The following is a 498,866-nucleotide window of genomic DNA, read 5'->3' as shown; positions in this document are numbered from 1 at the left end:
CTTTAGTACTTATGGATTACCTTTAGGGTGAAGCTATATCCTCAAAATGACCTATGGAACCCTCCGTGGTCTGGCGTCTCCCTGCTTTTTTGCCATGATTACTCCCCTAGCTTCCCCTTGGCTTTCTGCTCCATTCACTTGTAGTTCCTTAAAGACTGCCATGTGCCCTCTACTCAGAGTATATGATGATATCTTATTTCTACTTTGATTGCTGTCTTTGCACCGTCAGATCTTTCCTTTAGCTATCATTTCCTCGTGGAAGCCTCTGACTCTCAGCACTCTGTGACTCCCACTTACTTGTAGCACTTAACACTATCGTAATTTACCGTTTACCTATATGATTATTCTCTGCTAATTCCACTGAATGGTGAGCTTAATCAATGCAAGATCACTGTCAGGTTTTGCTCACTGTTATATCCCCAGCATCTAGGATATTTAGCAAATAGTAGACACTCAATAAGTTTCATTTAGGTACTCTCATTCCCATAATTGTTCCTTTAACATTTTCCCTCAATATCTTAATTTTCTTTCTAAGAAAGCAATTATGCTAAAAAATAGTTTATTATTTTCAGTTTTGAACATTTTTTTAATCAGGAAAAAACTTTGAATATTCTCACCTGTTAAAGAAATTAGAATACCTTGTGGTTTATAAGTGGTAATTTTTTTTTTTTACAGATTTTGTTTATTTATTCATAGAGACACACAGAGAGAATGAGAGGCAGAGACACAGGCAGAGGGAGAAGCAGGCTCCATGCAGAGAGCCTCACGCGGGACTCGATCCAGGGTCTCCAGGATCACGCCCCAGGCCGCAGGCGGCGCCAAACCGCTGTGCTACCGGGGCTGCCCATAAGTGGTAATTTTTAAAAAGAGCATATTTTATATCCCTTTTTCAGAGAATGTACTTATGCAAGCACTGTACCACATCCATCCTCACGGTGAGCTCTGTAAGAACGCACATCTTCCCTTCTTCTCCTTTGTGTTTGAGACTCTCAGACCAGTGTGTGGCATATTAGTATACCCTCAATAAATGTGAGTGGAACTGATGTACTGGTTAAAAAATCAGTTTCTTAGAGACAGTTACTATTGCATATCATGTCATTTATACCTGAAGATTTCAGGAGAATATGGAAGCAACATAATAAGGGCACTCAAGGTCTGGGCAGGATAACACGACAAACATAAAGGAAATGGGATAACCGAGATGGAGAGTCCGGCTGGTTGGAGGTCAGAGCGATGGTGGAGATACTGAAGAGGTGAACCTCCAGTCTCACTGGGTATTACTGTAACATGATGTATAGTGGAGGAGTAGGGTGGAAGTATATATATTTGAATGTGTAGGCGCTGGGATACCAGTAATGGTCTCACTAAAGAGCAAAACAGAGAAGAACTGAGGAAGATATCAGGTGGAGTTTCTCCCTGTTACCTGCTAGCACAGAGCGATAGTAAGTACCAGTGGCCTCCTGAACATCGAAGGACAATTTGCTGCTCTAAATGTTGGCCTTTAGTTGTGGGACCTAGTGAATGAAGCACTACAATAACTCAAAGGAAAATGCAGTAAAATTGATCAGCTCAGTTACATGACCCCAGTTGGCCTAACTTCCTGGGTTTATAAATTGAATAGCAAACATTTTTAGGATAGCCAAAATCAAGACATGAAAATACAGAGTATTTTTGATGCTTTATCAAATGAAAATGTCTCCATTTACTTTGGAAGTCTAAGAAAAGTACTTTTTACTTAAGATGAAAGGATGCTAGATTAAAATGGCCACTTGTTCTTCCATTAAATTGCTTTTCTGCGGAAAACTCAAAACATTTTATAAGTAAAACTTAATTTTGTTTGCATGATTTACAGTCATCAAACCAATACCTGATACAGTCTTTAAAGTATATTTTGCAGTCACTTTCTAATGAAAAATAGGTTAGTACTGTCACCTCTCTGTCATTCAAACCTTAACAGTACTTTAAGCTGAACATTTTGACCCTCAAATCTAAAAAGAAAAGGAGGGCAGCCCCGGTGGCGCTGTGGTTTAGCGCCGCCTGCAGGCGGGGGTGTGATCCTGGAGACCCGGGACTGAGTCCCACATTGGGCTCCCTGCATGGAGCCTGCTTCTCCCTCTGCCTGTGTCTCTGCCAATCTCTCTCTCTCTCTCTCTTTCTTTCTCTCTCTCTCTCTGTGTCTCAATGAATGAATGAATGAATAAAAATAAATAATAATAAAGAAAATCTTTTTAAAAAATAAAGAAAAAGAAAAAGAAAAGGAAATTAAAAATTTTAAAAAGCCCTCTAGGGAAATGCACCAGAGGGCGCTGCATTTTGGCTCTTTCTAAAAGCAGTCCCATTAGTCTGAAGTTTGTATTTCCATTCAACAGATATGAAAGTGCTTATGGGGTCCTAAGCAGAAGGCAACGTTCTTGCTCTACTTTGGGGAAGTTCTCTGTTCCAGGTAACAAGTCTGGTTTTTAAAACAATCACTTAAGAAGGTTGATTATTGTTCAGACATTTTAGAGCTCCTTTCAAAATTGTCTTCACAGAACATGAAAGACTCCTAACTCTGGGAAATGAACTAGGGGTGGTGGAAGGGGAGGTGGGCGGGGGGTGGGGGTGACGGGCACTGAGGTGGGCACTTGACGGAATGAGCACTGGGTGTTATTCTATATGTTGACAAATTGAACACCAATAAAAAATAAATTTATAAAAGAAATAGAAAATATCAAGTGTTGACAAAGATGTAAAAAAAAAATTGTCTTCAAAGTCTCTGTACTGTTTCCTATTTTGTGCTCTCAATGGGAGCACAGCCTTTGTCCTTTGAAAGCAAATTGAATTTCTGGAAACAACAGAAAACTATTTGGCAATAAGGTAGATGATCAAACCAGACAGTATTGGTTATAGTTTAAAAAAAAAAACCCACTAAAAATTAAGTTTTAATTTGCTAGCCTTACATGAGATGTTATGATACAGTAGAGAATAATATATAATTGGTTATGAGAATATACCAGTCGTGTTGTAAAGACCCTGAACTGAGGTTATCATTAACTCTTTCTTCTTCCTGACCACCCACCTGCAAGTCTTGTTACGACTATAACATATATCATATATATCATAAATACTCATGAAATCACCTCCCAGCTGTGAAGTGATAACATTGACTTGAAAATAAATTTTTCTGTGTGGCTTCCCTTATTTATTATTTGCTTGATTTCCTTTTCCTATACATTTATCACATATCTGTGTGTTCATAAAAATTACATTTTGGTTTTAATTGTTTTGACTTTATAAAAAGAATCATACTATATATAATCTTTAGGCCTTTTTTGTTTTACTCAAAATTATATTGCTATGACTTATCCATTTTATTATGTTTAGCTGAGGCTCATATATTATAACCACTGTATACTATTCCATTCTGTGACTAAATCACATTTTATTTGTTCATATCAACTCTTGAGCATTTGAGTTGTTCCAGGGATTGCCATGACAAAGAGCAATATCATGAACATTCTTATACATCTGTCCTAGCATACAAATGCAGCTACTTCTCTAATAATAAAGTTCAGTTAATTATATTTTCCTCTAGCATATCTGTACTAAGAATAGAATCTTTCTGTTAGAGTTTTCTACATTCCAAAAGGATTTAAGCAGAAACTCACGGTAAGTTTCCAGAATGATACATTCAACTTACTCATTTCTCACTAACTAAAATCTAGGGAGCCAGTTATTTCTGGTCCTTTGAACATTTGTATGATCTTACTTCCCCGTACTACCTGTTGTCAATGTAACTAGGAAAGAATAATCTAGATTTAAAATTATATGTAGACATAAGTGGCTGTGGTGTGCATTTGGCTAGATGAGGCTGAGTTTCCATGAGATACTTGGTTTCATGAGATACTTCAGTTTAAGACAGATCCTCTTTCTCATCCTAGTACTTCCTGTAATGCAGTCTTACTGAAATGGAGACTACTGATGTATCTTCTTGAACTGTCATCATTTATAATTTAGAAAATGTTCTGCTCATATAGTGTGGGGAAGTATGGATGTGAAGACCAGCAAATTCTCTTATCCATGCAAACAGCTCACCCTTTGACCGGTTTGACAAACCTGAGGATGTTGCTGAAACTCTTCCTTGCCTGTACTCAACGTTTAACTCATTTTTTCACTTAATATTTATAAAGTATATGTGTCTAGCATGGTACAACATTCTATTCTTGTACCAGGAAAACAGCTTCAGGCTTTTTCTTATTTTCAGGTAGAAAGGTAGCTAGTTTTAGAAGTGTCAAAAATGCAGTCCAGAGAGGCTGGAATTCATATTTTTTTATCCTATGTATTGAGGACTGAGAAACTTTAAAAAGCAAAGAAGTAAAACCTGTCAGATCCCATAAGTGACAGAAAAATCAGAGAACCCTCAGATATTAGTTGACAAACATCCAAGTGACAATGAGTTGAAATAAAAATTCTATTTTCTTTCTTGCATTCATCATGTTTTTATTTGGACATAAATTTATTGAAGAGTAGGATATGCATCCAGATTTTTAAGAAGATGATTTTTAACTTGAAAGATCTGGTCGTTTGTCTTCTACTTAGAGGTACATAGTAGGATCGCTCAAGTCACAGTTCTCAATGTGTATGTGGGACTGTATGCCGGGATAGACTTTCTGCAAGGGCAGTAGAGTTCCCAGTTTTTCTCCCTTCTTGATAGAACCTTTATATTTAACAGGCTTAATGTAGAACATTTTAATACAGAAACCTAAAAGAAAGGAAATTAAATTAGTTATTTTCTGGGTTTCAAGTAGCCTTGAATCAGAAATTCAAAAAAATAACAGAAATGGAAGAGAAAACAAAAAGAACTGAGACTTGATTGAACTCAGTAAGGGAATAGAGGAAGATGACAAAATCATATCAGAAATGAAGACTAAAACTGCAAGGTGCCCAAGGGAGAATAGATTCAAATGAACATTTAACGAAGGCATTGAGGAACAGCAGAAAAACACCAGGTTGCTGAGAAAATTGAGACTATTAACATATTTTGTTCTCAGAATAATTTCAATGCCAAGACCTATTCTAATAAAATAATTAGACTTTAAAGACAAATGGTCATAATTGGCACAAGAATGCAAATCTTACTAACACTAAAAGGGGAAAAAAAAGTAAAAACAAAAACACACCAAATAGAGAAGTAGAGTTAATTTAGTACTATAATTATGACAATGTTGGGACCACATACATGAGGTATATCTATAAATCTTAAATCATCTGTTAAAAAAAATTCCTACTGGCTTGAAAAGCAAAAAGCAATTCTATGCCATATTCAGTAAAACAATGCAAGGGACACCCAGGTGGCCCAGTCAGTTAAGCATCTGATTTTAGCTCAGGTCATGATCTCAGGGTCCTGGGACCAAGCCCTGCGTTGGGCTCCCTGCTCAGCAAAGAATCTGCTTCTCCCTCTCCCTCTGCTCCTACCCTGTTTGTGCGCTCCATCACTATCTCAAATTAATAAAATCTTTTTTTAAAAAAGGGTGGAAAATTAAGGGCTGGACCAAGATTTGTCAAGCAAATGGAAATAAGGGAAGCAAGGATTATGAATCTGTTATCAGAGAGTAGAACTGAGGCCAAAAATCACTGAAACAAGACAAAGGAGGGCAATGTATCCTGCTAAATACAAGGAAGATACAGCAGTTGTAACCATCCATGCACCAAATAACACAGAAACCACATATATAAAGACTACCTGAGATACAGGGAGAAATAGAAACTCACTAGTAATAGAAGATTTTAACAGACGTCAGTGAAAACAGGTCAAGTGGACAGAAAACATATGAAACGCCTTAGAATTGCACTGTCCACCATGGTAGCCACCAGTCGCATGTCAGCACTTGAAATGTAGGTAATCTTTTTTCTTTTAAATGATTTTATTTATTTATTCATGAGAGAGAGGCAGAGGGAGAAGCAGGCTCCCTGCAGGGAGGCCTATGTGGGACTCGATCCCAGGAATCCAGGATCATGCCTTGAGCCAAAGGCAACTGCTGAGCCACCCAGGCATCCCCAAAATGTAGCTAATCTGAATTAGACTTACTTTAAGTATATGATGCATGCTGGATTTTGAAGATAGTACCAAAAAAGTAAAACATTAGTAATTTTATGTTGCATTTTGAAATGATAATAGATAAAATACATTTTTTTAAAGATTTTATTTATTCATAGAGACATGGGGGGCGGCGGGGAGAGATACAGGCAGAGGGAGAAGCAGGCTCCACGCAGAGAGCCTGACGTGGGACTCGATCCTGGGTCTCCAGGATCACGCCCTGGGCTGCAGGTGGCGCTAAACCGCTGAGCCACCCGGGCTGCCCGATAAAATACATTATTAAAATTAATTTTCCCTGTTTTTTAAAATGTTCTTAGTATAACTACTAGAAAATTCTAAATTACATATGTGGCTTTTATTCCTATTGGGCAGTCCTATATTGAAAATCTAAACCAAAAAAAAAATTTTTTTTTTCTAAACAAAATCAGTACAATATGTCTGGGATCCCTGGGTGGCTCAGCGGTTTCGCGCCTGCCTTTGGCCCAGGGCGCGATCCTGGAGCCCCTGAATTGAGTCCCGCGTCGGGTTCCTGGTGCATGGAGCCTGCTTCTCCCTCTGCCTGTGTCTCTGCCCCTCTCTCTCTCTCTCTCTCTCTCTCAAATAAAAATAAATTGAAAAAAAATAAAGCCACTAACTTAAAAAAATACAGTATGTCTAATGTATATGTTAAACAGAACATGTGCATAGCCTCAACACTGAAACCAGTATAACACCTACTAATATAACAGTGCAGGAAGACCAAAATAAATGCAGGATATAACATGTTTATTCATTGGAAGACTCATTACTTTTAAGATATCAGTCCCTTTTTTTTTAAGATTTTATTTATTTATTCATGAGAGACAGAGAGAGGCAGAGACATAGGCAGAGGGAGAAGCAGGCTCCATGCAGGAAGCCCGATGTGGGACTCTATCCTAGGACCCCGGGATCACGCCCTGGGCTGAAGGCAGACGCTCAACCGCTGAGCCACCCAAGTGTCCCTGATATCAGTTCTTCTTGATTTGATCTATATAACCAATACAAAACCAACCAAAGTCCCAGCAGAATTTTTGGTGGAAATCGATAAACTGATTCTATTATGTATCTGGAAATGCATATGAACAAGAATTCTCAAGGCAGTCTGAAAGAAGGACAAAAGTTGAAAGATTTATACTAGCAGATATGAAGATGTATTTTAAAGCTACAGCATATTTTTGCAAGACTGACACACTGACCCATGAAACAGAAAGACCAGAAACAGATGTATGTATATTCTGACCATGATTTATGGCAAAAGATACTATGCTGCAATATCTGCAAAAAGATACTAGGGGAGGTAATGGTACTGAATCAGTTAGTTACCAATATGAGAAAAAAGATCTTGATCCCTATCTCATTCCTTACCAATCCCAAAGGGATCATAAACCTAAATATAAAAGATGAAATAATAAAGTTTACAGATGAGAACAGTATTTTTATGACATTAGGGTAAACAATGGATCTTAAGGAAAAAATGTGTTAACAGTAAAGGAAAATACTAAATTGGACTGCACTAAAAAGAATTTTTTTTATTAAAAGAAAGCATACAGAAAGTAAAAGGTAGCCCATGAAGTGGGAGAAGATATTTACAACACACAGATCTAACAGAGGACTCATATGTACAATATATAAAAAATATACTAATAAGAAAAAGGCAGAAAATACAAGGCAAAATACTTGAATGGCACCTCACAGAAGATAATATCCATGTTATCAATAAATATGAAAAGGTACTCAGTTGTATTAGCCATCAGGGAAATGCAAATGTAAGATAATGAGATATGACTATGTACTTATCAAAATGGTTGACATGATAAAGGTAGATAGATAGCACCAAGTACTGTGACTGGAGCAACTGGAACTTTCATCCACTCCTGGTAGGCATGTAATTGGAAGTACTACTCTGGGAAACTGGCGGTGGCTGCTAAAGTTGAAGGGGAACATACACCAAGTGACCCAGCGCTCCCACTCCTACAGCATTCCCGAACTGGGAAAATTGCTGCAGAGTGGATTTGTGGACACACTGGGATCACTGTCAGATGGACCCTGATGAAAAACTACGGCATGTGTGTGTGCCGAAAAACTCCAGTATGTGTCCCCGATGAAAAACTACGTTGATCACTGGACCCTAGAACCTGTAGTCCAACTGGTTGACCACAGCAGACTTTTGGGTGTCTAGAATTAGTGTCATTTTTGACTGGGTGTCCAGTAACCTCTGAGAAGCCCAATTATTTTGTCTTCCCCAATGTACAGCCATCTAGCTAAATGGCTGCAGGTCCCTTTGAGGATAGCTGGAAGTAAGGTTTATGGTAGAAATTTTTGGCCATGTGACAGAGCCCTTCCTCAAAGGGACTCAGTCCCATTTTCTTTCAAGGAGCTCTGGGATTGTGAACTGGCTCAAGTCTGGGAGGCCGGGGGAGGTTTTGTGACCCACTCTTGTGATGATTGAAGTCACAATTTTGTTCATCAGTGTTCCTGTTTATACAAATCAGGCTTTAGTGGGCTGCCCGTTTGTTCAGCTCTCAGGTCACTGTGATTAACCAGACAATGCCCCAGATCTCTGTGCTTCAGATGGTTCTGATTACCACTTCAGCTCTGCTGCCTGTTGGGTAACCATGCCAACCTTGGCCTTGCCTACTAAGTGGACGCTGTCCGGTGGCAGCAGTTTCCCTTGTCATTTTGGGCCTCCAGAGAACAGCCACCAACCATAGAGCTCTTTGAGGATGTGAGGTCCTTCACAAAATGTTTCTCACAGCTGGGGTGAGGGGAGTGTCCTCCCGGACCACTCCCACAGGAATGCACATTTATGTTCCTTACAAACATGTGCAGGGAAAGTTCATAGTATTTTCATCATTGCCTAGGCCCGGATGCGACTGAGATGTCCATCTAGGGAAAGATGATTACAGAAATGAAGATGTATGTGTACAAAGGAACAGCCTACATCATTGAGACTAAAACTGCATGCAAAGCAAATCTTCTAAACATTATGCAGAGTGAGAGAAGCCCCACAAAAAGACTGCATACTGTTTAATTCTGTTTATGTCATTTCCCAAGACAAGTGAAACTAGTGTATGGTGGGATGGTGATTATTGTTGCTGGGAAGAATGAGTATAGGTAGTACAGGAGGGCCTCTGGGATGCTGTTGAATGTTTTTTTTCTTGATTCGGGGGCTCGTTACACAGGTGTATTCACTTTGTGAAAGTTTAAGAGCTGTATTCTTATGCTTTGTACACTTGCCTGTGTGAATATTTTACCTCAATGGATTAAGAAAAAATAAAAATAAAAAACGATAAACAACAAGCCCAACACCTGGAGTACTAGATGACCCAGCTTTACCTAGAACATACAGGCCTTTGAAAATATTTTTCCAGTCACCTTTTGCAGAAATGCTAACATCTCTGAACTGTGGGATTTTGGTAAATTAAAGTATCTATTTATTATGGTAAATACTGTTGAAAGTGATTTTGTTTTTAGACTGTTAGGCAAAACCGCATGGGCCACAAGAATAAAAGTCCTTCAGTCAGTTGTGGGGTTAGGTAGAGAGTGTGCATCAAGAAGATGATTTCAGAGGAAGAGGTGGAACATCTTTGAAAACCCATTAGCTGTTTTAGTTTGGTATCCTATGTCCTTTCTAGCCTAGATGCTATCATTGTAGAGGAAGTATGAAACTTTGGTGTACGGCAAATGCATTAAATAAATAAGCATCAAACATTTTCCAGTATGTGTCCCCGGTATGTACAACGCCTCTTACCTCTTCCAGATATCCGAACACCATTATTAATGGCATTTTTGTTTTTATAAGGCTTCTCCTGGCCCACAATCATTCCGGTGAAAGGTGCATACACAGTAGATCCATCAGAACACAAGACATCCACACCCTGGTGAAGCCTGTGATTTCTAGAATGTAAATAGGAATGAACAGACTGAGGAACTGTCCTGGGAACTTTATTGCCCAGAAACGTGGTGTTGGACCACTGTTCCCAGACTAGGATGTCAAACCGCGAAACAACTAGAACTTGTTGGGATGTCCTGAGTTTCCTTACTCTTCTTTATCTCAATTTTAACTTCCCTCCGTGCAGGTAGTAATAACCATATTGTAAAGATTAAAACATTTAAGATAGTATTTGGTATATAGAGAGGCTTTAAGAACTTACTATCATATGGCATTTTGGGGAAATGAGACAATCTATGTAAGCATATTTTATAGATATATGAATCTTGATCCCTTCAAGACCACTTATCTTGGGATAAGCAGGGAATCTTATCATAAAGGATCACATTACTTTCATTTTTGTCTCAGTAATTCAGAAGTCATTATAAACGATTAAGAACCTGTCAGGAGTAAACGATTGGGGAACCTGGGTGGCTCAGTCGATTAAGTATCCAACTCTTGGTTTTGGTTCAGGTCATGATCTCAAAGTTGTGGGATTGAGCCCTGCGTCGGGCTCTGCTCTCAGCATGGAGTTTGCTTGGGATTCTCTCTCCCTCTGTCCTTCCCCTTTCTCTCTCTCTCCCTGTCTTTCTCTCTCTCTCCCAAATAAATAAATCTTTTAAAAATAATTTACTATATGTTTATTTTAATACAATGAGTGATAACTCCTGAGTTATTAAAGTGAATGGAACACAAACATTAAATGATCCCAGCTTATGAGATTTGTCTCTGACAACCCTCCCTGTTGTCTTTATGCTTGCTCTTACCAGCCTCTTCTCCCTTCTAATAGACTAGTGCCTGAAAAATCAGATTGATGATAATTGTTAGAATTATGTGTAAAGCAACACTGAGCAGGTTCCAAGTGAAGAGCCAATAACTTATTGTATAAGTCAAGGGCATAAACTTTAAGGTATGAACTAATTGAGCCTGAATCCTGGGAATTCAGAGGCCACGTTTCCATATTTCCTATCACAACCTTGTTCCAGGTGTTTGAGATTGCTTTGTAAGTAGTATCGGTTTAAGTGAGAATTCTAGTATAATTAGGATGCAGGCCAATTATGCAATTGGACACATGGCTATTTCATCAGAGTGGCACCCCCAAGGTGGTGCTGTACATTACTGAAAATTCACGAATGTATCCCTTATTGTCTGAAAGAAATTGCCTGTTGAGGCCGCCTCTGATGTTGAACTCCTACATCCTGGGTCGGTAACACTACAGTGTGATGGGAGGAGGAGCCAAAAACCTAAATCTTAGTGCAGCCATCACCACCTCCAGCTGTGTTTGGCAGGTTCCTTAACCTTTTGATACCTCAGTTCAAGTTCGTCTATAAAATGGGATAGTAATGTTGATTTTTACCTTGGAAAAACCAACAGGATACCATTGAGACGGAAAACACCACATTTCCTCCCCCCGCCCCTTTATTACGTGCTATTTTCCCAATTCAGAGCCCATACTTGAAGCAGAGGCCTTGGAAGCTGCTCTAGAAAGACACTAGTACAGCTGCATTAATCTCTGAATCCTGCTGTCAGAGGGAAATGATTATGAGTGCTTGAAACAAGGACAGAAAGCAAAGAGGTTAAGAACCATAATAATTTATGGGTTTTTTTGTGAAACTCCATACCTTTGGGCAGTGTACTGGCCACAACCATGGCTGTCACATGTCCTGATCTCATTGGAAGACCTGCCAGCACAGATATTAGCCCATGGTCCAGCCAGTGCTAAAAAAGAGAAACACAAGAAGCAAATTTTCTCACTTCATTTATTTCCAGTCTCTGTTTACCTTTTATGTCTCTCAGTAGATTCAAAAGTTCTGTTTTCACTATAGTTTTTCTCTAACTTTCTGTGGGTTATGGGTAGGTTTTCCTTTAACTCATGATTCAGATATAAAATTATGGCCAGCTTTTCCCCTGGCCATAAAAATGTGTTTTATTACACACAGAGTATTTGCAAAAATGTTTATTTATAAGCATTAATCTCCATCACTACAGTTTGTTTCAGATTATTGACTAATAAATGGCATACATTGTGCTTTTCAGATTTTCTTTGCCTATTACTTGGGACCATTATGTTTAAGTTAAGCCAACATGAACAGCATAGCTCAAAGAAATAATTCTAGAAATTCCAAAGTAACTTTGAAATGTTCCTTTATTATTAGTCCTGATAATCAAATCCAAGAAAATGTTTGAAGAAGAAACAGATTCTGAACTAGCAAAATGTATTTAGCACTAAAATAAATCTTTGTCATATTTGCAAAAAATAGAAGCGAGAGATTCCTAGAAATAAGAACATGTCTATCCAATTTAACCTAGAGTAGAGAGAGAAGATAAAGGAAGGAAGGGAGTAGAAATAATTATATGAAAAATTATATAGCAGTAAAGTGGAGGAGGGGCTGGCTCAGTGCATTTTGTGTATACTTGTTTTAGGTACATCTTCTCTGTAGGTAGCAGTAGATAAATACTTAATTGAATTAAATTTCCCGGATTTCCAATGTTAACATTCACAGAGAGATGCAGTTAACAAACTCAACCTTTTACTTTGAAATACACTAACAAAACAGAAGCAAAAACAAGACCAGTTAATTTGATTATTGATTTTATTTAAAGATATTTTACTATTCATTAATAAGTGCTATGAGAGGAGCTACAGAATATGGCCACTTAAGTATATTCTTTTTTTATTTTTTTATTTTTTTGTATATTTTTTATTGGAGTTCGATTTGCCAATATATAGTATAACACCCAATACTCATCCAAATATACTTTTTTAGAAGATGAGTTTCACATTATATGGTCTCGTTCATTCGGGGAATATAAAAAATAGTGACAGGGAATAAAGGGGAAAGGAGAGAAAATGAGTGGGAAATATCAGAGAGGGAGACAGAACATGAAGGATTTGTAACTCTGGGAAACGAGCAAGGGGTGGTGGAAGGGGAGGTGGGCCGGGGGTTGGGGTGACTGGGTGAGGGGCACTGAGGGGGGCAGTTGATGGGATGAGCACTGGGTGTTATGCTATGTGTTGGCAAATTGAACTCCAATAAAAAAATATACAAAATAAAAAAAAAGAAAAGAAAGTGAAAAGACAAAAACAGAAGATGGGTTTCAAATGTCTTATACTTTCAAGACAATATATTGATTGAAATATAATACCATCACTTTAGTACTAATATTTATCACTGGGGATTGAGGCAAATGTTAGACTATTTATTTATTTATTTATTTATTTATTTATTTATTTATTTATTTATTTTTGTTAGAAAATTTATTAACGTACGCATCTTCCTCTCCTGCTACGACTCTTAAGGGAGTGCTCCCCTTGTCCTAATCCACACCAGTTGCTGTTATCAGGAATTCTCGAAATCAAATTCTGACAAAAACTTTATTTTCCAATTATGTTCCAGTTAAATCCTAGACCAATTAAATCCTAGACCAATCCTGTCCAATTAAATTGACAGACTTCCCTTAAAGTCCTCCATTCTACTTTTATGTTTCCCTCACTAAAGAATCATAACATTCAGGTGGAAATCATGGAGAACCCCGATCATGTAGTCTTCCTAGCCCACTTTCAATAATCAACTACATAAGTATCTGTTGTGATTGTGATATTAATAGCTTTTAAATCTTTTATTAAAATTTGCTTTTTAAAATTAGGCAAGATTTTAAAATTGTTTTTGACTTACCAGTCGAAATCAAGACAGCACAAAGAAAGACTCCTGTGGAAAACATTTGGCTTTTGCTTTCCTTAGGATGTTTCTTCCTCTGATAATTTGAATTGCCCCCTCACTCTTTGAAAAAGAGCCAGGTTTGAATTATTTAGCCTTAGGATCTTGCATCTCTCATTTCTTTAATTTAGTGATACACAAAAAATACGAGAATGAAGCAAGTCAAAGTTGAATATTGGGTTCACATGTAGGACTTTTGTAAAAGTGATCTGAAGGAGAAAGTAATTTTATTGGAAATGCTGACTAAATATTAACAGAAAATGATAAGACTGGGTGACTGTCTTCTGGGCTGTGGCTTCATGAATGGCTGTGTACATAGGAAAAGTATAAAAATATGCACAAATTAACTTTAGGATAGTAGGTACCTTTGAAGAGAGAGGGAAATAGAATTATAGAGAGGCATACAGAGTGCTAAACTCTAAAATATTCATATTTTGAAATTCAATATTTAATATTTAAAATATTTAAATATTAAATTATTTCAATATTTAAAATTCAATATTCAATTTAAGATTCAATATTCATATTCATAAAAATATGAGAAGCAAATGTGTAAAAGTATTAATTTGTTAATTATCAGAGGTAGATACATAGCTATTATATTAATATATGTGTTTTTCTGTATATTTGAACATGTGTTAACACCTCCTTCTTGTTATGTTTAATGATATATGAAGCCCTGGGATTTTCTGTGGAAACATCCCCATTTAAATAATTTGTTGGAAGCCGTGGGAGACTGAGATTGATTGTGCTTCCAGTTCTTTTCTCCCTGCATCCACACCCTTCCCGGGTCTCTGTGGAGGCAGAGGTGCTTTCCCAATCTTTGGTGTGTGCTTCAGCTATACGACCTGCCCTGACCAATCAGATGAGACACAAGTGATAGTTCATGAGTAGAGCTCTCAGAATTACTAAGCACAAGAAACTCCATTGTGTTTATGGAAATATTACGGGAGTGAAAGCAAATATAAGCCAGCTAACCGAACAAACGTGCTGCAAGAGGCTGCCTGATGTCCATTTTGAAGTGGTAGCCTGGGGCCCGAAGGCACCTTCACTGTTTCTTGTGTATTCTCAGTGACTGTAAGGTGATGGCCACATGTGAGAGGTCTCTCGATTAGAAACTCTGACCTGTTAATAGACAACTCTGAGTGAGACCTTTATCTTCTTTGAGCTGTATGTCCTCACAAGGAAATGTATGTGGAATATGGTTACTCGTTGGGCTACAGTTACTGAAGGGTGTTTAACATTTGCAAGATGGTCAACTATGAGCATTAAGTTGACCTCTTGTGTCTCCCCCATGCCTCATGCCCAGGCCATTTTACTTTTTGATTTTTATCTTAAAGATTTTATTTATTTGTTCATGAGAGACAGAGAGAGGTAAAGAGGCAAGGAGAGGGAGAAGCAGGCTCCATGCAGGGAGTCCGATGTGGGACTCCGTCCCAGGACCCCGGAATCATGCTCTGAGCTGAAGACACTCAATCACTGAGCCACCCAGGCATTCCCCATTTTATTTTTATTAGCACTTTCACCAAAGGTAGAGGGGCCAGTGAGTAAGGGGAGAAATTCAAACTGTCTGTAATTCAAGTTTGAGGGCAAGCATACTAAAAACTACTTCCTATATCAAGATAACTACAAGTTACTTGCCTTTTTTTTTTTTAAGATTTTATTTATTCATGAGAGACACACAGAGAGAGGCAGAGACACAGGCAGAGGCAGAAGCAGTCTCCCTGCAGGGAGCACAATGCAGGACTCGATCCCAGGACCCCGAGGTCATGGCCTGAGCGGAAGGCAGACACTCAACCACTGAGCCCCCAGGTGCCCCTACTTTTTTCCTCTTTCAACACATTGTTCTCCTCTCCTGTTAGAAAAGTTTGACATAAAATAATGTGAAAGCTCACGCACTTGCAAGGCTTGATATTTCTTCTTGTCTCCACCCTGTATCTCTGTAACTCTGTTTCCTGCTTCCTTTGAGGTCGGTGGTGAGCTCACCCTGAAATGCCACAGTGAGACGACTGGCTGGATTCCAGGGGTTGGTAAACAAATGGGTTCTGATAAAAACCTCTGAGTCCTATACTTTGCTCCAATTAGCCAAAGAAAGCACTTGATTTTCTTCTTTAGGGCTAATTCTATCCTTTTGTTAATAATTTCTATGATTCTTAAGAAGTAGCTATATTTATTCTTCTGATTATGCAAGGAATACTTTCTTTTTTAAAATTTATATATTTATTTATTTATTTATTTATTATTTATTTATTTAATTTATGAGACAGAGGGGGCTGAGGCAAGAGCAGAGGGGGAGGGACACCATGCTGAGCCCCGAGTCCCACAAGCGCCTTGATCCCACAAACCCAAGATCATGACCTGAGCTGAAATCAAGAGTCGTATGCTTAACTGACTGAGCCACCCAGTCTCCCCAGTAATACATTTTTATGGCATAAATTACATTCCAAAGGAGTATGAAAATTTCCCACTAGCATTTTTTAGTATATGTGTTTCTCTTTCAAATTTTATCTTGTCTCTCTTGTTCAGGAAAATATCCCTGTCTTATTAAATGCTCTCTTCAGCTGAGTATAGCACTAAAAAGTTAAATGCAAGAGAAGACTACAGATTTTAGTAGAACACTAAATTATGGAAAAGTTGATATTTGGGGTATGTCTGAATACTTCTATTTGGGTAAGATTTACACGAAACCTTTTTGGTTTTCCTTAGCTATGGGAATAGTGGGTGAGAGGGTGAGGATACAGTTTCTCAGGAGATTTGATCTTTGATTCCATCTGCAGTTTGGAGGCCTTTGTGAAAGGGAGGAGGCCAGTGTGCTTTGCATGTGCTTTGCAGAGGGTTATTGGCCTGGGTGACCTGACCAAACGCACTGTGTTTCACTGGAACAAACCTACCTAGAAACAGCATGCTGTGTTAAGATGCTGATTGATTAAACAAATGCATTCAGAAACCTGAAATAAGTCCAAAAACTGCTCTGCTAAAGTCAGTCCTAGTCATGATTAGAATGAAGAGGCATTAAATACATGTTTTGGCTAGTAGAAGCCTTAGCTTCAGGGTGAGGCCCCATTTGGCGTCTTCCACCTGATTCAAGAGTGCTGAACGAACATTTAAATCTGTTCTACCTTCTTCAACTCTGTTCTCCCCTCTCCTGCCATCCCCCACAAATCCTCCATGTAGACAGAGAACGGTGACAATTGTAATTATGTGAAGTCAGTCACCACAGCACGGGGAGGTGAAATTAGCAAGGGGATGGGACTTGATTACAAAAATAACTATTTATTTATAAAGATTTTATTTAATTAATTAATTAATTAATTAATTAATTAATTAATTAATTAATTAATTAATTAATTAATTAATTAATTAATTAATTAATTAATTAATTAATTAATTAATTAATTAATTAATTAATTAATTAATTAATTAATTAATTAATTAATTAATTAATTAATTAATTAATTAATTAATTAATTAATTAATTAATTAATTAATTAATTAATTAATTAATTAATTAATTAATTAATTAATTAATTAATTAATTAATTAATTAATTAATTAATTAATTAATTAATTAATTAATTAATTAATTAATTAATTAATTAATTAATTAATTAATTAATTAATTAATTAATTAATTAATTAATTAATTAATTAATTAATTAATTAATTAATTAATTAATTAATTAATTAATTAATTAATTAATTAATTAATTAATTAATTAATTAATTAATTAATTAATTAATTAATTAATTAATTAATTAATTAATTAATTAATTAATTAATTAATTAATTAATTAATTAATTAATTAATTAATTAATTAATTAATTAATTAATTAATTAATTAATTAATTAATTAATTAATTAATTAATTAATTAATTAATTAATTAATTAATTAATTAATTAATTAATTAATTAATTAATTAATTAATTAATTAATTAATTAATTAATTAATTAATTAATTAATTAATTAATTAATTAATTAATTAATTAATTAATTAATTAATTAATTAATTAATTAATTAATTAATTAATTAATTAATTAATTAATTAATTAATTAATTAATTAATTAATTAATTAATTAATTAATTAATTAATTAATTAATTAATTAATTAATTAATTAATTAATTAATTAATTAATTAATTAATTAATTAATTAATTAATTAATTAATTAATTAATTAATTAATTAATTAATTAATTAATTAATTAATTAATTAATTAATTAATTAATTAATTAATTAATTAATTAATTAATTAATTAATTAATTAATTAATTAATTAATTAATTAATTAAGTCACCACAGCACGGGGAGGTGAAATTAGCAAGGGGATGGGACTTGATTACAAAAATAACTATTTATTTATAAAGATTTTATTTATTTATTCATGAGAGACACAGAGGCAGAGACACAGGCAGAGGGAGAAGCAGGCTCCATGCAGGGAGCCCGATGTGGGACTTGATCCCGGGTCTCCAGGATCATGCCCTGGGCCGAAGGCAGCACTAAACTGCTGAGCCACCCAGGCTGCTCCAAAAATAATTTTAACGTGGAGAATGTTTCCTAAGTTTTCTAATGTATAGGGTGGTTGACTTATCCTGGGAAACAGAACTTAGAGAAACAGTTTCTAATAAGCCATTTACTTTTTCACTGATGGAATAATGGAGGGGACAGGCTGTGGTCCTTACAATGTAGCATTAGATTTTATATATTTTAAATTGAGCTTTCCACTTTCAGTAGTATAGAACTTTATGAAATGTAGACACAGTACTTCAAGGTTAGAGGGATGCAGCCAGGAGGTTTTCTGGCTCAAGTCCCCTGAGGGAACATCTATGTCAGAGTGGCAACTATGCAGTATAGTTAACATTAGTTTCCTGCCTGTATCCAAGGTGGACAAACACCACCTATCAGGCACGATTGTCAAACTCTACTCAGACATGTCCTCATGATCTTGCTCATCACATAATCTTTCCCACCTGTCAAAATATTAAAATAAGCATCTGGATTAAAACCACTTGTCATTCTTGATTTAGGTGAATTTACCTTAATACATTGTTTGGCTCTTATTTCTTCGTTAGTATCCCAGACTCTGGTGCGGGACGAGTGATTCAAGTTCATCAAGTTACTAGAAGTTAAATAAATGAACCCAAAGGTAGGTAGGTAGGTAGGTAGATAGATAAGTAGGTATGATTTTCACTGGAGGCGATTTCTCCCTACCAATAGGATGTGCTCCCTTCTTGACATTAGAACCTTTAAGAAAGTGGTTTAATGAATGTAGAATGAAAGCAATAAGAGATAAAGAATTTTAAAGGCTTTTCTGACCATGTGAAATCTTTTTTTTTCCTCTAGATTACATGGATTAGAAAATGTTTCCCTTTTGGGTGACACCAAATGGGGCCATGAACCTCTGTCTCATTGATTCCCTTCCTGGCATCCTGGGCCCATGTTTTTCAACTGGGAGTACCTGGAGGTAGGCCAGGTAACACAAAAGTGGTGACACTTGGTATCAGGTGTTTTTTTAGGATTTGGGCATGAGCCAAGAGGAATAAATACTGTATGTAGTAAATGTGTATGTTTTTTATATCTGCTAACATATGAAATATTTTTAAAATTAATATTTAATTTACATATTATAAAATTTATCCTTTTAAAGTAGTTCAGTAGTTTCAATATATTTACAAAATTGTGTAGTCATTACCACTATCTTATTCCAGAATACTTTTATCACCCCAAAATGAAAGACTGTACACATTAGTAATCACTCCTCATTCCTACTATCTTCAGCTTCTGGCACCTATTCATCTTCTTCTCCTCTTTATGGATCAGCCTATTCTGGACATTTCATATAAATGAAACCATACAATATGTGACCTTTTCTGTCCAGTTTCTTTCACTTAGCATAATATTTTCAAGGTATATCCATGTTGTAACATGTATCAGTACTTTATTCCTTTTTATGATTGGATGATAGTCCATTTCATGAATATAATATATTCTGTAGTTGGTGGACACTTGGCTGGTCTCACTTTTGGCTGTTATGAATATTGCTATTATGTACATTCAGCTAAAAGTTTTTGTGTGGACATGTGTCTTCTGTTCCCTTGGGTCTGTCTCTAGGACTGGAATTGTATGTTTAACTTTTTTGAGGAACTGTTAAACTGTTTTCCAAAGCAGCTACATCAGTTTACAGTTGCACCAGCAGTGCATAAAAGTTCCATTTTCTCCAAATCCTGACCAACACTTGGTACTATTTTTCTTTTAAATTATAACTATCTGAAAGGACATGAAATGGTACCTCACTGTGGTTTTGATTTGAATTTCTCTTGTAATCAGTGAGGTTGAACATTTTTGCATGTGCATTTTGCCCATTTGTATATCTTCACTGCAGAAATGTCTAGCCCAATTTTTAATTATTTATCCTTTTATTGTTGAGTTGCAAGAGTTTATGTTCTAGGTACTAATCTTTGTCAGATACTCGATTTGCAGATATTTTGTGTTGTCTTTTCACTTTTTTAAAAAAAAGATTTTATTTATTTATTCATGAGAGACACAGAAAGAGGTAGAGACACAGGTAGAGGGAGAAGCCCGTCATGGGACTCGATCCTGGGTCTACAGGATCATGCCCCAGGCTGAAGGTGATGCTAAACCGCTGAGCCACCCAGGCTGCTCATCTTTGCAGTTTCTTGATGGTGTTCTTTGAAGCATAGAAATTTTTTATTTTAATGAAGTTTACTGTATTTCTGCCTTTGGCTGCTTCTGTTTCAGGGGTCATATCTAAAAAAATCTTTGGATCCAAAGTCATGAAGAATTATGCCTTTGTTTTATTTTAAGAGTGTTAGAATTTTGCATTTAGAACTTTGATCCATTTTGAGTTAATTGATGGATATGGTGTGAAGCAGGGGGTCCAGATTTATCTTTTTGTACATAGATATTGTTTTCCCAGCACCATTTGTTAAAAACACTGATTTCCATCATTTAATTTTTTTTGGCACTCTGTTGGAATTCTGTACTATCAATTCTGTTTCATTAATTTATATGTCTATCCCATATCAGTACTACACAGACTTTATTACGATAGCTAGTACATTTTGAAATCAGGATGTGCGAGTCTTCCAACTTTTTGTCCTTTTTCAGAATTGTTTTGGTTATTTTGGATCCCTTGCATTTTCATATGAATTTTAGAATTAGCTTATCAGGTTCCAGAAAAGCGGAAAGGCAGTTGAAATTCTGATAGAGATTGAATTGAATTGAATCTCTAGATCTATCTATTGCCATCTTAATGATGTTAGTTCCCCAAGGATTTGAACATGAGATGTCATTCCATTTATTTAAGTCCTCTTAATTAATTAATTAATTAATTAAATTTATTTCAGTAACTTTGATAGTTTTCAAAGGACGCATTTGCACTTCAGTAGTTAAATGTGTTACTAAGTATTTTATTGTTTTTGAGGCTGTTATAATGAGGAATTGCTTTCTTTTTTTTTTTTTTTTTTTTTTTTTAATTTTTATTTATTTATGATAGTCACAGAGAGAGAGAGAGAGAGGCAGAGACACAGGCGGAGGGAGAAGCAGGCTCCATGCACCGGGAGCCTGATGTGGGATTCGATCCCGGGTCTCCAAGATCGCGCCCTGGGCCAAAGGCAGGCGCCAAACCACTGCGCCACCCAGGGATCCCGGAATTGCTTTCTTAATTGTGCTTTCACATTGTTCCTTCCTGGTATATAGAAATACAACTGCTTTTGGTATTGTATATATATATTGTATATATATGGATATGGATATATATACACAAAATATAAATTATATATTTAATATATTAAAAATAATATGCATATATTTATATACACATAGAAATATATATACAAATACGTATCATATATACATATATGAGATATATATATTTTATAGCCTACTTTCTTGCCAAATATGTTTATTTGCTCTAAGAGATTCATTTTTTGATGGATTCCTTAGAATTTCAATATACACACTCATATTGTCTGTAAATAGGGTTTTTCTATTCCTCTGTTCCTCTAGTACTGCCTTCTTTTGGGTTTAATAGGTATTTTTTAGTATAGAAAATTTTTATTTCCTAGTCATTTCCTTTACTATTTATTTTTCAGTTATTTTCTTACTGAGTATCCTGGTGATTATAATGTAACTTCTAACAATATAGTTCAGCTTAATACCAACTGAATTACAACAATATATAAAAAGTTTCCCCCTGTATAGCTCCATTCTGTCACTCCTATGCTTTCTCATACAAATTATACCTGTATATATTGTCTGCTCATCAACACCCAGATATATAATTATTGCTTTATTTACCTATGTAGTTACCTTTACTGGTGCTTTTTATTTTTTTGTACGGGTTCAAGTTATTATGCAGTGTCCTTGCATTTCAGCCTGAAGGACTTTCTTAGCATTTCCTGTAGAGCAGATGTGTTAGCAACAAATTCTCTTAGTTTTTGTTAGCTGGGAAATAGCTTAACTTCTTCATATTTGAAGGATAATTTTGCCAGATGTAGAATTCTTATCAGGCAGGTGTTTTTCTTTCAGTACTTTCAGTTTTGTTTTGTTTTATTTTTCTGTACTGTGTCATCTCATTCATTGCCTTTGGCCTTCACAATTTCTGATGAAAATTCAGCTGTTAAGCTCATTGAGAATTCCTTGTATGTGATGAATATTTTCTCATTCATTGCTTTTTAAGGTTCTGTTTTTGCCTTTGTCTTTTGGTAGTTTGGTTATGATGTGTCAGATCTTTTAAGTTTTTTAGTTTACCTGGATTTTGTTGAGTTTTTCAGTTGTGTAGATTAATGTTTTCATCAAATTTTGAGAAGTTTTCAGACATTTTTTTAAATACTCTTTTTTTTTTTTAAGACAGAGAGAGAACATGTACATGAGTGGGGGTGGGAAGGGGCAGAGTGACAGGAAGAGAGAAAAATCTTAAGCAGGCTCCATACCCAGTGTAGCACTCAATGTAGGGCTCAATCTCATGACCCTGAGAGCAGACCTGAGATGAAATCAAGTTTGATGTTTAACTAACTGGGCCACCCAGGTGCCTCTCTTTAAATATTCCTTCTGCCTTTTTTCTCTCTCCTGTCCTACTGGGACTCTGTTATGCATATATTCATAGTCTTGAGGATGCCCCACAGGTCTCTGAGCCTCTGTTCATTTTTCTTCATTGTCCACCGCCCCTCCCCCATTCCTGAGACTAGATAATCTTAATCAACATATCTTTAAATTTGCTGATTCTTTCTTCTCTCTGCTCAAATCTGATGTTGAGCCTTTCTAGAGAATTTTTTTGTTTCAGTTATTATGTTTTCCAACTCTCAAATTCTTACTTGGTTTATATATGTACATAAAATTACTGTCTTCTTTATTGAAATTCTCTACTTGATGAGACAGTTTTCATTCTTTCAGTTATTTACGTGATTTCTGTTCTTTGAACATATTTAAATTAGTTGATTTATAATCTGTCTATTATATGCAACATGTGGTTTTCCTAATGACAGCTATTGGCTGCTCTCTGTGCTAAGTCCTTACATGCAGTTGTGTGGCTTTATCTGGCCATCAGAGTTGTGATCCCATGGGAGTGTTTATACCTATATAAAATGCAAATGTCCTCTCTCTTTCTACTGCATGCTAAGGACAGAGGATCAAAAATATGGAGGTTATGCCTTACAATTCATCAAATTACATAGTCTATTTCACGACTTATGACCACTAATATTTTACCTGAGGTTGCTCTCATGAAGTCTCAAGAACTGATTAACTCTCCATCTCTGACAAACCTTTGTAGCTAAAAGACATTGGGGGCCATCTACATAAATATGATAAGATCACTCTAGCCTGTGAGATTTAAATCATACATGAACTTTTCCCAATAAAAGTTTCTTTATCTCACTGGGTGCAAATATACAATCCAGAAAGACTCTACACCTACTTTTTATTTCAATCCACCTTTTTTTTTTTTTTTCAGGAATCCTGGGTGCCTCTGCAGTTTAGCGTCTGCCTTCAGCCCAGGGCATGATCCAGGAGTCCTGGGATCGAGTCCCACATCGGATTTTCTGCATGGAGCCTGCTTCTCCCTCTGCCTATGTCTCTGCCTCTCTCTCTCTCTCTGTGTGTCTCTCATGAATAAATAAATTAAAACTTTTAAAAAAGAGCTGCCTGCTTTAAAATAAATAAATATAAATAAATCTGCCCTTTTTTTTTTCAAATGAGAGTCTTTTGGTTTTAAAATCCTCCCTGAGAATCTTGTCTCACAACTGACCGTTTGATTATAAGATTCCAGAATGCACTAAGCCCTATTCAGTAGACAACTCTCACTCTATGAAAAACTTGCAGACCCACAGTAGGCATATTTCCTCACCCACTTTCACCATCTGCTAGTACTTTGACCAACAGAAAGCAAACAGCCCAGGGCCACCTAGGGAAACACAGACTGAGATTACCTCAAATCATGGTAAACAGATGTAATTGGCCCAGTGAGCTTTGAACCCTAAAATTGCACCACACACAGACATGGTCTAAGCATTGCCAGAGGTTACAACACACACACATTCTTGGCACCATTGTTCTAATTGACTCAGACCAGCTGAACGTCTTAAACTGAATGATAAATTAATTATAACAATGCAAGGAATACTGCTCTTCAGTTCAGGGATTAAAACGTTTCTCTAGCTAGTAATACCTCCTAAAAAAGAAACTGTCTGTATAAATGATTTTCGAAGCTACAATCCTACTTTCCTGTCCCACAACACAAGCCATCCCACGTCTGGTGAGCAGTGTGTACTGGCCACCAAATGCAGGATTGTGAGGATGGAAGATGAGTCAGTAGGCTAGCAAGTCGGGAAGGACTGAGAACCTGGGAGGGGTTGACCCTGGACATGGAAATGAGGATGAAAATGGGCCAGGATGAGAGAAACAGGTAAAGGGAATAGTGATTGCCCTGTAGCTGCCTGAGCCCATGAAGAGTTGCAGAGGGCCTTCTAAATCAAGCCTAATCCCACTGTTCACTTGTTTCCAACACTGGAAATGGAATTTTTGAATTTCACTTGACTCCAGGGAGATCTGGAACTGCTCCAGGAATATTTGTGTTGGATGCTATGAAAGAGAATAGGGAAGTCATTTTGGGATGCGTCAATACAGTTGTACAAGGACAAGGTACGTTTGTGTTTCTGTCTTCAAAGTTTACTTTTAAGTTTTATGAGAAGTTATGTCAGAGATATAAAACAATTTTTTTGTGTGGTGGCTAAATAGAAACTATCAAGAAAAGAAATGCAGTTGGACCTTGTGGACATAAAAGATAGAATGTGACTTTTAGAGTAGCTCGCCCTACCTAAACTGAGCCTTAGTCAGCCAGCAGGGTAAACAGAAGTTTTCAGGGAAAATAGTTCTAGGCTGGAAGTATCTTTCCTAATTCCAAATTCAGATACAGTTGACCCTTGAACAATAGGGAGGTCCATTGCAGGTCTACCTATATGCAGATTTGGTTTTTTCTTTTTTATCAATACGATACAGTACTATAAATGTTTTTTCTCTTCCTTGACTTTCTTAATAACATTTTCTTTTCTCTAGCTTACTTTATTAAAGAATACAACATATGAAAAGAATGTAAAGTATGTGTCATTTGACTGTTAATGTTAATAGTAAGGCTTCTAATCAACAGACTATTCATAGTTAAGTTTTGGGGGAATCAAAAATTAGACATGACTGCCCAGGGCATCAGCACCCTTAACCCCCCTGTTGTTCCAGGGTCAACTGTAATTTCTTTCTGCTGGAGATGTTTTCTTTTTGTGGTTAACAAAAGAGTACCCATTTGTATTCATTAGAGTTCTCCCCAAGAAACAGAACCAATAGATGTGTGTGTGTACACAAAATCACACTATTATTTTTGTATATATATTTTGTATATATATCATATATATACAAAAATAACCCTCTGTATACTAAAGAAAGTACATATGCAAGAAGAGTTATTTTAAGAAGTTGGCTCATGTAATTTTAGAGTCTGACAAGCCCCTACAGGGCAGGTAGGCAGGATGAAGACCCAGGGAAGAGTTGATGTTGGAGCTTATAGTCCGAGGGCAGTCTAGAGCCAGAATTCCCCCTTCCTTGGGGGACCTTCCATCTTTTCTCTCTTAAGATTAAACTTGTGGAGAGTAATTTGCTTTATTCAAAGTCTACTGATTTAAATATTAATCTAAAAAATACCTTCACAGAGACATTTAAACTGGTGTTTGACGAAATATCTGGACACCATGGCCTAACCAAGTTGATCCGTAAAATTAACCATCCTACTTAGTACCTTTGCTTTGGAAATAAGAATTTAACTGTGTACTTTGACTTCAAGAGTTGAACTAGAACAGGAACAGAACTTGGCATGCTGTGGGAGCCAACGGCTGTGGGAAGCCTTCATGGGACTTCAGGAAATTTCATTTTATTGCTTTAATTTATGGAAGCTTTGTGTCTCTTAATTACATTGTCATTGAAAACTTTCCTTCTGGTCTGTCCAATTTAAAACTTTTGATGAGGAGTTAGAAGAGAAATAAGACATAATGAAAATGATGGAGCCAGGGAAACCTCCCTAATTCCCACATTTCATTAGCATGTTTTGCATTTTGAGAGCACTCCGCACATCTCTTCTTATTTCACCAGTGCCAAACCATACAGAAACAGAAGGGCTGTCAAGGAAGAGCAGAGAGTGGGTGGTGTGCTGGAGCAAGCAGAGAATCCCACAAGGGAGTATGTATTCAGGTTAGCTGGAGGCCCCCATATTTTCGAGAGCCAATAGCACAGGCTGTCCCAACTCATCACTTCAGAACAATGTTAGCTGGAAGAGGAATTTCTGGCCATGGTTTTCGAAATAAAAATCACCTACTGCATGACTTAGTGCATTTGTTGATCATTATTAAATATTTTGAAACATCTTTTAATCATCGGAAGTTACAGTTTGTCCATTTCTTCCCTAAACCTTGTTGTAAGAAAAGAAAAGGAAAAAAAGGTGTTATTTTGCCAAAATTAGAAGGGTTAGGCAAGAATCCTCCATTTAACAATTTTTTAAAAGATTCTGTTTATTTATTCATGAAAGACAGAGGCTGAGGGGGAAACAGGCTCCCCACAGGGAGCCTGATGCAGGACTTGGTCCTAGGACCCCAGGATCACACCTTGAGCCGAAAGCAGACGCTCAACCACTGAACCATCCAGGTGCCCCATTTAACAATTTAGAGGACTTCATTTCTTGGTGCGTTTCTTCTAAAAAGAACAAAGCACTTTTTTTGTTTTTGCATTTATTACCTCTTTTGTTCCCACTCCTGGTTTCTGCCGAAACAGAGGCTCGGCTGAGTTAAGTAATAACTGTCTGGCCTTGACTCCTGAGAAGGTCTCCTCTGCATCCAGTGTCCTCTAAGGATGGCCTCCGGGATGGTTGCTTATTCCTAGTCTCTTGGAACCATGGGAGCTCTCCAGGCTCTCCAGGGTGCTCTGCAGGGTACTACAGGGGACATGTGCGGTCACAAACAGGCAGGGCCAGGGGAGGATCTCAGGGGGAGGAGGGGCAGGGTAGCAGAGGGGCTTGCTCACCTGAGCAGCTGGTCCAACAGACCGGAGAGGAGAGAGGAGCCCATGCTGAGCTCCTGCAGACAAGTGGAGCAGCCCATCTGGGCCAGGAAGTAACGGAAGTTGTCCTCACCATCCACAGAGGGCTGCCTGGAGTCCCCGTGCACGTAGTGCAGCCGCAGGCTGGCCAGGTGCTGGAGGCGGGCCACATGTGGGATGATAACAGACAGGCCACGTAGACCCAAGTTGTTAAAGCGCAGGTCCACGCGGCGCAAGCAGCCCGCGTCCAGCAGCTGCAGCAAAGCCACAGTGTTGCGCATGGGGAGGTCCTCGGCCAGCAGATTAAAAAAAAAAAAAAATGTGTATGTAGGACAGAGATTTTCCCTTGTATGTCTCACATTCACCTAAAGCACAGAATACCCCAAAAGCAAAGATGGTGCTGTCTCCTGCAGGACACTGAAAATGTGAGACTCAGGGGACCTAATTATAGCATGTTATCTGAGCTGGCCTTGGAGGAAGGTGAAAGCTTGGTCTGGAACACAGATGGAGAATAAGTGACAATAAAGAAACTTCTTAAAGTGGTGATGGGGTATGTTGGGAAGTTCATGTAGAATAGCTTCACAGTCTTCTGAGAGGGGGGTAAGTAGACAATACAAAGATGGTGAAAAAATGACCATGAGCTTGAGATGAAGCATGGTTAGAACTGGCCACTGTAGCTGAGAAATGAGAAATGAAGAAAGGGATTGCCAAGCAGCTGGGCCCAGGAAGCAGGCACTGTGATTCTGCAGTAGTGTGTGACTACCCAGGAGTAGGAGCAAGAGGACATGATAAACAGAGGAGGTGGAAAGGTAGCTAAGCCCAGAGTTGACAAGCTTGAGTGCAACTGCTGACCATGAGTTCTAGGCAAGATGGAGAGACAAGGAGACCAGTTGCGAATATGGAAGAGGATTGAGGAGTTAAAGTCATGGGAGGAGCCCTGTCAGAAATAGGCTGAATACTCTTTGTCCATGGAATTCCTTTGTGCATCGGTCATCACCATTAATCCTTATGAATTTGCCTTCCCTGAATGCTTTTTTTGTTTCCCTTCTACTGAAATGTTCTTCTCCTCCTTGGGGTTCAGGTCAAGTCTTGCCTGCTCCAAGACATTCTCTTTGCTATGCCTAGTTTTGTCAGCATCCTTTCTCAAAACTCCCTCAGAACTTTTTCTGGGGCAGCCCCGGTGGCACAGCAGTTTAGTGCCGCCTGCAGCCCGGGGTGTGATCCTGGAGACCCGGGATCGAGTCTGTATTGGGCTCCCTGCATGGAACCTGCTTCTCTCTCTGCCTGTGTCTCTGCCTCTCTTTCGCTCTCTCTGAATAAATAAATAAATAATTCTTAAAAAAAAAAAAAAAAAAAAGAACTTTTTCTGGGACATTTAAATTACTTCAGAATTCTAGTCATCAATTTTACCCATTGTATACATCTTATCTCCTTGTGAAGACTGGCAACTTGTCCTGGTGTAAGAATTGAGTCATATGCTACTTTTATTTTTCTAACATGAGAAAATGCTATTTAAACACAACCATGCTTAATATAAAAAAAAAAAGTTTTGGTTGATTATCCAGTGAATGGCGTTACCACCATATACTTATTTTGTCAGATTTTTTTCTGTTTGAGAATTTGCAACATACTGACCTGATCACTCATGAGAAGTTCAGAATATCTGTCAAATAATTCTTATTTCCAATGTTAATTGTCTCTATGAACCACTTGATTCCAACAAAATGCTCACAGAAGAGAGGATCCCAAGCACTTATTTTAAATTATTAAATTATGATAGAATCAAAAGAACTAAAACTCTCTCTAGATTTTTATATTTCCTTGAATTAAGAGTAGAGCAGCTTTGTGCTTTGTTTTTAATATGTAACAAAGTGACTTGTATCTAGCAACAGATAAATACAAGGTGACTTGTATCTAGCAACAAATAAATATTGAATGATAGAGTATGATAGAGTATGATGAACATTTAGTGTAATGAATAGACGATGACTTTTCTGCATGGACCAAAATTGCTACCAACAGGTCAGCCCTACCTCTAACTAGCTGATGACCTTGGACAAGGCACTTCCTCTTTCTCCTTCAATTTCCTCCCACCCATGAGATGCTTGAGTGGACTTTAGGCTCAAGCAGTGTAGGGCTGACGGTAGGAATCCCTGCCACCAGCTCTTCTGCGTGGCCACATTGTGGCCTTCCACTAGTGGGCGCCATTGAGCAGACTTCAGAGCCTCTGCCCTCCAGAGCGGCCCACAGCATTTCCCATCCTCACTGACGCATTTGGATCTGAAATGATGTATGATTATGAAAGTCATTGGCATAATTCGATTCCATCAGCTATTCTTAAGGTCTTCCCTGGCCCTCTGGTTTTGAGTCATGCCACACTGGACGCTTGCAGTTTTGCCTTCGGAGCCTGTTGCCATCGAAACAGTTCATCCTCTATGGAAAATGCTGAACTTCATAGTGCTTTGCTCTTTCTCTTCATAGGCAATTAATCTCTTTCTGCATATTGAAGACAGGCATCAACCTCCCTGAGCTCATGGCCTAAATTTCATGGGCAAAACCTTAGAGATGACTTAAGATGTAGAGGTTCAGAGCAGAGGGAAAGTTTAGGAATCATTCTAGTCAAATCCTCTTGTTTTACGGAAGAAAAGTCAGGTCCAGAGAGGCGAAGTGATTGGTGGAAAGCCACCCTGCCCTTCAGGGTATAAGGCAGGGCTGGAACCCGGGGACAATTCTGAACCAGAAGTAGAACCATGACTGCGTGGTTCCTCTTACCTTTCATTACCTGCCCTTTCAGACACCCTCAGTGATGTGGAAGTTATGTGAGCTGCAGCTTGCATTAGTCTGGTTTTGTATAAACGTCCTTCATTTTGCCTTTATTGGCAGCTCATTATATGCCAAGTGCTGGGCTGAGCTCCCAAAACACGTTATGTCTCATTTAATCCCAGGCCATGCAATCTAGGCTCGCAAGGATGGTCTCTGAAGCCTGCCACCTCTGAAGTCCCAGCTCTGCTTCTCAAGAGCCATGTGGGTTAGGGCAAGTGATATACGCTCCCTGTGCCTCATTTTCCTCTGCTGAATCTGGGAATATAATAGAACCTCCTTCTATTTAGTGAGATAAAGCACACAAGCTACTTAGCAGAGGACCTGGCCTGTGGGAAGCACTCCAGAAATGTTAACTATTGCTTTTATCATTTTTAATCATTAGTGTCCTTCACACTGATATTCAACACAAGAACTATCTATGTACTTTCACATTTATCATGTAAATGGAGTTTTAAAAGTGTGTACATAGCTGTCAATGTGTTAATAATTGTATATGTTTCTCCATCATGTAAATAATGTCACTGTGAAATGAATAAATAAATAAAACCAAAGTGGTATAATTATCCTAAAAGAAAATAAAGCCATGATAGGGGCACCTGTGTGGCTCAATTAGTAAAGCGCCCGACTCTTGGTTTTGGCTCAGGTCATAATCTCAGGGTCCTGAGACCAAGCCCCACGTTGGTCTCCATGCTCAGCTCAGACTCTGCTCTTCCCTTGCCTTCTGCTCCTCCTCCAGCTTGCACGCTCTCTCCAAATAAATATACATACATAAAACTTTTAAAACTCTGCGTTAGTCTTCAAGCCCATTTTGTTTTCTTGTGATGTCTCTCTTTACCCTCATATTTAAAGAGATCAAAACAAAAACAAGAAAACACTCTCCTTCAAAGGCATTATCACACTTCTTCCTAACGGTCTCCCTCTCTCTATTTTTTCTTTTAAGGATTGGCACTCTGACCCAAAGTCCCTTTTGGCTTTGGATTTTTATACTTTTTGATCAGTAGGAGATAATTATGGTTCACTTTTTTCTTCACAGAAGGGCAGTGGAGACTTTGATTCCCCACACTGGTTCATGTGGCGGTGGTAGTGTCTGAACCGTGCATTAGATCCCCATAACAATAGCCCCTCGTGTTTACAAGTTACATAAGTACATAAGTTCCTCCCTTCCAGACAGCCATCAGAGTTAATGCATCACAGTCCGAGGATTCTGCTTGAATTCTTGACAGGCTCATCATTCAAAGCAATAGTTGTGTTTAGTTTGTTGCATTATAAACCTGAAAGCCAGGGTTCTAGATATAAATAGTGTGCACAGTTGGACAACAGCATTGCCATCAGGGTGAGATCACTTCCAGGAAAACGCTGAAATGTAGCAATGGGAATAACATCTGGCCTTTCCACAGTTGCATTTGATTTAGCCTTGGACATCCTACATAAAATAGAGGCTGTATTTATTAATGACTTCAGTTTCCATAAAGGTCACTCATTTTAACTTGAAAAGTAAGACCTCCATAGCTATTTGTCAAACGTACTATGTTTAGGATATAGATACAAAGCTCATTGGGTTTTATAATTGTTTGCTTGCCTGTTCCTCTCTAGTGTAATCATCCATTCCCACCTTACACCATACCAAAGGAATACAGGCAAAGAGGACCCTAGGGAGCAAAGTTTACCGATTTTTGGGGGTTGTGGTGGTGGTGATAGACTGGGGAAAAAAGTGTCCATTCAATAAAATAAGCTCAAAATGGAAATCTTTTGTTTCTCGCTTTCCATTTCAGTATCTGGATATCATTTTGGTTTTCCCTGTGTAACAGTGAATCTCTCTCTCTCTCTCTCTCTCTTTCTTTTTCCTGGTTATATGGCCAACCAAAATAAAGCCTCCCTTCCCAGCCTTCTGTGAAGCTAGATGTGAAAGTAACCAGTTCTGTCCAATGAGATATAAGCAGGAATAGTCCTTGCAAATTCTGGAAAGTGTTTCTTAAAATGAGCTTGTGAAATCCCTTTTCCTCTTCATCCTGTGTTTGGAATGTGATTCCAACAGCTGGAATTTCATCAACCATTTTGAACCAGGAGTGGCCTTGAAAATGGGAGGTCCGTGTAGTGAAAGCACAGAGTAGAAAGCCTCAGTCTCTGACACCATGGAGGATCTTAATAATCCTGGACAGAGAACTTCCAGATTACTGTAGAAAAATAGTATAAAAACAATAATGTTGAAAAAATAAAAATATACAGTTCAATGATCCATCAAAAGAGAAAGGTCCATTAACTACCAGTTGATCAATTTTTGTAAATATTCCAGTTAGACTTGAGAAAATAATGTATCCTTTGTGGTTTGGAGGGAAGAAAATGGTCAGTTTGCTAATCATGTTGTTTACATTTACTATATTTCTACTGGCTACTTGCCTGCTCTCTCAGTTATCCAAACACATGTGTAATAATCTCCCATTATGATTGCATTTGACACTTTATTCAAGAGTTTATATTTTGAGGCTATTTTATTAGATGCATACAATGTTAGAATATCATCCTCTGAATTGAGCTATTTGTTAAAAAGTGTTTATCTCTGGTAATGCACTTTACCTTCAAGTGTCCTTTTGTCTTTGGATATTAATCTAGCAAAACCAAATATATTTAGTGACTTCCATGTAAATCATCTTTCAATCTTTTGCTTTTAACCTTTCTGGATCCCTATGTTTTTTGAGACACGTCTCTTATAAATGTATGTGGTTGAGGCTTGTATTTTTTTTATCTTTACTTTTTTTTAAAGATTATTTATTTATTAATGAGAGACACAGAGAGAGAGAGAGAGGGAGAGAGAGGCAGAGACACAGGCAGAGGAAGAAGCATGCAGGGAGCCCGACGTGGGACTCGATCCCGGGTCTCCAGGATCAGGCCCTGGGCAGAAGGCAGTGGGAAACTGCTGAGCCACCCTGAAGAGCCCCGTGTTCTTTTAATTAGAACATGTAAAGTGCCTGAGCCATGCTGAAGAACCATGATAGACCCTACCCAATATGCATGGGATGTTGAGGCTGATGATACCATGCATACACTCCAGAGGATAGGAAAAGATTTATTACTTATGTCATTGAAGCTGTCTGGGAAAACAGGTCAGGCTCCCCGAGTGGGCCTGAAATCGCTTAGGGAGAGCAAAGAAGGGAGACCGTGGTTAGGCGACTATGGTTAGGGGATTGGGTTGGGGACTTGTGTGGTTTGAATCTCCTCTTGGTTCCAAAGGAGGGAGCCACCAGCTTCTCACTTTTCCTGGACGTGATGTGGAGAGTGAAGATGGAAGAGGCTTTTAAGAACCGTGAGGGGTAAAATACCCCAAAATGGAGGTAGACTCTCTTTATTACCTAGACCAACACGTTGAATGTAAAAACTGATACTTTCATTTAAATTCATTGTCTTAATTGCTTTCTACTTTTCTTACCTGTTCTCTCCGCTCTTGCCTTCCTTTCGACTACTTTTATATTTACATTAATCCCTTCGTTAACTGGTTTATCTGATTTTTAGTCATTCTTTTTTTTCTTTTTTATTGAAGTGTCAGTGGCATACAATGTTATATTAGCTTCAGCTGCACAACATAGCGATTTGACAATTCCGCACGCTTCGCAGAGCTCCCACAGTAAGCGCAGTTGCCCTCTGCCGCCGTACAACCTTATTATCATATTACTGACTGTATTCCTATGTGATACTTTTCATCTCCATGATTTACTTATTTTATAATTGGAAGCTCGTATCTCTTAATTCCCTTCCTGTCTCCCCTCTGGCAACCACCAGTTTGTTCTCTGTATTCATGTTGGCTTTTGTTTGTTAATTTGTTTTGTGTTTCAGATTCCACATGTAAGTGAAATCACGTGATACTTGTCTTTTCTTTGCCTGACTTATTTCACTTAGCATAGTAGCTTCCATGTCCATCTGTGTTGTCACTAATTGCAAGATGCCATCATTTTTTTAAATGGCTGAGTAGTATTCCATTGCATATGTGCACCACATCTTCTTTATTCATTCATCCATTGATGGATCCTTAGGCTGCTTCCATAACTTGGCTACTGTAAATAATGCTGCAATAAACTTGGGCACATATATCTTTTCAAATTGGTGGTTTTGGTTTCTTTGGATAAATACTCAGTAGTGGAATTACTGGATCGTATTGTATTTCTACTACTAATTTTGTAAGGAACCTCCACACTGTTTTCCCAGTGGCTACACCAGTTTGCATTCCCACCAACAATACACAAGGGTTCCTCTTTCTCCACATCCTCGCCAACAATTGTTTCTTGTGTTTTTGATTTCAGCCATTTTGACAGGAGTGGGGTGATAGCTCATTGTGGTTTTGATTTGCATTTCCCTAATGGCTAGTGTTATTGCCCATCTTTTCATGTGTCTGTTGACCAATCTATAGGTCTTCTTTGGAAAAATGCCTACTTGGATCCTCTGCCCATTTTTTAAAAAGATTTATTTATTTACTTGAGAAGAGGGAGGGGCACAGGGAAAGGGAGAGAGAATCTTAAGTGTGGAGCCTGATGTGGGGTTCAATCTCATGACTCTGAAATCACAACCTGAATCAAAACCAAGAGTTGGACACTTAACTGACTGTGCTACTCAGGCACCCTCCTCTGCACATTTTTTGTTACATTACTTGAGGTTTTTTGCTGTTGAATTGTGTGAGTTCTTTGTATGTTTTAGATATTAACTCCTTATTGGATATGTCCTTTGCAAATATCTTCTGCCATTCAGTATGTTGCCTTTTCATTTTGTTGATGGTTTTCTTTGCTGTGCAGAAGCTTTTTATTTTGACAAAGTCCCAGTAGTTTATTTTTGCTTTTGTTTCCCTTGCCTCAGGAGGCATATCCAGAAAAATGTTGCTAGGGCCTATGTTCAGTGGGTTACTGCCTGTGTTTTCTTTAAGGAGTTTTATGGTGTCAGGTCTTACATTTAGCTCTTTAATCCATTTCAAATTTATTTTTGTGATGGTGTAAGAAATTTGTCTACTTTCATTCTTCTGTCTGTAACTGTCCAGGTTTCCCCACACCATTTTTTTTTAAGTTTTTATTTATTTATTCATGAGAGACATACAGAGAGAGAGAGAAATGGGGGGGAGGGGGCAGAGACACAGGCAGAGGGAGAAGCAGGCTCCACGCAGGGATCCTGAGTCTCCAGGATCACGCCTCGGGCCGAAGGCAGGCGCTAAACCGCTGAGCCACCCAGGGATCCCCTTCCCCACACCATTTGTTGAAGAGACTGTCTTTTGGCCATTGCATATTCTTGCCTTTGTTGAAGATTAGTTGACCATATAATCGTGGGTTTATTTCTGGACTCTCTTTTCTGTCCTTTTGATTTATGCGTCTGTTTTGTGCCAGTATCATTCCGTTTCGGTGACTACAGCTTTGTGGTGTATCTTGAAATCTGGGATTGTCATACCTCCAGATTTGTTCTTCTTTCTCAAAATTGCTTTGGTTGGTTGGGGTCTTTTATGGTTCCATACAAATTTGGGAATCACTTGTTCTAGTTCTGTGAAAAATACTATTGATATTTTGATAGAGACTGCAATGAATCTGTAGATTATTAGTCATTCTTTTAATGTTTATTCTGGAGATTATAGCATGCATTATGACTTATCAAAATCCAATATTAATTGATGTTTCTATTTCTTTCTGGATAAAGCAGTGATTTTATTTAATGCTTTAACTCTCTGCTATTGGTTGTATTTTAATTTTTGTATCTTTTAAGCCCATAATATGTTATTATTATTATTTTCTGCCATTAAATCATTTAGATTTACCCACATATTTTCTACTTCCATTGTTATTTATTTGGTTCTGCATCTCCAAACTTCTATCTGGGATCATTTTTTTCTTCCACCTGAAAAATACTTTTTAGTATTTACTACAGTGCAGGCCTACTGGAGAAAAATTCTCTCATTTTTTATTAGTCTTCATTTTAACATGTAACTATCTATGAATAATATTTTTGTGGAATTCTAGTTAGCAGTTACATTTCTTTTTTTTTTAAGATTTTATTTATTTACTCATAAGAGACATACAGAGAGAGAGGCAGAGACATAGGCAGAGGGAGAAGCAGGCTCCCTCCAGGGAGCCTGATGCAGGACTCAATCCTAGGACCCCAGGATCATGATCTGAGCCAAAGGCAGATGCTCTTCAGAGCCACCCATGTGCACTGCAGTTACATTTCTTCAGCACTTTAGAACTATCCTTCCAACACCTCTTGGCCCCAGTTATTTCTGTTTAGAAGTCTGCTCTATGTCCAATAGTTACTCCTTTCCAGGTAACCTGTTTTTGTGTGTTTATTTGGGCTGCTTTTACAATTGTTTTTGTTTGCTTATTTTTGTCTGTGGTTTTCAACAGATTCGCTGTGATGGTTCTAGTATGGATCTTCTTTAATTCCTGTTTAGTGTTCCTAGAACTTCTAGAATCTGTGGCTTGATATCTCGTATCAATTTTGGAAAGGTCTCAGCCACTGTCTGTTAACATATTGCTTCAGATCCAGTCTCTCTGTAATCTTGTTTGGAGATTGCTCATATGCTTATGAAAGACTAGGATCTCATTGCCTTCGTTCTGCCCCTTACATTCCCTTCTGTGTTTTTCATTATTTTCCCCCAATGCTTCATTCTGAAAAAATTTCCTTTTTCTGACCAACATTTCTCAAATTTTAATGTCTTTAAAATCACCTAGGGATCCCATTAAAATATAGATTCTGGTTCACTAGGCCTGTGGTGGGGCCCAAGATGCTACATTTCTAAAACCCTCTGGGACATAAAGAGAACATTACATAAAAACTCAGGAGGTATGAATAAAGTATGTGGTTTAGTTAATGACAACATAGGAGTAAAGGTTTATTAATTGTGACAAATATACCATATTACTGTAAGATTTTACTGACTGCAGGAATTGGGTATGAGTTATATGAGAACTTCCTGTTCTATATTTGCAAATTTTCTGAAATATAAACCTATTTTAAAATATTAAAATCTACTTTAAAAAACATTCCCAGGTTATGTCAATGCTACTGGTTCACAAATCATAGTTTAAGTATAATATTCTAGTCTATCTTACCAATTTTCTCTTTCATTGTATCTAATCAGTTAAACATATCTATTGAGTTATTAATTTTTTCTTAAAATTTATTTATGATAATCACACAGAGAGAGAGAGAGGCAGAGAGAGAAGCAGACTCCATGCACCAGGAGCCCGATGTGGGATTCGATCCCGGGTCTCCAGGATTGCACCCTGGGCCAAAGGCAGGCGCTAAACCACTGCGCCACCAGGGATCCCTCTATTGAGTTATTAATTTCAGCTATTGTATTTTTAATTTCCAAAACTTACATTTGTTTTTTTTATAACTTATAGTTCTGTGACAAAAATTCTCAAGCTTATCTCATCTTTTCAAATGTAAATAGCATAGTTGCTTTAAAGTCTGTGTTGTAACTCTAACATCTGAAACCCCTGTGGGCTTGTTTTCTTCTCTCTATTGTTTTCTTATTTTTTCTCTCATGCTGTCATGTCTTGGAGTGGCTCTGGTCATTTTTAATATTGTGCTGAACATCCTATTTACAAAATATTTTTGTAGAAATAGAAGACTGAAATGATGTTATAATTCTGGAGAGGAATTGTGCTTGCTTTTGCCAGATCCCAAAGCATCCCAAGAAGCCAGGACAAGCTCAAAAGAACTCCAAGATTGGGAGGAGCTATTGTCCTTGCCAAGGCCTACCTCCTTCTTTCCCTCCTACTCCCTGGGGAGCAGCTCCTCACTGTCTTGGTCCAAAGCAAGGCAGGTGACTTCTATCTTCCTCTAGTTGACAGGACCTGGATTCCACTGCTTGATCCCCTAGGCTGCATAAATCTGTTTAGACTCCAAGTCTAAGCAGTAGGTTGCATCATTTCAACCAGGAGCCACTGAGTCGAATGCCCTTCTCTCATTCAAAATAATTCCTGTAATGCTAGCAATACACTCCTTCTCTCTCAAGTCCCTCACTTAGCCCAAGAACTAGTCTTCAAATGGGAGAGTCAAGAAAACCGTGGGCTTTATTTTACATCCTCCTTTCTCCCTATACTAAAAAGGTACAAATTCAGGTTGAAGAATAAAATTGGAAAAGATGTGACCTTTCAAGGCAAAAAGTTAAGTCCAGCTATGTGGTTCTCAAAGGTCAGTGCACATGAGAATCCTTGGTAAGGTTGTTGAACATGCTTATGTCTGGGTCCTGTCCCCAGGTTTTTGAGTCAGGGTGTTTCCCCCAAACTCTGGATGATTTTGATGCAGATTTTATCACAAGGTGTTCTCAAACTGCCTCCATGAACAGATTTGTGCCACCCTCCTCCACCCAGCTCAAAGCATCTAGTGGCTTCACAATGCATTTACACTGATCTGTGTGATGTGACCCCAGCCTACCTGTTTTCTTAATCCCACCCCACCCACTCATCTCTTCCACGCTACTACACTCTTCAGCCATCTGGACTTCTTCCTATTTAACATGCCCAGCTTAGTTCTGCCTCAGGGCCTTTGCACTTGCTGGCTCCTCCATCTGGAATGCCCTTTCCACTGCCTCACTTCTTTTTGTCCTCAGATCTCACTTTAAAGCACATAGGTCTTCCCTGACCCCTAGTTCTCTGTCATCCTATTTTCGTTCCTTTAACAACTGCTGCCATATATGATTTGTTTTGTTGGTTGTTTATTTTCTGCCTCCTCATTATATTTAAACCCCTTGTGGGCAGGAATCTTATTTGTCTTGTTCACTGCTGTATCCTCAGTATCTGAAAGAATGCCTGGCACAAAGTAGACGCTCATTAAATATTCATCAGTTAGCTGAACTGAAGGCACACAGGCTGTTTGGATGGACAGACACAGCCTGTTTTCTGAGGAATGCTGTCCTCTCAGCTCCTTAGCAAAGTCTATGGACTCGGCTTAGCCAATCACTGCTGAGCCTGCACTCAGCACAGGCTCCATCTGAGGTGAGAAGTGGACATGGTTCTCAACCTGCAGGAGAGACTGATGGAGAGACAGACACGTGGACAAATACAAGACAGTATGAAAAAAATGCTGTGATCCAGCTGGGGAAACAAAGAGAAGGTGCAAGACCGTTGCACCTTGCACCGTTGGGTACGAGACCCACAGGCAGCGAAGTCAGGGGAAGCCACAGAGAAGGATCCCTTGAGATATGTGCATTTCCCTCTCTTGCAACATCTCATAATATGAATTAAAAGACGATCCTCCCCACTCTTCCCTCTCCCTCAAGTGTGGGTCTATGAGAAGCACCAGTATGAGCAGTTTGTCTTGAGAGAAGGGGAAGCTGCAATACCAAGTGCGAGGGAGAGCTTTGGATTATCTATTCTGTTTGCATGTCAACAGCCAATTAGATTACTCACACCCCACAAGTGGATTTTGCATTAACCTGAATATCTGGTTTTGGTAGTGTCTTATAATCTGCTCAGTTAGCTAAGTGCCCCTCCTCTGCTGGCTAGGGGTAAGGAACTCTCACAGGAGGCACAGTGGAGAGAAACAGGGCCCCCTACTCCAGGGGACAGCCAGCCAGCTGTGTCTCCATGGGGAGGACTTCAACCCACGGCCCCAAGGTAGGGGGAGGCAAGTCACACCCAAGACCAGCTTCCTTAGACAGCAGGGTGCCACCCTGCTCTTTACCATGGGTGCTGACTCCCATCTGTCTATCAGACATTCAGAGAGAATATGGAATTCTGAACACAGGGAGAAAATCCCCCTGGAGTAGAGGAAGCTCCAGGACAGGTCCCGAGGTCTCTGCATACCCTGACGTCGCAGGAGTTACTCACTTGAGCCTTAGACTCCCTGTTTAAACTTGGCCTGACAAAAGGGTCAGGGCACATTGTCAGAAAGAAGCAACACCCAACTTTTTATGGCTAAATTATGAATCAGTTATAAAAGGAAGAATGCGCTTCTCCATTTTATAAAGGGGCTGACAATCATTTTCTGCTATATTGAATACACATGCACACACTCAGGATGATTCAAACAGACAAGACCTTTGGAAACCACACGCTCAGATCATTTGCAGGCCATTTTGTGTAAAGGAATCTAGCAGGCAAAGAGATAAGCAAGAGAGGCTGGAGCTGAGCACTCCTGGTTGGATGCGGGGACTCTCGCATCCAGCACTGAGGCTGGACTCCAGAAGGTATCTGTCATTTCTGCTTCTTTGCCCCTTGGGGTGATCCATCAGCCCAAGGATGGCCCATCCCTCTTTTCTACAGAATTCCCATTGAATCACAGCAGCTGAGAATGATGATGAAAATTGGAGCTGGAAGCATATTGGAAACTCTCTAGACCAATCCCCTTATCTGTAAACAAGGCAAGAGAATTCCAGAAGGGAGCCTGGCCTCATCTGATGTCACATAGCAAGTCCATGCTGGAGGCAGGAATGGGTAGCCAGAGCTTGAATCTTGGCCCCTTCCCATCAAAAAACATCGTTTGGGACTGTGGGTTATTTTCCACTTGTATCTGTCCTCACTCCTTTTTTTTTTTTTTTTTTATGATAGTCACAGAGAGAGAGAGAGAGAGAGAGAGGCAGAGACACAGGCAGAGGGAGAAGCAGGCTCCATGCACTGGGAGCCCGACGTGGGATTCGATCCTGGGTCTCCAGGATTGCACCCTGGGCCAAAGGCAGGCACCAAACCATTGCACCACCCAGGGATCCCTGTCCTCACTCCTTAATGAGACTCTAATCTCCATTGGCTGCTTACAGTGCTCTATTCTTTGTGAGCCCCAATAGCCTTTTAATTAGAAGATTCCTTAAAACTTGAATTTTTAAATGGTACTTGAAATGACAGGACACCTGCACCCCAATGTTCACAGTAGCCATGTCCACAATAGCCAAACTGTGGAAGGATCTGTGGCGTCCTTTGCCAGATGAATGGATAAAGAAGATGTGATGTATATATACATACAATGGAATACTACTCAGCCATCAGAAAAGACGAATTCCTACCATTTACATTGACCTGGATGGAACTGAAGGGTGTCATGCCGAGTGAAATAAGTCAACTGGAGAAAGACAATTACCATATGGTTTCATTCATATGTGGAATATAAGAAATAGTGAAAGGGACCATAGGAGAAGGAGAGGAAACTGAGAGGGGAAAAATTAGAGAGGAAGACAAACCATGAGAGACTCTTGACTCTGGGAAACAAAAGGTTGCAGAAGGAGAGGTGGGGGGGATGGGGTGACTGAGAGGCATTAGGAGGGCACGTGATGGGATGAGCACTGGGTGTTATACTATTTGTTGGCAAACTGAATTCAAATTAAAAAAAAAAAAATGATACTTGGGCAGACCAGGTGGCTCAGCAGTTTAGCGCCGCCTTCAGTCCAGGGTGTGATCCTGGAGACCCAGGATCAAATCCCACGTCGGACTCCCTGCATGGAGCCTGCTTCTCCCTCTGCCTGTGTCTCTGCCTCTCTCTCTCTCTCCTCTTTGTGTGTCTCTCATGAATAAATAAATAAAATATTTTTAAAGAGTAAAAATTAAAATTAAAAATATGATATTTGGTTAATAGCTCCCTACTGGGTCCTTCCCAACTTCTTGCAAAAATATCTAAAATGACAATGGAAATAGTAAAAACATCTTTCTGTGAATTTAGATCAATATTCAACCAAATGCCAGGTGAGAAACTAGATTAAAAATGTTATTTCAGGACCTTCCCTTCTGTGAGCCAGGGAGCCAGACCCCAAGACCAGAACCACGGGGCTAACCTATCCAAAACATCAGGACGCCATCCAGAATGCTCTCTGCATCCCTGGGCAACCTTCTCCTCCGGTCCTGGAAAATGTGGATGGAGAAGAACGAGGCTCCACAGAAGCCAGGAGGGGAATCTTCACAGACGTGACAAGAGAGCCACAGCCTAGAGACAGAATACCCAGGAGCCAGGCACGCCAGGGCACCGCTCTTTCTCTGTTCCGCATTTCTCCATGGTGTCAGAGAGCTCCCCGGCAGAGATGGTGAAGGATTTCGGTGAACAGCTGTTCAGTAAATACAAACCTGCTGGTCACTTGGAACCATGATCTCTGACTTGACAGGGTTTTTGACAAGACAGGGCTTTTGACAGATACTCTGCAATGACAGAGGCAGCAACAGGCATAAGCCTTCACAGCCTTCTCTCGTGGAAATTAGTGGATCTAGATAAACCTTTCACTGTGGAGGATGAGCAGAGTGGGAGAAACAACAAGATAATAGGATCTGTAACAAATCAAGTCAGGTTTGCAATTTAAACATTTTTAATGCAATACCAGAAAAAAACCCAACCAATCAACCCTGCATTTGGTGCACAAGAAGCAAGGCTGATGCCACAACAAGTGAATGAGTAACATGGAGGACAAGCAGGAGACTCAAAGAAGGCAGAAGATAAGGGCAAATTGATGGAAATGACAAGGAAGGAGAGGAGAGTTTGCATCCCTTTCACTATCCCACCAAATTCAAGAATTATAGAATATCAGATGGGGCGCCTGGGTGGCTCAGTGGCTTGAACGTCTGACTCTTGATTTTGGGTGGGGTCATGATCTCAGGGTCCTGGATCAAGCCCTGTGTTGGACTCCTGGCTCAGCAGGGAGCCTGCTTGGGATTCTCTCTCCCTTTGCCCTTCCCCCGATCACATGCGCTCTCTCTCTCCCTAAGATAAATAAATAAATCTTAAAAAAAAAAAAAAAGAATTATAGAACATCCTAAGGAAGAAACTCACATAATGGGAACAAAAACAATAATGAGTGATATAATTAAAGAAAACTTTAATTAGGATGCAATCTAAAGGAGCTCATCCCATTTGAAGGAAAAATAAAGAGGGCTGTGCAGAAAAGAGTTCATAAAGCAGACCTGGAATCCCTACCCTCAGGAAGCCTTGCTGGCTGGTGTGTCTGGGAACTCGGCTGGTCCGTCGTTCCCTACACTGATAGAAAACTTCGCCTAACTGGTAAGAGTGGCTAACGGTGCCTAAACTGTTTTTACAAATACTATGGTTTATGCTGAACATCTGCTTTCCTTCCCGGAGTCTGGATTTTGGTCTATGCAATGTAGAGTGCCTATATGATCAGATGCCAATAAAAACCTTGAGAATGGAGTCTCTAGCGGGATTCCCTGGGCAGACACATCGCACATATGTTACTCCATTTTCCTTGCCAGGGGAAGAGTGAGCTCTGTGTGACCCCTAACAGGAGGGAGAGAGTAAAAAAGAAGCCTGCGCCGGGATGCTGCCAGACTTGCTTGTATTTTTCCCTTTATAAGCTACTGGCATACTCCTTCGACTTTGTTGAAGTAAATCTCAGCCATGAGAGCACTTTATGCAGAGTTTTGTGAGTCATTTTGGTGAATTTCCAATCCTAGTGACAGATGGTCTTCAGGACCCCTCACAGAGGGGAATGAATGCAGTCACTTAAAATGCATTCTAGCAAAGTATTTGAATTTTAAGAATAATTTACTTTTACATAATAAGCATCAAGGAAGAAAAAAAACTTCTTACAAAGAATATAAAAATTGATTGGCTTCAGACTTCCTTCACCACTCTATGTAGAGCAGCCTTCAGAAGGTTTTTGAAGAGAAAGAGTTGTGACCCAATAATTTTGCAGCCTTCAGAGTCAGGGAAATAGACAGACATCCTTAGATATGTAAGCATTCAAAATAGACTTACATTAATGACTGAGATCATAAACTCTAAGAATGTGAGACGAGGATATTCTGGATATGCACTTCTTCTCTTATGGAGATCCCAACCTCAGAATCCAGTTGGGGTGCTCTACCGAAAAGTTCTGCAACTTTAACCTCACTTCTTCATATTTTCCTCCAGTGTTTTTCTGCTTCTGCAGTTCTGCTGAGACCAAGGAATGGAATTTTTGGTGCCATATCTCTCACTCCAAATTTAAGAGGATGCTTCTCCTGTGGTGGATGGCCACAGAAACTATCAGGCTGTATATTTCTATTTTCAATGATTGCTAAATGTTTTTTTAAAAGATTATATTTATTTATTCATGAGAGACACAGAGACATAGACAGAGGGAGAAGCAGGCTCCCTGCAGGGAGCCTGATGAGGGACTCTATCCCAGGATCCCAGAATCATGACTTGAGCCAAAGGCAGACGCTCAACCACTGAGTCACCCAGGTGTCCCAATGATTACTAAACTTAATGGACAGCAGTAAGCCGTTTATGAGACTTGCTGTACTAAGGATTGTTGTTTTGAGTAACATACTGAGCCACATGGGTGCTCCCAGGAAAAGAAAGAGGGCATCAATGATGGATGCCTGTCTTGGGGAAACAAAATGGAACATGACGGTAAATGTGTCACTTGTTTGTCATCCCTGATAACAGACTCAAGATACTGTGATTACAAAGCTAATAAACAAACAAAAAAATCTTAATTTTGTTCACAAAAGAACAGTTGCACAGTGTAAGAAAAAAGAGCATTTACATTTCAAGAAGCTTGAGTAATAGTTTTCTGCATTTGAAAAATTCACACTAGGAAAAAAATTTTCCCATTGAATGACTTGGGTCATTGTGTATGTGTATGTATGTGTGTGTGTGTGTGTGTACCAGCAGAATTAAAAAACCCCTCAAATGCAATGATTATCTGTCATCAAACCCTCACCTAAATAGTTTTTAATTTGGATCTTTAACTGTTCCCTGGTTAACTATGCTTTAAAAAGCAACTATGTAGTAAATCTCAACCATATAAAAGTCGTGAACATTACAGTCATTGCAAACTTACCAAAGTATTAATCAAGTTTACCTTTGGATGGTGGATTTTTTGAAATAGTTTATTTATTTATTTGAGAGAAAAGAGAGTGTGTGTGTGTGCATGAGAGTGGGGAGGGGCAGAGGGAGAGGGAGAAGCAGAGTCCTCCCTGAGCAGGGACTCCAACGCCAGGCTCTATTCCAGGACCCTCAGATCATGACCAGAGCTGAAGGCAGACATTTAACTGACTGAGCCACTGGGGCACTCCCTGGATGGTGGAATTTTGAAGGATTTTTACTTTTCTTCTATTATTTATCCTGACTATTCTCTGTGCCCCTGCTCACCATGGGATCCGTCCTCCACTTTTCTCTACCTTGCTCTGTGATTCTGGATCTATAACCTCTATAAGCCACATTGCCCAGGATGTCTTGTGCTCTGGCTTCTGGTTGGGTTTGGACAATGTGGGTATCTGGAATAGATCAAAGGAAGGAAACAGAGAGGCCAGGGGAACGTAACATTGGAATAACACAGGCATTCGGTAGTATTTCTCACCAGTATGGTGGATCACTCATGTATATATTTTACTGCTCTTTTCTGCCTTTTGGATATTCTTCCCCATGTATAGAAGTAAATGAGGTCATCTATAAATGTTTCACAATTGGAATCTGCCCCCAGGCTTGTTGACCTAGAAGATTTCTATTCCATTCCACAGGGAAGAAATTGAGAAGGCGTGGATGCATCTGGACTGGGGGGACTTGAGGCTGGGGTCAGGATGGCACTCCCTGCTTCCGAGCTCTGTGATAGAATACAGATGGTATTTCAACTCTGAACATGTGGAGACTGGGTGCAGTTCTATGCTTAAAAATGCTTAAAGTCCTAAAATGTTAGCTTTATGATAATTATGAAGAAAATTAACCAACACTTGCTGATAGTTAAACACTTACGAACTCCATTTACCTAGGTAAGAAATGGTGATGAGTTTGAAACAGCAGACCAAAAAAATACACACATATAAACATTTCTTTGTCTCTTACTGATATTACAAAATAAAACAAGTAACTGGGTCAGTCTACATGGCAGTTTCATGATAGATGGGTTACTTGGTTTTGTTTTCCAGGGCAATCAGCTGATAGGGTTTACTTTCACTCTCTTCCGTCACTGAGCCACCCACCCTGACATCTCAGTTCTTTAGTTCATGTTGCAGCAAGCTCAACTTAAAACATCAAAATAAAATGTATATTCAACATGAATGTTTATGTCATATTGCTAAGGAGACAGAGGAAGTTTAAAGAAAATAATATAGGCAGGATGTACAAAGAAAAAGATGGATATAGATCAGCTGAATAATATTTTAAAGCCTCTGACAAAAATGCAAAAACAGCCTAAGATAAATTGAATTGAATTTTATCTTATGGTGCAACTGAATAAAAGCTAGACAAACTGAGACGTGTATTTGCAATCTGGGCAGCAGAGGATTAAAATCTTTAATGTAATAAGCTTCTGCAAGTCAATCTGAAAATGAATCACACAACAGAAAACTAGGTTAAAGAGCATAAGCAGTAAACTGACAAAAGAATAAATTAAAATTGACAATGAATGAATAAGAAGTTTCATTGCTTGATCACTAAAAAAAAAGACTTAAAGTTTACAAAAGAGATATAAATTTTAAAAAATCCTTGCCAATTTGATAGATGGAAGATTATAATACCCTGTGTTGCCAATATAATTTTTCTTTTTTTTTTCAATATAATTTTTCTTAAAGGCAATTTGCCATTTCTTTCAAAATTCTTCCAGGTATGTGTGTCCTTTCATTCAGAATTTCACTATTACCAAATCATCAGAGAATGAGCTTAAAGATTTCTGGACTTATTGATCATCTCAGGATCATAATGGCAAAATCTGGAACATGGCTACAAAGGTTAAGGTAAGACTATGCAATGGCATAGTGGTGGCTGTAAGAATCTTGGGCAGAGGACAATTAAATGAAGGAGAAATTAGTTTCAATCTATTATTTACTTCTTTACTTTTACTTTTTAAAATTTTATTTTTATTTGAGAGAGAGAGAGTGAGAGAGAGAGGGAGAGGGAGAGAAAATCTGAAGCAGACCCATGCAGAGCGTGGAGCCTAACATGAGGCTCAATCCCACAGCCACAAGATCGTAATCTGAGCCAAAACCAGAGTCAGATGCTTAACCAACTGAGCCATCCAGTTGTGCCCCCTCAATCTGTTGTTTAGTGAAAAATCAGGACACACACCAGTCTGCATGGCACACAGATGTGTATTTTGGGGCAGTCTGGGGCGGTGGGATCTGGAGTGCCCAGCCTGCTACTGAATCCTGGTCCCACCAACCTCCCTGGGGAATCCTGGGCAGATTCCCTGCCTCTTCCAAACTGTAGTGCCTTCATTTGTAAAAATGGTAGTAATGAAAGTGTTTACCTAACAGGGCTGTACTGTATATGGCCTGAGATCATCCAGGCAAAGTACTTAGTACACTGCCTAACTCAGAAATGTATATTAGGTCATCATTGTTTTTAAAAACAAGGTTGAAAAATATGCATGGAAAATAGACCAGCAGAACCTATACTAACCCCTGGTAGTGGGACTGTCACTGGTTTTTGCTTCTTTTTCCTCTTCTGGGTTTTCTGCATCGAATGCAGACTGCAGTTGCAATGTTAAAACACACGTACAATAAATACTGCTTTTGAAGGAGGTTACCAGGAGTCTTCAGGGAACAGCTGAAACCCATCTTTCTAGGAAGAAAAGAAAGAAGAAACGGCCAGATGAGGGGGAACCACCCCCACGCTCTAGGAAACGAGCTCCGAGCCTCTGGGGCTGCGGGGCGGAGGAGGGCCACTCCCCAGCCTGCCCGGCAGCGGGCCCGGGGTCACCGCTGCGGCGTAGCTGGGTGCAGGCTGCACACTGGCCCATTGTCTGGCCACGGCTGCGCCGCGGTCAATGAGAAGCAGATGGCCCAGACTCCGTGTGCACGCTGTGTTTTCCCTCCGCGCACACCTCCGATGCAGGCCCTGCTTGGAGCCCCTGGCGAGGCAATCTGCTTTTCATTTTATAGGCAGGGAAAAGCTGCAGAGGAAGGAGGGCGGCGGGGCCATAGTGTTCAAAGTGTCGGGGGAGTTGATGTAACAATAATTCAATTCTCTCCTATTCTGAAAGACAGGGCCGTCCAACCTCTCTGGGTGCCTGCACTGGCCCAGCTGCAAAGGCAAGGTCATCTTGCACTACCTCAGGCAGAAGCAAGCCAACCCCTGAGCCTGTGGCCTGGATTCCAAGACCCAAAGCTCTTAGGACCAGCAGCCTGGAGAAGAATTCAAACTGGGGCTTCTTCAATCTGCATTGTGTAGAGGATCCGGGAAAGAGAGTTGAGAGGCCGGGGAGCAGCAGGCCTCCCACCCTACTGTCAAGGGAATCATTATCCACACTGGCAACCAGTGGGTAGCCGTCCTACCCATGGGGCTCCTCCTTCCCCTTGCCTTGAGGCACTATGCTTTCCTGGATAGGGGCTGGGCTCTGGACCCCACAGTCGTGTCTGGAATGTCATCCCAGCTCTCTGCATCCTTGCTGTGTTACTTTAGATCAGCTACTTAAAATCTCTGAACCTCTATTTCTTCACCAGACAGATGGGTGTGATACTTCTATTACCTCAGAGGAAATAAGATGATCATAGGAGATAATAATACACAGGAGTATCCACAGAGTGCTTGGCACATATTAAGTGCTTCTGATGGTCAGCTATTACCATTGCTATAATGGCCAGGTTCTCTCTGGGTCTTATTTCCCTTTTCTTTATACCATGGCATCATTTATGACCCAACATGCTTTGGGGACTTATTTCTTCTCATAGCAGTGGCTGTATTCAGTCTTTGCTGGGGGTTGGGGGGGTCCCCTGCTGCTGTAGCTCATGTACATCTCAATCTACAGTCACCAGTGATTTATGTTGTCTTTGGGATGAGTCCAGATCATTGTATGTGATTCCTGTGGGACTGCCCAACATGGTCCAGGGTTTTTCCCAATCAGGCAATTGGGTAGCAAGCACTAGCCTTGAGAGCCAGAGAGTGGCTTGTAGGTAGGCCCAGTAGAGGGGTATCCCCTGAAGCCCTAAAATATGGGAGAGCAGGAGAAGAAAAGACCAGAGCAGACAGTTAAAGAGGCAGGTCTATGAAGAAAAGAGATAAATAGTCCCCAGAAGAAGGGGAGCACCCAGGGGGCATCTGAGAAGACATCAGAGAAGGGTCAGAGTTTCAAAACATTCAGGAAGGAGAGTAGCCTTTTGGAGGTGGTCACAGAAAAGAGAGGCCTAGAGAGACATCATCAACATGAAAGTCTGGAAGACCAAGAATCCTAAAGATACCAACATGATGGACAAACAAATCATAGGCACAAAGAAAAGAGCAAGGGTCTGTGTAGTCTGCATGGTGACTGAGACTTTCAGAAAGAGATGATGAGTAAATTGCATCAGGTATGTCCAAATCAGGTGATGGTGTGTCTGACTGGCAGCTTCCCTGGATGTGCTAACTACACTTATTTGTCCTCAAACAAAAATAGCTGATTTGTCATGAGGGATGAGGTCCCAGGGTGTGAGACAACATCTTCCCTCGGTGAGTAGGTGGGTAGTTCTGTTTGAATGATGGAAAAAACACGCCTCTACAGTGATACAGTTACTTTTCATGCAGATTTTTGGGTGGGTCCTATATCTCAGAAATAAATGGATCAGAGACCTGGCTAAGATGAGAAGTCCCAGAAAAACAACTTAAGTTTCCAGTGACAGATGAATGAATAAGGAGAATGTGGTATATCCATACACGACGAAATATTACTCAGCCATAAAAAGAATGACATCTTGCCATTTGGAACAACATGGATAAACCCTGAGGGCACTACACTAAGTAAAAGGAGTCAGTTAGAGAAAGACAAATACCATATGATTGCTCTTCATTGTGGAATCTTCAGAGAAACAAAAAAAACAAAACCCAGCTCATAGATACACAAAATAGATTGGTGGTTGCCAGAGGTGGTAGGGGTGGAGGTGGCGGACAAAATGGGTCAAGTGCATCAAAAGGTACAAACTCCTAGTTACAAAATCAGTAAGTCATGGGGATGTAATATACAGCATGGCAACTAGAGTTAATAACATTGCATTGCATACTTGAAAGTTGTTGAAACAATAATAGATCTTAAAAGTTCTCACCACTAGAAAAAAAGTTCACATCACAAGAAAAAAATTGGTACCCAGGTATGGCAACAAATGTCAAATAGACTTATTGTGGTCATAATTCTATAATATACTCAAATATTGAATCATCATGTTGTAATGAAACTAATATAATATTGTATGTTCATCAAGCTTCAATTAAAAAAGAGAGAAGGTGGCACCAAGATTGATAGTCATGCTGTCCTTTGTATCAGCCAGGGATAGGCTAGGTTATGCTGCAGTAACAAACAATCCCAACTCTCAGAATCATCAGACAACAAAGATTTATTTTTCATTTATGCCTCAGTCCAGTGTGGGTTGACCAGGGCTTTGTTCTGCATACTCCCACCTGGGAATTTGGGCTGATGGAGCAGCCACTATCTCAAATCTTGTTAGTCACCATGGCAGAGGGAAAAAGAGTGAAACAAAACACACACACTGGCTCTTACAGCTTCTGCTCGGAGTGATATATGTCACACCTGCTCACCTTCCCTTGGCCAAAGTCAGTCACATGGCTGGGGAAGTACAGTCCTACCATGTACTGCTTAGGAGGAGAAGAAAGGGATATGGATGGGTGGCCCTAAGAACTCCCCCAACCACCCACTCCACAACATAGCCACGATCGATCGGCTCTCCTTTCCCTCAGCACGCGCCCTCTCAATGACTGTGGGCCACCTCTGTCCAGTAGGTCGCCACAGTCTTTACATCACATTTTGGAGGTGATGATTGGTAATGGTGCTTCCATCTTAACTCCGTAATCATGAAATAAGGGAAAACACAGAGCAGAACCTCTGAGAGGACCTAGCCCAGAACTCCTCTCTTTAGAGGTGGGGAAACAGTGAGTTAAAGAGAAACCAGGGTATCCCTGGGTGGCTCAGCGGTTTAGTGCTGCCTTAGGCCCAGGGCCTGATCCTGGAGTCCTGGGATCGAGTTCTATGTCGGGCTCCCTGCACGGAGCCTGCTTCTCCCTCTGCCTGTCTCTCTCTCTCTCTCTCTCTCTCTCTCTCTCTGTGTGTGTGTGTGTGTGTGTCTCATGAATAAATAAATAATAAGTTAAAACAAAAAAAGAGAGAGGGCAGACCGTGTGTGGTAGGCAGAATTCTAAGAGGGCTAAGATACCCACTCCCTGGTGTACGTGCTGCTGGATCTTCCCCCTTGAGCCTGAGTGGGACCTCTAAATACGATGAGATGCCACTCCAATGATTATGTTACTTTATATGGCAAAAGGGATTCTGCAGATACAGTTAAGGTTCTTGGTGTCAGCTGAAAGAGAAGTTCTCCTGGTGGGCCTGACTTAATCTGGAGTGCCCTTAAAAGAGATCAAGTGGCAGCAGGCTCTCTCCTGCTGATCTGGAAGAAAGCAAACAGCCATCTTGTGATGACCTATGAAAGAGCCCCATGGCTAGAACGGCGGGGGGGGGGGGGGGGGAGCCACTAGGTCAGCAAGGAAATGAGGACCTCAGCCCTACAAGTGCAGGACTTGAATTGTGCCAACACACTGAATGAGCGTGGAAGAGGATCCTGAGCTCCAAATGAGAACACACCCTCAGCCAACACCTTGATTTCAGCCTGGTGAGACTGAACTGAGAACCCAACTAACCTATGTCCCAAATCCAGACTCAAAGAAACCATGTGTTGTCTTCGCTATTGAATTTGAAGTAATTGCAATGCAGCGATAGGAAATGAATACGGCTTGCCAGGGGTATGATCTGAGACTTTCCCACGTGTCTCTGCTCCACTCTATCACCGGGGATGCTTTTGCAGCTGGGGAGGCCACCCTTGAAGCTGGTAGGAAAACAAGCTCAGATAAACACCTACTGTTTGTTATCTCTTTTCTTGTATTCTTTGCTTTATTCAAGCCAACTTGCACACCAACGATGGGAATCTTTCAAAACACTGCTTTTGCCTATGCCCTTCCCTGCTCAGACACTTGCAACAATTCCATGTTTTAGTTTGTTTGGGACATCGGTGCTGAGCTTCTAATCCCAGTGTTCAAGGCCTTCCAGCCCTTTCTCAGCCTCTCACTGAACACAAGTTCTCTATTCAAGGTCCAATGGCATCTGCAAGGCCCTTCCCACCTGTCAGGACTGCTCCAGGGGCACTTCCCTCTGCCCCTTGGCCCCCTGGTTCCCATTCATCTGACGGGGCTTTAACATGCCACTTAACCAATCAAATAACCCCTCCCAGTGACTCCTGCCCACTGTACTCTGGCATCCACTCGCTGTTCCATCCCACCTGGCACAACCGCTAAGCTTTCCTGCAGTTGATTACAACCAGTAATAAACCTCCACGAGTATCACATCATTTAAACCTCTTCCTGCCAAGATTCCAAGCTCTCTAAGGGCAATAACCATGGTCACTCTGAGTGCTACATCCAGAAGCAGAAAAGGCATTTGTAGTCCTAATACCCCTAAACTGGAAATGCAGATGTCTACCATCAAATGAAGAGATGAATACACTGTGCGATTTCCATACCATGGAATACTGCTCAGCTAAAACAAAGATGTTACTAATACCATGCTACCACATGGATGAACCCCAAAGCCATTCTGCTGAGCGTAAGATAGGAAAGTCTACATACTGCATGATTTATTTGTATAAAAATCCACAAAAAGCAAAACTGATTTATGACAGAAAGTAGACACGCATCCGCCTGGGGCTGGGGGCCAGGGGCACGCCGGGCATGGGGCACGAGGAACCATTGGGGGTGATGGAAATATTCTGTATCTTAATCGTGATGCTGGCTACGTGGAAGTATACATTTGTCAAAACTCATCAAACTCTATATTTAAAAAGGATACATTTTATGATATGTAAATTATGCCTCAAGGCTGACTTAAAAAGAAAAAACCCTTTGTATATTCTGAGTCGACTGAGACTTTGTTGGAAATGCCATAGGCCGCTCCTTCCTGGAAGGGAGATGCGCGCAGGCTCTGTGAGCCCAGGAAAACGCCTGCGGCCCCTAGAACACCCTAGAAGAGCCCCCATCCCTCCCAGGCACATGGGCTCCCAGGCTGAGACCAAAGATGCTGCTTACGGGGTGAACCAGCTTCAAGAGGGATGGTTCAGCAACAGAAGGCCAGGAAAGGGAGTGAGAGGAACGCAAAAAGGGGCTGTGTGCTCTGGAAGAGGGGGTCCAAGCCCCGGGCCACCCACAAGCTCCTGGGCGCTGCCGTGGGGTGGGCTCTGCAGAGGCCTCAGCTGGCCCAGAGGAAGAGCTTGCGGGGCCCCCGCGCCCTGAATCCGCAGGCCCGGCCACCAGCCTGTTATCCTCTGAACAGGGGGCCCGGGGCTTCCACCCACGAGAGGCATTCTCATCTGGAGCGCGTGTGGCCAGTGGTGAGCCCGCCACTCTCCCGTTTCCCACTGTCACTCTCTGAAGGAGACTTGTCATGGAAATAACTTCTGTAAAATATTCAGAATCATGGGACGCCTGGGTGGCTCACTGGTTGAGTGTCTGCCTTCGGCTCAGGGCGTGATCCTGGGGCCCCAGGATCAAGTCCTCCACTGTGCTCCTTGCAGGGAGCCTGCTTCTCCCTCTGCTGTGTCTCTGCCTCTCTGTGTCTCTCATGAATAAATAAATGAAATCTTAAAAAAAAAAAAATTAGAATTAATGGCAAGGAACATATACATCTACAGCCCTCTGATGTTTCACTGACATGAAATAATAAATATGGTTGACAATATGATGTTCTAAGATTTAAAATGAATTTGATGACATAATTAAGTACCTATCTTTCCACTCTTACTCATATTTAGAACAAGATCCCTCTCAGACTCTATCTATACTTATACATGGAGTTGGCCACATAGTCATATAAATCATGTGAAGATGTGGAGCAGATGTTATCGGGTAGCTGGAATTCTTTAGAAATGCATTTTAATGGAAAAATGACACAGAGCAGATATCCTACATGCTTCACAGAGAGAGTAATATAGCTACTTGAAAGGAATATTTATATTGTAGATAGACTGATTTGTAATCACCGAATATGACTGCTTACTGTCTGCTCTTGGATGAGTCAGACAGCTGCATGTGTAGGCACTTCCGGGCAGGAGGGTGGTGGGCCACGGGGGAGAAGGCTTCCAGCATCTTCTCTGTCGGTGTGGTCTTGTGCCCTCTCTCCTTGTATTGGCTGATGGGCCACCCTCCTGGGACATTTTCACAGCAAATGTGAAAGCTCCATAGGCTCGCAGCTTGAGAGGGAAGCGGTAAGTGTGACCTAAAGCTGAAACCCCACCACCAACAATAGAAAAGACCTCTTTGGCTGTGTGCATTCAAAACATTTTTGAAATCATCTGTTTTGTGGGTGTTGACTCTTTAGAGCCTGTTTCATCTGAAGTCTTTGTTTGGAACGGTTCTCTAGGAATGCTTCTCTGGGGACGCAGAATGTCCTTCTAAAGACCCCTGTGCTCCTAAGACAAAGTGATGTCCTGCTTCACGTGGACTCTGGCTTTCTGGGTTTTTATTCCTTTCAAGTTACCGAGTGGAGCATCACAGAACCATAATCCATAGCATCATCTTCATCTTCTTCATCTTCTTCTTCATCATCTTCTCTTCATCTCTCTTTTTCCTCTCATAATGTGGAAGATGAAGAAGTCAATCTATAACATTCAACATGGGAGTTCTGGTGGATAAATGGACTGGAAAATGACTTAACCCAAACAATGAGTCAGATTTTCTGGGACAGAATGAAGTTGCTTAACTCTGCTGATCTCACCTTAGGTTAGGTGTTCCTAATAACTTTAACCTACCACCGTCAGCTGGGCGGTTACCTGTGGCTTTAGGCTCCTGAGAGCAGGGTGGGGGGCGGTAGGCAGAAGCAGCAGCCCCATGCCAAGGGCTCCCTGAGTGCATGCTGGGGTTTCAGGGTGGGGGGATGCTGACTTCCTCCCCGCCCTGAGCACCTGGGTGCAGAGGCCCCATGGTTAGTGTTCTTCCATAGGAAGATTCTGGAGTTGGAAAGGCAGCCCCAGACTCAGCACCTGGCTTGTGTCATGTCAGACTAGCCTGGGTTCAGTCTGGTGGAGACCAAAAAGAATGACAAGAATGCCATAAATTCAAAAATCACTCTTCCGGCTGAGATAGTACAAGGACCACTGAAAACAGAGTAGATGTTATCAACCTGTTTTAGGGAGAGCCTTGTGCATTCCTACTACAATTTGGTGCCAAAGCTAGACTACACTGCCCTGGTCATTTTATTGTTTCAAAAATGTACTGAATGCTTACTATGTATTAAGCCCTATACAAAGCTCAGCGATCATGTGACATCCCAACTAAATAGATTTCCAGGTTGTTTTCATCAGCATAGGGTATTATTCATAATATACTGAGTTTTAAAAAAAGGTAGCTTGAGATGTCTGGGTTGAGCATCTGCCTTTGGCTTGGGGCGTAACCCCAGGATCCAGGATCAAGTCTCACATCAGGCTCCCTGCGAGGAGCCTGCCTCTCCCTCTGCCTATATTTCTGCCTCTCTCTATGTGTGTTTCTCATGAATAAATAAATAAAATTTAAAAATTTAAAAAATTTTAAAAATAAAAAAGATAGCTTGAATCATAAAAAGACACACAGGCTATAAGAATATATGACAAAATGCTAGCTATGGCTCTTAGGGTAATTGGATAATGGCCAATTTTTTTGTACATCATTAAAATATATATAAATATAAAATATATATATTACTTAGGATAGGTCTTACTCAGGCTACCAGGAAAAAGTCCTCTCAACAGTGAATCATCCACAATTAGCAAGGGCAGCATGTTATTTGTTGCGGTAACTACATGAGTTGTTACTGACTGGTCACATACTGCATTTGCCAGTGGAAGCTGGTTGATCTAAATTTCTACTTCTTAAAAAGCCCCCAAACTTAGATCCTCTTATATTCTTGCAGAGCTTTGCAGTATTAGCTCCTCAGTGGACGAGTTTGATTCAAGTCCCAGAGAACCCCTATGCCAATGCCTAATTTGTTTTGACATATTTTATGTGCAAGAAAACAGAATTTATGTCAATTTCAAAGCCAATACAAAAGCCAGACCTTCCATTTTCCTCCAGAAAACTGCATCACACTACTGCTTTTAATCTTTCTTCTTGGCCTAAGATTAGATAAGATATAAACTCTAGGCAATTTGGAATGCACCGAGATATGCAGAGACACCTGCTGCCGGAACACAGAAGACTTCAATGAGTAGCAGTGGGGATACCCTCACTGTGAGTGATGGCCAAGGACTTAACTCCTTATAAATACTGACTTCACTGAGTAAGTATTTTGGGATTTCATGTAAATGTCTCTATTTCAACATACTTTCAGAATCAGTAAGAAAAAATAAAAATGAAATATCTGGTGAAACAGGGATGACCAAAGATTATCTTCCTGCAGGGAAAATGTGTGGACATGTTCTAAGTGATATTTGATGTTGTTTGAGTCCTGGATACAGCCCAAAGTCACATGACATTTTGATAATTATCCATGGTCAGAAAAGGCCCGCCTCAGTATTGCTATAAAGTTCAAGGCACAAACTGGAATACAATTATTTTTGCTTTGTAGTCAACCAGTGGAAAATACCAGTTTTGAATTTGGACCTGCCAAAGCGTACCTCTAAGTTATGCTTTGATTATCTCAGCATAATTTTTCTTAATATGTTTGCTAAACAGGGTAACATTGCCATGGATACTTTCCATGGCCCTACAACTTCCCTTACACACTCTGGCACCTTCTCTCAAAGCTACCACATATGATACCAATTGAACACATTAGCATGTCATTTGTTCTCTCCATGGATGGGAAATCCAGAGAAAAAGCTGCATAGAAATATGATGAAGAGAGAGGAAACATAAAATGGAAGAGAACGAGCAGGGTGGAGATGGGCAACTTGACTCAGAACATGTATTGGGCTGACTTAACCCTTTCCTGGCTCATGCAGTCTCCATGTTTAGGCTAATGAAACCCACTCCTGTGTGAAGGAGTAGAACAGATGGAGCTAGCTGACAACAGGGGACAGGGAGCAAGAGGAGCTGTAGCACCCAGAGAAGATGGGAGAAAGCTTTTTCTCTTTGCTGGCTGATGTGAGAGCTAAGAACTAGCAACCCCATGTCACCCCTGGGAGCCATGTGCAGAGGACCTGTGCTCACCTTTCAGCTTCACACACCTGAGCAATGTCAGGTGGAAATGTCTCCGCTGCAGTCATTCAGGAAGGCCTGTCTGGGAACTGTCAGGAAGGCCCTTCTAAATGCTGTGCTGGGCTCATCCAGGAGGCTGACAGCACTGCTGATAGTCACTGGGTACTTTCTGCTGGGCAGTGACAGGTGCTGCAGTGAGCACAGCACAGCAGATGAGTGTTCTTGTTATTTTGCTGCCTGTATTCCCTGCCTAAATGTCTCCAAACTCTGTCTGCTTCTCTCCACCTCCACTGCTGGCTAAGGCCCAGCCATGAATATGGCAATGTTCTCCCCAAAGCCCTTTCTCAGTCCCTCTGTCATTCTCTGTCCCTCACTGCAGCGAGAGTCCTCTTCTCAAACACAAATTTGTGGCTCTTACTCTGCTTAAACACCTTCTGGGGTTTCCTGTTTTGTTCTGAGACAGAATCCAAAGTCTCTCATGTGGTCTATGAAGTATATGAAGTGGGCTTCTGTACTCCTGCCCCAAACCCCCATCTGTGGGCTCTTCTGACACCACAGTCCCCCTACGGGACATATGGGTCATCATCATGCAAGGCACTGGCATGTGCTATGCCCTATGTCTGGGTGCCCTCCTCTTCTCTGCCCCTTGGCATTGCCCCAGCACCAGCTTCCTCTCATTCCTGCTCTTCTTATAGATCTTGGCTGAGGAGCTGAGAGGACAGCATTCCTCAGAAGACAGGCTGTGTCTGTCCATCCAAACAGCCTGTGTGCCTTCAGTTCAGCTAACTGATGAATATTTAATGAGCATCTACTTTGTGCCAGGCATTCTTTCAGATACTGAGGATACAGCAGTGAACAAGACAAATAAGATTCCTGCCCACAAGGGGTTTAAATATAATGAGGAGGCAGAAAATAAACAACCAACAAAACAAATCATATATGGCAGCAGTTGTTAAAGGAACGAAAATAGGATGACAGAGAACTAGGGGTCAGGGAAGACCTATGTGCTTTAAAGTGAGATCTGAGGACAAAAAGAAGTGAGGCAGTGGAAAGGGCATTCCAGATGGAGGAGCCAGCAAGTGCAAAGGCCCTGAGGCAGAACTAAACTGGGCATGTTAAAGAAATAGGAAGAAGTCCAGATGACTGAAGAGTGCAGTAGCGTGGAAGAGATGAGTGGGTGGGGTGGGATTAAGAAAACAAGTAGGCTGGGGTCACATCACACAGATCAGTGTAAATGCATTGTGAAGCCACCAGGTGTTTTGAGCTGGGTGGAGGAGGGTGGCACAAATCCGTTCATGGAGGCAGTTTGAGAACACCTTGTGATAAAACCAGGGTCTCATCCTTCGGTGGGGATGACCCTTTATACTCATGCTGCTTTTAAGGGGAGGAGATGACTTTTGCTACAACCTTGCTTGCTTAGCCCCTCTGGTGCATGGTTAGACCTGTAGAGGAGAAGGACTGGCTCCCATGAGGTTAGAAACCACAACTTTGGGCTTGAAAGCACTAACCAACTCCATACTGGCCAGGGATCTTTTCATTATAAGCAACAAGGACTCCATGAAAACTAGCTGAAGTCAGAAAGGGAATTTGTTGCCTGCCAAGACCGATTATCAGTGGCTGAGCTCACCTGAAGGGCTCAGTGTCAGCAGGACTGTCTCTGTCCCTTGGCTTCCCTCACTCTGTTTCTCTCTTTGTATTGACTTTCTTTTCTCGTCTGCTAGCAGGGCTTCCTCCCAAATGCCCTTAGTCCTGCAAAGTGGAGTCTCTGTCCTGGGCCCCATGCCTCAAGGGGCCCCATGCTTTGAAGTAACTTCCTTGAAATTACCGGAGCTGGAGTCATTAGACCCATCTGAATGAGCTCTGGTCCCCTTCTGTTCTGTTCCTTTTTGGGCCTCTGACCCTCTTTCACCTACACGGGGTCCACCAGATGCTCTGAATAACTTGAGAACTCAGATCCTTGGAGTTATCCTGGGGCCCTGTGGACAGGCTCCAGCTCCAGGATGATGGTCTGATGAGTAGCTCACACACCCAGAACAGCATGGCCTTTCTTTCACAGGATCACACAAGATGACCATCAGAATGGTGCAGACATGCTGATCTGGGATGACTGTTACCCTCATGTGATACAGAATGAGTTCAGAGCTCTGGGCAGCCCTGGCTCTTGGGCCCAAGCCACATGGGAAGGCTGGAGTGTCAGCCTCTCCTGCTCATCTCCTGGCTGAGGTGCACCTTTAGTGTGTAGCGCCCAAGCATGGTACATTGGTGGCAGGCATCCTTTACCCTGCCCCCTGTGGCTCACCGTTCCACACCACACCCACATGTCAGGATCTCTGCCACATAGTCATGCCTGTACCCCTCAAGGGTTTTGAGACCACTGCTCCACAACCCCAGTGAGCTATCACCATTGATACTCTCTTTTGCAACTGACTCATGTGCTGACTTTGTGCCCTCCTGGGATGGTCATGACCCATGCCAGACAAGGGACAGGCATACTTTGTGCAGATCAAAACAATAATATAGCTCTGGCTTCTGCCCTCAACCACCTGCATCTTTCTACCCTACCTTTATAAACTCTCTTCCATATATGATTGGATGGGAAACCTTAATAAAGCCAGGGCCAAGTGGTCCAGGCTCAAGAAACACAGACTATCCAAATTAATCTCAAAGTAGCTCAACTTTGTTTTTTAATTTTTACTTTTCGAAAATTCATGGGGAGGAGGGGGGAGACAGGAACCCCGTGGATCTAAGTGCCTACTTCATGATGATTCTGTACATTTATACCTGACAGTTCACAGCTGCTCCAACACAGATTTCTTCAAAATTCTTACCCTTGCCGAAGTGCCTCACCCCCACAGCCCATACAGCATTTCTTCTTTACTTCTGCTCCGTCTCTTTGTACTGTATTACCTGGCTCTGTGCTGTCCAGCATGGTGGCCACATGCCACATGTGGCTGTTACACATTTAGAGAATGGTGATGTGCACTGAGTATAAAATACACACCAGATTTAGAAAATTTGGTATGAAATTTATAAAGGAAATTTAGGGGTATCTGGGTGGCTCAGTTGGTTAAGCATCTGGTTCTTGATCTCAGCTCAGGTCTTGATCTCAAGGTTGTGAGCTCAATTCCTGTGTTGGGTTCCACATTGGGCATGGACCCTACTTAAAAAAAAGAAAGAAGAAAGAAGTAAGAAGAAAGAAAGAAAGAAAGAAAGAAAGAAAGAAAGAAAGAAAGAAAGAAAAAAGAAAGAAAGGAAATTTAAAGTATCTGACTAATTTTTTATATTCATTACATGTTGAAATAATAATGTTTTAAATATACTGGGTTAAATAAAATATGTACTTAAATTTAATCTTGTTTCTTTTGCTTTTTTACTATGGCTATAGAAAACTAAAAAGAGCGTGTGTAGCTCATGTTATATTTCTGTCATATAGTGCTGAGTCAGATCAACAAAGACTTTGTAATTTTCTCCTTTTCCCCCTGCTTCTTCCTGATTCCTTCCTGGTTTTTTCTTCCTCACCCTGATACCCTGATTTGAAAACATAAAATTTCCAATAAGTGGCCTGGCAGGAATGAAGATGTCCTCAGGTTGGGGGGTGGGGGTGGAGGGTGGGTATCAAAGGGCAAGGGCTCTAAGTCAATCATTTTTGTCTCCTCCCACATATGTTACATTGTGTTTGTGTTAAAATAGACATTTAGGAAACCACTGACTTCACTGTCTCTTGAACTCGCCATCATAAAATTTACCACGCAGAAAATAGCATCGAATGGAGGAAAGACACTAATGTTTTCCTTTCCTGAAACACGAGTCCACATTTTACTCTAGAGTTTAAATTATTCCATTCATGAGGGAACTCCTCACTACTGTCTGTTCTTTCCAGGCTCTGCCACAATTCCATATTTCTTAGGGACACACTCATATAAGACAGTTAGCTCTTTTCATTAAAAATTGGCAGGCAATACTTTCCTATTTTGTTTTTCTTCCCTTGGATAAATGTCTAGCTCCCAGTCCATCATCACCAATAACTTAAGAGCCATTTTATTCTTCACTCCAGGAGTCTTTCCCGAACCATGACTCACACCTCACATAAAATAGGTCTGCGTGTTTGGGAAAACAGCCAGAAGTACTGCTTGATCGAACCTTATGATAAGAGATAGAAAGTAATCGTGAACACAATGAGAGGATTTGTTCTAAGCTTTGAATATCTTGCATTTTATAATCTTTTAAATCTTTTTTTTAATTGAAAAGCAGTGCACAATGACAGCTCGCAGGAAACGTATTCCAACGTCTAAGTGTTCACATCTGCAAGAACATTCAGCGTGGGCTGAATACATGCATTTGAAACAAATCGTGGCGGAAGAACAAGAGAGATCTTTTACTGGATGATTATTCTCCCTAGGTTAATAAGGGAACCATTTACTCTGTGTGGTTGCAGCCAAAGATTTAAAAGCTATTAATTGTTATCGGCCTGTGGTTTTGTACACCAGAAATGAACCTGGAAAATGATTTTCTGGAGTCTCCAAGGTCCTGGGAGGACATGGGGAGGAGGAGGGGAGGCAGGAACCCCGCGATAGGCCTGTCTTTGCCCGTGAAGAGCACACACATATAATTCTAGAATTTATTAGTTAGTATTCTCTGTGGTTTTGTCTATTTAATATTTCAGACAATTGCTTGCTCATGTTCACTGAGGAAGAGGAAGTAACCTATTGCATAATTAAACGGAACCTGGAGAATTAACGCTGATATTTGGTAAGCCATTTCCTCTTCTTACTACAAGTGTCCAATTCATGCTTTTCCCAGTAAGTAGCAAAATTGCAGTTTTCATCAGAAAATGTGAAGCCGAAATAGAAACCTCTGAGGGCCTGGTTGACTCTGAAGTGGCATTTTTCTCAAAGAGTTTTTGGGAAGCCAGAGGCCGATCCGAATCTAGAACAATCTAGATGGTTGCGCAGTTAAATGTACAGGCACGGGTGAACAAAAGTGTCTCGGTGTTTGATGCAGAAAGCTCAGTTGCTTCCCACTCTGGGCTGCAGTTTCCGTGTGGGAGGGAGGCCCCGCAGTGGTGCCGAAGCAGCCCAGGGCGCTGGAAACGTTGGTGGAGATTCAGACACTCAGGCAAAAGCCAGAAAGGGATGGGCAGCTTCTAGGGACTCTAGGGCCTCAGGATGGAGCAGGCTGCACTCCTCACAAAGTCCCAGGGTGGGAGCCCCTTTCAAAGGCTCCCTTCCCCACCCCTTCCCTCGCTGCAGTGCTTGTCCTCAGCCTAATGGGACCCAGGGCCGTGTGTTCCTAAAGATCTCACAGCGGTGGACACCTCCCAGCAGCTTCCACATCGCCTTCCAAGCCTAACACTCCAGCAAATCCTTTCAACGTGTAATGTAAATTTGCCCGGCTCTCCCTACACGTTCTCCCTCCTAAGCTGTAAGTACTGAGGAAGGAACGCTTTGTCTGGAGACCTAGGCTTTGGTGCTAAGAAGGCAAGGAGGCAGACATTTCTGGCTCTTGAGTAAATCCTGCCCTACACCTGCAACCTTGTCAGAACAAATTCTGATCTCAGAGGAAAAATGAACTTCGAATGTGACCCACACTGATGATTCTCAGAACCCTGTCTGGAAATTAGGCTGGCAGAGCCATAGAGAAAGTAGGTACCGGGACGCCTGGGTGGCTTGGTGTTTGAGCGTCTGCCTTCAGGTCAGGGCATGACCCTGGGGTCCTGGGATCGAGTCCCACATGGGACTCCCCCACATGGAGCCTGCTTCTCTGCCTCTCTCTCTCTGTGCATCTCTCATGAATAAATAAATAAAATTTTTAAAAGAAGAAAAAGAAAAAGTAGGTACCAAAACATGAACTGGAAAAGATATATACACCTCTATGTTCATCACAGCATTATTTATAATAGCCAAGATACGGAAGCAGCCCAAGTGCCATTGATAGATGAGTGGATAAAGGAAAGGGGAGGTGTATACATACACACACACACACACACACACACACACACACAATGCAATATTATTCAGAAAAAAAGAAAGAAATCCTGCCATTTGCCAGAACATGGATGGATCGTGAAGGCATTATGCAAAGTGATAGAAGTCAAACAGAGGAATACAAATACTATCTGATTTCATTTATATGTGGAATCTAAAAAAGATCAGATTGGTGGCTGCCAGCCTGCAGGGGGTTCGGGGGTGAGGATAGGGGTAGGGGACAAAATGGATGAAGGGGGTAGAAAGGCACAAACCTCCCCTTATAAAATCCTGAGCATGCAATGTGCAACACTGTGACTATAGTTAATAATACTGAATTGCAAGTTTGAAAGTTGCTAGGAGAGTAGATCTTAAAAGTTCTTATCAGGAGAAAAAAATAATTGTTAGCAATGTATGGTGATGGATGTTGACTAGGCTTACTAGGGTAATCATTTTGTGAGATGTATCAAATCACTATGTTATACAAATAAAACCAACGCAAGGTTATATGTCAGGTATACCTCAATTAAAAAAAAAAAAAAGGTGAGTGGGTACCTAACAAGGGCAGGAGGTGAAAGTGAAGAAAGCCTCCCAACACTAAAGGAGCAGCAGCTGGGGCCCCAGGTCCCTGGGGAGGAAGACACAGGTCACTCCTGCTTAAAGGCGCATGGAGGCAGTGATGGTGGGTGGAGCCCTCCTCCCTGAATCCTGTTTCTAGACATTAAATATCTGGTTCACTGCCGGAGCAAATCACTAAATGATTTTTATAACATGAAGGGAAAACAGAGGAGGAGTCCAAGCCTCAATGCTAATGCAAGTCTCTGCATTAAAAAAACATTTATTATGGGTTTGAACTGAGGCCAGGCTCAGGCTGCCAGAGGGAGCTGGAAGGAGAGATTCGAGAATGCTTCCTTTGAAGTTGGTGGTCAGGTTTCTGCTGGCTGTGGTGGTGAACCTAACGTATCCCACCAAAAGAGTAAGGCTATTATTTAGAAGGGAGGGGGCCCACATTTGAAGTTCTATATTAACATTACTACAAATGATAGAAGACTTTTTATTTCCAGACTGCTTTTATGTTGCAGAGACCAAAGCAACTTGCCTAATGTGGGTTTTGCCCACTCCCCTTAGAGGAGTCATTTTAAAAGAGCTTGCTTTAATTTAATGAAACAAATTGCTGCGCTGAATAGTGTTCAGTGGGGGGTGGAGATGGTCTGCAGTACTGAGGGGCTCTCGGGCCCTGCCTGGATTTTCCAGGCTATGGGGCTCTCCTGGGCCTGCCCTCCGCCTGGGGGTGCTGCTGTGTCAGGTAGCTCTGTGTGCTGAGCCAAGGGCCAGGATGAACAAGGACAGGTGGACCCCACTCTACCCTCACGGCAGCTCTCAGCCTAAGGGGCTGAGGTGGAGCAGGGAACAAGGACATCTGATGTGAATCCAAAGCAGAAAATGTGAAAGTCAGAACATGATGGGGAGATCACCACCAGGCCGAGGGAATCAGGTGGAGAAGGCGTATTTACGATGCCCCTCCAAGGATGGGCAGGACTTGGACAAGAAATAAGTGGAAGATGGATGAAAAGGCAGCACATGGGAAACTTGGAAGCATGTTTGGGGAAAGAGGAGTGTTTAGAGAAAAGGCTGAGAAGCGTTATCAGGACCAAGTTGCAGAGGGTCTGGCCTGGGAGGGCAGGGCTGGGGGAGTGGAGGCTCAGGTGAGAGGAGCTGCACCTGGCAGTACCATGTGGATGTGTCTGTGACAGTGGCTCTCAGGATGGCTGTACAGGGGAATGGCCCCATGAGCTTAAAAACTGGGGCCACAGAGGGATCCCTGGGTGGCGCAGCGGTTTGGCGCCTGCCTTTGGCCCAGGGCGCGATCCTGGAGACCCGGGATCGAATCCCACGTTGGGCTCCTGGTGCATGGAGCCTGCTTCTCTTCCTCTGCCTATGTCTCTGCCTCTCTCTCTCTCTCTCTCTGTGACTGTAATAAAATAAATAAATAAAAAAAATTAAAAAAAAAAACTGGGGCCACAGAACGAGAGTTCTGGCTTAACTGGTCTGACCTGTGGTGGGGAGCATTAGGGTCTGAGAAAAGTGCTCCGTGATCAGTGATTCTAAGATGCTGCCGAGGTTAAGAACCACTACTCTGTAGTGGAGTCTGATTCAGTATGGGTGGGGCTCATCTTAGAAGCTGGAGGTGATGCCAGTAATCCCAGCCCACGGACCTCTCTTGGAGTAGCAAGAGGATCTACAAGACTAGCCATGCAGAGCACCTGCCTGCAGTTTAACCTGGAAAGGAGAACCAGGAAACATTTGACCTCTTCTGTCTGGTACCTCTGGGATGCTGGCCCTTGCTGAGAGAGGGCAGCCTCATTCACCTGCGATCGCTGCCCTTCAGGGACAAGTGGGGGCTTTAAAATGAAGCATCGAGGGGTACCTGAGTGACTCAGTCGGTTAGGTGTCTGACCCTTGATTCCAACTCAGGTCATGTTCTCAGGGTGGTGAGATGGAGCCCCAAGTCCAGCTCTGCACTGAGCATGGAGCCCACTTGGGATTCTCTCCTTCTCCCTTGCCCGTCCCTACTCCTGCTCTCCTCTCTCTCAATAAAAATAAATAAATAAAATGAAGCATACATACCTCAAGGGCTAGAGGAAGATTGCCCGTGGGTTGTGGGGGCATGCACAGCTTTTACTAGATTCTGTTTGTTCGGCTTCCACAAGCATGCTCTCCCATAACAGATCTGCCTGAGATCACCCTCCTCCGTGCTGACCTCCCTACTCTTCCTCCCTTCCCCTTCCAGTCTCTTCTCTCATACTCTGCAAGGGCGAGATTTCCCTCTCGTCGGGCTTGACATGGATGGGGCATTGTGGCAGGATGCAAAAGTTCCCAGGTTACCTACCAAAGGGCAACTAGAAATGTAGCCTCTCAACATCAAAGCAAGGGATCCCCGGGTGGCTCAGCGGTTTGGTGCCTGCCTTTGGCCCCGGGGCGTGATCCTGGAGTCCTAGGATCGGGTCCCATGTCGGGCTCCCTGCATGGAGCCTGCTTGTCTCTCTGCCTGTGTCTCTGCCTCTCTCTTTCTGTGTCTCTCATGAATAAATAAATAAATAAAATCTTTAAAAAAAAAAAAAAGATCAAAGCAAGAAGTGGTGAAGGTGTTGTGCATGGCTTCATGGGCACAGAGCCTTCTCTGTCTCTGCTAGAATCAGAACTCGTAAGGGAGATGGATCTCAGGACGGCCCGTAGCAATAGGTTTATTTGAATTAAAAAAAAAAAAAAAAGGAATCGGGGCACCTGGGAGGCTCAGTCTGTTTATCATCTGACTTAAGCTCAGGTCATGGTCTCAGGGTCCTGGGATTGAGCCCTAAATCGGGCTCCCTGCTCAGGAGAGCCTCCTCTCCCTCTGCCACTCCCCACTCATGCTTCCCACCCCCTCTCAAATAAATAAAATCTTTATTTAAAAAATGAAATGAAAAAATAAAAAATAAAAAATGAAATGACACTTTTCTGACCAAACATATTAACTAAAAGCTTTTGTTAATATTGACAATGAGGACTGACTTTGCAATTAGATCATACTTTAAAAATTATATAATAATAATAATGATAGCAAACACTAATTTAGCAGTATGGACCTCATTCTAAACATCTTACATGGATTAGCTTATTTGAATTCTCCCAACAGCCCTATAATTTTTTTTAAGATTTTATTTATTTATTCATGAGAGACACAGAAAGAGAGACAGAGACACAGGCAGAGGGAGAAGCAGGCTCCATGCAGGGAGCATTATGTGAGACTCAATCCCAAGACCCCAGGATCACGCCACCAAGCCGAAGGCAGACGCTCAACCGCTGAGGCCCCAGGTGCCCCCTAACACCCCTATAATCGAGGCCTACTATTATTCTCAATTTATAGAGTCCTGACATAGAAGAAGTTAAGTAACTAGCTCAAGGTCACATGGCTGGCAAGGGGTAGAGTTGAAAGATAGTAGACATTTTCTATAAATTGCAGGAACTAAATCTAAGGTTCCAATATTTTGACAAAACTATGATATGCTGTCCATATTCAAAATACATTACTCTAGCATCTTTAGCAGTTATTTAAATATATGATTAAAATCTTTAGGTATCACCTTTAAAATTTGGCTCAGTGTCGGCCCAACCCCACCTCTCTGAGGTTCAGTCTCTTGTCTGCAAAAACAGAACAGCCATCTCTGCTCAGTGGGGTTGTTGCAAGAGCAAATGAGAGAGCCCAAGAAGTGGCCTGGCCTGCAGCCAGTTCGTGATGAATGGCAGATATTATTAACATGGTTGGCATCTGGAAAACCATCTTAGCATGTGGTAGGAGCTCCCTGAATGTAAGCGCCCTTCTGCCTTATTAATGATTCCCAGATTTTATTCCCATGGAATAAACCACCCCCGCTGTGGGGGGCGGTGGCCTGACGCAGTGAGGTTCCTTGCTTCCTATTGTCTTCCCTGCCCGAACTTTCTCAATGAAGACATCCCGCTGCACCTCCTTCAGTGTGCCTCCTCTGAATAATAAAGCCTCACAACGATGTCTCATTTCTTCGATCTTATAACAGGCTCTCACCAGTCCTCCAGGAAGAGGTCAGTGAATCGGAAGGAATGCTAGGAATAGGGTAGTGAATGAGGCAGGCACTTCCTTGCCTTCACCACACTTGCAGTCTAGGTATCACCAGGTAATTGCAACACCGACAGATGTCATAAAAGTAGAAGACATAGGGGCCAGTACAAGCCCAGAGAAGGGGAATCAAGGAAGGAAAGGAAGGCTTCCTGGAGGAAACGTCGTCTAAACTAAGATCATATGGACAAGTAGAAGCCAAAGAGCAGGAACAGTGTGTCGTCGTCCTGGAGGCAAGAAAGAATGTGCTGAGTTTTGAGAACAGGAAAGATTTAGTAAACTTGACCACAGAGATGAAAATTTCCTAGTCCTGAGCTTGATTTCTTGCCTTTGGTTGGCACTCCCAGAGCATGGAATGCTTCCGGAAAACACAAAGAATTTTCTACGTCTTTTGTATGTACCCCCATGTTTGCTCATTTCTTGCTTCCTGGAGCTCATCTCATTCCTCCCTGGGTCTGGGCAGCATTGCATGGACCCCAGTCTAGCCAGGGCCCAGAAAGGGGCTAACAGAGCCCCATCTGCTGGCCCCTGAGACATGAATCCCCGGGAAGCCACACTCTGAAATATCTTTTCATACGTTGTTCCAAAATTGAAATTATGTAGGAGCCTTTCACCTGCAAGGGGCGAACCTACCCATTGGCCCTGGCGCTAGGGCTTTGGGCCCATGGGATGGATGAAATATGTGGCTTGTCTCAGCCTGCCTTTCTATTCCAAGAGCAGAGAAGGGCATAGAGTCAGCAGCAAGGTTGAGAGAGTAGGATTGTCCGTTTACACTCTCGCTCTGTGACTGAAGGTCAGATCCCGCCACCAGCAGACAGACTCAGCCTCTGTTGCTTTCCCAGTGTGACCCTGGCCGCCCCCTTACCCTCACACTTTCTGGGGCTTTCTGTTCCAGTCTGTAAAATTAACTCCTGCAAATGAAACAAGAAGCAAGCTCTGGTCCCTGCAAAGCAAAAACCAACTGAGATCAGATAACTTTTGAGGCATGAAAGCAAAGATGTTCTGTGACTTTTTGGAGCGTTCTCAGTTGCGAGATTTTCTTGGAAATCCACAAGTAAGTGCTACTTGTGTTCTAGAAACAATGAAACTCATTCTTACAGTTGGCTCCGGAGTGGTCCGTGATACCACCACACAGGCACACATACTCCCTATCTGTCTGCTGGAGAAGGCCATGTTTATGTCAAACTAATTTATATGTTTCCAGTCTGAAAAATTCAGAGTTTATTTTCCCTGTGATTCTGATGAGCAGGTTGGCTAGCAAATAAAAGTCAGTAAAAGGAGACTTTCCCAAAAGTCAGAAGAGGACTGGAGCAGAATGTGAGAGCCCTTGGTGATGCTGGCCTGGCCTCCAGGCCTTGGGCCACTGGCAGCCTGACTGCTACACTGGCAAAGGTCTGAGGTTGAGGGTGAAATTCCCCTCAGACGGAGCTTGGCCGCTTGAACCATGCTGGAGCCTGCCACCTTCTACGAGCACTTCGTTTTGCTCCTGAAAGTAGCCCTGACTATCCTTAACGAGACCTCTAACTAATATGTGTTCGCCAGGATGTCTCTCTGGACAAATCTCTTCTGGCCTGGGTTACTCCTTTGGTTTTGTTTTGTCGGTGGGCGTGTGCCTCATCCCAGGTGGTAAGCCCCCTGCAACCTAGAGCGCACCATCTCGTGACTGTCCTCCCAGTGGCCCGGGAGGAAGCATTTCATCAGTGCTACAGATGGGGTCCCTCACTACCGACTGCACGTGTACCATGTCTTTCTTGCTGCGATGTTGACCTCGGATCCAGCCCGGTCTCCCTCCGTGGCTCAGGACTGCTCTTCTATGTAGGCAGGTTTCCACAGGCAGCTTTTTTAGGAGACCCTTTGCACTGTGGTGCTTGTGTTTGGCTGCAGGCAACCCCGTGGCCTGTGCCCAGCTACACACTCAAGGTCATGCTTCAGGCAAGGGAGGCCTCTGAAACGCAAACAGGCCATCCTGCTGGGACCGGTAGCCGCCTGCCGTCAGCTGGGGAGGAAGGACTTTCATTCGTTCTTGTCACTGAGCTGGCAGGGCGCCGATCCCCACATCTGGAAACAGTTATGAAGAAAGAAGAGGCATGAAAGCCCGGGCCTCATGACCCTGCAGTCTTCCTTTCTGCTGCTTTATTTATTAATTTACTGGTTTGGAGTGATCAACCCAGGTCCCCAGTGTAAGTTATAGGAACCAAAGTTAAAAAGAGGCCATGACAGTCACAGTATGCTCTGAAAACAGGCCAGGGTCTTATTTATGGGGTCTTGGATGAACTTGACATCTAAATAAACATATTCTGAAGTTGTGTAGCACATTGGACTTTAATCAGCAAGCCAAGCCTTTTTAAGCTCTGCCTCAATCTTCGTGCTCCTCCCCAACTTGGCAGGACCCTGCCACGTCTGTCTCCAGGGCTCACTGGATTTGCGCTCATCAGATTTGGACACACAGATAGAGTTTCCTCTTTGCACATCACACAGACACACAAACAGGGACACACTTGTTGCTTCCTCCATGTGCCTCCTTTAAACCATAAGAAGGCAACTGAACTGTGTTTGCATCACACCAACATATGTTGCCATCAGTGGTTGATGGTGCCCTGAAGATAGGGGCCCAGTACAGGGGGCTGGTTGGTTGTGAAGTTTGGAAAGTGCCCATACAGAAGATGGTGGCTTTTTTTTTTTTTTAGGACCAATTATCAAGCCTTAAGAGTATTTAATAGATTTCTATACAATGGAGGCAGGTTGGGGACAGTGGGGAGGAGATGGTTTTAAATAGAGCAATCAAGATGGCATTTTCCTTGGCCATTAAGAATGGATGCATGGAAAAGCAACTCTTCCAGGCTCTTGTGTGTCTCGGGAACTGTAAAGCACTAACGAGAACCAGAAACCCAGACTAGCGATGTCTAGTATGTCTCTGGTACTAACCCTGTCTCTGGTTTTTGGTTTGATGAGTTGCAGTCTACCTTGCTGACTTGGCTTCCCTCCCAACCAAATGATGAATCACCTCTTCTGGGAAGGATACCAACCTCCCCCCGCCCCCACCACCCCATCCTCTCACCCTTAACTAGCAGGCCCCTCTCCCCACCCTGTGTGGTTGGGTACTTTCCTTTGGAGCTCCTTTCCATGGAGCCATGGATGAAGCACTGATTTCATTGTATATGCGCCTGGCTCCCCCACCAGTCTGAGTGCCTCATGGACGGAGAATGACTGAGTCATTTCTAGAATTGCTGCACACAGCCTGTCACTGAACCTGTAGCATGAGTTCTCTGAGAGTTTGCAGACTCAGTCTCAAACCATTTACTGAAGCAAGAGGGTTGTCCATACATTGACAGTAGCATTTTTTCAGATGATACAAAACAATAGGACTTACTCAAACTGTAGTTCAGCTGTGACTTCAGAAATGTGCTAATTAATCCAGACAAATCTTTTCTACAGACTCCAGAGTCATTTGAATTCTTTTCTTGCCCTGGGATTTTGTTGTATTAAATGTTTATTCAACTGACTGTGCCATTAGCTTGAAGAATTCTCAGGCACAGGTAATTGATGTTTGAGCACTAATTTAGAAAGGTATGAAAGGAAAGTTTGGGCTTTATTTTAAGTGAGCCTTGCCAAAGTGTTGTCACAAGTGATGTTGTGTCAAGAACCCCCCAAAAATTACCTTTCACGTCTTATTTTACACACTTCTCCAGTGCTTTAAGAGAAACAATGACTGCTCAGTCTATGCAGTCCATCCCCAGTGTGAAATATATTAGGAAAGAAAATGACCCGTCTTGCCAACCAAAGAGTCAGGCAGAGGTCATTGCCAAAGTACAGAAGGCTACAAAGCGGGGTCTGGATAATTAAAGAGGAATGGTGAGGCCTTGCCAGCGCTTGCTCCAGTATGTTTAAGAATCCACACGAGCTGAGACTCTAAGCACTGGGAGCCTAGAGGGTACCCAAGGGTAAAATGGAGTGCAACTGGGGAATGTTCCCTCTGGGAGCTTCCAGGTCATGGGAACCCCAATGTCAGTGCTACAGACTCCCTCAGGTATCTACCTAGACCCTGGCGAAAAGACGGGGATGTGCCTCCCACAAATTCAAGAAAGCAATTCCCCTCTTGCCCATGCCAGCTGAGCAGCATTTTTGTTTGACTCAAATTCTGGAGACTTCATCAGAGGAGAACCCTACAACTGGGTGATTTGGAGGAGCCAAAATCACTGCCGCAGGAGCAGACTGATGATCCCTGCCCACGGATCTGGGAAGCACTGGCTCATTTAGATTCACCCAGCAGTAAAAATAGATGGTTCTTCTTGTAGGCTGGGAGTGGCCTAATGGTAAGGTTATCGAGGACTGGTAAATAATTCGAGTCAATCCGCTCAAAGGAACCTTGATGTCATGGTGAAATTAAATGATGGTGGGAGCAGCTCAGACTCCTGTGGTTCTAGGGCAGGGAAGATGTCCAGGTGTCACCCAAACAGCCTCATTCACCAGAAAGTCTGCTGGGAACATGCAGGGGTTTGCTCAATGAACATCTGTGCAAGGGAGAGAAAGGTCGAGGGCTTTCAAAAAGGGTGCGATTACACTGCCTGCTGAGGGGCATCAAACAGCGGTGTAGGCAGGGCCTCCTGCTAGGAACTGGGCCGCCTCTGTTCAAATGCTGACTCTTCAGCTTACTAACTTCATCACTTCTCTGATGAGTCCCTTCACCTCTCCCAGCCTTGCCTTCCTCATCAGTAAAACAGGCAAAATACCCAACCCATAGGATTATTTTAAGGATGAAGTGACTTAATGCACGGAAAGTAATTACAACAGTACCTGCCCTTGGTAAGCGGTAACTGTTCCTCAGCGGGCTAGTGCTCTGTGCGCGCACACATGTGCACGTGTCTGCTTTGCTCCCGGACTGCCTCCCTGGCACTCTGAAGCTCAGGGCCTTTTGAAGACACAGCTTCTTCCGGAGGAACCCCAGGCTAATCCCTACTTTTGCTGTCTTTTATAGAAGTAGTGATTCTGGGGCAGCCCTGATGGCTCAGCGGTTTAGTGCCACCTTGGGCCCAGGGCCTGATCCTAGAGACTTGGGATCGAGTCCCATGTTGGGCTCCTGCATGGAGCCTGCTTCTCCCTCTGCCTGTATCTCTGCCTCTGTGTCTCTCATGAATAAATAAATAAAATCTTTAAAAAAAAAAAAAAAAGGAAGTAGCGATCCAAGCCCCAAGCCCCATTCTGTGGCTCTCCTTATCACAGCATTTAGGCCCTCCCATCCTGGCGGAGGGTCAGGAGCCCCCAGGGTGGAAGATTGAGGAGGAAACGCGGGGCAGACAGGCACCCTCTGGGCTACATCCTTTTGGATGAGCCCAGAGCCTGACTGCTGTGGGGGGGGGGGGGGGCGGGGGGCGGTGGGATGGAGGGTCCAGGGAAGTCTGGGTGTGTACCACGGAACACTCAAGTGGGGAGAGTTTTGCCCTTTCACGCCAGGGTAAAGGTGCTGATCTAGACAATAGGCATGTTCTCACGTGTGCAAACCAGGAGGCAAAATGTCATCTCTCTTCCCTCTCAAGCTCTCTGGCCTGCGCAAGTCACCCTCTGCGCCATGGCTTCATCTGTTCGGAGCCATTTCCGTGAGGCAGGGTGGCGTCGGATCGCAGCACTTCTTAGGCACTTTTAACTTGCTCTCCGAATGGCTGCTGCAGAGCCAAGTCTCTCCACGGCCGCAGCCTCTTCCCCTTTCTGTCTCTGACGCTCGCACAGCGCTCGGCTGAGGAGGTAGAGGCTTTCTTTGCACTTAGCACGCACGGTAGAGGGGACGCCAGAGAATCAGGATGTGATGTGGGGAGCACCGGGCCCCACATCACATGTGGGTGGCTCCTTCCTGTGGGGACTGAACGCCCCCGCTAGGGAAGACGGGGAAGGGAGCCAGGACCAAGGCTCTTTAAGCCCCTTGGGTCTCTGCCCGACCCAGAGGGCCACGGAAGGCAGGTGAGTCCTGGGTGTGTGGGGAGCAGCCACCGAAAGCGGGGGGCTCGCCTCCCCAGCCCAAGCCGCTACAGGCGGGAGGGCCCGCAGCAGAAGGGATTGGGGCTGCCCTTTCCGAAACACGGCAGCGGCAGCGCAGCGGTCACTTAATGCATCTGTGAATGTTCACTGGGCTGAGTTCTACGAGAAGCGCAAACGGAAACCCTTGGGCTGACTGTGGCGGCAGATCCGAGCACTCATGGCCAGTCAACGTGGAAAAGGAGAGCCTCCCGAAAGTGGGCCGGCCAGGGAAGGAAGACCGGACGCTAACGCGACAGCTCAGAGCGGTTAAGGAACTTGCCTGCGGACACACAGCTTCCCAGTAGCAATGCTGTTCTTACAGGGAGAGGAGTATACACACACACACAAAAGGAAAGGCCAAGAGCAACCCAGTGCCCTGCCCGGCCCCGGGGGAAGCACAAGCACAAGCAGGGCTGTGTGGGGCTGTGTGCCATGCCCCACAGGAGCCAGGGCTCTCGCCAGGATGCCAGGATGTGTGGGGAAAGCTGACGAGATCCATCAAAGGACAAATTCGATAGAGGCCTTCAGAGGCCAAGCACAGGAAGAAAGGCAATGCGTCCAAAATATCTTTCGCTGTAGGGATTATGGATGGGTCAGTTTTATTCTATGATCTAGCCTTTCCGGGGTTCTCCAAGCTCTGTAAAATCTGCATGCATCCTTTTTTCATCTGAAGAAAAAAAATGTCCATTAGAACGAAAGAAAAAAATGCCCATTAAAATGAAAGAAAACAGGCAGAGAAGTCTGGATTTTGTCTTATAAACAATAGAAGCCATTGGAAGTGTCCTCACAGAGCAGCATTTGGGTCCAGGTGGTGTTTGGGGAAGATAAGATAGGCAGTGTTGGGAAAGACAGATGGCTGGGGCGACAGGGGCTGGAGGCCGCCAGGGGTGGGAGGTGAGCCAGTGGGGTATCTGAGTGCTCAGGGGGGAGCAGGAACATCTGGGGGAGGTGAGGAAGGAACGCTCACTTGGAGGGTCTCGGTGACCAGTTGCACGTGGGGGGCAGGGAGGGGGGAGAAGCAGAACTGGCTGCAGGGTCTCCAGCCAGGGCAGTGTGGCTAGCAGGAATACGGTAGGGAAGGGGAGCCCAGACTAGGGAGCCATGGGGTTGGGGCTCCCGAGGAGTTTGGAATGCGCTGCCACTGGTGGTGTCTATTTCTTTGAGGCCTCTGCCCTCCAAGCAGGAAAACTCAGAGCGAAGCAGAGGAAAGGTGTGGGTAAGCCTGGTCTCAACCTCCCGACTGTGGGCATCACTCCTCGAAAGTATTTGAGGTCAGGTGATTGAAGCAACCTCAAGAGTGCCTGTGGATTCTTCTAGGAAGGACATTTTATCTGAGCCAAATCAATGCAACTCTCTTGTGAAAAATCCATTGCCCTGGAACGTGAAGTTGGGTTCTAACCAACAAGTAGCGTTTGGCAAGCCCTGGTTAAGAAAGCCAGTGTTTGGAGAAGTTGTGAAAAGAGCAAGTCATTTAGGAAAGTAAACACTGGGGGCCTCATGCCATTTTAGGGCTGTGATAGCTGTTCTGTCCCCATCAAATAAATGCAGAACCTGAAGGGGCAGGTTAGCTTTAAGTGCTGGTTGTTGCAAACCTGTGGACCACCCAGGCCCCCTTTGCAGGCTTTGAAAGGCGAGAAGAATTGGAAGTGCCCCCGTTTGAACACAATTTCCTTTCCCTGTTCGGTGTGTGGAAGACACTGAATATCCAACCACTGGACCTAGTGGGGGGAAAAATTCCACCTGCCAGTCACCAAAGCATGTTGACTCTCCTTCACAAAGTCAGCAGCAGCTGACCACATTTTCAAGATGGTCATGTCATTGGTAAAAATCTTCAGGTGTCTTTCTTTTTGTCATTGTCACTGTATTTCTTGAAAAGCTTCCCAAAAAATGAATTGTAGTTTAAATTCATCTGAGCTTCATCTATTTTACATAAAACCCTGTAGGCTTGTGCTTCTCAGATCTTGACGTGCACACAGGGATCTGGTGATCTTGTTAAAACGCAGCCTGATGGGTGGCAGGGGCTGTCTAAGATCCTGCTGTCCACTAACAAGCTCCACACACTTTCGGTAGCAAGATCATGGAAAATCCTTGACAACCCCAATCCGAATTCACTAAATGGCACCACAGTAACCCCTTAATTTTCGTAAACAAGGCTGTTTTGTGCATTTGTTTTTAGGGGGACAGATAATTGCTGTGTGTGAAGTACTGTTCTAAACTCTGTGTGTTGTACAAAGAATGGAAACTTTCCTCCACAGGTGAGCCATGTACTCTTTTAAATTAGATATCTCATGCCAAAACCCATCCTTCTTTCCCCCCAGCAAGTCTTAGGGTACTGAATTTTTTTTTAAGATTTTATTTATTTATTCATGAGAAACACAGAAGAGAGAGAGGCGAGTCACAGGCAGAGGGGGAAGCAGGCTTCCTGTAGGGAGCCCGACATGGGACTCATCCCGGGTCTTCAGGATCAGGCCCTGGGCTGAAGACAGCACTAAACCGCTGCGCCCCCTGGGCTGCCCTAGGGTGCTGAATTTTAAGAGCTAATTCGTTACATGGTGGCAGGTTAGAAAGGCTGAGTGCCCTCTAGAAAGCACGTTGACCGTCTCCCCCATCCCCCCTGATGCGCAGACATCACCGGGAACTCCAGGGAGGAAGGCCAGAGCGAGGCACGAAGTTGGCCAGGCTGCAGTGCCAGCTCTCTGCACCCCGCCTCCACCCCCCACCCTAGACCCCCAAACCAGTTTTGATTGGTTTCCCTTGTGGGGAACTTGCTGGAACCACGAATTCATCCTGATGTTTAAGGCCTGTTGTCAAGCACAACAGGGTTATTTTCAAAAACTAAACGGTTTCTGGTGATCTTACACGAGCCACAGAATGTGAAAGTAGTCATTTTTATAAAGTGCCTGAAAAAATCTAGTAATTATTGTTCCAAACAAGCCGCTCTTTCTCTTCAGTCTGTCTGACATGGAAAGAAAAAGAAAATCCTTTCCAAGTGAGCAGTCTTTTAGGGAGCGCTGCTAGCCCTGGCTGGCCTCGGGTCAGCAAGGACAGAGGACCCCTGCGTTTTCCTACAGATGCATCTTGTCCTGGGGGCCAAAAGCAGCCGTCTCTGGTGGGAAAATAGGTTTACATTTGAGGGGCTCTGTGTCTTACGGTTTTAGGGGACAGTGGTGGGCATGAAGGTGCATTTTTTTTCTTACATCTAAACAGTACATGAAATATGACTGTAATCTCTTACTGAGCTCATGGAAAAACTCAAGTCATCGAATGTTAGTTTTACAGATGAGGGAAGTTTTACAGAGAGATTACCTGAGTCGCTCCAAAGACCATAAATCTTGCTGCAGGGAGAGCTGGGCTGGGAAGGCAGGTCTCCGGGGCACTCACATACCAGAGGCTTCTTCCCTGAAACTGAGATGTAGCCAGTGCTCGGGCCCCAGGGGAGATTTCAAGCCTGAGCCTGGAACTCCTTGAGGACTTCCTCGTGTCCTGTGCCAAGCAGTCATGTTGAAACAGAGAAAGGTTCGGCTTGAAATTAATTAAATGATCATTTTCACATGATTGCTTCTATAGCTGCTATTCAGTGACTTCTATTATATAAAACAATTAACCGGGGAGAAGTAAGCAACTCATATTTATTGGCCGCTCTACTTGAGCTCTATTATGTAATCTAACCTAAAGTCCTGTGAGGTAGGTTTTATTATCATCTCTATGAGAGAAGTAGCTACTGAAGCTCACAGGAGTTTAACAACTTGCCCAAGGCCACGCAGTTTATAAGTAGGAGGACTGGGATTTGCACTCGGGGCACCTGCCCCCAGAGCCTGGCCTCCACATCTCTGCTCTACCAATGCCATTACTCGGGCAAGGCTGGCTCTCTACCCGGGGGACTCTGGTGTGGGGACCCCACCTTTGCTTGAAAGGTGAGCCACCAGACAAAATTGCCAAGGGCTACTTCCTTCCTTTCCTTCCCAGAAATTTCCTATTGTTTCTTACCCTGCCCTTTTTGTCAAAACCACCCCAAATTTCTAAAGGAGTCCAGCTCAGACGACAATCCATGGAGGCTGCGGCGTTGCTCAGACCTCAGCCCCGAGAACCCAGCCTTCCCAGCCGGTGATCCAAGCGGCCATCCAGACTGACTCACTGAGTGGGGTCTTTGCCAACGACACCTCTCTCTTTGCGTGACCCCTGGCTGAGCAGAAAGTCAGCTGGTAGGATTTTTTGATGTGGAAATCATCAAAACAGTTCTTCCTATCCTGTTCTCTGGCTTTTCTCCCCAGAGGCTCCAGGAAAAAGGGAGATGATAATCAACTCCATGCTGAGGCAAAGAACTCACAGATCAAGTGGAGCTAAATCCCAGGGACCCGAACCCAGAACTTAAAAGGACCAGGAGAGACATTCTCCTCTCTCAGAAAGTTGTTTTTGGGGAAGTTCATCTATTCCAGACTGAGGTACGTGCTTGACAGTGCTCACCGGCGAGCCAACCAGAGGCTAGATAGAACCCACTCAGTGATGGGATCCAGCTGGAAATCTCTGCCCCAGCTGGCGATGACGGTGGCTCTCTGGAATCCCCCACTCCACGGGCCTCCCTTCAGGGCTCCTTCTCTGCCTGCCCCTCAGCCTGTCAGAGGATCCTCCCCAGGCTTGGAACCTGCTTCCTCCTCTCCCCTCCCCCCCACTTTTTCTCCATCTCTTGCCCCACTACCTGCTACTGTGGTGACTCAAGTCTGCGTCTCCAGTCCTCACGCCTGCCCTGGACCTCTCCACCCGGAAAGGCAGGGGGCTCAGCAGGCGTGATGTGAACACACGCAGAGTCATGCCATACTCCCCACTGGCACCCCGACATGCACCATCCTGCATCCAGTCATCCCAGCTACAAGCCTCCGTTGCTTCTCACTGGCCCCCTCACTCCCTTACCCCCTATTGCCCATGGGGTGTCCAAGTCTAGTCAATGCTACCCTGAAATCTCCCTGACACCTGTCCTCTCCTCTCTACTCCCTCCCTCCCCTCAAGTCAGGCCCCAGTAGCTTTTACTCCCTTAGTACTTGGGCCCCATCCCCTCAGCTGCTCTGCTCCACGCCTCTCCCTTCTCCCCCCACTCTGATTATCCCACTTTCTCTTTCTTCTTCCTTTCCATCAGCCTTCTAACACGTCCAAGCCTCTCATGATTTTGTCTTCCCCAGGCCCCCATCCCGACTCTCCCCTTTGCTTCCCAGACAAGATTCTTGAAAGAATCGTTTATACTCTGTACTTGGGTCTCCACACGCACACACACCACCACCACCACCCCACCCCACCCCCGCCCCCAGGCTCTCCGTCAAACCACCACAGGCTGCCTTCGGCCATCCTGCTGCCCACAGCCAAATCCCCAGGGGCTCTCTGCAACACAGCAGGCCCCGTGGATCTGTCATGTGTGCAGCATTGCTGCTAGCAGCCTCTCCTTGAGGGCACCTTCCCCACTGCCAGCAATGCTCCCCATCTCCTTCTGCTCCCCCATCAGCTGTGTCACTTGCTTTGCGGCTGCTCTGTGTCTGTCAGGGCCCATCCCTCACCTCCTGCTCTGTCTGTCCTCCCCAAGAGTTCGTGCACTCCCACAGTGTCAGCTTCATGTATGCCCAGGTGACTCCCACATGTGAATGTCCACCCCATCCCTCCTGGAGAGCCACATCCTATATCTGGCTGCCTGTGGGACACTCCACCTGGATGAATCACAAGCACACCAAACTCTACTTACCCTCTCTGGCAAACCTGCAACCCCGTCTGTGTCCCTTATTGTAAAAATGGTGTCACCACCCACCAAGATGCCCATGCCAAGAGCCCCTAAGTCATTGTGCCTCCTCCTTCTCCCCTCCTTGGGTACAGCATCCAAGTTCTGCTGCTACTTCCTACACACTCCTCAAATTTGCTCACTTTTCTCAATGCCCACTTCCACCCCTTATGGCCCTCCTCCTAGTCACCTGACCTCCAGGGCTCCTGCCTTGCTGGGCTGTATCTGAGCATCTGTTAGCCTGTTCCTGACACTGATGCCGTCACTTGTCTGCTTCTCCATCACCAACAGGACTCTGCGACACCTCTTCCAGCCTCCTCTATCCTTGACTCCACCTCCCCATTCTTCATCTAGATGTCATTCACTAGGCCCTCGCTGTCTCCCCATGGCTAGCAGATGGTGATTAATAGGAGCTTGGGTGACTACCAAGGGCCCTCCCACGGGACTATTTGCTGAGGTGCTCCGAGCTCCTCCAGGGCAGGAATCTTGCCCTTTCGGTCTCTGTCTCTTTGCAGCACCAGGCACAGAGTGCTGCAGAGAGGTTTAGGCAGAGAATGAGTGTGCACCGGGTGAGGGACCGCACCCTCCTGCCGGGTTCCCAGGGGAGCTTAGCGTCCAACAAAACCCGTCGCACTTATTTCTGGCTTCTGTCCATGATCAATCGATGGATCCACCCTAAGGTTTCCCCCCCGAGTTAGCCGGCCGGGTGAGGTTCCCACACGCAGAGGCCAGCGCGGAGGGAGGGCGGCGGGCGTCCCCGGAGTTTTGCAGCGAGGATGAGGAGGGTCTCTGGGCTGCGGGAGCGGCAGGCCCGGGGGAGCGAGGCGTGCGGCCCCGCGGGAGGGCCGGGGGCGGGCAGGGAGCGGCGCGCGGGGAGGGGCGGGGCGGGGGGGGCGCGGGCCGGGCCGGGCGGGGCGGGGCGGGGCGGGGCCGGGGGGGGGGGGCGCGGGCCGGGAGGGGCGGGGCGGGGGGGCGCGGGCCGGGCAGGGCGGGGCGGGGCGGGGCGGGGCCGGGGGGGGGGGGTGCGCGGGCCGCCCGGCCTCCCCGCCCCTGGCGGCCGCCTCCTACTTATCCCGGCCGGCGGCGGCGGCGCTCTCACTTGCCCAGGTCCCGGCCCGCCGCTCCATGGCGCTCCTCGTGCGGCTGCTGCCCGTCGCCCTGGCGCTGGCCCTGGGCCCCGCCGCCGCCCTGGGGGGCCCCGCCAGGTCGCCGTACCAGCTGGTGCTGCAGCACAGCCGGCTCCGGGGCCGCCAGCACGGGTAAGGCGGCCGCCGCGCGGGGGTGGCGCGGGGCGGGAGGGCAAGCTCGGCGGGGCTTCGCGGAGGACCCGCGCGGCAGCCAGCGGCCACCCTGCCCGTCCGGCCAAGAGCGCTGGCGGCCGAGGCTTTGGGCGCCAAGTCCCAGGAGGAGGGTGGGGGCTTGCGCTCTGCCCCAGTCACGGTGCGGAGGTGGCGGGGAGAGGAAGCCCACCCGCGGGGCACGGACTCCGGCGGGGCCGGGGCCGGGGCCGGGTCCTCCTCGGACAGCGCCTCCAGACGTGGCCCTGGCGCCACACAGCCTGGCAGCCTCGAGGGGCCGGGCCCCGTCACCTGGCGGGCCCCACGCCCGCTACCTGGCCCCGGGCGGTGCTCCCAGGCACAGTTGGCCGTGTGGCCGCTCCTCCCCGGCCAGGTGAAGAGCAGAAGTCCCTGGGCCCCGCACACATCGTGCAGACTGGGAAACTGAGTCCGGAGAGGACACATCGCTTTCCTACAGTCCTGCAGGATGCGCCGGAGCCGGATTGGAATCTGCCCCAACGGTAGCTGGGGTTATAAATGTGGGATATTATCGTTGCAGACGCTGACAGTGTGTTGGCTTCAGGAGGCAAACCCAGGCAGACGTGGGCCCAGACCCGGGCGGGCAGGGATGGGTGATTTCTCTGCATCCCTAACTGAGCCATCCTGCTCCACACTTAACCAGGCTTGGCCATAGCTTCCAGCCTACCTGGTTGCACCAACTCTTTTTCACAACTAGGTAAAACTCTTATGTGGATAAAGTCACGTGGTGGCCCACATGCCACTGGGCCGTAGCAGGAGTTCAGATGCTATTGGATCTGGCATTCGAACCCAGTGGGACCCAGACTGCCACATGACTGGCAGAGGTATACTCAGGTTAAAACCCACTTTGGGGGATCCCTGGGTGGCGCAGCGGTTTAGTGACTGCCTTTGGCCCAGGGCGCAATCCTGGGGACCCAGGATCGAGTCCCACGTCAGGCTCCCGGTGCATGGAGCCTGCTTCTCCTTCTGCCTATGTCTCTGCCCCATTCTCTCTCTCTCTGTGACATCATTAATAAATAAAAATTTAAAAAAAAAAGAAGAAGCGGGATCCCTGGGTGGCGCAGCGGTTTGGCGCCTGCCTTTGGCCCAGGGCGCCATCCTGGAGACCCGGGATCGAATCCCATATCAGGCTCCCGGTGCATGGAGCCTGCTTCTCCCTCTGCCTGTGTCTCTGCCTCTCTCTCTCTCTGTGACTATCATAAATAAATAAAAATTTAAAAAAATAAATAAATAAATAAAAAATTTAAAAAAAAAGAAGAAGCAATTCCTATTAAAAAAAAACCCACTTTGGGGGTGACTAGAGTTGACTTCAGAGGCCTTGCAAAGCCTTGGCTCTGTGCCCTGAGGAGGACTCCAGGGGTAGGTGCAGGCTGGCCCTCATAGGGAGCTGTCATCCTTGTTCCCTCTGCCTGTGGCCTTATATATGGGTTCACTTGGCCTGTCTGGTGCCCAGGGCTGCAGGGAGGGGGATTTCTGCAGAGAGGAATCAAGTCAGGGTGAGCCACAGCCTTGGTGTCCTCCTGGAAGGACTAGAGCACCAGGGCATGCCCAGGGGTCTTTAGGGAAGGGGAGAATCATCTTGGATTTAGGCTGTGTGTGCAGAAGGCTGAGAGGCCAGCTCAGAAAGTTGAGGGGCAGATGAGGCCTAAAAGTCAAAATGTGTGCCATTGGCATTCTCACTGTCTGTGCCCAGCTCAGCACTGTCCTCTTGCCTTTCTTGCCAAAGAAGCATATTCAGCTTGGGTGCAGCAATCTGCTTGGGAGGTTTCTGTTCCCTCCATATCTTAGCCACTAAGTCAGGAGACGATCCGGATAGCACGCCCTGCAGCACTGTCACGCAGAATGGTGTCTCTGTGCACACTAGAGTGAAGTTTCCCCGAAGGTGTTGACAGGGTTCCACCAAGAATCGTCTCTACAGAAAACCTCCTTCCCTTTTGAGCTCAGAAGAGACACCGACCACCTGGAAAGTACTACTTTTTTTTTTTTTTTGCAAAGCAAGTGTTCTTCATTATGCATTTCAGATATTAGATTAACTTCCTCTGCACCCCTCCTCCCCCGGCCTCTGCAGGCTGATCCTGTTGTTTCACTTCTTGGGGTGCAGTTGGAAAGGCCTGTAGAGATCTGCGATGGGCAGGATGGTCTGAGAGGCCACCCATGCACCCTCCGCATGCCTGGTAAAGTGTGGGTGTGCAGGCAGATGACCTGTGACAAAATGGTTGCAGGTACGGTTGCCTTTACTGTGATCTAACTGTCCCTGAAAGTGCCACAAGAGTGCCTGGCCTTGCACATGGGTGTGGCACCCTGGGGAAAATGCATGACATTGTTCAAGACCCAGTCTTTCCATCAGAGAGAGGAGTGGTGAAAAAGGAAGGGAAAAAAAATCTCTGCTTTTTTAAGGCCACGCAGTAGGCTCCAAGACCTGAAGGAGAACTAGCAAGCCTGCCTCACTCCTACACAGCACTCTCTGGCCCCAGCCCCGGTTTGCTTAAATCTTCACCACGACACAGGAGATCTGTTGTTCAAGCTCCCATTTCACAGACCGAGAAACTACAGCTTGGTGGGGTGGAGTGACTGAGTTCCAGCACAGGGAGCTCTTGGGAGGGTAGAGACTGTGATGTGGTCTCCTGACTCCCCGCTGCATCCATGTTGCTCTAGAGAGGGGTTAAAAAATACTGACAGAGAAATAAAAGTGCATTTGCGCTTCAGATTGTCGGCATTTAGAACTGGACTGAGTTTCCTGAAGCACTTGATTTTCAAATCCAAGTTGGACAGCAGAGCTGTTGTGCCGGAGGCAGGAGGCCCAGAAATGGCTAGGTCATTTCGATTAAACTTCAGCCTGGATTTCCTGTGGATGCAGCCCACCCCTCCCACCCTGCGGGGAGAGCGAGCCCCGCCCCCCCCACGCCCTGCCTGCGCCCCTGTCTCAAAGGGCTGCGGCAGTGGAAACTCACTCCACAGAGGAATGTTGGAGCCACATCCACAAGAGACTTACTGAAGATTCGCCAACCGCCTACGGAAAGTTGCAGGGAATTCATCGACAGTAATTGTTTCCTGCTCGACCACATAGAAGGAAGGAGATTGTACAGCAATAAACAGTACCTAGGGCTGCAGTGTGGCCAGTGGGGACTCTCTGAGGGTTATTTGGGGACAGCTGTAACCTGTGAATCCCAGGCAGCAGACAGAGGAGCAAAGTGGCTTTGGTTAGAATCCTCTGGAGGCTGTGGGCACCTGGTCAGACCCAGCTGGGACTAAGGGGACATGGGCTTACCTCCCTGCTGGCCTGGGGTTTGCACCTTTAACCTCCCTTGCCTTCTGCTTTTTCCATTGATTCACTGACATATAGTGCGCCTCCCTGAACCACTCACCTTTGCCTCCTGAGCCACAAACTGGACAAGAGGTGCCATCCACGTGGTAGAGGAGAGAGGGCAGGGAAGCAAAGGGTCCGCACACCCTCCTCCCCAATAACCCAACTCTGAGTATTTGAGAACTGCCTACGTTCCTGCAGCCAGCACAACGGGGGTGGTTGGTGCAGCTCTTGCCAAAGAACCTGCGTCCTCCCGGCAGCAAGTGATGATTACAGAGTACATTTTTAAAGTAACAGAGGGAGTGGTTTGTAAAAGTGACACCTGAATTTCTTAGGACAAGGAGGTTCTGTGGAAGCCTCAGGCTCTTTGCCTTGCTGTCCTCTGGCTTGTGCTTGGGCGGATGAACTTCCCGCCTCAGGTCAGGAGGACCCCCTCCCAAATGTCACAACACAGCCACAGCTAGCTCCTCTCCCCACGGGCTCCTGATGAAGATCCTCCCACCACATGGCCTGAGCATGGTCTGGATCATGACTTGGGACGTTGATTAAAAAAAAACAAAACTGCATGGCTCCAGGATGGACGCTTCTCAGCAGAACCGTGGGCACTGCAGTCAGCTTCTCCAGACTTCCTGAGGAACTCCTCTGAGTGGGTGGTCCTGGGAGCAGCATTTTCAGCAAGGTCATTCCAAACTCTTTCTTCACCCTGACCCCGTGCTAGGACTCATCTGGAATGTACAAAAGAACAAGGCAGGGAACCTCGTCCTTTGGAGGATAATTGGAAAAAATAGAGATGTGTATTCTGAACAGTGTTGGATTCTGTTTGGTACCAAGCATCAAATAAGGGCCATATTGCAAGTGAGAGGCGCACAGAAGTGTGTCACCTGGGCACTGGAGGAGGCCTTCCTGGGGACAGCGGAATCAGGCTGGAGCCTAAGTAGTAAAAGAATGAGAGTCCAGTGGGAGAGTGCTTCCTAATGAGGTCCTGACTATGGTCACCATGGTTGTGTTCAGAGCCAAGCCCCTGGCCTAGGAACGCAGAGCATGTCTATGTGGAGCTGCTGGGGGTGCCGGGTCCAGGCCTTGGCCTCCCCTCAGGACAGTGGGGCTGGCTATGTGCTCCAGGGTCCTGGGTCAGAGCCTTTGGACATTTTGGTTCCGTGGGGCTTGGAGGTACTGAGAAAGGCTGGGAGCTTCTCTCAAAGCTGCCTTGCTTCGCAACCATATGACTTAAACTAGTTTCACAACCTGTTATATGTGATCTTAAAATTTTAAGATGCTTTTATCTGTGCGTATCAAGTATCTGTGTCAAAGAAGGATACTTCGGTGAATTATGTCAGTGTGTGAGATAACACTTGGCCAGAATTAAATTTGGTAGGAGACTTGCAGAGGCACTGGAAATTGATTGAGACAGTGTCTACCCCTGAGCTACCCACCAAAACCAACACTGAGATGACTGTCCCTTCTCCATATCTAGAACATTCTAACAACCTGGGAGGGCCCACGTGGTGGGAAGAACATGGTAGTGGGGCAGACATGCTGCTCATTTTGCCAACACCACCGCTTTCATTTCAGCCCCAACGTGTGTGCCGTGCAGAAGCTCATTGGTACCAACAAGAAGTACTTCACCAACTGCAAGCAGTGGTACCAGAGGAAAATCTGTGGCAAATCCACGTGAGTATCCATAACCACTCAAGACTACCAGCCACCAAAGTGGCCGCCCTGCATGTCTGGCGGCAGCGGGGCCCCTGGGCCTGGGCCGGCCTTCTGAAAGGTTAGCCTGCGTCAGGAGTCATGAAGATGCGTGTGCAAACGTGTTGGGGAACTGTTGCTGGGGAGTGGCCTTTATAGCAAGCTGGCCGATTTGGGTTCGTATGTTTAAGGCTCCTGAAAGGACCTGGATGTATTTTTCATTGCTGATGGGGGATTATAAGAAGCATGAAATACGGAGTGTGCCTTGGGGGTGGGGGTGGGGGTGGGGTGTGGATGCTTCTCCATGCTCACGGAGTGGTAGAAAGCCGGTGGAGATGCTCCCGGCCTGGATCTCTGGGCAAGAAAGCCCATGGGTGAACTTACACACCACTCCTGCTCTGCTGCCATGAGATAAACATCCCCCAAAAGACTGGGTACCTAGGAATATGTGTGTTATGAGGCAGAAAAGCATAGGCTCAAGACTCCCCCATTCCAAGGCTGGCTCTGCTACTTACCTGGGCAGGTTGCTGCACAGCCGTAGCCCTCAATTGCCTCATCTGCTGGATGGGAATAACTAAGGACTCCCTTATGGGTCATCACAAGGATGTACAGTGATGGAGATGCAAAGCTGAATAGGGTGCCTTGCACTAATAAGTGCTGTTATTGTGGATCTAAGTCCTGCAGACAGAAGTGAGAGTGCCAGTGGCGTAGGGACCATTGTGCTTACGAAAGGGCTTGTGGGTGGCAGCACCTGGGGAAGTGGCATTTGCCCCAGCTGCCTTGCTGCCTGTGGAAACAGGGTGGCATGTGTGTTCTAACAGAATTCCCCAGCAACCCAATCTGTTTTAGCACTACGAGTCAACAGCAGCTCTCAAGGCTGGCTCTGTGCTGCAGATGGGAAGAAGTGCTAATGAGAAGCCTCCTGAGCCACTTGTGAGGGCCTGACCTTCCTCTTGTCTGCAGAATAGGAAGATTAAGAGCCTCTAAGCCACTGTGTTGAACTCCTTCCCATGCTAGGGATTTTTAAATGTATTGCTAGGGACATTGCTTTTGAGTAGACCTGTCTTCCCACTTCAGAGCCTGTTGGAGGAAGAAAAAGTGCTCGTTCCTTAAAATGGACCTAGAAAATAAATATCCCCGCTTGCAATTCTGATTGTCTTAGGCAATTATGGATCCTGGTATGAATCAAGAGAAATTGGGGGGATGCCTGGGTGACTCAGTGGTTGAGTGTCTGCCTTTGGCTCTGTCCTGGGACCAAGTCCTGCATCAGGCTCCTTGCGGAGAGCCTGCTTCTCTCTCTGCCTGTGTCTCTGCCTCTCTGTGTGTGTCTCTCATGAATAAACAAATAAAATCTTTAAAAAGAGAGAGGGAGAGAAATTGGGGTCATGGCAGAGCTGGGGAGAGACCAGCAGCTCCCTGGGAGCTTGCATAGGGCAGACCCATGACTGCTGGCTCCTGCTTGACCATACCCAGCCTCAAAGGTGAGGGGTGAGTGAGCTAATAGGACACAACTTCTGCATTCAGTGAATCAACACCCAGCAGTAGTTCTTGCTGCCGTGGACAAAAGGAGATTATGCGAATTCCATACCATACATTCTTCCTTGGTGTCCCCAGTTAAGCAAATCAAAAAAAGTCTATAGTACTGTTTGATTTTTCCCCCCGTGTATGTGTATTATCTGCTCAGTTAAACAGTTAATTAATTCCTTAATTAAACATAGAACAAGGCTGCATATAACTGCTTCTCAGAAGATGACTGAAGAAGACCGGTACCAAGCAAACAGCTCTTCTCCATTCCAGAGCCTTTGGGTCTCAGGAGTTCCACATTTTTGTTAGTCCCAATTTCCCTAAAAAGTAAGACCTGCTTGTGATGTCAAGCTGGCAGTGGGGCGGCATTTGGGTGGCCTTATGTGGGGGCATTGGCCTGACCGGTTGACAGTAGCTTGGTAACGTTGCCCTGCTGTGCCCCAGCTGACACTGCTGTCAATGGTGAGTCATCTTGGCTCGCTGGTTCTTGGTACCTACACCCTTCTCCATCTGTGTGCCAGGACAGGGCACAGCCACGCAGCTGTGTGTTGGCAAGTGTTCTCAATGACCCATTCTTCCCTCTGGGCAGGCATGGCTCTGAGACAGTGGTGATGTTGTGGTACAGCAGCCGCAGTGGGCTGTGAGTGGGAAAGGGGTATAGCGTGGGGTCACACAGCTCTCAGAGCCTAGTTGCAGATGCTGACAAGGGCTTATAAAGCCAGAAGGGGATCGTGTGCACATTCAACTCCTCCATGTGGCCATTGCTTTGGGCCACATCAAAAAGAGGAAATGAGGATAGGAAAATACAGGCTGATATAAAACTGCACAATCCAGGACAAGAGGGTCCCTTCCTGGAACATCATGTGCAACGTCAGGAAGGTGGAGCTGACTTGGAAGAGGTCCAGAGGACGCAGGGAGGGAAAGGGGAACTCATCCTCATTGTCAGGGAACTGAAATGGATTGGCCTTTAACCTCACTTATGGACGGGGACAGAAACCCATGAGAGAGCTGCCATCAGTCCCCCAAGAGTTCGGTGCCATAGGTGGTCAGGAAGGGAGGTGGGGAAGGTGGCTGGAGATGACATCAGCCTTGTGAAAATGGATCCCCAGGTACATTTATTTGGGTCTAGACCATACTGGGAAATGGGGAGCATAGCTGTGGTTGGAGCAAACAGGACTGTCTCCACGGGGGGCCAGCTTGGGCAGTGAGAATTTTCTCAGCAAGACTCTAGGGAAGAGGCTGGAGCAGAGGTGTGTGTTAGGGTGCAGGGAGGCAAAGTATCACAGGGCAAGAGGCAGCACAGGTCACCTAGGGGAAGAAGCATTGAAATTTGAAAGGAGACAAATGGCACCAAGCCCAGGGCTACAGGGTGAAGACTCTGCAGTGTCCAGTCACACAGAGATCCAGAGCCTGGAGCCATTTGTCTGCTTCTGTGAGGCCCTGGACTCCTGCTCCATGGAAGGAGGGAGGGGACCAGCCACACTCTGTACTCCAGCCGGAGGACACTACATTGTCTTCAGACAGTGGATTTTCTGCAGTTCCAAGGAGAAAAGAACCTGAGTCTTTGGTGCCACTTGTCAAGTCTCCCATCTGGATTTTATTACAGGACGTGGTTACCAGTGGGCCCCTATTTAGCGATGTGAGTGGATTTTATTACTTGCAAATTCACATTAGCTTTTATTCCAGATCCTGAAGAGCACCAGAGTGCTACACTGGTTAATCAAACAAAGAGGGCTGGGGGTGAGAAGGAGACAGCATCCCACTCTGACTCCAGGCCCCAGTCTGATCAGTCACCATAAAAACTTTATGTGCAGCAGCTTGAGCGACGGTGCAGGAAATTGTGGTCAGGAAGCCCTGCTGCCTCCCAACAGGCCTCCTTTGTGTGAGCCCCACGAGGTGGAGGCCTACTTAGCAGCCAAGTCAGATCGGGGTTGAGATCATGGGGATGTAATAGTCCTAGCCGGAGCTCAGACGTCCTGCATGTGTGGCACAGGCGCCACCAGCGGGGGAGCCGGCAGGTAGGGCCGGTAGCTGTGCATTCCCCAAGCCTTGAAGTTGTTTCGTGAGCAACAGTACATTCCTGAGCTCAGCAGCCGTTCTGGAAAGCCGAGATGAGGTGGCAGGGCACACCCGTTTTCCTAGGAGCAAGCCTTGCTCTGTTCAAGGGCTGAGATATTAATTCTGCTTCCGCACTGCGTTCAGGCTTGAAGATCCAGCCTTTACCAAAGGCAGCTGGGGTAGGGCTGGGCCTTCCCATCAGCTGGCACAGCTCTTTCCAGCAGGTCTCGTGCTGGCAGGGCCGCCAGGGACGTCCGCTATGAAGCCAAAGAAGAGCCCTCCTTTTCCTCCTTTCCTGTGTCCCACAACCTTGGTCCCTGAGGACAGAGAGAAACCAGCCGGGGATGCCAGGCTGTCCCCAGGCCCATAGCAGCACTTCCTTCCCTGTTTTACATTCCTTGTGCAGCCACGTGGGACCCCATGGATAAAGTCCTTCCAAACAACCGAGATTTGACATGTACCTTGCACCAGGGGTTCACCCAACACCTTTGTTGTACAGGATTTCCTGAAGGTTCTGTTCCACTCTGTAAATTCCAGGGAGGTGGCTTAGCTGACAGGGGATCGTGTTCTGGTGAGTATTTCCGTGACTCCTTGTGCCGTCTGGGGTAATGCCCCGTGGTGGGCAGAATAACGACCCCCTACAGGTGTCCACATCCTAATCCCTGAACCTGTAACTGAAGGAAAAAGAGCCTCTGCTTATACAATTAGGTTAAGGATCTTGGGAGGCGAAGATTATCCTGGTTAACTGGTGAGCTCCGTGTGGTAATAAGGGTCCTTATGAGAGGGAGGCAGGAAGGCCAGAGCCAGAGAAGGAGAGGAGGTTGGAGTGATGTGACCACAGCCTCCAGAAGCTGGAAAAGACAAGGAATACCTTCTCCCCCACAGCCTCTAAAAGGAATACAGTCTTCGATTTTAGTCTCTTAAGGCCGCGCTCTGGGTCTGACATCCAGAATTGTAAGATGATAAATTTGTGTTGTTCTAACCACTGGATGTGGGATTATTTGTTACTGTAGCAATGGGGAACCCATGCAGGCCCCATCTGTTGCTTTCTGTAGGTGGTTTATGGGGGAATCGTATTGTCACACTGTGATTTGATTGGTGAGCTCATGCAGGACGTTGCTTTCAGTAAAGTTACTAACCAAACTTCAATTCTCATTATACCTGGAGTTTTTCCAAAAAAGGCTCAACAACTGAGCACTTAGTATATATCAACCTGGGAGGCTCAGCGGGTTGAGTGTCCACCTTTGGCTCGGGTGTGATCCTGGAGTCCTGAGATCGAGTCCCACATCGGGCTCCCTGCATGGAGCCTGCTTCTCCCTCTGCCTGTGTCTCTGCCTCTCTCCCTGTGTCTCTCATGAATAAATAAGTAAAATCTTAAAAAACAAACAAAAAACCAACCCAGCAGCTGTTAGTCACATGGAGAGATGCGTAAGTGACCAGCCCTATAAGGCCTGAGTGAATCGCCCCATGTAGCTGTCTACAGCCCTAAATTCCCTGCCTGAGGGTCCCAGAGACAAGGCCTCCAGAGGGGCAGCAGAGGCCCTTTTGGCCCAGAGTCCCCAGCCTCCTCCCGGCTGCTCACCCCCATCTGGTGATCATTCTGTTCCCCGGCTGCAAGGGGACCCCCTGCTCAAATAAAGGGCATGGGAGCTGAGGAGACGTGGCCAGTGTCCAGGAGCCCCCAGAATGCCCTCGCACACTACATACAAACAGATTGTCATCAACAGCATAAGGACAGTTCTTAAAGGCTCTGTCCTCCTCATGGCCAAGCCTGGCCCTGCTCAGCGGTGGGCCCTTTGGTGGAGGACATGGGGTTAACACGAGACCTTTTTCATCAAAAAGCTCAAGATTTTGATTTTCTAGTGGAGACTGAGGAAAGCTCGGCTGAGCTTCCGAGGTCGGGAGAACAGAAAAGGGGCCCCTGGGGGCCGGCAGTCCATGGGGATGGCTTCGTGGCTAGACGACAGCAGGCTGCGCTTGCTCCATGGTTCTGCTTGGAAATCATGACACGCTGAGTGGTTTACCTTCTGTCGCAGGAACCTGGCGCTCGGACTGCATCCCTTGCTCCACCTACTTCCAGCATCTGGTTAGTCCTTAGACATTTACGGCCCTGACAGCCGGCCAGGACCGCAGCGCACGCTTGGAGGCAGCGATGGTTTTAACCCATTATATCAACTTCTTGGAAAATTGTTTTGGAGAAAGAAATACCAGTGCTTCTGTCTGCATCTGATCATGAGTAACACTCTGGAGGGGACTGGCACAGAGCCTCCCAGCCACCTCTAGCCTTAAGGCCTTAGATTGACACTCTTTGCCTTCTTTAAATGTCCTTGTAAGGGGCACCTGGGTGGCTCAGGGGTTGAGCATCTGCCTTCGGCTCAAGTCATGACCCCGGGGTCCTGGAATTGAGTCCCACATCGGGTTCCCCACAGGGCACCTGCTTCTCCCTCTGCCTGTATCTCTACCTCTCTCTCTGTGTCTCTCATGGATGAATAAAATGAATAAATAATTGTGAATAAATACATAATCTAAATGCCTTTCTAAATTGGGCATTTAGATTTTTTTCTTCACCTTCTTCTTCACCTTCACCTTCTTCCTCAAATGGTTCTTCTGACCAGGGAAACTGGATCAAGAATATTAGTGTCTCACTGTCCTAGAGATACTCTTTTTCTGACTGAGGTTTTTACTTATTGGACTGTGTTAGGTCAAGGAGAAGCCAGGAGCCTCTCATCAGAGAGGTTTTCCATGATGAGATTAGCTTCAGAAACCAGTAGATTGGTCCTCTCTACACAGGGAGGCCAAGGCACTGGGGAGATACAGATGGAGGCTCCTGTGGTTTCCATCTTTCCTACGTTCATCCTAGAGAGAAGGTACCAGATACTCGACCCTGTAATGGCATCCAGCTCAACCCCCCACAGCATCTATTCTTTTCAGGGCGAAAGCCCAAGGAGAATGGCATGCTGGGCTGAGAACAGGCGCTGCTAGTCTGGAAAGGTTTGGTCAAGACTGTCTCAATGGGCTATCTTCTCAATCTGTAATTTCCAGCTGCTCTCTGCTTCTCTAGGGCCACATAGAGCAGCTGTGAGAATAGCTGGTATTGTAGGGACAGTTGGGAGTAGGGAAACTGCTAGCAGAGGAAGCATCTCAGCCCAGAAAGCTGCCAGGCTGGAGATGAGAGGCATGACTCACACCTGCACGCTTAGAGACGGCCAAGGATGTCAGACTGTTGCAGCAGGAAGGCAGAAGAGGGAAAGGCCAGCAGGGCAGGAGGATGAGAAGAAAGCTTCCTGGCAGAGCCTTGCTCATGTAACCAGGAAAAAGCCTTCGGCTGGTGGATCGACCTCTGGCGATGGCAGTGGGCCACCCATTTCCAGCCACCATGGGCCTCAGGTGCAGAGCCCACCTGGAAAGGCACAGTGGGTGCTGATAATGGGGGGTCTGGATCACAGAGAGCACCTGTGTCCTCTCAGTGTCAGATCACTCTGCTTTCCCCCAATCTGTGCATCACCAAGAACAGTGGAGAAGGGATTAGACTTGACCAAATCCCAGGAAGTTCCCAGGTCTGTCCCTCCCCAGCTGTGATCTGGCCCTGAGAGCCCTTGCAGCTTTCTGGTTCTCTCCGAAGTATTATTCTCCACACTGAGACTTTTCTACTTATATCTGTCCCCCTCCCAGCCCCTCAGCCCCATTTCTCCCCATATGACCCTCCCACCCCATCCCCCAATGAACATATAGGGACTAGGGAATTCACACTTGGGGAGTTAGCTTTCTCTGTCCTCAGTGGAATCCTGTTGAGGCCTCCTGAGCTGTGGAGCTCTCTCTTGTTTTTTTGAGATTGAACCTAAAAGCCAGCAGCCTGGAAGAAGAATTGTTGGCCAGCTCAGCTGAGGGGAGAGGGGGTCCAAGGCAGGGAGTGTGTAGCACCCATACGCACGGGGGCCTCTGGGACAAGGAGAACTTTGAGAAGACCCATCCTCCAAGTGTGCTTCTCTAGTACCAGAGAGTGTCACCCAAGCACTTTTGGAAAGAAGCTAAACTTTGGTGGACTTGACCTTAATCCTGCCTCTCCAACCTCAGCCACAGAGCCCTGGTGTTTATCATATAGGCCCTGGGTGTGCCCTGGGTCTATGGCTATGGGCCTAAGGCTTGGAGCTTTCCCTAGGTTTAGCTGGGAGAAGCTGTCAGACACTCTCCTTTGAAAGACAGCTTCTCTGCCCACCAAGGAATAATCCTAGTGACTAGAACCATGAGTGTGAGATTAGAATGAATCTTGGAGATCGTCTCATTTAGCCTCACCTCATTTCACAGATGAGGCAACTGAGGCCCTGAGAGAAAAGTGGACCTTCAAGGTCCCTTTCGAACCCTGTTCGTTAATGATGGGTCACAAGCCAGGTCCCCTAATTCTAGAACTCTTCCTATGATACCATGTTGCCTTTGAAAAATTGTATATTGGTCAGATCTTACTTTTGTTGCAAAAGAAGACTTTAGTTTCCAAAACGAAAATTGTGGGTCAGTCAAAAGGCAAGTTCTGAATCCATTTAGCCCTTAAAAGTAGAGACCTTATGGGAATGGGGATGAAAGGTTAGAAGAGAGTAGGATGGGGGAAGGCTGGAGAGTAGGAGGACGAAGTGGATAGGGGGATAGAGGGAGCAGGGCAAAGAGGGATGTGTATGACTTGTCAAACTCCTTAACCATTTCTGGGGGGACCCACTTCTGGCAAAGTGATTCTTGTAGCTGGAGAATCCTAGCCAGTCTGTCTCTGAAACACCCCCTGGACAAAAGACGAACTAGGCTTTGTCTTCTCATAACTCAGCAGGGCTTCCCTGAAATGACTCCAATTGAATTAAAGGAGCAAAATGCCTGAGCACATTGGGAGCACCCTGCCCGACTCCAGAGCCCTGTTCCTTCCCCAGTCTGCCTGCCTGTCTTCCGAGGTCATCCTGGGAGAGCCCCACAGTGGGCAGGTCTGTGGTAAAATTTGCTGCAGTTTAAGTCTGAGTTATCTCCTATCCCGAAGGGTGAGTCCCTGGACAAGGAGAAAAGGGACAGGACACTGCATCTGGTCCCGAGGCTGTCAAAGGACGCAGGCTGGCCTTGCACAGGACTTGGGGAATAGATGAGAAGCAAGTCTCTCTTAGGTATAAGCTTTGAGACACAGACTTCCTTGTAACAGGATTTGAAATTCTGTCTTTTGGGCTTCCCCCGAATATTAGGTTAGCCGAGGCTGTGTATTTCAGACCTCCAGAGGACAGTAATTATTCCATCATAGGCTGGCCTGAGTTGAGAGCAGAGAAAGTTTTAAGTTTTTCTGCCAAATGATTTCAGAGTTTAAAACTGTATAAGTGCCAGTCTCCTTTTCATCCAGATGCCAAGGAATCTCACAGACTGGTGGTATCAGTTGCCTCCTGGAAGGACGATGGGATGGTTGAGGGATGGGGTTGGAGGGGGAAGACTGTGCGATATAATCCTTTGCACATTTTCATTTTTAAACCATATAAATGTTGTTATTGATTAAGATTTTGTTTTCAATTTAAAGAAATGGGGAAAGAGGGGAGCTTTGTTTTTATTTTAATTTTAGAAGTTGTAAAGTTTGATTGTCAAGACCAGAAACCTTAATGGTCATCTATGTGCTGTCCCTCTTGGTTAGTGAGTCAGGGAGCTGGATGAGCGTGAGCGATGGAATCTGGTGACCACTGAAGGATACACACGTACGTTTTACAGACGGGGCAACGGAGACCCAGGGAGGACGCAGGAGACCCTGGAGGCCCAGGGAGCAGAGGTCCCGGTTGGTTAGTGGCAGACTCAACCGGAACGGATCCAGGGCACCCCCTCCTGCTCCCTGCCGCCTCTCAAAAATGCTACTCAAAAATGCTAACCATGGTGTTTGCCACATGTGGTGCTGGCGATACATTCCTGGTGGGTGTGTTTTCTAATCCCCCTATGGAACGTGCTGGCACAGTCCCAAGTGGGATTGCCATAGGGATGACAACCATTGGGAATGTTCTAGAAAGCTGAGGAGTGACAAGTTCCTTGCTCGAGAATGGTCCCCTCCGAGAGCAGGATGTCCTATGTCCTACTGTCATTTCCCTTCCTCTGTCTGTGGAGGCCCCTCTTCCTGATAACAGTGAGGAGGACGGATGCCCTGTCTGGATCTCACGTGTGTGCCCCTCTCCCTGCAGAGTCATCAGCTATGAGTGCTGCCCCGGGTATGAGAAGGTGCCAGGAGAGAAGGGCTGTCCCGCAGGTGAGTAAGCTGGTCCAGCCCACTGGTGCAGACTGCAGGGGGAGGGAGGTGGGGAAGGAGGAGCCCAGTGGGAGAGGCCTTGGGGTCCATCCATGTGGGAGTCCGAGCACCAGGGCTGCGTGGACATCCTCCGCTTGCTCTCTGGCTCCAGGCTCCAGGCGAGGGCCCGAGGGTGGAATCTGAGGACAGGGAGCTTCCTGCACTGCTCCTTCCTGTGCAAGCTGACCTCCTGACGAGGCTGGTGGAGCAGACTCCGAGTCCAACTTGCCCAGGCTCGCCTCCCAGGCTGGGCTGCTGGCCTTGCTCGTGGGCCTGGGCATGATTCCCATGGCACCCACATTTCTGCTCAGCTCTGTTGGAGAGCTGGCTGCCTGTGCCAGGCTTCCCCTCCTCCCTCCACTGGAACTCTGTCCTTTGGATCCCACAGGGGGGCGGGGGTAGGGGGTGGAGGGGGTGGCCCAAGCCTGGCAGGCTCAGCCACCATCAGCCCAGGGAACCACGAATGGCCACAGGGCCAAGGTCTAGGTGGCACCTGTGAGTTCTTTCAGAGGCTTCCCTTCAGGCACATCCTCTGGGACTATGCAGAGGGGGTGTTTTAACTTTGAAATATTTGTTGTTTATTGCTTGAGAATGTGGGACGAACTTAACTTAAAAGGAAGGGGCAGTTCGGTTGTTGCCAAGGTCACAAAGGGGTGTGGTTGGCAGGGCGGGGTGGGGGGGGGGGCTTAGGTGGAAGGACAAGTGGGAATTAAGTGGTGGGGTTTGTGGAGAATGACCTTGGGGGAGAGCCCCCCCCCTCCGCGCACTCCCCTTGCCCTGTCACGTGGGCCTTGAGCTCCCCATGGGAGGGGAAGGTCTCCTAAGCCTCAGGCCATTCTAGGGCTTTTAGGAAATCACATTTTATTGCTTATAAATATACAAAGAACCTGGAAGATTTGTAATGTTCTTTCATCCCAGTAGAGGCCATTAGGAAACCAGTTTCAACAACTAGATAAATCTGAAAGCCTCCTTTGTAACTAGGGTATCTATTTTGGGTGCACATTCCTGCTAGTATTATGTAAATGTCTCTGGACGGGGGCGCAGGGGGTGGGGCACAGTGGGTTAAGCGACTGCCTCTTGATTTTGGCTCAGGTCATGATCTCGGGCCATGAGACTGAGCCCCCTGTCAGGCTCCTCACTTAGTGGGGCGTCTGCTTGAGATTCTCTCTCCCTCTGCCCCTCTACCTGCCCACACACTCTCTTCTCTCTAATAAATAAATAAATCTTTAAATGTCTATGAACAGAAGCTTCATTTGGCTGCAGCTAAATTGATGAAAAATGACCAATTAGTAGAATCAGAGCAGGGAAGCATTTGACCTAGAGAGCTGTTGTAAGAAGGTTGAGATAAGGGGGCACCTGGGTGACTCAGTTAAGTGTCTGCCTTCAGCTCAGGTCATGATCTCAGGGTCCTGGGATGGACCCCTGCATCGGGATCCCTGCTCTCCCTCTGCTGCTCTCCCAGTTTGTGCTTTGTCTCTGTGTGTGTGTCAAATAAATAAATAGCACTTTAAAAAAAAAGAAGGAGAAGAAGAAGTATGTGACAAGCTTTAGGCTCACCAGCGATGGGCGTCCCTGGGCTTTCCCACACACACGTTCTACAGGGGCACCACGCATTCCGCGGACCAGGGAAGGTATGGTCAGGTGGGGGTGGGCTCCACAGATCCATCCCTCCTCTGTCCTCTGCCCCTGCAGCCCTGCCTCTCTCGAACCTTTACGAGACCCTGGGAGTCGTCGGATCAACCACCACTCAGCTGTACACAGACCGCACGGAGAAGCTGAGGCCCGAGATGGAAGGTCCCGGCAGCTTCACCATCTTTGCCCCCAGCAACGAGGCCTGGGCTTCCTTGCCAGCTGTGAGATGACTGCCTTACTTCTCAGAGGGGTGGCTGGTGGGCAGGAAGCATGACACTCTGTAGTGATTTCCTGCCATTGCAGGCAACTTTTTCCTTGCACCCTCAGACAAAGCCCAAGAAGTTGGAAGTTGAGTTAATATATACCTTCACCAGGTTGTTTCCGATGCCCCATCTGTCCAACTGAGCAGACAGGCATTGGGGTTCACTGAGGAGGGGTCCTTGGTGAGATGGAGGCCTGGGGTCACCGGGGGCTCAGAAGCACCTTTCCCAGGGTAACAAGAAGCCACCACCTCTGGAATATGTGGTCCCCAGCACCCTAACTGCCGCCCTGGCCTTCCCTCTTAGGAAGTGCTGGACTCCCTGGTGAGCAATGTCAACATCGAGCTGCTCAATGCCCTTCGCTATCACATGGTGAACAGACGAGTCCTGACAGACGAGCTGAAACATGGCATGGCCCTCACCTCCATGTACCAGAATTCGGACATCCAGATCCACCACTATCCCAACGGGGTATGTAGTCCCCTGGTTACACAGCACTGCCCTGTGTCCACACTGCGCCTGCTCCTGGTCTGCATATGGGGCTGGTTTCTGGGGTTTTGTTCTGCACGTGGGGTACACTGGAAGTATTCCCTGCCTCCTGCACCTGCTTCTCCTCAGACCCTCTAGTTCAGCTTCTGCACTGTGTCATTCCCCCCCTCACTCCCCCACTGAGGCTGTGAGCCTGTGCCTCTGACATGCGAACTGCTCATCTCATCCTCCTTTCTTCTCTGGGCAGATTGTGACCGTGAACTGTGCCCGGCTGCTGAAAGCCGACCACCACGCAACCAACGGTGTGGTACACCTCATTGATAAGGTCATCTCCACCATCACCAACAACATCCAGCAGATCATTGAGATCGAAGACACCTTCGAAACCCTTCGGGTGAGGAACTGCCCTGGGAGGGGGCCTGGCCTGGGGACACACCACCTCTCAAAAGGGCCTCCTCCTGCGGGAGAAGCAGAGGATGGCTCTGTGTTCATGGGCATTTAGGGGATGTACAGCGAGTTTCTCCAAGTGCCCGTGAGCATGGAGGGTCCACTAGTCAAGACACTCAGCTAGACCACAGTGAACATTAGAATCCTCTGCTGGGAAATTCCCTCTGCCCGCCCTCTCCTTTTAAAGCTCTCCTTCCGTGGCTCCCCTGGAAAATTCAGTGGTCCTCGGCTTGGGCTTAGAGCCCAAGGGCTGCCTGGGCCCATTCCACAGGTTCCAGAGTGTCTAGGAAGTGTCCAGGAAGGGATACTTCCTCCCAGGTGGCAGTTCCCATATGCAGGACTAGAATGATGTCAGGCTTCATCATCTTCTGGACCGCATGTCCCCACCAGGGGACCCCTGCTGCAGCCATACCCACATTTCCTTGGAGCCCAGACCAGCAGAGAGGCCACCAGCATGGCCACGGGAGTCTAGGTCTAACTTCTGGCCTGGCTTCTGACTCCTCTGGGGCTGCGGAATCCCGCTCCCTCTGCCCTGCCCAGCAGGCATTTGTCTCAGAGCTGGACTGGCAGGCGGGCAGTGCTCTTGGCAGTGGCTGCTTGGAGGAAGTGAACACAGGCTGCGCCGTCAGGGGTTTTGCCCTGATTCAGGGAGAACTCCCTGACCACAAAGGCAGCCAGAGGGCCTGGGATGGTTCCTCCCCTGGAGATCTCCAACACAGAGACATAAACACCCCCGGGCTGGGCTGGCACTGAGGTGACCTCAGCAAGTGGCTCTGTGGGGGACCCTGCTCCCTGAGCTCATCCCCCACTGCTTTCCTTCTGGGTCACTCCGAGGTCAGGAGTCTGCAGGTAAATCGTGTCCCCGCAAAGATGGTGGCACATCTTTTGATTCATTGTGGTTGCTCCCCACTGAGTTACCTCCTTTTAGTGTTTAGGTTTGACAGACATTCCCCCTGTACCTCCCTAATGCCCATCTTGCCTTCCGATAGCACCTCCTCATTAACACCTGCTACGTCCCGGGTATTATTCTGTGTGCCGGGGGCCTATGGGTGAATGAGACAGACAACTTTCTGTCCTCAGCGGCACTTTTGTTCTTCCTGGGGAGACAGACAAGATGCACACGAGGTGGCCATGGCCTGTGAGGGGTGGGGTGAAGTCAGTGAGTGGTGGGCAGAGGCCATGTGGCCCTGGGTGGCCAGGGAAAGTCTCTCTAGAACCAGTGACTTCTGACCTGAGCACTGAAGGATAAGAATGGCCAGTTAAATGAATTGCAGAGCGGTAAGAGCACTGCAGGCAGAGGGGAGAGCAAGAACCACAAGGAGGAGGTGGGCAAGGCCAGGGGGCAGGCAGCAACACCATGAGAAGGGGAAGGGGATGCTGCAGGCAGGCAGGGGCAGACAGTGCAGGGCTGCAGACTGGCCGGAGGGGCCTAGCTCCATCCAACAGCAAGGAGGAGGCGGGCAGACAGTGCAGGGCTGCAGACTGGCCGGAGGGGCCTAGCTCCATCCAACAGCAGTAGGAAGCCCTTTCTACTTTTAGAAGGTTCTCGGGCTGCTCCGTAGACATGGGTGATAGAATCCTTCCACTCCTAGAACTCACACAAGCAGTATGGCCAGGAGCTAGTTCAGTATAATGTGGAGGACAGCAAGTTGTGAAAACATGCACAACAGACTCCTTTCTGCCTGGGTGCGGTGCAGGGAGGGAGGGGTGGTGAGGGCGGCGGTGTCAAGTTGCTACCTAGAGAAAGAAGATGGTAGGCAAGTCCTAATGAAGGCATAGGAGTTGGAGAAGCAAAGAAAAGAGGAAGGGTAGAGGGAATGGTGGGGCCCCAGCCTGGGGGTGGGAAGGTCAAAGGCACAGCAAGTACTTGAAGAGTAGCCTGAGTGGTAGGAGTGCAGGCCGGGCAAGGTTCCCGGAAGCCATGGTAAGAGGTGAGCTTTGGTTTGGCTCGCCATTTCATCTTGGGTTGGACAAAAGCCTGGAGCGCTTTGAGGGAGGGCTGGCAAGGCCGTGTGTGCCTCTTGTCTGCAGAGCATCCCAGAGCCTTCAGGGAACACACCATCCCCTCCCCGCCCCGCAGGCTGCCGTGGCTGCATCTGGGCTCAACACCCTGCTTGAAGGTGATGGCCAGTTCACACTGCTGGCCCCTACCAATGAGGCCTTTGAGAAGATCCCTGCTGAAACCTTGAACAGGATCCTGGGTGACCCGGAAGCCCTGAGAGGTGAGCACCCCTCCACTCCTACTGCTGCCTCACTGGGGCGGCCAGCCTGAGCCCGAGGCCTGCTCTTGCATATGGTGAACATACTGCCTGCCATCCTGTCCCATTGCTCCCAGCTGGAGCTTGTTCTGCGGAGGCCAGAGCAGAGCCCTGGTCAGAGGGGCAAGTCAGGAACCCAACAGCCTTGTTCTAGTGAGGTGTGCTGAGAAGCAAGGTGGAGCTGGAGGCCCAAAGCAGACCCTGGCCAGACTCAGAAAGCACTAACGGCTCGAATGATCAAAGCCTGAGCAAGGCTGCCATGTGGGCAGCAGCTTGGTGAAAGAAGGTGATGGCAGGTCCTGGCATCCTAGGAATGGAGCCATTGTGCTGACCCTGGAACTGTTCCTGTCCAGCCAAGGACCTCATGGATGATCCAAAATTATGATTAGAAATCAATTATAGTCCAGTCTTGACTCTCTATAGCTGGGTCCTTCCATGCCTTGTCAGTGAGCCACTGAGTTAGAGGTGCATGGGTTATGGCTGGAGGAAAGGGAAGGACCAAGCATGTGGAAGAGGGGAGGGAAAGGAAGGCCCAGCTTGGCCACTGAGTTGCTGCCCTGCTGACCCCTGCAGAGAGGACTAGGCCCCAGCTCCCCTGTGTACCCCAACCACACTATTCCTCCCAAATATAACCCAGGGATGACTTCGTTGCTTTTCAGTCTATTAAACTCTCCTTAAGAATGTACAATCTAAAATACCTGCTGCATTTTGGATGCCCTATAAATGTAAAATGTTCTCCTTGCAGCCATGTGGGGCTGGCAGAGGCACATTTCTGAAAGCATAGATGGGGATCCGTTGTGTCCAAATGTCATGGCACCTCCGAGCCTGGCCTGTGGCAGGGGCCAAGGCTACAAATGGTGCATGGTACAGACTTGTCCTCAAAGAAGTTGAAGCCTAGCTGGGATTAAAAACAGGTCGTGGGAACTGAAGTGGTGAGGGCTATGGCATAAGTGCCCCCAGCAGGGAGCCTTGGGTGCATCTCAGTGTATTGAACTTTTAGTTTAGAGCTGTGGTCTCCCTGCAACCTGTTTTGTGCAGAGCACATTTTCATCTTTGTAGATATCAGAACTCTTACTGTAAGAAAAAACAGCTCTAATCTACCCCCTTGGCACAGCCCCCCGCCATCCCCCCACCCTCAGTAACCCGTTGGCTCTAAGCAAGGGCCCTCAGTACGGGGCTCTCCCTGGCAGGCTCAAAGGCAGAGGGACAGGAGTCCAGCCGGACAGACTCAGCTGTTTCTACTGGGCTGGCAGACAGGCAAGAAGCAGCCCTGGGCTGGCGTGCTTTGTTTGAAGAGTGGCTTCCAGCCCTGGCCCGGGTCTCCCTCCCAGGGGCCCACACAGGTCACCCTGACCCCACCCAGCGTTCACTGTCCTTCCCTGAGAAGCTAAATCCCTGAGACCTCGTTCCCGTGGTGGCCTGGCTGTCCTTTCCCTTCCTGCCAGCTGATTGGCCTTCGAGGCCCCTACAGGAGCCTCCCTGCCTCTGCAGGCCTCCGGAGCTTCCTCTTGTCTGTGACAGTGCGGTTTTGGTTCTCACACTCAGCACAGATTGAAACTCGCCTCTGTGGTGAGAATGTACGACAAAGGGCCCCAGTGACGGTGGTAAGAGGCAGTCCGGGAACCTGCCCTTGCCTGCCTGGGCTCATGTCGCCCTGCTGCTCCTTACAGCTTCCTCAGGACCGCCAACCTCCGTCCTGTCCCCAAAGACCACTTGGACGAGTAAATAAATGATTGTGTTTGTGATTTATGGGTGGGGCAAGTGGGGTGGCAAAGACCGTGTCTTATTGGTTGCCGTCCCCAGGCCCGAAGAAAGATCCTGGCAACCAGTAGACCCTTGGGTGAAACTAACAAAAACAGATAAAATGTGCAAATAATTGCGAACTCTCATTTGCACAGTTTCCATCTTTGCCTTTTTCTAAAGGCACCTTTTACACCTTTTACATTTTTCTAAAAATCACATACAAAGTCCCAGGGTAAACTTATTCTGAGGTTCAAGTACTATGAAGAGAATTCAACCTTAGGTTCAGGTACTAATAAGCTAGTCACCAACATTTGTTGGGTGTTTACTCCATGGTCGGACACCAGACTGGGTGCTTTACACTCAGAGCTTCCTGTCCTCCTGACACTGTCCCCAGAAGGTGAGGGCCAGGCTTAGCTCCACCTGGGCAGGGGCTCCACAGCTAGTAAGTGGCCGAGCTGAGGCTCAGACCCAGGCAGTCTGCTTGCTGAGCGTGGCTAGTTGCAGCGGCAGCAGCAGGAGAGGAAGGGTGGGGCTGCTAGTACCCCAGCATCTGCAGGTCAGCGTCACAGAGAGCAGCATCTTCACCGCCGTGGAGGCTGCGAGCGGCCTCGGGGATCAACCTGGCACCAGCACTGCCTTGACCTGTGTCCTGTTGGGCCCCCAGACCTGCTAAACAACCACATCCTGAAGTCGGCCATGTGTGCGGAAGCCATCGTCGCAGGGATGTCTGTGGAGACCCTGGAGGGCACTACGCTGGAGGTGGGCTGCAGCGGGGACATGCTCACCATCAACGGGAAGGCCATCATCTCCAACAAAGACGTCCTGGCCACCAATGGTGTGATCCACTTCATCGATGAGCTGCTCATCCCGGACTCTGGTGAGTCGGGCCTCTGCGGCCATGACCCTCTCAGGCCCGCCATCCCCTCTGCCACCTGCGGCAGGGGCACCTGGGAATTTTGGAGGTTTGGGGGGCCATGTCCTTGCCTGCACCCAGCTCACAGCCTCTCAGGGGACAAGGCCTGGGGACCAGGTGGGTTGCAGTCAGACTGTGAGGAATCTTGAGCTGCAGGCCTGGGAGTCCGGGCGTCACCTTGGAGGCAGCGGAGAGCTGCTGAGGGGACCCGGGGAGGCAGCAGCTCTGCTGTCTCCACTCTGGTTGGGCGCAGAGGGCCGTTTGCTGACCTCAGAGCATGGCCTTCTCTCTGGTGCCTAAGCACCCTGGGTCGCTGACCCTAGGGAAGTGACTGAGTGGACTTTGGCTTGGGCTTCATCTCAGCAGGCTCGTCCCATCCTGGAACTCCAGGGAGGTTGTTGCCCGGAGTGAAGCCATTTCACAGGAGAAAACCAAGCCAGAAGAGAACTTTCTGTGGGTGTGGTCGCTGGCATTATCTGCTCCTCAGAAGCTGCGACAGAGGGCGCTGCCTCGCTGCAGGCATCAGCCAGGCCCTGACCAAGGACGGGGACAGAGGCCAGCCCTGCCTCCTGAGCCCCACCTTGAGGGCTCCCCTGCCCAGTGGGACCTAGGGGACTGGCGCCCCCATGACACCAGCCCACCATGCCCCAGTCGTGTGGAGAGGGCTTTGGCCTCACGAGATGACATTCCTGCTGGCGTGCGTCATGTTCTGGGGGTGGACAGAGGATAAATGAAAACAGCACTTATAACTTTTGAACCTGCATTCTCTTTCCTTGCAGCCAAGACGCTGTTTGAGTTGGCTGCAGAGTCTGATGTTTCCACAGCCGTTGACCTTTTCAGACAGGCTGGCCTCGGCGTCCATCTCTCCGGAAAGGAGCGGTTGACCCTCCTGGCCCCCCTGAATTCTGTATTCAAAGGTAATGTGGGCCAAGGCAGCCCCAGGGGCTCGTCACCTCCACAGCACCCTCCCTGATGGACGGCACCCCGCGGAACCTTCGCGCTTCCACGGAGCTCAACCAAAACCTCAGGAGGCTCTGCTGTCTCACTTGGCCGAGCAGAGAATGCATTTGGGGATCTGGTAGTCAGAATCCAAGAGTTTGCAGCTGGCAGGAGAGCAGAGCACTCTCTTGCCTTTTTATTTGCAGAATCTACTGCTCATGTGACCGCCAGAAGGTCAGAGTGAGGATACAGCTGAGCCTTGGCCTCAGGGAAAGCAGAGGAGGGGGCCGAGGGGTGTCCGTGCCTTCCCCTCCCTGTACGGGCAAAACCCCAGACACCCTCGATTGTCTAGACCTTCTGTTTGGTTGATTTTGCAGAAGATGCCAGATGTTAAGGAATATTGGCAGCCTCGCTGGATTTCTCAATCTCCCTTTTCCAAATGCAGGGAGTGTTGAACTTCTTCACTGGGTTTATCTCCCCTTCTTTTCCTTTGTGGAGCGTGCCTCCGGACCTAACCACACCTTCTCTTGCAGATGGAACCCCTACCATTGATGCACGCACAAAGAATTTGCTTCTGAATCACATGATTAAAGACCAACTGGCCTCCAAGTATTTGTATCACGGACAGACCCTGGACACTCTGGGTGGCAAAAAACTGAGAGTTTTTGTTTATCGCAATGTAAGTTCTGCCTCCTAAATCATGCTCTTTCTTTGTCTCAGCTTTAAGAAATGGAAGCTGCATTGAGGAGTGGGGGTGGGAGAAATATATATATGTGTGTGTGTGTATATATATCCAGAAAAAAATATATATATATATTTAATAAAGGATTTCAAAGAAGTCCCTTATTTAAAAGGATCAAAATGGGATTCTGAAGAAGAATTAGAATCTCCTTTTCTGGAGACCTTTGGGAATGAAGCACACAGCTACCTGAGCCGGCTAGGTAGGCAGCTATCCACATCGAGTTCAGCGTGGAGGAGGGATGGAGATTTTGAATTTGTAGCTTATGTGAAGAGAAGCCCCCTGAACTGAAGCACAACCTTCCCTGGTCCAAAAGGTCCTCTTCTCTCTTCTCCTGTCTCTTTTCTGTCTTCCGACCACAGTTGCTCTGAAATATCAAACAGAAAGCACAATACAACACAGCCATTCCTTGGGACCAGCCAGTAATGTTAGCTAAAGATAATTGTCACCTGTTAAATAAATAAGTCAATAAAGTCGATCTGTTGATTTGATCGTTGTCAACGGCCCCCACATGTGACAGGAGATTCTCATCATGGGGTCCCTCTGTAACTCTAGTGGGGCTCCCCGGCCCTTTTTCCTGGAACACTATTTTAATTATTTCTTCCTCGGAGAAAACACAGCATTTTATCCTAGTCTTATGACCCTCTCCAGTGTATATTCACTGTTCTTTGTGGATGAAGGCATTAGCACGTGGCCCGAGCACATCAAGAGGGCCCATGCAGGAGGATAACCTGCCCCGTGTCTGCCCCTCTTTGGCACAGAGCCTGTGCATCGAGAACAGCTGCATTGCTGCCCATGACAAGAGGGGGAGATACGGGACACTCTTCACCATGGACCGGATGCTCACTCCCCCAATGGGGACCGTCATGGACGTCCTGAAGGGGGATAATCGCTTCAGGTAACTGGCCTCATCCCAGGGAAGACTTCTGCCAAGTGGTCGGACCGGGTCAGGATGCTGGGTCTCAGCAATCTGTCAAGCTCCCCACTTCCTCAAGGGTTTGGTTGGCACTGGCAGTGCCCTGGTGACCTCCAAGCTGGAGATCTGGGAAGGGGAAGGGTCACGCTGGAAGCTTATGTTGAGAAGAAGGGATATTTCTGGAAGTACAATCCCCACATCCTTGAGAACAGGGAGAGGGCTGCATTTTTGTAGTGAAGTGCAAGGCAGACATCATGCTCTCATTTCAAAGTCCCAAGTAAGCCGAGAGCACCAGGTTTTGAGCGTGGGATGTGTTCCACTCTGTGCAGGATCTACTCGTGGCACGTGGAGACTCCTGGCCGCTCCTTCTCAGGCTCCCTGTGTCACTTCGTTCTCTTGCCCCTCTCTCTCCATTCCTGACTTGCTGTGACCTCAAAGCCTGGGAGACTGCCCGCCCTCTGCACTCCTGAATCACATCCCCTGGGCCCCGGGGGCTTGTCCAGTCTGTGGGTCAGCCATGCCACTGGCTTTTTCCTTCCTCCTTTCCCCTCCGGCATCTGCCTTGTGGCTGTGTGACCAGGCAAGCTTAGCATTTATGGAGAGAAGGTGCATCCTGCTTGTGCCTCAGCAGGGGGTGTGAATTCTGATTCTGGGCTCCACCAGCCCCACAGTGGGGAGGTATTCGGGAAGACAACACCACCTCCCTGCCGCAGCCCAGTGACATTTCTTCTGTGTGTCTCCACAGCATGCTGGTGGCCGCCATCCAATCCGCTGGGCTGACAGAGATGCTCAACAGGGAAGGCGTCTACACAGTCTTTGCTCCTACGAATGAAGCCTTCCAAGCCATGCCACCAGGAGAGCTGAACAAACTCTTGGGTAAAGACCAACCGAAGCATATTTTCCACGTTTTCTAAAGTGACTGTATTGGTCAGGAGACCAGCAGGAAACAGGGGCATGTTACAAAGAGTTTGATTGAAAGGAACTAAATGAGGAGACTGTTTGCAGAAGTGTGGGCAGGAGTAAGGGACCAACAAAGGAGGATGACACCCAGGGAAGAGTGTTTACCTCCCCAGGCCCGGGGGTGGGGAGGCCTGGGGGGAGGAGGGGACAGGGAGACTGGGAGCCTGGGAGTAGGGGCACAGGACAGCAGCCAGAGCCACACACAGCTGCTGGCAGAACTGAGACAAGGTGGCCAGGACCCCTTTAGCCTCGCTCTACTCCCACATGCCCATCACGTGGGCCTCCTGTCAGCTATGAGAGGGGGGCAGGGGAGCCTACATGATGGGCCTGACAGAGGTCAGCCTACCTGGGCACCACACAAGGCAGAGAAGAGCAGAGAGGCATTGACTGGGTAACAATCAGCCCTGTCACCAAGATGTGTCTTCCCTTGAGGACCTGTGAGGACAGTGATAATGAGGCCACTTATCTGCAAGAAATGTTCCTTGGGATAAATGCTTTCCTGAGAAGCTATTCCTGGCCCTGAGAAGTTTAGTTGAGGGTGTTTGAGAAGTAACCCTAGTGGTTAAGGGCTTGGACTCCTAGCATACCTAAAAGCAGCTTCAAATCCTGGCTCTGGCGTTCACCAGCTGAGTGACCTCTAGCAAGCTGTTTCACCTTTCTGAGCCTCAGTTTTCCCATTAGAAAAATGAGAGTAGCATGCCCAGTGTTGTGTGGAGTGAATGGGGCATCGCCCACAGTGCAGGGCACATGTCCTCCCTCACGATGGCTGCGATAAAGGAGAGTGGGTGCAGGGACACGGCCTTGAGTTCTGGTGTATGCCCGTCAGACACTTCCACTCTCGCAAGACAGTGAACGTGAGGAGGACGAGGAGGAAGAGGGGGAGGAAGAGGAGGAGGGAGGCCCTTGGCCACACCCTGGGGCCCGCATCATCTATACCTTCCATCCAGCTCCAGAACAGGAGAATAGAAAGTTCAGGCTGCAGGCAGCTGTGGGCTGGATTTGTGTCCTGTTTAATATTCTTTATGGCCACACAAATGCCTGTGTCTTTGATGCTGACGTATGTTCCTGAGAAGAGGGGAGAAGTTCATTCTGAACATAAACTTTCCATCCTCTCCTGGACCAGCGGGAGTGGAATTTCCCAGATGGCCTTGAGCCTGCCCGGCTTCCCTCTCATTTTCACTTGTGCAGGAGTAAGGAGGGCGCTTGGGCAGAGCTTCCCAAATGCTCCCTCTGCCAGGCCTGCGCACAAGGACAGTCCCTGACACTCCTGGGATCTAGAGGGCGAGCCAGGTGTAAGAGGTCCATCCAGGTGTTAGACGTCTTGGAAGAAGGAGGCCTCTCACACCATGGGGGCTGGCTTGGCTCCACTCCTCCAGGCAGCATTTCTGTCCAGTGGGAATTCCTGTCCACCAAGTTGTGGATGTTTGGAAATCACTTGGTACCTGGTGGCTCCATCCCATGGCACTAATGTGGATTTGTTAGTACCCAAGTGAACTCTCCAGAATGCTTTAAAACTTCCTAAGGACTCCTGTTTGAAATGCTGGAAGGAGTCATCCAGAACCCTGAGGGAAATCTGGCCATTTGGCTGGGAATTGAAGATCGGGGCAGCCGTGATGGAGAGGAGAGGACAGCTGGCAGCTTTAAGAATTGCCTCCCACACTTAATTTGGAAAATGCCTGTGCACCTTTATGAGCAATCGGATGCTGTCCCCAGTTGGTGGAGGAGCTGATGTGGGCTGGAAGGAATGCCGGCGGGAGGTGCAGGGAGGGATGCCGCCAAGGGAATGCCTTCCCGAAGCCCTGACCTCATCAGCTCGGCTCCGTAGCCCCCCTACCAGACGGCAGCTGTTGACTCTTTTAAGTTCTCCCAGCAGGAAACGGCTGCCTCAGAATATGCATTTGAGGGCAGAATGTGTAAATATTTCACTACTGTGTTATAACCATTGGGAGCCACGCTGATGATGAAATGTCCCAGATGCTGGTGCTGGAAAGGTTCCTGGCTTTCCAAGCAAATATTTAGCTCATGGAAAAATGAGTCATACTCACGGAGGAGTATGGATTAACTCCTTCTCAGCATCACGGAGTGCTCTCCGTTAGCCCAGCAGCACCCCGACCCCCAAGTGCAGAGGCAGATTCATGGCCACAGACACGTACCTCATGGCCCTGAGCCTATGCAGGTGGGGGGCAGAGGGCTGAGCGCACCCACTGTGCACTCACCACCTGGTCGCAGAGTTCTCTGCCTCAGGCATCACCAATTGCATCCCCTCTCTGCCCTTCTGGACCGTGCCCATTTCCAGCCCCTTGGAATTAACTCTGCTCTCCTTTCTTTCCCACAAACCTGCAGGCAATGCCAAAGAGCTCGCCAACATCCTGAAATACCACATTGGCGATGAGATCCTGGTCAGCGGAGGCATTGGGGCGCTGGTCCGGCTGAAGTCTCTCCAGGGGGACAAGCTGGAAGTCAGTTCGGTGAGTGTGTCCAAGAGCTCAAAGGCCAGCCGTGCACCTGCGGCTCTCAAGTGCCTCTCGCCCCTGGGCCAGTGTTAGACACACACCTTGAATCTCTGCATGCATTCTGTCCAAAGACAGAAAAGAGAATAGGTTATTGGGAAGTCAGGCGAGATTGTGGTTAGCCACGAATGAGGACTTCCAGATTTGCTGGGGACTCAAGCATCTGACTGGCATCAGGGAGAAGCCATTGGATCTTCCTTCCCTGAAGAAGATGATAGGCAATTCCTCATGCATCTCGAGGGATTGACACCCAGCGTCCCCTTCCCATCCCTTCCCTTCAAATCTGGAGCTCACTGAGCTCCACCAGGATCAGATCCTCCCAACAGGCTTTTGCTTCAGATGCTTGGTCTGCGAGCCTTCCCTTGCTCTGCACGTGGATGACATCCACTGCACTTTGAAGCTTCCTCGGGGAATTCCTTCATGGAAGACAGAGGACTGATAGCCGGCCAAGCTCTGTGAAGCTGCCTGCGGCCTCCCCGGCTGCATGTGGAGCCACCACTCTTCCAGTGTGTGGCTGGCTCAGCCTCTACTCCCGGCTCCTCTCTCCTGACCATAAGCCATCCCTTTGCTTATCACTTTCCCTCCGGAGCATAAGGAAGCATGTGGAAGCATGTGGGGAGGCAGGAATGTGATGACTTGTTGACTTCTGCGGGTCCCCTAAGAACCTCCCAGCTCCTAGTTTTGGGTGTTGGGGTTCCATCACTGGCTTCTGTTCTCCCTTCTCCCTTGGGTCTGATCCATAAGACCAAGGGAAGGGCCCAGATAGACACCTGGGTGCACTCCGTATGAGAAAAGCAGACCATTGAGGACAAGCACAAGGAGTCTCCACTCAGGGCTGGAGGCCTGGCATCTGTTCCCTGCCATCGCACTTACTTAGCTTAGAGGAGGCACCTGGCCTGGCCTGGGTCTCAGTTTCCTCTTCTGTTCAATGAGACAATGCTACCTGCCTCTTGAGCACATACTGCTGTGAGGACTATATGGCTGGCCTGGGAGGCCATTTTGTGAATTATTACACCGCATGGAGCCCCACATGCTGGGGTTAGAGTGTGTCCATCAGACTAATGGTGTGTGGCTGACAGGAGCCGCTCAGTCCCCCAGCGTGTCCCTCACACCCAGCACAGGATTTCGCATCCGGAAGAGCTTGGTAAACGCTTGCTGAGTGAGTAAGATCCCAGTGGTCCATGTTCAATAATTGTCCTCTCTCTCTCTCTCTCTCTCCCAGAAAAACAATGTAGTGAATGTCAATAAGGAGCCCGTTGCTGAAGTTGACATCATGGCCACAAATGGCGTGGTCTATGCCATCTCTAGTGTCCTGCAGCCTCCAGGTAAGGCCCTAAGTATCCCGTCCCCCCTCAGCTGACAGTTGGCCCTTCTCCATGCATAGCAGTTGGTGCTCGATGGGAAAACTATCCCACGCAAAGATGAGAATGGTGTGCCAGTGGAGCCTCCCCTGGACGGCATCACTGTGGCCGACAGCAAAGTGAATTAGAAGCTATTGGTTTCAAATGTGCTACACCAGAGATTCGAGGACACGTTTCCTCTTGCTGAATTCCCTGGCTGCCTAAGGCCCCCCTCAGACGCAGCCCACTGACTTGTCACACGCAGATGCTGTGAACGTTTCAAGCACACGTTTTACAACATCACACCTCACAGGAGTTAGTTCTCTTTACTTCCAGCAAAGTTGAACTAGAGTCCATCCTCAGTCTGCACTGTGGGTTCACCTTTCCTTGAGTTCCTTCTCCACGGGCCAAATTCCACCTTAAGTTAGGAAAAGTTACGAAGGAAAAATTCATTGGAGAATGTGAGCCAGCGAGCACAACAATGCCCTTCAGTCATGGTTTCTGGGAATGCCATGCTAACAGTTTCACCCTCGCCACCGTGGCATTTTCTTTCATCTCCAGCCGTCAGACCTCAGGAACGAGGGGATGAACTTGCAGACTCTGCGCTGGAAATCTTCAGACAGGCGTCGGCATATTCCAGGGTGAGATGCTGCTAGGTTTGTCTATGGCCTGAGCAGCCCTGGGTCCTCTGCTCAGGCCCATGTGGGAGGCTTTCCGGGTCCCCGTCTTCCTTGGCTGCTGCCCTCTGGCTCCCGTGGAACTTCTCCCCACCCCCACATGGGCATCCTAGTGCCCACCTGAGTGGAGTTCTGAGAAGAGAAGCCAGGCAACCCCCACTTCCGTTGTGGGCAAAAGCCCACGCCTTTAAACTGAGGCCTCTGAGCCTCATTCCATGGGAAAGCCACTGCCGGTAAGAACAGATAAAGCTCTGGGATCCATCTGTCCAAGGAGGGAAACCCATCCTGAATTCGCCTTATGGTGGCCTTGCTTGGCCTGAGCCTGGGTCTCTAAGTCACTCCCCATTTCTCATGACATGGCCCATCGCGGGGTTGTGGGGCTCTCCAGGGCAGTGGTGTGGGTCCTGGATGCAGGGCAGGTGCGGTAGGATCTCCCTTCCTTGCCTCAGCTCTAACTCCCTCTTCCCGTGCTTCTCTTCCTGCCCCCCTACCCCCAGCGTGCCCAGGGCCTAGAAGCTCCACTCAGGCTCCTTTGCTGCTTTGAGTGAGGTGGAGCCTCTTGGGAACAGGGCTACCTTATAGAAAGTTTGCATTTCAAGAGAAGAGGCTGCTAGAGGGAATTCTTACCCCAGAGGCCTGGAGCTGGAAAATGTCCTTTCCTTAGTGCCCCTTGAGAGGGGTTCTTGGCCATGGACTCCTACTTCTGAGGGTCACTCCCTATGCTCTCCTGGCTCCCCAAGCTCTAGGCTGTGGTCTCAGTGGAAGCCTGGCTTTGGGGTCTCCCAGGAGGTTCCACCCCAGACTCCACCTGGTCAGGGCTTACACACACTTCACTCGGGACTGCCAAAACCTAGTGAGGACCCTCTAAGACCCAGCGGCTACTCATTCCCCTTCCTCTTCCTCACCCGCAGCACTTTTTCTGAGTAGGGATGGCAGTGTGCAAAGCCCTGCCAGGAGCAGGGGCAGGTGCTGCTTTCACTAGAAACCTAACATTTTGCATTTTCTTTCAGGCTGCGCAGACCTCTGTGAAACTAGGTGAGTCTGGCCTGGGGTGAAAGTCCTTTATGCATACTTGTGCCTTTCCCCCAAGTAGGCTCAAACCTGCCATCTGCTGTATATAGATCAGAACATGATGGTGCAATAGAACAAGCATGGCCCTTGGGGTCAGACACAGAAAAAACCCAATTCCCTTCTCCCTAAGATGGAGATACTCAAAGTACCATCCTTTAGGGCTGCTGTGAGTTTTTGGCTTTGGGAACCTGGGAGTATTGCCGGCACAGGGATTTGGCAGGAGCGCATGGTGGTCTGGATCTAAGCTGGTAGATGGAGAACATCCCAGTTCATGTTACATCACAGAGTTAGACATCACGATCTTTGTTAGGTCATGGAGCAAGACGAGTCTCATAAACCAAACAGCACCTGCAGGGCGCAGGCGGGAGCTGTGGAAGGGGACGGCTGGCCCCATGCTGGTGATTCTGACGGCATCCTAGGCGGACATGGGGTGGTCTGCATCCTTTTTACCTCGAAATTTCTCTCTTCCAGCCCCTGTCTATCAGCGGTTATTAGAGAGGATGAAGCATTAGCGCAGAGGACGCGGGGAGAACGCACTGCGGCAGCTCACCGCCACTTTCTCTGAGTTTACCAAAGAGACTGAATGTTTTTAAAACCAAATTATCACACTTCAGTGTACCTGGGCTGCACCGGAATGAAATCTGAGCCCTGGGGGGGGGGGGGGGGGGGGGGGGGGGGGGAGGGAGGGAGGGAGGAGGGAAAGAGATGTACTTTTATTTGTCCTCCCCCCAAACATGGCTGTTAACCCACTGCTTGCAGAGACCTGGGTGTCGCTGCCTCGTAGTCGCTTCTAAAAAGGACCTGTCCCAAGCGTGGAATTCCCCGCCCACACCAAGTGCTCTGGAAAAGGGGGCTGCAGTTTTGTGGAGCTCATAAAACACAAATCATACAATCCAGCCTCATGGGGGGCGGGGGGGGTCCTAGCACGGTTTTTGTAAAGCCCTTTTACAACTGGAGAAATGGCATCATTATAAGCTATGAGTGGAACTGCTCTGTCAGACGTGTCTTGTGCCTGCACATGGCTTGGACGCCTCTTGGTGGCCCTGTCCAGGTAGAAAAGAGAGGGGAGGGACAGCATGCAGAGCCCAGGAGTTCCCAGGTGCGGCAAAGCCATCATGTGTTTGTAATAATAAAACCAAAGAAACATAAGCCTGCGTGGACGGGAGCCGCGTGGCGGCCTGGGTGTTCGCAGGGGGAGGTTCCACCCGGGAGCAACTCGGCAAGGAGCCCTGAGGGGACGGCCTGTGGGACATGCTCTGTCTTTGGTGAACTTGTTTTCCTTTCGGTCTCCGTGGGCCCTGGGGGCTCCAGTCCTCTGTTCACTTGACTCCTCTCACTGGTCGTCGGAAGTGTCTGTCTCCCAGCCTCGTGAGCCCCACCTTCGTGTTGGGCTTTTGAAGAGGCACCACCCTATGAAGAGGTCGCCTGCACGGGCCCATTACACAGATGACATCGAGGCTCCGGAAAGGGAGAGGTACCAGCAACAGAGCAGATAGCCAGGCTGGGGCCCGCATTCAAGCCTCCGGCCCCCGGGGGACCACCATGTGGCTTGGAAGCCAGTTTAGGTTTCCCAGGCTCGTAGCCCCTATGCCGACCCACACACAAATCCTTTCCCCTGCTCCTTTTGTCCTTTCCACTTTGAAACATACTTGGCACTGACAGGCTAGTGCCTGCACAGCCTCATTACTCCCTGCCTGTGTGGCCTTAAACTCTCAGGGCCCGTTTCCTCATCTGTCCTGGGGGGAGGACCAGAGCATCTAAGTCCTGGGTTGTCGTGCAGAAGAAACGAGATCCTTCTAAGACACTCAGCACAGCCCTAGGCATCCTTGTGCCTACCCCGCTGTCTGGGATTGTGCAGGATCCGTGCAGCTGAGAGCCTCCCATGCTCAGCCTGGGCTGCCGGGCCAGCAGGTGGAGCTCACTCCTATTTGCAGGACCTAGAGACCCATGGAAGGCGCAGTGTGTGCAGGGAGTAGGCCCGGGAGCAGCAGACGGGGCCTCCCTCCCAGTTTGGGGAAGACAGACGCGGCCTGTCGTCCCTTAGGCTCCTCACCCACTGCTCCACCACACTCAGCGGTCGCTCCACAAATACCTGTACAAGGCCCTGTTCTCCTGAAGCCTTCTCGCTCATGGGGACGGGAATTGGGACTCAGCGAGTGGCACTACCACCTGTGCCTCCCTGACCACTGAGGAAGAACCTGAGGAAGTGGGGGCTGAGGAAGGGATGCAGGGAGCTCCTTGGAGGGGGAGAGGATGAGAGCAGGTGCAGGAACTAAGCCAGGGGTGCGGGGCTTGGGGAAGGTGCCGGCAGAGGTGACATTTAGCCCTCTACAGCATACAGTCCTCTTCCCATGGCCCTGCCCTGCTCCCCTGGCCTCTTCTGGGCTGCTGGGGATGCTGCAGCTATACCTCATGTAAGCGCCTAAAATGCACACCCCGGACTTTCCAAGGAAATATCAGAACCCTTAGAGATGGTTAGTGTAACTTTTAAAGATCCCTCGATTTAAAATAAAAACCAACATGAGTTCCTTAAAAATGCCAAAACCCCTCCATCCATCGGTGCTTGGGATCCCTGCACTGCCTCCTGCCCTGCCTGCATCCCCGCCTCCACAACGAGGGGCTCTGTTCTTTCAGCTGGAGTGTCTTCGTGACTGAGCACCACAAGCTGCCTGGCCCTGCCTTCCTTCCAGCCAAAAAGAACTGAGCTCCCTTTTTCCAGGCCTGAATCCCCCTCACTCCCACCTGTGTTTTTCTTGGACGCCTTGGGCTAAGCATTAGATGCCCCTATCTGGGAATGGATGCCCAGGCCGAGGGGTCAGCCCCTGGATGTTTGGGAGGTGCATGCCTGCCTGTGTTCGCCTACGACAGAAGGCCAGAGAACAGCCCAAGCCAGGAGGCTGCCCAGGCCCAGGCTGCCCCTGCCCGCTGAGCCCCAGGAAGGAAGAGCAAGGAGTTCTGCTAGTTCCCTTCTCTCTGCTGTCACGGGGCAGCTCCCAGGCCTTCGGGGTGGAGAGGACTGCAAAAGCTGAGCCTAGGGACCCTGGCATCTTCCGACTGGGCTGTGCCTCTCACACACAGGGGCAGAGGCTTTCTAGACTTGGCCTCGTAGGCCAGCCACGAGGCCAGCCCAGCTCTAGGGCCAGAGGAGGGGCTGTTCCATTGGGCTTTGCATCAAAACGCACCGTCTTCTTTTCCTTACAGTCCCATTTAAGAGGTATGAGTGAGTGGTTTTCATTTTACTGCTGTGGATATGGAAGCTTCAAGACATAGTTTGCCAGGCCACACAGTAGGCAGAGGCTGGCACATGAACCTGTCCCATGTGACTCCAGACCCCACACCCCTAAGCACTCTGTCCCTTTTGTCCCACCCACACTGGGGTGCCTGGGCAAGTCAGACAGGGGTGCCAGGGTGCCCAGAAAGGGCATGAAAGCCCCACTGTTTTTGAGAAGCCCCAGCAAGCCTGACTTCTATTTGCACAGCCTAGACGGTCACTTGTTTACATGCTGCTGGTGGCCAAGAGGGGATCAGCGACAGCCACAGATGCCCTGGCCACATGGACGTCAGGAAAGCAGAGAGAAGGAAGGACTTTCATATGCAGGGGAGAATGCCTCTGTGCTCAGAGCCATAATTCAATGTCACGGTCTGAGAAGAGCTGCCCGGAATACTGTGCTCAGAAATTTTTCCAAAGCCAGGATAGAAGGCCGTGGAATGAGGGATGGGCCCAGAGCCCTCTCCAGAGAAGTCAAATGAGGCCACTTCTGGCCATGCCTGCCTGGTGAAGAGAGAAACACATCCCCTCTGTGGGATCCTGTGGCCAGATCCTGGCCTGAGGTGGTTCTGCACACACAAGTGCTCACACGCTCACATACACACTCTCACAGGGTCACACATGCACACACACACACACAGGTTCACAGATGCACGCATGCACACACACGTACACTCTCACGGGGTCACGTCACACATGCTCACACACGCACACACTCTCACAGGGTCACACATGCTCACACACATGCACACTCACGGGGTCACACGCACACACATGCACACACTCTCGCAGGGTCACACATGCACACACATGCACACACTCTCACGGGGTCACACATGCACACACGCACACACTCTCATTGGGTCACACATGCACACACACAGGTTCACAGATGAATGCGTGCACACACACGCACACACTCTCGCAGGGTCATACATGCTCACATGCACACACTCTCATGGGGTCACAGATGCACACACACGCACACACTCTCGCAGGGTCACACATGCACACACATACTCTCACAGGGTCACACATGCACACACATGCACACATTCTCACATACTCACTCACATGCCCCATGCCCCTCTGCAGGCCTAAAAGGCCCCAGGCAGAGCCCCGGGCACAGGTGTCTTCTGGTGGGGAGAGAACTCCGGGACCTGGGGGAGCAGGCAGGGCCGTGAGCCCTGTACAGGATCGCGCTGGCTGTGGCCTCGGCTTGCTGGAGGCAGGCCATCCAGACCACCCACACCGGGCCGCCATCCCCAAGCTCGCCATCGCCATCAGTGGGAGAGGTGGCGGAGGGCCTGAAGAATGCAGGGGCGGGGTCGGGTGCCTGTGGGCAGGCAGAGCAAACGCCCCCCTTCCCCCAGAGAGTTGCTGCGGGACCGACTGCCTGGAGGCCCCGTGAGACGTTCAGGAGCTCTCCTTGGGACAACGAGAAGCCACTGGAGGGTTTACTTGGGGGAGAAGGCTGAGGAGGGGTGTGCCCTGAGCGGATTTCCACTGTGGAAAAATGCACATAGCATGGAATTTAACTTTTTCATCATTTTTTAAAGATTTATTTATTGGAGAGGGAGAGAGAGAGAGAGAGGAAGTGCAGGTAAGTGAGGAGGAAAGGTAGAGGGAGAGAATCTCAAGCAGACTCCATGCTGAGTGGGGAGCCCGAGGCGGGCTTGATCCCATGGCCTGTGAGATCGAGATGGTGACCTAAGCCTTGAGTGGAGAACCCAGAGCCGGACGTCCCGCTAACTGAGTCACCCAGGCACTGCTCTTTCAACCATTTTTAAGTGTATAGTTCAGCAGCACTAAGTACCTTCACACTGTTGTGCCACCATATCCAGGATGCTTTTCCTGTCGTTGGGCAAAACTGAAACTGTAGTACCCACTAACCAGAGCTCTGCATCCTCACCCCTGCCCCTCCCCGGCTCTCCTGGCCCTTGGTCACCACTCTTCAACTTCCTAGGCCTATGGATTTGGCCACTCTAGGTTCTTCATATCAATGGAATCATACAGTATTTTTCCTTTTGTGACTGACTTGTTTCCTCTAATATGCCTTCTGGGTTCATCCATGTGATAGCATGTGTCAGAATATCCTTCTTTCTCAAGGTTGAGGAATATTCCATTGCACAAGTGCCACATTTTGTTTATTGATTTATCCACCAATGGAGGATGGGTTGCTCCCACATTCACACTACTGTGAGTAATGCTGTTAGGAAGTGGGTGTACAAATATTTGAGTCCATTTTCAATTATTTTGGGTATATACCCCAAAATGGGATTTGCTGGATCATATGGTGATCTTTCATTTTTTGAGGAAATGAGGCACCTGGGTGGCTCAGTCAATTGAGTGTCTGAATCTTGATTTGGACTCAGGTCGTGATCTTAGGGTCCTGGCTTGGAGGCCCCAAGTTGGACTCAGTGCTCAGCAGGGAGTCTGCTTATCCCTTTCCCCCTGGCCCTCCACCTGCTCCCATTTTCTTTCTCTCTCAAATAAATAAATAAAATGTTTAAGTTTTTGAGGAACTGCTATACCACTTCTTCAGCGGCTATGCTATTTTACATTCCCATCAACAATGCACAAGTGTCCGGTGTCTCCACGTCTTCGCCTTGTGGTTTTTCTGTGATTTTTAATGTATGTGGTTCTGATTTCATTTCATTTCCTAGTGATGTGCACCGTTGAGGATCTTTTCATGTGCTTATCAGCCATTTGTATGTCTTTGGAAAAATATCTATTCAAGTCTTTGCCCATTTTTGAATTAGGTTGTTGGGCTTCTTGAATGTTATAGGAGTTCTTTGTATATTCTGGATTTTCATCTCTCATTAAATATATGATTTGCAAACATTTTCTCCCTTTCTGTGGGTTGCCTTTTCTACTTTGTTGATAGTGCCCTTTGATGAATTAAAATGTTTAGTTTTTATTAAGTCCAATTTATCTGTTTTTCTTTTGTTCCCTGTACTTCTGATGTCATATGCAAGAGATCACTGCCAAATCCAATGTCGTAAATCTGTTTTCTTCTAAGAGTTTTATAGTCTTCACTTTTATGTTTAGATCTTTGATTCATTTTGAGTTAGTTATTGTGTATGGTTTAAGGTTCTAACTTCAATCATTTCAAGCAGACACCCAGTTTTCTCAGTAACATTTGTTGGAAAGACTGTCCCTTTCCTGTTGAATGGATCCTGCCACTATTGTTGCAAATTATTTAGCCATACATGCAAGGTTTTATGCCTGCACTCTGTTTCTCTTGGTCTATATGTCTGTTTTTATGTCAAAATCACAGTGTTTTCGTTGGGCTCCCTGCTTGGAGCCTGCTTATCCCTCTGCCTTTGTCTCTGCCTCTCTCTCTCTCTCTCTCTCTCTCTCTGTCTCTCTGTCTCTCTCATTAATAAATAAATAAAATCTTAAAAAAAAAAGAATCATGGTGTTTTGATCACTGTAGCATTGTAATGAGTTTTGAAATCAAGAACATGAGTTTTCTGACTGTTCTTTTTCAGGATTTTTTTTGGCTATGCAGAGTCTCTTGAGATTCCATATGAATTTTAGGATGGATTTTTTATTTCTGCAATAAGACATCACTGGGATTTTAGTAGCAATTTCACTGAATCTGTAGATCACTTTGCATAATATTGACATCTTTGCAATATGAAGTCTTCCAACCCACAAACACAGGATGTCTTAGGTTTGTTTTTGTCTTCTTTAATTTCTTTCAATAGTGTTTTGTCCTTTTCCATGTGTAAGTCTTTCATAGAACCTTGGTTAAATTAATTCCTGAGTGTTCAATTTTTTTATGCCACTGTAAATGGCATTATTTTCTTAATTTCCCAGTTTGTGTTTAGAAGATTGTTTTGGCTACAGGGTAGAAGAAAGGAGTGGAAGCTGGGAAACCAGTCAGGAGGCTGTTACACTTGTGCAGGCAAGAGATGATGGAGGACTAGGGTGGTCTCACTAAAGACGGAAGGACATGGATGGATAAGGTCTATCCTGCAAGTGGGACAGATGGAACTTGGAACTGGGTTGGGGGACTAGTGGGAAAGAAAAGGGGAATTCAAGATGCTGACGCTTCCACCTCAAACAGCTGGCTCAAAGATGGTACCCGTTTTTCTAAAATGCAGCACAGTGAGGGAGAAGTTCAGGAGGAGAAAATTAATGGCTCTACTTTGGATATTTGCAGTTAGGGAAGCCAGTTAAATATCCAAAGTGAGATGTCAAAGAGGCTTTTCTCTATCCAAGCCTAGAGCTCAGAGAAGAGACTATGTTGAGGTGTCTGGGAATCATCGCATACAAGGATTATTCACACACAGGGCCTAGGTGAGAGCACCTAGCAAGAGCACACAGACAAAGAAGAGTGCCTTGGGTTTCTCCAGCATCCACAGGCCTGGCAGAGGAAGAGAGAGCTGCAGAAAGACCGAGAATTTGTATGTGGAGCCCTGGATGCAAAGCAGGAGAGCCTTACGAGAGGGATGGAGCATCAGCCATGTTGTTATTGGTATGGCCCCTGGATCTGGCCACACAAATGTCATCAGTAGCCTCGGCAAGAACATGGTCAATGGAGGCCAGAGGACTGCATCTGGAGTGAGAGGGAACAAAGATAAGTTGGCTGCATTTTGTGGTTTGAGTGTGTGAATAGATGCCATTTTCAGGGAATGAGAACCCTGTAGGTAAAAGAAAAACTGGAAATCGTCTCCTCATTCAGTCACCTCCTTCACACCTGGCTCAGAACCCCGTTACACCATCCCCTGTGGATCCATTATCATAGCCTCAATAACTAAATCGGAGTAATTTTCCACTTCCTTTCTGGCTTCCCCTCCTAAAGTGTGTGCTGCTCCCTGTCCCACCACTCTGTCCCAGGGCCTGGCACAAAGGAAGTGTCCAAAAGGAGTTACCCCAGAGCCTGGTTTCCAGACAGACAATGGCCCATTTGTTCAATAAGTGAGCTCTGACCCTGTCGCTCTGTGAAAAGGAAGAGGAGGCTTCCCAGACACTTAGGGCATCTTTCTGGAAGGCAGTTATGCGCGCAGATTGGAGGAAGCCTGCATGCGGGGTGCTCTCCTCGGGGCTCTCCCGGGAAAGCAGAAGGTGGCCTGCTTGGCTCTGCTTCAGTCCACTCTGGCTAAGAGGCCTCCCTGACTGAGGGGGGCACCCGTGGGCCAGCAGGGCCCCGGAGAAGGAGAACGTCTGGTCCAGGGAACAGACAAATGGTGGGTTAATCACACCACAAAGCAGGTGACCTCATCTGGAGCAGGTGATCTGACCCTCTAACTCCCCTGGGGAGGAAATTTCAAGCTAAGGTAGTCTTCCCCGTTTCTCGGATCCTCTACCCTCAGTTGTACTGAAGGAAGGAGGTCTGAGGTGTGGGAGCAGCAGAGACAGAGGGGAAGGACTTTTGATTAAATATCCTCATTTGGGCGGAAATGAGTTTTTGAGTGAACAGATGGAAAAACCACTCTCTCCCCTGTCAGTGGGGCCAGTGAGTCCCTATGGCTTCCTGGCAACAGCCCATAAATAATTCCAGCTCAAGGAAGCCATCTGCATGTGGGGACATTTCCCTGATGACAGCTCTTGCTCTGGCTCCCAGAAGTGGAGGGCGAGGGAGACAGCCCTGGGGGTGGCCTGGTCACGACAGGGTCAGGGCAGGGAGCACCTTGGAGCTAGGGTACGGGTGCACGTGAGCACACACACACACACACACACACACACCACACACACCCCCGTTTCCTCGGTTCTTCCACCATACAGGAACAGCTCCTCAGAACGTGTCTGAGAGCAAAGCAAGACCAGTCTCTGAACAGCCTAGACGCAGCCTCAAATCCCAGCCCTACCCTGACAGGAAACTCCACATTCAGATCCTACTAACTTCCAGCCTCGAGCAGGGGTTCCCGATCTTCCTGGAGCCCAGAGCTCCGGCTACATGCTGGGCCCCTCTCCTGGGACGTGGGTACCTACAGCAGTTTCGATGACCGCTCCTCCTTGGCCCGCTCTGAACACCCTTCCCACCGGCCTGGATTCCCCAGGCTCAGGAGTGTGGGAGGACCTCCGCTCGGACCTCAAAACGCTTCCCACATGAGAGAATCCACGCTGATGGGAACCCCTGGGCCCTGGAGTAACAGGGAAACACTTTTGTCTGTGGTTTATAGTTCACACACCTGTGGCAGTTCCACCAGGAAGATCAGCCTGTCCAGAAAGTAAATCTTTGAAGGGGTTTCTCAGTGGCATATACCTTTTTTTTGGAAATCACGGAATTTACACCAGTAAGTGTCTAAAAATAAAAGCCCTTTGGTCATCTTTCCAGCCCTATTTTTAGCTGTAGAAAAGTCTCACATGTGAATTTAGTTTTATTTCCTGACACACCCTTCATTTTCTGGTTAATGTTTAAATTCAATTTGAATTTGAGTTACTGTTAGACGAGAATTCAGGGTCTTCAGGTATAAGGTCACCTCTCAATTTTTATCCCACCACCAGGAATTCAACAGTCACTTCCTCCCTGGTTATATCGTTTTGCCTTCTCCAAGATGCATTTGATTCTTACTCTTATCAGCTTGTGTCTCAGGGCTGTATTTTCTCATTTTCTGTCCCTTTGATCTATGTTATCTGTGCTGGTGTCTGTACCACATCCCTTAAAATGGTGTTAATTTAATGTCTTTTATCATCTCAAGGCAGATTCCTCTGCTTTTGAAGATAACTTTTTTTCTTTTTGCAAAATTAACACTTTCTCCTTGTAAAAGTTTTAGAAAACAGAAGCAGAAAAGAAAAGATCACCTATAACTCTACCAACCAGGGACAACCTTTGTTAGATTACTGGAGCACATTCTTTCACATTTTGTTTTTGAAGCAAATGTGAGCATAGGTAACATATCACAACCTTCCTTTGCTGTGCTAAAATAAGTTATTAACAAGTTTCAAATTAAAAGCAAAACAGGTTTTGTGGTAGACAGAATTTTGGAGGCGCCTCCATGACCTTGGCTCTCTAGTATGACTGCCTGGTTGGCAAGAGAGATGATCCAGGTGGGTCCAGGCTAATCACACAGCTCTTTAAAAGCGGAATTTTCTGCAGCTGGTGGTAGAAGGGAAAGTCAGGCACAGTGTTTGAGGAGGGCTGGATGCAGGGTTGTTCTTTGAAGTTTGAGCCCATCAGGTGGGATACAAAGCAGGCAGCCTTTAGGAGAGCACATATCCCCCGTGAGACCAGCAAGGAAACGAGGACCTTGCACCTACAACCCCAAAGAACTAAACCCTACCACCCACCTAAAGGACCTGGGAAATGGATTCTTCTCCGGAGCTTCCAGGTAAGAGCCCACCAACGCCCCAGCATCAGCCTAGGAGACTCTGAGCCGAGAACCCAGTCAAGCCCACCCAGAATTTTCATGTGCCTGGGAAGCACTTGGTGGTGTTGTAAGTCACTAAGTTTGTGACAACCTCTTCCACGGCCAAAGAAATTAATTTAGACCTTTAGTGAACAACTAAAAAGAAAAACACATTTATTTTCTAACTATATTTTCAATACTATGGAAATCACTTTGGAGAATGACCCTGTGAATTTAGTTTTATTTTTCCCACTTAGCATCTGTAGTGGCCTCTCAACTGTCCTGGTTCCAAGGAAAGTCTGTGTCAAGAGGGGTCCCCGGGGCTGGGATTCAAGCCAGGCCTCTGTATGAGGCCCACCTGCTCCCGAAAGCAGAGGATCTTCCCTCCTTAAAATTCTGCCAGACTTATAAAAAATGTGCTCTGAGTGGGAGGGTTGCTAGGCACATCCCTGGGGAGCTAGCTCAGCCCAGGGCATGGGCATCCACTGGGCCTCTGTATTTGACAAATGATGATGCACATCAGCTGAACCAGGGAGCATGCATAGGGTCTTCTGGGAACAGATGCCCACTTCTGTATTTTCACACACTTAAAAGCCTGCGAGTTTCTGTCCAGTAGCAGCTAAGGGTGGCTGTAGGGCCGGCTGGTAAGAGACAAGTTGAATCACAAAGACCCTGGAGCTCCACCCATCCTACCCTCTGGAGCCAGTCATAAAAATCAGAGACCTCTCTTACTGAAGTCCTAACTACAAAGCTTTACGCCATGTATGTTAGACTCACGTTCCCTTTTATCATCTTAGTGTTTTAGTTTACAGAGAAAGAAATGGAGGGTCAGAGAGGTTGTATAATTTACTCAAGGAAGCATCATTGATGATGAAATCAGCGTTCTGACCTGACTCTGACTACACTCTTGTGGCCACTACCTTGGGTACCCAAGGGAAAGGTATGCATACAGCAACAACCCACAGAACAGTGGTTCTTTTTTTTTTTTTTTTAAGATTTTTATTTTATTTATTTATTTATTTATTTATTTATTTATTTGTTTATTTATTTATTTTTGTTCTTGTAAGATTTTATTTATTTAGAGAGTGTACAAGTTAGGGTAGGAGCAATGGGAGAGGGAGAGAAGCTTCAGCAGACTCTGCACTGAGCCAGACACAGGGCTTGATCCCAGGACCCTGAGATGCTGACCTGAGCTGAAACCAGGAGGAGTCCAAGGCTGCACGGACTGAGCCATCCAGGAGCCCCAAAAGCAATGGTCTTTAATCCTGCTGCAGGTTAGATTATTGAGCAACTTTCTAAAATCTCTAGGCCTGGACCTCAATAGCTATTTGGACATTAATTGGTTTTAAGGGAATCTACCTCAACAGTTCAAAACCCCTCCTGGTGATTTTAAAGTGCAGAGCAGAGGTTCTCCACAGCTGTCATGCAAAAGAACTCCCCGGATCTTCCTCCCCAGCCTTGTTACACATGCAGATTCTGGAGCCTGCCCTCTGAGGTTGTTTCACTTGGGAAGGGGTAAAGACCAGGACTTAGCATATTTAACTCACAGCCCAGGATGTTTAACACACAATTCAATAAGCCTGAGAAACCCAGATTCTGCATTTCAAACAAGCTTCTAGCTGACATGAGTGGTACTGGTCCAGAGGCTACATTTTAAATGGCAAATGTCCCAGCTGACTAGTAAGAACTGCCCTAGACCAGTGTTTCTCCAAGTGTAGTGTGGGGACCAGGAGCATCATGTGGGAACTTAGAAGGGGAAATTGGAAAGCCCTACCTCAACTTTACTGGATTAGAAATTATGGGGCTGGAACTAGCATTTTGAATAAGCCTTCCAGGTGATTCTGGTGCAGGGTACAGTTGGAGCACCTCTGTTTGAGAAACTGGCCACATCTGGGTTAGCAGCTCTGGGCTGGCAGAGAAGGGGTGTCAGCTTTCTCTGTTGATTCTGCTTTGGGCTCCAAAGGCAAAGCTTTGTTTCCCCAGGAGGCCGGGTCAGGCACAGCAGGAAGCAGACTAGGCTCCCGGCAGCCAAATGGGAACCCAGCAAGAATTCCCTAGTTCCCGACAAGATCTGGGTCTGCCAGGTAGGTATCATTATGCAAATAGGAAAATTGAACATTCCTGAAGGGAAAGCTATTGATTTTAGTGAGATCTGGCTCAGCCCTCTCTCCAGATGTTTATTGGTTCACCAACAGCTGCCAGGGGATGCAGTATACTGTGTTGCCTTGAGGTTTTTTTTTCCAATGCATCAGTTTCTGGAGCCTAACATCCTTACCTGGAAAACAATGGGATGTCCCTAGCCTGAGGAGATAGGGAAAGTTAGCAGGGCTCTGAAAGGAGGGGGTGGGATTATCCTTCTTAACATTCATGTGTTCTTCTTTCAGTAAATATGTATTGAATGCCTGTTGTGTACCAAGCACTCTGCTTGGGAGTAGGGGAGAAATGGAAGTACCATTTATTGAGTGGAGAGACCCTTCCTACCAGCCCCATGCCTACCCCAGAGATAGGTGCCAGGATCCCCTTCTCTGCAGGACACCAGGTAATCTTTACAAGGACACAATCCTGCGTCCCAGGAACTTCTGATTTCAAAACAGCGGTCTTTGCAGGCATTCTAATTGGTCCCCTTTTTCTAAAAGCAGAGTCCAGAATAGGTATGTTGCCCTGAGCTGGAGATCTGGGCCCGGAAAAGAGGGATCAGTTACAGCTGAAAGCAGGAGTGGGAGAGAACTAGGGCCCTGGGCCACTGAGGGCCCTTCTGTCCAGGAGAACAAGTTCACCCTCCAGCTCCCTACTCCCTGAGCTGGGGTGGTAACATGAGGTTCCCCTTTCAAAGTCCTGCTCCTTCTGCCGACCTTGCATGAAAGTTTTTTAAAAACGAGGACACTGACAAGATGGGCCAAACCAGATGGCAGAGTGCAGCCCTACTTGTAGGTTTCCGGAGAGCTGAGGGATGAGAGCTGCTCGCAGAGAAGAGAAGCCGTGTTCCTGTGATGCAATTTCAGGTCTGAGATAAAGGGAGCATGGAGGGCAGAGCAGAGGAGCACGTTGTCTGCACTTGACCCTCGACCAAAGCCATGGATTTTTTACCCTCCTATGTGCTTCCAGCCCCACCCCAGCTTTTGCATTAAGGATGGGAGGGTGTCTCCAGCTATCCTACCAGATTCCGTTTCAGGGATCCCAATGGGGTCATGTCCCATCTCTCTGCCCCTCTGGAGCAGCTAGCTTCTATAGCCTTCTAAAAGGACCCCAGTAGGAACAGCTGGGTGGGTCAGTGGTTAAGCAGCTGCCTTTGGCTCAGAGCGTGATCCCGGGGTCCTGGGATCGAGTCCTATATCGGGCTTCCCCATGGGGAGCCTGCTTTTCCCCTGCCTGTGTCTCTGCCTCTCTGTGTGTCTCTCATGAATAAATAAATACAATATTTAAAAAAAAAAAAAAGTAAAAGAATCCTGGTGGGGATTTACCCCAAAGATACAGATGCAGTGAAACACCGGGATACCTGCACCCCAACGTTTATAGCAGCAATGTCCACAATAGCAAAACTGTGGAAGGAGCCTCAGTGTCCATTGAAAGATGAATGGATAGAGAAGATGTGGTTTATGTATACAATGGAATATTACTCAGCCATTAGAAACGACAAATACCCACCATTTGCTTCAACGTGGATGGAACTGGAGAGTATTATGCTGAGTGAAGTCAATCGGAGAAGGACAAACATTATATGGTTTCATTCATTTGGGGAATATAAAAAATAGTGAAAGGGAATAAAAGGGGAAAGGAGAGAAAATGAGTGAAAACATCAGTGAGGGAGACAGAACATGAAAGACTCCTACTCTGGGAAACGAACAAGGTATGGTGGACGGGGAGGCGGGCAGGGGGTTGGGGTGACTGGATGATGGGCACTGAGGGGGGCACTTGACGAGATAAGCGCCGGGTGATATGCTATATGTTGGCAAATTGAACTCCAATTAAAAAATTAATTAAAAAAATAATTATCAACGTATTTAATAGTGAAACACAATTGGCTTTCTTAATAAAATCAGAAATACACGAAGGATTCTTGATCATACCATTGTTACTAAACCATGTTCTTGAAAATGCAAGTGGTATAATAAAGATATATCTTATTATTAAAAAAAAAAAGAAGAAGAAGAACCCTGGTAGCTTTGAGCACTTCCTTGATTTTTTTTTTTTTTTCATGATAAATTACCAAGGTGAGTCTGCCCCGTGGAGGATCAAATGGAAGGTGCTGAAACAAAGCAGGGAGCCCAGGTGGCTGTTGTCAAGGAGTTGAGGTGGACCATGGTAGAGTCAGGACCCTTGAAGCAGCAGAGATGAGAAGTTAGAGAGTTGAGGATTTTAGAAGTAAAATCACAAGGACTGTTCACGGATTGAACTGGGGGAGAATGAGGAAAATCAAAATAGCATCAAAATTTCTGATTGAAGCAACCAAGTGGATAGAGCTGCCATTTCCTGGTAGGATGGGGTCAGGGAACCTGTTGAGGTGGGAGCAGAGAGGGGATGGAGAGTGTGGGTTCAAGTTTGAAATGGCAGAGGTACATCAGGGAAGCAATTGGATATTAAAATTGGAAGGTCAAAAAGGACCTAGGCTTGAGGGATCTGTGTTGGGAAATCATCCGCATACCGTCAGCTGAATGGCTGGAGGCCGACTGAGGTGACAGGGAGAGGAGAGGGAAAGGAGAGTCACAGAAAAAGTGGTGGAGTCCTGGGACCTCTAAGCCTCGGGGTCCACAGAGCAGGAGCCAGCAAAGGAGGCCAGGGAAGGCCAGTGGTCTCTGCACCCCGCCTCCCCGGGGTGGGGGCTGGGGTTGCGGTGCCTTCGTCCTGTCCCTTCCGACCACACCCCCGGCAGGGGGACGGAGAGGAGCCCTGTGTCAGGCGGCTTGGAGGAGGAAGTCACCGGAATTGAGGGAGTGGAACAGGTGAGGAAGGAGAATGGAGGTTGAGTTTGGCCCAGACACTCGGATAAAAGCCAGTGCCTGGTGGAGGGAAAGCCCTTGGGGGTGAGTTGGAGAGGACAGAGACGAAGGTGCTTGGCCAAGGAGGGGCAGAAACCGGGAATGTCGTCATCTGACTTGTTTTTGGACAGGGTGGACCGGGCCCAGGCCAGCCGGTAGGGGGATCCCGGGTCCACCCCGCTCCTCCCGCTGCGCCGGGGCTTGCCACCCCGCGTGCCACCGCCTGGGGGTGCTCGTCGTGGGCCGTCGGCCTCGCCCGGGCCCCTTCAGGACCCCGCGCGGGTCCGGGCCAGGTGCGGGGAGCAGAGAGGCTGCGCGGAGGCCTGGTCCCGGGGAGCCCCGCCGGGGTGCGGTCGGAGGGCGCCGTGCCCCCCCACCCCCGGAGGCGGCGTGCGGAGGCCGTAGGGGGAGCCTGCGCGGGCCCGCGGTGGAACAGCACCCGGGAGAGGGCTCGGAAGCAGGCGCCACCCAGCGCGATCCGCGGGCGGTGTGGGCGGCAAGGAGGGACCGCGGGGCTGCGAGCGGGCTCGCCCCCGGAGGACCAGGCCGACGCCGCCTTCCCGGCCCGGGAAGCCGTGTCGTGTGCGTTACCTCGGTGGCACCTAGAACGGGCTAGGGGCCGGGTGCGGCGGGCCCCACCCTGCCCGCGAGCCGTTTACATTCTAGGGCGAGCCTCCGGTTACACGAAGTGCCCGACCGTGTCGAGGACTTGTGCACGCGCCGCCGGGAGCGAGGCCGGGAAGCGGTGGGGGGAGGCAAAAGGAGAGATTGCCTTGTGATTGGGAGGCAGGCTTGGGGCAGTGCAGCCACAGCCTGCGAGGGAAGGCCTCTGGGGTGTCTCAGGCCTTAAGGAAAAATCCGGGGCGAGCGAGGAGGGGGAGGTCTCACTAGCTGTGCTTTATCCAGCAGGTCCTTGCAAAGCGTCGTATATGCAAACAAAATAGTCTGTAAGGGTAAAATAACAATAGATGGCGCTGATCCTTACTAAAGTTTGGGAGGCACTCTCTACTGGAAATCCGTAATCCACACCGCAGCGTTCAGATCTTGACCTCGACAGGGATTCCCTTGCGGGGGGCTTCCCGTTCAAGGGCTACCCCTCCCCCAGGTATCCGACTAAGTAGCCGGCGCTAAGGCTAATCAGCCCGTCGTGCAGGGTAAGTCTGACTCTGGGCTCAGGAGCGATGCCCTTCGTATTCTCCCACAAGCCCTTAAAGATACCACAGTGTAGTAGCAACAGATAAATAATGGGGCAGATGAAGAGTGGCAGAGGACGGAAGTTTAAAAATCTCAAAGAGAGAAGATTCTATGAGATCGGAGGACAAAAGGGTCAGAAAGCGCCCGCGGGTCTCGAACCCCCGCAAGGGGGTTGTTAGTCCGAAGACAAGATGCGAAGTAACCGCTCGAGCTAAAGCTGACCCGGGAGCGGCTGGCGGAATTTCAGCTTCTGAGCAGTCGGGCCGTGACGCGGGGGGCGGGGCCGCGCGCTCTCCCCGCCCCCGGGGCGGCCCCCGCCCGGCCCGCGCGCTCCCCGCGTCGCTGAGCCCGCCCCCGGCCTCCGGGCCCTCCTCCCGCAGAGCCGAGGACCCGAGGAGGGCGCCGGGCAGCGGGGAGGGCGGGGAGCCACCCACGGGCTGGAACTAGCCGCCCGGCTTCCGAGAAGTCCTTGCCTAGAAAGCTTTCAAGGTGTCCCTGAGCAGACCCAGCAGCCCACGTCTCCGTAAAAATCTCCCACTCCAGCCTGCGATGTCACCCAGGGCTGAGAACCGCTCCTTTCATCCCCGTGCCAGGCCCTGAGCGGGCCCCTGGGTGACAAAGTTGGTGATGTGCAAGTGCTTTTGGGATGGGGGGTGGGGCGTGAGTGAATGAATGATGGGTTTTCCCCGTACTGAGCCTCAACATAAAGCCGAGGATTGAACTTGGAAGGCGAAAACTTTAAAGCCTCGGGCCTTATTAAAAAAAAAAAAAAAGAAATCTCTCTGAAGGATAAAGGAGAGTGAATTGTCCTGCCTTTTCCCCCAAAAGCACCCTCTTGTCTATGCGTCTTTCCTCTTGGATCATTCAAGAGCTGGATAGAGATCTGATGTGTACAATTGCTAACAAAGGTACTGGAACCTCAAGGATCATAATGTCCCCATCAACTGAGCACACATCACCTGCCAAGCCCAGGGTTCAGCTTCTGTCTCATTTATAAACTTGTTAGTAGTGTTGCCCCATTTTGTAGATGAATCTACAGAGACTCAGACACGAAGTAACTGAAATGGCAAAAATTGAAAAAGTGGTGCCATGATTCAGTGACTCAACCAAAGTTTGAACCCTCAGGGAAGGGGAAGAGTTACCTGTAGGGTCTGTGTGCCTGTCTTGCTTTAAAATGTCTCAGACAACTAGTAAGTTCCACTGGCCAGAGATCCAGCACAGTGCATGCTCCACAGTAGATAGCCAATGATCATGAGTGAGTGGGTGACTAGGAAAAGTGGGCCTGCTTTGTGCCAGCAACTGCACATGCCCCTCCGACCTACGTTGAATGCCAGCTCCCCAACTTCCCAGCTCTGTAACTTCAAGCTCAAATGTTTGTTTTTTTATTTTGTATGAAACAAAAAACACATGACCACTTAAAGCCGGTACACGTAATGAAAGCCACCCTTGACCTAATTTGTGTGGCTCATCCTAACCCTTCCCCAGAGAAAAGAGCTATTTTTTAAAAAGGTTGTTGTGCCTCCCTCCTAGTCCTCTTTCTATAAATTGACATAGTAAAGTAAATAAAAATAACTTTATTTTCCTTATGTCTATGTTTCGTTTGATAGGCTGGGGCTGCCGTGCGCCAGTTTTGTGGGAAACTCCACTGTGTCTGGGAAATGATCCCACAGCAGTGTCTGGAGATCTCTCATTATTTATAATAGCTCCCCAAGAGTACATGAACCATGATTTATGTTGCCATTCCCCTGGTAGGACTGGACCCTGAAGTCATTTCTGGGCAGTTCTGTTTTGTTTCGTTTTTTAACCAGTTTACAAATAGCGCTCCCGTGAATATCTTTGCATAAGCCTCTTCATGGAACTAGACAAGTATTTCTCGAGGATGAATCCCAGCATTGGGATTGCTCAGCAGTAACACACACATTTGAAATTGTAATTGCCAAATGGCCACCCAAAAATGGAGCTATGGGTAGTATTGTGCCTGATAGAGACCTGGGAGGTTGTGTGGGGGACAACGTACCTCGTTCAGGCCAGGTGTGCAGGACTCCATAAGCGATGAGCCCACTATACTGCCAACAACCTTTTCTCTCCTATCAGTTCCCAGCTCCTGGTCTAAGGAAGCTGGTGCTTTGGGGCCTGGGGCCTAGGTGTAGGAATAAGTAAACGGGCCTAGTGGAAAGGGGTGACTCAGCCCGATCGAACCAGGTGCTCCCCCTGGTGGGCAGCTGTCCCTTGACAGTGAGGAAATCCCCCACCTGGAAACCCTAAAGCAAATCCTATCCCTTCCTACTCAGAACCCTGAGGGAAGGCCTGGTTCTTAGAGTCCAGGTGGAACTCTGATCCCTGGATGATTTGGTGCTTCCCTACCTTTCCGATGGTACTGGATGTCCCTCTCTCCTGCCCTGGTTTGATTGCTACCGCATCGCCATCCCTATCCCTCTAGCATGCCCCTTCTAGCTGCTCCCGCTTCTCAGAAATCTCTCTACCCTCTGATCTCATTGTTTATTGCTCAGCCCCTTTGAGGGCCCCTCCTTGAATACTCTGTCTGAAGGGCCTCGTCTCTACCATCCACCTCATTTCTTTGTCTCAGAAGTCAGTGTTTTTCTTCCCTTAGCAAGCATACGCCTAGATCAACTCAGACATTTCCCAGTGCTTGGGGGTGCAGCGTCAGGAGGGCAGACACTCTGTCTTACGTATGGTCCTGGTCTCTCGGCTGCCACGGCACCTGGCAACAGCAAGCATCTGTTCCATGAGTGGATGGATGAATACATAAATGGCACAATTAGAAACACAAGCAGGGGGCAGGCAGGACATACCTTCCAAAGTTTTGGCTCCTTTTCCCTCCCTGGGTTAAGAAATTTTTCCCCGAGATATCTTTTGATCAGACGTATTGTTCTGAGTGCCCTAGGGAACACAGAGGGGGATAGAAGGCAGGGGACATTTCCACACCTCAGCCTCAGTAATCCTCCCCCTTGTCTGTAAGGTTGACCATATTTTTTGCTGGTTGAGCAAACTCAGGTCAAAGAGGTAGAGTACGAGGCACAACTCGCATCAGGCTCAATACCTTCCTCTTGCACAAAAGAACACACAGCCCCAAACGAGGACCACCTCACACTTGGCATGTGGTGGCCTTTCTCAGGGGAGAAATCTACACTGGCCATGACTGGGGAGTGGACTTATCCAGACAGCACACCCTAAAGATCATCTGTGTGCCAGGCCTGTCAAAGATGATGAGGAGGTGAATTCAGTATTTAAAAGCTTTACAGGGGGATCCCCAGGTGGCTCAGTGGTTTGGCGCCTGCCTTCGGCCCAGGGCATGATCCTGGAGGCCTGGGATCGAGCTCACATCAGGCTTCCTGCATGGGGCCTGCTTCTCCCTCTGCCTCTCTCTCTCTCTCTCTCTCTCTCTCTCTCTCTCTCTGTTTCTCATTAATAAATAAATAAAATCTTTTATAAATAAATAAATAAATACCTACATACATACATACTTTACAACCTAGAGACCATTGCTGTGAAGGGTGTCAAGTGGTATGTTTGGAGTGTGTAGAAGCAGGAAAGTCACAGAATGGCCAAGTTGTACATAACTCAAATCTGGGCTCTGCCCTGCAGAATGAACCCAGTGCAAACAGTGCTGTCTTTAGTCAGCCTGTGCACTATCTGAACAAACGTGTGAAGATGGGGTACGTCACCTGGAATTAGGGCATCAGTCTAAGGAGTAAGAATAGGAGAAAGAAGAGATATCAGGGGAACATCAGTATGTTTGATGTCTGCAAAAGACACAAAGCCAGTGATAGAGGAGAAGGACTCGCTGTTACAGAAGTCAACAGAAGATGAACCAAGGCACAGATACAGCCAGTAGTGCCCGAGGGTGTGAATGGTGAAGCAGAGAAGGGCTCCCAAGTGATTGGCAACAAGGAGTTTGTTGGCGACCTTGGCAAGAGTGGTAAGGATGAGAGTCACATTTCTGTTTGTGGAATGGGATGTGGGGACAGAGTGAGGGTGTTCCGTTCTTCCTGAAAGTTGGGCTGTGAAAGAGAAAGAGCAAGGGTAGTGAGGGTCTTCAGGGCTGGAGAGAGCTTTGGTTTTTTTATTGGTTTTAAGAGAAGAGCCTTGACCCTGTCTAAAAGCTGTTGGGAAGGTAGTAGTAGCCAAAGAAGTTAAAAACTCACTAGAGAGTGTTTTCACCAGGATGATTCACACAGCAGGCTTCTAGAAGGGAAAGAGGTTAGCTTCATACTGAGCAAAGACTGCAGACGATGGCTAGGCCTTCCAGAAGGCCGTCTGGTGGTAGTGTGCCTTAGTTCTGGGCACCAGGGGCCCCACCTTATGTCTGGTGTTTTAAAGAGCATTGCCTGCAGTGCTCTCCACAGTACAGTAAGGAAATAGCAGAGGAACCATATGCAGAACTCTTCTAGATCATATTCCACGTAACACTGAAGTCACCTGCCAGAATGGCCCTGAGGGTCTTCCGGGGTCTCTATAAGCTTTTTCTTCGGGGCATCCTCCCAAGAATAGACCATACGCAGGGGGATGCCAACTCATTTGATGAGGTTAACATTACTCTAATTCCACACCAGAAAAACTCTTTGGAAGAAGACAACAGACTGATACCCCTTGTAAATGTATATGCAAAAATTCTAAACAAAATTTTAGTGAGTAGAAATCCAACAATCCATAAAAAGGCACTATATCATGACCAAGTAGGGTTTATCACAGAAATGGAAGGTCGGTTTAACATTTGAAAATCAACATAGTTCACTATATTAACAAGCACCAAAACATATCCTAGATGCAGAAAAGACACTTAAGAATCCAGTACCCACTCCTGTTAAAACCAAAAAAAAAAAAAAAAAAAACAGCTGTCAGCAACCCAGGAATGTGGAGAACTTCCTCAAGCTGATAGTGGGCATCGATAAGACGTCTACATCTAACATCTTAACTAAGTATAAAAGACTAGTGGACTTTCCCCTATAAGATCAAACAGTGGTGTCTGCTCTTAGCATTTTCATTTAACATTTTGCTGAAGGTTGTCATCAGTGCAATAAATCAAGAAAAAGAAATGAGTTACCCAAACCAGAAAGAGAGAAGTAAAAATGTTGTTACTAGCCAATGACATAATCATTTATGCAGGAAATCTAATGGGATCTAGGAAAAACTACCTGGGCTAATAAACAACTTTAGCAAGGTTGAGGGATACAAGATCAGCATACAAAAACCAATTGTATTTCCATTTATAGCAATAAAATCTGAAGTGAAATTTATTTTTTTAATTTATTCATGAGAGATACAGAGAGAGAAAGGCAGAGACACAGGCAGAGGAAGAAGCAGGCTCCCTGCAGGAAGCCCAATGCAGGACTGGATTCCAGGACCCCGGGATCATGACCTGAGCCTAAAGCAGATTGTGTGGATCACGGCTGAGCATCTGCCATCGGCTCAGGTTGTGATCTAGGGGTCCCGGAATCAAGTCCCCCATCGGTTTTCCCTCGAGGTGCCTCCTCCTCCCTCTGCCTGTGTCTCTGCCTCTCTCTGTATGTGTCTCTTGAATAAATAATAAAATCTTTAAAAATCAATCAATCAATCCCTGGTTTCTCACCCTTTAAGAAAAAAATGCTGTTTACTATAGCACCAGAAATTATCAAATACTTAGGGATGAAAGTGACAAATGATGTGCAAGATCCATAGACTGACAACTATACTTTGCTGAGACACATTTTAAAAACCTAAATAAATAGAGAAAACATAGTGTGTTCACGGGTCAGAAGATTCAGTATTGTTGTCAGTTCTCATCAAATTCTATAATTTATTATACAGCCTATCAAAATCCCATCTGGCTTTCTTTTAAGTTAAATACTGATGAGTCATGCTAAAATTCATATTATTTTTTCTAAAATTCATATTAAAAGTAATAGACCTGTATTAGCCCAAACAACTTTGAAAAAGAAGAATAAAATAGGAAGGCTAATACTACCTGAATGGAAGACTACACTAATCAAGACAGTGATACTGGCCTAGAGATAGACAAATAGATCAATGGAACACAATGGAGATTACAAAAATAGACATTGATTCTTGACAAATTTGCAAAGGCAATTTGGTGAAGAAGCCTATTCTTTTCTACAAATTGGGCTGACACAATTGGTAATCCAAATGCAGAAAGAAGTTTAAGCCATACTTCCCACCATATGAAAAATGGAATCATAAATTTTTTTTTTTAAAGAAACAATAGAAGGGCACCTGGGTGGCTCAGTTGGTTGAGCCTCCAACTCTTGATTTCATTTCAGGTCATAATCTTCAGGGTCATGGGATCAAGCCCCATGTCAGGCTCAGTGCTGCACATGGAGTCTGCTTGTCCTTCTCTCTCTGCTCCTCCCCCTGCTTGTGCTCTGTCTCCCTCAAATGGATAAATAAAATCTTTAAAAATAAGGAAAAAAAGCTAACAGATCATAGACCTAAATGTGAAACCCAAAACCCATAAAGCTTCTCACAGAAAATCTTTCTGACCTTGAGCTAGGCAAAAATTTCTTAGGTACCAGATCAAAAAGCATGATTCATAAAAGAAAAAAAATTATTTGAATTTAATTGGGGTTTAAAACTCTGCTCTTTAAAAGATCCTGCTAAGAGAATAAATAGACAAGCCATGGACTGAGAGAAAAATCTTTGCAAATCATACACCTGATAAAGTGTCCAGAATATACAGACTAGAAAAACTCCCAAAACTCCTTATCAAGAAAACAAAGAGCTCATTTTTCATTAAAGGGCCAAAGGTTTGAACAGACATATCACCAAAGCAGATACATGGATGACAAATAAGCACATGATAAAAAGTTCTCAGCATCATTATTCTTGAGGGAAATGCAAATTAAAATCGCAATAAGATTTCCACTGCACATTTGTCAGAATGGCTAGAATGGAAAAGACCATTCCAAGTGTCAGTCACGCCCAAGGGTGGGAAGGAAGTGGAATGCTTTCATGCACTGCTGGTGGGAGTGGAAAGGGTACAGCCCCACATAAAGAAATGTTAGTTCCTTAAAAAGCACATAACATACCCAGCCACTCCACTACTAGGTGTTCCCTCAGGAGAAAAGAAAGCATATACAGAAGCCAAATCTTGTACATGAATATTCCTACCACCTTATTTGTGATAGCCCCAAACAGTACACAAATAGTCAAAAACTAGTCATTGGATAAATAGTCTGTGATACATCTATGCAATGGAATGCTACCCAGCAATAAAGCAGAGTGAAATATTGGTATCTGCATCAACATGGGTGAGTCTCAAAATAATGATGCTGAGATGCAGAAGCCAAATGAAAGGAATACATACTCTACGGATCCAGTCACATAAAATTCTAAAACATGCAGATTGATTCCTTTTGACAGAAAGCAGAACAGTGGTTGCTGGGTGGTGGTAGAGGTGGGGTGGGAGGTAAGGCAGGGTGGAATTACACCAGGGGGAGGGTCTTTGGGGAGTGTTACACATGTTCAGTATCTGCTTGCAGTGATTGTTTCCTGGGTGTATACCCATGTTGCACCTGTCGTGTACAGTTTACCATGTGTCAGTCACACCTCAGTAAAGTTGTTGAGCATGTAGTCTCCCAGTAGGTCAGCCTCCCGGTTATTCGGTTCCACAGATGTTAGGAACATGCGCAGTGATGGGACATTAGTAAGAGTCAAACATTAAGAAAAAGCAAACAGACCCTTCTGAGTATATGAATGAATGTGTTGTTTGTGAGATGCAAAAAGAAAAGATCTGCTTGTCAAATTCCCAAATATCTGGAGCTTTCAAAAAGTCACCACGTAGTATGATTAACAGCAAGTATTTATTTACCAACCAAGCTGACCCCCTCCATGAGTCAGATTCTTGATTATATATGTATATGCGCTAATCCTTGTGACCCTTCCAACAGATTCATAGTATTGTGACAGTTTCAAAAAGGAGTCTCAGAGGCATCAGACAATCAGCTATCCAGAAGTGCACAGTGGAGAAGTGGGAGGGCCTGGACGTGCATGGCCTCTGGTAGCTTCACTTGGTCCCTGGTTGTGGACACCTCCCTGCACACGGCTCCCAGCTGGGTGTGGGCCTTTGGCTGCACGTGGGCGGGTGTTGAAACAATAGGTCCACCCTGTCCAAGTGTCCAGCCCTCCAAGGTTAGCTGTTGTGCATGGAGCTATATATAGCTGACTTTAGGAAAGAAAGAGAAAATAAGATCGACTCTTTGGAGGCTCAGACGAGCAAAGCAACGTGAAAGGTCCCAAAGGCCTTTGCAGACCAGGACTGAAATGTCATTGGCGAAGCACAGTTGGAGTGTGGTTTCTTGGCAAGGGAGGAGGTGTCCTGGCCCAGGGAGGTGTGACACGTTCCTCTGCTCAAAATAGAGACTGGCCATTTCCTGAGTGGGAGTCAGCTGGGGGTGGGAAGGCCCACCCAGCCCTTGAGTGTCTGACCATTGGAGGGTCTGGCAGCCCTGCTGGAGAGCAGGAAAGGCAGCAAAGGTTCAGGGGGTGGGAAGCAAGGGGACCGTGGGCTGAGGCCGATCCTTGCAAAGTACAGCCTGGGAGGTGTTGAGGCTGCAAGTCTGTGGGCATGGACAGAGGTCACAGTTCCTGTGCAGGAAGTCGCTGAAGAAGAACAGTCCAAAGAGGCAGCTGAGGCCTGACAATGCCTCGTTGGCGTGTGTGAGCTCTGAGGGGTGATTTTCTAACTGGGTGGGAGCCAGCCGTGCCCCTGTGTTCAGATCCTGTGCATGCTCTAGCTCAGCACCTGCTCCAGGCTGACATGACCTGGTGCGGCCACCCCAGGGGTGTGGGGGTCACTGCAGAACCACTTCCACCCTGGCTGGTAAGTAGCCCCTGCCCAGACCCCCAAAATGACTCTTCCCTATCACAGCCATCCCTGCAATCCCTCCTTTCTGGGTCCCATTGTACCCACTCCTCAGCAGAAATCCAACCACCCAAAGGTCAATGACTATCTTCCCTCTAACTGGCTTGTGCCACAGTCAGTAAATATTGGAACATCACCTATGCTGGACCCAAAAAGTAGCACTAGTTCATTGATATTTGCTATGTGCCAGTCAGCCCCATTCTAGATGCTTTGCTTGTATCTATGACAATAGCAATATCAATCAGACAACAGTAGCTAAGAGCAGTAGCTGACAAGGTACCAGGCGTGGTGCTGAGTGCTTTGCATTGATTATACCACCTTCATGCCCACCCGCTCTATAGAACCCTATGTGGGAGGTTCTGATATTATCCTCCATTTTCAGAAGAAAAAACTCCAGAGCCCAGAGAGGTTAAGCAACTTGCTTTGGATTGCACAGCTAGTAAAGTAGCAGGGCACGATTAAAACCTAGGTCTTGCTAACTCCAAAGCCTTTGCCTGGTGTTGCTCTATACTGTGAGGAATAAGACAGAATAATACAAAAGTGCTCATAAAATTTAAAAATATGATGATATTTCCTCCACAGTCAGGCCTCCTTCTGACTGTGTTCCAGGAACTGTCCAGAGTCTGCAAGGCTGGTCGAGAACATGCACTCACACTCGGCAACTATCTAAGGAGGGCCATCCATGGGTCAGGCACTCTGCACTCTTCTAGATACTGAGGAGGAAGTTATGGATAAAATGGACCCTGACCCTGCCTTCGTGGGGCTGGTCGTCTAGGGAAAGAAAGATATTTGACACCCAGCTGGAGAAATGACGCAGCCAACTGTGTAATTAAGCTTTATGATAAATGCCAAGAAAGAACAGCAAAGACTAAAGCGAAAGCTGATATCAGATCTTAGATGTGACTGTCAAAGAAGTAGGAAGAAGGATTAAGGATGAGGACACCCAGGCGGCTCAGTCGGTTAAGTGTCTGCATTCAGCTCAGGTCATGATCTCAGGGTCCTTGGATCAAGCCCTGCATCGGCTTCCCAGCTCAGTAGGAATCTGCTTCTCACTCTGTCTGTCATTCCCCCTGCTTGTGTTTTCTGTCTCTCTGACAAATAAGTAAAATCTTTAAAAAAAAAAAAAAAAGGAATAAGTACTATCCCTGCTGACTCACGAAGAGGCAGCCAAGTGAAGGAAGGAGAGGGTCTCAGCAGAAAGTTGCAGGTGGGAGGGGATGACACGGGGACAGGCCTGGGGTTGGGTGACTGCTTGGCATTTTTGAGGTCATGAAAGAAAGAAAGCACCTTGTCTGGAGTTTAGGGAAAAGAGGGAGGGTGAACGGGGATAAGGCTGGATGGTGGGAGTGGGCCAAATTTTGTAGGAATGAGGGTCTCTATTCAGCAAAGGTAGATAAGGGTCTAGGGCAGAGGGAGGGCTAAGAACCATACTAAAACAATACCCTTTGGAAGAACAGACAGATCACTTGATAATAGCGAGAGAAGGCCCCCAAAGCTCTCTTTATTTGTGAGGCAATGGCTTTCACAGAAAAATTTATCCTGGGTTAAAATCACGTCCTACTGGTGGAGGAAAGCATTCTTGATGAAAGTAAGCCCAGACAGCCTGTGTTCATAAATGTGTCCTGAACACTTGGGGGCCGAGATTTTGCCTTAGGATTCTCATTGTTATCAGGGACAGAAACCAACTCAAATCAGCTTAGGCGAGGACAAGATGTGTATTGATTCAAACAATAAGGTGTCAACTGGCAGGGAGGAGAGGCTCCGACTTGTCATCTCTTGTCTCTCTCTTTTGGTCTTTCCAGCTCTGTTCTCTGTTTCCTTCTCTGTATTGACTTACTCTGATGTGGCTTCATTCTGGGACAGGCAAAGATGACGCCATGCTATTTTAGATGAAAGGGCTAGATTGTTATCTCAAGTCTGAGTCTCACTTTGTATCCTACACCCACCTGTGAGCAGATAGCCAGGAGGGCAAGCCATCGGACAGGAGAGCAGGGAATTCCGGAGGGGTCACTCCCCAGAGGGCTACTGACATACCAGAACAGACCCCTAATACCTCTTGGGTATCAAACTTATCCCACTTCCACACGTAGAATTTTATTGCTCCATTGTTTTTATGAATTAAAAAAAGTTATTCATAAGGCTATCATTGTAGTGTTGGTGTTCACTGCATAACCTGTTAATCATACACACACTTATACACACATAGATATGTATTTTGTAGGCTTTTTTTTTTTTTTTGGTAGTCATTTGGTAGAGGAATTTAACTCCAATAGTATTTTAAATTTTTTCCAAAGAAACAGAAATCTTTATTCCTCTGATCAGTGATGTCCCAAATGAAACATGTGTTAATGCTTCTCTGTTTGAACTTCACTTTGCTCCTTCACCTCTTTCTTAATATGAAACACTGATGTCAGCGTCCCTGGCACATTCTTATCATTGGATTTAGGTCCAGACATAAATGTTAAAACACTCCAAGTGTATCTGGAATGAAGGGACAGGGTTGAGGGGCCCTGATCCATTTCTTGCTTTTTTACTTATAGATGTTGGACTCAAGCTCTATCCTGAAGTCCTACCGTGTATCCCACTGAAATGTCCATTTGGTCAAATGACAGTGCATCCCTACAACATAACACAATGCAGCACTTAGCAGTACTGCTACCCATTTCCATGGACCCACTTGAAAAATGCCCAAAATGTGCTGAAAGTAAAAATCAAATTGCAAAGGAGGGTCATAGTTTCATTTCACAAACCGCTATTTCGGTAACTATTTAGTGAATGTGTACTACCTGCTGGGCTTTCATTGTCCTACTGGGAAATCCAACAGATGACATTTCTACCAATCACGTTTTACTTGAGAAATGACTTCTCTTCCAAAAGTACTCAAAGGAAGTGAGAAAAGTAGGATTCAGAGTGGCTTTTGAAAACTGCTTAGAGATAATAGTTTGAATAACTTACAGATGCACCTTCTCCCATTTATTTTCATGAAGAACTCATTGGAAGAAGAACATTATACATGAACATGCAAGTGTGCTTGCATGCATGTATGTGGTATTCTGACCCTTAAAAAAAACAGGATCACCTCTTCCCTTCTGCACTGTTTGAACTGTTACTCTGAGGGTGAATTACTTTTAGAACATGAAAAAGTGGTGGCAGCCTTGGTGGCACAGTGGTTCAGCACTGCCTGCATCCTGGGGACCTGGGATCAAGTCCCATGTCAGGCTCCATGCATGGACCCTGCTTCTCTCTCTCTCTCTCTCTCTCTCTCTGTCTCTATGAATAAATAAATGAAAACTTTTAAAAAACATGAAAAAGCACTCATTCATTAAAAATTTCAGACACACATACACGTGCGCAACACACATACATGGTTCTTCTCCCTGGCAAGTGTCTCTCATGAGGGACTTACTACTCTTAGGAAGACTTGCCCCTTGTCACTGCCTGGTGCATCTGTGATCTCCTCTGAACTACCTGCCCTTCTGGGGCAGAGGGCCATATTCAATCGGCCTGTTGTACCTGTTTCCTTTTTCCAGCAACTTAACACTCAGGTCTTTTCTAAAGGTATTCACGGAAGATGAGGAAGAATGCTAGGGAGTGTTTTAGAACCACTCAGAGTTCATAGTTTGAATACCTTAATAAAAGTTTTAAGAAGTCTTTTTTCACAGAAGACTTAGGTGAATAAAAGTAATACTGTGTAATATTTTCCCTGAGCCCCACCCTGTGCATGAGTGGCTTAAAGCATTGCTCATTGTAAAGCAATTGGTTATTCTGACTCCTTCGCAAATTAATTGACCTCAGGAAGCCACATCCCTCCATAAAGGGGAGGGGGAAACAATGGGGTCTTTTACATTCTCAGTAATATGGTGCTCATTAGCTAAATGCCGACTTTGTTGGGCTCTGGAACAGAGTAAGACATCCTAAAGCAAGGTCAAAGCTGTAGCAAACTGGAAAGAAAGGGGACCCTCACACCTGCGCCTGAGCCCTGGGTGGGGAAGGGGCATGCTGCCCAGGTGGCCTCCTCCCCCTCTCCTGGGGTCTGGGCCCAGAGGGAAGGATGAAGGAGGGCCGGAGGGTAGCACTTAAACCTCTTGGGCTAGAGGTGCCAGAGGATTTTCCACCCGCCCCTAGTACCACATGTTCTATATCCATTAAAAGACTTCGAATCACAGAACAGAGAAGGCAGGGAGTTTGGGGGTAGGCAAGAGAAAAATAGATGAAATGGAGTGTTTCAAAGTGCTGAGGACCCAAGGTCAATCCTTGGACAATAAGGAAGAGAGAAGAGGTCTTTATAAATTGCACCTGATGAGGGTTTGTGTTTCTCGTTTATTCCATCAATTCAATGCATCAGATCCTGGGAAGGAGGAGAAAATCCATCTGAGGATGAGGGAGACCTTCGACAGAATAGCAGTGTGGGCCTTTATCCTTTGCTTCAGTCAAGCTTTTTATGATTTGAGAGTTTTTATTTTATTTTTTTAAAACATTTTTTTATTATTTATTTATTTATGATAGTCACACAGAGAGAGAGAGAGAGGCAGAGACACAGGCAGAGGGAGAAGCAGGCTCCATGCACCAGGAGCCTGACGTGGGACTCAATCCTGGGTCTCCAGGATCGCGCCCTGGGCCAAAGGCAGGCACCAAACCGCTGCGCCACCCAGGGATCCCGATTTGAGAGTTTTTATATTGGAATTCCAAGTGAGGGGATCCCTGGGTGGCGCAGTGGTTTGGTGCCTGCCTTTGGCTCAGGGCGCGATCCTGGAGACCCGGGCTCGAATCCCACGTCGGGCTCCCGATGCATGGAGCCTGCTTTTCCCTCTGCCTGTGTCTCTGCCTCTCTCTCTCTCTGTGTGACTATCATAAATAAATAAAAATTAAAAAAAAAAAACAAATCTGGAATTCCAAGTGAGAATTTTTACTGAAAAAGGGTTCTGCTGAAAACCATAGTAATTACTCCTATTGGGCGTTGGGAATTGGGTCATGAGCTGTCACAGCCACCTGCTGTACTTCTGAATTAGGAGAAGTGGAGTTAGGCAAAACACCCACACAACTGCCCTGTAGCTAGTTCCCCCTTTGTGCAGAACCAAGTCAAGAAGAAGGAACCTGACAAGGGACAACTCAAACCCTCATGAAGAATACCAGAGTAGAGATAACATCTCACAAACTTACAGGAAGAATGTAATGATGGAAATAACGTACGGCAGCATCCAGAAGAGTTTAAAAAAATTTGGGCCTCTTTGATAAATATAGCTTCCATTAATACAAGTAGAAAATGATGAAGAAAAAAAACAAGATGAAAAAAGATATCAAGAAGGCAAGGAAACTCATGTATTAGTGGCAAGATTAAAATTATCAAGATAGGAGGCTCTTAAGAACTAAATGCACAGAAAATTAAATCACTAACACAAAGTTTGAACTTCAGCAGTCTTTACAAGATGCAGAGGAAATGGGAAAAGCAATAAAGATGATGAGAAAGGAAATGATCTACGTGAAGGATAAATAATAGAGATTAATTCTAACAAGAATCAAAATGAGTAGGTGTAGAACCAATAAAACATAACTGAAACAATGCAGGGAATTTAAAAATATCTTGCGAGTATATAAATCAAAAATAAAACCATCAAAAAGGAAGACAATATAGGTGAGTATCTGATGTTGGGGCGGGGCAAGAACTCTTAACAGACAAAGAACACAACAGCAAATATATTTCTCAAAATACTAATGCACCTGCATATATACTTGAAGTTTGAAGATTATCACACAATTGAGATAAATTACAGATTTGGAAAACTGTCTATGATAAATATTAATATACTTAATATGTAAAGAACCTTTAAAAACAAGTAAGAAGGGGCACCCAGGTGGCTCGGTTCATTAAGTGTCTGCCTTCAGCTCAGTCCTGATCCCAGAGTCCTGGGATCAAGCCCCACATCCGGTTCCCTGCTCAGCGGGAGTTTGCTTTTCCCTCTGCTCCCAACCCCTTCCCCCCACCCGCTCCCGCTCTCTCACTCTTTGCCTGAAATAAATAAATAAAATCTTAAATACAGTTCCCCTTCAATAACAAACTTAGGCAAAGGTCATTAAAAAAAGACTCAAATGACCAATAAATATTTGAAAACATTCAACGTCATTAATAATCAAAGGTAGGCAAATAAAAACACTACTAAAGTATAAATGCTTTTCACGTTTGTAGTCTTTGAAAGTTACCATATACACTGTAGTTGGTTTTGAAAAGCACCATTGGAATAGTCCTGGCTTTATCCCACTTGAAGGATTCCTCCTAGCCTTTAGGTTTCAGTTTCACCTCTTCTCCATCCAAGTTCTTCCTGACTTGTCCCCCCAAGTTAGGTTACGGCCTGTCATTATCATTTCCATTGCACCTTGTGCTTTGGGGCACTCATCTCAACCATGTTGTGACAATTTGTGTAATTTGTTGACTCAGTACTTGGCACCTCGCTGAGACTATAGTGATAACCGAGGTTTCTATGGAGAATTTACTTTGTGCTATGAAATGTTTAAGTGCTTTTACATATTTTATTTCATTTGATCCTCCCAATAACCTTATGAGACAGAGTTTTTAAATTGTGCTTGTTTTCTTTTTTAAAGATTTTATTTGTGTGTGTGTGTTTGTAAGAGAGAGAGAGAGGAGAGAGAGCATGAGTGGGGGTGGGGGTGGGGGGGGAGAAGTAGGCTAAAAAAAGCAAAGTAGGCTTTGGGATCCCAGGACCCGAAAGGCAGATGCTTAATGGATGGACCGAGCCACCCAGGCACCCTAATTGTGCTTATTTTATACAGGAAGCCAATGAAGTTGAGAGGTTTAACATCTGGTGCTGCATGTTGGGGCTGGTACCTGCCCGCACTGGCTATATACTGCCCCTGGTCTATGAGTTGCAGGCTTCTCTTCTATGCAGATGGATTATCCAGAGGCCATGCTCCCTCTTTCCCTTCATCTCTTTCTCCCTCTCTCCCTTCCTCCAGGAAGGGACTAGGACTTTGATCTTCTGAGCCTCAGGCAGCACTACAGCACCTCTTCTGAGAGGACACCAGCAGAGCAAGGCTACATTTCAGATACAAAGCAAGTGTTTTTATTAGAAAATACTAAATATTCACCTTCGTTTTTTTTTCCTCAGTAAGCAAAACTTTTACCCATAACAAACATCTCCATATTTCAAAATGTCACATTTCACCATAAAGATACAAAGCAAAACTGGAGCCCTTGAGGAATTCACAACTCAATTGTCCAAATCCTTTCTTGGATCCAAAGGAAAATATCTTTTCACTTTCATATGCTCCTTTGTAAATGTCAAAGAGATAGCAAGATAAACAACCTTTTTTGAGGATACAGGACACATAGGGATTATTAAATCAAGAACAGAGGGTTATGGCCCTTTGTTTGCAAGGATTAGGCCCATGAGTTCTTGGGCAGGGTGAGCTGGTGCTAAGAGCTTCAGGTCTAGGGCAGAGGAGGGGGGCAGGCTGCTGGTGGAGAGAGGAGGTTTGCTAATTAACATCTGTAACCAGCAGGGAGCAGGAAAGAATTGTTGAAGGCATGCTGATTTGTAGAATGGAGACACTTCTATGAACCTCGAATCTGCCACAGCCCCCTTAGTGCAGGATTCACACCAAAAACCAGGCAGCTCAGGGCACTGGCTTCAGAACCTGAACTTGGGTGTTAGACAGGACTGCCTCTGAGTCTGAGCCCTGTAGCTTGCCCGCGTGTAAGTTTCTTAACTCTCCCATAAATTTGGGATAATAGGAGGGTTGTAACAAGAGCTACATGAGATGAGTAAGCAAGATGCTCCGCATAGAACCTGTCATGTTACTGCTTTCAGTGTCTGTTAAGCCTTATTCCTTCATAGCGGCAACTCGACCTGCCAGTGAAAATGATCCCGTCCTTTGTATCTTAACTATTTTTCTTAAGACTTTCATTATTTTTTATGGAAGCATTCTACATTGAAGTGCATATTCTCCAGCCTTACTAAATAGAATATTCTAAGAACAGTGAATTTCTTTGCTTTTGCTGGGCTTTTGTTATGCTTTATACACCTCGCTAAACAAACATAAACAGTGAAGGGGTCTATAAAAGTCAAAACTGGAAGTCTGCCCAGTGTGCTCCTATTCTCTAGGTAACCACTCTTAGAGTTCATGGCATGCTCTTCCCGACTTGGAATTTCCCCTAAAGTGTCATTAAATGCTGTGATGCCAGGATGCTGTCATCTAGAGCTACTTGTGGTGCATTTTGGTGCATTTTGTCCTTAGGGTAAATGACCCCAGGCCCCAATGCCTTGGAGCTCCCAGCCTGCTCCTCAGTCTTTCTACCTCTCCCTTGATGTCAGATGCTGGCCTTCCCTCCTGCTTCTTCCCATGTCAGTTGGAGTTTCTAGTCTCCTTTGTTGAAGAAACAAAACACCAAGTTAATTATAAGAGTCAGCTCTTGGGATCTCAGATAGGTCAGAAATATATATTTCATATATTTCTGAGCTTATGGTTATACCATAGAAAGAGGGAAAGGTATCTCAGAAAGAGTCCCAGATAAGAAATCCAAAGATCTGATTTCTCGTGCTGGCCCTACCATTTAATACCTGCATGAACCTGGAAAAGTCACTGAGGCTTGCTAAGCTTCAGTTGCCCCATCTGTAAAATGAGACCCATTAATTAATTCATCAGACTCCTACTTACTGAGTGCTTCTTATGGGCCAGGCATATTTCTAGATGCTCTGCACATAACAGTGAACGAGATAGGTATCCTCAAGCGGGAATATCCCATTTCTAGAAGTGGGAAAAGAGATGAGAAAATACACTCACTAGCTAATATCCTCTATAAGATGATAGTGCTCCCAGAAAGTGCCATGATGACAATCAAGCAGGGTGGTAGTACGATTGAACACGATAGGTTGCCAGGCCTTCAATTAAGTTTCATCAAAGGGTTTTGTAAACCATAAAACATGATGATACAAAATACAATTCTAAGAAAACACCCATAGATTTTAATACCAAACACCCAAGATTCTGTGATTCTCAAAGATGTGGTAGGGGCCCCACAGAGAGAGGCATCCAGATAGCCAAAAGTTGAGAAATACTGCTTGACGGTAAGTTGAAGAGTTGTCTGTATTTATTTCCACCTGTTCCCTAAGTTTTAAAAGTCTCTTAAATATGTGGCAGGGATAAGAGAATAGGAAGGAATCTCTTTTTTATATACAAAGGCCATCCTTGTCTATTACTTAGGCTAGACTCTGCCATTAGCACTGGAACGATACATGGGAGGGTGAAGTGGTGCTGGACCAAAGCTCTGCAGCATCCTTTTGCAGTCCCAAACTCTTAAGTGTGTGTTTCCAGATCATTTAATACTCCCCTGGTGGGAGAAAGTCAAAGCAAGGAAGACCTGTGAGACATCACGATTAAGCTGATCTGGTAATGTGATAAAGACATATTTGTATGTCTCGGTTGAGAATTTTCATCTTTGTCTCAAACACCCATTGAGGCTGGTCTCACTTCCTGTACTTTACAAATGAGAAAACTGAGGTTCCCAGTGAAAATATGCTCCCCATTATGTTGCTGTATCGACTTCTTGGATGAGCAGCTGCCTCTGAAGCTCCCCCAGGAGCTTAGGCCATACTGGGTTTCTTCTCAAGTTCATCAGCCCTTCATGCCCCAGGCCATCTGGGGGCCCTTTTATGCCCTCCCTTTGCCCATCCTCCTCTCCCTCCTGGTCTTCGGCCTCCTTTCCCATCTTAAATACACATCCTCCTGTTCATTTTTCTTTACCATAGTACCTCCTTACCTTCTAGGCACATATGAAGAGATATCCTCATATTTTCAAGCATGTTTTTCTTTTTCTAAAGATTTTATTTATTCATGAGAGACACATCGAGAGAGAGGCAGAGACATAGGCAGAGGGAGAAGCAGGGTTCTCGCAGGGAGCCTGATGTAGGACTGGATCCCAGGACTCCGGGATCATGCCCTGAGCTGAAGGCAGATGCTCAACCACTGAGCCACCCAGGCGCCCCTCAAACATGTTAATTTGTGTATTGTCAATCCTCCCCACGATGAAGTCAAAGTCAGTGCCTGCCCAGTTCTCTGCTATATTCTCAACACTGGCGTGGTACTCATTAAATATCTGTGGAATGATGGAGGGAAGGCAAGCAGGCCAACTCATCACGTTTATTTGAAGGGTCACACATAAAATAAAAACTATTTTCCCTGATACTCTATCACAAAAATGTTGAAACATCTAGAAAGGTGAAAGAGCTGTGTAGTATTGATTCAACAATTGCTAATGTCAATTAAGATCTACCGATGGAAATTCATGTGAAGGAAAACTGAATTTAAAGTTGGGTTGGTTGGTTGTGACATACGAGACATTGGACCAGTACTCACTGCCAACTGCTCTGGGAGTTCTCAGTTATCAAGAACCCGTTCTACACTCCATGGCCCAGAAGCAGCACCTTGAACAAAAAGCTACAGGTACCCACATGCAGAGCAGAGGTTTCCTCACGGTGCCTCATGACATAGGGTGTTGGGGGGACAAGGACACATCTGGGCCTGAAGGGTCTCATCAAGGCCTCCTGAGACTTTGTGGTGTGGGTCACATTAGCTCTCCTTTCTCATCTGATTTCTTCTTCTATGAAATGGGGATTAATATCCCAGGCCTGACCCCCTCATGGCTCACCAGGATGGGATGATGGGAATCAGATGTAGGCCACTGTCCCTTGTAAAAATACAAAGTACAAAGTGCTGTCTAAATATAAGGGCTGATTGCAGCCAAGGGCATACACAGAGCATCCGGGTATCTGTTTATTCTCCGTCTCATTAATTTGCTCTGCTAATGAAGAATTCCAGGTTGCCTCCCAGCCTCTGTTATCTGGCAGGACTTTGGATCACAGCCGTGCGGCTCTCCGTGCGGCTCTTCCTGAAAACATGTAGCTGAGCCAAAGGCGAACCTGTAAGGGCTTCTTAGATACTGCTCACTCCCCGGAAGCTGGATTGCTTTGAATCTTTTGCCAAATCTCCTTCCCACTCTTGGAAGAAGATCGGAGCGGCAAGAATACAGGATCAGTTGTTTTTGTGTGCCTCTTCCCCCTCCCCCGGCTACGGGATTTCTGTCTCACGTCTACCCTCCTACTCCTTTTCTTCTCCTCCCACCCAGATCCAAACTTGTAAGGGACCTTTTGCCCTGATTTTCAGCAGGAAACACAACCAGCAACCAGATGTCTGACTTTTTCACCCCCTTGGCAAGGATTAGCCATCTTCCCTGTAAACTTCCGGCCTTTCCTCTCCCTTAGATCTTTCAGCTTCTTCACGCTCCATCTCCTCCAGCTCATACACATGAACACCCTCCAGAGGAGAAACAAAAGGTAGCCTGCAAACTGCTGCAGACGTGCGGGGGATTTCTATCCCCTCTCAGTGAGTGGAGCGGGTGGGTGCTGCGGCGGGTGGGGTGGGGAGGGGAGCTGTTCTTCTCTTGGATCCACCGCTCTGTTGCTAAATTCAGATCCCATAACTTCAGAATAGGTGTCCTTAATCAAAGATAGAGATAAACAAGCTCACAACTTAAAAGGACACACAAAGGGGCCCAAATGCAAAGTCTGTTGCCAGTAAAGTAAACTGGGTCTGAAAAAATAATAGGTAAGGCAGCTTTGTCAGCTTTTGGAGTAGTGAGACCCGGATCCTCTCGGAGGGGCAGCAGAGGACTCCAGAACTAGGGATCGCCTCAGAAGGCATGTTATCCTGTTCCTTAGCTTTCCAGGGGGAGAAACTGAGGCTCTGCATTGGTGGGAAGGACTCATCCGGTTCCCTTGGTTGATAGCACAGTGAGGCTTCCCAGCTCCGGGGCCCACTCTCGGGTGTACTTACAACCTCCCCTGAGATGGTTCTGGAAAAGCAGGGTGGCAGTCCCAGGTGTTCACGTGGCCTGCCTACTTGCTCTGCCTCCCATCTTTCTGCTCTCAGAACGGTAGGCTAGGTCTCCTTCTTACGGGCCACTCTGATCTACAAGTCCTGGATAGCAGGGACTAGTAATCACTGGGTAGGAGAAGCAGAAGCCTTTTTTTAAAAAAACTTAAGAGGAAACACCCCCAAAAGATCCTGGTCTTCCAGTCACCCCTCTTGGTCTATCTGGAGGGCAATAAGGACCAAGAGATTCCCAAAGAATCGAGTGGAAAGTAGGTGGGTCATCACAGGAAACTTTTTAAAAGAGATTTTAAAGACGCATCACTTATTTGCATAGAGTCCTGTACCCCTCCCATCCCCCACACTCACTTTCTCCACACTTGCCCCTGTTTGCTGGTATAAACCCAGCTCTCCCACTCCTAGATGTATGGCTTTGGTCAGGTCACCATCCCTCTCTGGACCCTAGGTTCTTTACCTATAAAAGGAGGTTACCAGTTCTCATTTGGGGATTATGTGAAATGAAGGCAATTATACTTTGCATGTTGTAGGTGTTTAATCACCTTCTGTTCTCTTCAATGTTCTTCTGCAGTGGAAGATGTGAACGCCTCACAGGGTGGAAGAGTGCATTCCTCAAACTCCATAGCCCTTTGACTCCTCACCCACCTCCATCTTCATCCTGAAGCCTCACCCGCCTCCAAGAAGAAAGACTGATCCTGGGCTTGAAAGATATGTCCAATTTGTCTCATCTAAGTGACCAGGGCACCTCAGCCTGGCAGTGCCACTGTGGGAAATGTGTGCCCCTTGTGTCCCAGACCCACAACCAGGGCTTCTACCCCTGATGTTTCTAATTGTTCACTTCACAAAACCTGAATTTTTCTTCTAAAAAAAAAAAAAGAAAGAAACCAGGGCCCCAACATTAATGTAAATGAATCCCAAGGGGGGCCGTTAGCTTGGACTCAGAACAATGAGTTAATTGAAAGTGGTAATGAGAAAAAGCAGCTGACACTCATAAACCCATGGGCCAATGAGCAGTTCAATTCCTGGGCAGCAAGTGAGAGACGGCTCGCGAGCCAACCACGATGTCAATGGCTTCTGAAAATAATTGCCCGAGGAATACCAGGCTACGGGCAGGAACTGAGCTTGTCTGCAGATCCTGTCACCTGGCTGGGAGCCACCTGGGCTGGCTTAGGGCCCAGTGCTTTGAGCCCTGAGAACACCCTGTGCTTTGAAGAAATACCTGGAATCCAAGGACAGACGCTCAACTGAGGTGTCACGTGAGACATTGTAACATCAAGGTACTTGGTTCACATTCCAGCATGGGCGTGGGCTCTGAAACAAAGCACATTTCCAGGCCTCAGTTTTCCCACCTGTCAAATGAGTACATTAATGCTGCCCCCCCAACCCCAGCCTCTCAGCACTGTTTTTTGAATATCAGATGATACTTGCTTTGGCAGCACATATACTGAACATGAGATGAGATAGGTCTGGAATGCTCTATAAAATAAGACACATACATGTGTGGATAGAAAAGATCTGCATCAAGCTGACGGGTCAGACTGCCTACTGAATTCGGGTTAGACTCCGAAAATAATTACTTGCGTCACAAGATTGATGAGAGAAAGATATATATGACATATAATACTAGATACTATTTGGAATGATGGCGGGTATATGGTAAGGCACTGAATAAATGTCAACTATTACTTCTGGTGAGTTGTTTTCAGGGCTGCCTTGTCTTGTAGTGACTAATCCAAGCTTATGGTCAGAGATTCCATTTGGGCTTGTACTTTGCTTCTTTCTCCAACCATTTCTGGTCACAAAGATCCAATGCCCCTTCTTCCCCCAGCAGCCCTGCATCATACAAAGAGGAGCAGACTGAGTAGACAGAGCAATGAGAAATTGGAAAGACAAGATGATTCATAACACAGCTGAGATCCAACCAGTTAAAATGCCATTTCTTCCCAGAGCCTCACAATCCCACTGCACTGTGAGCTCATTGCATGCCTGTCCACCTGCCCAGTCAAGCAGGGATGTAATGAAATCTTCAGTGAGCCTTGTACCATTTATGTAGACAATTGATGGAGTCCAGGATACAGGAAACTGGGAAACATGATTGTGTGTGTCTGTGGGTGGGGGGAGCTGCAGAGCATCCTGTAAGAAAAAATGATGGGCTTCTTGGATAAGAATGGAGACATGGGCATCTCCCTAGCTATCTTTGCACCTCCCTTCTGCCTCTTTCTATCTCAGACCTTCTCAGAAGTTTCCTTACACCTTCTTATTACTCACATGCTGCCTTAAGTGGAATTTTATGGCAGGTTGAGTGGTGCCACCCATACGATACTGAGCGTGAATCCCATGGCAAGTGCAGGAACACAATCCATGTGGCCGTGCCTTAGTATGTTCTTCCTTAAAGAACAGCATTAACACACAACCAAGTGACTCACACATTACCAATAGGAGCAAAAATTGGCACAATCTTTTTAGAGCACAGTTTGACACTCTTTCTCAAAACTACCCTTTCACCCAGCTTTGACTTCGAGAAATCTGTCCCACAAAAACATGCATGCACAGAGGTAGAGGCACAAACCTATTTACTGTGACAGGCCAGTACCCAGGTGCCTGTCTAAATGCACAAAGATGCAAAGATGCTCACTGCACCAAGCCTCTAATCCCAAGGAAAAAAAGAGAGAGACCATAAAAATTCCATTTATATGAAGTGTTTAAAATATTGAGGGGACTACAGTGACATGGAAAGTTTCCAAATATTTAAACAGAAAAGGTAGATTGCAAAATATTAAATGTAGTGAAATCCTTTTCATCAGCGTGTGTGCAGAAAAAAGATCCAGATGAAGAGACAGGACTGTTGACCTAATTGTTACCTTGATTGGGGTCGGGGGTTGGGGTGGGGGTGGGGAGAACACAGGAAATTTGCAATTTCTACATTTTTTATTTCTATAGTGCTGGACTTCTTCACAAGGAAGGTGTATCAAGTTTGTAAAAAAAAAAAAAAAAAAAGGCAAGCAGTAAAGGGGCACTCAGGTGGTTCAGTCGGTTAAGTGTCGGCCTTTGGCTCAGGTCATGATCTCAGGGTCCTGGGATCAAGTCCCACTTTGGACTCCTTGCTCAGTGGGGAGCCTGCTTCTCCTTCCCCCTCTCCCTCTGCCCCGCCCCCCTGCTTAGGTTCACTTGCTCTCTCTTTTTTTCTGTCTCAAATAAATAAATACAATCCTTTTTTTTAAGGCAGTAAAGATGATTAAGAAAATGCACATAAACAAACATGAAGTTAATTTAGCCTAAGGGGCTGAACTACATGCTTGTCCTTCAGGGCATTTCAGTATGTTGGAGAACACTTTCAAGGATCCAGAGAAGTGGTTCGATTTGGGCTCTTTTGTGAGATCTTTGGTAGGCAGCGGTCAAGTTGGACCGGGAGCACAGGCAACTCAAGGATCTGTTTCCCTACTGAGGGCAGCAAATGCCAACTGGCTTCAGAGCAGAGGAGCAGTTGGTCTGGCTGCCCAGATGCTCCTGTGGAGCTGAGACACAGAGAAACTATGGTCAGAGCTGGTTCCCTCTTGGGAGCAGATCCAGGTCTGAGTCAGACCCGGAAGAAGGGTTTCCTTAGGCCCTATCCATCCCACAGGCTGGGAACTCCACAGCAGGTCTTCCCTCTCCCTTTCCTCCCAGAGGCCCAGAAAAACCTTCATGTTTTCCCTCGTGACCCTGTCATTCTTAAAATTTTGGTTCCAGGTGAGCTAGACAAGAAAAATCTGACCACACACAGGAGACTGTCCATCCTGGGCACAAGGTGTCTGGGCAGCCTCTCTGTGTAGCTTCTCAAGATCTGCTCATTCTAATCACTGATCTAATCCTCCCCAGCAAGCCACGGTGGACAGCTCTAGAACCACAGCTTCCTGGGTTGGAGGAACAGAACACATGCCTCTCCTGATTTGGTAAAATCAACCAGACCTATTGAAAAGCAGATGTGGAGTGGGGAATCTTTGGTCCCCTTAATTTTGCCTCATCTGAGAGCTTCTACCCTTTTAATGTTATTCATGCACAAAGGCAGGAACCCCCTTTTGAGCCTTTTTGCCATTGAGAAGGTTTACAGGGGAATCATGTGAACTCCCTTTTATTAGCAAAGTCACCCCATGGAAAAGACATCTGACCCATTCTATGGGTTTCCAGAGCGCTTACTTCCCTATCAATAGTGGGTGGGAGTTATGGAGGAAGAGAAGTGGGGGGAAACCTGCTGTGTATGCTAGTGAGCTTCCAGGGGTAAACATCAACAGACATGTCTAACTTCATAGAGATTACAGCCTAGTGAGAGAGGTGACCTTCAATCAAATAATTACCATCCTAGTATATAATAACAAAGGAACATGGTGCTCAAAAAATCAAGCAAGTTTCCACAAAAACCTAGAATGAAGGAACCACTCTAGACTGGGAGCTTGAGGAAGGCTGTCTGAGAGAACAATGCTGAGATCTGAGAGGTGAGATGTGGACAGGGGTGGAGGGGGTGGAGAGCGATCACCTTCATGGACCCTCCACACAGAGAATGGCTGTGAGCTGGAGGGGCAGCGGAGGACATGGAGAGAGTGGACAGGGATGACAAGGGGCCAGTGAAGGAGACAGGTGCAACGATGGTTTTTATGGAGCTAGAGATAGACATGACCGCAGCCACCACTCCTCCCTCCACACGCACACACACAGCCTTGAACTCTCTTACTGGGAAACAGATGGAGGTTGAACTCACCAAAACCGAAGGATTCCTCACAGGCCTGGATCCCTGTGTTTACTGACCACTCATTCCTTTACTGAGAGTCGCAAAGGACGAAACTGACTCAACTACCTGCTAATCAAGAAATGATGAGGATGGAGAGGATCTGAAATGAGCATGATGAAAGCAAACACTCAACTGTCTAGTTTTATTCCCTGTCTTTCTTTTACTGGACAGGAATCAAAAATGCCAGACCGTCTGGTTCAACACCATGCACTCCTCGTCCGGACTCCTGGGCCTTCTTCCTTCCTCAGGAAACCCAGGCCATCGCCTGCAGGCACGGACTCCCGGTCCACTTCCCTCTCTGGCCCAAAGAGCTCCCAACCCACAGCCTAGACATTTCTTTCTGTGCCAGGGAACCCAGCCCTACTCTCTCCCTGGCAGACTCGGTTCCTTTTCCTCACTCAAGTCCTATCGACCTCCAGCCTCCTCTGTGCTGCACACACTCCTCCTGACACTCTGGTCTTATGAACCCCTACCTCCTCTCCCCTTACCCCTTCCTGGCTCGATGCTTACTCTATTTTATTTTCTCCGTCCCAGATCAAACTTGAAGGTCTGCCTGACCAGACTTCCAAGGCCGGAGGCTGGGAGTAATGGAGGCAAAAGGGAAGGGCCCTCTCAGGACCCCAGGCTCTCCACTACCCACCCACATCTTCCTCCTTTGTCTTCACCTCTTTCTCAGTAGCTAAGCTCCAATCGGAACAAGATCCGAAGGGTCACCTGGGGCAGGCAAGGGTGCTGCTAGGATCTGAAAAACTCTCTGGAACTAGAATCTTGGAGCTGTGTGGCCCAAGGAGAAGCACAAGGCAGAAGGCCTGGTGTGGGGGCTAGAAAGCACCTCACAGTGAGTTCAACTTCAAAGGAACAAACATCCTCTGGGGAGCTTCACTTTCCAGTCCCACAGGAACTACCGCTGTCACCTTTTCTCATGGATGCACTGGGCCACTGTGTGTCACCTGTCCTTGGAGGGCTTCTGAGATTATCAGATGAGAATGAGGCCAGGGTCATCTGGGTTTCTGCAAGAGATACCCAAATCCCACTTCCCCACACCAGAGAGCATGAGGGAAACCTAACCTCATCTGGGGTCCAGTCCCTAGATCCTGACTACAGGGAAAGAGTGAATGAATGACCATCTTTTTTTTTTTTTCTCTCTCTTTCTCTTAGGGATAGCCTCAGCACAGTGGGCCCCTCCTCTCTACTGTCATTTAAAGTAGGACTCCTGAGCAAGATTTTTCCAGGTCTGGAGGTAAGCATAATACTATTCCTAGTGCTTTCATAAGGGAAAGTCTACCGAATTCACCACATGGCCTTGAAATAATCTGCTGACTCCTGGCTGGTCAGCCAGATGCAGGACCTTCCTTCCTAGGTCACTGCAGAAGAGAGGACCCCTAAGTGCGTGCACACACACACACACACATAAACACACATGCACAGGAAGGCCAGGAGACCTGTCTCTAGAGTGAAAATTTGTCTGGGCTCCAACCTTTGCTGGAACACTGACCTGGGCAAAAATAAATGAAGTCTCCACAATTAAACAAAATCAGTGTTTTATAAGATAATGAGAGCAAAGTCTACAGAAGCCCTGGTTTGACTGAAGACTTCTTCACCCATTTAAAACATTTATAACATGCTTATCCACTTCAAAGGACAAGAAATGGGATCGTTTTCCCTATTAATTTGGGGTGTCCTAGATTTTCTCCCTCAAGGTAATAAGGGAAAAAATGAAATTAGCTTTTGTATGTTTTGCACTGGAATTTAGGTAGCAAACATTTACTGTGGATCTGCCATGGACCACTATGTATCATGCATGACAGCCAAGAACTTGACAGACATGTCCCTACCGCTTCCCTACCTCACAGAAATAAGTCTGGGTGTGATGAGTCTTCCCACAGTCACTCCATCCAGGATGTTGTGTCATCTAGGAGTCATGGAAGCATGCCCCCTGCTCTCCCCTAGGAGGAAGGGTCTTTTCCCATCTCCTGGAAGGGTGAAAGTAACATGGGGGCTCAGTCCCCCATGGAGCCTGTTTGCCCCAGACATGCCTTCTCAGCTACTCCAACTTTCCGGTTCACTCCTGCTCTTCCCTCCCCAGCAGCGGAAAGGCAGTTGGGTGACCTGGTCCCTATAGTCATAGAGCCACGGTGCAACAAGCAAGTGGTACAAGACCTGGGGTGTGAGATGGATCTGGAGTGGCAAGGTCCTGGGCTGGCCTTGGATATAAATCACAGGGGAGATGAGTGGTGGGCTCCTGAGATGCTGGCAGAGAGCTTGTCCTTTGAGTAACCCCGTCTTCCTCTGTACCCCTCTCTCTTCCCTGCTACCACCAGCCTTCCTCCTTACCAGGAAAGTGACAGTCTGAGGCCCGGCTCTGACATGTGATGCACAGTTAGGATAATGCCAGACACTAGCGGTGGCCTACAAAGCCCTTGGTTGTCCCGTCCTCCTCTCCAGGCCCCTCTGTGCTTGCTTACTCCTTGGTTTTCCCGCCATGGGGTCTTCCCACTTGCCTTGAAGGCTTTCCTCACCCTCCACCCCACCCAAACTTCACCTCCATTGAAGGACTCCTGTGCATCTTCAGGTTGAAGCTCAAACCCCTCTGTCAGGACAGGTCTCCCTGCCCCCTGGTTTTGACTCATATTCCTTTTTATACTGTGCAGTCGCTTGATTAATACTTGTCTTTCCTATGAGGTTGTATAATTTGTGTGGGCAAAGGGCTAGGCCTGTTGTGTCAGCTCTCTGTTGTGTCTGGCATCTGTCACAGAGCCTGCAAGGGGGTAAGCTATTAGTAAAAGTATGACAAATTCTTGGATGGATAAACAAATCAATTTATGCCTTGCATGGAGGAAACTATCCGTACTGAGCAGATTCCCAGGCTCTCACTTTGTGGGCTGGGTTGGAGTGCTGGAATCCAGAAAGCACAGGGTATCCACCATGTCCACAGCAAACTTCTCGGGAATGCCACCCAACTGGCCTCATTCCTGGAGAAGTGGTTTTGACCTGTGCCTTGTGGTTTGAGAGGACACAACCCTATAGCTCTGGTCACCATCACCCAAAAGAGGAGACTGAAGTCCAGTCGCATTCATTTTTTTTTTCAGTAGCATTCATTTTGGATGGTGGCAAACTCAAAAGTGTTTCTTGCGAAGTCTATTCGCCACAAATTCTGGAAAAGTGAAAAAAGAGGAGGGTCACTCAAGGGCTGACTGAATCCCTAATTGCACTCAGAGTATTGTTCTGGAAGCCTATTGGACAACCCAGTCTTGGTAGCCCTGGGGCCAACACGACTTCCTAGCCAACGAAACCACGTTCTTTTGCCAGATATGCTTGCCTCCTCACTCGATAGCTCCTGTTCATCTCTTTCTTCCAATTTCAAGGAGTAAGAATAACCCAAGTGTGAGGATGAGGGATGGGTTTGTCACTGTGTTTGTTTTCATGATGTGCTGTACAGAAAAAAAAATTGACTTTTAAAAATTTTCTCTTAAGGCTGCTAAGAGTTTCTAAAGGCAGTCGCTAGAAACCATTCAGTACAAAGACTTATGTCTAGTGTCTGTTTTCCTGATAGGGCCATGTCGCTGTGGGGTATTAACCTACTGACGAAATGGTCCCTGGCACCCTAGCAGCTCCGGAATTGTTCGGTCCTTTACATTCAGTCCGGCAGCCCGGTGAAGACCTGGCCTCTCTGTGAATCAGCGGTAGTTTCTGGCATTGCTAACTCCCTTGGGAGGCAAAGCAGGTGTGGCTGCTTGGGTGTCTGTGGGCCTTTGGTTACCTCCAATTTGTTTTTTGGTTCTGTCCATGTTGCAAAAACAACGAAAGCAAGTGAGGCATGAGTATGTCTCTTTCCTCGAGGTTGCTTGTAGACCTCAAATCTAATTTCCAGCCATGTGCAGATGAGATGAATAGAGGAAGGGGGGAAAAGCTGTGGAGTTTAAAAAGTGGAGCTCAGCCAATGCTGATCAAAAGAAAAAAAGCAGGCGTTTGGGGATCACTGTAAGTATGCCGATTCTAGATGGAGAATTTACGTCTGTCTTCCTGACTTGACTGCTCTCCCTGTGAGCAGCATGCCTGCCTGGTTTTGCATTGTTAGGCATTCCCAGCCTGGAGCCCAAGACCTGATACAGAGCAAGCACTCAACAAATGATCGCTGAGTGAATAAATGAATCGGACTTTGGTCAGGAAGCCAGAGACCGGAATTGAGACCCGACTGCAAGAAGAGATGGGGAGAGAGTTTCGAGGAGAGAGGTGGGTGTTCTTTTCCATGGACATCTGTCTCTTTGAGTATCCCTCACCTCCAAGGGTAAATAAGGAATGCAAACTAGAAATGAGTAAATGAAATGTCCTTACCATTGTGGTGCCTGGCTGATAACAGAAACTCAGCCAGCATTCGTAAGCAAGTAAAATAAATACCTTAACCTATGTGAGGTTCTTTCCTGTCGTCCTGAAAACCAGTAGCAGTCCCCGGGTGGTTTTTGCTAAGACCTCAGAGACATCACAGCCAGAACTCATGCTGGAGCTCAGACCTCATCTAAATTCTCATTTCTGACAGCTTGATCTGGCAGGGGGGCTCCTACTACTCCAGCTGGGACACGTTTGGGGCAGGCGACTCTGTTGACCTCTTACTTTGTGTTTGAAATGTTTGAACTCTGGTTTTTGGAGCATCGTGTGATACCGCTCTTATGAAAACAGGCTTCTAGAGGCAATACAGATGAGACCAGCACCCCTGGCTGCCTCTCTCCAATGGAAACAGCACACCGCCTGACCTGGGTAGCCAGAGTTGACTTAGAGGAACTTAACTGATTTGATTCATCAGTTCAAATCACCTTTAATGTGGCACATTAGTAATGCCATCATATTGTAAATGATACATCCACAGAGGCATTAGTCATTACACAAATAGAATGAATAGGTTTCACTACACTTCAAGATAAACATGTTGGAACAGTAACCCCATTCATTCAGGGCCTTTTGAGCTTGCTCAGGGTCCTTACCTGACTGTTAGAATAAATACAAAGTTTTATGGCCTGCTTGCTCTGTGTGACTTCACCATCTCCGAATCACACGCGTCGGCTTTAGAAATGGCACTTGTGTGCCTTGACACGTTCATTCACTTGTTCCTTCCCCTACTCAGTAATCTATTGTTTTTCAAGCTCAGTGTGCTGAATGTTGTGGTTCCCTGACTGTTGTGATGGGATTCATGAGAACCGTTTTGTTGGGATACTGGAGTTGAGAATTGTCTCAGGACAATGTGCAGAGTGGTTAGAGCAGGAGTTTGGGCACTAAACTTACTGGATTTCACTTCTAGTTCCATCACCAATGGTCTGTATATTCTCAGGAACTGATTTCACTTCTCTTGAGCCTTTACTTCCTTATCCCTAAAATGCCTGTGAAACCCATCCCCCTCCCCATCTCTATATTGCATATCTCTTTTTCTCCATCTTCTTTTAAAAAAGATTTTATTTATCTATTTGTCAGAGAGAGAGAGAGCACTAGCAAGGGGAGTGGCAGACAGAGGGAGAGGGAGAAGGGGACGTGTGGCTTGATCCCAGAACTCTGATCCCAGGGCCCCGGGATCATGACCTAAGCTGAAGTGAGACACTTAACCGACCAAGCCATCCAGGCACCCCTCTCTTTTCCTTCTTATGCTCCTTCCACGATGCCATGCATCCAGGAAAGATCCTTGAAGTCTGGGCAGACTGGGGAAAGAAAGATGGGATAGGCTGCAGGAGGGGACATTCCTACAGAGGTTCTGTGAAAGCAGAGGTGTATTGATGGAGTGTGATGGCAGGTTGGGAAGGAACAGCAAAAAGACCAATTCACTGACGGGGTAACAAGAGCCATATAGGGGGTGGTGGGAGAAGACGGAAGAGAGTGGGTTGTAGAGAGCAGAGAATGCAAGATTTTATGGAATGCATGAAGTGAGGGATGGGCTGAGTGTACAGGATATTTTAACCATGCTCTGTGATATCCTTCCATGATCAGCAAAGCAGTTGTGAACACTGCTTCTTAAATAAAGGCAGTTAGAATGTTAGGAACATTTCTGGGCACTGCAAGCCCAAGCAGTCTGTAGAAATACAAGCACCTACATCCTTAGTTTCTCCATTTATAGAAAAGATGATCATAAAGTTAGCAATGGTAACTCCATTGTGAGGTTACTGTAGTGTTAAATAAATTATGTAAAGCATATTGCTCTGTACCTAGCATAATGTACATACTTGATCTATAATAGCTATTATTATACACATGGAAAGCTGTCTGGCAAGATGTTATATCAACTTATTAACCATGGTTATTTTTCTTTGTGTGATTTCAAGTAATTTTTATTCTTTTTTTGGACTTTTCTCTATAATTTGAATTTTTCCAATAAACATGCTTTATTTTTATAAAACTGTAAGCTATTTTTTAATTCATACTTAGAAATGAAACATCTCAGGAAATACAGCCTGAAAGAACATAGCTCTTCCTGTGACAGCCTTTCCAATGAGTATACTGAATAGTTTAAATGTTAGTGCTAAATACTCCTTTTCAGAAAATAATCTTTGTTTGACATTGGCATATTTGGTCTATTACGTGTGGGAGCTTTCTATAAAACGAAGGACTCCTCAAAGGTCTGAAGAGTTCCTCCCCTGAGAATCCTTGGGCTTACACCTTTGAAGTGACAGATTTTGCTTTTCTAGTTTCTGACTCTCCCATCAAGTGTTCAAGGATCTTTAAAGACAGAAAAGAAGCATCGTTTTTCCCAAACATCTCCCATGGAGACTGTGAACTTCAACAAGGCAGTCATCTTTGTAGCCCAGTACTGAACACACTGTCAGGCACAAAGTAGGTACTACATAAATATTAGTTAAGTGCAGAAGCAAATGGACACATGTTAAATCTAAGAGCTGAGTTTCTGAGACGCCTGGGTGGCCCAGTCGTTGGGGATCTGCTTTCAGCTCAGGTCGTGATCCCGGAGTCCTGGGATCGAGTCCCACATCGGGCTCCCTGCTTCTCCTTCTGCCTCTCTCTGTGTGTCTCTCATGAATAAATAAATAAAATCTTTTAAAATATATATATTAGACATGGAGAGAAATGGAGAGTTTTTAGGTACGATTTGAAGGTAGAAATGATAAGACTTTACACTGGATTGGAAGTGGAAGGGCAACCCTATTTAACCCTGACTATGTGACCAACACAGCAGTGATCATCCCTCCTCCTCCTGGAACCTGTTCTGTCCCCCTACTTATGATTTTATTTTTTTACCAGGTAGTTATTACCAGGTGAAATACTCAACTTTCTTTCTTATACTTTAAACAAATACCTGTTTATTCCATTAAAGCTCAGGTTTTCATCTGTTTTGCTTAATGTCTTTTCCCTGATGCCCAAAGTATGCTTGATACATAGTAGGTGCTCCATAAATATTTGTCACACTATTGAGTGAGGAAGAGAATAAATGAAAAAATAACTGAGGATAAGAGATAAGGGTAAGTGAAGAATGTTTTAGTTGGCCATTGCTGCCTAACAAACAGTCCCAGGTCTCAGTGGAATAAGACAGCAAACAGGTACAGGTAGATCAAGGGATTTGGCGTCTCCTCTGTATCTCCAGCTGTGGTCTACTCTCTTGGCTTCATGGCCAAGCAAACTCCTTCTACATGATGGCTAGATGGGCTGTGGCAGCCTCAGACTCATCCTTAGCTTAGTACCAACAGTAAGGATGAGGATTTCGCTCTCTTTCAACATCCATACATCAGTCTAAGAGATAATACATGTTACTTTCTTTGGGTCATATACCCATCTATGAACAAATCATGGTGGCCCAGCTAGTGGGAAACTATAATAACCTTCCTGGGTGTTGTGCGCATCTCTGGGGTGGGGTGTCTGCTAATACCGAGCAGGAACGGTACCACAAAGGAAGTGGGAGAAAGGGGGTTTAGGGAGTATGGCAGGCAGACAAAATCCACAATTACTACAATCCAGTAGAGACAAGAGAGGGGAGTTCAAGGACTTGGAGTTTGTTAGCCAAGTCCAAGATGGAAATGGAAATTTGGGAGTTGTGTGCAATAGATGGCACTGTAGGCTTGAGGGGGAATGAGCTCACTTATTAAAGTAAGAAGAGAAGAGGGTATATTAGGTAAAATGCATGCACATTTTTTTTTTTAGGTTTTATTTATTTATTTGAGAGAGGGAGAGTGAGAGAGAAAGAGAGAGAGAAGCAGACTCCTTGCTGAGCAAGGAGCCCAATGTGGGGCTCGATCCCATGAGATCTTGACCTGAGCCGAAGGCAGACACTTAACTGACTGAGCCACTCAGGTGCCCCAATGCATGTACATTTTACATAACAAAAATGAATTTGCTAAGACTGTTTTAGAGGCTGCTGGTGTATTGGGGAAAACACATGCCTTCTACTGTATTTACTGTGTGCCTATCAAGTTTCTATTTAAGCCTTACAGTAATTCCATTAATTGGATACTACTGTTATCCCCATTTTACAGATGAGGGCACTTGTGCAAGGTCACACAGGGAGCAAGGGAGACAGTTGATATTCACAACAGGAAGGCTGGCTTCAGAGTTCTGGTGACCAAGATTTTCTGCACGTAAAAGGCATTCTAGAGAATGTGAACTTCTGTCTCCTTCCCCTTTCTCCAGTTCCATAGCATTCCCAGATTTTCACCTGCTGCTCTGGATTTGTGGCAGAGTGCACATGTGGTTTGGCTCATCTGAGACTATGTCTCGGAGCATGAAAATTGAGAATATAGAACTGTGGAGTTCAGTTGAGTTAACTTGGAGGGTGTTTGCCATCAGGAGGAACAGATGCTGTTTAAGTCAGGAAGAAATGAGTGTTCACTCCAAGCCCTGCTTTAGAAAGCCTCTTTGTTTTATGACTCTGGGTGCAAGCAACCCTTTTAATTTTGTGTTTTGGATTCCAGCCATAGGAGGCCTTCTTTAATGTAGCAGATGGCTGGAGACAGGCAAGCCAGGTTCCTACACTCTGCATCAAGCAGCCCTCCCTAGAGAGGAATCTCCCAATTACGTTGCTCTGAAAAAGAGAAGAGAACTTAAAATGGACACATTAAATTTACACCACCCGTAAGTCACCACTACTTTAAGCATCTGCAAACATTTGGGGGTCAGGCAAGCCTTTGAGCCACTGATGAAAGCTATGGATTTTTTTTTTTTTTCTGCAGAGAATGTGTACAAAGGTATATATACAAAAAAGTGCATATTCATTCAGGTGGGGGCAGGGGAGGCCATCACAGAGTCTCTCATATCTGTCCCTGAAGCTTCAAGGGGTCCATGGCCTGGAGATTCCTGGGCTTCCAGAAGAGGCAGCTGTCATTCTTTTATTTTCCTTTTCTTTTTTTTTTTTTTTTTCTCAATACATTAAGATTCTCGACATCTAGAGTTAGGAAAATAAAGGATCTGTGGACTATTAAGAGATCATTTCACACCAGAACACTCAAATTTTACTGGAACAAACCCCTTTCAAATGTTGAATAAAATCACGTTAGTGTATTCTCTGGTTCACACAGAAACATGTGGCTTATTCTGTTCAACAGCAACATGAAGTTTCTTTGGAAAATTTTAGCATGATTTTATTTTCTCTCGGATTTTTAAAAAAAGATTTATTTAATTTATTTGAGAGAGAGAGAGTATGAGTAGGGAGAGAGAGATAGGGGACTCCACGTTGAGTGCAGAGCCCCATGCGGGGCTCAATCCACAACCCATGAGATCATGACTTGAGCTGAAATCAAGAGTCACATACTTGACTGACTAAGCCACCCAGGCACCTCTTGCATTTTTGTAGACCATTTCTTTGGGATCTCACTCTTGTCACACTTTTCTTTGTTTAGCTTGGCCTCCTGTACTCCAATATTAAGATTGGAGGTGGGGCTAGTCGGTCAACTGAAGAACATACACAGAACGTTTAGAACTTGAAAAGGCAGCTTTATTGTTTCCAGGACCCTGTCCAGAGGAGTCACTCAAGCTCAGACATTTCTTCCTCTTGTGTCCACTTGCCACGACTGTCTGACAAAGTGGGAGTCTGAGGTGGCTACTAGGTAGGACCATTTGCAGATCTCTGTGATCATTTGCCGATCCTGCTACAGTGGGTAGCTCCTCCAGACATCATCATGTTCTTCCAGTTCTACTGGGTGTACAATGGTTCTCAAGAGAGAATCTTCTGAGCTATAGCAAAGGATGGAATTGACATATTAAGAATACTGATGCCAAAACCAATTTGCCTTGATTACCCTAAGTTTTCAAATTAAAAAGTAAAAATATAGAAAGACTGAGTTAATTATTCTAGTCTTTCAAGTTCCAGATATGGTCCCACCTTTCCTGCAAATTACCTTCTTTTTAGTTCTGGAAAAATTCAAGGTGGGAGTATGTTATGGGCTAAACATTAAGGCTTATTTGTTATTTTTATGTATTTTTTTTAAAAGTTCAAAGAAAAGGCCCATTTTTCCCCCCCTAAGCAGAAACTCAATTAAAGAAAACCTATTTGGGACTTTTTTTTTTTTAAAAGATTGTATTTATTTATTCATGAGAGACCCAGAGAGAGAGAGAGAGAGAGGCAGAGACACAGGCAGAGGGAGAAGCAGGCTCCATGCAGGGAGCCCGATGTGGGAGTCCTGCATCACGCCCCAGGCCAAAGGCAGGTACTAAACCACTGAGCCACCCAGGCATCCCCTATTTAGGACTTAAGACAGGGTTTCTCAGCCTTAGCACAATTGACATTTGGGGCTGGATAAATCTTGGTAGAGAGAGGCTGTCCTGTATATTGTGGAGTATTTAGCAGCTTCTCTGGCCTCTGCCCAGTAGATGCTATTAGCAGCACCCTCCTAGATGTGACAGTCATGATTTTTTTTTTCTTTCAAATATTGCCAAATGTTCCCTGGGTGGGGGTGGGAGTGGGGAGGACACAGTCACACTGGTTGAGAAGCACTGACTTAAATTACCCAGAAATAAAGTAAGATTGAATAAAAGCTGGTTTTATCTGACCTCATGGAGGAATGCTAGACTGAAAAATCAGTTTATCTATTTTCAAGCTCCACCAAGACTATATCTACCTGTTCAGATCATCCCATTCTACATTTGTTTTTAGAATCTATTTGTCAAAATCAGGAACTTCCTTACTCCATTCCTATGGCTCTAGCACACCTGTTCATTCGCTGATATAATCTTTTCAACTATCTGCACGTTTAGTGTTCTGATTTTCTATATTCTTGGAGTCTGGGTAATTTCTCCATCCTTTGGGAGGCATTTCTTGTGCTCTTCAAGTTTCTATTCCTCCTTCTATGTTATCATCTCTTCCAACTTCAGACCTAAGCTGAGCCCACATAGCAACTTGGAGAGGTTGGAGTCTCTGGCTGCTTTGATCAGTATGTGAACACATAGTTCAGGAAACAAATCTGTTGGCTTTAAGATTACAAATGTGAGCATTCATAGGATCCTGCAATCACAAATTGTTCCTTGCATAATATGCAGTGACTGCAAGATAGCAAACATTTGGGGGCGGATTTTACTAGCTGCTTGAAGTGAGGAATGGCTCTAGTGTACAAAATATTTAAACCAAATTGTTATGTCTTATAATGCTCAACAAAACACTCTGCAAACATTAGTTCTGGAAAAAAAAAATAAGGCACCCTCCAAGGCAGGGTTATAGCCACTTCTGGGAGTTGTAAACCCATGCAGGCTCCAGAAATATGTGCCCTCCAAGGACTGGAAACTTCTGAATTACCAACAAATAATCAGTGAGTGTGACAAAGAGTTAAAGTACACAGACTTTACTTTCACAAAATTTATGATGTAGTAAAGAGGTTTAAGATGTAGACCTGAGACTACAAACCAATGGTCAATAGGCTAAATCGGGACCACGGATTTGTTTTGCTTGGCTTGTATAGGATTGGCCTCCTGAATGTCTGAGAAAGGGAGAAGAAGTGAGAAAGAATGAAAGAAGTGGCTAAACATATAAAAGTGAGATTTTTTTTTTTTTTTTGCATTAACATCCAGATTTCCAGCTGTTTTTGAAAAATCAGAAGATCTGCCAGCACTGGCTCTTATTGCATCTCCCCATGGTGGCAGTTGGCTAGAGTGGAGGAGCAGCTGCCCCTTTGATCAGAATAGGCACTGTCTGGTTCCCTACCCTGGCCCACTGCACTTCCTCACCAGGCCCCGGTCCCATTCAATGGCCACCCCTCATGCAGAGACTTCTGCAATATTTGCTTTGTCTTTTCACTGTAGCAACACACTGCTGGAGCCCTGAGCAACATAGCAGCTGCCCATGTGTGTGAGAGGATGCTGCCCCAGGCCACCGAGGTGATAATAGAAGCGGTGAGAAATCAGATTTGGCATATATTTTGAAGGTAGAGTTCATAAGAGTGCATGATGGATTGGATTAAGCTATGAGGGAGTAGATCTGGAAATGACTCCGATTTTTATTTTCACCTAGATTAATCTGCTTAAAAAAGGAAACCTACGGTGGAGTACTGGAAAAAACCAGCATTGAACTTTTAAAATAAGAACATTATTGAAAAGCTTTTCTTCACTCGTACTTTTCAAACTGGTTCCCCAGGTGGTGCCACTATCCTAGTCTGGGAAATTCTGACGCTTTGGGGGAATTTTGAGGGAAAGAGCAAATGAGAAGAGCCCCCCAGTCACTAAGGAAGACGCTTAAAGGGTTCTCGCCCGAGGAGGCAGAGTGGAGGGAAGCCAGAGCGGAGGGATGCCAACCTCTGGGCACCGCAGTGGCCTCACGGGTGCAGAAGGGCGTGCGTATCTTCAACTATTGGGGTTGACGTTGCAATACACGGACAGTCCTAATGTGGGTAACTGCAGACTCCCCAGGGTTTCCACGGAGGGGGGGTTAGGGTTGCATCTAGTAAGCAGCTGCTCACAGGTTTCTTTTGAAGCCAGTTTTCACAGAAAGAGGATTCTCTTCACATAGACTCATAGTTACAAAATGAGTAAGCGGGGATGCCCGGGTGGGGTGGCTCAGCGGTTTAGCGCCTCCTTCGGCCCAGGGCGTGATCCTGGAGACCCGAGATCGAGTCTTGCATCGGGCTCCCTGCGTGGAGCCTGCTTCTCTCTCTCTCTCTCTCTCGTGAATAAATAAAATCTTTAAGAAGAAAATCAGTAAATGTGGCAAACTTGTCTCTAAAGAATTTTCTGCAGTTTTTACATGCCCGAGAAAATGTGCAATAGTCCGAGGGCCCCCCCTCCCCGGGGCCGCCCCGCTGCAGCTCGAGCCGCGCGCGGATCGCAGCGGAGCCCAGCGCCCGGGCTCCCCCCCTCCCGCGCCGCCGCGGTCAGTCGGCGTCTGGCGCGCATGCGCGGACCCCAGCCGCGTCCTCCCGGCTCCTTCCCTCCCTCATCCGGGTCCTGGGCGAGCGGGCGCCGTGCGCGTGTCCCGCGGCCGAGCTGCTAATAAAGTTGCGCGGAGGGGAAGCGCAGCGACGGCGCCGGGGAGCGCGTCCAGCCGGCGGGTGAGCGGGGCCGGGGGCCGCAGCTCCGTCCGGGGCCCGGCTCGCCCATCAGGCCGCGGTGGCTGGAGTCGGGCCGAGGCGGGGGCGTTGGGCCGCGGGCGGAACGGAAACCGCCGGGGCCTGCGGGGCGGGGAGGTAGGCCGAGCCCCGGCCTGCGGAGGGAGGAGGAGGGGGAGGGGGAGGGGGTGGGGGCGGGGAGCCCCGGGCCGCGGCGGCCTGCAGGGGGCGGGGAGCCCCGGGCCGGCGTGGGGCGTCGGCGGGAGCGGTCGGCCGTCCCCGGGCCGCAGGCCGCCGCGCGCGCTGGGGCCGTCCGCCCGCCGCCCGCCGCCCGCGGAGCTGTCTCCCCGGGCTCGGTGACTCGCCGTCGCCTTGCGTTTCAGAGAGGAGGATCGCGCTTATCGGTGGGAATCACGCTCCGCGCCCTGGGGACCTGCCGCCGCGCTCAGCCGCTCGCTAGACCTGGTTTCTGCCGCTTGCCGTGCCGGTGTCCCCCCTGCAAACATTTCTTCTTCTCCCTCGCGTGTGAACTTCTGCATCGGTGCAAAAGGAGCAATGCCAAGCGGCGCCCGCTTGCCTTCATCATAGTCGGTCTCCGCCGGGTCTTTCACTTGAGGATCAGTGCTCAAATTCATATTCCCGTCTCCCCCCCCCCTCCCCTATCTTCCCCCTTTCAGCTGCTGTTATTACGTGGAGTTTGGAGCCTAAGCGTTGAAAACTCCCATGTGGCGCCTGTCTTAAATCGGAGCATGCTCAGTAGCCAGAAAAGCAGATTTTTGGTTGCAAAAAAGAACTGGGGCGAGGATAGTCCGGGTATCTTGGACGCGTGCCCGATTCCTAACAAAATGTTCCAATTCTGGTTTTGATGGAGCATGGAGCTGTAGGCCATCCTGGAGGTGAGGAATGCCCGAACACCCTGGGCCAGATCACTATCTTGATTGCAGAGACATTGTTTCCTGACCAGCTGGAGGTCTAGAAGGGGGGGGCGGGGGTGGGGGTGGGGGGGGCGGAGAAACATTCCTGGCTGCCTGTGCCTTTCAATGGGTGTGGTGCTAAGTATATCTTGTTTACCTTATCTTTCTGTGGAAAAAGTTTTGAAGTCTGGTTGGGTTTGTCACATCGTGCGTGTTGCCTAGCACCTACCAAAAGTGTCCTTATCTAGCAGCCGGGGCTGAATAGGTGGAGGTCGTGGCTTGGCTTCGCCAGCGGACGGGAGAGGGTGCTGGACCTGGCTGTTTTAAGAGTTATTTAAGTTCTTAAAAACTAGAGTAGTTCCGTATCCCTCGAGGACCCGAATTGCCCAGAGTGAATTTTCGATTTCAAATTTGAAACCCGATAAGGCTCCAGGACCTTAGGAGATTTAGTGACATTGCAAAGTAGTTCAGAATTCCTGCTAGATGTCAGCGTGGTGGTTGGTGGCTGTTGAAAGGAAAACCAGTACCTTGACACAGTGTCACAGTTTCATGTGTATTGAGCAGAGTACTGTTAGGAAATTAGTGTGTTCCACATTCAGTCTGTAAGGGATTATTTACATATGTGTACACATTCTTTTTTTCTTTTACTCTTTTTTTTTGGTAGCTGTTTTTTCCCTCTACTTTCTTTGGTGGCTGTTTTTTTCCCTCTGCGGAGAGCCCCAAGATTATAAGAATGCGAAACATGTATAACATAAGAGACAGTTTAACAAAATTTAACCTTCACAAAGGTGGTACATAATACGTTTTAGATTTTTAAAATTTAGCTTTTGTTTTGATTGCATGATTGCAGTCCTCCTTTCCACCTATATTGTGGATCCCTCAGTAAGTGTGCTTTTTTTTCATGTGGCTGTTTTTATTGCGTGTTACTGTGTATCTTTTTTTTTTTTTTTTTTTTTTTAAGAGATTTTATTCATCTATTTATGAGAGACAGAGAAGCAGAGGGAGAAGCAGGCTCCATGCAGGGAGCCCGATGCGGGACTCCATCCCGGGACTCCAGGATCACGCCCTGGGCTGAAGGCAGGCGCTAAATCGCTGAGCCACCCAGGGATTCCCCCGTGTACCTTTGTTAAAAAAATTTCCTCCTCATTTACCCTTCCATTCCTTTTATATCTGAAATAGCTAACATAGGCAGCAGAAGTTAGGTGTACCTCTTCAACTTGCTTTCCTCTTAGATTTAAATGCACCCACATGATACGGTCTGGTAAAAGGGAGGAAAGCTGGCAGTGAACTGAGGAAAAGAGAAGAATAAAATATTTTTCATAGATTCTGTGCAAATTTGGTGGTATTATCCACTTGTCTGGTTGTCCTAGGTAGGCGCCACAGAAATGGGTAGATTGGTAAGTGTTGCATTTCTTTCCCCTCTGGCAAAGTCAGCTATTAATTTCAGTGGGAGACTGTGGCAGAATGTTGTTACTAATGAGGTTTGAATCAGATTGTTGTTTACTGTTGGTTATGTAACATGTTGCTGGAAGTATTATTAAAATTTGCCTTCTGCAGCAAGGTAGAGGCAAGTAAATTCTGCTTACTCTTCACTGGGTTTTAATTCTTGGCTGAACCTGAAGGCACATTACACTATAACCGTAATTATACCTGGGCAGCCTGTCTGTTTCCTGTTTTCATCATGAACCCAAACATTATGATTTGCAGTGATGATCTTTTTTGTCCTTTGCGCTAAACAGAGGCAGTATGTTTTCTCTGTCTACTGAAAACAGATTTGTAACTTGGTCAAATCAAAGATACTGGCTTCTTAGTGTTTTAAAGACGAGGCAGTAAAATACCAGTTTTTCATTTCTTAGTAATTTGAATTGAAATACTAATACTATCTAAAATCCGTCTCACACCTATTGTTTGATAGTGTTTTGTGTAAATTTTAACGTTACCAGTAGTTTGTAGAGTTTTTGAATTAAGAAAGCCCTTTTTGTTTATGACTTATCAGTGTTTATTATTACCAGATGTATATGTTGGTTTAGGCAATGAGCCACACATTTGGGTGAATTTCAGAGCCTGCTTGAGTATACTTTAGGATATAGCCACCTTTATTCCTTTGGTTTATCATTCTTCCCTGTTTGCTCCTGGAGGGTCTGTGTTCCCTGTCTTCTCTCTTTGTATGTGTGTGTGTGTGTGTGTGTGTGTGTGTGTGTGTGTGTGTTTCCTACTAACCTAATCACAAAGAAGAAGACAAAATAGTTTATTTCTTTAGATGTTACCAGCACCTTACATCCAGTGGGTTTGACAGTCTACTCATAAGGTCAAGGACATTGAAGAAAATTGCCTTTTATATAAAAAGGACAGTCATAGCCTGAGGGATGATTCTTACCTCTCCCAGTCGGAATATTTTGAAGAAGAGAGTTAATCTGGAAGAGTAGGACCCAGGAAGGCTGCACAGAGATAGGGTGCTTTCCACCAAAAAAAAAAAAAAAAAAGAGAGAGAGATACACAACCCCAGGAAGCCTATCCATGTCTTCTCACATCTTGTTTTTATACTTCCAAAGCTAGCAGAATTGAAATTTTTAATGCTAGATTATCTAGTGTATTGCCGTTGTCTAGAACTGTGAGTCTGAGAGAGCTGTTTAGTAGTTGCAATTCTTTTTATTATTTATTTATTTATTTATTTATTTATTTATTTTTTAGTTGCGATTCTTTTTAAAGAATTGTTAAGATTTAGATTGTTGTTAGGACATTTCCCATTTTCATATGTCACCTTCATGTTCTAACATTTTAATTGTTTTACAACTTGGAGAAGATGGGATAATGGCAGAGGTTTTTCATAAATAACCATCTAGTTCCTAGCTTTTTAGTTTTGGTGGGTTTTTTGGTTTGTTATGTTTTGTTTTAGTTTGGGCAGCTAGGTGAAGTTTTTGGCCCTGTCATAGCAGAGTGGTGGTTTCAGTGACTTTTCTTCCTGCTTTTCTTGTAATATTCCTAACTTGGTTGTGATAATTATTTTAGGTGAAAGAATTCTGTATTAGAGAATTTTCTATGGACCGTCCTATAATTGTAATTGACTTTTGGAAGCTAGTTGTTAAAGTACATTTTGTAAACAGGTTTTGCTCTTAAATTCTTTGGTATGCTAGTCTTGCCTGTAACATATATACAAATTATAGACTAGTATACTGCATGAAAATTTGAGAGTGGTTAGATGTGCTGTGAGATTCTAACTAGATTTTTCCTTTTGGTTTACTTTGATGTTATTTTGTTATTGCTGAAAATAACAGTAAGAGAAAAACTGGTGTCACCATCCCACCTTTCTCTGAGCATAGCACCTGGAGTCCTGAGAAGTGTCTTACACTTTTCCAATTTAACTATGAGCTCAGAATATGGCTGGTGCTTTAAAGACAAGTTTTGTTTTGTTCAGTTCTGTTTTCATGATGTGTTAGGATCTGCCTTGCATCCTATCTGGAAGGCTGTATAACTTGAGATCTAGTTATTCTGGTTTTATGTTCCCAGGAAAAAGGGGGTATTGCTGAAATATTTCAAAGCTAGTCTTCTGTTTTCTTTCTCTTTATTCACATTTCTGTGCTTTGTTAAGCGAGTGCCTACATAACTCACTGACCAACTCTTTGGGGTTGAAAGTATAAGTTAAATGAATGACGACAGGAGCTCAGAAGGTACCCAGAGTCATATTTGTTCCCTCTTCTATGTGACTTGAACTCTGGGTTGCATATGAGGTATCTGGAGAGCATCTTCCTAAAGCATTGTGGATATAGGTTAGTGCTTTGTGCTTCTGAGACACTTTATAATGTAATGATTTGGTATCTGCCCTTGATGATTTTGTAATTTAAAGGAAAACACTATAATGATTGACCAACTCTGTGTCTATTCCTGTGCCTACATGCCTGGACAAGTATACTTGAACACATCTGGTAGTAATATAGGAAATCTTGTAGGCTCTCTGTGGGGGTGAGTGTACATCTAGATCAGGCTCTGCTTAATTAGAGGACTTAGAGGAGCAGGTGAAGTTTAGAGTGATTAAAAACTGGGAAACAAAACTCTGGATGTGGGAGATAAGGTAGAGACTTGTGTGGGCACAGAGAGAGACTATATAAGATTAATCTGTGAGAAGTGTCAGGGAACATGAGTTCAGCTCATGTGTGGCTTTGAAATCCACTATGAAAACTTTTGATGTCTTTGGAAATTGACAGCTACAATTCAGAAAAGTGGTAATTTAAGTGTTTCTCTAGGAGAGTTATTTTGGTGCTCACGTGATTGTATCTCCTCTTCCTTGTAGATGTTCCCATAAATAATAGGATTTCTGAATCTAGGAAAGCTTGTAGGCAAACTTACTCTTGGTTTGTTTTTCTTCCTTGCTGCTGCCATAGATATATGGCTGTGTGTTTTAGTAATTGTATATCTGGATCTGGGATTGGCTTGACACTCACTAGTGGTGCTGATACTTGGTGACTACTATTGCTATTAGAACCATAGGGTAAGATATTTTTAAAGCCTTACCCGCATGAACCACAAACAAGTTACTCTTGCATATACTTTCTTCCATTGCAGGGGATCCTAAGGGCCTTGCTTCTCAAACCTGCTGCAGATCTGGGATTCTTGTTAAAATGGTGGGAAGTAGAGTGCTAATCTCAAACCTAACGAATCTGAATTTTGTTGATGGTTATGATAAATTTGTTTCCCCATCTGTAATTCTTTTCTACAGGTTTGGCTGAGGTTTTAGTGGGTTGTGACCCATGTGGGCATTTGTTTGCATGGGTTGATGTGCTTAGCAGGTTCTGTTTTGGATTGGTTGCTTGCCTTTTATTTTGGATTGAAACAGAGATGTTGGAACAGAAAGTGAGGGAACTGTTTCTGTGAATTGTTTTGTCAAGTCTGGGCATGAGCTGTGTGCATGTGTGCGTGTGTTTGGGGATGAGAGTGAAGGGTGGCTTGTATATGCCTTTCTAGGAGTTGGCCAAGAGATCCTACTTCAAGTAGCTTGAGGCAAGAACAGGATCTTTGGGGTTTTTTGATATTAATATGAATTTATTTGAAATGGAAGCCTGGTGAAGCTTAGTCACATTTCATTCATACATTTATTGTATGTAAAATATAAGTCCTGATCTTCGTTTAGCTTTGCTATCAGCCTTCCCCCCAAATCAGTTGATGGGAAATCCTGTTCTAGTAGTTGGGACTGACACCTTGGAATCATTGTTGACTCTTTTCTCACAGTCCCCATATCTCTTCCATCAGGAAACTTACTAGTAGTTCCTGATACGTATGTGAAGTTGTCTACTTAACCATCCAACTGCCATCACTCTGGTCCAAGCCATTATCATCTCTTACCTAGCTGACTGCAACTCCGAACTGGGTCTCCCACTTTTACCCTTGCTGTTTATTCTCAACACATCAGCCAGAGTAATTCTTTAATAATGTTGGTCAGAAAATGTCATGTCTCCACTCAGAGCTCTCAAATGTGCCCTCATTGGACTTAGAGTTAAAGCCAGTGTCTTTATTTGCAGGTCTCTTACCTGTTTAACTCCATTTCTTATTTCCCCCTCCTTGTTCACTTTATTCTCAGGTTACACTGGTCTTGCAGTTCCCAGGGTATGCCAGACATGCTCCCACCCTGGGACCTTTACATTGCCTGTTGCCTTTGCCTGCAGTGATTTTCCAGGATATCTACCTGGCTTGCTTCTACCTATTTGCTTAAAGTTTTGACTCAGTTGGTGCCTACTCACTTGAGGCCCAGCTCAGCCACTCTCTTTAAAATCACATCTCTCTTACCTTCCTCTGCTTAATTTTTCTCCATAACACTTTCCACCTGACAAACTATAATGATCACTTAATTACTGTCTTTTGTCTGTCTCCCTCCCCTGGAGTATAATGCTACATGAGGACAAAGGTTTTGGTCCCCTTTATATTCATGTGTATATTCCCACAATACTACCTCAAAAAATACACTTTTGAATGAATTACTAAATAAATTTAACAGTTTTCTTAAAGATTACATTCTAGTGGGAGAGAGAAAAAAATCAAGTCCATTCGTAATTACACATTGGTTCAGAGAGTGAAAGAAATGAACATGGTATTGGATTAGAGATTGGGGGAAACCTACTTTATATAGGATTATGGGGTGATCAGGGAGGGTCTCTGGGATGATAGCTGAAGCCAAAGCCCAAATGCTAAGAGAGCTTGGAAATTAGCGGTTGGGGCTTGAGGAAAGTGATTCAGGCAGAGAATGGCATTTGTAGAATCTCTGAGGTACAAAAGACATTCCAGTATAGGAAGATAAATGCTTTTGAAAGATTAATTCTTAATAATATTTATCGGGAGCAGAAGGTATTTGCCCCTAGTTTCTTACCGATTTTTCTTAAATTTCAAGCCTCCAAATTTGTGTAATACCAGATAGAGTGTAAAGAGTTCTTTTGAAATATGAATGTCTCTTGAAATGTAAATCCTCTCCTTAGTATGGATTTTAATATGGCTGAAGTGCAGTTGCACTTTGGTTTGAAATTTGTTTTTTCCCCTGACCGTATATAAAGTATGTTTGTTTTAAAAGGTACAGAATTGTATGAGGCTGAAAGTGAGACATACCCCAATCCTTTAGCTAAGGTCCTTTCAGTAGCTTTTTATGCACATTACATTTCACTCATTAAAACAAATATTTCTTGAGCATATGTATCATGGAGCCTACAGTGATGAGTGAAAATAGCTATGGTTCCTCTCATTTTTATTCTTGCAGGTTTACAGTTTTGTGGGTGGACAATTAAATGTAAAAATACAGGTATGTTAAGTGCTACAAAGTAGAGGTATGTGATGCTTGCCATGAGAATGTATAATAGGGAAATTTCTCCTACCCAGCAGGGGCTAGGGAGGCTTCCCTGAAGAAGGGATGTTGGAGCTGAACTAGAGTTAATATGTGTGTGTGTGTGTTTTGTAACGTGTTAGATTCTTTTGTAATGCATGATGTTTTTAAAATTTACCATGTTTTCATTTATAGCTGAGATACCACTGCTTTTCTTTGTGTTTCTGAAGTACTCTGCATTATTACCTAAGTGTGCAGTTTTATGGAAGAATTTCAGGGAACTTAACACACAGGAATTTCTTAATCTTATCTTATCCTTGTTTTCTTTCTAGCTCGGAAGTCATTTCTCCGAGAAATGACAAAACAGTTTAATGGAAGGGTTATATAGTCGGATCTTCATAAACCAGAGGTAGACTATAAAAGGCCAAGGTGAGGGATCCCTGGGTGGCGCAGCGGTTTGGCGCCTGCCTTTGGCCCAGGGCGCGATCCTGGAGATCCGGGATCGAATCCCATGTCGGGCTTCCGGTGCATGGAGCCTGCTTCTCCCTCTGCCTGTGTCTCTGCCTCTCTCTCTCTCTCTCTCTCTCTATCATAAATAAATTAAAAAAAAAAAATTAAAAAAAAAAAAGGCCAAGGTGATAGCAGATAATCTGTTTATAGTTACATTCTTAAGTACCTCCAGGTTTTGATATAAGAAGTAACACACATTCCTGCCTGCTCAGATACTGACCTTCTGTGCTTGCTGTACATCTATTTTACTCTTTTATTTTATGTAATTATTTTATTTTTTTATTATGAGAGAGAGAGGGCACACATGTGAGTAGGGTGGGGGCAGGGCACAGTGTGATGCAGAGGGAGAGAGAATCTGAAGCCCAGCGTGGAGCCCAACACAGAGTTTGAATTCACCACCCTGAGCCAGAATCAAGAGTCAGATGCTTAACTGGCTAAGCCACCCAGGTGCCCCCCCTTTTTTGCTTTATTTTAATGCCCTGTCTTTGTTGGTTATCCTATGGAAACAAATCTGGAAGAAAATTTAGTGGTATGCTAACCAGCTTAGGAAGTTCTTCACAGCATCTTCTCTTTTTTCCATTACTCTTTAAGATCTTTGAGATTATGGATAGTGTTTTTTCAGCCTCAGTTCCTGGCTTATTAGACCCAGTAAATTGTGAATAAATGAAACCTCTACTCTCATAGGTACAACTCACTTCTATTCATATGATCTTTCAAATCTACAGAGTCCTTCTCTCTTGAGCTCTAATTTCACATCTGCTTGGAGGTACATCAGTGCTTTCTCCCTTAGAGCCAGCCCTCCACCAATACTTTGTTGCCTCGCCTTGGCTGTAACTAGAATTGCCCTTTTTAGATTTCTTTACTTTATAGCTTTTAAACCATCACCTTTCTTGCTTGCCATTGTTTCTCTTATAGGTGGTCACCAAGTCCTCTTGTTTATTTGTAATGCCTGTCACATCTTCCTTTTCTGTCTCTATCTACTGCCATTGCTGTCCTGGTCTGGGTATCCCTGAGCTGGAGTGTCTTTCTATCATAGTTGAACTTCTACCATATTTTCTCTCTACCTTCTCTGCCCCCTTAATTCTCTTGGTCATTTTTAACTTTTCGAACATTTCTTTCTGCTTAGAACTCAGCCCTGTGCATAAGGCTTTATGCTGTTGTCTTTCCAACAACCTGACGCTAGCCTCATATTCATTCTTCCCTGTTTAGTATCCATTCTATGGTGGTGCCTTTCCCTTTTGCTTCACAAACTGGGCAGTTGTCCTCTTCCTGCCTCATTTGGCTTAATGATACTTGATTTTCCTTATTTTTGTCCTTCATTACCAACTATATTAGAATTATAGATTTTCATATTCCTATTTTGATCTTGTGATAATTATTCCCAAAATTTGTGCAAATATGTGCATTTATCTACATCTCATCCTTAAGGCTTTTCTTCACTTTGGTGCAGTGTGTGTGATTGGGGGTGAGGGAGGGACCTGGAGATAGGCAGAGCTTTTTGTACACTGGCTAAGCCTTCCACTTTCTCACTAGCCATTTGCAGCCCAGTGATTTTTTTCTTCAGTCTTTTTACCTTTCACCACTGCCCGCCATTTCCAGTTATATTGAGATAATTCCTCTTCCTATCATTTTTATTTATGATCCTTCTAAAAAGATCTTAGTTTTAAAGTGTTTGATCACTAGATTTAATTATATTCACTCAAACTGTAATATTGATGAGAATTAACTGGCTCAGCTTTGTATCTATTTGTAAATAGATACTAAAATGTTAAATAAATGTTAAATGTTATAAGTGAAATTGCTTCACTTGTAGGGATGTTTATTGCAAAAGAAAATAATGCCAAAATTTAAGTTCCTTGAAGCATCCTTGTTTTCTTAGGAAGTAAATATATCACCTTTAAAAAATAATAAATATGTATTCTTCCCAGTGGTATACTTTAGGGTAGGTTCACTGGGTTAAATAGCCTAGGATGAGGATGGCAGAGGCATGGATAGAATCTGCTCACAAGCCAGGTTTTCATGTAGAGTACTGTCTCACATATCTGGGCTGTCAAATGCATTTTCCTTTCTACTTAGAGGAGAGCACAGAGGTAAGCAGTAAGGAATCTGGGAAGAGCTATGAGGAATGAAGAAAGAAGAGTCAAAGGAATGAGAACAAAAGAGAAAGGAGAGCAACAGATACTGGTGGGAAGTGATGGGAAACATGAGAAGACATTGGGAGGACAAAAAGAAAAAGCTGCATTGTTTCCTTATTTCTTCTAATGTGTAGTTACATTTTTTTTTCACCCAGTATACATCTCTGAAATTGGGATGTGTCTTAACATTTGATGGTATTTGCATGTTGGGTTTGGCCAGGTGATACTTGTGGTGTAGTTGTCATTGTGTGGGCATAATCTTTGCCTTTCTGTTTATGTTGTCATTTCTTCCATTTAACACCCTTTGGGAAGATGAAGCAAACACCAGTTTCAGAACTTGTGCAGATGAGTGTCAGTGGCTTGTATGACAGTACTGGAGTAATACTGGAGTACTCTTCAGACTTACATTCTTGAGGGCAGAAGGATGATAGTGTGAAGAAAAATTTAATTTAATTTCTTACGAAAGCACTGTGTGAGAGTTTAATTTGCATCTTGTTCTTCCCTCAAGGTTAATACAGTAATGGTACCTTTTAAGTAGATGGCTTTGTATATTTGTTGAAATAAAGTAGCTCAGCTATATTTTTAAAATCCTCAGCCTGTTACCAAAGTGTTCATCATTATTACAACAATAGTAAGTACAGTACTGAGTATGCACCATGCCAGGCACTGAATTTTTATCTCATTTAATTCTCAGAACTGGTATTTCTTAAATAAAATAGAAAAAATAGAGGTTTAGTTGTAAATGTTAGATGCAGAATTTGAACCCAAGTTGATTAGAATTCAAATTTGGTTTTTACAACGCATATATATTTTTAAAAACGATTTTATATATTCATGAGAGAGAGAAAGAGAGAGAGGCGCAGAGGCAGAGACACAGGCAGAGGGAGAAGCAGGCTCCATGCAGGGAGCCTGATGTGGGATTCGATCCCAGGCCTCCAGGATCATGCCCTGGGCTGAAGGCAGGTGCTAAACCGCTGAGCCACCGAGGGATCCCCCAACGCATATATTACAGATTAACTTTATTGTATATTCCTAGTCACTTCTTTAATTCTACCAGCTATGTTTTAGCAAACTGTATTTAGTATTTACTCATCATAGTAGATAAAAAAAATCAGATTTTGTAGATTTTTACCCACAATCGCTTTTATGCCTATGATAAAGCTACTTCATGCTTCTTGTCTTTCCACTTCCCCCATTCCAAAAAGGGCCATTCCCTGAATTTCTTTTTATTAAAAAAAATTTTTTTCCCTCTGAATTTCTTTTAGTGCTCTATACACCCTTAGGGCATCTGCCATTCTCCATTGTGTATTGTAGCTAGGTATGGGCATATTTTATTTATTTATTTTTAAGATTTTATTTATTTATTCATGAGATACAGAGAGGCAGAGACATAGGCAGAGGGTGAAGCAGGCTCCCTACAGGGAGCCGGATGCGGGGACTCGATCCCAGAACCCCGGGATCCCCCCTGAGCCAAAGGCAGACACACTCAACCACTGAGCCACCTAGGTGCCCTGATATGGGCATATTTTAATTACCAATTTGTAATTCTTTTAGTTTGGGCCTGGAACTGATTGATCTTTTAGCCTTTTAGCTTCTGGCTTAGTGGTTTGCCCTTTTTTTAGATGCACTCAGTAAATGTGTGTTGTATAAGTAAGACTCTAAGTCTGACATTTAAGTTTAGCACTGGTTATAATTGTACCTCAGTAGTTTCTGAAAGCATTGTAGAAAGGGAGCATAGAGCACCAGATTAAACTGCCCAGCAATATATAACCTCTCAAGACTAAAGTTACTAAATATAGCCTTTAGGGACTTTTTTCTATTACTGGGATAAGTTTAGAGATACTATGGGAAAGAATTATGAATGGTTACACAGTCAGCTGACTGAACTGAGAATGGGTGTCTTAGTGTTTCTAAATTCGTTTTATATAGTAAAAGGCAAAAGGGTTATGAAAATTGAACCAACTTTTCGATAAGAGATTCAAAATGAAACCCTTTGGTCCCTTAAAAAACCTAATCATACACTGATTTTCCAGAGGTATTGCATGTTTTCTTAGAGTTCACGTAACATGCTAATACATGCAAACTAGAAAAAGTATAGTATTTTAATCTATCTTTTTGTGGACGTATTGAGAAAAATCTTTCATGACCAAGGACTTAAGTGAATATAGTGAAATGAATCTATTGCTGTGTCCCATGCACTATGATACCCTTACTTCAGTGTGGATCAAGGTGTTATTTTGAATCTGATATATTCTCCAGGAAAGTTTACAGGAGAAAATTGATCATATGGGTATAATAAAACAGTTTTAATCCCAGTCTAACAATTTTATTTAGAAATCTAAATATTACATATTAGGAAGTGGATGAGTGAAATAGAGTTGAGCGTGTGTAATTGTGTGTGGTGTATACATATATGTGTATACAGACATATACACACATACTGTGTTCTAGTGTTTAGTGTGGCAGAAATGTCCTAATGAACGTTGAAAGGCTTTGGAGTAAGACTACCATAATAAATGTAAATTTTTTTTACGATAGTAGTAAACAATCTTTCATACCTATTGATTTAGCTCAGTTGAGAGAAGAGAGGATTAAAGTAGATGAAGAAGTTGATAAGATAGGTTGAGTAGTATAAAAAATCAGTTTGAAAATCAGCATATTGACAGGATTATTCTTAGTCTCTGAAACTGTATAATCTTTTGATAACAATGATTTGAATGTTTTGTTGAAACAAAAAATATGGAGAACAATAGAAAAGATCTTTAAGAGAAAGATATTCCTTGGTGAGAAGCTTTCTTTCTAGGAGGTACTGTGTACAATGTTTAGGAGTGTGGGTTCTGGAGCTGGACTGCTAGGATTCAATTCCTGCCTCTATTTCTTATCTATAGAAATAAGTCATATTTAATTTCCCCTTGTCTGTTCTCTCATCTGTAAAATGAGAATAATGGAATTTACCTGATATGACTCTTTTGAGATTTTAATGATTTTTGGTCTCTCAGTGTAAGTCCTTAACGGTGCTTGACATAGTGTTCAATAAATGGTAGTAGTTTATTATTATTACTGTCATTATTATTATCATCGTCATCAAAGGAGCTGATTTTGAAAGGAAGCTGTTGGAATCCTTGAAATAGCTACAGTCTTTTAAGAAAGCCAAATGTCCAAAATTCTATCTCTATAAGTAACTTTTTAAGATCATTCATGTGCTTTTGTCTGTTTAGTCAGTAGCAACGCAGCCCATGTCCTGTGCTTTTTACAGAGAATTTCCAGCACAGTACAGCAGCAGAGAGGTTCATAAGGATAACTAAGTCATCAGTAAAAGCTCATGTTATGAGTAGGTTTTCCTGAAATAATGATAATTGGTTCTAAGAAGCGCATTTAAAATGAAACTATTTAAAATTGGATCAGGGGGATCCCTGTGTGGTGCAGTGGTTTGGCGCCTGCCTTTGGCCCAGGGCGTGATCCTGGAGACCCAGGATCGAATCCCACGTCGGGCTCCAGGTGCATGGAGCCTGCTTCTCCCTCTGCCTGTGTCTCTGCCTCTCTCTCTGTGTGTGACTATCATAAATAAATAAAGAAAAAAATTTAAAAAAATAAAATTTGATCAGTATCTTAAACTGAACTATGAATAAAAGGTCTGGGACTTTATTTTCAAAGATTAAAATTTTAGAAAAATATTAGGTTATAACTGTAAACATGTATTCTTACAGTGAATAAAGCATGAATCAAGTTTGATGGATAGGTTTATTTAAAAAAATTTTGTTGGTGGGGATTCCTGGGTGGCTCAGTGGTTGAGCATCTGTCTGCCTTCAGCTCAGGTCGTAATCTCGGGGTCCTGGGATTGAGTTTCACTGCTCCTTGCAGGGAGTCTGCTTCTCCCTCTGCCTGTGTCTCTGCCTCTCTCTGTGTGTCTCTCATGGATGGATAAATAAAATCTTTTAAAAAAAAATTTTTTTTTTTTTTTTTTTTTTTTTTAAGAGCATGGTGGGGAGGGGAGTGGCAAGACAGAAGGAGAATACTAAAGCAGGCAGGCTCCATGCACAGTGCAGACCGATGCGGGGCTCTATCTCAGGACCTCAAGATTATGACCTGAGCCAAAATCAAGAGCCAGATGCTCAACCGCCTGAGCCACCCAGGCATCCTATTATGTGTAATTTTTCTCACAATAACTTATTAGTGTGATAGGGCATTCTTTATATTTGTCATTTATGCTACATAAAGAGCATTTACATTTTTTTTACAAGAATATCCATTAACAAAATACACATTGATTTTATTTACTAAGGACAACTTTTAATCCTTTGATAGTGAAGCTATTCTCTTTCCACAAAGAGAGGCTTGCTTGATGTAACTGTAAAATCGTCAGTTTCCCAGGCTAAATGTTCCTCATCAGTGCAAACTCACCGCAGGAGTACTGTCCTTCTTGGCCATATTACATCACTCCCATGGGTCTCTTGGAGGCAAAGGCAACAGCACATCTGATGCTTATGCTGCTTGTTGTGCGGTGAGTGATAAAAAAGTCCTTTGTCTCTGGCTCAGGAGTTTCCTGGCCTTTGTCATTTGTCAGCCTTCCTGAAACAGTTAACATTAATTTATTTGGTTGTGGGGCTGGTAGGGTAAAATTAAATCCCATGCCCTACATTGTTAGGCATTATTTTAAAAAACTTTTTGAAATCTCATATTTTGCAAACTTTGCACTTTCACTGGTGGTTTATTAGCCATTATGGTAAGGGAGATGGTAGTGAATGGGAACCAGTTTTCTAAGTGATTAGTTCACTAACAAATTTTTTAAATACTTTTTTTGGTAAATCTTATGTGCATAGCTCAGTGAAATTTTACATATGTTTGCATCTGTATCATCATCATACAAATCAAGTTGTAGAATATTTCTTTATCCCCAGAACTCTCTCTTACCCTCACTTAGTAGCCTTCTTGTCTCTGATGACATAGGTTAGTTTTGCCTGTTTTTGAGAAGAAATGATATAATGTGTGATCTTTCATATCTGACTTCTTCATTATATCTATGTGATATCATGTCTGTGTGATTCATCCATGTTTTTCATATGTTGGTTCTTTGTCATTGCTGTGAAGTATTCTATTTGAATTTGTTGCTATGATTTATTGGCCCACTCCACCGTTGGTGGATATTTGGGGCTAGTAAAAATAAAGTTGCTTTGAACATGTACTTGACTTTTGGCAGCAATAGCATTTGTTTTTGTTGGATATATACCTAGGGATGAAATTGCTGGGTCATAGGGATTTATGTATAATACGGCGTGATATTTCACTGGTTTCTTAAAATTTTTTTTTCTGATAACTAATGTTGAGGCCATTTTACCATCTAATGGCCATTGTGATATTTTCTTATGTGAAATGCTCTATCAATGCTTGTTCATCAGTAAATTTTTGGAATGAATTTCGCTCCCTTTTTTTAACTTTATAAGGTAAGACTTAGATAACGAGTCCTCAGATTACTTGCACATACAACTTACTTAGTTTGCAAAGTTGTAAAATACTTTTGGAGAGAGTATCATGAGAGGTTTCTAAAATTTCTAATCATTCAATATTTAAAGAGTTGAGTATGTGGTTTGTCCCTACTCCTTTCCCAGTACTAGATTTAACTAATACTTAATATTGACTCTTAGGTTTTTGGAATCTGACACCTAATCTTTTTTCTGAAACCAGTCTCTTGGAGTTGGACTAATGACATCCTCATTAACCAGTCATTGGCCTTTTCTTTGTTCACATTATTTTTAAACTTTATCTTGTGTTTGAAATTCTGCAGTACCATTGCATCTACTCCTAAACTCCTCCTTTTAACAATACTTCACTGGTAACTTCTTCCTTTTCCCTACCAGTGTTCCCTAATGCACAGCTGTTAACATACCAGCCTTCTCTTTCTGCTGAAAACCTATTTTTTTATTACTGTTTCAGCTCTTTGTGCGAAATCTTAAATCTTTCTCATTTTTTCCTTGCTAAACCTGTGTCTCCAGTCATGACCCTTTTCCAGTAGAGTTAACCGTCTTCCCTACTGACTAAACTGCTTTCTGAGTGACCTGAATTCTGCTAATGGAGTTATTATCTTAGTCACCTGGGTTAAAATTTGAAGTTATCTTTAATTTCAAGGTACAGTTGATAGAAAAATCAATGGCTGTTCATTAAACATTCTTTTAGTATGTGGTAGAATGCATGGAGTGGTGCCAGGTGCTGAAGGCTTCCTCCTGGAAGGATTTTGTATTCCTTTTGGGAAGTTAAGATCTGTTCTTATCACTGTCTTATTAATTTTTATGATACTCAATGATCATAGCCTCTTTAGAGTTGGGTGGTGAAGGAATTATTCACCAAATGAATTGGCCTTGAGCTTTTCCTTAAGGATGACTGAGATTTCTCTAGGAAGACCCAGATGGGCAGAAGTATAGGAATTTGGGTTGGACCAGAAAGTGTGTATAAGTGGTATAGTGATGGGTATGTTAGGTTGGTACTAGATCCAGCCTTTTTGTTTTGTTTTGTTTTTGTTTTTAAGAGAGCGATTGGTGGGAAGTAGAGGGAGTAGGGGAGAGAATCTTTTTTTTTTTTTCAAAGTTTATTTTTAAAGATTTTTTATTTATTTATTCATGAGAGACACACACAGAGAGGCAGAGAGACCCAGGCAGAGGGAGAAGCAGGCTCCATGCAGGGAGCCTGATGTGGGACTCTATCCCGGGTCTCCAGGATCACGCCCTGGGCTGAGGGTGGCGCTTACCTGCTGAGCCACCTGGGCTGCCCCAGGAGAGAGAGAATCTTTTTTTTTTTTTTTTTTTATGATAGTCACAGAGAGAGAGAGAGAGAGAGGCAGAGACACAGGCGGAGGGAGAAGCAGGCTCCATGCACCGGGAGCCTGATGTGGGATTCGATCCCGGGTCTCCAGGATCGCGCCCTGGGCCAAAGGCAGGCGCCAAACCGCTGCGCCACCCAGGGATCCCGAGAGAGAATCTTAAGTAGGTTCCAAGGCCAGCCTAGAGCCCAGTGTAGGGCTTGATGCCACAACCCTGAGATCAGGATGTGAGCCAAAGTCCAGAATTGGACGTTTAACTGACCCACCTAGGTGCTAAATCCAGCCATATTTTGAGTCTTGATTCTTCTTCCCTTCATTTTTTTTTTTTAATTTTTATTTATTTATGATAGTCACAGAGAGAGAGAGGCAGAGACACAGGCAGAGAGGCAGAGAAGCAGGCTCCATGCACCGGGAGCCCGACGTGGGACTCGATCCGGGGTCTCCAGGATCGCGCCCCGGGCCAAAGGCAGGCGCCAAACCGCTGCGCCACCCAGGGATCCCTTTCCCTTCATTTTTAAAAAAATTTTTTTCTTTTTTTCCTTCTTCCCTTCAATACTAATGATCATAATTAATGTTCAAATAGCACTTTTTAGGGCAGCCCGGGTGGCTCAGCGGTTTAGCACCACCTTCAGTCCAGGGCGTGATCCTGGAGACCCAGGATCCAGTCCGATGTCGGGCTCCCTGCATGGAGCCTGCTTCTCCCTCTGCCTGTGTCTCTGCCTCTCTCTGTTTCTCATTAATAAATAAATAAAAATCTTTAAAAAAAAAAAAAGCACTTTTTAGTGTATAAAGCATATATTATGTGTGTGTACACATGTGCATGCATATTTTATTGTTTTTAAAGGTTTTATTTATTTTAGAGTGCACACACATGCAAGCAAGCAGTGGGAGAGGTGCAGAGGGAGAGGGAGAGAGAATAAGCAGGCTGCATGCTCAGCGCAGACCCCAACACAGAGATCTGTCCCATGATCCTAAGATCATGACCTGAGCCAAAACCAAGAGTTGATTGCTTAACCGATTGAGCCACCCAGGTGTCCCAAAATATTTTATTACTTCAACATTTCAGTCACTTAGGAACCATCATCCCTTTTTTTTGGAAGAGTTGGTAGACTTAGAAACAGTGATACCTGGTTCATGGTCTTTTTTTTTTTTTTTTTTTTTTTTTTAAATTTATTTATGATAGGCACACAGTGAGAGAGAGAGAGGCAGAGACATAGGCAGAGGGAGAAGCAGGCTCAATGCACCGGGAGCCTGACGTGGGATTCGATCCCGAGTCTCCAGGATCGCGCCCTGGGCCAAAGGCAGGCGCCAAACCGCTGCGCCACCCAGGGATCCCCATGGTCTTATGAAGGACAGAATCTGATCATATTCTGTTTTCATCATATACTTTTTAAAAATTAAAAATTTTGAATATTTTGGGTTATGAAATATTTTAACAGTAGAGTATATCTAATATCTATATCTATATATCTATATCTATATCTATATCTATATAGGTATATATATATCTATATAGAGTAATATCTAATGACTTGCTAAATCTTTTTAAAATCTGGTTTTAAAAGCAACACAGCTGAATCTTTTCCATTCTTCATACTTCTTTCCTTTTAGCAGTAGCAACTAGTATTCATTGTCCTGAGATTGGTGTATCATTTTTATTTATGCTTTTATTCTCTTACCAAATCTGTGCATACCCGTAAGTACAAGATTTTGTTTTAACTTTTATACAGTTGCTCTGATAAAAAGGGATGTATATTTTTCCAGCTTGTTTTTCTTTAGCTCACTACTTGCTTGCTCACTTAATAAATAGGCACTGTTTTCAGTCCAGGGGAATTTGATGAGGGATAAGGAACATGAAGCTACCTGCCTACTAATGTTTCACTGAGAAGACATATAATAAGTAAATAACATTGATGGGTTGATCAGGTTAGGATAAATACCATGAAAGAAAAGTAAATAGGATCAGGCAGTAGAGAATGATGATGGGAGTGTGATGGTGATGTATGCTATTTTAGATAAAATGGCCAGGGAAGTCCTTTTTCAAGAAGTGACATTTGAGCAGCTGAATTAATTGAAAGAGTAAGCATGTTAAATAAGATCAGAGAGAATCAGGGGAGGAAAACATCAAGTGCAGAGGCCTTGGGGTAGAAATGACCTGGGAGCACTTGAGAAATGGAAGGAAGTCAAGACTGGTTAAGTGCAAAGTTAGGTAGGAGAATGGTCAAAAATGACTTTGGAGGAAAGACCAAAGACCAGATCATATAGGCCCTATAAAGTGACGTTAAGGAATTTGGATACCGAGTATATTGGGAAGCCACTGAATAACTTTTCAGCAGAGGAATGACATAGTTTGACATACTTTTAAGATTACTTTTATACTAGAATTCTGTACAGTAGAAAAGAATCCATGGAAGCACTTTCTATATTGGAATGGGAAGATCTTGAAGATACACTGTTTATATGTTTGTACCTTTTTCTTTTTAGAATACCTTTTTCTTTTTAGAATACCTTTTTCTTTTAGAATACCACTGTTTGTTTCTTATTTTTAAAGATTTTATTTATTTATTCATGAGAGACACAGAGAGAGGCCAGAGACACAGGCAGAGGGAGAAGCAGGCTCCATGCAGGGAGGCCGATGTGGGACTCGATCCCGGGACTCCAGGATTACACCGTTGGCCGAAGGCAGGGGCTCAACTGCTGAGTCACCCAGGAGCCCCTAGAATACTACTGTTTATGTAAAAAAAAAAAAAAAGCTTTACTATATATTTGTGTTAAATTTCTCTGTAAGGACATGAAAGACAATTGCAAAGATTACCTGTGAGAAGGGGAATTGATTGATAATGGGGAGAAAAATGGGAAAGGAAACTGAGTACTCTATACTTCTTTATATGTCCAGAAAATTTTTAAAAATCGTACAGAAGTGTGTATACATCTTAGGTTTCCCACCAGCTGAATTTTCACAAACTGGGCTCACCCATATAATCACCCATAGGAGAAGCAGAACTTTGCCAGAATGGCAGAAACTCAGGGTTCCTTCTAGTTGATATCCTTCCTTTCAAAGGGAAATCACCATCCTAACCTCTAACATAGCATGCGATAGTTTTGCCTCTGTATCATACCAGCACTTGTAAGTGTTTTACTTACCACAATTTTAGATTTACTATTTTTATTTTGTATTATGCAAGTAATGCATTAGTAGATTCCCTTTGTGAAAAGGTTAAAACAATACAGAAATATATAAAAGAAAGCACAAGGACCCCTTTCTCCTGCCATTTCCCTATTCCATGCCTCTTCCCAAAGGTAACTGCAATGGTTAATTTAGGGTATCCCTTCTAGTCCTTGTTTGTTTACTTGCACAAATAATTTTTCCCTTTTTTTTGATTAATACATAATATGGTTAGTACTTGATGATGATGGTAGTGAGACTAGTAATTAACATTTATTAAACACTGTCTAGTAGTTAACTACAGTCTAGTGTTTGGTCTTCAAGCTTCTCTCCTCATGATGTTTCCTTCCTCAACTTAATCTCCTTGTTATTCATATATTCTCTCTCCCACATATCTGCACTACCCCCCTCTGGCCTCCGTTCAGTTCCAGTGTTACTAAGTAAGGATTAGCCAGACCTGTCTACTTTCTATTTTAGGAAATGGCTGTGTTCATATCTATCCACACATTTTATTGTTTGTTTGTTTGTGTCCCTATGCCTTTGAAATTTCTCCTCTTAGACAGTGGAGGATATTTTGGTTTACTTTGTTACCTTTACTGGCTGGCCCAGATGGCTTTTATCCTATACCCTTGATGTAGCTACAGCTGAGTTCAGCCCTTCTTAAAGTTTGTTTATAACATTTTATAGTTTGTGACCTGTTACTGACAAGCTTTCAGTCTTTCCTTGAATTTCTTTAGTTTAATGTGGCTAATTTTGCCTACCTGGCAGAAATTATCCCATGTAGGATTGAGGAAGTCCGTCCACACAGGAGGAATATTCCTTTACTTCTGTGCACCTTTGCCCCCATGGTTCTAAGTTCTAGCCATGGTTCATAGTAATCTGGATAGACAGCTGGTTGATCAGCATCTAGAACAATGCTTGGCGCTTACTACAGCTCAGTTAAGTATATATTGAATGAATGAATCAATTGGCTCTTAAGATGAGACATAACTTGGTGTGACTTTTTTTTAGCACTGTCATGGCAGTTCACAGTGTATGGCACATAACAAGCAATCAGTTATTTATTTTTTTTGCAATCAGTTATTATTTCTTGAATTTAACTCAGTTTTATTTTATGTTTACCTGGGTTTTAACTGAACACATGCATTCTTCTCTGAGAAGATGGTCTTTGATGCTACAGTTTGCTAGAACTTGTCAAAGGCAGAGCTGCAGCATTATTTGCAATAGGCACAAGAAAGGAAACCTCTTTTGTTACTGGCATCCTTTTCCCAAACATTACTCCTGCTAAATATTTCACTAGCTGCTTATTGTCTATCGTTGGCTGTGTAGTGACCACAGGGAATTGTACCCACTCCTATCAGTGCAGTGCCACTGCATATCATTCCCTCTTATCATCTCCAAGAGTTTCGCAAGGGTGCAGAGGGGTGGTCTGCCTAGAGAAGATCCTTAACTTAACGTGCATAGGCAGTAAGAATTATAAAATTATAAACTCCTTTTCTGGGTTAAACTTTGAATTTATTCTCTTTAAATCTATTCGGCATTCTTAGTTTTAAACATAGATAGTTCCCGTTTTTCTGGCAATTACGTGTGTTACAATTTATTTGAGGATTTGTTACCTCTTATGAAAAAAATAATATAAAATTTGATAAAATTTGCATCTAATAATGGGATTTCAATAGTACTATGGCTCTTGCCCAAACATTACAAGTCTGTGAAACACTTTACAGAGGATAGTGACCTTAGGGAAGAGTTAGATTTTCTGAAGACTTTTGTTGACATTAGAACACACTGTGTTTAAAATTGACATGGCATGTGACATGGGTTTTAGTGAAGAGAAGTACTTCAGAATCAAACCTTAGAAAGGCGTTTGGGGGCTTTATGATCTAAGGAAAGGAAATGAAAGTCTAGAGGTTTATTTGTTTGGATAGTATATAGGATGTAGAGCAATCTGTTTTTGCTTTTGGTTATTGTTTGGCATTGCCTGTGAGATACTTGTTCCTATTATGAAGAAAAGAAGTGAGTGGTCACAGGACTTTAGGGAAAATTTCTCTTTCTAGACTTAGGGTTTTTTTGTTTTATTTTGTAATGTTTTTCTGCTCTTATTTAAAAATAACATACTTTTCATTTAGATTGACTTTGCTCTATGTTAATTACAATCCTTGACGTAAGGGATCTTACCCTTTTCCCTCTTTCTCTTTCAGGACTTGAACCAATGAAAGAATCTTATGGCACTTATGAAGATAAATGTCACTCCTCCCTTTTTAATTGGAACTTCTGCTTAGAACCTGTATGTGACTTTTCATCCGTGAGCTTTTCTTTGAGTGGCCACTGACTTTGAGTTGCAGGAAGGTCTCTGAAGAGTTATATCAAATGACGTCAATGGCCAGCTTGTTTTCCTTTACTAGTCCAGCAGTAAAGCGATTGTTGGGCTGGAAGCAAGGTGATGAAGAGGAGAAATGGGCGGAAAAGGCAGTTGATGCTTTGGTGAAAAAGCTCAAAAAGAAAAAGGGTGCCATGGAAGAACTGGAGAAAGCCTTGAGCAGTCCAGGACAGCCGAGCAAATGTGTCACTATTCCCAGATCTTTAGATGGACGCCTGCAGGTTTCCCACAGAAAAGGCTTACCCCATGTTATATATTGTCGTGTTTGGCGCTGGCCTGATTTGCAGAGTCATCATGAGCTCAAGCCATTGGATATTTGTGAATTTCCTTTTGGATCTAAGCAGAAAGAAGTTTGTATCAACCCATACCACTATAAGAGAGTGGAGAGTCCAGGTAGGTTTTACCTTGAGAAGAATTACAAAAACTTGTCTCCTTCTGATTTACATTTCAGTGGACTTAGTAATTAAAAGGCTGTATTAGCCTTGGGTTTCCTTCAAGATTTTAATCTTGGAAGAAGTAGTGGATTTTGAGTTTAGCTCTTTATATATAAATACAATAGCTCCCAAGTAGTTAGTTCTAATTCATGTTTGATGTAAACAGTCAGTCATGTGTACATGAGTCAGAGTCCATCATACATGTGCTCTGCCTTCCTGTGGATGATGTGTCTGTCTTTTGTCTGAAACCTAAGCTCCATGTGTGTATTACATCCCACTCCTTTTTGTCTACTCAGGAAGTCTGTTCATACAGGTGTCACCCTTCTCCCCAGTATTACATTTTCCCTCTCTATTTGATTATTTCTGTCAGCACATGAGCATGTCATGCTTCTGCCCATCCTAAAACAGAAGTTAAAAAAGAGTTCTAGTTTCGACTCCATTGTTTTTATCTTCACGTTACTTTCCTCCCGTCCTTTTGGACACCTTCCACTTGGTCTCTCTCTCCTAGCATTTGACTTGTCAAGGTCACTGATGACTGCCTCCTTCTAGAGGAGGGGTCATTCTCAGCCCTCATCTTACTTGCCTTCTCAATGTCATTTGAGATACTCGCTCTCCTTCCCTCCTACTCACAACTTTTTCTTTATTGGCTTCTGAAACGCAACACTCTTCTGGTTCTCCTTCTTCACTGGCTGTTTTTGTTTAGCCTCTATTGGCTTATTTTCCTGTTTTCACATTACTCCGTCCCTAGATCTTTTCTACATCCATAGTTTTCCTCTATGGGTGCTCATACTGTCACATGTCCTAAAACTGTAAGCTTGTGCTCACATTTTGAACTCCAGAGTGAACTTCCCCTTTGAGTTTTAGACTTCTGTATTCCCAGATTCAGTTGCCCACATGACATCTCTACTTGAATGTCTCATAAACATGTCAGATTTAATATGTCTAAGTAGGACTTTTGATTCCTCCCCCAGTCCTTTTTTCCTCTAGTTTTCCCTGTTGAAGTAAATGGCACCAGCATTCATGTAATTGCTACCTAGAAGTCATCTTTTATTTCTCTCTTTGAAGTCCTGATTTGAGCTATGAGCAAATGCTGCTTGCTCTGCCTTCAAAATGTATCTTGATGTTCCCTTTTACCATCTCTGACACAACTATTCTAGTATAGACCGTCATCATCTTTCATCTTAAATAGTGCCCTGATTGGTCTCTCTGCCTCTTCTCTTTCCTGCCAACCCATTCTGTTTTCTGCACAGCAGCCAGAGTGGTCTTTAGAGAGTATCAAATCATGGGTGCGCCTGGGTGGCTTAGTTGGTTAAACATCTGATGCTTGGTTTAGGCTCAGGTTATGGTCTTAGGGTTGTGAAATTGAGCCCCCATATCGGGCTCCATGCTTATTAGCAGGGAGTCTGCTTGAGATTCTCTCTGTCCAAAATAAATAAGCCTTTAAAAAAAAAAAAGAACATAGCAAATCACATCTGTGCCTGCTCAAAACATTTGTCACACTTAGATTTCCACAAGACCCTACATAACCTCTCTTCAAACTTCCTCTTTTCCATAGACTTGCCCTACTACTGCATCTAGATTTTTTTTTTCTCTCTCTCAATTCTGCTTACTCTCCTGCCTGATCTTGTCATGGCATATTTTCTCACTCCGTTTAGTCCTTGCTCAAATACCCCCATCTACTTGATGCTAGATATGATGTGTTAGATATTTATTTTATTTATTAATTGGTATAAGCAGAAACTTTGTCTCATTCTGTACTGCATCACCAGTGCCTAGAATAGTAGTATTACCTGGCTCTTAGTATATGGTGCACAGTATATATATTTTTTAATTTTTATTTTATTTTATTTTTTTAAGATTTATTTATTTATTCATGATAGAGAGAGAGGCAGAGACACAGGCAAAGGGAGAAGCACGCTCCCTGCCGGAGCCCGATGTGGGACTCAACCCCGGGACTCCAGGATCGCGCCCTGGGCCAAAGGCAGGCGCCAAACTGCTGAGCCACCCAGGGATCCCCTAAATATATATATACATATATATATTTAAAGATTTTATTTATTCATGAGAGAGAGAGAGAGAGGCAGAGACACAGGCAGAGGGAGAAGCAGGCTCCATGCAGGGAGCCCGACGCGGGACCCGATCCCGGGTCTCCAGGATCAGGCCCCGGGCTGCAGGCGGCGCTAAACTGCTGTGCCACCGGGGCTGCCCCCCTAAATATATTTTTTTAATGAATGAATCGTATAAGTGGAGATACTAATTGGATGCATTAGCTATCTTTTGTTGCATAACAGGTTAACTAAGTGGCTTAATACACATTTATTATCTCACAGTTTCTGTGAGCCAGGAGTCCAGACATGGCTTAACTTGAGTCCTTTGCTAGGCTATATTTAAGATGTTGGTCAGGGCTTAGGTCTCATATAAGGCTCAGCTGAGGAAGGATCTGCTTCCCACCTCATGTGATTATTGATGGGGTTCAGTTCCTTGTGGGCTGTTGGACTCTTCTTGATGGTTGTTGACTAGTGGCTGCTTTTATTTGTGTGACACCTTTTTCATAGGTAGCTCACATTCATGGCGGGCTTACTTCTTTAAAGACGGTAAGAAGAGAGAGGGTCTTGGCAGAAGGGCATTCATTATATTCTTTTACCATGTCATCACATACATCCTATCAACTTTGCCATATTCTGTTGGTTAGTAGCAAATCAGAGATAATAACATAAAGGATGAGGATTATGCAAGGGTAGAATATCAAGAGTTGGGAATCATGGTGGTCACAGAGGATGTCTACCATGCTGGATTTCACATGGAGATAATAAGCCTGGTATGGTAAAAAAAAAAAAAAAAAGCTCTGGAAATAACATTAAGTATGGAAACTAGGTAAGGGAACAGCAGTGATGGTGCTGTTAGGGATAAAAGACCTATGCATGAAATTTTAGTATATCACGGTTAAAAAAAGATTCTGAAAGCTCCCAAAGAGAAAAAAAAACAGGACATATACAAAGGACTGGAAGTGAAGAACATTGGCTTTCTCAAAGCAGTTCTGGATTCTAGAAGACAATGAAGCAGTACCCCTAAAATTCAGAAAAAGTTGTTTATGCTGGAATCTGTCTGCAGACCAAAGACAAGATATTTTCATATATGCAAGGACTAAAAATTTATCTTCCTTTTACCCTTCTTAAGAATTAGCACATTAAAAAAAAAAAGAAAGAAAAATAAATAGCACATTGGGTCAAGGAAATGGGGTCCAACAGGAGAGAAGAGAAAGGAAGTCTAAGGACTTGAGATCCGTAGGAGACTTAAGGAGTACCAGTCTAGATCATAGAAGGATGAAGAGGTCAGAAAATGAGTTAATAGATAATTTGTTTATTTGTGGCATGTGGAAAATAGTATTGATAGAAACTTAACAGATCTTTTAGACTTCTAGAAATATTAGTTGTATGTACTTAAGATTAAGCATATGAAGCAACAAGTCAATAATCAGCCTTATTTAAAGCACTGTTCAAAAAAAATAATCATAGTACATATTTGGCTTAGGAATGAATAATATTTGTACATATAATAAACACCAGCTGTTGATTTAGCCAACATTTTTTATGTAGCTTTATTGAGGGGAATGGGAATGGGAGTGGGGGTAGAATGATATAAGGAAAAAATTACTTCATTTGCCACAATAGCAAATTGGCAAATGATGCCTTGTCAAATTAATAACAACAACATAAGCATATTATTTAGCATTGCGCAAAGTAAATGTTCGAAGAGATGGCTAAGAGTTTAAATTTGTTGTTTCTGGAAGCAGTATGAGAGGAGCCTTAGATTGCTGTATTTGCTCTCTCTTACAGCATGTCTTTTTAAACTGTATTTTGGAGGAAAATATTGTTAAAGTGAATATAAACAATAGAGGAGAGAAGTCAGTGATTTTAGCTCTGCTTCTAAAAAGTAAAGGAATCCTTACTGGATTGAATTCCTCAGTAGTTATTTCACTAAGTCTTTCAGATTGCTAGCCAGCTAAACATAGAAATTCTTGCTGTCTAATGTCCTACTCTCTAATGGCAGCTGTCCCATCATTCTGTAAAGGGAACAGCAGTTAGTAATATACAGTAGAACGAAACAATTGTAATCAAATGTTAACCACATAATTACAACACAGATTCACTACAGAGGAAAGAGGCAAAAACCAGTATGAATACTGACTTTTACAGAGCCTCTCATTACTCAGGTATATCCCTAGTTCTGGGAGGGGAAGTATGACCTAGTTAGCTTAAAAACAGTTTGATTTAGTTGCTGCTGAATGATGTCAAAATGAGATTTTTGGAAGCAAAATTAAATTGACAAATATGGGAAAGTTTTGAAAAAAATGAACTGATACAGTAAGAGTTTAAAGAAATCAGGTTTGTTTGGATTTTATAGGGAAAAGTAGTCCGACATTTCTGTGATGGGTCATTTGGGTCTTCAGAGAACGTGAATAGTTGAATAAGAACCTTTTAAAAAAATATATCTCAAAATATTTAGGCTTTGTTAGATGCATTTCCATTATCATGTTTATAAAACTGATTGTTTTTTAAAGATTTTATTTATTTATTTATTCATGAGAGACACAGGGAGAGAGAGAGGCAGAGACACAGGCAGAGGGAGAAACAGGCTCCATGCAGGGAGCCAGATGTGGGACTCGATCCCTGGTCTCCAGGACCACACCCTGGGCTGAAGGCGGCGCTAAACTGCTAAGCCACCCAGACTGCCCTAAAACTGATTTTGAATGGAAGACTTCTATGTAGGAAATGTTACTACTTTCACTAGGGAAAACTGAACTTGAACAAGAAAACTTGTTCTTCTTTATGAAGAACATAAAATGTGAAATCTCTCAAACTAAAAAGGTGAAATGTTCAAAATTGGAAACACAGAGGCCTTCAGGAATCTTTATAGCTGACCTCAGTATCACACTTTGATCTTAGCTCCTAGGTCAGTGCTCAGTCCAAGCAACTATGCTTTCTTCTCTTCCTCCTAGAGTCTCCCCAGTTTCTTCTCTACTATCCCTACACCTGGTACTCCCTGTTCTTTAATGGTAATCGGATGTTACCTTTTCCACAGCATTTTGTGTGATTCTTGCTAGCTGGAAATGCTCACCTTTGTTGAACTCTCACTACATATGATCGTTTTTAAATATGCCTTCTTTCCTATAGAACAGGAATGGTATCTTTTCTGGATTTTCTCTTTTCCTGAGCTCATTATACAGGCCTAAATCCTTAGCTTTTGGTGTAGTTATTATGTAAATACACATTCAGGGTTCTACAAAGTAGTTCTTCCTAAAAGTAAATTGTTTCAGTGGGTTTGCAGTTTTACTGTATCCTTTCCATCTACCCTTTAATTTGCATGAGATATTTGCTTTTGTCTTTGCTGACGGATGACTTTTGGTTTTTCTCTTTCAGTCTTACCTCCAGTATTAGTGCCTCGTCACAATGAATTCAATCCACAACACAGCCTTTTGGTTCAGTTTAGAAACCTGAGCCACAACGAGCCGCACATGCCACAGAATGCAACGTTTCCAGATTCCTTCCACCAGCCCAACAACACTCCTTTTCCCTTATCTCCAAATAGCCCTTATCCCCCTTCCCCTGCTAGCAGCACATATCCCAATTCCCCAGCAAGTTCTGGACCAGGAAGTCCATTTCAGCTCCCAGGTAAGAATTTATTTTATTGATTAAAAAAAAAAAAAAAAAAGACACCTGAAAATCAGCAGTTGTTCTTATACTGCTGGTCGTTTGGGTGAATTGTTATATGCTAAGAGGTAGCTGTTTTTGACTCTGTGTTCTTTGGTAATTACTTGATTTCTAGAGTTTTGGATTTTATTTTGCCATGTACTGTATGTTTTTTAAAAATGGAAGTAGCTTTATTTTTCCTAGCAATAGAAAAAACAGTCCTAAAATTTTTATACAACCATTAAAAGATCCAAGAATAGCCAAAGCAATCTTGAGAAAGAAGAATCAATCTGGAGGTATCACACTGCCTGATTTCAAACTATATTACAAAGCTATGGTAATTTTTTAAACAAATTTTTAAAAGTTGAAATATAATTAACTTACACTTTTAAAGATAACTATAATTAAAACAGTGTAGTATTAACATTAAAATAGACATATAGATCAATAGAGCAGAAGACAGAGCCCAGAAATAAACCCACACTTAGACGGACAGTTAATTTATGACAAAGGAGGTGAGACTATACAATGGGGAAAGGACAGTCTATCTAATAAATGATGTTGGGAAAATGGACAGCCACATGCAAAAGAATGAAACTGGACCACTGTCTGATACCGTATGCAAAAAAAAAAAAAATTAAAAGTTATTTAAATACTTTAACATGTGACCTAAAACCATAAAGCTCCTAGAAGAAGACCTACGCAGGCAGTTCTTTGACATTGATCTTGGTGCTGAGTTTTTGAATTGATAAGAAAAGCAAAAAATAACAGAAGCAAAAAATAAACAAATGGGACCACATCAAACAAAAAGCTTATGCACAGCAAAGGAAACCATTAATAAATTGAAAGGGCAACCTACTGAATGGAGAAAATATTTGAAAATCCTGTCTGATGAGAGGATAGTATGTGAAATGTATAAGGAAGTCCTTCAACTCAATAGCACAAAAACAAACATTCCAGTTAAGAAATGGGTAGAGGACCTGAATAGCCCTTCTTCCCATGAAGACATACACATGACCAACAGGTACATGAAAATGTGCTCTACATCATTAGTCACCAGGGAAATACAAATCAAAACCACAATGAGTGGTTTACCTGTTAGAGGGGCTATTATCAGAAAGGCAAGAAATAACAAACGTTGGCAAAGATGTGGAGAAAACAGGCACTATTGGTGGGAATGCAGATTGGTACAGCCACTGTGAAAAACAGTATGGAGTTTCCTCAAAAAATTAAAGATAAAAAAAAATTAAAGATAAAAGTGCCACATAATCCAGTAATATCTTGGTACTTAACCTGAAGAAAACAAAAACACCAATTTCAAAACATTTACACCCTTGGGTTTGTTGCAGTATTATTTATAATAGTCATGTGGAAACAACCTAAGGGTTCATCAATGGATAAATGGATAAAGAAATTGTGGTATATTCAGCCATAAAAAAGAATGAGATCTTGTCGTTTGTGACAACATAGCTGGACCTTGAGGGTATTATGCTAAATGAAGTAAGTCAGGGAAAGACAAATACCATATGATTCTTCTATTATATGTGGAATCTTAAAAAGAAAAAAAAAGGGGGGATCCAAGTTCCTAGGTATTGAGAACAGGATGGTAGTTGCCAGAGACAAGGGGTAGGGGAAATGGGTGAGCTGATTTTACGTTTTTTTGATTGAAATAAATTGTATGTTGTTAAAAAAAAAAAAAAAAGAAAATAGAATTTTGGAGAGATGATCCTTTAAGAATAATGAAAAAAGTTTCAGTTTCTCGTTTCATCCTACCTTCTTTCTCTCACTGCTTGGTTTTTCTCCACAGTGTGTGTTACAATCTAACAGACTGTCTATTTATATTCTGCCCTTTTCTCTTCTCCTTGCCTTGACTATAAATTCCATGGAAAGGGGGATTTTAGCCTCTCTTGTTTACTGCTACATCCCCAGTCTCTGTATCAGAGACTGGTGTACAGTAGACCCTCAGTAAATATTTGTTACATGAGTGGATGAACTTCAGAAATACATATATACGTTTATAACTAGCTGTGCAGAGTGACTTGCCACCATGACTGAAGAGGAAAGCCAAATGGTGCTAAAGGTTTCATCGGGAGTCCTATATGCATGAAGGGCAGAGTGTTCTTTTTGTTTTTTTAGAGTGTTCTAGTAGGTTTTCAAAAATCTAAAGACAGAAAGAGGCTCTGTGTTTGATGACTACCATGTGTAGTAGGTAATCTGGAAAACTGGTAGTGTTATTTACATATCATTGGATCATTTATTTGCCCAAACAACTAAATTACATATTATCAGACATTAAAAATAAAAGTTTTACCAAAAAAAAGGTAGTCCTATTTGACTTACATAGTTTCATATAATTTATATAATATGAAATACCATTTGTTGAGTGCCTTTGTCTAACCAGTACTGTGATGAAAGATATTGCATTAAATTTAATCTTCAGAATAACCATGTGAGATAGATAGTGCTCCTATTATACAGGTGGAGAAAGAAATTGATATTCACTTGAAGATTTTAAGTAACTTGCCTAAGGTTTCTGACCTAGGTTTCTCTGACTCTGAAGTCTGCTTTTTTGACTTTACTACTTGTCACATCATTATAGACTTGGGAAAGTTAAAAGGCAACCCAGTTATCTTTGATTAGGTAACTGATGAACTGGTTTGCCTGGAGAAAAAGTTCATAAGCAGATTTTATAAAGTTCCCAAATTTTATTAATGGCATGTCATGTATGGACGCATCATTATGTCACTCTGTCAAGAAGTATTTGAATGTCTGTGGTTGCATGTGGAGTCATGTGTAAGTATACTATTTCTGGTTTCTTTACTGCATCAGTTGATTGCAGTTTTTAGTTTTTATTTTTTCAAGAGGAATTAAGTATCAACTGTTTAACTTGCTGTTAGGTATCTGTACCAAAACTAATTTTCATACTTTGTCCTAGAGTCTGATTAAAGTTGTGTGCCAAAATACATAAACCTTTGGGTGAAAGATTATATTAAGTATTTATAGTACTGAGACAAAGAAATAATACCTGTAGTTTTTGTTTCTTGTTTTTTTGGGTAAGATTTTATTTATTTATTTGAGACAGAAAGCGCGAATGGGACGGGGAGAGGCAGAGGTATAGGGAGAAGCAGGCTCCCCACTGAGCAAGGAGCTTGATCCTGACCTGAGACAAGGGCAGACACTTAACAGAGCCACCCTGGTGCCCCTAGCTATAGCTTTTGCAACTCAAGAGATTTTCTAGTTAACATTCAGATTTCCTAAGAATTAGCTAGTCATTTAGTAGGGCACGACAGCCATTTTAGGATGTTGAAAAGAATTAGATGTCTAGCTGCTGTTCCTGTTGGTACATTTAGTAAGAGTATGGTTTTCAGTATTTTCAGTATTAATTAACAGCATACAGCATGTGATCTTGATAACTTAAAAGTGTCTCTGTAGAGATACCCTCAAATGAGAATAATTTTTGTCCTTTGGATTGGTTTGTAGTTGTTGCAGTTTATCCCACCGTGTAATTCTAATTAACGTAAAGACAACATTCTTGACCTTGAATTCTGTTTCAGTGAATTTTAGCACTGATCTTCCTGGATTGGACTGGAATACGTGTGGACCTTTAGCAAGGTTTTCAGTGGCTAATGGGTGTGCTGTCTTTTCTCTTGACCTAAGATAGCATCCTACATTGTTTTTGTCTCTAATGGTCATTGGCAAACTGTGCTGATAATCTTAGGAAATTTTTTTTTTTTTTTTTTTTTTTTAAATCTTAGGAAATTTTTAATGCTTTTTAAAGCAGGATGAAGATACTAACTATTCTTTTGGGACTTGTTTCGTTTTCTTTTTAGCTGATACTCCTCCTCCTGCCTATATGCCACCAGATGATCAAATGGGTCAAGATAATTCCCAGCCAATGGATACAAGCAATAATATGATTCCTCAGATTATGCCCAGTATATCCAGCAGAGGTAAGAGAAATACTAATCATAATTTGTTGTTACTCTTATCTTGCTTACTTTTAACTCCTTACTACTTTTTAAAAACTTTATTAAAAAAAACTTTATTGTAGTATAATTTACAACCATAACATTTATCCATTACAAGTGTATGATTCAGTAATTTTTAGTAAATGTATAGTTTTGCTCTGTCACCACAATCTAGTTTTAGAACATTGTCATCCTTTTAAAAGCTACCTTGTCTGTATTTGCTCCTGTCCTTGCTCCAGAGACCTTCTAATCTGTTGTCTGTATATAGATTTACCTTTTCTAAACATTGTCATGTAAGTAGAATTGCATAATGTGTAATCTTTTGCATCTCACTTCTTTCACTTAGCATAATGTTTTCAAGGTTCTTTTAGGTTGAAACATGTATCAGTAGTTTTTTCCTTTTTACTGCTGAACAGTTTCCCATTGTGTAGAGAAGTACCACATTTTTATATCCATTCACCAGTCGGTGGACATTTGAATTATTATTATTATTATTATTATTTTTGGCTAGTATGACCAATACTGTTAGGAATATTTGCATATAACTCTTTGTGTGGGCTTTATTTATATTTTTCTTGGATTAATTTCTAAGAATAGAATTTCTGAGTCAATATGAATTTAACTATTTAAGGAAAACCACCAAATTTCTTCAGAGTAGCAGTGCCGTTTTATATTTTTATGAGTAACATATGAGCATTCCAGTTTCTCCATATGCTTTTGATACTTGTTATTGTCTGTCTTTTTGAATGTACCCATTTTAGTGGGTATGAAGGGTCTCATTGTGGTCTTAATTTGCATTTTTGTAATTAGTAATGATGTTGAGCATTTTTATGTACTTATTAGCGCCATTCATGTATCTTTTTTTCATGAAATATTTAAATCTTTTGCCCATTTGTTTAATTGGGCTATTTGTTTTATTGTTGAGCTGTTAAGAGTTCTTTATATATTCTGGATAGAAATCCTTTACTAGATGTATGATTTGCATACAATTTTCGCATTTTGAAGCATAAAGGTTTTTTTTTCTACACCTTTATTTTCTTTTCTGTAAATTAAAATCTTTGAGGAGTACAGTAACATGGCTTCTGTGGCAAATGGCTTTAGCAGGAACTTCACTTTGGAATTTGACACAAACCATGCTACTGTTTCCATTCATGAGCACAAGTTACTTTTTCCCAGATTACTCCGGTTTTGTTCAGTTTGCCTCCAGGAGTCACTGTGTTGTTCTTTGCTTTGTACACAGAAGCACATCTCTTGCCTAGATAGGAGTTCAGTTTCATTTCAAGCATAAATATCTTCAGTTTTAAGAAGAGCTGTGTGCTCCTTCTGGTTCTATAGACCTCACTTAGAGCCAGTAAAAATGGCCTTGGACCACAGCCTCCCAGACGCGTTTGTCGTTTTTGTAGTCCTGTTTCCAGCAGGCCTCCATAGGCTGCAAGATGGCAGAAAGAGCTGAAAGTTTTTAATTTTGGCAGAGTCTAGTTACCAGTTTTTCCTTTCCTTGTTCCTGCTTTTGGTGTTGAATCTGGGAAATCTTTGTCTATCCCAAAATCATGAAAATTTTCTATTTTGTCGTCTTCTAGAAATTCTATAGGCTTAGCTTTTACATTTAGGTCTGTGATTCATTTTGAGTTAAGCGTATTGTATGTTAAAAATGTAAATTCATCTTTGTGCATATAGATACCCATTTGGTCCTGGCACTATTTTGTTGAAAAAAGTATCTACCATTTCTCCATCGAAATGCCTTGGCATGTTTTTCAGAAATCAATTGAACAAATTTAAGAGTTTATTACAGGACTCTTAACTTGTTCATTGATTTGTGGGTGTATACTTCATAGTACTTGAGATACTTACTAAAGCTTCATACTAAGTTTTGAAAACGAGAAGTGTGATTCCTTCAACTTTATTCTTTTTCAGAATTGTTCAGCACTTGAGCATTATTTGTATTTCTGTATCATTTTAGTACCAGTTGTTAATTTCTGCTTCCCCAAATCCCCTCCTTGGATTTTGGTAGAGATCACATTGAATCTCTAAATCACTTGGGGAGGGATCCCTGGGTGGCTTAGCGGTTTAGTGCCTGCCTTTGGCCCAGGGCATGATCCTGGAGCCCCGGGATCAAGTCCCGTGTCGGGCTCCCGGCATGGAGCCTGCTTCTCCCTTTGCCTGTGTTTCTGCCTCTCTCTCTCTCTCTCTATGTCTATCATAAATAAATAAATCTTTAAAAAAAAAAATAAATCACTTGGGGAGGTTTCCCATCATCTTCCAGTCCACAGGTGTGGCATGTCATTCCATTTATTTAGATCTTCCATTTCCTAGTATAAATTTTTTACTTTTGCTTCTCTTTATAGATGTATTCCTAAGTGAATAGAATTTGGTTTCTACTTAACTAAATATATTGAAATACAAGTGATTTTCATATATTAATCTTGTAACCTGCAACCTTACTGAACTTCTTTATTAGTTCTAGTAGGGTTTTTTTTTTGTGTGTGTGTGTATGTATGTGTGTGGGTACCTGAATTCCTTAGGGTTTCCTAAATACAGGAACGTGTCAATAAAAAACAGCATTTAATTGGGACGCCTGGGTAGCTCAGTGGTTAGGCATCTGCCTTCTGCCCAGGACATGATCCTGGGGTTCTGGGATCGGGTCCCGCACCAGGCTCCCTGCATGGAGCCTGCTTCTCCCTCTGCCTGTGTCTCTGCCTCTCTCTCTCTCTGTGCCTCTCATGAATAAATAAATAAAATCTTTTTTTTTTTTTAAACAGCTTTAAAAAAATTTTTTTTTTTTTTTTGCTATCCAATCTGGATGCCTTTAATATTTTTCTCTCTCTCTCATTATTAGAGGGCATATACAAAAAGCCTGTAGCTCTCATCATCCTTGATGGTAAAAGACTGAATTACTTTCCCCCCTACAATGGGGAACAAGAGAGCCTGGTCTCACTACTTCTGTTCACCATTTTTCTAGAGCGCTAGCCATAAACTATTAGTTCTCTTCTATTCCTAGTTTGTTAAGAATTTTTACCATGAATGGATGTTGGCTTTTGTCAGAAGCTTTTTCTGTATCTGTTGAGGTGATCAGGTGAGTTATTTTCCCTTTTTTCTAGTTAATGTGTGCTACATGAACTTACTTTCTGATGTGAAAGCAGGCTTTTTATTCCTGGGATAATTCCCAAATGGTCATGGTATATAAACCTTTTTAATATATTTCTTTCTTTCTTTCTTCTTTTTTTTTTTTTAATGTATAGGGATAGTTCTTTTCTTTATTTATTCATGAGAGACGCAGAGAGAGAAGCAGGCTCCATGCAGGGAGCCTGACTTGGGACTCCATCCCAGGTCTCCAGGATCAGGCCCTGGGCTGAAGGTGGCGCTAAACAGCTGAGCTACCCAGGCTGCCCTTTAATATATTTCTAGATTAGATTTACTGATATTTTGCTGAATATTTTTGCTTGTATATTCATGAGGGAGGGATAGTGGTAGTTTTATTGTGATGTCTTTATTTAGCATTGGTATCGGGGTAATAATGACCTCATGGAGTAAGTTGGGAAGTGTTCTCTCCTATTTTTGGAAGAGCTTATTTGTATTATTTCTTCTTTAAATATTTGATAAAATTTACCAATGAAGTCATTGGGGCTTAGACTTTTCTTTGTGGGGAAATTTTTAATTACTGATTCAGTTTCCTTAATTGGATCAGTCTGTTCAGAGTCTCTTTTCTTCTTGAGTCAGTTTTGGTAGTGTGTGTCTTACTAGGAATTTGTCCATTTTGTTTAAATTGTCTAACTTGTTGGCATAAAGTTTTTCATAGTATATTTTATAATATTTCTGTAGAGGTTAGTAATAATATTTTCATTCCTGGTTTTGGTAATATGTGTCTTATTCTTTTTTGCTTGGTTGGTTTAGCTAAAGGATTGTTAGTTTTGTTGATCTTTTGAAAGAACTAGCTTTTCTATTTTTCATTGATTTCCAAATCCATTCTCTAGTTTTTTCTTTATTCTGCTTATTCTATGTTTAGTTTGCTTTTTTAATAGTTTCTTAAGGTGAAATCTTAGATTATTAGTTTCAGTTGCTTCTTCTTTAAGACCATTCCTTTAATTGCCTCGTAATTTTGGTATGTTTTGTTCTCATACATATTTAGTTGAAAATACTTTTAAATTTACCTTGTAATTTCTTACTATGACCCTTGGATTATTAAGTAACATAGTAATCAATTTCCACATTTTTTGGCATTTCCCCAGTTTTTTCTGTTGATTCCTAGTCTAATTCCACTATGAGATTGCAAAGCATACTTTGTAGGATTCCAATTCTTTTAAAAATTATTTATTGAGAATTGTTTTATGCATATATTTGTACAGCTTGTGATCTAGAAATGGCTTTTAGATTATTAAAGAAGAAGAATCTGTGACAAAAATAACACATGGCTTGCAAAACTTAAAATATTTGCATCCATGGGCAGCCCAGGTGGCTCAGCGGTTTAGTGCCGCCTTCAGCCCAGGATGTGATCCTGGAGACCTGGGATTGAGTCCCGCGTGGGGCTCCCTGCGTGGAGCCTGCCTTTCTCTCTGCCCTTGTGTCTCCCTCTTTTTCTCTCTCTGTGTTTCTCATGAATAAATAAATAAATAATCTTTAAAAATAAAAATAAAATAAAATAATTGCATCCACTGGGTCATGGTATTTAATCCTTTTTATATGTTCCTGGGTTTGGTGGGCAGGAAAAGTTTCTAACCCCTGGCAGAGCATTGGTCTGTTTTAGAGACTAGTCCATGTGCACTTGGAAAAAAAATGTGTATTTTGGTACTGTAAGGTATCATAAGTTCTCTGGATTTTAGTTAGATCAGGTTAGTTGATAGTGTTGTCCAAGTCTATATAGTTGCTTATTTTCTTTCTAATTGTTCTGTCAGTTGTTGAGGGTATGAGATTGCAAGTTGGGGCATCCCCAGCTGTTACTACTAGATCATTTATTTCTACTTTCATTCATGTTGGTTTTCGCTTTGTATACTTTGGGGCTCTGTTGGTAAAGTGAACAACTTAGTATCATTAAGTACATCCACAGTGTCATGCAGTCATCACCACTGTCTATTTCTAGAACTTTTCATTATCTCAGACAGAGCTCTACACATTAAACAGTAACTCTCCCTCCCCTTAGCCCCTTGATAACCATTATTCTACTTTCCGTCTCTAAGAATTTGCCTTATCTAAGTGGAATTATATCATATTTGTTCTTTTGTGACTAGCTTTTTACTTAGCTTAGTATTTTTAAGGTTTATCCATGTTACAGCATGTGTCAGAATTTCATTTCTTTCCAAGACTGTATGTGTTCTCCTGTAGGCATATATCACATTTTGTTAATCCATTTATCAGTTGATGGACATTTGGGTTGTTTCTAACTTTTGGTAGAATAGTGAATAATGCCACCATGAATATTGTTGTACAGGTATTTTTTGGGCTCTCAGCTTTTTAATTCATTTGGTATCCTATGCCTATGAGTAGAACTGTTGGATTTTATGGTCATTCTGTTTAACTTTTTGAGGAACTGCCAAACTCTTTTCCATAGCAGCTATACTGTTTACACATTTCCCCTGAGCAGTGTCTTAGTGTTCTGATTTCTTTACATTCTTGCCAACAGTTAATTTCTGTTTGTTTGTTTGTTTGTTTTATTTTTTTTTTATTTTTATTTTTTTATTTATTTATTTATGATAGTCACAGAGAGAGAGAGAGAGGCAGAGACACAGGCTGAGGAAGAAGCAGGCTCCATGCACCGGGAGCCTGATGTGGGATTCGATCCTGGGTCTCCAGGATCGCGCCCTGGGCCAAAGGCAGGCGCCAAACCGTTGCGCCACCCAGGGATCCCTGTTTGTTTGTTTTAATATAATAGCCATCCTATTTATTATATGTTAAGTGGAATCTCATTATTGTTCTAAAGTCACTTTGTTTTGAGACTTTAAAGCTCCTTAGTTTATAACAAGTTTAGAAGTAATGGTACTGCCATTTTATGGGTTTCTTAAAAGAATGATGTTTTTGCGTGCTTTGTATGAGTTTGTGATGATATTGAAGGAGTGTATGTCATGCTGTGCTTTCCCAAGGGCCCCACATTTCTAAGAACAGTTAAATTTCAGGCCTCCCTGGTAGTCTTGTTAATGTGTGAATACTGTCTTTGCTTTTTCAAGGTCTAGAATTTATCTAGGACTTTTGTCATACTGATTTTCTTGTAGCTCATAGAATCGACCTTCAAATGATTCAGGATATTACTTTCTGGATGTGAATTCCTGTACCTCTCCTTACTTGCTTTTGCAGCCTCAGGTAGTTTCTTAAATGTCTCTGCTCTGTTTCCCTCTTTGTACATTAAGCAGAATATTTACATAGGAATTACTGGTTATTGATTGGATTAGACACTATGTGTAATGGCCATAGGATACTGCATCAGGTGATAACCAGTAAATGGTATTCTCATTCTGAAACTATGAACTGGATTTACCTCCCCTGTCATCTTCCTTTCCTTCTTTGTCCTGGCTGTCCAGAGATTGGAGTGCAGCTTTGTGGAGTTTTATGTTAGATACTCCTTGCACTATCATTTGTTGCAGCGACTTGGCACTCAAGTCTTCTTGCCCTCATTGGTCTTTTTTCACCAATGTTTCCCCTCGTTTCAATCCTATTTTCTGTTTTTTTTTTTTTTTTTCTGTTTTCTTTGACAGAAGTGACCAAAAGGACATCAGAGTTAAACTGTAGCGCCCTAAATTGCCATTTGACAGTATGTCCTTAGCTTTGAGCAGCAGCAGAGTTCTTCTTTCTCTTCTTTTCTCTGAGCCTTTTTAGTTTTGCTTAGCACTTTTTTCCTATAAGCTTCTGCTCATTCTTGGCTCTAGCTTTTCTGACACTATTATTGCCTCAACTCATTTGTATGTGTCTTTGATTGTGGGCCCCTCCCTGTTCCATCTTTTATATAAACTTTTTAGAATTCCAAGCCCTTAGTACTTCTCTTTCTGGGTCCACATTGGTTTATTTTTTTCTGTTCCTCCTTATCTGAATTCTTTGCAATTGAATAATCAGAACTGAGTCTTAAAAGTTAACCGATTCCCTTGTACTGCCCACCTAGGCCACATAGCCACTCTTGAGGGTTTTTTTGGACATTTTTTAATCTCTGCCTTTTTTTTGAAAGGAAATTTGAGAGTTGATGACTTTCCTTCCTGGTTTCAGCCCCAAGATACTCTACCAGCCCTGGGTGAAAAGTTTTTATGTGTCCTTCCATCTATTACATCCATTATGAATTGTTGACTTTCACAGTAATAAAAGTCTGGCTGGTAATTTATTTTGTGTATAATCTTTCCCCATAGGCGCATCTGGCGTTTAACATTAGAATGTATACTAACTTTTACCGAAAGTTCATGCTCACTTAGTTGTGTTTTTTTCCTTTTCCTTTTGTTCCTTTTTTAAACAGACTTCATTTTTTATATGAGTTTTAGATTCACAGCAAACAAGAGAGGAAAGTACAGAGTTCCCACACATTCCCTGCCTCCGCATATACACAGCCTTGCCAGCTACCAAAACCCTTCACTGGAGTGGTACATATATTATATATATTATAGTCATACCTATCTTGACACAGTATTATCACCCCAACTTGATGGTTTACATTAGGGTTCATTTTCGGTCTTGTACATTCTGTGGATTGTGACAAATGAATAATGCATGTATGTACCATTATAGTACTGGTAGCACACAGAGGTAGACCTGCGGTATACCGAATAATCTCACTGCCCTCGAAATCCTCTGTGCACTACCTGTTCACCCCTTGCTTCTTCTAATCTGCAGCCACTGATAATTTTTACTGTCTCCATAGTTTTGCCTTTTCCAGAATGTTATCTAGTTAGAATTATACAGTATTTAGCCTTGTCAGATTGGTTTCTTTCACTTAGTAACCTGCCTTTAAGTTCCCTTATCCCTTTTCCTGCCTTGATAGCTCATTTCTTTGTAGGGCTGAATAATATTCCGTCATCTGGATGCACCACAGTTTATTTATCCACTCACTTACAGAAGGACATCTTGGTTCCTTTCAAGTTTTGGCAGTCATGGATAAAGCTGCTGTAAACATCTGTGTGTAGGTTTTTGTGTGGACATAAGTTTCTCACTCCTTTGGGTAAATACTGAGGTGCATGTTTGTGGATTATATGGTATAAATATATTTAGTTTTTTTTATAAGATTTTATTAATTTATTCATGAGAAACAGAGGCAGAGACATAGGCAGAGGGAGAAGCAGGCTCCCTGTGGGGAGCCCAATGTGGGACTCAATCTCCAGGACCCCAGGATCATGACCTGAGCCAAAGGCAGATGCTCAACCACTGAGCCACCCAGGTACCCCAAGTATGTTTAGTTTTGTAAGAAAGTGCCAAACTGTCTTCCAAAGTGGCTGTACCATTTTACTTTCCCACTAGCAATGAACAAGAATTCCTATTGCTTCACATCCTCACCAGCTTTTGATGATGTCACTCTTACGGATTTTGGGCATTCTTACATGTGTATAGTGGTATTTTATTGCTATTTTAACTTGCATTTACTGATGACACATGATGTGGAGCATGGTTTTATATGCTTGTTATGTGTATATCTTCTTCGATAAGGTGGCTTGTTATGTCTTTGACCCATTTTTTAAGTTGGGTTACTTATTTTTTTTGTTGAATTTTAAGAATTCTTTGTATATTTTGGATACTAGTCCTTTCCCAGATATGTCTTTTGTGTATATAAATATTTTCTCCCAGTCTGTAGCTTATCTTCTCATTCTGTTGATAGTGTCTTCTGCAGAGCGGAGGTCTTTAATATTTAGTAAAGTCTGGCTTCTCAGTTCTTTCATGGTTCATGCCTTGGTATTGTATCTAAAAACTCATTACCATATTCATGGATCACCTAGATTTTGTGCTATTATCTTCTAGAACTCTTACAGTTTCGTGTTTTACATTTAGGTCTGTGATTCACTTTGAGGTAGTTTTTGCGAAGGGTGTCACGTTTGTTGATTAATTTTTTTGCATGTGAATGTCAGTTCTTGTAGAATTGGTTGAGAAGACTATCTTTTCTCCTTTATTGCCTTTGTGCCTTCATCAGAAATCAGTTACCTGTATTTATATGGGTCTTTTCTGGGCTCTCTCTTCTGTACCTTTGATCTGTATATGTATTCTTTTTGCCTGTACCATGCTACCTTGATAACTGTAGCTTTATGGTAAGTTGAATATTGTCATTCTTCTGATTTTATTCTTCTTCAGTATTATGTTGGCTATTCTGAATCTTTTGCTGACCCAAAGAAACTTTAAGGATTCCTTTGTTGATATCCACAAGATGATTTTGCTAGGAATTTGATTAGGATTGCATTGATAACTATATTGATACATGTTGGGAAGAAATGACTTCCTGGCAGAATTGAGGCTTCCTTTCCATGAACATGGACTATCTCTCCATTTATTTAGTTCCTCTTGAATGTCTCTCTTTAGGGCTGTATATCTTTGTATAGACCTTATACCTATTTTGTTTGATTTTTACCTAAGTATTTCTTCTTCAGAATGCTAATATAAGTGGCTAATATAATATAAAATTTTTAATTTTAAATTCCACGTGTTCATTGCTGGTGTATAGCAAAGTGATTGATTTTTGCATGTAACCTTGCATCTTTCAACTTTACTGTAACTAGTTCCAGGAATTTCTTTAATAAATTTTTTCAGGCTTTCTGTATAGACAGTCATGTCATTTATGAACAAAGATGGGTTTATTTCTTCCTTTCCAACATGTGTACCTTTTACTTCCCTTTCTGTTGCTGCATTAGCTAGGACTTCCAGTACAGTATTAAAAAAGAGTGGTGAGAACATCCTTACCTAATTACTGGCCTTGGCAGAAAATCTTCTAGTTCCTCACCATTAAGTATGAAGTTAGGTATTAGTTCCCTGTAAATGTTCTTTATCAAATTCTAGAATTATCCTCTATTCCTAGCTTGCTGAGAGTCTCACTTGCTTTTTAGTTCATATTTTTGTTTAGAATAATTTTACAAATACTGGTATAGTTAAATCTTTCAGGTTGCTTATAGAGGTTTGTCATACACATTTAAACCTTGAATAGATTGTGCTAGGAAAACAACTTAAAATGTAAAACACACCCGTTGAAGATCTTTGGTACATAGCCAAAGCAGTTCTTTCTTTTTTTTTTTTTTTAATATATTTTTAAAGATTTTATTATTTATTTATTTATTCATGAGATACACAGAGAGAGCGAGAGAGAGGCAGAGACACAGGCAAAGGGAGAAGCAGGCTCCATGCAGGGAGCCCGATGTGGGATTCGATCCCGGGACTCCAGGATCAGGCCCTGGGCTGAAGGCGGTGCTAAACTGCTAGAGCCACCCGGGCTGCCCAACCAAAGCAGTTCTAAGAGGGAAGTTTATAGTGGTATCGGCCTACCTCAAGAAACAAGAAAAATCTGAAGTAAACAATCTAATCTTACACCTAAAGGATCTAGTAAAAGAACAAACAAAGCTCAAAGCTAGTAGGAAGAAGGAAATAATAAAGATCAGAGTGAAAATAAATGAAATAGAGACTTAAAAAACAATAGAAAAGATCAATGGAACCAAGAGTTGTTTCTTTGAAAAGATAAGCAAAATTGTCAAACCCTTAGACTCCTCAAGAAAAAAAGAGAAAAGGTCCAAATAAAATCAGAAATGAGAGAGGTAACAGCTGAAACCACAGAAATACAAAGGAATATAAGAGACTACTATGAAAAATACTGTCCAACAAATTGGACAACTTAGAAGAAATGGATAAATTCCTAGAAACTTACCATTTTCCAAAACGGAATCAGGAGGAATTAGAAAATCTGAACAAATTGATTACTAGTAATAAAATTTTTATTTAAAAACTCCCAACAAACAAAAGCTCAGATGGGCTTCAGAGGTAAATTCTATCAAACATTTAAAGTAAGGTAATACCTATGTTTTCTCTAACTATTACAAAAATAGAAGAGGAAAGAGAGTTTCTAGATTAATTCTACAAGGCCAGCCTTTCCCTTATACCAAAACCAGATAAAGACATTAGCAAAAAAAAAAAACAAAAAAAAAAAAAACAAAAAAAAAAACTATGGGCCAGTATTGCTGATGAACTTATAGATGCACAAATCCTCAACAAAATGTCAACAAACCAAATTCAACAGTACATTAAAAGGATCATTTACCACAATCAAGTGGAATTTATTCCCCGAGTGCAGTGGTGGTTCAGGATCTGTAAATCAACCATTGTGACATATTACATTACTAACATGAAGGATAAAAACCATATAATCATCTCAATAGATACAGAAAAGCATTTGATAAAAATCATTATCTGTTTATGATAAAAATGCTCAACAAAGTGGATTTAAAGGAAACAATATAGGAAAGGCCACATATGACAAACCCACAACTAACATCATACTCAGTGGTGAAAAGCTGAAACTATTCCTTTAAGATCAGGAACAAGATAAAGATGTCCACTCTTGCCACTTGTATTCAACATAGTACTGGAGGTCCTAGCTGCAGCAATCAGACAAGAAACAGAAAGAAAAGGCACACAAATTGGAAAGGAAGAAGTAAAACTATCATTATTTGCAGATTACATGGTATATATATAACATAGAAAATCCTGAAGACTCAACAACAACAAAAAACTGTTAGAACTAAGAAATGAAATCAGTAAAATTGCAGGATCAACTTTAGAGTAATTGAACAGGAAAGAGAGCCCAGAAATAAGCTAACACTTACATGATCAGTTAAGCTGTGACAAAAGAGGAAAGAATATACAATGGGGAAAAGACTGTCTCTTCAGTAAATGGTGTTGGGAAAACTGGGCAGCTGCATGTGACAAAATGAAACTGGACCATTTTCTTACACCGTATACCAAAGTAAACTCAAAATAGACAACCTAAACGTGAGGCTTGACACCATAAAACTTCTCAAAAAACATAGGGCAATGATCACTTAGATATTGGCCTTAGCAACATATTTATGGGATATGTCTCCTCAGGCAAAGGAAACAAAGGCAAAAAATAACTGTTAGGACCACACCAAAATAAAAAGCTGTGTACAGTTAAGAAAACCATCAACAAAAGAAAAGGTGTAGTCTGCTGGATGTGAGAAGATATTTGTAAATGTTATATCTGATAAAGGATAATATCCAAAATAAAAAAGAACTCACATAACTCAACACCAAAAAAAAAAAAAAAAAAAAAAAAAAAAAAAAAAAACCAAACCAAACAGTTAAATTAGAAGAATGAGCAGAGAACCTGAATAGACATATTTCCAAAGAAGACATACAGATAGTAAACAGACACATGAAAAAATACTCAACATTACTAATCATCAGGAAAATGCAAATCAAATCACAGTGAGATACCACCTCACATCAGTCTGAATGGCTAGTATTGAAAAGACAACAAGCGTTGACAAGGATATGGAGAAAAGAGAATCCTTGTGTACTGGTTGTGGGAGTGTATATTGGTGCAGCCACTGTAGAAAACAGTGTGCAGATTCCTCAGAAAATTAAAAATAGAAATACCATATTATCCAGTAATTCCATTACTGGGTATTTACCTAAAGAAAGTGAAAACACTATTTTTTTTTAAACACTAATTTGAAAAGATACATGTGTGTTTATTGTAGCATTATTTACAGTAGTTGAGATATGGGAGCAATGTCAGTGTCCATCAATAGATAAATGGATAAAGGAGATATATACGCACTATTCCTCAACCATAAAGATGAGATCTTTCCATTTTGCAACAAGATGAATGGGCCAAGAAGATGTTATGCTAAGTGAAATAAATCAGAGAAATACAAATACCATATGATTTCATACCTATGTGGAATCTAAAAAACATAGCAAATAAACAAATAAAAAAACCGGAAACAGACTCATAAATACAGACAACAAACTGGTGGTTGCCAGAGGAGGGTGGTGTATAAAACAGGAAAAGAGGATTAAAGGGTACAGAATTCCAATTATAAAATAAGTTATGGAGATGAGAAGTATAGTATAGGGAAAAAAAGTATAGTATAGGGAATAATAATAATATTGTTACAGTGTTATATGGTGGCAAATGGTTACTAGACTTACCATTGTGAGCAGTGCATAATGTATAGGAGTATCTGGTCACTACATTGTATACCTGAAACTATTACGGTATTATATGTCAACTAAAATAATAAAAATTTAAAAGTAAAATAAATGTAATATTGCCTGTCTTTATATTTGCACTTAGAAAAGTTTTAAAATCATATTCATGGCCATTTCTTTTTTTAAGTACAGACTCCAAGCCAGGGAGGACAGTGAGACTTAAGTGAAATATCTGAAAATATTTTTCATTGAGTGCTTGGATTGGCTTAAGGGGAAACACATAAAGAAAGAATCAGGGGTTTCTAATTTACTCATTAATCGTTTTTTAATCTGGTTTGTTTACAGACGTTCAGCCTGTTGCCTATGAAGAGCCCAAACATTGGTGTTCAATTGTCTACTATGAATTAAACAATCGTGTTGGGGAGGCTTTTCATGCATCTTCTACTAGTGTGTTAGTAGATGGATTCACAGACCCTTCAAATAATAAAAGTAGATTTTGCTTGGGGTTGTTGTCAAATGTTAATCGTAATTCAACAATTGAGAACACTAGACGACATATTGGAAAAGGTAATTTTGTCATTGCCCTGCGTTCAGTTGAAATCAGGCATTTGCTGTGCTTGCTCTGTACCGTGCGCTGTATAAGGCATAGAGTGTACTGTGAGCCTGAAGCATGGGCTCTGCTTTCAAGGTGCAGATACCACAGAATGTATTAAGTCAAGACCTCATCAGTCCTCTTTTCCTTATCCTGCTTTGTTTTTCTTTGTTTGGGATCTGAAATCATACTATTTCTGTATTTATTTTTTGAGTGCCTTCTTGACTGGAATACAAGCTTTACAGAAATTTGTCTTGTTCATAGCATTATTTTCAGCAGCTAGAATAGTTCCTGGCTCACAGTAAGTACACAACAGATATTTGTGGAATATATGATTGCTGGCGTAGGATTAGAATTTTTTAATTATGGTTTTTTGAGAAGAGGTGCCCTGTAAGAACTTCTATTATGTGGGGAGGAGCTGGGTTATAGGTGGGAAATCCAGTTTGAATGACAAGTCTCTCCACCACTCCTCCTGCCTTTTAAATTCAGGTAACCAGGTTTTATTTATGTTTCATCCAGCAAGACAGTTGCCACAAGTAACTTTTCCCACCTCAGTGAAATATCAGAGTCTCATGCAAGTGGTCAGAAAGGAAACCTTTCCCAGGTAGAGTGTATTGCCTGTCTTGTAAGTTTAGTTTTTGCCACTCACTCTGTTCTACTTCTTTCACTTGAGAAAGTCCACGTTAGAACAAAAGGTCCATAATTATAATTGTCATGTGATTTCTTATAGCAGAGATTCAGCAAAATACTATGGCCAAAAATAAGTTGAAAGGAAGTTTCTGTTCTTTTTTTGACTCTGTTGCCAACTTGGCATTGATTTTTTTTTTTTTTTTTTTTTTTTTGTGAAATGCCTCACTTCTATGTATTGATTTTCCCACTACGTTAGAATGATTTAAGAGAAATCTACCAGGTGAATTCTTAAATTCTAGAATTTGTTTTCCCATTTTTCCCGGTATCTAATTCTAGGATCCCTTCCTCCATGGGTCATTTTATTTGCTTAGAAACAACATACAGTTGTTGGGTTTTTTTTTAAAGATTTTATTTATTTATGAGAGACACAGAGAGAGGCAGAGACCTAGACAGGGAGAAGCAGGCTCCGTGCTGGGAGCCAATAATAGGACTCAATACCGGAACCCCAGGATCATGCCTTGAACCAAAGGCAGAAACTCAACTGCTAAGCCACCCAGGTGTCCCAAAACAGTTTTTTGTATCATAGCCTAATACAAGTCTGTGATTCACACACGTATGAGGTATGTGTATACGAGGATGGCCTTTTTAACACTCTTTGTGGAAGTAAAAAGTTGGAAATAACTTTAGCTATAGAAGTTGAAGTTTTAATATTGAAACTTCACATATTATTTACATATATATTTTTTTAAATACCAAAACCATTCTTTTCAAGGGAAGTAAAATAAATCTGCCGTTTAAAGTCTCTTCTTAAAAAAAATTAAAGTCTCTTCCTGTGACCTGCAATTACATATGTGACTTAGGGCCAAATTTTTAATGCTCCTGTACTCTCCATTAGTTAAAAGAGTGCAGAACACTTTGCCAATTGACTCTGTGATAAATTAACTTAGCACCAAGCGTTCCTTTGAAAGGACTCATCATTTGTGCTTTCTTTGTCTTTTTGCCTTTGCTTTTGCTCCTAGAGATAATAAATGATTGTTGGCAAAGAGAAAAGAACCAAAAGAAAAGAAAAGAACCTAAGAACTGATAAACCTAATAAGCTGCCAACCTTAAGCTTAATTTAAGTCTCAGTTATTTGAGGACCACTGTAGATGGTTAACCTCATTAACCTCTTGATTATCTTCGGCAGTCTAAGGCCCTCTAGTGGTAGCTTCATATCTACAGACTGTTGGGCCTTTGCTATAGGTTAATGGGTATTCTTGGTTGCACCTTCTACAACCTCTTTGGTTTCATTGCATAATGAAACTTATTTTTTTAATTAAAAAATTTATTATTTTTATTATTTCACCTTTATTAAGGTGAGTCTTGTAATGCTTGTTTTTTTAAGGTGTTCATCTGTACTATGTTGGTGGAGAGGTATATGCAGAGTGCCTCAGTGACAGCAGCATATTTGTTCAGAGTAGGAACTGCAACTTTCATCATGGCTTTCATCCTACCACGGTCTGTAAGATTCCCAGCAGTTGCAGCCTCAAAATTTTTAACAACCAAGAGTTTGCTCAGCTTCTGGCTCAGTCTGTCAACCATGGGTTTGAGGCAGTGTATGAGCTCACCAAAATGTGTACCATCCGAATGAGTTTTGTCAAGGTGAGTGGGTTATAACCTGTAGCTTAATTTGAGTCACTGTAAATTTGTATATTTCTATAGGTTATGATTTTAAAATGTCTTCCTGAAATGAAAATCGGTATTTACTTTTGATCTGACTTAATAGGTTTTTAAATGACATTCTTGAATTTATAGCTTCAAAGCCACACAATAGGTTGAAGTTTTAATTTTATAATCCAGATGTTATAAAACACACGATACTGATTTTGATATTGAATAGGGGCTGAGTTTATAAAGAGCTTCAGTTAAAGACTGAATTGCTAGAAAGCATTTAATACTAAAATTGCTTTTGAAGTTCCTTAGCCTCAGCAGTTTCAATTATTATTAGATCCCACTGGAGTGACTTAAAAAATTCTTTAGAAGACTAAAATTATCTTCCTTGCACTTAACCTCTGTTATTAAGGATTTGCAAAGTTGAAAGAACTTTTCAAATTTATCATTTGCTCTTGGGCTTATTTTACTGGCCTTCCAAGGGTGATGGCTTATGAGTAAAATTAGGAAAGAATTTTAGTGATGCATAAAAGCATCCTGTACTCTATCCAATTGGTCCTTAAGGATTTTTAGCCAAAGAAGACCAACTGTGAAATGCGCCAAGCGGGATTTTTTTTTTTTGGTATTCAGACCCACAGTTCAATGTTGCCTTGCTGCTTTGCTGTAAGTCTGTTCTGTGCATCAGTTTATTAGCCCCAAAGGCATTCCTCCTCCATAGAAACATAACTTTTTTTTTTTTTAAAGAGATTTTATTTATTTATTTGATAGAGAGGGTGCATGCATACATGGGTGTGGGAGGGGAGGAGCAGAGGGAGAGGGAGAAGCAGACTCCCTGCTGAGCAGGGAGCCTGACTATGCTGGGATGCAAGGCAGGGACGCAGGGCTCACTCCCAGGACTCTTAACCAACAGTGCCACCCAGGTGCCCCTGAAACAAAACTGTGATGTATTTAATTTCTACTTCCCCATCTCCTCCTTCCCAAGCCTAATTTTCCTAGACCAGCAGTACTCTAAGCTGTAAAGCAGAGACCCTGGTGAATCTAGGAAAATAAAAGTGAAAAAAATTCTGTTTTAATCTTTAGAGTTTAAGGCTAAAGTGTTCCAGCTTAAATCCCAGCTACTTTAGTTACACTTGTATACATTGATCAGATCTACAGTGTCTTATCTGATAGTTAAAAAAAAAAATGCCAAACCTGAAAACCCAAAACTTTTTCATAACAAAATCTGATGTAAACTTACATGAGGCTGTTGATGTGTTTTACTTATTCCATTTAGTGAGGATGTATCTCACTGCAGAAATAATAGTGTTTTAATTATGAGCTGTTTGTACTGTATTAACTTTCTAAACTTCAAAAAGTAAAAGAATTCTGAAACATTTCTTGCTCCAAGGGTTTCTGTTAAGGGAATCCTATCTCTTTGAATACTGCAACTCTATGTTGCTTTTAATTCCATGGTGAATTCTAAGATTGGTTTTGTGGTCTCCACTGTTAAAGTATCTATTTGTTAGTAAGTTAAAATTGGTTTAGGCTTGTTGACAGTTTCAAGAGGGATTTGCTATGATATCTTTTCATTTTCGTAGGGCTGGGGAGCCGAGTATCACCGGCAGGATGTTACCAGCACCCCCTGTTGGATTGAGATTCATCTTCATGGGCCTCTTCAGTGGCTGGATAAAGTCCTTACTCAGATGGGCTCCCCTCTGAACCCCATATCTTCCGTCTCATAGTGCAGAAGTAGTCTTTTCAATTATATTATTAGCGGACTTGTTTTAATTTTAGGGAAACCTTCAGTACAGATACTGTGAGCTTACGTGGAAAACAGATATTACAGGCTTATTTTTTTTCTACATAATTGTGACCAATACATTTGTATTTTGTGATGAATCTACATTTGTTTGTTATTTGTGTTCATGTGATTAACTATCAAAAGTGTTGTGAGAAATGCAAAGTAAGTATTGTACCCCAGTTCACAAGTTTGACATTGATCTTAAACTGGGACATAATTTTGCTGCCTTGTCCCAACCAACTTGTTATTTGTTCAAGTTTTTTGAAAAAGTAATACATCACATGATGAAAAATTATAATAGTTTAAGAAGGTATACAGTAAAAAGTCTTCCCTTCTACTCTTCATCCTGCAGAAGCTGTACTTTTACCAGTTTCTTTGTCCTACCAATGTTAAGAAAGTGTAATTCATTGTTTCATAAAAGCATATGGTAGGGGCTGAAAAGAAACTATAAAAAACAAAACAAAACTTTTATTTGAAGGAACACTATGCACTGCTCTAACAAGTAGTGTTCAGTAAAAGTAAAGTCGTAGTTTTCTAGGCAATGTCATAAAATTTGCATTTAATACAGCTAAATGTTTGTCAGTCAGTCTCCTGTGACTTCACTCGGTATATCTTTTGTAAAACATTTCCTTTTTTTAAAAAAAGAATTATTGTAAACAACAGATCTCCATTATATGTCATTTACTCAGAATCTGTCCTAAGTACTACTTTTATAGCTAGTGACAGTGCACGCCCGGTCTTGTTCAGCTTTGCTGCTTTTGGCCACTGTTGCAAGAACTCTAATTTTGACATGCATTAATCTTTTATTTTGCACTTTGATGGGTGACAGTTTTTAGTGTAACCTTTTGTGAAACACACTCAAGTGACTTAGACTTGGATGCTCATCCTTACTTCCTTGGTACCCCTTTTGTATTAACAGACACTGCGGTTTATAGATGACAGTTGTAGAAGTTACACTTTCTCTAGCTTTTGTTGTATTTTCAACCTAGATGGTAAGACTGTTACTCTGTAGCTCCACCTGAAGGTGCCTTTTTAATTCTCTGCTGCCTTATGGGTGTTACTCCTGTTGGAGAGTCCCGTGCTTAATCCCATTGCTTTTACTGCCATCAGTTGCCCTGAGCAAGGAAGGAACCCAGGGACTGTAGCCCAAAGCCTCTTCAGTCTAGCCCCAAGTTGAGGCTGCTGGTCTGGTACGTCCTTGAAGAAGCAGTGTTTGTTGAGAATAGTTGACTTTAATATAGTCATATATCAAAGAATGCAGACTATTCTCTCAGTTACCATACATGCTGCTGGTTTTCCATTTTGGGGGGAACTCTGTGGACACTAGTCTCTCAGAACACAGTCCTCAGAGAGGAAAGATGTGAAAACTCTAAAATAGCCATTCAGTCAATCATGCTTGAGGGCTTTGGGTCAAGGGCTTTTAACCTCTTTTTCCTGAGAGCAGTCAAATTTGTTATGGCATGAGAACAAAGACATGGTTTCGGAAAAAAAAAAAAAAAAAAAAAAAAGACCTAATTTACCTACCAGGGAAAGCTATTTTCCGGTGCCTTTCGAAAGTATATGGAGCCAGTCTTCTATTTAAAATGTTAGTTTGGGTTGACTTTCTGCTTTTATAATTTTTTTAAATGCCTTTCTTTTTTTTTTTTTTTCTTTTTCTTTTTTTTTTTTTTTTAGGAAAGGAGAATGCACTTCATTTTGTTTTCCGTGACATTATTTATTACTTTTACGAAATGCAGCCACTGGGGGGGTTTAGTTCTTTCAGGTGAAGTGCCATATGTGTTTCAGCTCACGGTCCTTTCTGGGTAAAAAGATACTTTCTGACCATCACCCGAGCTTCAGACAGAAGTTTTACATGACATGCATTCTTAATCTTCCAGAGTTGTGTCAGCCACATGAAAAGAGAATTATTTGCTTGGTGTTAGAACCTCGCTATTTCCATTATTCTTTTATTTATCAGGCTTATGGCATAATCTTTGGAACAAATTTGTAGGAAAAAAAGCATCCATGTTGAATGACAAACATGTATTCAAAATCAGTGGATTTGAACTGGTGGAACTATTGAATTGTTGTTTTCAATTGAGGTAATTAAAAATTGTTTTTAGTTACATTACAACCTTTAGAACTGGCAGGGTTTTATGTGTTTGGCCTTTTCTGTGTTTTCCTTAAGAAATTTTATCTCATGGAGGACAGTACAAAGCTCCTGTCAAGACTTTCATGGAAAAGTAGAAGCCTGTTGTACTTCCTAAAAGTTATTAACTCCACACCCCTGGATTTTAAATGAAAATTGTATTCAATGTGGCTGCTTCCATAATTCCTGAGGGTGCCCCAAATCCATGGATGGGAGATAAAAATCACCAGTGAGATTTAAAAAATTAAATAAAATTATGACCAATGAAAAGAAGACACTTCTGAAGGAAACCTTTTCAGAAAATGACAGTTTTAAATTTTTATTTAATCTCTAGAATCTATTTTATAGTCAAAGTTGATGGAAAATACCAACACCACTGGAACAATCACCTTTTATAACTTGTACAACATACTAATATATGTGAGCTGAAAAGACTAGTGTCTGGGAATAATAAAATGACAACCGATTTGGTAAATGCAAAAAGAGAAATTGAGTCAACTTTAATCTGAGTAAACACAACAGAAAGATGATCAGAAAAAAAAATAAGCATTGCATTTGATCAGCATCTCTGTCTCATAAAGTATTATGGTCTTTTTGGTATTGCTCGGCTTGAGTTACAGAATGTAAACTAGCAGGCATGTTATTGATCTACTGAAGCTAACATTTTTTTTTTAGAGATTAAAGAAAACATCAATCAAAATGTCAAGTTATATACATCAGAATATAAGTCATTTTTCACATTTTATAGTTATATAAGGAAACTGTGGTCATAGAATTGGCTGGGTTTCTGAGTTGAAATCCACAGTAAGATTACTGGGTAGTTCAGTGAGCTACATACCTCATAGCACTGAAAGAGGATGTAGCTACTTTATACTTTCCGTGACACTGGAGAGTAAGATATGCTTTTAAGATGTAAAATAATAAGTGTTCAGATCTGAAATCTCTTGTCAAGATGAGACCTGGGGCTCACATCGCAAAACCCTTGAGGGTAACCGTGGGAAACAGTGAGGCTTATATGAAAAATGAAACCCTACCAGTAGCACAGAACCTCCAGAAAGTCTGATAGTACCTCCTTAAGCACTGTCTTTCTTACAGTTACAGAAGAGCATCTAATACATCAGCTTCGATCTATTTCTTTATACTCTTCATAGCTGTTTGCTCAGTATTACTTTGGATTATTATCACTTTCCCACTTAAAATATATGAATATCCTCTATGCTTACTGAAAAAAAAGATTCTTTTGATAATTTTCAATTCAACTTCCAGTGATGGCTTCAGTTTTGGATCTGTTAACTTTTTAAAGGGATCAGAGTCCGTCTTTGTCTTCTTAGTTAAATCTTCACTCACTCAGATGGGAATACAAAATGTGTCCTCATTATTCCCAGGAGCTAGATAAGCAAGGATCTTTTAACGTAGTTGATATCATGGTGGTTTCAGGCACGTTTGGTGATTTGAATGGCAGGGAGTCTTCCTAAACATTGGTTTATGGAGGGTCTCTTGAGATACTAACTAGGGCAGCTTTAGGGGGCAGATCTCAGGTTTGGAGCCTGTTTCCTCCAGAGCAGCAGCGATTTTCCTCTATGATACAGGTGGGATTTGGGGAGCTTTTCTTCTCACAGAAGATGCATGTATGGAAACTGACAATTCAAGGCATTTCTTCTGCATAAACAGTTGTGCCTGGTGGATAGTTCTTTGGAATTCACTGGACTACGGTTTAGCATTTCCTAATGAAAAGAGGTAACAGCATTTACCAAGCTTTTGTTATATTGGATTATTCATAGTAGAAACTTATCTTCTAAAAGCCAACTGTTTTATAACTGAAGTGTTAACCTGAAATTGGATGGTTTACAAAAAACAGAGATTTTACATAGCAAAAAAAAAAAATTTTTTTTTAAGAGTTTATGATAAAATATTTACTGGTAGCAGTTGCTGTAAAACAAGCGATGGGATGTTTTGGTGAAAAGATAGCATCTTAGAGCAGAATTCTTCTGTTATTCATGGCAGAGTGAAAAAGTTCTGTGTGGTTCTTGTCCAAATAATTCAATTCTTAAAATTCTTGCAGTTACCATAAACCATTGTCCCTTAAGTATTCATTTGACGATACTATTCCTAAAAAGTTCAGAATTTTTTGTACAGATATTTTCTTTTCCCTCACTAATAAGTAGCGCCTTCTTGATACTAGCTGGTATTAATCATAATAAAAGTACAGTGAAGCCAAACAATCCTAAGTTCCTTATAAAAGAAATTTTTTAGAATCAGATTTTCACTTCTAATGTCATTGGAGATGACATTGCTTTGATTTGATTCATGAAGTATTTTATGTATAGGGACTCTTAAAGATAATAGTTGGGCAAGTGATTTTCTTCTTAATTGGGTGGGTTAAAATTGCATTTTGAATATCACTTATTTTAAAATTGGATAGGATTGTAATCATGAAAACTGGATGTTTGTATGTATCTACCCATCTTCTCTTAAAAAGATATTTCACATGCAGATGATAAAGACCAAACCAATGGCTGCGCTATAGATCTGCTTATTTTGTACTTGTTCTGCTTCTGTGTATGTTGTAGAAAGTGAAATTCTAGCAACATGCTTCAATTCTGTTGCCTTTTTGATACTTATAAAAATGTATTAGGTTTTACTATATTGTGCTTTTCAAAGCCATAACTCTTAAGAACTTTGTTTTTGCATATTGTTTGCTAATACTTTATTTTAATAAATCTCAAAACCTTAATGTGTGTGGGTTTTTGTTTTTGTTTTGTTTTGTTTTTTGATATTCTCTTTTGACTTAACATGTTTCACTGAGTGGAGTTCTAAAATGATGAGATGACCAGGTGCTGTGACCGGCTGTTATCTGCGTGTGCACGAGCAGTAGAAAATAGGTATTCCATGCCTTTCCACTCAGCAGGAGATTTGCTCAGAATGATCAGTGTTTTTCCATTTTGTTTGTAAGAGAGTTGATGTGTTTTTCTTTGTTTGTTGAGTTTAGTTGTGTTTTGAAAAAGTATTTAGATCTAGTCTGGGCTGTTTTAAACACTGATGTCCCTTCTCTCTTACCCATCTGTAGATGAGAGGTGTTAACCAGACGATTAGGAGATAGAGTAGTTCCTAGCAGAAATGCGTCTGGATTCGGCCTGCCTGCGCGGGAGTCCTGCGCCTCGTCGCTCTTCTAGCTCTGTGCCCTTGAGCAAGTTGCTTAACCCCGCTGTACCTCAGTTGGAGTGGAAGTCTGCTTCATAGTATTTTGGGAAAGATTAAATAAAAGTCCTACAAAAAAACTACCTAGAACAGTGCCTGGCATATAACTTGTTTTTATTGTCTATTGGCATTTCTTCTGCTTTTTTGATTGAGAAGAATAATTACTGATACTGCTTGACTTCAGGAGATCCACTCTTAACTTTCTTCATTTTCTCCTTCAAAAAAAATTTTTTTTAATCACAGATGGGTTTTATCAGCCCCACAAGTACATACTTTTACCACCGCTGTGTTGTATACAGGAGAAATGCAAACTTATTCTCATTAGGAAGGGATGGTGTAAATCTTTGTGCTCCCCACCTGAAAAGGAAAAAAACCCAAACTAAATATTTTAACCCAAAAGAATAAATATAAAAGCTCTTATTCGTTTTGGAGACAAGGCTTCATCAAAAGAATCCATCCCTGCAAATCAGTTCCTTCTTACACCTTTTTATTTTAAGTGTAAGGTATTTAGTAGTTACTTCGATGGCTGTTTTAAAAGTATATTTTAAAAACATTTGTTCTGGCACTAGATTTCAGTAAACAGAGGTGTTGGCTTCTCTCCGATTTAAGGTGACTAGTTTTCAGATTGCTGTAGTCCAAACAGTTTAGGTGATGAAGGGATCAGCCGTGACATCTGCTTCAGTTTTCCTTCAGACGACAGATTCAGTAGCTAATGCTCTTCCACATTACAGCAGTTTTGATGCAGCTCAGATTTTATACATATTTATAAGAAGGCTGTCAGCAGGCTAGGGCAAGCTTTTAAGAAAGTACTTCTTTGGAGCTCTGTAGTAAATAACGGTTTAAAGAAGGAAGCATTTTTTTTTTAAAGTTCATTTAACATGTTAAATATCACTTTTTTGTTGACCTTGTAAGCCTATTGTTAATAAAGACGATTTTAAAAAAGATTGTTCTCTTGATCTAAATCACTTTGTGGTTGTAGTTTAAAGAAAGGAGGCTGAGACTCTAGGGAAAAGTTGTTGGTCTCCTTAACCTTCCCCCCCCCTTTTTTTTTTAAAGATTTTATTTATTCATGGGATTCACCCAGAAAGAGGCAGAGACATAGGTGGAAGGAGAAGCAGGCTCCCCATGAGCTGGATGTGGGACATGATCTGGAACCCCAGGATCATGACCTGAGCCGGAGGCAGATGCTCATCTGCTGAGCCACCCAGGTGCTCCAGCATTCCCTGTCTTAAAGTATGTGGAATGGATGGGGAAAGAGGCATTTAGACTCTTACTATCCATATCGTATCAAGTGGATATTTGTAAATTTTCTGTGAGAGGCAGTTCCTGGGGGCAGTGTTTTGATGTTCAGGGATGGATTTTGAAAGCATCCTTTTATACTTTGGTTTTAATCTGTTACCCCTTTCCTATCCGATAAAAGCCTCACCTGTTCTTTTATTTTATATACTTTTATCTGAGCTAAATGCTGAAAATTTTAACAGTTCAGAAAAGGATAAACTAAAAACCCCCAACCACTAGCTAACCACTAAACAGTCACGTGTGTAGTGTGTGTACCCTTCTAACCTGTTGAGGCAGTTGCTCTACATTGGTCCTTTCCTTTCTCTGACAAAAATGTAGCTGATTAGTAGGAGTGGAACTATACTATAGCTCCCTTTTTGAAAGTACTCAGAGAAATAAGATTCCAAAGTATTTCTTGGATTTCTATACCCAAGAGAACATTGTCCTCTCTTCAATATCCTTTCTTGTTGAATGTCAGACTTCCTGAAGTGTACAGCATCAAGCCTAGCTTTCCAGATATTTTAATAAGATTGCTGAAGTGGGGGATCCCTGGGTGGCTCAGCGATTTGGCATCTGCCTTCGGCCCGGGGCGTGATCCTGGAGTCCCAGGATCGAGTCCCGCGTTGGGCTCCCTGCATGGAGCCTGCTTCTCCCTCTGCCTGTGTCTCTGCCTCTCTCTCTCTCTCTCTCCCATGAATAGATGAATAAAATCTATAAAAAAAAAAAAAAAAAGAAAAGAAAAGATTGCTGAAGTGACAAAGCCAATTGGGATTAATCTGAGAAGGCTTTCAGGAACAACAAAATAAGACCTTGGGAATTGAGAAAGTATCCCCATTTCACATACTATAGGTCTTTTTTTTTTTTTTTTTTTTTTTTTTACGATTATTTATTCATGAGAGACAGAGGCAGAGGGAGAAGCAGGCTCCATGCTGGGATCCCAATGCGGGACTGGATCCCGGGACTCCAGGATCATGCCCTGGGCGGAAGGCAGGTGTCAAACCGCTGAACCACCCAGGGATCCCCTATAGGTGTTATTTCTTTACTGACTGTCTCACGTCATGGGGATGTAAAGTCTCTGAGGCCAGCGTATTCCCACTGCTGGAGCAGTTCTTGGTAAATTATAAGCACTCCAATACTTGTGGAATGAACGGAAAGACAGAAGTCAGAGGTAATTTTTTTTTTCAAAGACTTTATTCATAGACACAGAGAGGCAGACGTGGGAGGCAGACACAGAGAGGCAGACGCAGGGAGCCCGATGTGGGACTCGATCCCAGGTCTCCAGGATCACACCCCAGGCCACAGGCGGTGCCAAACCGCTGCGCCACCGGGGCTGCCCTAATTTTTTTATACTAGAATTCATCTTTTGAATTATGTAACATGATGGTTCTTAGCTGAATGCTTCATAGTTCAGCACTCTAAATATTAGATCTCTTTATTGCATGCCTCATCAGAGAAGAAGAGATTCAACTAAGAATTAGAAGAGCAGTATCTATTCTTTCTCCTTGAACTTTTAGATCTTTGCCCCCAAAGTTATCAGGCTCCTGGAATTGTTGGCTAGAGAACCTACAAAATTAACAGTCAATTTGGAGCTTTACCCTGTTGATGTTTAATATTTTCCTGGAGAAAGTCAAAGGGCACAGTTTGATTTATTTAACCTGAGAAAATAAACCAAAAAGTACTTTTTATTTTATAGCTTGCAGTATGAAGAACCCTGTAGTTTCGTTTTAGCACCGTGGTTTTAGATATCCTAATATCCCCAGTTGTGCATGAGGGACAAGCCTTTGATTACATTCAGGTAGGGCACCCCAAGTAACACCTTGGAGAGAGAGAGAGCATAGCGACCATGTTTGTCCTTCCCAGTACAAGATTAATTTTGCTGAAGAGTGTGTGGGATTATAGGGGGTAAAGAAAGCACAGAGGAGTTTGAGTTGCTATCCCAACATTTAAGATTCATAGTAGACATCCTCTGATTGCTTTCTCTTCAACTACAATTCTTTAAGTTTTACGGAATTGGCTTCAGCCTCCTTAGCGATAGCAGTGAAGGTGAAGATGATGAATTGACAAACTGCTGGAAGTTGACCAAGACCCATTCTTCCCTTCCATAATTATAGGACACTTATGTCCAGCCGCATACCACGCTTCCCAGACTCCGTTTCAGCTAGATAATGGTCATGTGGCGAAGGAGAGGAGCAGAAATATGTGCCATTTGGTGTAATGCTCCAAAGAGGAATGTCCTCCCGGCTGCTTTCGCCTTCCCAATGCTACAATGCAGATACGGCAGCGACAGGAACCTGGGCAACCACTTTGAAATGGACATGGAAGCCCAGGAATGAGGATGAAAAGCTGTGCTACTCCTGGAAGGTCATGTGAAAAAAGGAACTTGGAAGTGGCAAGTGGTGTTTGTTAAGACAGTTCAGGCTAAATACTGCTTGCTCCTTTACTTCCTCTCACATCGCTCTTCCCTGGGTGCTTATGACTGGTCGAGCTTTGTGCGAGGCGGTGTAGTAAAGCTGTAGTAGGGGCGTCAGCTGCCCTTGTGGACAGCAAAGCTGTGACAGTGTAGTGTTTCTGGACCCTGTCTAGTTAGGGTTATCTGATCGGTTTGGAAGACGGAGGAGAAGCAGAAATGGAGAATGAAGAAGACTTTAAGGAATAGACTCTGCTCCTATATTTTTGAATATTGTTTTTCTGGTATGGAGCAGTGCCCATGTGGTTTACTCATTCATTCAACTAATACTAGATGTCAGGCATAGGATAGACTGAACAAAAAGTTCCTTCCTTCAAGGATCTTCATTCTGGTTGATGGAGACGCTAAACAAGAACAATAAAATATATAGGGTAGTGGGAACTTCTAAGGAGAAAATGTAGGAGAGGGAGCTTCAGAACATCCAGGATTGGGGGAGGAAGATAGTTGAAGTTTTGGACCAAGGATCCAGGGGAGGAGGGCTCATTGAGAAGGAAATCTTGGATCAAAGTTCAGGAAGAAGTGGGGAAGTCAGTGTGTGAAGCAGCGATTTAACAGATTCTCAGTCAAGACAATCCACAAAGCATGGATGATACTACAAAGACCTCTGCTCCCCTGCAGGATAAAGAGTGATTCAAGCAGAAATAGCTAAGTGTGCAAAGTTAAATTGCATGTTCTTCAGTCTCCGCAGGAGACACAATAATAACCGAGGCGCTACATCGATGGAGACAGGAAATGTCGGTTGCTAACAACTTTGTGGATCACCACCTCCAGGAAAGTGGCCACTTGAAAGGCCAATCAATAAGGAGAGTTCAACTCAATATTTTATCTGATACAGTTTACTTTAAGGCAGAGAATCAAAGGGAAAGTGTCCAGATGAAGAACCTACAGGCAAATTCACCTTAAACCTCTAGCTCTGTCATTCTGCTATATTTCATCCAACAAAGACTCACTGTCTATTTTGTGTTGAATACTCTGCTAGGCATTGAGAAAGCGGCAGCGAACAGGGCAGCTGTTGGCCCTGACCTCATACGACTTGCATGGTGGTAGGTAGAGTGGCATTCGCCTCCGAATCGCACAGTTATTTAATGATAAGGGAGCTGACGGGGATCTGATAGAAGGGGACCGATCTCTGAGGATGCAGGCAAGTCCTTTTGGAGAAGAGAGCTGTTGGTTACACCTGAAGGAGGAGAAGGCACTAGCGAGCCGAGGGAGGAGAGGGAGACCTCAGGGCTTGAAAGGCCACAGTGATAGGAGCTGGACATACAAAGGAAGTGTGAGGGGATCCCTGGGTGGCGCAGCGGTTTGGCGCCTGCCTTTGGCCCGGGGCACGATCCTGGAGACTCGGGATCGAATCCCACATCAGGCTTCCGGTGCATGAAGCATGCTTCTCCCTCTGCCTGTGTCTCTGCCTCTCTCTCTCTCTCTCTCTATGTGACTATTATAAATAAAAAATAAAAAAATAAAAATAAAAAATTTTAAAAAAAATATTAAAAAAAAAACAAAGGAAGTGTGAGGAGATGAGGCTGGAGGGGTTAGTGGGCGCCAGATAGTGCTAGGTCTTGAAGGCCAAGATTAGGGCTTGGTTTTAAATTCCAAGGGCAGGGAGAAGCCATTGGAGTATAAGCTGGGGCTGGAGGCAGGCAGGGGGCTCAGATGTTGCCTTGGAGAGAGGCTTTGAATTCGGGTGGCAATGCTGGAGATGAGTGGAGTCGTATCTGAAAGGTGATGGATTGCAGGTAGGAGGATGGAGAGCGTGGGCGCAAGAATGATCTCCGCGGCTTCCACTTTGGGCCACCAGATGCCGGTGCAATTTCCTGAGATGGAGGAGACTGGAGGATGATGTACTGTTTACAGGAGGATGACGAGGCTCAGACGTGTAGAGTCTGGGGTTCCCTATGAGCTGTCCAAATGGAGATGTCAAAAGGGGTGAGGTCTAAAGTGAGTCATTTGAAAAGTGCCCCGGAGCCATGAGAGTGGATAAGCTAGTTCGGCGAGAATGTGCACAGAGAGAAAAGCCCCAGGGCTCTGGGCAGCTTGCTGCAATGGGGGCAGCTTAAGGGCTGGGGTCACCTCGGGAGAGCGTTACACTGACGCTCGGGCGAGCACCTCTGAACCAGATCATCCGGCGAAGAACAGGGATAGCTCACGTTCGGAGCACTCAGTGCGTGTCAAACAGGAGCTCAGCACATGCCATGCAGTGTCTCACGCGGTGCTGAAAACCCTGCGAGCCAGGTGCCGTTATGATCTCCATTCTCCAGGTGAGCAGAGAGAGGCACCCAGAAATCCAGGAGCACGATCAAGGCCTCGCGTGGGTGGCCCAGGTCAGGTGACCACCTAGCGGCAGGTCTAAGGCCCCTAGCCATACACCGCAGCTTCTCCCCGGTTGCTGGCATCTGCAACCACCTTCCCTTATTTCCACCCTATGGCCCCCACAGCCCCCGCCAGGACCATGCGCTCGGCCCTCTTGCCTGCTCCCAGTGGCTGGTTATGGCAGAGCAGCCCCAACGCCTGTGTCATGGGTCCTGTTCTTAGGTTTAGCCTGCCCTGTCCAGCTCTCCAGAGGTGGTTCCAAGGTTTCATGGGATTGTCGGAAGAGCAAAGGGCAGAAGGATGTGTGTGGACCTACCTCCCCGACATCCATCTACGTGTCCATTGCCACATTGTAGTCCACTTACCCAGCCCATCAGTAGATGGTAGACGTGAACTCTGCCCCACCCATCCTTTCCCAGGGAGAATCTGGGGCTAAGTCCCCTCTGAGAAAGGCCCGTTACTCCTCAGCGAGTCCAACACTAGCATAGAGAAGGGAATGCAAGTATTCGGAGTTACAGTGCTGCCAAAAGCAGAGAGCCCCAGTCTAGTTCTGCTCAGGGACCCGGCCTGGTTCCTAGATTCCATCTCTGCATAGGCCTAAGAGTTTATTTCAAAAAGATCTGTGTATTTGAAGTGGCCAGGCCTTTGGCTTAGGTGGCTAAAGCCACCTCAAGCCTGCAGACACACAGGTGCCCTCCACGCTTTCTCCACCTTAGCACTTTTCAGTGTCTACCTCTTGAGGCCTAGGGCCAGTATTGTATCAAAGGATCCCAAGAGCCCCCCCCCAGATCGCTCTGGCTTTAGTCGATTCTGGCTCGGGAACTTCGGGTGACCTCTAAGCCAGTCATATATGCCCCTGCAGGGACCAGCTTTTGGTTTGTGGACACAGTAGACCAGTGAGCCCTAGTGACAGCACATTTCTGTTTTAGGGTCAGCTTCACCTTTCAGCACCGCTTCCCCCAGACTAAGGCTCAGGGAGGGTATGAGCTAACAACTGGGTGCTAGATAGCTGGCCTGTTATATTAATTACCGCATTCCACGTTCAACCCCGTAGAGATGGGTGACAGAGCACCCACTTCCCAGATGAGGAAACAGGCTGAAATAGATAAATAACATGCCTAGACTTCCAAAGCCAGTGAGCAGTGGCTCTGAGATTTAAGGCCGGTCAGACTCCAGAGCTTGTGCTCTACTTTGCGTACTGCCATCAGGTCCACCCACTGAGAGATGTGGACAAGGAAGGAGTACTCTGAGTCCTTAGAGTCTCTTATTCCTCACAGCCCCCAGATCAAGGCCAAAACAGGGTCTCCCTTATCAGCAGCGTGCTGTGTCTTTACACCAGCCGGGGTCCTCATATTTCCTTACACATATTCCATTTAATCTCTTCTGCAGATTAGCTGGGCTACCATTACTATAAGCTGGAAAGATTTGACTGCACTTCCAAAGATCCTATTAAAATGTTGTGTGAGGTCTTCGTAGAATTAGCACCATTAGCACAGAATTAACACTACTGGCATTAGCTTTCCAAGACCTGGTTGATCAAGCCCAGGGTGGGACCTTACCTCTCGTTCATCTGTGTTGCTTCCTGGCATAGGAGCCAAGAGGGGCTGTTGGGCGCTCACTGGCAGAGGCCAAACAGTGGTGGGGAGCCCTGGCCTTGGATACCAGCCAGCCCAGCACATCTTTCCCTCCAGCTCAGCTTGGGTCCTTAGGCATCCCTTACAACAGATTTGCAGGACTGTGTGCCTGTCTGCATTTTGCCTGATGCAACATCCTAGCATTCTTGGGATTCTCAAAACCTGACTGACCCCACCAATGGTTTTGCACTACTGAATGAGATAATCTGGCAAAGCTTTTTTTAGTCAAACATTCTCTAAGCTCTAGTGCCCTACTGAGTCACGGAGCTCCTGAAACTATTTTAAGTCCCCACAAAGTAGACTCCTAGAATGAGGTTAACTTTGAAAATGGTCAAGGTTATCACAAATCTTTCTATTTATTCCCTCTCAGGTTCTCTATCATCACCCCCTTGTAGCTGGCTTTATTCACTCACTGCTTCCCCCAGTGCTCTCCAGAGCTGGCCTCTGCCTACTTTGGGAAGAAGTGCTGAGCAGCTGATCCCGTCGCTGGACCCTCAGGCCCTTCCATCACCGGAGGGCTCTGGTGGAGACTGGGCTCTTGGTTCAGGCCCTAGGAGTCTCTGAGAGCAAAGGACAAAGCCAGCTGGAAGAACTGCCGGGTAGGAAGGTCTCCGTGGAGCCTTTCCAGGTTTTTTTTTTTTTTTTTTTTTTAAGCTGATGAAGGAGCAGATCCTTTTGAGACTGGCTCTGAAAACGCTTCCTAGAACAACTGAGCGAGGCTGGGGAAGAGCTGGAGAGGAGGAAGGGTCATTAAAACTGACCCGGGTCATGGCGAAGTAGGAGGCAGACTGCACTTGAGTGTCACCTGCTCGCCCCGCCCTCAGCCCCCTTTGCAAAGTGCCGCAACCAATGACCAGAGCGTCCTCGGCGCTGGGTCTAACTCAGTGAGGTTTTATTGTGGAAACGCTGTCTCTGGGGATGCGGGACGCGGACCCGGGCCGCCGGGTGCTGCCGGGGCGGCCCTGCGCCCCTCGACCCGCTGCGCCCCCGGCCCTGCCCGCTGAGGACCCCGAGCTCTTGGACCCCCGCGGGACCGACCCTCGGTCGCACTCGGCATCCCCTCGCCCCACCCCCCGGGGCGCAGCCGCCCAGAGGCCTCGTCGGCAAGTCGGGCTGAGTCCTGGCTGGGTCCGGCGGGCGCGGTGCGCGGCTGTCCTCGGCGCGGGAGCGGGCGGCGGCGGCGGCGGCGGGCAGAGCGCGGGGCCGGCGCGTCCTTGCGCGGAGCGGGGCGGGCGGCGGCGGCGGCGGGGAGGGCTCCCGCGTCCGCGGTCGGTGCGCTCCGCCGGGGTCGCGGGCTCCCGGGGCGCCGCGGCGGGGCGGAGGGCGCGGGTCGGGGCGCGCGGCGGGCGTCTCCGCGGGGCGCTGCGCCTGCCCCGGGCTCCGGCGCCGCTACCCCGGCCGCGACCTCCAGGGCGCGCGGGCGTCGCGCAGCGATCGGTCGTGGGGCAGCGCGGCGAAGGCCGAGTGGCGCAGCTGGCAGCCGATGAAGAGCACGACGAGCGCCACGGACAGCAGCAGCAGGAAGAAGAGCAGCAGGTAGGTGGGCAGGTCGGGCTTGGCGGCCGCGCCGTCCCGCACGCCCCGCGCCGTGGCCAGCTCCAGCGGCAGCGCGCCCCCCGCCTTCACCGTGGCCGCCAGCGCCCGCGCGCCGCCCCCCGCCGCCCCGGGGCCGGCCGTGGCGTTGAGCACGTCGCCGTACATGGCCCGCGGGGCCCCGGCCGGGCCGGGCCGGGCCGCCTCACTCGCCGCCGGGCGCCCCCATGGCCCTCCCCGGGCTCTCCCGGGCCTCCGGGGCCGGCGGCTCGCGGGGTCGGAGCCGGGCTGCGGCGAGCCCCGGCGAGCTCCGGGGGCAGCGCGGCCAGACGTGCGGGTCCGGCGCGTGCGGCCGCGGTCCGGGGGGGCGGGGGTCGGGGGTGGGGCCGTCCGGCGCCCCGCGGATCCGGGCGGCGGTCCCGCGGCGGCGAGCCCCGTTCGGACCGGACGGCGCGCGGCGAGCCTGGCGGCGCTCCTCGGGCTGCTGCGCTCCTCGGGCTGCTGCGCTCCCCGGGCTGCTGCGCTCCCGCCTGCAGCGGCGACTGCGCTCCCAGGCTGCGGGCGCGCTCAGGTCCCGGGCGGGGCGCGGGGCGCGGGACGCGCGGGGCGGGGCGCGGGGGGCGGGGCGCGGGCCTGACGGCGCTGCCCCCGGAGGCTGCCGACCAATGGGGCGGCGGGGGACGCGCGGCGACCGCCCCGGCCCGGCCTCACATCACCTAAGGCGGGAGGGACCCGCGGGGAGACGGGGGACGGCGGGAGGTAAGACAGGGTCACAGGAGCACTGACGGACGCAGAGATGCTCACAGTCCATGACCAGAGACGCCGTGCGCAGCAGACTGGCCCCGAGGCACCTGCTTCCATTCTTCCCCCATATACTCCCTCCCGGCGTGACCGGGCCTCCAGGGGCACCTGGCGCAGGGGCAGAGGCCCCCCTGCAAGCCGGGACGGGTTGGCGGGCCCAGGCCCCTGTCTAGCTGGGCCCTGAGGGCGCAGGTGCTGCCCAGCCCCCCTGGCCCGGCCTCCTCCCGAGCAGGGGGAACAAGGGGCGGGGCGCGGGTGGTGATACCTCGTCTGACCTCCGCTGACCTCGCCAGGGCTGGCCACGGCGAGGCGGCCAGAGCAGAGGCGAGCGGGCCGTGAGACTGAGGGGCTCTCCTGGTCCAAACCCCTCCCCTCCTTTGAGAAACTGGGAACTGTTGCCCTAGCTGCACTGCTCCGGAAGGACTGACTGCCCCAGCGGGTCACCGGGTAGGGGGGTGGCCTGCGAGAGGCCCAGGGCTGGAGACTATGGAGGCGCCCACCGGCCTTCGCTGTCCTGCAAGTGCAGAGTCAGGGCTGAGGGCGCCTCCTTCCTCACCTTAGCCTCCGCTGTTACCTGGTCACTTGTCAGATACCTGCAGGGTGAGGCAAGTTCTAGCTGCGTCCCTCCTCCCGTCCCGGGCGCAGTGTGTGGGGAGAGCGTGGTGAGCACCGGCCGAGTGAACGGGAAAGATAAGTTAGTCATCCCCCTTGCCCTCCACATGCCTCACAGCCTGGCCTCCAGCACAGCACGCGCAGCCTCGGGATGTTCAAAGCCAGCCCTGGCCAGAGCTCATTCCCACAGATCCCACCCCAGCCGGGGAGAAACACCTTTGCAACCTCTCTGTCTAACATTGAAGTCGTGGTCCAAGGCCTGACTCTCCAGAGTGTTTTTCTCCTTGTTGAGGGAGGCCTCCACTCTGCAGGCTGTCGGCAGGGCTTTCCTCTCAGGCACACAGGTGGGCTGAGGGGGGCCTCCCCGGGGGAGATGGATGTGTGTGGATGGAGTGGAGGGCAGGGCCTGGCAGGATGCTGAGCACCACCTCATCTCCCCACCTTGGTTCTGGGGAGCTGCCCAGCGTGCTCCTAGGGCCTGTAGGATGCTGAGCCTCAATGCCTGGCCAAACCCTCATTTTCCAGGTGGGAAAGCTGGCTCTGAGAGCAGCAAGGCTTGTCCATATGCACACGGACAGCCACCACCAAAGAGCGATGGAGAAGCCAGGGAAGTGGGCCACTCAAATGAGGGGAGGTAGTCCCTTCCCCGGAAGGCCTGACCTATTTTGGACAGCATTGTTCTCAGCCAGCAGGATCCCAGGGGGAATTATGTGATCTTACCACAGGCTTCCTGGCTTTCAGAGGGGAAGGGGCAGCACACAGGCTGGATGGAAGAGATTTGAGCCAGGTGAAGCCCCTGCCCTAGCAATTCCCAGGGTCTTGGTGAGGCTTGAATGGTAGGGCTTGAGTAGATGGGTTTGGGATTTTGCCTCGACTTTCCTCTTTGCCTCTGTGTGTCGGGGAACATGGCCCTGCTCTCTCTACTCCCTCTCTGCCCTAAGCCACGAGATTAGGTAAGACACTAGGTGGTGGCAGGAAGCAGAAACAGCTCAGTTGGGAGGTCCTAAGTGGGGGAGTCTGGGCTTTGGGCTATAAAATGAGGGATTGTGGTAAGAGATTTCTGGTCTTGCTAGGAAGCATGGAGTAAGCATCCAGGAAGTAGGTATGGAGCAGGGGGGTCTGCAAAGGGACCTGCATCCCTTGCTCATGAATAGGGGAAGGGAGGTCTCAGGACCTGGGGTCCCTGGTGCTCTCATTCTGTCCCTGCGGCTCCTGCTCTTCAGCATCAGGTCGCATTCTGCAGGAGTGATGCATGCGAGGGCTTGCAGCCTGTGAGTGGTGAGTGGCGGAGCTGAGGCTGGAACCCAGGCAGCTGGGCTCCAGAGGCCATGCGCTTTACTGCTACCATGACCTCTTCCAAGGGCAGAGCAGTGTTGGTGGCTGCTGCTCAGGGACCTCTTCTCTCAGGCGGGGCTCCAGCCTGCGCTTAGGTGTGATCTTTCTGCTCATGGGGACCTGGGAGGGAGGCACTGCTGTGTCCTCCCTTCCCCAAGGAGGAAGGCAGCCTCCAGAAGTGGTGCCCTCGCCAAGGCCAAGGCCGCCCAGCTGGGGTCAGGATGCGAGGCAGCTGGGATTCCGTAGCCTCTCCTCTTCCGCTCAGCCTCAAGCTGCTTCTTCTAATGAGAAACTCAACAAAGAGCGTGTGGTCAAACTGCCTGGCATTTTGGTAAAGTTGGAGAAGGTATCTTGCCCTTTTTTGGGGGTCTTTTGGTCTCCAAGCGGGGAGGGCACTGTTTCTTTTCCGAAAGATGTTTGGAGCCTGGGAGGGCGGTCACGTTCCCCATTCCCTAAGCGTCTGGGCAGGAAGGTAAACAAGGCCGGTGCTGAGTGAGTGCAGAGATGAAGTTTACACAGCTTGTTACACAAGCCAGAGCGACCTTCCATTAAGGGAGCTTTGTGTACTCATACATTTAAGTCTTGGAAAAGATTATAAAGGGGCTCTGAGTTGGCTTTGACAGGCAGAGGTCACAGGGCCAGGCGTGACCTCTATCCCCATTATGTGGTTGCTGAGTGACACATGCTGCCCCTCCTTTGGCCTGTCTGTGGAGGGACGGGAAGATGAGGCAAGGGTGCCTTTCCTGCCACGATGGGGCCATTTGGCAGCTGCTTAATGGAAACTGGGGAGACTAGGAGCATTAGAGCCCCAGGATTCCATCAACTGTGCCGCGGGGCCTGTGGGGCCCGGTGAAGCTATTTCTGTTTCTCCTGCATGCGAGGGGAATTATTATTACACAGCTCCGCGTCACCGAGAGGCTGGGGTGCAGGTCAAGGGAGAAATGTTGCTGCCCGGGGTTTGCCGCCACTGGAGTGGCTTTCTGTGCGTGTCGTGTGCTGTGATTGCCGTGGCGTGCTCCTCCGTGAATGCCGATGATGCCCTTGCTTGCAGACCTTTTCATTTTAGCCATGGTGCCCGGCAGTGCTTTAGAGGGTTTTTTGTTTTTTTGTTTTTATTTTTTTTACAGATGGCGTCGACAACCACAGTGGCTGGTGACTTAAGGTCATATTTTAGAATGACCATTTTAGAACTAAATAGAAAGTAGGCCAAGCCCAGCTTAGAAATGTAGGGCCTTTCCAAGGGGGAAATAGGCAGTAGTGGGCTTGGGGAATGGTCAGGCTGGACTGGGCGAGAGGCTGCGATCTGGTGTTTTGCCTGGGTACCTGGGGAAAGGATGGGGTGTGAGCGTGAGACCAAGTGCAAGAAGAGTGCTCACGGACGCTCTTCTCCCAGAAAGGGTATCTCTGCCCTCGTCCTCTGACACCTGGGCCTGCGGCTTCTCTTGCTGGATCAGACGGTGCGATGTGATGGAGAGAGTCAGTGACACGATGCACAGGGCTGGCTGGGGCTGTGGCCTGAGATGGCTGGAAGCAGGTGCAAACTTGGTCTGCTGGTGGTGGGTGATGGGATGATGCTGGGTGTTACCAGTTTTTGGACAAAGTCTCACTGGTTAGTACCTTGATTACCACATGTGACCTTTCCTGCCTCTCTAGGTCCCTTTAGCTGTGTGGTCTCTAGCTAAGTGGCCACAGAGACACAAAGCTTCTAAGGCTGCTGTGACTGATGGTGACCAGTTGCCACCCCTTGAGCTGAATCATCTAGACTTTTCTGGAAAGGATGTGACCTTTCCTGCCTCTCTAGGTCCCTTTAGCTGTGTGGTCTCTAGCTAAGTGGCCACAGAGACACAAAGCTTCTAAGGCTGCTGTGACTGATGGTGACCAGTTGCCACCCCTTGAGCTGAATCATCTAGACTTTTCTGGAAAGGACAGAAGTGGAGCATCTGGGTGGCTCAGTGGTTTAGCGTCTGCCTTTGGCTCAGGGAGTGATCCTGGGGTCCTGGGACCGAGTCCCCTGTTGGATTCCCTGCAACGAGCCTGCTTCTGCCTCTGCCTATGTCTCTGCCTCTCTCTGTGTGTGTCTCTCATGAATAACTAAATAAAATCTTAAAGAAAAAAAGAAAGGACAGGGGTTTGCATGACAGTGACGCTGTACTGCCCCTGCTGCCTAGACCCAACCAGCGTGGGTGGTGTGGAGGGGTGAGTGAGGTCGCTGCATGTTAAGGAGCAGGTCACCATCCTGGCCAAGAACGGGAAGTAGGCCAAAGCTGGGATAGAGCCAGCATGTACCAAAAGGAGCAGGAGGGCTTGGAACAGGGCTAGTATTTGGAATCAGTAGCCAGCCAGCTTCAGGGGCACCTGGGAGTCTGGCTGAGTCCTCTGGTCCTGCCCCTGTTTCTCCGGGGAAGGGGTACCTAGTTCATGAGGTCACACTTGGAGAGAGATTGGGCACCAGAGGCGGTGTCTCAGGCCCAGAAGTAGAGACAGGCACCAAAGTGAGGGAGAACCGTTAAGTTAACTGTTCAGTTAATTAGGAGGCCCACCAACCCATCCCACCTGTGGTGTTGAGGGAGAACTTCTTCATGGAAAGGTCTGGAACTTGGGGGTGACGCCAGGGCAGAAGAACTCGTTCAGGAAGAGGTGGTTCTTTTCTAGGATTGTATTTCCTAAGATTGAGTGTACATCCATCAGGTGAGATGCAGTGTTATTTTAGATAGCCCATTGGTAAAATATTAAACACCACTGAATCACAAGATGCAAGAATCATTGCCTTCTAATCTCCTCTAATTATCCTGGTGATGACAAAAAGAAAAACCTAGTTGGGCCCTGGGTCAATGCAGGTCTGCCGGAAAGCACATGCCGGAAATGAACTGGCAGAAATGCCCGCGGTGGAGAAAAGGTGCAGGAGCTGGAGCAGGCAGGAGGACTTTGTGATCACAGTGCAGCCTGGGGCTCCTGAGAACTGAGGGGGAAGGAAGGACTGGGGGAGGGTGGCGGGGGAGCCTCCAGGTAAAACGGCCTCAGCCAGGCCAGTGGTTGCCTGGTGGGCAGGAGGCATGCAGCTGGGGGCAGCTTGGACTCTGTGGGTGGTCGAGAGTAGAGTCCCTTTCCCCTGCCCCCATCGTCGTCGGCTGGTGGCCCTTTGCAGAGGGCTGTGGCAGGCCTGGAGGCAGGGCAGGTGCGCAGTCCCTGCAAGACTCACTTCTCCTTAGAAGCCTCCCCTCCTAGCCCTGGCCCCTGCTCCCTTTTCCCCTCCCCCGGTGGCTGTGACTGGTCAGTCTCTGGCTGTTTACAGCTGTTTGAGACCATAGACTTCAGATTCAGGGTCGACCAAGGCTAAGAGTCACGTCCTGGGGTTTTGGCCCAGGAGTCTGGGCCACGATCGGAGCCCAGCGTCTGCCTCACCACAGCCAGGGCCTGGGGTTTGTGGCCAGCAATGTGCCATCCATGAGCACCCCGGCTGTGTGCGTGGCTGTTCTCACCCTCTCCTCACCATTGGCATGTCCATCCAGGCCGCTCCTGCCCGGGGGCAGAGCTCCGCTGACTCTGAGGCTGCAGAGCCTCCCGCCCTCCCTGTCTGTACCTCTGCGGCCTGTCCTTGTCCTCGTCCTCGGGGAGGGCGGTGTGGGGAGCGGGGTTTGCTGTGGCTCCTGTGTGCAGTTGGGGCCCTCTCTGAGAATACCGCCACAGAGTTAGGTTTTCAAGTGATATTTAGGTAGAAAGAGAAAGAGAATTAAAAAAAAAAAAAAAAGAAACAGAATCAAAATAAATGACACATTTTAGAAAGCTGACAAAGATCCAAAACATGGGAAAACAATCCAGACTGGCTTCGGGTGCCCTACGCTTCCTCACTTCCCTTCATTCGCCACATCCCCTGCTACCCCGTGTTTAGGAACACCTCAGTGCATGGTCCCCCACCCCTGACCCTGCACCTTCCTGTCCCGGCACCAGGGAGCCCAGAGAGCGGGTGGTGGGCGTGCTCCTAGGAATGACCAGACTCGTAGAGGGGGATGGCAGGGGAAGACACTAGTCTGACCTGGTAAGATGCCTTACCTTTGCAAATTTTACAAAAATGCCTGACCAGGTGGGTGAACGTGAGCTGGGGCTCCCAGGCTCAAGCTTCCTTGACCTCACAGTAAACCCACCTCCGTCTTTCCCAGGTCCGCTCCCCTGCCAGCAGGGGCCTGGATCATCCTCAGGTCACTGCCTGAGTCAGTGACTTACAATGGCTCCCAATGACTTTTTTAAAGGAAAAGTTATTTCCTCTTATTTTTATGCTGCTTATAAAAGCAGTATTTGGCCATTATCTGGAAAATATAGACAAGACTAAAGAAGGAAATAAAAATCATCCTAGGGGCAAGCAGTAGCACTTTAGAACTCTACTCTTCTCCCATCCCCTGCTAAGAATTAGACATGACACTGATGGTGGAGAGGTTGGAATGTCTCAGCACATTGGCTCACATTATGTTCCTCCATTTGGTCCGTTTTTTGTTCTAGAACATTCCTGTTTATCAGCCTCCATTATTTTTTCTTCCTGGAGCCCTTGAGAGCTTGGATGAAGGCCTGGCCAGTAGATGCAGTGCATTTGAGGACTTGTGAGCGAGGTGCTAGCTGCAGCGTGTTTGAGTGGTGAGAAGGGGTGCTGCCCTGCTTGCAGACCTCGACTGGGGAGCTTGAGCATTCCCAAGAACAGACGAACTGAGGACGGGTTCTGCTTTCAACTGTGTCAAGGATGCCTGATGTCTAGGGTGTGGGAAATGGGAGAGGCAGGGGGTCTGGGCCAGAGGAAGGACTGGGAAGGGCCACTGGGTTCAACCTCCTGAGGGTTCAGATATGGCTGGACCTATACCGGGGAGGTACAGGGAGTGGCCCGTGTGGCCTGCACCGCCACCCATGGCTGGGCGCCGCACCAGCTAGATGCACCTGGTTTGAGCCAGCAAGAAGCTCTGGGATTAGGGGCCTACCTGCAGGAAGGGGTGTTCCCAGCTCCTGTCACCACTACATCCTTCTCCTAGCTGCCTCTATGGCGAGCACCCTGGGTAGGCTTTGGGAAGCTGGGCCAGGTCAGCGAGCGGCAGCAGGGACAGGCTTGAGCTCTGCCTCCAGACCCTACAGCTGAGCTGACTTCTGGGTGAACAGTGAGAGGCCTGACTTGCATCTTAGGGCATTAGTCTTGGCCCTGCAAGGACAGATACCCCTTCCCTACTGGCTTCCTTCCCCAAAGACCGGGCCAAGCCTGAAAATCCCGTCTTCCAGACAAGGCTCTTGCTGGAGTCCCTGACAGCTGCTCTGAGCCCCTGGCAGCTGGTCTGGGCCTTCTGCGGACCCTGCCTTCATGGATACAAACCCTCAAGTCACTTTTTAAGTTAATGGGAAAGTGGGATAGGAGAGAGATTTGATTTTCATGCCCCTCCTTCCACCTATACTTAAAATGTAGGGAAGTTTTCCATCCTTGACCAGAAAGAGGGGGGGGGAATTCCAAATTTACAAAATTTAGGATCATATTCCTTCAGGGTTTTAAATTATGCTTTCTTTTTTCCTAAGGTTGGTTGGTTGGCTTTAAACAACTTTGCTTCTTTCCCATAAAAGTTAGGGATCCCGATGATTTTAATTTGGAGTAAGCTCCTCCCGACAGCCAGTCACCCCTGCTCCTAACCTGCCCCTGGCCGGTGTCTGAGGAACAGCCCTTTTTCTTTCCTGGCACCTTTGCACCTGGGGATGCCATCCACTCCCACAGGGGAACAGCTGGCTCCTGATGGGTCACGAGGCCCTGGACAGAAGGGACCACGGATGTGGGATAGGAGCAGGAAAGTCCTCCCAGTCAAAGAAGCAACAACTGGTTATGAACAAATCTGAGAAAATATCTCTTTTGCTCTGTCAGTTCCTGACAGGGAAGGAAGGACAGATATGCCCACGGCCTGATTCATGAGGAAATGTGATTATTTAAAAAAAGTTTTAAGTGAGAGAACTGAAGCTGTCCTTTAAGTGGCATTTTAAAACCTAAATTGGAAACCACATTAGCATTGCCATTTTGTGCTGCGGCCACAGAAATCCGACCTGTCCTTCTGCTGCGTCGGGTTTTTGATCCAGGATTTTGGAGGTCTCCATCCTGGAAGGTGTACCCCAGGGTGGTAGGTACGCGTGGGCTCTGTGGCCCGACACTGCTGGGGAGGGGGCTGCTCCTGCCACTCCCCCCCACCCCCCAGGAGACTGCCCATGGGCTCATTCTGTGGGGCAAGAGAAGTAAGGTGAATGACTTGGATCATCTGACCCTTTTTTATGGAAGCCTAGAAGATGCCGCTCCCCCAGGAATGGCGTTGTGTGGATTTTCTCAGCCTCTCAGCTGGAACCAAATAGGGGAAAAAAGTAGATGCTTGGGGGTATCAAGGGCATTCTGAGACAGGACCATCCACCAGCCAGCCCAGCAGGGCCCTGAATTCGACCATCTAGGCAAGAAAGGCAATGGCCAGCACCATCCCCTCCCCTGCTTCCACCCCCAAGGGGAGCTGAGGGCTATGAGGCAGGGTGTTCCAGGGACTGGGTCTCAGTTTCTCCTCATGGTACTTCTTCTCCCCCACCCTCTCAGGCCTACCTGGGGGAGACTCTTAAATTTAGGTCCTGGCCCCAAACCCAAAGATTCAAATCCAGCCTTGGAGCTGGGAGTATGTGTGTGGGTGTGCATGTGTGTTGGTGTGTGTGATATCGTCGGGCGTCTCCTGGCACCTGTGAGGCTTCCTTGCAGACCGGCAGCAGGCAGACAGCCCACATGAACTGCCTCGGAGAAAGGACACCAGTGCAGGACTCAATTCACAAGAGTCAAATGACTGGCTTTCAAATTTCTAAAGTCTGAGCATGAGATTCGGAACAAGACATTGTGAGTAGGGACAGGGCTGTGCCTGGAACATACAAGCACCTTTGGGTGAATCATAGCAAGGTGCCTTTGTCCTTGTCAGGGCAGATATTAGCCCTGACAAGGGCTAATATCTGTTGGTCCCTCCCCACTCAGCAGGGCACCTTTGTGTGGTGCATACACAATCTTATACGGTTGTTGCCCTGTGCAAGGGCATGTTTTCCCACCTCTGACATTACAGGAGACCTTCCTGCTTTCAGGGCAGGGAGCTGTGGGAGGCTGGTTGGGGGACAAGGAGACCTCCCTGCCTTGAGAGGGACGCCAGAGACATGGAGAGTTCTGCGGGTCAGGGTATAGGAGATAGTTAAGGCCTTTCTGGGGTTGAGCCCTGGGAGGCAGAAGCCTTCAGAGGATGGGTGGCTCCCCCAGCGGCACCAGGTGTGACAAGGCAGAGAAACTCCTACAAGCCCACCCTGTGTGCCTGGGAGCACCCAGGGCGCAGTTGGCTAAGCCGTTGGAAGACACAAGAAGGGGTTCTGAGCCAGTGCTCCACGGAGGGCATGCAAGCGGAGTGGAGTTGTCTGAGGGGGTCTCTGGGATGGGAGTTAGGATCCAGGTGACCTCACCCTCCAGGACTGACCTTTAGAAAGCAGACAGGACGGCAGGTGCCTGGTGGATGCCAGTGCAGAGAGGGCTGTGGGGGGAAGACCGAACACCCACCGGCAGCCCACAGAGTTGAGCACCATGCCTCGGGGGAAGGTGGGTGTGGGCCTCGGAGCTGGGATTTCAACCCCCTTGGGAGAATGGTCGGGGGCTCCTCCCGGTGACTGGCTACGGGAAAAGTCATGTTAGAGCCCTTGTCCGAGTGAGCTTGCCGATGGACAGGGATATAAATATGCAAAGAAAACCACAAATACTGCGCCCCCCCCCGCCCCCCCCCCCCCCCCCCCCGCCACTGCCGGCCCCGTAAACCATCTCTGTGCAGTGAGATTAAAGACAATTTTAATTGCTTCTGAGTGTGGAGGTTTTTGAAAATTTCTCCAGTGACTACCATTTACTTTTGTGATGAGAATAATAATTTTTTAAAAATACAGTATAAAGTGAAACAGCGAAAGTAATTTGCTTTTTTATCTCTCTGCCCTCTGGGGGCTCCCCTCTCTGGGCTCCTCCTCTGGCAGCTTCCCTGAGCCCCTGGGGAGCCCCCTTCTCCCAGACCCTGCAACCACCGGCTGGAGAGAGGGAGTAGGCCCAGCCGGGAGTCCTGGAACCAGAAGCTCTGATTCACGATGGCACGACAATGATGTCATCAGCGACAGTTTTGCATCTTGCCTGCACCCACTTGAGAGCACAGCCAGGGCAACAGAAACACTTGCCGTTTTTGGCTTCAGGGAGAAGGTCTCTCCTCCTCCACAGGCGGGAGGGTCCTGGCTGGGCTCTGCTGAGCCGGAGAGCGAGTAGGCTGCGCCTTTCCACTGGCCAAGCTCCCCAAATAGCATCCTTTCTGGGAATCTGCGTCTCTGGCCATCCAAGCCCTTGATCCCCACTTGGAATCTCGAGGACAAGGCCCACCCTTGGGGTCTGTTGGGGCCATTTGGAAAGAAAGAGAAAAGATGGCAGAGCAGTTGGGCTCCTTTCAGGAGTCCCCCCCACTGGGGAGGCCAGGATGAAAACGGAACCGAGGCGGGAGGGGGCTTGGTGAGCGGAGCTGGACCCACGCTGATCATTAAGGAGCAGATTACGGGCTCCAATTGTGAGCGCGCCGAAGCAGCACGCCTCCTCCTGATACAGACTGGAGGTGACTGCGGTTCCATCACAAAAAGAAGGAAAAGATGCCAGAAATAAACGGTGAGGGGTGCCCAGTGGCTCAGTCGGTTAGGTGTCTGCCTTCGGCTCAGGTGGTGATCTCAGGGTCCTGGGGTCCTGCCCTGCGTCGGGTCCTGCCCTGCGTCAGGCTCCCTGCTCAGCGGGGAGCCTGCTTCTCCCTCTGCACCTCCCCCTGCTCCTGGCGCTCTCTCTTTTTCTCAAATAAATAAATAAAATCTTTAAAAAAAAGAAATAAAAGATGGGTCTCAAGGATGAGGACCTTAATTGTTATGGCAGAGGAAGAGGACACCTCCACGCCCACCCCATGCACAGCCTGCTGGGCACCTTCCCCACGCATCTCTGTCTCCGTCAGCGGAACCTGGGGAAGGAGCAGCCCCCAGAGGAAGTGTGACTCCCAGGCACCCAGGAAGTGTGTTGTCTCAGCCTGGCAGGTTGTCTACTGGAGGGCTCTGCTCCCTGACCTCTGGTGAGTCCTGAGACTCCAGGAGGGAGTGGGGAGGGACTGTGCCCAAGACCCAGTGCAAGGACGACATGACTTCACGTCCTGGAAACAGGAGACATGATGCCCCAGAAGGTTATTACCCTAAACCCTTGTTAGTGTTTCCTGTCCTTTTCCTAAGAGTTTGTTTCATAATGACGGTGTTTAATAATGGGTTGGCAGCATAGGGTAGAAGAGGATTGAACTTCTTACCCTGACCATCTTTTCTCTTGGTGTCTCCCCAGTACTTCCTGCCCAAATCCTAGAGAGCCTTCCAAAACTCGATTGGTGGCCCTGTCTGGGTGAAGACTTCAGAGTCCGCTAGAGCGCTGGACCCTGAGGCTGCAGCCCATTTCCACTCCTGCCAGTCCAGAAACCTGATGACCATGCCCATGTAGCGAAGGGACCTCTGTGTAGAGCATTAGAATAGGGCTGACCCCTGGAGTCACCTGGGAGCATCTCAGATACAGATTCCTAGGCCCTGCTCCCAGTCTGTAGGTCTGCATTACTAATTAGTGTCCCAGGGCAGGAGGACAGCTGTCTTCCTGAGGCAGGAGGTTCTAGGACCATAGGGAGAAATACTCTGCAAGGAGCATGTCTCCTCCTTCAGGCTGCCCTCCAGGAGGGCACACACACTCCCACACTTGGTGTCCCGCCCGAGGGTTGACCGCCCATTCAGCTGTGTTCACAGGGACCCACCCAGCAGCCAGCCAGGGTCATGGTGCTCAGGGGCCCAGGGGTTGAATTTCTAGTTCACTGGGACTCCTACACTACTTAAATTCTTTCTTTGCAAAAGCAATAATGAGTTCTGTTCAGATCACTTTGCTAGGTTGTTATTTTAATTAAAAAAGGTCAGGACGTGAAGGCGCTGTGACACCTGTGAGGTTGGAAACCCATTGTCTGCCGGGCAGTGATTCACAGGCGGCTTTGTGACATCACCTCCGTGTTGGCCACTGCTCTTATTAAAATCTCACTGATCCACTTCACTGTTGCCAGGCTTGCGGCCTTTGTCTCCAGCGAGCCTGCTGTCTCCCAGCACCCCGGAGGCCACGGAGCTTGACACGTCGTGTGTGAGCAGAGAGGATGGCTGCACCCACTGGCAGCATCCTCCCCCAAAGAGGCCAGAGCAGTTTTGGGGCTGGATGGCTCTCTTTTCTTTTCCCTTCTTTCCTTCCTTCCTTCCTTCCTTCCTTCCTTCCTTCCTTCCTTTCTTTCTCTCTCTCTCTCTCTCTCTTTCTTTCTTTCTTTCTTTCTTTCTTTCTTTCTTTCTTTCTTTCTTTCTTTCTTTTATACTTGAGAGAGGGAGAGAGACATAGCATGAGTGAGGGGAAGGGCAGAGGGGGAGGGAAAAGAAGACTCTGCTGAGCAGGGAGCCTGACATGGGTTTCGATCCCAGGACCTCTGGGTCATGACCTGAGCTGACAGCAGATGTTCACTGACTGGGCTACCCAGGCACCTCTGTTGTGGAGGTTTCTGTTGGTGCCCAGACACAGGGTTTCTTTCTGGGTGAAACCAAGCTGGTCCAGGTCATTGGGAACCCTGCCTGTGGCTTGATTAACACTAGCAGAGGTGCATTCCTAAGGCATTGTGCATCGAGGCACTTGGGGTTCAGTCACCCTCCTGGGGTCACCCTCCAGGGGTGACTACATGGGCTCCTCTCCTGGGGTTGGGCTGCACATGGTGTGAAAAGTTCCCGGACCACCTACGGTCCCTTTGTTACTCTACAGCTCGGGTAATATGCACCTGCAAACATGACTTCCCATGATTCTGTGGTTGACAGTCCTCAGCTGGGCAGCTCTTCCTCACCCAGCGAGTGTGTTCTGTGGCTGCACTCAGCTGGGAGCTTGGCTAGGCTGGAACAGTCCAGAAGCTTCTCATGCTCCAGGGTTCCTCTCCATGTGGCCTCTCAGCATTTAGTAGCCTGGCTTCTTCAGGACACAGCCTTGGCTTTCTAGAAGCCCCAGGGGGCAAGTACGTATCAAGCCTCCGGAGCAGAGTGCGTGTGCACATCCCATTGGTTCACATGGGTCGCGTGACCAAGCCAGGGTGGGCATGGGCGGGGAGTGAGCAAGGGGTAGAGGACCCTTGGGCAGGTTACGTTGGGGTCACTGTTTTTATCCACGGAAACCTCATTTTCCTTTGTTTCTTAGGAGGTCACCAAACACCTTGTGGAGCAGGACAGCGGCCTGCCCCCGTCTCTGTGACCCCTTGCCCTCTCTGCTACTGGCACCTGTCCTGCGGCCTGGCCAGATCCTGGGCTGGGAGGCCCGCGGTGTGACTCGGGGAGCTCACCCAGACCCATGCTCCTCCACTCCGTGCTGATGGTGGTTTTGGCCCCTGGGTGCTGGAGGAGACTCTGAGGCCTCTCAGGCCTCAGAACAGGTAAGCAGTTCTCTCTTCGTTTTACTGTGAAGTCACACATCATCACACAGAAGCTGCCTCTTTCACATGGGTTCTGGCCTCTTCTTTCTGAGGGAGGGCCTGCCCAGGGCTCCCAGGGGCTCCATGTCCATGGAGCTGCAGACCTGCTGGCCCTCTTCATTTGCCTGGGCTGCTGCCAGGTGGCCCATGTGGCCACGTGCCTGCCTTTGCCTCCTGTCGCCTCTTGCTGGGGGCGTGGGCCTGGGTCCCTTCTCACCTTCATGGCCCTCTCCTCCTCTCTGTGTGGTGGGTACCAGGGGCGACAGACGGCATCCTCGGGCTTGGGACGCCTTGGGTCTCTTCACGGTTCTACGGGCTCCTGCCCTGTGACCCTGTGGGTGATGCACACCTGGGCTGTGTGTGGACTGACAGGCTTCGTGGGTTCCTCTCACATTTGTGCTCTTGCCTTGGACCACAAGCTGTTTTCCAGAAGAGGTCTCTTATGTTTCAAGTCAGGCTGAATCTTTCATGTCGTGTGTCTGCAGAGAGAGGAGCAGTCTGGGAGGCCTTTAAGAATCAGGAAAATGGTATTTCTGTCCTTTGGGAGAAGAACTGAAGATCTGTCTACAGTGCCCAGAATCGTGCCACCAATCGTCCTGTCTGTGCAGCCTCAGTGGGCTGGTGCGTGGGGACACGGAAGTTCAGGAGTCCCAGGACTCAGCAGGCACGGCTGAGGGGAAATGTTACGGGAAGCAGCCCGGCCCCAGCCCCAGCCCCCACGGCCTTTGCGGACGCGCACAGTACACATTCTGTTCACGCTGTTGGTGACAGACAGTGATGATGCTCGCAGCGTCTTTATGTTAAGATGTGTCTAAAAAAAAAAAAAAAAAACAGCTCGGCTCTGAGAAATGTTCACCTTCAGGAGGGCTCAACAGGCTGTGAGGGGCCCTGATTTAGTTCTGTGGGTCGGGAAAGCACCAGAGGCTCCTTTGGCTGGGTTGTCTGTCCTGTGATTGATTGGAGTCCAGCAGGAAACCCCCGGGCTCCGTTCTGTTCTGTCACTGAAATGACCCAAAGACTTACTTCCCCTCTCCGTCCGGGACTGCCCCAGCTCGGGGCTGCTCCCCCGGCACCGCCGGCCTAAAGCCCCTAGACTCGGGGATAGCTGCTGGGACGTGGCCTCTCAGCATTCAGTAGCCTGGCTTCTTCGGTGCTCCTGGAAGGCGGAAGAAGCCCCCCATCTACTACTGTTTGTGTTTATGTAACTCGAATCCTCTGCTTCGTCGCCTGCACCTACAAGATAAGGCTCTGTTTTTTCTGTTTGTAGCAGGAGCCTTGTCAGCAGAATCTGGTCCTCCTCAAAGTGTCTCCTGATCATTTCTAGAATCTCTGAGGGGTGACCCCCGCTCCCCACAGGAATGGTACGGCTAAAAAAAAAAAAAAAAAAAAAAGAATGGTACGTCTAGTTCCCAACTGGCTGCCGCGTCCCGGCCCTGTGACTCCCCGCCGCTTGCTGCTGGCACAGCTGCTGAGAGGGGCCTTCAGGGCCACAGTCCATCCCGGGGATGCCCAGGGTGCCGGTCCGGGATCCTTCAGAGCCAGGAGCACGCTCTTCTTCCAATGCCGAGGGGCACGTGTCCCCTGAGCCCGTGAGTGGCCCTCGGTCCAGGGTCTTGCAGATTTGCTCTTCGTCAGTTTCGCTGGCCCGAAGCCATCACCTTTAGTCAGAACCTCACTGACTCTCCAGAAAGACAAACCTCCACTTTTTGGCTCTGCTCCTCTAACCACAGAAACAGCAACAGCCCCAGGGGAGAGGGTGGGGCAAGGAAGCCCTGACGTCATTCCTGCATCCCTCAGGGCTCCAGGACTGTGAAGGACTTCAAGAAAGCCCCTGCACACTGGCTTCATCGACAGCGGGGGTTTATGGGCCTGTGGAGCTGAGAAGGCTTCTGGAACAGTACCCCTGCTCCAAGGAAGAGCTGCGAGAAAACGTGCAGGGGGGTGGGTGTGGGGGTGTGCACCTGGGGGCTCAGAGGCTGAGAGACTGCCTTTGGCTCAGGGAGTGACCCTGGGGTCCCAGGATCGAGTCCCACGTCGGGCTCCCTGCATGGAGCCTGCTTCTCCCTCTGCCTGTGTCTCTGCCTCTCTCTCTCTGTGTGTCTCATGAATAAATTCTTAAAAAAGGGGTGGGCACGGGTGAGACTGTGCAGCCTCTTCCCTTCTCCGATCTCTCCTCACTCCTTGCTGTCTCCCTCCTCCTCTCCCCTCCCTCCCTCCTTTGCTTCTCCCCACTCCTGCCCACCTCACCTCTGTCTGGCTTCCTTCCCAGACAGGCTCTATCTAAGAGGTAAGGAGGGGGTCTGCTGGTGTCTCAGATTCCTGTTCCCCTGCTCAGCGGCCTCCGGCAGGAAAGAAGGGCTGCTCTTTCCCACCATCCACATGTATATACGTTTCAGGGCAGGAGCGTTAAGGCCCTGCATAGGGCCGTGTTCCTTTCTGGGACGGGTAAGTGGGGGTCTGGTGCTGGCCTGTGCCTGTAGATGGGGTTCATGAGCAGCACAAAGCCTATGCATCCCAGGACCTGCCCGCAGACCCCCCTCTGCTCCCCCTCTGCCCTCCCTCTGCCCTGCCTTCCCTCAGCTTGATCTGTGCACATGTGCAGCTGGGGTTGGGGTTGAAGGGGCAACGTTGGAAATGTCGTCCACTCTGCGGGGGCCTGTACCTGTGTTCAGACACCAGAAAGTGTCAGGATAGACTTGTTTCTGCCTTGTCCTTATCAGTGCACTGCCGGGGCAGGGGCGGCATTGGCCTGAGTTGTGTGGGGTCAGCTCCACAGGACCCACGAGCCTCTTTGTTCAGTCAGCAGGGCTGCCACTGTGTCCCTCTTAGTCTGAGGACATGGAATCCACACTTTTTAACAGCACCCTAAGGAGAGTGCACTTTGCCGTTGCCAGGGTTGGGGGGCTGGGGGGGTGGCGGTCCTTCTTCCTCCTCCTGCCTCCCTGGATGTGGATGGGGGTGCAGCCCGGGCTGGGCTGGACGAGGAGGAGGCCTCCCAGTTGCGGCCCTCATGTCTCTGGGCGTGGAATGCTTTTCCTCCACCGGCAGGGCCAGACTGCCTTGACTGTCATGTCTCAGGACCCAGCCTCCTTTCCTGTTCTTCCCCCGTTGCAGGGAGGCCTTTCTGGGCAGGAGAGAGCCCTGTGCCCCTCAAACACCACTTCTTCCCAAATCTGCGATTCTTCCCTCAGCCTTCTCCCTTCCTGAAAGACTCCGGCCTCAGGAAACCCAAGCCCCGGACATGTTATTCTTTTCCTGTGTCTGTGTCATTGCTTCCCTGAAAGGAGGGGGCTTCCCAGCTGCTTGACTGCGGTGGGGAAGCAGAGGGGAGAAACCCCCGGCAAGGCGTCGGCGGAGACTCCTCCAGGCAGCGCCGGCTCAGGTGGCCTCTGCTTCCAAGGCCCGGGGTGAGGGGTCAGCCTGGGCCCCTGCCCGTCCTGGACCAGAGGCAGCAGGGATTTTGCTGCCTGAGCTGATTTACAGCCCTGGTCTCCTGCAGGCCCTTCCCTCCGGCATACTCACTCTCCAAGGGATGAGGGGAAGACGCGGATAAACATAGCACGGGGCGTCGCCTCCCTGCCTCAGAGGATCAGACTCCTAATTCCTGTCAGCCTCTGCGAGCCTCACACTCACACACTCACACTTGACATAAGGCGTAATGAGCCCTTTGAGGAGTGGCGCCCCGGGCTGCTTATTTTTAACCAGACTCTGCGCTCTAGCAGGGCAAGGTGTCTCGGCCTCCTGGGGGTAGGCCGCCTGGAGCTGGCTCCCACCGCCTTCCCCACTTCGAGGAGCTTCTGCACAGTTGCCCTCGCGTTCTGGAATGTCCCCTCACCCTTGTTGGTCGGTCAGTGTTTTGTCTTCCCGGTCTGCGGGAGGGAGAGAGACGCTGTGACTGGCGGACAGGAGGGGAGGCGGGCAGGGCTTGCCGTGTCCTTTAGGAATTGTGCTGGGGCCTAACTTGGGGGGAGGGTGTTCGTCCAAGAAGTGTCTCTAGGATTTGTCGAGTCCTCTTAGGAGCCATCAGAAGGTGACAAGTCGCTGGAGAACTGACTGTTTCAGCAGTGGTTCCCCTGGTGGCTGTGTGCTCCAGGCCTGGTGGGAGGCAGCTCCAGAGCATAGAAGGTGCTGGAACTGGGGTCCTTCCATGCTGTGGCCAGGAGGGAAGGGGCCGCAGGGTTCTGCTGGCATGCACAGAGCTGTGGCAGGGGAAGGCTTGTGTTTCCTACAAACTCACTAGATTTTCAGAGCCCAGTGGTGCCATCTGAAGGAATTGTAGAAAACTGGGGCTCGGCCAGGATTTCCTGGGGGGCTACTGTCTGGTTCTGTGCTAGCCAACAGTGGGAACAAAACAGGCTCAGCCGCCCCCACGGTCCTCCTGCTGGCAGGCAGGGCAGGGAGATGCTACACGAATATGTGAAAGTTAGAGTCTTACACAAGGACAGCTGTGCAGCCTGTGCTGGGGGGTGAGGGGGTGCTGTGGGAAGCAGGCAAGCCTGAGGACAGAGGTCCCTGGACTCTTCAGGGAGGGCTTGGGCTCTTTCTCCTCCTCTGTTGTGAGCCCCTCTCCTGCTCCACTCTTCACTCACCTGCTTTGTTTCTCCAAGGGCTGCTTCTGTCACCTGGTTAGTGCAACAGGAGCCAGGGAGATGCGGTGACGGAGGGAGGCCGTCAGTGCCTGGAAAATCACTAGCTCTTGCCTCAGCTCCAGCTGATAGCCCTGCCAGCCCTCGGTTCCATGCCTTTCCAACAGCTTTCCATGAAAGCGAGGCCCCTCTCTGCACCACCTCTCTCTGGCAGCCGTGAGCCCACTCCTGGACCACCTTTACCTCCCAGGCACGGCCTCTGAAGCCTGACGGATGGTGCTAGGTTTCCTCTTCAGTTTTTAATGACTTATTGGGACTTGTTTTCCTTTATCCCCGTAAAGGGAAAATGTGAGGCTTAGGTTTGAGAGGAATAGGGCACCCCAGGATCTGAAAACGGGGTTGCCACCTGCCTCTGGTTGAAGGCAGATCGGGAAATTGAGTAATGCATCTTCGAAGCGTTTATTAGCATTCTGATGGAGGTAAGTGAGGGATCTGAAAGGAAATCTTCCAGAAGTGCTGGTAATTTGTCCCCTGGATAAATCAATTGCTCTTCTTACAAAGCACGTCAGCTTTCTTATTCAGAGTCCAAGCTTAAAAAGGAAGTCCCCTCACCCCCACCTCTGGATGCTTATGTGTCTCATCCCCAGTGTTTCGCAAGGGATTCGGTAAATATCTGCTGAATGAATCCTGTCGTCATCCGCAGTCTTGGGGGGCCATGGATGAGTATTTGGGAAAAGTCAGAACAGTGTCCCGTCACAAAGACAGGTACACAACCTGATGGGCACTTGAGGATTTGCAGGTTTTTTTGAAATTCATCTAAGGATTCCAGGTGAAAAGCTCCTAGACTGTGAGCATACAGTATGCCCCTGGCACCTGTGGGGCATTCCTCTTTTTTCTCTTGTTGGAGCACTGGGTGGTGGTGCCAGACCACCCGGGTATGAAGCCACACTTCAGGGCATCTTCCCTAGCCTTCCCTTCCCTGGCTGCTGGGGGCCCAACAAATGTGGACTTTCCTCTGACCAACTCCCCCCGCCAGAAATTGGGAAGATCTAGCAAAGTTGATCCTGTATTCTTTACGGCAACAGTTGACCGGGCCGAGTGTCTGTGGCACTTCGGGTAGGGCTCAGCTCCCCCTCTGTCATGGCTCTCCCCCTGCCTCAGTGGTGCCAACCGACTTCACTTTGGTTTATTTTCCCATCTGATCTGCTCTTTTCTTAGAACGGGGTTAAGCAAAAAAGTTTGCTTTCCGGAGATACACTGGGTATTGTGAAACACAAGCCCCCTCATGCATGTGTGTGCGTAAGACATACACGCACATCCATGTTTTGCCCTCTCTGGGCGTCTGCAGAGCACCTGGATTTGTGACTCTGAGCTGCTTTCTCTTCACAGGGTTGCAGTGTGAGGCTTCAGTGGGCAGATGCGGGCAGAGCTTTCAGCACTGGACCTGGTGCCCAGCAGGTACTCATTCCACGAGTGTGGCTAGGGTGACTAGTAAGTGCCTTCTTGGGGCCGGGCCTCTCCCTGAATCCCACAGCAGTGCCTCCAACCTGCTCTGGAACCGGTGTTGTTTGGGACCGGGGCTCCCTCTGGCGGCCGCTCTCGGGCTCACACACGCAAGGTCGCTCCTTGAGAAAGAGGAGGGCGTGGGGGGGGTGCTTTGCCTGCACCCCTTCCCCTCCCACATAGGGCGAGAGGGCATGAAGTGGGCCGGAGGAGATTTTTGCTTCCCTCACCCTTTTCTGGGCCTCCTTCATAACTTTGATGGGGTTGGGCTCAGTAGGTCTGAGGATAGGAGGAGGGCAGGAGGGGAGGGGTCTCGGTTGCATGATCTTGGGGGTTGGGACCCCCTCACACTTGTCTCATTCCTCTCCCAGAGAAGTGCTGGCCCATGGGCTTCTGAGGCCACCTCCAGACGGGCCACCAGACGGGCCACCAGACGGCAGGAGGGCGGCACATTGACATACAATCCCCAGGCTATATTATGAGGTAATTTTATTTTCTTTCCATTTTAGGTAAAAATAGTAAATACAAGATAATCTTAATAAAGGTAAAAATACATCATTTGGATTTTGTTATTTTTCTCTAAACAGTGCTACCTACAGTACAATTTTTGATTTAGGATTTTTTAAATTTTTTTTATAAACAAATAAAATTATTTTGCTATTAGGCTATCTGTGTTCTCGTCTGGCACTTAAGAATAGATCACAGGTCACCTCCCGGTTCTGTTTGGATGTGTGTGGGCTGCGGGGGTGTGGGGGGGTGTGGTGGTGGTCGGGGAGTGAGGAGGGGGCGGGGCATGGGGTGAGGTGGTTTGTCTTCCTCGGATGCAGAGATGCGGTCCTTGTGCAGCGGGGGTGGGGGTGGGAGTGGGAGTGGGGGGGCACAACTGTGCACCCAAGAAGGCCTCTTCTTGCACTGGCCACAGGGACGTGCATCACAGCTACTGGACCAAAGGCCTCACACGTGTCCGCGGGGCATTCCTTCCCCCCACCCCTTTGCTGGCCTTTCTTCCTTAACAGCCCAGATTCACAGCAGTTCCGGGTCAAAGCAGTCCACGACGCTGCCCCTGTCAGCATGTCCGCTTCGGACGGACGGAGCCAGAGGGTCCTCTTGGTATCCTCGAGGCGTGGGCCCAGGACCCTCCCCTGCCAGGGCTGGCGGCTAGGAGGTCCTCCTGGCCTGGGAATGCTGGTAGAAGTCACAGGTGCCCACGCGGGCTGCTAGATGTCTTTGCCCTTGTTTACCCTCAGGTGGTCTTTGTTTAAATTCTTGCCAAATTTCTCACTGAGCTGTTGGATCAGGTCTGCGAGCTCACCGGTAGCTTGAGATTTCTCTTCCAGAAGCTCGTAGCGCAGGCTGGAGATGTCTTGCTTAATTTCCTTCAGTTCACCTGCAAGGACAGAGGAGCTTTGGGTGAGTGTGAGCAGGCACAGAGGGCTTGCTCCCCGTACGTTGGGGGCGGGCATCTTTCCAGCACAGTCAGGATGCTGCTCCAGCCCAAGGAGGGGAAAGCATTGTGACCTAGGTCCCCCTGGCTCCTACCACTGAAGGACACGTCCATCCATCTAAAACCCTCCTCCTTCCATCCTGGTGGAGCTCTCTGTGAAGGCTCTCAGGCAGACGGAGGAGTCAGGGTCAGGATTGTGAAGTCCTGGCACCTCTCTCCTACCATGACAGCATGCTGGCTTTGGAGCCACTAAAGGCAGATTTCAGGACTCCCAGGAAAGCCCTCAGTAACTGGAACATAATCGTCGCAATGCTCTGTGCTTTGCTCCGTCACTGCTCTCTGCAGAGGAGAAGCTCCAAGTGTGCAGGGCCTGGCTCAGCACAGTGCATGTGGCCACGAGCCAGGCGGCCTGACAGAGCTAGGGTCCGCCCAGACCCCGTGGGCAGCGCTGCCTCACCGAGGCCACTCTCCTTCCACAGCAAGGGGCCACCAGGTGGGAACTTGCACTTGTTTCCACAGTGAGCTACGGGGTACAAATCCACCTGGGCTTGGGCTGTCGAAATCCCTAAATTAACTATAAAGAGGACTCAGAAATGTTCTTTTCTGATATTATAGATATTGGACATGCCTCAAATGGGAGCCTGGTGCCTGGGAACATGCTATTACTGTATATTTTTTTCTTATGTGCCATGTACAGAAAATGCAGAGATCTTAAAGGTACACTTTAGCCAGTTTTGACACGTGCATCCACCCCGTTTCCTTTTCATCAGTGCTTTAGTGAGCTCCAGTTGCATGGCATAATTCTAGTGGCATGAAGCCTGGCAACCCAGCCATCTGTAATCACGGCGACACACTGCTCGAGGTGGCTGGCAGGCCACTGGAATTGTTAAATTCGAGACCCAACCATAGGGGTGGCTGGATGGCTGCTGCTCGGCCCCTGGAACATGTCAGCCCAGGAGTGAGTCCAGCCACTGCTCATCTTCAGGCTGCATGCTGGATGCTCTGGGAGGAGGCAGAGGGTCACTGAGTGACCAGGCTCTTCCAGGAGGCCCCTGGGGCCTGAGCCAGGGGGACACTTGGTGCCTTCATTCATGGAGGAGGCTGTTTTGAGGTAGCAAATATTTGTCCTGTGTGTCTCATGAAGATTAATGACCTGGTATAAGGCAATTTGCTTTTTACTTAAGAGTAACTGCTCAAAATGGACTGGAAAATCACCCAAGCAGTGAAGGCAATGTAGCCTGCAAACCTTGGTATGCATCTGGATGACCTGGCGCTTTAATCAAAATGCACAGCCCCCAGGTGCCACCCCTAGGTGTGGCCTGGGATGTGCATTTTTAACAAGGGATTCTGAGGTGGGGGAAATGCTTAGAGAGGCACTGCTGGCTGTCAGGTTCTGAGAGCCTGGAAGTGAGACAGGGTAGTGGCAGGATCTGAAGGAGTCCTGTCTGCTTACAGCTCTCTGTGTGTGCACCCAGGGAATGAGGACTTCTGGGCTGTCCTGTACCCATGGGTCATGAGGTGGACTCAAGGCCACCATTGTTGCAGTAGGTAGGATTTTTACCACCCCCACCCCTACCCCCGATAATGACCAGGTCCTAATCCCTGGTATCCAGTCTGAGTACAGTCACTTAAGATGGCAAAGGGAACCAGGGTTACCAGTGGAATTAAGGTTGGAATTAAGGTTGCTCATCAGCCAACTTTAAATAGGGAGATTATTTTTGGATTATACAGTCTAATCATGAGTCTTTACAAGTGAAAGAGGAAGGCATGAGAGGGTCAGAGAGACATGAAGACAGAAGAGGAAGGAATGTGGCAGCTAGAGAAGAGATTGGGGACTGAGTGCTGGCTCTGAGATGAGGGGGCTGTCAGCAGCCGATGTGGGGGTGGTGGCCACAGCCAACAGCCATTGTGGGGACAGAAAACTCCATCCCACAGCAGCCTCGTGGAACCTACTTGAGCCTACACCCAAACCAGCAAGGAACACGAGCACCCCCCAACCCTTGGGGCCTACAGACAGGAGCACAGTCCTGCCAATACCACCTCGATTTTAGCTGAGCAAGACTGCACCTCACACTCTACCTGTAGGAAAAGGACCCATCGCTCACCTTCATTGACTTCATCACTTTCTCTATCCACCTGGGCCTTCAGGACGTATCTTTTTATGAGCCGCTTCATGATTTTCTGAAATGGGAACACAAGGAAGGGATCAGACAAGCCTGGCCAAGGACAGAAGCATCTCACATGGGGATGTCTGGTGCCCAGCTCCTGCGGAGCACCCGGTCAGCAGCTGGGAGTGCTCCCATGCCTGGTGCCTCTCTTCTGAGGGTGCCTCGCCTGGTGGGGGGACCTGGGCTTGTCCCTGTTTAACCTCTGCGCCGGGATGATCCTGCCCTGGGGATGCAAGAACAGGACACTCAGTGGGAAGCCAAGGCAGGGGTTGAGAGAGAGAGAGAGAGAGAGAGAGAGAGAGAGAATCATCTAAGATCCACAGGTGCTGCTTGAGGGTCCTATGCCTGACTCTACCCTGACCTTTTCTGTGACCTTAGCCAGTTCTGTCCTCTCCTTGGGGTTTAGAACAGAGTCTGGACCAGGCTGGGTAAGTCCACTTGACTTGGAAATTTTCTACTAGAGGCAACAAGAGATACAGGCGGGCCTCAGGAGGTTTTGCCAACATACCACTTCCCTGAAAGCCTGACTCTGTGCCACCAGTCATGGTGGAGGGGAAGGACTTCCTGTGGCTCCCATGTATTGTGCAGATAGAGGTTCTTTAAGCAAATGAGCAGGTAGGAGTAAACAAGAGATACCAAGAGCGGAGCCAAGCATGAGAAAGACCGCAGGAGGTGAACTTGGGATTTTGCTGGCAAATTGCTGGAGGGCTGCTGGACAATCACAGGTTGTAGAAATACTCAGAGAGCTGCGATTTCTGAATCTGGCAGTGAGGGAGGGATTCCCTGCTCCGTGCTCATCCCTTCCTGTGACCTGCTCACACCCGGGGAATCGGGGGACAGAGGCAGCACTTTCTAGATGGAAGGGACCTGAATTCTGTCCTTGGTGGTGCTGTGTGTGGTCAAGCAGATTGCTAAGTTCTCTCTGACTACATGGGCTCAAAAAAAGCTTTTGGTAAGCCAAGGGAAGTGGGTGGCTGGGGGCACAGGGAAGGATTTAGCACATTCTTGCACCAGCTGCAGGCTCTGTCAGTGCCTTTAATGGCCAAGAACGACCCCAGCACACCTCTCCCGTGTCTCCAGGCTTTGTGAGTCCAGGGCTCTAACTGAACCTAGCAAAGGCTCTCTGCGGTGAGCCCTACGTCACCTGTAGGCCACTGCTGCCCCCTGCTCCCCTCCTTGGCCCTTGGGCAGCTGGTCTCCTTGGCTCTGTGCTTTGAATCATGATCTTATTTTGGCTGAACAGTTAGTGAGCAAGTTGCCTTCATGCTGCTCTGTCAGAGAGGCCTGGATCTTGCCATATTAGCGGTTCAAGTGCATATCTGCTAGATTTAGTGAAGCCTAACCTGAGCTAAGGTTTTCATATCTACTAGATTTCTCCTTGACATCCTTCTGGCCTCTAAGGCAGGTTACCCGAGTTACAAGAATGTATATAAAGCCTTTCCTGGGACTCAGTAATGCTCCTTTCACCTTGAACTGTAAAACCCAAACAAAATCAACTTTATCCTGAGCCAGTTCTCATGGGGAAAAAGCACAAAACCTAAAAAACCCAGATACCTAGCTATCTAAAATTCTCCCTCTTTAAAAAATAAAAAGATTTTATTTATTTGACAGAGAGAGAGCACAAGCAAAGGAAGCTGCAGACAGAGGCAGAGAAAGAAGTAGGCTCCCCGCTGAACAAGAAACCTGATGCAAGGGCTCGATCCCAGGACACCAGGGTCATGACCTGAGCTGGAGACAGATGCCTACCTGACCAAGCCACCCAGGCCCCCCTAAAATTCTTCTTGAATATAGAATTCAGAAGTATTCTGCAAATTTTTAGGCTGAGACAAGTCAAGGGGATCTAGTTAAAGTTTGTTGCTCTTTAAGGAAAAGTTCAAGAATTAAGGGTTCTTTAGTTTCTTGATTCATCAGTTGAAAAATGTACGTATGGGGTCAAAGTATAAGCTGGTGATTGGAAGTGGAGAGTTTCCTATGATGGTGCTCAGTGGAGACCCTCTACAGGTATGGCAGTGATCACCGTCTTCCTGGCTTAAGGTGCATCTTGTGTTTTAGCACAACACAACTCAACCTGTTATTTTAAAAGATTCCACATTATTAATACACATAATTATTAATGCCCTTCAAACTCCATTTGTCTTGAGTAGATGAGACCCCACTCACAAGCCCCCTTCAGTGTGGAGTGGCCCTCTGAGAGCTGGGAAGAAAGGGTGAAAAAGAAACACAGAAACAAATGTATTGAATATTTCCAGACCAGGAGTCATGTTAACCTCCTTAACAAAATGACCTCGTTAAATTCTCCCAGAAACCTGGTGAGCTTGGGGAGGTCATCTGCATTCATAGTTGAGGAAACCGAGGCTCACGGAGTGAGGTGATTTCTCCAAGGTCACACAGATCTGAAATGTAACCAAAATGGAAACCAAAGCTGGGGCTTCTTCTAACCTTCAGGAAAAGGTTATGTGCACGATGCTTTAGGGGATGAGATGCAGGAAGCTGGTTCCCATTGGTCAGAGGGGGGTTGGGCTGCTTATAGGTATCTACTTGTCCTTTAAAAGACAGTTTTCTTTTTTTTTTTTTAATTAATTTTTATTGGTGTTCAATTTACCAACATACAGAAAAACACCCAGTGCTCATCCCGTCAAGTGTCCACCTCAGTGCCCGTAAAAGACAGTTTTCTATGCAGGAGGAAGTCTCAGCTCGATTTTGGAGGATGGATGGCTTTGTTCAGTTGTTACCCCCTTAGGATATTTCAATTCAAAAATGGTTACCCTTGGGAAAGACAGTCACTGGCATGTCATTGTCATGAGTGCTCACGGCCCATTCTTGAGTGCTGGCAAGCCTAACCTGAGCTAAGGTTTGCTTATCTGAGGCTCCAGAGGGAGAGCAGCAAATGTTTGTTATTAAGCCCCTCACCACACATTAGGATTATAGAGGCTTAATATGGAAGCGGAATCTCATGAGCACTGCAGACAAGCAGTGACCCTTTCCCCTTTCTCCCACCCCTACTTCACTCTCAGGAGTGACAGATGCCTTAAAGGAGAATAGTGTGGCCACCTGGCACCCGCTTAGAGACTTCGTGTCCTGATGGCACCTGGTTACCCTGCTAGTGTGTACAGTTAGGTAGCCTGGGGTATGTAGGAGTAAGATGCCAGTCTTGTCCCCAGAAATACTGAAGTGGTTAGAAACTGCCCCAAGTTCTCTTTAGCTCAGATGCTATAGGAGATATCTCTTTTCAAAAAAGATGGGCACGAAAAGTCTCCCCTCATTCACTGTGGGCAGAGTAAAAGAATGTTCCTTTGTGATGGGTGTGAGATGTCTCCTTGCTATCTTCCATGGAGTTCTTTCACTTCCAGAAGATACTAAACTTTCCCCAAGTTAACATATTCTGGTCAGGTGCCGATTCCACCTACCTTGGCCTCCTGCCCTTAGCAGATACTAGAGATGAGTGCATGTAGTGACATAACTCAGGCCAAAGAACTAATACTTGAGGGGATGAGGATGACATGCACAAGGGATCAGAATGATTGTGACACTGAGATCCAGGGAAGGAACCACACAGTTCCCCCTGCCCACATGCTAAGGGATGCTGCTGGTGCTGGGGGAAGATAGAAAGCCTTTCTGTGGAAGACCTGTGTCTCTCTGTGCAGCCAGGGCAGCTAAAAGTGTAAACAAAGAGGGCATATATGGTGCATTGAAGATGGTCAACAAAACAGAGCCTAGAGGGAAACAGTGTTGCCCCCCAGGAAACAGAAATCAGTGGATACGTGAAAGAGAGGGCATAAATGGATCCCAGGGACACAGCATTTGTTAAATGAGAGTTCACCAGACACCAAAAATAGAAGGAATTAGCATTGGTGAGTTGTCTATCCTATTTGCTGTGATCTCTACAGAAAAGACCACCTAGAGCATGAATAGAAGGACTCCCCACTGGGCTTGGGGAAGAGAGTGCACCACAGACAGGGCCTGCATGAGTTATGGACCGTGCCTGGATTCTGTGGTGCATTTGGGATGCAGTTTGTTTGCTCTGCCAGAGAAGGAAATGTAGCTCTCACAGTGGGAGTAGATGAGTCTGCACACGCCCCAGCACACAGGCATTCTGGATTTTGGATCAGGTCACAGAATAGCTTTGATGGGAGGTGTGCTTTGACCCCCTCCCCAGTATCTTGGTTTTGTTTCATTGTTTAGTTTAATATGAGCCCAGATTGAAAAATAAAAAGTTATAAAAGCAAGGGACCAGTTTTGTGACCCACAGATTCAGACCCCTTGGAAATGCCTAAGTTAAAGCAAAGCACAGAGACCCTCTGGTCTGAGGGAACTGCCTTCTCTTTAGACAGAGAATCCCCAGAAGTCAAAGGATTGACAAGCCTAAAATAAACACCTCAAGCACTAAGTTTGAAAAATCACGTGGATCTACTGAAGAGCCATGAAGGCAGCAAGTTTAAAAACTCCATGTGTATGAACCATGGGGCTTTGGTCCAAGTGGGAATGCTACAGAATTCCTCCCAAGTGTGACAGTGTTGGGGACTATGGTTCTGTACGTGTCCTCAGGGAGGTGACGGCTCTGGGTGCAGCCAGGATGGTAAGAAGGAGGAAGTGCGCGTGTCAGGCTCCTTCTGATCTCTGCACATTTGGAAGTTGCTTTGGAAAGAAATCAGTGCAATCTGGAAGGCCACCAGTGGGCCCAAGAAAATGGAAGAGGCTTTGTCAGACCCTTACCCCACCCTTCATTCTAAAAGCTCCTCCTGTACCTTGTCCACTCCCCTCATGCTCTGCAGGCTCAGAGGGTTTTCTGGCTCGTAGGACAGGTTCCCGGTGAGGCTTGGGTGCCTAGGAAGTGTGATGTCGTAAAAGAGGGGTACCCTTGTGAGTCAGGTCGTTCAACCAGCTGTGGACCTTCACCACTGAGCCTCAGTTTTCTCCTCTGTTTAATGGGGTATATTAAAGCTACTGCTTCTCTCACCTGCATATGGTGAGATTACACCTGGGCTAGTGTCTAGCTGGCAACCCGCTGTCCATGCCATCTCTTGCTTCCCTCCTGTCTGAGCCGATGATGGCTCAGGAAGATGCCCAGACTTCACCTTGCAGGGCTGAGCACAGGGCACAGGTGCAAATGCAAAGTGCTCTCTGTTTTTTGCTCACCTCTCCACCCTTTCCCTCTGATACCTATCTCTTCTTTCCTGTGACAACTGTTTGAATAAATAGCCAGAGGCTTTTCTTGGTGGATTCACAAAATACAGGGTGAGCAAGCTGCCCAAGGTCATCAGTAGCCTGAAGCCGACTACTACCTCAATCTCTGTAATCACAGAGGGAAGCTCTTGGGGATGTTGATGGCGGCAGGGATTCAGCCAGTGATGAGTGAAGGCAGAAATGGGATCACCCCGAGGCTGCTTTTGAAAACTGTCTTGCTCATAAAGGATTCATCCTGGGTACAAGACATTCACCACATAATCAGTCTTCCTTTATCTCAGCAGCTGATTCTCCCTGCAACCCATCAGAGATTTGACCCTACCCCATTAGGGTTTTCTCTTTTGTTGACACAGATAATCTATACATTTCTCTGAAAAGCTGAGAAATAAAAATCTTTCAACTGACCAAAGGCTTTGTGCTATAAAATAACTCAAAGCAGATCAAACTGGTCAGACCCAATTTTGCACACGATTAGATACAAGATTTGTCCATTTCTAGTTTTTAGCCTGTGTCATCTCATAAAACTCTAAGTATTTTGAGGGATGAACCATGTCTTAATTGTGCACTTAAATCCTCCTACCTGCATAGCTGGCTTCTGAAATATGAGTGGAGATACATTTAGAGACCTGTGTCAGGAAGATGCTAAGTCTAATTGCTCCCTCTGAGGTGGTGGCACCAGGGACACAGCACCTCTGCCCCATGCATGCTCAGGACAGCTGCAAATTTACACCTGATAAGAACTGATCAGCATGGCTAGAATTGCTGATCGTCAAGAAGGGGAAGGCAGGAAACGAATGTCCTGTACTTTTATAATCAATAACCTGTAGTTACCATTTATCACTGGCTCATGGGCTGACTCAAAGGGATACAGAGATGTGGCATTAATTTCCAAAAGCAAAGGGCTGTAAGCATAAAGTCTCCCAAGGTTTATGTACAAGGCTGGTGATCTCAGGTCAGGTGTTTAGTGAAGACACTCATGTCCACCTGGTTGCTTAAGACAGACGCCTGGAGGTGATGCCGGGTACCCCATCCCTGCAGACAGGCATCATGTGCCGTTGCCTTTATGTCTAGAATGTATATTGACTCTGTCTGCTTTTCTCCATCACCCTACTCTCCCCCCAGTCCAAGTCTTGCTCTCTTGCTCCTAGATGACCGTCCCTTGCCTGTTGAGTTCCCACTGCTCCAGACCTGCCAACCTTCTCCCCTCTGGCATTTATGGATGCCTTTCCTGTGCCTGGGAGGCCCCACGTGGCCACTCCTTCTTTGACATCTCAGTTAACTGTCCTGTGCTTGAAGATGCCTCCTCTGATGATCACACCTAAGTAGGTGCTCCCTCTCTTCCTCCATTTTTGCAGTCTATTGTTTTCCTCTTTCTACTTTTATCAATTTGAGGTTGTGTATTTGTGTGTTTACTTGCTCCTTGTCTGTCTCTCTCACTGGCCTGGAGGTGCCCTAATAGATAGGAACCGTCTGCATCCCTAGTGAGTGGTGCAATGCCTGGCATATAGTTGTTACTTGTTAAGCATTTATTGAATGCAGGAAGAAATGAAGTGTGTGTTCTGTGTTCATGTGCCATGTCACCAAATCCACATCTGGATGAGTCCACTTCAGCCCATACCTGGGGAAGGTGTGGTTACCTGGTATCGAGTGGGCTTGCTGAAACTGTTATTTGCTGTCAGGTTTTCAGAATTCCTCATGCCAGCCTGGTAGCGAGTCTTCTGGGGAAACAAAAAAAACCCTCAAATACATAATAAACACTACATGCGTACATACACACATGGGTATGTGTTCAAGTAACATATATGACCCCCGTATATGAATGGTGCCCGAATAGGACTGTCTTTAAAAAGAGGACCCTCACAAAGCTGATGTACCCACTGCTGCTAGGGTTCCTAGAACACTGTTCTTGGGACCTTAGATCTATAGGATGACAACGAGTTACAGAATATAATTTGGTTAACTTTGGGAAGCACTGAGTTAAAATTACAGGGGGTGTCTTTCTCCCAGGACTCCTCAGAGATTTTAATATGCTAGTAAACCTTGAGAATCTCTAGGAAGGGGAGATAATGGGCAGGGAACTTTTCTCCCAGTGATCATCCTCCAGATACTTTCTGGGAACACTGATTCCTCTTTGGGACTCAAGGAATGCCTCTGTGGGGGCATGGCTCAGCCTGGTGGCCTGCTCTGGCCCCAACCAGGAACTGTGGGGAGAAGGGCAGCTCCCACAGGCAGCCTCTGCTGGGGGCGCTGCAGCTTTGCTGACGTGCCCCCAGATTCTGAAAAGCAGGGACCCCTCACTGACTTCCCTTGTATCATCTTCGGCAAGCACACTTCCCCCCTCCTTCCCTCCTGCTGCCTTTTCTTGCCCCACAAACCCCATGCTACCTACCCTGAACTTGGAATTCAGCATGCCCATTTCAAGGTCATTTTCACAGCTTTTGGCCTTAGATTTACAGAGTTTTATGAGGCACATCTTGATTCTCATTATGAGATAATAAAATGATTTGGGACTGGGCACTAGATTGAAAGGAGCAGGAAGGGTTCTTCCTTCATCAAAATAGGACAGCCAGAGCTTCGCCCGGGCAAATTTCCACTCCACATCTGCATCCTCCTGTGGAGCAAGGGAAACAACACACCATCAACAGCCACAATGTAACATCGGAGTTCAGCGCAAGGAGGGGGGCCGCGGTCTACACCTCACAGCGGGCTTCCAGATCTGACTCTGATCATCTGTGAACGTTGTCTCTGCACATGGGCACAGGGTGGAGGGTTTGCTCTTGCTAAAGCCGTACGGGATTAGCCATTGCTAAGGTCTCTACACAACTTCTCAGGATTCATCACTGAAAACCTCAGCCTGTCACCCTCCCTGACACTCCGCCGGGTATTTTCACAAACATTCTCCACTTGCCCCTTCATCCTGTTGTTCATGAACGATCGACAGCTCTGCTGATTGAAGAGCCACCGCAGCCTCAAGGCACTCAGGTTTTAGAGCTTCGCTGCCCGGTTGAAATATAAAGTGAGCCACAAAGGCAAACCACAGAACTTACTTCAGATTTTCTAGTGGCCACATTATAAAAAGTAAAATGGGACAGGTGAATTCCTTTTTTCTTCTCAAGTTTTTATTTAAATTCTAGTTTGTTAACTTATCTGGTAAAAACTGGTTTCAGATGTTGAAAATTCATCAAAGTTTAAATTATTTTATTTTTCATCAAAGTTTAAATTATGTATGTATGTATGTATGTAATGTCTCCTCCCAGTATGGGGCTCAGACTCACAACCCTGAGACCAAGAGTCCCAAACCCTCCTGACCGAGCCAGCTGGGTGCCTCCACAGAACAAGTGAAATTAATCTCAGTGATGTCTTTTATTTAATCCAGTAGATTCAAAATAGTTATTCCAGCATGTAATCATCATCAAAATTCTTAATGAGATAACTCACATTTTTTTTTCATGTTGAGTCTTTGAAAACAGTGTGTATTTTATAGTTAAGCACATTTCAATTTGGACCAGTCACATTTCACATATTTAACAGGTACATGTGGTGAGCAGCTGCCACACTCTATTGTATCACTGTGTATTTCTTATTAGAAAGCATGTTCTTATTGGTCGGAGTGCCGCCACAGAGGGTGTCAAGAGATGGTGCATATGTAATTCCAAAGAAGCGAAGCCAGCTGTAGTTAGCATGTGGTCCAGCCACACTCTCCTCCCTGGGGGCGGTGGTCGATTTAAACCCCTCATCTATCTTGTTTGACTTGGTGTCAGTGCCAGAATGCTAAGTGGGCCCCCTAAGAAGTAGCAGGTGTGTGTTTTTTACAGGCAGGCTCTTCAGGCTTCTGTCCCCGTGGGGTGGTTTGAGAGCAGGAAGGAGGCATGGGACTTGGAGTCAGACAGCCCGGGGCTCACCACCCCGCCTAGCTGCGTGACTTCAGCAAGGCCTTCAGGCTTGGTCATCGGGAGATGGAGATAATGCTGCCTCCCTCATGAAGCCTCAGGACTGGCACTATGTGCTCCATGAAAGGGTGGGTTCCAATCCCCACAGACTCTAGCTACACTTCCAGGGACTGTAAACCTAGCAAGGACCCACATGAGGCTACTGGCAGGTGCCACTTGATACAAAGTTATCACCTGCAGGCTTGTCCATTTTGTTTGCTTTTGTTGAGAGCCGATCAGCACCTGGCCTGGTTTATGGGACCTCATATTGGGGTCTTTAGTGGAAGTTTGGTAAGGGCAGGGCTTGCTCCTGGCCTCTGCTGCATAACAGAGAGAGGTGACAGGGACACCTGACCTGAAAGGAAGGGTGGTCTACTGGTGACAGCATGGGCTCTGGAGCCTGCCTAGGTCCAGACTCTCTTCTTCCCTAGCTGTGTAGCCATGGCAGGTGGCTTAGCTGCTCTGGGCCTCAGTTTCCTCATCTGTAAAATGGCAATAAGAATGCTTACCTCATAGGTCATTATGAGAATTAAATGAGTGCACTTAGTGTCAGACATCAGTAGTCCCTCTGTAAGTATTATTTTAATGTCCGTAGCTTAACACAGTGCCTAGCATTCAACCTTTTAGTGATTTCAGCAAACATGCATTGAGTACCTGCTATGTGAATGGCATGGGCTAGGTGGGCAGTGGGGTCGACAGTCCATGCCCTCATGGAGCACACAGTCTGCCCCATGACATGAATACAGTCTGCTATGCATCAGCTGATCTTTCACTTGGAGTTGTGCTGGGGGATGGGGTTCTCTGGGTATAGAGCTCCTGACCTGGCCTGTGGGGCTGAGGGGGCTGCCTCTGATGGCTGGTGTTTAAGCTGAGCTCCATGGGGTGGGTAGTTCTCTGCCAGGTCGAGTGTGGGTGGGGTGAGAGTGGAGAAGAGTGGGAGTTAATGAGTAGAAGAGGCAGTAAGAAGTGTAAACAGCTTTTCGGAGAAAGTTGGCAGGAAAGAGCAAGAGAGAAAGAGCTGGAAAGTGGGATCAAAGGAAGATTTTTTTAGTTATTTTATTTTATTTTTTAAGATCCAGAGTCTCATTTAAATGCTGACAGGAAGGGTGAAGATATGGGTGGAGCAGGGATGACGTGCAATGGCAGCTCCTGAGGAGGCAAGAGAGCAGGGAGCCAGGGCACGTGGGCAGGGCAGCCCAGATGGAGAAGACCTCTCCCACCCCCCGCAGGAGTGAGGGCAGGTGGGGCCAAGGGGGTCTGTGGATTTGGACAGCAGGTGCTCAAGATCTGTTGGCTGAATCATAAGCATTCTCTATATTTCATCAAAGTTCTGTGTGACCCAGGAGACGGGGCACTGTCTAGTTAAAATTACAGGGGGTGTCTTTCTCCCAGGACTCCTCAGAGATTTTAATAGTTAATAGCCCAATTCCACATCTCAGGGTGCTTGCACACACATGGCTAGTGAGACGGGAGGGGACATGTGCTCTCACCTGAGGAGAAGCCCAGAACCCCGAAGGGAGGTGAGGGCTGCAGTGTGCTCCCTCCACCTGGTGGCACAAAACTGTGCTGGGGTAACTTGACATCACAAGCTCACGTGACATCATGACATCCAAACTAGTGGGGATCTCTGCACACTAATCACATGGTTTCCATGCCACATTAATTTGGACCAGAACATGATCTGCAGGTTAGGATGGGGCACTGCACCCAAGGTGAGTGGCACAGAGACCTGCATATTATCCAGGCACCGTCTGGTTTCTCTTACATTTGGGGAAACCCAGATGTAAGAGACCCTGTCGCAGAAGCACAGGGATGGCTGGTTAGCAACAGCTCATCTGCATAGGTGACCAAATATGTACACTGTCAAAAACTACACTTGTCCATGGACAGGGAGCTGCGTTTTGCTGTGGGTGGCAGGGGGAGAGCAGGAAACAGGCTAAGGCTTCATGCTAGCTCACCACCTCCTTTCACCTCTTGCTTCTTTTCCGGGCACAGTCTACCGTCTCGCAGGCCCCAAATACTGCATTCTCACCCCTCCTGCCCTGGCACATGTTGTTCCTACAGTTTAGAATACTCTATTTTTGGGGAGGTGTGTGTTATGAACCAAATATGTCCCCTAAAATGCGTATGTTGAAGTCCTAACCCCTAGTGCCTTGAAACGTGACTGTATTTGAAAATACATCTTTAAAGAGGTAAGTAAGGTTAAACACCAGGGCTAGGGTGGGCCCTAATCTGACCTGGCGAGTACCCTCCTGAGGGGTGGAAGAGATGCCGGGGATGCATGTACAGGGAACAAAGGCCATGCGAGGACGCCTCGAGAAGGCAGCCATCCACCAGCCGAGGAGAGAGATGCCTGAGAAGAAACCAGCTCTGCCAACACCCTGATGTGGGATGTCCAGCCTCCAGAAATGCAGGGAAATCCTTTCTGTGTTGCAGCCACCTCATCTGGGGTGCTTTGTTATGACAGCCCCACAGACTAATACCTGGAGGTCTCTAATTTCCTCTCGGTGAGAAATATATTAATGCTTGTTTCTCATAAAAGATCAGAGTACAAAGGTAACACAGGCACAAGTGACCGTCCCCGTCCAAAGCTCTCTGCTGTACTCCCGTCCCCAGAGGATGCCCTAGGTCAAGGGCGTGGTAACTTTTCTCTACCTTTCTCTGCTTTTTCTTTCTGTAAATGTACATTCATATTGTTACACGTATTGTTATATGAATGTGCATATACATCTACAGCTTATGTAAATAAGACTTTCCTATATGTATTTTCCTACAACCTGCATTTTTCCCCACAGTACCATAGAGATTTTGTGATATGAGCATAAGTTTTTCTCATCACATAGGCAGTGTTCCAAAGGCTCCATCAGAGTTTATTGAAACCCTCTGATGTCCATGGGCTATTTGCATGTTTTTCCTTTAATTAGCACCGATGTAAAACCATACTGCTGCATGGATCTATCCCTACAATTGGAATTGTTGAGTTAATTCAAAATAGGTTAGTGCCTTTTATTAATCCTTGGCTTATTTATTTTATGTTATAGTAAGTAAAACAGTAATAAGATTTATAGCATGAAAAGGTATAGAGAGAAAGGCATTCCGCTCCCAGTGTGCCCAGTTGCCTCTTGACAGGGAGCCCTGTTGTGTGTTCCTTGTGGACCCTTTCAGAGATTTCTTCCTTTTCAACGTCTTATCTAATTAAAAGTGAGCATGTATGCCCCTTCCTTTCTTTGCTGCACAAGGGAGAGCACTCTATAAACACTGTGCTGCAACTTGATTTTTTGCACTTAGCATTACAATTTGCAGGTCTGTAGTCATCAGTACGGAGAATGTCTTTGTTCTTTCTAAAGCCACACAGCATCCTGCTGTTCAGCTACAACATCATCTATTTCACCAGATTCCTATTAATGCTCATTTATTTTCTTTTTAATTTCTTGCTCTTCCAAACAATCAATAGCTGCAATCAATACCTTGTGGTTTGTGCATTTCAGATTTTGATAAACTGTCCCCTGGTACATTCTCTGGACTCCCTTAGCTATTTGGCAAAATTGTATTAGTCTTTGAATGGCCTTCCATTCCAGCATCACCTCTGGAAGCTTCTCTGCTTTGTACCTTGTGTACCTGATAGGACTTTTCTGGGTGTGCTGGGCCTAGGACAATGAAGTTTGTTCCGTGATGTTTCTGTTTTTTTTCAAGGGACTGAGTTCTTAGAGGGCAGGGGCTGGCTTAGTCACCTCTATGTTACCAGTGCCCAGCATGGGCATTGCATACCATTGGTATTTCATAAATAACATGTGAGAGGCAAAGGGAATGTTGGCTGAAAGATACAGTCATTCTGATTTGCCATTGGCCACCTGCAGTCTGTCCTGAAGGGAGACATGAAAGAGGAAAGATTCATGACCCTGGTTCTTTCAGGCCTCGTCACGCCCCTTCATGTGTGGTGCCCACTCTACCATATGGCAGGTTGACTGAAAGTGCTGGTTGTTTGCTATTCTGGTGTCACTTTTTTTTTTTTTTTTGAGAGAAGAGAGAGTCTCAACTCTCTCAACACCTCTCAAGGTGGAAGGGCAGAGGGAGAGGGAGAAGGAGAGAGAGAGAGAGAGAGAGAATCTTAAGCCGACTCCATTCCCGGTGCAGAGCTCAACATGGGGCTCCATCTTACAACCCTGAGATCATGACCTGAGCCAAGAGTCAGATGCTTAAGTATCTGACTGAGCCACCCAGGCATCCCCTGGCTTCACATTTAATAACGCATGAACTTCTAATGTCATTACTCTCATTGCTTCAAACAGCCGTGTAAATTAAAGCAGGGGAGAGGGAACAATTTCAATGAACTCGGTCTTACCTCAATTTCCTGATACGAGTTGTTGATCATGGCTATTAGCATATTGAGCAGCACTACCACCATGGTGACGTTATAAACGCCATAGAGAACGTAGCCGATGTTCTCGATGAATTTGTGATCATATTTCAGCACCACCGAGATCACTTCAGACAAGCCAAAGATGGACCAAAATAAGGTTTTAAAGCTTTCTTCAACCCTATAAGGAAAGACAATCCCTTCAGCCACTTTGTATCTGCTAACACTGTTCACATCAAAGTTCCCATTACCCAGACTTTGGTGGTTACCCTGGAGTGGGGCTGGGCTGACTGGTGGTGCTTGTCTTCTGAAATAATGGCATATTCAGATCTCTAAGGAGATGTCAAAAATATAAAGGGCAGGTTCTTTATTTTCCACTCAGTCCATTTTTGGGGGATTCCAGGGTGTGGTATCATTTTTATCTTGTAATTAATTAAGCATTTAAAGTTAAGACAGATGTTTGTTTCTTGTACATTATCAGGCTCAGAAAGCACTCTTCCTAAAATAGTCTCTTGAATGTCTCAGACCACCCAGCCCCATGTGCAGGGGGAGAGGATGGTGTCCATCGATGAAGGGAGCATGACTGGTGCCTGGCGCTTGTCACAGGGCAGCTCCTTAAGCCTCATGACCATCTCTGTGTTGGGCTTGCTTATTACCTGCATTTACAGATGCAGGCAGGGACACTCAGACCCTTCTCCTTTCTAGGGGCATCTGACTGGAGAGTGAGGTACAGATCCAGGCACATTTGAGGTTTCCAAAAGCATGTACATCTACCTACTATGCTTTTCCAGCCCCTGGCTCTAGGTAGTGAGGCCAGCCTCACACCTCATGTCCTCTCAAATGGAGTTGTGCTATGAAAAGAGTAAGTTTGGTATGTCCGTGTTATTCAAATTCAGCAGACAGCTGTCTACACCTCAGCCTGCAGCTCACTCAAAGTAGAGATTGCATGTGCTTTGAGGGCAGTGCCAGGAAAAATCTGGCTTTTAGAACACTGCTCTTTGACTCTTGAGAGACTGCGAAGTTACCAGAATATCCTAGTTTTAAGACTAGGATCCAGGCATGTTTCACTGTCTACTTTGTGGCTAGGAACGCACATCAGGTTTACAACATAGAATCCAATCAGAAAGCTGGGTTTTAGTTGGGTGGTTTAGAACACCTCCATGCATCTGATAACTTCTGAATGGTTATATGCAGTTCTTTTGGTTTGCAGTCAGATATGGGGTACATTATGAGAAAGTACTTTCTTTTTTCTCTTTAACATTTCAGATTTTCAGCACTCACCCACAAGTGGCCAGGATTAGCTAGATCTCAAAAAAAAATTGGCATTTCTTAAGGATTGGTATTTATTTGACAAGATGTACAAAAATACTAGTACTTGTCACTTTGGCTAAAAATCCAACTCTGACTTACATGAATTTTCGGCTCTCCTGTGTGCGAGTATGTGTGGGTGTATGTGTATGTGTGTGTCTAGCCAGCGGTTTGACTCATTCTCTATGCATCCCAGAGTCTGAAAACTGAAAATTGAAGTGGGTTTTTGTTGTCATTATTTGTTTCTGGTTTCTTTGAAAACTGTGAGTTTAGAATATTTAATTCATTTTATTTTTAATAAGAAGGAATTTAGTTGGGGGTTTGGAGGTGATGACCAGGTATCCAGCATTATTTTAGAGCCCCAGCCCCTAACGCTATTCTGAGAAAGAGGGGAACACACTGCTTCCTTGTGTGAGATCCATTTTGTGTGAAAAAGATGCCATTCAATGCATGGCCAGGATTCTCTGCAGATTATTGCCTGCCATTAAGAAGTTATCCTGTGGTCATCACCTTAGTGGAAGGGAACAGTGGCAGAGAGACTCCAGAACCACTGGATGGGCCCCACTTCCCACACTGGAAGGAGACAGCAGGATGTGATGACAGTTCCCTTTCTAGCCAGGTTAGGAAACCAAAGGGCCCGCTCTTTGAGCCAGGGACTGGGCAGGCTGGCACTGGTCCAGGATTAGGCACTTACCACGAACATCCTAAGAAATGGATAATATATGCAACTGAGAGATGCTTTACAGGAATTCATCTTCGTTTGCTTACCTTGTAAAACTCCACAGACCTTTGGCTGACACAAATGAAGCAAGCAATTACAGAATATTCAAGGAAAGTCTTCTGAATTTTGATTAGGGAAAATGGCCTAGATTCAGAGTGTATTTTTTTTCTCATTTGCTTCTTGTTATGAATTTTGCCACTAAGCTCTGGTTTATCCTTGGTGCATAGGCATTCTATGTAATAGAATAATCGAAAGAAGGCAGAGCTAGCCCATTACACAGCGTGTGTTGTAGTAAGAGAAGAGTTACAGATCCCTAAATTTATGGCTTAGCCCCTCCACCATCAGTCCCCTCCCCCACCCCCACTTGGAACACTGATCATTTAGGTTTGTTATCTGGTTCCCAGACAATCTTTATACCTGTTTCATTTCTTCTATAGTTCAGGAATTAGCTTCTGGACCTGAATTTGGCTGTGACCTACAAGAGCATCTAATTACGAGAGGCCCAGACTCACTGGGATTTCCAGAGTGAAAGTGACCCTCCCTCCAGAGCAATAACACAGGCACCTGACTGGGCAGGAAAGGGTCTTAGCCAAAGTATGCTAACAATCTATTGTATTTTTAACAATCTCTTGTAAGCTCTTTGGGGACTGTCTATAGCCCTGTGTCCTCTTATTATGGGGCAAAATGGGTTGTTGTAGCAAAGACCTCCTTTAAGGTAAAGCTGGGTCCATTAGCTTGAATCATCCACTATAGCTCGATCCACCATTGGTGTCTTTTGGGTCTTTCACGTGCACTTATCCCTCTTGACATGATCTGGACTAACCAAATAGACTAATTTTGTTGTCATTGTTTCTCCCAGAGGAGACATCATGGGCTGAGTTATGCACAATTACCTGGCCTAAATGGTAAGCAGTGCAGTATTTTACCCATAGCTCCACCTATATAACTAATTCTGAATGGAATTGAGGAGTTCAAAGTTTAAAAATTACACAATAAAAAAAACTAGAATAAAATAGCACTATTTTATATAATATTGGTCTGGGAGAGGTTTCAGAAGCTAGAAAGGGAATGATGGAGGGATTTGACCACATAAAACTTTACTTGTATACAACAAAGACATAATAACTAACAATGTAAGGCAAAAGGCTAAGTGAGAAAAGAATTTGTATCTGCAATACAGGTGACAGACTGGGTGTCTTTCTTATATAAAGAGATCTTACAAATCAATATGAAAATGACATCCTAGCAGAAAGAAAAAGGGGAGAAAGAAATTTCTATGAAATCTTGGTGCTTTTTCAGAGGAAGACATGGACATGGCCAACAAGCACATGAGAAAATGCTCTGCATCACTTGCCATCAGGGAAATACAAATCAAAACCACAATGAGATACCACCTCACACCAGTCAGAATGGGGAAAATTAACAAGGCAGGAAACAACAAATGTTGGAGAGGATGCGGAGAAAAGGGAACCCTCTTACACTGTTGGTGGGAATGTGAACTGGTGCAGCCACTCTGGAAAACTGTGTGGAGGTTCCTCAAAGAGTTAAAAATAGACCTGCCCTACGACCCAGCAATTGCACTGTTGGGGATTTACCCCAAAGATTCAGATGCAATGAAACGTCGGGACACCTGCACCCCGATGTTTCTATCAGCAATGGCCACAATAGCCAAACTGTGGAAGGAGCCTCGGTGCCCATCGAAAGATGAATGGATAAAGAAGCTGTGGTTTATGTATACAATGGAATATTACTCAGCAATTAGAAACGACAAATACCCACCATTTGCTTGAACGTGGATGGAACTGGAGGGTATTATGCTGAGTGAAATAAGTCAATCGGAGAAGGACAAACAGTGTATGTTCTCATTCATTTGGGGAATATGAATAATAGTGAAAGGGAATATAAAGGAAGGGAAAAGAAATGTTGGGAAATATCAGGAAGGGAGACAGAACATAAAGACTCCTAACCCTGGGAAACGAACTAGGGGTGGTGGAAGGGGAGGAGGGCGGGTGTTGGAGTGGAATGGGTGACGGGCACTGAGGTGGACACTTGACGGGATGAGCACTGGGTGTTTTTCTGTATGTTGGTAAATTGAACACCAATAAAAGTTAATTAAAAAAAAAAAAAAAGAAATCTTGGTGCTTTTTATGGTGACTAGAGCTCCACAGTTTAACTTGAAGTGCCATGCTAGTGACATTTTCTGGTTTAATATGTGGCAGAAAATAAAGGAAAGCTGTTTTCATTGTTCCAAGTGGGAAAAGGCTGTGTTACTTTGACCTTGGAAACCTACCATAATATATTCTCAGAGAGAAGGCTAGCCTTGGAAAGGGGACATATAGTACATTACTAATGCAAAGAGCTTTGGCACTAGAGCTGGCCTCGATGTTTTGTGAGATTATGATGCTCTCTGAGTCATCACCCACCATGTTTAGGACTATGGGGCAGAAGACCAGTCACTATGGAAGTTGGGGACTGTCTTTTAGGAAGAAAGTATCCAGGAACTGGCTTAGCTGATCATCACAATGAAACCTCTTGTCTCACAGAAAGCCCCTACTGTCAACCAGTTGGTCTCAAGGCTAAATGTGAGGTTCTCTACTCATAGGGATAGTGGTCACCAGCTTCACATCCTCCTCCTAATTGCTCTGCTACCTGAAGAATTTGTCACAGATTCCTTCGACTGTGTCAATCACAGGAAGCTTCATAGACATAGTGGGAGGAGTAAGAAGAGCAAAGGCGTATGCCTGGGTTCAAATCCCAGCGCCACCACCCATTGGCTGTGTGAGTCTGGGTGTGTTACCACACCTTCTGGACTCTCAGTCCACTCATCTATGAACTGGGACAGCAGTGCTTCACTAGGAAGTTGCTATCAAGATTAAATGAGCAACCTAGCTATAGTATATAATGCAAGTCCTGTAAGTGGTAGCTATTATGTTCATTCATTTATTTGCTATTTACCAATAACAAAATAACTCTGTGCCCCAGGCAGAGTACCAGGTACCCATGCGCTGGTGTCCAGACCTTGCTCCTGCCCTTGGGGAGGTCCCAGTCTCAGGCATCCCCAGCAGGGACAGAACGCTGCAGGGCTGTAGTAGGCATGCGTGCTCTGCTGGCCTGGCCTTCCCCAGGGCCACACTCGGCCCCATCGGCACCCTGCCCACCCCAGGCTGCCACACAGGGCCAAACAGAGACCTTGCTGAACAAGCCTATATTCCTTTCTCCCTGCAAAGATCATCATTAACCCTTGATTTCATGCAAATCCTTCTTCTGGCTTCTCCGGCCCAGGCTGCCTTGTGACCTGTGACTCTCAGCTTGTAGTGCAAGGGACTGCAAAGTATAGTCAAAATAGGCCCCCACAGCCTAAGAAGTGCTGCTAATGCGGGGAAAAGAGGAAAGGCTCCCCTGAGTGATGCTGAATAGGCCATGATTCAGGCTGCTCCTGCTGCGCGGGGGTGTATGTGGGGGAAGGTTGGGGCTGATCTGTCAGGCGGAAGGAAGGCAGGGGCATCTCATTAGCTCTCTCCTAGGCCCGTCTCGCCTGGATAATGGGGCTTTAATAACACGTTGCCTGAAGAGGCGGTAGTGTATGGGTCTCAGGGAACAAACTGATCAACAAGGGGAGGGTTTGGGGCAATTGTTAGGAGAATTGCTGCTGCTTTGGAATGCCACAATGCCCTCCCCCTGGTGCTGGAACGCTGCCTTCCTGCTTCCCCCCAAAACCATGCAGTTCAGATGCCTACCCCAGGCTGCACATAGCACATAGCAAGCTAAAATTAAGCAGGAGGCTAGCTCCCGAAAGACTGTTTCTCACGTTCGGAGGACAAAAGTGGGTGCCATGCTACAGACCTGCTGAGGTAGAAATGCTTACCTGCCCTCCGGGCTGGGATGATGGAAGATGGTACTCGAGATACACAGGGACCCGCCAGAGCCCTGGGGGGTTCTAACACCTGGACCTGGAGACCCGGAGCAGCTGGGCCGTGCTTGAAGGACATGCCCCCCAGCTTGTGTCCCCTGAATGACCTCTCAGTTTACCCCGGGTCCTACATGAGGTGCTTGATCTAGAGCGTCCAGAAGTAGAGGAGGCCGGCCCAGAATCAGTGCTGAGGGAGGGGGTGTACAAGGCCTGCATGGCCCAGATTTATTCCTCCTGGGACACGGGGAAGCCTGCTGGCTCCTCCAGGGGCACAGCTGTGTCTTCTTCATCCTCGAAACGCCAGACCCTGGCACAGAACATGGCACCCTGAAAGTGCCCCATAAATTGTCTGTTGAATGAATGAGTGAGTCCCGATCCCACTCCCAGTGGGGAGCTCTCGGCCCCATCGGCCGAGTGAGACCCTCGGAAAGCAGTTTCCAAGTCAGGCAAACCTGGCTTTGCATGTGGGCTTCTGGACACATTCCAGCCTCTCTGGGCCTCTGTCTTTCTAGCTGTACAACGGGGAAACTACAATTTCTCCTCTGCAGGCTTGCTGTGGGGATTAAGGGAATTAATCGAATGCTTGGGAAGTACGCAAAATACTGCCTGGCACATAATATGTATTATTATTTTTGGTATTCATTTTTTTCTTTCTTTCTTAATTGCAGTGGGCTCCAGTGTCAGGCTGAAAGTCTCTTGTAGCCTACAGTCACCTCTCAGCATAACCCTATGAAGATAGCAATCAGATCCTCACCCTCTCTGTTAGTGGCTTTCCCAGGGCTGACAATCCATCCTGTCACCTGGGAGGCCTCAAAGCCCCTCCCTGTTGGACTCCTCCCTAAGCTCACAGAGCCTGTGTGGCTGCCAACATCTCTGCTGTGCCCTATTCCCTCACCCTGGAAGGCCTTCCTCCCTTGTCTGGGAGTGGCCGCCCCTTCTCCTCCTCATGCACCAGCTGTAAACTTGATTGTCACCAGCTCAGGGTGGACCTGTCTGACACCCTGACTGAAGGAGGCCTCCTGACTTACTCTTTCTCTCAGTGTTTTTATTTCTTTCCTAGCTCTCAGCACTTAATCTCTAATGACTTTCTTGGTCTCTTTGTTTAGTTTTGTAATTTATTTTTTGCCTTTTGTCTCTCTTTTCATGTTCACGGAGGAGTGTGACCTCCATGAGGGGAGGGCCTGCTGACTTTCACACTGCTCTGTCATCGGTGCCAGACGATGCCCGGCTCATAGTAGGAATTCAGTAAACATTTTTGGTCAATGGATGACTGAATACTGGGAAACTGAGGCATGAGATGACTTGACCTTAGCTGGTTGGCTTCAGACCTACCCAAGAACTACATTCTGATAGTATCTCCAGAGCTAACCCTGGACAGCCCGGTTTCCTGTCACTGACACTTGGAGGAAGGACAGTTTGACCCTGTTTTCATCCTAGAATTGAATGTTAGTGATAAAAAGGGAGGGCTGTCTTCCCATGAACAAGAATAAGATGGAGGATGTGGGGCAGGGCCTGAAAATGTGTGTGAAGACATCATCGAAGAGAGAACATTTTCTGTGTACCATTATGCCTTTCCCTCATGAATCTGTGGGCTCTCAGCCTGTTCCAGAAGCTTAAAGGTACCAGGCTTTTAAATTTTCATGTCATGAATAAACATGAGGAGAAGGCATAAATAAATATTATATGATAGTAGAATGCCTGCTGTAACAGGCATAATGATTCTTCTGAACTGGTCCCAGAAAAGATCTATATTTTTATCACTCCTGGAGAATTATACAAAGATGAGAACTTCTATTAGACTCAAACTATTTTTTTTTTGACACATAATGATCCTTTTCAGATGCTTGACCTCTTTGAGCCTGACTTGGACCCCCTTCAATAGCCACTGCTGCTTGCTCCCTCAAGTCTGAGGACCTTCCTACTACTGTCTCCATGTGATGGTGGCTGTAATAAGCTCTCTTATTCCCCCCAAATCCTTATGCCTAGCTTGAATTGAAAAGATGAAAGGCAAGATTATAACTTTCAAAATACAGTAAAGTATGCCATGACATTTCTCTATCAGAGATGCCCAGATTTCAACACTGCCCAGAATCCTGGGAGAATCTGTCCCTCTAAATCCCAGTAGGCTGATTCCATGCCCAGTTCCCACCTGCAGACATATTCAGCTTTGTGCTTTGCCCCAAGAACACAGTAGTTGGCCATGGTCCTGCGATGCCACACTGGGACCCTTTCCTTGGTTTCTCTTACCCAGCCCTTGGTAGCAAGACCTCCTCTGCAGCCAGATCCTTCTTGGTGGCATGGCCCTTGGCTGTCAGGAGGCCCCTCTGGCTCACTTACAGATATCTTGGGGCTTGTATGGCTCATCTGTCTCCCTTTTTTCTCTTCTGTGGGCCAGGGAAATTTCAGAGTCTTCTATTTGCAAGGCACATGGCTTTTTTAGCTGAAGAGCCTATTTTGCTCCTTTATCAAGCGAGTGGTTGGCCCCTAGCGCTGAGCATGGGGCCTTCCTTCTCAAGGTCCCCTGGTTCCTCCATCCCTTAGAGCATGGACTTCACCCACAACACTGAGCATTCACCTGTTTCTGAGTGTTTGCCTTCAACTCTGCTGGGTATGGATCCTGAGGAAGGTCGAAGCCCCCATGTCCCCCTGAATCATCCAGGGACTTTGCCTTTCTTCCCATCATATGCTCCTCCAGATTGTCTTCCCCAGATCCTTCTAGGGCCTTCCCAATGTCATAACCCCAAAACATCCTTCCCTCCCAACCCCCACATTCAGTCATTCAGTCATCACATTTCCACTCCAGCCTCCCCAGTTTCCCTTCTCTATCCCCTCTGCTGCTCCTCAGGTCAGAGTCCTGTCCTGCGTGTAGCTCCTTGTCCCAGCCACCTAACAGACCTCGTTCAGCTCTCTTGGGAGCCGCCTTTCTTTCAAGTTCCCTTCTTTCAGAACATCTCAATTTGTAAACATGCCCTCATTCCTGCGGTTTTTTGATTAACATCTGTCTTCCCAACCAGTCTGGAAGTTCCACGAGGGGAGGAGCTGTGACCGTTTTTACTCATGATAAAATCCTGAGCTTGGGCTTACTCTCCTCCCACCCTTTCCAACCCATCCTTCACACAGTTGCCCCAGCACAGTTCCCGAAGGCAGATCTAATCACATCTTCTTTCTGTTAAAAAGGTCCTAGCAGAGACACCCTATTAGGACTCATATTTCCAGAATCTGGATCCTCCTGGGTTATCTTATGTGATCTTCTCTTGTTTTCCCAAACTCTTGTTGACTGGCAGTTCTTCAAAACTCCTTTGCTCCTTTACACCTTGCACAGGCTAGAACGACCCCCTAGTCATCCTCTAAGACCCTCCATGGCCTTCCAGGAAGCCATCCCTGACCCTGGCAGGCAGAGTTCAGCACTTCCTCCTGGCTGTGCTGCCCAAGTACCCTTTGATGATGATCAGGTGGTACAATAATTGATGCCATTTCTTCTAAATGCCCCCTTGTCTATGCATTCCACAGAGAGAGGAGGATTGTTTTATTAATCTCTGTGACCGCAGGACAAACACAGAACTTGGTTTGGAGTAGTTGCTCCATAACGGTTGTCGAACAAATGAGTGTACTTTGGAATGAAAACCTACTTTATCCAGGGGGCAAATATAGGCTGTGTATTTAGAGATGAGGTATGCAGAGCCATCAGGTTCTCAGTGATAACCACATTTGTTTTTTTGTTTTTTTTGTTTTTTTTTGTTTTTTTTTTTGGTAACCACATTTGAATTCAGTATGTTCTTCTTTAGAATTTAGTGCCACAGGGAAAAAAAAAAAAAAGAATTTAGTGCCACAAGAAAGTGACTCAACTGTTAAAGAGATTCCCCCTCCACTTTAGAGCAGAGGCTCTGCTGTAGGAGTGGAGATCTTGCTCTTGGGAATCTCAGGTCAAAAAGAGGAGGGAAGGAGTCATGCAGATCCAGGTTCAAATCCTCTTCTTGGCTCTGGGATCTTGGGCAAGTCTAGAGTCTCTCTGAACCTTAGTTTTCTGGTAGTGTCTGTGTCATCCCACTGTTTGGAGGATTAAGTGAGAGAGCAGATTATGTGTTTATTATGAGTTGTTCAACAATAGGGTGATGTAGCGAGGGGGGCATGTGTGGGCAGGGTCTCCAGAAGCCTCTCTCCTTGCCCCAGGGCGCCTCCAGATTCATAGGAAGGAGGAGCTGGCTTTTCTGTGGCCCTGGAGAGCAGAGTGAGCTGAATCAGCGCCTCCTGCCTCTGGTGGCCATATGAATCTCTCCCTTTATAGAACGTGCAAATTTTCCATAACTGTCATGGAAAACGGAAGCTTCTAATTTTGCTTAGCACTGCTGAAACTTCTTCCATTAAAATGATTCCTGGGGAGACAGAATAACCTTAGGAGAAGTATTATTTTTGATTAGAAAAGTCTCAACCCAGCTGTGCTATGAAGCTGACTCCAGGACAGCCTGGTAGAAACGACTGGCTGGCTCATTTTTGATGGGACAGGTCCCACATTTAATACCCAATCAGAATTAAGTAGAGGAGGCCACGTTTACCTTAAGGGGAGACCAGGAGCCCAACGTGGGTCATGAGACCCATGTGGTGTCATGCATCACTTCCCTGCTCTGGGTCATCTCCTTGCCCCCAGTCCTTCCCACTTTTCTCTGTGTGCCTGTCCTGCCATGGTCACAATCAGAGTATAGAGAAGGCTACCCCTTTTGGATGCATTCTTGCCTGGCTGTATTTCATCCATGAGCCAAGTTCTCTCTCTCTCTCTTTCTCTCTCTCTCTCTCTCTCTCTCTCTCGTAAGCTCCATGCCCAGCACAGAGCCCAACAGTGCAGCCTGACCTCACAAGATCAAGACCTGAGCTGAGATCAAGAGTCAGATATTCAACGGACTGAGCCACCCATGTGCCCCTGTCTCTCTTTTTCTAACACTGTAACTAGAGTTCTGGAACCCCACAGTTTCATACAGTTTCTAAGCTGAAAATCTCAAAACAACCCCCTCAAAAGGCAAATCCTCTTTGTCTACTGACTTCCATGGTAAAGTCAAAGATATGTTCCTAATAAGAACAAAATTCCTAACAGAATCAAAAACTTTTCTTAAAGAGTTCTTCAAGAAAGAACACTCTTGGGCAGGTTGCTTAGTTTTCTCTCTGCTTCCTGACCCTCATCTTGGGATACTTGGATTTTGAACTCTGAGAGCATAAAACTTATCTGAGTGATGTCTCTTCCTCCTGTTTGGTCATTCACAGTTTCTAATAGAAGCAACTTGGAGATAATGAGCTGCTGGCAGGTGCACTGTCTGTCATGCCCAGACAGGCCCAGCTCACCAGCCAATGACCCATACACTCACATCCCTTTCCCCCTTTAGCTAGCCCCCCTGACACAGAAGCGTATGAGAAAAATAACCCAGACCTCTGAGAGCACCCTTAGTTCTGAAGTGGATGGAGCCTGCTGACAAGTTGAGAACTGTTCATAGAATCTAATCCCAGAGCTCACTCCTTGCTGGTCTGCCTTCCTATTCTGCGGAGCCTGAGAGTCTACCAATAAGACACTCGGGTTAACAAGCCCTTTGTTTTTGAAATGCACGTGGCAGAAAGTGGCCTCCGTCTCTCCATGTGAATAATGATGAGGTTTGGGTAGTATTAGCGTGTGTCGGCATGTAGTCCTAAGACCACCTTCACAGAGTCCCCCCAGTGACTTGTTAATGCAGATGTCTGGGCCCTACCATAACTTGCAATTAGACTCTCTCGGGGGTGGGGCCTAGGAAGTGCCCAGAGTAGCTATTTCCCCAGGTGATTCTGGTGTGGTTTGGGAACCACTGATCTCGGTTAAGACTCTTCATACTCTGGGGCATCCCAGGTGGCTCAGCGGTTTAGTGCCGCCCTCAGCCCAGGGCATGATCCTGGAGACCCAGGATGGAGTCCCACGTCAGGCTCCCTGCATGGAGCCTGCTTCTTCCTCTGCCTGTGTCTCTGCCCCCCCTTTTAATGAATAATAATAATAAAAAAGACTCTTCATATTCTGTGGTTATTTATACTGGGGTAGAATTAGTTCAGTCTATTTCCTTCTAACCCCTTCACGGAAGTCTGCTGGATGGAGGGAAAGGGAATTTGGGGTGGGGAGGGAAGAACTGGGACAGATGGGGGGTTAGAATAGGGATTGGCTGAGGGCTGAGGGTCTGCAGTGGTAGAGAGACTTTTTGCCTCTTTTGTCCCAGAATGTCCCCGCCCCCCATCATTTGGGACAGCACTGTAATTAGGTGGGATTCAGGTGGAATGGCTTTTATGACCTGAACTGGACTGCTCCCCTACAGCGAACAGGGCTCTCCTGGGAGCCACAGCCTCTTGGTTCCTCGAAGTTGACTTTCAAAGGGGACTCCTGAACCCAGTTGTCCTTGAACATGGCAGGTATGGGGCTGGGGGGAAGATAACCTGCGGGTGCACCAGCCCAAATTTCCCTTCTGTAGGACTGAGCCTCCTGACTCTGTAGAAGCAGATAAGGGACCCATCTTACCCTATAAGCTCAAAATTCCACAGGAGAGAAGCCCCCCCCCCCCCATGGGAGGGCTGGAGGGAAGATGCTGAGCTAGAGCTAGGCAGGGTGGCCTGGGGATGGGCTGTTCTGAAGCAAACATTCACCTGAGAGGGGTCATCTGACTTTATCACCTGCGTCACTGGCATACAGAATAGTCCTGAGTCCCCTAAAGCACACATCTCATTCATCCTACCGTGGCTTTTTGCTGATCAAAGATCTCTTACGGGGACATGCTCTGGGGAGCAGTCAGAAGGTAAAAGATGACATTTATAAAAATCCATTCTTTCCTCTGCACTTCACTGCTCTATCGACTGTTTCCCTGTTCAATCACACCATCATGCAGCTGCATGTCCCATTTTAGGAACTGCCAAAACCATAAATATCCTGTACTTTCTCCATCATGCTCACTGCCGCCACAGCTTTTCTTCCTTTCCCCATCCTGGGGGCCTGAGTCCTCTTTGGTTGGGTCCCTGGTGCCTAGAAGGTTTTTATTGGGTTCCCAGGACTTGGGACAAGCCAACTGCTTTGCTCCTTTCTTCTGCTTTTGTCTTTTCCAATGGCTTTCCTGATCCCAGAGATTCCCTCTTTCATTTTCTTCTGTGTCCTGGCACTGACCTTCTGAGCACCTGTGCACCGGGTCCCCAGTGAGGAGTAGGATGAGGGATTGCACAGAACACCCAGGATGGAGGAAATGGAGCACAGGTTCACATGGTCAGATTTCCAGTCCAATGTTTACCCTGCTTCCCGGAGTCCAGCTTTGTCTCCCCTGTTCATCCTGTCATTCATGTTCATGAGGAATTTAGTGAGCTGTACAGTGTGCACAAGGCATTGTGGAAATACAGGAGGGACATCAAGGCCTTTGTTGACTGACAGCTTGATTGTCTTTCAGCAACAATGCATCCTATGCTGAATGGCTTCATCTAGCAGATCCAGAGCAAATTTGCTTCTGGGCGATTCATGCTTACCTCATTCCTGCCACAGCTAATCACTGAGTATTGTAGTAATAGAAAGTAGTCTGACTGATTCGGTGAAATACTTGGCCTGATCTGGACAAAGTTCGTAAGTGAGGCCACTGCTCAGAAAGGGTCCCTTAGAGCCAGATCGGTACGTAGGTGTCTGTGCTTGCACCTTATCCTCTCTCCCCTATTCCTCATTCACCATCTCCATGATCATCACTGCTACTCCCTGAAGCTTTATTGTATGCCAAGCACTGTGCTCAGTACTGTTTTTTCTTATGGGATCCTTGGAACAATCCTGAGGTTGGCCATCTTAATATTCTTACCTCAGAGCTGGGGGCATTGAGGCCCAGGGGATTTGAGTGCTTATCCAAGGCCACACAGCCAGTGAGAGGAGAGCTCAGACCTGAACTTAGACTGTCTGAGCCATGGGCTGCTGTGGGCTGAGGGCAGAGCCAGGCCCTTCTCAGGTGCACTTCTCTGCTCTGGGCCAGGCACCTGCTCTCTGTAAAAACAAATCACTTCTCTGCCCCACAGAGTAACAGTGTCTGTGGTGTGGCAGCACCAGGGTCCCACTCTTCTAGATAGCTCCTGTGGGCAGGGCAGCATAGCACATGGTTCTGAGCTGAGGGCATATGGCACTCATTGCCCTTGGTTTGGGTTCTCAGAGGTAAGCACCTTCCCCTGATGGGTGATTTCTCCAGAAGAAGGGTAGAGTAAGGTCATGCTGTAAGCTGGGAGTCGCTCAGGAAAACTGTGTGGCCGGGCTCAGCCATTTTCACCGGCAGGGTAACAGATTCCAGGCCACTCAGGGTTCCTTGGGCCCCCATGTCAGGAGTGCTAGCCCTGTGGGTCCCAGCTGCTGTGCTTGTGCCTGGACACCTGCCTGTCCTTCCTCAAGATTCTGGTGGGAGCTTAAGGAAGGCAGGAAGATGTTCTGAGCCTGGGTGCACTGGGGGAAGGACCTCAACTGGAACTATAACCACCCATTTATTCCTAAGGGTGTTTATGAACAAGGCAGGAAGTCATTTCCATTTTACAGGTGAGGACAAAGAGGCATGGATATGTCAAGTGACTTGGCTTAAGGTCAGGAGCCAGGGGGAACTCGGGTCACCGGTCCTTCTCCCAGGCCTCCAGGAGACGGCCAGCACCCTCTGCAGGGGTGAGCCCTGGGTGCGAGGACACAGGTTCCGTGAGCTCCATCCCCAACCCCATGTGGAGGCCGTGGCAGCGGCGTGCTCTGCGAGCAGCAGCTACTTCTGGCCATTGATGGCAGTGGCCTGCCAGAGCCCCATGCACGCGTCTCCAGCCTCCCTGCCTGGCTTTTCCCTGTTGCCGCCGAGGCACGCGATGCTGCGGACCGGCTCCGTGTTCCTGCACGTACCGGTACCGGCTCGGCCGGCAGGTGTGCGCAGCTGCTGGCCTGCACCTGCTCGCACACCGGCCTCTCGCGCTGGGTGGCTGTGGCTTCCCCTGGTGTCCCCGAGGTGTAGGCCAGTCCACATCCTCTGCGGTGAATTTGATTAATGGGAGACGTCTGGTGGGAAGGCTCCAGCTGGTAAACTGTGTCTCATTCTGATGGGCTATGGGGAGATGCGGCATCTCCGTATAATCTCCTGAGAGAGAGTGTCGCGACTGGGTTGTTCGTTCTGCTAGATGGTGGCCAGGTCAGAAATACCCCCCGCCCCCCGACTTCACTTTCCTTTTTCCTTCAGTCCTCTTGCATTTGGATCACAACTGCCTTTCTCCAGTGAAGCACGGGCATGCAAGATCTGCCCAGGGCTCTGGTTTCTAGGCAGCACAGTGCATGCAATGATAATAGTAATAGTACTCCTTTCACGTATCGAGAATATGCCGTGGGGCTGCTGCATCATCTCACTGAATCTTCATACTATCCCTATCGAGCAGGTATGATTTTTATCCTCATTCTAAAGGTAAGGAGACTAAAGCTCAGAGAAGTTAAGGAACATGCTCATGGCTGCACAGCATGTAAATGGCAAAAATGAAGATTTAATACAGCTTAAACATTGGGTTCTTTCAACTCCAGAACATGAACTCTGAGCCACCCGTAAAGAAAGTTGTCTGCAACTTGTGGATACCAAGGAAACATGAGTCTCTGCAAGGAGCTGCCTGCTAGAGACTCCTAAGGATTCCGGGGGGCGCCTAGAGAGACCCTCCGAGGAGAGCCCTGGGGTACTCACGTTGTAAATGCTGGGTTGTACTTTGCACCTCGGTAGTAGGAGTAGAGATTGAACATCCCAATCATGAAGGCCACAAATACCATGATAAAAATGACCATGAACTTGAAGATATCTTTCACGGTTCTCCCCAGTGAGATCTGCAGAGGCCCAAAACTTTCGTTGGCCGGCAGGATGTACGCAATTCGAGAGAAGCTCAACACAACAGCAATCGCATACAGTCCTTCTGATATGATCTGAGGGTCTGAAGGCCACCACTTGTCCCTGGCTGTAAGAAAACAATCTAGGTTACTTACTGAGGTGAGGAGTGGACAGGGTCTGCTGTGCTGACTGGTCTCTGGTGGAGAAACCAGTTATTCATCTTTAGAGGTGTCAGACCTCATCATTGCCATTCCTGCCCTTAAAGTTCCTCCCAATACACAGAAGGGCCCATCTGCTGGGAACACCCTACCCTCCCTTCAAGGGTGCTTCATTCACACTCATCCCTTCAAACTCTGGTCAGGAAAAAAAACAAACAAACAAACAAACAAACAAACAAACAAAAAAACAAACTCTGGTCAGGTGTCATCTCTCTCAGGAAGCCTTGACTCCTACAAACTGGGACAGGCTCCCCACTCCTCTTTTTGCTACTGTAGTATCCTGTACACTCTCTATCATGGAACTGACTATGCTGCTTACTATTCTGTCCTTAAAAAAATATATTTATTTATTTATTCATGAAAGAGAGAGAGAGGCAGAGACATATGCAGAGGGAAAAGCAGGCTTCCTTCAGGGAACCCAATGTAGGACTTGATCCTAGGACCCCCAAGATCATGCCCTGAGCCAAAGGCAGATGCTCAACCACTGAGCCACCCAGCTGTCCCCTATTCTGTCCTTCTTATCAGTGTTTGAACTCCACAAGCAGGGGCTATCCCATTCACTGGGAAAGCATCACAGGGAGGTGGTGGGGAAGAGTGTGGGCCTTGGAGACAGACAGACCTGAGGTTGACAGTGGCCTTTCTACTCGGAGGCTGTATGATTGTGAGCGAATCAATTAACCTTTTGGAACCCAATTTTCTCCAATTCTAAATTGGGGATACTATCATCAACTTCACAGAGCTTTAGTGAGGATGCAATGCAACCAGATATGCAAAGTGCATAGGGTCTGGCATACAGCAGGTATTGCTAAATGTTTGTTAAATGACTGAAAGAAATACCACAAGTTTGGGCTGGCCACAAATCAGAACAAACTAGCCCACTTGAGGGCTGGGAATCTAAAGGATCTTGCCTGAAAAATTGCTCTTGAGTTTTGTTTCTCAGACAGTATATGTTTGGAAGCTCTGTGTTTGATCTAAGGTCTCCAAAGTGGTGACTGGTCATCCAGGTTTGCCATGACAGCCCTGTTCCAGGTGGCGAGAGTCCTGGGATCTGTTCTGAGCTGTAGAGTTTCTGCTTGTGGTCTCTGGTGAGGGTCTGAACTGCCCTGAGTGTATTCCTGCAGCAAAACAAACCTGTGAAGTGTTCCTATGGCACAAGGGATGGCATTCATTGCTCATAAGGCTCCCTGCTATGTGTCAGGACACACTGTAGTTCTCTGATAAGGGCAACATCTTCATTCTAGGCAACCCATAACTGTATGTGGGTGTCTGCAGTTGTCACGATGCCAGGGCAGGAATATTACTGAAATGCTAATGCCCTGCAATACTCCAGACAGACCCGTACCATGAAAATTGCTCTGCTGAAAAAGCCAAGAGTCTCCCCGTTGAGAAATGCTAAGTGAAACTTAAATTGAGAAACATCAGAAACTGAAATTAGCCCTTACGCATACATTAGCTGTAATTTTAGTGACAGCCCTGTAGAGTAGATATTATTATTGCCATTTTAAAGATTGGATTAGGGGTATGGGGTCCTTTTCATAGGCAGGTAAATGCAGATAGCAAGGAGATTACATAGCAATTCTTGGCACCCCAGGGGACATGGAAGAGGAGGAATTTTAGCCTTTATTTTCAAGGCTGGACTGTGTTAAACAATTACGATAATAAAGAGCAGTAAGAAATCTTTCGTAAGGGAAGCCAGGCTTCTGTTTGCTACAAAGTTTCATGTTGTGTATTCTAAATTGCATTTGGAAATACAATAAAATTATAGACTCTATGTTCTCATCAAGGTCATAACTTAGAAGTCCAGGAAAGAGAAGTAAGGAGAACAAATTATGTTTTTCCAACATACCTGTCAGCCTCCAAGGATAGATAACACATTTGGGTAGCATGAAATAAGATTTGGCTTCTACAAAAAGACACCAAAAAGGAATTTCTTTCCCCCCTCTCCTATAATTTACCATATTAAACCTCAGCTGTAAGAATAAGACACTTCTATTATCTAGTAGGATGGATTGAGTTGTTGTCAGACCCTGGTGATCAGGTCAGGACTTCTAGTGAAAAAGTGTTCTACTTGGACTGGCCTGTAAGAGTTATGATGGGAGTAAGAGCAAAGAGCAGTGTGATGATTGAAAGGGGTTTTCTTCTTTTTGGAGCTCTTTCCATCAGAAAAATTGTCCAATCACAGCCTGAAAAACTGGAATCTGCCTTTTTGGAGCTGTAGAGGTTGGAAGGCACCACCGCCTGGCTCACCCACAAGGGGGCTCTCTTGCCCCGCAACTGTAGCACAAGGGAGCACCCTGAGCCAAAAGATTTCCAAGGGCAAAGGGTGAACCTCAAAGCAAGGGCAACAATGTACAATATTTAGCAGTTGGGTGAGACCTTAACACAATCTTTAATAAGAACAGAAGGCACAGGTGGACAATACTGCACCCTGAATCAGGGCATTAAGAAAATTATCCAATTTCGTTATTGAGATTCTCTCATCTTTCATTGATGAACGCTGAATGGCACAGAGGGGAAAATATACAAGCCCATGTGGCCTTTAACACATCTGAATTTGCTAAACCAACCAGCAAAGAGTGAACGGTTGGTAATACTAGGAGACTCCCCATTTCTCAGGAGGTGTTTCCTTACCATGTTTACATGTAGCATAATTTGTGTAATATAATTTATATCCAGTATGGGTAGCAACTCAACCTCTGTGTTAAATGGCCAGCCCTCTGCAGCTCATTGCGTTACCCGACCATAAACATTCTTTGGTCACAGGAGCCATGTGACTTCATCTAACTTTTGACACTCAAACCCTTCATGATGTAGCAGCTGCCATTAATGAATGCCTATTCAGTGTCCAGCTAATTTACTGGTAACAGTAAAAGAAATCTGTTTCTTCTCCCCACTTATCTTTCTCTTTTAGGAAAGTACAGTGTTAGAGCAGGAAAATAACCCACTAGGCAATGTTGATCACAAGTATTACCATTTAGTGAACATTTACTATTTTCAGAGGACAATGCAAAATTCAGCATATGCACTATCTTACTTAACCTGTAAAACGAACTTCCTGACATGGGTATTATCCTGGTGTTACACATAGGAAAATAAAGGCTCAGAAAAGTTAGGTAAACAAAATCTCAGAGTAAGCTATAGAAGTAGGTTTTGAATTCAGGTGTAACTCCAAAGCCTGGGAATATAATAAGCCCTGGGCCATTTTGCATGGTTTTCAATTCATGGGCCAAGGATCCCTTGCTATCTAAGGCATTGCTGTATTTCTGAGAACACTGTGAGCCCAGCTATGGACACCCATTTCATCATCTGTAAAAAAAAAAAAAAAAAAAAAAAAAATCAAACAAAAACAGAAAAGACTCTTTGTAGGCTTTTTGCAAGGATTGGAGTTTGCCGTATAATATGTCTATACAGACCTAGGACGTCTGTAATACATGGATGCTACTTCCACTGTTCCTAAAATTTCAATCTACTACCTCACATTGGTGGTTTGAAAGAATTAAGGCATCTCCAAAAAACTGCCCATAAGGAAAAAACTTTTGAATTGGGCATTCAAGGGCCTATCTTTGCACAAAACTTAGGGATCCAGTACAAAACATTTCTTCCATCTCTACATTTCCCCTTAGCGCTTCTGGATCCACATTAGAAACGAGATCTTTCTTTAAAAAAAAAAAAAGGAAAAAAAAGCAGCAACCTCCCAGAAATGTTCTAAGAGCTTTACCACGACAAATCTATCCTTCTTAACACATAAAAAAATTTATTTCTTGTCGGCACTAATTCCACGTTCTAATCCGCGGGTGGCGCGGCCGGACAGGACAGTTTCGAAGGGGGAGGGGGAGGGGGAGGAGGAGGGGGAGGGCGAGGGCGAGGGGGACCGCACGTGGGGGCCGTGGCCACGCCCAGGGCGAGGGGCGGGACGCGACGGAGCCCCGCCCCCTGGCTCACCATAGGTGAAGTAGGCCACTTCCGGCGGAAGCGAGACGTTGTGCAGCGTGGCGTCCTGCACGTGCTGGTCCACGTACAGCTGGGCCTCGCTGGCCTTCAGGAAGGCCATGAACCTGGCGGTGAAGGAGGCCACGAAGATGGACAGCATCCCGAAATCCAGCAGGTTCCACAGGTGCAGCACGTACTCCCGCGGCCCCTCCTCCCAGATTTCCTTGCATTCGGACCAGATCATTCCTGCGGGAGAGTGAGAAGTTAAGACTCCTTCTCCAGTTCCCTTGGCATTTGTGACCACCGCAGGCACCGCGGGAACCGGGGTCTGAATGTAAATGTGAGTTCTTGAGAGCTGGGGACCTTCTTAGCCAGTGGCAAACAGAAACTGACGGCAAAGGCAGGTTAGGAAACAGGAAGTCCTCAGACCACGAGAAGACCCGTCAGCTGCCCCTCCACAGATAGACGATCTCCAGATGAGGAGAGCCTTCTCATCCTCCCATGGATTCTTGGAGGCCGGTAGGAGAAATACAGCGTCCAGCGTTTGTGCAATCTACGAACCGAAATGTCATGATGACATGACATTTCATTTAGAACCGGATGATTCCACATCACCTGCCATCAGGGAAATACAAATCAAAACCACAATGAGATACCACCTCACACCAGTGAGAAGGGGGGAAAATTAACCAGGCAAGAAACAACAAATGTTGGAGAGGATGCGGAGAAAAGGGAACCCTCCTGCACTGTTGGTGGGAATGTGAACTGGTGCAGCCACTCTGGAGAACTGTGGAGGTTCCTCAAAGAGTTAAAAATAGACCTGCCCTACGACCCAGCAATTGCACTGTTGGGGATTTACCCCAAAGATTCAGACGCAATGAAACGTCGGGACACCTGCAGCCCGATGTTTCTAGCAGCAATGGCCACAATAGCCAAACTGTGGAAGGAGCCTCGGTGTCCCTCGAAAGATGAATGGATAAAGAAGATGTGGTTTATGTATACAATGGGATATTACTCAGCCATTAGAAACGACAAATACCCACCATTTTTTCCGACGTGGATGGAACTGGAGGGTATTATGTCGAGTGAAGTAAGTCAATCTGAGAAGGACAAACATATGGTCTCATTCATTTGGGGAATATAAAAAATAGTAAAAGGGAATAAAGGGGAAAGGAGAGAAAATGAGTGGGAAATATCAGAGAGGGAGACAGAACGTGAGAGACTCCTAACTCTGGGAAACAAACAAGGGGTAGTGGAAAGGGAGGTGGGCGGGGGGTGGGGGTGACTGGGTGACGGGCACCGAAGGGGGCACTTGATGGGATGAGCACTGGGTGTTATGCTATATGTTGGCAAATGGAACTCCAATTAAAAAAAAACAAAAACAAAAAAACCTAAATGAAATGTCAGGAAATTCAGGTTCAGGATCGGGAAAGGGCTTTCTGCAGGTCCCACAGGTAACTCAGAACCCGATGGTCCTAACTTTCTACATTTCTGTTGGTTATTTCAGGGAGCATTAAATTGGGGTTGTTAATTTCTTCTTAATTTTGTTAATGACTTGTTGGCTTTTAAAAACATTTGTCTTCATTGGTACGTATTAGAGAATGTAGAGAATATGTCAACAAAATGTTGCTAGTTCCCCACCTCGCCTCTCAGCCAGCTTTGTGAAGTGACCTAGAGTAACGGTTTGGTTTGGTGTGTATCCCTCTGTCCCTGTGCTGCCAGTATGGTGGCTATGAATCACATGTGGGTACTGAGCTCTTGAAATGTGGCTGGTTGAACGAGAGGTGCTGTATTAGACTATACCAGATATCAAAGACTCCATAAAAAAGTGAAATATCTCAGTTTTTAAAAAATCAGTCCTGTGTTGAAGTGACAGTATTTTAGATAATTTGGGTTAAATAAAATACTAATTTCGCCATTTTTATTATGAGGCTACATTTAAATATGTGGCTTCTGTATGACTTGGAATATTTTTGAATTGAATACTGCTATTATCTGTCTCAATTGATTATTCAGCTAAATTGATTTAGGTTATTAAAACTTAAAGATTTGGGCAGCCAAATCTGGCACTGCGGTTTAGTGCCACCTGCAGCCCAGGGTGTGATTCTGAGACCCGGGATCGAGTCCCACATTGGGCTCACTGCATGGAGCCTGCTTCTCCCTCTGCCTGTGTCTCTGCCCCCCCCCTCTCTCTCTCTGTATATCTCATGAATAAATAAATCTTAAAAAAAAAAACTTAATGATTCGAAAACATTTTTGAGCATTTACTATGTGCTGGACACTGTTTTGTGTATGTGTATATTAACTCCTTTAAATCTTTGCAACAGCCCCATGAAGTACATCCTGTTAATCATTTTTGGAGTTAATGTTTCATTAGGTACAGAGAATTGTACTGTGCCCAGCTAGGAGGCAGGAGATCTGGAATTTGAAAATAGAATGTCTGCCCATGAAGCCTTTGCTCTTGACCACTATGTTATTCTGCTTCTTCAAGACATAAAGTTGGATTCAGAGCCAGTAATGTGCAGAATAGAATGTTTTGTAAATGACATTAAGTCGTCTCTGTAAGTACTCACACCTGGGTAAGATTTGATGCAGAACCAGCCCATTCTGTGTGCTAACTTAGCCTGCATACTTAGGAGGTTAATGTAGTAAGACAGTTGCTAAGTGGTCAGTGAGTGAAACAATTTCACTCACCAACTACTCCCTCCCAAAATGTTAACACTGCTTGCCTCTTTTGGCACTCTCCTGGCTCCTGTGCATCAGAAGGAGGGCTTGCTTTCCCATAGGCTCCTGCCTCTCTCACTGCCCCTGCTCAGCCTTCTTTGTTTGCTCCTCATCCCCTCCCCCCATCCCTTAAAGGCAGTTGCTTTCCAAGATTTCAGCCATTTTCATTTTTCTCCCTGATCTTGAGTAAGGGGGTCCACCCTTGCAGCTTTGTTTTCAATTCCTTGCAGATATCCCACAGGTAAATAATTTCTGATTTTTCTTAAAAGCTTAAAAACTAAATTTTCACTGTGCAGAGAGACTGCTCTAAGTGAATGCCCTGCCAGGACCAGAAATATCACATATTCTAAGTTGGCCTCCTGGTCCTTCCATGCCTCTTAGTCCCACCATTATCCAGTACCCCCTCTCTTACAGCCCCGACTCCTCAGGTGTCATCATGGATCACTACAGTTCTGCAGATCGCCGCTGGTGGACTCCCAGATCCATCCTGCCCTCTCACTTTTCACTTCCTTCTTACCTCCTCAAAAACAGGTCAGATCATGGTCACTTCCCCCTCTCAACCCCAAAATAAAGTTCAGACTGCAGAGCTGGGCTGTCAGACCTTTCTGTGATCTGTGTCCATACATCCTGGATTTCAGCAAAGCAGGTCTTCCCAAGTCCCTCAACAGTTCCACTCCAGCTGTTTGCTTGTGTTCCCTTTTCTGTCTCCTCTGGACCTCAAACTCAAGCACACTGGCAGATGACCACATTATAATTCGGTGGCCTTTGGGGACTTAGCTGCCTACAAAGCCTGGAGTCAGGGATGATACTAGGAGCAGACAAAGGGTCATGGGCACAGAAGCATGGCTGACTTGGTTACAGGCCCACATCTGCCACACTAGATCATTTCTCCTCTGCCCAGGGACAGTTTTAAGCAGAGTTGTCCCTTTTTTGGTTGAAGTGGTTCATTATATAAGAGGAATTGAAACTAAATATTTCTCTAAGGAGAAAAGTAATTTGAGAGAGTCTGTTTAGAGGAGTCATGGCTTTGATGAAGTAGATTCTAAGATTTACATGTCTGTGTCCAATCAGAGGCCACACAATAGGAAATATCCCAAAACATTGTAGGACTGTTAACAAGATACTCCCACTCCCCACCTTGCCTTATTTTTTCTTTGCAGACCACAGTTCTCAAGCTTACCCTTTCAGAATTTGTATGGTAATTCAGCGAAGTAATAATTTTCTTAACGCTGAAATTACTTTCAGTTGTGCCAGTTTAAATAGATATTTTAGAAATGTTTTTAGAAAAACCATTACAGGCTGAAGGAAGTAATGTTTATTGCTTTTGTCTACCCTCAAATTAAAATTCCTAATGTCTTAGTGGAAGTGCTTTTAGTTTGGCACTAGGACAGTTGCAGGCTATCACTTAGGGCTGTCATTGGCCTTAATCAAATGAAGGATTGGAATCCAAGGAAGCCCTGGGTTCAGGTTCTAGCTTTGGCCGCTTCCTTCGTATTTGACCTTAGAAAAGTTCCTTGATACTTTTGGAGTTTTGGGGGTAATTTCAAACACTAAAAGCTCTCTGAATCTGAAATGCAAATAAATTGTTTATAGAAAACTGGTTTTTTTGACCAATATAGTAGCTCCTCCCATGGGTATTGCAAATCATTTCCCCCATAGTCAAATACACTCGTCAGTTTTACTAGATCAAATATTAACTCACCCAGGCTAATTTAAATATTCCAAGGCCATGAGTAAAAGCAGGGGTTTGAACAGCAGGAATGCTTAATGAAAAAAGAAATGTGTGAAATTGAGTACTTTAGTGAGTGAAATTAGGCCCCTTGCTTCCAGGGGGCTGAGGGTAGTTCAGCATTTTCTATCCAAGTTCTTGCCTCCAGCTTGTCAATCAGAGGAGTGTTTAGAGCCCAGGAGCTCAGGGGTAAGGATGCTGGGCACTGGTGCCTCCTTCAGGCAAAATCCCCTTCACTCGGGGATGCCTGGAGCCCAGAGAACAAGGTCACTGATAATAAGGATGGCTGTTAGTGGAAAGGTCTAGGAAGTGCCGGGAAGCCTTGGGGGGAAAGGAGTAGCTCATTTGGGCAGGTTTTGAATAATGGCCTGCAGGCTGGTGAGATGGCGCTCTGTCAGTTCAAAGGGCCTTCACTCCCACCCATGCTTCCGATGCTATTCAGAAGGGATCCCTCTTTCAGAATCCTGTGAGACTTAAATATGCACATTCTTTAAATGGTCCTGACCTCAGGGCATCCTCTACACTGTCCCAGGGTCCTCAGCAAAGCAGACTTACCCCACCCCCTCTGAGGAGGCCTATGGATCCTTTCAGGTCAGCTTCTCACTGGGCCAAAATGTAGGTGTTCTGTGAACTCTCAGAAGGGCCAATATGCCCTGAGGCCCTGACATCCAAATACTATCTCAGTGGCAGGTCCTTTGCAACAAATCTGGGTCTCAGGCACATTTGGAATTCAGTTGTTTTCCAGCTGGGAAGATGATATTAATAGATTTAAAACTTTCTAACAAAACTCTTCCTCTTTCTTTAATTTTAGTAGCTAACAAATACTGTGAACTGCTAGGTGCCAGGCCCTGTGCTAAACACTTGAGCAACAGTAAACCTTCCTAGTAGCCTTCTAGCTAGTTAAACTGTAATTATCTTCACCTTACAGGTGAAAAAACTTAACATACGAGGATGGTAAGAAAGTTGTACAAAAGTAGACAGGACTCTTGCTCTCCACTAGGCTGCAACTACCATGCCCTGTACTAGGCACAAACTTACTCTTATTGGGTAGGAACTCATCCACCCACTTGATAGACATTGTTGAGTGCTGATTCAGTGCCAGCCACCATTCTGGGGATACCATAACCGGGAAGAAAGCCTTTCCCTAGCAAGCTCAGTCTAGTGCTCAAGACAAATGCATCACAAGCAATAATGAATGTTCTAGGATGACAGATGCTGTAATGAAAATGTCCAGGTATTGTTTGTGGAGATAGAATGATAAGAACAGTCAGTGTTGTAATCATGAGACCCAGCACAGTTCTTGGAACAACTTCTATTTGTTCACTGAATGGAGTGAGTTCATGGAGGAGGTGATATTTGGTGTGAGGAACCAGGAGTAGCCAGTTGAAGGAGGAGGGGCTGGCAAAATGTTCCAGATGGTGGATGTGGAAGTGCCAGAGAACAGGCTCTTTCTGGGGTATTTGAGGCTGAGTATGGCTCAAAAGTGAGGGAGTGGGGCTGGAGACTGGTAGTGGGGGAGGCTAGTGAAGCCCCAGTAGACCATCATAGCCTACCTTTAGGCCATGAGGGAGAGCCTAGGCTTCACCCTGAGTAGCCAGACCATCTCTAAGTGTGATAAGCAGAGCAGACAACTGATCTAACTTGTTGGGAGAAACTTTGGAAAATTGACTGGAGCAGTCTGCTTGGAAATTTTACCTGAATAAATGAGGAAACTATCAAAAGAATGAATTAGGGTACCTGGGTGGCTCAGTACATTAATCATCTGTCTTCAGGCATGATCCCAAGGTCTTGGGATCGAGTCCCACATCAGGGTCCCTGCTCCATGAGGAGCCTGCTTTTCCCTCTCCCTGCCAATACCTGTGCTTGTGTCCTCTCTCTCTCTTTCTCTGTCAAATAAATAAAATCTTTTTTTTTTTTTTTTAAAGAATGAATTAGGTAAGGAACCCAGCCCATATTTATAATTTCATTCTTGGCCAGACCTTACTGTGTGATTTTGGAGCTAAGACTTAGCACTGTCCTGGAAGATTTTGTAACCCTGGGTGGTGGGTGGGATGAGGGAGAGCTTGAGCCTCACATTTTATATATGTGAAAACTAAAATTCAGACAGGCAGGGCCACCAAGGAGAAAGGGACACAAGACTGGGTTTCCTGACACCCAGTCCCAAGCTCTTTTCTACATCCCTATAAGTGTATTTTCCTACCATACTAGGCATTTACATCTCCACTCATTTTTAACACTGGAACACCTGTTTAAGAAAATAGGAGGAGTCCACAGTGCTGCTATAGCTGGGTCCTCTACTTGCATATTGGATCCCATCCCCTTTGGCTACTCAGGAACTTTGCTTCCACATTCAGTGGTGAGGTCTCAGGCTTCATGTTACTTGATCTGTCAGCATTCCACTGGTTCTTTGGCTTCAACACCACTCTCTAGGCTCTCCTCTTAACTGTTCTCCTTTACTGGAGACTTCTCATCTTTCCATCCTTTAAATATCCTTGTGCCTCAGGGCTTGATCCTCGGTTTGTCTGACCATATTTGCAGTTGGGGTGATTGCACACAATTTACTTTAAATACACTGACATGCTCATATTTATGTTTTCAGTCCCACCCTCTCCTTATGTACTTATGGACTTCAGACATGGATATCCAAGTGCTCCTTGACATTTCCACCTGGATGTCTAATACACATCTCAAACTGAACTCCTGATTTCCGTCTCTACTTCCTCTCCAAACTGCTCTTCCCCTGGTCTTTCCTGTCACAGTGATTGACTCTATTATACCATTACTTGAGCTGAAACACATGGAATTTTCCTTGACTGCTCTCTTTTTCTCACACCCCACACAAAGTCCAATAGTAAATATTACTGATTTTACCTTCAGAATGTAATCACCATCTACCACCTCCTCAAAACAAACCATTTTCTGCCTGAATTACTGTAGTGGCCCCCTGACTTATCTCCTTGCTTCTGCCCTTGTTCCAGAATTCTCTGTCCTGTACTTAGCAACCAGTGAACCATAAGAAAATTAAGACATATGATGTCACTTCTGTGCTTAGAACTTTCCAGTGGTTTCTTGTCAGAATAAAATCAAAACCTGTACCATGGCCCACAAGGCCTTGCATGATCCACTTTTGCTTATCCCTCTGAGTTCATTTCTGTTCTCTCCTCCTTATTCACTATGCTTCAGCCAAACTGGTTTCCTTGCTGTTCCCCCAAATCCAAGGCTTTTCACCCAGATGTCTACAAAGCTTACTTCTTCTTTTGCTTTAGATTTCTGTTCAGATTTCACTGTGTCAGAGTAAGGGAATGGGAGGGCATACTTTTACTGCTCAACTACTCTGAGAAGGTAAAATTTGAACAGAGACCTGAAGGAAGAGAGAAAGCAAGCTATGCAGGTCATTATTCAGCTTGTCTCCTCAATCAGAGAAATTTGAGTGCTGACTAGATATTTGAAGATATGAAAAATTATTATTAATTTTCTTTTATGTTTGTGGTTCTATTTTAGAAAAGGAGTTCTGGTTTCTATTACCAGCCATTATGGAGTAATAAACTGAAAAAGAAAAAAGAGATAAAGAAAAAAACTCTCCTCAGACATTCAAAACAAATATTCCTTCATTAAAAGGAAACCAGCATGGTAAGCCACTTCACTTGAACATCATGTCTTTCTTTTTGGAGGAACATTCTAGTTTGCAGTGCATGGAGAGGGGTCCCAGAAGAATGAAAGACAGTCCCAGAGTTTAAGCGACAAAGACTAGAGTGTAGGAAGGCTGAGGTGATTAGTTGTTGTGTGGTATAGTTCCAGAGAGAAGTATACTATGCAAACCAGAAAACAAAACCACAAATGAAGTCCAGAAAACTACTTGTGGGTCCTTTTGAACATTTCCCAAACACTAAGTTGTAAATGCCCAGAGTAAAGCTCCACAAACAACAGCCAGAGAACTGCAAGCTGAATGGTTCCAGAGCTCACTGAGAGTGGAATGATGTTTGAGCTCAGACCATCCAGAGTTGAGGTTCCTTGTTGATTATCCAGGGCATTTGATAGAGATCCCAGATGTCTGTCTTTATAGTATAAGGATAAATAGTGTTTATGGTTAAATTTTTCCAGATTCATTCTAAGAAAGCTTGAAAAACCCTAAACTCATCTGCAGGTAATTTAACAGCCTGTCAGAATAAAGGCAAACATTCTTTCAAGGAAGATAACAAAATCTAGATGCTCAACAACATAACATAAAAAGTGTCCATCATTCAATTTCTGATTAAATGTCATTTTCTGATCCGTGTCAGGAAAGGATTAGGTATTAGAAGGTAACCCAGAACTGACAGCAGTGATGGAATTTGGTGTTAAGGATACCGTAAGTATGGATGATATGTTCAAGGATTTAAAGGAAAATGTGAACATCATGAAGAAGGAAATGAAAGAGTAAAAGGAGAGCCAAATGGAATTTCAAGAATGAAAAATATAATATCTGAAAGGAGAAATTCACTGATAGGGGATTAAAATCACAGACAATGCAGAAAAATTATCAGTGAATTTCGAGCACAGAGAGAAAAATGATTGAAAAAAAGAAAAAAACTTATCTTTTAGTGATACACACAAAAACATTTATAAATGAAATATAAGCTCTGAAATTTGCTTCAGGATACTATACTGTTGGGAAAGAGAACTCGAGAAGGTATAGATGAAACAAAGATTAGCCACAACTTGCTGATTGTTGAACATAAGAGGTTGGTCCATGGGGTTTATTATACCCTTGTCTTGATTTTTGCATATTCTTAAAATTATTCATAATTAAAGGTTTGAAAAAATTATCTAAATAAGAGAAAGTAGTTAGAATCTGTCTTCCACCTGAAATATAACAGGAAATAGGTCAATAGAAATAAGTCCTCCCCTCCCCAGTACTTTTCATGTAACAGTCTTAAAAACTCAGCTTTGCTTTGATGGGCAAGAATTGGGAGTTGGATCCCCTGTAGCTGCAGATAAATGCCTCCTCCTGGGACAGTGCCCTGACATCCAGGAAGAGAAGTATGAGAACTCAGAAGAAAGTCATGCTTCAGTAGGAGCCATGAACATATAGTGGCTCTACCACTTAAGTGCAAGGGTGGTTGCACTCACCACAGTCTTCTCCCTGGGAGCCAGGAGGGGAAATGTGGTGGGTGAGTGAGTGGGACCATAAATCCCCTTAAGTTTTTATCCATGAACTCAACATGTGGGTTATGGTGTTTTTGTTTTTGTTTTGTTTTTAAATCTGTGTCTTGGGATCCCTGGGTGGCGCAGCGGTTTGGCGCCTGCCTTTGGCCCAGGGCGCGATCCTGGAGACCCCGGATCGAATCCCACATTGGGCTCCCGGTGCATGGAGCCTGCTTCTTCCTCCGCCTGTGTCTCTGCCTCTCTCTTTCTCTCTCTCTCTGTGACTATCATAAATAAAAATAAATAAATAAAAATTAAAAAAAAATAAAAAATAAATCTGTGTCTTAGTCAGTTTGGTCTGCTATAACAAAATACCACAGGCTGAGTGGCTGGTAAACAAGAGAAATTTATTTCTCACAGTTCTGGAGGTTGGAAGTCTGAAATCAGATGCCAGTGTATGCAGGTTCTGGCAAGAGCCCTCTTCTGGGTTACAGACTGCTTGTTCTGCCCTCACAGGGCAAGGAGAGAGTGAGAGAGCTCCCTGAGGCTCTTTTATAAGGGCCCTAATCCCATTCATGAGCATTCTGTCCTCATGACCTAATCCCTTCCCAGAGGCCCCACCTCCTAACACACTGGGGTTAGGGTTTTCCCATATGGATTTGGAGTCTTACAAACATTCTGTCCACTGCAGTATTAAAGTGTTTAGTTTATCCACAGAGGGCATACTATGGAGAATTGCGGTAGACCCTGCACTGTGAAAGGTCACAGGATTCACTCTGCCACAGGCTTTAATGTCTCTTTACAACTTTAGTGCCGGTGACTCCAAGTGAGCCCTTGGTCATAGATTGGCTGGTTGATGAAAAGCCTGTGGTGTGCTCTCTTGCCTCTTTCCTTTGGATCAAACCATTCTTCTTATCTCTCTCTTCATATTTAGAGACCCAGCTCAGAGACCTTAGCTCCCATCATTCTCTGCTTGGGCTGAGGACATTATAGGATGTTCTCACACAGTTCAACTGCTGTGGCTCCCTTAGGTTCTCTCACTTAAGCAGGCCATATGCTGGGCTGTTTTCAAGTACTTGTTCATGACTTTGTTGATTGATGGCACAGACACTTTGACCCTGTGTACATTTTGACTCAATGTTTGTTAACATAAACATAGTGAAAATTATACCATTATTGAATTTTTGTGAAGAAAGCAAAATCTGGGGTGCATACTATTAGGGCAGTTTAATTAGTTGGGTACATCTTGATAGTGCAGAGTTAAAATTTTTCAGTTCTGTTTTCAGTTTTGTTTTGCTCAAAACATTCTCATCAAATTCCTGTCTTTTTGATGCATATATTATAATTTATTGATCAGGTTTTAGTTATGTACAGTGTCACTGATGATAACTTTTATAGTTTTTCATTTTTCTCACCATGTCTGATTTTTTTTATCATATAGTTTTACATTTTTCAGTGTAGGAAAAAATCTATATCACATTTTGCCTATACAGTTTTAGCTTTTACCATTTTAGTTTATCTTGTTTGTTCCTCTTAATAATAGTTTTTAAGAAGTGGGCAAAAGAGAGATGGTCTTTCTTGGCTAGTCAGTGGGGCAATTGGGAAAATTTCCTTGGCACTTCTAGTGGTAGACCTTGGCGGAACAAAGTATCACCACAGAAAGGAATGTCGGAACTTCACAATGTTCATTAACACAAAGCATGAGAAAGTGTTACTCCCCTAACTTTTTAGATTTATATTTATCATCTCCATTCTACTATACATTAGTATTCAGTGACAAAAATATCATTTAAGCTATGCAATTTTATACTCTTTTCTAGAAGCAGACCTTGATTTCCTAAAGCTTCTGGTAGACTGTAGTTAAATGATGAAAATATATTTTCCCATGCAAGGCTACTTTACCATCACTTTCTATACATGTATAAGTAAAAGCATGTAGCAAATTTCATCCAAACATCTCCTTCCACAGTTAGGGTTCATATTAAAGGACTGTGTGTCTTACACACCAGCATATATAGAAGTTGACTCTGGCTTCTTTGTTGGTCACCTGCTCACCATTTTGACTGCCAGAGTACACTCAAGAGGAAAGGAGTTTGAGAAGTCAGAGTTTAATAATGTCCTATTATTAATAGGGGAGGAGAGAATAAAGGACCAAGTGACTGCTTACCTAAAACCCACTTCATGATGAGCATTTCTGTCCAGGAGAATTGTGTGGTTTTCACTCTGAAGATCTGCTTCGGGTAGTCTGTGAAGGTTTCGTTAGGCAGGTTTTTAACGCCTTCAAAGCGGTCTGATGCATTCACAACTAACAATCCCAAAAAGATTGTAAAAGAAACTGCATGGGCTACAAATTTCATGAAAGGGCTCCTCAGGGTTCTTCCTAGCTGGAAACAAAATATGTACAAGATACATTAAACTGGCAGCTATAGGTGGGTGCAGGTCTCTCTTTAAAATGCTTTTGCCAAAGTTTTAACCAGAGAATCCTTCATCAGGGACAGATGCTACTGACTGAACCCAGACATTTTCTCTTGAACTTTTCTGTGAGATGCTGCTTAACCAAATAGCATTTTCTATTGAATTCATTCCCCCCCCGTATTTAGAAGATTTAGTGGGAATGGTATAAAACAGGAGTAGAACACACTGATGTATCATTGTGCTGTAATATGCACGACTTCTCCCAACCATGTGGATATGCATCTTATGCCATTCAAATCTGGGGGGAAAAACCCTCTCTATCTTAGTAGAGTTCAGAATTTAAAGAAAATACATGTTGGATATGCCATGTTGCTCTTTGGTCCATTTTCCTGAGTTTTGTTTTTTATGATTTGTTTTCAGTATTTCTTATATGTTGGTAAGTTTTTACTTAAAGCTCTGCATTTTGGAATAGGTACTGCTTTAGCCATATTCCAAGAAATTTGACAGATAGTATTTTCATGATATTCAGTTATCAGTATTTTACAACTTCCCTTTGGATTTCATTTTTAAACCACAGGTTAATTTCTAGACATAGAGGACTCTTCTCATTCTTTAAAAAATTCTATTTTTATTGTACATTGTGTATAGATCATAGCGTCTTTGATACTACTCTAAAACTTACTGAGGTTTCACTTGTAGCTCTAGTGCACAGTTGAGTTGTGGAGCTGTTCCATGTGGGCCTGAAATGATCTAGAAGATGCCCTGTTAAGGAGCTAATGTTGGGCACATCTTCTCTGGCCCTGGTGTGTGCCATCCAGAGGATACTTTGGTTTTTGAGGACTAAACTCTGGGCTGCCCAGTTAGTCTGCTAACCCCTGTTAGTGAACTCACATAGGTCCCTTCTAGGTCACTGCCATCACTTGCACTTAAGCACCAAATCTTACCCCTCCCCCTCATATGCTAATCAGACGAGCAAAGAGGGAAACCTTTTCTGAAGACCAATTCCTTCTCTAGTGTAGATGTCTACCTGTAGCCATTGTCTGGTTATTTGACATTCACATTCTGCCTCATTCAGTAGTTCTAGAGTGAAATATCACCCACGAGATGGACTGTTGGTTCAGTAGAAGACCAGTTACAGGGGTTTTTGCAGGTAAAAATTCCCTAATTATGACTATGTTCAGTGTAACATTTATAAGTCAGATGGCTTGGTAATGTTCTTTTAATATGCTTCAGCATGGTAATCATCCACTCTAATTGTTGTGGTTATTAGTGTAACATGATTTATTATGATTCTAGTGCCATAGAACCTATCTATAGAAATTTTAAAAATGGTTGTTTAATTTTTTTTTTTTAAACCCAGGATCTCAAGCCTAGACATTGGGAATCCCTGCTATGCTGGAAAAAACTTGGTTCATTTGCATTGTCAGATGTCATATGGCACTAATCTATCTAGTGCTTGAAAACCTGAAATTCTAGTTACCTGAAAACCATGGAGCCTACAGACATTTTATAAATGGTGCTTCTTTGTAATGTTTAATTTCATTATTAACAAAATCAGACAATAGATTAATTTTGGCTCTAGGTAGATTCATTAAATTCAGAATGCACAGGTTAAATGTAAGGACAAATAAAACATCTCATGTAAATTCATTAAGAAAAGTGAATTAAACTGTGGCTTGTGTTGATTTATATATCGAATAGCTAGTTTGAATTTTTCAGCATTTTAGTTGACTCTGTTCGAATCTTGAAGCTCTATTTCCCAACCAGGATGCTGGTGTACCCAGGAGACTTAAATAGTCACTGCTTTGTTTCTTGTCACTGTGTCCTAGTTGGGGTACTGGTGAGAGTGGAGGGAAGATGGAAGCTGACCATGGGGTGAGGAGTGGGGAGAGCCGAGCAGAGGGAAAGAGATGTCAGATCTTGTGTGTCATAGCACGGTCCCAGAAGTGTCAGAAAAAGCTGGGGACCATGGAGATAGACCCAAATCTTAAGGGATTGATGGCCAGGTTTCCAATCCTTTATCAGTGGGCTCTATGTAGCATCTTGTGGTGATGACCTGGATGAGGACACAATGAAGGGCACCTGATGCAGGAAGCTGCACATAGCTGAACCTCAGGTGGCCTTGGGATTCCCCAGAAGACATGGTTTGAGGCATTTAATGTTCTCTCTGTTGCCACCTTCAAGTTGTTATTGTCTAACAGAAGATGAGTCTATAAAAATTGCTGTTATCTGCTGCAAACATAAGAAAAAACCCTATTAAGGCCCTGTGGGCCTTTGGAAGATTACCCTGGGTTCATTTCCCACTTGATCTGGGCCATAGAGAGGAAAGTGAGGTTAAGTATTAATGTTCCTTTCCTCTTTTTCTTCTGGGCTTGTAGACTTCTTTTTAATTGGTCAAACTTTGATTAAGGTCAGATGAGATCAAATCATTTCAGTAGCTTTTGTTCTTTTTCTCTTTTGTGTGTGACATTTCCTATTTGTCTCACAAAGATAATTTTTGAAACAAATTACACCTGGGGAAAACTTCCTCCTTTCTTAAGGTCACCTGGTGAACTAAAAGAAAGGAGAAAAGTCAGCCAATGTATGCCAGCACCTCTTTTCTGGGGAATCATGAAAGCTGGATCAAGGAATAGTGTTAGGTATGGAAAAAGACTGTAGAGCTTTGGGAGATATAGGCCTTGGCTTGCTCTGCTGTTTGCTCACCAGGGCAAAATTGGTGAGTCTGAGGAGTGGGCCAAAGCAGTTCTGTCTTTACTTGGACCTTATGAACAGAAAACTGATAGCAGGAAATGCATGCTTATTGTATCTCAATGCCTGGCTCACCCCAGACCTCCTGGGTACTCTTCTTCATCTCTGGGAAATATATGAATATGAGAACAACTGAGTAATGCTCTTAAATTAGCTGCAAACAAATGGTATTGGTGAGCGATCAGAGGTGGACTTTTACTAGTTAGCACAGCTCTGTGTCCCATGCCACTGGGCTCTTAGCCCTAACCACAAGTGTAAGCATCTCAATGGGGACCTGGTAGCCACATGCCTGCAAAGTAGGTCTCCACCTGGAGAATGTTTCTACCATCTCTACCCAGTATTGTGTCACTAAATGCCACCTTCACTCACTGCCAGGTGCCAGTGACCTCAAGGAAGGGCTTAGTGTGTATAAGTTGGAAAGCTGAATGGATGCAAACTTTGGATCAAGTGCTCCAAAAAGAAACACACACATCTTCAAGGCCAGAGTGGTTAGAGATCCTGGTTAACTTAGGGGAAAATTTCTCTGTATGCTACCTGTAAAATTTTTATTCAAAATGTCTAACCTAGGGCTCAGAAAACTTCCTTTTTGGGGGTGGGGTGGGACAGGAGGATGTTCATTGGGTGTTTCTAATCTGGGCATTCTTACATGACCATGTGAATCCACCCTTTGTCCTGTGGGCTGAAGAGGTGCTGAGTGATAGTGGACTCTTGAAGGTAGGGGTTTCTCAGGAAGGAAAAGGAAAGAATATAGTTTGTCATATCATGGTTTTGACTCCTCTCTTCTAGAAATGTCCTGCTACCTCTGACCTTATGAATCTAGTCCATTGCAAAGTGAAGTAGTCAGCAGTTGAGATGTTTACCTTCAGCACTGAAGGTTGTAATGTGGCTGATGTACTGGAAAGGGTAGACGGCAGGTTGTGTGTGTGTGTGTGTGCATGTGTGTATGTGTATGTGTATGTGGGTGTGCAAAGGTTAAGGTCAGGTGTTTTAAGCCAGAGATCTTAGGTTTAAATTACAACTCCGTAGTTTTCGGCATTTACTTAATCCTTTTGTGTCTTAGTTTCTTCCTCTGTAAAGTAGGGATAAAATATATAACTTATCATGTAGGGTTGATAAAAGAAATGAATAATATGTACAAAGCAGAGCAGCTCCTGGCACATAGGAAGCACTTATTGTGTGGCACTGGAGAGCCTCAGGCGATTCTCCTAAGGGCAAACTTAATTCAACTGGCTCTTACAAAGCTTATAAAGCTTCACTTAATGAAGTGGGAGCTATACAGAGTCCTAAAGCATTTATGCCATGAGCCCTTTGGGGGTACCGTCTATGTGCACCCTAATCTTGGGCACTGGATAGAATAAATAAACTGGAAGAGTTGGTCCTTCCTTTCAGATCACTAGCTGATTTGTTAGTGGAGAGAGATGCAGGGCTGTACCCTGTGCTAGGAAATCGAATAGAGATCTGGGGAGAGAATGTTGCCAGGCTCAGACAGGCCTAAGTATGGAAGTCATCAGCCTTCTGGTACTCTGGACTCCTGTCCTAGCAGGGGGACAGGCAATGGACTCTCCTTTTGGATTTGAGGGCGGATACTTTTGTATATGTGCTGCTGAAGCAAGCACAAGAGTAGACACTTCTGTAATGTAAGAACAAAATATGCTCTATTTCTGGGCACAGATTTTTCCCTCCGTGGCAATGCTTCAAAAATTACAGCATGATTTTCTTTAATCTAGTGCTCTTGGGTAGAGGCAGGTAGGGGGACACAGAGGCCTTTGGAGGCATCATCCTCTCCTGGTTGGTTGGCTCTGGACCACGTGGTGTGAAGACCCTTGTTTCAAATTGCTTCACCTTTGACAAGGGAAAGCAGGGATCTTCCAAAGCTGCAGAGTTACTCCACTTCCTCACTAGGTGTTTTTTTTTTTTTTTGGCACCCGGCTGAGGGGTTGGGGCATGACAGCTAACACTTTGGTGTTCTTCAGTGGAGAGTTATGTGGCAGTGTATGAATGGATGGCTTGTACCTTGCAAAGACAATAGGTAGGAGGCTGAAGTCCTTTACAGCTCTTACTGCCTGAGTCCTAGGACTGAGTTATAAGGATAATTGAACCATCAAGGTTAACAGGCATGGAGGAAATCATTTTCATCTCTCATACCTTTACAATTAGAACTTGTATTGTTCCTTAACACTTCCAGATTGCTGACTTACTCTTCAATCCACCTGCCATAGAGACCCTGTGGAGGCCCTTGAGAATGACTCTTAACTCTTTCAGCTTTCAGATTTTAACAGGCAAGCAACCTAAATTATGAATCAGAATGAAATAACAAAGGATGCAAACACAGGCTATTGATCCATAAGGGGCATTTGGCATCAAGAACTCCTTGAGAGGATGAAGTGCTCTGTAGGCAAAGACCTACCTGAGAGCAGCCATGAGGTGAGAACTCACCAGCCTCCCAGTGGGCTGCATGACTTCAGCCATGTTGGTGATTAAGATGAGAAATCACAGAAAATTATCACTGTTCTCTTTATTGACCTTGGCAGTCCTGTCACATGATCCACACCTGCTGTTATCACCTTATGTACACATCTGTGATTTGATTACCCTCTCCAGCCACTATATTAGTAAGCTGAACTTGTGTTGACACCCTTGACCTTATAATCTTATTTAGCTGTCTTTCTTAGGGATCCTCAGAAACTTAAAAGTAGAATTGATAGCCATGAGGATTCAAAGGGATGATGATGATCTCATCAAAAAAATGATGAGATCATTTTGGCAGGCCAATCAAGTAATTTTGGTGTCCCTAGTGGTCCCTAAATTAAGACAGCAACTATTAAGTAAATGGACCATTAAGTTGGAAACAGAAACTTCAACAGTTTGTTAGACATTAGCTGGTTGATGGGATTTAGCAGTGACATTTTTATGAATACATTTATGAAAGAATATCAAGTTCTAATTTTTTGAGGCAGGTGTCCTAATGTGGTTAGAATATGAAGTTGCTGGGATGACACTGGATTTTTCATAGATTTATTAGGTATAAAGGAAGTGACCCTTCAGGAGGAGGGATACTAGCACATTAACATATTTCTCCACTGTGCCACTTTCCTTGGGAGGACATTGTATTTTGGACATCAGGATCCTTTGGAGAGGGCTGGTTTCTTCACATGGAATAAGAAGTACCTCTGTAATCCCCAGTAATATAGTATCTTTGCCAAACTTGAAAAGATTTCTTTTGTCATGGTGAAAGGAAAGACTAAAGATATCTTGACTGTTTTATCTGCCCTTTGGCTGCCTTAGAGCAACTTTGTCAACTAATTTCCCTCTTTAATGAGGGAACCTTAGAATAAGCAGTGCCACAAAGAGTGATGTCATGCCACAGACTAAGACTTGTCACTCCGACATGGACACACCCTCCAGTGTGTTGAACTCAGACTTGCAGCCCAGAAAGTGCCCAGAAGGCACAAGCAGTGTAATGGCCCGCTCATATTTATCTTTGATATTCTTTTTCTTAGTCTTACTGGAAGCTCCACGATTGACAAGATGTCAATCAAGACAGGTATCTGAGCAGAGGAGAGGAAGCCTTACTGTTGGGCTAAATTTTCCTACCATATTTTCTTCCAGAATGTTCTAGAAGACTGCTATTGGCATGAACCCTCTGTTTCATGATGGCATCAGTCTCCTGGATTTACTGGACCCCAGGAAAGTCCAGAAATTTCTCCCATGTGTACTTTTTTTTTGGCATCACATCTGCCTGATTGATACTGGCCAAGATGATCCTTCTCAGACCTACTGAAAATCTAAAAAATTGAGTCAGCAACTGGAGTATCATTTCTTTCTCAGTATTTCTCCAGGCCACCAGGCAGGCAGAGGCAAACCAGTTTGCTAGTATCATCCCAGTTTTCTAGTAGCTGTCACATATGTCACACTTAGCAAAAGTGACGATTATCAGTGCTTTCTCTACCAATCCAAGTGGCTGTTATTTTAATGACTTAATGTCCTCAAATTAGTTTGGGGCTCCAAGAATATGGAGGTGAGCAACCTTGTCCATCTAGGCTCTGGATAAAGGCAAGGATCTAACCTGTAGGACAGACTAGGTAATTCCATGTGAAAATGTGTGCCTGGAACCAATGACCTACTCTAACCCAGCTTTAAATCTGGCTAGGTGTTTTTTGCTCACTGTCCTTTTTTTTAGCTCATAATGAAAGACGAGAAATCTTGCCTTTATTTTTGTATGTAACTTTGGGGAATTCTGATTTAGAAATCTGTGGCATGGTAGACAAAGAAAATTCTCAGTGAATGTAAGGTTGAATGCCACAAATGTTCAATTTGAGGACTTTGTAGTACCATTTTACAGAAGAAGGAGTCTGAATCCTAACCTCACTCTGTTACCCATCATACTCTAAGGCAGTGAGTGCATTGCCTGCCTGATGAGGAGGCCTCGGCAGCAGCCCTGAAGTCTTGAGCCCATCATCCTGGTCTTAGTTCCCTCTAATTAGAATTGACAAAAGGTTCCATTTTTTGTTAATCACATTAGCTGGTCTGATTCCCTGTGGAATCATTTCTCCATGATTTAGTTCTCTGGTTGCTAACTCTTGCCTGAAGCTGGAGTGAGTGCTGTGGCTTTCTGTGACTCTGGATCAGATGGCTGGGCTGTAGGGATGGTGGGGAGGGAAGTGGGGGAAGTTCCAGTCCCTTGCTTCCCTGTGAGAAGAGAACCCAGCTCTGTACCTTTTCAGCTCTCCTGTTTCCTTTGTCTTTTCCTTCTTGTGACCCAATTAGCTGCCTGTGTGAGCCAGAGCCTAATCAAGGAAGCCAGGGAAACTGGGATATCATGAAGATGGATTTGCAGTGCCCAGCAGGAGCTGCATTTTTACTCGCAGCCTATTATCTCTCTTTTCTGAACCTACTTCATAAAGAATATGCATCCCAATGTAATTGAGGGAGTGAAATGAGATCTTCCATGAAAAGGGCTTAGCCAAAAGAAAGTACTCAGTAAATGTTGCCTATTCCTAGGACCATTGCTATAATTATTACTGTGAATGTAGAGGACATGGCATAATTAGAGGCATGACAGTGCCTGTCTCTCCTTTCTCCTGATATTGATCAGATTATGCCTCGTATATTTGACATTTCCCATATTATCACTCCTTTCTCTTTAGAAAAGTGATGGAAAAAAGAAAGCAGGTCTGTGTGGTTTTCTACTTTTGCTAGATATCACAAGGCTCTCTTCTTTCAACATGGGGGGGAAATGCTGAGCTGTTGTTTTGAGTGAATGGCCTTTAGGTCATGCGAAGGAGAAAAGAAATCACTGCAAACGGCATGCGCCTTAAGCAGGTCTGTACCTTGCTGCACGGAGCAATCCAATAGGCTATGGCGAGAAAAGGGAGGCCTAGGGAGACTCCAAACACAGCCAGGAATTTCACAGCGATAGACTGTTGACGTAAGCCTGAGAGATTTTCATACCACATGGTAAGCAATTGCTGCTGACAGTTAGGATGAGCAACGAACTGTAAAAACAAAACAAAAACAAAAACAAAACGCAAACAGGAAAATGGCATTGGTAGCACTTGAAACAGTATACCACCTACGAGTAGCTGGGGGCTGAGAGGGTCTACTTGGGATGTGCCTGGGGTGTTAGGACAGAGCAATGGGCAGCTCCCTGCTAGGCCCTTCCAGCGTGAGGCTGCTGGCTGTTGTGCCACTGCGGCCAGAGACCTCACTGGACTGGCTTCATTGGTGCTCGGCACTTATCTTGGGTGGAATTCATTTGGGAGGCAGCGTGAATAATGAACGGAAAATAAATGGGGTTTTGGAGTCCCACCTGGGTTTGAAGTTTGCTCCTCTGTTTTCTGACCAGGTGACCTAGGGCAGTTTACCTAACCACTGTGAGCTTTAGTATCTCATTTGCAAAACAGCCTATTGTTCTGTAGGATTAAATAAGTTTGTAGAAGTGCTCACACCTCTTTTCCTTTACTGGCTAAGAAAAGTGCTTACAGTGTTTCTAGAGGACATGTTCTAACTGAATGTTTCCCCACTGGGTTTTAGTGGTGTTTGCTTGGATGCATAGAACTTTTTGTGGCCTGCCAGAGCACTGACACATGGTGTCCCTCAGGCAGTAGCTTCTCACTGCCACCTCCCTCTCTTGGAATGGCCCAGGTTACTAGACAGACTTATGCCGTTTGGTATTGTGTGACCTCACCACTCTGGATATAACTTACTAGACTAGGTGTGGAACCCTGACTTACTGGCCTACCAGGTTTTCTCACCTGAGTATTTGAGACTGATGGAGAGAGGCAGTTTTTTATTTACCAGGAGTTAACAAGTAATCTTGGGAGATGTGGGCCACCATCTTCTACAGAGTTAAAATGAACCAGTTCAAAAGAAAGAAGAATGAAGATGTGTAGTAAGAGGCTCAGATAATATATACCCCCTCTTGGGGTCTACATGGTACAGGAGACATCCTTTTATTCACATAGAGAGTCTCCTTGTTCTACTCCATCCAATAAGTTGAATTGAATTGCTACAACCAAACAGCCTTTTTCTGCAAATATTTGTTGCCATTTGGCTATTTGTTTTGATTGTTGATTTTGAGTCCTGGTCAGTGGAAATGGTTAATAGGCAATATTTAAGTAAAATTTATGGGAAGGAAGTTTATAAGTAAGAAAATTTTGCTTATTAGTTTATTTCCCCCCTGTGACAAGAGGAAGCTGCTGAATGCTTTTGGTTGCCCTGCACTTAGGCCCTACTCAGGATAGCTACACATCCATGGACTGGAACAGACACACTGGGCATTCTTCAAAGGGTCTGACTTTTCATCTGATTACTCTCGAGCATAATATGCCAATTTTCATCTTATTTGCCTCATTGGGTATTAAGGAGACATGTGCAGTGATTATGAGGAAATGTAAAAACATTTCCTTTTCATTATAAGAGTAATATAAATACAACTCTTTTTAAACATTCTCAATGCAAATGGCAGCATGTTCTTGTTTCCAATTTCTGGGAACTCAAGGTAGCAGCCAAGTGATGTGTGAAGACACTACCTAAGGTTTATTTGACCATGCAGCAGCCCCCGATAATACTGTGATCCAAATGTTGGTGAAAATGTAACTTGTTTGGTAGCATTATTGGATCCAAACCATTGTGGTCTTTCCCTATAAGGATAAGAGCTGTGGATTCTCCTCATCCTAGGGTAGGAATCCCCAGGCCAGCAGGTGATAGGCTTTCCTATGCCCTATCTGGCTCACAGCAAAGTGGAGCAAGCAATAGAAAATCACATAGGTATTTTAGTTAATTGTCAGCTTTCTGAGAGCGAGATCCCACAGAGGGATAGTAGGTGGGCATGGTGGCAGTCCGTTTTTTTTTGGTATTTTTTTTATTAGAGTTCAATTTGCCAACATATAGCATAACACCCAGTGCTCATCCCATCAAGTTCCCCCCTCAGTGCCTGTCTTGTTTTCAACAGCCAGCCTTCTCTGGGGGCTGAAATGGATCTGCTCTGGAGAAACCCACAGTCAGATTAGAAGGTGGGACATAAGCTTATGAAATAGTAGAAGACCTTAGCTCACCCTGTGGCTCCCTGCACTGCAGCTGCTCTGAAAGGACTCTGGTGCTGACCCCTCCATTGATCTCTCTGTATCCATGCTTTTTCTATTGCTTCCTGCAGCTAAGTCAGCACAAAAGATTGAGCAGCAGAGCTGGAGGGGAAGGAATGCTGAGATCAAACACAGTGGGGACCATTCCCACTCCTCCTTGCCTGCCTCAGAGAAAACAGTGATCACAACTAAAACAAGGGGGCTATCTTGAGACTTCTTCTGATGAGACACGTGCTAAGTTTTATAGCTGCATTTCTTCCCCTATAATAAAGCAAACTTGTTCCAATCATAATATTTATTTGTGGATAGACTTTATAGTATATTCCTCCCAGAAAGCTGACAGCAGCTGATAACTGAAGCCCAGATTGTTTACCTTTCTATGGCTGCTTTTCTGTACTTGTGGTAGGCTTTTGAAATTCAGTGTGTAACAAAGGAATTTTCCCACTGTGCCTTTGAAGCACAGAGGAAGATCATCTGTGATCCCAGGAAGAGAAGAGTAACATGAGGCATGCCATCAGTTCACAACAGTCCAACCAAAAGGACACTCAGCTAGGGAACAAGGACAGGAAGAATTCTTGCAGGGAGGTGGGGGTGGGGAGGTCTATGGGGGAAGGATTTTCAGAAGTAGGGTGAGAAATGAATGGGTACGAGGAAAAGTCTGCAGCTAGAATGGAATGGGAACGCAGAAAATCAGTGTTGTCTTGGGTTTGCTTGCTTTGGCATTTAGCTCACAAAAGGATGGGTGACCCCAAGGGTTTTGCCCAGGCCATTCTCACCCCAGACCATTCTGGACTGAGTGTGTGGTTCACTTTTATGGAAGTTCTTCAGAGGAACTGACAAGAACACCTCAGTTTTTCCATTCCACTTTTTATAGCAGGAAGTTCCTGATGGTCTGGAGCTGAGAATCCATTAAGGTGGGCTTAAATGGAGCTGAGCAGTCTTTTCAGAGAAAAGACATCCAGCTATATCCATGATTTGACATGTGCAGAGAGAAGAAATCCAGCCACATGCTGGACTGTGCAGAGAACCAGGGCAGGAGGGGGAAGCTGAGAGAAGTAAAATTGCAGATATAAGTGGGAGCTCTGAGCCAGCATCCCCTACAGTGGGCAAGGAGACTGGCTGGAAAACAGGACCTGAGAGTCCAGAGGGACCAGGAATCATGTGGCTGCTGGTTTTTGAGACCATCTCACGCCAGTTAATCATCATGGCTCGTTTGACCAGCCTTTCTGGTTAATATAACAACAGCTATACCCAGAGCTACTTTTCTGTTAGTATCGAAGCATCTTGTTTCTCCTAGCCCCTGGTGACATAGTAAGAATACAATGCTGCCATATGGGAACTCTTGGACATATTAGCTCAATCTTGGCTGTTACTCTACTCTTATTTGATATGTGGGCTGCTGTTTTCCTTTTATAGCCCAAAGGAGAACCATCCCCTTCACTGTTTGCCCACTTTATATTCATTCACAAGGAAACAACTGATGTTTTAAGAATACATAGTTGTTGAAGAGATACAAACATTTTTCAACTTACTGTTTTTAAGGCTATCTCACAAGATGCTAAAGCTCTCAGGCTAGACACTCTCATCACAACGAGGCCTGAAACTTTCCTGGTGTGTGGTGAATAAGGGCATGGGCTGGTGTGTGGCTTCTTGGGTTCAAGTCCTGGCCCTGCCACTTACTGGCCATATGCTCTCATGTCACTGACTCTGTGCTGAGCTTTCCTCTTCTATAGATGCAACTAATCATGAGGATTAGTATTTGTAAAGTGCTTAGAATAGTACCTGGCTAATTGGAAGCACTATATTAGTATGTAATAAACAGAAGCCCCTAACGCTGCTTTCCTTCCCCTTTTCTCTGTCTCTCTCCCTCTGTTTCTCTCTTCCTCCCTCTTCTCTCTGCAGCTCTACCTTACCCTCCTGTCTTTATTCTTGTGTCAACCTTGTTGGGGCAGACAGATTCTTAAAGTGTTGGTGTCTCAACCATGTAATCTAACCACATGGGTTAGGTCACTCCCTCTATCCAGTCCCTTCTGCTCCACCCTCCACTGAAGGCACAGCTTGATTTATCCATGCCGTTAGCTCACAGCGGGCTGGCTTCTGTTGGGTGGGAGGAGTCCCTATCAAGGGTCTTCTGCACCCTGATACCCCCTACAGCTGGTGGGGCACTCCACCGTTGAGGAGCAGTGCATGGTCTTGAACCTGCCGAAAGCACTTCTCCTCCTCGGTGTCCCTCCCCTCAGTCCTGCATTTTGCATTTTTCACAGGGAGGAGAAGAGGACTCATTTGAGCTCAGTGGCTTCAAGACTGTGATTTCCAAGCCTTTAAGTACAAGTTTTTCTCTCGCACACCGAGTCTCATTTATAGAATGATGAGATGTGGCAATGCAAGATTTGATCAGCTGAAGAATGACTTAGCTGGAGCAAAATTTGTAAAATCCAGTGTTTATAGATAAAATTACTTTCTTTTATACAGATAAACCACTGAAGGGCCCAGCGGTGTCTGATATGACTGTGGTCAAGGTTTTCCACTTAGCTTATCACCAGGATTTGCTTATAGAAATGTATTTTCCCTGGAAACTGTCTGCATAGGCAAAGGGAGACAGACCCTGTCTCAAACTATGGTCATCAAGTGGCTTTTCTTAGTGTGGACCATCATTCAGAATTAGAATAATTCTGTGGTGCCATTTCATTTTTGGAGCATCTCGTGGAATTGGGTTCAGTGGTGCTGATGTTTTTGCTTCCCATTCTGTCTTGGGAAAGCTCTCAAGTCTTGGAGGTTGAGGAGGAAGGAAAAGAAATGGAAGTATTAGTCACTTACTAGTTTAGTTTGTGGGTGGGTCATTCATTTGTTCGTTCATTCACTTCATAGAATTTTTCTCAGTACTCCTTCTTACCAGGCACTGCGCCCAGCACTGGAAATACAGAAAGAGCTTGCAGTTCTTGTCCACCTGGAGCTCTCGGGCCTGTGACTGTGAAGTGGAATGGGACCTTAGGGTAACACCTCCTGCCAGTTCTGGAGTAGGTCCTCCCAGTGGGTGAACTGGTAACACTGAATGATCGTCCCACCAGTGGGTGCACTTGGTGTGTTTTCCCCCTTGAGAGACCTGATACTGAGAGCTCCACATCCTTGGTGCAGCTGGTTGCTTTGTCTCCATTGATGACCTTCAAATTATTCTTCTCTGTACCAGTAGTTCACAGAGTGGTTGCACTCACAGTCTCTGAGGCTGGCCTATGCAAGTTCAAATCCCAGATCTGCCATTTCCTAGCTCTGTGACCCTGGGCAAGCCACTTCATGGCTGCTAGTTTTGTGATTGAGGAAAATGTGTATTGGGTGCTCCGAACATGGCCCTGTATTTAATATTAATGGTGGGCAATGGTATTACTGCTGCTGCCATTCTCACTATCACTTCTGCTCCCCTCCCACCCCACCCAGTGATGTCTACATAGGTCTCTTGGCCTTTCACCTTGCTGAGTTTATGCCATCAGCAGAGGACTGAGTTGCCATGGTGTTTTTAGAGTTAAAAATTCCTGAAGAATTTAGTATGCTCAATTACACTAAAAAAGCAGAAATTGCCATTGTCGCATGAAGTTTTAAATCAGTGGAACATTCTGGTATGGAACCAACATTGGTGCTATGCTCATTGAACCTATTTGTGCCACTCCCAAGTGGCCACCACAAGAGGATAAGCCATAATAGTTCTGCGTGGACGGTGGTGGGATAGAGGAAAGAAAGGTGTGGGGCTTGGAGCTCTGGATGGGGAATCTATAAATCATACCTCTTTCAAGGAGCCTTAAGCATGGGCACTAGATAAAGTAAAACGTTTTGAAATCATAGCTTGAGTGTTTTTGCTATTCATTATTGAGGACCTACTACATGAAGGAATTTTAGTTCTGTTGGCTGTCGTCTTCACAGTAACCCTCCAAAAAATGGATGTCTGTACATTGTCACATACAGATGAAGATGTGCTATCCTCCCCCTCTTGCAGGTGAGGGAGCTGAGTCTGTGTCACCTGACATTGCCCATAGTCCCACATCCAGAAAGTGGTTCCCCTGTCTCATTCTGTCTGCCAAGCGGAAGGGCATTTCTGAGCCTCCAGATTCCAGATGTGCCACAGAGATGTGCCTGTGGTTTTCCAGCCCGAGTTCTGTAGCAGTGGGCTCTGTCCTCCTGGAGGTGCGGGGACAGTTGCTCTCTGACTCACTTCTCCAGAGCAGTGGCAGTTCTGTGCTAGTCCTGTATCCACTCTATTCATGCTGTTGGGGAGCCATGAGGGCATAGATGGAGGAGATTTTAACTGGGGAGAAAGGAAGCAAGTGAAAGGGAATGAAAAGAAGAAAAAGGAAGCAGAGAAGAGGAGAGCAAAGGAAAGGAGAGTCAGAGAGTTGGGAGTCTGACTTTTAGCTGCTGTTCCAACTTGACTACTATTCTTTTGCCTCCCATCCTTAGGCTCTGGCCAAACTCTGGCTGCACTCTTCTCAGAGCCTGCCCCAAGCTTGACTGTCACTGAGCCTCTGCTCCCAGTGTCTCTGCTCCCCAGCATGCTTTCCCTCTCATCACCACTGTCCAGGTGTTCAGCGCTCTCTCTCTCTCTCTCTCTCTCTCTCTCTCTCTCCTGAAAGCTCATGGTGCCCACTCAGGGGAGAATCTGTCTCTCTTTCCTCTTCTCCAATTCTTAGTCTCTCCTTTTATCAGTTTTATGCCTGGATGATCCTCTACCAGAGAGAAAACTCCTGGATAGTGTCTGTGGACCTTCAGCGTGGTGGTTAGTGAGTGGGTATGCTAGCAGTACCATTTGAATGAGGAAATGACATAACTAGCAGTTGTGTTCAGACTGCAAATCTGGAACCATTTACAGTACCAGAGTGGCCTTCCTTATTTATTATCCCTATGTCTGGCAGATTCCCAGCACTTTTGGCTACACCACCATATCTGGAAGAGGCACGTGGGTGCGAATGGCTGAAAGTTTTCTTGCTCTCCAGGAGGCATAATGAACAGATAAATGCCTGAATTCATGTCTTGGTTGAATTTGTTTTCACTGTGGAAGTGCCAGGGGACAGGAAAACAATGACGATGATAACTTGCTTCATTACCAAAGGCAGTCAAGCTAGGAGTTTAAAGATCTTATCAGGAAAAAATTCCTACCATCATCTGGGGGCGGGGGTACCCAGGAAGTATGAGGGAGACAAGTATGGGAGCTCAGGCCAAGGGAATTTTTGCTTCTTTGTTACATATGCATTGCTTCAGCATGCTGCCTCCCTCTCCTCATCTTTTTGCAGTATCACCTGCAAAAGTCTCCTTTTGCGGACTACTCGAATGTCTTTTGGACATCCCCCTCATTTCTGGGAGAATCTATTTGGAAGCCTGTACAGATGTCTCTCATTCGATTCCAGGCTCCCCTGCCTCATCTTCCACTTGTGTACCCACCAGCTTAGCCAGCCCTGGCATGTGTCTTAGTTATTTGTACAACTGAGTGTCCTGCCAGGCAGGTCCCTACTCACTGAGCCATCCTGAAAGTCTGCTGTGTGCAGTGGGAGGAGGTGTGTACTTCTGACAGCTCTTCACTCCTATGAAGATTTGATATTATCTGTTCAGTTGAATAGCTTGCTCCTTTGCTCTCTGTTCCTGTTTCCTAGGGACAGCAGAACACAAACACTTTCTCACCTCAAACAGTTCTGCAATTTTATAGATCAACTGGAATTACACAAATGCCACAAATTGGTGAGTTACTCTGAGCACTGCACCTGTGACTTAGCAGCTTGTCTCTTACCAGACACAGAATGATTTTCTGATGGAGACAATTATTCATGAACAGCCTGTGCTTTAGTCTCTGGAATGCAGAGACCTAAACAAATGGTGCTGGACTTCTCCCAGAGCTGTGGGTAAGCCTTTTCCTGAGTGCAGGTGCAATGGCAAAGGGCCTTAGCCAGCCGTCCTGGAGGCAAATGCTAAATATATGTCAGTGATCACCAGGATTCCTCTCACGGCACTGAGCCGAGAGGGTGCTGACGAGGTAACTGGGTTTCCAATCTGACTTCACTCACACAGCCAGAGTCCCACTGTGGGCTCACAGTGAACCTCTAGCTGGCTCCAGATGACTGTTTCTGCTCTTTCACAGAGGCCACTCTCCATACCTGGGCAATGACTCTGTCCTCCCCACTTAGGGTTATGCCCTAGCCTGAAACCATAGGCAAAATGGAAGCAGTGTCTAGCACACCTTCTTACATTATCTTCTTGGGCTTTCCAGCCAAGTTGCTCTACATACTGTTCCCAGACATGGTCTGTGTAGCCTACCTGCCTGTGTTCATCTTGCTTCTCTCTGATTCACTTCCTAATCAGCCTTTGGGATCCAACTTTCTCTCCTCTTTCAAGTCCTACCAAGTTGCTTAGTCCCCTGAGATGTCTTAGACTCCTCTGGGTCTTGTTCTGTGGCACTCACTTAGCAGTCATGGCTTAAGGGTCTAGTAGTGTAGAGCTGTACTATTGTGTTTACATCTTTTGTGCTGTTTTTAAGCTCTTTGAAGGAACCAACTGTCTTTGTATCCCCAAGGGTGTGCAGCCTTATGTTTTACACATAATAGGTGCTCATAATAGTAACATCTGTTGAGTGATAGATTGCATGCTCTTCTGGAGCTGCTAAGATTTGTTCTATGATTTTCTCTCTGACTCAACATTTCAGAATAATTTCTAAATATAACAGATTCTATATTACTCAGGGTCTGATGAACATTTAGCTGTCTTTATATCTTTACTAGAAGCAAACAGGGAGAGGTGATAAAAACTAAGGGTTTTGTTTTTTTGTGCAGGAGAGGATTGAAACATGAGACTAAAGTAGGGTTTGAGGCTTATCTTTGGGATCTGCTGAGGATTCTTTAATATCTATGTCTGCCCTTACCACTATAAGCTAACATCAACTGAGAAATATTCACAAAATAATAATTATTATTTTAATAAAGAATTGCTGATGTTTATTGAGCATCTATTCTGTGTCAGGCTTTGTCCTTAACAGTCACTGTATTATTTATCCCCCACATGACTCCCTGCTGTTAATGTTCTTATTATAAATGTGGAAATATGAGGCACAGAAATAAAGTAACTTGGCTATAATCACAAAGGTGATTATGATATGGACTGGACTTGAAGCCAGGCCATTCTGACTTCAAAGACCATGTTTTGAGCTGTTTTCCTGTATTTCCACAAGGTAGATTTTTTTGAACAGGTAAATATGCCAGAGCACAAAGGACCACAGTGATTTCTCCAAGCCCACAGAGGCCAGGGGTTCTCGTGATTTAAAATGCTGTTGGAGCTCTCATCATCCTGTGCTTCTGTCAGTTGGCCTGCCAAGTCCCAGTGGAGATGAAAATCAGGAATACATGAGGGGAAGGACTCGAAGCCAGTTCCCTCGACAACTGTATCTTCCTAAAAGGAATAAGTCATCATCACACTGAAGATAAAATCCTGGGTGCTCTCTCCTGCATACAGGCAGGAACAGCAGCAGCAGATTCAAGCAGTGGCTCAATGCCTGGGTACCACTTTGCCAGGAACCAGATTAATGTGGAGTCCACCTAAGTCCAGATTTACAGCCTTGAGAAGTACGACTCCAGGCAAAAAACTGCTTTGCTGAGGACCTAATTAGTGTCTTGGGTCTTGCCAAATCCCACCTGACACTGACATCTTACTGGAAAAACTGTAGTTTCAGATAATTTTCTGTGCCTGAGTTCTGACTGAATAATGTTCCTATATGGAATCTGTAACTGCAGACCTTTCCTGGTGGCTTTTCTGTCCCTTGGGTGCAAAGATTCATGGAGTCAGAGAGCATGCACATGCTTTCAGGTCAGCCTTCCTGGTGCCAGTCTTGGCTCTACCACTGACTTGTGAAGGGCAGTGTCTTAACTTCTCAGGTCTCAGTTTCTCCATCTATAAAATGACCCATAATCATGCCTAACTCAAAGGAGTTTTCAAGGGTTCAGAAAATGCAGTTCAATTTTTGGTTTATAACTCAATTTTTAAGTCCCCAAATTACTGTTTTTTAAGATTTTTTACTGGTATAATAAAATTCAGAAATATAAATCATTTATATGTTAATCCCTGTACAAAGAATTATATCAAGCATTGATTTTTTAAAAATCAATTAAAGGTATGCTCACTTACAGAATATTTGTCTACAGTTTTCATAGTTTTTAAGAAGAGGAAGTTTTATTTAAGTTTTTCTTGCAAGAATAATTCTTACTCGAGTTCAAAGGCTTTATAAACAAGGAGAACATATATTTTAAAGTACTGATAGAGGAAATCTGCATCTGTATTAAATAAAGGAAGACAGAGACTGGACATACTTTCTTGAAATAGAAAATATAGCTTTTAACCAAAACAGAAATTTTAGTACTAGGTTGATGGACCTAGTGGTTGGTGGTAGGGTGAAGTGGTCATACATTTTTCAAAAAGCTTTTTTATCTAATTATCTACTAAAATATTAGGTCAGTTACAGATGAATAAATCAGAGGGAGCTATTTGGAGTTGACTTATGACTTTATGATACCAAGTTTTTCAAGTCTGTGTTGCAGAGAGCTGTGCATGCATATTACTCAGCAATGATGTATTTCATATGCTTTATTTTTAAAAATCATAATTTATATTTTACCTTTATGTAATTATTATTACTATCGGGCATGTATGCATGACGGGGCGGGGCGGCGGCTACAGAGGGAGAGAATCTTAAGCAGGCTCAATGCTAGTTGTGGAGCCCAATGCAGGGCTCAGTCTCACAACCCTCAGATCATGACCTGAGCTGAAATCATGAGTTGGATGCCTAACTGCTTGAGTCACCAGGTACCACCCCCCTTAATGTAATTATTTAAAAATCACACTTTAAAGTTAATTTCATCTCTTTTGAATTTATATTATAATGCTCATATATGTGTAAGGCATATTTTGCCCGTATTTTATTTTTACTTGATGCATTTATTTGTATATACAGTTTATATTTATTTTAAAAAATTTATTTATTTATTTGAGAGAGAACAGGAGAGGGATAAGTAGACTCCCCCCTGAGCAGGGAGCCCCATGCGAGGTTTGATCCCAGGACTCCAAGATCATCACCTGAGCCACCAAAATGCCCTACGGTTTTACATTTAAAACGTACTCATACTCTTTTAAAATACAAACTTTTAAAAATTTAAACTTCTGAATTTTCAACATTTATGGAATGTGACTGTTATCAGGGTCTTGATATTATGAGACATGAATGTTGAAATAATAGCAGGTAAGTGACCCAAATGTTACAGGCCTTGTCAGCTGATGAGTACAAACCAGCCCTGTGGGTAGACATGCATCCATCCATCTATCCACCAGACAGATAGTCTCTCTATTCTGTTGTTCTGCTTCCATTGAAGCCTTCTGGGCTGGTCCGTGCCTCTGTGGAGTGTGTCTGGCTCTCTGCTCTCTGCTCTGCTTTTAGGGATTTTCTCCTGCAGTTCAGCTGCTGGCCTCGTGGGCTCCCATGTGGTAGTGGGTGCTGAATTCTTCAGGACTTTGAATGCCTCTTTGGTGTGTGGGCTGTTCACTCTCTCGGCACACATGGCCACTTGCTCACCATCATGCCTATCTCCGCATCTCTATCTGTCTACCCCAGAAATGCCTGTATCTTCTCATGCCCATCTTTTTTGGAGGGCACTCCCCCAGTAGAGTTGCTGGGACTGATGGCCAAGGTGAATTAATGCCTCCCATTGTTCCACAGTTTCTCCTTCTCAGGGTTCAGGCCTGCATAATTCTGTTTTGATGGTCCCAAGTGGAAGATTACTCATCTTATTCATTCTACCTACATTTGACTACATGAGTTAGCTTCCCAAAAACTGGATGGACAGAGGTGTGAGATCCTGAGCCAGTACTCCTAGCTCCCTACAAACACCTAGCTCATCTTGGCTTGTGGGGAGGTTGGGGAAGATCTGAGGACTACCTCATTTATCTGAGGACTGAGGAACTCAGAACTCCTGCTCACCCCTACACTCAGGTTTTGGCCACACTTGTCCTCATTTCTGGGAGTTTGTCTCTCCTTCTTTCCATTGCATTAATCTTATTTCCTGCTCCTCTTCTTCTTAGTACCAACCTGACCAACAAAGTTAAACCTAGCATAGACAGTGTTCAGTTCCTTCTCATGTAGTTCTGGGCTCTGTGGGAATGATAGGGTGTATCTATGATGAATAACTCCTCCCCAACAACTACCATAATTTTCTAGAATTATTCTCAATGTAACACTTCCCATTTCAATCATCTGATACTTTAAGGGACACTGTTACTTGACAGAGAGCCTGGCACATGCCTTAGCCACCTACTTAGTAAAGGTTGCTTTTTTTCCCTCTTAGTGGTATCAATGCCTGCTTTATCACCCAAGCTTTCAACCTGGACATCCTCAGGTGCTCCTTTAATTTAATTTCTCTGGTAAATGTGGGAATTTACTACACCCCAAACGCTGGGAAACATGCAGTATTTATTTCTGGTGAATGCATGTTTTTGTCATGCAGGTGACTGCTGGCTGTCATTCTTACATGTCAAATGTAAGCAACCAATGCAAGGGTCCCTTTGACATTTCTGTTTAGTGTTTGAAGCGGCAGTAGTAGTCCTCTTTGTCTTTCAGGGGTCAACTCCTAAGATACCTGTGTTCTTGATGGGTTGAGTTAATCATGATCTTAATTTGAGTGCTGGTTTTTTATTAGCCCAGGGCAGTTCACATTTTTTTTCTCTCAGAAGATTCATTTTCTTCAGAAGTAGAAACTGAGTCATATAAGTTATTGTGACATGTTTAAAGTTACATTTTGTATACACCAGTTTATATCTGTCCATCCATCCTATCCATTCATCATCTGTCCATCCAGAAAATACCTACTGAGCCAGATACCAGGAATGCAAAAGTTAAAAATAATATTCTGGTTTTCATGGCCCATAGAGTTTGGTCAGGGAGACAGGCCAATGGGCAAATTCATTGTAGCTCAGTCAATTCTATAGCAGGGGTTGGATAAGGATGCCATGAAAGAACAGAGAAGAAGCACCCATCTGGAGAGGGGACATGGAGGGACGGTGAGGGAAGGGTTCTTAGAGAAGGAGGGTTTCTTGAGGTGAGCTATGTAGTCTATTAGAAGGACATCAAACAAGAGAGCACGCTGAAGTGATGGAGCTGCAAAAATTCTGGACTCTGTGGTCAGTTAGATCTTGCTTTAAATATTGACTCTGTCTCTCAGCCAGATCAATTTCATTGGAAAGTGGAGATGACAATATTGAAGGTGTACTGAATGAGTGCATTCAAAGTACCTGATATGGCAAAAGGCACAGATGAAGCACTTAATAGATTTTTGTTATTATCAGTGATGCCTCAGAGCCTGGTGTGTCAGGAGTAATGCATGTAGCTCAGAGTGGATGTCCTTTATGGAGCAATGGGAGATGGGAGCCACTAAGTCTGGCATCACCTTACGATGGAAACTAAGCATGTTTCAGAGAAACAGGGTCCTGAAGGACCTAGGAGGAGTTGTGACAGTCTTATTTTTAGATATATGGGCCAGATACCCATAATGTAGATTGTATGTGCACACACACTTGGTCCCCACTTCTTCCCCCTTAGCAAAGAGCAGAACAACATCATTTAAATTACAGCATCAGACAGTCTCAAAAGGCTCCAGAGGCACCTGATTCATGGAACCTGCCCAGTAGACAATGGTAATTTATTGCAATATCCAGGATTCTGTTTGCAACTTCTTTAAATGTTAATGATCAATAATGTTATTATGATGGGGAAAGTTTCTGGGCCAGTTGTGAGTTTAATTTAATTTACAAAGCCATCTGGAGCTTTGCAGAATTCTTTTTATATTTTTTCCAGACCAAGTTTGGATAGCTTCTAGTTTCCATAATGTCAAACATATAGCAGAGACACTACCCCAAGCTCTGAGAATCCAGAAGGGAAGCTTAATGACCTGAGCATGAGTCAGAGGGCAGGAAGATGGTGGTGGATTCTGTATCTCCTTTTTCCTCAACTCCCCAAGAACCCAGAAAGGGCCAGTGAGGATGAGTTTCTACTAAGAAATAAGCCACCTTCATCTGGGCAAGAGGCCAGACCAGTGACTTCCCACCATGGGTAGAGAAAAAGGCATTTCTTACTATGTCTCTGAGATTTTTCTGATAATCTAGTTCTTGCCTACCTCACATCCTGACACTCTCCTTTTTCCTCAGTGTGGTGAAGCTCCACTATCCTCCTCACTCTTACTGAAACATACTAAGGCCTCATTTGACCACTCTGACCAAAATAGAGGTCTTCCCTCTTTCTACCAGTCAGTCCCTTGCTCTGTCTCTTACTTACACTGCTTTATTTAGCTTTTTATTACTTAACAACCACCAGAATTTATGTCACACATTTATTGTCTGTCACAGCCCTAGAATGTGAGCTCCATAAGGCAAATAATTTTTTATATTGCGTTGTATCTATAGTATTCAGAACAGTGTCTAGGACATAGTAGGCTCTCAATAAATATTTGTTGAATGAGTGAATGATGAATCTTCCAGCTCATCTCCTTAACTCTATGTTCCCCCACAAATAGGAACTTTCTTTTTTCCACCTGGGATATATATCACTTCTAAAGAGGGTGGTAGCAGTGTCTACCATCTCACATGCTCTGCAGTGTGACAGAAGTGGGGTCTCTGATGCCACTGAGGTTGGGCTAGTTCTTAGCAATCTGTTTGGATCAATAGAATGTGGCAGAAGTGATGCCATAGGACTTTCCAAGACTGGACCTTAGAGAGCTTTAGCATCTCCCCTCACTCCTGGGGATGCTCCCTCTTTAAAGGCAACTGCCTTGTAATAGACCACCTCCCTGAAGTCACTGTGCTGTTAGGAAGTGCAACATAGCCAGGCAGAGGTGGAGAGAGAGAGAAAGAGAAGGAGAGAGGAAGAGAGAGAGAGAGGAGAGAAGAAGAAGAAGGAGAAGGAGAAGGAGAAGAAGAAGAAGAAAGAAGAAGAAAGAAGAAGAAAGAAAAGAAAGAAGAAGAAAGAGAGAGACCATATGAAAGGCCATTCAATGTGCCAGATATGTAAGCAAAGCCTTCCTGAATCTTCCATTTCAGCATAACCACCAATTGAATACAGCTGAGCAACTGACTCCAGCTAATGCCCTCTGGCCATAAGAATTTCTCCCTTGGGCCATGTCAGATTTCCTAACTCACAGAATTGTAACCAGATACAATGATTTGTTGTGTTTTTGAGCCACTTAGTTTCATGCACCAGAAGATAAATTGAATGCCTGTATTCACTTTACACCCTCAGCACTCTGTCTTGTCTCATTTTCCATAGGGCAGTTGGGCAAGAGCTACCCTCACAGCTTTCACCTCTTCTCTACCGAGATGCTCATCCTCTCTTCCTCTCCCTCCCAGAGGAAGAAGTGTCAATCACAACTGGCTCTCACCTGTGTTCTTGACCTTTCCTAAGCCTTTGGTCTATCTGAAATCTGGCCCCTGAACTCTGCTGCAATTTCTGTCTCGAAATCATGTTAAAATCCTTTGCTCATCAGACCCAAAAGTCCGTTCTGCGTCCTCCTACCCTCAGACAGCTCTGTAGCCCAGTTGCTATCTTCTATCCACTGAGCTTTAGATGCCCCTGCCTTCACCCCCTCTGTATTGCTGGGTATCTGAATATCCTGCCTGGAAGATGAACCCATCATGTTTTCTCAGCTGATGTGTCATTCAGGGAGAATGAGTGGTGTTTTGCCATCTGCCTCCTGAGGAGGTGGCCAGGAGGGTTCTCGGAGGAAGGTAGTCCTGGCTCAGGAGGAATTACATAGTTTCTTGAGGTTTCAGTGATGGTTCCAGAGGCCATATGCTGGTATTTTTAGGGGATCAAGGCCTAGTGAAGGAGAGGGGCTGGAGGAGGGTACCTGTTATTGGAGAGATGCTTCCTGAGACTAGAAAAAGGAAGTGGGCTTTATGAGTTTTCTGTGAGATGTAGACAGTTTACATTTGAACTCTGCCCCAGAGGTAGAAGGATCCCTAGATAGGGGTCATTTTAGAGTACTGGGGTAATTGACCAATGCCAAGGGGCTTCTTTGTGGAAGAGGAGGACCCTAGCATTAGTCTGGCCCACAGATCCTGCTTCATTGGAAGCTCCATGAAGGGAAGGGATCCTTGTCTGTTTTGTTTTATTGTATTCCCAACACCCAATTCCCTATTTGGGACAGAGAAGGTACTCAAACAAAACCAAACCAATATGGTTCAAAAACAAACTGTTGAATGAATTAGATGGAGCTCTAGCTTGGGCAGATGGTGATCAGTGAATGCTAGGGGCAGCAAGTGTCTACAAGGAGAAGTGGACAGGCCAAGAGCCCTCCTTTGGGTACACGGATGAGTTTTCAGGGCTGTGGTGTGACAGCGGAGGATGCCCCAGAGTGATTGAGACAGGATTTCCTGGCTACCTGGATAGGTGATACTGGGTCAGATTTCACATGGTTTAGAGAAAGTAATGTTAGGAGCCAACATTTATTGGACATTTATGATGCACCAGATTCTAAGTTATTTTCATGTATTAATTTAATTCTCATAATAATCCCAAGACATAGACACAGTTATGTTTTTTCTTAAACAGTTGAGGCACAGAGAGGCTAAGTAACTTTTCTAAAGTCACACAACCAAGACATCAGCCACCCAGATACTCTCACTCCATAGATGAGACTTCTTACACTAAGAGGCATAAAGCAAATTCATACTGGTTATACCTGTTTTTTCACTAATTACATGTTTAGTATATTTAGTATTTTATATATACATATATTTAGTATATGTATATAAATTCATTGTACACATTTATACATATATATATATATATATGTAAAGTTTTAATAGTGTAATAAACTTACATTTCCAACAGAATAGATTAAGGTTAGAAGTAAAGAATTATTTTTCTAAAAATAGAGCATATTACCTTGGAGTGAGCTGTGCTTTGCTTGTCACTTGCCACCCAGGTAATACACAGCCAGTCCCCTAACCAGTACCTGCTACGGATCAGAATAATTCCTGAAAGGTAGCATTTGTAATGTGCTAGTAGCCCACATTTATCCAGTACTTACTATGTTCTGGGACTTTCTAAGGCAAGTATTATTGCCCCTACTTTAAAGATGAAGGAAAAGCAAGGTTAAGTGATTTGCCTCAAGCCAGTCCAGGCTGTTTCACTCCAGAGCTCATGACTCTAACCACTACTCCATACAGAAAAAGATTCAGCATGATTCACATCATGTTGAAAGATCTGGTTTTCAAAACTGTGGAAGGAGCCTCAGTGTCCATTGAAAGATGAATGGATAAAGAAGATGTGGTTTATGTATACAATGGAATATTCCTCAGCCATTAGAAATGACAAATACCCACCATTTGCTTCGATGTGGGTGGAACTGGAGGGTATTATGCTGAGTGAAATAAGTCAATCGGAGAAGGACAAACACTATATGGTCTCATTCATTTGGGGAATATAAATAATAGTGAAAGGGAATAGGGAAGGGAGAAGAAATGGGTAGGAAATATCAGAAAGGGAGACAGAACATGAAGACTCCTAACTCTGGGAAACGAACTAGGGGTGGTGGAAGGGGAGGGGGGCTAGGGGTGGGGATGAATGGGTGGCGGGCACTGAGGTGGGCACTTGACGGGATGAGCACTGGGTGTTATTCTGTATGTTGGCAAATTGAACACCAATAAAAAATAAATTTATTATTAAAAAAAAAAGAAAAAAAAGAAAGATCTGGTTTTCAGCCAAAACCTGCATTCTTTGATTTTCTGGGAGGGAGTCCTTTATTTTGGGAAGAAGTTTTTAACAACATGTTATATGGTTGTGCATATACGTGCAATGTTTATAAATAGGATAGCCATTTACAATTATAAGAGAACATATATACTTGTGTGTCCCCCACCCTCATAGTACACCATTTTCTCGGAGAAGTGATCTATTATCAGCTAAGGGTCTATAACTGGTGCTACTAGATTTGGTTATTGGAAGTTTGTCGTTCTAAATCCTTGCTGTGGGCTTGCTTTAATGTCACTAAAGGTCAGCCTGATGTTACTGAAAGCAGCTTCCAAGTTAGTGAACATTTTAACATCTCCATTTTTCTCATTGAATGAAGGTGGTCCTTATTAGAAAATCAAGTACTGTTTTGCATCCACTGAAAATAAACTGGGAAACTGGATGAGAAGGGGGTCATTGAGGATCTGGTGAGAGGTTGAGTATCTTTGAGGATCTTGGCTGCATTAGTTTGTTTGTTTGTTTCTTCTTTTTTAAAAAGATTTTATTTATTTACTTGACAGAAAGCATAAGCAGGGGGAGCAGCAAGCAGTGGCCAAGGGAGAAGCAGGCTCCCTGCTGAGCAGGAAGCCAAATGTGGGAGTTGATCCCAGACTCTGGGATCATGACTGGAGTCAAAGGCAGATACTTAACCAACTGAGCCAAACAAGCACCCTGGCTGCATTAGTTTCTGTAGCCAACTCCCTCCTCCACTTTCTGGCATTGCTCTGTCTTTGTGCACAGGGCTTGTGGATTGAGCAGGACCACTCAGCTCTGTGGTTTCACTTGTCCCCCACACCTGTTCTCTTTGGGAATTCTTCTGGAAACCTGCTAGGCAGGGGGTACTGGTCTTAACCCCTCTGGTCCCAGCACAGAGTGGTAGTTAAGAACAGAGGCTTTGAGACCAGGGATGTAAGTTGGAGTTCCTCTTCTACTTCTTATCAGTTGCCTAACTTTTGGAGACTTGCTCTCCCTCCCTGGGCCTCCGTTCCTTCATCAGTAATATAGAGACTCATGACTGAGGCTTTGAGGTGTGGTATGCAAATGAAGAGGGGGAAAGGGCTGGCACTCATGAGAGAGAATTGTTCTATGTGTATTCTTTCTGAGCATCTCTCTTGAGTCCTGATCCTTTTCTCCTTGTCCCCTGCCTGGTCCTTCCCTCATCCACGTGGGCCTGGGCATGGCCCCATCCTACCACAAAGTCCTCCAGGCTCCACAATGGCCTCCTGTATCCTCTGTCACCAAAATGAACTCTTCCTTAGGGCAATTTAGGGATTCCACGGTTTGTCCTGTGGTTGGTAGGCTAGACTCTCACAGAATCTTCTAGGTTGGATTTGTGTCCTGGACTACAACATCCTATTTTCTACCTTCAAAAAACCAGTTGTACGGATTTCTTCCTCCTTTTTATGAACACAGCTACCACCCTTATTTTTTTTGAATAATAAATTTATTTTTTATTGGTGTTCAATTTGCCAACATACAGAATAACACCCAGTGCTCATCCCGTCAAGTGCCCACCTCAGTGCCTGCCAGCCATTCACCCCCATCCCCCGCCCTCCTCCCCTTCCACCACCCCTCGTTCGTTTCCCAGAGTTAGGAGTCTTCATGTTCTGTCTTCCTTTCTGATATTTCCTACCCATGTGTTCTCCCTTCCCTTCTATTCCCTTTCACTATTATTTATATTCCCCAAATGAATGAGACCATATAGTGTTTGTCCTTCTCCGATTGACTTATTTCACTCAGCATAATACCCTCCAGATCCATCCACTACCCTTCTTTAGACCCTCATCACCTTCCACTGGATTCCTTCAGTAGCATCTTAGCTAGTTCCCATTCTCGTATATACTATCAAACCCTACTATTAGAACTGTCTCAGGAAGCATGCCTGGCTACAGTCATGGCATAGCACTGACTTGGCCCCAAATATGCAAAATGTTCCGTATTGCACAAGAGCCATTTATATCATCATGGAACAGGTCAGGCTCCAATATGTACATACTAAAGGATATTGGTGGTGTTTTATAGTGAATGGCTGTGGGTAGGGAGATTTCACAAAGAAAATGCTTATCTGCCTAGTGACCAGAGGAATGCATTTTAAAATATGCATAAGACAATATTTTGCATCTACTAAATTAGAGGAAAAAAATCCTAATAATATCTAATGCTTGCAAAGTACTGATGAAACCAATTTAGTTGTGTAAACCTGTTGATATTGAAAAGTAGTGTAGCCCTTGGGAAAAATAATTTTATAGTGTGTTTCACAAATATTTGTATCCTTTGACCCAGAAGCCTCATTCTCAGAAACTCAATTTTAGGAAATAACAAAAAATAAGGAAAGAAAGTGATATGAGTGGGGATAATAGTAAAATATCAATTTATGAGAAAAGTATTTGTTCATCAGGAGACAAGATATAAATGATACATGAGTCTTGTCCTGACATAAAAATAATAATTATAGAAAAAATGGAAAAATGTTTACCTTTAATGCTAAGTGAATCACATAACAGAATTATTTACCCTATAGCTGTTAAGTATGTAAATACATGTCTCCATATGAGAATAATTGGACAAATGTAAACAAATGTAAACAACAGACATATGGACATAGGATTATAGACTATTCCTTTTTAAGATTTGTCCTACATCCACATGCAGAAGAATGAAACTGGACCACTCTCTTTCACCATACACAAAGATAAACTCAAAATGGATGAGAGATCTAAATGTGAGACAAGAGTCCATCAAAATCATAGAAGAGAACACAGGCAACACCCTTTTTGAACTTGGCCACAGTAACTTCTTGCAAGATACATCCACAAAGGCAAAAGAAACAAAAGCAAAAATGAACTATTGGGACTTCATCAAGATAAGAGGCTTTTGCACAGCAAAGGATACAGTCAACAAAACTAAAAGACAACCTACAGAATGGGAGAAGATATTTGCAAATGACATATCAGATAAAGGGCTAGTTTCCAAGATCTATAAAGAACTTATTAAACTCAACAGCAAAGAAACAAACAATCCAATCATGAAATGGGCAAAAGACATGAAGAGAAATCTCACAGAGGAAGACATGGACATGGCCAACATGCACATGAGAAAATGCTCTGCATCACTTGCCATCAGGGAAATACAAATCAAAACCACAATGAGATACCACCTCACACCAGTGAGAATGGGGAAAATTAACAAGGCAGGAAACCACAAATGTTGGAGAGGATGCGGAGAAAAGGGAACCCTCTTACACTGTTGGTGGGAATGTGAACTGGTGCAGCCACTCTGGAAAACTGTGTGGAGGTTCCTCAAAGAGTTAAAAATAGACCTGCCCTGCGACCCAGCAATTGCACTGCTGGGGATTTACCCCAAAGATTCAGATGCAATGAAACGCCGGGACACCTGCACCCCGATGTTTCTAGCAGCAATGTCCACAATAGCCAAACTGCGGAAGGAGCCTCGGTGTCCATCGAAAGATGAATGGATAAAGAAGATGTGGTTTATGTATACAATGGAATATTACTCAGCAATTAGAAACGACAAATACCCACCATTTGCTTCAACGTGGATGGAACTGGAGGATATTACGCTGAGTGAAATAAGTCAATTGGAGAAGGACAAACAGTGTATGTTCTCATTCATTTGGGGAATATAAAAAATAGTGAAAGGGAATATAAAGGAAGGGAAAAGAAATGTTGGGAAATATCAGGAAGGGAGACAGAACATAAAGACTCCTAACTCTGGGAAAGGAACTAGGGGTGGTGGATGGGGAGGAGGGCGGGGGGTGGAGGGGAATGGGTGACGGGCACCAAGGGGGACACTTGACGGGATGAGCACTGGATGTTTTTCTGTATGTTGGTAAATTGAACACCAATAAAAATTAATTTAAAAAAAATAAATGTATTAAATTAAAATTTGTTTTTATACACACACACACACAAAAAAGATTTGTCCTATTGTTATGCTGTTTGTGTAATAAATAAGTAAGGTTATAGAGACAAACTATAAATACAATGTCATGGATTCCATTTCCATTATGGAATGAAGGCCATACATTGTAGCGCATCTTCACAACTGAACACATCTGACCCCACATCCCCAGCAAGTCACATTTCCTACAGCCCCAGGCTCCTGGTCCCAATTCCCAACCCCCATTTTGTCCCTTCCTCCTCAGCCTCCTCTCTTCCCATATGTCCCCCCCACCCCCGCTCCAGCCATCTGCAGTTCTCCAAACATTATCACACCTTTGTGCTTTCCCCTCATTTCCTTGTCTGGAACATCTTCATTCCCCTGTTCTTTTGAGCTCTGACCCATCTTTTACTGTCTGACTGAAGCTACCTCCTCTTCTTCCTCAAAGCCTTCTCACATCATTTTTGCCTGAGCTAATCTTTCCTTTCTTAGTTGAATAAAGAGCTGGTTTCAGGTCTCTGTAGCCCTTTAGAATGTAAGCTCCTGATGGCAGGGACTGGTTCTTACTTTCTAATGCCCACAGATTTAGGTGATAATAGATGTCACGTGATTATCTCTTCCTTCAAGTTTCTAGGTCTGCCTGTTCAGAAAGAGCTAATACCCATTAGGAGGGAAACAAGCAAAGCTGTCAAATGATGATACATTAGATGGGTTTATTATGGGATAATAAGTACAAAAATTGATAATTTCTTTAGGATTCAGTTTTGGTGACCAAAATATTACTAACTTTGTTAATCAAACAGTGGCATTTTGTATTTAAATGAGACTTCTTTTTTTTTCTCAATAAAATAAAGCTGTCAGTAATGATCTGAATTTCACAGGCTATGTGTCAGTAGTTAGAGAGGTTCAAGAATGAGACAAATAGAGATGCCTGGGTTGCTTAGTGGTTGAGCGTCTGCCTTTGGCTCAGGCCATGATCCCAGGATCTGGAATTGAGTCTCACACCGGGCTCCCTGCGTGGAGCCTGCTTCTCCCTCTGCCTATGTTTCTGCCTCTCTGTGTCTCTCATGAATAAATAAATAAAATCTTAAAAAAAAGAATGGGACAAATAATAACTAATATCCAGTAGCCCCTCATAGGCTACTTTTCTCTTTATCTCATTTTGATCCTTAAGAGAACCCTGAGAGTTTCCTCAATAGTTTTTAGGAATGCATCTCATCAAGAACATGAGATTTTATTGTATTTCAGAGAAAGTAAAAGCTGGAAGAAAACTCAGGTATATTGCATTCATTTATTTGGTGACTTCAGTAAATAATTTTGAGAATCTCTTTAGTTGAGTCTGCTGTAGGTTAAGGATTCAGGGGTGAGGCTGCTGGCACAGAGTCTAGTGTGTTGGAGGAAATCAACAGTAAACAAACAGATATTAACTATAAAAGAGAGTACTAGGATGGAGAGTGGCCAGTGAGGGAGGGAGCAACATGGTGACCACTCTCAGATAGGATGATCAAGAGAGTCTCTCTGAGGAGGAGATAATTGTTATAATTACATCTGAGTTTTGAACAGTGAGGAAGATCTAGCCAGTGGAGACCTGAGGGAAAGCGATCACTAACTTCTCTGGATTGGGCACTCATGTGGAGTGTTGAAGGAATATTGAACCAGGCAGTGTTGGAGATCAGTGAGCAGGAGTGAGCCTGGTGCAAGGTGAATTTGAAGAGGTCAGGCCACAATGAGTAGTTTGGATTTTAAGCACGTGAAGGGTGAGAAGATGGTAGTGGTGGTTTGCCTAGATCCCTTTACCAGTTAGGCATATGCATCCTTAGCTTCTGGGGGTGTTGGCTGCTCAGGGTTCACTGGTACATCCTTCTCCAGAAATGTACCTCTCCCAGTGGATGCTGCTTTGCCCAGAAATGCCTGGGAGGTTATGCCTTCCCCTCGGGGGCAGCCTGCACTGTAATGACTGATACAGATGCCCCCTGCTTTAATATGGGGCACGAATGCAGCACTCCTCACACTACAGAGCTCCCCCACTAGATAAGGCTGAAGCTAGACTTCACTGAAACCACTTCTTAACTTAGCTGCATCTCCAGCTTCTGCCCCTTCCTTGCAGTATTATCCTGAGACCACTCACTTGCACAAGGACCCTTGTCTCAGGCTCTGCTTTTCCCAGTGATGATTATTAGACTGTGAGCTCCCTGAGGGCAGGGGCTGCACCTGTCTTGTTCACTTTTAGGTGGAAGATGTGAAAGGGCATGACAGTATCTGATTACTTAAAAAAATTCTGTAACTCTTGCGTGTGTGTGTGTGTGTGTGTGTGTGTGTGTGTGTAGGAGGAGAGGTAGAGGACAGAGGTAAGGACAGTTGGAGGCTATTCCAGTCTTTTAGGTACAATAGGACTATGGCTTGGATTATATAAGTGAAAGGATTTCTTTTAAGCAAAGATTTTCATCCACGATTAGACTTACAAAACTCCCCTTCCATCAAGGAATTTGCAAGTGACCTTAGGCAGATGAATGTTAATAAAAGAATAATGCATTATGGCACATAATGGGAGGAATATATAAAAGATCAAATGCTCATTAAGACTCTGAATCCATATATGAGCATTACTACAGAAATAATGAGTATTGGTCTTTAGCTTAATTACTGGAGTTATTCACAGGTCCTTGGGGGTACTATAATTTCTAAGATCTGTTTGACCCTGAGATAAAAGTGACAATTTGAAAATGGCTCTTGCTGTTCTTTCCACTTTGGGCTAGTAAATGTATCTGATTTACATTTATTTCTTGGAGGCATTGAGGATTTATGTTTCTTCCTTGAATGATCCTTAAATTCTTCTCTTCTTGTTAACCTCCAAATCAGGATGTAATAATAATCAGACTCTATTTTAATAAATGCAGCACTTGGTGAGTATCAGGATAGTTACAAAAGCAAGGCCATGTAGCCTAGGAAACATGATAACCAAGAAGAAGAAAAATGCTTTAAAGGATTATTCTTTCATGTAAATATTTATATAGTGAAAGAGCTGAACAAAAGGCAGCAAAATAACCAAAAGTCACAGTAGTTTTCTGCCCTGTTGTGACAGCCCATACTTTGAGGATCTGAAATCTCTTTTGCAAAAGCATAGTGACATCTGCTCTTTAGAGGAAGTTGTGTTAGATGATTCATAGCAGGCTTGAGGAAAGGCAAAGAGGAGGCATCAGGTGTTCTGCTTGCTTTTCGCTCTTAAATCTGAGCCAGGCAGGGTGTGGGGACAGGCCAGCAACTCAAGCTAATGCATGGAGGGAACAATCCTGAGATCCACTGTTGAACAGTCAGTGATCTGAGCTACCTTTTGGTGGACAAAGGCTTCATGGTCTCTCCCTGATTATGCAGAGGCACCCGGGCAGCCACCCCTCTCTCTGCTCCATCCCTAAGACTGCCAGGGCCAGACCATTGTTAGGGGTTGTTTGTTTGTTTGTTTTTTAAAGAGAGTAATAGGGGTTGTTTGTTTGTTTTTTAAAGAGAGTAAGAGTTCTTTTGCAGAGTTTCAACCCCAGAGGGACGCAAGTCAGTGGAAAAATGGGGGTGGCGGCCTCATACTTCGAGGCCAGTGTGGAACATCATCTGAATTCTGCTATGAGGACTTTGAATCACAAGGGGGAATTACAGTTAGTTGGAGAAGGATTAAAGCCTATGACTTTGCACTTTACATCCATCTCTTCATTTACTCAGCAGGGAGCCAGCACATTATGTGCAGGCTCAGTACTGTTTTCTGGCTTCAGAGACCAAGATGGATGAGGAGAGGTCCCGCCTTCCAGGAGCTCAGTCTTTCTGCAAGTTAGAATTATGAGAGCTTTAATAAATACATTCCCTGGGCTCCCACCCAGAAGAATTAGATTAGAGATGGAGCGTGGGGCACTGACATTGGTGTTTTCTAATAAAGCTCTCAGGTGGTTTCTTTGTGGAGTTAAGTTTGAGAATTTAGTTCTAGAGGAATACAGTGCGTTTGAGTTTGATCCAACTTTGGATTTTCTCTAGAGAGATGCAGTACATCCTTGGAGGACTATAATCCCTGCTCTCAGGGTTTATCGTTAAGGGGGGTTATGGCCTAGATTCTGAAAACTATCCAGAGATTCTCAACAGGGGATGATTTTGTCCCCACCATTCCCCCAGGGACTTTAGAGACTGTATGGAGACATTTCTGGTTGATATAGTATGGGGGGAGAATGCTACTGGCATTTAGTGGGTAGAGGCCAGGGACAGTGCTAACGATTCCTATTATGCACAAGATGGTGTCCCCAGTGAAAAATTGGCTGAGAATGTCAGTAGTACTGAGGTTGAGAAATCCTGCTTTAGTCTTTTTGTTTTTAATTTAAATTCGCATTAGTTACCATAGAGTGTAGTATTGGTTTCAGGAGTAGAATTTAGTGATTCATCACTTACATATATCCCCAGTGCTCATTCCAACAAGTGCCCTCCTTAACACCCATCATCCATTTAGCCTATCCCCTCACCCACCTCCCCTCCAGCAACCTTCAGTTTGTTTTCTATATTTTAGAGTCTCCTATGGTTTGCCTTCCTTTCTGTTTTGTCTCATTTTTTTCTTCCCTTCCTCTATGTTCACCTGTTTTGTTTCTTAAATTCCACATATGAGTGAAATCATATGAAATTTATCTTTCTCTGACTTACTTTACTTAGCATAAAATCCCTCTAGTTCCATCACATCATTGCAAATGGCAAGATTTCATTCTTTTTTGATTGTTATGGAATAATTCCATTGTGTGTGTTTGTGTATACTGCATCTTCCTTATCCATTCGTCAGTTGATGGACATTTGGGCTCTTTCCATAATTTGGCTAATGTGGACATTGCTGCTATAAACATCAGGGTGCATGTACCCCTTCAAATCAGCATTTTTGTATCCTTTGGATAAATACCTAGCAGTGCAATTGCTGGGTCATAGGGTAGCTCTATTTTTCACTTTTTGAGAAGCCTCCATACTATTTTCCAGAGTGGCTGCACCAGTTTGAGTTCCCACCACAGTGGAAGAGAGTTCCTCCTTTCTTCACATCCTTATCAACATCTGTTGTTTCCTGACTTGTTAATTTTAGCCATTCTGACTGGTGTGAGGTGGTATCATTGTGGTTTTGATTTATATTTCCCTGATGATGAGTGATGTTGAGCATCTTCTCATGTGTCTGTTAGCCATCTGGGTGTCTGGTGTATAGAAATGGAACAGATTTCTGTATGTTAATTTTATATCCTATAGCTTTGCTAAATTCATGAATCAGTTCTAGCAACTTTGATGGAGTCTTTCAGGTTTTCTGCATAGAGTATCATGTCATCTGCAAAGAGTGAAAGTTTGACTTCTTCCTTGTCAGTTTGGATGCCTTTTATTTCTTTCTGTTGTCTGATTGCTGAGGCTAGGACTTCCAGTGCTGTGTTGAACAAGAGAGGTGAGAGTGGACGTCCTTGTCATGTTCCTGACCTTATGGGAAAAGCTCTCGGTTTTTCCCCATTGAGAATTATATTAGCTGTGGGTCTTTTGCTTTTGGCCTTTATGGTGTTGAGGTATGTTCCTTCTATCCCTACTTTCTTGAAGATTATATGTCAAGAAAGAATGCTATATTTTGTCAGGTGCTTTTTCTGCATCTATTGAGAGGTTCATATGGTTCTTATCCTTTCTTTTTTTAATATGATATATCATATTGATTGATTCACAGATACTAAACCACCCTGGCAGCCCAGGAGTAAATTCCACTTGATCATGGCAAATAATCCTTTTAATGTAGTGCTGGATTTGATTAGCTAGTATCTTGTTGGGAATTTTTGCATCCATGTTCGGTTTGCATCCATGTTCATATTAGTCTGTAATTTTCCTTTTTAGTGGGGTCTTTGGTTTTGGAATCAAGGTAATGCTGTCCTCATAGAATAAGTTTGAAAGTTTTCCTTCCATTTTTATTTTTTGGAACAGCTTCAGAAGAATAAGTATTAATTTTGTTTTAAATGTTTGGTAGAATTCTATTGGGAAGCTCTCTAGTCCTGGACTTTTGTTTGTTGGGAAATTTTTGATTACTGATTCAATTTCTTTGCTAGTTGTGGGTCTGTTCAAATTTTCTATTTCCTCCTGTTTCAGTTTTTAGTTTATATGTTTCTAGGAATTTATCCATTTCTTCCAAATTGCCCAATTTGTTGGCATATAATTGCACATAACATTCTCTTATAATTATATTTCTGTACTGTTGATGATCTCTCCTCTTTCATTTGTGATTTTATTTATTTGGGTCCTTTCTCTTTTTGATAAGTCTGGCTAGGGGGTATATCAGTTTTGTTAATTCTCTCAGAGAACCAGCTCCTACTTTCATTGATCTACTGTTTTTATTTTATTTCTATGTCATTTATTTCTGCTCTAATCTTAATGATTTCCCTACTGTTGCTGGCTGTAGGCTTTATCTTTTTCCATCTCCTTTAGATGTAAGGTTTGGTTGTGCATTTGAGACTTTTCTTGCTTCTTGAGGAAGGCTTGTATTGCTCTATACTTCCCTATTATGACTCCCTTTGCTACATCCCAAAGGATTTGGACTGTCGGGTTTTCATTTTCTTTCTTTTTTTTTTCATTTATTTTTTTTTAATTAACTTTTATTGGTGTTCAATTTACCAACATACAGAAAAAACACCCAGTGCTCATCCTGTCAAGTGTCCACCTCAGTGCCCGTCACCCATTCGTCTCCAACACCCGCCCTCCTTCCCCTTGCCACCACCCCTAGTTTCGTTTCCCCCGAGTTAGGAGTCTTTATGTCTGTCTCCCTTCCTGATAGTTCCTCAAAATTCTTTTTCCCTTCCTTTATATTCCCTTTCACTAGTATTCATATTCCCCAAATGAATGAGAACATACACCTGTTTGTCCTTCTCTCGATTAAGTCCATCTGGTCCATGTGTCATTCAAAGCCATTGTTTCCTTGTTGATCTTCTGCTTAGAAGCTGCCATCTTCCATTGCTGTGATTGAGGTATTAAAGTCCCCTCCTATTATTGTATTATTATCAATGAGTTTCTTTAAGTTTGTTATTAATTGATTTATATATTTGCTTCAAAGTTGGGAGCATAAATATTTACAATGTTAGATCTTGTTGGATAGACCTCCCTTTCCCTTTATTATGATATAGTGCCCTTATTCATATCTTACTAATCTTTGGTTTAAAATCTAGTTTGTCTGATAGAATTATGGCTACTCCAGCTTTTTTTTTTGATTTCCATTAGCATGATAGGTAGTTCTCCACCCCCTCACTTTCAATCTGGGAGTGTCTTGGCTCTAAAATGAGTTTCTTGTAAGCAGCATATTGATGGCTTATTTATATTTATTTATTTATTTATTTATTTATTTATTTTATTTATTTATTTATTTATTTTTAAAAGATTTTATTTATTTATTTATTTATTTTTAAAAGATTTTATTTATTTATTTATTTATTTTTAAAAGATTTTATTTATTTATTTATTTATTTTTAAAAGATTTTATTTATTTATTTATTTATTTATTTATTTTTAAAAGATTTTATTTATTTATTTATTTATTTATTTATTTTTAAAAGATTTTATTTATTTATTTATTTATTTATTTATTTATTTATTTATTTATTTTTAAAAGATTTTATTTATTTATTTATTTATTTATTTATTTATTTATTTATTTTTAAAAGATTTTATTTATTTATTTTTAAAAGATTTTATTTATTTATTTATTTATTTTTAAAAGATTTTATTTATTTATTTTTAAAAGATTTTATTTATTTATTTATTTTTAAAAGATTTTATTTATTTATTTTTAAAAGATTTTATTTATTTATTTATTTATTTTTAAAAGATTTTATTTATTTATTTATTTTTAAAAGATTTTATTTATTTATTTTTAAAAGATTTTATTTATTTATTTTTAAAAGATTTTATTTATTTATTTTTAAAAGATTTTATTTATTTATTTATTTATTTATTTTTAAAAGATTTTATTTATTTATTTATTTATTTTTAAAAGATTTTATTTATTTATTTTTAAAAGATTTTATTTATTTATTTATTTTTAAAAGATTTTATTTATTTATTTTTAAAAGATTTTATTTATTTATTTTTAAAAGATTTTATTTATTTATTTTTAAAAGATTTTATTTATTTATTTTTAAAAGATTTTATTTATTTATTTTTAAAAGATTTTATTTATTTATTTTTAAAAGATTTTATTTATTTATTTTTAAAAGATTTTATTTATTTATTTTTAAAAGATTTTATTTATTTATTTATTTATTTATTTTTAAAAGATTTTATTTATTTATTTTTAAAAGATTTTATTTATTTATTTATTTTTAAAAGATTTTATTTATTTATTTATTTTCATGAGAGACACACACAGAGAGAGAGGCAGAGACACAGGCAGAGGGAGAAGCAGGCTCCATGCAAGGAGCCCCATGTGGGACTCGATCCTGGGTCTCCAGGATCACACCCTGGGCTGCAGGCGGCGCTAAACTGCTGCGCCACCGGGGCTGCCCTGTTTTTTTTTTTTTAATCCATTTTGATACTCTCTGTCTTTTAATTGGAGCACTGAATCCATTTACATTCGGAGTAATTATTGATAGATACGAATTTAGTGCTATGTGTTACCTGTAAAGTTGCTGTCCTATGGATTGTCTCTGTTCATTTTCAGTCTGTTACTTTTGGTCTCTCTTTCCCATTCAAAGGTCCCCTTTAATATTTATTGAAGAGCTCGTTCAGTGTTCGTGAACTCCTTTAGCTTTTGTTTGTCTTTTGAAACTCTTTTTTTCCTCTTTCTATTCTGAATGACAACCTTGCTGGATAAAGTATTCTTGGCTGCATATTTTTCCCATTTAGCATGTTGAATATATCATGTCTTTCTGACCTGCCATGTTTCTGTGGACAGATCTGCTGCTAACCTTATATGTCTACCTTTGTAGGTTAAGAAACTTTTGTCTCTAGCTGCTTTCAGAATTCTCCTTTTATCTTTGTATTGTGCAGGTGTCACTGTGATACGTCTTGATGTTGATCTGTTTTTGTTGAATTTGAAGGGATTTCTCTTTACCTCTTAGACTTGAAACTCTTTCCTTTCCTAGATTAGGGAAGTTCTCAGCTATAATTTGTTCAGATAAACTTTCTGCTGCTTTTCCCCTGCTCTTCTTCTTCTGGGACTCCTAGGTTATGGATATTATTGTACATTGTGGAATTGCTGAGTTTCCTAAGTCTACATTTGTGATCTAATAGTTTTCTTTCCTTCATCTTTTTCAACTTCATTATTTTCCATAATCTTATCTTCTGTATCACGTATTTGTTCATCTGCTTCTTCCATCCTCATAGTGATTATATCCAGTCAGTTTTGCATGTCAATTAAAGCATTTTTTATTTTGCCCTGACTAGTTTTTAGGGCTTTGATCTCTACAGCCAGGGTTTCTTTGCTGTCTCCTATGCTTCTTTTAAGCCCACCTAGTATTCTTAATGACTGTTGCTCTAAATTCTTGTTCAGATGTATTCCTCATATCTGTTTTGAGCAAATCCTTGACTGAGAATTCTTCTTGATCTTTCCTTTGGGGAGAATTCCTCCATCTTGTCATTATGTGTAGGTTTCCATCTTTTGTGCATTCAGAAATTCAGAAAGCTTGTTATGTTTCCTGGTCCTGAGAGTAATACTGTAATTAAGAAAGGGTCCTCCACTGTCCAGGGCCTAGCACTTCAGGAAGTGTTTCTGGTGTATGCCCTGTGCACTCTGCTGTTGTGTTTTGGCTGCTTTTCCCCATAGGTCAATCCTCTGCAGAGTCCTTCCTTGCTTGTAATATGGAGTGTTTGGATCTTTAACTAGGTGAGCTTTGATTTGTTTGTTAAGATAAGCCTGATAGAAAAAAAAATTTTTAAAGGGCCCAATCCAAGAAAACAGTAAACGGAAAAGGAACAAAAAAGCCAAGAAACAAAAAAATTATAAGCCTGATTTCAGAGACTAAAAAAGAAAGAAGGAGAAAAGAAAAAGAAAAAAAGTTAAAAAGAAGTTTGATCCAGAAAACAAGAAAAGTAAACAAGCAAACAAACCAACAAATGAACATAATGTATAAGCCTGATACCAAAGAAAAAAAAGGAAAAAAACTCCTCATCCTATCCCACCTGACTGAAGCTGATGCTTTGGAGCGCTCTATTATCAGCAGATCTGGTACATGTGGAGGGACTGGGTTAGTGTTCTGGGGGAGAGGCCCGCTGCACTGGCTCACAGTCAGACTTGTCCTTGTAAAGATGCCCCTGCCAGGCAGGGGGGTGGGGTTTGGTGTAAATGAGTCCAGCGTCCCCTGGAGGCACTATGTTTCTCTCGGAAGTTGGACTGTGCTGGTGGGCAGGATTGGAAGATGGCATCACTACACCTGTTCAGGAGGCCCTTACAGAAGAGCAAACAATCTCCTCTCCTGTGTCCCAGGCTTATCGAATCCTTGCCTTCAACCTGTCTGTGCCTGGCGCCCCAGTTCTCTGTTTTATCTCTGGCTGGTAACTGAGATTCAAAACTTCAAATCTTCAAGGGCCTGGCAAGGTGCAAACCCACTCCCCTCCCCCAGGGAAGAGCCTGGCAGCACTGCACTGGGGACACCATTCTGTTCCAGAAAAGCAGCCACATGGCGTGGTGTGGGTACGGTGGCTGTAGTCTGTTGTGATGCACAGCGAAAAGCTGCGACTAGGTTATCTGCCCTCTGAGCACTCCTCTGTCCCCTGTTGCCCAATGGCTGCTCAGTGGCTCTTGGCTGGTCTTTCGTCCTTGAAGAGGCAAAATACCCTCTTCCAATGTACTCCAGGAAGGGGAGTGATCTCTCCCCGTGCAACCCAGGAGATCCCCACACCATGGCATCTTGCATGCACCTACATGCTGCTCTCTCTCCTACTCTCTCCCTCTCTCCCTGACTTCACTCTGAGAAAAGGGTTCGGTTCCCTTACCTCTGTGGCTCTGAGGCTTTTCTCTTCCCCAATTCATGGCTCTGAACCTTACATCTGCCATGTTCTTTCCTCCAATTGTGTAGATTATTTTCTTAATCCTCAGATCGATTTCCTACTTGTTCAAATTGATTCATATTGATCTACCTGTGTTTGATGGATGAGGTAAGCTCAGGGCCCCTCTGCTATGCTGCAATCTTACTCCACTCTTAATTCTGGTTTAGTCTCAAGAACAGTTCTTGTATGAACAACATGGCAAACAGCTTCCATTAGCTCACATTTATTATGCATTTACCATGTTCTAGCTGCATTATGGGTGTTAAGGAATACTGATTATTAGGTATTATTTGCTCTCCTTATAGAGATAAGGAAACAGGGATGAAAGAACTTGCCTGAAGCAACATATTTAGTAGGGAAGAGACTTAGGACTTGAATATGCACAATTAGGCTTCCAGACACAACACTGTATTGCTGCCCATCAGGTTCTATTTTTCCTCTCAGAGTTTTTCCAGGCAGAAAAGGGATATGTGCATACATGGGTTAGTCCTTCTTGGGGATTTGCTGCTTGAGAAGAACAAAAAGGACTTCTTTCCTATGCAAAAGATAGCCCCTCTGAGATGAATGATTGGTGGACAGTGATCATTTTTCTGCTGTGTGGTCAGGTGAGGGCTACAGAAATGCTGAGAGGAATCCACAAAGAGGATGCTGATCGATGCTTTTGATACAAGTGGATTTCGACAGTAGTTTGGCAGCTAGTGGGCATCCTGCAGCACAGTTTGGGGTAGTGCCTGACCAGCCAGACTGTGTTTGTGACAACTCTGATCTTCCTAACTCTGAGCATCTGGTAAAACGATGCCTCAGCAGGAAAACACAGTGGGAGAATGTCTGCTTAGAGCATGTGAGTGTCTCAGTGGCCTCTTAGACGTCCTCTAGAAAGCCCTGGTGTCCCCAGGTCCCCTTTTTTTTACTGTCCCTGTGCTCTCCGCAGACAGAGGAAATGAAAAAGAACCTCAGCAAAAGTCATCTTCCCGCTCCCTCCTGTCCCTCCCCACAGCCACTGCATTTGGGTGAGGGGTTTCAGCCAACTGTGTATCTATAGCTGGGCCTCATTGTCAGTTTTAACACAGATTTTGGTCAGCAGGCTCTTGAGCATCAGGGTGCACCTTCTCTGGGAGTTTGCTGCAGGCCAGCAGGCTAAGTAACCTAACTAAAGCCACATACTTAGTAAATGGAGGACTTACTATGTTCTGTTTTCTTTTCCTGGGGTTTTTTCCAGGTAGAAAAGTGGGCCTGTTCCCAACATGGCTGTAAAATGTGTACAAGGTGGTGATTTTTGAAAGAAAAGTGAAGGGACTTCTGCCGGGGTTAGAGGCCCTGGCCCAGCTCTGACAGAGTGGTGATGTGGGTGGAATTACCCCCCCCGCCAAACTTGCCCCTCCCTCTTTGGCATTATTCTTGGAGTGGAACCTCTGGCCACATTTTGTGCACTTCTGGGACCAATGTCTGTGAAAAAATCTTGAAATGAAATTGACAGCATGGAATTAAGGTTCACGGAGGACACTGACTTGGCGTCTTACCATTTTTTTTTTTTTGTAGAGATTTTCTATTTTTATTAAGAACACAGGCTACTGGCAATGAATTTATAGTTTCCAGTCTTGGCTGGGCTGTTGGCTCTACTGCTCAGCTGTCTTCCATCTCCCAAGGAATTTTTCCCCAACTTTCTCTTTTTTTTTCACTTTTTTTCAGGCTTCCTTCTACCTCAGAGGGTGATTCTGCTTCCTATTTATAGAGAAGTTGAGGCTATTAATATGGATTCCTCTGACTTTTATCCTTTTGGTAGTCATTAGTGCTATTTGCCAAACAGCTTCATTTTTCTTTCCTTTCAACATATGGCAGGGTTATACTTCCTGGCTTCTCTCATAGTGTGGTGGGTGACGTGACTAATCATTGACAATGAGTTTGTAAGTGGAAACTGCATGCCACTGCTAGGTGGAAGCATTTTCTTGCTGGTGTGGGACTCTCCATCATGGGAGTTCCCTTTGGCAGGGTGGGACCATTGGAGAGGGTAGCTGTCCTATCAGCCTGGGTTCCTGAGAGCGTTCTCTTCTAGGACAGAAATAGGATGAGCAGTTAATAAGCCTTCTTTTGTTAAAAGCCACTATAACTTTGGCTTTGCTTGTCAACACAGCTTAACGACACCTATCTCTATTAATATCATGTCCCTTTTGCCCAACAACAATGTTGCATCCCTACCCACCCGATTGCTTTCCAGCCTTTCTCAGAGGAAAAGCTGTCTGCTTCTTTCCCCATCTTTACAACCACTGCTTAAAGTTTCCAATGGATTCCTATTATTCTTTTAAAAAGAATATGAACAAAATTCTTTAACATGGCCTGTGAGCCCCTGCCTGGTCTGGTCCCTGCCTGCTTCTTTACACTCATCCCACACCTTTCCTAGGGCTTCCATTTCAGCCACAGTCACCTTCTTTCAATTTCTCTTATATGCTATGTTTTCTCTTACCACAGGACCTTTGAATATGCTTTGAACATGTTCTGTCCTTTAGGAATGTCCTCCCTATGTCTGGTTAACTTTTTATTCTTTAGCTCTCAGAGCAAGTATGACTTCCTCAGAGAAGCCATCACTGATCTCCCTTATTAGGTGACATCTAACTTTAGAAGTTGTAATATCATGGTCTTATCTTTTATAACACTTACTTCTAATCCAGCATGGCAATTTATTGGTGTGATGTGTTGATTAATATCTGTCTTTCCCATGATGGCTGACATCATGTCCTTTTTATTCACCACATATCCCCAGTGATTAGCACAGCATATTTTGTAGGCACTCACTGAAAGCTTATTGAAGGCATGGGTGAGGATTTACAGTCTCACTGTCTCGTGCCATACCCACTGCCCCCATGTGGCTTTAATATTTAAATTAATTAATTAAAAAATAATAAGAATTCAGTTTCATAATTACATTAGCCACATTTCCAGTGCTGGCTGGCCATGCATAAGAAGTTAGCACCTACCATGGTAGACGGCAGAAAATAGAACATTTGCATCATCACAGAAAATTCCCTGGGACAGAACTGCCAGGATAATGTCCAAGTGGCTGTGTAATGAAACGCCCTCAAGGATTTAGTTCCGATAAGCTTTCTGGTCTGCTCCTTTCCCACAGTGATTAGCCATAGAGAAGCACTTGTCCCCCTCTAAACATAGCCCCACATATGCTACTCTTCTTCAGGTACCTGAAGCTTTTCAACTTTCACCTCCCTCTGCCTAAATTGTCCTCCCTTGCTTCTCTGCTAGATTGACATCCCCTCTAGCACCTCCCATCCTTTTAGCCCTGTCTCAAGCATTTCCACTTCTGGGAAACTTTTCCTGGGGTCCAGACTGAGCTGGTCACTGCTTCCTCTGGCTTCCATGCTGCCCCTTCCCATTTCTGTTTGTCCTGCTTAGGGTGGTAACTGTGATTCACTCTTCTCTCTCCTTTGCTAGATGAACCCCCCAAAGGTGAGGCCTGGGTCTTGGTCTTCTCAGTCTCCCCAGAGCCCAGCATAGAGTTGGTGGTGTGGTAGACTCTGGGGTCAGGATTAATCTCAGAAGGCACCTTCTGAGCCACTTCCCCAACACTGTCTTCCAAACACAGTGATTAGCATTTCAGATAACGTATCTGCTGGGGTTTTGGGAAGGCTGAGTTTTATCTTAAAGCAAAAATCATGGAGAACAGCAATATCCTCATAAGGCCTTTTGTCTTTTCTGGAGGAATTTTAGGCTATAATGATAATGTTCTTACCCAAGGGGCAGTTTCTAGCATTTTTCTAGGGAGAAGGCAAGGGACAAGTTTGGGAATATCTGTGAAAACAGAAAGACCCCTCTAGTTCCAAGGAAGGAGGACATTATTGAATGACAGCAATGGTGCTATCCTGTGGAACTACAGAGAACGTTACAGTTTCATATCCATTCATTTAAAAGTTCACAGAAAACTCTGAAGCAAAAGCTTATATGCCCAGTTTACAGATACGGAATGTGACTCAGAGAGCTTCGAAGACTTGCCGAAGACCATGTAACTAGTAAGTGAAAGAATTATGCTAAAAATCTGGTCTCCTGACACCTTCCTCATGATTCTTTTCTCTTTACCAGGTGGTCCTTTGTGCAGTGGTGGGATAATTGTCTTTATCTAATGAGGCTGACATTATGATTGAGCCAGCCAGAGGACCAGACATTGTTAGTGTGGTGCTTGAAGAGAGGCAGACGTTTAAGTGAAGGACATGATCCAGGGCTCATTACCAGCCACAGGGCGGCACCCACTTCATTTAGAACTGTGTGTTACATGGATAATTTAGGCCGATTCTGCATTAGAGTATCCCAAAGACTATTACATGGAAAACTAGTTTCACCAGATGTTCTATGAGAAATAGAGTTCTGTGGTCAAGTAATGCATATAGTACCTTCTTCTTTTAATAAATATAGTAATACATATTAAAATCTCTGTAATGTCTTAAAGCAAAGAAATCTGTTTGACTCGACTTAACTCAGGATCTTCAAATTTATTTGAATAAGAAACCTTTTTTTTTTTTTTAAGGTCATATTTGGTAGCATCCCATGAAATTGCCGAGAATAACTAGTTTGTTTTAATTACCAAATTAATGGTTTAACTTGATATCATACGGGCAGAGACTTAGGAAATTTTTATGGTTCTATATTCCAGCTTTAAAAGTATTGTATATATCAGGTGTAAAGGCAGTGTATCTACAAATAAGCTTTGATGCTAGTCATTTCATAACTCAAAGATCCAGGGTTAGATTGTGCCCATGGAAGCATGCTAAAGTTCATAAATTAAAAATGAAATCTCATTATAATATTAATATACCTTTTTAATATTAGGTATTTTCACCATAACTCATGATAGAATAAATGTCAAGGAGAACTCTGAATCTGTCTGATGTTGCATAATGGTATACATGGTTGGAGACAATTTACCCATTGCAGGTACTTAAAATGAGCAAGGCTGACTTTTTATGCAGGTTGTTTATCATCTTCCCTACTATGGATTGCTACAGACACTTGACATACATGATGGATATTTCCTGAGACCTTTATGACTCTCCTAATTGGCTAATATCTCTAAATAATTTCCCTCATAAAACCTTTTTATTGTGCCCCAAACTGTCATGTTCATGGAGTACTGCACTTTTTCTCCTCACTCATCACTGGAGTTGTTTTGCACTTAGTAATTGACAATGAGAGGGGACAGGTAGCTTTGAGGTGGTGGCCAGACTTTCAGACTAGCTGACTGATCTACCCTCAGTGACAGTTTTGCTAAGAGATTTGGATTTACATTTCAGAAAAATGGTAAATGCTTGCATTTTATGGGCCATTGGAATTGCCCAGGAATAGCCAAAACTGTGAATATAAATCTGCAGATGCCAAGCATCTCTGTTCTTTGGGTTTTCAAAGACATCTTCACCTCCACCCTGTGGCTCCTTCTCTGTGCTGGGAGGCAGGAGGATACTCTGGCTTAGGCAAGGAAGGAAATGCTTATGGTTTTGGAAACTTAAGCTCATCTTTACCACTGCTAAACAATCTCCATAGCAGGGTGTGTATGAACTCCAAGGCCATGGATATCTTAGCAGCTTCTGGATTGGATTGTTGTGCTTTGATGAAAAGACTCATTGAGCTCTTCAGGCTGGTAAAAAAATGAGTTTTCCTGAGCTAAAAAAATAGGGTTGTACTTGAACCTATAACCTTCTCCCTCTGTTTTCATAGCCGTATGCTTTTGAATGGTAACTGAAGGCTAAATTTCCCGTGATTGTCCACTTTGCCTTTGGGACTCAGAGTCTTTGAAAAAAAGCTATTTTTCTTAGTTTTTATTATTATTAAAAGTAAGAGGGCAGGAAGATTTTTTTAATTTGGAAGCTCTCACTAGATAAATCCTGCAGATATATGTGGTTTGTTGAAGGATGATTCCCTCCACACAAATTAGGATAATCAAGCAAGAGGAGAAGTGCCCAGAGGTCAGTTTGGGAGCACTGAAAATACCCCCAGTACTGATCCTGTGGAATAGCTGGAAAGAAAAAAATCCTGATCACGTATTTTGCTTATGTGCAAAACAATGATAATACAACACATGGATCTTTGGAGCTCTGCAGTTTTCATCAGGATGGATGACATCGTCTAATGTAAGAGCAGATTTTAAAGAATCCAGAGTACGTCCAAAGTGGAAACATAATTGACTTTTGCTGCTGAGAACTTCAATCTGACCACTTACTTTGGGTCTGAGGGCTACTAGGTGCCTGTGGGATTAAAGACACTTTGAGGTTAACTGAGGAAATGCGGATGAACTTACTCCTGTGAGTCTCCTTGAGCCTCCTACTAAATACTTTCATAAGCCTTTGGAGTGAAGTTTTTCTAAGACTTCCAGAACCATGGATCCCACAAAACCTCCACACTAGAACATTTTCTACACAGCAAGTTCCCAGGCACACAGAGCTCAATCAATGCTATTGGTAGACCAGAGTAATATGTTTCTTATGAAACTGGGGAATTGGCCTACTAGCTGATGTCATGTCACGTTGTCCCTGCCAGTTGTCTGGAGGCTGAAAATCTCTTTTGTTTTCCAGACTGAAAGCCTGTTCATGGAATTAAGTCGTGCTACCTTTCTCTTGGTGGGGTGGGGAATGAAAGGAAGGAGTTGCTAAGAGGAGCTCTGAGCAGTCCCTGCAAGACTGGCCATTCTTTTTCTAGAGAGAAGTCAGGTGATTGGTGTTTCCGTGGTCACCTTGAGGGAAGGTAAAATATGTATGAGCACAAAGCTAGGCAAGCCACCCTGCAAAACAGGAAGGCCTGGAGAGGTGGGGAAGCTTACCTTCTTGACTTCGTATTTAATGGCGAGTTTGATCCGGCTCAGACTTGGACGGTGGTGGTCGGACCAGACTTGCAAGTTCACATCACCATTTAAAATCGCTTCCACCTCTTCTGTGTCTCGGCATAGGTCCAGCACGCCCACCACAAAATCCTTGCATTGCATAGATAACTTCCTGTAATCGTTCTAACAGAATAAAGAGAAATCAGGGGTGTGTCACACTGAGCACCACAGATCGGCTTGCCCAGCACAGCAGTGTGGATCAATAACTGTCCACCAAGCGTGAGCTCCCAGAGAGCACTGGAAGCAGGGCTGCGCTGTGCCCAGAAGGCACAGCAACCTAGAGGGCCTCTTCTCTAAGCTGGGATTCCTCAGAGTGGACAGGCTACCTGCATCTGAGTCACTGTGGGTGCATGCTACAACTGTAGATTCCTGGGGCCTGTTACACCCTGACTGAGTCAGAATTCCTGCAGAGGCAGCCCAGGATCTGCCTTTTTACCTTGTTCTCTAAGTGATTTCTGCCAGCTGCTGATGCCCATCCTGGCTCTCTCAAAGCAGCACTTCTTTGTTCCCAGTTCTGAGAAAGGGGTGATAAAGAAGTGAACTTCGAAGGCTGGCAATAACCCTTCACTTATTTACCACCAACATATAGTGGTAACTGTTCTACACAGGAAGTTTACTGGAAAGATCTGACTGATGGGCTAAAATTGGGGGAAAAATGCTTTCTTTTTAGGTGCTGGAAAATCTGCTTGTAAATTATACATTTAAAAATCAAATGTAATTTAAATCTAATGGGATCCTTTCTTACCACAAATCCTTTTGTAGGGCAAATCATGGCTCCTTAAATTACTTAGTGTTTTTAGGTCTTGACCTTTGTGTTGTGTTGTTTTGTTTTGTTAATGAGTTGCCTCTGGAGTTCTCATTTCCTTCCCTAGGCATACCTTTCAGAATTATCTTTGAGAGGCTGCAGTTCCTTTCTGAGTGATGTGCCAGCTTATCTCTCCCCCTAAACAGATTTCTTCAGTTCCACATTATGAACCAAAATGTTGGACAAAAAAATGTTTCATGTCACCCTCATACCACTACTCCCCAAAAATATTTTCCTCTAGAGGTTTCCTTGTTTGTTTTTTAGTTGAAACAAGTCTATTCAGAAAAGACACAAGAGCCAGATGTCACTTTTAATATAAATCAATGTCAATAGCTTTCAGACTGGTAAATAGTAGTTGGTAAATAGGAATGGAGGTTTGCTTTTCCAGAATTTGGATTCCTGTGTAAATAGGAGCCTAGCAAACTGTACAAGTGTAACCATTTTTCTGAATTAATGATTCTTGTCTCTATCCAGTACTGTTGTGTCAAAATGTCACTGTGCATTAAAGAAAGAGGGCAATAAGGGTTTGCTTGCTAGGAAGAGGATCAAGAACATGTTTTCTGACAAGAGTGGCCACCTTTCATTTTTATATATAATTTAAGGAGAAGAGAAATTCTGGGTAGGAAAACCACTACTCAGCTCAGCAGGCTGTGATGGAGAAAAATTCAGGGAAGATACTTGGAGTATCTTCTAGGTTTTGGTACCTGGCACAGAGCTGGGTGGCGATAGGAAGAGCTGTGTTCTATGCTCCTCCATCCTAAACATACCTCCCTTCCTCCCTCCCTCCCTCTGTTCCTTCTCTCCCTCATTATTGAGGGCCTGCTATGTACTAGGCAATGGAAAATTGGCAGTGAATGAGGCAGATATGGTCTCTGAGTAGTGTGGGGGAGAAGAGGCTAGGGATCCACTCTCTGGATTGCATCACAGTAATGCCAGGTAAAACTTGCTCAGAGCTTGCTCCAGCTAAGATACTCTGACAGCCCTGATGAACCATAGATGGGAAACTCAGCAGATTGGGGGACTCAGCAAAAGGGACCTCTTCAACTCGGGCAATCCTGGCACCACAACTCAGGTGTCCTAAGCCTCTGGCCCCTACTCTGTCACCTTTCTTGTCTCTGTCTTGAGAAGGAGGAGTCTCTGAATACTGTTGCCTATTCCTGGGTAGACAGACACTTTCCTGTTAGACATGACCTCTTCTCTTGGTAGAAACTCCCACCTAGAGCTGAATCTAGGGGTAGATACAGAAAAGAAGTGGAAAGGGCTGGACTCAGCCCATGGCCCAAGCTCCCCATGCTAGGAACGTCAGATTGTACTGTCCTAGAGCCTTTGCACATTTCTGGGCTCAACACGGTTCAGAACACAAGGTACCATTTTATTTGAGATTTTAACTTCCCTGGGCTCTTTCAGCCAGCTTGGCCATAGAATAGGGAGGCACACCAGACAGAGCAGCCAAAGCATGTAGTTGGCTTTTGCTTTCTGCATTTGACACTGAAGCTGGAAGGCAACAAACCTGGTGTCTGCAGATGGTTAGCTGAGTCAGCGAGAACACCGGGCCTGCTGGGAAGACAGAGTTGGTATGGATGAGGCCAGCTGCAGGTGGTAGGGGGTGGTCATAGCCAGGCCCAAGCTTCCCAGACAGGGCCACAGGGGAACGTCTTTGGGCAGTTAGGATGAGTGTGATTTATTGGGTCAACTCTGAGTTCAGTAAGTCTTCTAGGTCACACTCTCCCAACTTTAGTGGTAGGTGGATGAGGCACATACCCTGGAGTTCACAGTTGCCCTTTTAAAAATAATTTAATTTTCTGCACATTAAAGTCTGCCAGTCCCAATGGGTGACAGATGTTCTGCCTGCAATATCTCACTTAATCCTTATAAAAATCTCATGATGGAAGGACTGGCTGCATTTCCAACTTAAAAATGGGGAAACTGAGACCCACCGAGAGAAACTAATAAGCTGAGTCTGCTTTTCCTTCTATTAGGAACTTATTCATCTCTAGATCACTCTTACTTTCCTTGAAGATTTTAGCTCCTGTCTCACTGCCACTCTCCCAACATTGCTGTTGTTATTTGTGGGGGTTTCAGTATTCAGGAAGATGACCCTCCCATTACTCTGCCCTCTCATTTCCTTAATGGTGTTTTCCCAGTGACCTTCTCCTCCACTCTTAACTCAGCCATTCATTCTCTTACATACCCCCCCTCCCCCGCCCCACCATAGCTCCTTTGTGACCCCCATCTTCAACTCTTCCCGCTCTGACTACCACCTCCTATATGTTGAGCTCATTTCCTCTAGGACCTCAATCCTTTGCTTCTACCAGATAGATCTACAAGGCATGGGTTACACTTCCCTTAGTTTTCGTTCCATTTAGGTGCCGGTCTCCTTTCTTACAGTGCTTGTATTTTATGGGCAGTTGTTATAATCATCCCTGTACATGTCATCAACTCTCTGGCCCTCCTCTTATTTCATCTTTCTTTTCATTTTAAACTAATAATTTGTATTTATTTAAAGATTTTATTTATTTATTCATGAGAGACACAGAGAGAGAGGCAGAAACACAGGTAGAGAGAGAAGCAGGCTCCCCACAGGGAGCCCGACGTGGGACTCATCCCCAGATCAGTGCTCAACCGCTAAGCCACCCAGGAATCCCTTATCTCATCTTTCTTGTTGGACAGAAAAAAGCCTGACCTTAGTTGAGTCTGACTCTGCTGCCCTGTTCCTGCCTCTGCATAGTAAAGGTGGGTGCAAAACACACAACTGTGCTGATCAGTCTTACTATCAACTACCTCCAACCTCAAGTAGTCCTGAGTGCCTCTGGGCAGTTTACCCTCCATCTCTCCTAACAAGTGTTGCATATCTTCTCCTCTCCTCCGTCTTCTGACACTTCCTCTTCCTCCTGACTCTCAAACAAGGACCTTAGTTCCCAATTTGCTTGGAAAATAGGAGTCAACAGAAGCAAAGCACCACATGCTGACAAGATCACATAATCTAGCTTCATACATCTGCACTCATGGACTGTTCCCTCTTCTTGCTGTGGATGAAGTGCTCTTTCTCCTATCTAAGGTCATGTCCTTCACTTTGGTGCTGGATATGAGTCCCTGGCACCTACTCAGGGACAGGGCTCCTGCTGTCTTCCTTTCTTTCTCCTGCATTGTCAATTTCTCCCTTTCCCTCCTGGCTCAGTATGCAAACATGCTGCTATTTTCTTTGTCTTAAAAAGGATTTTGTCTTGACCACACTTTCCTCTCCAATTACCAGCACAATTTCCTGATCCATTTTATAGCAAAACTCCTCAATAGAGTTGTCTACACTCATTGTTTCCAGTTGCCCTCTAGGCATTCTTTCTTATTCCATTCAATAAGTATTTCACACCCACGTCCACTTTCTCCAGTGAGATCACAGGTCACAGGTGACTTTTATGTTGCCAAACCCAGTAGTTGGTCTCAGTCTTCATATTATGTGACTTATCAAGAGCTTTGACATAGATGATTATTTCCTCCTCTCTGATACACATTTTTCATTTGGCTTCTAGTTTAACATGCTCTTCTGTGTTATTTCTTCCTGAATGACTTCTTTTTATATTCTTTCTGGATTTATTCTCATCTCTCTGATGTCTTAATTTTGGAATGCCCCAAAGATATGCCCTGTCCTTTGATTTCTCCTTTTATCTATTTATACTCATTGCCTTAGTGATCTTATATAAGAGCATTAGATACCATCCATATGCTGATGACTCCAAAAGTTATATCTTTAGCACATCCTTCTCCTGAACTTGACTCATATATCCAGTTGCCAAGTTGATATTTCCACTTGGAAAATAGTCACTTCAAACTTAACAAAATTAACTCTGAATCTAGTCTTCTCCACCTTATTTAGTTTCTCCCACCCTTTCACTTGTTCAGGACAAAAAAAAAAAAAATCTGTCCTGGTCTGCTATAGTGTATTCTCCATATATCAGATGGAGGAATACTTAAAAAAACTAGTCAGATCATGGCACTGCCCTGTCGAAACCCTCCAACAGCGTCCCATCTGCTCAAAGTAAAAGTGGAGTCATTATATCATCCTATAAGGACATGCAATGCTGGCCCCTCCATTCTCCTCCTGATTTTATTACCTGTGCTTCTCTCCTTTCCTCAATCTACTCCCACTGACTTCCTTGCTGTTCTCCCAACACATCTGGCACGGACCAGATCTTGATTTAATGAACACTGGGTATTGGCTATTTTCTTTACTTGGAATGCTCTTCCCCTAGGTCTCTGAGTAACTTTCACAACTCATTCAAGTCTTTGCTCACGTGTCACTTTCTCAGAAGCCTTCCTTGAGTATCTTTAAAAAAAATTGTAAGCCTTCTCTGTTTGCCATCACCCTATCCTGCTGCTTTTCCTTCATGGTACTCTTATGACCATATGACATACTATGTATCTTATCTGTTTATTGTATTTACTTTCCATGTCCTCTCCTGGAATGTAAGCTTCTTGAGGTTAGGAAATGTTGTCGGTTTTATTCACAAATAGAGTCTAGAATATGTTTTGGAACATGATAGACCTTCCATAAATGTTGACTCAATCAGAGCAGTTTACTTGTCTAAGATAACGTAGCTACTAAGTGGTTGAGCCAAGATTCAAAACAGGTAGGTCCGACCCAAATCCCTTTGTCTTTTCTTTCACTGTGTTACCTCTTGGTGAGCAGGATATATGTCCTTCTCCTTAGCACACTATAAAAACTAGAGGCTTAATTGGGGCTGACTCTCAGCTAACTTGGGGAAATAAAGGGTGGGCTGGGATACAGAAATTTGAACACCTAGCAAATTCTCTACTATAGTAAGTAAGTGTACAGGTTTTTTTTTTTTTTTTTTTTTTTGTGTACAGGTTTTAAAGTCAGTAAGACCTAGAGGGTATTCTTAGCCAAATAACTAAGACAAAGACAGATACCATATGATTTCACTCATATGTCAAATTTAAGAAACAAAACAGGTACACATAGGGGAAAGGAAGGAAAAATAAGATAAAAACAGAGAGGGAGGCAAACCCTAAGAAACTCTTAACTCTAGGAAACAAACAGAGGGTTGTTAGAGGGGAAGGGGTTTGGGGGATGGCGTAACTCGGTGATGGGTATTAAGGAGGACACTTGATTTAATGAGCATTGGGTATTATATGCAACTGATGAATCACTGAACTCTACCTCAGAAACTAATAATATACTGTGTGTTAAGTAAATTGAATTTAAGAAAAAATTAAAAAGAAAAATAGAGTCAGGAGGACCTGGAATTTGAACTCCTATTTTATTACTTGTTAGTTGTGGGAAATGGAACAAACCATTCACCTCTTCTGCATCTCAGTTTTTAATCTATAATAATACACATGCCATATAATCATTGGGAGAATCAGTACCAAAACAATGTAAAATAGTATAACTAACAATAAATAATACAGAAAATAAATAAAAATCTAAATACATAAAAATTTATATTAAAGCCTATTAATGGCAATTTAAAGCTTTTTATAACTGACATGCAATGTTATATTAGTTTCAAGTGTATGGCATAGTGATTCAACATGTCTGTGGTTAGGCAATTTTTTATTATTGTTAGCACTTTATTTTGAACATTGATTTCAAACTTTTGACCTCTTTCTATTTGTGTCTTTTAATTCCTAGAGTGAGAACAAGACTGGCTCATGGGAAAGAAAACATAAAATGCTGGAGAAACCCTTGATTCTTCTTCTTTCTCTCTCCTTCAAGACCTAATTCATATATCAAAAATATATTCTGAATCTGAATTTACTTTTCTTCATCTCTGGTCATCACACCAGTTCTGTCCCAGTTAGCACCCTCAGGCACCATACATAGGTTACTATTGTTGAACTTGATTAAGTCTGTAATCTTGCCAGTCCCCAAATCAATCTGAATGAATTTGTTCCCCTTAATGAGATCAGAGTAGTGGATAGTGTCAGCATCAGGCATCCCCAGACAGATTTCTTGTATGCCTGTGTAGATCTTTCTCATTTTGCACAACTTGCATTTGGTCTCTTCAGGCATAATCTGATGAACAGTAACGTGATTCTTGGTGTCATAGTGAGATAGAACTTGTCTCCAGTCTTGTCAGTGCTGATGACTTCCATTAAACCAGCAATGTGGTTTGTATCAATATGGACCTTGCCATCCATCTCCGTGGCCTGCTATATGCAAATCTTCTTTACTTTCTATTAGGGCATGCTCAAGTCTGTTCTTAAAGAAAGTGATAAGAGGGAGCCATTCTTGGCTTGTGGGCACAGATGAATGGACAGAGGGTAAGCCTCCCAGTCAGTTTGTCCACATTCAGTGCTTTGAAGCTGCATTGTGTCATCATGCTGTTGGGGACCGTGAACTGTGGCTGCGTTGGCCATGGAACCAAAAGATCCTAGAGTTGGGCATCCTCCAAATGTCATAATAAGGGAATCATGTATTATGTAACCTTTTGAGACTGGCTTCTTTTACTCAGTATAATTCCTTTGAGATTCATCCATCCATGTTGTTGCGTGTATCAGTAATTCATTTCTTTTAATTTCACATTGGCTGCCTGTGCATGCCACTCTGTTTATACATTCACTTAGTAAAGGACTATTTACCATTACCACCAACAAATTATCAGAGTTCTGGCTCATCCATATTCTTATCAGAACTTGGTATGGTCAATTCATTTTCCGTGTAGTGATATCTCATTGCAATTTTAATTTGTATTCCCTAATGGCTAATGATGTTGAGCATCTTTTTATGCACTTATTTGCCTTCTTTGTATCTTTCTGGTGAAGTGTCTGTTCAAATCCCTTATCCATTTTTTAAATTTTCTCATTGAGTTTTGAGAATTCTTATATATATTCTGGATACAATTCTTTTATAAAAGAGTTTGTAAATATTTTCTCACAATCTGCGACTTAGAGTTTTCATTCTCTTACTATCATCTTTCAAAGTGCAGAAGTTTTAAATTTATCATTTTTTTCTTTTATGATTATGCTTCTGGTGTTATAGCTAAGTAGTTTCTCTCCCTCCCTATCTCTCTCTCTCTTTAATAGATTTTATTTTTTTATTTGTGAGAGAAGACAAGTTGAGCAGGAGGGCAGAGGGAGAGGGAGAAGCTGACTTCCCGCTGAGCAGGAAGCCCAGTGCTATCTACTAGATCCTAGGATCCTGACCCAGGCAGAAAGTAGACGCTTAACCAACTAAGCTAGCCAGGCGCTCCAACTAAGCAATCATTCATTCATTCATTCATTCATATGAGAGAGAGAGAGAGAGAGTCAGACAGACAGACAGACAGAACAGGCGGAGGGAGAAGCAGGCTCCATGCAGGGAGCCCGACATGGGCCTCGATCCCTGGTCTCCAGGATCAGGCCCTGGGCTGAAGGTGGTGCTAAAGTGCTGAGCCACCCGGGCTGCCTTAACACAAGGTCACAAATGTGTTCTCCTCTGTCTTGCTCTAGTGGTTTTATAGTTTAGGTTTTGTATTTAGGTCCATGAACCATTCTGTGTTAACTTTAATAGAAAGTGTAAGGTTTAGGTCAAGATTCCTTTTACTGCACATAGGTATTCATTTACCCATTCCAGCTTCATTTGTTGAAATATTCTTTCTCCATTGAGTTGCTTTTGTATAGCTGTCAAAAATCATTGATCATATTTGTGAGGGTTTATTTCTGTGCTCTCTATTCTGTTTTTTTGACTTTATATCTATTATTTTACTAGTATTTAGTATTTCTATTTTTGTGACTTTATATTGTCTGAAAATGAGGTATGTTGTGTTCTTCAGGTTTGTCATTCTTTTTCACATTGTTTTGGCTTTATCTCCTTCCTTTCCTTTTCATAAACGTGTTTGAATACACTTCTTCATGTCTGTCAGAAGTTCTGCTGAAGTTTCACTGGAATTGTGTAAAGTGTATAGATCAGTTTTGAGAAAACTGACAACTATATTGAGTCCTTTGAACTATGAACATGTTCTGTCTCTCCTTTAGGACTTCCTTCCCTTCTTTCCTTAGTGTTTTATAGCTTTCAACATATTTATTCTACATTTGTTTTTTAAGACTTTTATATCTCTTTTTCTAGCTATTGGAAATGCTTTTTAAATGTTTAATTTCTAATTGTTCATTATTTGTATAAATATATGATAGATTTTTCTGTGTTGACCTTATATCCTATGCCCTGGCTAAACTTACTTGTGCTTTGTAGATTTCTCTGTAATTTTCTATATAAACAAACATGTTCACATATATTTATAAATTTGGATTGTTTACTCTTGAATGAACACTTACCTTAGATCCATTTGTTAATATGACCAGTAAAATGGTCAGTTACATGCTTTTATATTGGTTTAAAGATTTATAAAGTATTACATCTTAGAACAAAATGTTGATAAGAAAGTTTTGTTGGCTTTCAACCCCAGATTACTTGGTTAATGTATTTAACAGTTTTTACAATAGTCATCCATCATTTATGTCTTGCATTCTCTTCAGTGCAGATATTAATACAGATTTTTTTATTTTCAGCTGGTCCAGAATTTCTTCCCTTTCTTTTGGTCCATAAGTTTTACAGACTCACTTATTATTGAGATGAATCTCAGTCTCTAACACAGAATACAAACCAAAGCCATTTAACATGGTATGTTCATACCTTGAATTTTTAGCGCTGAAGTTACTGTTTTGACAACACCACAATTTCCACTACATAACAACACAGATTACTACTTTGCTTGACTTTGGTTAAAAACCTCAGTTCTAAAACTTTTCAAAGCTACTGACAAACTTAAATGACAAGAGACAGAAGCTCATTACTCTGATCGGTCAAAAGTTAAATGAATTTCTCAGACTGATGTTGTGGAGATGCCCACACAGTACAGGATAATTAACACTCATTCCTCAACGGAGACCTTAGAAATTAGATTTAAAAAGGGTGTGAGCATCAAATCTACTTGCCCTTCTCCTCCCTTCAGGAATGCAGTTATAGGGCAAGAATGTTCATTGAAAGGTCCAACTGAAACATAGTTGGAGATAAATCAACATTCATGTGTGTGCTGGGAGACTTTCTGCCTTTTATATTTAGGCAAAGTTTGTTTAAGAAATGATTAAAATAGGGATCCCTGGGTGGTGCAGCGGTTTAGCGCCTGCCTTTGGCCCAGGGCGTGATCCTGGAGACCCGGGATCGAATCCCATGTCGGGCTCCCGGTGCTTGGAGCCTGCTTCTCCCTCTGCCTGTGTCTCTGCCTCTCTTTCTCTCTCTCACTGTGTGCCTATCATAAATAAAAAAAAAAATAAGAAAAGTTGTTTAAAAAAAAAGAAATGATTAAAATAGCAGTTTATAATAAAAGGGTTCTAAACATTCTAGTATTTCATTAGCCTGTAAGACCCTATAAAGCTGGTGGTAATATTATTCCCAAATAAGAGGAGGACTGAAAATTGAGCATTGGATATAACAACTTAGAGGTCACCGGTCACCTTGATGGGAGCAATTTGGGGAGAGTAGAGGGTGTGACTGGTGAAGATTAAAGAGTGAGAAGAGAGAGAATTTGGGCCAGTAATATAGACAGGTCTTTTGAGGAGTTTCATTGCAAAGGAGGGCAAAGAAATGGCAGAGTAACTCATGTGAGAAGTAGAATCCAGAGAAGCTTTCTTTTTGCCCCCTCCTGCTTCCCTCCCATCCTCCCTCTCCCTCTTCCTTCCTTTTCCTGATAGGACAAACCATATTATTTTGTATATTGTTGGGAATTTTTCAGTAGATAATTATATGGATCATTGTATTTGATATCACTAGATAGTTGTATTAATCCCATAGTTCAATAGCATATATGACAGAAGATTAGATATTCATATATAAGTGAAGGAATAGGTTTAGATAGAATCACATATGGTTTATCTGAAGTAGGAGGGAAGGTCAAGTATGTGGAGGAGGATGCTAGTAGGTACACACACTGGTGGTGAGAATCTATAGACATTTTCTTTCTGTTATTTCACCCTCCTGCCCAGTGAAATAGGAAGAAAATATTATCAGCTGAGAGTAAGAATGAGGGGGAAAGGTGATGGAAGTTTGAGGAGAGGAGGTCTGAAATAGTTATTTATTTATTATTGATTGATTGATTGAAATGTTTTTTAGCAAAATTTCAGAGTGAATGGATTCAAGAGACAGGATATAATTGCTGGAGGATAATAAGAGTCCATTTGAGGTTCATAGTCAGAGATTTAGAATGAGGCCAGCTAATGTGGTTGATTTTTTTCTAACCACATCCACCTCACTGGGTGCTGGCATGGAGTAGGTAGAGAATTAGATTTTACAAGGATTGTCTTTTTGCCAAAGAATACAGCAGATCAGAAGAGGGGCAAAGGAATGGAGGCATGTATGTGAGAGTGATTATAATGATTGTTCATGGATCTGAGACTGGTATGAAGACAGACTGGGCTTTCAGGGGAGAAGAAAAGTGGAAAGGTTAGGAAAATAAGACACAGCTACATGTCATCTACAAGAGACCTTAAATATGAAGTTGCCAGTGTCTTATGAAGCTAAACATAATCTTCCTGTATAATTCACCAGTTGTGCTCCTTGGTATTTACCCAAGGGAGTTGAAAACTATGTCTACACAAAAAACTACACATGGATGTTTATAGAGGCTTTATTCATAATTGTCAAAATTTAGAAGTAACCATGCTGCCCTTCAGTGGGTAAGTAGATAAATAAACAGTGTTACATTCAGACAATGGAATATTATTGAACACGTAAAAGAAATGAGATATAAAGCCGTAAAAAGACATGGAGGAAACTTGATTGCTTGTTGCTAAGTGAAAAAAGCCAATCTGAAGAAGGTACACACATTAACTATATGATGTCTTGGAAAAGGCAAAACTATGGAGACAGCAAAAAGATCAGTGGTTGTCAGGGCTTGGGGTCGGGATGGTGGGGAGGGATGGATAGCACAGAGGGCTTTTAAGGCAGTGAAGCTTCTTTACTTTGTATGATACTGTAATGGTAGAAACATGTCATTATACATTGGCCCAAACTCTTAGGACATACAACAAGAATGATCCCTAATATAAGATATGGACTTGGAGTGATAATGATATGTCATTGTAGGTTCATCATTTGTAACAAATGTCTCAGTGAGGATGTTGGTAATGGGAGACACTATGCATGTGGGAGGGTGGGGATGTATGGTGACTCTATACTGTCTGCTAAATATTGCTGGGAACCTAAAACTGCTATAAATATAAAGTTATGAAAAAAAAGAAGAAGGCTAGATTACTGAGTTAGAGGTCACAGGGACAGCAAAAGATTGATAAGAGTTGAGATATTGGAGGCAGATGGAAAAGTTTGAGTAGTCAGAGTATGATGCTGAGACTATGGAGAATTTGCATTTATGGTCATGACAAGTGTAGGCTCAGGTGGGCTCATGGTGACTACAGTAAGACTGCTGGAGTTCATGCAACTGAGCCAGGATGTGGAAAGGATCATCTACGTATATATCAAAGTACCAGGAATTTAAGTCCAGGCACTAAAAGCCTGGAGAAATGACAGAGTGATCCATTGTTGCAGGCAGCAGTGGTGAGGGATAACGGGTGACCTGATCTGATGAAGTATGATTCAAAGGTGAATGTTTGTAGGGAGGAGAGAAGGAGGAAGGTCTGGAAGTGGTAAGGAGTAGCAAGAGAGATATGCCCACCCCCCTTTTCCAGGCCCAGGGCTATGAGGACCATGGGAGCTATTTTGCTCCATGGGAGCAAAAGCTTGTGAGGGCTGCAGGGGAAGTGTGTCCTTAGGGAGCGTGTCTTCTAAGAGTGAGATGACGATGCATCTCTGATTGCAGGGGAGGGCAGTGACATGGAGTTTTGTTGTGGAGAAGCTGTTATTTCCAGAGAGTAAAGTAGGGGCTGTCTGGAGATGAAGGTTATGAGGAGTCTGAGGATGGGATGGAAGGGAGCCTTGTGGAGAATGGAGTACATTCACCTCTCAGAAGAGGTGACCTGAGGACAGTGGTAACATAAGGAAGGATTTTAACACTTAAACTGAGGATTCAGTGAGGTAAGCTCATGCGCTCGGCACAGTGCCAGGCACACAGGTCACACACCTTTTAGCTAAGAAGGACTTCAAAGCCACCTCCTGCCTCTGGCACTCCATTCTGCACATCCCCCCACTCAGCTGATGGATGAGAAAACTGAACGTTAAGATTTAACACACATGGCTGAATCCTTATTAATTGTAGCTGGAATCACTGAAATAATTAATGGATGTGGAATGCAGGGTAAGAACCTGAGCCTGGTGCTCATTATCACAGATGAAAATTGAAAAGCTTCAATCCATGTTTTAGCTTTCATGCATACACTTAATTGTTTCATTAACCTTCACCATATCTATAAGCCCATGCTCCAAAGGATCATAAAAGACACATATTCTTGAGCATTTAATCTCCATTTAGGAATGCAGATCCAAGGAAGTTGGTTTAAGTCTAGTACATGAATCAGATAGCCAACATTTCTTGCCTTGACTGTCCCAGGGGCATTTGCACACCCCCCAGATCCTCAATTCCATGGTTGTTCCCTGAGGGTAGGGTGGGGCTGCCTTCCAGCTCCAGTGACCTCCTCAAAAGCCCCATTCTCACTGTGCCTCTGCAGGAGGCCATTCTTTATCTATTCCAGACTTCCTGCGTTTCCCAGTGGGGTCTCCGTGCCCTAAGTTGCAGCCTTTGGGAAAGATGGTTGTATGTGAGCCATTGGTGATCTCAGAATTTTTCAGCACAGGCCTGATCAGTCTTGGCATGAGAAGATTGGGTGGTTAGTGCTTGTGTTCCTGAATCAGAGAGTCTGGGTTCTGATCTTCTTTCTGCTGGGCCCTGACTGCATGATTTTGAGTATATTCTCAATCTCTCTGTGTGTTGTAGTGCATTTGGTATAATAGAGATGGTAATGCTATTTACTTTGTAGGGTTGCTGCAAGGTGTAAGTTAAATATGGTAATTTATATACATTGCTTGCCACAGTGTGTGCCTTGTAGGTTAGGAGAGAACACAGAACATTTGTCTCCTTTGGGGTGTTGCCCTTCCAGTGCCTTTTCTAGTAAAGCTGAGACACCTGTCATTGGATTCAGTCCCCCAGCTTCACCCTGTGTCAGTTGTAAGGTAGAATGTGCAGGTAGTGGGACAGAAGCTTGGAGTGCCGGGTTGGAACAGCATCCTTGATAATTCACAGTGGGTCTGAGCCTGAATCCTCCTGTGACTACACCACCTTTCTTAGGTATTGTTGACAGGCTGGTACTTTGGTGTCCAGCCTGATTTTTGGTTTGCTTAATTGGCAGGTACTGACATTTGTAAGGGGCTCCCTAAGCCATCACCATGACATTGTAAAGTCCCAGAAGTAATGGATAGCTCCACTTGTTGATTTTATAACAAGTTCCCTCTGATGGAGTCAGAGCCTTGCCTAAGAAGAGTAGTGGCTGATGAGCAACTCTAGTATTTTATTCAGTATTTCAGCAAGTATATTTGAGCACCCACTATGTGCCAGGTACTGGGAATACAGACCTAAATAAAACATAGTCCTTGCCCTTGAGGAATGACACGTAAGCAGGTATGGGATCACAAGGTGATGTGAGACCCTTGCTACAGACATGGAAGACTTTTACGAAGAGGCAGAGCATCACCTGAGACCTGAGGATGAGTGAGGCCAGGAATAGCAAGGCGGATGTGGGGAGGAGAGGTAATAGGGAATGAACACTCTGGGAAGAGCGACTGGCAAATGCACGGGTGCAGAGGGGAGAGAATGTTCATGGACGTGTGGACTGTGATGGGTGTTAGCTACTCTAACCATCACATGGCCATGCATAGGTTATGTGCATTATCTACTATTTTCTAGAACTTTTCATAATTAATTAAACATATACATGCTTAGATTTCCAAAGACAAATTCATGTACGCCCTCTGCACATCCTTCTTCAGATTAAAAATGCTACTTGGTTCTCTTGGTGAACTACCAGAAGAGCCTCTTTTCAGTTTTCTGGTTTTTATTCCAGAACTACAGAGACCTGAGACTGGAAGTCACATCTCCATGTGTGAGCCTTGCTCCATCCTCCCACCTCACAGCCCCCTGGCCTCCTTCCTCTCCACCCCCTTCTTTCCCCCTCCCTCCCTGTCCCTCTCCCTCTCCCTCTCTCTCTCTTTCCCTCCCCCTCCCCACCCCCCAACACTCTACTAACCATCCAGTCAGTGCTTCCTGGTAGGTTGGTTGCTCCAAGCTATGAATCAGGACAGTAGTCAGGATGTGTGAGTTGAAAAAGGAACAGGGACCCTGATGGTTCATTTATACAGAAGGAGCTCCATTTCCCCTGCCTTCCTGTCCTTCCCACATGGGGTTGGCTGAGGCATGATTGGTTGCACTTTGTATGTAGTAGGATGGGAGACAATATTAAAACATAATGACAGTTACAGTTATTACTATTAGTTATCATTTATTGGGTGCTTACTGTGTACCAGGTCACAGGGCGAATGCTTTATATATTTAGCTCATGAATTCTCATGACAAACCTAGGAAGTAGACACTATTATCATTCCTCTTTTATAGATGGGGAACTGAGGCCCAGAGACTTCACTGGTACTTGGGATTTGGACCTGGATGTGGCTGACTCCAGATTCCAGAATACTAATCCTGGGCAGTACTTAAGCTGATAAAAATACTAACTTCCCTGGCATGTGTTCTAAAACCCTGAGCATCACCCTGACGGGGTGGGTTCAGAGAAAGAGAGAGATGAGGATCTGCTGGATAAGAAGAAGAGGTGCTGAAATGGAGTAAGGCATTACCCTACATGTGCACCTCTGGGGAAGGTCAGGGAACTGAGTTTGACCTGCAGTCTAAGTTACCAGAAGGTGTGTTGGCAATCAGAAAGTCAGGGTGGAAGTCCTCACTGATTCCTATTGCTCCCCAGGCCCTCAGCCTCTTATCAGAGTGCCAGTCTATCTACACCCCTGTGATCTTTCTGGTGTTAGGACTCTCAGCAGGATGTCATCTACCCTGTTTGTGTCCCCCCACCCTCACCCCTGGTCCCTTGTCCCATCCAGAACTACTGTCTACATGGTAAGAAGGTCTGGGAATGGATGGGAAGCAGAGGGTTTGCAGAGTTCCCCCCTGCAGTGGCTGGGGACATCATTGTTCATTCCTCAGATATGCAGAGAAGCAGAGCGGTGGGATAAGGCAGCATTGTGGGGGGCTAGGGGAATTCCAAAGGGAGCAGCACCATGACTGTGGTTCAAGGTGTGCTGGCTCTTAGCAAGCATGGTTTTGTGATCTGTTTGCCTTGTTGGAGCTGATGCTTACAGTATAGCTGTGGAGTGGTGCTGAATTAACAACTCCCTGTTCCTGGGTCCTTGCAAACCTTTCATCCAAAAACACCCGTGAGTCACTGTTGTCTTTGGATTGGCTCCTGGAAGAACTCGCATGGTCATTCATTTTTTCATTTACTCCACAAAAATGAATAGAGATCTCCTACGTGTTGACCGCTGTACTAGGGCCTTGGAAATACAATGGAGAGCGAGCAGGTATGGTTGCTGCCTTCATGGAGCTGAGAGATCAGAGGAAAAGGGAGACACTGAAAGTCTGGCAGTGAAGTGTGATGAAGAACTTACCTTTTTATGCAAACTAGACCTGAGTGTCTGTACATCTGATCTTACAGTAATTCTTGGGAAAATGTTTCCTTACCAATAAACCCAGCTGGTAAGCAGTAGAAACAGTATGAGTCTGTTAGCTTGTAAACTTGAGTGCTTTCTAGGGATTCATCCTTATAGAGATGTTCCACCTAGTTCAACATGGGCTTACTGAGCCTTCTCTGTTCTAGAAGCTGGGCCCGGCCCTGGAGATGCAAGAAGGAGGGAGGTGCAGAGGCTGTCCACCCATGGGAGAGACAACATATAACCCAGTAGTTTTCAGTATTAGGCTGTAGTGCTAGTCATTCAGTCCACAACTGTTCACTGAGTACCTTCTCTGTGCCAGGCACTGGTCTAGATCATTGAGATACAGCTATAAGCAAAGCAGAGGCCTTGCCCTTGAGGAACTTATGTTTTACTGGGAGTACGGGGACTGTAGATTGCTATTTTATACAGGTGGTGTATCCAAAATGGCTTCCTCAGAGAATCCTGAGGAGGTGATTTTTGGATAGATAGTTGAAGGTGGTGAGTGAAGGAGCTATGTAGATACACAAGGAAAATGTTCTCGATAGGGAGTCACCAGTGCAAAGAAGAAAAAGAGTGAAAAGCTGGAAGAGGGGGTCATCTGGTATTTTTGAGGAATAACCAATTGATGCCAGTTCCTGGGGCAAAGTGGGTGAGTAGGACAACAGGAAGAGATGAGGTCAGAGGAATAGCAGGGAACATATGGCCAGAGGCCTACTAGCATTTGTCAGGGACTGTGGCTTTTACTCTGCTGAGGTAGGGACTCATTGGAGGGTGTCAGTAAGCAGTTTACATGATCTGATGAATGACTGAAGAGGATCATTTCAGCTGCTGGCATGGGATACATTTTAAGGGGCAAGAGCAGAAGCATGAAGACCTATTAAAAGGCTGTTACAGTTACCCAGGGAAGAGATGAAGGTGGCCTGGCCCAGAAAGGTAAAAAATGGTCAAGCAGGTGAGAAATGTAGATAGAATTCTGGATATTTTTGAAAGATAGAGTCTTCTCTATCAGTAGGAGTCAGTAGGATTTATTGAGGAGTTGCATATGAAGAAAGAAAAACAGAGTAGAGATAGGGTGATGGAGGTGTTTGGCCTGTGCAACTAGAAAGACAGTCACCATCTTTGAGATGAGTAGTGCATTAGATAAGCTTGTTGTTTAACAGATTTTTCTGCCTCCTCCCTCCACCTCCATGAGACTAGTATACTTCCTCCTGTGTGGATGTCCGCTTGGTCATGGGACTTGGTTTAGCCCATGGCCTGACAATGTATGACGTCCAAACCTAGATCTTAGGAGGCATCACGTATTTTCCCTTGGCCCTATGGGAAGTGTGACTTCTGCCAAGAGAAGAATGTATCACTACCTATCTACCCTGGGCCCCAGAATGAGATATATGGAGCAGCCTCATCCCCTTACCCTCAGACTTGTGAACATGACCATAAACATGGACATGTAGAGCATTGGGATTTGGGGTGGTTTGTTGCACAACAGTCTTGAGCAGTAACAGGCTGATAAAGGCACAGGCACAGGCTCACTGCTTTGGGACATCAGAATCAAAGACTGGCTGTGAGCCCTGCTGGGTATTCAAGGAGGTTGCCCACAGGAGGTCAGTCATAGCTGAATCTTGAAGGATAAATCAGAGTTACTCAGTTCAACATGTGGAGCAATGGCATTCCTTGTTAGGAAATAAAGGCAAGGAGACACAAAATCCTGCTCTACAAGCATACAGGGAGCTATTTAAATAGAGGACAGTGGCAGAAGATGATGAATCTGGAGAAGTAGACAGGAGCTGGGGCATGGAGGATTTTGTATTCCCTGATAAGGAGCTTGGACTCTCTTCCATAGGCAATGGGAAGCCATGGATGCTTTTTTAAGGGGGAGAATGGCATGGTCTGGTTTGTACCTCGGTGGGACCTCCTGGCCCCATGTGAAGGACAGCCTCAGTGTTGGGGAGTATTATGGCCTGGAGATAGGATCACAGTTGGAGCTAGTCAAGTGCAAGAAGTAAAGATAGGATGTAGGGATGGAAGTGGATTTGGGAAACATTTAAGTTTTATTTTATTTTTTTTTAAAGATTTATTTATTCATTCATGATAGACATAGAGAGAGAGAGGCAGAGACACAGGCAGAGGGAGAAGCAGGCTTCATGCCAGGAGCCCGACGTGGGACTCGATCCCGGGACTCTAGGATCATGCCCTGGGCCAAAGGCAGGCGCCAAACCGCTGAGCCACCCAGGGAGCCCTAACATTTAAGTTTTAATACCAATGGGACTTTAGGGACAGAGAGAAAATGAGGCTTCCATATGTGGCATGCTTGGGGCATCAAACACTGGAAGGAAATTGTCTAACATGTTAATATCTGGTGGGATTATAGATGATTCTCTTCTTTTTATACACAAATTCATTTTCTGTGTTAATTGCTATTACCAGTATAATCAGAAAAAAATTTGGAGGGGTGCCTGGGTGGCTCACTTGGTTAAGCATCTGACTCTTAGTTTTGGCTTGGGTCATGATCTCAGGGTTGAGTTGAGCTCTGTGCTCAGCATGGAGTTTGCTTGGGATTCTCCCTCTCCTATTCCTCCCCCAGCTTATGTGTGTTCTCTGTCTCTATCTCTCTCTTTCTTGGAAATAAATAAAATCTTAAAAAAAATAATTTTGAGTGTGTCATGGTGTTTAAACCTGTATGATTTCCTTTGGACCAAGTTTCCTGAGCTCCTAAACCTCAGTGTTGGAGAGAGGTATAGGGTATCCAGGCTTGGTGCTATTTTGGCCAGGGTTGCAGTCGTCTTTGATGGCTAATGGCTTTGTTTTTTTTATTTAATAACAAATTAAAAGAAGATCCAAAAAGAAGTTCAAAGTAAATATGACCTATGCATCTTATTTGTACTAACTATATATTGTGGAAACATTTCAGAGAAACACGAATTTCGAATTGGCATCACTAGATGACATACCCTTCCAGAGGATTATGTCACGACTCCCCTGATTATGGATTCAGAATAGTAAATGTTCATGAGACTTGTTTTGAAGAGTAATTATAGCTCTGTGTATGTATAGAAGTAACTTAAAAAAATTTGCTTGTGATTGCTGAAAATGCTATTGATTAAGAGGGCCTAATAACTAGATGGCAAAGTAGCAATTAAAACAACTGCAGAGCCCTGCTAATTATAACACAAAAACTAAAAATTAAGTTAGGCAAATAAGTACTAATGACTTCTCCATGTGGAGGATCATACTTCATTCTTTTCACTTTGGTGCCTCTATCCCTTTTGTTCCCAAGCCTGGACTATACTCCTCTTCACTTCCTCTAAGATTCCCTACCCTTCTCTCAAGACCAGCTCTAAGGTAATTTCAGAGTGACTTTCCTGATATCCCTGGGGAGATCCACGGTCTCATGCTCACACCCCCACTGTATTTTCTTCTTGGGGTCCAATAGCCCTGACAAAGTGCTTTCTGTATTTTTGACATTTTCATACTTAACAAATCAACTTTGGTCATTTGTATATTCCAGCTCAGGGCATGTCACATTATAGAAATTAATAAGCGCTGTGTAAAATGGCTTACTACATGTAGAACAATTTGAAAATTTTATTTATGGGAATTTGAGGAGCAAGAAAGGGCTGGTGTGTAGCTACCAGGGAATTGATCTAGGAGCAGTGAGAGGTGGGGGGATACTTGGCTCTTGAGATGGTCTTGGAGCCAAAGCTGTTATAGGCTCATTATCTTGTGCACAGACATCTGCAGTGACTTTCTAAAAGTCCCAGAAGACATGGGAAAAAGATGAGTAAGTGATTGCATTTAAATAAGTTAAAATCTAATCAGGAAAATCAGATTCCAGTTTTTTTTTGCTTTAAACTGATTTATCTAGTGAATGACTGAACAACACTCGGAAGTAGGACCTATATTTTTTTGTAAATATGAAAGAAAGAGACCAACTGAGGCTTTGATGTGATTCCATTTATCTCCACAGATGCTGCTGTCACCTCTGATGATTCCCAGGTTTTTTTACCTCCAGCCCCAATCTATATTTGAAGGAGCTGATTTAAATATTCAACTGCCAGGTGTCATCTACTCTGGTAAGTTTCACAGACGCTTCAAACTCTGTATGCCCCAAACTGAACATATGGGTCTTCCATGTAACCAGCAAAATTGATGTTGTGCTTTCTGTTTCAGGAAGTAGAATCCCCATCCACTCAGCTTCCTAAGCTAGAAACCCTGGGTTCATCTTTGTCTTTGCCAATTAGTTACCAAGATCTATGGATTATGATCCAAAGTATCTTTATATCAGAACCCTATATTCATATCCCCATATTTATCATCATGATCATCATTTAAGTCCTTGTAATTTAGTGTCTGGACTTTTGAACTAGCTTCCTGATTCATCTGTTTATGGTACTTCCTTCTTCTACCCAAATGCCAGCCCATCATCCTCTTGGCTAAAACCTACATAATAAGATACCAGCATTTTGATTATTATACCTCAACATACTTCACTAACATTAGCCCCATTCTATAAGCCTGCTCTCCTCTAGCTACACCTATCTACCAAGTAGTACACTAGGCCTTCCATGCCTTTGCACATACTCATTCCTCTGCCTTTATGCTTTTCTTTCTCATCTCCATGTGCCAAACTCCTCATCCTCCAAGAACCACTTCAAAATACTATCTCTTCTGGGAAGACTTATCTCACATTACTAGGCCATTTTTTGCACTCTCTCTGTGTGTTCTCACAACATTTTGCTCCTATTCTACTATACTGTAATTATCCCTTAACTGCTCCAGTCTCTCCTTTGGCATTGAGGACAGAGTCTGGGTCTCATCCACACCTATAGTCCTAGAATCTATTATAGTGTCTGGCACACAAAAGGAAGAATACCTTTTGTTGATAAATCACTTAACCACTCTCAGTTGTTTACTCATCTGTAAAATGGGAATAATTATTTCTTGTTAAATCTCAATTTAGATGTTATTTATGAAAATGCTCTGTAGAAAAATACAGATATGAAGTGATACATGCACCCTGATGCTTATATAGCAGCATTATTGACAATAGCTAAACTGTGGAGAGAGCCCAAATGTCCATCAAGTGATGAATGGATAAAGAAGAATGGTGTGTGTGTGTATATATATATATATATATATATATATATAATAGAATATTGCTCAGCCATCAAAAAAAATGAAATCTTGCCATTTTCAATGACCTGGATGGAGCTAGAGTGTGTAATGCTAAGTGAAATAGGTCAGTCAGGGAAAGACAGATACCATATGATCTCATGTGTGGAGGCTTTTAAAAAATATTTTATTTATTTATGCATGAAAGACACAGAGAGAGGCAGAGACATAGGCAGAGGGAGAAGCAGGCTCTCCATGGGGAGCCTGTGCAGGACTCAATCCCAGGACCCTAGGATCACGCCCTGAGCCAAAGGCAGATGCTCAACCACTGGGCCACCCAGGTGCCCCTCTTATGTGGAATTTAAGAAAGAAAGCAGATGAACATATGAAAAGGGGGAAAAGAATAAAGGAGACAGGGAAACAAGCCATAAAGGACTCAAAGATAGAGAACAAAATGAGGGTTGATGGAAGGAGGTGAGTGGGGGATGGGGATTAAGAAGGGCACTTGTGATGAGCACTGGTGTTATATGTAAGTGATGAATCACTGATTTCTGTTTAGGAAACCAATATTGCACTGCATGTTCACTACCAAAAATTTAAATAAAAAAAACTAAAGAAAATGTTCTGTGGAAAGGAGAAGCAGAAAGGGCTTCATTAAGGGGTTATAGGCACTTAGCTTTGTAAATGAGGAAGATGAGCAGCAGAGCAGTGAAATGACTAAGCCAGAGTCACACAGCAGTTTGTGTTAGAGCGCTGGGTCTCTTCATTCAATGCCTTTCCTTTCCAACTTTCTGCTCTGGAGTCTTACTGTTAAGGCCCCATCCTAGCATCACCCCTAAGGATCTTCTTTTAGGGTGTCATATTACCTGTTTACATATACCATGTCCTGGGGAGAATGTGACCACAGGTCTCCCAAGCTATTTGGCTCACTTGATTAATGCCCAAAAATCTGTCATGAGAATACACCTCAAATTTGCTTTAGGTGAAGAAAAGACCCATGTCTGTGTTTAAAATCTGGTTTCTGAATTTGTAATTTTAGAGGAGTTATCACTTAGGGATATAAACTCTTGCTCCGTATTTTGTTAGCCAAATTACAACATTTTTCCTTTTCCTGCACACTTCCTGGAGCTTATCTCCATGTTTATGTTAAAATATCCATTTTAAGCATATGAAACATCAAGTTTCTGATGTGTTGTGGAAGAATTTTGGGTGAATTCTTTGGAGTATGAACTTTTAGCAAAATTAATAATCACCAGAGAAGAGACATTGTCATCAGATAGATTCTTGAGCCACTGTTTTCAAAGACGGTGGAGGAGAAGCTGCAGAGACCTATTAAGTCAGCAGACAAAGCCCTGGTCTTCCTCATGAAAAAAAAGCCAGCAGCTTCATGCTACTGTTCTCAGGAATGCAAACAGAGGCTCTGAACTCCTGTTTCAAGCACTTGTATTATTAGTAAATGTGGAGTATGTTGTATTTCTAGGGGTGTGTGTGTGTGTGTGTGTGTGTGTGTGTGTGTGTGTGTGTGAAAGAGAGTTGAGAGAGAGAGAGAGAGAGAGAGAGAGAGAGCAGTGTTTGGCATTTCACTGTGGCCCTTCTTAATTTTCAGGTTGTTTACCTGTCAATAATAACAAGCCTGCTCTGGAGCCCAGAGAACCAGGCCATCATTATTAATTTCATACTGCAAGTATGAAGGACAAAGTGATCATAATTATAAGAAAGATAATTCTGCTGCCAAGCATTTGGAAATCCTTTTCTGTTTGAGAGTTGATAGTATTTAGAACATTTTAGCCTCAGTCATTCTTAAATCCCTGTAATTTTAGGACTAGGTATACAACTTTAGCTTTCTTAGATTTCCTGAGTCCAATGGCATTTTGCTCCTACTGTGACCAGAGCTTGTATTCCCCAACTCCTCCAGACCTGTTGGGGACAGCAGAAGAGTGCAGGTGCTAGAATACCACTTGGTCTGTTTTACTGACAGCTGATGGAAAAGTGCAGTTCCTCCATTTGCTCAGGTGGTACCTGTTTTGAAGGAAAGCCTGTGCAAGGATTGCAGAGTTTCCTATTCCTACACTGTGTTTGAGTACATAACATAGTGGCTACTGATCACGTAGTTCATAAATGAGAAAGAAGGAGAGACACGTAGTTATCAATGCCAATGAGATTTCTGAATGATAGAGATTTTTTTTTCCACTTTGCAATCAAATGCAGTTCTCTCAATTTTCTTGATTGGTATTAAATGGAACTCTTCCGTGAATTCGGGAGCTGCAGTGGCATTTGCCTACTTCTTGTAATTCATGGGCTTGAAGGGCAGTAGAATGTGCAACCTCAAAATGTGCAACTTTGGCATAAAGATTATTTTGAGCTGAAGACAATTAAGAAGCAGATAGCAGAAAACCCTCCGTCCTCCCTCTATTTGACCAGAAGTAGGACATAAATTTGTAAAGGGTTTCCCCTCACTTCTTTGTAACAAGAAGGGCAGGAATAATTCATTACAGGAGTCATCTCTAGACCCTCATCAGTCCACAGATAGTACCAGAGGAATTTACGTAACAAACTTTGCTGAAACTAGTCTCATCTGCCATTCATGCCCCCCATCCATGTATTTACCTTCCTGTGATTTAATGCCCCTAGAAGCTCAAAGTCCTTTTCCTTTGCCTTGCCATTTGTCTAAAAATGTCTTCTTTTGTTAAGATCCTGTCGAAGTGCAGCTCCTACCCAACCCTTTGAATTACTCATCTCTGATTTCTCTCATTTGTTTGTGGGATGCCTATGTTAGTAAAACTTGTGTTTGTTTTTCTCTTGTCAATCTGACTTTTGTCAGTGTCATTTTCAGGGTTTCCAGCTGGGCAACCCTCTACCCTCCGTAGAGGCAGTTTAATGGAAAAAGAAAAGAACCATGATTTCTTACCATTATATAGCTTACAAAACACTCAAATAATCCAAATGCTGAAAACAAAAGTCTTTAAAAAATTAAAAAAGACCTGAATGTGACTTTTGGCTGTTTCTTTTTACAATTTATGGCTTAAATATGTATATCTGGGGTTTGATGAGCAAATGGATAGTCATGTGCACTGGCAGCCACCTTCTTTCTGCTTAATTATGTTAAGTTCTCTTGGTTGATATTTTCAGATAGAGGTTTTGGACTATGCAAGTGGAATCGAATCTTGGTGACTGATGAAGGAGCAGAGGAATATTGCTGTCAAGAAGGTAAGAGAATTTCTTCTTATGCCAAAAGGAATTCCAGATGGATAAAATACACAAAAGGGAAATTGTAGTAATATTAGGAGAAAACATGGATGCATTTTTTAATCTGAGTAGGGAGAGATTTCTGAGCTTGACAGGAGACTGAGAAACCCCCAACCAAAAGACTGATAAATCAGAGCATGTAAAATTTGAACAACATTGCGATTCAGAAAAGAATACCCTCAGAGATGTAAAGAGACAGTCAGCTGAAAAATATTTGCAACACACAACCTGGAGAAAAGACTGCTGATTTCTTCCTCATAAAAATAATTTTTACAAACTAAAAATTAAATGAGGAATGAACCAAGAAAAGACAATGACAGGAACAAATAATTCATGGTAAAAGAAACACAAATGGACAAGAAACAAAGTTTGTTTGTTGTTGTTTAATTTTACTAAAAAAATTCAAAGTAAAAGAGTACTTAGGGACCATTTCTCACCTGTAAATCCCACAATTAAGAAGTGTGAAAATACTCCCTCTGGGCGAGGGAATGTGGAAAAGACACCCTCATAGCCTGTTGGTGACATTTATAATTTTGGACTGCTCTCTGGGAAGGTATTTGTCAGTCTGTAGCACAATTTAAAAAACCTTTTTTTTAAAGATTTTATTTATTCATGAGAGACATAGAGAGAGGCAGAGACACAGAAAGAGGGAGAAGCAGGCTCCATGCAGGGAGCCTGACGTGAGGCTTGATCCCAGAACTCTGGGATCATACCCTGAGCCAAAGGTAGATGCTCAACCACTGAGCCACCCAGGTATCCCTTGTAGCACAATTTTAAATGTCTGTGTTTTCTTGGACCTAGCAATTCCTTTTTTTAAAGATTATTTTATTTATTGACTTGACAGAGAGAGAGAGAGAGCACAAGCAGGGAGAGGGGGAAGCAGACTCCCCACTGAGCAGAGAGCCTGATGCAAGGGTTCCATCCCAGGACCCCGAGATCAGGATCAGAGCTGAAGGCACACAATGGACTGAGCCACCCAGGCGCCCCCCAGCAATTCCATTTTAAGGAGTGCTGCTTGTATCCATACAGAAGTGCACAAAGCTGTAAGGATGTTCAGTGTAGCATTGTTTATTAAAAGCTTGAAGTAACCTAAAGGTCCACACATAAGAGAACGTTACACATATTACTGTGCATCTATTCTGTGGAGCACTTCTGTAGCTCTTGGGGAGAAAGGGGTGGACTTGGAGTTGCTGATATGGAGACTTCTCTGCGGATTTTATTATTAAGTGAAAAAAAGCAAGTTGGGGACTGAATGTGGAGTTGGGCTTAATACATTTAAGGCAAAAAGCAAATGAATACGTCTATATTTACATATACATATAAACATATGCCTATGTATGTACAGAAGATTTATACCCAGTTGTAAAAGAAATTTTTATAAGGCTGAGTCTGGGAGTCGAGATTGGGGCAAGGGAGAGAGTTAAGGAAAGGGAGACTTACTTCCTATTGTATACGGTTGGGTGCTATCTGAAAAAAAAATTTAAAGATGTACTTATTTATTTTAGAGAGAGAGAGCATGCATGTGAGCAGGGGGAGGGACAAAAGCAGGGGGAGAGAGTCCCAAGCAGCCTCCCCACTGAGCAGGGTGCCTGATATGGTATTCAATTCCAGGACCCTATGATCATGACCTGAGCCTAAACCAAGAGTGGAAAACTCAATTGGTTGAGCCACTCAAGTGCCTCTGAATTATTTTTTATATCATACATCCCTTTGATAAAAATTTGAGAAGAAAATGGGTGATTTCTTTATTTTTATCTTAGTCCTGCATGCCACTCACTCTAAAGGGAATATCAAAGAGAAATCAAACTCTTTTGACTGTTCCAGGCCAAGCTACTACATCTGACAAGGAACTTTTTCTTCCTTTTTTTTGTTTCAAATTTTAATTTAAATTTTAGGTAGTTAACATATAGTATAGTATTGGTTTCAGGAGTAGAATTTAGTGATTCATCATTTACAGAGAACCCACAGTGCTCATCATAGCACGTGCCTTCTGACTAGGAACTTTTCAACCAGTTTGGGATACAGCAGCGAGGCAGGATGGTGTAACCATGGTTTGGTTCTGATCCTCATTGTGGCTTAATTCAGTGGAAATAGATTAAACCTACCTAGGGCATGTTGCTGAATCCATTTGGAAAATAAATCTGAGATCTTTGTCCTCTTATCATTGATTTTTAACATAAGCTCCTTCTTGTGATCCTTAGCAAATGACAGAAACTGGGCCTCACCTTCCTTTCCTGATAGCCCTGCAGGCTATTCACTCACATTCTGGAGGCTCCCCCCACTTCTGCTCCACCAGTTAGTCCTTTAACCCTAATGTGCAACTTCCAGGGGCCTGCTAAATGTCTTTTTTGAATAGCTTCAACAAAAAATGGTGAAAGCTCCACTGGCAGCTGGCTATGAAGCTGTCTGGGTCCTTACTGCCTGGTTCACCCACTGTCTAGGCTGGGCTGGTTGGTGGATGGATGTGAGCTCACAAACCTCCTCACCAAGCCAATCCTACAGGACCATCTGCAGAGTATCAAGGATTTCAGTGATTTGTCTTCTGATACTGCTCGGGGCTGCCAATTTATGGGTGTTCATAAGAAGGAGTCTCTCAAAAAATAAGAATTCCCCCTTCTCCCTTGTAAATGGATTGTCACCAGCCCCTGGGAACAGTGGGTTCTCTTTTGAAGAGAGTGACTGAAGGTGACACTGTGTAAATCAAGTCTGGGCACAGACATTACCAAGAAGCCAGTGAAGAATAGCAGAATATACCACCCCAAAATGACTACAGGACTTCAGAACATGCTACCCCAAAATATGCCCTTTTGATATATTATTTTGAGCTTTAGGTACTTGAAAAACAGCAGATGAAGGGAGAAGGTTTCTCTGTATGCCCCTCTATGCCTGACAATAGATCCTCCAAAAGGAACTTGATTGCCTTAGATCCTCTCCGTGGGAGCCTTATCTGCTGGAAAGATGGACTCATCACAGGAGAAGAGGCCCCCATACCCAGACAAACTCTGTCACAAACTATCATACCTCCTGTCTCTTCTAAGAACACATTCATCTTTCCGAAAAATCATTTACTCTCCTCTGAGACGTGTACTTCCTCCTACCCTTTTCCTGTCAGGATGATGTTTAATTCTGCATTCTAAGCTTACTCTGAGAGTTACTTATTTTTCCCTGGGCGTTTCCCTTGTATACATGAGATTTACATGCTTCTAAACTTTTGTTTGCCCCTAGTTAATCTGTCTTTTATTACAAGCTTCTCAGCTATGAAGTCAGAAGAGTGGGGGGGAAATTATTCTTCCTCCCCTACAAAGGTCTGTCTCCTTGGCCAGGGCTGGAGCACCTTCCTCAGTCCCTGGGGCACAGCCTCACCTTGTACTGGGCCACAGGATTTGTTCTGTGGTAGGGACTCAATGAGCTGACAGAGATTGAGTTTTATCAATCAGAATGTCATAAAGATTATTTTAAGTGAAAGAAATCTGAACAAACAGCAGTTAAACTTCTTTTACTTCTTTTAAAATGTTTTAGCAGCATGTTCCCAAAATATAGCTGCCATAAATCATGTGGCCACTGGGCATAGGGGGAGGGTAGCTACTAGAAAGGAGACTGTCTGCTTGCACCCAGTTGAGAACAAACACCACAAACTCTCATGCTTTCTATTTTTCTCCGAAAGCTCATGTGTTTCCTGAAAGTCTTCTTTTTCTTTAGAAACCCTTTTCTCCCCTCCTTTTCCTTACTAAATTGGTATATAAATCCCTATCTTAACTGTTCAGGGAGCCACTTCTTTCCTGCACTTCTATATGCGTATGAATAAATTTTCTCCTAGTAGTCTGTCTTTTGTTAGTTAATTCACAGGCCCCAACCAGTATAACCTAAGACAGTAGAGGAAAAGTTTTATTCCTAACACAGGACACTAAAAATTTCTGGGAAAAGTTATTTATAAAGTGTTGACATTACATGGGGCAATGCCAAAGTTACAATATTCAGTAAGAAAACCAGGATTTCAAATTATTTTTACACTCTTGTCCGCATTGCACAAAACAAAGCTATGCAGAGAAAAACATCATATGAGTGGCTCTCATATCAGGTAATGAGTTACAAAACAAAGTCTCAGGTATGAAACTGGAGGAATCGGTAGAGGAATGGGTAGATAGGATGCTGGGATGGGACAGAGGTCCAGAAACAGAAACACGTGTGTTTGGGAATTGGCGTGTGATTGAGGTGGCATCATGGGGGCGGCGGGGTGGAGGGGGAAGGTAAGTCGGATTCCAGAGTAGATCATGATGGGAAACTAGCTCACCATGTGGAGAAAGGCAAAAATGTGATGGAAACTCCCTCTACACGTAAAAGCAAACACCAGTTGTACTCAAGACCTACATGTGAATGGTGGATCCATAAAGGTAATAGAAGAAAAAAGAGATGTAATGTCCAAGAATGTCCTTGTGATCTTGGGCGGGGAAGGGACTTTTAATAAGACTACATCCACAAATCATCAAAAATAAGTGTTTCTCTTCAAAACAGGGTGCCATAGACAAATGTAACAGATGGGTGACAGCCTGGAAAAGATTTCTGCAGTGTCTGATATTGACAAGTGGTTAGTATTTAGAACAGACAAGGAGCTCCTGAAAGAAAATTTAAAAATATTCCAAACAGAAATCCTGTTAAAAAGTGAGTGAAAGAGTAACAGGAAGAGGTAGTTCAGGGAAGGGAGAAACCCACGTGGTTGCACAACATAGGAAGAGAGGCTGAGCTTATCATTAGTAATTAGAGAAATGCTAACTAAAGTAACTCTCTTTCTCCTACTGGCAGACGTGAGAAAGCAGGATGATATCTGGAGGTGGCAGTATGTGGCACAGCACAGCTCCCGGGGACAAGCCTTCTAGGGGGCAGGCAGCTGGGCTGCATGAACTTAACTGTGGGCATTTCTTCCCAGGCCTGTAATACCAGTGCTCAAGAGGGGCTGCAAACAGGTACAGGGACATGTTTTGTGGCAGCCTTTGTGGTGACAAAAAGAACCGTGTAGGTGCCCCCGCTCTGTTGGAGTGAGAGGGAAAAAGGTTGCAAGAGGCACAGAATGCAGTAGTGAGTAGCACACAGAAGCAATGAGTGAGGCTTCCATGGAGTGACATGGAGACAGCATAAAAAAAACGTGGTGTCCAGTCTTTCACTGGATGAAAGGTCATAATCTTGTACCATAGCCTTTTTTATGTAACTTAGGCTCAGTAGTATATTTTTCCATAGTCCCCATTGGAATGTAAGCTCCAAGAGGGCAGAGATGATAGGGTTTTGATAGTGTCGAAGTGTCCCCAACCTCTAGAACTTTGCACGTGGTAGTTGCAAAGGAGGTAGTTCTTGAACGAATACAACATATATACCTCTCTATATTCATAATTAATATAAATATATGAAATACATTATATATAAATACATTAAATATGCTGAAGTGGGGGCTTTTTGTGGAGTAAGGGAGCATGGGAATGAGGATAAAGTATGAGGGGAAACAAAAATATTATGATAATGTTTGATTATCTGAGTCATAGTTTCATTCACATTTTTTTACCTGGCTATAGGAGGAGCACTTGAAGAAAACATACCAAAATATGAATTGCTCTTAGATGGTAGGAATTAAGGCTGACCTTTTTGTTCCCACTACTTTTCTGTATTTTCAAAAGATTCTATAATTGGTGTGTTTTATTTTCGTTATTCCCAAACCCAAGCTTTAAAAATGTATTTGAAAGGGGTAGTGCCTCAATACTGAGTTTTCCCCGTTGCTTCTGTTAGCAACCTCCCACTCCCCACAAACCCCATACACACACACACTTCCAGAATTGCAGTGTCACTGTCTCAGCTTATGCTTGGGTAAGTACAATCTCTTCTGTTCCTTCCAGACTAACCCCCTAGTTTTAGGGCTATGCTTGGCTTCCTATAATAACTGACATCTGGCTTTCTGTCTGGCCCTGCTCTGAGGGTTTATCTAGATTCCTGGTCTCAGTCTTCCCCAGTTCATCTCAACCTGGTCCTCTACCTCACCATATTGAGATGAATGGTGTCTTCTCCAAATCAGCATCCTTCCTGGGACTTCAGAATGGCGCCTTATTTGGAAATAGGGTGTTGCAGGTGTGATTAGTTAAGATGAGGCCATGTTGGAGTAAAAAGGAACCTTAAGCCAAAATGACTGGTGCTTAGAAGAATGTCCTCATAAGAATAGGGTAAGGGACAAAAACACCCAGAAGATCACTATATGATAACAGAGACAGAGATTCGAGTGATGGGTCAACAAGCCAAGGATCTCCAAGGAAACCTCAAAGAAGTAAGGAAGGATCTTACCCTAGAGCCTTCAGAGAAAGCAGAGCCCTGCTAACATCTTGATTTTGGATTTCTGGCCTCCAGCACTGTGAGACAATGAGTTCTGTGTTTTAAGTCATCACATTTGTGGTACTTTGTTACGGCAGTGCCAAGGCTAATATATCCCCCATACTTACCTGGGTGCTCACCAGGGAGGACTTTCAGTGCCCAGAAAAGCTTTGCCTGCCCCTTGTATCATCCTCCTCTGATATTCTCAACATCCCAAACCTTGGAGGAAGAAGAGGGAGAGGTCTACTTTATGCCTTTATTTATGCTAAAACTAGCTCCAGTTGAAAAAAAATATATGAGATAAGATGTAGTCCTTTTCCTGTAATGACATGTTTGTTTACTTGGTAGCTGCAGCCCACAGTGAATGATAGCCTCAGAATCTGGAAGATGCACGGGAGAGTTCCTCCCCCCCAGAGTTCTTTCTGTTCTAGGGATATCACTTCTGAACTCACTTTCTGGGACCTCTGCACTGGGCCCACCTTTCTCTCCCTCTAGATGCCAGTGTGGAGAATTTGGAGTCCTCTGGACTCTCCTGCTGTGCTGCTGCTCCACAGAGCTTCCACCGTGAAGGAGAAGATAAGGAGTGGGCCCTTTCCTTCTCCTCCTCTAAGGGAAGCCCTGAGAGGGCCCAGGGGGCAGAAGAAGCAGGGTCCCTGCAGCTCACAGACCAGCAGACTGTACTGGAAACAGCCAGAAGCCTGTCACCTTTCCTGACTGTGCTGTTCTCCAACTGTGCTGAGCCACCTGTAGGCTTAGATGTGCTGCTGCATCTGCACTCAGATGCCACTCACCCCCTTCCTAGGAGGACTCCGTCTTCCTACAGCTGTTGTCCAGCTCCTTCAAGTCTCGTATCCTGCAGGCCACTTTCTGCCTCAGGTGCAGGGGATATTTCCAAACTGCTCACACCAGTCCCTCACTCATCTGCTGAGACCTTCCTATGGCTCTTCATTTACCTGAATATGAAGTCCAACTTCTCACTTGGTAAGGCCAAGGCTGAGGTGGTGCTTCAGTGCCTTCATCATCTACTACCTCTCCCTGTTACTCCGTCTCATGTAGAGCTGCTTATAGTTCTCTCACAGGTCTCTCTCTCCCTTATCTGTGCTGGATATTTCATGTGCAGTCTTTATGCCTAGCACAGTCTTTCCCATTCCCTGCTAGCTGTTTATCTCTCCCATACTCTCAGGTTTCATTTAAACATTATCTTCTTAGAGAAACCTTTTTTTTTCCTAAAGATTTTATTTATTAGAGAGAGAGAGAGAGAGAGAGAGAGAGAGAGCACATGAGCGCAAGCATGGGCGAGGGAAGGGCAGATGGAGAGGGAGAAGCGGACTTCCCGCTGAACAGAGATCCTGGTGTGGGTTTCCATCACGGGACCCTGATCATGACCTGAGCTGAAGGTGGAAGCTTAACCAACTGAGCCACCCAGGCACCTCTTCTGAGAGAAATCTTTAAACACACATGCATACACATACACATACACTCACAGGGTCAGCTGTCCCACTAAGTCAGCTTTTAAAACTGCCCTTTTACTGTTTAGCACTCAGCACGATTTGTAAAGCCATATTTATTTGTGCGATTATATGAATAATGTCCCTTCCCCTGGACTGTCAGGTCCTGAGGGTAGGAATCTTGTTTATCTTGTTCATCATTTCATCCCAGCATCCAGTCTAGGGCCCTGCTCATGCTAGAGGCTTAATGAATATTTGCTGCAGGGATGCCAGATTTTCAGATAGCTCTGTAACTAGGGTCTACCCAGTTGTGATATTCTCTGTGTCTACAGACCATCCCGCCCTCCTGACATATATTTTCCACATTTAATCTATGAATTTGCTGCTAGTAAAATACGTGCCTGCATGTTGACAGGTGTGCAGCATACTTGATTAATGATATCCTATGATGATTAATTTATGTAGCATTGTAACTTTTTCAGAGAAAATGCCTTCATTTCCATCATTTCCATTTGAGGTAATTTGTGCTGCTACTCATCTACTAATATTCTCTAGAACTGCCTCCAATTTCTTCATATCTCTGATACTTCACGCTGATAGTTGCACTTGTAGAGGAAATGATTTTTCCCCCATTTTTTTGTGAATAGTGATGAATCTTTTCCATGGAGATATTTTTCAAAAAATAATCTCTGTCTGAATTTGTCAGGAGCTCTGCCTGCCCAGTTCCTTTCTCCTTCTCTGCTCCTCTGTCTTTGCTGCCCATGCCATTTCTTTTAACAGGAATATTTTATTAGCACTCCAGACTTAGGCACTCTTGGTGGTCTGCGTTTGTCCCACTGGAACTATTCCGTTGGCCTGTTTTTAACCATGGAGCTCACACATACAGCCTATAGTTTTTCTAGTTCTACAAAGATCTATGGAGGTGGGGGTAAGGGGTAGGGAAGCTTAGCAGCAATCAGGAAGACCCTCTGAGTAGAGGAGGTGCTGAAACTTAAGTTGCATTCATTGGAGGGAAAGTTGTGTTGAAAATCCAGTGGGCTCATCCCCACTGAGTGTTCCGGGGGAAAATTATGTACTTATTCCAGGTCAAGTTCTCTGCAAAGAGTTTTATATTCTTCATCTAATCAGGGTGCTGGTGAGGATTAAATTAGATGAAGAATATAAAATTAGATGCAGATTATAATTGTCACCAGCATCCTGGGAGGACATTGTCCTTAATTCACTCACCAACTCATTTATTTCTTCACTGAGCTAATATGTACTGAGGGCCTGATACATGCCAGGACTTCCCAGAGGTTCAGTGGGATGAGGCATCTTAACAAGTGGGTGAATTGTATTGTCATTTACAGAGATTAGGGGAAGAGCCAGTGTTTGGGTGGAGAAAACAGGCATTCTATTTTGGACATGTTACAATTCTAATACCTTGGTTTTCCAAATAAGAAAACTAACTTCCAGTAGATGGCCAAGATTATACGGTTGTCAGGATATGGCACTGGGATTGGAAGCTAGGTCAGTCTGATTGCAGAGCCAAGCCTTTGGCTCTCCATTCCACAACCTTGAGGAAATGAAGCATGGTTGCACTGGGTGCTCACCAGATCCTGCCCTCTGCCCTTGTCCTGGTCCAGTAAATGGCCTCCTTTGGCCCACCTGACTTCCTGTTACCCAACATACACTGCCTCCCTATATTTTAGAAGCTCATACTCTTGGCATAAACCCTAGAAAAAGATAATCACATAATTTTAGGCATTAGTTATGACCCAATGAAAAATTGTCATTAAAGGATACGTTAATTAGCTCACTTCCTATGATAAGTCATTAATGAATGCCCTGGTGAAAGTGCTTCTCCAGCTGCTTAGGTAAGAAAATAGAAAAAGAGCTAGCATGTGCAGAAGTCACATCTGTCCCTTCTCCTGAGATAAGCCAGTCCCTGGATCTTGCTCTCAAGCATGGGAGTCGATGATTCAGGCCCTGGTGTGGACCTGTTGACTGGCATTTGTGCTCTGACCACACCATACCTGCACATGCTCAGGTGAGGGGCCTCCCAAGATAGCTCATCACCTGACCTCTGTGATCTCTCTCTTTTCTGCTTACATTCTGTATCATCAGATGCTCAAGTAGAGGGCTTGGGTCACACAGTCGGATCTCTGAAGGTACTGGGGATTGATATATAGATGAGTGCTCTGAGGAGTTTTCTCCCAGGTTCTCTTAAAAAACCCCAACAACTTGCTTTTAAGACTTGCAGCCTTCACAGCTTAAAAAAATATTTTCCTGATGGAGAGGGAAACAATTTTCAAGTCATTTCCTGTGTGTTAAATAGGCATGTGTTTATACTACCAGCTAGGCTCAAACTTCAAGGAAATGTATTTTCGCAGGGTATTGATCTATAAAGTTTAAAAATCCTAAAAATATTCAAAGCATGAGGAACAGGTGCAAAACACAGATTCCACTGGATGTTGGGGACAACATGCTTATTCAGCCTTCTAATACTGCTTCAGGCCCAAGGTGGGCCTTTACTCAGGCTTTCCTAGTTCCCTGGCCCCATATGGCCTGAGTTCCTATGCACTTCGAGCTTTCCCTACCACAATACAGAGATACTCTTCCTCCTTCTCCCTCCTCTTTCCTCTTCCATTTTGATAAGTTTGCAAGCAGATTACAAACTGTCATCTCAACATCTTTACCTTCCACAATGGGATCTCACTAGAGATCATAGCAGGTGGCAAATTGGTCTGATTTATCATTATTTGCATTTTTAATTTGTGGTATTTTAGGCCCAGAGAGTTTTTTTTTTTATGGATCTTAAAATGGCAACACAAACATTGATACATAATTCATTATCTATTTTTTTCATGATACCTGTGGTTAACCCATTGACAAACAGTAGAGTCATCAACACTTTAAGCAGGATGGAGCTACAGCTTTAGCTTTCTTACCCCCTACTCTTATCCTCTCTGGTTATTAGAATAAATTATATAATCAGCAGCTTCCATGCTGGTGTTATGTCAATGCAAAAAGCCTTCTTAGTTGTAGCTTTGTTATTATTCTGAATGACCAAGTCTTAAGTAACTAAGGTAAAGTGTTTGTTGGGCTTCCACAGTTCCCTGATTTGGGAACATGGAGTCTTTAAATTTAAGCAAATGTGAGAGCACAAGAGGGATACCTCCAGTCCCTGCCCTGTTTTCTCTTTTCTTCCAAATCCCTAAACCTCACTCCACAATTTTCTGTTGTTGTTCTTTGCTTCCCCACCCCTTCCTGCTCCCACCAGGCATTGCTGCAGGCAGAACTTCAAGTTGGAAGAAAGATTAACACCTGTAATCCTTTTGAAATAAGAGCTCTGGAGATAAGCAACACTCATAGACAGGATGCCCTGGAGTTTAGGAAGCTACCAGCAAAATAAAAGGGATCCTCAGCACTTTTTTCAGAAGGATGATCAGTGAAGAAAAGCAGACTAATTCAAGAGAAATGTAGAGACCTTATTGTGTATTTTTTAAATTATTTTTTCGTGCTATTTTAGGTTCCTCTAATATATAGAGAGAACCTCCATCAGGATGAAACACCTCTGGATAGCCCATCCTATGCTGATCTCCCCTTTCCCTGTTTCCTCCTCTAGATAACTCAGTTAACCAAAATGTCACTTGGGGTGGTGACCTCCAGGAGTTTAATGGCCACTGGCACCATACAGTGCAGCATATGATTGGTCTTCTGTTATTTACTGTGTGTTGGTTTGATCCCGTTAGTTACCTTGTAACTTTCTGTGAGCTTTCCCATCTCACCGTGTCTATCAAATAGCTCTGTCAGATTCATACATGTAGGAAGAGTTTAAATCATACATAAAAGTAATCACTTGCTTCATCAGTTGAAATGATTATACTTTCAGGATTTCCTTCATTCCCTTCATCAAGGATTTATGGAATGTTCCTAGATGACTGAGCACCAGTCAAAGCATTAAGAAGGTCTCACTGACCACACTGAGTTTTCATCTTTTTAGACCCAAAAAGATGAGAGAGGCATAAGAAAATCTTTGTAGAGATGCATAATTTCCAAACCCAAAATACTGACTTGCTAGCAGGCATCTGACTTCAGCCATGATTTACTGGAGATTTGGACATTGGCTGTACATCTTGCTAATGACTAAACTCTATTCTAGTGATAAATTACAATGACTCAAGAACAGTAGACTGGGCCACTGAATATAAGTTTCCCTGCGTGAGCTTTTCTAGTCGAGAGCAGCCGTTCCCAGAGTGAGTGTCTTAGAGGATCTGGAGGATGAGATATGAAACCTTCTGTCAGGACCAGATATCTTTTTTATATAGCTGACATTGTTGGGTCATCCACGTACATGTGGCTACAGTCAGCTGTGCATAGTCTCTTTAAAGCAGGACAAACTCCTAAACAGTGCATTTTAGAATACACACTTGCTCTTTTTCTTTTATTACAAATTGACTTGTCTTTTGCTAAGCTGCTCTCTTCTCTGAGAAGATTTATGTCAGGAATGCACATACAAGGATAGTTGAATAAGTAATAAAGTTCGAAAGGAACACTTGTGTTAATTTATAACGCGCCATTTGTCGACAATGTGAAAGACATTATTTCAAACAAAGGTAACTCGAGGGATGTTAATAGCCAGCAAATGTATTTATGCTAGATCTTATTCTGAGTAAGTCGTTGCATTATAGAACCCGTCTGTCATCATGTTAGTAGTGTTCTTAATTGTCTCTAATTTTCATAATTTACTTTTTAAATCAAAATATCATGGTTTCCACAGACTTCCAGTTTTATACATACTAAAGCACGCCAGACTTTTGGTTTTAGTGAAGGAAACAAATGGCTCAGATATAATTCCAAATGTTAGTCTAGCATCGTTTTATTTAGTAAGGCTGGCCTGCTCCCAGATTCCAGATAAGTAGAGAATTGTGCAATTATCCAGAAAACCTAATCCTCAACTTTTTTTTTTTGGAATCATTTTTTTTTCTTGGCCAGAAAGATCTAAAATTAATTGTATTAGCCATTTCTTTTACATGGCCTGTGAAGATTCATTGTGAAGCTGAGGGAAGAAGCAAAATTCCACCAATCTTCCTTGGAATGTCATTGACCTTGTTGCTGGTAGATGGGGTTTACTGTACAAAACAAGAAAAAAAATGGGCAATAGCTACATTCCTTGGGAGTCTCTTTAGGTCATCTCCTCATCTGCATCCACTAACTTTTTGTTAGATGAGGCTATGAACAATGCAGGATTAGGGAGGTTGTTCCATTTCAGTAAATGGGTCCAAGATAGGGGGAACAGATGGAGTAAAATTAGTTAATTACAGGATTCTTCATCTAGTCACAGTTTGCAGTGCCTTGCAGCCTTTTGTGAGCCTGGCTCTTCTGTCTGTGGCTGCGGGCCATTCATTCCTTCAGAGAGGCTTTGGTGGCCTCATGCATGCAGACCTAAATTATCCTCCTTTTTAGTCCCAGTGCCTCACACCAAATCCTCAGATTCAGCTAATCTACCAATGAAGTAAATTTCCCAAACTCTAGCTTTGTGGTCTCTTAATCACAGTTTTCTTTCTTTCTTTTCTTTTTTTTTTTTTTAAGATTTTATTTATTTATTCATGAGAGACACTGGGAGGCAGACACATAAGCAGAGGGAGAAGCAGGCTCCCCATGGGGAGCCCGATGTGGGACTTGATCCCAGACCCCAGGATCACAACTTGAGCTGAAGGCAGGTGCTTAACCACTGAGCCACCCAGGTGTCCCGCACCCCCAATCACAAATTTCATTGGCTCTTCATGTCCTATAGGAGAGCAGCCAAAGTGTTCAGCCTGACAGACACAGGGCTCAGCCCTCTGAGGACTGTCCCCGACTCATCTCTGCAGCATTGCTCCTGCATGCCCCTACAGGAACCCTTTATTCTAGTCACATGCAGCATCTCAGCAGTCCCCTGCCTGCTCTGGGCCATTGTGGACCTCACCTTCACTTGCCTTCTCCAAATACACACCTCTCCCCACCAATCCAGTTCCTCCTGCTCAGTGAGGCCCAGCCCCATTCTGTTTCCTTCCCTGAGATCTCCTGGAACACTATAGTCCAGGGGACCTCCATTGCTATGAATTGGTACCCATTCTTGGCCACATAATTGTGTCCCTTGCAGGGGCAATTCTTGCAGTGACATCTTTTTGGACAATGAACTTTTCTCTGGCAGTTAACACCTTTTCCCAGCTCCATTATCTGCCTTGCATGTGACACCTTTTTGTATGCTCCAAAGCATCATAGGCTCTGATTGAATAACAGGATGAGAAATGATGAGCCTGGTTGTAGTTTCTACTCTTCCAGTCACACCTTCCTTCATCATTCAGATAAAGATACTTGAACTCTGAGAAGCCCAGTGCATGAACAGTTTCCCAGAATGACTAAAAAGCTGGCTCTGGGCTCTGCGTGCCTAGATTAGAACAGTGGTTTCGCTCCTTACTAACTATGTGATATGTCTCTACCTTTGTGCCCTCATCTAAGATGAGGATAATAATGGTACTCTTAGTAATGGTTGTTGAGGGGATTAAACAACATCATATATGTAAGGCAGTTAGTGCTTGGCATACAGTAAGTGCCCACTAAATGTTCTCTCAATTATTATTAAATACTATAAAAAAATGAGGTTCCAGCCTTCTCTTTAAAGAGGAGTGTCAGTTGACAGTCAAAGCATGGGATCACTCCCACTGTTAATAGTGGACTTTAGAGATGGGTCTCCATTCCCTGGGCTAGCCTGGTCATCTAGGTGTTTGCAGGGGGCTGAATTATAGGGTTTTGCTCTGACCCCATCTACTGAGGCAAGAAGCTCAACCACACAGAAAGAGTTTTATTTTCATTTTCAGGTACCTTTCCCTCAGCCCCTTCACAGAACAATAGTAATAGCTTGCTAAATTGAGAAAGGCTTCAGGCAGGCCTTTCTAGCATCAGATGTGAGACCAAATCTAGGATGACACAGTACAGGCTGGGATGGTGGTCTGGACGAGACAAATCAAAGTCGTTTAACTAAGACAATCAGGAAATCCCAGACCTGGTCTAGGAAACATCCACAGGTCTCCTAGATAGTCCTCAGCCCTCTGGGGCAGAGCTCAGTGAGATATTTACACCCGAACCACTCTGTGCTGCTTGTCTTTTACTGTACAGATTTGGGCATAAGTCACTTCTTCAAATATTTCAAATATTCCACCTAATGGACTGCTTCTCCTTCAGGCCTACATCTGACAAGGTTGAGGAAATCCCCTTCCTCCCTGTGGGATGGTCAGACCCCGAGGCCCTCACCCTGGGTTAGACAGGAAGACAACCCGTTTGACTACTGGACACACCTGGAAGAGCTCTGTGGGCAATGTCTGCAGAGTGGTGATTGGGAGAGTTACCTTGAATTCAGTCTCAATGTTGGCTAGCCTGGCCAATTCGTTGCTTAGCTCCAGCGCGGTGAGGACAGGGTCTTCACTGGACAGAGACAAGTAGGCAGCGCTCGCCAGTCCCTTGTAGGCGTTCATGCGGGAACGCGAGTGGCTGAAGGAGTCCCTCCGCTGCTTCTCCGTGCACTCGTTGCACTTGCAGAAGTAGTCGTGCGGCCGCTCAATGCGTGCGCCCTTGAGCAGGAGGATGTGCACGATCTCATACTCCTGGCAGTGCGCCGCCAGGATGATGGGCGTGATGTCGTGGGAGAAGCGTGTGCCGTCCTCGTCGTAGGCGTAGAAGTCGTCGTCGCGCAGCTCCTGCTCCAGCGGGCTGAGCGTCAGGCGCTGGCCCTGCGCGAAGGCCGGGTGGTTGAGAATGGCCTCCACGATGCGCACGTAGCCCTTGCTGATGGCCAGCAGCAGCGCGTCCCCCACCCGCGCCAGGTTCTCCTTCTTGAGCAGCAGCTCTGTGACCTCCAGGTGCTCGTTACCCACGGCCAGCTGCAGCGCGTTCTGCCCCATATAGTCCACGCAGTTGAAGTTGAGGGTCTTGGACTCCTCCAACATTTTCCTGACCACAGGGATGTTGCCATACTCAGCTGAGTCCAGGAAGCGCTCCTCTTCCGGCGTCAGGCTGGTGCCCTTCTCATTGAACATGTAGGCAGGGCCACGGATGGCCTGGCGGCGGCCCTTCTCCCTCAGGGTCGTGTGCCGGCGCTGCATGTTTCTGAAGGTGTTGCTCCCCAACCTGTGGGGGTACAAGGCAGAGATGCTCGGTTACTCTCCCAGGGGCCTGTGAGGTGCCCAGCGGCAGAGCAAGCACAAATTGTTGAGAGGAGAAAGAATCTCATGATTGGGATCTTAATGTGAAACTATGAAATCTTATTAGAAATCGTTTTTCTCTCCCTGAGATGCAGACAGGTTGGCTAACCTGAATTATTCGTATTCATATAGAAGAATACTGATTCAGTTATCCAGCATCCAGGATTAAGTGAGGTGACATATACTAGAAAATAATGTTGATTTTATTCTGTACTCTCCTGCCTCTTGGCATGCCCAGTTCCCCCAGGGCTCTGCTATGGACATGGCCACCATAGATACTGCTGCATTTGCTTCGGGTGCATCCCTCACTGTGACAAAACTGCTGCAACATGCAAGCGTGGCCACATGCCTCTGCTTCCACAGTCAGTGCTGTACTTGGCACTTTCCTTCGTGGGGACTGTGCTTGCTTTCTGGTGCCTGCACAGCCTAAGCATGTACAAAAGGGCAAGATGTGGCAGGGAGCAGGCCTAGACACATTGCCACTTACTAATGGTCACTGAAGTGGCTCCTCTGAGGAAATTTGGTTGTAGCTTCTTAGCTCAAACCTGGATTTTTGTATGGATGGAAGAACAGGTTATTTAATTTAATTAATTAATTAATTAATTAATTAATATATTTATTGGAGTTCAATTTGCCAACATATAGCATAACACCCAGTGCTCATCCCATCAAGTGCCCCCCTCAGTGCCTGTCACCCAGTCACCCCCACCCCCGCCCACCTCACTTTCCACCACCCCTTGTTTGTTTCCCAGAGTTAGGAGTCTCTCATAGAACAGGTCATTTTAGATGCTGGGTTTATTTCTCACTTGCTCTTTGCTATTGTGGCAGAGTGTGGAGGTTAATACTGATACTACTGGTAATAATGGTTAAACATTTATTAAGCACCTATTATATGCCAGGAACTATACTGAGAAATTAATAATTTCACATATATTGCTTGTGTAAATCTTGTATTGATCCTATTCCAGGTGATAATGCTGACACAAGTAGGATTGAGAAATGGGCTTTGCAGTCAGAGAACTTAGAGTATGAGTCTTGCCTTCACCTTTGGCCAACCTGGTAGCTTTGGGCAAGTTACCTAGACTAGTTTGCCAGGGTTTTTAAAAGGTAAGACTAGAGAAAATAAAAGCTTTTGTGTCATTTGAGCCTGAATCAGACACCCTATCTTCAGCTGGTAGTGAAACTTTGAATGGATCCCTGGTTCAGGATGCTTTAACTGTAACATAGTCTGGACCACACGTTTTCTAACTTTCTACAAACTTGAACATCTGATTCTCCAGTTAGCCCTACCCACATTTTTTTCTTTTTTTTTCTCTAGTTCGCCCCTCCTCACATTATTCAAATAATATTAGAATAGCATACATTTCAATAAGACAGTACGTGTTTGGGACACCTGGGTGGCTCAGTGGTTTAGCGTCTCTCTTTGGCCCAGGGTGTGATCCTGGAGTCCCGGGATCGAGTCCCACATCGGGCTCCCTGCATGGAGCCTGCTTCTCCCTCTGCCTGTGTCTCTGCCTCTCTCTCTCTGTGTCTCTCATAAATGGATAAAAAATATTAAAAAAAAAAGACAGTACATGTTCTGAAGAGTAAGTGCGATTTATTTTGAACTATTTTCCATGTTTCCAATAGTCTTTTTGTTACTGGTCATATCCATGCATTAAGAATAATCAGTATTTCACTTAAGCCATTTATAAAAAAAAAAAGTAATCACAGAGGAAGTCCTTTAAATTAAATCTAGTGTTTTGAGATTTTAAAAAAAAGTCAATCTTGTGATTTTTAAGATTTTGGGCTACATTTGGTTTTCTGCTTGTTTTACCTTTTGACCTGCTCAAACCCTTTTGGTTTTAGCTCTATTAGGGGGCCCTATCTGGCATAAGGCAAAGACTTGGAGGTCAGAGCTTATGCTCTAATCTTGCCTGGGTCTGAGTAACACAGTTTTTGGAAGAATCTGCTAAACTATTCAATGGAGTAGCTTCTTCATCTGCAGAAATTTAAAAGAATAATTATGGGTAACCCTGTCAAAAGGTAACTGTGGGTGATAAATCCTAATAGCTCCTCTGCGCTCCTTTAGAAAGAGATCTGAACTGCCATCCACTTTTTAAAAGAGCATTTTGATAAAAGATTGCTGGGGAAAAGGTTCTCAGGATTCAAGTTCATGAGCTCCTCTGAGCCGATTTCTCTCAATAATGCCATCATTCCAGGGAGAGAGGCTGCTTATTGATGCCAAAGCTGACTCTAGATTGGGAGTCCAGTAGAAACCTTTTATAGGAGAGAGGTACTTACAAATAGGGTACAGGTATTTATCATTATAGGTTTTTCAGCAGAAGAGGAAGAGGTTGAGTTGAAATCTAAGCAGTCACCTCATTTGTATCATCAAAGAACCTTGTTTCAGAGAATGTTATGAAGTTAGTTTCAAGGTCTGTCATCTGGGTACATACACTCAGGTGGGAATTGAGCCCATAGAAGACTAATAGTCTTTCTGATGGAATTACTTAATCTGTCATATGATGAGGCTTATACTCCTCTCAGGAGCACCTCTCTGGTTTTAGCCATTACATCTCAACCTGAGAAAAGGTACTTTCCACTCAGGAGTATCTGAGTGGTGTGTCAGATGAGAGAGACAGCAGCCGTCCTAGGAGCCAGGGCTTGAGCTTGATTCCATGTCACTTTTCCATTAGAGGACTGCTCAAGAGGGAGAATAGGTCAGATTCCAAGGTCAAGGGTGTACACTAATACACAGCAACAAGCCATGGAGAGATTAATTCAAAGGAAATATAATAACTACTGAACCAAGTCAGAGCAGAAAAACATTTCACAAGGAACATGTAAGTACCCAATCTAAATTCAGAGTCCATATGAATATCATAGGCACTGCAGCTTAAAAACTTAAAGGGTGTTAAGACATTTATAATTTCCCTCATTAGACAAACAAACATAAAAGCAAGGTGTTAGCATTCTCATTTTTTAAGTGAAGCAGAAAGACTAAACATTAGGGTGAATAATTTTTGCACAAGAGTAGAGTGTCATGTAAATTTTGTGTTTCTTTAATAATTATGTTATATCAAGGAAAAAATATATGTGCGTGCCTAGTATTTATCAGATGTCAAATGTCCTCCCCATTTGACATGAATTATTCTGAATGACCTTGAAAGCAGACACACAGATATACTAAGACATAAACAAGCCTCTCTCCTAGCATTTAAAATCTCAGCTTTGAGATACATTCAGATGCTCATAGAACTGTCAGTTCTGCTATTTTCCTAAGAGAGTTGGCCTTGATGAAACCTATGGGCCCTCGAGTCATGCATGCATTACAAGGATATACTGGGTCATCCTATGCTATGAAGTTGCTTCCAGTGTAAGGGGTTTTACAGCAGACCCTGGAGCCACGTGAATTTGTTCAGATATTGATGGGGGCCTCTTTACCTCACTTGGGGCTGCTTGTTAGCTCTACCTCTTACTCTGATAGCCCTCTAATCATGCTTTTTAAACACTTATTTTATTTTTTCAGCTTTATTAAGGTTTGATTGCCAAAATTATAAAATATTTAAAGTATGTATTGTGGTGATTTCATGTAAGTATGTATCATGGAAGGAATCCCATCATTTAGTTAATTAATACATTATCACCTCACATATATATATTTGGTGAGAACATTATGTTCTTTCTTAGAGCACCACAGTGTTATCAACCATTATAGTCACTATGTTGTACACTAGAACTTCATCTTATAGCTGAAAGTTTGTACTCTTTTACCAGCCTTTTCCTGTTTGCTCAATTTCAGCAGTTTTATACCTGTGAGTATATTTAGCCTTACCATTTAATCTTGACATTATCGATAGTCAGGCTTTAGCCATACATTTCACATGGGTTGGAAAGAATCCACAAAAGATGATATGTCAAAAAGATAAAGTCATTTGGCTCACAATAGCTGGTGGCCAAAACTCACACTCATGAATCAGCTGTGTTGCTTTGCTGGAGTATGGGGATACTGTCACAGTTTCAGGACCAATAATGAGCAAAATGATTCTCCTTAAAATCAATTAGCATTTGATTGCCCTTACTCTAATATTTTTCTTCAAAATGAACTTTGAATGCAAATGCCTTTTTATTTGCATGTATTATTGAGATAATGAGTGATCAAACATCTCAATTAAGGTACTGTGTTTTTCATCTTTCATAAATGCATACATTGACATTTGATGTCATTGAGAAGAAGTGTTTCAGTGGAAACAAAACCATATTTGAGAGGAGAACTGATTATTAAACTCCCTCTTGATCCCTTGGTTGCTATTTTTATCAAACTGCTTTTACAGATGCATCAGCCAGTCTAAAGACAGCCAGATGTCAGTGATCCATGAAAAGTATAAATTCTGCACCCTAAATCCAGCTGCAAATAAGCACGACCACTAAGCATTTTAGAGACAGGGGTTGTGATTAGTTACTGATGAAGAAAAGGACACTTAATCAGAATGTCTTTTGGAGATATTTGTTGTCTTTCTGTAAAATTGCCACATGCACCATAGGTCTCTGTGGAAATCACCCAAGCCTGAAACTAATTCAGTCTGTAACATTCCACAACTGAACATAGAACCAAACAAAATCCAGGAGTTAGACCAGTTACTGAGGACAACCCAGCTGTGGTCTGCACATTCTCTCCCAGTGTACATAGTCTGAATTTTAGTCCATAGCAACAATGATAAAATATTCAAGTGATGTGGAATCTTCTTCTAAATTTCAGTTCTCTTACCAAAGTAAGGGAATAGTAAAATCCATCCTCCATGCACCTCAGCCACAGTGAAGATGCAATAATATGTATCAAATGGATACTGTGAAGCCTTATACAAATGTCCATGACAGTAATGATCACAACCTTACATTATCAGTACACTTACGTAAATATAGTTATAGTAAATAACTGTAAATTGGCTTACATTTTACTCTACGGTGATATAGTCAGATTAGCTGTTTTTTTTAATGGCTGTATAATGGTGATAGTTAACATATATTACACATTTGCCATGTGCCAGATATTCTGTTAAGTGCTTTATATGAATTATTATTTTAATTCACACAAATCGTGTGATAAGCCTTTTTCCTCAGTGACTAATCATAATGATTAACATTTATTACACATTAACTGCGTTGCAGGGACTATGCTGCGTACTTTACACGTATTATCATTTTAAATTCTCATAAACTACTACATGATACAGGTGCTATTGTCATTCCCATTTAACAGATGGTGAAATGGGGCTCAGATAAATTAACCACTTTTGTTAAGGCTACATAAACTTGTGAGTGATAGATCCACTATTAGGACTCTGATCTGTTTGGTTTCAAAGCCACTGCTTTGGGCTGGTATGCCACTGCCATCCCTCTTCCTCCTCCATTTTTCTGAATTTCTTAAGATGGTAAATTTTTTCATTAGAGTGCAAGATCCTTGAGGGCAGGGGAATTACTTGTTTATAAGGCATATGTACCTGGTGCCCAGTATCCCTGATGCCTGGCATATGGTGCATGGTCAAATAATGTAATCAATTCTTAAATACTTGAATTTGGGTTGGTCATTAAAGAAGACCAATAAAATAGATGTGTTAATGTTTACTGTGTCTTCCTTCTTACAGATATAGGAGTCATATGATCCTGTAATTATTATTTCTTCTTTGTTCTAACAACTTTTAAAATAAGGTATGAGTTCCAAAGCCAAATTAGTTTCCAGCTCCACTATAAGTAAGTAATGGTCTACAAGTTGCTAGATGAGACCATTAATATCAGAGGGTATATTAAGTCCTTGAATGACTGGGGCATTCCCACTTGTTCAAGATACTTCTGAAAAATTATATGTATTTTCAGAGGCATCCACATGCATTTTAAATAAAAGGAAAGATATCCACGTAGTTACCCCATGAATCTACATGAGTTGATATACCCTACCATTCAGGTCCTATAGGAATAGCAAAATAATCCTTCTGCTACTCATTATAACATGTTATATTGAGATATACTTTCCAGACAATTCTGCTAATGTGTTACATTTTTTCCATTGCATCTTGAATTAAAAATATTATCTAGATTCCCGAATGCTAATAAACAATTTTATCAGCAACTTAATTTTCAATGAATCATCATCATTTAGAGGTTATTCTCTGTATTTTCAGGCTACCTTATTTATTAGCCATTCACATATAACTAATGCTTTGTGTATGCTTCTTTTATTTCTTTCTTTTTAAATCCTTATTTGTCTGTTTGAAACTGAGGAATTATGAAACTGGATGTCTGTATCTCTGTGTATATCTCCAGATAGAACTGAAACAGTAAGTTCTTACAGTTACATGTTTTTCCTCCAAAGATTTGTCTTGGTATAAAATAGATATGTGTAACCTCTTAACTGTTACAGTAACCTTTGTGACAGAAGAGCCTGAAATGATCATCTACTCCTAAGAAAGTAAGAAAGGCCCTAAAATCATGAAATGAGAATGGTGAAAAAGGTAACATGCTGAATATTTATCTAGGAAATGTTCATTGCCTTTCCTGGCAGCTCTCATCCAGGATACTGCATGTGTCTGAAATTAGCCTCAGTGAGGCTTCACATAGTTCTCATTTTTTTCTGGGTTAATTACTGCCTGAAGGAGTTAGCTAATCTATATGCCCCTAAGCTTAGGAGCAAGTGTTTTGGAAATAAATTTTTATGAAATTATAATTGTGGCATAGAACCTTGGTAAGTTGTTAAATAATTAAACCAATGCCACTGTTTAAAAGATCTTAGAGAGTGAGTTTGTATCATATTCATAATGAATATTCTGGATTTAATGTGTATTCATTCATAAATCTGATGTGTGTCCAGTGGTTCAGAAACAGGACCCACCAGTAGATGGCATTCTGAGGCAAAAATTCACTGAGTGCCAGTAGACAGGGTCAATCATTATTGCCTCTTACAAATCTACCCTTGATTTCATTAAGCCTTTAAATTACAATTAATGACAATAGCATCCTGGTTAACTCTATTCAATCACACTTAAGTGAATTTACAACTTCACATGTAAAGGAGATTCTCTGTTACAGAGTTTCAAAGCTTGTGTTAAAGCCCTGCCCAGATTACATCTCTTTTAAGAGCATATTTGTTATGTTGAAATGGACATCTAAAGGACATATTTTCCACAAATAAAAGGAAAAAAAGTAACAGCTTCTTTATTCCCACCTGTAGTTCTTTAATGGTGGCTACTTATTAGAAGATAGCCGTCTTCCTTTTCCTATTCCCATATTTATGTTAAGATAAATACAGTTACAAAAAAATGTTAAATTAAAAAGCTGTCAGTACTGAAGTAAGAGGAGAACAGACAACACAGATACTCTCTTCCAGGAAGAAAAAAAAAATACTGCACTTTAGCACGACAAGACTGGGTTACCACTATGAATTGTCTATTTTAAATGGATTTTTAAACTTAGACTTCCAAGGAAAAGTAAAAAAAAAAAATTCCTCTACCAACCCAATCAATAAGAAAGATTTCAGATCCAGATTTACATCTAAAAATCCAAGCTACACAGGAAAGAGAGGGCTAATAAATAAAAGTTTAATCCCGTATTTCAGCAAGAAAACAACCTCTGTTGGAATATTTGATATGAAAGAATCATCATAGTTGCTTACATTGAGGGAGAAATTAGCAGGCTGGTCCCTCCTCTCTAGATGACCGGAATCCGGTGTTGGGTCGCGGGAATGTGGCTCCCCATGGGTGGTAGCGGAGGGGATGCCGCTCTCCGTGGTGCTGAAGTGTAGAGCTGGTCCAGTGAGTGGAGTTGCGAAGATGGGAAAGCGCGCCTCGCTGTCCTTTGTGCTGCAATGGTAACAACTCTCCTTCCGCGAGGCAGAGTCGCCTTACCGTTCTTTTCCTAATCTGGGGGAAATTTCCCAGGGAACATGACGAGGAAAGAATCGTATGTGAGACAGGCATGTGGTGTGGTGATGGGTTGGTATAATTCCCACCCCTTCTCCCAGACAGTTAGCTTTAAAAGGGAGGTATCAACTCTGCCTTCCTACCGTGGATCCTCACGATTTCTACCTGCCCCCTCTCAAATCCCAGAACAGTGCATAACACACACACACACACACACACACACACACGTACACACACACACCTCAATTATGTAAGGCATCAGGTTCTGGTTTCTGAGGCAGAATATTCATCTGTTTAAATAAAAAATGAGGAATGAGTTGGTTTCCTACCTGTTGTCTTTATGGGTGTTTACACAGGGAGGGAAGCTGAAAAGAAAACTAAAACCAGGAGAACCTGAAGAATGACAGAAGTAGTTTGTTTGTTTGTTTTAATAAGCTTTAAGGTCACACCCCACTGTGTCTTCTGTGAGTCATGCATCTGCTAACTTTACCCTTTTGTTTCATGACCTTTTAACATTGTCTAGGATCAGAAAGTGGCCCCTGGTATAGATCAAGTCTGATGTTAATGATGGGACTTTAAAAGGATTAGCTTTCATTTGTGACTTTCCATTTTTTGAAAGGAAATTCCTAATGTAGAAATCTATTTCCCCCATAGACCCCATTCTCACCATTTGCCTTGTTTACAAATAGTCTATGATTCTTACACACTAAAGTATTTTGATGGCCTCATGGGAGAGAAACTTCCTTAACTGAAATATTACCTGTATGTGAAAAACTGGGATTACTTCCAGGGTGTACCTCTGTGACTGAACAATAAACCAGAATGCTAATTCTTTGAAACCAACTCAGGGATTAACAACTCACAGTCTGTAAGGAATGTTTCTGTGTGTAAACATAATACTTAGGGTTAAAGAATTGGCGTATAATGTATTTTGTACAATGCCATTCTATGTTTATATGCAAATCAGATTGCATAAGTTCATTCATATGCCACTAGCATTTTCTCTGGAAGCAATGTAGTGAGTGGGGGAAGACCCTGGAATTTTGATTCACTTATTAACTGTGTGACTTTGGGCGTAATGCTTAACCTTATTGAACCTCTGTCTCCTTATATGTAAATGGTGGGTGATAATGGGGGCTGTATGCCTTTTTCCAAATTCATGGTGATAATTAATTGAAATAACATTATAAAAATCAACCAGAAGAGTTAGTCACAAGAGTTCACATTTAAGAGGTGCATAATAAGTCTGAGTATTCTCTTTCCCTTCTTACTCAGAGAAGTTATCTAGTTCCAACTTTCTAAAAAGCTTGACAACAAACTAATTTTATTCCTGTAAGCCTCTACACAAGCTTTCCTATGATTGTGCTTTGTCAGTAAAATATCTTTTTAGAAAGAAATTGTCTTAAGACTTTTTCTTTTCTTTTCTTATTTTTTAAAAAAGATTTTATTTATTCATGAGAGACACACACAAGGAGAGAGAGAGAGAGGCAGAGACATAGGCAGAGGGAAAAGCAGGCTCCATGCAGGGAGCCGGACATGGGACTTGATCCCAGGTCTCCAGGATCACACCCTGGGCCAGAGGTGGCACTAAACCGCTGAGCCACCCAGGCTGCCCAAGACTTTTTCTTTTAAAAGCTTAAGTCTTGAAGGACAAGGGAATTTTATCTTTAATAAGAGTCAGGAGTGCATACATTGAACTCATTTGAATAAAATCCTAATGAATTAAGAGCTATTTAATACCACATTGAAGTATAGAGCGGAATATGGGAAACCAACAAAAGTGTCTTACACAGCCACAAAATTAGAAGATTAGCTATGACACTGGAAATATTCTTTTGATTGGAATCCTCATCATCAAGATTAGTGAAGCAGTATAGAGTAAGACATTCCTAATGATAAGGTACTTTCTTAAGAATACTGGGTTTTGGCTTTTATTTGATAATGCTGGAGATGAAGTCTTATTATATTCTGTTTTTAATAAATAACCAAAAGAATATTTTCATGAAATTCTGACATGAACTGTGTTCTTATTTCTACTCATGATGAGCTCATTAAAAAACAAGTCATATTTTAAAATGTGTGATAATGATAGTACAACAGTAATATATATAGAGGAAATGAGCTAATTATTTTATAGATATGTTAACTAAAGACAGGTCACAATCCGGCCAGATAGCTTTTCAAAAGTGATAGGTTAAGATGACATTTGTGAAGGATCCAACCTTCAGTTCCACATTTTTAGAGAGCTGTATCACTTCTAGAGGATCTTGTATATAACATTTTGTTCAGTGGGTTAACACTTATCATATGAAAAAATGTTACATACCTGTCAAAATATTTTCAGTATGTAAAATACAGAAGTAATTAGGTCCTTTCTATCAATGGTGAAAGTTCAGAAGACTATAGATGTCTCAAGTTCCTGTGTAAGGTCTTGAGCTTTGCTTTCTCCTAGGTTCATAGTAGAATTCACAGCATTCTAGTCAAACTTCTTTTATTTTAATTCCAAATCTTCCATTCTCCAAGCATGTCCCTCAGTTTTATCATCTGTAAAATGAAAATAATAACAGTCTCTCATTTGTGTAGTTATAGTGAGGAGAAAATGAGACAACTCACATAAAGTGCTTACGGCAATGCCAGGTACATAGAGCTCAGTATACATCAGTTTTCATTATTGCTTACAGCTTACTCTGTGACTGAATAGTGAACATACTATTGATCTGTGGTTTTTAGACTTTGTGTGCTCTATTGTCACCTAGCCAGCCTGTTGAAAATATAAAAATACAATTTTCTGGTGCTCCTTTTCTAGGGAATTTGCATTTTTTTCTTCAAGAACTTTTGGTCATTTTTCTGCAGGAAGTTCATAAATCACACTGTGAGGAAACACTGCTCTTGTCTATTGGAGGAGTAATTTAGTTTAGAAACTGCAGCCATGAGTATGAAAGTCTAATTCAAATGACTGAATACTTTGGGACACTTTCTCTCTTTTCTCTCATGCTACTTTGTTTGGTTACTGGACAGACATGGTTCTTTCTCTTAGATAGAAGCAGAGTACAGTAATCAGACTTCTTACACTTTTGATTTAAGGAAGTGATGCAAAAAAAGAGAGAGTGATATAAATCAGTCCCAGAGGGAAAAAATTCTGGTTGAAATTACCAGAAGCCACTATGTTAAACTTGTATTAAAAAAGAATGGGAGATCTCTCTCATCCTGGTTGATGGAAGTATCACAGCAAAAATTCTCCCAAGTAAGCACAGATTTGATAAAAACCTTGTGCTCTAGACTGTTCTCAAGTCATGAAATATTGTGTCTTAATTCCAGAACAGGTGGGTAGTGACTAGAAATGGCATTGTGTCTCAAAGTGATGATAATAATAATGCTAATTTAACCCTATTTAATGCATTTTATGGAAAATTACTGATCTTCTAGTTTGGACTGTAAACTTGTGAATTTCAGTGGCTGTGCTCTTACAGGATTTATATCACTTATAATTGTCTTTATATAAACTCTAAATTTAAAGCTTCTTTAAAAAGTGAACAAAGTAATATGAAATAAATAATTATTTATACATGGTGATCCCCTTTCAAGGAAGGTCTTGCACAGAAGTGACAGCTGACAGATGATAGCTTTCATATCCTTTAGATTCTGCCTCAGCAACAGAGAGCCATCTTACATGAAATCATACCAATTCTTGGGCAGCCTTTATCTGGCGACTGAGTAAGATGAAGTATATAAGCCATTTTGGGGACACTTTATAAGGAACACTTATTCCAGAGCTCACTGCCATATTGGCCCAATTATCAAGATTTGATTTCTTCCTATGCCTGATTCTACTTCCTTTTTTCTTCCTTTCATAAATGTTGATCCCTGATAAGCATCTTTCACCTCAAACTCTGTCTTGGTTTCTGCTTCCATGAAATCCAGCCTGCATTAATTGGTAGTAGGTGTGATTTGAGAAAATAGATAATAAGATGGGATTTGAAGCTGGATTGCCATCTTGCTGGCAATGCAGATCCCATCACTGGTCATATGTGGAGCATAGGCAGCTCCTGGAACAAGGTTATGGTCAAGTTCCTAAACTTTTACCTATACTGAATTGGGAGCTTGTACAGGTGGAAGAGAAATCATTAGCAGGTGTGATATTTCATGCATTTGAAACTTTAAGGAGAAATAATAATGTTAAGCACAATGGTATTGGGTTGCTATTGTTAAATGCCACTGATCCCAAAGAAAGATAATGAGTAGCTGAGGTTATGTAATAGGCAATTGAAATCCAGGTGTAAAAGCCAGAGGACCTCTTGGTTGCATATAAAGAAGCTCTCCTATCAACTCTAGGGGAAAGATAGAGAAGTTCAAGGTCTAAGCATTAATCTTGGGAGGGGTGAATTCAGAAATGACTAAATGCCCAACCGAAATAAGCCTATCATGCCACACACTTTGGGAAAATCCAAGATTTGGATTGGATGAGGACATCTACATGGATGTCTCTCAAGATTTTGACCTCCTCTATACCTCTGAACCTGAACCTACAGACATGGTCCATTCATCTCTATTAAGAGTTAGTACCTCCCATCTCATACTGGAAGTCTTTATATATAGACCTCTCATCCATGTAGTGTCGTGTGTGTGTCCCAGGACCCATACCACCTTCCCTGATGCTCATAAGGCCTATAACTAGTTAGGTTGTACACAGGCTGTGGAATGACATTAATATTTAGAGACTCATAATATAGCAGAGGATGTTCTGAGTCTGCTAAGGCAGTAAAGGGGCAGTGTTCCGAAGGAGCTACAAGAACCAGCCATTGTGTACTAGAAGGAGTCGGGGGAGTAAGTATGAGCCTGGATTCTAAGGATGCTTGATTAAGGGGACCTAAAATAAAAATTGCATATTGAAGAGTTTATTGACTTAGAAATGCTCTCTTGAACTACTGGATTTAACATTTTGTTAAGCATCCCAAGGAATAATGTGAACTTACTGCTAGGACGACACCTGAAAACAGGAAAGAAAACAAGTGTTCATATACACAAAATTGAAATGACAGAATTTCCATGGCAGAGGATAAAAGGAATGGAATAAAAAGCTTAGCACTCTGATTGATTTCACAAATCTAAGTTCTCTATTCCCTTCCATATAAAAAAACTTATCAAACTCAACACTCAAAAAACAAAAAATCCAGTCAAAAAATGGGCAGAAGACACAAACAGACATTTCTCTAAAGAAGACATTCAAATGGTCAACAGACATATGAAAAAAATGCTCAACATCACTCGGCATCAGGGAAATAGAAATCAAAACCACAATGAGATATGTCACACCTGTCAGAATGGCTAAAATTAACAAGTCAGGACACAGCAGATGTCGGCAAGGATGCAGAGTAAAGGGGAATCCTCTTCCACTGTTGGTGGGAAGGCAAACTAGTGCAGCCACTCTGAAATACAGTATGGTGGTTCATTAGAAAGTTAAAAATAGAGTTACTCTATGACGCAGTAATTGCACTACTAGGTATTTATCCAAAGGATACAAACACAATGATTTGAAGGGGCCTATGCACCCCAGTGTTCAAAGCAGCAGCAATGTCAACAATAGTTAAAATATGGAAAGATCCCATTGACAAATGAATGGATAAAGAAGATATGGCACATGCACACGCACACACACACACAGGAATATTACTCAGCCTTCAAAAAGAATGAAATATTGCCATTTGCAATGATATGGATGGATCTAGAGGGTATTATGCTAAATGAAATAAGCCAGTCAGAGGAGGACAAATACCATTTGATTTCACTCATGTGGCATTTAAGAAAGAAAACATGAACATAGGGAAGGGAAGGAAAAATAAAATAAGACGAAAGCAGAGGCAAATCATCAGAGATATTGAACTCTAGGAAACAAATTGAGGGTTTCTGGAGGGGAGGTGGGTTGGGAGCTGGGGTAACTGGGGTGATGGACATTAAGGAAAGCACTTGAGTAATGAGTGCTAGATGTTATATGCAACTGGGAAATCACTGAATTCTACTTCTGTAACTAATAATATATATTAATTAAATTGAATTTAAATAAAAAAATTAAAAATAAAGAGCTTATAGACGTGAGGATATTGAAATGAGTATCTTTGCCTGGAAGGCGCATGAGCCAATTATATTCATGGAGCCTAGAGGACACATCTTTTACCAAAGGCAAAAGAAATGCACTCATTAGAAGAGCACCAGTATTACACAGTTTTCAATGTAGTTCTTCTTTGTAGGCCAGGGCTGACAGTAGCACGGTCTCTTACAAGGCTTGGTTCACTGACTGCAGTGGGCATAATAGAACCCTGAAACAATGGAGGCCAGATAGTGGCACTTAAACGTCCTAAACCAGACTGTTCCATTGCTGTCATTACCAGCGAGAATGGAGGGGCAGTCAAGAGCCTACAGAGTAATGGAAATGGTTATTAGAAGATAGCATCTCTAAGGAGAAAAAGGATGGGTAACTGACTAAGGTAACTAAGTTTGTGGCTATAGAAAAATCAAGAAAGGGGTACTTAGTGAAGAAGCCTTTGTGAAAAGACTGTATACTGTATGATTCTATCTATATGACATTTAGATCAATGATTGCCAAGGGCTTGCAGAGAGAGAGAGAGAGAGAGAGAGAGAAAGAGAGAAATGAATAGACAGAGCACAGAAGATTTTTAGGGCAGTGAAACTCTTCTTAATTATATTATAATGGTGGATATATGCTATTTTACATTTGTCAAAATCTATAGAATGTACTACACCAAGAGTGAACCCTAATATAAGCTGTGGACTTTGAGTGATAATGATGTGTCAATGTAGGTTCATCATTTGTGACAAATATGCCATTCTGGTGGGGCATGGTGATAATGGGGAGGGCTGTGCATATGTACGGGCAGAGAATATATGGGAACTGGCTGTACTTCTGTTCAGTTTTTCTGTGAATCTAAAACTCCTTTTAAAAATATAGCCTTCATTAAACAAGTCACGTTCCTTGTCCAGTTTCTGGATCTGATCCGTTTTTCAGTTCTGGAAACCATTATTGAAGTGGTGGGCAAATTCCTAGGAAAAGAATACGTATTTTCTTTACACGTTAATGCTTCCCCCAGCCCTTCTCCAAAGGGTCCTACAGTCATTTACTAGAATAGCTTTTCACTAGGAAAAGAGAAAAGGGAATGGCCAGCTATTTTGACATTTCTTGGACACAGGGTCTGAGTTGACATTAATATCCAAGGACTCAGTGCCTCATCATGGTCCTCTTGTTAGAGTGGTGGTATAGGATGACCAGGTAATAAATGGAGTGCTGGCCAACACTGAGCTTACAGGAGGTCTACTGGGTCTATGAACCTACCTGATGGCCATTTCCTTGGTCCCAGGATATTAAGTGACTTTGGCATACTTGACAGTTGGTATAGCCTACACTTTGGGTCTTAGTCATGTGGGATAAGAATTATCACAGCAAGCTAAGCAAAGTGGAAGGCTTTTGAAACTATCCCCCACACTCCCTGCAAAGCCAAGATAGTTAAAGTAAAAAACATCCCAGAGAAGGAAAACAGTGAAGATTAGTGGTATCCTTTAAGATTTAAAGGGTACAGAGTTGATAGTCCCATGGTATCTCTATTTAATTGGTCAGTCTATGCTTCCAGAAGCCAGTGTCCCCAGGGTAGTAAGTGTAGACTGCTGCAAGTTGAAGCAAATAGTAGCCCCAGTCAGAGCCACTGTACTATATGTAGTGTCTTTTTGGAGTAGATTAATAGGCCTCAGGTGTGTTGTAATTATTTTGGAAAATATGTTATTTTCTATCCCAAATTATCAATGAGGATCAGATATTCACATGAAACAGACAATTTTGCTTGAGGACTTATGTTAACTGTCCTACTCATTGTCATATTATAGAATAAAGAGATCTGAACTGCCTGAGCATACTGTAAAACACCATATTAATTTATTAAGTTGATGATGATGATATTATATTGACTGGACCTGATGAGTAAGAGGTGGTCAGCATATTGGAGGTCTTGGTAAGACAAATGCACTCTAGAAGATAGGAGATGAAACCTGTGAAGATTTTTGGTTTTTCTACATCTATAAAAAGTTTTTGGGCATCCAGGAATTAGGAACATACTCATACATCACCTCCAAAGTTAAAAGACCAGTCATTGTGTCTTGCAATCTCCTACCCAAGAAATGTGTGCAGTTTTTTCTAAAACTAAACAGCATGTATTGTGTCTTTTGCATGATGATCTGAATTTAATCTGAGATCATAGTCTAATTTTTATGCATAAGTCTGGTTTTTTTTGCACTGAGCAGAGTACTGCTACCTCAGTCAGTATTTTTTAGTTTGCCGTTCCCCTCACCCTCTTGGCCCCCATTCACCTCCACCTCCACCCTGAGCCCTGGGCTGGCTACTTCTCCTGTAAGGTTCCTATGGTTCTGTTTATATCAGTCTTAATAAGAGGTATGACTGTTCTCACTTGCGCAGAAAACATTTTTCCAGATTCAGTCGACTACATTCATGTTCCCCCACATAGTTTTTATGGTTATTTATTATAATGTCTAATGTATTTTATTGTAACAGACATTGTTATGCCAACATTGCCTATTTCAGTGGCACTTCACAATCTAGTTTAAAAAGGAAAATAAAACATTTTAAATGGAAAAGAAAAACCAAAAAAACCCAACAACAACAATAACAAAGCAAAAGGTATTATGGATCTGGTGTCAGCATATACTACAGCTAAGGATTCTGCTCAGCCTATATTTCAGGAAGCATGGAAATTTGCCAGCTTTGACTGGAGACTGAGCAGGAAAAGAATCTGTAATAGGATCACATTGTAGTGCAAGGGGCACTGCTCTTGGGCCATACAGTCTGGCAGACTAAATAATATTAGGGGTTATCATTGGTGGGAAAATATGTCATGTATAGTTTGTGTTAAGCCACAATGAAAGCATCATAATGTGAACTTTTGGCATTCTGGAGCATGAGGTGCAGTGGAGAATTACATACCTTTTGAAAAACAACTTCCGTCATGTTACTGGGTTTTGGCAGAGATGAACCATTCAACCATAAGAAACTAAGTGACCATATGTCTAGAGTGGTCCATCATGAGCTAGCTTCTATCAGATCCAAAATTCATAAGGTCAGATGGGTCCGGGAACAATTCATAGTAAAATGGAAGTGGTATATCTAGGAATGAATGGTGGCAGGGCCAGCGGACACATGAAAACTGCATGAGCTTTAACAGGTAGCTAGATCCCTATGGCACTCACCATACTGGCACCAGTGTCCTTTACTCAGCTTATATCTATGGTCATATGGAGATTTTAATGTAAAGAGGAGAAAAAGTTTGAATTCAGTATATAGATGAGTTAGCTCAGTATTTGTATATGTGTCAAAAATGGATGGTAGCTACACTACAGTCTTACTAAAGATGGCCTTGAAAGATAAAGTAAATCCTCTCAATACTCAGAGGCCTAAAACAGAAGTTATCCCTTTTGCATGGAAAGAAAACTAACCTGAGGTTAAGTATATACAAAGTCATGGACAATGATAAATGATTTGGCCAGCTGATCAAGAGCCTGGAAGAAGAAAGAATGGAATATTATTGATAAAGTCTGGGTTAGAGACATGTGGATAGACATATGGAGTGATATGAATTGTGAAGATCATTGTACATGTACATTGGACATGTTAATGTCCACAAGGTAGTATCTACTGTGAAACTGATACTTAATGTCGCACCAAGTAAACAAAATTACCTGTTTAGCTGATAGCAGCCAGTCTCTGCCATCACCTGCCGCAGTGCTGGCACAGAGGGCACATGAAAGATGTTGGCAAAGATTAAGGATATGCAAGACCCCAGGAGCCTGGACTCCTGTTTATGAAGGCTTGTCTTTCTGAGTATCGAATATGCCAGCGACAGAGAACAATATTAATATGACACCATTATTCAAGAAGACCAAATAGCCTGTAGATTGCAGGTTGACTACATTGGGCTCATTTGATCCTGGAAGGGTTAGTTGTTTATTTTTGTATGTCTTACAAGAGTGGATGTATATTCTGGGTGAATTTGCCTTTCTTGTCCATATGGTCTCATTAGTAGGGAAATACTATAAATGCCACATAAATGCCACTTTATAGCAAAAGAGGTTCATGAGTGAGTGTATGACCATGAAATTCACTGGCCGTATCACATTCTACTCCACTTAGAAACTGCTGGCCTGACAGATTGTTGGAAGCTCAGAGACAGTGGTCTACACAGATGGGATGCCATCTTCTAGAATATTCTATATGCATTGAATTAATGACTTTTACCTGGTGTGTCTTCAGTAATATGTGGACACAGGGATCAAGGGGTGGAAATAGTAATGACTCTAGTTACTATCACTCTCAGTGACCCACTGAACATCATTTGTTTCCTTTCCCCATAATTATGGGCTCTGTTGGGTTATAGGTCCTGTTCCCCAAGTTGGGGGGGGGGTACACTCTCAAGTGGACACAGAAAAGTCCCATTGAATTATAAGCTTTAGTTGTCACTTTTTACTTGTTAACCTCCTTGTTTGGGGATCAAAAATAAGATGAGTCACTCTATAGACAAGGTAATTGATTATTTAGGGAAGATAGGGCTGCTATTACACATTGGAGGCAGGAAGGAATATAGTAGAACTCCACTGATTTGCTTGAGCCTATCTAAATATTCCCTTGTCCAATTGTGACTATAAATGGGCTAGTCTAGTGACCCCAGCCAAAGGGCATGATAATCCAAGGCTCAGATCCTTAGGGCTGAAGGATCTGAACACTAGCAAGTAAGTAGCCAGACCAGGAGTAGTGGTAGCTAATGGTTAACAGAATCTAAAAAGGACGATGGAAGAAGAAGATAATTAGTTGGGACTCTGAGACCCACCTCTGCTTTAGTTAGGCACTGTAGTTATCTTACTAACATCTCTCTTCCAAGCATCTTTTATGAAGGAGGTACACCAGATACTGGGAGGAGCTTCTCTTCATTCTTGATGGAGAAGGAAACTGAAGTAGAAAAAGAGGTGGAAGGGCCACTCAGCTTCATGTCAAGGAAGGACTTGTTGCTACTGAGGGTATTCCCATCAGCAGACATATTTCAACTTCTTCAGAGGCTACCTCACTTCTAGAGACCCACCTTGCCTGATCTCACATCCGTGTTAGGGAAGCCTGTGTCTGGTGACTAATTGAGGAGGGGAATATACCTACCAGTATGGCTTGCCACAGGACCATGCTCACTTCAGAGCACCCTGCCAGGTTGGTGGAAGTTTGATCAGGTCTGCATTTTTTTTCTGTCTCCAGTCCTACTTCCTCCCCTGTAAAAGTGTTGATTACCTGTGAGTATCTTGCACTGCTCAAACTCTTTGTTTGATCTGTTTCTGGAGAAGATGACTTACAGGAATATATAAAATGCAAAACAAATTAGAGATAGGCAAAAAAAGAATAGGATAATGATGATAGGGACATAAACTGTCAGATTTAAGCTAATATGTAGATACTTCTTTTGAGTTCTATCCACAGGATATAGATAGGCTCCAGATTTTCTAGAAGCCAGAATGAAATAAAAAGAAGCCAAGTAACTACTGGAAAGCATGTTTTCAGGGAAAGGACAAAAGTTCCTCATCCTAAGAGCAGAGGAATTTTTTTCTGAGAAAGGACCCTGTATAATGAAATGAACAACCTTAACAATTACAGTTGTGCTGCATGGTTAACTGGATGGCACATTGCCATTTGTTACATTTATTTCAAATGGAATTACAATCAATCACATTATCCTAAGCATGTTTATTGTTTGCATCCACAATTCACAGGCTCTGGATCAGTAGGCATGTATTAGTCATTGGAACCAATTATCCAAGGGTGTTTGGGTAAGATGGTTTAATTGGAGTTGGAGTATGCAGAACCGCAATGGCTAATGGTGCTCCACACACTATTATTATTTATTTCATCCTCCTGTGCACCAGGATGTTTGCTTGAGTTGATTCATTTCTCCTTATGGTCCTTCCCCCTAAACGGTGATGCTATCAAGTGCAGAAGAGGACACTGGCAAGTAGGAGAAGTCTAGAAGGAAAAGTAAAAAGGAAGGGCCTAGAGAATTCTTTCTTGAGTGCCTGAAGCACGGGTCAGCAAGGTGTCTAATTTTGAGCCCTTGATTTTCTAGGAAATTGAAGAGAGATACATTATTGGTTTCCTTATGAGAAAGTGATCTTGTTTCATTAGACTAATTCTGAAAATAAATCATTCCTTCCAAAAATCAAAATATTTGTTTTATGGGAATTATCAATCCTTCAAAACTGGGGTTATATTTGAATTTTGCTAAATTAGGATATATAAATAATTAATGGATTTCTTAAGGTGTAAAATGGAATGTCATATTTATTAAAGCTCATATTTCTAAAAACATTGCATTAAAATGTAGCACCTAGAGATGAAAAGATTATTGAATATGAATTTTATGCCTCTGATCCAAACGTTTGAATTGCTAAGCATTATTTGTTGTTTTGAGTGTGTCATACAGTCTAGATTTTATGTTATGATTGATAGGTACACGTATATCCCAAATTCTAAGACATATAAAAAGTGTTTTTAAATCAATATTTAATAAGGCTTAATAACTTTTAAAAATAAAGTAAATCACTTTCTTAAAAAATGCAGCACCTAGGGAAATTATAAAAGATAAAAAGAAATTTTTGCTTCTCCTAAGTATCTATAAACTCCTGCATTTATTGTATATGGCTTATAAATTTCTTTTTTAAAAAATTCAGTTTTAGTATTTTAAAATAAAATTTAGATTTATTTTGTTCAGTTGTTTTCAGTTATGTTTGATCTCAATTTCAGTCTCTTGGATGTTTTTAATTTCTGCAGGGCTAATTCTATTTTTGAAATCTTTCTAGTCCTATCCCTGTATTCTTAATTTCCTCAATTCTGCTTCATGCCAAATGTATACACAATAAATAGCTCACTGATCCAGATTATTTTCAGAGAGATGATTGAACTATAAGAAGATTGTATTACAGTCTGTCCTTAAATCCACATATACCTTTAAAAATTTACTTAGAGGAATTTGGCTCCTGGAGTGTTAATAAGTTATAAGTTACTAAGTGTTAATTAGTTAATACATTACAATTTGTTGTAATGAAAAGATAAAAAGAATTCTTATTTTTTCCAGAGTATTGTGCTGCCCCTTTGTCCTCAGAACAATTCTTTTTTTTTTTTTAATTATTTATTTATATATTTGAGAGAGAGCACAGGGGGAGGAACAGAGGGAGAGGGACAAGCAGACTGGGCTTAGCATGGAGTCTTAAACAGGGCTTGATCTCACAACACTTAGAACATGACCTGAGTGGAAATCAAGATTTGGATGCTCAGATGACTGAGCCACCTAAGCGCCCCTATTCTCAGAGCATCTCTTGCCCCTCTTCCATCTCTCTTCTATTTTGCAAGAGAGTTACACTCTGTAGGATGTATGTCCCAGGCTCCTCATGAACTGATTTCCATCCAGATTTGGCCAATAGGAACCACTGGTGGGAGATTGGAGGATGGGAAGAAAGGAAGCATTTCTTTACCTATTTCTGTACTTAGGCAGTAAGTGCAATTCTCGGAGGGCTTCAGATCTTATTGGACCAATGGCCATGATTGCTGCATTGGCTTGGTGCCCCTAAACCCTGGGTTTCAGGAACATCTCCTTCTCTATTTGATACTTCATCCCAGGGCTGATGGTGGTTTCTTGTGGTTGCTAGTCTCAGAGCTTGTTTGACTTCTCAGCTATCCATCATTCACAAGACAAAATCTGTGCCTCACATTCCCTCTGCTTTAGAAAATAGGCAGTCTTAAAATAAATGGCTTTGGGACAACTGGATAGTCATTTGAAAAACAAAACTAGTTTCATATGTCATACCAATTGCCAGATTAGATTCCAAGTGAATCGGAGATCTAAATGTAAAAAATGAACATGGCTGATTTATGTCTTGACCAGAGTGTGAATAAACTTAGAAGCTTTAAACCCCAAACCCAGAAACAACAAAAGATTGATAATATCAATCATATAAAAATAAAGAAAATATTTTTTATATGGAAGAACACTGTAGGCAAAGTCAAAGGACCAGTAAAAAATCAGGAGATTTATATGATGGTCAAAGGCCTAATTTCTATAATAAATAATTCTTAAAAATTAAGAAAAAATCAGAAAATATATATAGTGAACAAAACCCCTTACATAGTTCACAGAAACAATATAAAAATGGCCTTTAAATACAAGAAAAGATATTCAAGTTTACTTATAAAAAATGTCAGTGAGAACTTGAGAGACCATTTCTCATCTATCAGATTGGTAGGAAGTCTAAAATCTAGATAATACTTTTGTCAAGGCTGTGGAAATTAACATATTTTTATATACTTCTGCTTGAAATGCAAAATGATAATAACCCCTCTGAAGGGGTTTTTATTATATTTAACAAAATTATGTATGCATTTACCTTTTGAAATGGAAACTCCACTTCTAGAAATTTGCCCTAAGACATACCTCCACAAATATGAAACAGAGTGTGTGCAAGGTTTTCATTCAGGAATAAGTTGCAATAACAAAAGACTGTAGTCATTCTAAATGATGGCTCAAAGGAGAGTGATTGGCTTAAATGTAGTGCTCCGTACAATGGTGTACAATGTAGTCAAAGAGGAAGAATCAAGAAGCTCTCTGTAAGTCCAGGATATGGTGTGCATATTTACCTATCATGTAAGAAAGAAGAGCAAATTGCTTATTTTTGCAAAAGGAAACAAGATATATCAGAAATTAATGAAAATATATACTTACAATGTAAGTAGGGATAGTGTGGAGTATATAGGGATGAATGTGAAATTTTTTTTAAGTAGACCACTTTTACATAGTTTTGATTTTGAACCATGTAAATATCTTAAATGTTAAAAATATAGCAAAAACAAAAAGACAAACATTAAGTTTGAATACAAACAGAAAAAAATAACCCAACTGCATGTCAAATTGATAATAATCAGACAGAGAAAAAATTCAAGTAACTTAGAGCATAGGACTTCGATGATACACCCTAAGTGGAATATATTACAAGGTCGAAAAGAGCTGCAAAGGACTATTAACAATTGCTTAGCAGCTTTGTTCTTGGTGGTCGTATGGGTGATAGAGTTATTAAACTCTTTCATGTGTATAATAGGATACAGCATATGAGGAAATATGTTGATGTTTTTGGGAAGTAGAGTTTTTACATTCCAGGTGAGGACAAAGGATACAGGGTTGGATTTCAATGAGAGACATCAATATGAGCTCATGGTATATGTATATATATATATATTGACAGATAGCATGAGCACACATACACATTTCCTACCTCTGTTCCCTGAAAGAGCTTTAAGCGAAATCTACTTCAGTAGCATTGACTACACTTGACGCCTAGATCTGGATTTCTAAACATTGATCACCACTAAAATGTTTCTTAGAGAAATGGCTATTTCTAGGCCCAGAGCAGGGAATTTACAAGGTAAGCCTGAAAAATCTCATGTCAAAAAGCAAGTAAGTGCAAAAAGACTAATGGGTTCATTAAAAAGAAAAGCATAGAAACTGGCTTGGTACAAGTGACACATTAAAAAGAATGATGATAATTGATTATAACATGCTGAATAAAAACTGAATTCATGAGTTCATAGTGATGAGATTGGGGGTGGGGGAGCCATCAAGAGAGATCAAGGGAGAGAAGAAAAGCTCTTTTTATAAAAGAATGGTAGCCAAAAAATGTAGACATAGTAACACAATTAGAAAATCTGCATTTTACCTCATGTAATCAGTTATTAAGTGTCAATTTTTTTTAAAAAAGAGTTATTTATTAACTTGAAAGAAAGAGAAAGCATTCCCAGGTTGAGGGAGGAGCAGACAGAGAGAGAGAGAGAGAGAGAGAGAGAGAATCCTCAAACAGTCTCCCTGCTGAGCAGGGAGCTCGATGTGGGGCTTCATCCCAGGATCCTGGGATCATGACCTGACCCGAAATGCAGAGTCAGCTGCTTAACTGACTGAACCACCCAGGTGCCCCAAGTATCAATTAATTATTAATTACCAATTTTTTCAGCTAGAATGATCAATGACTACTGAAGCTATTGAGTGAAAGATTGTTGGGGAACAGGATATTTATATGGTCTCAAATCATCACCCCAGAGATTAGTTGAGGTAAAAGGAAAATGTGTTTTTATAGTGGACATACCTGATATTTTACACCTTAACCAAGTAATCAAACCTGGGATATCTTAGAGTGGGGTAATCTAATATTATGTGCCTCCTGAAGGAATGCAGTAGGAAGTACAAAATGTCATCTAGGTGGTATATTTGCTAAAAATATTTAATGTAAATCTAGGTCATTTTGGTAAGTTTTGTTTTTTGAGGAATTTATCCATTTCATCAAAGTGGTCAAATTTGTTGGTGTAAAACTCTTTATAATATCCCCTCATTATCCTTCTAAGATTAGTAGTTTTTCTGTTTTTAGCAATGTCATGTCTTTCATTCATAATATTGGTAATTTGTGCCTTCACTTTTTTTTTTCTTAATCATTCTTGGCATTTATTAATTTATTTTTAAGGGAATTTTCTCTCTTGTCTGGTTCAGTTTTATTAATTTCTATCTACGTTATTTATTCCCCCCTTTCAATTTACTCTGGATTTGACTTGTACCTTAGGTCACTGATTGAAGACTGTTTCTTATTTTGTAACATAAGAATTCAGAGTTATAAAGTTGTCTAGATTAAAAAAAAAAAAACCTAAAGGGGCAGAAACAATACAGAGAAGCTTATGAACCTTGAATAGATCTTGGATCAGGAAGGGAAAACCAAAAATAATAAAAGGTTGGGGACATTTGAAGAAATGTAAATATGAACTGAATAACCTCATTTTATTGAATCTTTTTGGGTATGGTTAATGCATTTTACTTATGTAAGAGAATGTCTTTATTTTCTGGAAATGGATGCTGAAGTATTTAGTGATGAAGTATTAGGCATGAGATCTGCAACTTATTTTCAGATGGCAGAGAGTGAGAGAGAGAGGGGGAGAGGTGCAAAGTGTGAAAAATTGGTGAATCTAGGTAAAGGGAATAGGGTTATTGTACCATTCTTTAACGTTTCTTTAGGTTTGGAATGTCTCAAAATAGCAAATTTGGAGGAAAAAACCCCTCCCTCTGGGTAAATAATTAGGCTAATTTTCTTGATTACTAGTTAGACCCTAGGAATCAGGTAAGCATTAGGCACATTGATTTAGTTCATAGTACAGCCAGCACTATTGTTACCATCACTCTTTTGCTGAGCCAGAGGAAAAAAAAGATTAATAATGTTGCTGGTGTTGCAAGAGTTAATTTTAAGAGCAGTAGGAGGTAAGAGCACTCAGACTTGAGTGACCAATTCCGCATGTGTTCTAAACCTCTATTCTGTCTTTCTCATAGATTAGCTCCCCAGGTGCTTGAGTTCCTCATTTTTTTTTTTTTTTTTTGGTTAGTAATTTTATCTTCCTCTGCATAATACATGTTTTCTCCACAGGTAGACTAGAGTTAAATTCTGCCCATTCCTAATTGGGCTTCTGATGGCCAAACCTAATGAAGTTCAACAGGTAACAAAGACTTTATTCAAGGCTACTCCAGCAAGAGCAGAGGCCAGAACCTGATCTGACTTCTGCTCTAGCAATGTATGGGGCCAGAACATTGGGACTGCAGGTGGGGAGGATCCTAGGCTGTTTGCTAATTGGCCTTCCCCAAAGGAAAGGTAAACTTCCTGTCTCTTTGTGACAGGAGATGGTTGTTATAACTTGAAGTAGGGTGTCCATGGGACATTAGTCTCCTATCCTCCCGCAGAAACAAGGAGATGGGGTGCTATCTACATTTCAAAGGATGTCTTTCTCCTCAAGAAAGACCTTACAGGATTATAAAACTGGTAAGAAGCTTTTTAACAGATTTACATCTCAGAGAAGCTGAGAGAAAGGATTTACAATGACAGTTTTCTAAAATAAATACTCTGAGAAAAGGGAAACCTGTTTAACATTTAGTCAAGCTGGAGGAGGGTGGGGTTGAGCCATTTTGGTCATGAATTTGTAGGTTTACAGAGGTCTTACTGAGAGATGAGCAGCTTAGGTGTCCCTCTGCAGCCCTCACTCCTGACTTGATCTTTTTTTTTTTTTTTTTATGTCTAGGTACTTTTATTTTATTTTATTTTTTTTTAATTAACTTTTATTGGTGTTCAATTTACCAACATACAGAAAAACACCCAGTGCTCATCCCGTCAAGTGTCCACCTCAGTGCCCGTCACCCATTCCCCTCCAACACCCGCCCTCCTCCCCATCCACCACCCCTAGTTCGTTTCCCCGAGTTAGGAGTCTTTATGTTCTGTCTCCCTTCCCGATATTTCCCAACATTTCTTTTCCCTTCCTTTATATTCCCTTTCACTATTACTCATATTCCCCAAATGAATGAGAACATGCACTGTTTGTCCTTCTCCGATTGACTTATTTCACTCAGCATAATACCCTCCAGTTCCATCCACGTTGAAACAAATGGTGGGTATTTGTCGTTTCTAATGGCTGAGTAATATTCCATTGTATACATAAACCACATCTTCTTTATCCATTCATCTTTCGATGGACACCGAGGCTCCTTCCACAGTTTGGCTATTGTGGCCATTGCTGATAGAAACATCGGGGTGCAGGTGTCCCAACTTTCATTGCATCTGAATCTTTGGGGTAAATCCCCAACAGTGCAATTGCTGGGTCGTAGGGCAGGTCTATTTTTAACTCTTTGAGGAACCTCCACACAGTTTTCCAGAGTGGCTGCACCAGTTCACATTCCCACCAACAGTGTAAGAGGGTTCCCTTTTCTCCACATCCTCTCCAACATTTGTTGTTTCCTGCCTTGTTAATTATCCCCATTCTCACTGGTGTGAGGTGGTATCTCATTGTGGTTTTGATTTGTATTTCCCTGATGGCAAGTGATGCAGAGCATTTTCTCATGTGCTTGTTGGCCATGTCCATGTCTTCCTCTGTGAGATTTCTCTTCATGTCTTTTGCCCATTTCATGATTGGATTGTTTGTTTCTTTGGTGTTGAGTTTAATAAGTTCTTTATAGATTTTGGAAACTAGCCCTTTATCTGATATGTCATTTGCAAATATCTTCTCCCATTCTGTAGGTTGTCTTTTAGTTTTGTTGACTGTATCCTTTGCTGTGCAAAAGCTTCTTATCTTGATGAAGTCCCAATAGTTCATTTTTGCTTTTGTTTCTTTTGCCTTCGTGGATGTATCTTGCAAGAAGTTACTGTGGCTGAGTTCAAAAAGGGTGTTGCCTGTGTTCTCCTCTAGGATTTTGATGGAATCTTGTCTCACATTTAGATCTCTCATCCATTTTGAGTTTATCTTTGTGTATGGTGAAAGAGAGTGGTCCAGTTTCATTCTTCTGCATGTGGATGTCCAATTTTCCCAGCACCATTTATTGAAGAGACTGTCTTTCTTCCAATGGATAGTCTTTCCTCCTTTATCGAATATTAGATGACCGTACATTTCAGGGTCCACTTCTGGGTTCTCTATTATGTTCCATTGATCTATGTGTCTGTTTTTGTGCCAGTACCACACTGTCTTGATGACCACAGCTTTGTAGTACAACCTGAAATCTGGCATTGTGATGCCCCCAGATATGGTTTTCTTTTTTAAAATTCCCCTGGCTATTCGGGGTCTTTTCTGATTCCACACAAATCTTAAAATAATTTGTTCTAACTCTCTGAAGAAAGTCCATGGTATTTTGATAGGGATTGCATTAAACGTATAAATTGCCCTGGGTAACATTGACATTTTTACAATATTAATTCTGCCAATCCATGAGCATGGAATATTTTTCCATCTCTTTGTGTCTTCCTCAGTTTCTTTCAGAAGTGTTCTATAGTTTTTAGGGTATAGATCTTTTACCTCTTTGGTTAGGTTTATTCCTAGGTATCTTATGCTTTTGGGTGCAATTGTAAATGGGATTGACTCCTTAATTTCTCTTTCTTCAGTCTCATTGTTAGTGTATAGAAATGCCATTGATTTCTGGGCATTGATTTTGTATCCTGCCACGCTACCAAATTGCTGTATGAGTTCTAGCAATCTGGGGGTGGAGGCTTTTGGGTTTTCTATGTAGAGTATCATGTCATCACAGATCAACAGAACCAGGAGTTGGTTCTTTGAAAGAATTAATAAGATAGATAAACCATTAGCCAACCTTATTAAAAAGAAGAGAGAGAAGACTCAAATTAATAAAATCATGAATGAGAAAGGAGAGATCACCACCAACACCAAGGAAATACAAACGATTTTAAAAACATATTATGAACAGCTGTACGCCAATAAATTAGGAAATCTAGAAGAAATGGACGCATTCCTGGAAAGCCACAAACTACCAAAACTGGAGCAGGAAGAAATAGAAAACCTGAACAGGCCAATAACCAGGGAAGAAATTGAAGCAGTCATCAAAAACCTCCCAAGACACAAGAGTCCAGGGCCAGATGGCTTCCCAGGGGAATTCTATCAAACGTTTAAAGAAGAAATCATACCTATTCTACTAAAGCTGTTTGGAAAGATAGAAAGAGATGGAGTACTTCCAAATTCGTTCTATGAGGCCAGCATCACCTTAATTCCGAAACCAGACAAAGACCCCACCAAAAAGGAGAATTACAGACCAATATCCCTGATGAACATGGATGCAAAAATTCTCAACAAGATACTAGCCAATAGGATCCAACAACACATTAAGAAAATTATTCACCATGACCAAGTAGGATTTATCCCTGGGACACAAGGCTGGTTCAACACTCGTAAAACCATCAATGTGATTCATCATATCAGCAAGAGAAAAACCAAGAACCATATGATACTCTCATTAGATGCAGAGAAAGCATTTGACAAAATACAGCATCCATTCCTGATCAAAACCCTTCAGAGTGTTGGGATAGAGGGAACTTTCCTCGACATCTTAAAAGCCATCTACGAAAAGCCCACAGCAAATATCATTCTCAATGGGGAAGCACTGGGAGCCTTTCCCCTAAGATCAGGAACAAGACAGGGATGTCCACTCTCACCACTGCTGTTCAACATAGTTCTGGAAGTCCTCGCCTCAGCAATCAGACAACAAAAAGACATTAAAGGCATTCAAATTGGCAAAGAAGAAGTCAAACTCTCCCTCTTCGCCGATGACATGATACTCTACATAGAAAATCCTGACTTGATCTTAATCTGCTCAGGACTCCAGACAAATCCTTCTTTTCCTTTTGAAAAAAGGAGTACTTTCTGTTCTCTGTTGCACACCTTTCTTCTTCTCACCTTAGTTCTGCTGAGTATTCTCCTTATAGACCCACGATTCCCCACTCTCACTTTTTTTCCTGAACTTCTAGTCCTCTTTGTTCTTTGTTTCTAGGGATAGACCATCTGTTCCATCCCTTCTGGTACTGACTCTTTTTAGATCTTCATAAAAGGTGATGACTGGAAAGATTTTCTCTAATACCACAGGAGTAGCAGAGTGAATTGGTGATGGGCAGGAATTACAGAATCAGAGATGTGGGTGCCAGATTTGCAGTTTGCTGCATAGCTTTGAAAAAACCTATTAATTTCTCTATACTTCAATGCATTTGTCTGCAAAATAGGAGTAACAAATACAGTACTAACCATGAGTGTTAAGGTAATGGCTGTAAATTCATGGAGTCAAGTATTTAGTAACTAATTACTGTTTCTTTGTGGGCGGAAACAAACACAAAGTTTTGCCCTACATAATGTCAAGAGCTGCTTTGAGAAGATCTAAGGTAATATTTTCTCAGGTAGAGCATTTGAGTACTTCCTTTTTTTAAATTTAAATTCAGTTAGCCAACTTACAGTACATGATTAATTTCAGATGTGTTCAGTGATTTATTAGTTGTGTATAATACCCAATACTCATCACATCACATGCTCTCCTTAATGCCCATCTGAGTACTTCCTTTTTGCATTAGATCTAGCCTCAAAAATGGGTGTGGTAAGTTATGTTGGTCAACCTAGCTAAAACTGCATTTCCCAGAATTCCTTTCCCAGAATAATTCCAAATAGGTTGGACCATAGAGGCATTTGCAGGAGATATGGCAGGTGGAATTGAAACAACAGCCATATTCTTTATGCCCAGGAGGTCAGCAAAGGGCACAAGGTGTTGCTGTACCCCCCTGCATGTTGTCACATGTTTTAGATGATCTCCTGGCTTACCTCCAGCTTCTGCAGCATTTCTGCCTCCAGGCTTCTTTGATTCTGGGATCACACCTATGCTTCGCTCTGTGAAGGAGGGTGCCAGCTTCCCCTGCAGGATACCACCTTCATCACAATAGGAGCTTGGAGGCAGCAAGAGCCTGCAGTGGGTACTAGTTTTTTCTATGCATTCTGATAGTTTCCAATTTCTCCTTGCTTCCTCCACTGCCTATCTGTCTGCTCTTCCTGATGCCCTTGTCTGCAGATTCAGGCTCCAATACCATAAGCAGGTGGAATAGCTTCACATGGACTACTTAGCCTGCTCCACTGGTTGTGTAAAGCCAACTCCAAGTGATTCATCTTTTGTTATATCTGATTTGTCATAGTGATTTTGTTTCTCAGAGTGAGCCCTGTCAGATACAATACATAATGAGTTTCATCAGAGAACTGCATCGCTCAAGCTTGATATATCTTAGTTAGTAGGATAATTTCAGTAAAAAATGACTGTTTCCTCAGGAATAAGAAAGGAGGCTCTGTGCCTGGGCCTTCAAGTTCTCTCCTGTGAAGGGAGAGAGAGAGAGAGAGAGAGAGAGAGAGAGAGAGAGAGAGAGAGAGAGAACAAGCGTGAGCACACATGCACGTGTATGTATTTCCCATTTCTAATTCTTTTGAATAAGACTAATTCTAGGGTATGTTTTTACTCCATCAAAGATTACAAGTTATAATGATAGCCTTTCCAAATGTGGTGACAAAATATCGCAGAACTTTGCAGATGTGACTTTGGTAACTTCTAATCCAGGCATTGAATGAGTTACACAATTGGTGTGTGCCAAACTGCCAATTTTCACATTTTGAAGATAACATGCAACAGGAGTACCTTTTGCAAGATAAGATATGCAGTATAAAATATAATGAAAAAATCTGAGTAAAATTTCAGAGAAGCAGCCAATTGTAGTAGTTAGAAATGTAGAATTGGCCCAGACAGCCTGGAGTTTTGATTGTTAGCTCTGAGCTTACTAATCATATGATTGATGCTGGGTGATTACTTGGCCTTTCTGTGCTTCAGTCGCCTCATGGACTGTACCAGGTAAGAGTGGGGCGGTTGTGGTAATGCAGTAATGAAAATGGAGAGCTTGGAGCTGTGTGTGGCACAATGCAGGCAGAAGCTTTGGTTTCATTAAACTAGATTCTTTCATATAAAATAGAAAACAATGGGGCACCTGGGTGGCTCAGTGGTTGAGTGTCTGCCTTTGGCTTGGGTCATGATCCTAGGGTCCTGGGATTGAGTCCCACATCAGATTCTCTGCTCAGGGGGAAGCCTGCTTCTCCCTCTGCCTGTGTCTCTGCCTCTCTCTGTGTCTCTCATGAATAAATAAATAAATAAAATCTTAAAAAAAAAAAGAAAACATTGATTTCCTCACTCTAGGAGGGTAGGGATCAGGACTTTCTACCCTTTTATCCCTTACCTACCCCACTGAAAGTGTATGTTGCCTCACACAGATCCCACTTCAGGATGTGGGTTCTGGATTCCTGCATGTGCTGGGAATGTTGTCCGCTAATCTGGCAGCTGAGTCCCTCCCCAGGAGTCGCCTTGGGCCAAAGGGACCTTCCAAGGTTAGGCTTCACCTCATGATGAAGTCATGAGTCATATCTAGTCACTAGTCATATCTAGTGACTGGTGGAAGTGGGATACACAGGATGGAGTCCCTTGTCCCTTGGGATGATTTGTCTCCATGTGGGTTCAGCCAGGCTGAGCCTCTGTCATCTCTTCATCACAGTTCAACCCCAGCCCTTTCTGCCTCCAGTCCTACTGCATCCAGCCCAGCTCCTGCACTGGTGGTGGTCCTGACAGCACTCTGGCCAAACCTATGCACAGACAGCTGTTTCAGAGCCTGTTAAAGAGGCGCAAGGAGGAAACTTTTGGGAGTGATTGAGATATTCATGATGTTTGTTTTACAGATAGTTAAAAGGGGATGTCTATGTCAGAGTTGTCATAATACTTCAGTTTATTCTTTATTTATTTTTATTTATTCATGAGAGACACAGAGAGAGGCAGAGACACAGGCAAAGGGAGAAGCAGGCTTCCTGCAACGAGCCTGATGTGGGACTCGATCCCGGATCCTGGGATTGCGCCCTGAGTCGAAGGCAGATGCTCAACTGCTGAGCCTCTAAGGCATCCCAATAGTTCAGTTTAAATATTTGTGGCTAATTATATGTCAATTATACTTCAATAAGGAAAAAATTAGATAGGAGAAAAAAGTAAAGTACATTTTGGGTATGTTGTATTGTTTGTGTTTTTCTAATGTGTTGCTTGCACCCTTCGTTATACATTTTCTTATGAACCTTTACTGCACATTCAATCCAATTCCTCTTGATTCCATCTATTTGCATAGTCATTCTTTCTCTTGGACAGATGTTCTCTGAGCACCCTACAAGCCCAGATTCTAAGTATTTGGGCTAAAATGACAACTTGGGCACAATCTTTCTCCACTGAGTTCATGGCCATACAGGGAGACTGAACCATAGGTAATCCCAACATTCATGACCCTCCATAGGTTGACTTCAGCCTGTGATGGCAGAAATAGCACAGTTTATGGTTCAAAATGAGAAAGGTGCAGTACAAAATAAAGAAGAAACTAATGGTCACATTCTAGTACAGGTACTTATTTATCATTTTATCCTTTCTCCTGTATCACTGAATCTTCTCAAAAGAAGCTTCCTTTGTTAGAAAGATTTCTTTAGGGTCACATTGGGACTAACCAAAATGTGGCAGGATTTCTTTTTTTTTTTCTTCTATTTTTTACATTTAAGTTCAATTAATTAACATGTAGTGTATTACTAGTTTCAGTGGTAGAGTTCAGTGATTCATCAGTTGCACATAATACCCAGTGCTCATTCCATCATGGGTCCCTTTTTAATGTCTGTTACCCAATTATTTCATCCCTCCGCTTCCCTCCCCTCCAGCATCCCTCAGTTTGTTTCCTAGAGTCTGATGTGGCTGGATTTCTAATCCAAGTCATTCCATTTCTAGTTCATCAGCCTTTTGGATATCCACAGCTCTGCACTCACCCACAGAGTTCAAAGGATTTCAAAGAGGGAAGAATAAGGTCCACGTGTTCAGTAAAAGGTAGTCAAGTCGAAATGACCCCTTTGGATGTTTTAACTATGGAATTGGTAAAAGGGCTTCGTTGGGAGCAGTGAACATGCTTGGAGAAACCAAGTGTGAAAAACTAGAAGCTAGTTGCTCTGGTTGGCCCCCTCCACTGTGAGGCGGTGTTTGAACCTGCTATCTCTGGTGCAGATTTAAAAAGATGCCTTGTGACTAGGTGGAAAACCTAAGAGGAATTCATTTCGTTATATTGAAGAGCAAATGTTACAACAATAATAGCTACCACAAAACAAATTTAAATAAAAACTAGGAAAACAAACATTAGCTATTTTTATGTAATCTGGTTTTATGCCAAGTGCTGTGTATGATCTCATTGAATTCTCACACATCCTTATGAGAAAGACACTTTCCATTCCAACTTTGAGGAGCCTCTGACACACAAAGGTTGTGTCACTTCCTTAATGTCACAAAGCTGTTAAGAAATGAGCTGGAATCCCCACTGGAGACTCCTTGACTCCATAGGCTACATTGTTATAGTCCTTTTTCTTTACTTGTATGGAAGAAGCCATTCATAGCATCCCTTTTGAAGAGCTTAGCAATATAAGAAAAATTCCGTGAAAGCTGGACATGTGGACTTTGAAAAGGTGCCATTTTGTATTGATTTTGAATTTTATTGTCCTGTAGTAAGAATTCAGTGTTTGGTATTGATTGTTTGGTGAAAACTTCTTTTATGGTACAGAACATTGTCAATTTTTGTGAATTATCTATATGTGCTTGGAAAGAATGTTTTTACTCTATTTGTAGGCTATGTCCGCAGGATCAATATTGTTTATTTTGTTATTCAAACTTGTATTGTCTTTATTTGTTTATTTTTTTTTTTGCCTGTATGGCCTGTCGGTTTTAGAGAGAAATGTGTTAAAATATCCAATGGTGATTGATTATTTTCTCCTCTCAAGCCTACTTACTCTTTTTATACATTTTGAGACTGTATGTTTGCATTTATACCAAATCAGGATTCTTATATTTTCCTGATGAATTTTTTTTCATCATTAAGTAAGATCCTATTTTATCCCTAAAGGTTCATTTTGCCTTAGTATAATTTGATAATATCATCATATCACATTCAGTTAATATTCTTTGCTTTATCTTTCTTTACTAAACTTTTAAAAATGTAAAAAAGGATTGTATGTATGTGTGTGTGTGCATTGGATGTTTTACTTGTTTTTGGGAATTCAATTAATCCAAAAATTTATAGAGAACTTCAAAAAGGTAGTGATAGCCAAAACTACACAAAGGAGAAAGATGTGATGGAGGAGATTGGTCTAGCTGATATCAAGATTGACTTTAAAGCTATAAAGGTAATTCAATGAGTAATTAGTATACGGATAGAAAAACAGGCCAATGAATCTATATAGAAAATCCAAAAATAAACTTCACAAACATGGAAACTTGATTTCAGACAAAATTGGAATTGCAAATTAGTGGGGGAAGGGATGAGCCTTTCAATAATAAATGGTACTGTGTTCATTTACATATTAAATATATAATTGGATTCCTTCCTAGAATACAACAAAAAATTAGAGTGAAATTGGAATCATATAACTTTAGGAAACAATATTGGAGGATATATTATGACTTAGAGGTAGGAAATGATTTAAAATAGTGGCAAAAATTCTAAACTACAAAGGAAAGATAATTATATTTAAGTACAGTAATGATAAAAATTTTGTTCATCAGGAACTGTCATGAATAAAGTGAAAAATGCCCCCAAAATGAGAGATGATGTTTACAACACATGTACTTAACAAGAATTACTATTTAGAATATATAGATATCTTCTCAAAAACTCAATAGGAAAATGCACAAAAGATAAGCTAGTCTGTCACAGAAGAAAAAACTGAAGTGACCAATAAGCATATAAATGGAGATCAACCCCAGTAATAAACAATTGCAATTTAAAAACCATCCTTTTTTTTTTTTTAAGATTTTATTTATTCATAAGAGACACACACACACACAGAGGCAGAGACATAGAGAGAGAAGCATGCTCCATGCAGGGAGCCTGATGCAGGACTCGATCCCCAGACCCAGGGAACTTGCCCAAAGGCAGACATTCAACCACTGAGCTACTCAGGTGTCCCCAAAGTCCCATCCTGATAAAAACTTTCATCAAAGCAGCAACACAATACAACCTCCTCAACTGAAAAGATATATACAAAACGCTGTGAAAGACAAATACTTAATGGCAATGGACTGCAAGCTTTCTCCTTCATAATAGGAACAAGACAAGAATGTCTCTCTGTTATCAGTTCTTTTCAATCTTGTACTAGGTATTCTAGCCAGTGCAAACAGGCAAGAAAAAGAAAGAAAAGGCATCCATGTGGAAGCAAAGATGTAAAACTGTCTTTATTCACAGATAGCATTAATGTCTTTATAGAACATGCATTGGAAAATATGAAAAAAGGTCAGTATAAAAATCAATTATATTTCCGTATTGGCAGAAAACAATTGGAAATTGAAAAAAATACTACTTATAATGGCACTGAAAAATGTAAAATACTTAGAAGTGTGACAAAAGTAGTAGATCTATACATCAAGAGAAATTAAAGAAGACTTAAGAAAGTGGAGAGACTTTATTTATGGGTTAGACAACTCAACACTGTTAAGATAATATTGTTGATGAATCACAAAATCACAGGTCTCCCAAATTACTTCATAGATTCAATCCCAATAAAATTCCTGGAAGGCTTTCTTTTCTTTGTAAAGATATTGACAAACCGAATTTAAAATCCTATTGGAAATTCAAAGGACATGAAATAACAAGAAAACTCTGAAAAAGAACAAAATTGGTGAACTAACTACTAATTTTAAGACTTATTATAAAGCTACTGCAATTAATATCATATGATAACACAGCAAAAAAAGACAGAAAAATGGAATGTAATAAAGTATCCAGAAGTAGACTCAGATGTATATGGAAAACTGATCTTTGACAAAATCACTATCAAGTGGAGAAATAGTGGTCTTTAAAAAAAAATGATCCTGGAACAATTGGACATCCATATGCAAGAGTAAACATACCAATCAAACAAACAAAAGGGCTTTGATCTTACCTCACATATATTCAAAAAGGACCATGAACTGAAATGTAAAACCTAAATCTATAAAGCTTCTTGGAGAGAATATGGAAGGAAACATTTTTAAACTTGGATTAAGCCAACATATCATATATGACACCAAGAGCATGATCCATAAAAGAAAAAAAATTGATAAGTTGGGCTTCATCAAAATGAAAACTTCTGCTCTTTGAAAAGCTCTGTAGGAAAATGAAAGGAAAACCCAGAATTTGAAAACATGTATTTGTAAAACCTGTATCTGAAAAAGGGCTTGTATCAGAATATACAAAACTCAAAATAAGAAACTCAAAATAAGAAAACAGTCCACAGATATACTCTTAAGACTCAAAATAATTATGCTGAATGAAAAATATTACATAGGAAAAGAGCACATGCACATACTATGTGCAACTGTTGCTTGTCTGAATTCATAGGTTGGGACATAATGGGAAAGGGCAGGAAAGAAGGATTGCAAAGGCTTATGAGGCAGCATTTGCCACTGATGAATATATGTTCATTATCTTGATTGTGGTAGTGGCTTTGTGGGTGGTGTACACATATGTCAAAATTGATGAGATTGTACACTTGAAATAGATATAGTTTATCATGTCAGTTATGATGCAATAATAGTGTAAAACAAACAACCCTGAAAAATTATTTTATCTGTGAAGAGATTGATGTTTGGAGGTTATCTTGCTTACTGGCACACAGGAAAAAAATCCAGCTAATGCGTTTTATGTATGTTGACTTAATCTTTATGACAATTCACAAAGATATGTTATACCTGTTCCATTTTACAAAAAGGAAAAATGAGACTGATAGAATTTAAATAGCTTGTCCATGGTCCAACTCGTGTCTCTGTTCCCTCCAAAGCTCTTTTTACTGCTGAGCATCTTGATGTCTTTGGGCACTAGACATGATCTCGGAGTCCTTACACATTAAAAAGAAAGAAAATTACCTCTGAACCTTGAGAATTCCACTTCTAAAGCAAGGCTTCTGGCTGTGCCCCAAGGAGCATGTCTGAACCTCTCTCCTACCTCAATACATGACGAATGATGTTTTTATGTGTACAAGGCACTCTATTTGGTATTCCTGAGACGGTGAGCAATTTCCCACAGCCTAACTACACGTACTCCAGCCTTTCCCCGTCATTCGAGAAATCATATCAGAATGTGGGTCAATGAAAGTGATACCTTGTGAATTTAATTTATAAAAGCAAATAATTTATATGCTTTACTCATTAAAAAGAACAGCTAACAGTTGTTGAGTGTCAGACACTCTCTGAGCATTTTATGTGTATTGTTCTGTTTAATCCTCAAAATGTGTAAGAGGCAGGTCTTAATATTATTTTCTTTAAAAATAAGGGAACCCAAGCTCAAAGAGGTTAGAGTCATTCCCAAGGTCATGCAGCCCCAGTCAGTGGAGAAACCAAGAGTAGAAATCAGCCTAATTCTAGGATGTGCTTATTGTCATGCTGAATTGCCTTCTAGTATTTTAACTCTTATTTAGCATATTTCTGGTGGAAAGTGATTTAAAGCATACTTTGTTAGAGATCATAGCAGCCTGTGGTGCTTGATCTCTGCTACAGAAAGAACCCTGGATGGCCCACGACCCCCAACAGTCTGCAGTGACTCTGCAAACCCAGCAACGGATTGTAGGCTCTTTAGGAGAAGGAGGAGGTCTGGAACACCAGTTTGATTAAGAAGAATTAACTCAGCCAGGGGAGGTGAAACATCAGTGACCCCTTTGGGATTACTGATGTTATCACTGTTAGGATAGATTAAGGGAGCACAGCAGATGGCACTCTCTCTGTAAAAGCTTCGAAAACTAACTAGGGGTGGTGGAAGGGAGGTGGGGGTGACTGGGTGATGGGCACTGAGGGGGGCACTTGATGGGATGAGCACTGGGTGTTATTTTATATGTTGGCAAATTGAACACCAATAAAAAATAAATTTATAAAAAAAAGAAATTAAAAAATAATAAAAGAGCTTAAATTATCAAAAAAAAAAAAAAAAAAAAAGAAAAGAAAAGAAAAGAAAAGAAAATGATGTCGGCACCTTCCCTGTCTTCTCTGCACACTCTGAAGTGTGGTTCCTCAAATTGGGAGAGAGACAAGATGAGCCAGAACTTCTCTGTTAGAATGATGCAACCACCAGCTTTAGCCCCCCTGCTAGAACAACCCAGTTTACAGGACATTTAAAAAGTTCACTAAAATTAATAATTAATACGCGGTCTTTAAGTACTGCAAATATAAGATAACAATGCCAGAGATTCTTTAGGATATTAAGGATTAATTACCATATGCATGATGGGAAGTGGTCTTTTTGAGCTCTTGTTTTGTTTTGTTGGCAGCATGGGACTTGTTTTCAAAGATTTCACACATTTTAAAACAGATAAGGCTTTTTATTGATACAGGTTGATGTTGTGTTTTATTATTCATTTCTATAGTCAGCCAATGTCTCTGGTCTGATGGCATAAATATTTGAAATTGGACATCATGGTGGTACACCTGGGCTCACAGTCATGTCAGCCTCTTATGAAACTAGAAGCAAACCTTGGTGGGACAGTGCAAGGTGGAATGTTTGGTGACATGGTTTGGAGCTGCAGGTTTGATGGATATAACAGGAGAGTGATTCCCGTGGCTGCAGAATCCAGGAAAGGCTCCAAAAGGAGTTAGGATTGGAGTGAGAAGGGATTGTTGATGAAAGGGATCGGGATGGGATGCGGGTCCAAGTAAATTATCTTGGTCCTATGTCCTTTTCTGTACTTTGCTAAATGCTCACGACCTGCTTATTCACTGAGTAGGGTCCTAGGGGAGGGACAGGAGTACAAAGTATGAAGCAAGAGTTTATATCCTCCCAATTTCAAAAGGCTCATTAGGTCATGCCTGAGGCTGCCACGTTCCCCTGGCTAATAAAGTTTGTCAGAACTTCACTGTTAATTCATGGAGTTCATAGGGACTCTGTTTCCTTTGGGAGCAGCCTGGAAAATGGGTGGTACATAGGTGTGAACCAACCCACCTGCATAGACTCTGTCCATGCAGGCACCCCAAAGTAGACATTTTGATCAATTGGTGTGCTGATTGATTTTCTTTTTTGTGACTTTCTTTATAATCATTTCAGAATCTTTGACACGCACTTTGCTCTTACCTCTTCAAGTCACTACCATGTCTCATGAGATTCTGCACGTGAATATGTGAATACACCCAGCCCCTCCTAGGTGCAGATACTGAGCTGGGTGCTTTAAGGACATCCAGGAGTTGAGAGGGTGGGGTGAGGACACAGGCATCAAGGAAGGTACAAAGACAGTTCAGCATAATTGGTTTAACTACAATAGGGAGCTGTGACATGGCACAGAATGATTAATTGCCAAGTGAATTATGCCGACAGTTGATGCTCTGGGGGTTCAAAAGAGGAAGGCAGGAATTGTCAGGGAATGATTTACGGAGGATGCGGAAACTGAAGAGGCGCTTGGGGCATGGAGAGGCTTTAGGCATCAGAGGGTGTACTCACCCGGTGGAGAAGAAACTTGGAGGGCAATGCACACTCTCTATTCGGCAGGCAGTGGGCAAACTGGGCAGAAGGAAAAATAATCTTTTTGATTGGAGATCAAACCTGAACAATGACAATAGAGCAACGACACTGAACATTTATTGAACATGTAATTCTTGTCATATACACAGCTGAACACATAATAATCATAATCTAAGTTAATTCTCATAAAATCATACGAAGCAATCAGGATTCTGCTAGCCTGGTAAGTGAGAAGGTAGTACCCCTTGGGCAGACATACCTCATGGGAATGTGGCTTGGAGTGACTCAACAACTTTGTGCAGTGCACAGCTGCTGAACTGGACATGGTGGGAGAAATAGTCATTGTGTTTGCCTCATGTATTTTAACTTGTGTGTCACATGGGTGTTTTCTTACTCCTCATAACTGCTCCATGAAGACTGTGCTATTCATTTCATTGCACTCCGTACAATTCTACTTTGGGGGGATGGTGCTAGTAAAGTAAGCTGAAACGAAATTATGGAATGTCTTTACTATAGGCTTGGGAAATAGGATCTTATTCTATGGGCTTAGGAGACTTACCCCAGTCACAGGCGAATCTTTGGCAAAGGCCGTTTGCCAAGGCCTACAGGCTCAGCCAGGGGAGGCTCTCTCACACACTTGCCGCATGCCTGCTCCATCCTGTCCATCCACTTCCTGCTTCAGTGAAGTCACTGGTCTGGCTGGACACTCCCCCTTAAGGCTGGAGCAGAGAGCTCTCTGGTCTCTGTGCACAGGAGCCTCTCAAAGGCAAAGGCAGTCTCACTGGGCCCTCACAGCACTAACTGCAGCCCTTTGGATTTAGCAGCAGCTGTGTGGACATTTCCCAAGAAACTCCCCTTCCTCAGAATTTCCATTTACTCAGTTTAAAATTACTCCAGCTTAAAGAGCTTGACCTTGGGTGCCTTTGTGGTTCAGTGAGTTAAGTGTCTGCCTTGGGCTCAGATAATGATCCTGGGATCCTGGGATCAAGCCTTGGGTCCAGGGGTCCAGGATGGGGAGCCTGCTTCTTCCTCTTCCTCTGCTCTCCTCCCTCCTCCTCCCTCTCCCGGGATACTGGGATCAAGCCCTGGGTCCAGGGGTCCAGGGTGAGGAGACTGTTTCTTCCTCTCCCTCTGCCTTCCCTCCTCCCCCCTTCCTCTCATACTCGCTTCTCTCTCTTCCTCTCTCTCTCAAATAAATAAATACAACATTAAAAAAATAAAAGATCTCGACCTCATCGACTTACCTCACTTCCAGGCACTCATCATTACACACTTGGTGTTCCTGCCTTACTAGTTTCTGTCCATATCAGGGCCTTTGGATACTAACTCACCTGCTGCCCCAGATGTTCATCTTCCCTGCTATTTATCTATTGTTTCTGGCTGCCAGGCTACTGGATGCTGTAGGGTTCTGACAAAATTATAAGATTGTACTTTTGATCCCTCATTTGAATCATTGCTAAGTATCAGTTGCTTTTTCAACCTGACTCCTTCAGATAAGAGGAACAAGATTTTGGTTCTTCTCTTCCAGTCTGGCTGCACTAATTAGATCACCTGCAGAAGAGGGACCTTGGTACTTCTTATTCTAGATGGGGTTATGGTTTCAACTTTAGATCTCACTGACTAGTCCCAGGCAACACAGGTTGTTCAATATTTTGAATTTCACTCTTGCTTCCAGCCATGGAAAGCCCAGCCTACCTTCTAACACCATGCTTGTGGAGAGAGGAGGAACATGTTCAGTAGAGGAAAAGCTTCTGGTCCAGGTGAAATGGGAGCTATTATTTATTAAACATTCACTCTTATCATGTCCCGTGCTGAGCACTTTACTTGAAACACTTCATTTAATTTTTACAAAGGTACCTTTGTGAGGCCTCTACTAATGTTATGCCCATTTTTTTCTTGGAAAAAAAAGGCTCATAGAGGTTGAGAACTTTCCCAGGACTGGTAAGTGGCAAACTGAGATTTGAACCCATATCTCTTGGGCTACAAGCCCATGGAGTGGGATTTGGATAATCTCCATTTCCATTAAATCTTCTTGCCCACTAGACTCAAAGTGTACCCAAGGAGGTCCTCCTTTAGTTATATCTGTCCTCCTTGTGGGCTGCTTTGATTCTGGTGAGCATACTTGGGTGTGGTAAAACACTGCAGGTCACTTCTCACCAAGATTTGGCAGGGAGAAACTCTACTCTTCTGAATGACATCATTCCATCCATTTGGAGAGTCTACGTGTAGACTCTTCAAAATAGCATCCAATGAATTGGGCCTTCTTGTATCTGTAGCCTTCTTATGTCTGTAGACTTTGCTGTTTAACTAATAGAAATGTACAGTCTTTCTTCCTTCCTTCTGAATCTGGACTGACCCCATGACTTGCTTTGACTAAGACAGCATGATGTTAGAAGTAATGTTCTAGCATTTGGCAGCCCAGATGTTAAGAGTCTCTGTAGCTTCTGCTTTTGCTCTCAGAATTTGGCCACCATGTAAAGAAAGGCAAGCCATCTTGCTCAAGGGAGGCCACTTGGAGAGGAAGGTCATTTAGAGGAGAACTGAGGCCCCCAGCTCACTGGCAGCACCAAGTTCCCAGACATGTGCATGAGGCTTTTTTGGATCTCTGTTGCAAGGTCAGTCAACTCAGCTTACCCCCTATGGAGCAAACAAAAGCCATCCACACTGAGCCTGGCCAACCCACATTGTGAGCAATAAAATGGCTGTTATTTTAAGCCACTGAGTCTTAGAGTGGTTTGGGATGCAGCAATAGGTGAGTGAAGCAGTATATAAAGGAGAGGAAAATTCTCTTAAAAGTCAAGGCCTAAAAAAATGGTTCATAATTGTTAATTCTATCAGTATAGATGGACTTAACAACACCTCTGCTCTTTGTTCTTGGTTGAGAGTTAAACAATATGTTATACAGAGAAATGTCATAAATACAAAGGAAGTCAAAGAAAACTCTTCATCTAAGGAAATTACTATTAAAACATACCATTTGATACCCAACATCTCCCCAAAGTGAATAGCTGAGCCAGAATAAAGGATGCCCTTGACAAGATCAGCAAATGATTTTCTTTATTTGGACCTTTCTTTGAAACTTCCCTGATTTGTTACTTTTAATGCAGTGGTAAGATGAAAGTAAAGATGTTAGAACCCACAGAGGAAGGTGGCTACACCTCTTGGTTCCCTTTTGTGCAACAGGCATTTGGACACATCATAGATCATTACACGTATGCACGTCATACATATAGGTACTTGTAATTAAATCCAGCAAGCACTTATTGAACATCTACTATAAGTAAAGGTAGAATCATACCTGGATAAGCAAGAGTGTTTGAAAAAGATCTATGAAATTCCCAAAAGACTTCAACAATTATGTAAAATCTCCAGTCTCTTCCTAACAGTTCTAATATTTTCTGATGCCAGGTTCTGGATACCAATTAATTGGTGGAGTCTCTGTATATATTTGTTGAATCAATGAAATAATAAATGATTGGATAAGCTGATAAAAGGGGCCTAAAGGAAGGAGAATGAGAAGAATAATCCAGGACGTTGTGGGAGGTGGGGGGCAGGAAAATCTAGACACATTATGATCAGTTTCTGGGTGACGGAATTGGCTGAGTCTTTCTCAGTCAGGAAGATTATTCTCTACCAGAAAGAGCTTCTATACCTTAGGGATTTTAGACACCAGGCTGGAGGGAAACTGAGCACAGATGGATATGGCAGTGTGGGACAACTGAGCATGATTTTTAGCTGTGTTTAGTGTGTTGTTGTGTAGTCCTGGCCTGTGTCCGGGACAGACCACCCTTGTGGTTATATGTCTGGTATGGACAGACCATTTCTAGGTGACAAAATCAGAGGAATACTGAAGTGGATAGTGAGCATCTAGAAAAATCCTAAGAATGTCTGATGGGATGAAGAATTGAAGAGGCTGAGATGTTTAGTTTTTAAAAATGGCTCATTGCTCTGCTTGACCTCAGAGGGCAGAAGGTGGATCAGCAAGCAGTAGTTGCAATTCTATAGGATACATAAATAATAGTACTGAGGGGGGAAGGAACACCAGATCCCAAGGCAGACTCTGTTCTGGAGAGTTGTATTTAGATTCTTTTAGCTATTTTGTGGCCCAAAGAAGTAGGGCTCTACAGTAGGATCAAAGATAAAGATGGCTGAGGGGACACTAGGAGACAGGAAGACATCCTTACCTAAGGTATGAAGAACAGGGATTCTGGAGCCACATGGCAAGTGACTTAGCCTCTCCTTGACTCCATTTCCTTATGTCTAAATGGAAATAATAATAGAACCTACCACACTGGGTTGTTTGAGGATTGAATGAGTTAATATTTGTGATCACTGAACATTGTAAGAAGTGAGAACCTTGGGAATGTGAGCTGTTATTGTTGAATTGCTACAAGAGGGACAGGAAGCATCAGCCTGTTAGCTGGGTAGCCATCTCTCCTTTCAGAAGGCATGATGTTTTACAGTGCGCAAAACTCTTTCACATGTAGCAACCGATTGGGTCCTCACAACAACCATGCACTATCCATAATGTCCATATTATTTTTCCTGGGAAAGAGATGAGAAAACAGGGTCAGGGTGACTTAACAAGTGAGGAAGGCTTGAGTTCAAGTTTTTTGTCTAAGTCTCCTTCCTGGTTTCCAATTTAGTAATACAGCTGAACAGCAGTGACTTTAGGATGAACCTGAATCAGTGACTCCATCTGATTTTAGAGAGCATAGTCGTCTTCATTCTCTAGCCAGAGTCCAAGGAACAATGCACCTCTGATTTTTATTATAATATTTTTCCCGTTAAAAGTAAATAATTAACTCAGAAAGGAGGTTACCTTCTGGCACTCGCAGTATCCTTTTACGATAAAATTTTCATGCCACGTATTTCAGCTGTGTTGATTGAAAGTCAAATTATGAGCCTCAGGGCAAATGCAATATGAGGTTTCCAAGCGCCTTCCTGAGCTTATTACCAGTTTTCCCATATTAACTTCTATGAATTTATCTCTGTGCAAGAACTGATAATACAGAACATAAAGTGAAATGATAAATATTTTCCCTGGTTTTTCACTTGCAGATCTAATGAGGTCAGAGCCACAAGTGCTAAGAAAGATACTCGTTCTCTGTAACTTCCCATGTTCTCCATCTCACTCTACCTGGTCTCGGTGGCTATTTTGTGGGGGAAAGAGAGCCTTACCATTTTCTGTGAAAAAACTGGGCTTCAAGCACTCAGAGTCTTATTCCCTAAAAGATTGCATGTTCTCATTTCTAAGATGAAATTAAGGGAGATCATGTATGTAATAGTGTCTGACTCATAGTTACAGCTTAGTAAATGCTGAGCAGAAGAATCAAGATTAGCCATTCTGTTGGCTCTACCATTCAAATACAGGGAACTTTATTTTCTTTGTAGTGCTTATCTACACTCTGTTTAAGTTTATTATATTGTGTATATTATATTGTGTATATTATTGCTTATATTGTTTATTGCTTGAAATCTCAAATACCATGAACAGAAATCAATGTTTTAGTTATTTATTCAACTAAAATTTATTGAGCACATGGTATTAGTCAAAGAAATGAAATAATTGCTTTCAGAGAGCTCAGTCTGGTGGAGAATCAGATAACTAAGAGGTAGTAAGGTACTATTTTGATGTATTTAGTACTGTATTTGGTTATTAGAATTTTGGGGAGAGTCCTGTGTCACATTCCTTATTTAAACTATACCTCAAGGCATTCTTTGCCTTTGAAAGAATTTTTACAGCAAAACACAGAAAGGTATGAGTCTCAAGGAATCAAGTCTTGGGATGGAGTTTCAAGATATGTTTGAAAACTCAGGGCACAGATAATAGTTTGAAAGGAAAGACTTGTAACTTCTAAAAGCTTAGAGATCTGAGGTTTCAAAAACCTTTGCCTTGAAGAGACTCAGGGTCTACAGAATATAAGACTCATCAATCAGAGTTTGAGATTTTTCCCTCTTACTCCATAAAAGATAAAACTTATCTAGGCTAAAGGAGGAGAATTGGAGGGAATGCAACAGAACTATACACTGAAAAAAAAATAAAGAAATATACATTGGTGCTGTTCCCTTAAAAGGGTCCCATGACTCTCAGGGTGAGTTCTGGGGAGGCTGGGTGAGTCAATTGACAATATATCCATGGATTTTTGGGATAACTTAGAAGGACATCTACACTTAATTTTCTTGGGGGATCCTGGAAGGATGGCAAGAATTCTTGAGTTGTTCTTCATTTATCCTGACACCTAAGGGCAGTAGAGAGGAATATGTGTAGTGTGTAGGGCCAGTGGCCTCAGGAGGGCTTCTTAGAGCTCAGCATTGCATAAAGAACAGGAACATGATTTGCACATGCCCAGAGAGATGGAGAAGTAAGCACATAGTGCTGGACTTGGAGAGGCAGATCATGGAGCAGAGGATCTGAGGGGAATGGGCTGCATCTCAGCAGATGCCAACATGTGTTAATGACAACAGCTGAGGAACAATGCCTCATCCATCTCTCTCCTCACCCCGCCCCAATCTCAATACTGTATGAGACCCTGAGAGCCCAGAGCAAACTGGGAAAGATGTGGCTTGTTGAGGGTGTGGCCAAATTGGCTGAGAATATCTTAAGGTCATTAATATTATTGGAAGTGACTGAGATTATGATTTGGGAGCTCAAATGGAAATGAAGGTCAGTTTTTGAGCAAAGAAGGAAAGGTATTCTTTATGCACAATTTTTTTGGTATATTTTTTTTATTGGAGTTCAATTTGTCAACATATAGCATAATGCCCAGTGCCCATCCCGTCAAGTGCCCCCCCTCAGTGCCCATCACCCAGTCACCCCAACCCCCTGCCCACCTATCTTTCCACCACCCCTTGTTTGTTTCTAAGAATTAGGTGTCTCTCATGTTTTGTCACCCTCACTGATATTTCCCGCTCATTTTCTCTCCTTTCCCCTTTATTCCCTTTCACTATTTTTTATATTCCCCAAATGAATGAGACCATATAATATTTGTCCTTCTCCAATTGACTTACTTCACTCGGCATAATACCCTCCAGTTCCATCCATGTTGAATTATTGGGACTTAAGATAAAAAGCTTCTGCACAGCAAAAGAAACAGTCAACAAAACTAAAAGACAACCTACAGAATGGGAGAAGATATTTGCAAATGGCATATCAGATAAAGGGCTAGTATCCAAGATTTATAAAGAACTTATTAAACTCAACAGCAAAGAAACAAACAATCCAATCAGGAAATGGGCAAAAGACATGAACAGAAATTTCACAGAGGAAGACATAGACATGGGCAACAAGCACGTGAGAAAATGCTCCGCATCACTTACCATCAGGGAAATACATATCGAAACCACAATGAGATACCCCCTCACACCAGTGAGAATGCTGAAAATTAACAACACAGGAAACAACAAATGTTGAAGAGGATGTGGAGAAAGAACCCTCTTGCACCAACTGTTGGTGGGAATGTGAACTGGTACAACCACTCTGGAAAACTGTGTGGAGGTTCCTTAAGGGTTATGCACAATTCAGATTGTGGGCTGAGATGCTTATCTGCAACACTAGCCATTCTGATTCTGTGTGATATTGGCATTGATAGGAGAAGGACAAGGTCCTATGAAAATTCCTAAGAGGTCACCTGACCCAGCTTGGGTGGGAGGGGATGTCAGGGAAGGCTTTCAGAGAAGGTGATGCTTGGATGGAAAGAAATAGAAGCAGGCTAGAAGGAAGCAGACAAGGGAATCCTAGGCAAAGGAAAAAGCCATGCAAAGATACAGAGGCATGAAACACACCATTTTCTCTTCAGAAATGTGTATCTCATCCTGTGGAGTAAGAGTTAAAGCAATGTATGTCAGGAAAGGGAGTGGACTAGGTTGTGAAGGTCTTAGGTGTTAATGCTCATTTGGGGAGAAGAGGAAGGCTCTCTTGTGACTGTACTGAAACAGAAGTATCTGTACACATGTAGAGGCCCAGGAGGCAGTGAACAATGGAAATACAGACTCCCGTGTCCTCAGCTGAAGTGAGGAAATGGGTACCCTGAGCTGTCACCAGCCAACATGGGATGGGCAGTTACCAGCTTTTGAATGCTAATTCTGTTCTGCCTTGTGCTAATTTCTTTGTGTGCATGAAATCATGTAGCCAGTATAGCAACTCTGTGAGATGGGTGTTACTGTCATTTGGGTTACAGGTGAAGAAACTAAAGTTCAGAGAAGCTAAGGAAGTTGCTTGAGGTCACACAACCAGCACCTAGCCTTGCTGGAATCTGAACTTGCTCTTAACCATAAACTCCACTCAATCGGGGGACATTCCAGGCAGGCAAGGAGTTGGGCTGTCAGCTCCAGGGGAGAAGAGCAGGCTAAGCTTCAGCCCAACCATGGGTCCGTCAGTTTAGAAGCTATTTGTCAAGGGTTGTTTCCATGCCCAAGTGGACTCCTCCTTGTTTTGGAGGGGTGATCTGGCCTATCATAGCAGCTGCTCATGGCCATCACCAAGCAGATGGATTTTGGGACTGAGTTGGACCATCTAATTCTGAACATACCAGGCAGAGGTGGGCAGTTGTCACAAATGCTCATGCTGTACCCTGCCTCAGTACCTCCAGGAAAGCCCTGGACAAAAACATCTCAGTGTAGAGAAGCTTACAGAAGAGTAGGGGATTCTACAGCATAGGCCACGGCTGTGTGTGAGAGAGCAGAGGCTGCACTCTATCCTGGGGATGTGCCTCTCAGCCCAGGTTCTCAGAAAGGTACAGATGCCCTGATGAGGCCCATTTGGGTGATAGCCAAAATCACTTAGCAAGAGAGGCAGGCATTGTACAGAACAGCAGGATCCTACTTGATTGCTGAGCTTGCAAAGCCAGTCTAATGTTCCCTAGGGAAAGCTTTGATATAGTCTCTCACCTTGGAACAGACTTAGTTATTTATGTAAATTATCTCCAAAACATTATTTGGTTTGGTCAAATCCACTTTGGAGAATTCTTGGACAGTTTCATCTTGGCCAGTAAGGCATGGGACAGGTGAATGGGTGGAGCAGAGAAACAACCCTGTTTCTTGGAAGATGGATCCTCACAGCCAAGAGGGAAATGGCCTTGTGGAGACCTCAGCCCATGTCTCCTTGAGCAGGGAAAGAGATTTGCAGTCTCTGAAATCAGGTGACCTGCACCCTCTCCCCTGCTCTGCTGCTCACTATCTGTGGGGTATTAGGACAAATAACTTTCCATTTCTGGATCCCATCTTACATTTGCACATGGGGTCGTTAATGCTGTCTTAGGTTGTTATGGGGTGAATAGGAGAGGATGTGTGTGAGTGGCTCAGAAGAGGTCCTTGTGCACAGCAACTCCTGTTCATGTTAGCTCCAATCCCACAATTGTCATTGTCATATTTACTGTTCTTACTGTGAATCTGCAGGCACAGCTGTGGCTTTAGGTGGGGGGTAATCACCTGGCTTTTGTCCTGCTGGAGGGTCTCCTCCAAGTTTCCCTCAGAGTTCAAAGTGGCACCCATCCCCCGGGGAAGGAGGAACCCGCACTGAGGACCCAGGTTTCCTTTGAGTCCCTTGGCAATGAAGATGGGAGTGCAGTCCCAAGGAGGCTCTCTCCTGAGTGTAACTTAACAGAGAGGCTGGAAAGGAGCAGGTTGTTTGGGTAGAAATGATAGTGTTGGCTCCTATGCTGATCCGCACACAATGAAGTTGGGCCTGAAACTCCACCTGCTGGAGATGAAGTGGAGGCTGGCTGGCGCCATGGCTGTGGCTCTCCTTGGAAAAACTGCAGCTCCCATTTGTTCTCCCAAGACTGGTCCTGAATTTCTGAGGGAATTGGGTGAGTTGGGAGGTTTTCGACAAATTTTGGATGGAAGGTTCTCCAAAACTTGGTTTGGGGAGTCAAGATGACAAAAGAGCCCAGAGCATGGGTTTTGATTCCAGACACACTTGGATTTAGCTTCTGATTTTGCTATTTATCAACCATGTGATTTAATTTAATTAACATATACTGTATTACTAGTTTTGGAGGTAGAATTCAGTGATTCATTAATTGCATATAACCCCTAGTGCTCATTACATCAACTGTCCTCCTTAATGCCCATCATGCAGTTACCCCATCCCCCTACCACCTCCCCTCCAGCAACTGTTTCCTATAGTTAAGAGTTTTTTATGATTTGTCTCCCTCTGTTTCCTTTTATTTTTCCTTCCCTTCCCCTATGTTCCTTTGTTTTGTTTCTTAAACTCCACATATGAGCAAGATCATATGATAATTGTCTTTCTCTGATTGACTTATTTCACTTAGCATAATATCCTTTAGTTCTATCCATGTTGTTGCAAATGGCAAGATTTCATTCTTTTCAATGGCTGAGTGATATTCCATTGAATATATATGTCACATCTTCTTTATCCATTCATCTGTCAATGGACATCTGGACTTTTTCCATTTTTTGGTAATTTGGACATTGCTGCTACAAACATTAGGGTGCATGGGCTCTTTCAAATCCCTATGTTTGTGTCTTTTGGATAAATACCTCATAGTGCAATGACTGTTATAGGGCAGCTCTATTTTTAATTTTCTGAGGAACCTTCACACTGTTTTCCAGAGTGGCTGCACCAGCTTCCATTCCCACCAACAGTAAAGAAAATTTCCCCTTTCTCTGTATCATTGCCATAATCTATTATTTCCTGACTTGTTAATTTTAGCTGTTCTGACCAGTGTAAGGTGGTGTCTCATTGTGGTTTTGATTTCTATTTCCCTGATGCTGAGTGGATGAGTTGCTTCTGGAGCCTCAGTTTCCCTGGTAAATACCAGTGGTAATTTAAAACTGCCTGCCTTTTGGAATTGTGAGAATAGTGCTTGGCAGAAATTAAGTGCAAATTAAATGGTACTGAAAATGATAAAGGCATTTTAGAAATACTCACGTGACTCTTTTTATGTATCAGGCACTATTCTAAATATTTTGGAGATATCATTTTGTTTATTATTCTTAGAAACCTTCTGAGGTGTAGATAATTGCTTCTCTTTGTTTTCCAGAGGTAGAGACTGAGGTATGGAGAGGTGAAAAAAACTTGTTCAAGGTTGTACAGCTAGTCACTGGACTCTGACCAAGGCAGTCTGACTCTGTGTCAGTCTGTACAGCCTGATTATTATAATGATGTTCCACAGAGGATGAAGGCAAAGGCGCATGAAGGTGTAAATATGGACTAGAATGCAGAGGATTCCCCCACTCCAACCAATATGTTGCTAGCACTTTAGTGTAATGAGGTTCTGCAATTCTTGAGGGACAAATGAATGCATACTTCTAGTGACCAAATAGATGATTTCCTGAAGACCTAGCTATCTCTATTCTGTTTCCCCTTTAAGAAGCTATTTTTTCTTGAGGCACCTGGGTGGCTCAATTGGTTGAGCATCCAACTCTTGACTTTGGCTCAGGTCATGATTTCAGGGTGGTGAGATGGAACCCAGTGTTGGACTCCACTCTGAGTGTGGGACCTGCTTAAGAGTTTCTCCTTCTCCCTCTACCCCTGTCCCCCTCTCTTAAAAACAAAAATTTTTAAAAAAAGAAGCTATTTTTCTTAAGTAGTTCAATAAATAGAACACCATGGGCTTGGTTTATACGTTTCACTTTGTGTTCAAGCTCATTTGCCTGTGGGTTGGATAGATAAAGCCTTAAAGGGTTCCCCTTCCTCCATAATGAGAGTTTTTCTAGGTCTAGAATAGTGGGGAACCCCAAATCTGTGGGACAAAGTCTGCTTTGGTTCCATCAACCAGGTATCTGCTTTGTTCTTGAGCTAAGCACCCATCTCTGTGGCTACACAGCTCCCTGTACACACACTATCCTCATCACAGTCCTTCCCAGCAGTTTGAAGTGATATGCTTATGTGAGTGAAATGAGGTAGAGAATTTCTTGCAAAAATAGCAACTACATGAGAAAACAACTGCTCTGCTCCTTTCTGAGTAGAGAAGACTGGGGCTCCAGTCTCCATAGGAGTCACTGGGTCCCCAGCTTTCCTGGGACAGCCTGGAGGAGGCTTTGTCATAGCAGCCACTTCCAGCAGGGAAGTGCTGTTTCATGTTGAGGGAAGAGAGAAGGAAGGGCCCTTGTAATTAGGGCACCAGGGAAGCCTTGAGAAGGAGCCAGATGCAAGGATGGCCTCAGAGGCTCAGGCACGTGGACCTTCAGAGAGATTAGGAGATGAGATGGGAGAAGGGGGGATTAAAGACCAGAAGAATGGGGGTGATGAACTGGATCACCTTTGATATCCTTTGAGAGATAGAACTTAGAAGTGCATTTTAATTACTTTTGGTTGTGGTACTTATTTCGTTGAACTCATCATTTAATCAAGACTGAGGTATGTGGGGGTCCCAGGACTTATTTTGGTCACATGTTTGTTTTTTCCATTAACTGTGTTGTGAAGTTCTTGAGACACTGTCTTACCCTCTCCATATCCTTAGCACCTAGCCCGGAGCCCAGCACAGAGTCACTGGACTTGCAGTGGGCCAAACTAGTGTGACTGGTTTGTATTGGTTCTTCTGGCACTTTCCTGGATTTAGCATGGGAAGCCTGATGTTCAAGAAGACCTGAGTACCAGGCAAACTACCACCCTAGGCTGAATCAACAAAAACTGAATGCTAATAGTGACTTGCTCCTGTGCCTTTAGCTGTAATTAACTTGAGAGACTAAGTAAATGTTCAGTAGAAATTCAGTTGCACCTCTACTCAGACCATCCAGCATGGAGTCTCTTGGTGGCCCTCTCAGTGGAAGTGCTGTCTTTTTCCCGCATGCGTCATTCTCATTGGATGGTAAATGTACAGTGATGCTGGCCTGGCTGCCAGGCCCAGCCTAGCGGTCTCTCTTTCCCACAAACCCCAGCAGCTGTTAGGTGCTCATCACTGCTTCCCCAGTTTCGAGAAAGCATGATCTTTTCTCATTCTGAAAAAAAACTGACTCCATCTCACTATAGCATAAACAACTTTTGTGTATCAAGGTATTGGGGGAAAATAAATTTTCTTAATCCAAGATGCAAGATTTTATTGAATGCCCACCAATCCCAGAATCTCATGGAGTGTATACTTTTTAGTGTCTCCAGCCCAGTCTGCTTCCTCCCCCTGGGCCTTGGAATATGCTATTTTATTTGCCTGGCATTTATCTTTTTCTTCACCTGCTCAGCTGCTCCTCAACTTAAGTGACTTCCTCTAGGCAGCTCTCCCTACCTCTTCCATGAAGATAAGACCTCCTGCCATATGTTCCCCCAAGAATCCTTTATGGGGTCATGACCTATGTGCATGACCTATGTGTTCTCTTCTCTACTGTGAGTCCCTGAGGACTGGGCTATGTTGGAGGTACTCTCCTTTGAGTCTCCTTAGCCAAGTGGGTGGAAAAGGGAGTCCCCTGTGTGTGACAGGATGACTTTGGAACATGTTATCTCTCAGAAATCTGTTGGATCACCTGGAAATGAGTTTGCCAAAGATGATTATGACTTGAACAGAAGCCTTGGCTGAACATGTGCTACAAATGGATCACAGAAATGTGAAAAGAGAACAGATAATTTGTCAGAAGGAGCTTAGAGCCAGAAATCTGATTACTAGCAGATATAAGATGAGAAGCTCCCTGGCAGCTCTTTGGCTATTATTCTTTCATTTTGTGGTGATGGAAGAAGCAATTCTTGTTTATGGAGTCTCTGTTACACAAACATGTTTTTACACCTTTCCTTCTCTAGGCACAAGATAGAAAGTGGCCAGGCAGTTCTCCAGCTGCCTAACCAAGTCTTAGGGAAAGAAAACTGGCCACCGAGAAAGTCTTCATGCAGAAAAGAGTACTGCAGAAAGCCAGAAGCCTGTGTCTCCGACCTGGCTCTGTCCATCTCATATTATGACCTTGAGTAGTCTTGTCTTTTTTTTTGTGCTAATAACATACATTGTGTGTGCTAGTCATCTCATATGTTTCATCTCACTTATTATAAAAAAGAAAATATCTTGAGAAGTAAATTTCCCCCACTTCATAGATGATGATCCTGTCATTCGGTAACTCTCTAACCAGGGTTTGTAGCCACTGTCACTCAAGTACTATGAGAAGTTGGGGTTCAAACCCAAATCCATTTGACTCTATGGCTGAGCCCTTAACTATGAAAGAGTATTCTTCTTGGTCTCTTTACCTGTTAAATGATGTCTCTTCTAATTCTATCATTCTTAGCTGTGTGAGGATAAGCAGGTCATGTACATTTTTAGCCATACTAACAGATGAAAGCTGTCAGAAAAGAAGATACCACACACATGCATTTTGAATTGAATGGTTCATGGAAAAAGTCTTAGGGTAACACCTTCAATTCTTCCTCTGAGCACCCCAACATTTGGTCTTTGCACATGTCATTACTCTGCCTGAGGAAAGCAGGAGTCAGCAATGTCATTCTGAGATGTCTTAGTGAAGTCACTGGAGGAAGTATCTTGCAAATGTGAAGGCAGTACATGGGGACATAGAGTGAAATTCTTCAAAGATCATAAAAAATGATACCCCCCTCCACCTGAAAAGGACTGATCTTTTGGATGAAAACAAACAAACATACATTCCTCCAGTGTTCACTTCAAGCAAGCTGGGATCACTCAGGTTTTTGATGGCATTCAAAACAGCTAAAAGGATTGCTCTCACTCTCAAAGCCCAGTAGAGTGTGCTGATTAAAGCAAAGATAATGGAGTCTGATAGAAAAGAGTTCAGATTTCAGATTTTGCATGTGGATTCTAGGAATCAGCCCTTTCCTTTTAGGCCAAGGGAAATTCATGTTTCTGGGCCCCAGACCTTTCAGTATCTGGTGAAGTTCATGAACCCCTTTTCAAATAATGATTTTAAGTGACTAAAATAAAAAATGTAGGATTTTATAGAAAATCAATTATATTGGCTATGAAAACACATAAAATAATATATATGCTTCTTTATTAATGCTGTAAATAATGGGATCTAGTAAGGGATCTAATAGCCACTGATTTTGAGGTAGGGATAAATTCTTGAAATATATCAACTATAATATGATATGAAGATATCTGTGCCTTTTATTGGTAAAAATGTCACAGTAGTATTAATTCTTCTGTAGATGGTTACCCTGTATTCAATTCCTCTTTATCTCAAGTGTCTAGAGTGGCTTCTGCTTTTGAGTTATGGAAAAAAAAAATCCTAGCTCTATCTCTTACCAGTTCTGGTCCTTTGGTAAGTTAATAACCTATCTGTGCCTCATCAGCATAATACCAACCTCAAAAGTTTGTTGTGAAAATCTAATGGTGCAGAATATAAAGCAGCTCTTGTACATAAAGAGCTTTCTTTCAGTATTAGCCAGGAAACTATGACCTAACCAATTATGTTTATGTTAAAATACCTTTTCAGAGAAAGTGGATTCATTGCCTATAATTGATATGGAAATCTCATCTGTTTGAAGTATCCCTTTGATATAATTAAGTAGGGTCATCTATTTGTTTATAAGGACAGTTTTAAAAATTAATGAAAAACATCTGTAGAAAAAATAATGAAAACTACTATTACTAATATTATTCATTTGCTTTTGCTAGTCTTAAATGTAGACCCTTGGACAGTTATGCTGTAATGCCCCATGACCAGCCTAGGTAAACTCAAACTCTAGCAAGATTATGTATAATAATGATTGTAATTTCAAGTCACCTTATACTTGTGGCTGATGTCTTCCTCCTTGCATTTTAAATAGAAATAAACAACAATATTAAATGTCAGGGCAAATTGCCTTCATCAACCTCAGAAAAGAGAATATTTTATCAGACTCTTAGGAGCTAATGGAGTATCTGAACTGAATTCTTTGGATAATTTTACAGATTTCCAATTTTTTTTTTTTTTTTTGTGGACAAAAGATTTGTCAGAAAAAAAATATATTAAATTCCTGGGGGCAATAGTGCCCACCACAAAGTGGGAAGGGAGGGAAAGGAAATAGGATAACCCTTTGAGAATAAAAGTTACAATTAATGCATACTGGTCAGAACAGACCTACATTAAGAGACCTAAAGGAGAAACTGGTCCTCCATTCAGAAAGACTGTCTAGCATTCACCTTATCAAATAAGAGAAAGGCAGAGGAGAGCTATAAAATGGTGCCTAAGCAGTGTTCATCTGACCAGAAAAGAGGAAACTTTAAGCAACAGATTTCAAAAATTTTGACTCCACTGATAAAACCTTCCGTATATAATAGAGACGGGCGTGCCATACTTCTTGGATGATGCCAGTAGACATTAGATTCATCCTAATGTGCGGACCCCTTGCTTCCCAAGCAACACTGTGCTTATGATGTCACTTTGCCATGTGGATCTGCTTACAAAGACAGAATGGGCTGGTAAGAAAAGTAATACCAACAATAATAGCTAATCTTATGGAGTGATTCCTATCTGCCAAGAATTGTTCTAGTATATGATTTGACTTAATCAAATAATATGATTTGATTTAATTAATTTAATTGTTCTAGTATATGATTTGATTTAATCTTCTTAATTAAGAAGATTCTATTAATATCTACATTTTACAAGCAGTAAGACTTAATGAGACTGAGGCACAGAGAGGTTATACAACAAAACTGAAGTCCCACAGCTAGATCCCAGAGTTGACACTTGGAACAATAGATATCCCTGATATAGCTCAGTTGCTTTTCTTTTCAGCTATGTTTGTGTTTTCAGGTTTTGATCTTTGTTTTATTCTTTTTCATGCTTTAGCATGTGTGGAAACAATAAATTACCATATATGAGTGATGATAGCTGATTTTGCTTTCTTGAAATACTGATTACATTTCTAGTTGGCTGCTTCAGAAATCTGTTCTGTCAGTGGAATTGGTGAGGGGAGGAAGGCTTGACAGGCTGTATTTTGTAATTCCCTTATCTATAATTTCAAAAGCAAATCCAACAGACTTATTTTTGTCTTTACTAAGGTTTGCTTTTATCCACTTCACATGACCTCCTCTAAGCCATGTCTTACCTCAGGTGATGTCACCTCTTTTATAGAACAGCTTTCTACTTTGGTAGCCAAGGACCTGGTGTCTGTCTGTCAAACTGGAGAGGCTTAACTTGAGAGCTGGGCAGTATTCTCAGTGCACCCCTATTACAAGAGGTTAGGCCTGGGGGTTCTGAGGATGGGCAGATCTTTAATGTCAGCTCCAACCCAGTGTCTTGTACTCCTGAAGATGTACATTAGGGACAGGCAGAGCTGGAGAACGAAATGGAGCAGGAATGAGGAATGATGGTACCCACCTCCAAAGCTATTTGCTATAGACTATTCATGAAATAGCTAGAAAGTTCAGGTTTTCTTGTCTGTTACCCAAAGGTTAGAAATGATACAGTTCCAAATCAATTGAAAGACCTGGTAAGCATGCCGCAAGAAAGGAGGGCATAACTTAGGTTCCATGTAATAGGCTTCTTACAAGTAATGAAGCCTATCCCTAACCCTTTTGGAAAGACTGGAGCGGCTTAACAACCAAATGCAAAGAGTGTGACACAAAGATGGGTACAAGAGGAATAAAGGGAATGAGAGAGAAGATAATGCATACATAGGCATACATGACCTGAAGAAGGCACACACTGTCTTATCACAGTAGCACTCCTGTGGTGACAACCTCTGAGTTCCCATGAAGATTTCTGATTTTATGTACATTAAGTCAACTTTTATTCAATAGAATCCCATGACCACCGAATAACCCAGAGGGACCTTTTGTGTTCATAGCTGGGATTTTATCTCTGTGTAAATGTTCCAAATATTTTGCCTACACAGGGCAAGGTGCACACTCCTGAGAATTGGACTCACTTTTCAGATATTTATGTCTTTTGTCTCGGTCACCACTCTGACATGGTTTAATGGAAAATTCTCATCCTGTAGTTCAAAGGTCAGGGACCAGGAACAAAGCAATGAAAGGTTTTGAGTGCTGCTCTATCTGTGTAAGTCGTTTTGCAGTAGCATATACTCATGTCAGACAAGTACATCATCTCTTTGGAGATTAAGTTGTTGTTTTACTTTTCATTAGTTTGCTTTTTTAGCTAAGAAGAACTAAAAACAAAGGCTAGTCTGAAAATACCCATTTGCTTAGGTCTTGGAAGCAAAGGGTGCCAAGGCAGAGAAGGTTACTGGGAAGGGAGCAAGTCTAGTCCACTTGTCAGTTGAGGAAGCAGTGTGGGTAATAATTAGGGAAAATGAATAAAGAAGCCCATTTGTGATGTGTCATTGTTGATATGGGGGTGGCCTTCTTTTGCCCTTTAAGGCCAAAGGTGTTGGTATTAGTTATTCAGTTATCCCAAACTTAGCAGCTTAAAGCAACAAACAGTAAATATCTCATAGCTTTTGTGTATCAGGAACCCAGGAGCAACCTAGCTGGGTGGTTCTGGCTTGGGATCTTTCAGGTTAAGCTTTTGGCCAAGGCCACAGTCTCTGAAACTTGACTGGGGCTGGAGGTTCCTCTCCCAAGCTAATTCATGTGGCTATTGCAGGACTTGCCCCTTGGGCCTGTCTATAGGGCTGTATATGACATGGCTTCCACTAGTACAGTGATGAGGCAGGGGATGGGAGCATGGAATATGATTGAAAGCTGCAGTCTTAAAAAAAAAAAAAAAAGAAAGCTGCAGTGTTTTTATAACCTTATCTATGATGGCAAACCATCACTTTTGTGGTTTTCTCTTTGTTGGAAGCCAGCTACTAAGTTGAGGCTGAGCTCTGGAAGAGGGGAGGTAAGCTTCACCTTTCGAAAGCAGGAACACCAATACTTTTGTGGACTATTTTTAAGGCTAAATCAGTGTCCATGCTTAGCCTGAGAAAACATTAGGAATAAATGCTTAGGAGGCTCCAGATGAGGAGGAGGACAGGCAAGAGAGGTGAGAAGCTGTCCAGACCAGTGTGGACCAGAGAGGCTTAGTGTGGGCACAAGATCCTGTGTATTAAAGAAGAGCTCTGATAAGAGAAAAAGTTCCCAAACAAGAAGAGCTGAGATCAGAAAAGACAGAGGCTAGCTGTGATGGAGATTCATTGCAGAAGGTGGAGGGCAGCAACTCTGAGGTTAGTAGTCTAAGCATAAAAGGAGACCAGCAGAATCAGCTAAGGTGAGGTGATACAGGGAACAGACACAGCCCCAGGGCTAGTGTGAGGGTCAGATGAGCCTGGGTCTGGGCTGAACATACAGCGGCCTACAAAGGTTGAGAAATGGCCCTGGAGGCACAACCCGGCTTGACCACTCACCCATTCTGAGGCCTGGGGAAAATTATTAATTTGCCATTTTTATTAGACAGAAATGATTGAATATAATCAATCTCGTGGTTCAATTGAATATTTTGCCTCCCTGAACTTTGATGTCTTCAGCTCTTAGATGCAGATGATAATATGTACCCTGAAGAACTGATACTTAGATTAGAAGTAATGTGTGTCAAAGGTCTGGTTCCATGCCTGGCATGTAGGGGACACCTCAATAACTGGCAGCTCCTTTCATTATCAGGTTAACCCTGGTGGGGGCAGTGGCTGAAAACCATCACCTAAAGGAACCAAGGACCATTTAGCTTAGGAAACAAGGGCCAGATTCATCCTTGACCATTACTGATTCACTTAAAGCAGTTCCCTTCCCCATCTGGGCCTTAGTTTTTCCACCTTTAAGATGAGATTGGCTTAGAAAAACTCATGACTCTTCCAGTACAACTGAGAAGCTAATAAAATAAGACAGGACTCCATTGGTATAAATTGCTCTATTTTCACCAGCAAAGTAGAGTGTCAAACTCATGATAGAAGTAATGGTCATTTTAGTCCCAAAGCTTGTTACTAAGTTAAAGATGCTTATATGTGTGTCTGTGCACACTAGTATGTGCCTCCCATCTATTTGTGTGTATGTACTGTGCAGTGTCTGAGACTTTCTGTGGATTCGTGTTTCCCTGCATGTGTCTGTGGGTGTAGGAGGGAGAGAAGTGAAGACAATAGTCAGAGAGGAGACACCAGGAATTTTTAGTGTTTTTACTCTGGGCCAGGGACTGAGCAGGGAGCTAGGAATTCAGCAGTGACAGATGGGGTCTCTGTCCTTTCAGAACTAGTGGCTTAGTGGTCCTGGCTACTGCTTCATTCTGTACTCAAGTGTCTCAATCTGAGAAATGGAGTTTCTGGAGCCTTGGAACTACCTTCAGGTCCATATTGTAAATATTAATTATACAGTCAAGAGCTGTATGCACCAGGGGAGGTGAGTGTGTGTTATTCGTCTTCTAGGAGTCTACTAGAGAAGCCTCATCCCTTGTTTGGACTACAGGCTGCAATGATTGATGGTACATAGAAGCATGGGGCAGGTGGCCCTGAGCTTGCACGTGGAGCAGTTAACATTTTATGGCTCCTCCACTCCCTGCCTCTCATTCAGAAGGCAATACTTGGCTCAAAGCCAGCCTTTCCAATTATGCCATCAATAAATTTAGTGACACTGGCAAGAGAGGCAAAGGAAGAAAGTGTTTGCTTTGCCTCAGCATCTCATTTCCACCCTCACTCTCTGTCACCTCTGTTTGTAACTTCCTCATGGACTATTTGAGGAAAAGAAAAGGAAATAATCATTTAATGGTCATGCTGGAGATTGTTGATTTATAGAGCTAACATATGTTCCCTGATGAGCTTTTTATTGGAATACTGCCCCCCACAAGTCATTTCCTTGTCAATCCAGACAGAAGCTGATGGCACTTAGATCCATAAATGAAAGGGTCAAAGTTAAATTCACCAGGGAGTTGGTTGAAGGTGGGCCTAGAACTACATGCCCAGGTTAAGTGGCTAGTCCTAGAAAGAAAACATTCTGGCCGCATTGGATATTGCTTGCCTTGGAGTTGTCTTTCTGATGTGTATATGTATATGTGTTTGTGAAGTTTTGTCTGTGATAGTCTTTGTATTCTCATTTCCGTGGGGCTGGGAGTATATATGACGTGGTCCCAGTGGGGCTTAAGAAATGCCAGAGAGCTCCGGATGAATGGACATGTTGGAACATGGGCCAGTTAGGGTTTGAGCTTGTTATGAGCTCATCATGCTGAGTTAGGTCTATATAGAGTCTCTCACTCATCTCTTCCTGGGGCAGCCAGCCACTGGTATAAACGGTGACCCATAAAGAATCGGAGGAAAGAGGAAGGAAAGAGTGATCTTTTCCCCCAGCCCCCATCTCTGAAGGATCCTGAGGAAGGCCATCTCCATTGCTGGCAGAAGGGACATCTCAGGAGCCAGCAATCCCTCTTTTAGCTGGGTATTCAGCTCTGAACTTTTTCCTTAAACAATAACCCATTCAGCTAGCATATGTCATGTCCTGAGTCCTCTTTAATTGTAAATTAAATGGCATCTTTTTTTCCAACAGAAGGCTATTTTGTCTACTTTGAAAATCTGTTGTTTGGTGTACCATCTTCATGAATGATCTTAGCTAACCCTTGGATGACTTGCTGAAGCTTCTCCATCAGCACTTGCTGCTTCAACTTGTACTTTTATGTTATGGAGATGGATTCTTTCCTTAAACCTCATGAACCAACCTCTGCTAGCTTGAAACTTGTCTCCTGCGGCTTCCTCACCCCTCCCAGCCTTCTTAGAATTGAAGAGAATGAGGACCTTGCTCTGGAATCTACTTTGGCTTAAGGGAATGTTGTGGCCGGTTTGCTCTTCTATCCAGACCATGAAAACTTATTTCACATCAGCAGTAAGGCTGTTTTCCTTCTTATCATTTGTGTGTTCACCAGAGTAGCACTTTTAATTTCCTTCAGAAACTTTTCTTTTGCATTCACAACTTGCTGTTTGGTGAAGGAGGCTTAGCTTTCAGCCTTGCCTGACTTTTGACATCCCTTCCTCACTAAGCTTAATCATTTTTAGCTTCTGATTTAAAGTGAAATGTGCGACTCTTCCTTTCCCTTGAACAATTCAAGGCCATTGTAGGGTTATTAATTGGCCTAATTTTAATATTGTTGTACCTCAGGGAATAGGAAGACTCTAGAAGGAGAGAGATGGGGGAGGAACCAGTGGATGGAGCAGTCAGAACACATATGTTTAACAGTTAAATTCAGGGTCTTACTTGAGTGTGGTTCTTGGTGCCCTCAGACAATTATAGTAGTTACATCAAAAATCACTGATCACAGCTCACCATAACAAATACAATAATAATAATAAAGAAGTTTGAAGTACTGCAAGAATTACCAAAAGGTGACATAGAGCCATGAAGTGAGCAGATGCTATTGGAAAAGCATTTGCTCATTGGAAAAGTGACACTGATAGACTTGCTTGATGCAGGGTCGCCACAAACCTTCAATTTGTAAAAAAACACAATATCTGTGAAGTGCAGTGAAGTAAAGTGCAGTAAAACAGGGTAGGCCCAAAAGGTTTTCTCCCTTGTTTCTTGGCTTAGGCCTCTGTTTGATGTATGACTAAGTCCTGTGGTGAGCGGGGGGCTGGAGAAGGTTCTAAAAGGAGGTGACTAAGAGCATTATTTCTGGATCCCTCTGAGAGCAACTGAAACCTTGGTGACTTTATAACCCCTTTGCCATTTTGAGTACCCCAGGGACCACATCAAAGGCACTCAGTTCCACTGAGAAATGGCAGCAGGGTCTGGGTGAGGAAGTGGGGCCCACTGTGTCTTCCTAACATTTGTAACATCGGTGAATCCTGCTCTCTCTTTTTTGGCTGTCCACATAAATGTAGAATACTTGGTCCTTATTGCCTCCTAATTTAGCTTTGGAAATCTACTTTTTTATTTGGAAAAAAAATGACGCATTTTCAAGGAACTTATTTGCCAAATTGGGCCATCAAGTTTATTATACTGCTGGTTCTTAAAGGCTCCAATTTACCAAAACTGCACTTTCATACTTGGTCCTGCTGTGTTTCTGCCATCATGTGACCTCATTTTTAAGTTTTGGGTTTAATTTTTTTTCCCTAACACATAGCTGTATCCCCAGCAGTCTCTTGTGGATTAAAGAGCCTAGAAACCATCCATGCTGGGATCTCTGTGTGACAGCACTGAGAGTGTCATCTGAATGCAGCAGGAAGTCTGACAGACATGAAACTTTTTTTTAGAAGCTAGAAATCCTGCCATTTGTGGAGTTGAAGACAGTTTCAACATTTCTGGATGAACGCTGCCATTTGTCTTTGGAATGGAACCTCCTCAAATTCTTGGAGGACCATCTCCTGGAGGGGCCCTTCAGTCATAGACTGGAGCAATTAACAACCCCCTCATTGTCTTGGGAAAGCCCCCATGTGTACCAAAGGACAAAATGGAAATGCTGCAGGCTGAGATTTTCAGTGTTTTCACGTGAAAAGGTGGCTGGCAGGGCTGACAGTGTGTCTTGTCCCTGCAGAGATACGGACCCGTTTTCTTTTGTTTTGCTGCTGCCTCTGGATTTTGCCTGCCCATGCCTATTCTTAGAAGACCCATGAGTCTTCTCACCCCAGCATCTGCTCATGGTACAAGGTAGCTCAAGGAAGACAAGAGAGGGTGGGACACAGGCCTCAACTCATCTCTTCCCAGTGAAGTGAGATGATGAAGGGGGCTGGGACCAGGCTTGGAGAATGCAGGTGGGACCCCAGGTATATCTCATGCTGTCACTTCATCTAGGAAGAGGCCAGTGTTGCTAAATTTTCTTATGACTGACCATTATGACTGTCTTTTCCAGGGTGTGGTTGTGGGTTTTTCCTGAAGCAACTGGGGTTTCCATGGTCAATCTGAGAAGTTAATCCTAGGGTCAGAAGGGCACAGTGTTCATGAATGGAGTTGTGGAAAGACCTCTTCCTTAATTTGGAGCCAAGAGGGAAGGGGGTGTGGCGGAGGTCAGAGGCATGAAGGTGCTGGGAGCATCCTACTGAAAGCAGTGAGTTGGGCCCCACCATCTGGTACAGGCTAAGAGGTAGGCTGGGGCCAGCTGCTGAGTGGGGTAGAGCCCAAGGGCCTTTAGCACAGTTCCAGATCTGTGTAGTTACTTTTTTAGAAACAAGTTAGGCTCATCTGAACCTGTGCTATCTTGTTACCATCACAGTACACTGTGGGGAGTTAGGAAGCCCAGGGCCCTTTCCCAGAAGTTTAGAAGCTGTGTTGATCACCAGCAGAGAGCAGGAGAAGGCATCTGTGTCTGGTCAGAACAGCAGGTTCCCGAGGAAGTGCTTAGAGAAGTTGCTGGGGATTTGACAAAGGAATTTATATAAGTGGGGCTTATGCCACAATAATTTGAGTGTAAAAAAATGGTAACTTTGTTTTGTAGTCACAGACTGGTGGTAATGTAAACTTGGTCCTTTCTATGGGGATCCCCACAAATGTCAACAAAATGTTGTTTATCTTTTTAAACTCAAAATTAAGTTTATATAGGCATGTGGGATTCATGCCAAGGCTCAAGAGTGGAGAACACAGGGAGTAGGCAGGACCAGAAAGACAGAGGCCAAGGGGTTAGGACAAATGGGCACATGGTCACACCTATGCGAGTGTAGATGAGGGTAAACAAATTTGTTCTGTAAAATTACTCATTCTGGAGGATGTAGGGCTGGCTGCCTGCTTCTCTGCTTCACTGCTTTCCTGCAAACCAGGATTCGTGGAGTAGGATAGTTACAGTGCTGGCCTCCGAGTTTTAAAAAGAGAATAGAGAATGCAACATTTGTGGAAAATATAAGAGCTGGAAGGAGGTGTCATTATAGAAACAAGTTCACAAACTTGCCTTTCCAGAGACTCTGATATGAGAAGCCAGTAAGAGAATAGAAATAATGGGTTTCTAAACTTACCACTGAACTTAGAGCATTGTTGTGTGATTCTAGTTTGAGGAGAGACTCCAATTCTCTGTGACTTGGAGGAGTGCCTTGCCTCACTCTGGACCTCAGTTTCCCTCCAGTGGAATGAGATGTCAATCTTAGCTAGTGCCCATTCCTTTCCAGCTGTGATAGCCTCTACAATGGGGCTATCACTTTCTGGATGCCTGGTCTTTCTCAAAATGAGAGGCTTTGAGTGCTGCCCTAGACTACACACAATCTGATGATGGCTTAAGTAGAGGAAGGCTGGTTTACAAGTGCCTGAGTGTGACAAACTGAAAAGGCCTGTGACTGGGGCAGCCTGGATGCCTAATGGTCCCTTGTCTCCCTGCAGTGCCCCCTGGTGTTTCTGGGCGTCATATTGAGGCATCCAGCTCACTTTCAAGAAGCCAAGAACCTATTATGTAATGCTGGGAATTCATCTTGAGGCTGTAAGGATTGCTGGGTCATTTCCCTCAGCCCAACTTCGCATCCTAAATGGCAATTTTCAAATGCTGGTTATTCCCAATAGAAAAGCAGAAAGGAGCATAAAGCAGCAGTGCTGCCATTTCTGCATGATTCCAAATCCCAAGCACGGACAGGACCAATGGGAAAGAACACAAACCTGGGAGGTACAAAACTTTTTTCTCTAGAAACACAGTAATTTTATCGTGAGCCTTAAGTTAAAAGTGTGTCCTGAGCAGCTCTTGGCTTTTGGCAGCCAGTGTTCCTATCACGTTCCAGTTTACAAGCAGCTGATATGTGATTCTGGGTATAACAGTTATCTGTAATTGAAATCATTATAAAACAAATCCCCCCTGCACTGACTGAGACAGTAATCAACATCAGGAATACTGTGTATACAGCATTCAGGACCCATAAAATATGCAAGATTAATTTGCTGAACTTCATTCAGGCTTCCAGCAGCGCTGTCACCTGGGACCAGAGAAGCAGCAAATTAATTCTGAGCCTCCACTAGTTTCAAAACATCAAGAGCAACCTCCTTCATGTGGCTGTATTTTGTACTGTTTCTCTGCTTGTGCAGATGCTTTCTGGAAAAATCAAACAGCAAATCAGTAGAATGCAGAATTCTGTTTGGCTGTCGAAGGTACCCCAGTGTCCCTCCTGGTTCCCAAACTCTCCTTCCTTCCCGTCTCAGTGGCCCTCATTTCCTCCTTCAGGTCCCTAAAGCCACACACTCAGGAAAATGGAAAGTCTTGTCTTGGGTGAGCATACTGGGAATTGTCGCTTAGATATCAAGTCAAGGAAGGGAGAAGTGCCTGATGTCAAAGCACTAGGATTCAAGTCAGGAAGCAAGTCTAGTCCCAACTCTGACACTAATTGCTGTGTCTCTTTGGATAAGTTGCTGTCCTCCTTTAGGTTTTAGTTACACATTTTAAAAGAGAACTTTGAATTCTTCAAATCCCTTCTCATTCTTTTATACTTTGGTTTTGCAAGGAAGGCCAGCTAGATGCTTTTAGGCTTCCACTTCCTTCTGCTCAATCTGATTTGTTAACTTTCCTTCTATAAGGTTCTATATATTAAAATATTAGAATTTATCTTCCCTTTTGTCTACTCTCTGTTCTCTTTGTTCTTGCATACTGTATTTTTGTTTATTCCTTAACTATTATTTTAGTAAGTTTAGTAATGTTTCAGACCTCAATGTACTTATTCCATCCTTTATGTTTACCTTGAATTGGCTATGACAGTTCATCTTCCAAATACAGTGGAGCTGTGAGAATCTCATTATTCCACATGAGGAAACAGAGGCCAAAGAGGTTAAGAAGATTGCCCAAAGGCATACAGTACGTGACAGAAGAGAGATTTGAACCCAACACTGCTTTTTAACAAGACCTGTGTTCTTGGCTACCTGACTGTCCTGGCATTGTGGGATCTTTGGCAAATGTTGTGAATTTGGCTCCCGTGTGTTTACCTCTGACCTCTACAACACCAGGGTTCTGAGCTGCTGAACTGAAGAAAGACCATGGACCATGGCAAAGAGACCACAACAAAGAAAGGCTATTCTGACAGACCCGTGAGGGACAGTCTGCCAGCCTTTTCCCCTGTGCATCATTGTACATACAGAGAGAAATGTGCCTTCTGTTGTGATTTTAATTTCTCCCTAAAATATATGGTCATCTGGCCATCTCTGCAGTGGTGGCTAGAATCAGAGTGAGGAAGACAATGTAGGGTCTTCTTTCATGCACACTCTTGTTATTATTTTTTTATTTAATTGAAATTTCTTTTGAGGTATGTGTAGATTCACATGCAGTTATAAGAAATAATGCAGGGATATCCCACATACCCTTTAATCATTTTCCCCTGAGGGCAACATTTTATGGTTTATTATTATTTTTAAGAAACTAAATACTGGGATCCCTGGGTGGCGCAGTGGTTTGGCGCCTGCCTTTGGCCCAGGGCGCGATCCTGGAGACCCGGGATCGAGTCCCACATCGGGCTCCTGGTGCATGGAGCCTGCTTCTTTCTCTGTCTGTGTCTCTGCCTCTCTCTGTCTCTCTCTCTCTCTCTCATAAATAAATAAAAATTAAAAAAAAAGAAACTAAATACTATATTAATACATTTTCATCATCATAGGTTCAGATAATATCGAAATATATAGAACAAAGCATGAAGGTCTATTTTGAACCCTGTTCTCGTGGACTGTCTCCTCATCTGGGCCCAACTCTAATGGGCTGTGCCTCCTTCCTCCATTCTTCTTCCCTTCTTTCTTGTTACACTGGCCAGGGTCATTCTGGGGCAAAATGGAACTTTGGGATTTCTGGCTGGTCTGACAGCCTCAGAATTCCATGGAACCCGCTCTTTGCTCATGATGGTAAGTGACATCAGCAGCTCTCATCTCCGTTCTTCTTTTCATTGTCTGACAGCCTCTCAGTTAATTGATCCCACGCTTCTGTGTACCCAGTCAGAAAGAAATAATATGTAGTGTGTAATATAATATAGATATGTAATATCTGTTCTGTACTTGGTAGGATCAAGTATTATCTCAGGTCCTACTAAGTGGTCTGTATTTGGTTGAAGACACCGACTTTGGCCTATTTAACACCCTACCAGGAACTATTCTAAGCATTTTAGAAATATTAATTCATTTCACCTTAAGGAGGTGGGCATCTCTATTGTTTTCATTATATGGGTGAGGATATAAGGTGTAGAAAGTTTAGGCAGGCTGCTGTAGGTCACACAGCTAGTAAATGATGGAGACAGGATCCAAACCCATCAGTCTGGCTTCAGAGTCTACTCTTAACAACTTATGCAGCCAACCACTTATCACCTCTGCTCTGCATTGATAGAGTTCACCTCTTTTCCTTTTCTTTTCATCATATTTACATACATATTCCCTCTACAGCAGCTCCTTTCTTGCACGCTATCAATGTGTTCTAATATTTACCGCCCTAAAAGATACACACACACACACACACACACACACACACACACACACACACACACTATCTTTTAGGCACAAAATGCTTGTGCCACAATGCCCTTGTCTCTAGTTATCATCCCATCCCTCTTCCCTGTGCACATTCATAGGGATCCTGGAAAGACTCCCTACAGTTGCTATCTTCTCTTCTTCCTCTGACTCCCTCCCTGGTGGAGCTGCTCAGTCCCAACTCTTGGCTCCACTGCTTTGGGGGACTGCCCCCTGCGTTACCAGAACCGTCATTTCCCCTTACCTCTCCATATATTGATGTCATTAATTATATTACTGCATTTCCTAATATTGAAACATTCTGGCACTCACATCCGTTCTCATTCTTTAAACTTAATGCTAGATTCAATTTGCTAATATTTTATTTATGATTTTTGTTAGCATTAGATGGACGGACTATTTCCTTAAAACTTAGAGGAACATAGGAAGTTCTTTCTAGTTCATTTAATTTCCTTGTTAATTTATAGGGGTTGATTTCCTTGTATAAATAGTTTTACTCTTTGTATTGTTCATGTCTCTCCCCATGGGATGTCTTTAGTCTACCAATTAAAAGGGAAATAAATGTGTTTTCTAATTATCACTGAATAGGCATGTAAGGTAGTACCTTCACATTGAAGCACGAATTAGGAAAGCTAGAAAAATTGGATTGGCTTTTACACAGGATTATTTATTTTTTGAGCCCCCAGAAAATGCAGATTGGTAGAAAGAACATTCTCTCTTGAGAAAAGCCTGAGGGTAACAATAATGATAGTGACAAAAGGTTCTTTTGAAAAAAGAGAGAGGGCAGATAGCATATTTTAAGGACTTCGCTGTGCCAGTGGTTGGGTCGAGGGTGCTGAACGAGTTCCTTCCCAGGATGGAAAGTCTACAGGGACAACCATGAGGACTGGCTCCATGTACCTCTGTGAGGCAGGTCCTACTGTTACCCTCCCTTTACAGAGGAGGGAGCCGAGGCTCAGGGAGGGGAAGTCACTTGCCCAAGCTCACTGAGAAGGACTCTAAATGGACTGCTGGTTTCTCCATGAAAATGATTATTTTTGTATGTTTTTTTTTATTGGAGTTCGACTTGCCATCATATAGCATAACACCCAGTGCTCATCCCATCAAGTGCCCTTCACTGCCCATCACCCAGTCACCCCAAACCCCTGCCCCCCTCCCTTCCCACTACCCCTTGCTCGTTTCCCAGAGTTAGGAGTCTCTCATGTTCTGTCTCCCTTACTGATATTTCCCACTCATTTTTAAAACTGTGTTTAACAGGCAGCAACAGCGTCAGGCCTCTGGTCAGTACAGGGCTTCAGGCTGCCGCACTCTGGCAGGCGGAGGGACCATCCCTTCATGTCTGTGGCTTTACAGGTGCTACCTCCCCTCCCTCAAGTGTCTGGAGCCCTGCTTGCCTGCTCACGCCACCTGCCCTTTGAGGGTTGTTCAGAGTTTGTCCCTTCCTCCCCTTGTTCACTGCCTCTCTCCCATCCCTGGAGCATGTTCCTCTCATGGGCCTGACAGGGGGAGATCTCCTGTATGAGGTGGGCTGCTTGGTTGCTCCCAGTGGGCCAGGGATCTCCAGGACCTCTTGTAATGTATTGTTGGGTGAGTAAAGGGTGAGAGTCTCCTGGTGGTTCCCCTTCAACCTGAGCCTGGCTCTGGTGAGCTCTCACCTCCCACCCTCCTCCGGGCCTACTCCTGCCTCCCACAGTGTTCGTGGTAAGGCCTTTTGGGGTTCATGTACCCACAGCCTCTGACCATTCTCTGTCTTTCTAGGGGAACCCCCGCTACCCCATTATTCAAGAAAACACTATACTTTCCTCCCAAAGAAAACTACGTTATTGCAGATTATTAATAAGCCAGAAAACTCATTGAGCAGGAGGCTGGAAACAGCTTTAAGAAAATCCCACCGAGGTCAGATACATTGGGATTGGGATGCCACAGCCCTCAGAAATGACATGAATCTCTGAAAATACTTTTTCTGAGTCTTCTAACTAGTTCTTGAAGAAAAACTGCATCCAAACAATCTTTTCTTTGTGATAAATATCGTAGTGTTAGACTCTATTAGAGTAGGTCAGCATATCAGTATTTCTAGGGGATGCATAACTTATCAGGAGATGCTTTTTTTTTTTTTTTTTAAAGAAACAAACATTTCTTTCTATGGGATAAGTACATGGAAGAAAATTCAGAAAAATACATCATGCTATTCAATCCAGAGATAGATAGAAAATTTCTAAGGAGATTCTTTTCTAGCCTAGAGTAAGAACAGAAGAGAAAAAGCCATATTTGTATATCAAAATAGAGATCGTGGGGGAGGGGGGAAGACACTGTGATTGTCTCTGCAGTATGCCTTTTTCTGTTCATCTCCAAAATCTCAACTTTTCCTGACATTGAATCTGCAAGTCAGGATGACACAGGTGAAGCAGTTGTCAACCCTGCAGATCACTGTTTTCTGAAAGCAGGTTTGTTCATGGGAGAACTACCAGTACTTGTTCACTAGCCCGCCTATCTGTGTGGGTCACAGCCACATCTCTCAGGCCTCTGACTGAATTCTCAGGACTGAGCTTTGAGCCTGGCACCTAGTCAGAGTTCACTTAATAGATAGCAAGTGGATGGATGAGTGAGTGAGTGACTGCATTCAGTCCTCTGACACGTCACACTGTGACTGGCCTCTGTATTATACTTTGTAGACATAATTTTCCCAGAATCCTGCCCACCCTTAAAGCCCATCTATGGTGCTCTCATCTCCATGACATAGTGAAATTGTGTGAATACAGAGGACAAATCACCCAACTTTGCCTTAGCTCATTCGGAAAGGCTTTATGGAGGAGGTAGCGTATGAGTTGAGTGTGCGTGGATTAAGAAGCAAAGAGAGAAAGCTTTCTAGGAAGAAAGAGGGGTGCCCCTGGCAGGTGAAGAAGCCTAGGTGAGGGAAAAGGCATGCTTCTCCCCACAGTTTCAGGTATCACATTCCAGGAAAGCTAGGGAGCATTCGTACGCCATCACAGAGCTGTGAGGGGAGCATGTCAACTGCCTTCTGCTGACCTCCCCAGTACACAGTCCTGGGCCTAGCACATTGCAGGGCTTCATAATTATTTATTGAATGCATAAATACTAAATTTTGGAAGTGATTTTTCATTACCACGCTCCTCCTCAAAAATAACCCTGGATTATGTCTTCATTCTCCGGACACTCAGTAGAAGAGTGATTTGGAACATTTCCATCCCCACTTCATGTTCAGACAGTGAGTTGTTCCTGTTTTCCTCTGGGTCAGTAATCATACCATGACATGAGGGGATAGCCTCTTGTCCAAACTGCAACCAGACATGAAATAGAATGGCTCATTCTGCAGTCAGATCTTATTAGCAGTAAGAGGGCTGGTCTGGTCCCAGGGATGTGGGAGACAGGTAAATGGCAAGATTAAGTGCATAGGAATTGCAATCGACCAAGACCAAGCAGCATGGTGAAAAATAATCCAGTATGTTGTAGAAAGGCTATTACTCCCAAGAACATGGGAATGATCACTTTGAAACCCCTGCCAGGCATATTGGCAGTAGAGGGGAATTTGAATGAGCCAATGCTCAGAGCCATATCCCTTCCTTTCCAGCCATGGTGAGTCTCTGTCTCTGCTTATGGCTCTATGACTTGGTGCACTGAATTAGTTCCAGTAGCTGAAAGATCTTATCATAGGTGAGATGTTAGGACAGATTTCCTCCTGGAGGCATAATGGACTTGAAGTTGTGACCCGCTTCAGGCATTTTAGCAGGTGATGCACTCTGCCTCTCTTTCATGCACCTCCTCCTTGCCAAACCATGTTTCTGATTCTTATCCCTTGTCTCACTGTAGACAAATTGTAGCAGTCTCCTCTGTCCCAGTCTCCTCTGGCCCCTGGTTCCTCTCCCTCTTCCCTCCCTAATCCATGCTAGCATGCACGAAACCTGACCACATTCTTCCCAGGTGAATGCCTCCTAGTCATCTGCAGAGTAAAATCGGAATCCCTTGTATGGGGCCTGACCCCACATGGTCCTCGTCTACTTTCTCCTTCTCTATCTCCCTCTTCCTTCATCTCTTTTGATCTCTCCTCTGGCACCCAAGCAAGCTATGTGTTCTGCTCCTTTGCCTCTGCTAGTAATTTTCTTTCTCAACACCACCATACCTTTCTCGTTCCCTGAGCATATCTGAGTGTTTTCCCTTAAAATTTTGTCGCCTCCCCTGAGAAACCCTCTTCCTGCCAATCAGTCATCTCCTCCAGTGTTCCCAGAACACCTAGACAAGTCCTATCAGAATGTTTTTCTCATGGTATTTGTTTGCTTACTTTACTACTCAGTGCTGTCGATGAAGGTGGCAACTGTGTTTGATTCCCTGTCACAGGATTCTCAGACATCGGCAGAATACATGGGACATAGCAAGAGGTTACGTGCTGCTGTCTCTACACATTTCCCACCGCCTGCTGGTTGATCATTGCAGTCCCTTTCCTCACACCACACGGATCTTTAGACACTCAGTTGTCAACATTTTAGATTGATTTACATACATATAATCAAATGTATATATCTTTAGTCTATGTGTTTTGATAAGCATATGCAACCATGTAACTCACCACTCCAGTTAAGATACAGAACATTTTAATCACTCTGAAAGTTTCCTTAGATCCCTTTGCAGCCAACTTGTTACTCATCTTATTGGTCTAACACTGATCTGTTGTGTATATAGGAGTACTCTTGCCAGTACTAAAACTTCATGTAAATGGAATCATACAGTATATATCCTTTTGTGTCTTTCCATAATTGGCATGTTTGTGTGATTCACCTGGGGTATGTGAGTTAGTACTTTGTTCCTTTTTGTTGCTAAGTAGCATTACATTGTGTGAATATGCTGTAGTTTGTTAATCCTTTCATCTGTTGATAGACATTTGCGTTGTTTCCAGTTTGAAGCCATTATGAATAAAATTTCTACCAATATTGTCATACAAGTCTTCTTGTGGATATATATTTTCATACTTCTTAGGTAAAACATCTAGGAGTAAATTTGCTGGGTCACCGGGTTAGTATGTATTTAACTTTTTAAGAATTGGAGAAATAATTGCCTGAGGTGATTATTTCATTTTATGTTTCCACTGGCAACATACAAAAGTTGTTGTTGCTCTCACTTCGCCAGTACTGCTATCATCTTAATTGTAATAATTTCCGTGGGTTTGTAGATTATCGTGATTGTAGTTTGCTTGTTTCCATATTTAATATCATTTCATGTGCGCCTCCTCTGTGTGTGTGTGTCCACTTTCTTGTTGTGTCCTCTTCAAGTCACCTATCCATCTTTTATTGGCTTGTTTGTCCTTTTACTAATGTTGTGTATCCTGTATAAAGTATTTGGACTGCCCTAGGGTTGTGGATATTTTCCCTTTATTTTCTTGTAGATGCTTTATGGTCTTAGCTTCTAAGGTTAAATGTATGATTCATTTTGATTTAGTTTTTGTGAATGGTGCAAGGTGGGGAGTGAAATTCAGTTTTTATATGAATGTTTAATTGCTCCCTGTCTCTTTACAAAAAGGCTGTCCTTTAACTATTGAATTGCCTTGGCCCGTGTGTCAAAAAAAGAGCAATGTATTGTATATATGTAGGTCTTTTTCTGGATTACTACTTGGTTCCACTGATGTACAGTCTATCTGTACACCAGTCTCATTATTTTCCTAATTATTATAGCTTTATAATTTATCTTTAAATGTGATAATAGAAGTCCTCTAATTTGTTCTGCATTTTCAAAATTTTCTGGAATCCTAGGTTCTTTAAATTTTAGAATCAACTTGATAATTTCATTTGTTGAAAGGCTTCTAAGATTTTTGTTGGTATTATATTGATTCTATGAGTCAGTTTTTGTGAGAAATGAGTTTTAGTTTTTTGAATAGAAGTCTTAGCACCTCTTTTGTTGAACTTATTTCAAAGAATTTTATGGTTTTGATGCTATTGTAAATTTTATTGTATTTTGAAAAATAAATGTTCTGTTTTAGAACAGTTTTGTATTTATAGAAATATAGCAGATAGTACAAAAAGTTCCCTTTTACCACGCATCCGGTGTCTGCTATTATTAACATCTTACATTAGTCATAATTAACAAAACAAATCTGACTGTTATTTTTAACTGAAGTCCGTACTTCATTCAGATTAGTTTTACCTATTATCTTCTTTCTGTTGCAGGATCCGATTAGGGATATCACAGTACATTTAGAAGTCATGTCTCCTTAACTACTATTGCCTGTAACAGTTTCTCAGACTTACATTGTTTTTAATGACTTTGATAATTTTGATGATTTGTGGAAGTTGATTCCACAGTTGGAATTTTTCTGATGTTTTACACATGGTTCGTTTGGGGTTATATATTTTGAAAGGAAGAAAACAGAAGTAAATTGCCATGTTCATCATATCTTATCAAGGGTACCTACAATTAATATACTTATCACAGTTCATGTTGACTTTGACCACCTGGCTGAGGTAGTGTGTGTAGTGTGTGCCAAGTTTCATTACTATAAAGTTATTCTCTTTCTCCTTCCATACTGCACTCTTTGGAATGAAATTGCTATCTGTAGCCCTGACGTAAGGAGTGGGTGTCTATGCTTCCTCTTTCTTGAGGGTGAGGAGGTATCTATATGCATTATTTGGAATTTTACTGCACAGGAGATTTGTCTCTTGTCACATCTATTTATCAATTTAATCATTTATTTATTTAAGTATGGACTTAAATATATTTATCTTAAACTTTGGTTTATAATCCAGTACTACATTTTGTTGCTCAAATTTTTTTAAGCCTTGGATACTGGGAGCTCTTTCATTTGCTCTTCTGTCCCTTTGATCTTCTGTCCCTCCAACGTTGTATACCTTTTTAAAAATTATTAGTTTTAGGGGTAGAATTTAGTGATTCATTAGTTGTGTATAATACCCAGGGCTCATTACATCACATGCCCTCCTTAAGGCCCATCACCCAATCACCCTATCCCTCCACCCAGTTCCCCTCCAGCAACCCTCAGTTTATTTCCTATGGTTAAGAGTATCTTATGATTTGCCTCCCTCTCTGTTTTCATCTTATTTTATTTTTCTTTCCCTTGCTCTGTTTTGTTTCTTAAATTCCACTTATGAGTGATACCATATGGTATTTGTCTTTCTCTGACTTACTTCACTTAGCATGATACCCTCTAGTCCCACTTTTTTTTTTTAAGTTCTTCTTTACTTTCTGGTACTACAGGATGATCAAGGCTCATTTTATATACTTCCTGCTTCCAACCTAGAATAATATATTTCTCCAAAGAACAGTGGTTCCTTTCAATGGCATTAATGGAGAATGATATTAAAAACTCAACTGAGAAGGGATCCGTGGGTGGCTCAGCGGTTTGGCGCCTGCCTTTGGCCCAGGGTGTGATCCTGGAGTCCTGGGATCGAGTCCCACATTGGGCTCCCTACATGGAGACTGCTTCTCCCTCTGCCTGTGTCTGTGCCTCTCTCTCTCTCTGTGTCTCTCATGAATAAATAAATAAAATCTTAAAAAAAAACTCAACTGAGATTGGCATACTATATGTGCTCATTGCTGTTTGATGCTGTTATTTCTAGGTTCTCTTTCTCAGCAGACAGACCAAGAAAATAATATATTAATGTGTATATACACATATCTATCACTATTTCTGTATGTAGCCATCTGTATTTATATTTAGGTAAACGTGAGTTCATACTGATGTCTGCAGCTCTGAGTCAGTACCACATGGTACTAGCCTCTAGCCTCTTGACCTTGCATATCTGTAACTTCTCATTCCGACAATTTACCATTTACTAAATTGTTCACTTCTGGTATATGTGTGTAAACAGCGTCAGGATTGTTAACCAGTACTCACTCACATGGGGAACTCTATCACCTGGAGCCCAAGGTTTATATAGAGTTTCTTTTGCCTTTAGTCTTACAGATTTCACTCATTTCAAAGTTACGTAGGTCAGTACCTTGTACCAGTCCCCTGAGGTTGTTTTATATATAGTTAATTGTTTTGTCATTTCTGTATTTCATCTTGGGACTCTCCCAAATAATTTCCTAAGTGATTTTTAAAATTTGATGTTCTATGTTTTATTTATTTTTTTGTTTTAAAGATTTTGCTTATTTGAGAGAGAGAGAGAGAGAGCGAGTAGGAGTGGTTGGGGAGGGTGCAGAGGGAGAGGGAGAAGCAGACTCCTTGCTGAGCAGGGAGCCAAGGTGCGTCACAGGACCCCGAGATCATGACCTGATCCGAAGGCAGCTGTTTAATCAACTGATCCACAGAGGCACGCTTCTATTTTTTTTTTTTTTAAGATTGCAGTTTAGCAGACACACCATGTTATATTAGTTTTAGATGTACAACAGAGTGATTTGACAAGTCTGTTATATCTTATATCTTATGTCATGCTCACCACAAGGAGCTACCATCTGTTACCATGTTCTGTGAGTTTTGACAAATGTGTAATGTTATACATTCACTGTATTCACTAGTATCATACATAATGATCTTACCACCCTCAAAATCCTCTGTGCTTTACTTGTTTCACACTCTCCTCATCTCAGACCCCTGCAACCATTGATATGTTTACTATATATGCAGTGTTGTTTTATCATATAATTAGAATACTTTTCAGATTGGCTCCTTTCACTTAGCAATATCCATTTAAGGTTCATCCATGTTTGTTCAAAATTTGTTAACTCATTTTTTCCCTTCAGATTTATTGAGAAATAATTGACACATCACTGTATAAATTTAAGACATGCAGCATGATGGTTTGATTTACATGTATGGTGAAATGTTTACTACAATAGTTTCAGCTAACATCCGTAATTTCATACAGATACAATAAAAAGAAGAAAAAGTGTTCTCCGTTTGATGAGAACTCATAGGATGTATTCTTTCTCTTCACATGTTTCCTGTATACCAGACAGCCCTTTTATTTTTATTTATTGTTGATTAGTTTAAAAATTAATTTTTTATTATATACTTTCTTTCTTCTTTCTTTCTTTCTTTCTTTCTTTCTTTCTTTCTTTCTTTCTTTCTTTCTTTCTTTCTTTCTTTCTTTCTTTCCTTTTATTGAATTTCTATTTGCCAACAATACTATAACACTCCATGCTCATCCCATCAGGTGCCCTCCTCAGTGCATGTCACCTAGTCACCCCATCCCACCGCCCATCTCCTTTTCCTCTACCCCTTATTCGTTTCCCAGAGTTAGGGGTCTCTCATATTCTGTCTTCCTCTCTAATTTTTCCCACTCATTTTCCCTCCTTTCCCTGATAGTCCCTTTCACTATTTCTTATAGTCCATGTATGAGTGAAAGCATATGATGATTGTCCTCCAATTGACCTACTTCACTCAGCATGATACCCTCTGGTTCCATCCAGGTAGAAGTAAATGGTGGGGGTCCGTCCTTTCCGATGGCTGAGTAATATTCCATTGTATATATAGACTACATCTTATTTATCTATTCATCTGTCGAAGGACATTGGGGCTCCCTCCACAGTTTGGCTATTGTGGACATTGCTGCTATAAACATTGAGGTGCGGGTGTTCCAGCCTTTCACTGAATCTATATCTTTGGGGTAAATCCCCAGAAGTGCAATTGCTGGGTCATAGGGCAGATCTATTTTTAACTCTTTGAGGAACTTCCACACAGTTTTCCAGAGTGGCTGCACCAGTTCACATTCCCACCAACAGTGCAAGAGTGTTCCCCCTTCTCCACATCCTCTCCAAAATTTGTTGTTTCCTGTCTTGTTAATTTTCACCATTCTCACTGGTGTGAGGGGGTATCTCATTATGTTTCATTTGTTTTCGCCTGATGGCAAGTGATACGGAGCATTTTCTCATGTATTTGTTGGCCATGTCTATGTCTTCTTTGGTGAAATTTCTGTTCATGCCTTTTGCCCATTTCATGATTGGATTTTTTTTTCTTGGGTGTTGAGTTTAATAAGTTATTTATAAATCTTAGATACTAGCCCTTTATCTGCTATGTCATTTGAAAATAAAATAACTTCTCCCATTCTGTAGTTGCCCTTTAGTTTTGTTGATTGTTTCCTTTGCTATGCAGAAGCTTTTTATCCTGATTAACTCCCAGTAGTTCATTTTTGCTTTTGTTACATTTGCCTTCATAGATGTATCTTGCAAGAAATTACTGTGGCCAAGTTCAAAAAGGGTCTTGCCTGTGTTCTCCTCCAGGATTTTGATGGATTCTTGTCTCACATTTAAATGTTTCATCCATTTTGAGTTTATCTTTGTGTATGGTGTAAGAGAATGCTCTAGTTTCATTTTTCTGCTTGTGGCTGTCCAATTTCCCCAACACCATTAATTGAAGAGACTGTCCTTTTTCCAGTGGATAGTCTTTCCTTCTTTGTCGAAAATCAGTTGACTGTAGAGTTGAGGGCGATTTCTGGGTTCTCTATTCTGTTCCATTGATCTATGTGTCTGTTTTTGGGCCAGTACCACACTGTCTTGATGATTACATCTTTGTAGGACAGCTTGAAATTTGGCACTGTGATGCCCCTGGCTCTGGTTTTCTTTTTCAAAATTCCCCTGGCTATTTGGGGTCTTTTCTGATTCCACACAAATCTTAAGATTATTTGTTCCAACTCTCTGAAGAAAGCCCATGGTATTTTGATAGGGATTGCACTGAACGTGTAAATTGCAGTATAGACATTTTCATAATATTAATTCTTCCAACCCATGAGCATGGAATATTTTTCCATCTCTTTGTGTCTTCCTCAATTTCTTTCAGAAGTGTTCTGTAGTTTTTAGGGTATAGATCCTTTACCTCTATGGCTAGTTTTATTCTTAAGTATCTTAGGATAATGGGTGCAATTGTAAATGGTATTGATTCCTTAATTTCTCTTTCTTCAGTCTCATTGTTAGTGTATAAATGCCATTGATTTCTGGGCATTGATTTTGTACCCTGCCACACTGCCAAATTTCTATATGAGTTCTAGCAATCTTGGGGTGGAGTCCTTTGGGTTTTCTACGTACAGTATCATGTCATCTGCGAAGAGGGAGAGTTTGACTTCTTCTTTGCCAATTTGAATGCCTTTTATTTCTTTTTGTTGTCTGATTGCTGAGGCTAGGACTTCTAGTACTATGTTGAATAGCAGTGGTGAGAGTAAACATCCCTGTCATGTTCATGATCTTAGGGGAAAGGCTCCCAGTGTTTCCCCATTGAGAATGATATTTGCTGTGGGCTTTTCGTAGATGGCTTTTAAGATGCTGAGGAATGTTTGCTCTTTTCCTACACTCTGAAGAGTTTTTATCACGAGTGGATGCTGTATTTTCTCAAATGCTTTCTTTGCATCTATTGAGAGGATCATATGGTTCTTGTTTTTTCTCTTGTTCATGTGACCTATCACGTTGTTTTACGAGTTTTGAACCATCCTGAGGATAAATCCCACTTGGTCATCATAAATAATCTTCTTAATGTACTGTTGGATCCTATTGGCTAGTATCTTTTTTAAAAAAATATTTATTTATGAGAGAGAGAGAGAGAGAGAGAGAGAGAGAGTGAGAGAGAGGAAGGCAGAGACACAGGCAGAGGGAGAAACAGCTCCATGCAGGGAGCCTGACATGGGACTCAATCCCAGGTCTCCAGGATCCCACTCTGGGCCGAAGGTGGCACTAAACCGCTGAGCCACTGGGGCTGCCCTATTGGCTAATATCTTGTTGAGAATTTTTGCATTTGTGTACATCAGGGATATTGGTCTATAATTCTCCTTTTTGGTGAGGTCTTTGTCTGGTTTTGGAATTAAGGTGACACTGGACTCATAAAACAAGTTTGGAAGTATTCTGTCCCTTTCTATCTTTCAGGACAGCTTTAGTAGAATAGGTATTGTTTCTTCTTTAAATGTTTAATACAATTCCCCGGGAAGCCATTTGGCCCTGGACTTGTGTCCTGGGAAGTTTTGGATGACTGCTTCAATTTTCTCCCTGGTTCAGGTGGAGATGAAGAGGGATGCTATATTATACTTAAAGGGTTTATCTAATAAGAGGACCTAACAATCATGAATATTTATGCCCCTAGTCTGGGAGCTGCCAAGCATATCAATCAATTAATAACCAAAGTAAAGACATACTTAGATAATAATACACTAATAGTAGAGACTTCAACACGACACTTTCTGCAAATGACATATTTTCTAAGCACAACATCTCCAAAGAAACAAGAGCTTTAAATGATACACTTGACGAGATGGATTTCACAGATATATACAGAACTTTGCATCCAAATGCAATGTGGAGAAGGGGGAACACTCTTGTACTGTTGGTGGGAATTTGAACTGGTACAGCCACTCTGGAAAACTGTGTGGAGGTTCCTCAAAGAGTTAAAAATAGTGCTACCCTACCACCCAGCAATTGCACTGCTGGGGATTTACCCCAAAGACATAGATTCAGTGAAACGATGGGACACCTGCACCCCAATGTTTACAGCAGCAATGTCCACAACAGCCAAGCTGTGGAGGGAGCCCCGATGTCCTTTGACAGATGAATGCATAAAGAAGATTTTGTGTCCAATTTTGTGTCTTGGGCAGTTTGATGACTGCTTCAGTTTCCTTCCTGGTATTGCCCTGTTCAGGTTTTCTATTTCTTCCTGTTCCAGTTTTGGTAGTTTGTGGTTTTCCAGAAATGCATCCATTTCTTCTAGATTGCCCAATTTATTGGTGTATAGCTGCTAATAATATGTTTTTAAAATCTTTTGTATTTCCTTGGTATTGGTTGTGATCTCTCCTCTTCATTCATGATTTTATTATTTTGAGTCTTTTCTCTTTTGTTTTTAATAAGGCTGGCTAATGGTTTATCTATCTAAAAATTCTTTCAAAGAACCAACCTCTGGTTTTGTTGATCTGTTCTACAGGTCTTCTGGTCTCTATTTCATTGAGTTCTGCTTGAATCTTTATTATTTCCCTTCTTCTGCCTGGTGTAGGTTTTACTTGCTGATCTTTCTGCAGTTCCTCTAGGTGTGAGGTTAGCTTATGTATTCGAATTTTTTACAGTTTTCTGAGGGAGGCTTGTATTGCAATGTATTTCCCTCTGAGGACTGCTTTTGCTGTATCCCAAAGATTTTGAATGGTTGTATCTTCATTCTTATTAGTTTCCATGAATTTTTAAATTCTTCTTAAATTTCCTGGTTTGACCCATTCATCTTTTAGTAGAATGGTCTTTAACCACCATGTGCTTGAGTTTCTTCCAAATTTCTTCTTGTGATTGAGTTCTAGTTTCAAAGCTGTGGTCTGACTATATGCAGGGGACAATCCCAATCTTTTGGTATTGGTTGAGACCTGATTTGTGACCCAGCATGTGGTCTATTCTGGAGAAAGTTCCATGTGCACTTGAGAAGAATGTGTATTCAGTAGCGTCCCTCTTCATCTCTTCCTACAGTCTTTGGGATAAACTTTAATTTATCTGATATGAGGATTGCTACCCCAGTTTCTTTTGAGGACCATTTGAATGGTAAATGGTTCTCCAACCTTTCATTTTCAGGCTATAGGTGTCCTTAAGTCTAAAATGAGTCTCTTATAGACAGCAAATGATGGGTCTTGCTTTTTTTCTAGTCCAAAATCCTGCGTCTTTGATGGGATCATTTAGCCCATTCATGTTCATAGTAACTATTGAAAGATGAATTTAGTGTCATTGTAATATCTATTTGGTCCATTTTTGTGGATTATTTCTTTGGGCTTCCTCTTTCTTTTACAGGGTCCCCCTTAATATTTCTTGCAGAACTGGTTTGGTGGTCACATATTCTTTCAGTTTCTGCCTATCTTGGAAGCTCTTTATCTCTCCTTCTATTCTGAATGAGAGCCTTGATGGATAAAGTATTCTTGGCTGCATGTTCTTCTCACTTAATATCCTGAATATATCCTGCCAGCCCTTTCTGGCCTGCCAGGTCTCTTTGGAGAGGTAAAAAAAAAAATTCTGATATTTTTCCCTACATAAGTTAAGAATCTCTTGTCTGTTGCTGCTTTAAGGATTTTCTCTTTATCTTTGGAATTTGCAAGTTTCACTATTAAATGTTGAGGTGTTGAATGGTTTTTATTGATTTTTTTTGGGGGGGGAACCTCTCTATCTCCTGGATCTGAATGCCTGTTTCCCTCCCCAAATTAGGGAAGTTCTCAGCTATGATTTGTTCAAATATACTTTGTGGCCATCTCTCCCTCTCGGCGTCTTCTGGAATCCCAATTATACATAGATTCTTCCTTCTGAGGCTATTCTTTATTTCCATTAACTTTTCCTCATGGTCTCTTGTTTTTCTTTTTTTCCTCAGCTTCCTTCCTTGCCATCAATTTGTCTTCTATGTTGCTCAGTCTTTCTCCTGCCTCATGTACCCTTGTTGTTAGGACCTCCAGTTTGGATTGCATCTCATTTAATTGTTTTTCATTTTGTCCTGATTAGATCTAAATTCTTCAGTAACGAAGCCTTCAGAGTCCTTTATGCTTTTTTCCAGAGCCACCAGTAGCCTATGATTGTGCTTCTGAATTGGCTTTCTGACAGTGAATTGTAATCCGTATTTTGTAACTCCGGAGAGTACTGTTTCTGATTCTTTCTTTTGTAGTGAATTCTTCCTTCTGGTTCTCTTGTTCAGTGCACTGTGGCTGTATGAGTGGGCTGAGCTAAAATTATCAACCACGACCTAAGTAAATTCCACTCTAGATGATTCCAATGAGGTCAGAAAGCAGAAAATGAAAAGAAGATCAGAACAAAATAAAACAAAAGGACTACTAAAGTGAAAAATTTTAAAACGAAGTAGTAAATAAAAGGCCAACAACTATGAAGAAGAACAAAAAAGAAAAACAATAAAAAAATAAAAGGGAAAAAGAGATAAAAGTAAAAGGGGGGGGGACTGGGAGATGGTGGTGGTGAAGAGGTGGTAGTGGAGAGAGAATGTAATCTACCTGAGGGGTCCTAGAGGGTGATCCTCTTGGTTCTTAGTGTATTTTGTTCTGTATGTTGAAAGATGCTCAGTCCCAGTTTATATAAACCAGCAATACTTACAGAAAGCCCCAACATTGACCACCAAAACATAAACGAGATAAAAGAGGGGGGCAGAATGGGAATGAAGAGAGAATATAATATCACAGAATGAACCAGCACAGTATTCCACTTGATTCTGGGTGCATACTGGTCATGTTTTATGAGGTATTAACTTCCGCCATTGTATTACAAAACAAGGCAGAGAAAACAAAAAACACAAAACAAAAACCCATATCTTGTTTATCTCCCAAAATTGAATTGAGTATGTTGAAGGGAGTCCAGAAGTGAAAAAATATATCTAAGACATGTAATTGTAGAAATATGAAAGTCAAAAATGAAAAAACTTAAAAATGAAGAGCTATTAATATATTGTAGTTAAGGTGGGAGAAGAGAAAAATATTGGAAATTTTAGTCTGATATAAAAAGAGTTGTAATGGAAAAAGGAAAAAAAATTAAAAAGAGGGGGGAACCTCTAGTTCTATATACTATATCCCCTCGATATTCCCTTGTTTCTGGATCTTTCCAGTGCTGCTCGGTCAAGAACTTGCTCTTCCCCGTCCTTCCAGCTGGTCTTCTGGGGGAGGGGCCTGCTGTGCTGGTTCTCAGGTGTGTGCACCTGGGGGAGCTGCCCTGCCCCCTGCCGGGTGCCGGGCTCAGTGGGGCTGTTGACCCTGCGAGGCCCCTGTTCCTCGGAGGCCCTGCCCCTCCTGGGCACACGTGAAGCGAGGAGGAACAACCACAGTGGCCAGTGTCAGGTCTCCCGCTGTGGACTCAGGTCCCCATGAGTAACACCTCAGTCTCCCCGTCTGCACTGGCCTAGATGCTCCTGGAGCCGGCGCGGGGGTGCTGATCCGTACAGCTTTGCGGCGCCCAACAACAGGAGAGTCCTCACTGTCCCGTGGCCTCTGCACTTCGCCCGTCCCTAGGGAGCGCAGGATCCCCGCTGTGTCTGCTCGGGCGTCCTGGGATCCGGGTCCTGTGCTGCTGGGATCGCGCTCCCGGGGCCGCCTCTCCAGAAGGGATGGGGCTCAGCCACCTCCATCTGGAGCCCTTGCCTGACCCACCGGCTTCTCCCCGAGCCCTGTGGGCTGCACACTCCAGCCCTTTATCGACATCCGCTCGGGTGGATGTTTGTTGTGAGCTCTCCCCGAGCATCCCTCCCCTACTAGTGACTCCGGGAATTTGGAGGCTCCCCTGCCCCTCCTGTGGTTCTGCCGGATTTCCCTGCTGAGCACTTTTCCCTCTGGGAAAACTCCTGCGTGGATTTTTTTTTGTAATAATAAATTTATTTTTTATTGGTGTTCAATTTGCCAACATACAGAATAACACCCAGTGCTTGTCCCGTCAAGTGCCCCCCTCAGTGCCCGCCACCCAGTCACCCCCACCCCCCGCCCTCCTCCCCTTTCACCACCCCTAGTTCATTTCCCAGAGTTAGGAGTCTTTATGTTCTGTCTCCCTTTCTGATATTTCCTACCCATTTCTCCTCCCTTCCCCTCTATTCCCTTTCACGATTATTTATATTCCCCAAATGAATGAGACCATATAATGCTTGTCCTTGTGGATTTTTAAAGTTTCCGCTTCACCAGGGCTGGGCTTTCCTGTCCCTGAGGCTCTCTGCTCTGCTGCAGCCCAGCTCCTCGTGGGCTCCTTCCTTGCTTGACTCTTTTTTTTTTTCCTGCCGTCTACCTTGTTAAAAGTGAAAACTTTTCGCTCTGTAGTGTTCCAGCTGTTCTCTCTTTAAATCTCAGGTCGGATTCATAGGTGACCAGGATGTTTTGAAAGTAATCTAGGTGAGTTGGTGGGGCCAGGTGAGGTGAGGACCCTACTCCTCCGCCATCTCGCCCCACCTCCTGATCCCTTTTTCGGTGAGTTTTAGTTTTTGCTATTTTTGTTTTGTTTGAGATTCTATATGTGGGATCATAACAGTATTCACCTTTCTCTGATTTATTTCGCTTAGCATAATGCCTTCAAGGTTTATATGTGTTGTGAGTGGTAGGGTGTCTTCATTTTTTTATGACAACATTTCTCTGTGTGTGTGTCTGTGTATTGCAAATTCTTTATCCATCCATCCTCCATGGATATTTTGTTTTCATGTCTTGGCTATTATAAATAATGCTGCCATGAACATGAGGGTGTGGATACTTTTTTGAGTTATTGGTTTTCTGCCCTTTGGATATAGTCCCAGATGTGGAATTGCTGGGTCATATGGAGTTCTACTTTCAAGTTTTTGAGGATCCTTCATGCTGTTTTCCATAGTGGCTCTAACAATTTACAATGCTACCCAACATTGTAGTGTTCCTTTTTCTCCACATCCACTCTAGAATCTGTTAATATCTTATCTTTTTGTTGATAGCCATTGTAATAGTCGTGAGGTAATGTATCATCCCTATGGTTTTAATTTGCATTTCCCTAATGACTAGTGATGTTGATCATCTTTTCATGTACCTATTGTCCTTTCATATAGCTTGTTTCTAAAAAATATCTATTGGGTTCTTTTTGCCTATTTTAAAATTGAGTTATTTGGATTTTTGTGCTGTTTTGTTATTGTATGTGTTCTTTATATATTTTGGATATTCACTCCTTATTAGATGCACAGTTTGCAAATTTATTTTCCCATTCTGTAGGTAGTCTTTTCACTTTGTTGATGGCTTGTTTTGCTGTGTAGAAAATTTTTAATTGGTTGTAGTATCACCTGTGTTTTGGTTTTGTTGCTTGTGTTTTAGGTGTCCAGTCATTACCTGTCCAATCATTACCAATCATTTAACCAGTACCCATGTCAGTGAGCTTAATTCCTATGTTTTCTTCTATAGATTTCATGGTTTCAAGTATACAGTTAAATCCATTTGAGTTCATTTTTGTGAGTTCTGTAACATAGGGGTCCAGTTTTATTTTTTTACATGATGAATATCTAATTATTTTAGCTGCACTTATTGAAGAGACTGTTTTTTTTTTTTTAATCCCCTGAGTATTTTGGGCTCCCTTGGCAAATGTTAGCTGTACACGCTTGGGTTCATTTCTGGACTTCAAATTATGCTCATTTGGTCTATGTGTCTGTTCTATGCCAGTTTTATATTGTTTTGACGACTGTAGCTTTGTAATATACCTTGAAATCAGGAGGTGTAATGCTTCCTGCTTTGTTCTTTTTCCCCCAAGATTTCTTTGATATTCAGGGTCCTTTGTAGTTCCATATAAATTTTAGGAGTGTTTTCTAAAAAAAGATTTAATTTATTTATGAGAGAGAGAGAGAGAGAGAAGGAAAAGCAGGCTCCCAACAGAGCAGGGAGTCTGATACCAGACTCAATCCAGGACCCTGGGATTACCACTTGAGCCAGAAGGTAGACTCTTAACTGACTTAGCCACCCCGGCACCCCTAAGAGTGTTTTATCTACTTCTATAAAAAATAGAATCTTGATAGGGATTGCATTGACTCTAAAATGGCTTTGGTAATGAAGTTTAACAATATTAATTCTTCTAGCCCACAAACATGAGATACTTTTCCATTTACATCTGTCTCCTTTGATTTATTTTAGTAATGTCTTAGTGTTTTCAGAGTAGAGATTTTTTATTGGTTAAATTTGGTTAAGTAAGTATTTTATTGTTTTTGATGCTGTTGTAAATGGAATTGATTTTTTCCAGGAAAAGTGTTGTTACTGTAAAAACTACTGATTTTTGCATCCTGCACCTTTACTGAATTCATTGATGAGCTCTAACAGTTTATTGGGTGGATCTTTAGGATTTTCCAATTATAAAATCATGTCATCTGCAAATAAAGACAATTTTACCTCTTCCTTTCCAGTTTTGATACCTTCTATTTCTTTTTCTTGCCTGATTTTTCTATCTACAACTTTCAGTACTATGTTGAATAGGGGTGGTGAGAATGGGTACTCTTTTCTTGTTCCTGATAATAGAGGAAAAAGTTTCAGCCTTTCACCATTTAATATGTTAGCTGTGGGCATGTCATATATGACTTTCATTATGTTGACATGTGTTCCTTTTTTTTTTTAAATATTTATTTGAGAGAAAGAGAGAGAAAGAGCAAGCACAAACCGGGGGGAGGGGCAAAGGGGAGGGATAAGTAGGCTCCCCACTGAGCAAGAAGCCCAACTTGGGGCTCAATTCCAGGACCTGAGCCGAAGGCAGACACTCAACATACTGAACCACCAAGGCACCGGAGATGTTTTCCTTCTATACCTAATTTCTTAAGAGCTTTTTTTTTTTTTTTAAAAAAAATCATGAATGGTTTGGATTTTGTCAAATATTTTTTCTGCATCTTTTGAGATTATATGACTTTTTTCTTTCATTCTACTAATGTAATGTATTAAATTGATTTAGGTATATTGAACTGTACTTGAATTTCAGGAATAAATCCCACTTGATCATGGTGAATGATCTTTTTAGTGTGCCACTCAATTTGGCTTGCTAGTATTTTATTGAGAATTTCTGCATCTATATTTATGAGGGATATTGGCTCATAGTTTTCCTCCTAGCAGTGGTTTTTTTTTTTTTATAGTTTTTAAATCTGATAATGCTGACCTCATTAAATAACTTTGGGAATATTCTCTCCCTTAATTTCTTTCTTTTTTTTTTTTTTTGGAAGAATTTGAGAAGGATTGCTATTAATTCTTTGAATGTTTGACAAAATTTACCAGTGAACCATCTGCTCCTGGGCTTTTCTTTAGGAGATTTTTGATTATTGACTCAATCTCCTTACTGGTAATTGATCCGTTAGATTTTCTTTTTCTTCTTGGTTCAGTCTTGTAAATTGAATATTTTTGAGAACTTATTTATTTCTTCCACGATGTCTGATTTGTTGGCATATAACTGTTCATAGCCTCTTGTGGTTCTTTGTGTTCTGGTTATAATGTCAAAATACCTGTAAATGTCTCCTTTTTCATTTATCATTTTGTTGGCTTGGGGTCCTCTCTCTTTTTCCCCTGCTTAGTCTAGCTAAGGGTTTCTCAGTTTTGTTTATCTTTCTAGAGAATCAACTTTTATTTTGGCTAAAACAATTTTTTCTGATGTGTTTCTTTTCTCCATTTTATTTATTTCTACTACTTTTAGTATTTTCTTTCTTTTGCTAAATTTGGGCTCAGTTTATTCTTCTTCTAGTTCTTTAAGGCATAGAGTTAGATTGTTTATTTGGGATCTTCTTTGCTTTTTAATGTAGATGTTTATTGCCGTGAACTTTCCTCTTAGAACTGTTTTTCCTAGATTCTATAAGTTCTGGTATGTTGTGTTTCCATTTTCATTTTTCTCAAGAGACATTTTTGTTTTCCTTTTAATTTCTTCTTTGATCCATTGGTTGTTCAGGAGAGTGCTGTTTAATTTCTGTGTGTTCATGAATTTTTCCAGTTTTCCTCTTGTTGATTCTAGTTTTATTTTATTGTGGCCAGAGTAAACATTTCATGTGACTTCAGTCTTCTTGAATTTGCTAAACTTAGTTTGTGGCCTCACATGTAGTTTATCCTAGAAAATATTCCAAGTTTGCTTGAGAAGATGTTCTCTGCCCTTTGTGAATAGAATGCTTTGTGTGTTTCTTTTAGGTCCAGTTGGTCCATTGTGTTGTTCAAATCCACTCTTACTAATTCTGTTTGTATATCTATCCATTGTTGAGAACGGGATGTTCAAGTCTCTAATTATTTTTGAAATTACTGTTTATTTTCTCCTTTTAGCTCTTTTAACTTATTTATTTATTTTTAGAGAGAAAGAGGGACAGAGAAAGAGTGAGTAGGGGTGGGGTGGGGAGAGGTATAGGGAGAAGGAGAGAGAGAATCCCAAGCAGATTTTATGCTGAGGGCAGAACCTGATGCAGGGCTTGATCCCATGACCCTGAGATCATAACTGGAGCCCAAATCAAGAGTTGAACTCCTAACTAACTCAGCCACCCAGGCTTCCCTAGCTCTCTTAAGTTTTGACGTATAAATTTAGGTGCTCTGTTCATTGGCACATAAATGTTTACAATTGTTTTACCTTCTTGATGAATTGATCCCTTTATCATTTTGTAGACTTCTTTTTCTCTTTTTATCATTTCTAAAGTCTGTTCTCTGTGATACAAGTACAGCACATCTGATTTTTGTTGTGTTACCATTTGTTGAAATGACTTTTTCTATCCCCTACTGTTAGTCTATGTGTGTCTTTATGTTCCAAATGAGTCTCTTGTAGGCAGCATATTGTTGGATTTGTTTTTTTTATCCATTTAGCTTTTCTATGTCTTCTATTGGAAAATTCAATACATTTGCATTTAAAGTAATTATTGATATACCAGGACTTACTAATGCCATTTTGTTAAATATTTCCTAGTTGTGGGATCCCTGGGTGGCTCAGAGGTTTAGCGCCTTTGGCCTAGGGCATAATCCTGGAGACCCAGGATCGAGTCCCACATCAGGCTCCCTGCATGGAGCCTGCTTCTCCCTCTGCCTGTGTCTCTGCCTCTCTCTCTCTCTCTCTCTCTCTCTCACTGTCTCTCATGAATAAATAAATAAAATCTTAAAAAAATATTTCCTAGTTGTTTCATAGATCAATTTACTTTTTATCCTTTTGTCTTTTGGTGTCTTTTGTTATCAATATATTTTGATTTCTTTATCAAGTTATTTTGTGTTATTGCTACAGGACTTTCCCTTGTAGCTACTGTGAAGCTTTTATAAAATATCTTAAAATTATAACACCCTATTTTAAGCTAATAACAACTTTAGTAGAATTCTTAAACTTTATAATTTTACTTCTCTCTCTCACACATTTTACATTATTGTTAGAATTTACATATTTTTTATATTGTATAACTAATAGGTTATCATAGTTACAGTTATTTTTACTCAGTTTATTTTTTAAAACTTTCACTTCCGGTTAGCTAACATACAGTGTAATATTAGTTTAAGGTATATAATACAGAGATTCAACATTTCTGTACATCACCTGGTGCTCATTATAACCAGTGCATTTCTTAATCTCCATCACCTATTTCACCCATTGCCCCACCCTTCTACCCTCTGGTAACCATCAGTTAATTCTCTGTAGTTAAGAGTCTGTTTCTTGGAGTGCCTGGGTGGTTCAGTAGGTTAAGCGTCTACCTTTGGCTCATGTCATGATCTCAGAGTCCAGGGATCAAGCCCTGAGTCAGGCTCCCTGCTTTGCAGAGTCTGCTTCTCTCTCTTTCCCTCTGTTTCTCCCCACATCCCCACTTGTGCTCACTCTCTAATAAATAAATTAAAAATCTTAAAAAAAAGAAGTTATTTAAAAAAAGAATCTGTTTCTTGGTTTGCCTCTTCCCCCCCCTTTGATCATTTATTTTGTTTCTTAAATTCCACATATAAGTGAAATCATATTGTATTTGCCTTTCTCTGATTGACTTATTTCACTTAGGATAATATTCTCTAGCTCCATGTATTGCAAATGGTAAGATTTCATTATTTTTTATGGCTGAATAATGCTCCATTGTATACACACACACACACGCACACCACATCTTCTTTATCCATTTCCAGTTAATGAACACTTGGGCTGTTTCCACAACTTAGGTATTGTTGATAATGCTGCTATATGAATATCAATGGATGGATCATCTAAACAGAAAATAAACAAGGACATGATGACTTTGGGTGACACACTGGACCCGATGGATTTAACAGATATATTAAAAACATTCTATTCTTAAACAGCAGAACACATTTTCTTTTCAAGTGCATTTGGAACATTCTCCAGGATAGATCACATATTAGTATACAAAACAGGTCTCAACAAATACAAGAAGATTGAAGTCATACCATTAGCCTTTTCTGACCATAATACTATGAACTAGAAGTCAACCACAAGAAAAAATCTGGAAAGAGCACAAACACATGGAGGTTAAACAACATGCTAGTAAACAATAAATGGGTAAATCAGAATATCAAAGAAGAAATAAAAAATAAAGTGAAAACACTATGTCCCAAATTTGGAATGCAGCTAAAGCTTAGTCTTAAGAGGGAATTATAGAGTAATACAGGTCTACCTCAAGAAGCAAGAAAAATCTCAAATAGACAACCTAACCTTACACCTAAAGGAGCTAGAAAAGGAGCAACAAATGAAACCTAAAGCTAGCAGAAGGAAAGAAATGATAAAGACAATAGCAGAAATATATGATATAGAAACTAGAAGTAACCAATAGAAGAGATCAATGAAATCAGAGGCTGGTTCTTTGAAAAAATTAATAAAATTGATAAACCTCTGGCCAGATTGATCAAAAAGAACAGAAAAAGGACCTGAAGAGATAAAATTACAAATGAGAGAGGAGAACTATCCATCAACACCACAGAAATACAAAGAATTATAAAAGAATACTGTTAAAAACTATATGGCAACAAATTGGACAACTGAGAAGAAATAGGTAAATTCCTAGAAACATACAAACTATCAAAACTGAATCAAGATGAAGTAGAAAACTCAGACCAGTAGTCAGCAAAGAAACTGAATCAGTAATAAAAAAAAAAGCTCCTAAGAAACAAAAGTGCAGGACCTATATAGGCTTCACAGGTGAATTCTACCAAACATTAAAGAAGAATTACTACCCTATTCTTTTGAAACTATTCCAAAAAATACAAAAGGGAGGAAAACTTCTGAATTCATTCTATGAGGCCAGCATTACTTTGATATCAAAACGAGATGAAGATTCTACCAAAAAAGAGAACTGTTGACCAATATTCTTGGTCATGGGTGCAAAAAGTTTCAATAAAATATTAGCAAATCTAATCCAACCATACATTAAAAAAGCCATTTACTACTTTGTTCATTTTTTAAATTTATAAACTGGAATTGCAAGTGAATTATGCATCACCATTACCAAATTACAGAATCTAACAACTATATTTACCATTGCCAGTGAGTTTTACATGGTCTTTTTATGGTTTTATGATGTTAATTAGAATTTGTTTTGCTTCCACACAAAGAACTTCCTTTGGTGTTTCCTGAAAGGCAGGTCTACTAGTGATAAATCCCTCACGTGTTGTTTTTTCAGGAATGTCTGTATCCCTCTTTCATATTTGAAGGACAGCTTCACTGGGTCTAGAATTTTGACTTTGCTATTTTTTAAAAAATTTTTTGAATATGTCATCTTATTCCCTTCTGGCTGAAATGTTTCTGTTGAAAAATCACCAAAAGTCTAACAGTGTTCCCTTGCATGCCACTTCTCTCTTTTTTCTTCTAAGTTTAACTTTCTTTCTTTGTCTTTGACTTTGGGAAGTTTAATGTGTCTTAGTATATAGAACCTTCTTCAGGTTTAACTTTAGGGGTTTTCTGAGCCTCATGGATCTGGATGTCTATTTCTCTTTCTCAGGTTTGGGAAGTTTTCAGCCATTATTGGTTTGAATATACTTCACATCCCTTTCTCTTCTCCTAGTGTGATTTCCATAATACAAATATTGTTTCCTTTCATTGTGTCCTATAATTCCCATAGGCTCTCCTGATTCTTTCAAATTATTCTTCTTTTATTTTGCTCCTCTGACAGAATAAGTTTTAATGTCGTATCTTGCAGGTCATTGATTCTTCTACATGTTCAAGTCTGGTTTTGAAACTATCTATTGACTTCACTTCAGTTATTGAATTTTTCAACTCTAGGATATCTGTTTTATGGGGTTTTTGTTGTGTGTTTGGAGTGGTTTCTATTGCTTCATCAGACTTCTCATTTTGTTCATGTGTTGTTTTTCTAATTTCATTTAGTTGTATTTCTGTATGTTCTTATAGTTCATTAAACTTCTTTAAGGAGATTATTCTGAATTCTTTGTCTGATAGTGTGTAGATTTCCATTTCTTTAAGATCAGATATTAGAGCTCTGTTAGTTTCTTTTTTTTTTTTAAAGATTTTATTTATTTATTCATGAGAGACAGAGAGAGAGAGAGAGAGAGAGAGAGGCAAAGACACAGGCAGAGGGAGAAGCAGGCTCTATGCAAGAAGCCCAATGTGGGACTTGATCCCAGGACTCTAGGATCACGCCCCGGGCCAAAGGCAGGTTCTAAACCACTGAGCCACCCAGGGATCCCATCTGTTAGTTTCCTTTGAAGGTTCCCATTTACCTGTGTTTTTTTTTTCTAGCACTTGTAGTTTATTCTTTTTTTTTTTTATGGCTTTTTTGTTTTGTTTTGTTTAGGTGTTCCTTAATTCATTAAACTGGTATCTGCGTATTTGAGTTATTTGATTTTTTTCCTCCAGCCTTTACATGTTTGCATTGATAGAGATGGTTCTTCACCAGTTAGGTCATTTAAGTGTCTGCTGATAATGTTCTTGGGCAGGTGGAGTTGCTCTTACTGCCATTTTAGAGGAAGGGCAGCTGTTTCAGCTCTGAGGACAGAGATGGTGGGGAGGGTGTGGCACTGGGTAGGACTGTTGGATTGATTATCTACCCATGTAAGGCAGTAGGATGGCATTTGCAGTTGCCTGGATTCTTTGTTCAAGTTGACCAGGTGGTTGGGACTGAGTACTATACTTAGTAGTATTTGGAGCTAGGAATTAGCTTCTTTGTTTTTCCAGGGCAGCAGGTTGGGACCCAGGGCCTACATGGCTTATTATTGGGGATCTGAATTAGGAGAGAGTGTGCACTGAATTTTCTGGTCAGGTGAGACCCCTGGTCTTCTCCTGCAGATGGGAAAAGCCATGGGTTGGACTCTCTGTTCAAGTGTCACTGTGAACAGGGCTGTTGGACAGGCTACACAGCTTCCTATGTGCTCTGGTTAGGTTCTCTGGTTGGGCAGGCTGAGGGCTGTGTTGAGCAATGAGTAGGGCTATGAATTGGACTCCCTGTCCTGGCACAGTGGGAGAAGCAACTGTGAAGCCAGGAAAGCTCTTTGTTTTCTTAACTGAAACTCACCCACACCCCAAGTTTTTTAATGTACAGTTACATTGACTTTGTGAATTCTGTGCAGCCTGCCCTCCGCATGGCTCTACTCCTTTTAGGCAGCACAGCTTCTAGGTGTTCTCATTAATCTTTCTGGTCAGATGGGACTGGAGACCACAGCAGGTAGGGCTATGTTCCAGCTCCCTTGCCTGGCCAGGAAGGAGATGAGGGTCACTCTAGGCAACTCTCAGTTTCCCAAACAGGCTCTCTAGTTGGAAGGGACTGGGAGCTATCCTCATTTCTTCTTATTGTCGAGCAATATTCCATTATATGCATGTGCCAGTTTGTCTATCCATTTGCCTATTGAAAGACATTTTGGCTGCTTCCAGGTTGGGGTGATTATAAGTAAAGCTATCATATAAATGGGTGTGCGGATTTTGTGTGAATGTAAATTTCTGATCAGTTTGGTAAGTACCTAGACGTCTGATTGCTGAATTGTATGGTAAAACTATGGTTAGCTTTGTAAGAAACTGCCAAACTGACCTGTAAAAAAAGTACTGTACCATTTTCATTTCTCACTAGTCATTCTATGTTCTTAGTAGCGATTGATATTGTCAGCTTTATTTTTATTTGTGTCACCCTAACAGGTATGTTGTGGTATCTCAATATTGTTCTACTTTGCAGTTTCCTAATGATAATATGATGTCAAACATCTTTTCTTATTCTTACTTGTCATCTGTTTATCTTTAGTGAGGCTTTTGTTCTAATATTTTCCTACTCTTTGATTTTTTTCTTACTGTTGAGGTTTTTTTTTTAAGATCTTATTTATTCATGATAGACACACACACACACACAGAGAAAAAGAGAGAGAGAGAGAGAGAGAGAGAGAGAGAAAGAGAGGCAGAGACACAGGCAGAGGGAGAAGCAGCTCCATGCTGGGAGCCCAACGTGGGACTTGATCCCGGGACTCCAGGATCACGCCCTGAGCCAAAAGCAGGCGTTGAACCACTGAGCCACCCAGGGATCCCTCTTACTGTTGAGTTTTAAGAGTCTTTTGTATGTTTGGGTTACAAGTCCTATATCAGATAGATGTTTTGGAAAATATTTTCTCCCAATTTGTGGCTACTCTTTTGGTTCTCTTAACAGTGCTTGATGTCAGCTATAAGAAAGGATTTTCTTTTCTTTCTTTCCTTTTATTATTATTATTATTTTTTTTACAGAAGGAGAGAATCTTAAGCAGACTCCATGCCAGCATGGAGCCCAACGTGGGGCTCAATCTCACAACCTTGAGATCATGACTTTAGCTGAAATCAAGAGTCAAATGCTTAATTGACTGAGCTACCCAGGCACCCAAGAAAGGATTTTATTTTCTGATGAGAGTTAATATTGTTAAGATAATATTTTTTTAATTCATCAAACATTTTCAGTTATTTCTTTGAACATTCCTATATATTTTAATACCTTAGTGTGCTAAATCCAACATCTCAAGTCAGTTTTTAGTGATAGCCTCTTTCTTGAAAATAGGTCACACATTTTCATTTTTATTTTCTGTTTCTGTCTCTGTTTCTTTCACTTTCTGTCTCTCCAGTAACTTTTGATTTTGTGCTGGATGTTGGTAAGAATACATTTAAGAAATTGTTGAGTCTATCATCTTCCTCAGAAGAGTATTAATTTTTATTGTCTTAGCAATTCACTTACTGGTTGATTGTTTTCAACCTATGTAGACTTGGTTTTATGCTTTATTTAGAGTAGATCAGTGAAAAACCTGAGGTGTTCCCTAAACTGCTCAAACTTGGTGGGACTCAGCCTCCAAATTTCTCTCCCCTTATAGATCTTATCAGTGTTGGCATTAGGCTTTTTAGGATAGGTGTAGAGTATGCCTTATTTTAGGATGCAGTCTTTACTCCTTTGACTTAGCTTTTCTGGTCTCTCAGCTCTACATCTGGGATGTCAATGAGATACTAATGAGTTTTACCCTCTCGGGCTAGATTTGACATCCCACATTCCATAGCATTGCTTGACTGCTGTTTTCTTTGTTCTGATCTCAACTATGAAGCAGCCAGTAGATCTAACATTGTCTACTGTGTATAATCACAGCCCAGTTTCTAGCCAAAGCCTTGTGGGAAACTCCCAAGTAGGCTGTGGAGGATACTTTTGCCCAAGTCCCATGTAGTTGGGACACCACTCTTCAGATGTTAGTTACTCCAGGTGCCCAAACTGTGATCTCATTTTCCTTGGCACCATGGGAATGCCTTGCTGGGTGCAGTTTCTGGCTCACTGTGCACTGGTCAAGAACTTGTTCCTCAGCAGCTGATGGGGGGTGCAGAGCAGGGCATTGTAGGCCTCACTTCAGACATCTCCTTTTCATAGGCATCATGCATTTTCACTGCTTGCTGGCCAAGGTTGAAAAACAATTGCCTCAATATTTTTTTCAAGTTTTATATTTGTTTCCAGTGGGAAGGCCCCTGAAATCTAGGGCCAATAACTCTTTTATAGCTAGAAAAAGAAGTCGCAATACAACAGTATTTTAAAATTTTTCTTGTCTTTCAAAGACCCTCTTAAATACTACTTCTTTCTTGAAGTATCTCATAATAATGCCAGGGAGAATGACTCTTTCTCCTTTTCATGTCCATTGTGTTTTGCACTTTCTGATCACTATGAAGCATGAAAGAAGTAGCTACTCTGAGATCTGCTTATTTGAGGAATGCCATCATTGTATTACAGCTAATGACTGGACTATAGGATCACAGGACTGGGGAGGGTCTGTCAGAGTTTCTGATTCTATTCAAGATCAGTGACCAGTAGGATGCATTCCCACATGCTGCACGTTTTTCTCCCCCACTAGAAGGTAGCTCCTCATCAGGAAGGATTGTATGGTGTTTGTTTGTTTGTTTTTTTTTTTTTTGGTATTTTCTTTATTGGAGTTCAATTTGCCAACATATAGTGTAACACCAAGTACTCATCCCGTCAAGTGCCCCCCCTCAGTGCCTGTCACCCAGTCACCCCAACCCCCCACCCACTTCCCCTTCCACCACCCCTTGTTCATTTCCCAGAGTTAGGAGTCTCTCATGTTCTGTCACCCTCTGATATTCCCCACTATTTTTCTCTCCTTTCCCCTATAATCCCTTCACTACATTTTATATTCCCTGAATGAATAAAACCATATAATGCTTGTCATTCTCCGATTGACTTACTTCACTCAGCATAATACCCTCCAGTTCTATCCATGTTGAGGCAAATGGTAGGTATTCTTGTTTCTAAGGGCTAAGTAATATTCCATTGTATGCATAGACCACATCTTCTTTATCTATTCATCTTTCGATGGACACTGAGGCTCCTTCCACAGTTTGGCAATTGTGGACATTGCTGCTATAAACATTGGGGTGCGGTGTCTCGGTCTTTCACTGCATCTGTATCTTTGGGGTAAATCCCCAGCAGTGCAATTGCTGGGTTGTAGGGTAGTTCTATTTTTAACTCTTTGAGAAACCTCCACACAGAGTTCCAGAGTGACTGAATAAGTTCACATTCCCACCAACAGTGCAAGAGGGCTCCCTTTTCTCCACATCCTCTCCAACATTTGTTGTTTCCTGTCTTGTTAATTCTCACTGGTGTGAGGGGGTATCTCATTGTGATTTTGATTTGTATTTCCCTGATGGCAAGGGATGCGGAGCATTTTCTCATGTATTTGTTGGCCATGTCTATGTCTTCTTTGGTGAAATTTCTGTTCATGTCTTCTGCCCATTTCATGTTTGGATTTTTTTCTTGGGTGTTGAGTTTAATAAGTTATTTATAAATCTTGGATACTAGACTTTTATCTGCTATGTCATTTGAAAATATCTTCTCCCATTCTGGTTGCCCCTTAGTTTTGTTGACTGTTTCTTTTGCTGTGCAGAAGCTTTTTATCCTGATTAAGTCCCAGTAGTTCATTTTACTTTTGTTTCCTTTGCCTTCAAAGATGTATCTTGCAAGAAATTACTGTGGCCAAAAAGGATCTTGCCTGTGTTCTCCTCCAGGATTTTGATGGATTCTTGTCTCACGTTTAGATGTTTCATCCATATTGAGTGTATATTTGTGCATGGTGTAAGAGACTGGTCTAGTTTCATTCTTCTGCATGTGGCTGTCCAGTTTCCCCAGCACCATTTATTGAAGAGACTGTCCTTTTTCCAGTGAATAGTCTTTCCTTCTTTGTCGAAAATCAGTTGACTGTAGAGTTGAGGGCGATTTCTGGGTTCTCTATTCTGTTCCATTGATCTATGTGTCTGTTTTTGGGCCAGTACCACACTGTCTTGATGATTACATCTTTGTAGGACAGCTTGAAATTTGGCACTGTGATGCCCCTGGCTCTGGTTTTCTTTTTCAAAATTCCCCTGGCTATTTGGGGTCTTTTCTGATTCCACACAAATCTTAAGATTATTTGTTCCAACTCTCTGAAGAAAGCCCATGGTATTTTGATAGGGATTGCACTGAACGTGTAAATTGCAGTATAGACATTTTCATAATATTAATTCTTCCAACCCATGAGCATGGAATATTTTTCCATCTCTTTGTGTCTTCCTCAATTTCTTTCAGAAGTGTTCTGTAGTTTTTAGGGTATAGATCCTTTACCTCTATGGCTAGTTTTATTCTTAAGTATCTTAGGATAATGGGTGCAATTGTAAATGGTATTGATTCCTTAATTTCTCTTTCTTCAGTCTCATTGTTAGTGTATAAATGCCATTGATTTCTGGGCATTGATTTTGTACCCTGCCACACTGCCAAATTTCTATATGAGTTCTAGCAATCTTGGGGTGGAGTCCTTTGGGTTTTCTACGTACAGTATCATGTCATCTGCGAAGAGGGAGAGTTTGACTTCTTCTTTGCCAATTTGAATGCCTTTTATTTCTTTTTGTTGTCTGATTGCTGAGGCTAGGACTTCTAGTACTATGTTGAATAGCAGTGGTGAGATGTTAGGGGAAAGGCTCCCAGTGTTTCCCCATTGAGAATGATATTTGCTGTGGGCTTTTCGTAGATGTTTTTTAAGATGCTGAGGAATGTTTGCTCTTTTCCTACACTCTGAAGAGTTTTTATCACAAGTGGATGCTGTATTTTCTCAAATGCTTTCTTTGCGTCTATTGAGAGGATCATATGGTGCTTGTTTTTTTCTCTTGTTCATGTGATCTATCACATTGATTGTTTTACGAGCATTGAACCAGTCTTGCATCCTGGGGATAAATTCCACTTGGTCATGGAGAATATTCTTCTTAATGTACTGTTGGATCCTATTGGCTAGTACGTTGTTGACAGTTTTTGCATCTGTGTTTATCAGGTATATTGGTCTATAATTCTCCTTTTTGGTGAGGTCTTTGTCTGGTTTTGGAATTAAGGTGACGCTGGCCTCAAAATGAGTTTTGACGTATTCTGTCCCTTTCTATCTTTGGAACAGTGTTAGTAGAATAGGTATGGTTTCTTCTTTAAACGTTTAATAGAATTCTCCTGGGAAGCCATCTGGCCTTGAACTTTGTGTCTTAGAGGTTTTGGATGACTGCTTCAGTTTCCTCCCTGGTTATTGGTCTGTTCAGGTTTTCTATTTCTTCCTGTTCCAGTTTTGGTAGTTTGTGGTTTTCCAGAAATGCATCCATTTCTTCTGGATTGCCTAATTTATTGGTGTAGAGCTGCTCATAATATGTTTTTAAAAATCTTTTGTATTTTCTTGATATTGGTTGTGATCTCTCCTCTTCATTCATGATTTTATTATTTTGAGTCTTTTCTTTTTTGTTTTTAATAAGGCTGGCTAATGGATCATCTATCTTATTAATTCTTTCAACGAACCAACTCCTGGTTTTGTTGATCTGTGCTACAGTTCTTCTGGTCTCTATTTCATTGAGTTCTGATCGAATCTTTATTAACTCTCTTCTTCTGCTTGGTGTAGGTTTTATTTGCTGTTCTTTCTCCAGTCCCTTTAGGTGCAAAGTTAGCTTTTGTATTTGAGTTTTTTCCATTTTTTTTGACAGATGGTTGTATTGTGATGTTTTTCCCTCTTAGGACTGCTTTTGCTGTATCCTAAAGATTTTGAACAGTTGAATCTTCATTCTCATTAGTTTCCATGAATATTTTAATTCTTCTCAAATTTCCTGGTTGACCCATTCATCTTTTAGCAGGATGCTCTTTAACCTCCACGTGTTTGAATTTCTTCCAAATTTCTTATTATGATTGAGTTCTAGTTTCAAAGCATTTTGGTCTGACTATATGCAGGGGACAATCCCAATCTTTTGGTATTGGTTGAGACCTGATTTGTGACCCAGAATGTGGTCTATTCTGGAGAAAGTTCCAGTGCACTTGAGAAGAATGTGTATTCAGTAGCATTCAGATGGAAAGTTCTGCATATATCTGTGAAATCTATCTGGTCCAGTGTATTATTTAAAGGTTTTGTTTCTTTGGAGATGTTGTGCTTTGAATATCTGTCATTTGCAGAAAGTTCCATGTTGAATTCTCCTACTATTAGTATATTATTATCCAAGTATGTCTTTACTTTGGTTATTAATTGACATACTTGGTAGCTCCCAGAATAGGGGCATAAATATTCATGATTGTTAGGTCCTCTTGTTGGATAAACCCTTTAAGTATGATATAGTGTCCCTCTTCATCTCTTACTACAGTCTTTGGGATAAACTTTAATTTATCTGATGTGAGGATTGCTACCCCAGCTTCTTTGAGGACCATTTGAATGGTAAATGGTTCTCCAACCTTTTATTTTCAGGCTGAAGGTGTCCTTAGGTCTAAAATGAGTCTCTTGGGATCCCTGGGTGGCGCTGCGGTTTGGCGCCTGCCTTTGGCCCAGGGCGCGATCCTGGAGACCCGGGATCGAATCCCACGTCGGGCTCCCGGTGCATGGAGCCTGCTTCTCCCTCTGCCTGTGTCTCTGCCTCTCTCTCTCTGTCTCTCTCTGACTATCATGAGTAAATAAATAAAATTTTATAAAAAAATAAAATAAAATAAAATAAAATGAGTCTCTTGTAGACAGCAAATAGATGGGTCTTGCATTTTTATCCAGTCTGAAACCCTGCGTCTTTAGATGGGATCATTTAGCCCATTCATGTTCGGAGTTACTATTGAAAGATATGAATTGAATGTCATCGTAATACCTCTTCAGTCCCTTTTTTTGTGTATTATTTCTTTTGTCTTCCTCTTTCTTTTACATGGTCCCTCCTTAATATCTCTTGCAGAGCTGGTTTGGTGGTCACATATTCTTTCAGTTTCTGCCTATCTTGGAAGCTCTTTATCTCTCCTTCTATTCTGAATGAGAGCTGGATAAAGTATTCTTGGCTGTATGTTCTTCCCGTTAGGATCCTAAATATATCCTGCCAGCCCTTTCTGGCCTGCCAGGTCTCTGTGGAGAGGTCTGCTGTTAATCTAATATTTCTCCCCATATAAGTTAGGTATCTCTTGTCTCTTGCTGCCTTAAGGATTTTCTCTTTATCTTTGGAATTTGCAAGTTTCACTATTAAATGTCAAGGTGTTGAACGGTTTTTATTGAATTAGCAGGGAACCTCTCTATCTCCTGGAACTCAATGCCTGTCTTCCTCCCCCAAATAGGGAAGTTCTCAGCTATGATTTGTTCAAATATGTTTTTTTGTCCTCTGTTTCTCTGTACTCTCTGGACTCTACCCAATTACACATAGATTTTTCAATATGTTTCAATATACATAGATTTTCAAATATGTTTTTTGGTCCTCTGTTTCTCTGTACTCTCTGTACTCTAACCAATTATACGTACATTTTTCCTTCTGAGGCTATTCTTTATTCTTTATTTCCCTTAACCTTTCCTCATGGTCTTTTAGTTGCTTTTCTCTTTTTTCCTCAGCTTCCTTCCTTGCCATCAACCTGTGTTCTATGTCACTCAGTCTTTCTTCTACCTCATTAAACCTCATCGTTTGGACCTCCAGTTTGGATTTTATCTCATTTAATTGATTTTTAAATTCAGCCTGATTAGATCTAAATTCTGCAGTCATGAAGTCTCACAATTTCCTTATGCTTTTTTCCAGAGCCACCAGTAGCTTTTAATTGTGCTTCTGAATTGGCTTTCTGACAGCAAATTATAATCCAAATTCTGTAACTCTGTGGCAGAGAGTATCTGATTCTTTCTTTTGTGGTGAGTTCTTTCTTCTAGTCATTTTGCTAAGTGCAGAGTGTCTGTATAAGGGGATGAGTTAAGAATATCAACCACTACCTGAGTAAATATCACCCTAGATGATGCCTCCAAGGTCAGAGATCAGAAATTGAAAACAAAGATCAGAATGAAATAAAACAAAAGGACCACTAAAGTGTATGTATACAATGGAATATTACTCAGCCATTAGAAATGACAAATACCCACCATTTGCTTCGACGTGGATGGAACTGGAGGGTTTTATGCTGAGTGAAATAAGTCAATTGGAGAAGGACAAACATTATATGGTCTCATTCATTTGGGGAATATAAAAAATAGTGAAAGGGAATAAAGGGGAAAGGAGAAAAAATGAGTGGGAAATATCAGAAAGGAGACAGAACATGAGAGACTCCTAACTCTGGGAAGCGAACAAGGGGTGGTGGAAGGTGAGGTGGGTGGGGGGTGGGGATGACTGGGTGACGGGCACTGAGGGGGGCACTTGAGGGGATGAGCACTGGGTGTTATTCTGTATGTTGGCAAATTGAACACCAACAAAAAATAAATTTATAAAAAAGTGAAAAAAATTTAAAACAAAGTAGTAAAAAATAAAAGGCCAAGAATCTCAAAGAAGAGAAAAAAAAAAAGAGAAAAAAGAAAAAAAAAGAAGAAAAAAAAGGGAGGGGACTGGGAGATGGTGGTGGTAATGAAGTTGTAGTGGAGGTAGAATGTAGTCTACCTGAAGGGTCCTAGAGGGTGATTTTCTTGGTTCTGAGTATATTAGGTTTGTATGTTAGAAGATGCTCAGTCCCAAATTTATATAAACCAGAAATACTATTAGAAGTCCCCACCATTGACCACCAAAACATAAATGAGATAAAAGAGGGGGGCAGAATGGGAAGAAGGAATCTCACAGAAGGAACAGGCACGGTATACCACTTCATTTCTAGATGCATGCAGGTCATGTTTTAGAAGGCATTAACTTCTGCCATTGTAGAACAAAATGAGGCAGAGAAAAAAACAAACAAACAAACAAACAAAAAACCATATCTTGTATATCTCCGAAAATTAAGTTGAGTATTTTGAAGGGAATCTAGAAGTGGAAAATATATCTGGGGCCTGTAATTGTAGAATATGAAAGTCAAAAAGGAAGAATCTTAAAAATGAAGAGGGTGTAAAATATTGTAGTTAAGATGGAAAAAGAAAAAAAATTGGAAATTTACAGTCTGATATAAAAACGAGTTGTACTGGAAAAAGGAAGAAAAAAATATAGTAGGGGAACTCTGTAGTTCTATATACTGTAAAACCCTCTGACTTCCCCTGGAGCTTCACAGCGCTGCATGGTCAAGAACTTGCCCTTCCCCTGTGCTTCCAGCTGGTCTTCTGGGGGAGGGGCCTGCTGTGCTGGTTCTCAGGTGTGTGCACCTGGGGAGATGCTCCGCCCCCTGCCGGGTGCCGGGCTCAGTGGGAGCTGTTGACCCCGTGAGGCCCCTGTCCCCTGGCGGCCCCGCCCCTCCCAGGCACAGGGTGACACCAGGGGCACAACCCCACTGGCAGCGGCCAGGTCCCCAGCCCTGGCGTCAGCTCCCGCAGTACCGACCGCAGCTCCCCGTCCGCACTGGCCTGGATGCTCCGGGGATGGGGGGCGCTGACCCGCACAGCTCGGGGGCTCCCGGCGGCGGTGGCACGAGCGTCCCCGCTGTCCTGGGCCCTCCCCGCCCCCCTGTCCCGGGGGGAGCGCAGAATCCTGGGCTCCGGGGCCTACGCTGCTGGGGTCGCTCCCGGGGCCGCGGCTCCCGAAGGCAGCAGGGCGCAGCCCCCTCCGCCCGGAGCCCGCGCCTGACCGACCGGCTGCTCCCCGTCCGCACTGGCCTGGATGCTCCGGGGACGGGGGGCGCTGACCCTCACAGCTCGGGGGTGCCCGGCGGCGGTGGCAGGAGCGTCCCCGCTGTCCTGGGCCCTCCCCGCCCCCCTGTCCCGGGGGGAGCGCAGGATCCTGGGCTCCGGGGCCTGCGCTGCTGGGGTGGCTCCCGGGGCCGCGGCTCCCGAAGGCAGCAGGGCGCAGCCCCCTCCCCCGGAGCCCCCGCCTGACCCACCGGCTGCTCCCCGAGGCCCCGCCGGGCGCTCCAGCCCTTTACCGCGCTCGGCCCGCGGGGTGTGGGGCGCCCTCCCCCGGGCGCACGTCCTCTGTCAGCGACCCCGGGGGGCTGGAGGCCCCACGGCCCCTCCTGCGGCTCTGCCCGGGCTCCCTGCTCAGCGCCTTTCCCTCCGGGAAGAATCCGGGGCGGATTCCACGTTCCCGCTTCTCCGGGGCGGGGCCTCCCTGTGCGGAGGCTTTCGCCGCGGCCTCGGCCCGGCTCCTCGGGGCCTCCCCCACTGGATTCTTTTTTATTTCATTTTTCCACACCTCCCTACCTTGCTAGAAGCGAAAACCCTTCCCTCTGTAGCGTTCCAGCTGTTCTCTCTAAGTCTCAGGTCGGATTCACAGGTGTTCAGGATGGTTTGGAAGTTATCTAGGTGAGTTGGTGGGGCCAGGTGAGGTGAGGACCCCAGTCCTCTGCCTTTCTTGCCCCGCCCTCTGTATTGTATGTTTTTAATATTTGTTTCCCTTCATTATGTTGAGCATAGTGCCTGACTCACTGTTGTTGTTGATGACAGTGATACATATCTGCCAGGAGCTAGACAAGACATTTTATGTAATGAACAATCATCTAAATGTCATTTACCATGTGCCAACAATCACTCCGAGCCCTTAAAAATATTACTTTACATACATCAAGTATCTCATTTAAGCCACACAATAACTTTATGTAGAGCTCTATAACTGTCTCCATTTTATAGGTGAGAAAATTGAGTAACTTTTCCAAGTGCTCATATATCTAATAGGTAGCCAGGTGGAGCCAGTAGGTAATCAGGGGATATTTTTGAATTACATAAAATTTCCATCTTCTGTTTGGTGATACTCCACTGCACCTTAATGGGGAATGATATTTTATCAACATCCATAGTGTGTACTTATCCTGCAGTGATTTGTCTCATCCTTCCAGCTGGCTGCATACCTATATCTGAGCCAAGGCAGTAGTGTCAGCAGTGAAAATTTATGGAAAAGGAAGTCCTGTTGGGATTAGGGGCCTTCCTTCCACAATATTCCATTTGATGGATGCAGAGCTGCCAGAGCGAGTTAGGGCTATGTGGCTGGATCCAAAACAATAATGGCCCAATTCTTACTGTTTGCAATCACTGCTTCCAAATTATATTTTGAGCAAAACAGCAGACTGTTGAAATGACCAGGAGGAATGTTATGCTTCCCCAGAAAGATGAATCAGGTAGTGAGTAGGTACAATAGTCCCACTATATCTGTGATTTTTGCTTTCTGCATTTCCAGTTCCCTCTGGCCATTCTAGAAGCAGTCTGGAAGCAGATGGCCCTTGTTCTAATGTATCATCAGATGGTCAGCAGTAGCTCAAAGGTACATCACAGTGCCTATGTTATTTCTCTCATTTCTTTTCATCACATAGGCATTTTATCATCTCCTATCATAAAGGAACTAGGGTGAACACAGAACAATAAGATATTTTAAGAGAGAGATCACATTCACATAACTTCTATCATAATATATTGTTATAATAGTTATATTATGAGTTACTGGTTTTTGTCCCTTACTGTACCTAATTTATAACTATAATTTTATCAGAGGTATGTTATGTATGTACAGGAAAAAACATAGGCTGTGTACGGTTTGTGTATATGTATAGCCATGGTTTCAGGCATCTACTTGGGTCCTTGCAGGTAAGGGACAGACTACTGTATTACTCACGTTAATTCAGGTTTTATGGGGTTGTAAGATTCAATAAGACAGGTTAGCCTGATGTATCAAGAAAATCTCAGCACAGTATTTCCCAAAGAGCTTCATCTTCTTCCTGCCAGCGTGGATAAGGAGAGGGAGAAAATTCCCCTGGTCAAAACAGATGCTGCTGGGCTCCAAATTGAAGCAATCTAAGAACACAGGAACATCTTTCCTGTGGTGTAAACCCTTCCCATTCCCCCAGTAGTCAGAAGATCTTACCTTTTCATTATCCTGCAACTTGTTATTTCTTCTAAATCCTGAAGGATTTTTAGGGGAAACTTAACTCATTTTCAGAGCTACTGTAAATAATTGCATTTGCCTTTTGCATGTACTGATTTTTAATGAGATTAGCCTTTCCCTAGTCCTTGTACTGCATGTGTGTGCATGTGCACAGGTTGGTGGTTATATCCTAGTGCTAGCACTGATTTTGAAAGCAGTTCAAGAGCACATACTCTCCTGATCCAAAGATTGGTATTGGTCTCAGGATGAAGAAATTTCTTATAGGACACAATTTAGGGAACCAGTGAAATGCTTAGTGAACTGAATTGAACTGTGACTTGTATTGTTAAGGAACCAGGGGAGGTGGTATAAGGAGGTGGTAATGAGTACTATACTATGGAGTGAGATAAGTAAATAAACATATGACATTTCTTGAGTGCTTGCCACATGCTAAGCAGTTCCCTACTTTTTTTTTTTTCAAATTATCTCATCCAGTTTTCATAGTAACCCTGTAGGACTACAATTATCATCCCTATTACACATGCTGAGCTGATATTTAAATGTTTATTTACTCAATGTCACAGGGCTTATAAGAGGCACAACCAGAACTGGAATCCAGGCCTGTCTAACCCTAAAAGACTTACTAACTTGCTGACTGTGTTAACAGACTACCTTTCAGACACAAGGGCTTCTACATTAGCTGCAAGGTCCAGGGCAATATTGAGAGTTCCACAGTGTTCAACCTCAACAGCCACCCTCATGTTGATCCTGCTTCTGTGTTTTTAAAATTTTTCTTGATTATTTCATATGCCAAGTAACTTGACACTTCATTTGTAAATTCTTTTTTTTTTTTTTTTATGATAGTCACAGAGAGAGAGAGAGAGAGAGAGGCAGAGACACAGGCAGAGGGAGAAGCAGGCTCCATACACCGGGAGCCTGATGTGGGATTCGATCCCGGGTCTCCAGGATCGCGCCCTGGGCCAAAGGCAGGCGCCAAACCGCTGTGCCACCCAGGGATCCCCATTTGTAAATTCTGAAATAAAGTTGGCCATCAACAAAATGGAACAGCTCACACTGGGATTTTAAAAAATTATTAACCATTAGGCATTTCTTGTGAACCTATTGGAGTAATATTTTGATTGAACCTAAATACTTACTAAAATATCTGGCAGTACAAATTTATCCCAGGATCAAGTTTGAGAATCATTTATTTAAATTAAAAAAAATCACAGCTTTTTTTGTTTTTCTTTCTTTCTTTCTTTTTTTTCCCCATAGGAAGATAAAACATTTTCTCTACACCTACTTCTTGAATTCAGGATGAGTTAC

The 498,866-nt window shown here is 43.5% G+C and overlaps 5 protein-coding genes, 1 long non-coding RNA gene and 1 pseudogene across 8 annotated transcripts; 3 read left to right on the top strand and 4 right to left on the bottom strand.

The window, feature by feature from the left end:
* Positions 1 to 4,462: 4,462 nt before the first annotated feature.
* Positions 4,463 to 13,945, bottom strand: LECT2 (leukocyte cell derived chemotaxin 2). Its single transcript, XM_041760621.1, has 4 exons — positions 13,703 to 13,945; positions 11,648 to 11,744; positions 9,846 to 9,991; positions 4,463 to 4,741 (listed from the first exon to the last, which is right to left on the bottom strand). Exons 1-4 carry the CDS (start codon positions 13,746 to 13,748, stop codon positions 4,575 to 4,577), a joined length of 456 nt encoding a protein of 151 aa, XP_041616555.1. The 5' UTR covers positions 13,749 to 13,945; the 3' UTR covers positions 4,463 to 4,574.
* A 66,674-nt stretch (positions 13,946 to 80,619) lies between these two features.
* On the top strand, positions 80,620 to 113,756 carry TGFBI (transforming growth factor beta induced). Its single transcript, XM_041764389.1, has 17 exons — positions 80,620 to 80,801; positions 85,735 to 85,833; positions 95,610 to 95,674; positions 97,406 to 97,566; positions 97,912 to 98,076; positions 98,342 to 98,488; positions 100,622 to 100,763; positions 103,207 to 103,419; positions 104,235 to 104,372; positions 104,928 to 105,073; positions 105,895 to 106,031; positions 106,795 to 106,925; positions 109,353 to 109,477; positions 110,742 to 110,844; positions 111,421 to 111,500; positions 112,547 to 112,571; positions 113,079 to 113,756. Exons 1-17 carry the CDS (start codon positions 80,668 to 80,670, stop codon positions 113,117 to 113,119), a joined length of 2,052 nt encoding a protein of 683 aa, XP_041620323.1. The 5' UTR covers positions 80,620 to 80,667; the 3' UTR covers positions 113,120 to 113,756.
* Positions 113,757 to 149,500: 35,744 nt separating this feature from the next.
* On the top strand, positions 149,501 to 163,879 carry LOC121494879. The gene is made up of 5 exons (XR_005988892.1): positions 149,501 to 149,569; positions 150,694 to 151,399; positions 156,046 to 156,127; positions 158,966 to 159,120; positions 163,782 to 163,879. It is a non-coding gene; the product is annotated as an uncharacterized LOC121494879 (long non-coding RNA).
* Positions 163,880 to 168,185: 4,306 nt separating this feature from the next.
* Positions 168,186 to 223,757, top strand: SMAD5 (SMAD family member 5). 3 transcript variants are annotated; one of them, XM_041761918.1, is made up of 8 exons: positions 168,186 to 168,338; positions 169,013 to 169,231; positions 190,872 to 191,443; positions 196,905 to 197,156; positions 201,005 to 201,124; positions 214,589 to 214,810; positions 216,850 to 217,106; positions 218,693 to 223,757. In XM_041761918.1, the coding sequence occupies exons 3-8, from the start codon at positions 191,041 to 191,043 to the stop codon at positions 218,834 to 218,836; spliced, it is 1,398 nt and encodes a 465-aa protein (XP_041617852.1). In that variant the 5' UTR covers positions 168,186 to 168,338; positions 169,013 to 169,231; positions 190,872 to 191,040; the 3' UTR covers positions 218,837 to 223,757. The 3 variants fall into 3 exon arrangements, with proteins under 3 accessions (XP_041617852.1, XP_041617854.1, XP_041617853.1); XM_041761919.1 differs by lacking the exon at positions 168,186 to 168,338 and adding an exon at positions 168,361 to 168,473; XM_041761920.1 differs by lacking the exon at positions 169,013 to 169,231 and having other exon boundaries at positions 168,189 to 168,338.
* On the bottom strand, positions 202,173 to 209,634 carry LOC121494547 (annotated as a pseudogene).
* Positions 223,758 to 233,210: 9,453 nt separating the features above from the next.
* Positions 233,211 to 233,936, bottom strand: SMIM32 (small integral membrane protein 32). Its single transcript, XM_041764327.1, has one exon. The coding sequence runs from the start codon at positions 233,609 to 233,611 to the stop codon at positions 233,300 to 233,302; it is 312 nt and encodes a 103-aa protein (XP_041620261.1). The 5' UTR covers positions 233,612 to 233,936; the 3' UTR covers positions 233,211 to 233,299.
* Positions 233,937 to 254,577: 20,641 nt separating this feature from the next.
* TRPC7 (transient receptor potential cation channel subfamily C member 7) lies at positions 254,578 to 498,301 on the bottom strand. The gene is made up of 12 exons (XM_041762480.1): positions 498,213 to 498,301; positions 390,713 to 391,490; positions 350,675 to 350,857; positions 310,923 to 311,087; positions 302,597 to 302,813; positions 290,865 to 291,098; positions 286,567 to 286,831; positions 270,918 to 271,113; positions 265,036 to 265,257; positions 264,284 to 264,364; positions 257,400 to 257,475; positions 254,578 to 255,237 (listed from the first exon to the last, which is right to left on the bottom strand). Exons 1-12 carry the CDS (start codon positions 498,299 to 498,301, stop codon positions 255,068 to 255,070), a joined length of 2,676 nt encoding a protein of 891 aa, XP_041618414.1. The 3' UTR covers positions 254,578 to 255,067.
* Between the last annotated feature and the right edge of the window lie 565 nt (positions 498,302 to 498,866).

Source organism: Vulpes lagopus, chromosome 7 (assembly GCF_018345385.1).
Source record: "Vulpes lagopus strain Blue_001 chromosome 7, ASM1834538v1, whole genome shotgun sequence".
Classification (NCBI taxonomy): Eukaryota; Metazoa; Chordata; class Mammalia; order Carnivora; family Canidae; genus Vulpes; species Vulpes lagopus.
This window is presented reverse-complemented; position numbering and strand designations above follow the sequence as displayed.

Bases quoted from the DNA above. Each gene is read 5' to 3' on its own strand.
- TRPC7 (XM_041762480.1), bottom strand. From the start codon at position 498,301: ATGAGGGTGGCTGTTGAGGTTGAACACTGTGGAACTCTCAATATTGCC. The intron at 302,814-310,922 runs GTACAGACCTGC...TTTTGTTTCCAG, and splicing joins GGATTGCTCCGTGCAGCAAG to CTAGGAAGAACCCTGAGGAG. The intron at 271,114-286,566 runs GTGAGTACCCCA...CTTTCCTTATAG, and splicing joins TACAACCCAGCATTTACAAC to GGTTGAAGAAAGCTTTAAAA.
- TGFBI (XM_041764389.1), top strand. From the start codon at position 80,668: ATGGCGCTCCTCGTGCGGCTGCTGCCCGTCGCCCTGGCGCTGGCCCTG. The intron at 98,489-100,621 runs GTGAGGAACTGC...CCCGCCCCGCAG, and splicing joins ACACCTTCGAAACCCTTCGG to GCTGCCGTGGCTGCATCTGG. The intron at 110,845-111,420 runs GTAAGGCCCTAA...TTTCATCTCCAG, and splicing joins TAGTGTCCTGCAGCCTCCAG to CCGTCAGACCTCAGGAACGA.
- SMAD5 (XM_041761918.1), top strand. From the start codon at position 191,041: ATGACGTCAATGGCCAGCTTGTTTTCCTTTACTAGTCCAGCAGTAAAG. The intron at 191,444-196,904 runs GTAGGTTTTACC...TTTCTCTTTCAG, and splicing joins TAAGAGAGTGGAGAGTCCAG to TCTTACCTCCAGTATTAGTG. The intron at 201,125-214,588 runs GTAAGAGAAATA...GTTTGTTTACAG, and splicing joins GCCCAGTATATCCAGCAGAG to ACGTTCAGCCTGTTGCCTAT.
- LECT2 (XM_041760621.1), bottom strand. From the start codon at position 13,748: ATGTTTTCCACAGGAGTCTTTCTTTGTGCTGTCTTGATTTCGACTG. The intron at 11,745-13,702 runs GTAAGTCAAAAA...TCTCTTTTTTAG, and splicing joins TGCTGTCTTGATTTCGACTG to CACTGGCTGGACCATGGGCT. The intron at 9,992-11,647 runs GTATGGAGTTTC...TTTACATTCTAG, and splicing joins GGCCAGTACACTGCCCAAAG to AAATCACAGGCTTCACCAGG.
- SMIM32 (XM_041764327.1), bottom strand. From the start codon at position 233,611: ATGTACGGCGACGTGCTCAACGCCACGGCCGGCCCCGGGGCGGCGGGG.